At 29.2% G+C, this 551,767-nt stretch overlaps 11 protein-coding genes and 1 pseudogene across 12 annotated transcripts; 7 read left to right on the top strand and 5 right to left on the bottom strand.

Annotated features, from left to right (window-relative positions):
* The first annotated feature begins 16,368 nt into the window (after positions 1-16,368).
* Positions 16,369-16,549, top strand: LOC123294334 (annotated as a pseudogene).
* A 5,085-nt stretch (positions 16,550-21,634) lies between these two features.
* Positions 21,635-25,859, bottom strand: LOC123294061 (glycerol kinase-like). The gene is made up of 8 exons (XM_044875129.1): positions 25,572-25,859; positions 25,240-25,498; positions 24,965-25,179; positions 23,224-23,436; positions 22,930-23,140; positions 22,352-22,852; positions 22,195-22,287; positions 21,635-21,773 (listed from the first exon to the last, which is right to left on the bottom strand). The coding sequence occupies exons 1-8, from the start codon at positions 25,641-25,643 to the stop codon at positions 21,676-21,678; spliced, it is 1,662 nt and encodes a 553-aa protein (XP_044731064.1). The 5' UTR covers positions 25,644-25,859; the 3' UTR covers positions 21,635-21,675.
* Positions 25,860-77,853: 51,994 nt separating this feature from the next.
* Positions 77,854-466,919, top strand: LOC123292718. Its single transcript, XM_044873432.1, has 13 exons — positions 77,854-78,033; positions 136,726-136,985; positions 138,117-138,267; positions 282,919-283,185; positions 286,395-286,904; positions 364,035-364,228; positions 369,376-369,589; positions 436,451-436,720; positions 456,061-456,174; positions 463,396-463,590; positions 463,655-463,839; positions 465,013-465,249; positions 466,872-466,919. The coding sequence occupies exons 1-13, from the start codon at positions 77,892-77,894 to the stop codon at positions 466,917-466,919; spliced, it is 2,787 nt and encodes a 928-aa protein (XP_044729367.1). The 5' UTR covers positions 77,854-77,891.
* On the bottom strand, positions 96,675-154,922 carry LOC123291729 (facilitated trehalose transporter Tret1-like). The gene is made up of 3 exons (XM_044872121.1): positions 154,853-154,922; positions 100,582-100,693; positions 96,675-98,800 (listed from the first exon to the last, which is right to left on the bottom strand). Exons 2-3 carry the CDS (start codon positions 100,613-100,615, stop codon positions 97,443-97,445), a joined length of 1,392 nt encoding a protein of 463 aa, XP_044728056.1. The 5' UTR covers positions 100,616-100,693; positions 154,853-154,922; the 3' UTR covers positions 96,675-97,442.
* Positions 466,920-473,561: 6,642 nt separating the features above from the next.
* LOC123292222 (trypsin-1-like) lies at positions 473,562-477,926 on the top strand. The gene is made up of 5 exons (XM_044872789.1): positions 473,562-473,695; positions 475,501-475,681; positions 475,780-476,081; positions 477,391-477,545; positions 477,650-477,926. The coding sequence occupies exons 1-5, from the start codon at positions 473,632-473,634 to the stop codon at positions 477,803-477,805; spliced, it is 858 nt and encodes a 285-aa protein (XP_044728724.1). The 5' UTR covers positions 473,562-473,631; the 3' UTR covers positions 477,806-477,926.
* A 2,324-nt stretch (positions 477,927-480,250) lies between these two features.
* LOC123292717 (uncharacterized protein K02A2.6-like) lies at positions 480,251-481,387 on the top strand. Its single transcript, XM_044873431.1, has one exon. The coding sequence runs from the start codon at positions 480,251-480,253 to the stop codon at positions 481,385-481,387; it is 1,137 nt and encodes a 378-aa protein (XP_044729366.1).
* Positions 481,388-482,240: 853 nt separating this feature from the next.
* Positions 482,241-484,847, bottom strand: LOC123292447 (ZZ-type zinc finger-containing protein 3). Its single transcript, XM_044873113.1, has 2 exons — positions 484,099-484,847; positions 482,241-483,111 (listed from the first exon to the last, which is right to left on the bottom strand). Exons 1-2 carry the CDS (start codon positions 484,709-484,711, stop codon positions 482,396-482,398), a joined length of 1,329 nt encoding a protein of 442 aa, XP_044729048.1. The 5' UTR covers positions 484,712-484,847; the 3' UTR covers positions 482,241-482,395.
* A 1,418-nt stretch (positions 484,848-486,265) lies between these two features.
* Positions 486,266-487,403, top strand: LOC123293324 (translin-associated protein X). The gene is made up of 2 exons (XM_044874101.1): positions 486,266-486,376; positions 486,447-487,403. The coding sequence occupies exons 1-2, from the start codon at positions 486,364-486,366 to the stop codon at positions 487,358-487,360; spliced, it is 927 nt and encodes a 308-aa protein (XP_044730036.1). The 5' UTR covers positions 486,266-486,363; the 3' UTR covers positions 487,361-487,403.
* Positions 487,404-489,466: 2,063 nt separating this feature from the next.
* LOC123292302 (serine/threonine-protein kinase VRK1-like) lies at positions 489,467-497,093 on the top strand. 2 transcript variants are annotated; one of them, XM_044872897.1, is made up of 5 exons: positions 490,006-490,072; positions 490,160-490,247; positions 490,441-490,759; positions 492,060-493,535; positions 494,164-497,093. In XM_044872897.1, exons 3-5 carry the CDS (start codon positions 490,456-490,458, stop codon positions 494,250-494,252), a joined length of 1,869 nt encoding a protein of 622 aa, XP_044728832.1. In that variant the 5' UTR covers positions 490,006-490,072; positions 490,160-490,247; positions 490,441-490,455; the 3' UTR covers positions 494,253-497,093. The 2 variants fall into 2 exon arrangements, with proteins under 2 accessions (XP_044728833.1, XP_044728832.1); XM_044872898.1 differs by lacking the exons at positions 490,006-490,072; positions 490,160-490,247 and adding an exon at positions 489,467-489,570.
* A 2,050-nt stretch (positions 497,094-499,143) lies between these two features.
* On the bottom strand, positions 499,144-503,999 carry LOC123292410. The gene is made up of 5 exons (XM_044873057.1): positions 503,582-503,999; positions 503,260-503,501; positions 503,069-503,194; positions 502,204-502,427; positions 499,144-500,569 (listed from the first exon to the last, which is right to left on the bottom strand). Exons 1-5 carry the CDS (start codon positions 503,765-503,767, stop codon positions 500,448-500,450), a joined length of 900 nt encoding a protein of 299 aa, XP_044728992.1. The 5' UTR covers positions 503,768-503,999; the 3' UTR covers positions 499,144-500,447.
* A 2,330-nt stretch (positions 504,000-506,329) lies between these two features.
* Positions 506,330-512,500, top strand: LOC123291389 (ADP-ribosylation factor 2). The gene is made up of 5 exons (XM_044871662.1): positions 506,330-506,392; positions 506,457-506,606; positions 507,717-507,892; positions 510,273-510,564; positions 512,091-512,500. Exons 1-5 carry the CDS (start codon positions 506,390-506,392, stop codon positions 512,307-512,309), a joined length of 840 nt encoding a protein of 279 aa, XP_044727597.1. The 5' UTR covers positions 506,330-506,389; the 3' UTR covers positions 512,310-512,500.
* LOC123291388 (polyribonucleotide nucleotidyltransferase 1, mitochondrial) lies at positions 509,578-518,314 on the bottom strand. Its single transcript, XM_044871661.1, has 11 exons — positions 518,163-518,314; positions 517,788-518,103; positions 517,454-517,718; positions 516,862-517,244; positions 516,679-516,806; positions 515,950-516,143; positions 515,726-515,889; positions 514,711-514,898; positions 513,835-513,958; positions 513,532-513,765; positions 509,578-509,780 (listed from the first exon to the last, which is right to left on the bottom strand). Exons 1-11 carry the CDS (start codon positions 518,279-518,281, stop codon positions 509,616-509,618), a joined length of 2,280 nt encoding a protein of 759 aa, XP_044727596.1. The 5' UTR covers positions 518,282-518,314; the 3' UTR covers positions 509,578-509,615.
* Positions 518,315-551,767: the final 33,453 nt, after the last annotated feature.

Raw genomic sequence — 551,767 nt, 5'->3', positions numbered from 1 at the left:
GCAAAAAAATTAAAATTAGAAAATTGATATATAAAAAAATTTCAAATTCAAATCTCACTTGCAATTTGTTGTGGCTACTTTATTTAAATGAAGGTAAGTGTACAAAAAATGTTTAATCTGTAGTATTTAATTAAGTTTACAGTAGAGTTAGTAGTATTTAACAAGATAAGTTATTGATTTGTTAACATATATTAGGTGTTACAATAATTTCAGTTTCCAATTTTAGAAACTCGGTAAATTAGAATGCTGTTAATATTTTCGCTTGTTTCAAATGTCAAATGTTAGTTTGAAACATTCGTTTTATGATATAAATCGGTTAACTAATGTTCAACAACGCACAATGCTCAAATTATGTACTTATTCTAGTAGAACAATAACAATTCTGTAATAATTGTAAGAAAAAGTTAGAGGAAACTGCATTGAACATAGGATAAGGCTTCTACATAATAGTAGAATGCGTTCAGTCAAGAATACGTCATTCGATTTCTTTTTGTGACGTTTTCTTCTTTAGAGTCGCGCCTAAATCACCAAACCAACAAAGTTGGAGCATCTAAACGCTAACATCCATCAAGTTATAGCCCAAATAACTGCCAAAGCTTTAGAAAATTACCTCGGACGAATAAACTATTGCATTTTTTAGACTGAATGGGGTATAGTTAATATTCGATTAAAAATTGGGTATATTTAATATTTGGGGTATGATTAATAATTGATGTATTACATTTGGTGGGTTTTTGAACGAATTTCTTTAACGCGACTTGCGGTGAAAGGGTGTTGAAAGATTAGACATTCATTTAATAACTTTCAAATTATTTCAAAAAAAGCCATTTTTTATATTTTATATATATTTTTACGAGGAAGTATATATCCACAAAGTTGTAAATTCTATTCATGAAAAATCAAAAAAAGTAGAAAATTTTCAACATGTCCCCTAACTATATAAGCTAACATCAAACTCTAATTCTATTAACACTAATATTGAGTCCAATATTCGTTACAAATGAGCAGCCAAAGCGAATTAAATAAACCTTTATATTTCAGAAACCATAATAATCCGTTGTTCATTGTAAATAATAAATATAGACGTTGAAAATAAATTACATATAAATAATGAAAATTGAAAAATTATTTATTTGGATTTGCCAACAAATTTTTACTTTATGAGTTACGAAAGGATACATAATTTATTTTTGAAATTGCTTTTGAAACTTGAAAAGAAAGAACTTAGGTTTGAAATTTATTATGACTATCGTCTTATAAAACAGTGTGTTCATATTTTTTATCATTAACATTGAATGAAAGTAAGTTTATTTACATAAAAAAAAAACAAAAAAAAAACGTACGATTACTGCAGCTTTATAAATAGATTAAAGATTTATGTTTTTGGTTTTTGTTACGCTGACCGAGTGCTTAAGGTTAAGGTTTGAAATTTAAAATTTAAATTTGAAATACGTTCTCTTAAATAATCCACAATAACGGCTTATTTTGTTGAAACGATGAACAACTAGTGAAAACAAACAAATGACTGAGTTAATTCTTGAAATACCATGTATAGACAGTGTTGATTACTCTGTCACATTACACATACATACATGTCACACGCATATAACTGATATTCTCATATAATACATACTATACAATTTGCGCTCTCACGGGTAAACAGTGATGTTTACGAACAAATGTTTCAAACAAAAGTTGTTTATTTTTTGATAAGGAACATGTTTTAGATTTAAACTTTTGTTCTTTCTCAAACGGTTTACAAGATACGTCCTACGGACCCAAGATCCAATTGACCTATGTTATTCATTTATAAACTCGACCTCACTTTTTACGTCCGTAAAAACTTTGGGAAAGAGATGAAAAGTTCTCTAGGTACCATTTATGAACTTCCCTTCTATATCTAAATCTACGTGTCTTCACTCTAAACAATAATCAGATAAGGTGAAGAGTTATCAAGAGTGGATACTTTTAAAATGAACACACTGTATACAATACGTGTATACATACTATACAGCAATAAAACATATAAAACAAACAAAAAACTTTTTACCAGATTTCGATCTGAGGCCTAATTTTCGAGATATTTCAATGGGAAAACTTAAAAAATTTCCACTCATGAAGCCACCCACTCATAGAACCATGAAATCCAGTATACGTGGTAGGTGTTCACTTGCGTATATGGAGGGAATTATCCAAAAATAAAAAGAAACGTAAACTAATTTAATTGGACAGTTTTCAATCTTAGCATCTCACTCTCTTAATAAAAATGTCTCTTCTTTCGATTAATAAATAAAATAAATTATTAAAATTCTTAGATTTTTTATTATGAAAATACTTCAGCCTACAGATAATTTTTTTCTTCATTAAATTACAGGAGTTATTTTTTATTTAAATTGGTTCAGTATCGCGTACTGAATGTAAATGCACAAAATTCTTACAAAAATAGGTGGGGGAAGTGCCTCCATTTTAAGGAAAACCGTTTTATGCTATATCCCCTTAACCGTGCACTTTAGACCTCTGCAAATAGTACTAGTCTTTATTGTAGATCATTAAATTTCCTATCTTTTTTGTAATATTATTTACATTTTTTCTAATATTAGTTTAAAGAATAAAATTCTAATAACTTAACTTTTAAATCTACAAATTTTCTAAAACTTTTACTCTAAACTTTTGTAAATGATAAAAATTCAGTAAATATATGAACAAATGTTAATGTAAGTGACATAATTAGCAACAAATAACATGCCTTCTTATTCTGCTTAATTTTTGTTTTAAATCGAAGTTGTTTTTTTAAAATTTCTCAGGATTCTGTCAAATTGATATCATACTATAATTGAGATACTAAGAGCTATTCTTGAGAAGTTTAGAATATTTTTTATGTGCTATGCTAAATGACTGAGCGGATTGGGATGAAATTTGACACACAGATAGTTTATAATCTGGTTAAGCACATAGAATACTTAATTTCTTCCTGGACCCTATTTGAAAGTTCTGCAAACAGACACTCTCAATTTCCTACCGCATGATTTATTTTAAATGGCCATAAATCTAAAACTTTAAAATATTTCGACTTTTCAACTTAATATAGGCTAAAAGACGTTGTATTCTTGATAACAGACTGAATTTAGCAACTAGAATGTACAAAAATGTCGTGCCGATATCACATTTATTTGAAAATTTGAAGAACAATCCATATTTACATTAAAGTGTATAACTTCCTTGGACATAATATGTAATTTTTACCCACTATTTAATCTAGCTAAAATTTGAAAATCGTTCTCTCAGCAATTTGTTTTTCACCAATATATTCAATTCAATCAATTAAATTCAACTGTTAGGTATTTGTTTAGAATAATTAGCAATTAACAATTCATTTTATTTTAATTCAATTATCACCAAACGGTAGAGGACTAAGAAGAATAAATTCAATACCTAACCCTCTGAATAGATCAAAAGAAAAATACACAAAAGAATATACTTCCCCTAACCAGTTACCGCATTAATCTTAGTCTTTTTTATTAATATCATAAATATTAGAATTCGTATAATGGTCTAAGAATAGAGAAGGCTGTAGTAAGCCCTCCTTGAGAGCAATGAGATGGAATTTATATAGAATACGTAGTTTTAAATGTGGTCATAAAACTGTTGCTTATGGTTTGGATATAATGCCGATTTTCCACGGACAAACAAAAAACAAAACTCAAACTCAACTTTTGAGTCTTGACTTCTGCACTTCTATGTCGTATTCATCACAGATATCGCTCATGGTTTTTAAAATTTTCCGGAATTCTTCTCCAGCCTTTCCTCTTCTTTCAATCATATAATGTTTCGTAGCTTCGGCTAGTTCGATGGAATCGCCAAGATCCAGGTTTTTTGTTTGAAGTACTCGACTCAAAGACAAAGTCAAAGGATGTACCGAGCTCAAAATATGTATGGGTACCTGATTCGCCAGTGGAAATGCGTCTCATAAGTGGAGGCATTTATAGGACTATGTTGTTAATTCAAATTTTATGTGGACAGATTCTCAATGGGAGGGGTATTGACCCCAAAACCCCTTCCTTGCGTACGGGTCTGTTTCAAAACATGAAAATTTATTGTAATTTTCAAATTAATTATTTTCCGGATGCTATATCGTACCTACAAAACAGAAAAATTTCAACAGCTGCGGATAACACTTAATATGATATTTCGGAAACCCCGAAAATTAGTTTTAGTAATTAAAAATTAAACTTGTGTAGTAATATCATACAGGGTTTGCTAAGATCAGGTCTTATACTACTCTAATATAGTCATTATAAATAGATAACAATATGAACATAGCACATCATTTTATAACATCTCAACTCAACATCATTGTTATTATCATCTTTGTTGAATGGTGTAAAATAACTGAAGCGGAGTTAGAAATGTGTTCAATCTGGTAATGTCTACTTTTAACAGACAAAGAACCCTTCTTCATAGTGCTTCTCTCAAGTGTTCTTGTATACATGAAACAATATATAGTACAAGAAATAGATGTATTAAGATCAACAAAGTTTAGGGACCAGCTAAAAATTTGGTTATAGGTAGTGCATTAAAGTTGCTGTCACATGAATGGAAATGGAATGTATTTTCCTCTCTTTCCATATAATTTGCTCATTACCACGATTGATTCAAGGTCTACCTTCTTTAAAACATGACTTTTTATAACTTTCGAATTCAATTGGTAATCGTTCCATTTAATTTTTAAGATCCTTCCTTGACTGCATGTTAAATATTAATCAAAGAGTTTACAGAAAAAATAGTACCTAGTGACCAAAGAAGAAAGATGTAAGAATTGATTCTGTTTATGAGGAAATTGACGGGGTGTTTGAAATCTAGAAGAACTATGCCATAAAGCTTGACGGTATTTTTAAGTTCAATATCCCCAAAATAAGCAAGTGACAATTTTTCACCTAAGTTATTAATTTTAATCGCCTGTGCTTTGGATATATTCAGGGCTAAACCACTGTCGTCAATCCAAGGATGAATATCGAGTGTACCTAAATTCAACAAAAAAGTGGTTGCTCGCTTCCTGTAAGTATGTACATGTGTACGCCTTTCCCTGGTCAGGTTTTCCTACTAGTTTCGTAAGGTGGAATGCCCGTCAGATTACTGCCGAGGATTGCTATCCGTAGTGCCGGGGATGGGTCTACACCTAGTCTACGATTATCAATTTAATACGCTAGCCATTCTGAATATTGACTGATTGCTAAACGTTTATCATTGACATTTATACACACAGATTATATGGAGAATAAATAGAGACTCTGAGATGATGATAAGAGTAAAATACCATCCTACTCACTTATCCTCCTTATGTTAACTTGTGGTGGGTGTTGGTTGACTATGTTTTGTTGGTTGGCTCCAATGAACATCATTATTATATTTTAATAAATGCCCAGCATAGTTGGTGTCTCAAGTGTATAATAAAACAATTGTATTATTGAATTAAAACCTTATTTTATAATATAACTAGTTTTTACTCGCCGCTTAGTTTGTTCTTTCGTGATTCAAAACTCTAATATAGCTCAAGATATTACGTTATTATTAACGATCATATAATTTTTTACTTTTTTATTTTTACACACCTCATTATGTTAGATATCGCTGGAAAAATGTTTAAAAATAATATAACAGTAACTTTTCTCTTCGAGAACATGCAAGATTGCAAGAGATTTTAAGCATTATAATTAGCCTTTATGAAAAATAAAATTATAGTATAACAAAAAGTTACAGTCATCTTTTTTGTAGAGAATTTGATGAGGAGTATTTTTGTACCATGGCTACATGGGGATGGATAGTTCAAATGTAAAATGACAAAAACAGCAAACGTGGATATTGGGTGTGCCTTTGGGCATACTACATCTTAATAAAATTGCGATATATAAAGAGCACATTTTTCTTATTTATTATTATATTATCAGTACAGTAAAAGATCGGCTAATATAAGAAAATGAAAGAAATCGCTCGCATTTTGATAAATTCAAAGAATAGGTTTCTTAAGTGTCAAATATCATTAGTAATGTAGTTAGTGGCGCAAATGTTTCTATTTGTTAATAAACAATCAAAAATTAAATATTTAATTAACAATAAACGAAAACTATTATACATATATACCTACGTATACGTATACGTAATTCAAGTTGCCTATTTATTATTATTCTTAGAGTCAACTTTGATGTTAACTGTTCCATTGAATTAACAATTTATTGTTTATTAATAAATAGAAACATTTGCGCCACTAACTCATACATTACTTATGATATTTGACACCTAAGAAACACATTCCATTAGGTTTAACCAAAATGCGAGCGGATTCTTTCATTTTCCGTTATTTGTAACATTTTTAACTGTACTAGATTCAGCAAAAAAACCTCAAAAGAGGACCAGACTATGGTAGTAGCGCTAAAACTTCCACCATTCGTATGCTTTTGTTGTCTAATTTTTGTCGAACAGGCTGCAAAAAATATATTTGTGGATATTTTATAGAACATTATCCAATAAATTGTTATGAATGATTGGAAGATAAATGGTATGTAGAAAAAAGTAAGAGAGTAGGACAATGCGACTACAGAATTTTTATAAAAGAGATTACAAGAAAGTGTGCTCTGAATTAACTAAAAAATTACGGGATTACAAAATATATCTTCTGTGGGAATGCAATGAAAAAAGAGAAACGCTAGAATATTTGCTTTGTCGATGTCTGGCACTGGAAAGCACACGTTCTGAAGTTGGGTTTTTATTTTATTTTGGAAGAGGAGTTGAAAATTGAAAATATTGGGCTACAGGTGTCCGAATAATTGTCAGCCCGGTTGTCTGAGCTTTTCAAACTTGCAACCAAACTTAGTAGAAGGTGCAACAAAGACGGACAAACAAACAAACTGAAATATTGTGTTAGTGCACATAATGTATGTATAAGTTGTATGTATGTCTTGCGTTTTTTTGTTTCACTATAGTTCTGTGGACGAATGTGATGTGTTGATGAAACAGATTTAATTAAATATTCCTCTCAATAGAAACAGACAAAATAGCTTTTGTATATCTATCTATTTTCTCCTGGTAGACAAAAGATCTATTCTAAGAAGTTTCTGCTGTGCTTAAACTATTCGAACTATATTCATTTTGGTAAAATATTGATTCACAAGTTTGAATGAATCTACTAAAATCTACTATTGAAGTTATTCAACTTTTTGAAATTAAACGCATAACGTCCTAGTATATGTAGGTATCCGAAGCACCTACAGTCGACTTACTAAATATTACACTTCCTACTGATGTTAATTCTCCAATCTGTTTTGCTATTTGCCTTCATAGGAAAAATTGATTTTTTTTTAAATTCTGTTAAAATTTATTTAATTCTGTTAATTAATAGCTGGTAAAATTTTCAAGTATAGTTAAATATTATTTTTGATAAATATCGATTTATATTTTCATTTAGTACCATGTTAAACTTTGTCTTTTAGACTTTTTGTCACTTTTTAAACTTAAAATTCAATGAAATTAATTCGATAGCAGTAGATTTTTTCTTTCCCAAATCATTCAAAATCTTTCAAAAATTTTATATCATAATTTTTTTATTTGTCAATTAACAAGTCTCATGAATGTAAAAATATTCACTGTACTTATTACTCAAATAAGTAAAGATTGTTCAATTTTTGGTTTTGAAAATATTTTGGAGTGCAAAAAAATAATTAATATAAATAATAATAATAATAATAATGGGGTTTAACGTCTGTTCCTAAGAAATATACGTTTATAACAGAGACTATCTACATCATTATTTTGATTCTTATTTATTTTGGGTATATTTGAAAAAATTCGATTATTATTATTATTATTATTATTTTTTTTTTTTTTATTCATTTCCGCTTTCTCGTTCCATCTTTCCATTCCCCAAAGGTTAAAAATAAATAAAAACAATCTTTGAATCTGGTTGTATTTCTTGCCAATATTTGAGCTTAATCGGTGCACAACTTGTTTAGTTTTGGAGCACATCCCTTTCAACCCGTATTTCAACCGCTTACTCTACTATATTATGCATGTATTATACATAAAAACCTTTATCTTGAATCACTCTATCAATAAGAAAAATCGCATCAAAATCCGTTGCGTAATTTAAAGATCTAAGCATACATAGGGATTAGGGACGGATAGGCGGAAGCAACTTTGATTTATAATGTATTGATTTATTGCCGATAATTAAAACAAAATTAAAGACAAATATTGGCTATTGAGATTCCCGCTATAATCCATACGTAGGCAAGTATTAAACAATTTTCGGCAAAAAAATCAGAAAATTTCGATGTTTTTGCCATCTTATGCTTATTATAGAGAAAATGGAACAAACTGCAAATTACTTCATTTAGATAAAAAAAAGTGATTAACATCATTTTCATAATTTAAATCGACTTTTTAATGATCTGGTTATGCGTGTGAGCAAATAAACGTTATTTCAAAACTTTTTATCAAAGACGTCGATTTTGTATTTAAAAATTACAAAAAAAAAACATAAGGTGTACAATTTTAGGGTATTAAATTCCTATCCTAAAATTTGTAATAAAACTCAACACTCTTGAAAATACTCAAAATTACTAATAACATTATTAACTAGGTAAAATAATTAATTTAAAAAATAAAAATGTCATAGAAATATTCAATCGATATTTTTCCTGTACCATTTTCTTTATTTCCGTTAAAACACCGTTTAATGATATGATTTATAAGAGGTGAAGTAAACACCGATATCATATTTTATTATCGGCGTTCAAAGCGGATATCAATATTATTAGATATTATTAGTACTTACATAGGTATAGGAATATAGAGAGACTATGTAAATTTTTTATATATTTATCAAGCAATCCTTGGTTCTCAGGTACACAAACAAGCTTGATTTTTGAAACATATTAAACTAATTCACTCATGTATCTGTTTCATAAAACACCTTGCAAAGCTATCAATTGCAAAACACTATTTGAATGCTTAATTAATCCTATACCCTATACCTTTTAGTAATTTTTTCATACGAAGGTAGCTAATTTCGAACATGAAGTTTTTTAATTCAATGTGAGTTACTGCAGCGACATCAAAATTTGCTTTTTGTTTCGAAAATTTCACTCCCTATTTCCTTAGAAATGAAAACATTTTCAAGCTGCTATTGCTTTTAATATGCGTGGGCGGTATGAATTTATTCGATTTTGAGTGAGATGTGGGTATATTACTAAAGGTCGTTAACCCATAGTGAAATTTTTTTCCCATTTTAGCTTAAAAAACAGCAACAATTCTAAATAATTATAATATAATATTTTTGTCCCAAAAAATAGTCCTTAAAATATATAGGTACACGCATTACTTCCCCGGCTAAACAACCTGGATAAATATATAACAAGCTCAGACCCTTGACAAAAAGTTTTTGCAAGTATTAAGCTTTAAAAAGAAATTAATTATCTACCTTTTTTTGAATTCACGCTTTAGAACATTTTTTTTACATGATTTTTGTCAAGTCACTTAAAACCAACACAGTAAAATCAGTTCGAAAAACACATTTTTCTCAAAAATTTTGCACTGTGTCACAATCACAAAAGAGTTTTTTAATTGTAGATTTCGGTTTTAACGAAATAATTCACAACACTCTTACTCTACATAACATAAACGAATTCAAATGTTTGGGCGTTTAAAATATTTATCTTAATATTGTAGTTGAAGTTAATCTTTGTGTAAACAACATATAATTAATTTCTTCGCAGATTTAAATTTTTTTCTACATATGTTTTAAATTTATATTATTTTTGTTCAAACGCATTATTGTTTCTTTTTAATCGTTAGCTAATTATTGGCGTTAAATGAAACCAATCACATTTAGTATATATATACCACACGTATATTAGAAATGTTATGTATTATTGTAATAATTTTAAATAAAAACGGGTACCCGATTCTGGTCGTCGGTTTATTCTTGCATGCGTCGTATTTTCAACAACCTCTAATAACTAGACCGTTCCTACTATACGTATGTGTGATATATGTTACATGCATATCTATCTCGCTGTGAAAGAGGAAATATTGATTAATTTTAGAGAGTAAAAAGTCTGCCAAGAATAGGTACCTATTAAAAGATTCAACGTATATATGTTAAACATGTGTATACGTTTGAAATGAACAACTAGTGATATCTGATGGGATGCTGATGAACTGTTTTTATCTGGACCAAATAGATTTCGTATATGTATGTTCTATGTTGCGATGCTTCAATGTGTGTCATTCGCATTTACTTACTTACTAGATTTTATACGTGGTTGTGCTCAAGAAAATTTGTTTATCATTTTTTTTCTTATGCAAATAAACCTAACCCAAGATGATTTTACTCCAAAGATTTCGGATAGAATTCCAAATAGCAGGACGAAACGCGCATAGTTTCATCGTGTACATCTACATCCGTCCATTTGCTCGGTTCTGATGAAATTGATATCCTAAAATAATAATGAGCGGGGCTTATACATGGTTTCTAATTATTAATGCACTTAATTAAGGACTTAGGTTAGGTTATATTGGCTGTCCACGAAGGACACACTTAGGCTATAGAGCTCATTGTGATACTATATATGTGTTTTACCACCTTTTAAAGGATGATAATTTCATGTCATCAGCTACTCAATTATTTTCAGAGGCTGAGAGCACCTCCTTCATGCATATACCATGCACTACACCAGTCTATTACAACTATTAATTAAATGAATTTATGTTGTGATGGCGGAAATAGAAACCCGCTACCCTAGGCAAACCGCGAACGGAATTGGTTACTCCTTAACCAACTGACCTACTAGGGTTGACAACAAGTTCTAATAATATCAATAAATATTTTGGAGTTTTTATGGTATCACTTTGTGTCAAAAAAAGTGAAAGAAGAAAAAAATTTCAGTTAAAAAAGTTCTCGGAAGTGTTGTGAACATGATCTTAGCCTTGCTTTTGGTCTTGCAGTTTTGGAACATGTCTTGCTACCGCAGGTATTGCACTGTTGTCCATCCCTACAACCACCCCGAAAATGACTTAAAAATACGCGAATAAATGAAACAACAATCAATTGAAAGAGAAAAATCAGCTTCTTCATAAAACCCATCCAGAATTTTAAATCAGAATTAAAAGGAATTATTAAATTCCAATTCATTCCAATTGATTTTTTTGACATTCATACTTTTATAGATACTAAATTTTTTCTAACCAGGGTGCAGTATTATTGTTATATATTTGTAATAATTAATTAACTTAATTAATTAATTAAATATATAATATTGTTTGAGTTTCATTGAATGTTGTCTCCGAAGGTTTTATAGTTTTATATTTACATAATTTATGTATATTTTTCAATTGGGTGAAAATGATCCCTCCAAGGAAAAACGTAGGTATATTTTAAATGTTATTTGGCATGCTATTTTGAAAAAAATATGTATATTTAAAAAAAATTATTAATATTTCTTGAAAAGAGTCATTTTATCCAAGTTTTACTAACCTTGTAAAAATAAGTGGGTAAAATTATCCCATTGAATAAATGATTAGTTTCAACACAAAATTCAATAGTAAAATCATCATCAACGACTCGCTACATAACTCAATATAATGCGTATCACGCAACTCTTAACGGCATATTCGTATTCATCGCTCAAAAACTAATCTTAAATAAATTATTAAAATGTATAATAATATTTTTTTTATTATAAGTCAACAGCTATCGGAGTATAATAAATGGCTTGAATAGATAACTTAGAACAAAGAGGGATATTTTCACTTCGATGGATCATTTTTCTGGAATAGTTTTCTTGTTCTTATAAGTTTTCGCCCAATGTTTTCATTATTTACGGCACCACTGTCTGAAAACTCATATTAATAAAATAAAGAAAAGTATAGTATTTCCTAACGTGGTGCTCAATTCGCGATTCGGTACGCAACGAATACATAATTTTTCACTCCAAATTGTACCGAAATTCCAAAGAATTGTATCTCTGTAAAAAATTATCGAATATGGAGTTTAAATGGTCCATTCGAAAGCAGTGGGCTTTTTTTTGAATGCATCACCTTTTTTATCAAACTTTTGTCGAATTTACACACTTAATCGTAAAATTCTTAATATTCTGGAAATTAGGGCATATTGTTCCCTAGCGTCGACACTTTCAAATGAATGTACATTCTAGCTTTTTATTTAAATTTTAAACCCACAACAATTATACCGAGACTTCGGCTGAGAAATGTTATTTCTTATTTTTTTATGAAGTTTGGAAGCGTACAAAAACTCTAAAAGTTATTTTACAATGAAAATAAACAACTATTCAAAGATATCGCGCTTAACATAGTATTTATTATTCCTAATTAAATTTAATAACCTTCCTTTCCGAGTAAAACATATAACTTATATATTTTTTTGTAATCCCGTTTTAATTTCTTTTATTTTGATCTCCTATTCGATAGGTTTGGTTAATCTTTTTTAAATTAACTTATTACTATTTCTTGCCAAAAATCCGTCATTTTTTTTCAAACACCTAAGGAATAAAATCCTCGGAGGATCAAACATTCCAGGAATACACAGGAATATCTCTCCATTGAAATCATAAATTATAGTTTAAAATTTTTTTAATTCATAACTTTATAAAATACAATTTTATTTAAATTTTACTATTGTAGATAATCACTGTTATAGATAAAATAGTAAGAGTGCATGTTTTTATTTACTCCGGCCGCCGGTTTTCGTGGCCGATTAAGTTCCACGAAAACGGCATATCGTTTTCGGCGTCTTTTTTCTGCTGAATCCTCAAATCAAGGTCGTTTTTTCGAAATATGGTGCAGTAACATTTTATAAGAAATTTAATTATTTATAACGCTACCAATCATGCTAAGCAATGATTTTTTTTGTTTACCTGAAAACAAATTCTTACCCCCTAAAAAATTTTTCAAAAATATTAATTACAATAAAAGTTCAATAATCGGGATAATAACAATCGGGAGAAAACTGGGAAAATGTTATTTTTTGTGGATTATTTCTTGGGTTCTAATGACAATAGGTAACTCTACGATGTCTCATTTTCAAGCTAAAGGAAATTTCCAAGTCTAAACATTTAATTTAATTATGCCATAATATACCCCAATACTGTTTGAAAGGAAGTTACACTGGTTAGAAATAATGAAATTTACGAAAAAATTACATATAATTTGCTTAAACGTTTTTTACGTATAATTTAAAATAAAATACCAATAAATGTTTCAAACAAAAGTTGTTTGTTGTTTTATAAAGAACATTTTTTATATTTGAATTTTTGTTCTAACAGTTTGCAAGATGGGTTTTACGGACTCAAGACCCAGTTGACCTATGTTGCTCATTTACGAACTCAACCTCAGTTTTTTACGTCCTGAGTAAGCTGTAAAAATTTTGCTTGATATCTCTGTTCGTTTTAAGTGATTGTATTGACGGACGGATAGGCGAGCTGACAGAGGAATAGCCAGCTGGAAAGGGACTAAAAAGGTGATTTTATGAACACCTATACTAAATCAATATTTTTAAGCGTTACAAACTTTGAACTAAACTTAGTATAAATCCTTGATAAATGCATGATATAAAATACTAGACATTATAATTTTATTATTATAATATTAAACTTAGGCAGAAGTAATTTATTCAATCGACTATATGAAAAATACTATTGGCTACGTATAAAAAATTAAATTTGACAAGTAATATCTGATAGCTAAACTAAACGGTAGAATTGCCTCTTCAATTGCACCATCCACCTTAAAATACATTTTTCAAAGCAAAATATCACACAACTTAATGTATAGCCTATAAAAAGTATTAAACCAGGAACTTGTAATGAATCCATAGACAACGGTTTTACTGGGTCCAAAGTAACACCTTTTGATGTCAAAGCAAAATAGTCCATCAGCCATTTGGAAGGTAATCCTGATGCATGCACATAATACAGTTTCTTATTTAAAATATGCAACAAAGGGTGGCCTTTTTGAACATAAAAAGTATTTAAAAATGAAAAAATGTTTAGTGCTGGTACAGTGTATATTCGTTGTTTATGCGTTATCGGATCTTGGGTCTTCTTTTGTATATCTACAAATGTTAAATATGATGATACTACAGTGATATTTCGATAGACTGCCGCCCTCATCATATCACCACGTAAAGTGTAATTAGTTATCTGCAATTTCTTGAAATATCCATCTTCAATGTAACTTACTAAGTTACCATATACGGATACAGTTAAACCTGATTCATTGATATCTTTATATGAGCTGATTTGTTTTTCATGTACAGAGGTCGTTAAAAAGCTGCTTATTTGCCCTTGATATAGTACTGATATAATTAATCCATAGTAGACCCAAACAACGAATACTAATCGAAGGGACCATACTTTTGGTTCTCTACCAGCCGAAATACCTAAAACATAATTAAATTTAAATTTGGGGCCACTCTAGTAGCCTTCTGGTTCTGAAAATCAGTGATCTGTATTCTTGTACAAAACAAAAATTCCGAAATTTGTCATCCCTAAAATTCAAATAAATTCAAGAATCTAAATTGCTATTAAAGAAATCCGAAGAACTAGGTCCGATCCGATGTCAGAACAAGATGTCCTCCATCACACTGTACAATTTTTGCTTTTTTGCAAGTTATTCTTTAAATGGTTAAATACAAAACGAGCAATTAGCCATTATAGACTAAAATGACCCACCGTGTATATCAGACTTACAGAAAGCACGATCAGTAATTAAATACAAAGCAAAATGTGATTGTTTTTGTCAGACATTGATTTATTAAAACTCATTTTTTAGCTTCCTACAACCACTTTTTATTAAAAATATAATAAATAATATTTTTACAATTGTTGACGATCGTTTTAGTCTGTATGACCATTATCAAAACAATGTAGGTAACTAACTCATTTCAAATTTACGGTCGCATTTATACTAAAATTATTGATAAACAAAAATTTTGTTTTCGAAAAAAATTATGTCTCAAATCAATCAATATAAAAAATTTGTTTGTCTGAATAATAAAATTAATTAAGAAATAAAAGTCTAGTCAATAAATTCAAATTGGAGAAATATAGAAATAAATACTGGTCGTAATGTGCCAGAAGCATTTTTCAGCACATAAAAAATTACAAAAGTTATAAACAATTAAAGATGAAAAAAAGGTATTTCGTTTTTCGACAATATTTCCTAAAATATTAATATTTATGAAATTTTCTAAGAAAAGATTTTTAAAGAGAAAACTCCCACTCTAGGAAGTCGATCTCCATTTTTTTTTTAAATCTTAATTTAAAGCTGAAAATAGGTCTTTTTGCGTCATTTTTAGATTATTGTAATATCCCATGTAGGAACCGCCATAGTTGAACGACGGGGCCTAGCCTGGTCCAGTACTGGGGAGCCCAGCTTTGGCGCCCCGATATTGGCCCATGCTTCAGCCAAGATGAAATAATTAGCCTTGGCCGACCCAACGATTGCCCGATCCTGGGACAAGGCTGGGTTGCCCAGCCTTGGCCGATCCAATGATTATCCAAGCCTGGGCCAACATTGGTTTGCCATAGAACGGCCAACGCAAGGGGGCCCAGTCTTGGGCCAAGACTAGGCATCCTAGCCTTGGCCAATCCAATGATTATCCAAGCCGGGGCCAACATTGGTTTGCCATAGAACGGCCAACGCAAGGGAGCCCAGTCTTGGGCCAAGACTAGGCATCCTAGCCTTGGCCAATCCAATGATTATCCAAGCCTGGGCCAACATTGGTTTGCCATAGAACAGCCAACGCAAGGGAGCCCAGTCTTGGGCCAAGACTAGGCATCCTAGCCTTGGCCAATCCAATGATTATCCAAGCCAGGGCCAACATTGGTTTGCCATAGAACGGCCAACGCAAGGGAGCCCAGTCTTGGGCCAAGACTAGGCATCCTAGCCTTGGCCAATCCAATGATTATCCAAGCCTGGGCCAACATTGGTTTGCCATAGAACAGCCAACGCAAGGGAGCCCAGTCTTGGGCCAAGACTAGGCATCCTGGCCTTGGCCAATCCAATGATTATCCAAGCCAGGGCCAACATTGGTTTGCCATAGAACGGCCAACGCAAGGGAGCCCAGTCTTGGGCCTATACTAGGCATCCTAGCCTTGGCCAATCCAATGATTATCCAAGCCTGGGCCAACATTGGTTTGCCATATTTATATATCCAAAGCAAGGGATATATAACTTCCTCCTTCTCTGTCTTTTAGTCACTATCCTTTTTACAAAATAATATTTATTTTTAAAACCTCTCACCAATAAGATGTTCTAGTAAGGTGTATATAAACATATTTTTACCGGTACAATGTTATCGCTTCTCGGCTCAATGAGCTAAGATCTGTTCTTGTCAGCTTAATATCTGTTACGTCTCGCATTGCGAGACCAGTATATTAAACTATTATTTGGAACATGGTAGTTTGTTAGGAGCTTGCTCCTCTTCTACCGCGGGTTGACTCAGTGTTGCAGTACAGCTGGGATTGTCCCTGTCAAATAAATCACAAAATAGGATTCTTCATAAAATAATCTTAAAACTTAACTATGGCCCAGTCCTGTCAACTAGGCATTGGCCAGATTTAAAACTTAACTGTGGCCCAGCCCTGCCAACCAAGCATGCGCCAGACCTAAAACTTAACTATGGCCCAGCCCTGCCAACCAGGCATGGGCCAGACTTAAAACTTAACTATGGCCCAGCCCTGCCAACCAGGCGTGGGCCAGTCGGGGTAACCAGTCTTGGGCCAGCATTATCATTCCAGACTTTACCCAAGTCTGGGCCAAGTCTGGCTTACAAGTCTGGCCCAGAGTTCTACATAGTTGGACCAAGCCTGGGCCAAGCCTGGGCCCGCCGTACTTTCCTACATGGGATTGTCAAAAACGAGTATTTCACGCTAAATATTGAAAATTTGAAAAAAATATGGTGTATTCTGAGCACTATAAAGAATTTATTGTCGTTGGAAATTCATCTGAAAGTTAATTTTTCAACAAGATAGACACATTTGCTTATATTCAGAAAACTCTCTGGAATTTGCATTTTCAGTGTACGCCAACTAAAAAAATGTTATTATAATTGGCGTAAAATTTTTTGGCTTCATGGAGTCCTTCTTATATATATTCTTAACAAAATCGCGTCGAAAGAGTTTAAAAAATTTTAATACTTTTATGGCACACATTTTTATGGCACTCTTTTAGTAGTTTATTAGCACTATAGAATCTATTTGAGACACTTTTCAAAAATGGATGTAATGCCCTATTGCTACGAGTACTAAAAGAGTATGATTAAATTATTGATAAGGAATCATAATATACATAAGAATATTTTGCTTTAAGGTTTCTTTCTCTATTCGATTAATTTCATGGTATGGCATTTTAAAATAGTATCAACAAAACTCACCAATATTTAAAGAAAACAAATCGAAAAAACATTCGATTTTGTGCGTTTGATAAAATTTATGCTCATAAATAGCCAATATAATAAAAATAGTTGTTATAAATACCAAAAACAAATTATTAGCCATCCATAGTTGTATGGAAAACGCTTTGGCATATAAAATCCATTTGGGTACCTCCTTTGGTATTGGAAATATCCATATTAATTGATCGGGTACTGAGTACGTTGAATAATCCACCAAATTTCTCCGGGCAAGAGTAAATGCAGTTGGTCCAACCGCGGTAAAATGTCGTAAGCCTCTCATATCTTTCATTAATGTTGGCATTCCTAAAGTGTGGGCGAACTCAATTAAGTACACACTTTTAGTTGGCAACAGAGTAAATTTTAAATGCATTGAATGAAAAATCATTTCAATCATATTGAATGTAATTCCAGTACCCTTATTATCAGAAATTCGTACAGAATATGGTGACGATTCAATATTTATTAAATCAATGTGACATTTTGTAAATTCATTTAAAAAATTTGGTATGACGTCACATGTATCTAACTTGGTTAGTACGACAATTTCACCACAAGTATCACTGTTATTGTAATATGGGTACGATGTATAAATATTTTGACCATAAATTAATAAAATATTGATAATTAGTAATTGCCAACATTTCTGTATTAATATTTGGATTTCCTCGATTGGTGGTGGTTGTAAGAATAAAAAAACAAACAATGCTCTGGTATTCCAAGAACATGCCTTTGTTGAATATTCCAATAAAATTTGTTGTAATTCATTTACTGTATGATCAATAAAAATGTATTGGTCAATTTTTGGACATATTTCTATATCAGATAAATTCGAATAATAATTAAATTGTTGCATGACAATATTACAGTTTCTATTTATTTTAGTATAAATATTAGTTTCAATAAATTTATCATTAATATATATAATTTTTGGCTTCAATTCGTTAATGATTTGTAAAACGCATGTAATTTCTTGAGGCATTATTGTTGTAATATTTGTGTAATTTAATAAACAATTACAATAACTGCAGACTGATATAAAAATAATACATAATATAAAAACATATTTCAATTGATAAATTTTATATATTATATCCATGTTTTAACAAAATCATGAAATATGAACTTCACAGTTCGTATTTTATCACTTTATGCTTAAGTATCAATAGATTAGATAGAATTCAGAATAAGTATGTATCCTGATCGACATGGAAAATTTGTCATCATTAGAGTCGATTGATAAAATTGTTAGAATTGCTTGTTTTATTTTATAAAGTATCTGGATGCTCGAGCTTTGCTCGTTGCATTCTAATATCATGAAAATCGCTGGAGCCGTTTCCGAGATAAAACGATGTTTTCTAAAAATGAATACTAGCTAGATCGTTTGTTCGCCCCCGAAAGACCTTTAATACTAAATTTCATGAAAATCGTTGCAAATGTTTTCGAGACTATTGTTTCCGAGATAAAACAACATTTTTTAAAAATAAAATCAAGCTAGATCGATTTTTCCAGCCAAAATCCCCCTGCAAACTAAATATAATGAAAATTTTCAGATTGATTAGATTATAACTGTCTTTTAATTTGGGAGTTTAAAATCTTAGTTTAAAATCGCAGCCGTAGCTAAGAAAAATTCAATTTTAAGGATAAACAGAAAATTGTTTAAGTTCTTTGGCTTATATTTTGATAAAAGACGTGTGTAACCGGTTTTCAAATTGGTGAGTAATCAACTTTTTTTTTTTTTGGAAAATTTTAAATTTAACAATAAATATTAATAAAAAACTGCAAAATCAATTTAAAATCGTGTCTCGAAAAAGCTCAATTTTCAAATTGTTTCCGTTTCATGTGAAAATAACTTTTTTGCTTAAGATCATTTGTTAACAAATCTGGAAATTTTGTTACTTAAACAATCGAAAATCTTCGAAAAATTTCAACATCCGAATCCTGGTTTATTCCGACCGCTTTATCATATACTGAACAGTATAATTAGCAACGAGTAACATACACAATAAGAGTAATTTAGATTAGATAATTTATACTGATGATGACTACTTGGCAGTCGAAATACATTATCGTTGTCAGATTGCTCGTTTTAGTGAATTTCCTCTGAGAGGAAAATGAGTTATAGTCAGTATACCTACCTACCATGGTGAATTTTATAAAAATTTCTTCGCGTGTGCATCGATGTTATAAATCCCTTTTGTTAAAATTTATTATTTTTCTGTTGATTTTTAATGGGTCTAATTTAATGTTATTAAAATTACTTTTTATTGGTATTTCGTTTTATTTACCGCTCTTTCTACCTACAGTCGATGGTATTATTGTTTTCCGTTTTTAAATTGTTTACCTAAATATTTATAATGGAATTATAATCATTATAATTTATCATGTAATCTTGTAAGTTTTAATAGTTTAATAAACTTTAATATTATATTGGCGGCAATCTAGTTATACAATTATAATAATTATGGATCTGAATATCTGACTGTCATTAAAATAGGAAAAAAGGAAAACTTTTTTAGTCATTAAAGCGAAATAAACGGTTTCAACAGGTAAAGAAAGATTCTTAAAGGTTTTCAATCAAGATTGTCCCAACTTAAAAATTGAATTAACATACTTCGTAACATACATACAGTAGATCATCAGTTTCACTTCGGATCATACCTTTCTTGTTAAAAGCCATAAAGAGTATAAAAAAGTCAAACTCTGCCTACCTTTGGATTAAATGACGCACCTGGTATATAATACAATACTACAAAAACTTGTGTAGGCATAATACAATAACATGATTTATAGTTTGTATAAATATAAAGTATTTTTTATACATAATTGCATATCAATGATTTATTATTACCAAATGTATGTACTATGTACATACCACTAATGTACTCAGCTTTTCATTTTTTTAAATTCATACTTATTAAAAAAAATTAATAAGTTTACTAAGCTCTTTGGTTTTTTTTTTTTATTTACACAGATAATATTAAAAGAATGCTTTCAGTTTACTGGAGCCTTTAGTTCTTTCATTTTCAGAGGATTGTTGATTGATAATGAACGGTGGACGGAAAATAGCAAAAGTAATTAATAATAATCCCGAAAATTTCAAACGATAGAGAAATGTCCGACTAAACGCTAGAGAAATTTGGCTCTGGAAAATAACGTTACGCATTGTCGTTTTAAAAACACTGGAAGCACTCTACGAATCCAAAATAAAGTGTTATGTAAATAATATAAGAGAGATTCATATCGCAGGAGCTGCGTTAGCTAAGCGCATATCCTCAGAGATTGAAAAAATAATACATTTTTCTTAAAATCGAATATTATATATATAGCCTTTTTAGTTTTCCAAGAATTTTTATTTCGAAAACTATCACCTAGAGAAAAATCACATGAGTACTTTTTTGCTTAAAACTCATCAAAAATACAAAAATATTTTGTATTTTGAAAAAATTCAAAATTTCGTACTTAGCACACCCCCGCCCTCCCCTTGCTTTTCTATCGATTTTTATCCTTAACGAACTTGACCTTTCAAATACCAAAACCCTCCTTGAGATCAAATTTTATTCCAATCGGCCTTAAATGGCACTATCACACGATAGTGCAATCAATTTTTTTCGGGGGGTTATTATTTCCAACCCAAAATTTCCTGAATACATAGAAAGTTCTTTTAACGCCAAAAGCTAATGCTTGTGTACAAAAATCGGTTGCATAATTCCCAAGGCTAGGCATCAAACTTCTATGCTTGCAGAAAAATATCAGAGTATAACTTAATAAAAATTAAAAATTTATGACTATACTGACTACAAGGGATTAATAATTACATAATTTACTTTATTCAAGAGAAAATTGTACAGGGGGGAAACAACAGATATGACTTTGCGTTTCCTTTTTTCTACACTTAAATTACGTTTCAAATAAGCAATATTAGCTCGATGGAAGACATAAAGACGAATTCGCTGAAGAAAATCAAGACAATACTGGAATAACTGAAAAAAGGCCGGATCATTGGATTTTTCGTCAGAAGTTCATTTGTACTTTTCAAATGGAGCCTATTTCGATAAATTAAAGTTTTCATTGATACAAAAAAAATTTAATTTTGAAAATAATAATTTTATTTAAAATATTCTTACTTTCATACTCAACAAACTTAATAAAATTGACAGTTCTTATTTAAAATAAATAAAAATGAATAATAACTAATTAAAATTCGTTATTTACTTCTTGTATAAACTATATGACACCAGCAGTAACATAAGACTAGTTGAAATATAAATACTCCCTGGTAATGATGCACTAACTTTCCTCAGTCGTTCTAAAAATTAAATTGAAAAAAAAATTTAGGGAACAAAAATTAAGAGTTTTTTATTTCTGGCTTCTTAATTAATGCGTTGGGACTTGTAAGTAGACCGTCTGCTAAATGAGCTATTTGCCCGAGGACGCCTTGTGCATCCCGGTACGCGTAATTAAATTGTAAGTGGACAAATTTTCATTTATTACGGCACAAATTTAAATTTGAGTATCTGCGCAATTGAAACACAACCTAAACCATAGTAATTTAAAAATTTAACCACAATAAGGCTTAATTATGGGTTCTTGTTCAGAAAATTGACTTCAGAATAATCTCACCACTTGGCAGACGTCCACCTAACAATTTCTCTGCCGCCAGGGCAACCCACGAGTCTCCGCGGTTACGTCCTCTAGCTATAAATAAATAAAAATATTAAAAATCATACTTTCATCTTCGTCATCTGGCGGTTCATCGCTTTCAGTCCAATCTAAACTACGTGCAATTGCCATTTTCCATCGAGAGTATCGAATATCGCGAGCTAAAAATTGAAGAAAATATTCTTATAAAAATTTTGGTTTGGCCAATTTATCTGTATAACTTACAATCATCTGAAATTGAAGGTTCAAATGTGTCACTGATAACGGGAATATTTGTATCGATGTCCCAAACATTTATACCTTCGGCATTTCCCGCTGCCATAGCGGCACCTAACGCACTGGATTCAGCCATCAATGGACGTACTACCGGGATACCACATAAATCAGCTTGTAATTGCATTAAAAGACTATTTGCTGTCATTCCACCATCTACTAATAGTTTCGTTAAAGGGTAACCACAATCTAAGGTCATCGCTTCTAAAATATCACGAATTTGAAAACATACTGCTTCAAGAGTGGCACGTATTATATGTCCTGGTTTAGTTTCTTCTGTTAATCCGCACACTACACTTCGGGCATCTTTTCGCCAATAAGGTGCATATAAACCAGAAAAGGCTGGTACAAAATACACTTCACCTGTGCATGAAACAGATTCAGCCATTGCTTTTGAATCTTGGACGTCTTTAATTATTTGCAAATTATCACGTAACCAATTCATTGCCGCTCCTAAAATCCAAATTTGTGATGAAAATGTATTCCATGACACAACTAAAAATGTATTCGATGACCATTGAAGTTTTTACCTGCAATTGCAACAGATCCTTCTAATGCGTAAGCTGGTGCGGCATCTTTTCCCAATTTATAAGCGACAGTAGTTAAGAGTCCATGCATTGATTGTATGGCAGCAGTTCCTGTATTATACAATAAGAAACAACCAGTTCCATAAGTACTTTTTGCCTGACCCATATGAAAACACATTTGGCCTACCAACGCCGATTGCTGATCACCTAAGCACTACTCAAGAATGTAGAAGTATTAATTATTTAGAAAAAAGTTAATGAATAATTTAGAAAATAGTAGTATTTTAAAAAATTTACCCCGGATATTGGTAGACCTTGTAAACATGTTTCAGTTAAGTACCCATAAATTTCTGAACAACTACGAATTTCTGGCAAGATATCAATAGGAATATCAAAAAATGAGCATAATTGTGGATCCCACTTTAATGTCTCAATATTCATGAGCATTGTTCGTGAAGCGTTTGTTACATCAGTCATATAGAGGCCACCATTAACGCCACCTGTTAAGTTCTTTGAAAAAAAAAAATATCATTATGAAATTACGAAAGTTAATTACATGATATTAAGCGAATAGCTAGTTAATAAAACATAGTACATGAGTAAAGCAAATTATATTATTTAAACTATTAAGACCATATATGATTAATTTAAAACAATCGTGTTCATAAAAAATGGTGAGTAAATTGAATTATTCAGAATTCTTAAATTTGCATGTCGCTTTGTTTGACTATCCTTTTGTAGTAAACGATTTTTTGGAAAGATATAAGATTGGAGTGGCATATGCTATACAAATTTATAATTTATGGCAAACCAAAGCGTACCAAAAATACATCATGAATTCATACTGATGATGACTACTTGGTAGTCGAAATACGTATTTATATAATAAAGTATACTCAGTGTCACAATAAATGTACGGATTACATATAATACTATATGTAATCCGTGCATTTTTTGTGACACTGAATATACGTTTTAGTGATTATTGAAAGCGACTTTGAATCGATTATGTGGCAAACTGTTCAATTTGTGGCTTAAATTTCTATTTTTGCCCCAATTTCCTAGATCAGTTTTTTGTATTTTTAAAATACGTATTTTCGACTACCAAGTACTCATCATCAGTAAGAATTAGCTAGTGATTACTCTTATTAAGAATGTTACTCTTTGCTAATTTGGTGGCGGACTGCACAATGATACTTTCGTGTATTTACAACTTATACTGTTCACAGTATCTGTCAAATTGTAGTATCAGTGGCGCTAGCCAATCAACTTCCATCAGTTGACTAGTGCTTGGCCAATGAGCGTAATATTTGTGCGCAAGCCTATTTATTCGAGTATTTTTTGACGTTTAAAATAATAAATTACAAATCAAACCTAAATAAAAAAACTATAAATAAATCATAATAAATAATCCTTTATTTTTACAACGTATTAACAATATTTAGAAATTCAACCTTGATTTTGCAATTTTTATTAGATCCGAATTTGGAATAGCTCCTTTGTCTAAGTTCATTGTTTCATTACCCAGCTTTTGAATGAAGATGCTTTCATAAACGTCTAATTCGCAAGGATTGATTTCAGGAGCTTAAGGTTTTATTTGTCAATTTTGTGGTCGTTTTCGATAACGTAAGCGGTTACACATGATTTTTCAATTTTTCCATATTTTAATGTGGCAAACTTCAATTTGTGGCTTGCTTATGATAGACTAAAACATTTTTAATTTGGGAAAAAACCTTTTTTTGTTCGAAACTAAATTTTTTAATTGCAAAATGTTGAAAATCAATTTTTTTTAAATTATCGTCTATTAGAATCACAGAAAAAAAGAAGTTTCAAGCTCGCCATAACTAAGCCACGTACACAATTTCAAAAGTATGTTAATCAGTAAAAACTATCACGAAAAATTTCCTCTAATTAATGACACCGTAATTTCCCCTCCCCACAAATGAGGTGAGGTCGTTATCTTGCATAGTTACTAAATGAAAAGCTTTCTTACAAACTTTTATCCCATCATAAGTTCAGTTATTGAAAGTATTCATACCCAAATTAACCATGTATCAACTGTTCCAAACATACATCGTTTTTCTTTCACAGCTTTTTGTACTTCTGGAACATTATCCAATAGCCATCGTAATTTCAAGGCGCTAAAATACGTGCTAATTGGCAGTCCACAAAGTGGTTTTAAGTAATTTTTGCGTTTCTTTTTCTTGGCTAGTAGTTTATCAACGGTCGATGCTGTTCTAACATCCATCCAAACTATAAACAAAAATATCGATTTTCTATAATTTGCATTATTTCGATTAAAATAGAATTAACCTATAGCATTATGAAGTGGTTTTCCTGTTTGAGAATCCCAAACAATTGTAGTTTCTCGTTGATTTGTAAGACCAATCGTTACAATATCACTTGCATCAATATCAAGTTTCCTTAAATTATCTACTGTACAATGAATACATTGTATCACATTTTGTAAAATTTCTTCGGGATCTTGTTCGACCCATCCTTCTTTTGGACAGTATGTTGGTACGGGAATTTGGTGGTAAGTCAACACTTCAGAGGTTTTAGCAGCAAAAACCTATGATGATAAATAAAAATTAAAGTTGAATGGTTTTAAATTTGAAAGTTTAATCGAATTAAAAAATTGTTACCAAAAATCGAGCGCTCGATGTTCCTTCATCAATTGCACCAACAAGAGGTCCGTATCTTCCGGTGACTGGCATATTTTTTACTTTGAAACTTAAAAATTCATTACATTATTTAATTATAACTAAATCATCACTACAAAAAGGCCATTACAGTTAACATTGAGATCATGTTGATTTGAAGGAATTTAATCATCAAAGTCGATTTTCAATGTTCTTCATGTAAATCTTTACTGAATACCGGTTTCTTTCGATTCTATACATGGAACTGTCAAATAATGCACGTAAAAACTGAGCATGACGCAACACTTAATACACAAACCAACTATAACTATTTTATATACAAACTATATTTATCTACAGTAGGTGGCTGTTTTGTATATATGCGTATAGATGACGGTAGTTACCTTGAGTCGAGTGTCTTACTCAACTAAAAATATTTATTTAGTAAAAATTAAAAAATACTTTTTAAAGTACAGCTTTTATGGACATAAAAGTAAAAAATAAATTTTTCCTTAAGTCACTTATAAATAATTACTTATATGTAAAAGTTTGACGCGCTCAGGCTATGAGGACAGCATTAAACTTTACATTTTTAAGAATCCTCTTAAATATTCATTAGTGGAAACAAATTTTATAAAGAAAAGCGTGTTTTTTTCTATATTTGGGTATAGATGTTCATTAAATCACCTAATTAGTCCGTTTATCTATCCCTCTGCCCGTTCGTCATCAAATATGAAAAGAGATATCAAGCTGAAAGTTTTATAACGTGCTCAGGAGTTAAAAAGAGGATTTGAGATCGTAAATGAGCAACATAATTGTACTTGTAAGTCGTTAGAGATAGAACAAATTTCAACTACTAGTGGTATTGCGAAAGATTCTAGAAAAACGTAGAAAAGGTCTAGAAAATACTTTTCGGAATTTTTAAAAAACAAAACAAATGGCGGCGGAAAGGCCTCGTTAATTTTGTTCGTTTTTTTAACTATTCTAATTTATTAAAAATAATGCAAGCACTAACATTTAACACATTCTATACAGGGTATTCCAACAATTAACTCAGTCAATTATTTGTTTTCATTTGTTATACATTGTATATATGAAAGACCTATATATCAAGGTATACACTAAGTTTAGATCCAAGCGTCTGCCCGTCTGTCCGTCCACACGATAACTCAAAAACGAAGAGAGATATCAAGTTGAAATTTGTATTGTGTACTCAGGTCAAATAAAATGAGGTTGAGTTTGTAAATGAGCAATATAGGTCAGTTGGATCTTGGGTCCGTAGGCCCGATCTTGTAAACCGTTAGAGATAAAACAAAAGTTTAAGTATGAAAAATGTTTCTCATACCGGAATAACACCTTACTTTAATCTGACACTTTACTGCCCCATCTATGATCAGCATTTTGACCCATAAATTAAAGATTTCTGTAAAAATTTAAAAAAGTAAATGTCAAACAATTTATGGCCATCTTTTCTGATATACACAATGAATTATGACTATTTTACACTTTAAATTAATTGAAAACTGTGCATATATTTTAGCTGTGTAAAACAATACCTTCGAGTGTTATGGAAAGAGGATAAGTGAGATTAAGAGAGGTGGAGGCTATAAAGCGGTGGTATTTACTTTTAAGCCCATTGAAGCGGGCGGATATCAAGCTAGTAAAATATATATTGAATTCATAAAATTGCACACATAGGTAATTTTTAATAATGATATTTTTAAATATCAATAAAATTTAACTTTTATATTATTTGGAATATTTAGAACATGAAAACAATTTCTCGTATGTCATAAATAATAAATATAATACCTATTACTTTAAGATCCTATTATTATTTATCAGGAAGAAAAGTTTGTGATTTAATATTGAAAGATTAATCACACATCATTTACTTGTTGAGGTTTATAGAAAACATCACCACGATCACCGTCATCGTCATCACTTAATAAATAATAGGATTATCACGGTACATCAAACTGCCTTTCTTATAATTAATTGCGATAGGTACAGTACTTTTATGAACTATAGCTATGGTACAAAATTTGGCATTAACTGTCGATTTGGTACTATATATCTTTCTGTATAACTGACTGGTTCCTAAGAGAAAGATGTATCAGTCAGCCCCGGAACTACGTTCTTTTTAATAGCCCAATCAAACGGTAGTTTGAAGTGGAAAGTTTTGGAGTAATTGTTTTGATTAGTTTATTCTATGTTTATGGGGTGCTGAACATGAATCTGAAGTTGTCCAACAAAAATTTGATCGGCAAATAAGCGAATTCATCAAGAAACCACGAAAAATCATGTTTTTTTAGTGGTTTTCATTATGCAAAAAGTGATTATGTAGTAAAATAAAGACGAGATTTTGACAGATGCTTGGTACATTGAAAAAAGTTTATCAGAACGGGAAGAACGTCTTCGAATAGTTGAAACAGTGGCTGATGTAATTCTTGAAGAGATACGATTAGTACTGTATGCGATGGATAACTTTCCTCCTCCAGCATCTTTCTTGGAGGAAAATGAAAGCCTCGTACCGGAGGTTCTCAAAGTTTTTTTGGAAAGACTAATACTCCAAAAAAAGCGAGAAAATCTGTCCAAAAAAAATTTGTTTCATTTGTTTGAAGAATAGGATGGCCGCCCTGAGGAGAGCATGGAACCGGTATCTAAAAGAGCTCGTACAAGTAAATAGATAGGTACTTATAAATTGATATTTTTTCATATCTATTCAATAAATTGTTGAATATTTTGCAATTAAGTCAATGATTTTTGTTTCAGACCTAGAGAATGCTGCCTTGCTGAAATTCTTTAACCCGGTGTCTGAGAGAGGGCCGTATTAGGTCATAATTGTAATGCTTAATAATATTGATGCTACGAATAAAATTTTAGAATAGGAGTTCGATCGTTCAATCGTTCTTAAAATCACCTAATTAGTCCATTTTCGGTTGTCCGTCTGTCCGGCCGCCCGCCTGTGAACACTATAACTCAAAAACGAAAAAAGATATCAAGCTGAAATTTTTACAGCGTACTTAGGACGTAAAAAGTGAGGTCGAGTTTGTAAATGAACAACATAGGTCAATGGGGTCTTGGTTCCGTAGGACCCAGCTTGTAAACCGTTAGAGATAGAACAAAACTTTAATGTTCCTTATAAAAAAATAAACAACTTGCAAATCCGTGAGGTTGCAAATTAGGCGCAAATTATATTGTATGTATTATATGGGAATATATAGCAGTTATGTATGTGTGACATGTATATATGTATGTGTAATTGTGTAATGTGATAGTCATCAACACTGTCTATACATGGTATTTCAACAATTAATTCAGTCAATTGTTTGTTTTCACTTGTTTTATATAAATATAAAAACTGAAGTATTCTTTCAAGTGTAAAATTTTCAATAAGCATAAGGTATACACCATATATCTCCATCACAGTACTATCTACATGCTCCAAGCACTACGCCAGGGCCTTATATTACTGTTTTTTTTTGTAACATAGAGACTGTGGATCGAAAACATTCGACGTTTTCTAGCGACTCCTAAAGAATAACATACAACACACATCTTAAGTCATTGCAAGGTGAAAAATGTATATGTTACCGGATTGTTTTAAGAATCAGTTGTTTATAATAAATCGTCCCAGATTTTAAACTAACGATATATTGACTGTATAACAACGATTTTCAGCCGTTAGTTTATAAACGAATATTCACGCCGTCGTCCAATCACTGCTTAGTTCAATTGTTATAGGTGGCAGGTATTTGAGGCTTTAGTATTAAATAAATATACTTCATATTGCTGTTGTTGTTGTGTTTTGTTGTTATAAATATGTTCTGTTATTTCGCCGTTAATAGGCATTTTCTGTGGGACATGTGAAGTTGCTAGATTGAATCAGTAAACATCAGATATACGACTAAGTGGAACAAAACAAACTAACTGTCCGACAAAATTTTTAAAATGCCACCAGAATATGCTTCATATTTAGTCAAAATTTGCTAAGAAATAACTTTCCAATGAACCAAGTCTTGTACTGATTGATATAATTTTTATGGGTTTAATTTCGATTAAAATTTTATTCACTTTTCATCGGATTTATTTAATATAAAATGAAATGGTGGAGGTTACGGGAAGACATATCCGGTTAGTGTGAGCGATGGTTTTATGAAACTAAGATTTTGGCCTCAGATCAAGATTCCACTGATACGGTTGGAAGACATATTTTTCATTAATAGAGAATGGAAGTATGATAAATCGTAGATTTAATAAAATGGATTCTGACTGCCGCCATGTCTAAAATTTTAAAGTTGTAGCGAATTATTTAAATTTTATTTTAATTAAAGTTGTTGGTGGCAAGGCTTAACTTTCTTCGCTAGTGAGGAAAGTTAAGCCTTGCCACCAAAATAATTTAAAACTAGTTCTTCAATATCATAAGAGATATCGGACTTGATCTAAAAGACTTTATTTAATGAAGAGATTGACTATTTATCGATATATGCATCAAATAAATATGACTAGTCGTTTAGGAGCTAAAACCCAAAAAGGCAAAACCTGTTCAACAAGCCCTTGTCCACCCTACATACATACTTCCATACATTTTCGATGTCTTAAAGACTTAAAGACTTTTTTAAGGAAGAGATATGCTAATTCTCGATATATGAATTAAATAAATATGACTAGTCGCTTAGGAACTTCAACCGTAAAAGCCAAAACTTGTTCAATAAGCCCCGGTCTAGCCTACATACATACTTCCATACATTTTCGATAAAACCTCCTTCCGGGGTAGTCGAGTGAAAACTGAAGTTTATTCTCTAATCAGGAAAAGATATGAAAAGAAAACTTTGAAAATCTTGACTCATAAAACTTTTTAACACTTTCTCAATTTCCACAATTTATCAATACCAATTCATTGATAAAAAATGATAATATTTCCGTGTACAATATAAAAAATTAAAGGTTCAAAAGTTTGGAATGAGAGAGATTTAATGTTTTTTTTTTTTTTTTTGATAATGAATCAGAAAAGGGAGTACAATTTATTGTTAATTTAGTGTGTATTGGAATTCAATGCCATACGATATTATTATATGAAAATAACATTAAACATGGTTTCTTCATATAGACCAGTACAAATAGAGTAAAACCTCTTTAAATTGTATGCTGTGCTGGTATGTCAGTAAATATTTATATTAAGAAGTACGAGTGGAGTAAAAATCTTCAGAAAGGTCTGATTTTTTTTATGTTTAGTTTAAATACTTTTAAATGAATTCTGAAAATTAGAGAGGCGTAATCCAATTATTTAAATAAATACTTAACTTCAAAAGTAGGAATATTTGGCAGTCGCCTTATGGTAAAGTGGGTGATAGACGGATAGATACTTTCATAACTTACATCCAGATTAGACCGAAAAAAAAAGAAAATCAATATTTAAAACCTTATCGTACGATCAATGTTAAAGTAATTTCGGGTTAGACTCTCGATTTTGTTGCTAAAACACGATATAACTTGGCGGAAAGTAGGAATAAAAGTTTACTTATTATTTGTATTTGTTTAATTCCTGTATACAAAGTTACTTACCGCCAAAGTATCTCGATTATATAATTGACGTTATAATGCAACAAATGGCGTAAACAATATATAGACAAATATCTTGTCAATTTTAATTAACTTAGATTCATACTAAGCGCCATAGTCAGTTTTAGACATTGGATTTAGATCGACTATACAAGTTTTAGACAGTGACAGATTGAGTTCTCGAAATTGTGATTCTTCATAAAAGTTGAAACTGCTTTGCGTTGGAGGAATAAAGTAAATAAAAGATGTACAAAAACAGCTTTATAGTTTTGAAGATGAAATTTTATTATCACGTTTTTTTGGTTTTCTAGAACTTCAACCTCTTGATAATTTGGTACATAACGATATTTCAGCCGCAAAATAAAAAAGATAAAGAAATTTGAGAAATTAACTTCAAATTGGAATATATATTTTTGATGAATTCACTTGGTTAGTATCGCAATGTTATATTGCCGTTTTTATCTATTAAAGAATTAATAATTTGATTCCCTAGAATATTCCGCTTACGCCCCAAAAAGCAGACATAACTCGGTTGCCTCAACACGTCGTAACACGCCAAAAACTTGATCGCGACAGTGGAGGTCGAAATACCTTATTATTCTTATTTTGATGATTAATTCAAATAAGGCAACATTGTGGTCTTTCAAATCTGTGGCCTTCGTTAATGGTCCCAGATGAGGCTTTGCTGTAAACATATTCATACGTATATATTGTATAATATCAGGACACAGGAATGATTGTATACATTGAAAATCATCACAGAGTTTATATATATATATATATATATATATATATATATATATATATATATACTGCAGAAGAAGGGGATGCAAACGGCGTCGGTTGCCATAGTGACGGCAATATACTATGTGAATGTGTGCTCTGTGTTGTCTCGGGGAGGACGACTATCGTTGCTCGACGAATATCGTGTAAATAGATAAATCGATACATGTATAAGATTGAATATATTCGTTAAAATTCGGTGTAACATGTTTCTGTTTTATTTGTTTTATTTAATTGTGCATAAAAATACTCAAAAATTTCTTTATTCTATTCCAAGAAAAATTTTTGAATTTATTTTGACTAGATATTATTTAAAGCAACCCCAGTTGTGCTTCTATCAAAACAACCTCAGAGCGATTTAAATAGCTCAGTATAAATTCTTAAAAAAACATTTGTATTAATTTCGAAGACCTTTATGTCTAACATTGCTTTCATTTCTGTGCGTATTAGGATTTTTAATTCCTGTACCTGTAGCCTTGTAATATACAGAATATTCGATTTACAAAAATAAAATATTTGTTGAAAAACTTAATTTGTTTTAACAAAAAATAAAAATTGTTTTTTCATTATCCTAATGACATTGAATAGAATGAAACTGCTGCCTATAAAATAAGGAAGATCCCAATTTTAACTTGAATGCTTTCGATATTGGTGGCTTATAATGAAAGCTTCTATGATTATTTTTTTTAAATCAGTATTTTTGTTTCATTTTAGCATTTACTTAGTATTTAAACAATTAATTATGTGAATATAAATTGTTTTTAGTTGTATTATTTCTTAATTTTACTTGCTTATCCACACTAATAGCAAATAACGTTTTTGAAAACTCTTTGAAAAGGTTTCAACGGACCTTTATATTTAAAGATGCTGTTTCCAAAATTTGCCATTCTGTATGTCAACTCCGAGAAAAGCTTCTTGAAGTGGCTTAGGTTAGGTTAGGTTATATTGGCTGTCCATGAAGGGCACCACTTGGGCTATAGAGCCCACTGTGATACCATATATGTGTTTTAACACCTTTTCCGCTGAAAATTTCATTTATCAGCTCCTCAATTTCAGGGGCTAAGTGCACTCTCTTTATGCGTATACCATGCACTACACCAGCCCATCACAACTATTAATTAAATTAATTTGTCTTGCGACGGCAGGAGTCGTATTCGCTACCCTGGGCATACCGCGGACGGAATTGATTACGCTTTAACCAACTGAACTACCGGGGCTTTACTTTAATAAAATTTTGGTAGACAGAAACAGAGTTAAAATTCGAATTTTGAAATGAAAACAAATTTTTTCGAAATTTATTCCGTTAGTGGGAACTCGTATGCGTATATTAAATGTATATGGAAGTCAATTGGTGTTCTAACCAAGAGTAGGTAATTATATCAATCAAAAACCATGCTAAAATTACCATGACGAGACTTATCCCGTTTCGTTATTATGATTTCAAAGAATGAATGAATCACCCCATTTATAAATTAAAAAAATAACACATACACCGACAAAGTGAACATCTCTTCTACACCATGCGTCGTATACTAGCCGCCGCCGAATAAGTTTGTTAGAAACATGGTAACCATTTTACTATCTATAATCCACCATACTCCTCTATTCATCCATACACGTTATATCTACTATACACAACAGTACTGCCAAGAGGAGCACCCTCTCGTTGTAAAATTTTCGTTGATGTTGAAGCAGCAGGAATAGTAGGCTTATTGTCCAGCAGTATTTATCGAAACGTCGGTATAGTAGTGAGATTGTTTCGTTTACGATAAACACACAATATTCGATTCGATATATACATTAACATATTTACATTATAGTGGAGTACTATATTTTGTATATATATGTTCAGTGTTATATACGCGGAACACTTAGAATAAATACTATTTGAAAAAATTAAAAACTGTTTAAAAATGTTTGTTTTTGTTGTTACACGCGTTGAGCTTTTTAGAGAAAGTGAAGCATGTATGTAAATAAATATTTTTAGTGGTAAATATTCAAATATTTTAATAAATGTTATAAAATTCTAATCGTTAATTGTTAGTGCGGTTTTAAATGTTTTTGTTATTGTGAATGTTTGCTCGAAAATAAGTGTAAAACAGTGTTTTGATATAGAAAATATTTTTAATATTTTATACTTATAAAATCTTCTATCATTAAACCAATTGGTAGCAAATTGGTTAGAATTTTGAAAAAGGTATGTTAATCCAGTTCGTTGTAATAAATTTCATTATTTCGCTTCGATGTTTACGAGCAATTTTTACCAAACAGCAAAACTAGAAATTATTTTAAAATGGGAGACCGAAAAAATTAGAATCAGTCTGGGCTTTGTTTGATGATATCAACTTTTGGAAGAAATATGGAATTAATTTAAGAATTATCACATCTTTTTCTATTTTTTAAACATAAAAGACAAGAAAGTGGTTTTACAAAAACAAAATTAGTTTTTAATTTTTTTCTTGATTTTAAGAATTTTCTCTAAAAGTTGTCATTAAAAAAACAAATGCATTTATAGTAGAGCGGTGTAAGAAAATAGATTTCAAAACAAATTATTTACTTCCAATAATTATATTTCTAGTTTCTTTTATATAAATATGATGATCGATGTTAAAAACATGATTGACGCCATTCGAATCTTGTAAAACACAATACAATTTCTTAACTCGAAAAGCTTCAAAACGTCAAAAATTGGTAATACTCCACTTTCATCCCCAAAAAATAAAAACCCACAGTTAAAATCAAGGCATTTTAGATGGACTCATCTTAATAAAGATAAGAACTTTACCAAAGCTCGGGTTGGTTCTAACTTTTTCGAAAAAGGCCTAGTTTTACCTTTTGTTTATGATTATACGGTCGCTATTTAAATGTATAGATAAAAACGTACCAGCCCAAATAATATAAAATAAATTTTAAATACTGTGATAAAAGTAAATGATTGAAAATTTCAAATTCCTTTGAAAATTGAAAATTCCTTTGAAAATTGAAAATTCCTTTGAAAATTGAAAATTCCTTTATTGGAGGTACTTCGTAGAGCTTAAACAATTATACACACAGGCGTCGCTATATGGAATCTTGGATTTTTTAACAAGACCATCAAAAGTCAAAAAAGAAAGATGTCAAACATTATCCCCTCGGTGCGCATTCAATAATGCTTTTCTGCCTCCTTAATATTTTCATTCTAGCGACGCCTATGAGTATAAATATTTAAATGATAGGATCCATGTGGCCGTATAACCTTAAATTTTAATTAAGGATATTTCTTAAAATTTAAATTTAATTATACTTACAATTGGACCGAGTTTTATGAAATTTCTATCCTAGTTTATTCCATTTATAATATGAATATTTTAGATTTTGATTTTTAAAGGTTTGCAGAATTTCCACTTTAACGTGGGTGTTGAGATCTTTTCAACGGATATTTTTCTTGAAGAATTCGAAAGAGTTAAACGAGTGTGTTCTTTAAAACCATTTAATTAAAGTACCTGCTATGTAACAGTTGGACTAATTGAAGTGGTTTAAAAATCTATTAAATTCTTGTCAATCATTTCAAGAAATGATCCACTGAACAGCATAACACTTCAAATTTAATAAAAAAAAATTTAAGCGTAGGTGATGGCTGTTGTTATGTTTGTTGTGAAATCGACATGACACTTGAATGGAATCCATATCATACTTATAGCAAATATATATCTATACCTAATACTTACTTTGATATCGATAAGCTTTCATTTTTATTTTCTATAAAGTTTTTATTTCGGTTTACAATTTTATTTCTTTATATTATTACACGAACAGATCGCAGTACACTCTGATAAAAATTAAATTAAATGTTTATTTTATATAGTTTTTACCCGACTGTCGAAGAGTGGTTATATTTTTCGTGCGTATCTTGTATGTATGTATTATGGGTGTATATTTGTTTGAAAATTTCTTTATTACCTCGTATTTTTAAAACGTCTCAATGGATTTCGACATTTTAGGGTATCGTTGTATTTGTCTTAAAAATTCAAGTATCCTTAGATAGGTATTTGAAAGAACAAAACAAAATGGCGGATTTTTGGCGCGAAATAGTAAATGTTAATAACAAAAAAGTCATCGAAATCCATCGAATAGAGTATCAAAATAATGGAAACATGTTTAATTTAATTAGGAATCATAATATGTTTTAAAAATTTTTTATATAGTATAGTAAGAGGGCTCTTTTAGTGCCAGGACGGCGTTAAATAAAATCTGAAAAGAAAAAAACAAATCCAGTAGTTTACAACTTGAACGGTTCATTAAAATCTAGATCGGCTTAAATCTTTAAAAAAATGGGCCCCAACTATTGAAGTCGCAATGTAAACTAAAGGACTTGTTTCTTTATTTTCAGATATTATTTATCACAGTCAGGTTCTTGATTATTTTTAGTTGTTTATTTAATTTGTTTAGTGTTCGAGTACTAAAAAAACTCTCTTATTATACTTTTAAAGACCTAGAAGTGGTCCAAAATCCTCAAATATGGTCAGAAATGGAATTTTTGGCGAACATTTAATAGGATATTTTCGTACTTTCCTGTACTAAAAGTTACTAACTCCTTTTTAAGTTTAAAATCGAAAAATTGCCATAGTAATGGGTTCGTTGAAATGGTAATTTTGGGTCTTGGAGCCGTATGAAGTGACAACATATTTGGAACAGAAAAAAATTCATTTTAAAAGTAGTTGCAATGAATTTTTTAAAAGAAAAATGCCCACCAAATTTTGTAAACTAAAAGCTAATTAAAAAAATTTTGCCAATAATTGAATAATTGAGAACTTTATGAAAATTTGTGTCATTTTCATGAGTGGCATGCTAATTTTTTTTTCGGTGGGAGGTACAGAGGTGATATGTAGACGTTTTCATTGTTTTAGTATATAATCAGTTATATATGATCTCTTTGGTGATTGACAGAAATATTGACAATAAAGTACCTAAACAATCAATCACTTTCAATAAATTTAGGCCGTCAATATGCGTCAATTAAAATTTCTCGCATAGTACGTTTATATTCATTCAATCAATATATAATTGTAATGTTTATAATTTTGAATATTTTCTTCGGGCAGATAATATTTATTTCAGAACGAGATTTTTTCGATTTCCATTTTCTCGACTTTTTATTGTTAAATATTTTCAATATGGTCGTGTTTTTATTTAGCAAGATGTTCTGCTTTTATCTCTACATGAAATTTGCAATTTACTTTTTATTGTTTATCCGTAGGTAATATTATTTTTTCTTGCCGCTCCCACCAATATATTGCGTACCATGCTTTTCATGTTTTTTCGATTATTTGGGAGACTAAAGTAATTTAAGTTTTTTTGGCTATGAATCTTTTTTAAAAAAATGATTTTTATGATATCTAAAATATAAATTGATGTTTCAAAATTTATTTAAAATCATTTTAAAAGTTTTAGTTAAAACAATCAATTTTCGATTTTATTCAACTTTGTTTTTTATTATAATTTTCTTGTATTGCTTTAGTTTTTCTTTGCTATTAAAATCAAGTTTGCTTAGTAAAACACAGATTCGATTCAAATTTTTGAAGAAAAAATGTATCTAATAAAACTTCTATGTATACTTAAAATGTCATAAAATAACAACAAGATAGAGAGTGGATATAAATATATAGAGTGTTTATATGTATATCTATGCAAAAATTTTCCCGCAAAAATGAGTTTTTTTTTGGGGAATTCCCTACGCCTATGGCCTCAAAGATAAACTTTTTTGAATTTTTTGATTTTTGACCTCATTTCGAAGTTTTTCTATGTGAGAACAAGTGAGCAACACTTTTATTTTTATCTATAACTAGCTGTGAATTACCCGAAACAATCCCTCTTTCACCTCTCCCCCATATCATTTTGCGTATTGTTTACGGCTTTGTAATGTACACGTCATGGTCTGTTATTTGATACCCCACTTGGGTTTATTTGAAAATATTCGATTATTCATTCCCAGTATCTTGTTCTACTTTTCCATCTTCCGAAAGTTAAAATAAATAAAAACAATCCTTTTAAGCTGGTTGTATATCTTGTCAATATTTGAGCTTAATCGATACAGGACAACTTTTTAAGTTTTTGAAGCACATCTAATTCAACTCCTATTTCAACTCCTTACTCTACTATATTTGAAAATATTATATTATTCATTCCCAGTATCATGCTCCACCTTTCCATCCCCCGAAAGTTAAAACAGATAAAAACAATCCTTGAAGCTGGTTGTATATCTTGTCAATATTTGAGCTTAATCGATACAGGACAACTTTTTAAGTTTTTGAAGCACATCCATTTCAACCCTTATTTCAACTCCTTACTTTACTATATTTTGCATGCATTATACAAAAAATCACCCGTTGCATAGTTTTAAAGATCTAAGCACACATAGGGATATGATACTGACAGCGGACAGCAACTTTGTTTTATACTATGTATTGATTTGTGTGATATTTCAATCAGAAAGCTTGCGTTCTTAAAAAATTAGGTCAAACATCTAAAGTCGCCAAAATTTAAACATTTCTTCTACCTAAGAGTTCACAAGATGGGTCCTTTGGACCCAAGACCCAACTGACCTATTTTACTCATTTACGGACTCGACTTCACTTTTTAAGTCCTATGCATGCTATTAAAACTTCAGCTTGATATCTCTTTTCGTTTTTGAGTTATCGTGATCACAAACAGGCGGACAGACAGAATGAATGCGGAAATGGGATCTTTGGGTATTTTAAGAACACCTGTATCAAAGTTTTGTTCGTAGAATCAATATTTTTCTGCGTTACAAACTTGGGATTAACCTCAGTATATCTTGATATATTTCATATATACATGGTATAACAACATTATCAGATCTCCAGACTAACTTCGAAATTATGATATATATCCATTTTTGAGTGCCGCAATTATAATACATATATGTAAAATGATAATCATTTTGTCCCTTGACCTTCTTTCATTGCTATTCAGGGCGATAAAGACATATAACAGTTGAAACACATTCTTTGTACAGTTTATCATCCACTTTCCAGATGGATGCACTTTAATTCTTATAAAATTACAAGCACAAGAATACGAATTAAAATAAAACACAATGTAAGTATGTATATAATAAAATTTAGAATGTTAAAAATATAACAAAAAAAAAAAAAATATATATATATATATATATAATAACAAAAACATCTTCTGTAGTCTAAAGTACCTACATGTATATTATAAAGAGAAAGTTATAATCGATTTTTATTTATCTGTTTATCTCTGCTATCAACAAAGCTTAATAAATAATAATTGAATTATGAATTTTTATATAAAATATTAAATATAAATCATAACAAATATTCATATTCTTCAACATTATTAGCGATTAACTTCAAGTCTATATATAATATATTGTATATTATATAATGATAATAAACTCAGTTACGAAATAAATTTTACATTTCCTTAAAAACTTTATAACTTTTAAGCTTTGTTTTAAGAAGTATTTTAATAAAAATTATGCTCTTTATTTTGATCTATCATGGCAATATATTATTATAATGAATATAAGTACTATAAAACAGTTTATTGAGAAAATATCTTGGATCTATCTTTCAATTTTTTTTTAAAGTTTAGCTGTGCATAAAAGGAAAATAATTTTTCTCTTATATGATTTAAGTACAAAATGATACGTTCATCAAAAAAATTATTTTTAGAAGAGCTTATTCTGATGGACATAAAAGGTCGATAGACTCAGTCGTTTTGGTCGTTTTGAATTTTAACGAATTGCCATTAGTTTAATAAACGTTTTTTATTTATCTGTTTTTATCTGCTATCAACAAAGCTTAATAAATATTAACTGAATTATTTATTAATTATGATATGAAATGTCCGTTTTTTTTGTCTGTCTATTTGTTCAGGCTTGACATCGAAACGGCTGGACTGATTTTGGCGGAATTTTCACTGGCAGATAGCTGATTTTAAAAGACTTTCTTTCTTTATCTTTTATCTTAGAAAAAGAGTAAGAGTTTCTCACCAAACTGAACATCACGCAACAAAAGAGGATATGTGTGAAGGTTATAACGTGGTAGTCTTTGTTTTGAAGTTCCAACGAAGTTAAGGAAATATTCCAACGAAGTTAATGTGTCCGAGTAAGTGTAAAATATAAATCATAAAAAATATTCATAATCTTCAATTATTATTACTGCCATTTAATTTATATATTACAATAATAATTAATTCGATAACGTAATAAATATTCTATTTTCTGAAACCTTCAAAGCTTTTAATCTTTGTTTTAAGAAGTACTATAATAAAAATTATATTCTTCATTTAAAGTTTCCGTGAAAATTTTGTGATAATGACGATATACAATTGATAAATGATTCGGATCTGTCTTTTAGTTTTTCGAGTTTACGTATTAGTCCAAGAGACGGCATAAGGTCGATCTTCACCTATCTGATAATCAGATATGACAAATTTTTTATGAAATACTTACATAATTTTGTTACATGTACATACTTTTTCAGTTGAACAAAAACACATCGTACTACTATTTTGAACCATATAAACTTTCTTTTGAGCCTTATTAACTTTATTTAGGACCTTATTAACTTATATATCGGCTATAGCGATCAATTGTTATTGGATTTCGTCAGCAATGACGACCAACATGTATACATATGTGCGTGCATTCTTCCACTTATCTATTATATATATTTCGAGTGTGTAGATGTTAGTGATTTTGATGAAATTTTGTGAGTGTGTGTGTTCAAGTGGTTTAGATTTACCATTCTGTCCAATACAATTGTTTTTGAAGGCTCCGAACCAACAAAAATTAAATTTCCTTAAATGGTGGGAGCGCATATAAATCATATATTTCATTATTATTACAACTAATATGTCTTTTTAATAGTATTGAGGTATTATTTATTATTATTATTCAGGTATTGTGAATAGGTATTTATTAGAGCTATATGCGAGCGCAGCGAGCTCCACTGCCGAGAGTTCAAAAAAACGAACCCGAACTAATAAAAAGAGGTGTTATAAGCTTGAACACTATGTGTGTGTGTGTCTGTCTGTTTGTGGGATCAGAATGCCAAAACGGACGACTCGATTTTGATTTTTTTGGTTTTGTTCAAAAGGAAATTTAATGGAGAGTGTTTTTAGATATGTTTCAAATGCGAGTTAAGGGTTCCGTACCAGAAAAATTTCTCGTGGTTTCTTAAAATTTTATAAATTTTACTTGTATAATTAAACACAATGAGTTTAAAAATGTAAAACATATATATTTCTAATATACCTGTTGTCAACAGAAGAGTTAAATTAAAGTGACTCTTAGCTTAGGTAACACCAGATGGCATTTCATTTGCAAAAACATATAATTTACAAGAGTATAATCATAGAACTGTTTTAAACAATCTAAAATAACAAAAATCGATATATTTTTCGACTATTTTCACTAGAAATTGTATTCCGCATAAACTTTCACCATACATATCTATTCACATTTTACATATGTCACATGTAGTAAACGATACGTATTGAGGAAGTAAAATAAATAAATTTTAATATAAATAGAATATACTTTGTCTGTTACGATACAGAATTCCTTGTTTCAAGATTTAATGACATATTTCAAATAAAGTATGTATATAGAGATTCTACTTAACATAAACCTAGTATATCTACGTCATAATAGAGGACACTGGACTAATTTCACAGCTTTAAGGGGAAATTCTTCGCGTGAATCTTAAGTCTAAATTTTTTAATTTATTTTATTGCATCAATGTGTATATTTGGATAAAGAAAGTAAAGAAAAGTTTCGCAAACTCACGAAGTTTACTCAAAATTACTCTTTTTATAATCTAACTAGCTCATCCACTTTTATTCTTGACACTTCCCATTTATCTTTCAAAAAAAATCATCCCTCAGCCTTCATTAATATAAAAAAAATATATATATATATATACCCTATGGAATATATGGCCTTCAGCATGCCTCTTCTTTCTTAACTCCCAATAATTCTTCAAAGATCTCGTCTTCATAAAGTATATTATAAAGTAGCGTACCATCCAAACTAGCAAAGTATCTACCTATGTGCCAAAAAATTAATTAAATCCTTAAGTATAGCGGTGGCTGTGTAGGTACCACTTTCCCCTATTGTATAAATTTTGTAAAAATATATATCTCTCGAAATTGTAATACCTACTATAAGTTAGTTTTTTTCCCAAACGTAGTGAATAAAATTCACAGTAACGGATGCTTAAATCTTGTTATATCGTATATATCACTTGAAAAATTCATATTTTATTTATTTTTTATTTTTTCTTATGGCTTTGTTTCCCTTTTTCATGTGAATACATACTCTATGCAAGCCTTACGAATGTCATGTAACATACCTAGATATTATGTCTATGAAGTAGACTCATCCACTTGTAATAAACCGACAATTTAAAGAATTAAAATTAAATATCAAATTTTTTAATAATGTGATATTGCAATAGACCGTCGGACACCACTTTTTGACGAGTATACAAAACTTTTTTCTACGATTTTTTTTTCGAAAAGGCTGCGTTTTCAAATGAGCATGAGGACATCATATTTGAACTATCGCTTCGAAAAAACGCTGCAGGCAATTTGTCGGATACTATGGCCACTTGATGACATTAATAGTTATTAAAAAATTCTGCAAAAAGCAACCATGTACATATTCAAAAACAAAAATACTTAAGAACGGCTCGAGGTGGTAGACAAACTCATCAGTGCAGTTTTTTTGTAGGACAAAATATTTTATTATTTAATAATTGTTAATGTTATCAAGTGGCCATGGTGTTGAACCAATGTTCTGCTGCATTTTTTCAGAACGATATGACTTCATCAAGCTCATTTGAAAATGCATTTTTTTCGAAATAAATCGTAGAAAGAAGTTGGCAGACTCGTCAAAAAGGAAGCCACTAACAAAGCTTCAAGTAGTACTTATCATTTAAGAGACCCGTGGTTTCCTATGGTCTATAAGTGTAATACTGATTTTTTCAGATCATAATAAAATCTAAATGGACGTTGCTCGGAATTACTTTTTTAAGAATAATTGTTTTTTTATTGGGACGTACTCGGCCATTAACAATGGCCCGGATGGGTGGCTATTTGTATCCATTTCTTTACTGAAACCATTTTCATTTTTTGTGGAAAACATACAGTAATACATATTCGAGAAGGATTGTTTTGTTTCTGGTGACAATAAATTGAATATCAATCATTCTTGCCTGAGACACAATACTACGTTGAGCTAATAATCTTGGAATAGAAGGCACAAAATATTATAAATTCAATGCAAGATTGTGTCTCGGGCAGGAATCGAGTCATTTCGATTGATATTGAACCTCCGCCGGAACTCAAGCTGAAACGCAGTCACTGACTCACAACTCCGAACAAAACAATCTTACCGAATATGCGTTATTCTGACATCCACGATAATAAAAACTCAAAGACGACAATTGCATAATACATCCGTTGAGTTAAATAATTTTGAGTTAAAGAAGTTAGAATCGCTAACTTTTCTAATGACCGAGAAATCTTAATGAAAACAAACAAAAATAAGCTAGTCATATATTAAAGACAAACTAATTATTTTTATAATTTGAATGTTTTTGTAAGCTTTTATTTTATTTTTTCACATGTTTACGTGTTTACCTTTCAATGGCAGATGTATAAATTGGATGGTAATGCTAATTCTATCAGAAAAGCATAATAAAAGTAATGGCAGTCTAAAACTTCGTATATTCGATTAATTATATTTAAAAATGAAGGTAGTGTCAGATGAAATAAAATGCCAGAGCATATGAAAAACAGTTTACAATCTACAAAGCTTATTCGATTAAATGTAAACAATAAATTTTTCCTATTAGCAACCTCTAGATAACTTAACCAACTAAACTAAAACCAAGAGGAACTTAGTTTTTTTTTCAAGAAAAGGAAATAATTGTTATTTAATTTTCCAGGAATTTTGCCGAAATTACTTCTCACAAATTGATAAAACCCAAAAAATCCGTCAAATTGGGAGGTGAGGTAACCGCTCCCCGAATTTTTTCTTGACCATTAATTATTTTTCTGGAACACCGAGTTTAAATTTACTTCAGGCAAGACAATTTTCTTGATGGAAGAAATTGTTTTCTTGTCTGTATTTTTTGGGTTAAACACCTTTTTCCTTACAAATTTATGAAAAAAAAAATTGTTCCAAATTTGAGAGAGGTCAGTATCGTTTTTTGTCTATAAGCAAAATTGAAATTGGAAGGAAATAAATTTTACTATCAGAAACTTTCACCCACGAGGATTTTATAGCCAAAATTTACCACGGTTTGTTAAAAATTTAATTAATTGTGTAGTTTTATTTAAACGGTTTTCATCGATTGTCTTTATTTATAAATTTACATATTTGTGCAAACTCAGCAATTATAATAATTAACACATAAAAACGTCACCACGATCAGACTGACTGGTTGATCGATTACATTAATGATGTATGTATTGAAATATTGAATGAATACTTAATGAATTGGTTAATTAAATTGTTTTTTAAAAACAAATAATATTGAACTTTGTATAATAACTTTTACAAGAGAGAAATAACCCTCTTATATATATATATATATATATATATATATATATATATATATATATATATATATATATATATATATATATATATATATATTGATTGAACTTTTATTAAGATAACATCTTACACTTCATAAATATTATTTATTCACAAGTAGATGAATGAGGGTATTGTGCTACACCCTCCAAATGGTAAATGTGTCAAAACATTGACAGACATTGAGGGAACTGACGTATACAATCATCCCTTGTTTTGAATAAATATATACTTCAAGTATATAATTTATTTCAGTAGCGAATGTTCTTGAACCCCTATTTCATAAAATTTAAAAAAAAAAAAGAAAAAAACTTTTTAAAGATAGTTTTTTCCCTTCGAAATTAGTTTTATTACTGAAATTTCTTGAAATAGACGAGGAACATTGATAAAGTTTAATTTAGCATATGATTTTTTAATGTATTTGATGCATCTTGGTATAGGATGTCCCAATAGATGTACGCAAACTTAAAGAGTGAATTCTATTCCCTGGACAATTTTAAGTAGAAAATACCTTATACACTTTTGTTTCAAAAAAAATAGTCTGTGCTGTAATAGGGTATTATCGTTAATCAAAAATAAATCATGAAATTTGAAAAAAGTTAATATTTATGAAAAAATATACTTAAATATTCCGATTTCGAGTCATAAAAGCACTTTTTCTTTTAAAATATTAAAATTAAAAATCGTAATTTTTAAACTGTATATCACGTGACCTAAAACGCGGGTAAGCCCTGACTGCTGTGATGTCATAGCGGTATGAGTCATAGACCATCAGTTAGTTCAGTGTAGACAGTTGGGTATAATATATACATAGATAAGTATTTATATTTATATTATAATCAGATGTCTATGAATATATCTGTCAAAATTATTTGTGTTATTTCGTATAGTGATACCCATATTAAGTCATCAAATTGGATGCCCGGGTTTTCGACAGTAAATGCACTCTTTCTTAGTTTGATTGATTTCAATTTCAGTCTTCATTAAGGTATGAAATCAAAATATAGGGTCTTGGGTCCGTAGGATCTGTTTTGTAGACCGTTAGAGATAGAACAAAAGTTGTAAAAAATGCACCTTATAAACATCAACAACTTTTATTTGAAACAATTTTTTGTAAACATCAATGTTTACCCGTAAGGGCGCAAATTGGGTATTATATATTATGTATGTATTTCATTAAGCATACATTTACTGAATATGTATGTATGTGTTTATGGCAAATAAAATGTTCACTGAAGAAGTGAGAAGAAAGAGACTGTTACTATTTTGTGTGTAAGAGTGGCTATCCTTCTTTACTTACATGACATAGAAAAACAAACGATTGCCTAATCAACACTGTCTATACATGGTATTTTAACAATTAACTTAATCAATTGTTGGTTTTCACTTGTTTTAATTGATTGCGAAGTGGACCGTTTCTAATCTTTGTGATAAAATTCACATTGATAACTACAGACAGACCCATACATCGTATATACTCTTCAAGACTCATAATAATACTAAATATAATATATTCAATAAAAAGTTGTTTTTCCTCCATAACTTTTCATGACTTACCATAAGAGAAATAAGTCCTTTTTTTTTGTAAATAATCCATGTAATACTAGAATATTCTCTCATCAAGACATTTGATTTAATACCAAATAGGTATCATAAAAACTTTTGATTTTGGTTCAGAACTTTTTACAGCTTAACATTAGTGCTATTGAGTTATGTTGGAATATATTCAAGATCATTGATTTAATATCAGAAACGATATACAGGGTGTGGGTTTCAAAGACACACATCCTATATACCGGCAACGACTTCGAATTAATGTTTCAAATTCAATTAAAACGTCACTCTGATTCAAAACTGGCAAACATTAGATGAACGCTTTAAATTAGAAAGGTTGTTTTTAAAAATACATTTTTTTGTAAACCGAATCATTTAAAAAGTAATTGATAGCAAAAATTTAGCTTTTTGTGCGTTTGTTAATTCAATTTGACCAAAAATGGTCTTTAAAGAAAAACGAATCACTTTTATTGAATTAATTGGACAATTTTTTTCGAATATTGCCTGGATTTCGCAAAAATAATTGTAATACGAAAAAACAATTTTGGGAAAAACTTGTCAGCCCGATTTTGCTTAAACAGTACGATTTCCAGAAAAATGTTTCGAACAAATACTGTTACCTTTTTAATCAATAACAACTTTCTAATTTATAGTGTTTAATCTATAGATTACCAGTTATGGAGTAGAATGAGCTTGAAAACCCAGGTCAAGTTGAATGCTTGCGTAAGATGTGCGCCAATACACCCCACATTTTTTGCTAAAAAAAAGCACCCTGTATGTCACCAAGAACAATACCTACATATCATGATTATTTATGTCATCCTGTAGTTTTGTTCGTCATACTTATTGCGTTGATTATCTCCAAAGATATTGTACTTAAAACCAAAAGTTGCCAAAAGGTCTATGTGAGGATTATACAGAAAGACTAATAATCTTTCGAGTGCATTTATTTGATTTATTGTATTCGCACCGTGCGTGAGTTTTATTGGAGGCGTTTCCATGGTAACGATACACTACTTTAATTATAGAATTGTATGGATGCATATATCATTGTATGGATTGTATTTATGACTTACATTGAAAATTTAATATTATTGTCTCACAAATTTAAAAAAATTAATTATGATAATTGACATTTGAAAAATAATATTTGTGCAATTTGATTTCTTATTTTCACAATTTTTAATGCATTAAGTTTAATTAATTCGTGTTTTTCAATAATTTTAATTTGACATTTTCTATAACATTAACATGTAAAGAACTGCAAATTAGTCACAACAGTCTCTAACAACGAATAGTATCCTTCCAAGGTTTATAAAAATGTGTTTTCACCCCTAAACCCTCTTTACAAAGAAGTACCCTTAAGTAGGTAATAAAAGTTTAAGTGGCAAGGAATTCAAAAGCTTGAATTTAACAAAATTTTGATGTTGAATGTGAAGGTTTTCCGCAGATATACAATTGCAAGAAATTTTGGGTAAAACTTAGCTTGCTTAAAATTATCCTTTCACTACTCTGATATAGTATATATTTTCCAGTAAAGATACCAAAAATTAGGTATAATAATATGCATGAGAAAAGTTCACAGAATAAAAATGTTGTACATAAAATGTGTTTACTTCTACTTCTAGGTACTTTAGGTTTCAATTTTTGTTTTATTCTTTTCTTTTTTTATATATTTAATATTTCCAGTTCATTTTTTTATTTGATTTTAAATATTTTTTAAATTCATTTTATTTAGTTATATGACTAGACTGCCTATATGAATCCCTATTCCCATATATTATAAATGTGAAAGTAAGCATGTTTGTTTGTTTGTTCCGCTTTCACGCTAAAACTAGCGAATGGTTTTTGATGAAACTGTATAGCAATATAGCTGATATAGAATAACAAATTTACTATAATTTATAAAGATACATTTTTAAAAAATAAAAAATAAAAAATTTAATTTAATTTATAGTTCAAAATTATGATTATAACAGATTTATGAAAATTATGAACCATAAATTAAAAAATTCTGTAAAAATTTAAAATAGTTAATGTCAAACAAATCATGGCCAACTATTCTGGTTTACTCAATGAATGATGACTTTTTTACATTTAACAAAATTGAAAACTGTTTATATCAAGAGAGAGTGGAGGCTGTAAAGCGGTGGTTTTTTATTTTAAGCCCAGTAAAGCGGGCGGGTATCAACCTAGTTGTATATATGTTTTGCAAAATATGTATGATATTTTTATTTTTATTACTTCATCACACTCGATGCTTACGTGCTGTTTTACTTCAAATATTTAAAATACTACAAAGAATTATGTATATTCTTTAATTGAAATGAATTTTCATGAAAAATATTTTTTTTTTATATTTTACATTTATTGTTGCTTAACGAAAAAAATGGAAATAAAATTGAATTTTATGTTTTTAGGATGCGTCACCCTCTAAATATAATTGATAATGAATACCTAATATTAAATAGATCCGAATTCAATACAAGCCTTCTCAGCAAACCAAAAATTCCTTGTAAAAATTCCTTTCATTCAAGATATAAGAATATTTTAAAGAATTATTAATAAGAATTTATTATTGATTCAAAAATGAATAGGTAGCCAATTTTTATTGTTAAAAACTTGGATTTTTGGAAAACAAAATGAGACATAATTGTGATCAATGTCAATGGATTAGCTCCAACACTTCTTATTCTATTTTAAAAGGTATTGAGCAAAGTATTGAACTCATGGCGAAAGATTGAACTCATGGCAACACTCTCTTATGTGTTTAAAACACGCATTTGACCCATTAAAAAAAAAATATTATGATGAGGTCCTAATTCTGCGATTGAAAATGTATCCATTTTACTTGGATGTTTGTTTCTCTCCAATCAACAAATTCAAAATGTATAAGTTTTTGAATTTATGTTGTTTGTTAATGATTTATTTACGCTTTGCTAGAAGTGCATTTCACCCCTGTTACGATAACAGCTCATAAAAATGATAAAACAGTTTTTTAACAAATTTGATGGCAATACGATGATGACAATAAGCTTTTGCTGGTTCATATATAGACTATATTTTATGATTTATATAAACTTATAAAACTATAAATTACATAAAATATCGTTTCGTTTGTGTGTTGTTCAAATATGAAATGTACAAATTATATTTCAAACAGACAAAAAAAAAATGTCACGGGTTGGCTGACTAATATAGCAATATCCTGTATTATATACACCCACAAAAAATGCATGTTCACTATGTAACAAAAATGAAATGAACCTTTCATAAATACAGAATGTGATAATCAAAAACGGTTTGACATGTGTTGAAGATGTATAAGTACTATCCCTTAATATTAAAGAAAAGTTCTCATGAAAATATATCCGGAAATATTTATAATCAAACTATGCTCTGAATGAATTAGAAAAATAAGTTAAATGATTAATATTGTAAATAAAAATCAAACATCGAGGAAGTCGTGCATGCAGGATATATTACATTTGTAACGGGCTTAACGTGATCAAAGTGTAATGGAAAAAAATGAACTGTCTATACTGAAATACTTATACGATTTTTACGAAGTTTTTTTACTACATACAAATACAATATAGTTCACAATACTTTTGAGAGAGTCTGTATTGTAATCTGACGGTATCGCACCTTGTGCGCTGTTTATATAGTTACAATCAATTGTTACCATACAGTCTAACAAATTCTAGAACTTTCACGTGTGTTCTATTGTATATATTGTGAGTACATTACAAAACTGTTATCCCGACGAAAGGTGATATGGGGAAGGGTGAAAGTGAGGATGAATGATGGGTGTACATTAAAAAAAGTTCAGCCGTTTAAAAGTTGCGAACTGTCTTTTATCAGCGGTTTATCGAATTTCATAAAATTTATTATATACTTCTCATATATTGATGCAATTATAATGATTCTATAGCGAAGTGTAGCGGGGTACAGCTAGTACATTTATAAAATGTTAAATTAGACCTTTAGTTTGTGTATTTTCTATATTATTTTAGTTGATAGCCTAAATAACTAATAATAAAGACCAAAATATCATTAAAATGAATATTAAATGCACCGTAATCATATTCTATATATATAAGTCTCCCGGATATGGCAGGCATGATGTTATTACTAAATGATAACCAAAATATTTCTAAGCAGCAATTTGTTGTTCAGCAATGTTCACAAAAATTAACAAAATGTGTTTCACTCTGTATCGTAACTGAAAATGAATGATATTTTTTTTTGGAATGGTAGGTAATTTAAAAAAAATAACTATAAAACAGAAATAATATATCATATCAGATGCAATTTTATTATTGCGTTAAATTAATAGTGTTCGATTATAATTGAGTTTTAATTTTTTTTGGTTGGTATAAAAGTTTTTTTTAATGGTTAATGGTATTTTTTTTATAAATATAGTTAGTAGCTTTGTGTACAATTAAACTCAAATGTGAACGATTTCAAAGTGCGATGGGCCATGGTGAATATGACATGAAAATAATTTTATTGATGAATACAAATCAGCATTTGCTAAAATTTCATTGGTAATCCGTGTTTTTGACTTTATGTAGTTTATAATATTTAAAAAAGTGAATTGTAGTTACTCTTCTCACAGTATACTAAGAATATTCTTGGCAATCTAGTTTAGCAATAAATAATTTGCCTTCTTACCTGAAAAAGCAGCGACCACCCCTTGAGTAAAAGTATAGGAAATTTAATTATCTACAAAAAGCGTTGTTACCCATTTTTGGGTTAATTTGCACGGTTACGGGTTTATAGGCTGTAACGGTTTTTCTCAAAATTGCGGCACTTCTCTCCTCCAAATCTGTAAGGATTTTGTGCATTTACATTCAGTACATGATAATAAATCTATTTTGGAAAAAAATAAATCCTGTAAATAATGTAATTGTAATGCAATATTGAACGTACTTCAAAAATATTTATTTTAGAAAGAAAAGTTTAAAGTAAAAATTTTAGAAAATTTATAGATTTAAAAGTTAAGTTATTATTGTCTAAAAAAATATTAGAAGAGATAGGAAATTTTATTAGCTACAATAAAAACTATTACCATTTTTGGTCTAAAGTGCGCGGTTATGGAGATATAGTCCAAAACGGTATTTCCTTAAAATGGAAAACCGCCTATTTGTGTAAGGATTTTGTGAATTTACATTCAGAACGTGATACTTACCCTATTTAAATAAAAAAATAACTCCTGTAATTTAATGTAGAAAAAAATTCTGTGCAGTCTGAAGTAATTATAATAATAATGGGATGGGATCTGTTTTAGAAAATTTTTTGATTTTTTAATTAATATGACACACCTTGTATAAATCGTAATTATATCATGTACACTTGATATAATCATTATATCATATCGGATATATATAATTAACAAATTTCTAATACCGATTTAAATATAAATTTATTGTTATTACATATGTTATATAGGCTACAGCTAACGTAATACTATAGCTACGATACGATTGTTATTAAAATAAATAATACATGAAAGCTTCAAAACCAACAACAACAATACTGCTCCAATAACAACAACAACAACAACAATAATAATAATATCATGATAATCGTTCTGTATACACTAATAACAACAGTGATCTGTCACGTTCTATAAGTAATATAGAATGGAATATATTGAACACTATAACGTAAAATACACACACCACCAATACAGAACCCTACCCTTATATTATATCGTTAACAATATAAAACGAATAATAATGTAATGAACAACGTACAATCATTTCAAATCGATTTTGAATTGTTTGAATTCAATACAAACGTATGAAGAATATTTCATTTATGTGTTTTCAATCATTATATCACATTTATAATAGCTATATTATTAGTAAGAGAGTCGACTGTTGTAAACTCTTCCTGATAATATAACTCAGACTACAGAAAAAATTTTTCCTGAATTAAATTACAGGAGCCATTTTTATACCTTGTATATATGAAATACATCATAGTATATTTAATCCCAAGTTTGTAACGCTTAAAAATATTGATGCTACGAACAAATATTTTGATATAGGTGTTCATAAAATCATCTAATAAGTTCGTTTCCGGTTGTCTGCCCGCCTGTCCGTCTGTTTGTCCATTAGCACGATGACTAAAAAATGAAAAGAAATGTCATGATGAAATTATATAGCGTGCTTAGGCCGTAAAACGTGAGGTCGAGTTCGTTAATGAGCAACATAGGTCAATTGGGTCTTGGGTCCTTAGGATCCACCTTGTAAACCGTTATATAGAACAAAAGTTTAAATGTCAAAAATATTCATTATAAAAAACTAAACAACTTTTGTTTGAAACATTTTTTGAAAAACATCATTGTTTACCCACGAGGGCGCAAATTAGTTTCAAATTTTATAGTATGTATTACTTATATGGAAATATTACTTATATGGGAATCTTTCTTATGCTTACGTGACGACAAAAAACAAATGATTGCGTCATTAACACTATCTATACATGGTATTTCAACAATTAACTCAGTCAATTGTTTGTTTTCACTTGTTTGTTGCTCATTTACGAACTCGACCTCACTTTTTACGTGCTATAAAAATTTCGGCTTGATATCTCTTTAAGTTTTTGACCCATCTTGTTGACGGACAACTGGGAATGAACTAATTTGGTGATTTTATGAACACCTATACCAAAATTTTGTTCGTAGAAGCAAAATTTTTAAGCGTTACAAACTTGGCACTAAACTTAGTATACCTTGATATATTTCATATTATACGTGGTATAAAATGAGGACGGAAGTGTTGCAGCTTGGTGCATCAATGATAGGACACACTAAGAAGGACAGGCTATAGAGCCTATTGTGATACCATATATGCGTTTTACCACCTTTTCCGCTGATAATTTCATTTATCAGCTCCTCAATTATTTTCATAGGCTGAGTGCACCTCCTCATACACATACTATGCCCAACTATTAAGACACCAGCCCATCCCATTTATTAATTAAATTAATTTTGGGTGTGACGGCGGGAATCGAACCCGCTACCTTAGGCATACCGCGAACGGAATTGGTTACGCCATAACCAACTGAGCTACTACTACATTATTTTAGCCATTTAATTAAATTATTTTGTGTGATTGGGTAATACAACTCGATTTTTTGGGTCAGCTAGACATTTCATTTTTTCACATTGTGTAATAATTGTATTGGATAAAAACATTAAAATTTTTAATTTTACGAGGGGAAAATTAATTTAATTTGACTCTTTTGAAACAAAAAATTCGAAATAGTAGTCGCAGATGCCGCTGTTGCTGATTTAAAAGTTCCAACTATACTTATACCCCGAATTACGCTGCCTTGAAGCATGTGAATTCAGAGTTAGAAGATTTTGAAATCTTCTTGTTTCATACAGTATTTCATTCAACAATGTGAAGAACAACATGTACCTCGAATACTCAACAAACGTGAATACGACTTACGAACCTATCACTCGATCCCACGAGTATATTCGAGGCATTCTGTACTATATTTTGTAAATTATCTGTATAATGTATATTTTGACATACATAATAAGAGTAGCTGAGTGTTTTTTTATACTTTTATTTTGTGATAAAAAATGATATTCATCTGACACACAAAAATATATGATTTGAATATTAAAAACTTTGGAGCATTAACATTTGTGTGTATGTGTGTGCAACTTAAAATTTTAAAGTATGAAATACAGTTAAAACGTCAACAAAATCATGTAATCTGCGGATTTTTACTAATCCATGGTAGCTATTTGGTTAGTGTCGTTTTTTTTTTTTTTATAAAATCACAAACCCCCCTTTAACAAATGTATGAAGTATCAGTTAAAAATTAAAACCCAGCAACAAACTAAAAACTGAAAACAAGCATGAATATAACGAATGATTAAAATGTTGATTCCATTGGAAAGATCGTGGATTAGCCGCTTCGAGAGGTATTTCATTAATAAGAAATTGGTGTTCTTAACTAAAAAAAAAATATATCACTTTAAGTTAGAAAGTTTTTCTTTTTATTAAACTTTTGTATCACTTTTTGTAATTGATGGACTCGACAGAAACCAACCCAATGCTAAAAGTGTTTGCCGAAGGAATAGGAAGCCGTGATTTTCATTTTATTTAATAGTTAACCACCTCTAAGGCTTGTCGGACTATTAGCTCAGTTGGTTAAGACGTAACCAATTCCGTCCGCGGTATCTATAGGGTAGCGGGTTAGATTCTCGCCGTCGCAACAAAATTCATTTAATTAATAGTTGTGTTGGGCTGGTGTAGTGCATGGTATATGCATGGAGGAGGTGCACTCAACCTGTGAAATTGAAGAGCGTATAAATGAAATTATCAGCGGAAAGGTGGTAAAACGCATATATGGTATCACAATGGGCTCTATAGCCTAAGTGTGTCCTTCGTGGACAGCCAATATAACCTAATCTTACCTAACTCTAAGGCTTGAAATAGTAGTAGAATAATAGTAGATAAATAAAATATTTACATCTCAAAAAAATAAATAAATAAATAAAAGCTAAATTGATTTTCCAATGGCGTTTGGATTTATCTAACATTAAATTGATTTAGAAATAAATTGAAGTAGTATAATTTTTTGATTAGAAAAAGAGAACATTGATCTCAATCTCAATTACCTACATATAAACAAAAATGAATAATCAGGAAATAAAGAATATGCGATGTACGGGGAAAATGGTGTTAGTTTGTTGTAAATTTTGTTTTTTTTTTTTTTTTTTTTTTTTTTTTAAATTTTTTAATTAATAGTATTAATAATTAAAATTTCATAATTTGTAAATTGAAATTATTAATGTGCATAAAAAACTAATATAAATATAAAAAAAAAGCAAAAGCATATAGTGTTTTCAAGCGGCCATTCATCCTAGAACTAAGTATGCTCAATGTTTCTTAATTTCAGTGATCGGGTAATAACCGTTGTTTTCAATGTGGTATGTATGGGAGTATGACGCTAGTTTCATGATTTTGGTTCACCCAAAGTGCTCAACGCGCTTAAAGAAGTTTTCACTGCGATTTTGTCAAGAAATTTTGCATTCACTAAAAAAAATTTATTGGACATTCTGTGTATTGTTAAAACATTTACCTGCATGTTAACAGAAATGTTCAGATTTATATGGAGTAACATTTGTAGGGGTAACATTTTGTCGATTTTGTTGTTGATTTATTTATTTTTTATTAAATATATACATATAGTATAGGTATGTAGGGAAAACAAAAACGAATATTTATTATTTATATTGATGGTTAACTAATATATACTACCCATGTGCATACATATATAAATAGGTAACTAATCCAATATAATACAAATCTATATACAGGATTTAGAAAAAGTCTTTAGAACAAGTGAAAACAAACAATTGATTGAGTTAATTGTTGAAATACCATGTATAGTGTTGATTACTCTGTCACATTACACATACATAAATGTCACACTTGTATAACTGATATACCCATATAATACATACAATACAATTTGCGCATAATATACGCTCTCACGGTTAAACAGTGATGTTAACGAAAAAATGTTTCAAACAAAAGTTGTTTATTTATTATAAGGAACATTTTTTATATTTAAATTTTTGTTCTATCTCTAACGGTTTACAAGATGGGTTCCACGGACCCAAGACCCAATTGACGTTGCTCATTTACGAATTCGGCCTCACTTTTGTTTTTTAAGTACGCTAGAAAATTTTAGCTTGATATCTCTTTTCGTTTTTGAGTTATCGTGATGACAGACGAACAGACAGACGATAGACAGACGACAGGCAGACGATAGACAGACGACAGGCAGACGACAGGCAGACGACAGACAGACGACAGGCAGACGACAGACAGACACATAGACAGACAGACAGACAGATAGACAGATAACCGGAAATGGAATAATTAGTTGATTTTATGAACACCTTTACCAAAATTTTGGTCATAGCATCAATATTTTTAAGCGTTACAAACTTGGGACTAAACTTAGTATACCTTGATATATTTCATATACATGGTATAAAAAGTGTAGAAATGGAAATCTTTTCATGTTGGTGCATTTTACCCACGGGTGCATTTTATACTTTGCATCCCTGGTTTAGCTAGTACGTTAATAATTTTAATTTTCAAATTATTAAATTTTAAATTTCAAGCTATAAATTATATTTATAAATTCAAATAATTTTTGTCAACAGTGCCTATGACTGCCTAGTTTTTTTTAAAATAGATATTTTAAGTGTTTTTATATTCTTGCCTGGACATAAAAATCCTGTATATAAAATACTCATTCATAGATATATATGTACTACATATAACGGATAGGTAGATAGAACGTACCTTTTCATTAGCAATTTAAATTTGCTTGTATATTAAGTTAACAAAACAATAAATACAATAACTAATAATATTACCTATTTGAATCACGTAATATTATTTCGACAGTAAATTGATTATTGACTATGAACTTTGAAAATAAAATAAATACAGGTACAGCATTCATTTTATTTCACCTATATACAGTGAATTTATTTTATATTCAGTTTTCCGGATTGAGTACTGGCGTATTATATTCTTAAGAGATCTTTCTTGTTAAGTATTTAGAAAAAAATCCAACTTCCTTGGATTGTCTTTTTGGAGAAACTATATTATTTGGAGAAAGCATAACAAAAGTTATATTTGTGTTAACGAGTTTAACAAAAGTTATATTTGTATTTAAAGGTTTAAAAAAAATTTATATTTTTTCGGCTTTTGCAACGGTGAAGCACGTTGAAGATGGTAGCTCTAAAAATCGGTTCCCATTGTAGCATCGCTTTCAGTAGTGGCCATAGACAAAAGAATCATACAAAATTTTGTTAGTAATATCGTTTTCTAGTCCCAAAATGTAAAAAATAGTCATGGTTAAAAAAACAAAAAAAAATTGCACATGTTTTTGTAAAAAACAGATTTTTGGTCAAATATTAATATTTAAAAAATAAAATATTTAAACTTATTGATCCTTTTTATTATATATAACATATTTCTAAAAGTATATGGCAACCATCGGTAGCCCAGTTGGTACCGATGTTGATGTTGATATCGGTGGACTTAAAATACTAAAATCAATTTGATTTTTAAGGTATGTCTTTTTTTTTTTAAATAAACCTAATTTCTATTCCAAGAATAGAAACATAATCTAAGTTGTCCTGATGCTCAGGCGGTTGTGTCAATCACATAACTATTTTGTTAAAATATTTATAGTTATAATATTAATTGGTACAACCAATTAACAAGCCGTGGATAGAGTCTAGTGCGACCCTTGAGAGATCCACATGAAAAACTTCACACATCAATAAAATGTAATAAAAATTTAAAAAAAAAAAAAAAACTCGACCCACTCGATCAAATGCTATAGAATTTTTTTCGGATCATATTGCCGTTACACAAACTTCTTCTCCAAACTAGTGTTAATGCCTTATCTTAAGCATGAATTGTAAAGATACGTTGAAAATTTCGATTTCAAAAATCGGACCCATACAGTCACTTCCCATAGTGGGAAGTTTAAAAAAAAAATTGTTTAATACTATAATCCTTTTTAAACGATTGGTATCATGTGTAACATCAGGGAATATTTCACTTAAGGCAGATAAATATTCATAAAATCTTTACAATTACGGAAGAATTCGCAATAAACTACAAACATGCTGTTTATATTATATTTTATATACAATATATTGACATAGAAGTTTTCAATTAGTGTTTTAATATTAAATGTATTATGTACATGTGTATTGTATATAAACAAAGTGATGGCTGTAAGGGGAGGGCTAAAGGGTAGAGTGGAAAAGGATTCGGGTGTTGAATTTATATTTTCATTAATAACATTAGCTAATCATGAAATTTTAGAGGTTTTGTTAAATATTATACAATGAATTATTATTTGATGTGCACATATCAGGTAGAGTGTCGTTCCTTGAATCATAATTTACATTTATATTTGTTTTTAAAATTATTTAAGGAAGAAGTGAAAGCAAACTGTTTACTGAGTTAAATCTTGAAATATCTTGTATGGAAAGGGTTGAATGCCATTTACTTGGTTTCGAAATTTTCAAAAATATTTTGTTTTTGTTGTTCGACAATATTGGAAAAGACCACTAGTTGAAGCTACCTACAAATTTTCAACTTCCTATTTCTTATGTTTCTGGAGAAAATGGACACCAAAATTCTGACTTAGTTTGCGCCCTTACGGGTAAACAGTGATGTTTATGGAAAAATGCATAAGGCAAAAGTTGTTTATTTTTCTATAAGGAACATTTTTCACATTTAACTTTTTGTTCTATCTCTAACGATTTACAAGATGCGTCCTGCGGACCCAAGACCTTGACCTACGTGGGTTCATAACCTATTAATTATTGTAACTGTAAAAGTGATGTACAAAAATAACATAATAACATTGACAACCTATTTAGCAATTACTGATCAGTGTTCTGTAAAGTTGTTTTCACCTAAAACAAATGATGCGCGTCTTTTTTAATTTCCCTCCTTAGCATTTTCTGCTATTTTTAAAATATATTATTAGCGCAAGATACGCATCAAATAAGCAATCATTTAAATTAAATTCAGATTAAATAAATCTCTCCGATAGTAATAACTTAAGATGATCCAAGATACATTTTCAATAAGGTACAACACGTTACCCTGTATGTGCTTTATATTGTTACATAACCATTAAATCTATAAAATAAACATGTAAAATGGTTTTCAGTCTCCTTAACAAAATTATAATGAATTGATTTTTATCAATTGAGGAAAACATAAACAAAATACAATTCATTTTCCAGAAAATTGTCTGTATGTCTAAAATTGAATATTGCTGAATGAGTATTTTATTTAATTAATTATATATTCTGTGGGATTTATTAAAGAATTGTATAAATATTTTCAGCGGACATGACCGAAGTAGAATTTGATGGGAATTATTCCAATTAATAATAGATCGATTGTGTTGCAAACTTGTTTAAGGCACATGTTAGTTTCCAAGGTGAAATTTATCTACTAATTAGAAAGCCTTTGAGTGTGACATTGAAATGTAATAAAAGCCTAAAAAATTATTTAATTCGAATTTTTTTGTAATCCGAATATTGAATGCAAATTCTAAGTAGAAATTGAATGCAATTCTCTCTATAAAGTACCGACACAGATGGATTTTTTCTGAGGTAAGCCATTTTTTTAAAAAGCTAGTGTCACTATTAAATAATTTTAAGCAATTTTCAGCAAGGAATTTAACGGTGATTGGTGACCCCAATTTTTATATTAATATTGACATTAAAGATGGCTATTTAAAAGAAAAAAAACTTTAAAAGAAATATAAGTTCCTTTCTGTAATTCATTTTCAAAAAATTCTAAAAATGCCTGGAAAGTTTATATATCCGACTATTCCGTCTTTTTTGTGACTAAATGATATACAGGGCAACACCAAAAATCATTTTTTTTCTCGAAGTGATTCTTTTGTATATATTCTAGATAAAGTCATTCTGATTTCATATGAAATGCTTACCATCAATTTAGAGCAACTTGTCTCTTTCATTAATGCAAATGAAGTTCGTAATAATATTTTATTTCAAGATGCACTATGTCCATTGCCAAGTTAGACTGTCAAGGGTTTTTGACTTAGACACACTTTGGTTATAGGGTATTGTGGCCTATTTCGATGATTATTTCAGATTCCTATTTATTTCGAAAGTCTTCATGGATATGCTATCCAAGTTTGACTATTAAACTAGACCAGTAAATAGCCACTGTTTATATTATCTTTTGTTGCAAATGTGGGTATCGATGTCACAACTCCAGACTCTACTTTAATTAAAAATAGTCGTACTATTTTGTGACTTATGTTATATATGTTACATCTGAGAAAACGTTGTGTTTGCCTGAATGTACCTGAGTCTGTTATAGTTAACAAGCTATGGTATAAGAACTTTAGTCCGTCTTAAAAGTAGATTTTCGCATTCGATTTCTGTCGTAACTATTCAGTTGACAAAAAAAAAATATTTCGAGATAAAATAAATAAAATAAACTTCCTTCGTTGCCTTTTACAACTAATCGATTACAAAGTACGGAGATTTCCGTTCTAAAAAATACTTCTCTAAAAAGGTTTAGAGCCGTCCTGTTACTTTTGCAATGCAGTGTATGTAAACATGTTTACTTTGTTTGGTATTTAACTTATTAATCCTACTAAATTTAGGACAGATTTCTTGTTCTGAAAATTCAATAGGATTTGTCATAGGTAATACGACAAAACTTCAATTTAATTAGCATGAGCAATAATAATCCATATTCTAGTGTGCAAAAAGGATTATTCCAATGCATAACACAGCAATACCCATACAAGGTATAATACTGCAATGGTATATTTATTTTGTCGTTAACTGAAGGTGCATAATTATGTAAATAGGTACATATTTTAATCTATGTGAGTACACGGTGATCTAGGATAATGCATCAGTCTTTTATATCTTAATAAGTTGGTATAACTTATTAAAGTAGTCCGGTTGTTGTGTAGTCAACTAAGCAATTTTTATGGCGTAAATGTAATAAAATGTTTTCTTTTTGGAAAGCGCCGTAAGGTAATGTTTTTTTTCTTCGCATAAACAGAATTTGTGATAAATTTTTTTCATGATGAAAACTTTTTAAAGCTCCATCAAAGATTAATGTTTGTACAATTAACATTATTGTGAGTGCTTCCATATTCCAAATTATTCAAACTTTTGCCCCACAAGAGGCCTCAAAACTGCTCATTGTGATGAAGGAACTTTGAAATATCATTTACCACAAAAAAAGACCATTCTTGTTCAAACAGCCAGACTTTAAGATGAGTCTTTTATGAGCCCGGTTTTATGAGTCTACTTTAAACTTCAATATCTCAGAGTAGTCAATGTAACACAAGTCAACTAATACCGTTGGAATAAAAATTGGATGCTTGGGATTTGATGAAGTTGACGAAGGCCTGGTCTTCATTGGCGAACGTTCCAGCGGTTATAAAAGTGTTTGAAAAGATGGTTGTCGATTTCCCAGAGGTCTGGGGAGTATGGTGGATGAGGCAGAATTTCGACCCTAAATTCGATTACTTTTCGGACGGTGATTAGTGAAACGTGCGAGCGGGCGTTGTCGTGGAGCAAGTGCCGACTGATGCTGACGCAATTTTTGATACATTTCATCGATACCATCACAATAGGACTCTAGGCTGTGATTTTAAATTTTCGGTATGATTTTATTTTTATCGTATCGAAATACCTGAAGTCATTGGTCTATTCTATTGATATTAAAAATAAAATCAGTAGAATATCGGTCAAAATGTATGTAAAAGCGATTTGCAATTGGTTTTTGATGGTTTAGTTTATTCTTTTATATTTTTAAAAATATACAGTTTATATTTCTTAATGGAACATCCGATTTAAAAAAAAAATATATATCTAAATTTCTTAATTTACCCGATACCACAATATACCTTCCGATACAACCGTGATTATAATTCTAAAACGCTTTTTCCTTCTCACCTTGTATGTGTAACACAGAAACATAGACAATATGTATTGCTTGTTGTTCAAAATGACGACATTATGTGAATGAAATTGTATTGTCATTATTTTAATGTACAAGTTAAATACTTAATGTTTGTAAAATTGTTACGACAATTCAATATGTATAACGAATGATACATTTACAATTGTAGTTTTATGTGAAAACGGAGCGGCAATCCTGAATTTTACTATACCTATATTTATTCAGTTAATCCATTTACCGTCCATTTTGCAATCGTTTTTGTGTTTATCCTTACTAAAATACAAAACAACCAAAAACTACCAGGGACAAAAACAGAACCGCTCTGTATATGTTACACCAAATTGATTTCTGCTTCAATTTAAGTGTAAAATGTGTAATGATAATCCCAAATACAACAGAAAAACAAGGAAAACATACAATTGACTAAGTTATTTGTGGAAATAGCATGTACGTCATGTAAGTAAGAAAACATAGCCCCTCTTCGATAGCCATGCATACATACGTGTCACATACGTATTCCCCATATAACATGTACTATATAATTTGCGCCCTCGCAGGTAAACAGTGATGTATACGAAAAAATGTTTCAAACAAAAGTTTCAAACAAAGAACATTTTATACGTTTAAACTATTGTTCTATCTCTAACGGTTTAAAAAACATAAGATAAAAAACAAGACTAAAAAGTTCAATATTGAGGTATTATATTTTTTATAAAAGTCAGCATACACAATTAGTTTTTTTTGGATTTCTTCGTAATCGGGAGGAGAAAATACTAGATTTGTTAAAATTTAATGTCACACTGGTCACGTCGAAAATAGAACAAAAATTCAACATGTTTAAAAGTGCATTTTAAGCAAAAATTGGGGAAAATGTTTAAAAAAAATATATATTTAACACTCAAATTATTCAGAATGGTTTTGTCATTCCAAATGCTTTGAAATTTAAACACACGTTATTCTTTTGAAAAATTCTTATTTTTTACCCTCGAACTAAAAAAAAGGGGTGTTATAAGCCTGACCGCTATGTGTGTGTGTCTGTCTGTCTGTCTGTGGCATAGTAGTGCCTACACGGATAAAACGATTTTGATTTTTTGTTTGTTTGAAAGGTAATTTAATGGAAGGTGTTCTTAGCTATGTTTCAAGTGCGAGTTTAGGGTTCTGTACCCGGAACAACTAAAAAAGTAAACGATGATCTTCGAAATAGGTTCAGTTTGAAGAAGAGTCTAACGAAAAAGGTAATGTAATAATACACGAAAAATAAAAAAAATTTGTCGGTTTTTTTTTAAATTTTGTAAATTTTACCTGTGGTTTTCGTTTAATTCATTTTAAATCAAAGCATTTTCAAATAAGTATCTAATTATTTTAGTTAATAATACCTTTTATATACTTATTAGTTAAAAGTATGTTTTTTTCGAATATTATCCGAATGATTAATATGTTCCAGTGTTGTCTTACTTGTCTTGGGGTTAATCTGATTTTTTTTTTTTTTAAGAAATAACTGATTGAAACGAAATAGCCTGTTAAACATATAAATTACAATGACCTAAGTGAGAATACTTGAAAATATAACAAATCCATTCCATGAAATAAACATCTCGAGGAATAAACTTCTATTGTAATCTGACCATTTATTTCTTAGAAATGTTGTTTATTCATCTTATCCAAGATATTTTGTAAATGTATATAGAGTGTCGAGTCTATTTGTACATAACACACACTACACATATACATTTAGAGAACATTGAGTTGTTGAGGTATTTACTAGTTCAAATTGAATTCAAAACCTAGAACTTCTACTGCATTACTTTAATTTAATTGTGATAACAATTTATTAAGTAATTATTTACAACATTGAATGAGAGAAAATAGTTTGTTAATTATTAAAAAGAAATTTAAAGAAAATAAATAAATAAATATATAATTAAGAAGTCTTCAGATATTTTCTTTGTCTAAAATTACTGTTACCGTTAGCACTTAATAGAGATTATCGTTAGCACGTTTGCATAGAGAAAGATTCGAATTAAATTCGATCTCCAATAAGCTATTATTATTTGTAAAAAATACTATATTATTAGTTAAGATAAAATGGCCGTGCAATAGGTTTTCTAAAAAAATATGGACAGAAGTAATTTTAACAGAAATACCAACAATTTGATACTTTGCAACAGTCATTTTTGGCCAGTTTTCGGGAGCAACCTTATACTCCCATGATCGCAGTAAATTTATCGTTATTTCGATATGCTAATCGATGAGTAAACAGATGCATACTTCTTATGCCAAATACTTTCTAATATACCAAAATTCAGGCAAGTAAACCAGCAAAAAAAAAGAGTCAGTCATGGTGACTGGCGATAGAAGTGGAAACTTAAAACTGTGGAAAAGCTGTTTTTTTTTTTTTTTGCAATAGCGCGTGACGATTAATTACGATGACGCGAGCTCCATGATTTTTGTTAACCCAAAAATGCGAAATTTTAAAATTTTGAAAACAAATTACAGGCGTTTTCCATTATTTTATTAATTTATTTACAACGAGAATTTTCGTACACATTCGTATGTCCAGTATGTGCCAGCTTAAGTTCGTTGAGTCAAATTCGTGACGGTTGGCGGGTTTTTCACTGTCGACTCAAGCAAATATCTCTTAATGGCTATTATTGTTTTGATGGATTAAGATTGATTGTTAATATTTCACTCACAATTCTTAACAGGCTATTCTTAAACGTTGTCTTTACACATTATTTTTAGTATTAGTACAAAAAAAAAAAAAAAAAACGCTAAAATAGTTTTCCATATTAACTCAGTAATCATTATTACCGCGATTATGGATATAACATAAAATTGTAAAAATGTCTTCTTAACATATAACTTAATATGCGTCATCTCCACAGTTAAAGCCTCAAGCCTTAAATCTGAAAAAAAAAATTTATTTAAATTTAACTTAAAGGTTGGGAAATTGGCACCTCCAACAGGCACAGCGTTTACACTTTCTGGCCTAGTAAGTAGCCTACATACTGAATTTATGCCCGTTGAAACAAAAGGGGAATAAGGATCATACCTGTAAGTAGCCGGGGAAAAAATATATATCTGACATCTCCAAAAGCCCATAAAATTGTGTTCTGAAACTCAGGAAGCATATTTATAACACGCCCTCATTCGGCCCCGTGGATCTTCGATAGAGTGCATAATTCTATATTTCCGGGAAAAATTTGCCTAAAAATTAAGGCTTTAATTTTTTGTTTGCGTCTGAAAAAATGAAGTAATTTAGTAGTTTAAATAATGCGAACACTTTAGATAGTTTTTCAAATGAAACAAACACTGTTGATTTAAAAATTTTACTATGTTTGTGTTTTGTTACATCTAATGGAAAATTCTTGGAAATGTGTAAAAAACAAGAAATTAAAATTAAAATATAAATATTCAAATTTTCAAGTAAATAAAGAGAAACTCGTACTTACAATAACATACAACTTATAAACTTATAAAGCTCGCGTACATTTTTTGAAATAATTTGCAACAAAATCAAAAAGTCAAAAATTCATCTATACTCTTCAATTTAACTTTTGCTACTATGTAAGTTAAAAACCAAAAAGGAAACTTTTAAGTGAATATGGCCAGAGTTAAATGTGTGCAAAACTTGGTTTTCGGTTTAATATCCATTATTTCCATCTGCAGCCAATTGTGTACGAATTATTCCAACTAAAAGAGGCTTCCTTTGAACATTGCTATATTACATAATTATTAACTTGTTACATTTATTTCTACAAAATATACGCCACAGCTTTATACCTATTAGGTACTTACCTTGTTACTAAATGAAAATGTTATTTATCTTATATTATTTATTTTAAAAATTACTTTTATTTTTTATTCTGTGTTTGAAAAATTTGTAATTTAAAACATATTTTACAAAGAAAAATATAATATAATTAAATATTTCAACCGGAGAAAATATTTAAATACCACATTCTATGAAGATCTGTTGACTTTAATTAACCATTGAGTTTTATTTATTTATTCTATTTAAAGAGACGGGAGCTCGAAAAAATATCGATATAATATTAAATAATATTATGTAAAAAATTATAATTTATTAAAAATATCAAATTATCGTTCACTCAAAACTTTTTTTTCCGACTCTAGAGGTCGGCCCACAAAAGATTTTTAGTTTTTCCATTACTTTTTGGTATCGTTATTTCTTGGAATTAGTCACGTAAACGAAACACTAAAAACGAAAAAGTTCAAAAATTTGAACAGTAAGACGGATTTTAAAGTTTTTGTTCATTCGATTGATTAGAGCTCCATAAAATTTTGTCACCTTTTGTATAAGTAATATGCATTTTATAACTGCATTTTAAATTGACCGTTGGTCACAATTCGGTTAATAGTGATGAAAATGATTAAAAATTCGTAACTCAGAGGGCTTTGGGGCATAATTGGTCTTCAAGGTACATGGGGCCCAGGGTGAACGGTATGGAATTTTCGAGAGATTTGTTATATTATCAATTCAAACTCGTAACTCGAGGATTTTTGGGGTTTAAATTTGTTTATTTTTGCTAGTGTTAATGAACTGCAGGGACAAACTTAAAAGATCTTAGCAAGATATTTGATTTGCTATCGCTAACAGACAAATGTAAAATAAAAGTTTTCAATGCGAATATCGGTTTAGTTATTGTATGAGATAATACCGATGATTGGCATTATCAAATTTCGTTAGATATAATAAAAGTCTTTGATATATAAAATAGTCCCGGAACCTTGAAGCACAATAAACTTCAAAATGCCATAAATTAAGATCTAACTTTGAGATCATATCTTATTTATACAAACAAAGTGATTCGTATGTTCAATACTTAAGTTTTCAAAAGTTGTTGGTCGTTTGGACTTGCATACCAGACAGAACGTAATCATATATATGTTTTTCCAGAACAAAATAATAAAATAAATTTATAAATGTCAAAATTTATTAAAAAATTGTACGCCAAAACATTTGTTCATTGTTTTGTGTTTGTTTGACATTAAGTGAGTAAACAGATGCGAAATTTTTAAAAGGATTATTATTATTAGTAATAGGATAGACAACAAACTATAATACATTATTCTATTCTTTACTTCTTACATGACTCATTGTTCTCGTATGTCTTTCTGGCTTTATTATCATTATTATTATTAAATTCCTGATAGTAAATTATTATTATAACACCGAAAAATAAAATCTAAAATGTTTTTACGAGGTACCAGGTTAACAGTGTTCAACGAAATGACAATTATGGGTAAAACTTACCTGATCGTTTTTGCATAAACTGTACGGTTTGTGAAAATATTGTTTCGAACAAAAAATGTTACTTTTTTAATCAATACAACTTTCTAATTTAAAGTGTTCGTCTACCGATTACCAGTTATGGAGTAGATTCAGATTTTCATTGCGCTTGAAATCCTAGGTCAAATTTAATGTCTCTGTAAAATATGCACTCACCCAAAATTTTCGCTTGAAGCGTTTTTATCGATAAAACTTATTTTTCGAGCTTTAAGCATATGTCAGCTAAAAGCACCATGTATATTCTTATTATAAATCTCTTTCATTTGATGTCAAACACAATAAAATATTTCTAGCTCTTTTCTAAATCTAGAAATTAATAACTTTAAAATACCCTCAATTTGATACTAAACAGGTATATTTAATACCAAACAGGCAGCATGAAATGTTTTAAAACACGTAATATTCATTAGAATGTGCTTTTTGAAATCTTTCATTTGATACCAAACGCGATATATTAAGCCATATATTTTGAGTTCACAGATGAGCACAGGTTCCGCATTGATTTTTTTTTTTTTTTTTTATTTAAAAAAACCCATGTCATTCGCGAACTGTCGAAAAATTGAAATTCAACTGGAAAATTACAAGGCAAAAATAATAGTTTAAGAAATTTATGTTTGTATATATACAAGGTATTTCTAAAGAACCGATCAAAATAGCAACTATGAATTCCTTACGAAATTCTAAGATGAAAAGACCTGTAGTGTTTTTCGGTTTTTTACAACACGTGAAGTTGTAGAAAGTTAATTTTCACCGAATTTATCATAAAACAATGTTTTCTGGCACTATCATATTTACCATCATATTTGGATTTTATGGGAAAACCAAAGTTTTCTAAAACCTTAATTTTGTCGCGTTAAGTACGCTATACAGCAATATTTATACGATAAAAGTAAGTTGATAGAATATTATTGTTTAAACTCTGAAAATCAAATAGCTAAAGTTTTATAACAGGTTTCGGAATGAAGACATTTAATAAGATTTGTTAGGAGGCTATTGGCCAGGCAGCAAAAGGCCATCTCCACACAACTTGTTATTATTGTGTTGACTCGTCGACAAGAATACAAAGGATGAGAGAGTGAATGAGTGGTAACCGAAGAAATCCGAAATAAGTTGTGTCAACTAGTTCTATGTTAAAATATAAAGCAGATACAAGTAATAAAATAACAGAAACCGTAAATTTTGGAGTGATTCCAATTTTAATATTATTATTATTATTTAATTTATATTTTGGCTACAATTGTTTTAACAGGGTGACATACCATAGAATTTTTACTTATATATCACATATTTAGGAAATATAGTTACGTGTTGTGTATAGGTACATGTTATCTAAAAAGGTTCAGGTTTGTCAGACTTTTTCCGAAAATATAAATTTACACTGTATTGAAATGAAACAGCGAAGAACAAAGTATATATACCTTTTGTTTTTGTACTATTTTTGAAAGTCCACGACGATCCCCTTTAGCACAAATGCCTTGAAATTAGGTATGTAGGATTGTTTACTGGTCGGATCGATGTTATCGGAGTAACGTATAACGTTACGGATTTTGTATAACTGGGAGATTGCCCCAGTTATACAACGCTTTTTCCAACGTTTTGGAAAACCAGGCTTTCCAAAACGTATTTACCTACAATTTAAACGGCTGAATATTAGTAAATAAATAAAATATCGACAAGAATAAAAGCCAAACGGAAGACAATTTTAAGGTTTTCTAACTGAATTTTATAACCTCGCATATTTTTTGATTTCGATAAGATGCCGGGAGGACAAATTCGTCCAAACTTTCCTTATTCGATACAAAATTACAGCCAGACTTATACGAACTATTCCTACAAAAAATCTTATTTCCATTGGTCTATTATGGAATTCAATTGTATTTCCATCATTTAATTACAACTAATAGAATATTTATATAACTTAATATTCTATTAATTAGAATTTAACATTCCATTAATTATAATTTAATGTATCATCAAATATAATTAAATATTTCATTAATTATAATTTAATATTTTATTTGTTATTGGCAGTTGTCATTTGTCAAACTGCGATTCAATGTCAATAAGTACGTATTGTTCTGTTTATCTTGGTAGAATTAAACAAGGTATGCTCGATGGAGGACGAGTTTTGGATAAGTTCGCGCACGTACCCAGTGGACGCCATCTTAGATTTTTCCCGCTTTTTGATTCATGTTGTAAAAAACGTGAATACGTTTGTGTGAACAATCCTTGTGTGAAAAATAGTTCCTTACAATGAATGAATAATTAATGATTAAAAACTTTTTTCGTCCCAGATTTTTTCAATTTTTTATGAGACATCTTGACATTGCAAATATGTAAACAAAACATTGACCAACTTGACAGTTCGAACGGAATAGTGTAGGCGCTGAGTGTCTTCAAAAAGATTCTTAAACTAGAAAAAATTTGCAATTTTCTCATATAAAATTATGTGGGGGTTTTCTTTCGCTAACGGCACCCTTTCGACTTATAAAATAATAGTGGGCCAGAAAAATGATAAAACTTAACACTTACAGTCGTGCTAGCTTCGTCGCTATTTCATAAGACGCTATTTCATAAGACGTATTTGTGCATAACATTAAAATATAGGCTCAAACCTTTAAAATGAGTACCTTAAAGTACAAAAATATAATAAATTGGCCAATCTACGGCCGTTTAAAACCAAGCACTTCGCGCCGATCTTATGCAAAATCAATTTTGTTTACAATTTTGACCATATCTTCGGTTCTATTGGTCCTATCAAGACCCATAAAAAAAAGGAAATATTTGCTTTTTCATGTAGAATATAATAACACAAAAATAACTTATGAGCTATGGCCGTATAAACAATTTATTTGTTTATAACAAATGTTCCCCAATTTCGAGCGATGAGCAAGCTGAAAATTCGGATTCAGCGGGTCAAAATATGTCGAAATACACTCCTTGTTAGGCAAGATTGGGTACCGTGAGAGAGACTGAAAGAATGTCCCCACCCTACTGTTACCTGTATAAAAGCATACCTTCTTTAGTTCTACCATGATTCATACTAATGCCATTGAGGGTATGTTTTAGAATTTTGTATTTTATGGCATTCAAATTAATATTCAATATCGAACTAAAACTACCTATTTATCGAATTACCGAAGAATTTATTTTTACATCAAAAGATTGTCAGGATGAGCGTATTTTAAAATTTTGTTCTTCATATTAAAATTTGATGTTTTCGTTCTACGAAGTATAAAAGCAGTAACGAAAAGAAAAAGATTTCATTCATAAGATAAGCATAGTCAACATCATTACTTTAGTCAACTGGAAGTAATGATTAACACGCAAATTTTTCAGTTTTATCCGCCATGATATAGATATACTTTATTACATGATACAAAAATAATAAAAACTAAGGTTGTTTCTATTCATGCCCATCATAAGTTTTATCAAAGCTTCTAAGCACAATAAAATAGAAGGACATCTTGTATTTTTAAACACAAAATCAAATACATTTTAATTTTAGGTGGTTGAATGATAATATTATTTTGTATAGAGCGTTTTCAAAATATTGAAGTACCTACCCAGTATAAATTGAAGTGTTCATACTATGAGTGAGACTCATTTCACAAGTATTTCAAACAACAACAAAAATCAGATATCTTTCAAAATGAAAATCCTTTACGAGCCGCCTGAAAGAGGAAGCCCCACTTACAAGATCGATAAAAAAGTTGTAAATACCAAACAATGAAACAGAATTAAGTCTACCTCCAATTTTAGACTTATATCAACGACAATGTCGCCCTATTAGCTATAAGTTGGGGTAGCGGGTTTGATTCCCGCCGTCGCAATAAAAGTAATTTAATTAATAGTTGTGATGGGCTGGTGTACTTAGTGCATGGTACATGCATGAAGGAGCTGCACTAAGCCTCTGAAATTGAGGAGCTGATAAATAAAATTAATCAGCGGAAAGGTGTTAACCTACCCTAACCTAACGACAATGTATTCGCATGGGTCTGTGTGAGTTTATACAATAAAGATTAATTTAACATTTCTGCAATAATATTTTCACTATTTTTCCGTACATGAGAATTCTATCTGATAGTGGTTGGTATAATGGCACCCCTGGCGATAGCTAGTTCTACACCCAATACAACCAACAATTTATTCACCACAAATGTTTGATGAACTCTTGGTATATAAATTTATATAAAATTTGTGTCATGTTATTAATGCTTTTTGGCTAAAAGTATATGTAATTATAAATGTCATGACCATTAGTACTCTGTATGTACATTGCACAAATAAATTTAATTAATATGTATTTCGTTTTATTTGATTATAAATTCATTATTATTTTATTAAAATAAATGCCTACTCAAAATTATAATATTTTCCAAAAAATTCATAGGCATGCATATTCTATCAATCAAAATAATTCGATCCTACGAAATGTAAATGCAAAGTGTACAATTTATACAATAGGTTATTGACCTATTGGGCAAGCTTAAGGTAGTACTATCGTTAATAGACTTTGCATTTAGAATTTAATGAAACTTGGCTTAGTTGTCCATTATTCTATCATAATGAACCAGTTAAATTTTTAGGGGCCTTTATTTTATTTCACAAAACTGGATGTTCAGATTTTCAGTTCTTTGAAGGCCCCTAAAAATTTAACTGGTTAATTATGATATAATAATGGACAACTATGCCATGTGTCATTAAATTTTGAATGCAAGGTCTATTACCGATAGTACTACCTTAAAGATTAATGCTTGATTGTTTTTTTGTTATTCCTTTATGAATCTTAAAAGACAAAATATCAAGAGTATTGCCACTAACGGTCATTCCCACAGTTAAGTTTACAAGATATGACTGCCAAAAAAATTTTTTTAGCTGATGTTTTTATAGATGATAGGACTATTACAAAATTTGCCAAAATTCAATAACAAATCATTTTGCATAAAACTATTTCAAGAAATTTTTCTTTCTTTAGGAATATTTTCATAGTATAACGTATAAATTCTACTGTCTAGTATTAAAGTAATTTGAGTATAAAAGTAAGTAAACGATAAAATGTAGCTCAATTGATTAAGTATATAATCTACCAAGTATTCACGGGTAATCTATCAAGTATTCAGCGTAGTTTTCCTCGCTAAAACTATCCGGACCCATCAGATACTTCTGGAGATAACTTGCACGAATGAAGTCGAGCGCTGGGCACTCAATCAGTAGGTGGAAAATACTTCCCTTTCGTAAGGTGTTACATATAGTGCATTGTACATTCGGATTTATTTTGTAAGAGTCGCCATTTGCGTAGACGGTTAAGAAATCAATGAGTCCTGTTAATGGAATTTGTTTATTTAAATACTGTCCCATAACTATTAGTTTTAGCTGTCTCAGCTATACAAGCCTGCTTGCCATCAAACATTAAAATTACGTACAAAATTAAAAAATTGTTTTTACTACAGTATAAAATCATTGGCTGATGAAATATAAAACGAAAATAGTTAAAGATAAATAAAAGTTTGAATAGTTTCACTTTTAGCCGCTTTTATGTTGTATAAACCCGGTACTTCTTTATAGAGATAAAACTATTTAAATGTAATGTTATCAGTGGACAGCTATTGGCAATTAGCTCTAACATATTTATATGTTATTGACACAGTTGCAGTTATAATTAATACAAATTTAACTATTTGTTTCGATTTTTAAAATTAAGTAGGTATAACGTCTTAAAATTATTATGACAAATAAATTTTACATGAATTGTTGAAAGTTTGTTACTGCATGTGATGCTACCCCAGCCGGTTTTGTAACATCAGCAACTATGAAAAATATTGCAACTCTAAGTTACACATTATTTCAGATTATATCATTATTTTATGTGTTATCGTGTTACAGTTATTAACACAAATAAATATATTATGTAGTTGTTTAATATTTCCCTAAATTTTATTTTTAATATCATTAACAAATAAAATTATTAATTTGATGGTGTAATATGATTTTAAAAAAAATGAACTGCAATAACTACTTTAAGCCCTTCTACAATTCTAATTAATTAATTATTAAATTCGGTGGTTTTGTAAACAAAATAAAACAAAAATACGTTAATTTGCGTTCTGATTAATATGGATTTAACTGTATTGATTTTCAAATCCTACATAATAGACAAAAATTTTTTAATAATAATAGTATATACTATAATTATTACTCGCTCGCATGGGTAATTGTCAATGAACGCATGCGTTGTATGTAACGCTTTTACTTTTCCTCAATTTTCGGTGCCTTATTTTACGGTTTTTAAGGTTAATCAAAGAATCAGAATTTGCTATTAATAATATACAGTAAACATAACTAGGAATTATACGGTACAAGATTGATACCCGCCCGCTTCACTGGGCTTAAAAGTGAAGACCACCGCGTTATGGCCTCCACCTCTCTTGCTCTCCCTTAGCCCCCTTCCATAACACTCGAAATAGGGGTAGCAATGGTTGTATACAGGTAAAATATATGTACAGATTTCAATTTTTATATTTTTTAAATGTTTTATAGTCATGAATTGTATCTCTTTCACCATTTTCACAGAAATCTTTAATGTATTGTTCAAAATGATGCCCATAGGCGTAGTCAACTGTCGCAGACTAAGTTCTATTTTTTTAATTTTTATTTTTAATATACCTATCTTTATAAATTATAGCTCCTGTGCTAGTCTGATGTATGGAGCTATATTATTCTACGTAACAAACAAACAAAAAAACAACCTTACTTTCATATTTATAATATAGAAATTTGTAACATATTTTCTAGGACTTTCGGGCTTGTTACTTTCTAACACAATACGATAATCTGATTTTTTTTCCTTATAGAAACTTTATCCATAGCAATACGTGCTGAACAAAATTATGTTTCGTAATAAGTAGGTAGATCTAAATTTAAAAATATGACCTATTTTACCTACCTATATTCCCAGATATTTATTTCGCTTATACACATTTATATTTTTCAGTATTTATTAACAATTGTTTTCGCAATAAAAAAGCAAATATTGTCACGACATGAATTGAAATTGATCTCTGCTGTGTGATTTTAATCACAGAATGATAGAAAATGTGTCAAAAGCATCAGTGCCGATCTACTGTAATTTTTTTTTTTTAATTTCGTACATAATCTCTTTCACAACGCATAAATATATTGAATTTCGTTTTTTTTTTAATTCCACTTTTTTCTTCATCGCTGTCGTTGTAAATAAATGAAAATCTCGGTGTGCTACAATTTTCCATAATACTTTTTACTCGTTAGTTGCTGTTGTTACTTACTATTCTTTTCATGCGTTATAAAAAAAAAAAAAAAAACGGTATATATGAGTCAGTGTCTCTTTTGAGAGTTGATAGATAATAATTTCTATAGTTCATGTGATGAAATTCTATAAATAAAACTGGATCCGTTGGTTAAAATGTTTAGAAAATGGCAGTACTTAAATGGTGCCCTACGGGTCAATTTTTATTATTTCTTTACCATACACATAATATATTGTAGGTGAAGTAGGGTAACCATGAAAAAGTTTCTTTCTAGTTTTCGTCGAATTTTCATTTTTTGTTTTAGAACCAAGGTTTAGGAATCTTCTTTAATAAAAAAAAAACTGTTTATAAGACTCCATAATGAAGAGTAGATATTTCTGAGGAGAAATATGTTACATCGGGCAATATGCTCTTAACTTTTTGGATCGATATATTTTAAATTGTATGACTATGAAAAGTTCAAGGAGCTATAATATGATTAGTGTCACTACACCTTGATTCTTCACACTTGGGTCGGATAAAAATGTGAATTGCTTATGTTTTGAGATATATTTGTATTAATGCTTTTATAAATGACCGTTATATGTGCGTAGAAGGTAAAAAGTTGTATAATGTATAGCAGGACGAATCAATACATATTATAGAACAAAGTCGCTTCCGACTGTCTGTCTCTAATTCCTATGAAGGCTTAGATCTTTAAAACTACGCACCGGATCTTGATACGGTTTTTCTAATAGATTCAAGAAGGGAGGTTTTAATGTATAATACATGTATAATATAGTAGAGTAGGGGGTTGAAATGGGGATTGAAAGGTAAGTGCTTCAAAAACTTAAAAAAGTGTGCATAGATTAAGCTCAAATATTGGCAAGATATACAACCAGCTTCATGGTTTGTTTTTATCTATTTTTAACCTTCGAAGGGTGGAAAGGTGGAGTGAGAAATTAGGGATGAAGGACAATGTATTAACACCACTTTTAGATAGATGCCTGGGTGTACGCATGTGTGTGCTTATATTTTCGGAGATATTATTTCGTTCACGATTTCTCGAGCATGAAAGAGTCATAGTGATTTGAGTCAATCGTTTTGTAATAGTGATTTGCGCCCAACGTTTCGTTTTATGGATTAATATAAATGTTTCGTGGACGATTCCGTTAAAACTGGACAAAATTTAAATATGAATATCTTCTATATAAAAAACAATTTAAAGAAATATCAGTCACAACAGATGATGACCGTTAATATTTAGAAACTAGAAATTTTGATAATTTCTAACTTGTACGAAATCACTTATACTCTTATTATTTTGTTTGTAAAACTAATATTCACAGAAATATTTACGATAATTGATTTTATGACTTCGCATTTACATTACATAAATATAATATTTCCAGTCCCAGGTCTCTGTATAATATTGATTGCATTGTTTTAGGCAGTTAAGGGAAGTTATTTTCGTCATCTGAGAAATTGAATGCCTGGAACATAAGAGTCGCACTCATATGAACAGGTTGCTTTATTATATCATGACTGTCCTGATTATACCCTCGATCAAGTTATTGTTTTAACACAACGTAATCCTGGATGAAAAATACAACCGTACTTGGTCGTTTTTCTATATATAAAGGCTTTCATTTATTTTTTCTTAATCTATGTATGGATATGTGAGTTGCTTTGAAATGTATCTTGTTTTCGTCTGCCTTTAGGTTTGTTCACTCATTCACAATACACCAGCCAGAGCTTAGGTATTATTATTTAATTAATCCCTAGACTGTTAGGTATCATTTTATTATTTTTACTTCAATTATCTTAACGAGCAGATTCACAACACACAGTAAAAACGAATACATCACATTACTTCTGACTAGTTCATTTCATTATTTCTTGTTATCTTTGGCTTAAAAAAAGTTGGATCAATCGAAAGATATAATACAATCCTTGCTTACAGGATAATACTCCAAAATATTTTATATATTTATTTAAATTGACCAAGTCGAGATATTTTTTTTTCTACTCCTTACAGTAGTACAGTGAAATCTCAGTAAAGAACGGAATTTAAAAAAAATCGTTATATCGAGTGTTTTTAAATTAAGATTCATTATATTGAGGTCTATAGATGGATAGCTTCATTATATTGAGGTTAGCACTTAAAGTATAAACTTTTAACCAGCTTATTGGTTGTGCGATTTTAATCGCTTTTAAAACGTTCGGCTACCGACTGGGAGGTTGCGGGTTCGAATCCAGGCAGCGGCAGCGTGAGCAATTATAATTAATAGGGAGATAAAATTGATCACACTGTTGTTGCTTGGATAAAGAAGGAAGCAACCGATTCCACCCACATCATGAAAGTTTAATTGTATATTGGATGTAGTCTAATATAAAAATTAAAAAATAATGATGTGGGTGGCCCCTTTTATAGAATTTTTTCCCAAAACTGTAGGTTAAACCCCATTATTATTATTATTATTATTATATAAACTTTTTACAGATGCTTTCGTTCAATGTAGTATATAAAGCTTTTCGGCGTAAAATCCTACGTTCGAAGAACGGGTTTGCCTTTTTGTCACAGGGAAGGATAATTTTTCAAACAAAAGTAGCAGAATAGGGTATTATCGTTAGTCAAAAATAAATTATGAAATTTGAAAAAGGTTAAAATTTTTGTAAAAATATACTTAAATGTTCTGATTTCGAGGCATAAAAGCACATTTTTCTTTTAAAATATTAATATTAAAAATCGTAATTTTTAAACTGTATATCACGTGATCTAAAACTCGGGCAAGCCTTGCTGTGATGTCATATAGACACCTGGGTATAATATATCCATAGATAATAAGTATTTATATTTATTATAATCAGATGTCTATGAATATATCTGTCAAACTTATTTGTGTTATTTCGTGAAATGATACCGATATTACGTCATCAAATTGAATGGATTCAAAAATAGTAGAATACCCTATTAGCTTCTAGTGATATTTGAATCAGTAAAACCTTAAAGACCAACAGTATAAATGTCTATCCTTGTCATCCTATCGGAGGTCTGTCTATAAATGATTTGAACTATTAGTAATGTATATTGTGGACTAATATAGGAAAATTTTGAAATAAATATAATTTCATAAAACTCAGTCCAGTGATTTTACATAAAATAATTATTGGGTATATTACAAAAAAAATTAATATTTTACTTTATTTTGTTGCAGGAAAGAATATGCATCATCGATTGCACTACAAAATTTGTTTTTAATAAAAATATAAAAAAATAAAATTATGAAAATAATTTTATCAAATAATTTAATTAATAAATGTTTTTGTGATGAATCAGTGTGATAAAAAATTTAGTGTTGTAAACAAATCATTATGATTTTTCAAAATATATTTTAATTCATTAAAATAAAAATATAATATTATTAAAAAAATAAAATCCACTAAAAAACCCGTTAACCAAATAAAATATTAAAGAAATGCTCATAAATTTAATATAAAAAAAAAAAAAATTTTGTAAACAGAACAATGTCATGACCAACATCAATAACATTAATATTAATAATAAATTCTTGTTGTCCATATGATTTATCACAACAATAACAATAACAACATAATTGTTATTTGTAAGGTGACATTAACGCCGCAATGAGATTACATATCCTTTGTTATTGTTGTTGTATTTGTTCATCAAAATGGTTGTTCCTAATATTAGCATCGTTATCAGCATCAGCAAAAAAACATACAATATTTACAACAATTTTTATCGTCTTATTATTCCTATTTACATGTAAGTATAAATATTATTTATAAAAAATTTATCTAAAATCAATGAAAACAAACAATTGACTGAGTTAATTGTTGAAATACCTTGTATAGAAAGTGTTGTAAATCATTGTAAAAACCAACACAATTATGACGCTATTTGTTTTGGCTTTCGAAAAATTTTAAAATTAATATTAAATTAAAATTTTATGTTTTGTCCAAAAAGATGATAGCATAACACTCTGAATATTTACTATGGAACTGGAAACAGAGTTTGAACCACCTCTCAAAGATGATTAACAAGGATAATAAATGAGAGAGCATGGTTATTCATGCGCATGTCTTAATATACAATATATTATCCTGGCGCGTATTTACAACATAATAAAGGCCATTTAATAAACATTTTTTAATAATTAAACTTTACTAACCTGTAATATATGCCTACTAATAACATTTCTTGCAAATAAAACAATATCTAACCATTTTTAGAACTTTTATACAGAATTAATTAGGAAAACAGTAACTAACGAAGCAGCAGACTAGCGTTAATACGATCATGCGCATTGAATACCATGCTCTGTTATTGTGTTTCTCTGTCAGGTCTTTGACAATTTTCTTGTTGTTATCCAGCTTCTCTGTGAAGAAAAAATGTACATCTTTGGTATACGATGGGCCTATTTAGTAAAATATATGATCTAAGGCAGGCGTGGGCGAGCTATTTTAAGTCGAAGTCACCATTGTTATAACTTTATTGGGTGCTATAAACTTTATTGAGTGTCTCTTTATCCAAGTCCGCATTGCTCATAGAGGAGAAAGCGAGACGGGTATACGACTCGTCTACCTATCTCAGTTTCTCTTATAGTAATGAGATAGGTAGAAAAAAAATGTATTGTATTTTTTGTTGTCACTGGTTAGGTTGTCACTGTGTCACTGTCTTACTCGTATTTTAGATACAGAAGTATGAGTGTCTTCTCTAAGCCACGTTTGCCCATGCCTGACTAAGGCATAACATCATTTTGGACAGCATATCTTTCTCATTTAAGTGGCACATCATATTGAAGAACCCTGTATTTTTTATGAATGTAATATTATACTAACATAAAATAAAAAAACATGTCAATAAATTATTTATTTATAAAATATTATTTTTAATTTTGTCAATTAATTTAATTTGGTTAAAGGTTGAGGAAAAAAAAAAGCTAAATCTTGTTTCATGATATTACATAAGAAGTAGATATAAATTAATAAAATCATAGAAAATAAATTTAAAAACATTAAACATAAAGTCTCGGTGATAAATATTCCTCTAGAATTATATTAAATTTTTGGTTTATTACTTTTAAAATCTAATAACAAATTTGTGCAATTCAGCTAGACAAAAAATATTTATAAAATGTTATATTTAATACAAAACTTGCCAATTATATCAGAATACCATTAAATTTTAAATCAGCTCAGTTGATTTTTCATTAAGTGTGTCGCTTTGCCTTCCTTTTCCTTATTGCAAACATTTCTTCAAACCTTGAAGATTCCAAAAAAACGTTACTATAATATTTTATTACTATATAATAATATTTTATTACTATATATTTTTTCCTCAGGCAACTTTATTTTTTACAAGCTTTTATTTAACTTGCAATATATGTACGGATGTAATTATGTTTGTTCGAGTGGCAACTCAATTTTGAAGGAGATATCTTGAGCAGATTTTACCAATCGAGCTCAGAATTTTGTATACACGTTTTTTTGTATACGCTTTTTTTAGTTTTAAATTTAAAATTCAACAACTCAAAACTCTAGAAATCACAAAAATCTTGAAAGTTGATATGTTTCCATCACTTTGACTGAAAAGAAAATAGACGCAGTTTAATAAAGTTTGGAAAGTTCGTCGGGAAGTGGTTGAGATGTTCATATTTTTCTTTTTATGGTTGTACTTTTTTATAAAGCAACAATTCCAAATTATCTACAGCTATAAGTTTTAAGCAACCATAATATTATCTAGATGCTTAATTAAAGTTATAGACCTTTGTGGAATTATATTAACGAACACGCACTTTTTGTGGTTTTATTAAAATATATTTTATTTTAATGTATACTTTTTATTATTATATAAATAAATTTTAATATGTAAACAATTTATTTGCTATATGGACAAAATATAATATGAAAGACTGTATAGTGGAAATAATAATAAATGAGAGAGCATGGTAAAGTGATTACTTCGAAGGTGTTGTATCTAAAATTTAGTGTAGCTTTTTAATCCTGCACGTTTTGGTACAGGTCTGAAAGATTGCATCTTACCCAATCTTTTTTCAAATGAAATTAATTTTCGAGCGACATATCATTCTTGCATGTTTTGTATGTAATTTTGTTTGGAGGGTCGTTTAAAATTTCATTTTATAGCTCCAAAGTTTCGTTTTTGCTTTCGTCGTGTCCAAGCACTTATTATTTCAATACTTACTAATATTATAAATATGAAAGTAACACTGGGTCTACCACATTTAACTGTCTGCTTGGTTTACACAGTTAAGCTGACGAACCGATGTTTATCAAGATTTTCTCGGGTATACCTTGAACTCTGCCCTGGGTGTTAAATAAAAGCTACTTGCAACTTGTAATTAATAAAATTGAATTATCAATTAAGTTTGTCAATTATTAGTAGATATAATACCGGGTTGGAACCAATACTTTGTATTGGACGTAAGTACTAACGTAGACGTTCTTAAATCACATAAAAGAATTAAAAAAACGAATTAAAAATCTCAAAAAAATTATATGGAAATAATTACTGCTATCAATAGATATCATATTCCTGTAATTATGTGTTCGTCGATATATTCTTAACTAGATCTCGAAGCATTGGTGTCGAATTCGAAACTAATTTTCCAAAAGGAACTTAGGTCGATGATTGATATAGAATTTGCCAGATTACCCATAAAAATGTTAAAGTAGACTTGATACCATAACAAAATTTGAAAGTAAATCTAAAATTAATTAAAAAGCGAAGAAGTTATAAGCATTCAAAGATTGTTCTACATCTCATTCTTTCAAAACAGTTTTATATGTAATTTCTATGGCAATACTCAAAAATGACTTCACCTTAAGTATCATTCGAGTTTTAAACGTTCTTATTTTGTGTACTACTAAAGATTTTCAAAAAACCAACTTCATTTTTCTGTCCATGCAACGATAATTAAAAAATTATTATATTTGTACTAAGTTGTTCTTTTTTTGCAAAATAGTTTTTCTTAATTAAATGAGCAGAATGGTATAGAAATAAATTGTTTATTGTATTGGGAATATCTACCTTTTGGAAACATTTTTGATACGATATCCCAAAGTTACATTCATATAATGTTTATTTTAACGTTAGTATAATAACCACCTTGGGTTTATTTTTCTATGGAATCACATTGTATATGAGATATGTTTATGAAAAAAAGGAGGAAAAATACCATATGTATTTCAATAGAAATATATTTCAGAGTTGAGCTTTGTTATATGAAAAAAATGTATTTATATTAAAAAAACCACGCGTACCTACATTCTCCGGTTATAAACAAAATTTTTTTAATTTAAACAAAAGAATTATTTTTATTATTTAACCATTATTAAACCATTTTACGTTCTTTATTTTTTCGTCATATTATACAATAATTCATTATTACCTTATAATGCTCATTTTCATTTACGTCTTACGGTGAGTGTTCATAAAATTATTTTCAAGTATTTTTAAAATTTATACTACAGTGGTGGATTTAATCAATTAGTATAAATCTGATTACATGTGCATTGTAAATAGAGCAGTTTTTTTGTCTTTGTTAATTAACTTGGTGTCCCTCTTGTGGTGCCATTTCCTACAAATTTGTCTTTTTTAGTCTTCTTTAAACCCCGATCCAAAAAAGTAGGTGTTAGAAGTTTGACCGCTGTATGCCTGTCCGCCTGTCTGTTTGTCTGTCTGTCTGCCTGTTTGTCTGTTTGTCTGTTTGTCTGTTTGTCTGTTTGTCTGTTTGTCTGTTTGTCTGTTTGTCTGTTTGTCTGTTTGTCTGTTTGTCTGTTTGTCTGTTTGTCTGTTTGTCTGTTTGTCTGTCTGTCAGTCTGTCGGTCTGTCTGTCTATCTGTCTGTTTATCTGCCTGTGGCATCGTAGCCAATAAATGGATGAATCGATTTTGATTTTTTGTTTCGTTTGACAAGTAATTTAATGGAGAGTGTTCTTAGCTTTGTTTCAAGTGCGAGCTTCGTAACCGGAATGACTTAAAAATAGGCGATGATCCTCAAAATCGGTTCAATTGGGATAAAGTGGGTTTTTAAAATTTTATAAATTTCACTTGTTTTTTTAGTCTTGTAAGTGCACTTTGGGACTTGTGGCCCTACTTCGAGGACTTAGTAGGAATTACAAGGGTGTGAGTGGATTAGCGGCACTAATGATACTGTGTGTTGTATATATTAAATTAGAGGGCCTAAGGCAAAGTTTGTTTATTGTACAGTTTTTTTGAACCAGACGGTTAACGACTAGTTTTTTCACAAAGAACTAAATTGTATATATCTACGCTTCAAAATTAAAACTGGATACGGAACTCTTATTAAAACATAAATCAAGTTTCCTTCCCAATGGATTTATTTTAATGTCAATTAAGAATTTATTCATACGATACTCTTGGGTAGATATGTAGGTACAAGGGCAGTTTGGGCAGTGACGACATTCACTCAGAGGCCATTTTAACAAAGTCCCATCTCGTAAATAAATTGGAAAAAGATACTGGAAACTAACTTTTTGCTTGAAATTACTTTCTCTGTGGTTAAATAGGCAACCTGTATAAGCTCGTTGGACCACATTAATAGTATTAGTATTTCCTAACATTAATACTCGATTGATACTCGAAAAAGATAAATTGACTAATCAATACGCCATTTATCAAGCACTCTCATTGCTGTATTAATGTAGATGGCGATCAGATTCATGAATCGAAACAATTGTTATCATTTGTGTCAGGGCCAGAGTCGTCACTCATTATTTTGGGCTGAACATCGATCTATACTTATGTTATGGGATAGAGGCCGATTTGTATTTGTTACAAGGCAAAGGATATTGCTACAGAAAAAACTTCTTGAAAAAGAAGCTACGATGAAGAGTGAAAACAAATATCAAAAACGAGTACAGTCTTCATATTTGAATTAGTGGCACGAAATCGAAAAGTGCCCAGTATATGTAGGCCATGATAAAAAAAATCAAATATCAATGTGAAAATTATGGTAACTACTCTTATACATATTGCGCTTCTTGACATTCATTGGTATAATTTGCATAAGTAGATAAAAATCTAATAACAGGTCAGCTAATAATTGTTAAGATTGTGAATGCATGGGTCCCATGAGAATAATCCAGTTCTTTGAATAAATATCTTCTATTGCTTTTACATAATTTCTTACTCTAACTTAAAATTACAAAAAAGTATTGGCAACTCTACGTATACAGGCTTTAAATTCACAATAGAATAATTAATTTTTTTAATTAATAAAAAATGTTATAAATGTTGTCTTACTTCGACTGGTTTATACGTTAGCCATGTGTAGATTTTTAAGGCAATCACAATCAAATGACATAACATATTAATATTCCGACTACAGCTTAGAGAAAAATTCGACAAACCTCTAGCCCCCATAGACTTTCCTCATTTTATATATATATATATATATATATATATATATATATATATATATATATATATTTTTTTTTTTTTTATTAAAAGATGGTTTTTATTGAAAAATAAGTGAAAAGAATGTGCTTTCATTACTTTTAATAAATTAACAATTATGGTGTCTTTTCGCCAACATTTTTTTTCAGATAAGAGGCATAAACTGGGTTTCAGCAGTTTGAAGGACGGATACTAAAAAATTGAAGGATACTAAGAAGTCATTATATGTAAAATAAAAAAAAAAAATAATAACACACTTTTTTAACAATTCCAGTTTCAAGCAAGATTCCAGCCTGCTGCAGTAGACTGTCATATTCTCTTGACGCGATTAGTGATTTCTCCAACACAAGTTTTTATTTAAAAGTTTTTTATTAAGTAGTATGCTTTCAATATTTTATCTGAATCCCTTTATTTTATTACAACTTCCCTGTACAGGGAATTATAAAATGTAGTTTGGACCAACCGCAGTATCATAGTAATTGAATAAATATTTCTAGAGACTATTTAATAACGGTATAGGTACACAGAATCTGTTGTCTTTCTTTTGAAACCAATTTTGTTAATAATATTTTGGCCACCATCCAACAACTGTCTAAGTACATAATATATATTTAGTATAAAATAATAATTATTTTATATCACAATATATATGATCTACATTTTTATAAATAAATAACATTTATACTAAAGGTATACTAAATTTTAAATATTCGTGATCGATGATAATAATATAGTACAGTAAAAGATGTTACAAAAAACGGGAAAATGAAAGAAACCGCTCGCATTGTGCTAAAACCTCATGGAATGTGTTTCTTAGGTGTCAAATATCATTAGTAACGTATGAGTTAGTGGCGCAAATGTTTCTATTTGTAAACAAACAATAAATTTTAAATTCAATTAAACGTACAATGTTAAAGTTCACTTAAAAAATTAGTAATTAGACAACTTGTATGGTCATTGCAACGAAATGGGCGCCGCTAGGATTACGTTCAGGGGGGTGCATCTGCAACTATACTTGGGTGGGTCAAAACAATCGACTATTTTCTTTTACTTTCGATGCCAAAAAAATGGTTGCTACGCACCTCTAGAAAATTATCTCCAAATATGAGATATTTATATTAATTGGAGGGTCCTCCTCATCAAAGTTTTGATTTTTCTCATATCTTGCCACTTATTGAACGTATAGCAAATAACAATAAATAATTTTGTAAGCAGCTGAACGTTCTACAAAAGAGGTGTTTGAAACTTAGAATATTTCTAAAAAATTCGAGTTTTAGAAAGATTTTCAAAATAGTTCTAGGTAAACACGATTAAGACAAAGTACATGGTGATAAGCAAATAAAAACCAGATGCGAATTAATAATTCGTAACACCATGGTGGAACAAGTGAATCAATATGTATACCTTGGAGCTCTTATAGTTCAGGATGACAGATGTGCACCTAAGATTAACAGGCGTGGGATCCTTGCAAAGGCTACACTTATTTGATAAATAATTCAGGTCGTAACTGGAAAATAAAAACATTTCTAAAAGAACAAAGGCTTGGCCTGTGGTGTTATGTGTTGGCCTGCTTTATTGTATGCACGCAAATCGTGGAATGTTACAAAAATAAAACAGAAAAACTTATGGAAGCAGCGGAGGTGTGGTTTTGTTGACGAATTGAGCGTATGTACTGTATGTTTAATTAATGGTGAGACATGCATTTTTTCGTATTTGACTGAGGTGGAAAAGAGTAGAGGAGGGCAATGAATTTTTAATATTTCTCTGTGAATTTTCTTTCAAGACCTGGGGGGTGCAAGTGCTCCTCCTTACACCTCCCTCAAGGATCGCATGGAAAAAGATATGACATTTCGGAGTCATTTACTAACATTGGACGAAAAGGCGTTATTTTATAAACAAAATCTATGAATAAAGAGAAGAAAGAAATACTTTTTAACTTGAGTGTACATTCTCTCAATTTTCGAAAAATCAAGCTTCCAAAATACTTTTATCGTTGTCTTTTCCATACCATCCGGTGTTTAATTATTTTTTTAGCAGTTCTTGCTATATACTTGTGACAGAGTTATCTATCTCTTATGCTACAGGCAGAATAAGGATTGTGTGAAAAGTCAATAAAGGGAAATATAATCCCTATTTGTAGTGTCCTATTCATTTCATATTACAAGAGATTTAATTTTTTTTATTCGTTTGTTTTTACGCCATAAGCAAGATTAAGGCTGGTTATCCATAGCTTGTTTTCAAATAATTTATGAAAAACGGGAATGTTGATTTTATTCTATTATACAATACAATAATTTTACAATTTTACAAACAATACAATAATTTTACACGCTTTATGTTGCAAAAACATTGTTTTGTAATGGAATTCATAAAAACGGTGGAGGTTCTCCATTTGAACGTATAGACAAAAAGTAATGTTGGTGTACAGTCCACCGTTAAACGTCGATTTTGAAGATTTCTTTTAAAAAATGAGATCTTCTCATAGAATTTTGATCAAGATATCAATAGGAATTTTAAAAACACCATGGAAAATTGATAAAAAGGGAATATATCCACTAGTCAATAAAAAATAGTCCATAAACGAAAATATATCCGACAGAAAGGAAGAAAATAGTTAATTTCACTGCTCACATTTTTTCAAGCTCAAAGTCCTTATAAGAGAGGTTTTAGGCAGTACTACGTTTATAAATTCAGAGATTATTGATCAGTATATCGAATTACTGCAGAAATTACTGCAATACTGCAGAAATATTTGGAATGAGTGGAGATTTTGTAAAAAATATTTGGTGTTCTTGAATCTGAATAAAAATCCAATCTGTCCATGTCTTGCTAAAAAACTTATTCAAAACAGCCCCTCAAGTTTCGGCCATTGATAAAATTTCCCTTCAAAATATACACGGGTCCTAGACCTGGTAGAAAATGGTGACAGGAAATTTCTTAGTTAGTTATGCAAGTTATCTGTTTGTTATGCTAGTTATTGCGTCTATAACAGAGCCCACCCACATCATTATTATTAATTTTTATTTATGTAATACATTCGGATATATATTATGCAGTTAAATTTATAATGTGGGTGGAGTTTATTGTACCATTCCTATCCAGGCGACGCCAGTGTGATCAATTTACCGCCTCATTAATTATAATTGATCAGACTAAAATAGGTAAAAGTGAAGGTGCCTTTACTAGCTCGGCCACTTAGATGGTCGAATGGTTATGATATCGGACTTCAAAAAAACAGTTATGGTAGTTATGTCGTAATAATCTGTTGTTTGATTTCATTGTTGTTGTTTTTTTTTTCTTTTAATTCGATTAAAATTTTTATTTTTTCTGAACAGAAATTTTATTTCAACTTATTCTCCCTGTTTATTTATGTTTTTATTTATTTTTACATATGATTTGTTTCATAATACTGCCATTGACATTGACTGGTCAGATAAAATGATTTCGACCAAACAAAATATTGTACAGTACAATGATAATAAGAGAGAAGAACCCTTATTATGTACTTGTTTGAACGATCCACACATACATATTCAATACATATATAAAAAGGATGTTTTTTATTTGAAGTTATAAATACTATAAACTTTAAACCAGGCATACTAAAAACTTTAAACTTTTAACCAGTGTCAACCAATAAAATTCTACCTTTTAATAAATAAAAACATTATATACTAAGGAATTGGTGGTGCAGGCTAATTGATAGCCCCAATAGGAACTTTTCAGATACTTTCTGTCTTCACCAAACAAAAATCAAATCGAAATCGGTGTATCTTTTTGGAACATACAATTCAAAGAGCGGTGTTGTGTCTTAAATCAGAACTCCTCTCTTTGGTTGAGACGGCAGTTATAATTTCAATGGTCATAATATTGAGTTCATTCATTCCAAAGCCTTATTTTTGACCTTTTTATCAAAACTATTAAGGCACATATTTGCAAAGTGGCTCATGCGTGTCGTCTATCGGTATAGCCTGGTAAAGTCGGAGTAAAGTTATCTCCATGGAAAGTAATGCATAGATGTGAAAATACTGATTGCGAATCGTCTGTCAACTATCAAATTAATTCCCATTAGAAGCAGTGTCTGTAGTCATACAGACACCTAATACAGTTACCTACGATATATTACTTTTATTTATGAATTTAAGTTCAAAGTTTATAGCTTTAAAAAAATCACCCTTTTGTTAGAACAGGATTGGATATGATAACATGGATGAATATCATCTATAAATATTTTATTATTAATACAATGAACTGGCCATGCATCGAACCGCCTCACCTCAACGTCCTCAACACAACACAAAGGATAAATTCAATTTATTGTTTATTCAAGCAAATAATAGTTGATTATTTCCGGATTATTGGAAAATTATTCAATTTACTTACACATATACAGTTTTTTGATTTTTGATTAATCATTTTTATTTACAATGAAATCAATCGACGACAAAGATAAATAGGAAATTCCAAGCTTGATGGTACAATCCTGATTGTCCACCAATTCAGGCTTGTTATCTGATCCATGCTTAAGCCAAATCACGGCTACTATAACAATCCTTGGATTATTATCCCTTGCCCAAGCCTTGACCCACTTGAGAAAATCGAGGATTCGTTTTCCAACTCTGGCTCGAACCAAAGCTAATAAATTAAACTTTGTTTTGCTAGTCCAATCAATGCTAATATAACAACCTTTGGATAACTATCCCTAGCATAAGCCCTGGCCTAGTTTGGTAAATCAAGGCTTCATTTTCCAACTTTTGCTTCAACCAAGGCAAATAAATCAAATCCTGTTTTGCTAGCCCAATCAATACTAATATAACAACCCTTGGATTGCCATCCCTTGCTCAAGTCCTGGCCCAGTTTAGAAACTCAAGGCTTCGTTATTCAACTTTTTTTCAAATCAAGACTGATAAATTAAGTCTTGTTTTTCTAGCCCTTCCTCAAGCCTTGATAAAAGCTGATAAACCAAATTTTTTTATCATTCATATTTTAGTTTTTTACTATTATGATAGACAGTCTCAATAATCTCCTCGCAGGCTTCAATCAATATTGGCCCGGTTGTTATTCTTCTGTTGGAAAAGGGGTGGGTCTATATTAATATTGTGGATATGAAATTTTGGTCATTTTTGTAGACTGTTTTCAAGCAATAGCTACTTGAATATTTATTATAAAAAATTGTTTAGTGCAGATCTAGAAGTGGTAAGATATAGCCCATTCCTCCCTGTACATAACTAATATATCACTTTTTAGATTCAAAACAGGATATTGTTTCTCTTATATTGTATATCATCGAAGTGATGACTTTTTATTCCACCTATATGCAAAATTTTAGGAATAAATCGATCAGACGGTTTGAAAAGAGTAACAAAGAAAAGTAAAATGAATAAAAATATACGTTTTCACATAAGTTATTAATAATAAAATAATAGAAGTTACGGGAAGTTGAATTATATTTTTGTACATAACACTTTCTTTCATTCGCAATAAAATTGTAAAGAATGAAATGCATATCTAATTCTCATAAATGTCGCTAGTGAACTCGCATACTAGTTACAGTGAAATGATGAACTCTCAATGGATTTCCTAAGGGTGTGTTTGTTTAATAAAATATCATCTCTCATTGGGGACGATAATATTATGTCTTTGTTTTATTTTTTTTACCTGGTGCCCGTGATACCTCCTTGTGTATTCGAATATCTCATATAAGGTATTTTCTACCCTATCGTCTAAAATCCTGGGTAGAAGACCTAGCCTTTTACATTGAAACTTAGGTCATTTTTTTCATTATAGTACATACAACTTCAAACAATAATTGAATGTATATAAAGATTTAATAAACAGAAATATAAAAGTTTTACAAAAAACTAACTTTGCACGCTTCCATTCTTCTTTGATTTACCCAAAATTCTGTATCTATTCTGGCTCGTAACATATAATGCCTTACTTATCTAATAAAATGTCTAAAACAACATTCCTTTCTAGATAGCATTAAGAAACCTAAATCAGGAAATTATTATACAAAAAACATGCGAAAACAAACAATTGACTGAGTTACTTGTTGAAATATCCTGTGTAGAAAGTGTTGAATGTCAGTGCTTGAATTGTTTTTAATAAATAGGAAAAGTTTAAGTTACCAACATAATTACACACACATTTGTTTTGATTTTCAATTATTTTCTAGAATTTAGTCTCGTTCCTTTCACAAGACCACAAGTCAAAGCTGCCTGCAGATTTTCAATTCCCTATCTTTTATAGTTTTGGAGAAAAATGACACCAAAGTTTTGTCCTTATTTGCGCTTTCGCGGGTAACAGTGATGTGTAAGAAAAAATGTTTCAGAAAAAGTTGTTTATTTTTCTGTAAGGAACATTTGCATCATTTAAAACTTTATTCTATAATGGCCTACAAGATGGATCCTGTGGAGGCAAGACTCAATGGACCTACATTGCTCATTTACGATCTCAAACTTTCTTTTTACGTCCCGAGTATGCTAAAAACATTTCAGGAAAATATCCCTTTTCATTTTTGAGTGATCGTGTTTACGGACAGATAGGTGGGCAGACGAAAATGAACTAATTAGGTGGTTTTAACACGTCTATAACACGTATATCAAATTTTTGTTCGGATCATCAATAATTTTAAGCGTTGCAAACGTGGTACTAAAATTTGTTTACCTTGATATATATTTCATATATACAGGGTATTAAAACTAAAAAACTGTTCTTGATATATGCAGTCGTTGATAAACGCACATAGCAAGAGCAGGCTACTGTTTTAGAATAATAAAGAATATGTGTTCTTCTTAGAGCAACCCCACTAGGTTTTGTGAACAAAACTATTATTCATAAGTTTTTATTTTTAGAATGACAAAACACACCACAATTTTGCGGGAAAAGCTATCTATCTACAGTGTTTGTTTGGTAGCTAGAAGCATAGTAATATTCTTCTCGTGAATGATATCCCACAAAACCATACGTCCGGCAGGATTCATTGTAAATTGTTTAAAGGATTTTTTCTAAAGAATACTAAATGCTTTATTTATTCTTATCTACGTATCTACCAAGTGTTTTGTATATATTATGACTTAGTTTTTATACCTGTACATTTGTAATATATCTAGCCCTGATTTTCAGCGAGGAGTGAACTAATATTAATCTAGTATTAATATATAGAAATATTCGTAACGCAAGAGCGGCGTTAGCTAAGGTAACTTCCTCAGAGAAAATAACACATTTTTCTTAAAATCGAATATTGCATTTTTTAGTTTTCTAAGAATTTTTATTTTGAAAACTATACGTCCAGAGAAAAAAATCACAAGAGTAGGTACTATTTTTTATATTGAAAAAATTCAAAAATTTTGTGCTTTAAATTAATGCACAAAATTATATATATATATATATATATATATATATATATATATATATATATATATATATATATTAACTTAGTCATTTTTAACATCTATTAGGTAGGATTGATTAACAGAAGAAGAAATTTTAAAGTACAAAAGCTCCATTTCTTCCGGCAATTCGCTAATAAGGTAGAAGGTATTCATCTATTTCTGTAGTTAATTACGGATCGTACAATGTTGGCTTTGCGAAATATGTTATCCGTTCATTTTAAGGAGAAAAAAGTAATTGAGTTAGAATCAGATTAGACTAGATACCCTGATTGGATATAACAACGAATACTAAGCCTAGAACCTAAATTATTTTATTCAAAAAATCAAAAATTAATGTTTAATAAATGCATTCATGTTAAAAAAAATTTGTAGGAGTTTTTTTTAAAGATTTATGTTTATGTAGTTAAAAACTTAATTTATTAATATTCTTTTCTTATTTAATCTCACTGCCTGACCATTTCGGATCAAGTACACCATAACTTCTTTTTGTATTTTAATTGTCAACCCTAGAGGTAAACTGTAAGTCATAATTTATATTCCAAATTGCACAAATTAAACAACTATTTAAAAAAAAAATTCATTCAGCTACAAGTTCTTCTCACGTTCAGCTGATTTAATAGTGTTGGGTCTGTCCATCTCCTACAGAAAGAATATATCAATTACCCAAGCCCAGGTATCATTTCTTCTTTCAAGAAACGAATAGTGCCGCTACCTCTTAATAATTTATGACACCTTCTTTTTGTTTACATTTACTTATTGCTATTACGGAAACAAATAATCTCAGACCAGGCATGGGCAAACTTGACATGCCTGTATTAGACACTTATTTTTTACTGTTCAAATTTATTTGAAAAATTTTAAATGCTGAGATAAAAAAGTATACCTTTTTTGAATATTATTATTAATTGAAAACATTACCTTTTTTAAATAGTATTAATTGATTTTGTCTTACTTGTTTTTCCTATCATCATACTTACAATCTAATTAAAACCTCTTGAATATAAGCTGCTTATCTTTTACATAAAATTTCGATTTATTTGATTTTAATTTGAGAGTTTTATGGAATAATATTGTAAATTAAAAATATAAAATTGTGAATTAATTGATAATTTTAAATTTTGTCTTCCAATAATATGAATGTTTCCAATATTTAATTATTACTTGATTGCATATAAGTCCACACGAATAATTTCCCAACATAATAAATAGTTTATAAAAATATTTAAAAAAAACCCGAGTCGACCGAATATTAAGAAATTCTTTTTGGATCAAATTGTTAATACGTAAATTGTTAATTGTTAATACTTCGTTTGGCACTTGAAAGAAGTCGATATTATTTTTTCTTTGCATGATATCGATCAGGGAAAAATTTAAAAATAAATTTCGCTTGACTCGAAACGACTTGAGCGAATGTTATGAAATTCTTTTCGGATCATTGTTAATGTGCTTTGATTGACACCTCAACGTAGCCGATATCATTTTTTGTTCGTGCAATATTGACGACGAAAAACAAACGATGTTGACGACGAATGTCTACGGACGTATACACACCCACACACACGCACACACACATATTTCATCTCAAAATTGATATTAATTCTTGTCCTTGAATTGTCCAAAAATTGCTCTCGCTTATCTCCTTTCTATAACACTCGAAAAATTGGTAAGGATTGTTTTACACAGGTAAAATGTATGTATGGTTTTCTATTTTTTAAATGTATAACAGTTGTAATTATTCATTGGGTACATCAGAAAAGATGGCCATGAAATATTTTATACTGACTTTATTTACAGAAATCTGTAATTTATATTAATGTCAAATGACTACTTTTACAGAAATTTGTAATTTATGGTAATGCCAAATTAAATTAATTTTCAATTTCTTTTTTTATTAATATATCTTCATAAATTATATCTCATGTGTTATTTTGAAGTATGAGCTATATTGCTGTACAGTTTTATTAAAAACCATTCGCTAGTTTTAGCGTGCAAGCGTAACAAACAAACAAACAAACATGCTTACTTAAGCATTTATAATATATAGAGATAGAGATAAAGAAGAGATAGAGATGATATTATTCAAAATTTCTTAAATTAAAACGTAAATTAAATAATTTTTTCTAAATATCTAATACTTATAAAAAATTAATAGGTAAAATTAAATAGGTACAGTAATAAAATTTTATAATTATAGACAATGTTTCTTTGTATAAAATAAAAAATGATGGTGAAAATTCATATTTTCCAAAACAAATTTTTCAAAAAATAAAATAAACAATGGTATAAAATACATAAAATTATATGATTTATACGTTCTGAAAAATAATGTTGTTGAAAAAAAAAACCTTATGTGACATTTGATATTTATGATATATTTATTTTATCTTTTAAAAATATCTCTCTGCTGAACTAAATTCATTTATCATTGTTTTGATTTGTAAATAGAGATCTTACGCAAAAAAAAAAATATAACTCTGTGTAGTTTGCAAATTTGTTCTTTAACACTTCTGATAAGATCTTATAATTAAATAAATAAGGAATTACAAGATTCTCAACTATTAACTTCTATTCTCATTTTTATAAAAAATAATAAATGGAAGTTATTGTAACCCAGTCACGAAAACAACTTATAAGTAGATTTCTAAACTTTTCTCAATGAGATAAAAAGTTGGTATGTTGTTGCTTCGAGATGTTGATCTATGATGCCTAACTCTTGAATCGGGGATTTTTCAAATTGCATAAAATTTACTAGATACTTCTCATCTATATCCATGCAACCATAATTGAAGCACAACGAAGTGCATCGGGATACAGTTACTATATTATAAACAAAACTCGTGAGCAGCAGAGTTAATGCTAAACTTAGATATTTTGAATTGACGCGTAAAGCATGTTATTTTTCAACGATTTTTTTAAATGTAGAAATACCGACATATAAAAAATAAAAGTGGGCTGGAAAGTTTACAGTCTCAAAAAAATAAGCTAAATTTACAAACCAATTTTCAACCCTTTAGCTCAGTTTTAAATGGCTCTAGAGGTGTGAAATAATTCTATTCGTAGCGAAAATGTTTAGCACCTTCGGTGTTTTTGTGTCAACCAAGGATATACAGGGTGGTTCAATTTGTAATAGCAGCACTTCGTCGAATTGAAGATAATGTTTAGAATTCTTTTAGATATACAGGATGTTGAAATTTTGGATATTTTTATGAATAGTACCAAACCAATTAGTTACAAAATTGGAAACTTATCACAAACTGTGAGCTAATGAACTTTTATGATTTATGACTTATGGTAAATAAGCGTTAATAAATTACGAAAACCAGTCTCGGAAGTGTATTGAGAAACCACCATTTCGTTAACAGTAGCTTTCTATTTATAAAGTTCTGCTAGTTTAGGTTGGACCACCCTAAATTCTTGAAACCCATATACTATTAAAATTGACAGGAGTAAACTTTAATTGCAGAAGTATTTAAAAGAATACATATTTTAGAACATAATTATTTTGGAGCAGAAAAATATTAAAGTAGATTTTTGTTAAGTTGAATTATTTAGTAGTGAATTCTTAATATAGTATAATTCCTAAAAAGTTGAAGTATACTGGAATAGAAATATTCGGAAGTACTTTTATATACATGGCTTATGATTCTAGCCGCTCAATTATATTATATACAACAGCATGCCAAAACTATTATCATAGAAATATTTTTATGGTTTAAAAAAGAAATATTTTTAGTGTTTTTTTTATATTTTTAAATTTTTTTTTTATTATTATTATTATTTTTTTTTTTTTTAATGGTATTTTTACCATACAGATATATTGAAATAAATGTTAATGTAAAAGTTCTTAAGCGTCCTGAATAAAATTAATTAAGTCATCAGTGTTCTACTTTTTTTTTTATTGATACAAACTTCTATGTTCCAGGTAATTTTTAATAAAACTCGTATTGGTTCCCAGTGTAATTAAATTTAAGTATTCTATATTGTGAGTACGATGACGATAGTGTTTACTTTTTAAATTTTTTTTACGATTATTTTGTATTGAGAACAAGAACAAATCATAAAAATCTTCAACTTTTCTATTAAATGTTACAAAGATTATTTTAGTCTTTATAAAAAGGCCATTTGACGTTTGTACTAAAAAAGCATAATTCTTCATAATTATTCCATGATACATTCATCCAAGTGCCATTTATCATTAATTTTTTCGATAAATTCCAATCTCTTACTTACTTATATTGATATTCTAATGTGTAAAATCGGATATCTTTATAAATATTACCAGTAAAGGTGGGTAGGTAGAATTAAGGGCCGGTATAACAGTGCTGTCACTCAATGGAGACCCATTGTGCGACTCTATATGTGTCCTCTTTTTCTAATTGTGTCAGTTACTTCAATTATTTTGGGAGGATAAGTGCACCTTCTACATGCATTTACCATGCACTTCCCCAGCCACTCTTAACTACTAATTAAATTTTTTTTTTGTAACCGCGGAAATCGTACACCTATCCCAGGCTTACTGGGAATTAGTTCCGCTTTAACCAACTGAGCCACTAAGGATGGCTAATGAATAAAAATCAATATTTAAAATATAAAATATATTCGCTCTATTTTCTCACAAAATATATAAAAATCCTATTTGGTTCGTTATGGTTCTACAGTCCCTAAATAGGTTACGATATTTTTATATGAAAAAATTTATAAGCGTTAAATATTTCAAGCATGTAGAAAATAATGTAAATTTTAATTTATTAAATTTTTAGAATATTTTGTACTAGTGGAATACACAAAGACTTTAAAACAACTATCATCATTATCGTACTATCTATGGTAACGTTAACTTATATCGTAATGTTTCGAGGTTAATATGAATGAAAATTATAAGACTAAGCAATAATTAATGTTTGGAGGATTCTTAAAAATACAACACGCATCCAGTTTCGGATTTACTATTGGTCTAAATTCTCCACATATTGTAGAGCATAAAAATAAAAGTATACAGAGAGTTCTATTATTGATAGCAGAAAATTAAGCTCTTTACCAAATTTCGATCTGAGGCCTACTTCGGGAGATGTGACATGGGAAATATAGAAGGATATATCCATTCACAGACCAATCAAACTCATTAAACGAAGTAGGTGTCATTTTAGAATACAGCAGGGACTATCATAAAACAATAGTTGATTGTAAATTGATTTAATTGGGTAGGCAATACTAAAAAACTATTTTATTATAAATAAAGACAACAACAAAATATTACATATTTATCAAATTATTTCACCAATACGGAGACACAAAGGTGTTGGAGGTATCATGTGTATTAATTTTAGTACAAAACGCTGCAGATAAGTATCACAAATGTCTTAGGATAACACAACAACTTTGTTAGAGCATTGTGTTATCATAAGAAAGTATGTGATACTTATCTCCAGTGTATTGTACTAATATTAATACACAACTTAATCTCTTCCGTACGTTGATACCTTCCAAATCTAAGTGTCTCTGTATTGGTGAAATAATTTGAGAAATATGTATTATTTTTTGTTGTTGTCTTTATTTATAACAAAATAGTTTTTTTGGTATTGCCTACCCAATTTAATCAATTTACAATCAATTATTGTTTTATGATAGTTCCCTCTATATCCTAAAGTGACACCTACTTCGATTTATTAGTTTGATTGGTCTGTGAATGCATAAATCCTTCAATTTTTCTCATAGTCATATTTCCCAAGTTAGACCTCAAATCAAAATTTGGTACCGAGCTTTTCCATTTGCCTTGATAAGCTTAATTTACTGGTATAAATTTCTGCTATCAATATAATAGAACACCCTGTATATGTATAATAAAACTTGTTCGTATTGAATCTAAACGCTGATAATTACTTCATACCATATTTCAATAGAATAATAACTTTAACAGAAGGTGGTTGTGTGTTGAAGCAATTTTTTTAGATTCAATTGTTTGCTAAGACTGTGAATTGCGAAAATTAAAACTTAAGCCAGCAAGTGTGAGCTGAAGTTTTAAATAAATATACTGAGTAATCAAGACTGCAATCGAAGAAAAATGTTTCTGTAGTTTATTTCGTGTGAATTATTTGTTGCAAACAAACTAATTTATTTTTATTTTACTTTTAAAATCAATCGTTTTTTTTTTTTTATTAGATATAGTACAGCAATTGCATAAACAACGTATTAGTATTAAAAATAAGTCTTTGCTTTTAGGATCATTCCCGAATCTTATTCTGTAAATAATTCTAAAATATTCAGTTCTATCTTTACAAATATTGTCAATTGTTTGATAAATTTTGTACAAAATAAAATAATAAAGAAATACAAGTATTTAAATTAATCCTGGAATCTTTCTTTTGTTTTCACCTCTGCGCAATTCCTTTTGAATATTAGCTAAAGTTTTATTTTTAGTTTCGATCATATAAAATTTTGAAAATAGTACGCCAAATAAACAATTTAATGCAAATATCCAAAATGGAACATATAATGCAATTTCGTCTGATGTGTATTGGAATACTTTAGTTGCAGCCATAATTATTAAAGACATATATATACCAAACAAAACTGAGCCAACTGCCTTAAATTTCGCATGGAACAGTTCACCCATTAAAATCATTGGTATATTTACTAATCCCACCACAGCAAATACGACATAAGGTATAATTAACGCTAATGGAATCCAATTATATGGCCTTACATCAACGGTTGGCATTTCAACTTGAATATAAAAGTAAGCACCCAAAAAGCTTAGACAAACGAAGCAACCACTACATGAAATTAAAGCCAACATTTTTCGACCAATTTTATCGACTGTAACTGTCGTTAAAAATGCTCCAAATAAAAAGACTGAGGCAAATATAATTGCAGATACATTAGCTGGCAGTAATGAATACTCTGAACTGGAAAATAATTTCTGGCAATAGAACAAGATAGCTGTAATACCACTGAATTGTTCTAAAGTTGCCATTACACATACGATAAAGAATGCTTTACGATTATGTGGTTCACTAAATAATTCACAAATGGATGGTTGTGCTGATAAATTTTCGGAAACTGCTCCTTTAATTGATTGAAATTCTGCATCAATTGCCTTCGTTGATGGCCTTCGTAATTCTTTCAATGATTCCATAGCCACACCATATTCTTCTTTCAAAACATAATAGTGTGGAGTTTCTGGCATAAATAGAAAAGTTATCACAAATATTGGTATAAACATTATAGCAACGTAAGGGAATACATGAAAGGGTAAAAATGGTCCGACTGAGCAAGATATCAATGCTCCAATGTTGTACATAATCGCAAACAAAGATGAATTTGCTCCACGACAATAATCACTTGAAATTTCTGCCAGGTAAAATGGTAATGTTAGAAATACCATGGAATCACCAAATCCAACACAACCTCTTCCAATGAAAATAAATAGTTTTTGGTGATATAAAGTTCCAATTATTACCCATCCAAGAACGTGTGGAATTGCTGACAGTAATAATGCATATTTTCTTCCAATTTTGTTAAATAAATACGTCGCAACTGGAAATGCTACCATGCCACAAATAAATCCAGTAGATATTAATAATGGTCCATCATTGTTGGTGAAATCTACTGCAGATGTCGTGGGGTCTAGTAATTTCGGTATGGCATGCGATGGCCATCCAAAATCTATACCCACTGTGATTACACTCAGAGATGCTGAAAAATAAAATAATCACATTTAAAAATACGACTTAAAATACTCCTTAGCGGTCAAGCTTCTAACGACAAATATCTTGTGGCATAAGTTAAAAATAGAAAAATGAACAAAAGCTTTTAAGTGGAAGGGTAAAAAGGGTAACAGTATGGGCTCTAGTGAAAATATTGGTAACTTTTACAATACTACATCGTAAACTTTTTTTTTAAAGAAATTACTATTAACAAGTGAAATTTACCAAATTTAAAAAACCACCCGACGAATTTTTCGGGTACGGTACCCTAAACTAGCACTTGAACCATATCTAATAACACTCTCCATTAAATTACTTTTTTCCTTAAAGCCATTTCTAATCTGAGCCGATTTTGAAGATCATCGCATTTTTTTGGGTACGGAACTCTAAACTCACACTTGAAACATAATTACGATGCCCCAGGCAGGCAGACAGATATACATACATAGCGGTCAAATTTATAACACACTTTTTTTTTGAGTTTGGGTGTTTCATATAAAAGACAGACTTCTCAGGAGAGGAAACTGGAACTTGCACAAATAATATATTTGTGCATCCAATCAACCTAGCTCAATAATAAATCCCATATTTCTCTAGACGAAAATGCTCTACCAGTCACGCGTCGGAAAATAAATTAAATAAAAATAACTTTGCCAACAAGATATTTCACATTTGGTGGTTATTGACTTTTAGCTTATATAGTATATACAAAATAAATGTGTCTACGTTTAAATTAATAACGTATAGACGACATTTGGTTTTAAAATAATTAAAAAAATTACTAATAACAATAACTAATAATACTGAAGTTCAATAATTACTACTGATAATAACTAATGAGTAATATATACTAAAATATTTGAGAAAAAATTCAAACTATATTAAAATACAAAAAATCAAGAATATTTGTATAAATTCATAAAGTTCGATAACCTTGTTATTAAGATGGCTTGGTAAGCCCCATTTTGTGGATATGTTTCCAGATCGGGTGTACTTTTTATCATAATTCGATATCATAAAATTTTAATTATTTCATCATACGCGATGTACTTACGAGGACAGAAACCTTTTTAAATTTTAAACGAAAAGTTTCTGGTCATATGTCCATTTCTTTTATTTCTCCAGAAATAATATCGAGATAAAACAAAACAAATTACTCACCATTGAACTATTCGCAATTCTATCGTTAATGTCGAAAATAGACTATTTTAGAGCTATGAGCTTCTTTATGTAAGTACTACATTATATTAAAAACATTTTTAAAAAAAATTAAGTAAAAAAAAGTAAAATTTAAAGAGCGTTGGTTAAGTAATGGGGAATTTGTTAAGTTCATATAAAAATTCTTAAGCTACCATAACAAAAAATTAGACGAAGTCTATTGTTGAAATATTTTACATTTTGATTAGATTTTACCGGCTATTTTTAAATTTTTTGAAATAAATTTATTTATTTATTTATAAAATTTTTGGAATAGATTTTTGCAATTGAATAAAATTGATTTCTAAAAAATTATCAGAAGGTATCTAAGAATAAAAAATTAACAATTTCTTACAAACTAAATTATATGATTTTTTGTTTCCATTTTTATATTAAATTAGAAGAATGTTCATATTTTAAGGTACATTTAATTTTATTATAATCCCGATTTCATTTGATAATTAATTGTTTAAACAAAAAATTACACATTAGCAACAATTAATCGTCATTTAAATTTTAAAATGCTTGTTCCATTGTTAAAATTAAAAAAAACAACAAATAAATCTTACATACCTGATATAGCTGCTAATATTTCTTTTCGGATCATTTTATTTGCACATAAAATTCACACATTTATTTATCACCAAAAACATCAATTAGCATTTGTCAACTGCGATTTTAATTGCTACAGAGAGAAAGAAACACACAATTAAAATACTATCTACTAACAAATATGTCTCTTCAGATTAATGGAGAAAAGTATACGTCACAGGTAAAACAACTTTTGGAGTTTTAAAAAAAAAAAACAAATATTCAACATTAGCAACCTTGACTCAGAATTATATAAGAGGTATTATGTATACGCGAACAAAAATACCCTTCATAAAACCTTATTTTTTGTAAGTGTTTAAATACTTCAATAATTTCTTATCTATTAAAATTAAATATTTTTTTTAACAATCTGTTCAGGTAACTGTTAAATACTTGATATTATCACTCGGTCGGATGCTGTGTAAATTGATTATATATATAGATATGTATATATTTTATATAGTAGGTGTGAGAAGGGAAATGTTATAAGAATATTTTTATCTATTATTTAATGGCTATATTTCTTCCCATATATTAATAATTTATTTTAATAAATTTTGCTGATTCTTGAAGACAGAAAACCGAAAGTTTTTAAATATTTTTCAGTAGATATTTTAAGTGTAAAATTGTCTTATATGAAATTGGATTGATATTGATGAAGGCAAAGTTTATCCATTATCCAGTTTTGGCTGGGGAAGGCTCTTATGGATGAAAGCGCTGTAATAAGGGGAGTGCAACTGCATCTATACTTGGGTGGGTCAAAATAATCGATTATTTTTTTTACTTTCGATACCGATAAAATGGTTGCTATGCACCTCTAGAAAAATAATGTCCAAGAAAATATAAGACATGAATATTAATAAGAAGGACCTCCTCATCAAAGTTTTCATTTTTACCTCAACCCATTATGGAAAAATTCATATATTGTTATTTATGGAACGTTCACATCTCAACACATACTTTTGTTGGTAGTTGAACATTCTATAAAAGAGATCTGAGACCCTTTCCACTAATCTAACCATTTAAAAGATATTGAAGGACAAAATTTGTAGAACTGACCAAAATAATTTTCTTCTTAATTTTATAACTTGCTAATTAATAAAACTCATAAAATGGGCAATATATATTTTTGAAGACAATTAACTGATCTACAAAAATAGTCTTTTTTGTTTATTAGATTTTGTTAGCCTTTAAAAGATATTCGTAACCAAAGTTCAAAGCATACCGGTTTTCGAAGTTTTAATAATTGCTTTAGAAAATCTGTATTGAATCATTTATTTTTGGCAATATTTCTAACAAATACGAGTTTTCGAAAGCTTTTTAAATTTTTTCTAGATAGACACAAGTAAGACAAAGTGTATGGTGATAAGAAAACAAAAACCAAATGCGAATTTAGAATTCATAACACATGGTAGAACAAGTGAATCAATACGTATACCTTGGAGGTATCGTATAGTTGAAGATGGTAGAAGTGCAAATAAGTTCAAGAGGGGTATTATCTCGCAAAGGTAGCTTTTAATAAATTCAGGTCATTACTGGCATCATCCCCTTGTTCACATAAGATTACTAAGATACTTAAGCAAAAAATTTACTTGTCTTAAACTTTTTGGTTTTTCTATTGAAAACACCCATTAACGTTGGTTACAGATATTACTTACCGATCACGACATTGCCCGAACTTAATTTAAAAAAGTTTTTTCTAAAATGCTAAGAATAATAATTGCAGAGCTTAAATTATACCCAACTAGACTAAATTATGAAGCGCGTAAGTGTTATTTTCGCGGACCAAAATGTTTTAAAGAATTCTGATCAAAATTCATCGAATCCAGAACTGAAAGACAATCGTTTCCGAAAGAATGTTATTCTATGTACTCTTTACCGGTGTTATTAATTACTTTCAGGGTGTTTTTCCTTTTATGTAGATTAATTCTAAAATTATACATATTTTACAAAATTCGTGTTTAAATAAATGACTTTAGTAAATATTTACAAAGATTTATCAAAGAAATTTTTTTTTGCTTAACAATACAATCAGTTAAATAATATTTTATTCGATGGAAAATAAAAGCCTTTAATTTCAAGGATTTTCAAAAGATTAAAAACCGGGCGTGTAAACTGTAACAATGTGAGAAATCTGAAAGCTTAAAACTCTTAAAGTTTAATGAACGATAACGTATGGCATAAACCGAAGACAATATGCTGATTGAAATATCGATTGAAAAGTAAAAAATACTTTTTAAATATATAGCGTATAAGATTATATCGTATTCTAATTCGGATAAGAACTATACATGATACCATAAAAACACGGCCAGTGTTATAGAGTTTATCATTCGATGTTAATTCAAGACTGAACCAAACTTGGTTTGCAAGCCCGACGCTCAACAATCCCCACCAAGATTTGAAACGAAAAATGATTACATCCATGTCGAAGAGAAATGCCTTTGTCCATAAATGCAATCCAAAAATAGTTCGAACATTCCACTGATGGTTATCTTTGTCTGTATTAAAGGCGCGCGATAATAAAATAATAACTCTCTATTCGCACCGTGTGTAAGTTGTATTGGAGGCGTTTCCATGGTAACGATACACTACTTTAATTATAGAATTGTATGGATGCATATATAAGTGTATGGGTTGCATTTATGACTTACATTGAAAATTTAATATTATTTTCTCACAAATTTAAATAAATAATTATGATAATTTACATTTGAAAAAAAATTTTTGTTCAATTTTATTTCTTATTTTCACAATTTTTAATACAAGTTTAATTAATTAATTAGTGTTTTTCAATAATTTTAATTTGATATTTTCTATAACATTAACATGTAAAGAATTGCAAATTATTCATAACAGCCTCCTTTATCGCCAAAATTTTTCACTGGAAGCGCTGGCAAAGATTTTATTGTCCCTACCTTAAGTCATATGACTACGCACACAACGAATATGACAAATCAAACTATTTTAATATCTAACAAATAAAACCAGAAAACGATAGCTGTTTTGGTACAAATAAAACAAGTAAAGTTTTATTCATTTCGAAGATATGATTTTCAGGAACGTTTGTCTTATATTCCGTGTAAATAATTTCCAAACATATGAAAAATATTCATTTGACTCTGTAGAGTGTAGAACGTATAATATTATGTTTTAAGTATAACAAGTTTCATGGTTAGTTACATTATTAAAACCGCAATAAAAATCTCTATATTACCCGAGTAGAGTAGAGTAGAATAAACTAATAGAGTAAATACTTGTGGTATTTAGTATAGTTCTTTGAATATGTATGCAAGATTTACATTAATTTTAGGTTCTAAAATGAGCTACTAAAATGTAATATAGATTATAAATAATAAACACGCCCTATTGTTGCACTTAAAAATGGATGCTAATTTTAATTGAAATGTTCAAAGAATTCAAAACGTAGGGAGCTCTATCTATGCATTTTATTAATTAAATATTTTGACAGAATTTTACATTACAATTAAAGATACTATCCTCTTTTTAGTGTAATAAATTGTGTTTTTTTATGTTTATTTTCAAACTATAATTTATTTTTCAATTTTTAGTCTCGGTAAATTAAATATTATGTACTCCTTGAGTAACAAGGCAGAATAAAAAAAAACTTTATACAAAAAAAAAACTATTCCAAAACAAATTAATATGCACTAAAAAGTAAAAAAAATGATGTAGTTATAATTATTGCTATTTTTGGAGTCGGTGTCAGCCAAAGAATCAACTGTGACAGAACAGTTTGCTACATTAGCTTGGCTCACATCGACTCCAAAAATAGCAATAATTGTAACTACATTATTTTTTTTACTTTTTAATGCATGTTAATTTGTATTGGAATTTGTAGTTTTTTTTTTTTGTTAAAAGTTTTTTTTTGTGATTTTTAGTAACTCTGAAGTACACTAACTAATTTGTCAGTAAACAAGAATCATCGAAATCGGTTGGCGTGATATTGAGTTATTCGTCCATTTGTCGCGCACATACTTAATGCAAATTTAAGATTTATATGGTTTTCTCATGGATGCCATTGTCAAAACTGGATTAAATTGAAATGAGACCACAATCTTTAAAATAAAAAAGAATCATAAAAATCGGTTCACCCTGTCGAAAGTTCTAAAATAACAAACATAAAAAAAATACAGTCGATTGAATAAATACTCCTTTTTTGAAGTGGATTAAAAATAGTCTATTGTCGCGGATGGGTTTGACCTGATGATTTTCTGCATTAGGATCAAGCAGAAAATTCATTAAATTCATTAAATTATCTCGTCGTTGAGATTATTATTAATATTTCAAGAAATGCTTATGCAAATTTTCAAGTCAATCAGACAATTAGAAGAAGGTTAAAATTGACTTTTTTAATTTTATTACATTGTTTGTAAGTTACAAGTGAAGTTAATACAAATAGAGACACAAACTAAATAAGAAAGACAACGAACCGCAAAATTCAGGTGAAGTCTTCAAAGTGCATGATCATAGTGACGAAAGTCGAATAACAGTGTATTAAACGAAAAGTGAGTACAGATTCTGATTTCAGTTATGAAGAATAAACATGTACACAAATCAATATTTTAAAGAATTGTAGCTAATACTTTTTAGGTAAATCAGAATCTGTATTAATTAATTGTTAAATTTACTAATAAAAGATAAAATATTAATTATTTTACCATTTAAAATGAAAATTTTCCAGTTGCAATGTTTTTTTATCACATGTAAGTAAAATAGGATATTACTACACTCGCACATGACCTAGTACAAGTAAAACTTGCGCGATAATACTATACTTATCATGGTAAATATACTCGGGTAATGAAAAGTTTCCAGTTACCAAGTATTTTTATCGCATGCAAGTAAAATAGGATATTACACTCGTACATGGCCTAGTACGAGTAAAACTTGCGCAATAATATTATCTGTCATTTTTCTTATCATTGTCAATATACTCGGGGACGTACTTGTCACTTTGACTCCTCCAGTAGTGTTTATTCAAAGGTTTAGTTGTATAGTTTCATGTAACATTTTATTATGTTTAATATTAATTATTTATGTACAATTTAAAATTTTATTTTATTTATTAATTAATCTTATAAAGTTATTCAATATTTCTGATGATTGATTTATTATTTATTAGTTTGTGAAGTTTGATTTCTGTTTTACTTCAATTTACATAGTATTTTTTTTCGTGGTCGCGCTTATAGCTGTTGCTTAATATAAGAGTTTCGTTTAACAACTTTTTATAAAATTTTTTTTCATGAACTTAATACTATTAGTTTAGGCGTGGGGCACAGGGAGGGGCTTTGAAAGATTTGAGTGATTACTTTCGAAAGTGGGCGCACAGTGTAAATGCTGAAAGGACCAAAATTCTAGTTATAAGTAAGGAAAGTAAATGAAGCTGTAAAGAAGCATAACGGTGTATGGAAAGCACACCACGACTACATGAGTAAGTTGGTAAAGAATGCATGGGGAAAAGTCAGAGCCTACATGGAAAGTTACCCAGATATTCCTATTGCATTTGCTATGGTATGCTAAGTCTACTCCTACTAATGTAGTTCTGTTTGAGGTCGGCAAATTACCTATTTATGTCCACATATTTCAACAATTTGTACTGTATTTTTGTCGGATTATGACTTTAATGTAAAGAGCAACTACAACAAGATTGTCTAAATCATGAAATGAATGAGATAATGATTGACAAATATCCATATCATATTTATCCATCAATTCAATTATTCAATCATGGTTTAGGCATTTTGTTAGGGATTTTGTGTTCAGAACATGTGAGGTATATGAACGAAAAAAGAAACATGTAAAGGAATGTCTAACAGCTGCTTTCCGTTTAGTATGATCGGGCACTATGAGCACAGAGCTCCTCTCCTATCAGTTGCAAATAAGGATATGCGAAGGATAATTGCGAACTTTCGATTGAGCAGATTTGTATGAAAAAAATTAGCGTTAGGTAAATGGCGAACGAATATGAATTCTGTGCTATGGTGTTTAGTCTAAGTGCCACCTAATATTTAATTGTAGAGGTATAAATGAAGTAATAGCTGAAGATCTGTTTAAAAATAAATAACAAACACTAGATCGAAAGCTGAATATAAGGTATGAACGCATAGTTAAAATAGTATGCCGTTTTCTAAAAGATTTGATGGATAGAATAGCAAAAATATTATGAATGGTGTGTATTCCTCTCTTTATGTGTCCTTGATATATTTATTAATTTTGGATTATTACGTCTGATTTATGTATTCAGTTTTTTTCTTTATGATAATATGTATTTATTAGAAGATTAGATTTGTAATTTGATTAGCTCATTTGTGGACATCAATAAAGAATTATATATTTTATTATTATTATTATTTATACAAAAATGTGACAATACTATAAGATTTTATAGTCGTCAGATTTTCTTATAAAACATTAGAATTTCTTAAGAGAAATTCTGACAATGTGCGGTAGAAATCATACCGATCATCCGACCCCTTACGTATGATTGGATATTTTTATAAGAATATTTATACGAATTTCTGATAGTATGCGGTTGAGATCAGAATTTCTTACAGTCTCTTCCATTCTATATATTTCATAAAATGTGTTTCAAAATCACCGGAACGAAAGAGCTTGCGAAAATGTAAAAATATCAACGCTTATATTGTAATCAACTTGGTTTTAATTGTTCATTACGACTGATTTTATTTAACTCACGTCAACATAATGATCGAAATTTTTTATTGCATCTTGTAACATGACTGTTTTCATGAACTTGGGAAAAAGATGGCGTTGTGTGTCTTCAATGGTGGCTTGCTTATTACATAAAATTTACTTTTGGAAAATCCAATCAAACAAGTGTGGAGATCATGAACGTTTTCTTGAAACTTAATGTTTGCAACATGCGTTTTATGACATGGGATTAGTTTGGGTACCCATCGGTAAACATTATTAAATACACCTTAAGAATTATAAATACACTTGAAATTGGTGTATGGGTTAATTTTCCTTAGTAAAATACTTGGGCAGAACATGAGTGAAACTCACTTAGCCCACCGTTCTGTATTATTTACCTACTCAAATGTATAACAAAACGTTATTTTCTAATCATGAAAATTATAAAACTATTGAAAGTTAGCTACCCGAGATTAGTAAACAAATTTTTTTTGAAATATCATTTAGAAAAACCGTCATTAACAAATGCAATTTCATAAAGTTAGCACTATAATTTTGATTTCCCATAAAAAACTATACCATAAAATGTTTTAACAATTAAATGTATTATTATTATTTCTAGTCCTATCAAACTATGCAAAACGAAAACAAGATTTTTTTGAAAGGAAGTGAAAAGTCCTCCATTTTTAGAATTATCACCCCTGACCGGAAACCCACGTCAATATCTTTATAATGGAAATTATTGAAGAGAGAAGTTTTAGAAGATTATAACATTTATTATTTTTCAAAAAGTTTTAAGAAATCAATTCGTTTCTTATTTTGCGTAAGCCCTGATTTCAAAATTTACTTTAGTTCTAAAAATGGACTAATAGCTATAAACGTACAAGTAATTTTTATATTAGCCAATTTGTAATCATTTATTTTTGGTTATAAACAGTTATTTAACAATTTTCTGAAGAATAATGAATAATAGATAGTACCTACTTATTATATATATTTTTTGTTATAAAAACGAGGGCGTTAGTTTTTTACCTTTTCTACCTTTCAATAAAAAATATTTATCTTTCCAAAATTGTGTGATAATTCTTTGTTTTTACTGAACTTTATTGGTCTATTTTTATAAAATAGTAAAATGTATTAGAGTGAAAACATTACTATTATAGTTTAACCATTAAAAATACCATTAACATCTCATATAAATCTCGCCTATTCAACGGAATTGTGTATACATTAAATGTTTAACAAGAATCGATCTAATATATGATGCGGCGTACGAATTCAAGCCTTCGTTAAAATGCGGTAGTTTTACGTAGTTGAATCAGCGAAATCATAAAAATTCTGATTTGCGAACATTACAAGATTTTTTTGTATGCGGGGCAGCTAAAAGAAATATTTTGGTTGGAATTTTAGATATCGATACTTATAAAAATCCATTTAAAGATATGAATCCAACTATACAGCGCCGGACCAAAGGTGGAGCAAGTGGAGCAGGTGCCCTAGGTCCTAGGTTGCAAGGAAGCCAAAATGCCAAATGCGAAAAATAATTTCGCATTTTCAGTGTTGATTATTGAAATGCAAGTAATTTTTTGGAAAAAAAGGCGCCAAAAGATGATCTTGCTCTACCTTGATTTGAGGGTAGAACCGTCAATGCAATTATAGATGTTACAGTCAAAAACCTTTCATCATTCAATTTTTTCAACTATAAATTTCAACATTCTACGGCTAATGGGCTTTTAGTTCTGCAAGACATCGAAAATTTTCGATATTGTTGACTACAAGGCAATATAAAAAATTGGTGCGGAGCTAGATGTTACAGCAACCCTAAACAGACATTATAAAATTTGAAAATTTTGGACTGCGGCTAATGACTAGAGTTACACGTGATTATAAAAAACTTTGGATATTGCTACATACAAAGTAGAAAAAAATACAATTCCTCCCACGTTACTCACTGATAATTTTTGAGTTTTGATATTATAATGACTTTTATAAACAAACAAACTTTGTCCACGTTTTTCACCCCCTAAGGCTTTTAGGCTTCTACGATTAGCAGCTTAGGCTTTGCGTTGATCCGTCAGTCATTCGGGATCAAGCATTTTATATGTATAGAAGAAGATTAAAAAGCTGTAGAAGTAAAACAAATATTTCCAAGCGTAGTATCAAATTCGGTTCTGCGCGCAAAGAAGATCATTGTTTGGGTCATAAGAGACCATACTTTTCTTTGGTAGAGATCAATATGACTGTGGCAGTGACTCATAGACAATAAAACTCATATTGCTATTACTTTCTACAAGCTGATATCATTCTGACAACAATCTTTATGATTAATTTTTAAAATTATATATATTAGGTACGTTATTCATTGCAGCAAACTTTTAATAATACGTCCTGAACATATTAGTGACTGCAATGTAGAATTAGCTACGGAATACTAAAAATATGAATACAAAAACTTTTAATAACTATTGAGATAAAATGTTCTTATATATAAACTATAAATATCATAGGTATAAAGCTATCGTGCTTTTTTAAGACTTATTTGCAACAATTGAAAGATTTATGTGGATTTAGTCCTTAAGTAGCGTGAAAACACTGAGAAAGACCGCTATTGGCAAATGTTTTAAACATATAAAAATGTCTTTTGTAGTTTTTGTATAAGATATTTTATCACGTTTGTTATTTAAACATGGATCAATTTATTAAGGGTCACCCCAAATGAACCATATTTTCGGACACATCCTGTATATATTATATTTGTTTATTGTACTCTACACACATTATGCTCTTTTGTTCAACTTGAAAGAAGATGTTAACAAATATATAAAATCGAAAGAAGTAAAAAGAATTCGGTGTAAAACATTCAAATGACTTCTGTATTCGTGATTTCATAGCATAATATTACTTTAAAAATATATCGAATAGAAAAATTTCCTAAAATATATTAAGGAGCGTTTTTTTACTCCAAATCCAAAAATTTTCATGTTGCCAATGAGCGACAAAAAATCACTATTCGATGAATCATTTTTTTAAGGCCTTATGGCTACAAAAGACCATATGTTTAAGTTTTTCTGTCGCTGCAGAAAATTATAAAATAACGCCACAGAAATTAGTGCTGCAACACAACATTGCTTCCAGATTTGCCATCCACCTGGAGCTTGCTTGGTACGTTCAAGGTAATCAATTTTAACAAGGTTATGAATATAGTCATTCTTTTACTGCAACACAAACAATTTTTTCAATAGACTGATTCTGATTTTTAAAATTTGTTTTCATTCTGCCGTCTTGTGATTCTTATCGAAACCTGAAATACTATTGTTTTCAAAAAATTTCGATTAACAAATGGAAACATTTCACAGCTCCACATGTAAAGAGAGAATTTAGAAAGGACAAAAAAGTTATCTTGATGTGGTAACGGGCCCCAACAGAGTCGGGGACAACGGACCGGTCGATAAATTTGAACGTGAGAGAGTAGTTATAGGATTTTTAAAATGACAGTTCCGTGCTTGATGATTGCGTAGAAAAGTCTGTAAACAGGAAATAAAGCTTCAAGCACAAGAGATCAAGTACAACTTTTTTCTCTGCTAGAGGTAAGTTCAACAGCAATCAAAGTGCTAGATGAAATGAACCAAGTATGGTAGATAAACGATGGAAAATGTTGAAGAGCGTTGGTCACTTCTACTCCTACTAGTTCTACTATTCACCTGTATACGGAGGTAAAAAGATATCATTTAGAGTAATGTTGGTATATAAAATGGTATTTGTATATTATGATTATTATCATTTTACGTATATATGTTTATATTCATTTCCCTATGTAAACAACAACAAAATGACTTTTCTTCAGAAGACTTTTCATAGAAAAGTAATTTAAAAATGCATTTTTTATATCTGATAAACATACTACTGTACTACAAACGCTACTATACTGACTACGTAGGGGTTAGTCTTGTACCTTTGGACATTTAGAAACAATTTGAATTTGAAATTTGCTTTGCGCTAAACTAAATGCCCTAAAAATTTTGTGTTTAGTCCAGACTATAACCCAATTATTTGTAAATTTTTCGTGATATTTCGTTTTTCTAGAAGTGTTTGTAAAATATGATTTTCTAAAATCCTCAATTTTCTTGTAGGCATTGTACTTTTGGACTATATATCTCCATAGTCAAATATTTATGAATTTTGAAGCCTTAAAACCATAAACATAGCAATATTCTTAATAACTTGTTATTCTTTTGAATAACAAGTTTCAAAAAATCACAAAAAATTCCTAGGTCATCGGGCTTTTTATTATTATTTTATCGTTCAAAGTAGGCTGAAAAAATGATGAATCATATAGGTCATCCTTTTCAAATGGATATTTCTATATCAACAAATTTAGAGAGTGAGATAAAAAGATATCTAAAATATTTAGACAATATTGTAGTTTATAATAATACCATAAAAATATAAGGTTTTCGATGATATAAAAACAAAATTTTATTTTAATTATGAGTTCATCGAAGATAAAACATTTGATGAACAGATACGACTTTAGTTAGAGTATTGATGGTTGAGAGCGACATCAATATTATCAAATTTATAATCAACACTTGCACACAATATATTATATTTTTTTGTAGGTGCGTGGTATTGTAAAGCTAATAAATTATTTTGGCTACAAAGCATGTATTTGGTTTATGTGTATGTACCGTGCAATAAACCAAAACTTTTTTACAAAATTGTATAGGGAAACAGTCACCTTAATTAGATGTTAAGAACATTCTATTTTGTAATACTAAATTAGTACCACAATCAGATTTAGCGGAAAAAACTTTCCAATTAATAGAAGTCACACATATACTCTGATTTCGATTTTGTTATGTTGATAACAAACTAATCAACTGGCAAAATATGGCTGAAAGTTTAAAAGTAACGCCTTCTTCATATCAGAGAGAGTTTCAAGTTATGGACACTATCCAAAGGTACATGACAAGCCCACATGTACCATTGCTACCTTAAAGAAGAAAGACAGTAAAGACAGTATTTGTCATATATTTTTGTGTTTGATAGAAAATAAAGCAAGAATATTTTATGCTATTTTTAAAATATATATTTGAAGTGAATCAAAATCTATGTCTAAAGTATAGTAAGTAACATTCGATATATTTAATAGATGCGGAAAAGTTGTATATTTTCGCTTTTGATCAAAAACATGACTTGTTAGTAACTATTATTTAGATTTTAGGTATTCAGAGTGTTCTATAATTGACTGCACACTTCTTCAGTTACTCAATAAGCTTAAAAAATAAGAAAAAAAAGCTCGTTACTAAATTTTGATCAGTAAAATATGTGGAAAGATCATTTTAGGATGTTGATAAGCTTAAAAACTTAATTTTTAGCCTCATTTTTCAGATCTAATAATGGCTCTTTTCAACTTTTTTCAATGTTAAACTGTTATTATCTCGAAACGGTGAGTTTTAGGAAAAAATCACAAGGGGCCGAGAAATCACAAGAAATGACCCAAAAAACCATGAGTTGCATTACTTCAAAAAAAACGGACATTTGACTGGACAATGAAGGAGGGAGGAGTAAAAACAAAAATTGAATATATATTCTTTATACATATACAAAAATTGTATACGCCTCTTAATCATGGTACACATTATATATTGTAAAATTTTCAACCGAAGTAATTTTTTAGAGAGACAGATGATGCCTGTGATTTCTTTTGGTAGAGTTCGTATTTCGAGTAGTAAATTTTTTCTTCAAACTTTCATCATTCCATTTGAAAAACTATTAGATAAAACATTTCAAATTTAACAAGTGAAAACAAACAATTGACTGAGTAAAATATTGAAATACCTGTGTACCTGTGTAGAAAGTGTTGAATGCCAGTGCAAGCATTATTTATTTTTATAAATTAGAAGAGTTTATTTCAAAAAACGTACATACTTATGGCGGTCTGTTTTAGGAAAATAAACCGGACCGGAAAATAGACCGGTAAAAATAAAAACAAAAAAACTAGACCGAAAAAAATAAGCCCGGAAAAAATAGACCAGAAAATTTCCTGTAATAGTGTCCCATTTTTGAACATATGAGCTAAAAACTTCAGAACCCAACCAACTTTTCTGTAGCCGACAAACTCACCCCAACCAATTCGTAATTACAATACTCCGGCCCTATAAAATTTTCGATCTATTTTCCGGGTCTTTTTTTCCGATTGCCAGGGAAGTTTTGAAAAGAAAATTGGTACACTTTCAAAATATAGTTACTCATTCACTTCTTGTGAAATGAAAATTTCCATGATAATGTTTTTAGGGTTCGATTAACGCAGAAATTTCTTAAGTACAACTATTATTTTAATAGACTCATATGTATTCATTTTACAAAGATAATATTATTTTTGATGACTACTGGTGATATGTCGTCACAAAATATACGGTAAGATAGAAACATAAATATACAGTAAAAGATAGTTAGCTAACTGTTAGTTACAGAAGTATAACTACAGAGGTCTCATTTGTCATCTTTTATGTAAATGTTCAGTAGAAGTACTTACTATAGAGGTAGGTATATAAATATTTACAAATTGTAAAAATGTAAGTATAATATACACTTTTATTATAATCTAACATACAGTATGGGAAAGTAGTTAAGGTAAGACATACTTTTAACTAACGTAAACAGTTTTCGTTAAAAAGTAATTTGAAAAATCAAAGCACATTGCTGCCTTTCCATGTAGATCAAATTTTGTAGATAGATAATAAAAATTTAAATTTCTTTTACCAAGTTTGGCCTAAATCGTCTAGACTGGTCCATAGGTGAAAATTTATGAAATAATGGATGCCTCAGTGGCTAAAGAAAAATGAGTAGTGGCGTTATTTGTGGAAATGATTGAAAATGAATAAAATTAAATAAAAAGCATAATTTGGCTAATTTTTGCTACTGTCTTTTTTTTCGGAATAGCAATTTGAGAGAATGATATAGCTCATCGTTCGAATATGTCTACGAAACTTTCTCCATAAACTGCAAAGTACTTCGTCACAGCTCTCATTGTCCTTTTAGCTTGAAATGATATCGACCTAAATCAAGATAACCCAATGATAGGTTCTCTTCTTCTAAAATGTACCGTTAAAATAAAAAAAAGACAAAGTATATATGACTTTTCTTTTCTTGTTTATTATCTCATATAAGTGAAATTTATATTTCAGTTTTTTCCAAAAATATAATAAAATTTTCTAAACTTTTTATAGTAAGAAAAAATTTGATTAAGTTAAGGAAAAATAAATTTCATATATTATCTATCTGATCGAAAAAATGAGAAATTGTGAGGCTGAGGACTGACCTAAACAACTCTCTACTATGTAAATATGTATGTAAATATATTACGTGAATAGACATTGCTCGTGTTTTAGATGATTATATATGCGTAGGTACCTACTTTAAATGAAAATTTATTTGCAATTATATGTACAATTTATTATAATTTGTTTTGTCACTTGGGAATACTTTTGTTTCTATGTTGAATAAAATTGTTCAAGAATAATATCTATACGAAATTTAAATACCAGAGGAAAAAAACAAAGAATTAAGAATTTATGATTATTTTTATTTTTATTTTTTTATTATACATTTGAGGTCATTGATTGATTTAAATATGCAATGATGATTATTTGTGTAAATAATTAAAGAGAAATTTGACTGGTTAAAATTAAGACCATCAAATCTGTGTTGAGCACAAATTAATATTAATGTTCGTACCGTGTATGGGTTCTATTTCAGGAGTTTCCATGGTAATGAGCTACTACTTTATTCATATAATTTTATGGATGGGCATATAAGTCTATGGTTTGTATATGAGTTTACTTTGAAAATTTATAAATAAATACTAGTTTTAACAAAAACATAAGTTATGCTAATTTATTTTCACAATTTCTAATGCAACGAGTTTAACTAATTGATAATGTTCAATAATTTTATTTGATATTTACAATACCAATTACATGTAAAGAATTGAAAACTAATCATATTTAAAAAAATACGTGTTATTTAAGATAAGGTTTATAATAAAATGAACAACTATAGAAAACATTTTATATCTAATTTATACTCGAACTCACTTTTTACGTCTTTAGCACGCTACAAAAATTTCATCTTGATATCTCTTTTCGTTTTTTGAGTTATTGTGTGCCAGACGGACAGACAAACAGACAGACAAACGGATTTTATGAATATCTACAGGTACCACAATTTTGTACGTTGCATCTATATTTTTAAGCGTTACAAACTTGGGATTAAACTTGATATATTTCATATATACATGATATAATAATTATTACCTTCATTTATCTGAGGAATAATCAACACTCAGCGAAACTCCTGGAGCTAGGACCGTGAAAACTTTTCATGCTGGTTTCTTTGACGCTGTTGAAGGATTTTTGTAAATTACAAAAGGGAATGAAAGTTTCTGGATACATTATAATAGGTCTACTAAAAAGCTACTTAACCTATTTTTAAAATTATTTCGCCTATAGGAACATAGCTACATTATCAGCGATTAACATGAACTATATTGTATTTTCAAAAAATTAGGGGACCGTACCAAATAAATCAAACGAGGGATAAGTAAGGCTACAGAGATAAAACATTTTTTTCTCTCTATCTCATGACTATTAGAGAAACTGAGATAGGTAGAAGAGTCGTATACCCGTCTCGCTTCCTCCTCTATGAGCAATGCGGATTTGTATAAATAGACACACAATAAAGTTTATGGTACACAATAAACTTATAACAATAGTGACTTTGACTTAAAATAACTCGCCCATGCCTGGTATACAATATAGATTATAATAAAATAAATCATAATTATAATAGTAATTATTATTCGTAATAACAATCTAAACAAGTAGATACCAATACATGTATATTAGTATACTAATTTGTATAAACTAATTTATCTTGAACGATTTAGATAAAGTTTTAAATACAAGTGATAGAATGAAACGGTAAGAGAAGACTATCTTCTAATTTTATAACAAATGTAGATATATATACTTGAACATAATTTAAATCGAAATTTGTATTACATATTAAATTCAGTCTCTTATGGAATGTAGTTATTAACATTTAAAATTGAGGAAGATACGGAATGTTTACTGAATCATTCGGACACTTTGAAAATGTTCTAGTCGAGGTCTAAGACCTAAAATTAGTAGACCCTTCCTGGTAACGCTTAAGTTAAAATATGTTTTAAGCAAGGGAAAACAAACAAGTTACTGAGTTACTTGTTTAAATACCATGTATAGACAGTGTTTATTACACTGTCACATTACACATACATACATGTCACACATACATAACTGATATTCCCATATAAATACATACTATACAATTTGCGCCATCACGGGTAAACAGTGATGTTTACGAAAAAATGTTTCAAACAAAAGTTGTTTATTTTTTTATAAGGAACATTTTTTTATATTTAAACTTTTGTTCTACTTCTAACGGTTTACCAGATGGGTCCTACGGACCCAAGACCCAATTGACCTATGATGCTCATTTACGAACTCGACCTCACTTTTTACGTAGTTAGCACGCTATTTCAACTTTATATCTTTTTTCGTTTTTGAGTTATCGTGATAACAGACGGACAGACAGACAGACAGACGGACAATCAGAAATGGACTAATTAGGTGATTTTATAAACAACTATACCAAAAGTTTTATCGTAGCATCAATAGTTTTTAGCGTTACAAACTTGGGACTAAACTTAGTATATCTTGATATATTTCATATACATGGTATAAAAGGGGAAAACTATTATATAACACTATTTTTAAGTTCGGAGAGTTGGTAATAGTTCTGAGAAATGCTCACCTCCATCGAAAATGCATATTTAATACTCCGTCAAAACATCAAATTACCCAAATGTTTTCATAGTACAAACCGATCTATAGTACAAACCCACAAAACTATGCCTGTAGAGTCGTTAGTCGCCTATTAGTAATATTAATACCTATTAGACGTTTATTTCTTCATTTCAGAATTGACTATGATTAAGCGTAAATTGAAAGAATTGATAACTTCATTTCATAATATTAAAGTTGGAAGAATAATTTTACAGTTGCAGATTGATATTAAAGGAATACGTTATTATGTAATTTATTTTATATTTTATCTGAATCGATATTTGATATTTTATCGAATCGATATAATATTTCGGTCTAATCATTTTATAAACACGTTGTTCCAAGTTACACCATGGTTGTAGAAAGATATAGAATATAGATATATTCCACACACTTACACATATATTATAATGTTAAATGTATTCACTATCCTTGTTTATCGTAACTAAAATAACTAAAGCACATATATAAAGTAATCTCAACTTTATAATATCATCTACATACAATGCATAAAATTTAAATACAGCAAGAGCTTAACTAACTTAGCTTAGATAGACCATGAGTTTATAAAGAGGATCCTTTTTTGAGAACAGGGTTTTGTCCTTAATTTGAAAAATTGGTTTATACGTTACATTAGTATCTGATTCACACCAAGAAAGTATTACTTAAAAAAAAAAAACTATTTACCCTATGTATTTTGTCAAAAAACCAATTCATATTTACTTCTAAAACAGTGTAGAGTATCATGCTTACCCATCTTGTAAACCGTTAGAGATAGAACAAAAGTTTAAATGTAACAAATAAACTTCCTTATCAAAAAATAAACAACTTTTGTTTGAAACGTTTTTTCGTAAACATCACTGTTTACCCGTGAGGGCGCAAATTAGGCGTAAATTGTATAGTATGTATTACGTATGTGTGATTACATATACATGGATGCTACGTATGTGTGACATGTATGTATATGTAATGTGATACAGTAATCAACACTGTCTATGCATGGTATTTCAACAATGCACTCAGTCAATTGTTTGTTTTCACTTGTTTTATATAGGTATTATTTTAACAAACATTAATGACATGAAAACGTGACACACAATCATTTTTGAATATGTAAGTATTTGCAAGCTCACATATTTTTGTATTTGTAAGATTAAAAAGCATTTCATATGGCGTGACGTATTACCTTCAAAGTACTTCTGATTAGTGTTCACTGTCACGTGACCGGATGTTTAATTTTAAAGAATTTATTTTTTAAAATAACAATAATCTTTATATTTTATAAAAATTAATTTTATCTAGATATCATGATTAATCATTAGAAACTTTTATCTAACCGGTTTATTCTTAGTGTACAAAAGCCTATTGATAATTGATAAGTTTGGTAATATGGAAAATTAAAGTTTAAGCCACGACTCATGTATCGAATTTGTAGAAATCCGAGTTTTCTTATCTATCTTACCATTTTAAAGATAAATAAATATTGACAATTAAATACATTATACATAAACAAAAAATATAGAAAAATTCGCAAATCGAAAAACTCCAACGAAGCCTCCATTTCCTACTATGCTCCTTTTACGAATCCTCCAAATGGAAGACAAAAAGCCCCTTAATTATTAGCTCACGGTCTATAACATTGTGTGATGTGGTGTGGCTGACTGTTAGCTTGGATGGTTGGCTTGGTTGTTTTAAATTTAAATATACTTACAATCATAATAATCGACATTATAATCTGAGTCTTTTGCCCCAATAAATTTCCCAACAATTCAAATAGAAGTATACAGGGTGTATTTAAAAACGAATCCGTCAATAAATTACAAAAAATTCATATGAGAATGGGTCCGAAAACATCGCCATTCGAAACTACAGTCAGAATAATTTCGAATTTATACTTATTCTCTTGGGTTTTTGAACAAACGTTTCGAATAAAAGTTGACTTTATTAATCAGAAGAAACATGTTTGTACTTTGAAGTTTTATTCCATATCAATCACGAAACATTTCAGTGTAACAGATAGAGCAAAAATTTCCCACGTTAACTATCAACTTTGTTCGAAATTTTTTTTTCAAAAACCCTCATTGATTTGTTGCAAACATGTTCATATGACCATTTTTGTAATTTTTCATTAAAAATCAATTCCTAAGCTGTAGATACTTTTTTAAAACGACTATGAATACAATTTCTACATTACTGCCCTAGCATATTACGGTTACATACATTTGGTTGAAATAGTAGTTTTGTTAATAATGAAAAGCAACTAGTCCGCCAGCGAATATTGATAAATTTGCGAAAACATTGGCGATGTGTAAGCATCGAAAAGTCAATCCTACAAGTTAAGTTGGTTAAAACGTAACCAAATCCAGTATGCCTAGGGTAAAACTCGATTTGATTTTCTGGTGTAGGGCATTGTATATGCATGAAGGAGGTGCACTCAACCTCTCAAAATAATTGAGGAGCTTATAAATGAAATTATCAGCGGTAATGGTGATAAAACACATATATGTCATCACAATCGGCTCTACAGCCTAAGTGTGTCCTTCATGGAAAGCCAATATAACCTGGCCTAAGCATCGAAATAAATTTTAATTTTACACATAAAAAAAATTTCCTGAGATAAGTAATTTTCTCAGAGGCAATAATATTTTTGTATTTTATGTGTCATCATACTCCCTTCCCAATTTTCTCCCCTCCGGGTGGAAAGTGTCAATTTTGGCCGGTCTCCTAAATGAAGTGTCGCTTTCCGCCTCTGTCGAGCAGAAGAGTAGTATATACACCACAGGATCAAGTAAAGATTGTCTCAGATACTGTCTCAGAGACATACCAATTTATTAAGAAATGTAATCTTTCAAGTTGTTATTATCGGTGAACTACAGTACATTCAAGACTTTATATCATTGTTTTTCATAAGCACGCCCCCTCTAATTGAGGGGGGTGTCAAATATTTGTAAAATTTAATTTTTTAGTATAGTTTCACTGACAATTTGATAAAGAATCCAATTGACAGTAGGTATACTCAATACAAATCGAAACAAATAAAAGACACTCGGTGTACAAATCCATTTATTCAACATCATATTTGTGAATATATTCATTCTTTATTATACAACATACATAATCTACCCGACTTTCAAAAATTATGGTAACAGTCAAAGAACTCAAGCAAAAAGCATTATTTTAAAAAACTAAAAAACCCAAGTTCAATATTTAAAAAAAATATATATAATGAAATGATTATAATCCTTCTACGTTCATCCCTTGGGCTAGCGCAGGGGAAAACTTAAAAAATCTTAAATAAAATTCCCTATCTTTTCCATGCTTTTATTTATTATTATAAGGTTTTATTATATTATATGTATGTATATTTGTCCGGGCGGAATCTAGCAACTAAATTTGAAGCAGTTATCCTCAACCGATTGATCTGAAATTTTGTATGCACGTTTAGTTTGGATGACAATGCATGGTAGGTTAGGTTAGGTTATAATGGCTGTCCACCAAGGACACATTTAGGCTATAGAGCCCATTGTGATACCATATGTGTTTTACTGCCTTTCCGCTGATAATTTCATTTATCAGCTCCTAAATTTCAGAGGCTGAGTGCATCTCTTTCATGCATATACCATGCACTCACTACACCAGCCCATCACAACTATTAATTAAATTAATTTTGTTGTGACGGCGGAAATCGAACCCGCTACTCTAAGCATACCGTGTACGGAATCGGTTACGCCTTAACCAACTGAGCTAATAGGGCGACTGAATGCATGGTAAGTGGCCTCCTAATTTTCTCATCGCTTCCACCATTTTTTTTAATACATGCTTTTTTTAGTCTTAAATAAAAATAATTTTTAAGGACAAGCTTTTATTGTACAAAAAAGTAGGAAATAATTTTTTTTAGGAGTCACTCATACGTGACTATTTGTAAAAGCTTGAGGCGCTACAATAAAAGCTTGCCCTTAAAAAGTATTTTTATTTAATTTTTTTTAAATTGTAGATTAGTTGATTCTGTTTTATTACACATTCTATGTTTAAAAAAAAATTATTTTATTCCAAAAATTTTCTCCATTCACGTAAGTTACGCTTTTATCGCGAAGAAATTGTTTTCCTAACTTATTGATAAAAGTTATCAGACAGATACTTATTTAAAGAAGTTTCTTTGATTGGCGTTAGCTACTAACACTAGAATAGAAAAAAATAATCCGTTTTTTTATATATTTTATCTCCAATTTTAATTATTTTATCTTAGAAGTTTTTCACAGCTACGAAAAAAAGCTTTGAGACTATAGCGTTAACTAACGCGAGTTCAAAAAAACTTATTCAAATTATTAGCATTTGCATGATAATTTCAAGTAAATAAACTAATATTTTTTTATTTTTCACGACTTTACAAAAAATTATGAAATAATTTGTTTTGCAATTATATCGATGACTTACGCAAATCAAAAAAAAAATTTCAATTAAGAGTCCCAATCTAGGGGTTGAAATAGGTGTTCGATTTTCATTTTATTAAATATAATATAAAGAAAATATTTGACCCGTGGTTTTTCTTGATTCAAAACAGAGTGTTTTTCTCGAGTCACTCGACTGTTCCCATACTTTTTAAAACTCTGTATGTACATTTGTAATATTTATTTAGGATCAACGAATATTATATTTTACTTTCGAATTACTTTCTGTAGTGTATAACTAGAAAGTACAAACTACTTTATATGAAATAAAAGATAAAATATGTAATATACAATAGAATATATTGTTATTAACTACAATATTTAATTAATTAATAAATATAAAGATTATACTGAAATTCTATCTGCACTAAACTACATCAAACAAAGAAAAACTTGAGAGCAGCAAAGATCCATCATAAGAATCATATTTCTCCCTCATTATATACCCACTCCTTATTTCGTTTACAGTTTTTTTAAACATGCAATACATAAAGGATGTGGAAAGATGATATCGTTTACTCGAATCCAACTTACATATCGGGTTTCAATCCTGTAGCACAATTTCATTATAGGCTATATACATTGTTCCAAGTCATAAAAATTGCGAAAAAACATCCTATGTTGACATAAAAAGATGGGCTATGAAGATGGCAACAAAAGACAAATCCTAGGCACTGACCCAACCTACATACCAACTTTCAATCGTTTCTAGATCTTGAAGAGGTTGTACTGATGTTTTAAAAAAAAGAGTCAATACTTTCAAATTAATGAAATCAGCTCCCTTCTAGAACATTGATTCGTCTAGCAAACAAACCTACCTACCGCATTTCACTCCAATGAAACAGTTGGACCTACCAGCTATATTTGAAATTTCGGAGAAACATTTGAATTCTGCATTTCGCAATTTTTTGGATGGAAATTTTCACAGCATTGCTTCGAAACTATGAAAGTTAGAGGTTTTCTATTGAAATTGAATTATTTTTATTATTATACCCTGTAGGTATATAACATCAATATATGTATATCAAGATACACTAAGTTTAATCCCAAGGATGTAGAGGTGGAACAAAAGTTCAAATATAAAATGTATTTCTTTAAAAAAATAAACAACTTTTGTTTGAAACATTTTTTCATAAATGTCACCGTTTATTCGTGGGGTCGCAAATAAGGACAAAACTTTGGTGTCCATTTTCTTCAAAACTAAATGTCCATTTTCTTTAACTAATGAGGGGGATAGATACAGAGTTGAAAATTTGCAGGGTACTTCAACAACTGGTCTTGTGAAACATTCTTAAAAACGAAAAAAAATTATATAAAAAACTTTCGAAAATTTTCGAAATTATCAAAAACCAAATTGGTTTTATTAGTCTCATCTCATTTATAAAAAAATAATAATAATACAAGCACTGGTGTTCAACACAATTTACTCAGTCAATTGTTTGATTGCACTTAAATTTAGTTAAATTTTTAACTATTTAACTCAATCAGAGAGAGTGTATATACTCTAGAGATTTTTAAAAGCAAACCACGAAAAAAATGATATTTATAAAAGAAGTTATGGTATGTTTTTGTTCTCTGCGAAAACTTTTATTTGAAAATGGTAGTTGTGTTACATAACGCAATAAGTTTAAATTTTTGATGCACTGTTTTCTTTATTGAAAATAGTATTGTTTAAGGGGAGAAAAAGATGCTAAAATATTAAATTAATTATTTTTACACGGATAAAGACCGGATATTACAAAAAATAAAACATAATATAAAATTAAACATCATATAAAAGCAAACAAAATTAAATTTTTTTTAATAATAATAAAATTTTAATATTTACCAAAACGATTTTCCAAAAACCATATTCATAAACACAAAAGTTTTAAACAATATGTATGTGTAAAATGTTAATTTAACCGCATAAAATGTGAATTAAAATCCTTAAAATTATGTTGTTTGTATATATTTTATTATTGATAAAATAAAACCAACCAAAATACCCTTTTTTTGAAAAGTGTTTTTAATTATTTAATTTTTTTAATCTTTATTATTTCGTTCAAATATTATTTATTTTTTCAAATTAAATTTCTTTGATGGCACTCCGAACGAATGAAAATCTAAAAATGATGACAATAATGTAAATGAACTTAATTAAAATCTTGAAAACAAGTTGTTTTGACAAGTAGAACAAAAAAAAAAGTAAATATTATTACAAGGGTAGTAGAAAAAAAAGTATCCATTTACAACAAAAGATGCATTAACAAAATAAAACAAAAACAAAAATAGGGGGTTAATAAAATAACAGAAAAGTCGATTTACTTATGGAAACGGTAGCCAGGGTAGGTTTCTTTAAGATATCGTGTTTCGTGGTTTTTATTTTCAATAATGGGGAATCGTTTTGGGTTTTTATTACATGTACACTGTTTTTTATGAAATAAATGAGTAACCAAATTATTGTTTAAAAATAAATGTACATAATTTTAGTCAGTTCATTACCATGAATAAGTCCACATGTCTCTTGTACGTTTACGTGATTTCTTAAAAACGAAAAGCAAAGAAATTGCAATAGGGCATTATCGTTAGTCAAAAATAAATTATGAAATTAGAAAAAAGTTAAAATTTATGTAAAAATATACTTAAATATTCTGATTAATCGTAATTTTTAAACTGTTTATCACGTAACCTAAAACGCAGGCAAGACCTTCTGTGATGTCATATCGTATGAGCCATAGACCATCAGTTAGTTCATTGTAGACAGCTGGGTATAATATCTCCATAGATAATAAGTATTTATATTTATTATAATCAGATGTCTATGAATATATCTGTCAAACTTATTTGTGTTATTTCGTATAATGATACCGATATTACGTCATCAAATTGGATGTCCGCGTTTTTGACAGTTTACAATTTAATTTAAGTTTTTGGCAAGAAAGCGTGTGTATTTTACCGAAATAAATTTTTGGTGGCTTTTTATTAGCAAAATCAACATTTTGAGGTACTTTTTCAAAAATAGTAGAATACCCTATTCTGTAGTTACACCAATTTCAAGTTCTTGAATGAGCAAAATCAGTTATTCAGAAGAAAAGTTATTCATCAAAATCAGTTATTCATCTTTTGTAATCGCTTCATTTTTAGATACAAAAATATCTGTGCCATGCTCAGATTTCGGGCCACTGGCACATTTCGTTTGTGACAGTATTGGATTTAAATTGAAACTTTATAGAATGGCTTGAATATTATATTTTAGTTTTAAATTTTATAATGCACTTTGTAAAAATGACATATTTTCTTACGAAATACCTGGTTTGTAAATCGTCATTTTGGCAATCTTTCTTGCTCAACAATTTTTGTAAAAAAAACATGAAATAAAAATATAATAGTTATTCAATTTTTTCTATTTTCTGGGAAAGCGACGATGAACTTACTTGTAATATATAATAGCTGAAACCTTTAAAAATCAACCTGTATTTTGATTTTTGTTACTTGTAACTATAGACAAAAAATATAAGTTACAATAGATAGACAGCTGTACTATCATTCAGCAAAGTTGTTTTAGTATCGTAGTTGGGCACCAATTTTTTAATTGATCTTAATTTTTTTAATTCATTTAATATATTTTTAAAATATGAAAACTTAATTTGGGTACTTTAAAGCAATGAAAATGACAAGCTTAGATTTTTTCGGAATTCTTTCCACCTGTGGTTCTGTTCTTCATAGTTCTGGATTCATAGTTCAGGAGATATAACGAAAAAGGCATTTTCACCGCTCTATCTAAAATGGCAGCCGCGGGACAAGGGTTGCAACCCTACAAACTTGGAATTAAGCTCCTACTGACCCCCCTCGCACATTCTAAAAATAAAATTGCGTCCTCAACAAAACGCAAGGTTCAATGTAACTTTTCAATAGACTATTATTACCCACCTATTTTTGAAATTCACGGCAATGAATCTAGAAAAACATTCGATTACCGTCAGCTTAAAGGAAATTAGTGGTTGAGCATCTTATTAGTGGTTGGTTTTGTTTTTAACAAAAAATTTTACAAAAAATACATAAAATAATTTTTTACAAAAAAATATTACTTTTAATTATTTATGATTAATAAAGAAATAATAATATTTTTATAATTTTTATTATCGACCAGTCCGTATTATCTTATTTTTTTTGTATTGGAAATTGTTTTTCAAGAATATATCGTAATGTATTATTGTTTGTGTGTTTGATTAATCATATTTTAAAAAGTCAAAAATAAATGTGTTGAAATTGTATTGCTTAAACTAACAAAATAAAATTCTTGTGCAACTATAATTCTAAAAATGATCGAAATTGCAAGCACACAATTTTAGCAATATTTATTTATTTACATTGTGATATAAATGACTATTTGCATCCTATATATTTATTGATATTATTAACCTAGTCAAAATTTCCAATTCCCTGTTCATCAAAGATAGTGGAACTTATACAGTATCGAAGCCGCTGTACTATACAAAAACAAATACTGAACCCACATTTTTTCTACAACATTACATCCATATTTCGGAAGCTTGAGCACCCAAAATCAGACATTGGACACTTTAGTTCTTTTAGGAATAAAATTCATTACCGAAGCACTACATATGAGATTTTAGAATATTTATGTGCATGTAGTCTGATCAGCTGAGCACAATCAAAAAATCCAGTCAAATCCATTAGTTTTTAGTAACTTACTTTCAATTATACTCACATATTGCTATTCATCCTTATTAAGCTCAGTTTGAAATCGTATGAACACCGGTAAAAACACTAACTTTGATAGGAAATTTCTCACAAGCCATACAAAGAATCTATTGGAAATTTTTACAATATATGTATAAATATATATTAAATGATGATTAATTGATAATTAAAATTTTAAATTTTTGTTATTTACTTCAATTTAACACTGATTATGGATCTCGAAATACCTCAATAATCCAACATAAAAAAAAAAAAAACAAGTGAAAACAAATACTTGACTGAGTTAATTGTTGAAATTCCATGTATTTACCATCGTTTGTTTTTTTTGAGTCATATAAGTAAAGAAAGATAATAAAACATACATACATACACGTATGTATCGCCTCAATTACCCTCTCACGGATGTTTCAAACAAAAGTTTATTTTTGTATAAGGAACATTTTTACATTTAGATTTTTGTTCTATCTCTAACAGTTTATAAGATGGGTCCTACGAACCCAAGACACAATTGACCTATGTTGCTCATTTACGAACTCGACCCCACTTTTTATGCCCTGAGCACGCTATAAAAATTTCAGCTTGATATCTTTATTCGTTTTTGAGCTATCGTGTTGATAGACAGTCGGACAGACAGAAGAACAGACAGACGGACAGACAACGGAAATGGACAAATTAGATGATTTTATGAGCACATATACAAAATTTTTTTTAATAACATCAATATTTTTAAGCGTTACAAACTTGGGACTAAACCTAATATAGGTACTATGATATATTTCATATATACATGATATAAAAATAATTGGAAAATATGTGTTTTAAAAGATGAAATAATCAGGATAAATTTTTAATGTCAGGGAAAAAATATATAATAAAATGTAAAAAAAAAAAAGTATTAAAAATAAATCCATTAACCCATTTCCATAGGAAATGTTGTTGTGCGAATGGTAATATTTGCTAACCTATATATTTTGTTTGAATATCAACAAAGTACGATTTTTGATTGGTATAAAGGCACTCATCTAAAAATATAATGTTATGTAGAAAACCAACTAACATTGATATATTTATAAGTCATTTACCCATGTAATAATACATTATTCTACTATGTAGAATATAGAAATGTAATGTAGAATATAATATAGCAGGAAACTAAAAATAATTTTATGGTCACGATATGTACCTAATGTTTATTTATGTTAATGATACGCTTGTTTTTCATGTTAGAATGAAAATATTATTAATATGTTTGGTTGTTTATTTAATAGGTTTAATATAATACATTCTTATACTGTAATATACATTATATATATGTGAGAGACTATTGTACCTTGGATCACAATTTATATTTTTACATTTTATCATTGATCAAACTATAATCTTCAGTGATTTTTTCCAGTCTGGTTTGCAATAGTGTTCTTTTTTCTGTATTGATTTAACTCCAAAAACTTCGTATTTTATCTCTTTTCTGCAGTCGAAGACAGGATTACCATCTAAGTGTATTGTACAAATTTTCAACGCCAACTACTTACGCATCCATCAATCAGAAAATGGTGGGTTTTTTGCGATGTTCAGCTTCAAATGTCTAGCTATCAATTTTGCTAAACTTAACAAAGTGCAAAATAACTGTGGCATTAAGCACATATACTTATTGATTACTATTGCATGACGTTATATTATTTCTAAGTATACTCTATGTCACAAAAAATACAGTGAAAACAATTAAAATGGTTTAAATTTTGCTTTTATTCTGGATTAGATGACGGTGGATCATCATTCAAACTTTTTCAAAATTTTATATTATAATGAAAGATACACCAAGGCAATTATAAATAAAAAGCTTTTCAAGTTAAAAATTCTAAATTGATTATAAAAAATTTAGGTGGGGGGGGGGTATCCGACTATTTAAATAAATTAATGACTTCAAAAGTAGGCATAACTAACATTGGTTTTATAGTAAAACCACGGATGGATGATATTTTTTCATTGATTTCTCCAAAACTATGAGGCGGAAATTAAAAAAAAATATTTATATGAAAGTTATAACATTAATAAATTATTGAAAACAAAAAAAAAAACAATTTTGCCCGACTAATTAAGGATGCATGAGCACGGTAGTGGGGACGCAAATTAAAAAAAAATATTTTTTCAATTTTTACGTTGAATTATGTTATATCTTGATAATATATGACGAAAAGTTATTTTCAAAATATCGAAAATTTTGTTTAATTATTTACCTTTCAATATTTCGAAAATCAAGGCAGATATTGAAAAATTTTATTCCCATTTTTCGTCTACATTTATAAGTTATAACAAAATTCATCATCAAAGTTCAAAATGAGGTACAAATAATTTCAACTAGAAATTTCTTTCTTTTCTTAATACTAGAAAATGACGAATCGAATTCTATACGGTTAATAATAATGAATAATTTATATGTTTTACAAAATATCTATAAGGATCAATATCTATGGTAATGGTTAAACACTTTACCCTATTAAATTATATATTGTTTTAATATAATATAATCATCAAATATTATATATTGATCTAAATTAAACATGTGTTAAAAACATTTTATTTAATGAATATTATATGGTTGTTAGTTACCTATTCAATTTTGTTCTCACGTTAAATATTAACCACTATTTATTTAAAAACCATATATCCATGCACGATATGATTTTAAGTAATTTAACTGAAAAACACGAATAACATACACTTCCCAAAAAAAACATATTCATAATTAATTGAGGAAACAGTCAAGTGTATTCGATTTCGAGTTATTAAGAGACAAATATTTATATTACGTAAGGATTTGGTATTTTCTTAATAAAATTTTTATCCTTATTCAACCAGAGCTGCGAGGAAAAATGTCGAAGTATCGGGAAAAATAAACTATTTCTAAAATAATATTAATATTAACTGAATGGAATGGAATTTAAAATGGAAACTTTCGTATCTTACGTTAACACATGTTTTTAGTCTGGTATAATTTAGAATCAATTAATCAGAAAATCACAGCTCCTCTAAAAGCTCAAAAGTTATAATTTTTTCACGTTGCAATCTTATAAGATTTGTGTGATGGGGAGTATTTTCCACTCCCTTTTTAAGTTGTTTTGATTTTCTATACATTTTTGCAATTTCCAACAGACAAGGTTTTGAAGAAAACTGCATTTTACAATTTTGGACCTCATCAAACTAGTTTTGTTGGGAAAATATGACCAAAGGCCAACTTTGGATTTCGTGGACAGCCGTAAGATTTATACCTCGGAATCCAGGGCCAGTCAATGAATCTTTATAATAACTGTTCGACTGCATTGCATAAAGCTTACTTGAAGAAGTTAATGCTGAAAATGACAAAATCGATATACGAATTGAAACAAATTTCGAAAAATCTATACTTTTCGAGTTATTGTCGATTGAAATTCGGAGTATTTAAGGTCAAATAATAGAAAAATTATACGTTTTTTTGAAAAAAGTATATCATTCACTTTTTAAAGTACTATAAAAACTTTAAAAATGAAAAAAGTTTCAAAAATCATCAATCAAATCAAAAATTAGCATGAAAATTGACGGAGTTATAATGAAACAAAGTTTCTTGGACCTTTCTTTTTATGTTTTATTCAGTACAAAAACAGATGAATTTAGCACGGGAACTAAAACTAATTCTTTAAATTATCAAATGGAGCCGGTAAGAAGTATGGTACAGTCAATCAAAAACTCGAAGAAACTTACAAACTTACAAGCGAATGTATTTTATAGTTTGGTGAAAAATCTGCGTAAACCAAAATTGAGTTTGGTTTATCTCAAGCATAAATTCCTTCACTGTACTAAAAAATTTTTCGATTATTATTGTTTTTTCATAAGTAAAATAGAAATAAGAAACGTGTACTTTTGATATTTCAATGAGTTTCAACAAACTAATTAATATTATTCTATTCTCCAATAAAATATTACTCTAATTTCTTAATACTCAGAGCAATTATAAACGCTTATATCTAAATAAAACTGAAGGATATTGTTTGTTCAAAGAATAATAAAAAAAAAAGTAGAAAATAAACAAAAATTCGTCAGAAAATAACGACAAAATGATGAATGATGATGGAATAAGATGAAACGACAACTTCTCTTTCCTTTTCTAACTAACTTTCACTGTGTTGTCCTATCTTAGCAAGAAATGGTGGTTATGACCATTATAGACCATTTATGAAATTCTAGTTCTAAAGTTATTATGAAATTCTAATAGTATAGGTTATATTTGAAGCTCGTTAGTCTTGCCCATAATGCACTAAATTACAGGAGAGTTTTTTCAACATAGGTTCAGTATGACGTACTGAATGTAAGTGCACAAAATCCTTTCAAAAATAGAAGGGGAGAGCCCCTCCATTTTAAGAAAAACCAATTTAGCTTTATTTATGGAGTTATAGAGCGCTTAGTGTTGCAATTAATAAAAAAGAAGTATCCATAGTGCAATGATAAAAATTCAATAAATATTTGAAAAGGTATCAATAATAGTGACTTAATTAGCAATAAATAATTTGCCTTATTATACCTGCAAAAGCAGCGATTGCCCTCTTCAAATTTTTTTTATAATTAAATCAAAAATTGATTAAAGATAGGGCCTCAGGAACCCATGAAAGGCAAATATACTGACTGTATGGCACACTGTATGCTTACGCAATCCTGATGGTAAAATACTAGCTTAAGCATGTTAAACCTCTCTCCGATTTTACTCAGATCTCATCAGATTTTGGAGACCGACAAATTTGTTACGATCAAGTCAAGAATTAAATTTCTCACAAACACACGCAAATTCACTTACTTACAAACACACGCAGGCACACACAGTCAAACAAAAATTTTAATTTTCTAGAAATAATTGTCCTTTATTTACGGGATGAATAAAATAATTTTCTGTCAGTTTAAAAAAAATCCTGAATGGAAATCCCCTTTTCTATACACTTTAGTCCAAGTCCATCTTATTATAAAAGTTAAATCTTTTTGTTTTATATATTATAAAATCTATTGTTGTTGTTGTTCTTGATGTTATGTATAAAAATAAAAATAGAATAGAATAGAAAGAATAGAATAGAATAGAATATAATAGAATAGAATATATTTTGAGAAGAAATGAAAACTGACTTTATATGTATATTATATTATAATAAGTAAAGTGAATAGTTTTCAAAATGAGTAGGTATTTTCTATAATATGTTCTAGCAGAGATGTAAGCGGGACCAAGTTTGGTAGTACATTCTTGAAGGTAGGTTTAAAGATGTGGTGCTCCCTAGTCGGCCGCACCAGATTGGCTCGGCCCCAGTTTTTAAATTATTGTAGAAAATCTAGCATATTTTCAAACATCGACTTATATTATTTTTGGAACTAATAGCTCGAGAACAAAAACCAAGCTACCATTGGACTTGGCAGATACAGGGTAACCTTTAAAGGCCCGAAATTTTTTCACATATTCCATCCGGAGACTCACAAGGGAGCCTAAACCAAAATAATCGAGGAAAAATTATTTTTTACGGGTGGCCTGTTCACACTCACTAACTTACTAATGCACACCCCAACACACAAACACAATCCCTAGTTCGAAGTGCCAAAATTTTGGTCTAAAAAGATATCTGTGTCTATCGATTTCTACGGTAACCTCAATGTTATTTTCGAGGTAGTCTGGCTTATGATATAGGCGGATGTTGAATTAAATTGACGAAATAATAAATTGTGGATGGAGCTTCAATAATTTAAAAACTGTTACGGAGCTATTCTGACGTGACGATCGGGGGAACTGATTCTTATATGTGCACTATCAGCCGTGCAATAGATTAGATTAGGAATAAATGAAGTGTTCCCAAAGAATATCGTGAAGTTTACTAAAGTTAGGGCTAGAGGTATAATAGATCAAACTGATTGCAGTACAAAATATCTTCAAAGAATCCTAATTCAAATATTATCAAACAGTGTCATATCAGTTGGGAAAAGTGCAAGGAAGAGGATAGTTTTGATCTAACCTACCGTAGTATACAGAGTTGAAAACCTTAAACAACTTCGAAGAAGAAAGAAAATACATATGTATTATATTTTACTTTATTGATTTGAAAAATGTGCTTAAAATGACAATCGTTATCAACACTGCCCGTATATCTCGGGAAATGTGCGAGCAGGAGCTACGAGGGGGAATATACCCGACTTGGCTCTATCACATAGCTAGAATAAGTAAAAAGATAAAATTTTACGTTTTGAGCCATGGAGGAGGTGGGCTATGTTAAAAATTTACCTCATTTCTTGTATTGAATAAAGATACATCTGATTGGGGCTATCTTGGTAAAAAGGGTAGAAGATATTTTCAAAACTAACATGGTTTTATAATGGCGGTGACCAACATGATATAATTTCTGTATATCAAACCAGTTTTTCTGTCTTTTGAAGAGGTCAAGAATCTTCGACATGTTTGTTGGGTTTCACTATTGATTTTGTTATGTGTTGTCAATGTATAATGAATTTCTGTCTCGTAATCTGTTCAATATAAATCAAATAGATTATACTGTTACAATCTACAATATTTATTATCTATGATACGGCAGATAATAATAAATAGATTCTATAATTATTGAATAATAATTTAGTAATTGTAATAAGCAAAGCAAATAAATATTGTATTTCATCAGAATTATATTTATTCCTAAAATTTCGAAACCAGACGCTAGCTAATTAAAATAAACTATACTTAATAAAATAAAGCTAAAGTTTTAATGATATATATATTATGTTTGGTATTAAACCAAAGATCGTGATGAAAATTTTCTAATATTACATTTATTATGTGCAAATATAAAATAGTGCTCTTGTTTCGTCTCCCGTAGGTTCGTCTTCAAGATTTAATTTGAAATTTTTGGAATGCACTCCTCAAAACTTATGATTGAATATCCAGCACAATAGATTGAATAAAGATATTCTAGTTTAACCATAACATTTAACCGCGAGTGGTATTTCTTGATTTAATACTAAACACTAAATATGTCATAGAAACTATGGATTGGATCGTAAACTTAATTTGTTTGGAGTAACTTTTACGGCGCTATATTGTTTTTTTTTTCTTTTATATAACATAAGTTATAAAATGATATACTCAAGGACGTTGATTTAACACCAAATACAATAAACATCATCAAGACAAGACTCTCGATTTTAGTCTATAGCTTTTTGTCGCTTAAAACGGATGTTATACAGGGTTGGAAAGGGAGGAATGGATGATTTGAAATAACAGTGACACACTCATTTTTAAACGAAACTCAAAATTTATTTTTCTAATGAGTACCTTAGATGTTGCCATTATAAAAATTAAAGAGGAAAAAATTAAAACATTGATTACGTATGAAAAATAACATCTGTTAAATGCTGTCCGTTTTTTGTCCATGCACTTCTGTAGACGTTGTGAACGCAGAACTATAGGTATTGGGCTTCTGAAAATCCACGTCAACTCCATAAAAAATCTCAACACAGCGACAAATTGACTGCTTGGTGTGGCATTAGTCGAAAATTCATTATTGGCCCTTACTTTTTCCAAGAAATGATCTGTCAATTCAGATCGTTACCTCACGATGCTGCGTTAGTTTTCTCTGCCACAATAGAGAAGATGACGTATCAACCTCAACACAGTATGGTTTCAACAAGATGGGGCGACATGCTATACATCGAGAGCAGCTATGGAATTTTTGAGGCAGACTTTCCCTGGGCACCTCATTTCGTTGTGTGGAGTGGCCTCCTCGGTCACCGGACCTGTCACTTTGTGACTATTTTTTTTGGGGCTTCCTAAAAGCACGTGTATACATAAACAAAGCACTTGAAGCCCTGAGTGAAACAATAACACGAGAAACTCGAGCGGTACCACGTGCAATGCTTCAAAGGAGTATGGACAACTTCTCACAACGTCTACAGGAATGCATGGACAAAAACGGACAGCATTTAACAGATATTATTTTTCGTACGTAATTAATGTTTTAATTTTTTCCTCTTTATTTTTTGTAATGGCAACATCTAAGGTACACAAAAAAATAAATTTTGAGTTTCGTTTAAAAATGAGTGTCTAACTGTTATTTCAAATCATCCATACCTCCCTGCCCAACCCTGTATATGTTTCCCTCTTAATATATGCATTATTGGCACGTACTCATCAAACTCATATCAAACACAATGCATAACAGTAAAACTTCGGTTATTCTTCTTTAACTTTTACCTAGACCATATGCAACTTAATATGTTATTACAAAAATGTATAAGTTAAGGACTAATAACAGGAGCTTTTATGACCAGTAGCGTGTTTGGTATGAGATTAAAGGTATTGATGATGTGCACCGGGAAAAAATATTAGCTTAGTCGAAGTTTTTTTACGTCAGAAATTTAAAGAGGCCAGTTTATTTACATAATAAATCTTATAAGGGGTAAAAATGACCATAGTATTAGTTGATAAAAAGCCAAGCAAGAATTTTCACGGTTATCTGCTCTATATATTAATAGTTGCCAATGTTTGTTAATCATTGTATGAGTTTTTTCAGACATCTACCCGCAGCTGAATTAGTTAAAAATTGATTACATCCTTATTCCATTTAAGAAACATCCTTCCTTTTAGAACAGCCTGTAAATAAAACTGTATATTCCACACAGACAGTCTAGATATATAAGGATGTTTTCTACATTTCCTACATCAAACTTGTTTAAAGGATCGTAGATAAGATTTATCTTATCAATAACCTAGTTTTATATATATTTTATATGTCTTATAATATCTGTCTATGTTGCACATAAATAAATTATATTAAAAAAAAAAAGTAGAATCCTTATAACTAAAGAAGTTTTCTTTTCTAAGAATCGTACTACTTTCCTACCACTAGATGGGTAACAAGCATTCACGTTAGATTTGATCTTACATATTTGTCGTTTTTATTCATATAATATGATAAAATCTCTTTGATTGAGTAAGAAAGATATCTCTTTTTGTTGATAATATTTTAAGGTTTAGTCTTTTTTTGCGATTCTTATTTAGAATTTCTAATATGTATTTGATTTGGGTTTTTTATTCAAATAGTTTCTCTTTAATATTTTATGATAAACAACATATTCGATTTTAACACATTTGTATCGCTCATTCACTCATTCATAAAAAATAATCTAACGTTAAATTTAAGCGAACTTCGGGACTGCATTTGTTAAATTTTATCTAAAAAAAATATATAACTTTAATTTTTTTATGGCCAAACCGTCTTAGAACTAGAGACAAATAATAATAGAATTTGGTAGAGCACTTATTCCTAAATATTTTCAAAATCCAATTTCAATTTCTTGCAAAAATTTCTTAATTTTCTGTGGCTAAATTTGGTTTACCGGTTGTGCACTTATAATTTTCATCAATCCTATAGCCTAGGTCTTAATATTTTTCCTTGAGAATTTTCAATTTTCAAGCCTAGGTGGCTTTTTGATCTATATCTGTACCACTTCTTTCAGATATTCTAAAAAACATAATTTCAAAAAACATACATTCTAAAATAAACTAGCTGTACCCTGCTACACTTCACTGTGGGGCATTATGGTTGTATGGAGAAAATAGATGAGATGTATTTAGAATTTTGTGAAATTTGATAACCCTACGATAGAAGAGTTCGTGTAACTTACATTTTTTTAATGTACACATCATCATATCCGTTTATTTATTTTAGACTTAGGTATATTTGAAAGTATTCAATAATTTAAAATTTTGTTAAAATCAAGCCCTTTGATAACATACTTAAAAACGAAAAGTGGGAGAGTGAAAAAAACTTTTTACAAAACAATATGTAAGGGCTTAAAAGAAGATAGATTCATTTCGAATGATATGAGACCAAAACTTTTCATGAAAAGTATGGAAACCTTTCTTTATAGCTCATTTTCAAGCCAAGAAGTAAACTTTCGAGAGATATAGTAAATTTTTTGTAAAATAATTTTCAAAACTTTTGTACGCTTCCAAAATTTATATAAAATTTAGGGATATTTCATTTGTCACCATTTCAACCCTTAGTACAAAGCGGCAGGAGGTGAGTATAATTTTTGAGCAATAGATTCCAAGATTAGAAAGTACAAAAAAAATTTTCCCTTAATTCTTTTGATATGTTTATGTTGTGATATTATTAATATTTATCTTTCGGTATTTATCTATAAAATCGCAGAAGGTAGTTTTATAATTCTCTTCTATAAATAGCTTTAAAAGGATCAGAGTTCTTACAAAAAGTTAAAGAAAAATGTTGTGTTCATTTTTCAGATGATTCCATTGTATTTCTTGGAAGAATATTCGATTTTTGTTTATAAAAGTGAATTGATTACAAATATATGATAAAATTCATTAACATATTTTTTTTCAATTTTTACAGGCTCGTCAACAACAAGTGCAAATCGAAACACGAAACAATTACGAACAATAAAACAATATCAAGAACAAAAAAATCAACATTTTCACAGCGACAATATCGACACTTTACATCACAACAAGGTGTCACTTGAAGACAAAACGAACTTAAACAATATCAATTTGTTGTCGTATGATAATAAATCGAATAGTTATTCAAAAAATAATCCAAATCGTTCACGAATTAACAATAGTGATTTAAAAGAACGTGTTATTGATAAAAATGTGTTATTTGTTAATAAAAATACAAATACAACATTATATTGTGACTTAAACATGAATAAAGAAACAATTTCTTCTTCTTCGTCCAATGTAGTGATTTGGTTAAAAAATAATAAACGTATGATTACAGCATATTCTATATTATCTTCGTCCTCTTCTATTCCATCTTCGTCTATTAGCAGTATATGTTTGTTATTAATACGTGATAATAGTGATTATATTCATCAAACATTAAGGTAAAGTCGATATCAGTTAAAATCGTGAATTATAACAAGCTACGTACTTCCTCCTCTCTTCAAAAGTTTCTATTTACTTCGTTCGAAAAAATATATTTGAACATGATAAAATGGAGCATTTGAACTATATTTAAAATAGTTCTTCAAGATGTTGATTTTGCTAATAAAAAGTCACAAAAAATTTATTTCGGAAAAATACACTAGCTTTCTTGCCAAAACTTAAATTAAATTTTAAACTGTAAAAAACGCGGGCATTCAATTTGGTGACGTAATATCGGTATCATTATACGAAATAACACAGATAAGTTTGACAGATATATTCACAGACAACTAATTATAATAAATATAAATATTATTATATTATCTATGGATAGATATATTATAACTGATGGTCTATGGTTCACACCGATGTGATATCACATCAGGGCTTGCCCGCGTTTTAGGTCACGTGATATGCAGTTTAAAAATTACGATTTTTAATTTTAATATTATACAAAAAAAATGTGCTTTTATGACTATTGTCTATTTTTTTTTATTATGATAATCAAGATTTTGAATAGTGGAACCTAAATTTAAAGGCTTATTCCGAACACTATAGTTTGTTGAATTAAGTTTACAATAACTCGATGACTCCAAGCTTTTGGCACTTCTCTAATTAATGTTGAAGAGTCTGACCAATTTCATTTATTCCTTGAAGAAACTAGTTTTCAAGCTTGTTATATTCAACGATGTTTCTAATACAACCTTTATTTTCTTTAACTAATTACTTGACAGTAAGTAGATTGGTATCGACTTTCCTTAATAATTGATTAATTTTGTTTGTTTGTTGAATTAATATTTTAGTGATGATGAATATAACACAAAATCAATAAATAGTAACTATAATGATAATAAAAAGTGCAAATATATAATATCAGGTGATAATGGATTAGTTTTACATATAAATAATATCAATTATAAAGATGCGGGTCACTATCAATGTGCTCAAGTTCAAGAACATTCAGGGAAGATATTGGTCAAAGGAAAACGAATACTTTTGAAAATTATTGGTAAGTACTTAAATATTTATTTAATAAACGTCGTGCATTTTTATTTTATTACTACTAAATATAGGCACGACTGAATAAGGATAGGAAATAAGGTCGGTTGCCTTGGAGATAAGTAATAGAAAATTCCTACATTTTCCTGTATATATTTTCTTCAATAGTTTAATTATTAATTTTTAAATATTTATGTTTTCCGTAAGATGTTATTTTTGATTAATTAGGCAAATGGTAACCTCAGATTCATTACTCATTATATTATTGTTCAGCTGCTATTCATTATATTGTTCAGCAGCGAAGTAGCTGTAGTTAAAATAAAAAACAATAGCTATCACAATTTCTAGTTTTCACAAGTCACAATCTTGAAACGTGGGATTACACTATTATAAGAAAATTGTTTCTATTAGTTATACTGAGTAGGCAACTCTAGTAGCTTACGATTGCGGATTCGATTCCCGCGTCATAACAAAAATTAAATAAATTGATGAGTACTTGTGATGAGATGGCATCATCATCATTGTGTGCCATGTCTGTTCAACAGACGTTGGCGATCATGAATTCGTATATCCCATGTTCCCATTTTCATTATATTTTGCTTGTTCTTTTGTTTCCATGATATTTCTTGGCAATTCATTGTAGTGGGTTGCCATTGCCTACTACTGTGATTTTTAATGTCTTTGTTAATATTTGTACACAGACTTGTACTGTACACTTGTAGTATACACAGACTCTCAAAATGATTGTGGTGATGAAATTATGGCCTGAGTGAGTCTCGGACAGCCAATATAATCTATTTAACTACCTACACTGAGTATAAAAAACGATTTTCCCCCCATCCCTAAAATTTGCAGAATCGATTTAGACTTAGTCCAACTTCATATAAAAAATATTAAGCCTTTTATCCAAAATTGCCCTGGCACTCGTACATCTTTAAACACTATATATAAATTGAGTTAAACTATAATATGTACAACTATAATATGTAAGAGATAGATAGTTAAATATCATCTAGTATCTATTTACTAATTGTAAATACGCTTTAATCCTATGATTAAGTATCTCGATACGATTAAGTACTTATATAGATTGTATTACAATATATTTTTAATGTGTATTGTTTCGGGCTCATCTTCTATACGACTATATACTTGTATACCTATTATTATTATTTTATACAGTGTGTCGCATTTAAGATGAAGACACTCTCTTATTTTCGGTATTTATAGGAATATCGATTTGAAATTTTGCACGGTTATACAGGGTGATGGGTTACATTTTTTAAGATACCTAACCAAAATCAGAACTTTAAACTCTATCACTAACTGACAAATAAGTCTAATTCTTAATATTTTACTTAGTGTCAGAAAAGTTGCTTAGAATATTTTTTTATACCCATATATCAATTTTCAGGACAAAATTCGCATTTTTAATTTTTTCATTATTTTGGTAATAATTGCTCCACATTTCCTTGTGCTGTCACTGCTGTCCTATAAGCCACCGTCTTAAGATGTCCCCATAAAAAATATTCCAATGAATATAAATCAGGAGAACGTGTTGGCCAATTTGAAAAAAGCGTCGATATGAATAATAAATGTTGTTAAATACTTATTTATATCTAAAAATGTCTGAATCAAGTGTAAATTTTTCGAAAGTTATAATTTTTGTCTCAATCTTGCAGCTACTAAAAATTTAAATTGCAAGTTTTGAGTAGACCATGGGAATAATCGATGGCTATGTTGAGCACCTTTTTTGTAGTAAACAGTTAACTTCTTTTTAATTCCATATTTCCATGGACGTATAAATTTGGGGAGAGAGAAGGAAGTTTAGTTTAACATAGTTGACTTATGTTTTACTCAGGCTCGCCGGAATCCAGCCCGGGGGATGAATAACGTCCGTTTCCTGCCCCCAATCCTTTGAAAAAACATGACATGTATAATAATTAGTATGTAATTACGACACAATAATATGTATTTATTTAATGACGGACAAGGTTATTAAAATATTTGGGCTTTGTTGTTTTATTGAATCATTGAAATACGTCATTAGTTACACTGAATATAAATTTATGCATTCAGGTTTATTTATTACTTGTTAGTAGAAAAGCATTACTTGTTAGTAGACGGGAACAATTAGTCTAATATTTGGCTTCAAGTTTCAGATAAAGTGTGTAACTTCGAACAAAGCGTTAGAAATTTATGCTTTTAGACAAAAATTTTTCAAACAACTTGTTTTGTACTGTAAAAAGTAAACTAAATTGTTAACGTCCTTCGAATTCCGGGTCCCTTTGCAGAGCCCGGACCTGGGGGTTTCTCCCTTTTACTTTGAAAACGCAAACGTTTACAAAACTAAGCACTTTGTATTCATTCCTACCAAAAGTAGGCAAACGTATATTACATTTTTTGAATTCTTCATTCCATTTTGGAAACAATATGGTGGTACCTTTTTAAAAAATCCCTTGACTGCAGAACATAATACATATATTGTAATACTTCATTTAAGATAATATTCTTAACAAAGTTGATAATTTGATCTGTAAACGATTTAGAGTATTTACTTTTCTAGTTATACATTTTTTTATTTTATATTTTGATTTTTAAAGTAAATACAATTTGCTATATTTGGGATTAAGTGAATTTGGTAATATAAAACTAGGTCGGTCATTCACTTACATGATATTAAATAACACTAGGTTACAAATTTTAACTTTTTTATATACCTCAAAAGAAATTTATATATATAGTAGAAATATTCTCTTACAACAGTTTCTTTTTCTACAACCAAATCATTTTTCCTACCTTCTCTACGTAGCAACTTCAAATTAATATTTATTTATTCATTTCAAACAATAAATACCTTGTTTCATATTAAACTGTAATAAAGTAAGGAGTAAAAAAAGTTTTGATCGTTTTACTAGGTCTTTGGCCGGTTTATATTTTCAAAAAATAGAAAGTCCATTGCAGATTTGTTAAAAAGTGCATATCTTTACATTGGATTTCCTGCTACGAACCAAAATAAAAAGTGAGTGCCTTGTGTGCGACTACACATCGACACCAGTGGTTATAGGAGATAACGTGTTCCTTTAGCCAATGGAATACATATTCAATATCAAGCTATTTTGTCCAATCAAGCTATTTTGACGCTCCAGGCAAAAATAATATTTGCCGCCCTTTACATAACATATATGGGTGTCTTTGATAAAAATTTAGGGTAAAACTTTTCGATTGGTTTTTGTCTAAGCTGTACGGTTTGCGGAAAAATGTTTCGGACTAAAATGCTACTTTTTAAATCAATAACAACTTTCTAATTTAAAGTGTTCATCTATCGATTGCTCGTTATGGAGAAGAGCTTGAAAACCTAGATCACGTTTAATGTCTGCGTAAAATGTGCGACTACACATCGAACATTTGTTGTTTTAAGCTGTTTTGTCGATAATAGTTATTTTTCGAGTTTCAAGCATAAGTCAACTTAAAAAAGCTACCCGGTATATGTACTATATGTACAGTTTCTCTTAAATACATAGATTCCAATGGCGATTTTTCAGTATTTTATTTTATTTATAAATTATAATGAATTTTTCCATACAATTCCAGTTTTCGGAATAGTTCTGGTCTTATTGAGTTCCATTTATCGAGATTACTGTGTATCATAATTTAAGAATTTGGCGGCCCACATTTTGGATCAGGAATTGATAAAAATCAGTTAAACTAGTTGGCGTATTTACACAGTATTTCACCATAATATTGCGACATACGTGTTGAAAATATAATTAATTATGTTAAATATTGAACATTATTGAGTTAACTTATTTAACCTTACTAGAACTTTTATGACCATAATTATTTTACAAAAACCTAAAAATGCGACTTTAAAATCAATAAATAATTACATTTGTAAAAATTGTTTCAACCGGTGAGATCTTTTCCAAACAATCAGGCTTGGTTCAGTAAAGTGAATTATTTCTAGTCTAATAATAACATGAACGGCTCAACTTTTTTTAAATGTGAATTTTGATCAGAGGGTTATCTTTTTTAAATTATTGAAATAAAAGTTTGGCATTAAACAGCCTTTTTTGCTTTATAAATTTATTTTTAAAATAATACAAAATATAATGATCCAGGATGGCTGTGATAAAAAAAATATATTTAATTTTCCTCAGATTTTCTTTACAATTTTCCTTATTGTTTTATGTAAGACATCAGACATCAATATGACTAGGAATGAATGGATGAAACAGTAACAAAATGAATGGCGACACCCCAGCAAGGCAAGGCAAGGCAAAGCAAGCAAGTTGATTAATGAAATAAGTTGGTGGAAATAAAATTAAATTATTAACAAGTAAAACAATTAAATTAAGTAATTTAATTAAACTGACACTGACTAATTTAATGCCGCTTAGTATAAAACTTGTGTATTTATATTATAACATAAACAATACTATACTACACACAAATTTGCATGCTGTGCTTGTGTAATACGGCTCGAAACGGTGCGCTATTTTATATTGTGTGCTTATGGGAGAGTATTGTGTCTTGCAACATAATTTTCATTTAAATATTTTTGTTTATTGTTTTTAATACCATTATTTTAAAATATAACAATAGAGAAAGTCCCCCTTTTAGCAAAACATTATATCTATATCTATTTCTGATGTGCGGGCTTAGGGTTTCGTACCCGAAAAATTTGTAGAGGGTTTTTAAATTTTGTAAATTTCACTTGTTTAATTTAAATACTAAACAAGTTTTGATAAAAACGAGACTAAATCTTTATTGATATAGGAATCTTTATTGATATCCACAGAAAAAGACAATCATTCATGTACAATCAAGAATCACACTTGGGTGTACCTTAGGCCACCCCTAACGGTTTCACCTAAGGTGTTTCCTCTATCATGTAATCTTCACTTTTTACTCTAAGAAACACCATTCCAGCAACTACGTGATTGAAACATTCAAAACTCTATTAATTTCTCTTAAAGGCATCTTCTTTCCTGAAAGATTAGTAATAGTTTCTTAACTCCATATTCCGTTGACTCGTCGAGTTCGGGACGTTGTCTCAGGACTTCTTTATTTCTACTTTATGTAGTGGTGTGCTAAGGTATAATAAAAGAAAATAAGTGCTAAAATTAATTATATTACTAAGTGATACAGGACGTTGTTTTTCAATATATGACGATGAAACTTTCCCAGTTTTGGCTTAACCAAAAGGGTACATGAAGTGCGTGCTCAGGTAACTCATTTTCACGGGCGCTGCGAAATGACGGCAAATTCGTTTCCATTTAATAACTTAAGTTTCAGTTTTAGTTTATTTTTACAAAGCATCGCCGTTAAATTTTCTAAATTTTAAATTAGAAAAAATATTGTATTTACTTATACTTAAAACAAAAAAGCAAATAACACTACAATAAGCAAAACTTATTGGAACTGTTCAGCTGAACAAAGTTCTGAGTAAATTAAATAAGATTAAATATAGTCTTAGTTACTTTGCTTAAAAAGAATTTACTTCGGTCAACTAGACCCACTATGCCCAAATCTGAGCTACTACTGGTTAAGGAACATTTTAAATTACATTAACTACATGTGTTAATGTAGGTATTTCAGATTTCCATGTCTCTATATAAACATAAGACAGTTGAGTACCTTTTTCTCCTCTATTTGTCAACCAATTTTTGTTTGTTTGTTTGCTGTAGTAGCTATTGACGACCTATAGATAGCTGTCGAGCTGTCTATAAAAATTTGGCAACATAGGTTAAAACGAATATGGTCAAATTTCGACAATTGGTCAAATGCTAGTACTTACAATTAATAAACAATATGTTCATTTTCGTAGCTAAAAAGAATATAAAATAAGTGAAAATAAACAAGTGACTGAGGTAATTAAGTAACCTGTTTACACAGTGTCGATACCAAACCATGTATTGTTTTATAACTGAGATAAGTTTAAAAAATAGTGACCTTCTGGCCGGCATTTCAATATTTCTCTAATTTTCGATTTTCCACATTTCATATTATCCGGCAGGTTTGGTATGAAATAATAAATAATAGACTCAGTATTTGAAGGTACCTACAAATTTTTTATGTTCTATCTCGTATAGTTTTGCAGAAACTTATATTCTAGCCTTATTTTCGCCCTCACGAGTAAACAAAGATATGTACGAAAAAATGTTTCAAATAAAAGTTTTTTATAGGGAACATTGAAAATGTGATCTAAGGAACATTGTTGCTATGGTACAGCACTTAATCCTTTGCTTATGTTACTAGTAGGTATTGTTTTAGTACTATTATTAGTTAGTGTCTTTAGTTATTGTTTTAACAAAACCATTGTTACATGTTTTCATGTACAAATGGTAGCACGTTTCTATTTAATTTTGTTGTAAACTATTTTCGAGTATTTTTGTAGTAATCATCAGCGACACATTTTTATATGTGTAGTGGTAGAAAAATAGACATACAAGTTTATAACTGAGTAAATAATAGAAGGAAATTATTTCGATTCGAATGATTTTAATTCTAAACCTTGATGAAATCCATTTAAAAATTGCATAAATAGCATTTTTTTAATGTAAAACTAAAATAATTATTTATTTAAATTTGTTAGAAAATATTATTAAATTTTCAATGTAAACCATCTATGCAATCCATAGAGTTTTTATATGTCCAACCATACAATTAGGTACAATAGAACCTCTGTGACTCGGACTTCCTTAAGTCACAATCCTCAGAAAGTAAGTAAAAAAAATGGCATTCCCTTCAGTTGAACAACTACATACGCGGTATCTCAAATATCGAAATTTAGACTTTGTATTTCGAACAAAATGTTATTTTCCTGTGAGGTATTGATATGTACATATTCTATCTTCAGAAAGCATAAGTATTCCGTAAGTTGTAGTTAAGAAGATATAATGATGTCGTAGTTAGCAAAATATAATCACGCCTTTCTAAGTCAAAATTTTAACAATTTAATCTTCTGTACCGCGAACTACTTGTTGAGTCGAAAACTCATTAACTCGAAATTTTTTGCATTTCATTTGAATGATCGAGGCTCCAGTGCAATTAAAAAAGTAATGTATCCCTACCATGGAAACGCCTCCAATAAAACTCATGCACGGTGCGTACATTAATTCATTAATGATGAAATCCTTGTGTGAAAACTTTTCTTGATAATATAATTTCCGCACTTGACGTAAAATTCGCATCTTCTCGAATTGCTGCACTTTATAGTACAGCGATTTGATGTATCTATATATACTGCACACATTTCCTTAGTATTTTGGCCCGCTGATTATAAATTTTGAGGGTCGAATGTGTTAAAGTGGTATTATCAACAGCCTATAACAAAATTTGATTGATTCGATAAGAATCTTTTTTGAATGTTTTGACACATTTAAAATAAAAAAGATGGTTTGTCAAAAAATTAACCGTTTTCGAATTATAAAAGTTCAATATTTGAAAAGTCGACAAAAACTTAAAAGCTCTATATTAAAAAAGAGAAGATGATTTTAAGCATTACTCCTGATCACTATTCCTTCTAAAGCCTTGAATTTTAATAATTAAAAATATCTCGTTTTTCCAAATACTTTCATTACTTGTTTTTATACATTACATTAAAAAATTTCCATTAAATAATTTAAATTAAAAATTATTTTGTAAGTATTATATGTTAAAACAAATTACGGATATTGTTATATTATCATCCAAACATTTTGTTGGCAACAATACCAAATACATTAATTTACCTGCTATAGTAAAATGACAAACAGATACAGTAGAACAAGAATAGTTTAAATAAATCTCAACATTATTCAACAACGAAAATGCCATTTTTATAAGAATAAAAAATGTTTGTGTTAAAAAATTAGTTAAAATAAAGTGTTCATTTTTTTAAAGAATAAACAAATTTATTTTCTGCTTTCCTTACTCGGATCAGCAGAATCTTTTTATAAGAAGGTTCTTCATAGTATATATTTAGCCTAGATTTCTTCTGAATAATTTCAGCATTGTATTATCGTATTCGAGTATGTAAATTATAAATATTTGTTTACTAGAAGTATTTTCAGGAAGTCGGCATAGAATTTATCCTTTTGTCAGTAAATTATTATTTTTGATTTATGTTTTCCGTTCTGAATATTGGTCCCGTTATTTACTTACTTGTGTGTTACTATTATGTAAAGTTTCTTTTACTAATTTGAAATTCTTTAGTGCACCACATTATTATTAATGTAACTAAAAAATTTTCAAAAAATTTATGCATTATGCCGTAGAAGACCATTCTTTACTAACCAATCCCTATATATTAGTAAGCATGTTTGTTTGTTTGTTTATTTGTTTGTTTGTTTGTTACGCTTTCCCGCTAAAACTAGCGAATGGTTTTTAATAAAACTACAGCAATTTAGCTGATATATCAGAATAACAAATGAACTATAATTTATAAAGATATTTTTTTAATAAAATAAAAAAATTTAATTCAATTTGACATTTACCATTTTTAAATTTTTTATAGAATTCTTTAATTTATGGTTCAAAATGATGATTATAGATGGAACAGATCTATGATCATCATTTTGAACCGTATATTAAAGAATGTCAAACAAATTATGGCCAACTATTCTGATATACTCAACGAATTATGACTATTTTTCATTTAACAAAATTGAAAACTGTGTATATCAAGGGTGGAGGCTTTAAAGTGGTGGTTTTTACTCTTAAACCCAGTGAAGCGGGCGGGTATCAATCTAGTAATGAAATATTTGTTAATATACGATACAGAAAAAATATTTTCAAATAAAAATTGTTCTCATACGCTGCTTGGATTAAATATACTATAAAAACTCAAACATATTTTGTTTGAAACATTTCTTTGAAATATGTAATAATTTTAATGTATAAAACTATTATATTTTCGCTCCAAATTTTAAATATTGGTTCAAATTTTCGATTTGGGAATGATCAAAATAAAACGCACAGCATACTCAAACACAGATTCAAATTTCTAATCACAGAAAATATAAAACACTTTTAATATTCTGTTGTTTAAGACTTTTTAACTGCTTGATGAATATATTTATATTATTTTTAGATTAATCATGTCATTGAAAGGAATCCTCTTTTATAGAAGATTTATTGAAGCATTATTGAAGAAGACGAGGTCACAAAAATTTTTAATTTAAAAAAATGTATACCAACAAATCATTTCTTCGAATAAACAATAATTTTTTCATTTCCAAAGTTTATTTACGATAGGATTTATTTCAAGCAATATATTTTTTTGTGTGCATACAATACGTCTCAAGAGCTTTATACTATTGTAAGAAACTAAATATCTTGGAAATGCAAAAGATTTATACACTCAATGCTGAGCAGCCCAATAATTGACATGTGCACATGGAGCTAATATATCTGTCCCAGCCTCGCTCGGGAAATTAATGATATTTACGAAAATGTTTAAGATAACAGTTTAACTGAGATAACAGCGAGGAAATAAAACTGAAAAAACAGTTTAACTGAGGAATTGACTTCTCGTCCGTAGATTTATATGTTAGCCGGAGGAAAATGTTTGCCTAAGTGCACTTAACAAAGTCATATACACGTGAACTTGCGCTTTTTCTATTTGCCCCCATAGATTGGGACAGAAGTACCCTACTTTCGGACACCTCATTCTCTTTACATTTAAAGAAACTATTGTATTTTATATTATGAAAAATTCCTAGCAATTTTTTGATTCTTGACATTTTTTATCTAGCCTCACCGAAAATTCAATTAAATTTTTGACCGAAGCCATAAGATAACCTTTATTTTCCTCAATAACGAGTTTTTGGCAAAAATCTGCATTTTTTTTTTTTCAAATGCTTATATATCAAAAACGGCGAGGCTAGATAAAAAATGTCAAGATTAAAAAATTTTGGGAATTGTTCCTAATATAAAATACAATAGTTTTTAAAATGTAAAGTGAAGAGGATGTGGTGTGCGGAAGGAGGGTACTTCTGTCCCAGCCTATGTGGGTAGATCGAAAAAGCACAAGTTCGCGTGTATATGACTTTGTTAAATACAAAAATCTACTAGCGAGGAATCTAGTCCTTGATCAAATGCTTTATTTCCTACAGTTTTATCAATAAACACTATTGAACATACATTTTGAACCACTTTGTGAATAATACAAAAAGTTATAACAACAATGTTATGTGTCGTGTATACAATATATCTCTATGTTCGTATGATGTTGTGTGACTTCTGGCTTGTGTCTCTATACAATTTTTGAATTGTGTCACGTTTAATATTAAGTTATGTGTAGGAAAATTAAACGTGACTATACACGTACCGACAAAAAAATATTACAAAACATATATTGGATTTCAATCTTGCTTATATAGATACCTTACATAAACAGAATGTACCAAATAACTACAGACAGTGCAAACAACAGAACTCCGCCAACACTGCCCACAATTCTACTAGAATTGAAATTGATATGCTCTAACAAAAAATACATAATTTAATTTTTAATTTAATTGAATTAATTTCTTTTTTAATTTTTTTTATAATGTTTTATTTTCTTTTTTAAATGGTAGGGGAAAGTTCTTTCGATCTGTTCAAATTTTTAAAACTATTCAATATTTCTCAAAAGGGACCGTTTTGACTGACCTTGTAAGAATAGTGGGTAAAATGATCCCATTGCATTTTTGTACCAAACAGTTCACATAAAATATTAACTGTTCTTCTACATTGCTTCAACAAATAGTATGGATCAAACAAAAATCACTGATAAAATCATCAAAATCAACACATTCAAGACCCCTTGCATGATGAAAGATCATTTTACCTATTGTAATTTTATACATAAAATAGGGAACATTTTAACGCATTTAAAGAGGATCATTTTAACCGTAACGAAATGTTTGAATATCGTCATAAAAACTGACCTAAATATTTAATTTACGACATCAAAATAAGACACTCAAAAAAATAAATTTTACGTTGAAATTTGTCTTGCCATAAATTATGAGCAGTAAAATAAAAATTTTTGAATCGATATTTGATGTAGACATGCTGGTATTATTTTGTTTGTAGTTATCTGTAACACTCTGTAATGATATCTACAACAAAAATACAGTATGCATGCATGTAACTTTAAAATTACTTTTATTATTTATATAATATGTTATAGAAAAATAAAAAATATTGAATATCATATTTTTATATATTGGAAAAACTAAATAATATTGATATTTATCTTAAAATAACAAATATGTATCACACAATATCATATGTGCAAAGTATTTATACGCAACATGTATGAATTTTATTTTAGGCGTTGTCATGGGAACGACTAACTATTGAGTGGCGAATTTAGGATTGATGCCGTCCTTTCGACCGCCCTTTATTTGGTTTTCAAAAATTTTCTAAAGTTGAATTTTCTGTCATTTGTCGAGAATTTTTCAAAAGACCACTAGTTGAAGCTACTTGCAAATTTTCAACTGCATATCTTGTATAGTTTTGGAGAAAATGGATACCAAAATGGTCTAGTTATTTTCTGAGTTTCATATCAGTAAAACAAATGAGCGTAATATATTTTTTTCTATACTAGAATGGGAAAGTCCTTACTTCTTCCTACGTAATTTTACCCATCTTAGTATTGTAGAAAAACATGAGATGTATTGAGAGTTCAGTTAGTATTATTAATGTTAGTTTAAAAGTATATTTAGTGATTAAAAGCATAAGGGTACATAATATCTGCTATTACGTATAAGTGATTTCTACCAACTATACAAACTTCCACAACACCTTTTTATTAATTTCTGCAGTTATGTCTCAGTCTAGAAAGCACCTCACTCTTATAATTATAGCACAATAATCTTTAAACACACTGTATGATTATTTATCTTAGTTTTTACAATTTTTAAATTTGATTTTTTATTTGACCTATTTTATATTTTTTATGAAAAATGTATATAATATTTTATTAATAATAAATAATATAAACAGCAGGTTTATGGAAAAAAAAACTGCGAAGAAGCTTGCAGGTAATTAAAAAAACGCGTTAGAAATTTATAAAGCATTGAAACATATTTGCAATGGTTTTGCTTCGAAATATCCAATTATACATATACTTTGCCGATAGACTTTCATTTCGTCACGTGTAAGTAACGTCTTGACGAAGTCATAAGTGTTACCTACTTAATATAAGGAAAAATATATGGTTGCAGAGCTCCAGGATTTTTCAAAAAATTTGTCCCGAAAGGTATCCAAAATCGATACTGGAAGGATTTCTAGATAGATGAAATATATGAATGAAACAATTATTTGACTTCTTTAATTAATACTTTAAATTTTCAAAATTACCAATGTATAGATAGGTAAACAGTATCGTGAAAGAAAACTTAAAAAAAACTAATTATACAAAACCTGCAAGATAGTGTACCACAAAACTAATATTTTTAATTAATTACTAATACAACTATTTGTAAAAAAGGAACCTACTGGGTGTCACATCTCTCGATATTTTTTTCAGGGATTTTTGAAATGGATTAGTTTTGCAAATGTTTCTGCATTCTGCATGTTTCTATTTTTAACTATTTTCTTCATCTTGTCACATATATTATTGTAAAAAGGCTATTAAAAGTGTTACAAACATATCTCATTTGATGATTTGAATAAACTTAAAAGAAATTAAAAACTTCTGGTTTACTTTTTCGACTAGAAAAAAAATTATTTGCATTATTTCTCTTCAAACAGAACAATATTATTATTTAAAAGTATTAAAGTTTTTTTTTTTTTTTCGAAAAGAAATATTACTTCAGAAAAAAATTTACAAATATATAACGGTAGTAAGCTAAACGAAAATAAAAAATAAAATTTGTTTGTGTAGCATAGAATTGTGTAGCACAGATGTTGAAAATGAAAATGTAATTAGGGAGAACGCGAACGCGGACTTTAACAAAGTATTCTATCATTCAAGAAATAAACCATCATCTGTTAAGTGTGTGTCATTGAGAATCCGTGCTTCTTATTACTCTATTTATAATAATATTTATTATTTTGAAAATTAAATAAAGTAAAAAAAAATCATTATAAAATATACTTTCGATGCACTTTATGGCTCCTGAGGTAATATAAACCGATATTGGCATCTGAAAAATGCAAATTTTCGATAGCACTGTGGAGAAATTATACTAAATTTCCGGGCAAAATATAATAAAGAGATTTTTATGCTCAAAATTGATTCAAAAGACTATTTAGATGCAAAAGTACCTTTTATTTGGCAATAATAAAAATTTTTTTAGTCGTATTCGTCTTCATCATGTTTGGAAAATGTCGGAAATTTTGTATAAATAATCCACTGTGCTACGTACACTAAAGTGGAACAAAAATTACATTGCTAAAAGTCACAATAAGCTCAGACCCAAAATTACAAAATTTCTCAGCTTAAAGTTTTTGAGTTTGATATGTCGAAAATTTGATATTATACAAGACCACATGCTAAAAGTCTTAAATTTAAAAGAAACCCGCACGATTAGATAGGGACTTTATGTGAAAATTTTTCCAAACGGCTCAAAAATGTTCTTGGGATCGTTCTGATCAAAAGTTAGTTATAGGCGTTCTGATAAAAAGCCTACAGGCGATCAAAGCTACACATAATCACAGATTTTATTTTATTTTAGAAGGAATTTTCCAAAATTCTACCTCTTTGGTGTAGAAGGGGTGAAATAAGGGATGGAAGTTTGCATGAAAATCCGTCATGTTTAAGTTCACTACATAAGGCGTTTCGATATCAAAACGAAAGTGTTTCCAAAAAAACTGTCCAAAAAAACTGAAATTAAGTATGTCAATTAATAAGTATTTAATTTGCCTTCTGTATAAATTTCAAGTCGATTCTCTGTACGGTTTACGATTTTATTATTAAAAACAGCACTTTTTTCGTGGTGGTATATGAATAAATTGTAATAAATGTTGGTTTCTTAGTCAATAGTGCTATTAAAAAGGTTACCATTTACATAAAACACTTATATCAATATTTAATACTTATACTTACACTTATATCAAAAATTTTTTTTTGGTAAAAACACTGATTTTGATAGTTAATTTCTCCTAAACTGTACAGAGAATCGATATGAATTTTTCACAAAAGACGTATAAAAGGGTGACTAATTGATAAATCAAATTTCAAATGCTTAGGATCACTTTTATTTTTTCGGGATCGAAGTACCAAAAAATTGTTTCACCTATAGAATGCTACATTTCCAGCAAGTAACATGGGCTGTATTCTGTTAAAAGAATTAAAACCCGTTATATGACGAACAAAAGGAGAATGAAGTGAGGGTAAATGAAGAGAAGACTATAACGCGGTAGTCTTTGTTTTTAAAGTTGAAATTGCCCAGTGACGGGGACGGGTAACTGCTAGTATACATATTAGTATTGTACTGTTATCACAAATAGTGCAGCATCCTTTTATGGACTTGACTGCCTTCAGTAGCAAAATGATTTTCTTAAAAGAGATGCTACGGAATGATTCTTGTTACAAAAAGTAGAAGACGTATCTTCGTGTTAAACAAAACATTGGTAGAAATATTATTACGCCTGTCGGGGTGTTATATGTGCTATTAAAATTTATATCAAAAAGGTCAGGTTTATTTCTTAATTTATATCTATTTTTTACACATGTCTTCATTTTAACTTACAACTTGAGTTACACAGTATACTGTTAAAGAACAAGTCTGTATGTTTAGTTTGTTATCTTTGAAGACATCACGCCACTTAAATAAGAACATTTATATATATTTTTAAGAAAAAGCACACTTTCTTGTCAACAATTCTTCATAATTTAAGAAAAGTTCGAGAACTCAAACCTTAAAAGAAAGAAACTAATTTCTGAAAGAATATATTTTAACGGTGAAATAAATACAACCCTCTCCAATTTTATATGTAAAAAATTGTTTCAAAACATATAGATGAGAAAAAAATTTTTTTTTTGTTCTTTTATTAACAATATTAATTCCGTTTTAGAATTCCTAATATTATACGATCCGGTTGGGATTACCAATGAACTAGCAAGACGATGCTATTGCTAAAGATCGTAGGAGGACAGGTAATAATTATTTTTTCTATAAACAAGTCAATTGTGGGGAATAAAACTCCAAATGTATTTTCCTATTATAAAACAAAACTGATCACTTACCAACTTTAAAATTTTGGATAATCCTTTGACACTTTAAATAAACATAGTATAAATTACTTTTTGTCAAACTTATTTTGAAGGCCTCTTCTGTTTGATTTTTTGTAGGGTCCTTTGCAATTTATATTCTCTCATAGTTTCGAGTACAAAGTCCCGGAAATTTAAAAATTATAATTTCAACAAACATAATGCCACCTTGCCTTTTCATAGAAATATATCACTTTTCAAATTTAAAAAAAAAAAAAAAAAAACTTTTAACAAAAAAAACCGACTAAAAAAAAAACTATTCGAAAGCAAATTAATATGCACTAAAAGGAAAAAAAATAATGTAGTTACAATTATTGTTATTTTTGGAGTCGGTGTCCGCCAAGGAAACAACTGTGGCAGAACAGTTTGCTACATTAACTTGGCTGACACTGACTCCAAAAATAACAATTATTGTAACTACATTATTTTTTCACCTTTTAGTCCATTAAAAAATAATAATAAATAATAATAAATATTCTAATGGAAGTGCAAAGCAGTTTCTATGTCACAATGGTGTGTATAAGAATTGTAACCTAATGCGTTGGTTCGAAGCTATATTTTACTGATGATATACGTCATTCAAGGAGAAAGAGTAAGAAGGAATTTAATTTATTAACACATCACAGAAAACATAAAAAAAAAAATTAGAAAATAAATTATTGTTTAAGTCATTTAAGCTTTTCATTTTCCTATACGTGGAATATATTTAAATCTAATGTTAATTTTCAACTTGATATATTACTTTTGTTATTCATGGCGTTGCTTAAAAATTTCGCTTAGCGCCATTAAAACTGATTTCAACAAAGTATTTAAAAAATTGTGTTTTTTCAATTAAAAAAAAAAATTTTAAATTAAAATTCAATTTACATGTACAACAAGAAAATAATTAAGAAATTGTAAAATAGTGCGAGTCGGACGGTAACAAAAGGCAGGTAATTTGCATTTTTCAAGACTGTAAATTTGGCGGAAAAAATTATATAGCACCAAGTTCCTTCGTGTTGTATTTTGTGAAATTTAATGTGGTCTAAAAGCCAGCCGGTTTAAGATCAATCTTCATCCATCTGATTACCAGATGAGACATATTTTTTATGAACTTTTATTGATTAATAAACACGCCTATCATAATTTTCCAACCGAAAAGTGTTCGTGTCTATTTTTAACTAAATTAATTTTAATCAAATTTTTCCATGAACGGTTTTTTCAGACAAACTTCACTCTATACACCATTATTTTTGTAATTAAATTATCTTTCTTCGGATATCATTTTTGTTTGGTTTACAGATCGGTGTAGTTAGCTACGTATATTGGGCCAATATATAGGTAAGCCAATATTGTTGGCTTTCTATGTGGTTTGTAAAACCTTAAATAGCCTTTAATATATAGAAATAAATTCTTAATTTACCTGATCTTAAAAAACACAAAACAACAATAATAATTTTTAACCATATGTTTAAACAATCAACCACTTTAATTCACAAATACAAAAATAATCACATACCAAGTTAAGTAAATATATTTATAAGATTTATGCAAATTTTATGCGAATTTTGCATAAAAATGAAACATTCACATGACAGTATCAATTGTTATGTGGTTTTAATTAAATAACTTAGTAATGTTTTTTACAGGACAACATAAATTGATTTTTTTGTGTAAAAAACAACTTACAGGGCCGTATGAAATTCTAGTAATTAAATTATTCTCAATAACATAAGTAAATAAAATGGGGATGTCTACTTGATAAAATTAAAAATGTAATTTTAATTTTTGTAGACAAATATCACTTGTATTGAGAAAATAAAGAGTAAAAGTGTGATTAAATTTATGTCCAGAATACCTATTTCCTTACCGCCGGTTTCCCATCTAATAATTAACATAACGAATTATTATTATATCTTTTAATTGATAAAATAGAATAATCTTTAAATTAATAAAATTGAATGGAAAATTATAAAAATTAAATATCGTGTTGAAGCAATTGCATTTTAGAAATTGTAGATGTTTTTTAATTAATTTCATAATTCAAGGAGATGGAAAAGTGTTCGAAAAAGAATTCTGCAGGAAAAAATGTTTTAAAACTTCTCTCACTATTTTAGATTTATATTGAATACATCGAAATTTCGGGATATGGTATCGAATTTAAGTTATTAGTATTTTTATGGGAATAATTGTTTTTTAACCATATATATTCTACAAGGCACGCTTGTTGCACGCAATAAAATAAAAAATCATACGAAGTTTCGAAGATATATTTTAATCAGTTCATAAATATATGTTTTCTTTTATTTTTCATAAATGCGACAGATTTTCTGAATGTCCACTTGCTTAGAGTGCGATGGAATTGGTTAGATAATTTAATTTCTAACAATTTTTGAAATCTCTTATTTATGCGAAAAAGACAGACATCAGATATATTTTATTTATATAATATTTTGAACTACTGATTTCCAATTCTATATTTACGTACCTTTTTTTCTTTGATAGTTCAAAATACTGGTGACGGAGTAGTGAGTTTCCGGTCTCCAAGTAGGTGACTTGTCTTATTTATCCGTATATGAATTCCCTTTCTTCTTATTATGCCAAGTTAATTACCAACTTTATGATTAAAAATATTGCGACCTCAACGATAATTAAAAATCGAATCACCCAGTAAAATTCTTACTTCAGGAATCAAATCAATGATGTGAATCTGAAATTTCAAGACCTCACGCAAAAAATGATTTCACAAATTGAAAAATGTCCTCTGTATTTCTTGTAAAAGAACAAACATTCAGTTTGGAAAAATTTCAGTTTGGCAAGTGAAATAAAATATATAGTGAGATATACTAAGTCAAAAAGTAAACAAGTAAAAATGTTTTTAAAAAAATGAACATTCATTGGTAACGGGTGACTTAGGGTATACGGAGTTAATTTTGCAAATAATACCATACTTGGATATGTTAGGTAAAGTTGTCGAGGCTGCATAACATTTGGACCATTTCTCATTTATTTTAGGACACTAGGACACATCCAAAGTAGATCAAAGCAATTATTTGAAGTACTTCTGGTTAGAGTCTAAGTGTTGGTATTGCTTTAATCAATTGAGTCCTTTGTCTCTGAGATACACAATTCTGCAACTTAAACCGAAGCGCTTGAGGGGACCCATTCAACCATGAAAAGTCCAATATACCAAGACAAGTGTAACCGAACTAAAAAAATCATAATTAAAGACAAACTCTAAGAATACCAAATCTTCTACTCCATACAGAAATGTCTGAAAAGCTTAAATTTTTTATCATTTTTCATATAAATGCAAGGTATCCACCTGCCGAATTGTATGTGCTTTGTCTTGGTGTCTTCTATTTTCAAAATATCTGGATAAAAGGAAGCTTATTAATTTTCATAATGATCGAACTAAAGGTTTCAAATTTTCTTTAATCAATTTTTCTATTTTTGTCTATAGAAACAAACTTTATTCAGATAACGAGATATGACGAACGATTTTCTTCACTTTCGAATAAAATTCAACGTAGTCGATGGGAAACTCTGTGTGTGTAGGTTTCATAAATAAAAAAAAAGAAATGATATTGTATCTAACTTTTTCCATTTGTTGAAAGATCTTTATTGTAAATCGTTCTTTTTATTTCGTGCTCATTATCATTAACAAAAATACATTTTGAAGAAAAGAAATAAACCTGGTTAAAGCTTTAATGCTAGTTAGGTATATCGTACTTTTTTGTTTTTTTCTAAGTCGTTATTTTTGTATAATAATTTATTTGAAATATTTTTTCTGTTCAAACATTCAAGAAAATTTTCTTATTTTAGTTTGTCAGGATTTTCTGAGTTGGCGGAAGGTCGAAGAAGAAATATTCGAGAAATTTAAGTGAAGCATTTTCCTTCTAAAAAATACGTATAATTTTATTTTTTTAATTAACAAATTTTGATGAAACATTTCAATTTTTGAAATGATAATGCATCATCAAAATTTTAAAATTTAATTAAAAAACATATTTTATATCTGTAATTGATCGTATATCTCGAATGAAGTCGGTCAACAAGGTTTTTAATACCTATACTTTTAATTTAATGTTTTTTTTTATTCGCTACTATACGTTTAAGTATGGATGAAGTTTATCAAAATATCTCGTCTATCAGCTGCTTTGCTAAATGTTCAATGATAGCTTGCCTCTTTTTGAAGTTAATTACTTATTTAAATAATCGAATAATACGAGTTTAATTTTCAGAAATTATTTAAACGTATTTAAACTTCAATGAAAAAAATGCTGCACTGCTCGTATTTCCTTAAAATCATGATAGGCTATAGAAAATGAGATTGATTTTAAACTTTGGCGACTTCCTGTAAATCGCAAGATAGTTCATTTGTGCCTGTACAAAATATCAAACATACAACTCGATTTGGTAACTATAACTGATCTATATAAATTATATTTCTCATATTATGATTCATATTTACAATAAAATAAAGATTTAAGCAGAAAACAAGTGTGAATGTTGGCGTAATATGGATCAAAGCTGCAAATTATTAAAGCACAAATTTTGAATGCTACTGTCATCATGGCAATTTCGTTCTTCTTCTTCTGTAGCTGGAGTAGAGGCTCAGTGAAATGCTTACGATGTATATGGTTTAAATATGTTATCTAAAGAATATTATAATTGCATTGATATGGTAAAATGTAAAGACCTCAGAACCTTTTTATAGGTCTGTTTCTCGGACTATGAAAACGTTTTCTTCACTACTTTAAAAGATCAATAAAAATGTTCACCTATACTCACGTGAAATGGCGGTAGGACCTTGGAAATCCTAACCTAGAGCAATAAAAACAACTTACATAAGCAAACAGGTTAAACAAATTATTATACAGGCTGTCACTGTATTATACAGGTTGTACTGTATTTTGTCCATAAAATTCTTAATAATACTGATATGTACTAGGTTTATCTTTTTTTATTACTTTTCAGTAACCAATTATTGAGAAATTTAAAAAAAAAATAAAAAAACTAAACATCGAAGCTTTCATCGAAGATCAAAAACGGAACCCTTATAATTTCGCCATGTCTGTCTGTGTTACAAAAATCAAATTTTAAAAATCTTCCAATCCTGTCATTCGTTGTTTTAAATCAATTTTAATAAATAGAATAAGGCTAGATTGCTCTTTGACAAAATAATCAAAATTTGTGTATAATTTTCCTGCTCAAATAAACATAGTGCCAAAATCGAAGCTCCAGAAGATGTAAAATTTGTTTTATAGCGCTTTACATAGGGGTTACAGTGTGATAAATAAATATAAAATTTCCAATAACATTTTTGCGTCACGTTAATATTTCACGACATATACACTCTCAAAAAAAAAAAAATTGTATCCCCCATCTAAATCATAAGCCATGTGATTTAGCAATCTAAAAAATTAAATTAATAGTAGCACTTGATAATCTTTTTCCATGAAAATTATTTTAAACATTGTTTCGTTAATTAGGGGTAACTATCGGAGAGCTTATATTTCGTGAAATATTCGCTATATCCCGCGGAAAGTCTGATAAAATATTTCTTTGTTGTTTCTCTTAATAGTGGGTTGTTGAAATTTATGCTTAAAATACAACAGGTTCAATAATTGTAAAATATAACATACTATGTATACGCTAGCAAAGTAGAACGCCATCTCGTGTTTTATTTTTTTGGATTTGATTTCTCTCTAATTCATAAGAGTATTCAGGAAAACGGTAAAATTGTAATACTAGATTATTACTGGGTGTGTTTTTACAATTAACAACACAACACTTTCGATTCGATCGTTTTTTACTCATTTTATTGAATATTAAATCATTATTTAGTTCAACTTGTTACATATGACTGTGACGTTTTAGTCCGAGAGCTGGTAGACATTTTTGTGTAAGTGTTTCAGATTCAGATTCCTTTCCCATAATATACAAAAATGCACACCTGCTTGACGCAAAAAATATCTTTGAGGCAACTTGTATTTTTTTTAAGTAAACTTCAATATTGAAAAATGAAGAAAATAAATAAGCCAGGCCATCTGCGAGGGATTGTTACCCTGAAATATGCTTGCAAAAATACTTTTCTTGTAATTTTCTTGATCACTTGGCAGGTAGTAAATTCCAACAAAATGACCTTTCATTCCAACTTGCCTGAAACATATTTTTGTATTTATTTGCAAAGAACTTTTGCAAGGATTTTGCAGAATTAAAATCCCTCGAAAATAACTTGACTTGTTTTTTTTCTTCATTTTTCAATATTTAAGTTTACATTAAAAAAATTACACGTTGCCCAAAAGATATTTTTGGCAGCAAAAAATTTTATATATTTGATGTTATATGAGTTATAAAGATGCCGCTACCCTTCAGCCAGGTCTGCATTTTTATAATCATAGTATGGAAGACATACCTGATGAATTTTCAGAATAGCTCATATACCTTTTTAAAAATGTCTACCAGCCCTCCTACTGCTAAACCACTTTTTACATCCGTCAAAAATACTATACTATTGTATAAATAAAATTTTTCAAATACATATTCTTTTGCACAAAAAAAAAGTGAAAATATACAAATGACGGGGTTAACTGTTGAAATACCATGTATAGACACTGTTGATTACGCACTTGTTTGTTTTTAAGCTAAATAATGTTTCGCCTTCACGGGTAAACAGTGATGTTTACTAAACAATGTTTCAAACAAAAGTTGTTTATTATTTTTAAGGAACATTTTTTAAATTAAATATTTTGTTCTATTTCTAACAGTTTACAAGATGGAACCTTGACATATGTTGCTCATTTACGAACTTAGCCTCACTTTTTACTTCCTGAGCATGATATAAATTTCAGCTTGATATCTCTTTTCGTTTTTTAGTTATCGTGTGACAGACAGACGTACAGACGAAAGGACAACCAGAAATGGATTTTATGTACACCTATACCAAAATTTTATCGCAGCATCAATATTTTGAAGCGTTTCAAACTTGGGACTAACCTGAGTATACCTTGATATATTTCATATATACATGGTATAAAAATTTAAATATTTATAATATACCTAAGCAATTATTTATATGTATATGCAATTATTTAAATACGTAGTGAACTTAATAGAGTTCAATCAAACCAAAGTGGCACCGAGCAAGAGAGAGTGTATGATGTATATGTATGTGCACTCGTATCTATACTCTCTCTTGTTCAGTGTCACTTAGTTTTGATAGAACTATACCTGTAGTAAATTGTTAAGCAATTAATCAGAGAAACTTCCATTTTCGGAATTATTCTACAGTTTTGTAACAATTAATACCTCTTAAATGAAGCGTTTTCAAGAGACCTTTCAAGGAAACTTGTGACTTGTTTATTACGAATCCTATTTTCAGTTTGACTCCTATTAAAACAAACATTCTGTATAAAAAAGTATTATTCTGTGCATTAAATAGTTTCAGTTATATAAAATCTTTTTATGTTAAAAACGAGTTACAGTTTTAATTTATCGATAATTGCTTGATAATTTATGAATTATATAGATAATTGCGGAATAAATTGATAAGTGACTCTTAGACTATTTGCCCTTTAGAAAAGTTATATAATCACATTACACATGTATCCTATATATATAGAACTAGTAGGATTAATTTAAAAATAATTCCATTATGAAAGTCACCATTGAGATTTTTATCTCTATTTAAAAAATGGCATGTGTCATAAATGCTACTAGCTTTGTTTGTATTATAAACATAAAGGTGATTAAATTGCTGACTGATGATTTTTAAGTTAATTAGATTTTATAACTTGTATATATTGGGGCCTAAATACGAAACTGGGCTATACGCCCATTTGGCTGCCAATTGGGAGCAGGCGAAAATTTCAAGCCAGATGTGTACCGTTATTGTTTGAGGAATGTAGAAGTTAAGTTGCCGAAACGCTAAAACCTTAAAATAAGATTGTGGAGCTTGTTCTAATCAAAACTGTACAATTTTAGCTAATCTGCAGTTGACTCATTCACCCTGAGCTTCTTACTCACCCGCTTCTCTAACTAAGCCTATATTTCGTCTTCTCGCCAAGAATCTGGAATGAAAATTTACCTTTAAACAGTATGTACTAACCTCTAATTCTTATACAAAATAGAAAATCTACTTTCAACTACTATACATTGGTAAATATTTAAGGTAATTGGTTTTTTTTCTACTTCACTTATTCTTTTAACTAAGTTAAAAAAAGTTTTCATTAGATAAATGAAAAAGGAAAAAACGAGAAAAAATTTCTAAAGTACCAATATTTTTTAATGAATAAAAAACAGTCAAATGTGTATATATCCGATTATTTTAGGGTGGTGGTTTAAAAATTATTTACTTGTATTTTTAGATTAAGAGCCAGGCCAAAAAAAATTCTCTGAATTTACTAAAACTCATCATTTGGCATTGGTTATAGTAGTTGTTTACACACACATACGGCGGTCAGTCAAACGAACGGTAGAACAGGGGTCATATACAACGTGTTCTGTTATTGACTGCACAAACCCAGCTTACCAAAATAAGCTCATCAAGAGCAACATAAAAACTGTTTTCCAAATTTGGATCTGAGGAATAATTTGATAGATACGGGTATGGCAAAAATTGATAAATTTGTTCATTCACTAACTATTATGCGATAATCAGTAGCCAATAATAATCAGTAGATATTAGTAAATTTCACATAAAAACCCATCATTATTTATTATTAATTGTCCTAAAATTAATTCAAGGCCGGATCAGTCTCAGCTTCCAAGTTTAGCCGAAATGCTTAATAGTCTCCTCCCAGGCAAGAACCAATTTTCGCTCCGTTATTTTCTCTATAGGTTGTAGAGGTAAGACATACGTACCAACATTTTTTCAGTATAACTGTGTGTTAACTTGAAGGCTTTTATAAACAATTTTCCAATTAAAGGGAGTTTGAAAATGTTCAACATAATTCTATACGTCATATCATAACAAAAAAATGACGTACGTTGCGTTGTACGTATAAGTTAAACTCCATTTTCCTTGATATCCCCAACAAACAAATTTCGTTAAAAAAACTTTTTAAAACATAAATGCAAAGTTACTGTATATATCTTCTCAACTTACTACCCTTTTAGTAAATAAAATATAACTAAATTAAAACATGTTAATACAGTATTTATCTTTTATGCATACCTACTACCTTAATTATCCTGAACCAAAATGAACTAACCTTCATAATAGATACAACAATTTTTTATGATACTTTTTTCGTAAGTTTTCATAATGATGTATCACAATGTTTTGTTGTCAAACAGTAGTGAAAAGATGTTGAGGTTCTGCGCCTAGGTTGTTCCATCCGACTTTTTAGTTTTAGTTTTTTAATCATCTATTATGAAATTAAAATTTTTTTCCTTGTAATAACGAACTCTATTTACAATTAATATAACCCTATGGATAAAGACGCAAATTCGTATCTATACCTAAAATCCTTAAAAATACGTGTGGTTAAGGGTGTCCTTTCACCGCCTTTCACCGGTAATTAAAAAATATTAGATAACAAGCAAAAATAATTTTTTTTATAATAGTTTAAATATTTATCTATCGTATAGTTGAAGTTTCGATCATACTTTACCGTGTAAATTTTTGTGAAAAAATTGTTTAAAAATGTTTCCATTTATTGTCAGTATTACGTAAAAGAAAGACACTGTTTACTTTCTTGAATTATACTACCAGTTGTCGATTAAATAGAGTTAAAAAAAAAAACTGAAAATTAGAAAGCCCCTAACAAATGCAGTTTTTTACTTAGCTATCTCCAAACTGAACCTCTTGAATCTTGAATCATAGCTAATAACATCACTATACCTGCCTTTTTTTCTGTTCAGGTATTTTTGCATATTTTCTTCATTTTTGCTTGTTACAAAAAATCAAATTTCATTGGTTTGGGAAATTCTGAAAATAATCAACTCTCATTAAGGTATATTCATCTTTTTCATGTTACATCGAATCCAAAAACTGCAAAGATACTCTTTGCTTAGAATTGAATATTCTATTATGCGAACTATTACTGGAACCTTGGGAATAAATTTTCCTAAATTCTTTTTTAATGAAAGTTGTTACAATAAGTGAAAATTATGGACAATGTTGACGACCTTCCGATGTTTACGTTGTTGAGAAGTAGCAAAAAAAAAACATCAGCTACTTAAAAATGTTTTTAAAAATCATAAACGAGCGTTCAAGAGATAATAAACATTCATATAAAAAAATAACAGGCTATCAAATATTGTATATTCGCATGTTTCATATTAGTGCGTAAAAGCTTTCAAAAAAAAAAAGGAATTAGTAACATGCACAATGTAAAATTACATACTTCAATATTTATTAATACGTTAAATTCGTCAAATTAACCCTTTGTATTCAAATTCACATTCACTTTAACTCTTGATTGTAGAATTTCCTTTTTTAACCCTCGAACCAAAAAAAGGGGGTGTAAGTTTGACCGCTATGTTTGTGTGTCTTTGGCATCGTAGCGTCTAAACGGATGAACCGATTTTGATTTTTTGAATTTCGTTTGAAAGGTAATTTATTGGAGAGTTTTATTAGCTATTTCAGTTTCAAGTGCGAGTTTAGGGTTTCGAACTCGGAACAACTAAAAAATTAGGCCATGATCTTAGACGAGCTTAGGGCATGGCATCAATTTTGTGCGGAACAGGTTAGAATTAAATGACACGCCCTTTAGTGGCTCACCCCTGAATCAGCAAATATGTACGCCGTTGCTGGATTAATTCCGTATAGAAATAAATTGTTTCTTATATCAATATTTCTAAGCGTTACAAATTTGGGATTAAAACTAATATACTCTGATATATTTCGTTTATTCAGAGTATAGAACTTGATGGGTTTTTGTTTTGCAGCGTTTTCAAATTTACACACTTCTCTGCCCCACACTTTACTTCTATGATTTCCATATTGAATTTACGAATTACTGTTTTTTAAACTATTAATAATTTTTATTTTTTCAGGTAAGCATCCATTCCATGAAATCTAAAAAGATAGTTTGTAAGGTAAAAGTTCCAGGATTTTAAAAATTTCTTATTTTTATGGTTGGCTGATGCCCACATGCTTAGGCAATGGGAAAATTTCAAATTCGTGAATTTTCTCGGCAGAAAATAATTAATTTTTATCATATGCTCTATGATCATATTTTTATTTGATACAGCTAAAAGGACATAGCTTAAAATATTTAAAAAATATCTCGATGCACACAGAGCGAGATACGACGATTTAGAAGATAAATAATTATCATAAATAGTACTTTGACTGTGCCAAGCTTTGGTAAACAGTGCAGAAAGAGAGTAGAGGTACTTATGTCACATGATAGTAAAAAAAAGTAAGTAGTTAGTAGAAATAAAATATGTACTTTTGTTAGTATAAATTTTTTTTTTTTCATATTTACCGAAACCTTCTTCTTCGAAACAATTTGAAAATATATTTTTTTAATGTTATTTTCCTGCTGTTTGTGGCCAAATTTTACAAATTTTATGTCAGTACGATAATGATTGGTCTGCGGATAAGGTACGAAATAATATTAAACATGCTTTGCCTAAAAGATGATAGGCATAAGGTCCATCTTCGCCCATCTGATAACCAGATGAGACTTTTTTTTAAAATTTTATTGATTTATATACACATTTAAATTTTATAGATTTATTAAATTTTGTTTAATTTTGTCCATAAACGTTTTTTTGTTTGCGAGCATATACATATATAATTACGAAAAATCATGGATTCAAAAATGGATTTTAATTATTTTAATCAAAAACAAGCTGTTAATTGCCCGCTTCGCTGGGCAACTTGAATTTAAACTTCAAAGTTTATCCTCTTTTTGTTCACAATTTTCCTTAACCTCTAAAACTATCAGTGTTTCTCTACTATATTATTATACATGACATGTATTATTCATAAAACGAATCTATATATATTATATCTTCCTCTTGAATCTATCTATTAAAAAAAACGCATCACAATCCGTTACGTAGTTTTAAAGACCTAAGCATACATACTGACATAGAAACAAACAGCGGGAAGCGACTTCGTTTTTTACTCTATATTAATAGCCTTAAACATTTTTTGATAGCTATCATAACTATCATAGGCGTGTTTATGAATCAACAAAATTTCATAAAATATATGTGTCATATAGCAATCACATGGGTGAAGTTCGACCTTATACTGTCTCCTGTACTTTTATATTTTGAAATGAAGATGATTGATCATCAGAATACTAACTTAATATTATGAAGTATTGACACGCATCATGTAGACACCTTTATTGAAATTTGCCACTATAGATAATCCCTCTTATATTATTATATTATAATTTAGAACCAATATATTAGACCGGTTCTTAGCTCGAAAAATGGGTTGGAGCATTTATAGTCTACTCCGATCATTTGCATACATATTTTCTTCGAAATATAACATTAACGTTTTTCTTTTAGATTCGTAAATTATAAATAATACAAATTTGAGAAGGGTCTGATTATTATTATATACCGTATCTTTTGATATATAACCACAATAAAAGTAATTACCATTTTTGGTCTAAACTTAATAGATTTTTAGTTTCATTGTACTAATACGTAATGCCGGAAAATTGGTCAAATTAATTCTTTTATGTATCTTTTAACATCTTTCATAATGACGTTTAATCGAATATCGATAGCGATAATCAAATTGCATCGTAATGGCGTTGCTGAAACCAATATAAATACTTAGCATGAAAAGTCTTGATGGAATTTAAATTTGCGTTGGTTAGTCAAATTGTCCAGGAAGATTTTAAATCTATCAGCACCTCGGCGGTCTTTATAGATATGTACTAAATTTTCAGTAAAATGAAACACAACGTCTCTTTTGACTTAATTTTCAGTTTTTTGTTTATTTATGAACACTTTAATGTTATTTTCTCGACAAGCATTTAGATTAATCTATTTTTATTTTCATTATACTTTTATAAATACTGGACTCTATGTAGCTTTGAATGAAAAAAAAGGAAGAGTTTTAGGTATAAAATTAAAAAAAAAGAAAAGTCTCTTGAATTTTTTCCCTTTGTTGACTTGATTGTGTCACACTGTATGTCTAAATTTAAAACAAATAATAATTATACGCACCGTTTGCGTCCAAAATTATTTTTCGAATGAACAAATTTAACAAATTTAATTCAAAGAAAATTCTAGGAAAGTGTTAGACTGTTTGTTTTATAAAATCAAATATGGTCACAAAACGGTTGTAGCTTGTAATATATGTAAACATGATACAATATTTAGGTCGTTTTCTTTAACATTTTACTTTTTTTCTTTGTATTCTAAATAAAGATATATAGAATGGATAGAAATATTTTGAATAACAAATTACATATTATGTGTTATATGTTTTTGTATGTATGTATATGTGCACAGCTTAACCACAAAAAGTGATAGCATCTAAAAAGAAAAAAATAAAATAATAAATTCAAGATTAGGGATATTAATTTTTGTGAATATGGGGTGTGGAACTAATTAAATTAATGTTTCAATATAATCTATTTTATCATTTTACTGAGTGCAATCATTAAAACTCAATGTAAAAATTGTCTTCGCCAAGAAGGGGGGTTGAAGAGCATTAACCTACGTGTGCATCCACTCCGAAGAATTTTCGTTTAGTTAAGAAGTCGTTTGAAGATTTTTTAAACTTTTTGGGTATTTCTACACAAATAGAACATCTTGATTCTTTTTCGTAATAAACGAAATGCACCTTCCATTTCGAAAAATACAATCGAATTGATAACCTCTTCCTTTTTTGTTTGAAGTCTGTTAAAAATTGGTCTAGGTATTGGGATTACCTAGATTTATCTATTATAATTTAATAGGAGTTTTTTCAAATCAGAATTTTTTAAAGTAAAGGATCAGTTTTTTGTATCAAAATTATACATAACATGTTATGTAGGTACCTACTCGTATAGATGTGTTATGTTCATCGTATTGTATGAAATCATCTACCAAGAAAACATAGCTTGTAATAAAAGTTGTCACCTATTTTTATTTACATATTTCTGTGTTAAAATATTTTGTAAAGTTTTATATGTTTTATGTTTTTTGGCATGTTTTCTTCATGTATCTAAAAATTTTTATCATAATATTTTTAGTATTCATATAATGATATTATGAATAATATTAACGGTATGACGTGTTTTTACCTGTTTACATAACATTATGTTAAGCTTGAATGCTTTAACTTTAGTGATTCCGAACTTTTTGTACCTACTTTAAACTGATTGCTCACAGTACAAAAGATAGCAATGTGTTGTTAATACATTTTGTTTACTGTAACGTTAAATTATTCGATACAAAATGAGTATGTGTAACTTCCAAAAATCGGTAGTAAAGAGATAAAGTAGACCCGCGGTAGTTCGGCCCCTATCTAATTCGGCACTCCTTGTAATCCGACATAGCTATAACAATAATTAATATAAGTACAAGAATTATTCGTGGTTGAAATTAGAAAATGATTGAAATCTTATCACTTTGACTTTGATATGTAATTTACCGGATTACAAGGTGTCCTTTTTCAAAACGTTCCGGACTACATGGGATTTGTAGCAGTACTCTGTAGTCCTACAAGTTAGGTAATGTATATTCAACTCCAATAAAAACAAGACTTAGTTCACTATAATACAAATAATACAATGAGTTTTACCTAATAAATCCATTAAGTGCGGTATATTAGTGTTGGATAAATAAAGTGGTAGTTTTATATAATAAAATGTTACTAGTTGAAACATGATCTTCTCCTTGGTGTCTAAAAAAAGTCAGTATCTCTAACATGTGCCCTTTCTTACCTATTTGCAAAAACTTAAACTCTACTATAATTTCAAACAGCACGTATTTCTGTGAAAAATTATCGAATTTCGGATCGCAATAGCTCGTTTGAAAACTTTCTAGTTTTGGAAACTATTGCTCAAAATGTTTTATCAGCATTTGCCGCTTTTCACGGAGAGTTGAAAGTATGAGAAATGTTATCCCTAAATTTTATATGAAGTTTAAAAGTATACCAAAATTTAAAAAATTATTTACAACAATGTTAAGACCACTCGAAAGCTTGTTTATTTTTCGCGAATTATCAAGCATTTTCAGCTTTTTATTGACATAAATGGCATTCTAATTAAAAAATAATTGTTTGAACGATATATTTTGAAGTAAAACTCAATGAAAATTATAGGTGTATACTTAAAATATTTTTTGGGCGGATGTTGTAAAACATGATGTAAGTGGAGTCCACATTAAAGCCCTAACACTTTTATTGGGATAAGGACTCGACTGTGAACCAATAATTCACCAATTGTATGTTTTGAAAAACTCGAGTCAGCAAATGCGGAAACGGACCCAACGATTTTCTTGAAAATTACTATGAAGGGGTTTTTTTTGGGGGGGGGGGGGGTCGATCTAGCTAGGTTTTATTTTTAGAAAACGTCGTTTTGACCATGTTTTCTGGAAAAACTGAAATATTGACTGCAAAATGTGACTCTTCCTGACATCTATTGGCGAAGAAATACAGTACATTACCGGGACACTCAAATTGTATCGAGATATTTTTAATGATTCATATATTAGTGCTAAATTATTATATAAGGATAAAATTTGTGCCTTTTTAACTCAAAAAATACCGTGTAAAGATCGGTCATCCAGGTACTTTCTTATAAACCTACAATACATACAATCGGTATACAGTTATATCCTTAGTACCTAATTGTATTTTTTTCTCAATGAATTTATTTGTTATACAATAATAATAAGACATATACAAAAGATTTTTTTTCTCAGTGGGTGGTGAGTATAAAATGTATTGAAAAGTGTATTTCCATCAGTTCCGGAAATACATCGAAGAAAAATAAAATAATATAACAAAATAATGAAGACCTTTTCTTAAAAAAAGAAATAAAAACGATCGATGTATGTATGACACTAAATATATATAATTTGTTATAATTTTTTAACAATTGTGTAACATATTATTATTTTTTATATTTCAGCTTATATTCGAATATATTATAGGTACGAAATCGGAGAAAGATAATTTCCTTCTTATATCAAGTAGATACTCTTCGATTTGTGCACATACCAAGTAATTATATTTTATTAAAAAAAAAAAAACATTTTCTGTCGAAATGAATCCAAAAGTTGAAATTTTTTTCCATAATCACTATACTTGAATAACGCTTATATATGCGCAAATAAATAGATTAGAGTGATTGTCCAAACCATAAAACATAAAAATAATATAAAGAAATTACTTGATTTTTTGGACCATTACAGTGACTTTGCTATTGATTTAATTTAACAACATGATTTTGGTTTATTAAAAAATACAAATGACGGATTCTTGGTGGCAGGCTATTTTATTATTTCATTCCACGATAATATTAATAAATTTAGAACATTTTCTGTTAAATATCAGTATACATGTTGTTTGACTCAGTAATGCGCAGGAAATTAAAATTGAAAACAATCAGAATTTAATTAATAATTAACTTCCGTGTAAATTATGATGAAATATTTTAAATTCATATTGTTTGTTAAGAGAATATTCCATTTGCGTAAAGATTTAACGTAGTTTCAATAAAAGTGTTGTGAATAATTATGAAATATAGTAGATTTTCGATTTCCTCACTTGAGTTCCGCAGTAATAATAGCCATCAATAATTTTTGGTTCATTTGAGGGAGATTTCTTAATAGTCTGGCAGCCCTCTTTCGTTTTTGGTCTCTAGTGAGCAATAGAAAATGGAACTATGAAAATATTTATCTAGTATTCTGTAACACAGAGCCGCCATTAAGAGAATTTGATTCGTGATGGTTGTTGCGCAATAGATGAATATTAGTCGATATTTTACAGTTCTCAATTCCTCATAAAGCAACGAAAAATTACTTAATACTGTATAGGGGATTTAAACAATTACTTTAAAAATAATATGATCATAAGTCGAACACATGAAAAATTCTTAATTCAAGAGCAATTGACAATACAAGTTTCTCGAAGAAAATTTGCTCATTTTGATAATGGACAAAATATTACTGAGCATCTCAATCATAACTGTTATCGATTGGAATAGGTATTGAAGTTATCTAATAACACAAAGTTAGAGCTACTGCTCCATAAGAGACTTTGCGCATCCCTCATTATCGAACTGTCAAAAAATTAGCAAACTTGGGAAACAACTTCTCTCAATTCTCTGTGCTATAGAATACCAGATAAAAATGCTTCCAAAAGGTTTTTTTTATTCTGCTAGTTTTGGGATTAAAAATCACAGTGAGCTTCCGGACTTTCAAGTATTCATAATGAATGGTTCCATGGAAATTGATTCGACGTCATCTAGTTTGCATAACAATTGTAGGTACTAAACAAAAGAAGGTCTTGTTAAATTCTTACGTAAGCTGATTTTTGGCATAAGGCTTCATTCTGAATAACAAAACTTGAACCCACTATGTTAAAGTAAAAATAATAATTCGGAAATATAATCATCAAATAATTGAGTATTTCCACAATTTTGTGAGGAGTAACCTAGAGATGTCATAGAATAAAGATGTTTTTATTCATAAAATTAAAATCGTGTGTGTAAGTTTTTAACCTCCGAATTAAAAAAAGGGGTGTTATAAGTGTGACCGCTATGTGTATGTGACTATGTGTTTGTCTGTCTGTGGCATCGTAGCGCCTGAACGAATTAACCGATTTTAATTTTTTTGGTTTCATTTGAAAGGCAATCTAAAGGCAATCTTCTTAGGTATCCGTATCCGAAAAAACTAAAAAACTGGCGATGATCTTCAAAAATCGATTCAGTTTGGAAAAAGCATGACATATAAATCATTACTATGGAAATGAATGGTCAAATAAACCTAATTCAATTCATTTCGAAAAGTGAAATGGTAAAATAATCACTGATATTGATTTAAGAAGGAATAAGTTTAAAGTGTTTATCTGTTCGTCTGTGTGTTTCTCAGTGGCATCGTAGCCCCTAAACGGTCAAACCGACTCGATTGAGAATATTTTACAGCAACGTTTCCAAAAATCGGTTTACAAGAAATAAATCGCATTTGTCAGGGGATTTTAAAATTTTGTTCTATAATGAATCAAGTAATTAATATGAAATTACGACGAACGAATTAAGAATTAATACAAACAAACTTTGAAAATATAATCGATGTTATTATTTTAATATACATGTTCTCACAAAATAAACATTATTATTATTAATATTGATTTGGCCATTTTCCTACACTAAAATATAACATACATAAAATGAGCTTTAATGTTAAACAAGTTTAGTATAGAAGGTGTTCAAGCTTACAATTTTAAACAATCCGTAGTTGTTAATTTGATAAATGAAGGAATTTTTGAAAAAAGATGACTGAAATAAAAGTTTTTCACGCGAAGGGGGATATAAGAGACCCTAAATTAGATTTTGACCACCGTTTTGAAAAAATTCAGCCCATGTTTATAACTGATAAGAATTTTTAATTAGGATTTATTTTTATTCCCCTAGAAATAGAAAAACTTTTACTTGCCCTCATAGAAAAATCAGATTAATGGATCGGAAATTTCCAATTCAACCAACCGGAATGAATAGGATTGATTGAACCGGAATGATTCAATTGGAAGAAATTTCCCATTCATTCCGATTAATTCACACTCAAACCAATTAAAAGTTTAATCGAAATTTAATTGAAACTAATCAAATTTAATTGGAAAAATTTTCCAATTTATTCAGATTGAATTCCGATTCAATCCAATAGAAATAGTTGGAAATTTTCAATTGGTTCCCATTCATGAATGGGATCGAATTGGAAATTTCATATTGGATTCTATTGGATTGGATCGGAATTCAATGAGAATGAATTGGAATTTTGAATCGGACTTGTTTATCAGAATAATCAACTTTTTTCATAAACAATTCGTTGTAGAAATTTTCAGCTGAATTGTTTAAAATGGGACACCTAGTATTAATAATATACATTATATAATATAATGGTAATATATATGTATAAGAGAAAATGATAAATTATACATTTCATGTTATTATGTGAGTACAAACAAATATTTTACCCTCAAGGCAAATGTATTTCACTCTGTTTAACTCTGTAGTCTTATATGATAATATGTCTTTAAACAAAAGATGTATTGACATTCAAATAATAATATGGATTTATATAGACAATGAATTATAATTATAGACAATTTTGTTTCAAATATATATTGTGTTAACTTAATTCATATACACGTCCGTATATTATATCAAGTCAGTTTTGGCACGTATATCATACTACAGGTTTAGAAGCTTGTTACTCTTGTCCATAATGCACTAAATTTCACGAGTTACTTTTTTATTTAAATAGGTTCAGTATCACGTATTGAATGCAAATGCACAAAAACCTTACATTAATAGAAGGGGAAGTGCTTACATTTTAAGGAAAACAGTTTTAGGCTATATCTTCATAATCGTGCACTTTAGACCCAAAATGGTAATTACCTTTATTGTAGAGAATTAAATTACCTAACTTTTTTGTAAAATAATTTTTTTTTGTATCACTAACCGTTTATGACATGTACAACTATGACTATCTACTTATTGACTATTTGATAGATATCTCTTCTAATATTTGTTTATACAAGAACTGGCTCAATTCATTTTGAAAAGTGGAATGGTAAAATAATTAGGTAATTCAAAACAATAATTCAAATGAACAAAAACAACTCAAATATTGCAATTTCAATTAAAATATTTGAAAAAATTTGTCCCAAAAAATGATAGCTCTCTAAGTATCCTTTTCATCTCATCTGATGGCCATCATTTTGACCATCACTTTGATAATGATTTAAGAAGGAGTGTTTTAGTTTAAAGTGTTTATCTGTGCGGTTGTGTGTTTCTCAGTGGCATCGTAGCCCCTAGACGGCAGAACCGTTGTTGTCCTTGATTGACAACATTTTATAGCTAAGTTTCCAAAAATCGGTTTATAAAAAATAAATCGCATTTCTCGGGGTTTTTTTTAATTTTGTAAATTTCACTTGTTAGTAAATTTTTTGACATTCGAATTGGTTAGGGTCATTTTGCTTTTTCGTTTTTAATTCCTTTTAGCATGAAATTCAATCCAATTTTTTATACACCCTTATGAAATCAATTTACGATAATAAAGGTCTGGAATGAGGAATTCCTTTTAAATGAATCAATCTATCATTCCACTTAAGCCTTACAATTTTGAATGATAAATGTGTGAATAGAATTATCTATAACATCAATCTATGCTCAATCGTTTATATCTATAGATTTGGTGACATTTATTTACGTGTTCCATTGAAAATAAAATTATATTTTCTCAGCTTTGAAATTAGTAGTTTATAATGATAATATGATCAAATTACATGAATGAATAATAATTTTTGTAATATTGCTTTAATTTATATTCAAATTATTATTATTATTGTTCATAATATTTATTGTATCATAAAAGCAGTATGTGTTTTGAATTTAAATTTTATTTATGTATGAAAATTAAAAAAAAAAAAGTTATAAATGAAAACATTTAATTATGTACAAAATTTATGGTTAACTGTTGTGCCCACAATCATTTTTTGATGTTTTTTTTTTCCTGTACTTTAGATATGAATGTTGTACAGTTAAAAGAATTTACAATTTAAGGTAACAAAAAACTAATTTGGGTTCTCATAAAACTTAGGGAGCGTTATTATTAGCCGAAGATCTTTGTTGACGTTATTAAATTCAATGACTCAAATGGTAACGGTTGGAGTGTGGTTTCATTCAATTTGCATGCAATCTACCACCCGGCTAGATATTGCCCTTACACTTATGTTCGGACCCAATAGGAAATCAAGAGGGCATACCAAGTATGGTTATTCAAATCGGGACCCTCTCCATCTCCATCTTCGAATAGCTAACCCTCTGCTAGCCCAAAACAGAGTATTTAATAAAATGGACCAAAAAAGTATCTCGAGAGTTTTAAGGGTGGCTGATTACTTCCCCTCCCTGTGACATGATTCATAAATTTTTCGAATATTTACAGTTGCTTCTTTGGATCAAGGGAGGCGAGAAACTGCAAAAAAGGAAGATTTTATCAAAATTCTTCGGAATCGTGATCAGCGACTCCGAAAGCCCCCAGTACTTTTATGGCACATTTTATGTAATATATATAGAATATTGCTGGCTTGGGCCTGTAGGGATTAGTATATCGAAATTCTGACTTCGGAATCGTCATCAACGTCTCCGAAAAATCCCGAGTGTACTTTTCTGGCTCATTTTGTTGAGTTTTATGGATTTGTAATAATAATAATTGGCCTATTTGGCCAATAGCAATGGCCAAAGTTTTTTATCTATGCACCTTCCTGATAGTAAAAAAAAAATTGGCAAGATAGGTCGAGGTATAAACAAATTCCGCTTTAAATGTTAAAATGGCAGGACTACTATAAATGATTGGTAAGGTTTATTTACCTGTAGGTACATTACCATTAAAACGAGCCAATAATCACAATTTTGTTGCATTTAGACTCTTTTCGATCAAGTGAAAAAATTATCCTGCTCATTATCAAACATATTAAATATATACCTACTGAAGAGGCTGCTGAGTGAATTAAAGTGTACGCTAGTAAAAAGAAAAAACAATTATTTGAAAAAATATGCAACAAAAAAATCTGAAACAACTCTTTTATTACACACATCTTTTAATGTAAACACAAAATTTAAATTACTTTAACGGAGAAAAAAGTTTCTCGTATCTTTATGTTTTAACAAAACACAGATCCAGATAATAAAATAATAAAAGGGGAAAACATGAGCATAATAATTATAAAATAAACAGGGAACAAACAGGAAATATAAATGTCAGTGTAACAAACAATTATTATAATTAAACTATGAAAAGTGTAAGGAGCACAACATAAACAAACAAGCAAACAAACAAACACATACCAGAAATTAAAAAATTAAAAAGTACAACTACATACCTACATTTATTTATCTTAACGAACTCTATCTAACTAACTTAACTATAATAATAATATGTTTGTGTTTTATACAGTTTTACTGTAATTGTAAATTACCTACAACTCTCCTACGTTCTTAGTTTGTTTATTTTACAAAGGATGAACCATGTAAATTGATGATAGGAAAACCCTTTAAGGTTATTAAAATACAGAAAAATCATTCAATGGACGACACTTAGAAGAAAAATAGAAATTTATATAAGAATGTCTCACAGACACTGGAAAGCATGCTTCAAACAGGGCTCACTATCAAGCGTTCGGAGAAGGAATTTAGTGAAATTGTTTTTGGTGAAAAATTATTCATATAATTACATACACTTACCTGTATGAATAAAACTTTTCAAGCGAGTAAAAAATTGTGTAATAATTTGAATTTAGATCTGCAAACAGAAGTCAATAGAAGCTTTTAAACATTACACCTATTCATGAATAACAGCAGTGGAAATCATAACGGTCAAAAAGAGCTTATTTCATTTATGTCAGCACCGAAGATAATTATTACTCACAGTTAAATAAATTATTACTCACAAAGAGAGCTGCAGTAAATGGGTGCTTTTTGGTTTAAAACACTATGACATTATATTGAAATATCAGCTACCCAACTAAAATGAAACAGACGGAGTTACAGTAACATCGACGGTAGGAGAAAATTTTTATAGTGTCTGTTTTTTAAGACTTACTACATCAGAAACCAGATACGCCATGCCTAAAAAGCGGTTAAAATCGGTCATTTAATTATAGATAGCTTAAAAAAAGCTTTATTGGCAAATTTAGATTTAATTGAAATAAAATTAAAAAATTGATTATTTTATTTAGCAACGCAATTTGCATTCAGCCGCAAATTCACTGCGCACCACGTCTTATTATTGGATACAATGTTAGCGCACACTATAAGAAATTCTTATAAGTTTGTTGTAACAAATTCTTATCGAGTGTGAGTACCCTTAGTCTAAGAAATCGAGTTGTACAACTGTCTCACTGTACAGTTGTAGCTAGTGTTTTAAATTTATATTAACATCTCTCAGTCTGCTGTTGAAGTTTCTCATTTTAGCATTTAATATTTTTCTTTTAATAGCAATCTATTTCGTTTATATTATAAAAGAGTTTTGCCTGTTAGCAATATTAGTTTTTAGCTCTTTCTACATCGATCGAATATCTTTTATCTACCGTAGGTACTGATAACTGCCTTTCGATGATGTTTTAAACATTATCCACTTAGTCGTTTTGGTTTACCAATATCTAATGCCTAGAATACCTGAATGAATTAATCTAATAACTACTTCGATAAATTTTATATTATTTAAAAAAATAAAGAAATAAATCTGTAAATTGATTTTCTTGTATCGGAAATTTGCTTGAGCTATTTTATGAATGTTTATTTTTTCATTATGATTTTCTCTTTTTGTATTTGAAGAACTGTTTTTTTAAATTTCTTATTGAAAAAGGATTGGCATAATTTCCGGTAATTTTACAAAATGATTTAAACTAAATCGGAAATTATAGAAATATATGTCAATCTTTTCGATAATAAATTGAAAAAATATAGCTTTTTACACAAGGGAGAGATATTTTTATGATAATTTTCAATCCAATTGAAAAATGGAATAACTTCTAAATCTTTATATGAATTATCTTAGTTAAAAAAGTTTCAAAATTCGAATATATTCTACATTGTCAGCGTAGGTACAAAACAGATACTTCAATACAATACCTATATTATAACAACTGGGTACGTTGCTAGTTTGAACTAATGTTTAACTTCCAAAGTTCGTAAACTGGAGTAACAAAAACACGGGTCATAATAAAAATAATTTGAAAAAGATGACAAAAGATATTAGAATTTTTAAACCCGAAGAAAAAGAATTGTATGTACCTACCTAAAAAAGGAAAAGAAATTTTTCTTTAGAAAGGTGTAGTTGTTCTTTACTGATTTATTTTTCACCTAATAATATTCTTTACATTGTGAATGTCAAAATTTTTTTCGTTTTTTCTTAAAACTACTGTTTGTGTTATTTCATTCATAGTGCTACTATTCCAGACATGTACAATTTTCCGCGAGTGTTCTTATATCATAAATTTTATGCTTACATATATGAAAAATTTTTTAGTTTACACATCATAATATATTTGAGGAGAATAATAGCTGCTTTTTTTTTTATTTTATTCTTTGGGTAGATATAGTTTGCATTACAGAGTGGTGTTTATACGAGTGTACATCTAACGTGTTGGGCCAAAGTAGAAACATGGCTTCAAGAATCGCCATAATTTTATGTTTTGAAGATAAACTGTCTTGGGAAATAGAAAACTGTAATCTGGAAAAAAGTGAACTGTTCAACAAAAGACGATGGTTCAATTATTATTTCTGAACTCTTAGTAGGTAACATTTGCTAGAAGTGTTACATTTATAAACTAACAGTGTGTTTCTATTTCTCTATCTAAGAAACGATCTTCCGATACCGTATTCGAAGAACTTTAAATCATTTTCTAATCAAAATGTCATATGAAACAAACATTTTATGTATTCTTATTACTCTTTCCGAAATAGTTCCTCTCAATGTTTAGCCTTATTTCGAAAGCGTCTACCTAATTATAAAACAATTTTACATACATAAAATAGTTTACCTTATTTTAAAAAACTCCCTAAACTATTTCACACAAAAAACTTCTTAGTATATACATTCTTTAAGGTTTGTTTTAATTATAAAAAAATTAAACTCTTATATAATCTAGCTTTCAAATAATCCCCAAAGTGTTGAAACTATTTCACAAGAAATAATATTGTTTCATTATTTCATAGAATATTTGAATTTTCTAGAGAAGAAAAAACCGACAAAGTGCGAGATAGACTCGCGAAGACAGGGTTCCGCAATGAATATGTTGTCTTTTATTTTATTCTATCTTGTTATATATTCTCAAGTGAACTTATCCCAATTGACGAGAAGGTTTTCGAAATCAGAAAAATTCTCACAATTTTCTTCGTTTTCCGGAAATTAAAAGGGGATTTTAGGATTTAAGAATAGGATTTCCTATTCTGAAAGTTTTTCAGTAAAATATGTGTGAGGACTCATATCCTATATTTTTCCCAAAATTTTTGCCGCAGTGAGTAATTTCAGTGTTGGGTGGACGTAGTTCAAGCGTTTCTTTAAAATCTTCGGAACCATATCTTTTAAATTTAAAAAATATATTTGTATTTTCATTTTGTTTGTCACATATATATCAAAGAAAATTTTAAGTTACCCTTCGAAACAAACCTGCAAAATCAGAGTTTGTTTATTTAGGTTATACGTTTATTATTGGTCCCCCAAACTTTAACTATATAAGAAATTTCAACTTTCATCGTCAATTGTGTCTAACTGACAAACAGACTGGCAGAAAAGTGCTTCTATAACGGCTCTGTTTTTTCATTGGATGACGGAATCCTAAAAAATCAACAAAACACAAGCGAAACAACTTGAGTCATATTAACATGTTTAAAATGCGAAGTTTATATGCTTGACTGCTAGTGTGTATCTGCTACTGTATATAATATTTGCCGCGCCAATATAGATGTTATGGTTTTATTACTATACTACAAAATGTACAGAAAACCATCACATGTTGGTAAGTTAGTAGGTACATGGGATACACACGGATGGAGTATGGAGTACTTACTTACTTAATATGGAAAAATATGTCAGGATGATGCAAATTTGTATCAACTCATACCAAATTTGTTTCATCTTCTTCACATCTCTTACGTTTAGATAATATGTAACTACTTTCAAGAGGCATATATACCAGTTTCTAGTTGTAACATCATCTTCTTTCTTATTTCTCATTTTTACCTCATACCTTGAAAATGTTATGTTACTTACTAAAGTACTTTATAGTAAAGGTAATATATACAGTGTGATTTGAATTGACGATATACTTATAAATTATTCCTTAAAAGCAATAATTGGTTCATTAGTAGATTGGGGATTTGTACTGTATAAATATACTAGCTGTGAACCACTTGCTTCGCTGACCAACTTCTATTTTAAATACAAAGGTTATTGTGTTATAACCTTCACTTCATTTGCTGTCACTTATCCTTCTTTTGTTCACTATTTCGTCATTTTATGTTATTTTTTAGCGTAGAACCCTAATTTTTTTGAAAATAGCCCATATTACTTTCTGATAATGAAGGCTTTCTATACGAGAAATAATTTTTCAAATCGGTTAAGTACCTAGTTTTTGAGTTGATTTGTTATAATGTTTTGTTACCCATTTCATCCTCTTTTTCACTACCTTAAGAGTCAAATTTTAAAAAAATTCTTGATTAGTGCTCAACTTCAGTGTCCTAGAAATCCCCACATGCAAATTTTTACGATCCAGCTCCAAGAGTTATGTCCGTGCGTTGATATGTCCGCCAGTCAGTTTTCTTTTTTTTACCACAGAAGGGTTTCCAAATTATACAAACTTTCACCCCTTTTGTCACCTCTTTAGGAGTTAAATTTCCAAAAATTGGTTCTTGATGAGGGTCTACATTGTAAAAGGAGTAACTACGCTTAATTCCAAGTCAAGTAGGTGCATATTTTTAGGGGTCGGGGGTATTTCGTGTAAATTTTGATCAAAGATTTTATTTCAAAATTGATTTTTTCCTTGAGACTGTAAATATTGTAGCCATTTAACAAACTTTTTAAAGATTTGCCGTTAATAATAACAGTGTCCGTTGCTTTAAACATTAATAAACTGAAGAATTAATTAGTAATACTCGATAATTATCACATATCTATAGGCTTTAGGCATGGACATCGCCGAAAAAAAAACACAAATATTGTAGACCAATCACCTTATTTAACAGATATGACTCGCTATGATTTTTTTTTTGGCATCTAGAATTAAATTCTTATTTCAAGGACCGAAATTTAAAACGATTGTCAGATTCGCAGAAATAACTTCAATTCCAGAATTCAATATTCAGTTTCAAAGAGTATAGATTTAATTGCCTGCCTGGTTGGAAAATGTGTATCAATACTAATGACGAAATAAAATAAATTTGAATAAATAATTGATATTTTTTGTTTTATTTAATCAGTCTCGTCATTTATTTGACACATATGTATAACCGTGGTGTTTTTGAAAAAGTTGCATACCTTATTTTTATCTGTCTGGCGATTTATTTCGAATTCGCATAATTTTTTGTTTAAAAGAACCCTGTATCAAAATTTATAATATAATTTTCAAATCATCTTGTAATCGTTACAAGGAGTCCAATATCTATTGAAATTGTAAGCACGTTCTTACTGTGAATTATTAGTCAGTGACTGCCGTCGTTGGGAGTAAACGCGCGCGCGGCAGGCGTTCCCTAATACTTTGTAACTATAACTGTGTTATTCCACACATAGCCTTGGTTGCATCATGTTTTGTTGTTACACTTGCTTTATATACTTAGTTCTATCTTTTCTCCTTTCGTTATATGATGATATATTTCGGGTTTTCCACACACTATGCCGCCACAAGATACTCAAGATTGAAAAAAAATTGAATCACTTTCCAATCACAATAATAATTTCCGATTATCCAAAATAATCTTAAATTTATTTCAAATAAAACTGAATGACTTCCTTGCACATAAATTTTAAATTATGTGCAACGAAGAAGAGTTGCTATTAGACTAAAGTAACCCTTTAATCAGCACTTATTTCGAAGTAAATAAACAATTACAGGCTTGTGGTTTGTGAATTATACGAGCATTTAATTTTTCAAGCATTTTCCATTCAACAAATTTGATCAATTGCATTTAAAATCTAAATTTTTCTGTGTAGATCTTTTACTTAACGTGATATATAAACACCTGGTATTCTTATCATTCATTCATGTGTGTTCAGCATACTAACTGACTGTCAACTAAAGTACTTCCATACCAACTCCCATATTAATAAATATATTTTTTAATTATTAATAAGCGACTAAAAAATTAAAATTAGATTGATAAACGTATATTCTAGGATATGGCACGAAAAAAAATCCATGAACTCTAACTTTCTGCCGTTTCGTCCTACGATTGCGAAGTGTGTTAAAGAGCAATTATTACTCCAGTACCTTTATGAAATGTAAGCTCTGACTGGAAAGATGCAATTAATCGTGGCCACTTAAAATATCCTAGTGAAGCAGTATACCAACTTCTGAAAAAAGCAGAAGAAGTTTTCAATAGTTATGGAAAATCATTATTGCATCTGCAGAATGTTCATGAGCTTTTAACAAGAAGTATTCAAGAAGCTGTTAAACACTCACTTATCTGTCCTGAATGTCACAAAATACGTGATAAGGTTTTGAAGAAATTCATTTCCTAACGGTTTCACATTCTTGCTAAAGATATAACGGTGTAACCAGAGTACCAAAATCTTGTTGTTTTTAGTTCTCGAAGTGCATATATGCGTACTTCTACAAAGACTGTTAGCAAATAAATTGATTAGATTTTTGCAATAATATTATAACAACCTGTTTTTAAAATGATATTGCTAATTTACTGGTTCTCAGTATTAAGAATACTTCAGAAACCTATAAAATATAATCAAAATATTTATTATTCTTATGGGAGTTATGGGAGTTAGCGTGAAAGTACTTCAGTTGACAGTTAATATGTCACACGCTGGACACATTTCCAATCCATTGCAGGATTAGAATACCTCCTTTTATATTATATTACTTTTACTGATTTTTCACAAACTAAAATTAAATTCTAGAAGTGGCACTTCATCCCAAAACCGACTTAGAACTATTTACGGGTTCTCCACAATTGTAAGTTTATATTTAAATTAAGATAATAATATGAAATGTTAACATACAGACATACATACATACTTACACATACATACATATAGACATACATACACATACATTGCAAGGCTAATTAAGGCTTGTAATAATAAAGACAGTTCGCTATTCGGAAAAATAGTTCATATTCGTAAAATTTTTTAATTGGATTACAACAAACACATCAAACATCATAACTATGTTCTCACTAGTTTTAACCTGGTTGTATTTTTTGTGTAATTTGTAAAATAAATTATTTGAAAAGGTTGTAATATTTTATTTCGTTGATTTTCAGTGACGTAAATAAGTCTAGAATAGCATGTTGAAGCCTTAGCGAGCATCAAACAAAATTATTAAATTTATATAATTTTTTTATACACTTCGGTTCGATTTTTCGTCGTGTTATGTATACTTATTTTTCCATTGTAGGGTGTAGTAGTATATGCTTATAATATATTAATAGTCAACAAGAGACTAAATATGGCACCTCATGTCATCAATATTAAAGGATGTCGGTTGGAAATATGGTATGTATTCGTATGTGAATGAGGGTATTTAGAAAGAAAAAAAAATGTGAGTGATTGATGTCATTTCATTGACAGATTATCGGAAATATATTTTTTTATAAATAAAAATTTTTGCTGTTCTAGTTTAAAACTTATGGTCATTTATGCATATTGATATACGAAGTTGAGCACGTATACATGCTATTTAATATTTGTAACGTAATTTTCACCCTCACGAGTAAACTATCTCTATCGGTTTCCAAGATGGGTCATACGAATCCAAGACCCAATTGACCTGTGTTGATCATTTACGAACGTTAACTCACTTTTTACGTTCTGAGCACGTTATAAAAATTTTAGCTTGATATCTCTTTTCGTTTTTGAGTAATCGTGTGTACAGACGAAAAATTTTAAGCTGTTGAATGAAAAGTAAATCATTCACATAGATAGACCGTTTTAAAACAGACATTTCAACGGTTAAAATAAGCCCGAGTAGAATATGAAAATCGAAAAAAACACCAAGAGAATTTTAACGGAAAATTTGCAAAATCTGAAATAGAAAATTGTTTTTAAACAACATAAACATAATCACATAAACAGCCAAAGTATAATTGCTAAAACCAAATCACATTAATCGATAAAAGACGCCTGAGTTAATAGAGTAGAACACTTCATAATAACAAAACAATACAATTTATTGAAGTTGAATTTTGAGATTTATCTTGGAACTAATTATAAAAGCACAGTTTATTGAAGGATTCTAAGTAACCTTATTTTCTAACTTAATAATCAGACAGACAAACGTACTCTCGACTCGGCAAACAGATTAACCTGCAGACGCACCGTCTACTTGGCCACTAGTCAAATGAAAATATTTTTCTCATAAGGAGGTGGATCTCGGTGTAGCAAACCCAGCATCCCGTGTCAACAAGTATCAATACTTACTTAAGCATCCCGTGTCAACAAGTATCAATATTTACTTAAGGAGATATGCAAGAATGGAATAGGGATTTCTAAAACTTTATAAATACATTTTTGATTTACAAAGTTTCCAAAAATCACAAAAAGTTCCTAGGTCATCGGGCTTTTTATTATTATTTTATCGTTCAAAGGTGAAAAAATTATGAATCACATAGGTTATCCTTTTCAATTAGATATTTCTATATCAAAAAATCTAGAGATTGTGAAAAAAACTATTTTAAATATTTAGACAATCTTGTAGTTTAAAATAATACCATAAAAATATAAGGTTGCCGATGATGTAAAAACAAAATTTTAATTTAATTATTCATCGAAAATCCATCATTTGCTGAATAGAGACGACTAAAGTTAGAGTATTGATGGTTGAAGAGCGGTAATCAAATTTATAACCAGTACTTGCACACAGTATATTATATATTTTTGTAGTTGCTTGGTGTTGTAAAGCTAAAAATAACTCATTACTTGACTACAAAGCATGTATTTCGTTTATATGTATGTACGCTGCAATAAACCAAAACTTTTTTACAGTACTGTAGGTTTACCATCAACTTAAGTAATAATGATAATAATAATAATAATAATAATTAGTATTAGGTATTATAACGGTAATAATATACAGACATTGTTTATACTTAAATATGATATGAGAGTTTCAATTTTATAAAATAAACAATAGAAATAATTTATAACCCATTTCTTAAAATTCTGTTATTTATTAATGTACAGCAGTAAAGTCTGGAATAAATACTGGAATAAAGTATAGACAGAAAAGATAAATATTGGATTATAATAATAAATATCATTTACTAGTTTTTCGAAAAAGCATTACACACATCAGTAAATAAACAGTTATAACAAAGTAAATACGAATTCAATTTTATATTTAATAAGTTACTATGTTGTCAACCCTAGTAGTTCAGTTGGTTAAGTCGTTTCCAATTCCGTTCGGTATAAGCATGAAGAAGGTGCACTCAGCCTCTGAAAATAACTGAAGAGCTGATAAATGAAATTATCAGCGGAAAAGGTGGTAAAACACATATATGATATCACTATGGGCTATATAGCTTTGTGGACAGCCAATATAACCTAACCTAACCTAGTTACTATGTTCACTATCACTTTTCGAAAGTTTTGTTTTTTTAAACCGATATAATTAATTAACAATTAGCAATGAGACTATTAACAATTCTTAGTGCTTCATCGAGGGTGCGAGGTGAGGCGAGGTTTAAAACTTTAATCTCCCTTGCCAATCCAGGCGAGGCGAAGTATATTGTTCAAAAAACTCAACCACCTAGACAGAAAAGTCCACGGAAACTAGTAGATTACATTGAATAACAATGTTTTATTAGTTTTTTTTTTTTTTTTTAATTATATTTTTATAAAATATGAACAAATGTATTCAATTTAATAGTCATTGATTATAATAACACAACTATAATACATACAACATTCGATATGTTATGTTAAGACTTTGTATACCCTGTTTATATGAAATATATATGAAGGTATACTAATTTTCGTCTTATACTAAAGTTTGTAACGCTTAAAAATATTGAGAATACGAACAAATTTTTAGTCTAGTTGTTCATAAAATCACTTCATTAGTGTATTTTCGTTTGTCCTTCTGTCCACCCGTGAACCCGATAACTCAAAAACGAAAAGCGAAATCAAACTATAGTTTTTATAGCGTGCACAGAACGAAAAAAGTTAGTTTTAGGTTGTGAATGAGCAACATAGGTCAATTGAGTTCCATCTTATAAACTATTAGACATAGAACAAAAGTTTAAACGTAAAAAATGTCCGTTATAAAAAATAAACAACTTTTGTTTGAAACATTTTTTTGCAAACATCACTGTTTACCCGTGAGAGCGTAAACAGGGACAAAATTTTGTAGACCATTTGTTCCAAAACTATAAAAGATAGGCAAATGAAAATTTGTAACGAAAAAATTATATATTCTATAATTTTTTTCTTTTTTGGAAAATTTTCGAAATTTAAAACAAATGCCGCTCGAAAGGTCGTCATAATTGTGTTAATATTTTAAACTTCTCTAATTTATTAAAAATAATGCAAGCATTGACATTCAACACTTTTTATACAGGGTATTTCAATAATAAACTTAGTCAATAGGTTATTTTTACTTGTTCTATTACAATTTCTTCAAACATTGGTGTCACGTTTTTCGTTGTAGTAAAGATAAGAGAAGCATTTTCGCTAAACTACATAAAAACAACATTGTTGTACAAGTAGGTTGTACTGAGTTTTCAAAAAGTTCCACTTTTAGTCTCTACTGAAATTATCAGTTTTATTAACTATAGTATACTATCTTGGTAATTACAAGTCCTATTACCTAGCTCTGTTAGCAAAAAGTTCATTGTAAAAACAAAAATATAACATATTTTTGGCCCCTAGTTTACTAAATGTAAACCAAAAATGGCGTATTTTAAAAGTTACAAAAAAGTTTTATTATATTATTTTTCCCCTGACATGATAAATAACTGAGCTTACTACTATAACTATCATTAAGGAGCAGACCTCTTTGCTCAAAAATCAAATCTAAATCTTTATAGAAATAACTTTTTGTTAAACCGAGTTAAAACCTTTAAGTGTTTCCAAAAAAATTACTTCGCAAGTAACATGTAAAATATTCTACGGGCGTTTTTGAAAGTTTTTATTGTTCAAGCAGCAACTCCAGTTTCGAATTTCGTATAACGCGAAAATAAGCCTTATTTGGCCCAATTTTGAAGCAAACTTGATTTAAATCATTTTCCATTTCTTTAATTTCATAGAATCACATTCGCAGAAAAATAAAATTTTATTTTTTATTATAGGAAAAAATCAGAGTAATTTCATTTGGAAACAATCAATCATATGCATGTTCTTGAATTTTTAACTTTCTTTTAGGTTAGGTTAGGCTATATTGGATGTTCACGAAGGACACATTAGGCTATAGAGCTCATTGTAATACCATATATGTGTTTTAACCACATTTCCGCTTATAATTTTATTTATCAGCTCCTCAATTTCAGAGTGCACCTCTTTCATATACATATACATATACCATGCACTACACCAACCCATCACAACTATTAATTAATTTTATTTTGTTGCGACGGCGGGAGTCGAACCTGCTACCCTAAACATGCCGCAGACAGAATTGGTTACGCCTTAACCAACTGAGCTAATAGGACGACTTTCCTCTCTTACAGTGAGATAAATTTTGTTATATTGTGTACTGAGTTCTTGTTAAAACACATTCTGTACTGTGTTTTATATGTTTAAAGAAATAAAGTTAACTATTATGTTATTTGTATTCTTTGGGTTCTTATCAAACGAAAATAATAGTAACACCCCCCTAACTATACACTATAGTTTAGAAAAGTTATAAATATTTATTTTAGAAGAATTTATTTTAGTTTTTCTTGTTATGAGAAAACTATTTATCAATCAATCACAAGTTGTAATAATAATAATCAAACTGAGATTGAAAATCTTTATTAGTTTTTATCCTTAAAGACATTGAAGATTATTCTATAATTATTGAGGACAAAAACTTTATAGTTTAATTATTGTATAACTTAATTTCATTTCGAATATAGAGTTTTAGTACTTGTGTTCGATAGCACGTTATCCTAACAGCGCGCTGTTTAGAATACTATCAATAAGTTTTAGAAAACACAAGAAATTCTTAAAACAATAGCTTCTTGGACCAAAAAGGTAGAGTAGTTCGCAAAATCTTACCCTCCACCACAGGATAGAAGGCGCTTTGTATTCTAATAGACTGTTTTTCACTCTAGTGTGAATGTGGGAAATTTTGCGACACTCCAAACGACAACAAAGTGATAATAAACACCATGCGCAGAGTTTGTCCACATTACGAATGTTCTCTCAAGTATGGATGAAGGTATTTTTGCGACATCCGAGACGTCAAAAGGGAGACACTAAACTTCCGTGTACGGAATGTTCCCAATCTTGGCCTCATTACGAATGTTTTCACATAAAATTCAACTTGTGCAGACACTAAAACCGAGAATCTTTTTTTAAAACTGACGAACCAATTTCGAAAACCATGCTTTCTCCATTCCTTGTATCCCGTAAAGATTGTAGGATTTGCATCTATTTTGACTGTCATTTCTTTTGAACAAACAATTGACTGAGCCCATTGTTGAAATACCGTGTATAGGCAGTGTTGATTTCACATTCGTTTATTTTTTACGTCATGTAAGTAATGAAAGATAGCCACATTTAAACACACAGTTATCTGAGTATCTTTTCTCTCTCTCTCAGTATACAGGTACCTCTATACAATAAGAACCTGTATACATACTTTATAATGTTTCTTAACTTAATTTGCACCCTTACGGGTTAACAATGTTATCGTAACAATGTTGTAAACAAAAGTTGTTTATTTTTTTCTAAGGAATTTTTTTTAGATTTAAACTCTTATTATATTTCTAAAGGTTTACAAGATGAGCATACCTTGTTGTCAGACAGACAGACAACCGCAAATGGACTAATTAGGTGATTTTATGAACACTTCAACTAAAACTTTGTTGGTAGCATCAATATTTTTAAGCGTTACATACTTCGGACTAAACTTAGTATACCTACCTTGATAGATTTTATATATACCTGGCATAACAAGTTTGCTGGTTGTTATTATACGAGTTTCCTCGTTATTAGTATACTCGCCAATGTTATCAAGCAGGTTTACTAGCTAAACAGGAGACTATAATTTAGGCACTGGCTATCTAGCAGGTATAAAAGTGACAATTTCTCAACTGTACTCTCTACTCACGCATGATTGGGCAATTAGCCAATGAATTAACTGTGCATGTGTAATCGTAGTTGCTAGTAAACTAGCTGTATGGGAAAAAAATTTGCTAGAGCATTTAAACGTAGTTAGCTAGTTAGCGACTAAAATATGTTGGGTATAACGAAACCCATATACATCTTACTCTCCCGCCCTGTGATCCCCTATTATTAATGAACAAGTAGGTATTTATATTTGTTCATTTTTGTTTCAGGTAAGTTACAGATTTGAAATGAGAATTTTTTTTTTGGGTTCGTCAAATGGTAGGTACGTATTTTTTCTAAACTATTGTATGCTCTAATTTCGAAAATTTTCGTGTGAATTTTTAATTAACCAAACGCTAGAATAGATTTCGACTAGATTTCGAATAATTCGGCTCATTAATTACTTTAAATCAAATAGTTCAACTGAAGTTAGCTAAGCGTAACTAACTTCGCTAATGTCAAATACACTTTTATTGTTACAGATAATCAAAATATTAATTCAAAGATTACTTAATAACATGAAAACTCAAAAAAAAAATTGAGTATCCATGCTCATTAACTGTAATGATAAAGTTTTTTTTTATCTTAGGTATAACAACAACGACACTTTTATATCACTATTTAAAAAAAAAAAAACTTCGATTTCTCTTTCCAAATAGATAATAAATATTTTGTTTCGTCAAGCGGCCTAAAAATCCTTTAATCACATAGCAACGACACAAAGCAAAAAAATTACCAAATTTCTTTTGTTTATTTTTGTTACTTGTGAAAAACATTTCATCTTTATCATTTAATTAAACCACAGCATCCTTCTAAATGAGTCCTTTGAGAAATGTCGTTACAAGATAAATTCTAATATAATTTTGTATAGGAGCTTTATACCATTTTTGTTGTTGTATTTTCCTTTATATATGAAAGACTGTTGTGCCTTGGATTACAATTTAGTACAGATATATGTGAAATAGTAATCTCTCTTCGCATCATTATTCCTACACACTATATATTTGTTAAAAAATTTAAATACTAAGCCGCCATCGATTAAAATTTTTTTTAAAGGTTATTAGTAGGTGAATCACGATACAACACTATCAAAGTCAAAGAGTAGGATTAATCACACCCTTTTGTGTTCTGCAACATTCTTTGACCGATTGTTCATGAGGACTGCATGAGCATCGATGTTCATTAATTACTTATACAGGAAGTTTTTGTTTACCCAAAGTAAAAGGGGAACGGAAATTTAAAGCCTTATCACTTTCATTCTACATTATATTATGACTGAAATATAGCACATTAAAAAACCCATCAAAAGTTGTAAATAAAAAACAATTAAAGCTAAATAGTTTTTCCTTTTGCAACAAAATCCCTTAGAACACTATTTTCTCGGTAGCATGTTTTCTGTATTAAAATTGAATAAACTATTATGGAAGCTTAACCTTACCAAGTACATAATAAATTTATGTTTTAGATAATTAGAAAAAAAGGGAACGCTATGATTTGTTCCTGTTAGTTAATTTTATCGCAGATACTACGTGAACTTATAACACGATCGAATTAATTTTACATCTAACCTCACTTTATTTTCATTATTCAAGTAAAAAAACAGTTTCGTTAAAAAAAAAACTACCGGTCCCAGAACGCATTTCAATAATGATACGGACACATTGATCTATGGTACATTGCCACTAGGGATGAAACGATACTTGTGAGGCATCGATACTTTTACTCGATACAGTATCAATACTTACTCGGTATCGACTGAAAAGTATCGATACTTACTCGTATCGATTTTGTTTGTTTTTTGTAAAAATTAAAATAATTATTGATATTCTTTAATCTTTTTTGAATTATTGGTACAACAATTGTTAACTTAATTTATCAATTTTTCAGTAATACATAAAATTCTTCATTAAAAAGAATATCATGAAAAAATCCCTATACAAATAGGGATTTTTTCATGATATTCTTTTAATACTAATTTTTTATTTATTGTAGTGCTTGTAGTATAAAAATTAAATTTATGAAACACAAAAAAATATTTTTTATCACCAAAGATAGATGGTAATATCGATACCGATACGAGTATTTTTGTCCGATACCTACTCGATAGTTAGTGTCCCAGTACTTGGGACACTAACTATCGATACAAAAAGTACTTGGTATCGGAAGAAAGTATCGAGTAAGTACTTGTATTTACTCGTATCGTTTCATCCCTAATTGCCACTAAGGTACAACATTCTACCCTATATATGCTACATGTATTGTTATATCTATGCTTCAATAATCACAATATCACTTCAGAAAATATATATTTCTGAAACAAAAAAAAAAAACCATACTCATTACTGTTAACAACAATCGTTATGATTATGATTATGATTATTATGATTATTGTTGTTTATTTTGTTTGTTGTAACAACAAGAACAACAACAACAACAAGAGATAAACAAACAATATTGTTATTTGGTTATTGTTGTGTTCTTTTTGCACTATAACTCTCGTCTCGTGAATCTTTTATATGCATAAGTACTTTTATTTATTTGTTTTTAGAGTTAGAATGTTGATGTTTGCCTTGTACTGATTCTAAAAAAATCGAACCAATCAGAAAAAATTGCGACTAATACCACCTTCTAGAAGAAGAATTGATTATTATAACAGTAACTTTATGCATTACAGTCTGCATCAAATCCGGTAGTTCTGATTTTCGTAGACTTGTTTATGATGTTATTCCAATGAATAATCCAAGTTTGTGACCTCGAGCACCGAACGCAACTTGGTCAAAGATCAAAGAAACCCGTGAAAATTTCAGCTTTTTTTCATATTCTGGAGATTATAACCCTAAACAGGTCGGTTTTGACGTACTTTTTCAAGATCTTTTAAAGTAGACTAAATTCGCAGCAATATGAGACTAGAATTGACACTGAAGAAACAATAGATAGTTTCCGAGAAAGAACTGTTCAAAATTTTACATTTTTTCTAACTTCGTAATTTTCTGCAATATTTCAGACGTAACTTCAACTACTCTAGCTGGAGGTAGTTCCACTTACCTCCGACGGAGTTTGCTGTGTTGTTCAAGGTCAAAATTTATTTAAAACGACATAATATTGCAAAAAATTGCTTTTTATTTGTACTGATTCTAAACAAATCGAAGCAATCAGAAAAAACTGCGTCTAATAAAAAGGTATATCAACTTTTAGAAGGAGTTGAGTATGTAAAATAGAGATATGATGGTTAACTGGTACCTGAAGCTTTCAGAAAGGAAAATTTCATACTGGCAGATTACAAATGCATTTACCACGTCAATCGTTTTTCAAACTATAAAAACAAGATTCTTTATTTGATAATTTTGGTTGATAAAAATTTTTTAATGACCGAATTTCACCTGAGGAAGGTTGTCATACTTCTGCAGGTCGATAATATTCATATATCAAACAATTTCCGAAATTCTCTATTAAATTTTTCTTTTTTCTATATAAATATGTTTTTTTGGTAAAAAAAAAAAAATTGTTTCATTAAATAAAAAAGCTTCTCCTACTCAAAATTAGCAAAGAAGTAAATTGCTTTTGTAAACTTTGGGGTGAGATCATGACCAATTTTTTACTGTTAAACACGCTTTTTAAGCTTGTTATCTATGAATTTATATAATAGAATCTTTGAATTTGGTTTTCACCAAGCTCAAACCATCGGATTGAGTTGAAACTTCGCATACTTATCAAAGACTGATGACATAACAATAATTTAATAAGTTTGCCCGATTATCCAGTTCAGAATATATAATTTCATTAGTTACCATACCTTTTATCAATTCTCTTAAAAAATAGAATCATAAGATTTTTCCTTCATGGTGGGCTCACAGCCTATAAAAGTATATAGAAAGAAATTCACGAATGTCTCTCGAAAAATGTACTGTTATCTACATTTACCGAAAGAATCTGGTGATAATATTCTATAAATTAACCTTGTATGTACATAAATTTCAGTCGTTTTCCATCTAGATTGGTTCAACTTTTTTTTAGCATATATAAAAGCATGGTAATGATGGAAGAGTGGGTTTGTTAAATCACTTAACTTAACTATCCTTTGTTTTCTTTGAAATGTAGAATTTTTTTTGTTTGTTTTTGTTTGGGAAAAAGTCACAGAAAATGAGAGTAATTGTTATTTTTATTTGATTGTTTGTTCTTCGCTGTCTGTCTCGAATTGCTTGTCATATTTATAATATAAAATATGTTTTCCTAGAAAAAAATTTATTTTACTCTACAAGATGGATAATATTGACACATGTTTACATAACAAATGGATTTTGTGTTTTGTCTGAAATGGATTTTATGAAACATATTGTGTCATAGACATGTAATTTATTGCTATAGATGATTATTCTTATAGAATCAACTACTAGAATTTTCTAATATAAAACTATATGAAACATTTCTGAATATAAAGTATGACTTCTATAAGAGGTCCCGCCAATGAAGTTGTAAACTTTCATTTAGTGATAAATATTATGATTTTAAACTTATTATGATGGGTTCTTAGTGGGGTCTTATATATCTCAGATAATTTCAATACCGCAGTCAACTGTAGGTCGATTATCTAGATTAATATTCAACTTTCATAGAATAACGCACTGTACTACAGTTATGTTGACAATGGTCTTGTGCAAAATGACAAACAGACTTTTGTACGCTGGGTGCCCCAAAAAGAACACGTATATTTTTCTGTAGTCAGTATGAGAGATTGATAGATAATGTATGCGTACGCACTGAAGTTGATGCTTTTTTTTATTTTCAGAATCATGCGCCATGAATAATGACGCCATCTGTTATGACAATTCATAGTATACCAAACAGTTTATACAACTAGAAAACGCCAGTCCCAAAATTTACGATCGGATGAATTTGAGATTAGACTGCCAGTAAGTTCCTCTGGGAGTCTTCTCTTTCATTCATCATATCGCATATTGAAGAAAAAATCGAAAACTATAATACTGTGGAGTTTCCTTGAAATTAAGAGCTTATTTCTGCTAAGAATTTTTTTCAGGTATTCAAGTCAGTATTTAAAAAAATTCGATTTGGATAGGTGTGTGATCGAAGCATGTAATTGTTACTAAGCAAGAAATAATAAATTAAATTCTCACCAAATTATTTCACAATGAATTACACGAATTTTTCATTAAAAATGTTTCATAATCGTAAAATTGCAAAAAAAAAGAGATATAAATTCTAATTATTTTATATTATCGTTTTATAATACTTTTATGAAATTATAAAATTTTTCAATCATCAAACAGCATTTCAATTTAAATCGAGAAGTATTTTGTATTGTAAACGCACTATATAGGTCCATCCACCCACCATAACCAATCATGATCATCACCACCATCCAACTAGGTATAGGTAAAAAATATTATGATGGGTAATACCTTCATTATACTAAAAACATAATAACAATAATAACAAATCTCTTTTAAGTCAACATTTGAATTTATCATTTGCATAACAAACAGATTTTAATTGAAAGGTATAACAATATATACACATAGACAGGGTGGAACCACAAACATGTTAGGCACTGTTTTCATAGAAAACGTTAACCATATATGGAAAGGCATGACATAAAATTTTAACTTATAAATAAAAACTACGGACATGAATGGTCAAATAAACATGGTTCAATTCATTTCAAAAAGTGAAATGGTAAAATAATAAGGCAATTTAAAACAATAATTCAAAAGAGCAAAATCAACTCAAATATTTCAATTTCAATTAAAATATTTCCAAAAATTTGTACCAAAAAGTATCCTTTTCATCTCATCTGATGTCCTTGACCATCACTTTGATATTTATGAAAGAAAGTGTGTTATAAGTTTAAAGTGTTTATCTGTGCGTCCTTATGTTTATCAGTGACATCATAGCACTTAAACAGACGAACCGACTTGATTGAGAACATTTTATAGCTAAGTTTCCAAAAATCGGTTTAAGAACATAAATCGCATTTGTCGGGGGGTTTTTAAATTTTGTAAATTTCACTTGTAAACATCAGTGCATATGGACTTCATCTATTTCAATTTTTGGCGATTTATATTATAGTGTATATACCTTTAAAAATTCTTCCGTCGAATTCGATAAAAACCTAATAAAAAGACTATCGCTGGATGTGACTTGTATTTTTTTTTTTTTGCTACTGTTATTCATGACTATCTAAACCAGGTACTTTAAATCCATGACTAGCTAAAATACTTCTATTGAATTCTATATGTAGTTGTGAATTACATTTTTTTTTTCATTTAAGTAAACAAATCACTATGAAAAATTATAAACTTCATTCAGTTTTTTATGAAATTTCAATTTTTACAAACACTATAATATCGAAAAGACAATCTCATTATACTCCTGCCCTGAAACCGGCATACATCGTAAAATTTTTGGCTATTTGAATCTCCTGTTGGTTTTCCTTGCAAGATTTTGTGTGTAACGATTTTAGTGGGACAAGCAGTAAATACCTACATACAAATAAACCATCACTCACACCATTCAAACGTCGTTAGTTGAAAATTGTTTTATATACAGGGAGTGCTCCGTTGTGTTATGTTGATGAATAACAATGATATTCAACAATAATCAAAGCGCTTTTTGATATTACAAATCAAAATAATTTGTTTGAGAATTCATCGTATAGCTTTAAGATACTACTGTTGATTTCGGTATATTGAAAAGTATAATATATATGTACATATAATGTGTAATATAGGCATTTTGAGGGTAGGATTACACATCAAACGAATATCTAAATACGAGATAAAAATGAGCATATAGTTAGTCAGTTTGGTTTGATGGATTTTTTAGTCACTTTGACACTTTAGCAACATGTAAACTTCCAAGAGGAAGTAAATATAATGGGGCCGATTTTGGTCTCAATATCCGAATCAAACATTTTCAATGAGACGTCTATGTGTGTGTACGTTTGTGCGTATATTCGTTGGGATTCTTTCGACTCGATTACCTCGCGAACCAGTTTTGACATTAACACTTGACTAGGCTAATTCAGCAGAATTAAATGAGCCGTTTTTTAATGGTAATAAAAAAAAACTGGAAAAGCTTGAATAAACAGAATCTGAAAAGTGGATAAAACACACCATTTTGGCCACAATATCCGGATCAAACCTTTTCAATGAGATGTCTATGTGTGTGTACGTTTGTGCGTATGTTTGATGTGATTCTTTCGACTCGATTATCTCGCGAACCAGTTTTGACATGAACACGTGACTATAAGGCTTATTCAGCAGAATTAGATGAGCCGTTTTTTAATGGTAATAAAAAAAACTGGAAAAGACTGAATAAACAGTATCTGAAAAGTGGATAAAACACACCATATATATATATATATATATATATATATATATATATATATATATATATATATATATATATATATATATATATATATATATTTATAATATCTATGGAGATATTGATCGTTCCAGCATAAGCTGCAATACATGTTCGAAGAATAATCTATGAAGGCTAACAAGACCTTTTTTTTAATGTTTTTCCCCCTCGGAAGTTAGTCGTGTGCAGACTACAGGGGTCGAACTCACACGATTTCAGTACCGCACCGACTATATACTGCCAATTTTATTTCCTAAATGCAATGATATTTGGAATCCAGAATTTTAACACGAAAATGGTTTCATTAACATGAAAAACGTAGTCCTCGCTTAAAACGTCTAAATTTTTTTTATTTAAAGAAGTTTTATTCCGAGCATTTTATCTTAAGATAGTGTAATACAAACCAAAGTCCATTACAATTGGCTAATTATTTTTTGAGTAGCAGGCAAGCAAAAATTTTAAAAACAAATTGAATTTTCAAAATATGCATTTTAACAAGTGATTCTTGTTCAGAAAAGCTACTGTTCCAGTTTTTGTATGTTCTGAAAAGCTACTGCTCCAATTCTGTCTACTAAAACAGTCTAATGTCAACGAAATCTTTTTGTGCTCGCAAGATTAGTCACAGAGTCAAGCTTAGAATGTAGCATTTATAATTTTATTGAGAGTGCAAGAACATACCGTTTCCAAGGCAGATAAACAAAAACCATGCATTATCCATGGATGTACATAACTAACATAAAATAATAGATAACAAATAAAAATAAACGGTTTAAAATAAAACAATCTGTAATTATTTTTCAGGATTTTGCCATATCATCAATAATCTTTTACAAATGACAATGTAGAAATTTTCATTTTTGTTTAATTTTTGTGCAAAATGAAGTAAAAAACTTCCATCGGTTTAAATAAAACAAGGTTCAGGCAAATGTGAAGTTTTGTGATCATATTTTTTACCTGTATTTTGTGGACATTGCATATTTTTTTGCGTGTAGTTTTTGATTTAGCTCAGGTTTTTATAATTATAATAAGTTAAAATGATTTTGAATATTTTAAGAAAGAAAAAATATACTGTTGACAAATTAATTTTGTTGAATTTTAAGTTAAAAAAAGTGACAAAAAGCAAGGGTGTACATGGGACTATTGTATTAAATTACAATTTTTTAAATTTCACAAACTGTTACCCTATGAACGCACATACCAAAACATGGTGGCATATGAAAGTCCCTAAATAATTTCAAGGTATTATTTACTATACTAAATGTTATTGCTTTGAATAACTTTATAAATACATTTTATTTAATTTTTCTAACAGGGATTCACGAAAAAACAACAAATTTTTATTATATATTTCGGAATGATAGTGAACAAATGGATATTTCGTTTACGAAACGATCTCCAGCACTATTAGATTACAGCTATAAAACGAAAAAAATAAAAAAAAATCATTATGCAACATGTTAAAAGATCATCATTAATTTCATACACCTGCCTGAAAAAAGTAAATTTCAAAGTTCAGTCCGCATAAATTAAATCAAGTAGGTATGTACATATTTTGAACTGTTCCCAAAAAAGTGGTTTTTTATGATGGAATAATTTAGTTATTTGGTTTTTTGTTCGCTTACAACAGAAATAATAATGAACTACTATACAATTGTAGAAATGAAATTATATGTGAAAGGCGTTTTTGCTATGCGATAGGAAGTACATAGAATCAAAAGAGAAACGATGACTGAATTCTCCTAATGATTATAAAAACAATTTTTCGTTGTAAATATGGTAATGTTACTCTGGTTTGTTGTGAATGTTGTTGGATATGATTTTATGCACAGCATAAGGCGTAGCAAAACATATATAACAAGCCTTGGTGAATGGTATCCCTTAAAGGTATGACCAACAAATTTTTGATTTAGTTCATTTCTATACTAATTGATAAATTATAGTATTTCATATTTATCTTATTTTTATCTTTTCTCGTATCATATTACACTTGTTGATATCTCATTTTTAATTTTTATTCGAGTAATGTTTTATTAGGTGGGTCAAAATGTGGGGACAAGTCTTAGTCTTGGTCATTTTTGTAATATTCCTTATTTTAACTTTTAGTAGGGCCATAGGCATATTTCTTGTGGAGGCCCTTTTAAGAGCACAAAAACTCAGTCAATTAAAAAAAATGGTTACAGGTTAGCAAATTGAGTCAGCTCGAGCAATTAATTTGGTCTTTGGATATGGGATCCTAAGTAACCGAATCGACTCAACTCATTGAATTATGCACTTGCCCTCAATGGCATATTGCAAAACCAAAAACACTGCACGAGCTGGGTTGTTTTGGAAAATGTTTGTCAGTAAGAAATACGTGTACTTTTTTGGTCATCTATTTTATTATAATATGGTATAATTTGGCCACGTCGACTAGAATGATTTTCTTGAAATCTTAATTATAACTTACTATGCAATTTAAACTTTTCGAGCTTTTTTCCGGCAAACTCATTAATTATATCATCAAATAATAGCTTTTGTAACAAGTCGTTCACCATGGTCAAAATCGATAAACTATTAGGTCTATCTTGTCCCATAGAAGACCTTAAACACAATTTTAACAGTTTTATTTTCGAGAACGATCTCTCATCAGTCACATTTTCCGTCATTAATACTAAGTAAATTTTATATATATTACAAGTATTAGGAAATATATCTTGTAAATTTCTACTCGTTACAGGATTGAACAATTCATTTTCGAAGCTGATTTCTTCTTTTTCTTTTTATTGTCTTCATTTGCAATAAATTGCTTCGAAAATTCTCTGAATTGAAATACCTCAGAAATAATACTGTTGTCGAAATCTTTATCATACATAACAGGTAGTTACTGAGCATGTATTTCTAACCAAAATTTAATATATTTTATAGGTTTTGTTTGTTTTTTCATTTCTATTCCTCTTTTCTCTACACATCAAAACTTAGATAAGGAAATCCTACAAGTTTTAATTTTGATTTTCAAAGCGTTAAAGTAACTTTCTGTCAGAAAGTTAAAAAAAAAAACATCCTAGTATGACAATTGGCTATATATCTTGCTTATGCTATGGATACCGTTTGCCATTTGAATATACCGTTTGCCATTTTAATATACATTTGAATAGCATTGTGCATCATAACATGGTGTATATTTAAAAGCTCAACAACATCAGTACGGCCAAACATATGAATTAAGAGCCAAGCCAACAAAAATTCGTTTAATTTACTAAAGCTGATCATTTGAGGTTTGGTTTTAGTAGTTGTGTACACAGATATACTGCGGTCAGTTAAACGAACGATAGAACATGGGTCAGATATATGCTGTTGAAACGGTTAAGTTTTACGTGGTACTAAAGCTGAAAATTGTTACACAGATTTTATATTGCAGATAAATAACAGTTATGATTGTCAGTCAGTTAAGTGTTAGAACAAGGCTGGTCAGTCAGCCCTTATTTATTAACAATAAATACATCAGATTCATTTATGATTTTCGTGGTATTTTAAAGAATTTATTATAACTACATTACTGTCATAACAGACTGTCAAAACTGTTATCTATATGCAATATACAATCTGTATAAAAAGTTTGAGCTTTAATAAATTCATTTTAGTACCACGTAAAACTTAAGCGTTTCCATACTATATATCTGACCCCTGTTATATCGTTCACTTGACTGACCGCAGTATATGTGTGTACACAACTACTATAACCAAACCTCAAATGATTACCTCTAGTAAATTCAACGAATTTATTTTGGCCTGGCTCTTTCATTAACAGCTCCCTCCAATTAAAGTGATGATACATATTTGACGATTTATTACTCCTATCATTAAGGCATGAAGACACGTATAAATTTGTTACTTTAATCTTATAATGCTTATGTGAATTTTTCGTAATTATTTTACGAAATTGTGCTTAAGGCAAATTATTATCCTATACAATATTTCGAAATAAAAAAGCTTTAAAATGAAGAAGTAACATGCAACAGTAAATTTTAAATTGTCTCAATTTCTAAAGTAATTTTTTTGTTAAACAAACACTTATTTCGACAGTCACAGTCTTAAAAGAGCGAATAAGGTCTAACTTCCTGATTTGATTGTTGGATAAGTTGTATAAAAAATATTTCCCACAACTTTATACTCGCAGTTGCGTCTTAAGTATGTTTCAAGTGTGAGTTTAAGTTTTCATACCTGTTAACACCTAGAAAAGAGGTGACAATTTTCTTACGGATGAGCAGATTGTTTTGAAATATAGCTGAGAACACTCTCGATCAAATTACCTTTCAATAAAAAAATCAATAACGGTTTACTCGTTTAAGAGCTACGCTGCCACAACCCATATGACGCGCAAGGCTTAACAATCTCGATACAGATTTGAACCTATAGTGACTCGATTGTTATCTATATTCTATATGGATTTTTAAGGTAGTACTATCGGTAATAGACTTTGAATTCAGAATTTAATGAAACTTGGCATAGTTGTCCATTCTTATATCATAATTAACCAGTTAAATTTTTAGGGGCCTTCAGAGATCTGAAAAAAAGATATTTTAACATTGATCCTTATGGGAAATCACAGATTTCATTTTATTTCACGAAACTGGAAATTCAGATTTTCAGTTCTCTGAAGGCCCTAAAAATTTAACTGGTTAATTATGATATAATAATGGACAACTATGCCAAGTTTCATGAAATTCTGAATGCAAGTCTATTACCAATAGTAAGAAAACATATTCAAAAATTGATTAAGACTTTAAATTACATAATACCACTTATTTACTCCACGTCTTGTGTCTGTTACCATATGCATTGCAATGTTTTATAGTACAACCTCAAGTTTTTTAGTCTTTAATTTTTGCATTCACTGATAAATAATTTTGTGGAAGGAAATATTTAAAGTTATATTATCATATTTTCCATGCACGTATCTCTACTTTATTGTAAAGAAGCGAATCGTACGTTGTTATTATACAATTATTTTATAAAACTTCCTTGTACCGAATGGTTGCTTCTTCCACACATTATGAATTTTATGCATTAACTTTAAACTAAGAATAATATTTCAGATTTAAAATGTTGCAGAATACATGAAATCTGGAACTACTAAACCATATGTAAAGTTTTGGAATGAAAATTTAAATGTCACATTTAAATGACAAATGGAAGTCCTTCAAAATCATTTTAACTATTTTGACATTGATATTTAAAATTCATTTAACATTAAATTTTGAAATACAAAATTAAATATGATTTTAATTGTACATTCAAAAATCTAAAAACAATTATCCGGAGGCACGACAGTGCCCCCGCCAAGTCGAGCGGGAAGCAAACACTGCCGTACCATCCTTTACTGGAACCATTTTGCCGCATTTTCAGGCCCCTATCTTAGAATCTCTGGATAATTTTCGTCATCCAGTAAGCTATAATCACATACTTAAAATTCAAAATTTCAAGTCTGTAGGTCATTTAGTTCCGAAGTTAAGCGAAAGCAAAGTTTCGCATTTAGGACACTCACTCACTCACTCACTCATGATCATCAGAATAGAATTAGTACTTCCCATAAACTCAGAGAGCTGAAATTTGGTACAGAGTTAGGGTTTAATGGCCACATAAAAGGAAAACTAAAACTAGGATAATCGAAGATCTAGAGTTCCTGGCGAACCTGATTAGAAAACACAAGAGCCCAACCAAACTAATAGAGATCGACATACAAAAGAAAAAATTTAAATCTAAAAAGAAAAAAAACGTTTCTACAAAAAGAAATGAAATCCCACCAAAAAAAATTATGTAAAAATCTAGCCAAGTCTCGATGGAGCTGCTTGTTTATCTCTAAAAAGTATTGAAATCTCGAAGTCGTGCCAAGACTAAGGCTCCTTACTGTGATTTCTTTATTATAATAAATAATGTTGTGTGACTTGGCCGTTGAAAGGTACAAAAGGGTACAAAACCAGGTGCTCCATGACACTATTGCACCAATCTGAGACCAAGTCACACAACATTAACTATAATAACAAAGAAATCGCAGTAATGAACCTTGGACTTGGCACGACTTTGTCTAGATTTCATTACTTTTTAGAGATAAACAAGCAGCTCCATCGAGACTTGGCTAATTTTTTACAGAATGTTTTTGGTGAGATATTATTTGCAAATAATATCAAAATATTGATTCGACCATTCGAAAGATCTTTCGCTACAGAGTTGTAACCATAGGCTCTCTTTTAAGCGTGAATGTTTTTTCCCACTGCCGAAACTATTTTTAATTAACCAATGAATAATGAATGGGATAACATGTTTTTGAGTATCCAAGCCTTAGTGATTCACAACTTCTTGTACCTACTTATATTTCTTTTTATTAAGTATAATCTAATTATATTAATTTTAGAAAATCACTGTTCAAACTGTCAGCAACATTTTAATTAATTTGGCTTTGTTCTAAAGAAGAAACATCATACATTGACATAGAAAAGAATAGCTCGTTATTTTGTCAAGGAGATAAAAAAAAGCATTCTTCAGAAAATTCATTGTTGATTAAGTTATTATTCGTCTTTGAAATAAATGGCCTGGAATTATTAACCACAAATTTTACCTAACGATGGTCAGTTACTTTTTTTAAATTATTTAACCATATATAAGTGCTCAAAAACACTTTATCACAACCAATTCTAACTGGTTTTGGCTTTCAACTGAAACGATTCTCATAAATGTCTTAGATTCTTTACTTATATTATACTTTTTTGTGGAATCAACTTTTACTTGTTACTTCTGTCTTAATGTAATATATTGAAAAAATGATAAGAGACATCTTGTACTTTTTATAATATTGGTATCATTTAAGAAAGGAGCATAACAATAAGCAAATCAAAAGTCTAAAAGTTTGTTTGAATAAAATTTGGTGGATGCAAAAACAAATGTAATGTTATCGCGCTATCCATTTATATGTAAGTCATACTAAGTTGTGAGTAAGTGAAACACTTAACCTCTCTTATATAATATAATGCACAAGTATATTTGTGAATAGAGAATGTATACAGGTTGTCAAAACAAATAGTGTACTTAAACGTGTTGATAGGTTTTTGCCAAATAGTCGTAGAAACGAAGCAATGAAGTTTGAACAGAAAGGAAATTTTGTGACCTAAATATATTTATAAAAAATATAATATATGCAATTTGCTCAAATAATATGCATTTAATAATTTTATATTAATCGTAAATATACTAAATTCACCCGGGGGTTACTTATTACTACGAATATCGCGTCAGAATTGTTACTTATTACTACGAATATCGCGTTCTTCTGGGCTTCAGGTACCTCTTCGAGACCAAAATACCGGTATCCCCGTTGTGTCTCGGAGTTTTCCAAACTTTATTATTAATCCAACAGAATATCCAAACTTTGTGTACAAAATTTCTCATTCTATTGATGTCGCAACTATTTGGCTTCAAAAAATGTGTCGAATAAAATTTGTTTTTTACACGAATCGCCCACAAAATATAGAGGTTGACCATCATAGATCTATGATCATTTCGAATCACACACATTTGCTTGCTTAATAGGTTTTTACGACCCTTAAAACTTTTCGAAAAAATGTCTCGCTTGAAAATTCTTGGATCGTCCTATTACTTTTGTTACACCCGATATATTATAGTTTTAGTATTACGATGTGCACCTACATCGATATTACAAGTAAATAGTTCGTTGATTTCCACCGCTTTTCATTTGCAGTGTAAAATGTACAAACCCACGATAAGGATGGTAAATTTTTACTTATATTAATATTATGTACACAATGTTCGGTTTTGCATTCGTTCAGGTAGTAGCGTTTTTAATATTCCACTATTAAGGCCTGTTTACACTTTTATTGGCATAATGGTGACTTCAAAGCACAATCAGCAACATATAACATGGCAAAAATTAGGGACCTGTTGCAATGCCTAGAAAACGAATTGCATAAACATCACGGCCTGCTTACGTATTGGGCAAAATCCTGAATGAGAGTTTTTGAATCCTGAATGAGAATTTATTGATAGCTTTCGGAACGAACGGTTTTGTTACCTGCAACTCGGTAGATTTAGAGAGCATCTATATTCAGTTTATTATTATCATTTTTGAAAAATATATGAATGAGAAATACTCCAATAAACGAGGAGATAAAATACAAAAACTCTAAATTTTGACCTATAGCACCGATTTTGATGAAAATTTGGGATAGAACTTCATTCATCTTTTAGATCAAAAGTTATAGGGTGAATGGGGCTGCTTTTCCCAGGTAGTAGTAACCTGGGTAAGTATATTTCGAAAAGTCTATACTTTCCAAGTTATTGGCGAATGAAATTCGAAGTATATAACGTTAAATAACTGAAAAATTTGACGTGAATTTATATGAAATGAAACTTTTTGCTTAGATTTCATCTTTCTTTGACTTCCGTTGCCATTTTCAAGATATATTCTTCCACCGCTTTGAAGGGGTGGTGACCACCCTCTGGGCTAAACCATCATAAGGCAACATATAACTTTTGATCTAGAAGGTTAACAAAGCTTAATACTAAATTTTCAGGTCAATCGGAGTTAAACCATTAAGATGTTTAAGCCTCGTTTACTGGAGTATAAGTTTTGGAATTTTCACAGCCTTGATGTTAAAAATAATTAAATTTTATAACTATTTACATTATTCATGAAAAAAAGCGTTTGAGTATTTGTGAGTATTTTTATTACTTAATATAATATAATTTATAAGTATAATTTCGATTATTCAAGTGCAGATTCAAGTTGTATCGTTATAAAGTAAGTATAAAACATATTCCAATTTTAAGTCAAACTCTTAGTATATGATAAGGAATGATAAAGAAAGGCAATTTTGTTCGAATCATTGCCAAACTTATCACTGAATAATGCCATACTGAATAATGCAAATCGATCTTTAAACTGCATTTCCGCAATTGAAATTAGTAGTCTTCACCAATCGATCGTCACCCTTATACACTTATATATACATTACCAGCATATTATTACCATGCCGTTACCGCGTTTTACAACACATTGAGGCTCACCCGAAAACCATAAACCGCTGCTCTATACATTATATAACTAATATAGTTGCTATTTCTATAGAAAGGAGGTACATATGTATGTATATATGCTACAAAGTTGTTTTATAGTGAAATGGAGACCAACAATCGACTCACGAAGGCCACAAAACAGTAGTACCTAATTGTGACAACAATCGACTATCTTCGTCTGACGACAAACTAATATCTTCGTTTAGCTTGGGTTCTTATTGTGTTCTATATTTTGTAATGTAAACATACAAATGTTGCATAGCAATTCATATAGAAAATTTTGATATGCATATACAAATATATAAAATAAAACAAAACTTACAATAGTACGAGAAAAGTAGGTTAAATTCTGGTTATAGAAATAATCTTGGATTTAAAAATTAGTAGTCTCATAGAATGAGTTGACGACACCAAAAGCTATGAATAACTAGAATAGGAAACCAAAGTGATTTGAAGATTAAAAACTTCCCTTGATTGATTATTTATTATTAAATCAAATATCATATATTTGCTGTAAAAGACATTTCTTTTAAGATAATCAAATTTTTTTCTCCACGAAAATTAAGGTCCGTGGCATATTTTCTTTCAAGGCGCTTTCCATTTTCAATTTTGTGTATGGCTCAGTATGGAATGTAGGCCATGATAATTAAGATAATCGATTAACAGAACGTTATTATACGGAAAACGTTAATATGCGTGTTTTTGTAAAATGGAGAGCGTGATATCCAACTCTTAAACCATGTTTTTATGATTCCTCCGAGAAAAACAAAAGCTGTACTTACTGAAAAATCTTTTTATTAGCGGAAGTGGTGGTAAAACACATAAATGGTATCACAATAAGCTTATTCGTTGTGTGCGTAGTCATAGTAGGGACAATAAAATCGATGCCAGCGCTTCCAGTGAAAAGTTTTGGCGTTAAAGGAGGCTGTTATGGCTAATTTTCAATTCTTTACATGTAAATGTTATAGAAAATGTCAAATTAAAATTATTGAAAAACACTAATTAATTAAACTTAATGCGTTAAAAATTGTAAAATAAAAAATCAAATTGCACAAATATTATTTTTCAAATGTAAATTATCATAATTATTTATTAAATTGTGAGACAATAATATTATATTTTCAATGTAAGTCATAAATGCAATCCAAACAATTATATATGCATCCCTACAATTCTATAATTATAGTAGTGTATAACAATGAACACGAAAAATAATCCAGTTCAAAATAATATTTCGACCCTTCAACGAAATTTAAATGGCTTATGTAATATATATATACCACCAAACAAACATCTCCACTCCTCTGGCATCGCAAACTCTCTTGAACACTGGCAAACTTACCCACTTTTCAACAGCAAATGGAAAATTTACAGCTATAGATCTTAAGAAAACTATATCAATAATAACAATAAATACAATTTGACAATTACCTACTGACACTGCGTATATGACCATAGTAGTTAAACACGCAGTAAAATATTAAAAAAAAAAAAAGTAGTGTATCGTTACCATGGAAACGCCTCCAATGAAATTCACACACGATGCGAATGGCCTAAAAGTGGATCTCGTGGGCAGCCAATATATCATATCTTAAGAATCTTTCAACCTAAGAATCTTATACAGCCATCGCTGTGTATTATCGCTACTTTCAGCTTGCTTGTATTTTATTAGATAAAAACAAGATTTTACTTTCAACTCTAAATATTAAAAAATAGTATGAATTTTTTACCAATTTCTCCGTACTAACTAAAAACTTTGTAACCTCTATAACACAATCCTTGTTTAATAAATAGTTGGTAGATAAAAATATATAAAGCATATATTAGAAAATTTGTTAAGGAGTTTCAATGACTTCAAAAACTTATTTTTATAAAATGAATAAATTTTAAACTTTTCTAAATCGTAAAATTTTACATGAATGGTCCATATTAGAAGATATGCACCGAACAGTAGGTATACACCTTCGTTCTGTAAAATGAAATTTAATATGCTTTGCGATAGTTAAAGAATTTTAATTACTTCAAATAGATAGTTTTTGTACGAATAAGTTCGAAACTTATTTAATATTTAGAAATCACATTTTATTCTTACCGAAAATATTTAAAACATTTACGCTGATGAAATTCGTTTAACTTTGTACAAAACGTCAAAAAATATTTTTGTGAAAATTTGTTGTGGTATAAAATGTTCATTTAGTTCGAGTTCAAAATCATCAAAACTGAGAACATTTGTAAATAACAATATCATCATTGATGTTATTTTGTATTTTGAGCGAACTCACAAATGCAGTACATACCTACAGATCATATATATGTGCCTCAACCTACAAGCTTAATCAGCCGTCCAATTTGACAGCCTTGCCTTTTTATTAAAGCGGCTTGAATGATATTCAGCCATTCAATGAAACAGCTACTCAAATGACTTATCGATAATCTTTAACTACTTGCCTAGCCTAGTAATTTGAATTTAGTTCCATTTTCCACCACCAAACCAATTTTTTATGCATTTTAATCATGCGTATCTTCTAAATAAAATACAATTTAAATGGAATTATTCTTTGAAGGTCTTCATTTTACTCTGTGTTTTTTATGAACTGTAAGTCAACTATGTGTTATTAGACATAACTAAAAAGCACAGAGTAAAATGAATCTCTTCTAAGAATTATTCCGTTAAAAACGATTTTATTTAGGAGAAATGCATTCATTGTGAAATGCGCATTAGTTTTACTCACCTCTATTAGAATCGCCCAAATAAAACATATTGTACATGATGTAAAAATAAAACTAGTTTCTGCGGTTTTTTTATTGGTTAAACATTTCTCGAATAATTTATTTTCAGTTTATATTGATTTCAATTTGTGAAAAATTGCTGTGAGAATTAATGTCAGTAGGGTGCACTAATTAGAATTTGTATTGGTGGGTAATATTAAAAAATAGTTTTGTAAATAAATGATCGAGTAATGAACATTGTTTATAGAGAGGTTTTCAATTAAATTCGAAATCATTCGAATTATTTTCAACATTCTTCGCTTTTAATATATATTTTAATGACAGGTGTTAAAATAATAAAATCCTTTAAGGCCATGTTTACAATAAACGTTTGTCAATTATTATATCTCAACAAATTATTTTTGAAAACGAGCCTTGTGTGTATTTTTGAAAACTAGTGAAAATATTGATAATTATACCACATATATGTATATATGAAATATATCAAGGTGCACTCAGTTTAGTTCCAAGTTTGTAACGCTAAAAATATTGATGCTACGAACAAAATTTTGGTATAGGTGTTCATAAAATTCATTTCCAGTTGTCCATTATTCTTTCTGCCCGCCTGTCTGTCTTTCTGAACTTGTAATGACATTGTAATTGCGTTTCTATCGAATGTATGTACATTCGATAGATACGACTTTGCTTTGTATACAAACATTACCTTAGCAACGCCTGTTGTTTGTACTCTATATAATTGCGGAATAAATTCTAAAATAATGTCTCGGACATGATAACTCAAAAATGAAAAAGATATCAAGTTGATATATTTAGTTTCCTTTTTGAATATAGGTACCATAAATGATAAATGAGAATTTTTCAAATTTTAACATCAAACCATCAATTTTTTTTTAAATTTAAAGTAAATACTCAGTTAGAAGTTGTCTACCGAGTAAAAAGTTCTACCTTCAGGTGTGATACGACTAAATACCCGGAAATAAAACTATATTTATAGCGTGCTCAAGACGTAAAATATGAGTTTGAGTTCGTAAATGAGCAGCATAGGTCCATTGGATCTTGGATCAAAAGGCCCATTTTTTAAACCGTAAGAGATTGATCGCAAGTTTAAATGTTCCTTACAAAAAGAATAAACAACATTTTTTCGTAAACATAATTTACCCGTGCGAACAAAACTATAAAATATAGGGATTCGAAAATTTGAGAGTAGCTTCATCTAGTGTTCTTGTGAAAAATTCTTGAAAAGCAAAAAAAAAATCTAGAAAATACTTGTTTTTTAAGTTTTTTGAAAACCAAAACAAGTATAATATTTGTGTTGGTATTTTAAACTTTTCAAATTTATTAAAAATAATGCAAGCACTTACTGTCTACACTTTCTATACAGAGTACTTCAACAATTACCTCAGTCAGCTGCTTGTTTTCACCTGTTTTTCCTCTTTATCCGAGTAATAATTTATTTTTCCAAAAACTTAAACGTATTTGTCAAGTTATTATCGCATTTGGGTTCTTATTTGACGCGCCAAAATTACAAAATTAGTTTCTTTAAGTGGTAATGCAGGTTCAAAAATCAAAGATATTTCAGGAACCTGAAGTGATATTTGCAATCAATATAAACACAGCTTTAAATAAAGTTAGCGGGTTTGTATTGTTGTATATTGTATGTTATTTGTATAACAATGAGCGTTTAATAAATAAATAATACATAAATATAATAGTGGTAAAGGAATTTTTATAAAAGGTTGTATGAAACGAATGAATACATACCACTATGAACAAGAGCCCATTGTTGAAATGTGTATTTGTATAAATGGCCAAGAATAGACTCCATGAGTATAGTATGTATGTACGTATATACGTACTATTCAGGGGTTTGTTTCACTATTTAAATTTACAAGGTTGTAAATTAATTGTTTGCATCAATAATGAATTTATAAACAGTTTGAATTTTATAAAACTTTATAAACAGAATTTATAAGAGTTCTTTTAGCTTTATTTATTCAAATTGTATTTAATATTTATTATGCGTTATATAATAAACAAAACTTTCTCAGTTTTGGACTAATAAATTTAAAATAATTTCAAATACATACTAAAGTATTCGGTTATTTGTAGAAACTTTTTTTTAAGTTTTGAACGAATCGGTTTGTTTACGAATCTTATGATAGAAATCACACTGATAATGATATTTTAACAAGTGAAAACAAACAATTGAGTTAACTGTTGAAACACCATGTATAGACTGTGTTGATTACATATATATATATATATGCCACATATATATAACTGATATTCCCCTATAATACATAGTATACATTTGCGTTCTCACAGAAGAGTGATGTTTACGAAAGAACGTTTCAAAAAAAAGTTGTTATTTTTTTATAAGACCTCCCCGACCTCCCGACGACCTCCCCGACCTGAAGTCCATAGACATCAAAGCTCTCCTGCTGTTCTTAAGCAGCTCCAAATGGTCCAGAGTAGTGGCTTTGGCCTAAGTGTGTCCCACCCCAGAACAGCCACACTAACCTAACCTAACCTATGTACGTATTATTAATTACAAGGTTTTATTTACCTTAAGCACTAAAGGTAAGTTCGCACTGATAAACAGATCAAGCAACAGTGCTACCCTTTCAAGTCGAATATAGTCCAAGAATGTAGCCCAGAATTTAGAAATTGTATCATTATTAATTATAATACAGCTGCTAGTAAAGTGCTTCTTGGTATAAAAAGCAGAGGCCATTCTTGCTGATTTGATTTTCGCAAATGATGGAACAATTAAATAATTAACACTTGGTAAAACATTCTGCTTCATCCACTTCTTCTCATCATTCATCCACGAAAAACGGTTGCGGTATGTATGTATATTGTTGTTTTTTTTTTCTATGCTGGATTTTCTTGAAACGAGTAAAGTGACTACTGTGCGCTTACATATTTAATAAATTATTTTTCCATTTTTAAGATATGGTTCTTTTACTGTTTTTTTTTTTTTTTTTTTCATTCTTTTCTGTATAACTTTACAACAAACGACGGTAGCATGAAAACACAATAACATAGTTAAAGATGAAACAAAAATAAAGCATTCTTTTTGTAGTTACACGATTGTGTTGTGAACAGCTCGTAACTTGTGCTAGAGCTACCTCGTAGAGACATATAAGTATCATTTAAAAAAGTTAAATGAACAATTAATTATATTTATTCGTTTAATTATTTTATACCATTGAAACAAAAACATTTCTACAACACATTTTATAAACGTCATTTTTATGTGTTTTATTTTGAAAACTAAATTTTATAGTATGATCTGTTTAAAATGCGCAGTTTTATTTGGGATGTTAAAGTTGTTGAGGCACTATAAAAAAAGCAACCTTTTCAATCTATGCAGATTGCCATGAATTTTGAGAAAATGTAAAAACATTTTTATAATTGCCAATATGTATTGTTTTTTCAAAATTTTATGTTTTATAATTTTAAAAAATTGAGTTGTGAATCAGAAGTTAAAGATAACAAAGATAACTTAAAGTAAGTTCAATGAAATTTTTATATCATGTCATAATAAATATCCGGATCAAACCAAACGTAACGTATGTATATATTGAGTGGATAACTAAATCAGAAATATGTCTCTTTTAAGCTTTTATTACAATTAATTCATACAGTTAAAACTAAAAATAGTAACAAATTTAAATTTTTTAAAGAATCAAACAAGTATTTAACTTCTAAAATTAATACTTTAAATATTCAGAAAAATATCTTGTATATAAAAAAAGTAAGTGCTACATTTATAATGTGCCAAGGTACGAAAGGAATATAGTTCCTACCGGGTGTCCCATGACACCTCTCGTTTTTTTATGCTTCATATAATTCAAGAAGTTCACCAGGCATGACGAATCATGTTATTTTATTAAATGTTAATTTAAAGCGATATCTGATGATTAATACAAAACATTAAACCGGCTCAGTGGTCGAGCGGTCTAAGTCTTCGACCGTTTGGCTACTGACTGGGAGGTTGCGGGTTCGAGTTCAGGCAGGGGTAGCGTGAACAATTATAATTAATGTGGGTGCAGAATTGACCACATTGTTGTCGCTTGGATAAGAACGAAGTAACCGAATCCACCCACATCAAAATGTAATTGTAAATATCTATGTAATTAAATAAATAAAGATTAACAAATAATGATGTGTGTGGCCTCTGTTAAAAGGTGTATATGTCAGAGAAACGGAGGTTAAACTTCATTATTATTTATAATACAAAACATTAATGCCTTTAGATAATACTTAAGTATGGCATCTTTTAAATATTAAATACGACAAATTTTTTTGAATATGCTGTTTCAATGCACAAAAGGAAAATAAATAAACATTTATACTTCAGAGTTTTATAACGAAGATTGGGTTTTCCAAATAAACAAAGTAGATGATATGCATATAATTAATTATGAATTTAAAACCTATTTTTACTTCGGCAAACTTTAATTAGGTTAAGATATTTTACACTCGAATGAAACCTTTAATATGCATATAAAGAGATTCTTCATTGAGGAAGTATATATAAATTTACCTTCGTTATCCTATTTTCGTATAGTTAAGCTGTAACATGTATATGCAGTTCCGGAACCTATTCGTTGTTGGTAGGTAACTAACTATCAGTGTTATTTTCCTAGATGTCTATACTTCTTTTCAAAAAAATTCTTCCATTACTCCTCATGAGTAAATGTAAAACTATGTCATACTAATGCAAAACTGTCACTTTAACAATTTTTCACAAGTAAATACACATATCTCATTTTAACCTGATACAGTTAAAAAATTGAGTCAGGAAAGATCCTTAAAAAAAATATCGAGTTCTTGATACTTTGTGTTTGATTTTGAATACACCTGAATTAAGCACTTTGGTTTTTATGAGTAACAAGAACGAGTTTGAATAAACCGCTTCCAACGTGAAGTTGAAGGTGATAACTCTTCAAACAATGTCTCCCAAAAAAGTTTATTACATATTTCTGTAAAAATAGTGAACATAAAATATTTCACGTTCATCTTCTCTGATATTCTCAATGAATAATTACTATTATACATTTAAAAGACCTTACCATTATTTCGAAGTTTATAGATATAAGGGGATAAGCGAGAGCAATTTTTATCAATCTTTACTTTTAAACCCAGCGAAGCGGGTGGGTATCACTCTAGTAATATATAGAGATGTTTCAATTTATTTGTTCGTTGAGTGTAAGTGTAATATTTTATAGTATGAAATATTATGTAAACTATTCATAACTTTAGTTGAGTAAACTAAAGTGTGCATTTTCATTATGATTATTATTATTATTATTATTATATTCTGAATATTATTTAGAAAATGCTTCTAGTTTGATCCATCTTTTCTCTTCTTAATATTATATCTTTATCTATTTAAATGAATGATGTTCAATGAATTTTACTTATTATATATAAATGCATTGCATTTCGTTTGATCATAATTATTATTAATTACAATTTGATTACTATTTCCATAAAATTTTAATTAAATTGAAGTATGTTTTGCATAGGGTGTCCTGTTAAATGACTGCATTCAAATATATGGGAATAACTTACCCATCATGTTCTCGAAAATTTTGTATTCAAGGTAAATCCCGATCCCGATATATTATAAATGTGAAATTTTTTGAGAGTCAAACTAATTATAACTGCCTATCCATATTTTAAACATATAGGACATGTTACATTTGAGAGTTACAGAAATTAGGCTATTTTTTCAATAAATTCTGAACTATTTTCTTAAAATCCCAATTATATACTGGCTACTGGAGACAAGCACTATACATAATTTAACGGGTTAGTTAAATGATTCTAACCAATCCGAACCAATTGCTATCCCTATATATGTTATATGTTTCCCTATAAATGTTTGTTTGTTTATTATGCTTTCACGCAAAAACTACCGAATGGATTTGAATGAAACTGTAGAGCAGTATAGCGCATACATCAAAATAATACATGAGCTATTATTAATAAAGATATGTTAAAAAAAAATTAAATTTAATGTGACATTTTATTGCTCCATCTATGATCATCATTTTGAACCATAAATTAAAGATTTCTGTAAAAATTTAAAATAATAAGTAAGTAATAGGTAAGTTCATGGCCATCTTTTCTGATATACTCAATTTTACACTTAAGGCCAGTGAAGCGGGTGGGTTTCAAGCAAGTGTTTTTATAAGTGTAGGATGTACCATAAATTACAGCTTTCTCTAAAAATAGTGAATATAAAATATTTCACGGCCATCTTCTCTGATATACTCAATGAATAATTACTATTATACATTTAAAAAAAACAGAAAACCATATATACATTTTACCTGTGTAAAACAATCCTTACGATTATTTCGAGTGTTATAGAAAGGGGATAAGCGAGAGCAATATGTATCAATCTTTACTTTTTAACCCAGCAAGGCGGGTGGGTATCACTCTAGTCAATAATATTCTATAATTTTTTCTGTTCAAATATTTATAAATAATAATATTTCAAAAAGAAACACAAATTTATAGAATAAAAAAATGTTTATTAAAATATCGTTCTCAATTTTAGCTCAATTATGAACTAGGCTCAATGAAATATGTATAAAATATGAAATGAAAATTTAAATTAAATTATTGAATGTTTAAAATGAAAATACTTCATTTTAATAATTAAAAATACCATAAAATGTTTTTAATATGTTTATAAAAAAGGGCTGTATGTTTGTATGTATGTATTATGTTTATGTTTCTAGTTTATAAATTCATATATTAAAGTTTTAATTTATATTTAAAAATAACAAAAATAATTTAAGTTAATTTGTTTTCCCATTGTAATTTTTTATTTTTATATAGTTAATGAATTTTAAACGTTCTAGTTAATTTTCTAGTGTTCCGTATTCAAAATATGAAACACTTTTCGAATCACGTTGTTGTCCGTCATTTACTGGTTTCATTAATAAAATTTTTAATACGTTTTAATTAACCTACTTCGAGATGTGTCTGAGTGAAATTTTGTAATTGACTTTAAACTAACTTTGTTATGTTCAGGGAAGCGATTTGGGAAAAAAACCCAATCACTTCAATAAAAACGTTCCTTTTCGTGTGGATGGGAAACGCATTGGTTTTTGTTTCTCAACTCAATTTTATAACAGTATTTAGCCCTTGCTATCAGTTTGTATATTATTATACTGAAATGGTTTTATAATTTATGAAATTACTTTGATAATTTATACAAGTTACTATAAATTTTAGAGAGAAAGTTTGTTTTCACGTATTTTCTATAGGGTGTTAATAATTTTGTTCAGTACAATTTTACATTTCTTTTCTGGACTTAGATTTTTTTTAGATTTTAGGTAATTTGTGTATCAACAGGGAAGTCAAGTTACCCGGATGCGCACACGTTAAAAGTACCGAATAATTATTTTCACTGAAACCGCAAACTTTTGCATGATAATAGTCATTTACAGAAGAAAATTAGAAAGGCTAAAGAAAACATGTACTTTATGACACAAAAAAATATTTATGCTTAATTTGAGACTAATAAAATTGTAAAATATATTTAGTTTTACATGGCATGCACCGTATGCTTAGCAGGTACACTTCGTTACACTTCGAAATGTTTGGCAGGTCAGACAGGAGATTCATTTTTTGTACCTAGTTAAAGTGGAATAAGAGTTTCTATAGTCACAGGTTAGATAAAAGCTGCGAACAAATTGAAGAAGGACAGAGAATAGTCTTTGAGAACATTTAAACGAAGAAATTTTTCGAACCACCATTTCAATGGGAGAGTATTTTTGGCTGTGTTCTAGGGATAGCGTAAAGAATATACTTGTAGTGCTTGAAGTTCAACTGTAACTTTAACTATTCTTATCTGAAAAATCGCTTTTCTTTATATTTTTTTTCCATCAATAAATAAGAAGGTTTTTAAAAAAATTATAAAGTTTCACGCTAATTAAATAATGTCAAAAATTTTTAGAACAGCCTTAAATCGATATTTACATTCCATCTCTGCTTAATGTATTCGGTTTTCAAAAAAATCAAAAAAATTCGATTGATTGTTTCCAACAAAATTTGTTAGTTATTTTGTAATGTACAACTGTCGATTTTAAAAACTTCCTCTACCTAGGCGCACTATTTTTAGGGTGTTAACCTCAGATGCTACATATTTCATGGGGAGCACTCTATGTATTTGGTAAAGTAAATTTCATAATAAAAAATATTATCTTTATAAACCTGAAGTAAATACATATAGGTAAGTAGATACTTGTAAATGTAGACCAGTTAATATATACTTTAACAGTATCTACTTAAAATATAAGTCTTATCTGGTAAACATTTATATATTTATTTTCTAACTTACTTTATAATTTAATTTTCATAAAATTAATGTTATTATAAGCCAAACCAGTGTACAAGTGATGCCGCTAGAAGTCAAATAAGTAACCAAAGAAGAGATGAAGTATCTACTTGTCTACAATCATGTATATTTATATGAGTTATCATTGGCACATAAAAAAAACGTTACAAATTATTGCATAAGAGCATATAGACTACAAGACCATGCTAAAATTTTTCGGGTAAAATGACTCACCAGGAATCATGTTGAAAAAGATGTTCCTATATGTAAAAGTAATTTTAAGTACTATGGCGTTAATTTTCCGAGGTACAGGTGAGTATAGATGAGAATTGAGTGTCACACCCTTTGGTGTATCCCTGCTGCACCAGCAAATTAGTACTGTGTTACTGGATACTAACTTTACATTTTAGTTTCTGTACACAAGACATCAGGGAGTGTGACATTCATATTCTAACCTGTTCTACGCAAAACTGAAGCCATGGTGCTTAAAATTACTTTTATATATAGGAGCATCTTTTTCGTACACAATTGGCCAACAAAAGATACCAATATGTATTAAGTATAAATTATTTTTGAAGCAATCTAAACTTTTTTTCTTTGTTTCAGGTAAGTACGAGTAAAGCAATGTACGACAGTTTAGAACAAGTATTCTATTAAATGTGTAAGTTAAATTTAAGAATAATTAAGGTAAGCATAGTGTTTTCACGTAGAGTGCATGTAGATTAAATATTATCTTAGCCCAACAGTAAAAAAACTATTGGCTGCCTTAAGCCTTATGCAGATAATTGATACTGAAGTTACTTCAAAAATTTGTCTTTCTTTTGAATAGTAAGTAAATTGGTTTTATTTTTTAACTCCCGTACTAAAAAAAAAAAGGGGTCTTATAAGTTTGACCGGTATGTATGGTGTCTGTCTGCCTGTCTGTCTTTGGCATCGTAGCGAATAAACGGACGAACCGATTTTGATTTTTATGTTTCGTCCAAAAGGTAATTTAATTGAGAGTGTTTCTATGCTTCAAGTGCGAGTTTAATATAACGTATTCGAAAAAAATTGTCGATGATCTTCAAAATCGGCTCAGTTTGGAAAAGGCTCCGTATGGAGCGAGGACTGCTTGCTGAGTAAAAACCCTTTTATGGCCGAAATCTCTAAGTTTGGATAAAATGACACATTTATGATGTTTTTTCTATTTTTTTCAGCTTCAAGAGGAAGTAACTGATCATAAGAACGTCGCATTTATTCGTTTTTCGTTTTAGATATACATAGTAATAAATAAAGCAATTACGAGCGGTGAAAGTGAGTGTTAAACATTCACACTGTGTCAAACCATGTGACCTCCACCAAAAAATAAACTTAATTCCTTACAGATCTGTAACATACGTGAAGCCATGTAATCAATATGTTATCACTGCATGATCCCAAACACTATATCATTGTAATAATACCAAATAATACATTGTAATAATAACCAGTGGCGAGTTTAGGTATTTTCTGCTCTAAACTGATGATGCCCCTCTAGCAACGCAAATATTCGCTAAAAAGGTTCCAAATTTCTTAAAAGTTTTTAAAAACAAATTTTAAAAAAACATTTTCAAGTAATTCTTCTTTCTCATCTTTATACATCAATGTTTAATCTTTTTCTACCGCAACTCATTATATTTATACAGGTGATTTCTTAAACAGCTTCTACTATTATCGAATTTCCAAATCAAACAACATGAGCAACCAAATACATGAAATCGATTCTAGAAGGATAAATTAAAACAATATTGAAATAAAATTAGGCACAATACATCAATAACATAGTAACTCCTACCAAAAATGAATCACCATTCATTTCAGAGAAAATATCTGAAAATTTCAGGGCATTAAATTTTTTGCAATTTCGCTTATTTAATATTCAAAGGCTACGAAAGATAGAAAGTTGCCAATAGGTCTGCATCTTTGAGTTGTTGATCTACATTTCTTATTTTCATACCAACTCTTTCTGATAATATTAGGAGTGTGGAAGGGTCTGTTTTTCCCAACTTTAGTTTTCAAAGTTTTTTTATGAAAGATTTTTAGAAATTATTTGGGAGTTTTAAATTTAATATAATATAATTCGTTTTAGTCCGTAGATTAACAAAATTTCTTAAACGTAAAGTCGATATGTTTCTTAATGTAGGTGCTACATGCCTTATCTTATACCTAATTCGATCGAAACGACATCGGACATTTACTTCAAGTCTGAAATTTTAGAGACCAAAGGGTTCATTTTTCGATACGTAAGAGATACAATTTAATACAATACGTAAGAGAGTTAGTTTTTTTTTTTTTTTAATTTTGTCGCTTCTAAAACCTGTTCTTCCTGCCTTAGGCTATAGCGTAATTATTACACTATGCGCAAATCTGTCACTGATAATAACAGACATCATGTTTTGCTTATGGATCTGACTGTATAGATACCCATAATAACAGAATAGTAGAGATAGCAGACAAAAGCTAATCATAATATACATGCTAACCCTCATTAAGTCTAATTACAAAACTTTCAAGTAATTTTGTAATTCTAGTTTCGGTTTAAATTCAAATAACTGGAGCACAACAGCAAGCTTTATACATACACAAACAACAGTATAAAATACACACATTCATGAGCGTTTATTTACATTACCTATATAAATATATAACTTTAAAATATGTTGCAAAACGCAAATAAAAATCTAAATAGAATTTTTATTTTAAACAAACCCCGAAAAAGAAAAAAACAAAATTTGTGTTCCTAATTAAAAAAAAAATTATCTTCACTTTTTTCCAATTATATGTAGGATGTCGAAGACACATACTTCCGTTGTCTTTAGCATTCAAATTTTCAAACAACAGATGAAAAACAAAATAAACTTTAGTCCTTTAGAAAAATTTTAACCGTAAAAATAAGCAATGTTGTGGAAAATAACATGTTATTTCTTTGGCAGTGGAATTTTGTTTAAGTGAGTCCACTGCCTAGGTCTTCTGCCCGGAGCAAAATCTTCACTAGTTTTAATAACAGCCAAAACCGGCTATAATGATAAACTGCTTGAAATGACCAAATGGATAATTCCTGCTTGAATCCCTATATAAACAAATATTTGAATGTATTACTTTTTAAACATGTGCATACTCTTCGGTTAAACAAAACATCAATACTAGTTTTATAAACTTCATTTTGAGTCTTATTAATGTTAATTTGGACCTGTTGAACTCATAGAATCGGTTTAAGCGATCAACTGTGTCAGTCAGCAATAACGATCAACGTGTGAAGACATATAGATATACATTCAATTTAATGTAAAAATGTACTTATCGCTTATAATGAATATCGATTATAACAACGATAGTTATTAGATCTTTCAATGCCATTATAATAGATTTTGTTTGTATTTGTTTAATCAAGAAAATGTGCTTGAAATAAATATGTGAAAAATTTAAATTTAATTTTTTCAATCTCATTAATTATATTAGCTACACGCATATATACAAGGTGGACCATTTTAATCAACTATGGCTGATAACTCGTTCGGTAGTTAACGAATTAAGAAGTATCTCAAAAAAAAGTCGATTTTGATCATCATGTTTGGAAATATCATGTTCTTGAATCAGATTGGACCTAGTTCTCCGGGTTGCTTTAATAGTCAATTTAGATCCTAAAACGTACCAAATAGAATCTTCTCTTTAAATAAGAAAGTTGATCCTCAAACAAAAAAGCATTTTTTCGAAAATCGTAAGTTTTGAGGGGACATGCGACTTTATCAAGATCATTTGAAGATCAAGATCAAATGACTGAAAAAAGAATTTCAGGTCAGAGTCATAGATACAGACGTAGGTCCTCTATTGCCCGTCACAACTTTTGCCTATAGCATTTCTCTGTAGCTAGAGTGTTTTCTTTCGATTAAATGCAATAATGATTTTCCGAAAGTTAACAAGTTTCTAAAAAATGTTAGTTTTTTTATGAGGATCAACTTTATAAGTTAAAGAAGTATTCTATCTCTAATTTAGGATCTAAATTGACAATTAAAGCAATCCAGAGATCAAAGTCCAAACTGATGTCAGAATGTGTTGTCGCTTATCAAATTTTGCAACTTTTGTTTCAGTTTCAGTTTCAGTTTATATTGATTAAACTGAAAACGAGCTGTTAGCTAGAATATATTAAAATGGTCCACTCTTTATGTGTCGAATTAGCGAAGATTGAGAGATTTAAGGACATTTCATTTTGTGAGCAGTTTATTTCATTTAGGCTTACGAACCATGCGGTATAAACAATTAAAATGTCTACGAATTGAAATGTAATTAGTAATTAATGGCAAGCAGGATACGGAAAAAGAATAAAGAAAATCTTGATGAGAAAAATCTAAAAGAAAATTTTATGTCTAATATTTTTAATGATAACTTTATATGATAATTATATTTTGATTTTGCTCTAATTAAAAACATTAAAAATTTTTAATATTACAAACATTTATTGAAAAATTATCCCTTAATTTAATATTCATCTTTGACGGGATGGAGAAATATCAAAGGCTAGGTACTATAATTTATGTAAAAAAATAATATTCATGTAATTTCTTTTAAATTTAATTTGATGACATCGTATACGACTTCCATTCAATAAAATTACATTATAAAATTTAGAAATTTTAATGAGACTTCAAACATGAAATCTAGAGCATAATCTTCTAACCCCATTAAGTAAAAAAGTCTTTTAAAGAATCGTATTTAATCTCAAAAACTCACTTTAGTTGCAAGGAAAATTGAATTAAACGTTTCTGTGTAACCAGTCTTGTACAAGTTTACAATGAACTCAAGAACACAATAACCGTATTAGGATTGTTATGATTTTCAAAACAGAACTCAAAATACGCGTTAAGAAAACAAACAGACTTTGTTAATACAAAAATTGTGCAATCAGAAATTAAAATTAATATTGGACTATCTTACAGCAGTTCAAGTAGAATCTATAAACGGGGCGAAGATATATCTAACCTTTTTTACCTGCCTCTAACTAACACGTTCTCTCTACCTCCTCAACTCTCCTCCGTTTTTGGTTTCATTTCCACTTTACTAATATTGCCAGCAGGTTACATTTCTTACATTTTACATAACTTTTCATCGACTTTTGTAACTTAAGAACATGTAAGAAAAAAATTGTAAGGTAACTTTTGTGTAACTTTTTGAAAAATTATATTTTCTGATTATCAAAACTAGTTTTTAGTATTACATAATTACAATAATTTTTAGTATTTTTATAATCGAATATTTCTTCTTACTAAGGCGAAAATTTTCGATATAAATAAGAACACCGAACGTTGCACGTTGGATAAACAATAAATTTATATATTTCATGACTGATATATTCAAATTGATATGATTGGTTGTTTTAAAGTTTAAATTGAGTTTACATAGAAAAAAATTTTGATAATCGTTTTGTTTTTAAAGATAAAGCTTATACTTTCTCTTAAAATAAAAGTTTATATTTATTCACCATTTTATCATAGCTTTCTTAAAGGATTTAAGTCGAGTAGACATATTTTTACTAATTTATTTTCGAAAAAATTCATTTTTTACTTGTTATAAGTCTTTTTGGAAATCAAATTAGTTAATGGATATATTGAAAAGTTAAAAGCCAATGGATACTTGCTCCTACCTGCCTGCGCGTGTATAATCTTACAAACTCAATTTAAAAAATTTTCAATTTCAATTTCTCAAACAACTTTGTTTACCTTTGAGGATGCAAATTAGGACAAAACTTTGGTGTCTACTTTCTTCAAATCTGTAAAAGATATAGGGAGTGGAAAATTTGCTGTTAGCTTCAACTAGTGGTCTGAGAAAATACTTTAGAATATATTCAAGTTTTTGAAATTACTTTCAAATTACTTTTATTTTATTAAAAATAATGCAAACACTGACATTCAACAATTTTTATACAAGGTATTTCAACGGTTAAGTCCGCCAATTGTTTTTTTCCATTTATTATAAATAATTTTCTATTCAAACTTGATATAAATTTTTTTTTCTAAAAACGTTTCATTTATTTTATGGGAGTAATAAAATACTATAAAATTTATATATTTTATCGACTTGAGATTATAACCAATTTCTTCACTATTGTTAAGTATTTTCTGTCTATATTACCCCGTAATACATCATGTCGCGCTATAAGGCGAAAGTTTTATCTTCTCAATACCTACATTCTAATAAACCTTATTTCTAGTCTTTATGATTCAATGTACAATATGGCTAACAAAAAATGAATCTATTATACTTCAAAAGTAATAGTTTCACACTTAATGTTTTTTTAAAGATTAAAATCGCAAATAATAAATTTTAAAGCTACATCACTCGTGAAATTAAAGGGTTACAGGAATTTCGATCCCATTTAAAATTAAATTCGACAAAAATTTCGACAAAAACTATACTTTATTTTTTTGCGTAGGAACATCACCAAATTTTCTAGGCATGTTGTTTTATATTTTATTATTTAAAAATTATTCTTCCTAACATTATTTCAATTTTGGAAGCTCTAACTTACGAAAGTACTTTGTTATTTACGTTTTAATATAAATTCGAAGCGCTTCAATTTTAACACATTTGCTTGAACAAAAAGGCATTTAGATTTTGATAAAAATTGCATAAGCTGTAACATATCAAAGGATACCTCCTATTTCATTTGTGTATATATTGCGAAAAGTTAGATTATAACTTTATTAATTACAACTATACAAATCATTGGAGATGTGTACAATTTTTTTTAATTGTAATGTACGCCATTGTAGTAAGTGAATAGCTTGAATATGAAAAGCACCATTAAACTAATGTCTATTCGTCTGTCTGTTTCTTCTGTATCGACAATGTGCCCATTATAATACAGTATCTACAGATTTTTCAAAAAGGACTTAGAAATAATATTTAAAGCCGATTAGTATTTCACAAACTGATTTGAATAATACTGTAATACACAATAAAATTTGTTATTAATGGAATTCAACGATGAATGAAGAATCTTGGGTAAAGAAGTCAAATTTTCATTTTTTTTTTTTTTAATATTATTTTACATACATTTTTTTAATACATTAACTTTGAAGTTGTTTGCTTTATATTGTCGGATTTATTAAATTCTCTTAAAATGTAAATATATGTAAAAAAAATTTTGTAAAATATTATACAGAAAGTAATTGAGCTATTCAGGTTGGAAATATTAATTTTTACTTTATAATGGACTTTAAGTTTGAAATAGTAGATCTTCACTATACCATAAAAATATTGATGTGATACAATTAAAACTCAACTATCGTAATGTTTATTATTATTGGTTTAATTTTATGAAACAATTTTCACCAAAACACCCTGGATATTTTCGAATAATTTTTTAAAGGAAAGATTCAATGTACATATATTTTCATATCATATTTTGTTATAATTTTCTATTCAATTTATTATAATATTAATATACAAGAAATGTATTTATTTGTAATAGTTCAATTTATTCAGATTAATTTTTCAATTTTATTAATTGAGTTTGATCACATACTAAAAATTAATAATAAATAATTAGCAAATACTAAAAATTAATAATAAATAATTAATTAATAAATTCATAATATTAAATAAAAACTATAACAATTTAAAGGACTGACCCCGTATATGGTGAATGGCTTTCGTTTAAATGTCGCCCTGACTTTGGGAAAATATTCTTTTGTCATTCTTAAAAAATATCTCCCATCTGTTCATCCGTTATCGCGATAACTCAAAAATGAAGAGAGATATCAAGCTGAAATGTGTGGCCGGGACGTAAAAAGTGAGTTTGAGTTCGATGAGCAGCAACATAATTCATTGGGTCATAGGACCGAAGGACCCATCTTGTAAATTGTTAGAGATAGAACAAAAGTTTAAATATAAAAATATAAAAGTTTAAATATAAAATATGTTCTTTATAAAAGACTAAACAACTTTTAATTGGTGTCCATTTTCTCCAAAACTATAGAAGATAGCCTGTTAAAAATTTGAAGATAACTTTAACTAGTGCTCTTGTGGAGAATTCTCGATAAACAAACAAAAAATCTAAATAATATTTTCCAAAATTTATCGAAATTTTCGAAAAGCAAAACAAATGCAGGACGAATGATTTTCAAAATTCTGTTCGTTTTTTAACTTTTCTAATTTATTAAAAATAATGCAAGCACTATACAACACTGACATTCTTTATACAGGGTATTTGAACAACCAACTCAATCAGTCAACTGTCTGTTTTCACTTCTTTTCTTTTTGTTTAACTCTTACCCACTTTAAGAATGTCATCAAAGGATGCTATGATTAAAAAAAATTATTTATAGTACGACTTGTTTGAAGCATGCAAATAGTATTTTTGTTTACAAACTAGATATAAAAACAAATAATTTATATCCTTAAATTCTCGTTAAAATTTATTAAAACCATTCCTAATTAAAAAATAAAATAAAAAAACCAAAGTTTCATTATGCATTATCTTTCCTTCAACCCTGTAAAAGCAGAATAATAATTATTATCATTATCAAAAGTATTTTATACTTAAGTCCAAAAGATATCGGATAAGAATTAAAAAGAGAATATAAATAAATTTTTAATTATAGTGAAAGATGTTTATAACGTCTCATTAAATTATTTCTATTCTCCACTGTCTTGAAAGGTGCTGAAATAATTTTGAAAAGTATGCGTAACAATATCTGAGGGTTCCGGGAAGTTGGAATTTCGAAAACTTTGTTTTCAATCTTTCGAAGAGCCACAGCTTTGATTCCCTTGCAACAATTTTTAATTACGGAAAATTTCGTATCAAAGTAAAATTTTCACAAAAGGTTTTTACTTAGTTTTATTTCTACGAAAAATGTTAATATTATTTTAAATACTTGGACAATATAGTTGATTGGACAATAGGATACTTCATACTATTGCTTACTTTCTCTCGCGATAGTGCTGTTTCTCTCATGGCTTATCGCTAGCTCACATTTCCTTTTGGTTAATTGTGAATTAAAATTCTTACCATAATAATTAAATCCATCGCAAAAATTATTTTTTTTATTCTTACATCTACGAAAAGCGATTTATAAAAATTATAGGTTTATTTTTTATCTATTTTTATTCATCGAGATTTTTTAAATAATTTCAGCTAACATTTCCCGTAATGTTAAAAGTCCGCTTTTTAATAAGTATAGTTACACAACATCTCTTCGGCAAATATCAAAAAATTATTTTATAAGTTGTTCATATCGATTAATCACATATTAAAAATTCAGCTTTTTATCTACACACGTCCTTAATGTTCGACCAACCTTAATATTTGGAAAATGCCTACTCTCAAGTTTATAATTCAAATACCATTTTCAAAAGTATCTTAGATCTTATGTTTAAAATACTTCATTCAAAACATCTTCTTTTGAAAATGTTATTTATCTTGTATTTCAAATCTACATCATCGACAAATTTATTTTAATTTCATGTTATATTTTACTTTCACTACAAATGAACTATATAGAAATTAAATAGGAAAATTTAAATCAAGTATAAATTTTAATTGAAAGCGAAATGTAAGACTTACAACAAGAAGAATTAATAATACATTATATGCCAAGATAGAAATATATCATTGTATCTCTTTTTATGTATACATTTGGCACAATTTTATGTATAAATGTAGAGAGAGTATAGAAAACTGAATACAATTCGAGAAACAAAATATTTTTGAAATACATTATTTGTTTCGCCTCCCTATACTTCATCCTTTAATGATTACATATTATTTAAATTACAAAGATATATACGTCTGTCTGTTGTAATTAAGCCATCTTTTGTATATAAAAATTTATTTTTATTAAGTCTGTGCATATATTACTGATTATATGGTTCATATGTTAACGATAAGACATACTTAATCAGTTCAGGAATATAATCGTTGTACGATATCAAAAGAAATTAGAAACAGTAACATAAAAAATATTTACTTTTCAGAGTTCTTACAACCTTTTGTTGAACTAGGTAATGTTAGTTTGAAGGGCTTGTTGAGAAATGGCGACGCTCGGAGGCTAAAAATAAAACCCTATGACATATCTGAAACTTTTGGTTTGATGCATTTCCATTTCCCAATGACTAGTATGCATTGTATTTCAATTCAAAACTTAGAAACTATTTTGGAATTACAAAATAATAACATTAAAATACATTTATTAAAAATTTTGTAATATTTTAGAGAAAAATACTTCAAAACCATTCCAATTGATTATCTGTAATTAGCAATCACAGATTCAATTGGCAATAAGTTATAGCAGTTTGACAACTCTAAGTGCGCGGAAAAATATTTTTTATTACTACCTCTGGATGTAAGGAAACTAGCTTACCAATATGCTGTGAAACTTGGAGCTAAAAATATTCCCCCTTAAACTATAGCTTATCAATATGCTGTGCAACTTCCCCTTCCCCTTCTTGGCATCAAAATAATAGTATTTCAATTCAAAACTTAGAAACTATTTTGGAATTACAAAATAATAACATTAAAATACATTTATTAAAAATTTTGTAATATTTTAGAGAAAAATACTTCAAAACCATTCCAATTGATTATCTGTAATTAGCAATCACAGATTCAATTGGCAATAAGTTATAGCAGTTTGACAACTCTAAGTGCGCGGAAAAATATTTTTTATTACTACCTCTGGATGTAAGGAAACTAGCTTACCAATATGCTGTGAAACTTGGAGCTAAAAATATTCCCCCTTAAACTATAGCTTATCAATATGCTGTGCAACTTCCCCTTCCCCTTCTTGGCATCAAAATAATAGTTAAAGTCCTGACTGATTGCCTTCAGACATCACCTGGCTTTAAGCACTCCAGAAGCGACGTCTTTGAGCCCCATGTCAACGCCTGTTAATAAGACTAACGTTAATACTTTCTTTGAAACATATCTTTGAAAGAAATATATATATTATAGGAAGTGACACTAGTTATTTATGTTGATTATTATATATCATTGAAAGTAATAAATGATTGAAGGTGTCATATTCTCATTTTTTATTACTGTTAGTAATTGGCCCATAAGATGTTACAACAAACCCCAAGCACGGAGTAGGTTGTAACACCGCTCTTCTTTTAATCAAAATGTAACTGTGAAAGGGCAGTTTTGATATTTTTTCAATTTGACTAAATAGAAGAATGGTTAAAGTATCAATCAATGTTTAGTTCGTGTTCGTTTAACCAATACACATCAAGGTAAATGAATTTTTCTGAAAATTGTTACAACAAGCCCCTCTTTCCCCTACTTATACCACTCTCGCTACTCTTCTAGCTAGAATTTTTTAATATTTTGTCAAAGGTGTCGCTAACAAGCAAAATGCATAGCTTTAAGAACCATCGAAAACAAATCGGAACATCACTCGAGTCGCTAACATCACTTTAATCACGCTTCGTTAATCGTTAATATTTCTGGGATCTCTACCAATCTCTATAAATGTTTACCATTTTTCTAATAATTTTTTAGAGACTTCTTAATCTAAATCGATCTTTGAATTCAGTTTTCGAATCTGCAGTAAGTGAAGATAGTGGACTTTCTACTACGTGCTTAATATTTGAGAAACTTTTGTCTTATCGTTTATGAAACAAAATAATAGATTTATTATCAATCTATGAGTTTAGAAGTTTTTGGTAACATAAACTTAAATAAGGTTTGAGATTTTCAGATAAGTAAGGAAATTACCGAATTTCTTAGAACATTACTGCTTCCATCAAATTTTGTCAGATTTCTCGTGGTATTTTTTGCCGTCATGGAAAATGGTTAAGACAAAACAAACGAGATCAGTGAATAACTAATTAATCAACAGTTTTTTAAAGTAATCATAATAAGTCTTAATAAATAATGGGAGTCAAGTTCTTAAATACGCGATTACGAGTCGAATAAGCCCAGTCACATGTTAATGACATAACTGGTTCGCGAGATAATCGAGGCGAAAAATCCGGACAAACATACGCACTTACGCACACACACACACACACACACACACACACACACACACACACACACACACAAACATTGAAAAAGTTTGATTCGAATATTAAGACCTTGAAACCGCGAAATATGAAAATCTGGAAAATTTCAAAATCGGCCCCATTACATTAACTTCCTCTGGGGATCTTCGTTCAGTATTATTGACCTATAGGTTTCAAAAATTTGACTATAATTTAAGCTTTATGCCATTCATACAGCATCCATTACCTTTGCTAATGACGACCCTGCTAGAACACATAGGTACATGTATAATATGATACTAAAACAATCTCTTTGAATGAATTCATGTTTATATATAAAATAAAAAAACTGCTTTGGATATAGGTTTTTGTATTCTATATATATTTTATCAAAGAAAATAGATTTTAATCTCATTTTAAAGTCGTACTTGTACTTATTTTGTTTTTCATAAAATATAATTTTTTTCATATTATATTATTATTTTGTTCCTTTTATTAAACGTAAAAACCCTTTGTACCTATATAGTTTACCATTATTGTATGATGATGTACCATTTCATATTTAATATTAAAAAACCCAGACTAGTGCAAGTTATACGTGTGCAATCAGTGCTTTGTAATTTGCTTTCAAGTAGGTACAAGTCCCAATATATTATAAATGTGAAAGTAAGGATGTTTGTTTGTTTGTTTGAAACTGAACAATAATGTAGCGCATACATCAGAATAACAAATGAGCTATAATTTATAAAAATATATTTAAGAAAGAAAATTTTAAAAATTAAATTTAATCTGACATTTTACTGCTCCATCTATGGTCATCATTCTGAACCATAAATAAAAGATTTCTGTAAAAATTGAAAATAGTAAATGTCAAACAATTCAAAGCCATCTTTTCTGATATACTCAATAAATTATGACTATTTATTTACTTTGAAAACTGCATATATTTTAGCTGTGTAAAACAATCCTTTCGAGTGTTATAGAAGGATAAGTGACATGAAGAGAGGTGGAGGCTATAAAGCGGTGGTTTTTACTTTTTAGCCAAGTGAAGCGGGTGGGTATCAAGCTAATGCGATTATAAATATAAGTACCATTATGTATATTAATATAACGAAGAAACTCCTAATTTTGGATTTTTTAAGGAAGTATAAATTTCAATTTTTGCCCCAATTTTCTAGATCAGTTTTTTGTATTTTTAAAATACGTATTTTCGACTACCAAGTAGTCATCATCAGTAAGAAAAACTGATCTAGGAAATTGGGGCAAAAATTGAAATTTATTTCGACATATCCTAGAGTTCTCATTTATTATCTTCGATAATATTTGTATTTAAGAAAGTAGTTTACTTTATACAATGCAACTTTCTTTGCTATAAATTGACTGTAAAAAACACAATTTAACAGTATGCAATAATGAATAGCAAAGAAAAATGACTCTAAAAATTTTGTAGCACTGGAAATAATAGTTAGGACATGCTGGCATAGGAGTGCGCAATACAAACTTGCAATAAAACCTAAATAAAACCTAATTTGGTTCTATGATTTGAAAGTACAATTACCATAAACTTACTATATGCCACTTTTTTGTAGTGATGCACCGGGAGACCAGGACGAACTGGTCCGGAAATGCCAATCGAGATGATTGGAGTATTTGATTTTTCACGAACATAATTACAAATAAGAAGGCAAAATACAAACGTTTACGATCGTCTTCGCTTGACATCAGCTGAAATTAATAGTTTTATATAATGAGAATATTATGCCTTTTACAGTACAGATCTTATAAGAACGATAAATGTATATACTGTGTGTCGCATTTAAGATGAAGACACCATCATGTTTTCGTTATTTATAAGAATACCGATTTGAAATTTTGTACAGTCATAAAGGGCAATCGGTCACTTTTTTTGAGATACTAAACCGAAATCTGAACTTTAAAGTCAGCCTACTATAAATTGACAAATAGGGCCAATTCTTAATATTTTGTCTAGCGTCAGAGATGGTTTGAGATATAGAAAAAAAATTATTGGAAAAAGTTGCTTGTAATTTTAAGTTGCTCTGAGTTTAAAGTTCAGATTTCGGTTCAGTATGTTAAAAAATGAGGGAGTCTTCATCTTAAATGTAGATAATTAAACCTGAATAATTATTTAAAAAAAACTATAAAAATGGTTTTTATTAGTATCATCATGAATAACAACAAAAAGTAATTAAATAGTTTATTGCTAAGAGTAGTTATAAGGTAGGTACTTTGTTTTGGAATAAACTATTATATTATTGTCACAGAAGAAATTCAAAGCATTCTCACATACACACATTTACACTTTTATTAAAAATTTTTTGTTCTTTCGTGCGTAATTTATAATATAAGTAACTGGCTTTATTTTTACTGCTACCTATCCTTTTTCCGGCTTGCACATTTTGGTCTACGTGAGAGCTGATATTTTTAATTTTATATTTAGGAAATTAAAGTTGTTAGCGTAAGTAATATGCATAAAGAAATTCATGATTTTCATAGACCATAAAATTTCCACTATAATGTAACAATATATTTATTAATTAACAGTAATGATAGTCCAGTCGGTGGGTGGTAACGAACGTATAGAGATAGGGAGGGGGTGTTTTAGTACATATATTAAAATTAATTTTTTTTTTTTGCGGACTACAAATTGCTACATTTTTATAACTATACTTTTTGAATAGGAACTTTGTTTTAGTTCATAAAAGGCGAAATTTGGATATATGTTGGACTAGTGTAGAGTATGTCCCAATACACTAAAAATTTTCTAAGCAATTTTTTCTTATAGTTTTATTTTTGATATCCGTAACCATCACCAACATTAGGCAAAATATTTAGAATCGGTCCTATTTGCCAATTTGTAGTATGCTGAGTTTAAAGTTCTGATCTCGGAAGTATCTTATTAAATGTGACTCATTACACTGTATTACTGCAAAATTTCAAATCGATTTTCAATAAATATCAAAAATACGAGGGTGCCTTCCTCTTAAATATGACACACTGTATATTATTTTGAGTATTAAATTAAAATTTTAATAAAAAATACTTTCTAAGGGTCAAACTTTTATTGCACTAAAAGACATAGAGAGAGAAATAATTTTCTACGAGTCACTTATACATCTTGAGTTGCTGCGATTCATGCTTGACATTTGAGGGCCTTCAGCTTTGACAAATAGCCGTGCATGAGTGACTCATAGGAAAAATTATTTTCTACTTTTTAGTAAAATAATAGCTTGTCCCTTAAAACGCGTTTTAAACGGTCAAAATTTCTGAAACTTTGGGATTTAACAGTTAGCCTTATTTGCAGTTTGTGAAAATCGTTAAATTCTGTCTAAAAGTGGATTTTACGATAGTTTTTGTAAATGAACTGCAAAACCATGCTGAAAACACACCTCTATGAATATGATTTTCTAATTTATAAGTGTTTTTAATTTCATCTAAGAATTAATCCGGTGTCAGGTTTGGGCAAATTTTGACTGCAGGGCTTAAAACGTACCCAGATGAGATATCTAATGAAAATTAAACTTCAAATTATTAATCAATATACACACACGTTTAATTCATGAGAGAAGTGTATTTCTAGATAGGCTATAATATGTATGGCCTGAAGTGTATACCTTAAGGTATATACCTACCCATTTCTATAGTGATATTATTGTTAACACATCACGTGTCATATACAGAAGAGAAACGAACTACTGAGAGAAACTCTTACCGACTGTTTTGAAGAAAGAATCAAAGTAGAAATAACTTCGAACAAAATATATATGCTAGGAGAGAGCTATATAAAGAAAATTATGTGTATTGAATTTTATATTCTTATGTGTGAAGGAAAAAAGGTTTTTCCACGTGTCTTTTACAACAAACAAAAAAAAGAAGAAGATAATACAGATCTGTTTTAGAGTAATTTCCGCTGCTATTTCATTGTAATATTTATTTGATTTATGATCAAATAAAATTAAGTCTTTATTGCAGAATTTCAAACAGTAATTTTTAATTAGTAATAAAACATAATATCGTTTTTCAAGCAGGTTGATGTAATTAAAAATGAATATTTGTTATAAAACAATTTTAAAGTTTTTTTTGAGGATGCTTTTTTATTTACAAGCTTAGTTATTGTTTTTGTGGGACCGGAGAGAGGCAAAATTTTACGTATGTAATTTGCTTCATCACGGGTAAATAGTGATGTTTACGAAAAAAAATGTTTCAATAAAAGTTGTTTATTTTTTGAAGGAACATTTTTTACATTTTAACTCTTCTTTATTTCAAACGACTTTTTTTTTAATCTCTTACGGTTTATAAGATTCCAATTGACCTATCCTATTCCATTTACCCAATTGACCTATGTTGCTCATTTACGAACTTAGCCTCACTTATTACGCCATAAGCACGCTATAAAAATTTCCGCTTGATAAATCTCTTATCTTTTCTGAGTTAGCGACGGACAGAGCGAGGGACGGGTAAACAACCGAACCGAAAATGAACTATTTATATGTGACTTTATGAACACTTAGAACACCCAAACTTTGTTCGTAGCAAGAGCTACAACCTTGCGACCAAATTATCTTGTGTTTATATAAGACAAAACGAACCTTTGAGTACAAACTTTACCAAACAAAAAAAACCTTATATATACAACAATAATACCCTTAAATAAAGTTTGAAACAAGGATAAAAGCACCCTACTTATATACATCGTAGAACATTTTTTGAAATATAATACACAAGTTTTGTTCTTAAAATATTTTTGTTCATATCTTGGTGGTATACCTGTATAAAACTTGAACCACGAAACAAAAAAAGCTGCCTGCTGGACAGTATTTTCATACCGGCTTTATACAAGTGACATATTTAAGTATCCATTTATTTATGGCTTGTATACGATATTATATATCTCTTCAACAAATTGATTTCAGACTTAATACTATCAAAAAAGTTTGTGATACACTCTCTTCATGGTTTAGGATGTTGTAAGCTTAGAAAGAAATAATAACGTTTCTTGTAAGTTAAAGTTTGGTTGTAGTTTTGGTATTTTTAGTGCGAATTCAATTAAATAGTTTTAAAGAAGGTGTAACCAGAATTTCAAAAACATTATTATTTCTGAATAAATGTTACAATCTTTTTAATACTTTGTATTGTCCGGTACAAGAAGCTTATAAAATTAAGGTATAGATTATTTCAAATTATGATGAAATGATTTGCCTGAAAATCCCAAAAAAGTTGAGCGAATGGGAATACGATGGCTGAGAAATATAGCGCAAGCTTTGTTAAAGTATATTTTATACTAAAGTTAAAAATACTTTCTAAAGCTTTTTAAAACTTTATAGTTTATAATTAGATACACTTTGAAATGAAAATATTAATTTTCCTGTGAGTTATATTTCGTAACATAATTAATTGAACCATTGTTTGGGTCCTTCCATAATTATTTCTAGGTCACACAAATAATTTACTAAAAAGATTTAGCAGCTCTTGAATAGTTTTGTTTGAAGCATCTTTTAATAAATACTGATATACCAAGCTTTTAGCCGTGTCCCGTCACTAATGTGAAGCCCCATGTGTCTAACTTACATTTTTTAGTCCAACACAACAGAAGAAGATATAATTTTTTTTTATTTATTGATGATATAATTTTTTTTTATTTGAAAGGTGACGGGTTTTAGAGTGTTCTTAGGGGAGAAAAGGAAATCTGGTCAATTTTGAGACATGTCCAGGGAAAAAACATCTGTCCGTCCACTCAAATAGCAACAGAACATTGAAAATTGGTATAGAGACTAATCAATAATTTTAAAATTTTATGTGTCAACAGAAACATAGTTTTTGTTAGGCAAGATTGAGAGATGACTAATTTCAACTTTTGTCTTTCATGTTACAAATTTGCATTTCTGTTTATTAAAATCAGCGTCTTTGCTATAGTTGACGTAATTATTTTCGGAAATAAATTACTTTTTGAATATTACAGAGACTATCAAGGTGCCTTCGTCGCAATTGGATTATGGAACATTTTTATAGAAAAAATTCATTTAAGACGATGTAAAATCACTAAATAGAATCCTGTTCCTTCTTAAAATAAAAATAAAATATTTAGACGGCTTGATAATTTCTATTTTCCACTTTGAAATCAACAAAAAAAGAATGATGGTTAAAATGGTTCTATACACATTTTTCAATGGCGTGAAATCATTATTTGATTAGCGTGAAACTTTATAAAGACTCCTCTTAAATATTAATTGGTGGAAAAAAATATTTATAATGAAAAGCGGTTTAAAGATAAGAATGGTTAAAGTTACATTTCAAGCACTGCCATTATATCCCTTACTCTTTCGAAATTTGGATATGTTATAGGTACTCATATTCTACCTGCCTTTTATTTTTCATAAATCCTATTAATTTTCCTAATTTTCATTGTTCACATCCAGATATAGTGGAATGCGAAAAAGTACCAAAGTTTGAACTATGAAAATTGTGAAAATTAACATGATTTTCGAAAAAAATAATCGCAGTGCTTGATATTCAATTGTAACTTTAATGATTCCTATCTGGAAAAACGTTTTTCTTAATAAATATTTTTTTCCAACAACGAATGTTTAAGATGAATCTTAAAAAAAGTTTCACGCCATTGAAAAATTTGTATAAAACCGTCTTAATCATAGAAAATTATGAATATTTTTTCTTTTCAAGAGGATAAAATAAATATCTTACTCCAATTTCTTGAATTGTTAAAACATGCCTATTCTTTTCTGAAAATACATTGCATATAAATGATATTTAGAGCGTATAAAAATACAATAAAATATCTCGGCCAACCAACACTATCTAGATACAAATAGAGATACAACAATTGTAACAAATATAGGTTTTGTATTATTATATAGGTTATAAATAGAGAAAAGAGTTCCAATTGTTTAGAAGTATTAGTAGTCGTATATAGTAAGGTTGAATTACACTTCAAATAAATAACTTAAAAGAAATCAAGCACATCACTTGAAAGCTGATGTTATATCATGTTATGTGTATACCAAATAGTTTGTGGTGATTCTAGCACATACATTTTATTTTACTATGTATATGACATCGGATCGTTAGCAAGAGTCGTTAGTTTATAAAAAGTCTAGTAAGATTTTAAACCGACGATAGATTTTAATAGGTTAAGCTAGGTTATATTGGCTGTCCACGAAGGACACACTTAGGCTATAGAGCCCGTTGTGATACCATTTAAATGTTTTACCACCTTTCCGCTGATAATTTCATTTATCAGCTCCTCAATTTCAGAGGCTGAGTGCACCTTCTTCATGCATATACCATGCATTACACCAGCCCATCACAACTATTAATTAAATTAATTTTGTTGCGACGGCAGGAATCTAACCCGCTACCCTAAGCCAACCGCGAACAGAATTGGTTACGCCTTAACCAACTGAACTACAAGAATTGATATAGTAACTAATTAAATATAAAATGTAATTCGTATTTATTTTGTTATAAATGTTTATTAATTGTATGTGCGTAATGCTTTTTTGAAAAACTATTAAATGGTATTTATTATTATAATCCGATATTTATATTTTCTATGTATACTTTATTCCAGTATTTATTCCAGACTCTACTGTTGTACATTGACCAATAACAGCATTTCAAGAAATAGGTTATTAATTATTTCTATTGTTTATTTTATAAAATTGAAACTTAAATTAAAATTTTATAAAATAGATTGTAATACGAACGATTAATACGATTCACCATCAACAACTTTTATTTTCGTACGTATATTTTACAACGCTTGAGAGTAAGTTTATAATCTGCCGAATTTCAGCCGTTCGTTTATAAACGAACATTCACACTATCGTCCAATCACTGCTTAGTCTTTTTTTTACAGGTGGCATATGTTTGTTTAGATTAAGAGTGACAAATAGAAATGAATAATTAGAGAGATTGTCTACAAAATATGCCACGAAAGTTTATTAAAATTCAAGAACAAAATAATTACTTAAGGTAGTACGAGCACCAAGGAAATTTTAGATTTAGGGTTGAAATTATTTGAACCTTATTTTCAACATTGTTGATGAATTTTCTTATAATTGCATGAATGTGGACGAAAAATAAGAATACATTTTTTCGATACTTGCCTTGCTTTTCGAAATATCGAAATCAAAATAATTTCACAAAATTTTCAATATTTTGAAAATTATTCCAAATATCGAAAAATTTTATCAAAGTCTATCTGTTTGATTGCATTTTGAATTTTTTCATTTGTCCATTTAAATGCGTTATCCTTTTCCTTAAGCCCACTTAAGGAAATGCCCACTAAAATAACTTTTCTTTATATTCTAGTCTCTTTCTTTTCTTGCTTGTTATTTTTATTACTTCGCCATGCAGTAAACTACAACTTGACTGATATACATTGTTAATGTATATACTTCCGAAGATAAAAACGACAAAAGATAAAAATGAAGGCAAATTTGTAAATCTTATTGCTCGTTCACAATATATCGTCAGTCTACAATCTGGCTAGATTTATTATAAACTACGATTCTCAAACAATCCAGTGATATATGCATACTTAGAGGTAAATACATTATGTTTTATTTAAAAACAGTATTTACCAGTACAAATTTTTTTGATTCTAATTAATGTTAACATTAGTGTTTAATAAAGAATTCATTATGTACGTCATACCTTTACGAAATCACTTATAGATATGTATTATAATGGAAGAGCTATCCTCCATATGCTTAGTCTTTTTGTCAGAAAATTCGCATAGGACCTTACTGTAATACAATGTACCTTACTATAAAGCAAGTTATCCATTTTACGCGATAATTATGATGTTGAAATTTTGTACATTTTACATTTTGAAGGTTTGCTTCCAATCAACAATTTTAACAAAGCTACGAATAAATTATAGTTTTAGTATATGACTAGGAAAATAGCTTTCTGTGAAATTTTTTCAAACCGGCCCCAAAATGTTCTTTAGATTGTACTGATCAAAAACTCTCAATGCCACAAAACTTTTTAACGAGTAGTTTTCGAACTACGGGCGACCAGAGCTAAACATATACTATACTTACAGTAGTTTTGGTCCGTTTGAGAAAGTTTCATAGAAAGCCATTTTCCTGATCATACAGGTACTATCTATAAATATATAGGAGACTTTCTATAGATATAGATAGTCACTCATCACGATATCTCTGGAACTATAAGACCTAGAGACTTGAAATTTGGCAGGAATATTCCTTTTGCCAAGTAGAGGTCAGCTAAGAACGGATTTTACGAAATTCCACCCACAAGGGGGGTTGCGGGGGTGTTCATGAATAAAAAATTCATATTTTTCAATTATGGCTCTTAATAGTTCAAAACTTGGTCAGAATGTTTTAAATTACATTTAGAAATTTTTTTAACCTTCGGAGGGTAGAAAGGTGTAGCGAGAAAGTGGGAAGGAAATATCGAATATTTACAAATATACCTAAGTGGGGTATCAAATAAAAGAGCATGACGTGTACATTACAAAACTGTTATCCAACGCAAGGAAATGTGGAGGGAGGGGTGCAAGTGGGGATGTTGCCAAGCAAAGCGGGTAGTTCCCAGCTAGTATAATATATGTGTAGCTTTGAACGGCCGTATCTTGAAATTAACTCGTTAAAATTATGGCCATATAAATCTATGGCCGTGAGAACATTCTAGGGTGGGACTCCAAAGAACATTCCATGGTGGGTTAGAACAAGTTTGACAGAAAACTATTTTCTTATCTAACATTGCGGGGTCTTTTTTATCTTTATAAATTTAATAGTGGGAATAAAATATGAACATGATGTAAATTTACTATCTATCTCTTCTTTTCTTGAGGAAAAATTTATAAGAGAACGATCACGTGATACACAACCCACTCACATAATAAAACTACCACTAACCAACACAGCTAATATATACAAACGATTGTCTTTCCCACTACGTATACCCACGTATACGACGGCGCGGCGACTATAGTTCACAATAGATATTTAAAAAGATCTATGGAGATATTTTGTGGAGCTAAATAGTATATTGGGTAAAAGTTAGTGTAGGTACTTACTTATTTCCTTTTTTACGAATGTTTTTGACATAAATCAATCCGTAAAAAAACTTTGTACTACAGCTTATTGTAAAGATTTATGTTTTGGCTATTTATTTATTATACCTTATTGGCAGGGAGCATAGTAGATGTAGAGGATAGTTAAATCGACAGCACTGTTGTCTTATGAAATTTGCATTAAATCATGCCTTTTATTTAAAATGTGACTAATTTTCAATTGTTTATATGTAAATGGTATAGGAAATTATACAAATTCAAACAATCAAACGGAATTGGAGAGCTATTAACAATTAATACGTATACACAGGTATAGCACTTAGGTACAAATGAATTTTGAAATTATCCGATATTGGCTAATTCCAAAAGAGCGTACTACAAAGCTTAAACATGTGAAATTTACAAAATTTAAAAAACCCTCGACCCTTTTTCACGTACGGGACCCTAAATGCGCACTTGAAACATATCTAAAAACAATCTTCATTAAATTATTATTTTTCATTAAAAGCTTTTAAAAGCAAAGCCGATTTTGAAGATCATCGACAATTTTTTAGTTTTTTCGGTACGGAAGCCAAAAAATTGCACTTGAAACATAGCTAAAAACACTCTTCAATAAATTTCCTTTCAAACGAAACAAAAAATTGTGTGATTAAAAAAAAAGAAAAAATAATTTTTATCGATAGAATATGATTAAAAATTATTACTAAAAAAGCTGTTTTTAAATCTGAAACGCAAAATATAATTTAATTTAAATTTTCATAATTCTAAATTAGATCTTGATATAGAGGTTAACTTTTGGATTCTACTCGCCAAACACTACATGTTACCGTAAATTTACTTTTTTTTCCAATTGAAAGAGAAAAGATGTACTTTGCACTGAAATGAATCAATTGGATTTCTATTAATTTATAATTACATAAATTTAAAATTATAATAAACTTATTATTTCTTTTTTGTTGTTTATTTATTTTAAATTTTAATTTCACCCTTAAAATTATTATTGTTGTTAAACTAATTATTCTATTCCAATTTTTAAATGAACGAACTAATGAAAAACATTTTCATATATGAATACAAAAAAAATGCATGGAAAATGCAATTTTACTACCGTAAATTTACTTTTTTTTCCAATTGAAAGAGAAAAGATGTACTTTGCACTGAAATGAATCAATTGGATTTCTATTAATTTATAATTACATAAATTTAAAATTATAATAAACTTATTATTTCTTTTTTGTTGTTTATTTATTTTAAATTTTAATTTCACCCTTAAAATTATTATTGTTGTTAAACTAATTATTCTATTCCAATTTTTAAATGAACGAACTAATGAAAAACATTTTCATATATGAATACAAAAAAAATGCATGGAAAATGCAATTTTACTACCGTTTACTAAAAGTAGAATTTATCAAAAGCAATTTTATTTAACATTAAAAATTTTTTTAAACATTTATTTATTTTGCAATTATAATTCTACTATATTTAAATTTAAATATAAATGAATTTAATTAACCCAATTAATAATTTAAACTTGTTTGAAAATAAATACAGGGTTCCATGTATAAATTTATCTCTAGCTCAATTTTTCCTTAACCAATTTCGATACAAATAATTCTATAGTATAATTGCTCAACTCTCGGGGGCCACCTACGAAGAAATCGGGGGGCGACTTACGAAGAAATCGACTTGTAGAATCGTTAAAAACTCAAATTAAGGTCATAAATGATAAGATAAAGAAAATATTAAAATAAGATAGAGAAAATGTTAAAATAAGAAAATAACAAACTTATAAATTTACTAGCTTTTACTATCAACTTCGGTGGCGTTAATGATTCATTATTTATTCTTTTAGTTTAAACTACCGCATTATAACTTTTACTTACTTTGTCCTTGCTTAAGCCCTCCCCCCATCTTTAGAGAATCCATCACATGCTTCAACCCACCTGCTCTTCCTCTTTGTATTGTTCAACCCACTTGCTTCCGCTTAACTGGCCTCCTAAACTCCAACTTTACTTCCATCCTTTAGACAATAAGGCTACCATCAACCACGGAGATACGCTCCGTTTCGTTAATTCCCAGGGCAGCTTTGCTCTTATACCCAAAAACACAGAAAAAAAACATTATCTGACGTGATAAAAAGCGAATAAAAAATCGAAAAAAATTTTTTTGGGCAGTTTTTTCGATTTTGGGGGAAGGTTGCTTTGAAAATTTTTTACCAGAAGTTTCATGGCGTTTCACTTATGCAACCAATCGCATTTTTCTAGAATGTACAGAATAGCAAACGACGACTGATGGTTTAGTAGCTGTTTTTCCCATTTTCAGGAGGATTGCGATGTATATGTTAAAACATCATTATAGCATACTAATTTATCACATATTTATATCAAATCTATCTTGTTACGAAAACAAAAAATTAAATTCTCTCTCCTGTATCATATTATATTAGATTAATATGAATAATTTGAATTAGATTAATGTTAATAATTTAAATTCAAAAATTATGAAATTTTAATTTTTAATATCAAAATAAGGAAAATTTTTAATTTTTTGCTTCTGTCGGCAGTCTTAATAACTGTCTCCGATTTTTTTATTCCATCTTAATACAATGATATGAAGAGATATGAATAGCCAGAGGCGATGGATTATATTTTTCCAAAAAATTTATCAGTTTTTTAAACACAACCTGTCTAAGTTAAAGCTTTTCTCTATATTTTACTAATATCAAAAATTGAAAAATAATTTATAGCTAGATTTTTACAATTTTTGCCTTTAGTTTCGAGCAAAAGATGTTTTCTTTTTTACAAAGAACATCTCGACCGTTTAGATAAAACATCGATCAGTCTGCGGTCGGCAAAGCTATGGATGAGTACAACGCAAGCAAGAATGTCGGATTTTAGAGAAATGTTCATAACTCGATGCGTTCCACAGGAAAGAGTTTCAACTGTTAAGATGCGATTATAAATTGATGAAATGAAATTCATTAATTGGTGATACATCTCTCTAAAGGTTAATTATCTGTGGTCGAAAATCTTCCTAATTAAGCTTTGCTTTATGTAATTCTTTTTGAATAGAAAATCTGAGGGCCATTGTGTTAATTGATTATATTTGAAGGTTCATTGGTCTACTCAAACATGATTCGTTATGATCATTTAACTTGGAAATAAAAGTTGGCACTTACAAAGTAAATCGTATAAGTAAATATATCAAACAAATCACCATGACAGCATGCGTAACACTTTATTCCACAAACTATTAAGATGTATTAAAAAAATTCAAAAATACCCATATTCTGAAAGTTGTAAATTTTCCAACCCGGATAAATATGATCAAAATTTTTACACTTTAGCTAAATAATGATTCCTTTCAAGATTGATATAGGATATCACTAAACACTCTTTAAAGACGTAAAAAAGCGGGAATTTTATATAGCAACACTCACTATCCTACAAAAATTTTTTTGCAATAATATATTTTATATTACATCAATCATATCTGAAATATCACAATTTTATTATACGCCCAATGTTACTTTTTTTTTATATATAAAAATATAAATAAAATACAATTTTTTTTCAATATAATAATTCGAAAAATATTATTATCAATAAATATTCGAATATTACATATGAAATATATTATTGATATAATATTATTTTATATTGAACAGAAATATCGTTTATTTTTGAGCCTCGATTATATGTATTCAGGAAAAAAAAAGATTTGAATGTTGAGTTAATTTATTTCAAAAATTGTAAAACTTATTTCATTTTGTAACAATTACCTATAAAGGAAAATGTATTTTTTAATGGAAAATAAATTTTATTTAGAAGAAATTTTCTTGATAAATATTCATATTTAGGTGTAGCAGACACGATCGTTATCACTTAATGTCAAAAAATAAGCCCTTTTAAAAAATTAAAATATTTTCGAAATTTTAAACAGGTGGGACAACTCCTTCGAAGCTTGTACTTTGCAGTTTTTGCAAGCGAGGATTAAAATTTTATGTCCTTATATGTATCATCGATCTTAATAAAAAATAATTGGTAATACTTTCGCGTTCTATTAAAAGTTCTTTGTATTTCATAGATTTTGATTATTTAAAAGTTGAACTTACAAGCTATTTCATGGAATTTAAGATATAAGCTCATTTATTGAATTTGTTCTTCAATAACTTAAAAAAAAAGCAGTAAAATAATTGATTATAACAAATTACCAAGTTTTAGAGAAAATATTTTTCAAACATAAAATTTTTCACGCACTACGGCTAATGAAATCTCATAATCTCTCTTAATAAATCGTGTAATACTCCCGTCTGGAATGAAAACTTGTTGATAATCCCAAGTAGTGATTAACTATAAAATTAATGACTTATGGTATAGTATAATACTATTACTTATTTTGCTTTCCAGCACGAATTTGGTAGACTATTCATGACAAAAAACAAAAAAGTTATAAAAAAACAGTATAGTCTAGTAATCTGACACTTTCCACCTACACTTTCCACAGCCTGTGATCAATCAATAGGACAGTAATCCAAGTGCAGTACAGTACAGAAATCCTAAATCCTAAATTTCGTACATTTCATACATCACTATCTCTATCTCTATATATTATAAATGTCAAAGTAAGCATGTTTGTTTGTTTGTTTGTTACGCTTTCACGCTAAAACTAGCTAATGGTTTTTAATGAAACTGTACAGCAATATAGCTGATATATCAGAATAAAACATGAGACATAATTTATGAAGATATATTAATAACAAAATAAAAAAATTTAAAAATTAATTTAATTTGACATTACTATAAATTACAGATTTCTGTAAAAGTAGTCATTTGACATTACCATAAATTACAGACTACTGTAACAAATGTCAATATAAAATATTTTACGACCATCTTCTCTGATATACTCAATAAATAATAACTATTATACATTAAAAAAAAAAAAAAAACCGTCCATATATTTTACCTGTGTAAAACAATCCTTACCATTATTTCGAGTGTTATAGATAGGGGATAAGCAAGAGCAAACTTTACCAATCTTTTAAACCCAGCGAAGCGGGTTGGTATCACTCTAGTTTATGATATAAAGCCAAATGAAACAAAAAATTTGCAATGTTTTATAATATACGTAAAAAATGATCAGTTTTGCCAAAGTGCTCATTTTTTTGGTAGGAAGTATAAAATACTTTTTTAATACAATAAACTTTCTTGTAGTATAAAAAATATATCATATAATGTTTTCTTATAGATAAATTTAACTGGATCCAAACACAAAAACGATATGTTTTTTAATACAATGCTATAATATTTTTAATAAAATTTTATATCAACCAATGAATATTATTAACAATCAAAAAAAAAAAGGAAAAAGTTATTATATTTTTTAAAAGATATCATCGTTATATCATATGAACAACTCCATATAATTTTAAAACCGATTCACAGAAATACTTTGTTATTATGTTTAACTTTATACAGAGAGTTTCAAAAAATAATGTTTGATTTAAATAAGTAGCAAATTGAGAAGACAGTGGTGTAATTATATAAACAACCCTGCATTACTTCTTTATTCCCCTTCCTCTGTATAAATTTCAAGGTAAGACTACTATCTTAAACAGAATGGCAAAACAAATGTTAAAAATAAAATAAAATTAACCACCTGTAGTGTCTAGCGATATGCATCCACCAACTTGCATCGATAAGATGCAAGATCTTATCTTGCATCTTATCTTGCATCGATAAGATGCAAGATAATTCTACCTTATTGGGATCGCATAGTTTCCACTTTCGTTTTTGATTTTGTAAGGCAACGATCAACCATGCACCGATAAAAAACTAGGCGACTGAATTTTGCCTGCTTGTTCACTTTTTTCGATTTACATTCCACCCTATAACTAAAAAATAAATAATAGTTAATAACACTTTTGTAACTAGCTGAACTAAAAGGTACAAAATAATTACTTGCAATTCAAAAAAATCATTTTATCCTAAAATAGCATGGGTTGCTAAATTTCAATTAATATAAATATTTTATAGACAGATATTGGTAAAAGTAAAGTCATTATAAAATGTTTTTAAAGTGCCCCACGCTTTTTTACGATAAAATGGTTTTTTTGAATTTAAAGAAATTGTTTCACATTTTTAGTTTTGCTCTTTACAAAAGCGTGTTTTTTTTTTAAAACTATTATTTATTTTGTGTTTTATAGTTTTTTATTTATTTAAAAAAAAATTAGTATCAATATGGTGGGAGCGCAAATAAATGTATATATTTTTAGCTATGGAAATCGAAAATCTATATCTGAAAATTTCTGAGGATAATCAAATAAACTTATTAAATTATTTTATTGTCATTGGTTCTTCATAAATATGCCAAATTTCGAGTGAATTCGACGTTTTGATGGGGTTTCAAATCATGTCAAAATTGTTCGTTACATACTAACATACTATCATACGTGAGAAGTTACAAAAGCAAATATTATTTTTACTTAAAAAATTTGTCCAAACATTTAAGCCAAAACTTATTCACTTATACGTGTTTATATTTTGTCAATCAATTACTCTCTGAAAATACATGAATCTCATCAAAGTTTCAACTGGAGTTCATTTCTTAAATAATGGTCTCTCGTTATCAGTGTGTAAATTACTTACCAACTCTATTCTTAAATACTTTGTAGAAACATAAGCCTAAACTGTAGGCAGTAAAGTATCATCCTTAGAAGGTATGCAAAGAAAGGGAAAACAGAATAAAATCAAAGAAGACAAAGTTAAAAATATGTTTGGTTCGAATTCGGTAAAATTGAATTTATAGCATTTTTTTTTTTTATAAAACAGATTTATATTTAAATTATCTTATTCTCCGTTTCATTCTATTTTTTGCAATTTATTCAAATTCTCATATTATGGTTTCGAGTTCGAATTTTTGTATGTGTTTTTTCTAGTGGGTAGCAGTAGGTATACTGCTTGAAAGAAAAGACGAAATCGTTTTGCTAATGTAATCTTATATCTTTATGTATATTGACAAGATATGTATATAAATTTTTTATATTCCTGTTTTCATTTTTTTTATGTGAGGTCTTTTTTTTTAACCAACTTCAAACAAAAAGGAGGAGGTTATGAATTCGACGGTATTTTTTTTTTTTTTTTTTTTTGTTTCCGTAGAACTTTCGACTGGGTGAACCGATTTTGATAATTCTTTATGTATTTGAAAGCTGGTGCTTTCCGTGTGGTCTCATTTTATTATGGTCCAGTTCTGACAACGGCATCCATGAGAAAACCATAAAAATCTTAAATTTGCATGCACGACAAGAGGACGAATAGACGTTCGATATCACGCCAAAGCCAAATTAGTTAGTGTACCTACTTCAGATTCACTAAAAATCACAAAATAAAAAAAACTTTTAACAAAAAGAAAACCGATTTCAAAAGAAAAACTTTTCCAATACAAATTAATATGGACTAAAAAGTAAAAAAAAAAATAAGGATAATATAATGTAGTTATAATTATTGTAATTTTTGGAGTCGGTGTCAGCCAAGCTAATGTTCTGGCAGAGTTGTTTCCTTGGCTGACACCGACTCCAAAAATAACAATAATTTTAACTACATTATATTATCGTTATTTTCTTACTTTTTAGTGCATATTAATTTGTTTTGGAAAAGTTTTTCTTTTGAAGTCGGTTTTCTTTTAGTTAAAAGTTGTTTTTATTTAACAAAAAAAAAAAAAGGTTTTTTTATTGTAATTATTTTTATTTATTTTGTGTGTGCTTTTGTTAAACAATACTGTTAATCTTTTTGTTAACATCTTAGCAAGTTTTAGCCCTTACCATTTCAAAAATACATAATACAATCATAAAATTTCATCTTTCCGCTTAAAGTTTATGGTTCAATTTAGAGTCTCACGTGATTCGTAATCTAAATGCTCTGTTCAAAATTTATGAACATTTGAAGGATTATCGATTCTTTTATATTTAAAATTTAAAATTGCTACAGTACAAATTTGCTACATTAACTTGGCTGACACCGACTCCAGTAATAACAATAATTATAACTACATTATATCATCGTCATTTTTTTACTTTTTAGTTCATATTAATTTGTTTTGGAATAGTTTCTTTTTGAAGTCGGTTTTCTTTTTGTTAAAAATTTTAATTTTTTTTGTGATTTTTAGTGAATCTATCATTAACTAATTTGTCACTAAAAAAAGAATCACCGAAATCGGTTGGCGTGATATTGAGTTATTCGTCCATTTGTCGCGTAAAACTATAAAAGATAGAGAGTTGAAAATTTGATAGTAGCTTCCACTAGTAGTCTTGAGAAACATTCTCGAAAAACGAAAAAAGTTCTAGAAAATACTTTTGAAAATTTTCGAAATCTTCCAAATCCAAATAAATGGCGGACAAATGGACGCCATACCTGTGTTGGATTTTTAAACTCTTCTAATTTATAACCAAAAAAAATGCAAAGACGTAGTGGGCAGCTCAAAACTTAATGACGAATAAATTTTTTGTTTGAATTTTCGAGATGAAAATACCAACTTTCTATAGGAAAAAAAATTCACTTAAAAAGAAAAATTATATATGTCTTGTTGCTGTTAATTATCAATTGAAAAAATAAACGAAGTGGAAAAACAAACGACTTGGACAAAATTTCAATTACATTTTCATCTTTTTTATTCTTTGTACGTATATATGTATGTATATACTTATTATTATACCATGTATATATGAAATAAACATAGTATATTCAATTTAGTACCAAGTTTGTAACGCTTAAAAATATTGATGGCACGAACAAAATTTTGGTATAGGTGTTCGTAGAACCATTTCCTGTTGTCTGTCCGTAAGCACGATAACTCAAAACTGAAAAGAGATATCAAGCTGAAATAGCGTGCTCAGGACGTAAAAAGTGAGGTCGAGTTCGTAAATAGGCAACATAGGTAAATTGGATCTTGGGTCCGTAAGATCCATCTTTAAACCGTTAGAGATAGATCAAAAGTTTAAATATAAAAAATGTTCCCTATAAAAAAATAAACAACTTTTGTAAGAATTATTTTTTTGTAAACATCACGGTTTACCCACGAGGGCGCGAATCAGGTGCAAATTTTATAGTATGTATTATTAATATGGGAATATCGGTTATGTATGTGTGTCTATTTAATAGTGGATATCTTTCTTTATTTACGGGATGTCAAAAAACAAAAGATTGCTTCGTCAACACTGTCTAAACATGGTATTTCAACAATTAGCTCAGTCAATTGTTTGTTTTCACTTGTTATTTTATTACATTTATGCAATGTGTAAAAATACATAACATAAAAGAAAAAAAGGGCATCTTTTTTCCGGTATGTTTGATATCCGACATAATACCGTAAGTATATCTTATCTTTTGTAGTCTGAAAAGTTTTTAACATCAAGGGCGATATTAAAACGCTTTTTATTATATTTCTCTCTTCCTGGACAGTCACATTGATCATTCAGTGTTGCTACGAATATGATTTTAAAGCGCGTAGACATTTGAATAATCACAAAATTCAAAACTTTGATAAATAAACGCTATGTATAAACGCTAAAGTGATTCCACGAAAGGCCCTTATGTTACCTACTAATTATTAATTTTACTAACTTATTAATTTACTAATTGTCTCTTGTATTATTTAGTTTTAAAGAGGCTATCCAAGGTTTTGCAATCGAATCCAATATACTCAGCAAAAGGACTAAATGATATTTTTGTACACTTTTTTTTTTTTAATTAATTTTTTTAATTTGCAAATAATGTTACCGAAATTTCAAAAAACTGTAGGAGTCTAGGAAAAATAATCAAATCAGAATCTTGAATAGTTCATTTTTTATTCACATGAGATAAACTAACTGCCCATAGCGTGAACCCACTTTTTTTTTGGCTGTTTGCTCATTTGCTTCAATTTTTAAAAACCTTATGGTTACGTAAGCTTATGTATACGCTTAGAATTTGCTACCTAAAATTTTGACCGCTTAAAATATTTTGGCTTTTAACGTCTAATTAATAATATTATAACATTGGTGGTCATTTGAAGAATGTATTGCAAAAAATTTCATTACAAGTATACAGACTGGGATAAAATACCCCAATTTTTTATCGAGAATTCCTCTGAAATAAGAAAGTTCTTTATTTCAAAAACATGATGAAAAATTAAACCGAAGATTAAAGGAATACCTACGAATAACAGTTTTCCATATTTGTGACAACGTTTTTAATTGACTTAAGGATGTGTATGAACACGGTAGTTGGGGCACAAATTTAAGAAATATATATTTTCAATTTTGGTGATAAATTATATTATAACTTGACGATATAAGACGAAAAGTAATAATAAAATTTTTCGATATCTGGCGTAGTTTTCAAAATATCGTAAATTGAAAATTGAAAAAACCAAGGCACATATCGAAAAATTTTAGTCTTATTTTTCGTTTACATTCATGAAGTTATAACAAAATTCATCATCAAAGTTGAAAATAAGATACAAATAATTTCAACCATTATACTACCTTGCTCGTACAACCCTTATATGGACGGAGAGGAGACACTTCGTTTTTTTCTTTTCTATGCCATTGCATATATTGAATTTCTATTAAAAAGTCTTTTTAATTGGTTTTCATTCATTTCAAGTGAAAATTATCAAAAACTTTCAAAATGTGTCGTTTTTTGAGATTCCTCCATAGGATCCAATGTATTTTATATCAATTTTCAATGATATTTTTCTTAAAAATTTGCATGGATACGTATGCTGAAATTAAAACCACATATTCTTTGAGTAAAAGTCCAATTTTGTGAAATAAAATAAAATCTGTGATTTCCCATCAGGATCAATGTTAAAATATCTTTTTTTTTAGTTCTCTGAAGGTCCCTAAAAATTTAACTGGGTAATTATGATATAAATATGGGCAAGTATCTATGCCAAGTTTCATTAAATTCTGAATGCAAAGTCTATTACCGATAGTACTACCTTAAATTGTTAATAATAATAACTGACTAACATCAAACAATAACTCATAGGAGTAGTATATTTAGGTTGATATGTAATTTATATAAATTAAAGACCTACAATAATAATAATAAATAAAATTATTATTTAGATAAATGAATGTTAATAATAATTAATAAACAACAGATGAACAACGACATTATTATAATTTATAATTATGTGATCCCATTGTTGTTGTATATTGTATAATGTAGATATGTACGTGTCGAACAATTAACACTCATAACAGACACATACATATATATATGTAAGATATTACATATAGTTAATTGTTACCAAAACCATGTTGTGCAATATCTAATGACGGACTTGGGTAAAATCTTTCGAAACTATAAGGAGTATATGTAGGGTGGACCATTTGAATTGATAAATCTTGTCATGTAACTACGATACAGAAAAATATACATTTTTAAGAACGTTTAGCATAAAAAGGCAGATATTTGAAACACCGTGGCTTACACTTGATTTACAGTACCATCTAAATGTCACTAATGAGGTACCTGATAAGAGATAGAAGAATTCCTTATAAGAACGAACACATTTGTTGTTCAAGACATTTTTTTATTAATCAGACAAATAAGGCAAAAATTGATGGTAAAAATCCAACTTTCTATCTTGTATGTTTGTAAATTTTTTTTGTTCTGACGATTTTTGAAAAAATTGTTTAAATAAAAAATGTTAGTTTTTTATGAGGATCAACTCATAAAACGAGGATCAACTAATTTAAAGTGTTATTCTGCCTCTTACCGTTTAGGATCTACATTGACTATTAAAGAAACTTGAAGAACTAGGCCAAATCTAATATCAGAAAATGATGTCCCCCATCCAACTCTGTAACTTTCTTTAAGTTATTTTTTCATTTGTTAAAAACAAACAACAAAAGGAGCTATTAGCCATTATAGATTAAAAGGACCCACTCTGTATATATATATATACACATTTATGTATTATTATTATTTGGGCAGAATATGTTACACTACAGTTAGCATAATTATTGTAGAAAACATCAAATCACTTCCATTGTTTCATCACTTTATAAGTTATAATAGTTTAAGCAAATGGCCATTTTGGATTTAATATGATAAGATAAATTACAGTTTAAATATCTGCGCACTAGCGGTAAAATTTTTCGTTATTTTTTATCCCAATAAAAACATTTCCTCATGAAAATTTTCAATGTTTTTAGATCCAAAATAAACGATAATATGTTAAAGAAAAACTACCAAGAGTCATGCATGAATGACTCATAGAAAATTTTTTTTCTATTTTTTAGTACAATAAAAGCTTGTGTTCTAGAAAGTATTATTTATTAAAACTTTTAATTTAAGACTAAAAACCGTATGTATATCAAATATGGTGGAAGCGATGGGAAAATCAGGACGCCTATTACATTGTCATCCAAACTAACCGTGCATGCAAAACTTTTTACTCAACAGGTTGACGATATTTGCTTCAAAATTGAGTTGCTATATTCCACCCGGACAAACATACATACATACATACATTGCAAGTTAAATAAAAGCTTGTAATAAAAATAGTTCTTCGATGGAGTATAACCATTTTTATTAATAAAGTGCAGATTCGTAAATAGCATTTGCTAACAAATAGATCACTAATTCGACTAAACTCAGATTCAATCCACAGTGAATTCATTATCAAACATGTTGCAAATATCCAACGGGATTACTGTCTTATTGATTACAATACATTGTAATTCGATAACCATTCAGCTTTTTCGTTAATTCCCTTGACTTTCGAGCTATCGTGATTGTATCTAAATTATTGAATGTAAAACACAAATACACAGATGCTTGGATTCAAAGATAGTCAACAATTTATTTATTAATTTATAATACTTAAGTTAATTTTAATTTTCTACATTCAAAATAGATGGTTTGCTAAAACCATTTTTAATGAAATCACAAGATTTCACAGTTGCCATAAGTGCATTAGTATTGCATGTGGTAAGCGGAAAATCTAGGCTCATATTGCATTTTGGAGTATCGATTCAAAATTTGGTAAAGGTATTCAAAGCACATTTCTTATTTTAACGCTTGTCACTTTAGAGGTCCATAAGGGGCCCCTAAATATTTAAACTGTAATTTATCTTATCATATTAAATCTAAAATGGCCGTGCACGGCTTTTGCTACTCCAAAAAACTGTTACTTCCGGAATATTTATCAAATTAAATGAGAAAAATTATGAACATAATTGTTTTCGTGGTTCTCAGAATTTTAACCGAAGCTTACCTGAGTGTTCTAGAACCAATATTGTTACATAGATATTAAATTTGAATGTTTTCATAAAATAGTTATTAGTAACTAACAAAAAATTATTTATCTTAAACATTCATCTTACTTCGGGTAATAACTTATTACGGTAAGATAACTACCATGGGAAAACCTATGCCCACTATACTTGCGTTTCATTTTAAGAAATTTAACGTTTATGCTTGTTAAACCTATCCATGTGGGAGCTTACGCATGGGCCCATGTTATGGAGGGGACTGGGCAGTTACATAGAGTGATCCATTGTAATCGTGCCACGAATTTTTTTTTTGATAGGTGTATTATTGAAAATAATGATTCGTACAAAAGTTTTGTCATTTTTAGAGAAAAGTGTACTCCAGATTTCAGTTTATTTATAAGTGCATGGATGGATCCATCCGTTTATATTTGCTTAACAGAATCATTTTTTATGAAAGTTTAAGAATATAAAACATTATTTTTTGATAATACTGTTTGTTTTTAATACTTTTTTTCTAAAACTAAAAAAACTCTAAAAGCTAAATTTTACAAAAACTTTAAATGTGACTTTTAATTGAGTGTTCTGTAAAATGGTGTTTTTTTTCTGTTAGTGCTTCGATAATCTTAATGGGTGAATTCATTAATCATTGTTAACATCAATTGGTTCAGGTTAATTCATTAATCCAATTATATACATGTATTATATTGGAGTAATATCCTGAAGGATAAGCTAATAAGCTAATTACGGTAGAATTATATTAACAATCATATACCACAATTGTTGTATATATATTTGATATATATATGTTTAGTGCATTTCAGCCATATTGTCATGTAGTCAATAATAGGATCCGTATATTAGTTTTGGTAAATCAAATCAAAATTATTTATTTATCCATTGATGTAAACAGTTTATTCGGTCTTTACCTCACTAAAAACCTAATTATTAAAAGTCTTTCCTTGAAGTTATTACAAATAGTTCGCTGATCTGGTGAGGTTTATCATATTGTCAGACAATTTCAAGTTCTGAAACTATTTTATTTTTCGCACTGATAATAACGCACTACCACATAAGTTAGATTACCAATAGGGTACTTTCGGTAAGGAAAAATAAATTATAAAATTTGAAAAAAGTTAAAATTTACGTAAAAATATTCTGATTTCGAGCCATAAAAGCACATTTTTCTTTTATAATATTAAAATTAACAATCGTAATTTTTAAACTGTATATCATGTGGCCTAAAACGCCGGCAAGCACTGATGTGATGTCATATCGGTATGAACCATAGACCATCAGTTAGTTTAGTGTAGACAGCTGGGTATAATATATCCATCGATAATCAATATTTATATATATTATAATTAGTTGTCTATGAATATATCTGTCAAACTTATCTGTGTTATTTCTTATAATGATACCGATATTAAGTCACCAAATTGGATGCCCGCGTTTTTGACAGTTTTCAAAATTAATTTAAGTTTTTGGCAAGAAAGCGTGTGTATTTTCCCGAAATGAATTTTTGGTGGTTTTTTATTAGCAAAATCAACATTTTGAAGTACTATTTTAAATATAGTAGAATACCCTATTTCGTCATACAAAAGAGAAGTACTGTGTGAATAGAGACAAAGGTTCTTATTCTTAATCAGTACTTATTGAAATCAATAATTGCTTTACACGGCAGTTTGAAAGTAAGGTTAATCTGATCTATCGATTTTTATAAAATGCTCTAGCAATTAAATGTAACTTATGTTCTGCGTTTCCACCCGTCATTTTTCAAACTCGGCTCTTTGGAACAGCTCAGATTCAATAGCTTGTTAGAGGAGAGTACACAATAAAAAGAACCCAGCAGTTGCCCGAAAATATGTTCTTAACATGACAGTAAGAAAATATTTGACTTGATAAAGAATATCAACAGACAAGTAAACGTGTTTACTCCGAAGTAGTAACTTTTATTTCTGTGTGGTGCTTTATTCTTTCCTGTAAGTATCTCTAAGTTCTAATGATTCTGTCAGGTCCAAAGTTCCCACTAAAAATATTTATTTCAAATTAAATTGATTTTTTTTACAAAATATCGATAAATATTTGAAGAAATGCTCTTGGTTTCATTTTTTTAGCAAACTTCCGCCTAAGACGTGTACTTTTCATTGAATTTTCATTTGTGTTTTTGTACAAATCGTTGAGTATTCGACAAAATATTTCGAACAAAAGTTGTTAGTACTTTAATAAGGAATATCACTACATTTTAATGTGTTTTCATAATAATAATTCACCATATCAAAAAAATTTTACAAATGCTTTAACTTGAGAGTCGTGCATTCTCGACCTATAATTTATTTTTCAAATTTGTTGTAAATGAGCTCTAATAAAAAGCCAAAAAGGCAAATAATAAGCCAAGATGCATATAATTGTGTACCTTAATGTCATATAATTGTGAAATCAGTTGAAATACTTGTTTTGTGCTTAAATTGTCGTCACACGTCACATAATTATAACAATGACATGTAATTATGTATATTTAACAATAACAATCTTGAAAATTTGAAGTTTTCTGAAGAATGGTTCCTTAAAATATATATGTTTAAATAAAAACTACCTACCTACATAACTTTATCAAAAATCGTAAAATGTTTCTCTTCTCTAAACATTTTAGTAATAAAAAAAATAACCTTATCTTACAAAGTTAAATACGTTACAACTACGAGAGATGGGTACGTGTTAAAAGGAAAATATATTACTGTCTGTCAAGAAATATAAAACTTCATCATCAAAAAAATGATAGAAAATTATATTTTGATTTTCTAAATCATTTACTATTATAACCGAACAAATATAGATAAATACAAGTTAAAATATACACTGTGTCCCATTTAAAAATAATGAGTTATATTTCATCAATATTGTACATGTTTTACAAAAAATGGACCAAGTGCGAGTAAAATACGCTTTGAAAGGGATAGGTTCGGTTGGGATAGAGTGGCTGTCCTGGGTTGGGATACACTTAGACCATAGGGTCCGTTGTGATACCGAAAAAGGGTATATTCCAGCATAAATCATCTCATAACCTTTATGAGATGATTCATGCCAGAATCTTAAATGTTATGTATTGTTAAATTTTGACTTGTCAGTGGGTTTCAATAACTTCATATTCTTTCGCACTAAAAAACATTATAGCATTCATTTTAAAAACTGTTTTTATGGTGATAAGGAAACAGGTCTGGTGTATCCCGCACTTGTAAGTACCCAAATAGCAATTAATCGAAAAACCTAAGATTTATCTTCTCGAATACTCTTTACATTAAACTACTTTAAGCATCATTTATACATGGAAATTACTTCACTTAATATTACTTCACAAAATATAATAAATAAATTTTTGTTGGGGGTGGTGGAGGCGCAATGCCCCTTCGCAAGTACCATTTGTTAATTTAGTTTCAAAATTAAAATATAGATTTGAAGTTAAAATTTCCTGTATCCTTTACAACTTAATGTCTTCTAAATGTCTCCAGTTTATACTTTTTATACCCTGTATACATGCATTTACCCTGAATATGTTATATCAAGGTACCAATACTAAGTTTAATTCCAAGTTTGTAACGCTTAAAAAAATTGATTCTAATTTGATGAAGGTGTTCATAAAATCACCTCCATTCCGGAATCCATTTCCGGGTGTCCATCTAACGAAAAAAACAAAAAATGAGTTTGAGCTCGAAAGTGAGCAACATAGGCTCAATTGAGTAAGTAAGCAACATTGCTATAATTGTGTTGGATTTTAAATTTTTCTAATTTATAAAAAATATCCGCAAGTACTGACATTGAATACTTTCTATACAGTATATTTCAACAATCAACTCAGTTTATTGTTTGTTTTCACTTGTTTTACGTAAGAATATTACGTAAGATCATAATGTCGATGCGTTTTTTTAAAATTGGCCACTGTGTATCCATATTATTTTTAACGTTTTTGTGTTGATATAGTTCATTCCATAGGGATGAAAATTTCTTTCCCTAAAAATGTGTGTATGTGTAACAACACACTTGAATAACACATAAAATATATGTTGAAGGAATCAAAGTTCGAAATAGTACACATGGGAGTAACTATTTTATATAAATATAACTTAAATGCAATCAATATAACTGAAAAAACCTTCATTTTCATTTTAGTAATAATGTGATTTCAGCTTAACGTAGTAGTATAGGTAATAGACTTTGCATTCAGAATTTAATGAAACTTGGCATAGGTAGTTGTCCATTATTATATCATAATTACCCAATTAAATGTTAAGGGGCCTTCAGAGAACTGGAAAAAAAGATATTTTAACATTGATCCTTATGGGAAATCACAGATTTTATTTTATTTTACAAAACTGGACGTTTAGATTTTCAGTTCTCTGAAGGCGCCTAAAAATTTAACTGGTTAATTATGATATAATAATAGGCAACTATGCCAAGTTTCAGTAAATTCTGAATGCAAAATTTATTACCGATAGTTTAATTCTACAATCAAAATATTGCAGGTAAATAAAATACGTCAAGGTACAAAAAAAAAGAAAAAAAAAGTTATTTTTCACCAAATTAGAGACCGGAGAAATCTTTTAAGGGGATAGCTTTGGGTTTAATTGGCTGAAAATTTGGGGAAAGGTAATTTTTAACACGCCAATTAAAAGTGTCGAGATATTTGGGGCGCTTGGTCACACATATATTTCAGAAATGAGTGAGGGAATTGTTACCATATATATTTCGTTGAATTCGATGCCCATTCAATTAGTCGCGGAAACGAAACACTAAAAACAGCTAAAGTTCAGTAAGAAGAAACAGTTTTATAAAACAGTAAGAAGAATTTGAATACGGTTTTTGCATTCGATTCGTTAGAATTCAAGGAATTTTGCGACCTAAATTGATTAATAAGAAATTCAAAATATGCAACTAGCATAAATAATATGCATTTTATAATTGCATTTAAAATTGACCGTAAATACTTAATTCAAAATTCGGTTAAAAGTTATGAAAATGATTCCAAATTTTCTATTCGGGATTTTTTTGAGGTCACTGACCATGAATATTGTGGCGGATTCGATCTATGTGGTACCTGGTGCCCATAGTGAATGGTGCCCTCGTTGTCGCCGTGAATTGATGTTATTATCACGTGAAAAATATAATAAAAAATCATAATAATTACATTTTATTGGGAATACGAGGATACCACTTAGTCTGGGCATCAGGTAGCATAGAAAATAATTCTGTCGTCATATTCGTGCTCCGCGACCCCAAAACCCCCAAGTAACGAGTTTCGACTGATTATATAACGAATTTCCCGAAAACTCCAAGAGACGACAGGGATACCGTTCACCCTTGGCAGCAGATACCTCGGAGATCAATTTTATAGCGATATTTGTGTTCCGCGACCCCAAAAACCCCGAGTAACTAGTTTGGAATCATTTTCATCACGATTAATCTAATTGTGAATTTAGTATTTAGCGGTCAATTTATTCTTATAAATTCTTATAAATCAATTTGGGTCACAAAATTTCCTGAAGCTCTAACGGATCGAAAACAGAAAACGGCATTCAAAAACCCTCTTAAAATTTTCGAACTTCACTACTTCATTTCCGCCACTAAATATCTGGAATTAAAACAGTCGTTTCAAATTGAAAAATAAGTAGTTTAAATTTATTTTTGAGTGAAATTAAAACGTGTACGGTTCTTTGCCCAATGAACCTGTACATGTTTCTCAAAAAAAAAAACTATTTCCGTCTCTCTTAATCTTGAAACAGACTTCTATTATACTTTAGAAGACATTAAAAATTATAGATTGGATATTATATATTATTGTTGATTTGGTTGACAATGTATATATAACCATTTTTTTCTATTAAAATTAATGACTGTTGTGTTCAAGATTTATTGTTTGAAATAATATTTTGCGTCAGTTTGCACATAAATATAAGAAAAAAATAAATATATTGGACGCTTCAAACCAAATATCTCTAGACTATAATAGACAGATTGCGTAGTAACGAGGGAAACATATGACTCGTATCGAAACATTGATTTTAAACCGATCAAAACATTGTATTAGATAAAATTGTATAGACTTTCTTTGGATTAAGTATGTTTGGAAAATTGTTTTATCGAGTGTAACAAAATAGTCAAAGACAAGCCAAATGAATTACTTTCTGCGGGAAAGTCATAACTTGTATTGTGTTTTCGTTTTTCTTAAATAAAACAATGAAAATGATATGTTCTTATAGCACCACCACGTATTGAACAGTGTATAAGTGTAAGCTTTAAGTTTAAATGATATTCATCTCTAGTTTAAGACAATAGTGTACCATGGATCACAACCTTTTGTATCAGTAATCATTCCATCGATTGTTCGTGAACGTGAAAAAAAAAATTGAATTAATGGTAATGTATTTCTGAAGCGCCTCAGCAACCTTAAAGTTATTTTAATTTAGATCCAAAAAAAGTAAAAAAACAATGACATTCAGTTATGCAAGAACTGTACGTAGTTATTCAAGATCTCGATTATTCAGTAAACTTTAAGATTACCTTTAAAAAATTATGTAGAATATATTCATAACACAATCAGGTGTGTTTAAAGAACATATAACATTTGATCCAAAAAGTAAGCGCTATACAAATGTTTTATTGCTTAATATTAACAAAAATAAACAGATCAAATATTGATACTTTGTTCAGTAAACCAGAACACTTACAAAATAATTCTACTTATTGTCATGTTCACTTCTTAAATTAAAATTTAAAATACCAAGTAACTTGACTTTGTTGTCACATACAATTTGGAAATCCTTTCATAAAAGAAACATTATAAGAACAAAAAAATATTCTAGAAAAACACACTTAAATTAGAGATCTTGTATAAAATATATTTATTTTTATCCCCAAAATAGTGTTATAAATAGTTTTGAGTAGTAACAATCCATATATTTATTGACACTTTGTCAATAATGTGTCATTTTATCTCTAAAAATAAAATTCAATTCCCAATTAATCCAGTAAATATGTATGAAAATATGGGGTTGCTGTGCAAAAGGTCGGGTAGTTTTGATTTTTGGATATGTTGTTAGTGTTGAGCCCATGACTTAAAATCCAAGTTTTCCACCTCGGGGTGCCACGGGGCGCGCCACTTTTTAGTGAAATATCGAAAATTTGACCATTCCTAAGTGAAATCTCGCGAACGGTTTATTTTAGAGAAAATATTATTTTAATAAATTGAAGGGTAATAAATTTGTGACAGTTTAAGCCCAACACCAGGTTTGTAGCGTAAATAATGGCTGAATTATAGATCTTCAAAATAAATTAACTAAGATAATTGGGATCAATGATATAGGTTGGTAAACCTGCATTATTAATTGATCATCTGAGTGTTAGTAGTTTAGTAAAAACAAATTAATTCTATTGTCATGTTATTGTCAGATTTGTTGTTTAAAATGATCTGAATGTTCGTGCATGGTTATTGCTTAAAAGTATCATTTTTAAGATACAGAAGTGGCTAGGTCAAGAGAAAAACCCTCTTGAATGGGGCTGGGTATCTACCAGATTTGGGCTCTCTCCCCTCAAAATGGACAGAGATGCAGCTCCTGAATCCCTTCTTAAAATGATATCTTGCAATTGTAAGAAAGCGTGCAAGAACTCATGTGGTTGCCGTAAAGCTGGTCTTATATGTTCTTCTCTATGTACCTGTTCTCTAGGAGAATCTTGCGAAAACGTTTTTTTATTCTTTTATAGCAAATAAAGTAACATACACAATTAATTTATACGGCGTTTGATTTAAACAATTATATTGTGGAAATATTTTTAAAAAATCACGATTTTCACAAATCTTTGAAAAATTGGTTTATTTTGAAGGTTTGTATTTCAGCCATTATTTACGCTACAAACCTGGTGTTGGGCTTAAACTGTCACAAATTTATTACCTTTTAATTTATTAAAATAATATTTTCTGTAAAATAAACCGTTCGCGAGATTTCACTTAGGAATGGTCAAATTTTCGATATTTCATTAAAAAGTGGCGCGCCCCGCGGCGCGCCTTGGCACCCCGAGGTGGAAAACTTGGATTTTAAGTCATGGGCCTAACACTAACAACATAGGAAAAAATCAAAACTACCCGACCTTTTGCATACCACAATGTATTATTTTACTGAACTAAATGATAAATTGCTTGATACGTTCTTGTCAATGTAGAGAAAAAGGACACACCATCAGCTATTCACTTTTAGAAGGATAGACAGCAATTTACCAACTGTAATAATAATAATCATAACACATTGAGAAAAAATTTGTCAATTTCAAATTACACAAGCTGTTTTTTAGATCAACTATAAAATACAAGATGTTACAGAATTCTAAGACATTATTTTAGGATTATGTTATATAGCATAAAATAAATATAAATTCTGATCAACTTGTGCCTCTTAACTGGTTAAATAGCAATAACGATCTCCCGACTTATCGCAGATAGGTTGTTTTGTGTGGAACTGGATGAAGTTGTAACGGACAACTTCAACGATAAATTTTATTACAACTGTAATAAATTTCTTATTAATTATCTAATCAATTAATGTATCCTAAATTTGAAAATATGTTTATATTATGAAATATGTTTATTTTATTTATTTTGCATTTTAAAAAGCCAATTTAAATTTACTTCTAAAACAGTGTAAAGTATCATGGCGTCTTGAATGAAATGAAACCGTGACATACAATCATTTTTGTTTATTCAAGTTACAAGTATATGTAAGTTTACATGGTTTTGTATATGTAAGTTTACATAGTGTTTCATATAGGATGACGTAATACTTTCTGACTATAGTTTAGATATAAACATAGTTTTATGAAAATTATTACCTAAAAATAATAATAATATTTATTATTTTTAAAAAATAATTTTGTGTTCTTTTATCTACCTATCATGATTCATGATTAAAAACTTACTCGATTTATGTATTACTATTAACATGTAAAGGTATAATTCCCATGATGCTGCTGACGCAAGCGTCTGACGCTGATTGTCTGACGCGCACTGCTGACACGTACTTGACTGTTTCCTCTCAAGCGTTGGCTATATGCGCTCCTTGAAAGTGAAGTTACTAAACTGAAGTAAAATGAATTAAAAAATCTCGAAAATTGCCGAACTGTCATATATATGGCCTATGAGAGAAATGCTCTACATTGACACAGGAGCTTATTTACCACGCGGCAGAAAGTATCCATATCCTTAAATATTTACACGAAATTTGTAAGTTGTAGACAATATGATGATTAATTAGAATATTTATTGTTTTACCATATTTAGCTTTCTTGCACTATTTGATTTATCTATCTATCTTTCTCTTTCACGAGTAGTTTTTGCCCTGCATTGATTCCCTGTAAGTCAAGAAAGATTTTCTTACAAAACTTGTTTATAATTTTATAAAGAAAACTTCATAAGGTAAACTTTGCCTTTATCTCTTGCCAGCTTGCGTTGTTTTTCAAAACCTAGGTCAAATTTAAGGCCTGTATGAGATGTCTTTCTTTTATGTGATTTTCTTTTATTTTCTAATGACGCCGTTAGAAGGATTTTTTTTTCGATGTAAATAATACATGTTTGTCGATCACTTTTACATCTAGACCGTTTGAATGCTTTACACCATGGTTTAATTAAATGGTTGTCGCGTCGTATTGTACACCAAGCTATCCATCAATGTATAAAAGAAATTTACTTTCGACCGGAGTATAAACATTCGTTAAAAAAGCTCGTGTCGTTTCTACATAGTTTGTTTAGAATTAATCTTTCGTATTTAATGTGTAGGTGATACAACAAACTTTTATGTGGTTTTCTTTCTAAATAAAATTTATTCAGGCTGAAAATTGTCTTTTGAATTTGATTAATTCCATTAGTTTAGCTTAAATGTTGATTAACATAAACTATCACAAGTTTTCAGATCAATTTTAAAGGGAGGTAATTAAAGATATGAACACGTATTTTACATACGTTGGTGCGACGTCGTTACATAGGTATATTTGTAATCTATATATCATTGGCAGAACGTTATTTTCACCTGTTTTAGATTCAGCTAGCTAGATTGAAATTTACCCATAACATTATGAAACAACAGTTTAAATTTATTGTCTATTAGCTGACCTGGCGAACTTCGTACCGCCTTAACGTCGATTATTTGTTTTGCTTTCCCGAAACCCCTCTACTAACACATAAACTTTATGGTATGGTATAAAAGTTCAAATTGACTTTTTATTATTTTACGAATTTTCTGTATGGGAATATAGAAAAAAGCTGTTTTTAGACTTTTTCAGGCATTTTTTTTTAATTTTTCTCTGCGTAAGAACCGTCCTCGTTAAGAGATAGAATAACACTTTAAATTAGAAAGTTGATCCTATCAAAAAATCTAACAATTTTTGTTTAAAATATTCTTAAGAAAAAAATACGCTTAAAGTTTATCGATAATTCTAGATCAAAGTCATGGACACACGTGAATAAACTACCTTTTACTGTTGAAAACTTTTATCTTTCTATTACCGTTGACAACTTTTGGCCTAAGCATTTTTCCGTAGTTAGCGTGTTTTTTTTTTTCGATTAAATGCAGTAATGACATATTTTTAAGTTGCTTTTCCCCCGAAATCTGACAATTTTCAAAAAAATGGTTACAATGAAAAATGTTTTTTTTAGAGGATTAACTTTCTAATTTAAGTAAAGAAACCCGAAGAATTCGGTTCAATCTGATGTCAGAACATGACAATTTATGTTTACGTTATTTTTTGATTGGTTAACTACAAAACGAGCTATTAGCCATTATAGATTAAAATGACCCAACCTGTATATTATTAAACACAAAATTTATATAGAAAACTGTATCCTTTAAAAATGGAAAAAGTAGTACAAAAATGCAACTGAAAACAAAACATCCTATTAAACCCCTCTCTTTCACAGCTGTCTTGTACTACTTGGACTATGCGCATTACTTCAACTGTTCCCATTTCATTTTGAAATGTTCATCTTTTAAATCTTGTTTTTCTAAATTATTGTATCTAAAATTCTAATGTTGCAAATTATGGATTTCATACCACCACCCCACCCCCGCTATACTATCATTGTGTTTTCAACATGGCTGAATTTTTAAAAATTCGTTCATTTCAATTATATCAACACAATATTTTTAATGAGTGGCGTCATCATGGAGATGAGATCCAAAACATCTCAAATCAACCTCATATCAAATAATTTTGAATTAAACTGTCAAAAAGAAAGTTAATCAAGTAATGGTGGGTCATTTTTTGATATTATTACATTTTTTATGAATACAAAAAATTACAGTCAACGATTAAGATTAATGTTTGAAAATCTAGAAGCTTACCTCGGATACTCAGTTAGGTGTATTATAAATCGGTGGAAATTACAGTCGGGCAACGACATACATACCTGAATGACAAAACTTATACTATCTATACCTGAAAATCAATTGATGCCTATGTTATCTATTTTATCCAATACCAACCCATTGTTATATCTCATACGTATAAAAGTCATTAAGCTAATACAACAACTAGGATTAGTTTGTGTGTTACTATATAAAGGCCCATATGATAATAAATGTTAGAATTTACCGGTTAATTCTGAAATTCATTAGTCAAATTTTTCCGGAAAACATAAACTAATGGACTGTATCAAAGGTCAATGAAGTGTCGAATGGGTGTGTTATAAATCTATTCATGACTCTTAGCGCAAGATTTAAAGGATTTTGAGTATCATTATACAGGGTGTTCCGTGACGCAATGGACATAGCTTAAGAACGTAATCTTTGGACAATTTTAAGTCAAAAGTCCTTTATACATATACTTTTATCCAAAACGTTATAGTGAAAGAGTTATGTGCCCTATTAAATTAAACCAATATAAAGTAAAGACATTGTAGCGTAAAATTGTATAAATCCGTACGCGGTATGCATTAGTCCATGGTAAATGTATGAAGGGGGCCTAATCAGCATCTCAAAATAATTGAGAAGCTGATAAATGAAATTATTAACGGAAAAGGTGATAAAACACATGTATGGTATCACAGGCCTTATGGCCAAAAGTTAAACTAGGACAATGTTTTATTAATTAAAACTTTTGCTAAAAATGTTATTAAAATTTTGATTCAAAATAGTCCCACGCTACCTAACAATACATTATGGCTGTTCTAAACATTGAAGACATGGCTCTCTGAAGAGTATCTGGGTCGCCTCATATTCATTCAGTTGCAACCATAACACACTAGAGATGAACTAACTCAAAATATTATGGTTGTAGCTGTATGCAGGCGATATGATCCAGTAACTCTTAAATTTAATAGTGCACATAGCTTACTTAAATATTGGGTTTTGGACAAAAGTGTATAAAACACTTTCGACTTACAATTGTCAAAAGAGTACGCTCTTAAGCTATGTTCATTGAATCTCGAGGCTCTCTGTATATATTTGATTTTCGAACGTTTGGGCTTCTCGAACGGCTGTTAGTTTAAATAACCTAAATCTAATGTACTGCAGACAATAAGTGAATTGTTAACGGTATTCATTGGTGTGGCCTAATGGTTAGTAAAGAAATTTTCCTCGTCGGTGACAATTTTCGATTAATCGGTAAGCTGCCAAAAAGTCGAACTTGATTGGAAGGAGTGACTTGCAATAATTGTTAAGGCTGATATTTGTATAACTTTATGGTATAAAATATCTAAATAATACTTGAGACACCAGTTTGCAGAAGTTAACATCGTTCATCTGTACGATGCTCTTGGATTAATGCAATTTCCATAATTTTTAAAGGGAAGCGAAAAATTGAATTTTAAGTCTATTATGGTCCAAAATCCAGCTTGTGTCATGATTTTTTTCACCATCCTTATGAAAATAATCCTTTGAACAATGACAATGATAATAAAACATTCCTATTCAATGCAGTTTCCTGTAAATAAATTATACATCTGCATTACAATATATTTGCTATCCTTAAATTCTTTGATTACTAACTAGATGGTACTTTTTAGTTGAACTGCTTTCTAGTTTTACAAAAAAATAAGTTATTTGAATTATGTGATCGAAATAAAAATGTAACAATTTCCATACGGTACATTTGACGTTAAAAAAGACATAAAAACTGCATACATAACACAAAACTTAAAACTAAATAATGTCGACATGTGCACATATCGTTTTTATTCTTTCTGTATGCTCCATTTAATTTTTAGCCGACAATTATTACATTTTAAAATCGAGATAAATTATTTATTTTTTCCATCCTTTGTTGGATATATACGTTTAATGCAAGTATGGTAGGGTATTAAAAACTGTGGTTTAGGCTATACATTGCATATTTATAAACAATTTCATCATTTCATACGGTATTTAAAAACATAATACTGATTGTATTTCACACTGCTGCACAACCTTTATATATTATAAATGCCAAAGTAAGCACGTTTGTTTGTTTGTTTGTTTGTTACGTTTTCACGCTAAAACTAGCGAATGGTTTTTAATGAGACTGGCCAGCAAAAAAGCTCATACTTCAGAATAACACATGCACTATAATTTATAAAGATACATTAATAAAAATTAATTTAATTTGACATTACCATAAATTACAGATTTCTGTAAAAATAGTGTATATTTCAAGGCCACCCTCTCTGATTTACTCAATGGATAATTACGACTATTATATATTTTAAAAAATAGAAAACCATACATATATTTTACCTGTGTAAAACAATCATCACCATTATTTCGAGTGTTATCGAAAGGGGATAAGCGAGAGCAATCTTTATCAATCTTTACTTTTAAACCCAGCGAAGCGGGTGGGTATCACTCTAGTATATGTATATTGGACAAATATTAGTTAGTATTCTAGATTCCTAATAATAAAATTATTTTATCTCATTTATAAATAGTTTTTTTTTTTTATCCTAGAGCTTATTTGAAATATTTGACTTTCAAAGCTAATCAAAAATATTTATTAATATTCTTGCTTATAATTTTGCTTGTTTTGAATCAAATGATGAAATTTAGGAGTGAATTTCATCAAAAACACAATGAAGACCTTCATCGAACCTCACCGTCTCAACTTTTATACTGTCTCAAAATATTATCAAGATTTGAACCTTTTTTCAATTTTCAATATTTATACCAGCCATTTTCTGGGCTCTGCAATAGAATTTGTTCAATAAACATGTTTAAAATCGAAAAAATTCACGAGTCAAAGTTGAATTTCTAGAATTAATAATAGATTTTGAAAGTGAAATAATTTTTTTATTTTAATTGCCAAAATCAGGTGATAAAATATTCGAATATTATTGACCTATAAATATCATGCTCATTGGCGAAGCAATAGCCACCTGGTCGAAGCTGATTAGCTGACGTCACAATTTGACAGATACTTTGGACAGAGTAAAGTGTAGGCACATGAAACCATCTTTGTGCAGACCGTCACCAAATTGGCAACGAGAAACATAGAAGTGATTTCAATTAGCTTATTCATACTGATGATGACTACTTGGTGGGGATGAGGGTAAAAATCGAAGTTTATTCAGTATAAATTTGTTTCTCAAAATTTTTCAAATAGCTCGATAAAAATCGAGTTTCTTTGAGAATTTGTGTTTCGACTCCTGCCCTACTTTTCGATTACGAAAATTTGCATAGCCAGAGTACTTCTCTTTCAAAGAGCATGGGTTTTTTTTAATATACAAGCCATATAACCTAAACTTTCTTATGATTATCATGATATTAGTATCGTACACGGTCCCATACATTCGGCTGTATTTCACGTTTATTCAAATGAACTATTCCTTATTATATTATTAGAGCACCTTTTTTATTTTTCTCATAAATATTTTACGAACTTATTATATTTTGAAATGAATTTATTAAATTAATAAACAATATTAGAGAAGAAAACTTACTATTATTATTATTATACACTTTGTGTTATGAGGTCAATTAGTTTATATATGATATGAAAGTAAGTAACATAACCAAAATGGTTTTCCTAAAAGATCAAGTGTGTTAAACTTATAATAAACATAAGGTCATCACTATGTCACCTATTCTCTACCTCTTTTCTCTGTTTAGTTTAAGTGTTTATTAAACTTTCTTGACATCGACCAATTTATTTTCAAGTTTTAATAGAATGTACATACATACATATATACATACATACATACATGGTATGTACGTAATACGTACATAGTTTATGAGATAAAACAATTTATTTTATATGTATAAAACAAAACAAAAATATTTCATGTTGGTAGTAAGTAGGGTTACCATCTTTCAGAATTGTTCAAAACCGAAGTATCTGGTTTCTGAGAATACTGATACGGAGGTCTTAGAGTTTTTAAATTTTTTATACAGTAGATGAAGACACCCTCATATTTTCGTTATTTATGGGAAAATCGACTTAAAATTTTGCACAGGCTTATAGAGGTAATGGGTCACATTTTTAACCCCCGATCTAAAAAAAAAGGGGTGTTATAAGTTTGAACGCTATGTGTGTGTGTCTGTCTGTCTGTGGCATCGTAGCACCCAAACGGATCAACCGATTTTGATTTTTTGGTTTCGTTTGAAAGGTTATTTAATGAAGAGTGTTCTTAGCTAGGTTTCAAGTTCGCGTTTAGGGTTCTGTACCCGAAAAGACTAAAAAATTGGCGATGATGTTCAAAATCGGTTTAATTTGGAAAAGGTTTTAAGGGAAACGGTAATTTAATCAAGAGTCTTCAAAGCTACGTTTCAAGTGGGAGTTGAGGGTTGCGTATCCGAAAAATTTTTCGGGGGTTTTGAAAATTTTGTAAATTTCACTTGTATAAAATGTTTTAACGAAATCTTAACTTTAAACTCAGCGTACTAAAAATTGACAAATAGGAGCGATTCATAATATTTTGCCTAGCGTCAGGGGTAGTTAGAGATATCGAAATAAATTATTAAAAAAAGTTGCTTAGAATATTTTTTTATACCCATACACATTTTGAGAAAATTGGCTTTTTTTTCGGTCTTTGCCTACTCAAAATGATTTAGAATAGAATTTCATTGGTTCTGATTATGTTTTTGATTTGATTGAATTGTTAAATTGCACAAAAATGAATAAATATCCTAAATTAACATAATTTATATTGCAAGTGATGCAATTTTTACCAATTTTGCATTGGTTCCATTTCAAAAACAGGTACAATTAAAAAAAAATTATAATTCCCTCTCTAGGTTAGGTTAAGTTATAATTTCATTTATCAGCTCCTCAATAACTTTCAGAGGCTGAGTACACCTCCTTCATGCATATACCACTACCTACTCCAGCCCATCACAACTATTAATTAAATTAATTTTCTCTCTATAAATAATTTCGAAGATAGTATGAAATTGATCTTTTCAAATAGTAAAAGGATCGTATTTTTATAAATCATTAAGAAAAATAATAGTATTGTATTTGTAACTATATATAACCTTAAAATTTTAAGCCTACAATTGTCCTTTTAATATTTGGATAATATTATACACCAACGATTGATATTAAAAACGTAATAAAGATTTCATTTACATTTATCACTTAGTTTTTTTCTCGACATATTCCATAATAAATAATTTTTTATGGTACTGTGTTATATTTACGGATAATATATAGTAAAAGTAAAATGTCAGAAAAATCATTAAAACACATTGACTTCCATAAATTAATTATTCATTTGGATTTTAGAAATATTTAAAGATAGTCTGTACTTACTAAGAATTTTTCAGCTATCGAATGAAATATTAAAATTCGTTAAAAAAAACAACTTTTATCAATGCATAATAGATATAGGTTTGATATTCAGTTTAATATATTTCTAATCTTGACGACAAATTACTGGGAACTCGTCAAAATAAGATTAATAGCACTTCCACATTACTTTTTTAAATATTGAAGATTGTAAAGAAGGTTATTTAAAATAATTTACGAAAAATTAGATCGTCTATAAGAGACTAGTTGTAAATAACCGGCTTCTTTGATTTTGTTAACGCATCTACATTTATGTAGTTTCAGAAGCCACTGCGCACACAAAAACACTCCCAAATATTTTTGGTCCTTTGAATCCACAGAGATCAAAGAAAATCAAAGAATATTCGATAGTATTCTAGCTTAGAATAATCAAATATCAAATAAAATTCGGGTACATTATATCCTGCTGCTTTTTTTCTTGATGGTGGGATGGTGAGGGATTAATTTATTTCAAAAAACATGAAAAAATGTTTTAGAAAGTATAATGAATCCAGCGTTACGCCGGGCACAATGTCGTTCACGTATATTGTTCATTAGAGTTATCTGTTTTTAAGAAATGGAAGTAAAATTTTAAAGCCATAAATATATTGGATATGTATATTTTCAAGTAACCCATTTTACTATTTTTATTTTACAACATAAAAAATTATATTTCCATCATTAACGATTGCGTGAATCCTAATCATAATTCTCAGAAAAAAGAATATAATTTGAATAATTTAAAATACAAATCGTAAAATTATATTTTTTTAAATTTATTTGTGTCATTTTGATAATCTAAAATCGTCATATCACAATTGCGCGATGGTGACTGAATGAAATTTTTTTTGTAATACTTTTTTTTTTCTAAGAATTGAAATTTCCAGTTAAAATTGTTTAGGATTGTCTAGGCACGTAATTTTCAACATACATGCTACATGAATGTAGCAGTGTGTTTATTTTTTGAGCTCATGAGTATTTCTACCTTATTTTATTTTTTATCACAAAGTGAATCTTAGTGAATGTTCAAGTTTTTCTTTTTATATTTTCGTTCTAGACTGTGTGTGCGCGCCTATTCTTGTGAATCAACCAGTTGAAACACAATGTCAATTGACAAATTTGTATACCCGACTGTTAAGGAGTGGTTATGCTTTTCCAGCGTATCTTGTATGTATGCATGTATGTATATTTCTTTGTTTTAAGGTGCCATTATATTTTTCTCAAAAACCCAAATGTTCTTAAGTAGGTTTCTGAAGAAAAAAAATTCAAAATAGCAGATTTTTGGAGCGTGATGTAAATACGTTAATAAAAAAAATTAACAAAACTTATCGAATAGGATATCAAAATAAAGGAAATTAAAGAGGGATTACAAAAATATATATAAGTTATAATTAGGAAGAATAAATAATATTGGCTTAAATTTTAATATAGAAGAGGGTAGAGGAGATAACTTCCCAGGCACGGAATGTGTATGTTTCTAAGGACCAAAACTAAACCTGGTATCTATAAATATATGTTCAACTTTTTAAGCTAATTCATTTTATTATCTGCAGGTTTGAGGTATATTAGGAGCTCGTTTACCAAGTGATCGACATTTTGTATAAGGATTTCTTAAACAGCCCGGTATCATATACCGGGCCAAAAATACCAAAACTGACAGTTGGAGCTATTCTCGTTTACACGCAGACATATGCAAAGATTTCAACCTAATGCTTATTTATGTCCGAACAGATTTGACTAATGCCACACATCTTTTGGTCGGTACAAACCTCAGGCTATCGTTCATATGCAACGATTTAATTGTGCAAATTAGTTTGTAGAAGTCAATTATTGCAAACTATATGAGTGTATAAAAGCTTTGACAACCAAGTCTGTGGTTACAAAATTACCAAAAAATGCCAACTCATAGTGAGTGGGAATAGTCGGCAAAGCCGAGGGTGGCAAACATGAGATCTGAGATATATTTTACTTACTTGTGTGGTGTTTATACAATTTTTCGCACAGCGGAACGAAAGTTTACACTTTCCGCTCGGAGAAGAGAAAAAACTTTTTTGGATAAATTTAAAATATTTTAAAGAAAATTTTGTACATACGAATATCCTGTATGTGAATTCTGGATCAATACCACGTAATAATAAATTACAAACTAAATGAAAGTATGTAAAAAAGTACAGTTTTGTTAGGTAGAAAGCAGAAATATTTTTTTAAGCTTGCAGGCGGATAGAAGGAGGCAGAGTTTGGTATATCCTAATAATAATATTCATTTGCTTTATATTAACAATACAATGTTATCATTATTATCATCAGTGTATTGATGGAACATGGAACAAGAATACAATGACGGTTTTGTAGTTTAAGATGCTATAAAAAAATTGTACTCTGTAATTTTTTTCAAAAAGTAATACTAATCATAAATTACTACCTACAGAGCATAGTAACTCCTTTATATAATACACGTTTTTCTTCTTTTTTTTTATTGAACAATCTCCCTCGGATTCTTTATGAAAAGCAGTAGCATCATACAACAACACTGACTGTGTTTCGTACTAATTTGATTTTTCCTTTGTGTGTATTACAGTCTTTAAGGTCCATTTAACTGTAGAAGGAATAGTAGCTCTATGAATAATACTATGTCAGAGCTAGCTACTACAAGCGATTACCATTAACTTAGTGATTGTACTTTCATCATCATATTGTGTCAGTGTGAAGTGCGAGAAATTCGACAGGTTTTACGAAATATTTGCTTGCAATCTCATTTGAGTATTATTATGTCGTACCTTCAAATTTCTAGCAATAAAGATAAGAGGGGTAAATATGGTCAGAGTGCAACTAGATGGGTTTTGAACGTATTATCTCAAATTCAAAGAACCTCGATAAAGAATATAGTTGCAGCTATAACGGTACTTTGGTTGGGAGGTAAAAACGCTGTACAGTTGGACCTTTCAGTTTATCACGACTATTAGCAGAACTGTATAACGAGTGGGAAGGGGAAGTGATGACTCAGCTTCTCTACCCTTGACCAACTCCTTTAAGAAGGTCGTCTCATTTAAATCAACCATTCCTTGACCTCTCAAAGCGCTCTTGCTGTATTTTCTAATTAATAGATGGCAAGTGTGTCTAATCCTAATTCAGTAAAGGGTAAGAGTAATTTTCAAAGGATAAATCGTTTGAATTTCCTGGAAATTATAAGTAAGTATTAACTGAATAGTAATGGAATCGTTTGTTTCCCCAGACGTCGTATCAGCTTATGATTGATTTTAAATGAATAATATACAACTCTATTATCAAACGGCAAGTTTTTTTCGCGTTATCACAACACGACAGTTTATTTCTAGGCGAGTTTTTTTTTAACATTCTCTAAAAAGTTAGATAAATTTATCTATTTGTTTATCTACATTTAATGTTACATAAAGCCGTCTGTTCTTGACAGAACACAAAAGAGACGATCCCTGCTAATTTTGTCTTGTAGAAGATAATTATTAAAAATTTAAGAGGTTTTAAATAGTTTTTTACGATACTAGTGGGATAACAGCATTATTAACGTACGCGTGCGAAAAGTACTACCAGTGCGTTGCTCGAGTTGGGAAATCGCAGAAGTACATCAATTACCCGTTATCATACGGATATCGTACAAAACTACTCCTCTAAAATTTGAAAATAAAAGATAATTATTATTTAAAATTTGTCTTGACTTATTGAAAAAAATATAACATTCCAAGTGTTACTTCAGTGACTTGTTGTTAGTATACATTTTGATAGGCTAGTATATGTTGTTAGTATACATTTTGATAGGTTAGTATACATAATTACCGCAGTAGGGGAGTAATGAGAAAAGTAGTTCTTATCTCACGGGATTACTAAACTTTTTTAATTATGTAACTTAATATTGTAAATTAATTCATTTTTATTCTTCTTACATAACCATTTCCAATACACGAAAGTAACGCGATGTTTTATTCTCATCAAAACTTTTTGATTCGTTTTTTTTTCTGCGATTTCATTTGAATACTGATAGGCAAACTAAACGAAAAACTAGAAGTTATCCCATCCCGTTTTCCCTAATGGTGTGTGTGTGTGTGTGTGTGTGTGTGTGTGTGTGTGTGTGTGTGTGTGTGTGTGTGTGTGTGTGTGTGTGTGTGTGTAAAAGTGAATTGAGTTTGAACAAATGGTGCGGTGTTATATGTTATATGGTATACATATATAGTCGAAGATCTGGTTGCTACTACTCACTATGCTTGTTAACTAGATTCCACCTCGAAAATCATGTTAGAATGAGGTAGAAAGGAGTCGAGATTGGTATGTGAATATTCTATATAATGCTTAAATATATTCATCGTATAATATATGACAACATCGTAATCCTTTACTACATAGTATTTTTATATAAATTTTACTCTCCTTTTTTTTCGCCGCAATCGTTTTGAATGCATGTCGATTTATGTGTATTTTTTTGGTAGCATAGTGTAGATGTTCTAGTCTCTACATCCATACGATACCGTTTTCAATTCATTCTATATATCTTCTTTGTATATGTGTGTTTGTAGGAATGCATGTGTTGAGTATTATATCAGTTTATTTAAATAGATTTCATCTCAAAGCATTGATTATAACACACGAATACCAAGGTGTTAATGTATAATCTAATCGGCTAACACCTTTTGGTAAAACGTTACAATACACATCAAAAACAACATCGTAGTACTTCACTTATTGGTGTTTCCCTCGTTATGGTCGTGTTTTTTAAGAAACTCACTATAGTTTTTCCAAATATTGGCCATGCTTATCTTTTTCGACAGTTAAGTCTGGTTCTCCATATATCTCCATTAGTTCTCTATTTGATCTGCTTCTCAAAAACGTTAACGTTTACTAAAAATTCTGAGGATAATCATTTCTAGATTTGGCCAGGCCTCACTTTTAAACAATTCTAGCTTAATGCCTTCTCGCTTCACTAAACTTAAAAGTAAATACCACCGCGTTATAGCATCCATCTCTCTTTTCTGACATATCACCCTTCCATGACAATCGAAATAGGGGTGGGGATTCTTTAACACAGGTAAAATATATATACATATTTCCATTTTTTCGTGAAAACGAAACAAACAAACAAGCCAACAATCTTACTTTCATATTTATATACTAGCTAGATATCAACTCGCTTCGCTGGGATTAGGAATAAATCCCACGGCGTTATAGCGTTCACCCCCTTGTTCGCACTTATCGCCCCTCAATACACTGTACATAGGGATACAAATTGTTTTACACAGGTAAAATTTATGTACAGTTTTCAATTTCTTTTCTAAAAAGTGATTATTGTCTTACTAGAAGCACTTATAGATACCATATTTTGCCTGGTTTGCTATTGCTTTTCTAGCCTTCGCCAGTTTTCTTCTACCTCATTATTTTAGTTTAATGAAGGTCGACCTTCACCCATCTGATAACAAGATGAGACATAGTTTTAATGAAATTTTATTTTTAAACGCCTATTATAGTTTTTCTTTCGAAAAGTGTTCATGGCTATTTATAATTAAATTAATTTTATGACTATTTTAATTAATTTTAATCTTAAAATTGTATGAACGGTCTATTGCAGGCAAGCCCATACCATTATTTTCGTAACTGAATTATCTTTCTTCTGATACCAACTTAGATCGATAAACAGATCGTCCTAGTTACATGCATTGACTGACCTGTTCATATGGTATGAGCAGATCTACACCGATTTATTAACCAATCGAAATTAGTATCAGAAAAAGATAATTTAATTAGGCGTCTTTTAAAATCAATAAAATTTCATAAAAAATATGTCACATCTGGCTATCAAATGGGTGAAGTTCTTCTTTATAACGTCTCTTGTACTATTAATAATATAGATTGTTTCAAAGTATTTAAGGAATTCGACTTTTCCGAAGCTCATGTAAAGCTGAGTATGAAAGTACGTTGTTCAAATTTTGTGAAAATTTGTTTCACCAGATTATTTTTCATTTCTTGGCTTACATACAGCATATTATATATAAAAAGTTTCACAGCAATTGTTTTTTCCTGACTGGTCTACGGATAATTATCGTTTTTCTTTGATATATTCCCACATTTCTGAATCTGAGATGAAAATGTATGCCATTGTATTTAACGAAATTTGTGTCGAGTCAATTTCGTGTCGTGTCACAAGTATAAAATTAACACCCTGTTATATATAATAGTGACCAACTAACATACAATTTATATCAAATTTATTGTGGTTAAAACTGTAAATTGTGGTTTTACGTTAGGGGGTATGATGGTTGTATATTATGTTATAATAACACGTATATTCATTTCACAATCTCTATACTACTATCCCCAACAGATTTTCTTTCAATTTAATCTGGTAAATCTTTATTTAAAGTATTCATTTAAATGGAAAGATTTTCTCTATCTATATATCTGTTGAAATATATATTTGTGTAGCACAAGGCAGGCAAATATAGAGATTTTAGATTTCAAAAAGGTTTGTGTGTGTTTATATATGAATGGCTGGAATGTGCCTTTATTTATGCTTTATTTTATGACCGAAAATGAAATAACATTTTATGATTACGAGCTTGTCTTATTATATTATTTGAGCAACTCAATTATAATACACAAAATTGTTTTAACTTAAAATTTATAATCAAAAACATAATGCTTTCACGTAGTGTAAATTTCTTTCGATACATCGAAATAATTTTATTTCATATATTCGTTTTGACAAGATAATCAAATTGAATTCTGTAAAATTATTTGAAAAAAAATTAGTTTTTCTTATTTTTATTAATGACCCAAATATAATAATAATTCAATCAAATTAAACATTGGACTTGGCACCAAATCAAGTATTTTTGTTTTGTTGTTTTCAATGTACAGACAATGTAAAATCCAAGTTTTGACCTCAGGAAACGACCGGATCATGCCGAAAAATAAGAAAAACCTCAAAATTTTGACCCTTTTTCAGTTATGCCGATTTTGATCGGGAAGGACTGGTTTTTAATTGAAATATTAAAACTGTAGTATTTTTAAATTAACAACAATTTGAGATCGAGCTGGTTTTGAAAGGATCTATAATTTCGGAGATTTCGGAGACAGCTTTTTAAAAATTTCATCTTGTAAACCGTTGTTTGATATCTGTTGATACGAAAAACATTTTTGCCACCTTAGGTTTCGCTCTATCTTCAAAATATTGTGAGAGATATAGCTTGAGGGCGTTAATCATTTTATCAAACGTGGATGAATTTATGTAAATAAAGCTTTCAATACGTCGCATAAACAAGTCGGGAAATCAGAAAAAATTGACTAGTCATTTTGTGTACTGACTAGTCATTTTGGGCATTATCGTAGACTTGTACACTATGTATCAAAAGCTCTTATTGACACGAACTCCCATTGAAAAAAAGCTCTCATTGAATTTTTATGTCATTTGGAGAATTAATAAAGCTAAATTTGGTAAATAAACAAAATTGAGTTTAAGGAGCCGAAAAATGTGATTTAGTTTTTCCATTTTTGGAAATGTTTTTTCAACTCTTTCGACGATTGCAAACACTGTCGTTTATTTATGCATATTTTGTTACCGATGACGTTCTTTAAACATCATTGAAAGGTAAACATCGAAAAATTGGAATTCAATAAATTTGACATTCGAGTCAAACTTATATTAACCAACCGAAAATCCTCAAATCAATATTCTTTACACATAAAAAATTCTCATTCCTCCAAATGGCAGACAAAATATATCATAGAAATTTCGCTTGTTAATTATACTCGTTTGTACTAAACATTTTACACATTCAATAAATTTCCCATGAATAACGTTTCTCATTACTAAAATATTTTTCCATCAAAATAAAACGCACAATCAATGACCTACATAATATTTTAATAATATATACAAAAACATAAAAAAAAAACAACACATTATATAAAAAATTCAATGAATTTAATGTCAGTGATACATTATATTTAATTGGTATTTATTTCACTTATTAATTACAACACACTGTTAACTAAAACATTACATAAAAAATTACAAAAAAAAAAAAATAAAAATAAATAAATAATATTACACGTACAAAGCAACCCTGCAGGGGAGAAAAAAAGAGGTGGTATATTGTGGGCGCGTTAAAATTTATGTGAATGGTATTGTTGGACGCCGCGTAGTGCCGCGCAGGAAATCATGATATTATAATATTATATATTTTAAACATTTTAAATGAATTGTTTAGTAACTAAATATTACAGAGAATTGTTAACATACTGATAGAAAGTCATTCTTTTCACCCTGAAAAATCAAAATAAAATTGAAAATTAAAAAAATTAAAACTTTGCGTTTTGATGTGTCCACAAAAATTTTGAAATTTTATTAATTAGGGGCTTCTTTTAAGTAACAATCCTGTTGGTTTGCAGTCAAATCGAGGCCTAGCAAAGTTTTGATGAGGAGGTGTTAACACAAGATTATAATACCAGAGATTTCCCTTACATGCTTCGTTTAATCTGTGTCTTTGTGTGTCTGTCTGTAGTATCATGGGTCCTAAACGGCCTCAATTCGATTTGGAGAGATTTAAATTTTGAACATACAAGACTTGAGACCTCTTTTTCATGAGTTTTTAATATGTAAACTTGTGATGTTTTTTTAAAGAAACGTGATGATGGTATATTCATATGTTTTAAAGCATTAAAATTTTGGCGTTACATAAACGAGCGAAAAGCTGGGCAGAGTGGTTGACACTACCAAAAAGATCATCTTTCGATTAAATTCAACTAAAACATTTTAGTCTTTTTACTGAAGTGGGAGGGACTGTAGAGGTACACAAGGGTGAAGAGTCGAGAGTGTCAGAAAGTTGACACTAACAAAAGACGCTTCACTATTTCAATCATCTTGCTTATTATTTATACTCTGTAGTTTAGTTTCTAGTTACTGCTAAGATACGCAAAGCCACTAAAACGATGAAAATTAAAGGCTTTATAAACGAATTTATTACATAAATTATAAAATTCTGTTTTGACCCTTGGTTCAGTGCACAAGTTTACATTTTCAAGGAAAATGTAACTCATACAGACCCAAAATTCACTAAGATATGTGTTCAAATATTGTAGATTGTACTACGGTTTTCTTCAATTATTAAGGATGACTAGGCAAATTTATTACTATTCTATCATACATTTATTACTGTTAGTAATTTTCAGATGATATTAATTTATAATCGTTATTTATAATTGAAGTAGAGTGATACCCATCCGCTTCGCTGGGTTTAAAAGTAAATATTGATAAAGATAGCTCTCGCTTATCCCCTTTCTAAAACACTCGAAATAATGGTAGGGATTTTTTTACACAGGTAAAATATATGTATGGTTTTCTATTTTTTTTAAATGTATAATAGTAATTATTCGTTGAGTATATCAGAGAAAATGCCTTGAAATATTTTATATTGATTATTTTTACAGAAATCTGTAATTTATGGTAATGTCAAAATACATTAATTTTTAATTTTTTTATTTATATGTTTATAAATTATATCTCATGTGTTATTCTGATATATCAGCTATATTGTTGTACAGTCTCATTAAAAACCATACGCTAGTTTTAGCGTGAAAGCGTAACAAACAAACAAACATGCTTACTTTCGCTTTTATAATATATAGAGATAGAGATAGAAAAAGTATTCATTAAATAACGCTATAAAATTAAGTTTATAAATTTGGAAAGCTTTCCAGATTTTTTAAAAAATTTTAAAACGAATCCTTGTCAGTAAAATGCAAAGAGGAGTCTTTGTCAATAAAAAATGTCAAAAATATCATTCATTTTAAAAATATTGTATACCCTTAAAGTTTAATAAAATTAATAGTTTACCGCGAAGGGAAAATTACTCAAAAAATTTTCCACGGAAGGAAATTGGTCTTTGAAGATTTCTTAGTATATAAAAATTCGCTTGTGTCATCACTTCGGTATTTTTCACATTGGAAGGGACTATAAGACTCCCTCCATAAAATTTTCATTTTGAAAACAAAACAAGAATAAAATCCAAATTAAAATAGAAAAAAATTCGTGTCAGTCAAGGAAACAACTGTGACAGAACAGCTTGCTACATTAACTTGGCTGACATCGACTCCGAAAAGAACAATCATTGTAACTACGTTATTTTTTTACTTTTTGGTGCAAATTAATTTGTTTTGGACTTTTTTTTGAGGTTGGTATTTTTTTCTTGGAAAAGTTTTCTTATTTTGTGATTTTTAATTAATCTGAATAATCGAAATCTCTTGGCGTGATTTTGATTTATACGGCCATTTTCCGCGCACATACATAATGCAAATTCAAGACTCATCATTTTCTCATAGATGCCATTGTCAGAACTGGACCAAATTAAAACGGCACCACGCGGGAAGCACCAGCTTTCAAATAAAAAAAAAAAACATCCAAGTCGATTTACCCAACCAAAAGTTCTGAAGTAACAAGCATTTAAAATAAATAAAATACAGTCGAATTGAGAACATTCTCCTTTTTTGAAGTCGGCTAAAAAATAAAAATATATAACTTTAGTAATTCTTTGTATGTTTTAATAATGATCTCTCAATAAAATGATTTTTGAATGTAGCATATCTCATTACGTGAATATAATACAAACTCCCTATATAATATACACTATATAGTGAATGTTTTTCTATAATTTAAACACATACAAAATGAATAAATGTTTGTTTCGTTCGTGGAGTGTTATATATATTACAGTATATTGTTGTATTATGTACATAGTATCAAATACACACAAATTAATTATACACATTAAAATAATAGAAACAAATTATTTTAACATAAATGCTCTGTAATTATGTTAAACAACCGTTTTCTTTCCCTAAACATGTTTTGTAGTTTTTAGTTGAATATATATCAAATAATATATATTATACAAAATCGATAAGTTGGTTCATGTGTATATAAAGCATAACGTATAGGATGCTTAAAAAGAGACAGTGTTTTACAATTTATATCAACAAGCAAGATTTTTAATTTTTTCCTCTCCTTCTTCTTATATCTTTCAAAAGCTTTCCCCCGGTGAAAATGTCGCAAGCAGTAAACAAATAATTGCCGATTTTGTCGTAAAATATGGGTGGAGAATATTATTTTTGAATTTTCAGCATCGCCACCTTTCTTACAAGATTTTTAAATCTAACAGCGTTTGAGTTTGTTTCTCTTTTTTTAATATATTTCAAAAATTTAACCCTCAAACTTATGAGAATACAGGCACATTGCAATTTTTATGAGGTTTTAATGATAAAATCATTAAGTTAGTTTTCCTAAAGTAATCTAAGAGGTTTTCGTTATATCATAATGAAAATGAATAAAATGAAACGGTAAGTGTTATTTTAAGAAAAGTCAACTACACTATTGTAGATGAAACTACGGAAAACTATTTTTCCACTATCACAACTCTGCATTCGTTACAAATTATTTAAATTTGTACCGAAAACTATATCTAAGCACAAATCTAAAATTGATTTTACCCCAACAGACCATAAATTAAAAGCCGTTTAGTAAAATTAATATTGGTTACATTATAAATTGAATTTCTACCATGAGCCCCGGTGGCTTGTTAATGAAAACCAAGTTTTTCGATTTCTGTTTTTTTTTTATCAAAGTAATTGAGAATAAATTATGTTAAAAAAGATAATTGTCAATTATCGAGAGGGTATTAAATGGGATTTCACTGCAGTTATTGAAAATCCTTTCAACACATGCAAAGTCTCTGCCGCTTTTAATATGGCCACTACACATGACCATGGCCACTAAAATTCAATAAACTCCATTTTAAATAAGACATACTTTCGCGATAACTAACGAACCTATCTACCGTATTTATCCACCCAATTTGTAAATAACTTTGTTTGATAGTTTATTTATATTTGTAGTTGCAGTAAACGCTTATGGTGGAAACGCAACAAATCAAATTGTTTATGTGAGGGCGACCCATATGGTTCAACTTCCCAGATGATGAAAATAACTTCCCATAATTATTGTTCTAAAAAAAAAAATAAGCAGTTTAGGGGTCAATGCTTTGATTTTCACTTTACAAAATATTTTTTTAATACTATTCATAAAATCGCTCTTGGCTGTCTTTTCAGCACATTGATATTATTACACAACAATTAGTGCAAATACGGTATTCCAGTAGTCCTCGAACGAACGAACTCACAAACAGACATCAATCTTAAAGTAGGTTTAATTCGATCTGATTCGATCTGACCACTTCCCTATACTGGAAACTTAATAATTCTTTGTGTATCACTACTTTCTCTACAAAAGTCATTTATTCGCGCTTCCATCTAATTTATTGTTTATCCTGTTTATTTTTTATTGATATTATCTATTCTTGAAGACTAATAATAATAAACCTTTTACTTTACGCACCCTTTATGTACACAACTTAGGTATTTAGGATAATATAATAGCGAAAAACAAATGAATTTTTTATATCCATTTATATTTTCAATATAATATAATGTCTTTGATCCCATACCACTAAATAATATTTAGCCAATACTTGACAATAACCCTATTCACCCATAGAGGATCAGAAAGAAAGAAAAATACGTTGATGACCTTGCAGAGAATATACCTATTTTATGTTCCATGAAAATTGATTACTTTTTTTTGCTATAGAATAAAAATAATAATAGACTTTATAATATTATACAAATATTCGGTTAGAATAATATTTAGTTCAAATTGAATTTTAAACTCGACACAATAATAGTCGATTTATAAATTACCTATTATCAGAGAGAACCACTCATCTCGGTTTTTCACCTAAAACACTACACGTAGACGATACTGTAGGGTAAGTAAGTTCTTCATCTTATGCTATAAAGGACGGTCTAAGCTATAACAGCAGGACTTCGTAAAATGTTATAGATATCGTTAAAATAATAACAGTTTCTCATTATATTCATGGCCGGGAAAGTTTCCTTTTCTAGATGCAGGTTGTTGATATTTTGGAAGAAATATATGAGCTTAGGATCCTTCATGATTTATTATTCTGACGGTAATAAATTACATAAGTAACGGTAAATATATGAGTATGATATCACATAATTTCGAGGAAAAATCTCTATCACCATTGATTTTATTGAAAATACTGAATGCAACACCTCATGATTGTGGCATATTTTTCATAGGAGCTGTTTTCGAATTATTCTCAATAATATCCTATTTTTGACCGCCATGTCTGTCTGTCTATTTGTCCGTGTGTCTGTGACCATCACATGATCATTTTTAAATCTAATAAACTCCACCCGATGCACAGTGGAATTTCCCGTTGACAAAAACAATGTGGTATAATTTTGAAAACGTAAACAAGTTAGTCATTATTTAAGTTATCGTACAAATTTTTATACAATTAATTTAATTAGCATATATCTATAATAAAATTGAGATAACTGGAAACATGATAACTGGAGAAATATGTAATATTTCAAATCGTTCTGTATTACGAGTGGGGCGAGTATAAAATACCACACCTTAAAAGTCTATAAAAAGTAAAGTAATAATTCCATTAATAGCTTTTCTAGTAAAATGTACACAATATGGTATTTACTATGTTTTTGTTGAATAGATTTAGAGCTTTTGCATTGTTGTATCTCGCACCGTTTAAAATTTTTAAATTTTGGATCTCCTAAAAACTATCTCTTCCCTCTCTGAATTTTGATTAAGAACCAAACGTTGTGGCATATGCACAGAAAACCAAAAAAATAAAAAAACCGACTCCCTTAAATAAAAGATGGAAAGAAAGATACAAGTCCAGTAGTTTACAAAGCATCTTCAACTGTTGGGGCTCATTATAGGGAACATTTGAGTTTAGATTTTAATGGACCCCGGCTGTTACGGGATTTGTTTTTTTCAGATTTTATTTAACGCAGTCGGGTTCTTTATTTTTCCGATTGTTTATTTCATTTTAGACTTTTTATTGTCCCGACATTAAAAAAATTCTCCTATTTTACTTATAAATCAATTTATTATTGCTAATTTAATTTTAACATATACTTAACTCATATATATTTCGATTTCCCCTTTCAATTTCCTTTATTTTGATACCCTTCTCGCAGTTAGAGATATTATTTTATTAACGTATTACTATTTTTCGTAAAAAATCCGCCATTTTGTTTTTGTTTTCTAACACATATCTAAGGACACTTGGACTTTTAAGACAAATATAATGATACCTTAACTGTTGAAATCTATCGATTCGTTTGGAAGGAAATAAAGGAATTAACAAACAAACATACATATGCTAGATACGCGTGGAAAACATAACCACTCCGTGACAGTCAAGGTAAGAAGAATAAAAAAAGGAATTCAAAATGCAGGACAGTAACATATTACCTCCAAATTAACAGAAAAATTTGATCACAAATGAGGGAACATAATATATTGAGGAAATATCAAAAAATTATTTTTTGCAATTTGTTACGATACTTTATAAATATTCTTTAAAGTATATGAAAAAGAGTAAAAAAGTCTTAAAACGTTTCTAATTGGAAAAAAGTATATTATATGGATTGAATATCATTGCATCACAATAATAGTATGTTTTTCATTTTACAATACAAAAGCATCAATCATATAAACTTTTTCTATCAAATTTCCCCAGAAATACAAGAAAAATAAAATAATTATAGTGTGTATTTTTTTCTTTTCCACAGACAAACCAACAACTGCCGCTGCCACCAACTCCCATGTGTCACATCGACCATTGACAACGCAAACACATCGTCATACACGGAATATTGTTGAATCATCATCAACATCATTATTATCAGCAAAAATAACATCATCCTCATCAGAATGGGCGTCGTCATCATCGTCTTCTTCTACCTCAAATAATAATGACAATAGGCAACAACAATTTCATTTATCATCACAGCAAACGCAGCATGAAGAAAGTAGTGGAGAAAAAAGTATTAATAACGGTAATAAGTGTAGAAAAAAATTTATTTATTATGTGTATGATACGATCAAAGTCCGGTACATACAAATTGTAGTTATAATGCAAAACTTATAAGTCTTCTGGTTAATTATTTTGGAAAGATTAATTTACGCTTATTCTTAAGAGTTTAAAATTTGTTGCATAAGGCATTCTTTTTGTGTAATGGACTACTTGACAGTACGATAAATATTGTCATTATTAGTGATTTTTGCGTAGATTATGTGTTTTAATCTGTATTTGTCGTGATCCGACAAAATAATGAATTATTTATTCGAAAAACACCGAAGAATTATTAAAATATTATTTAGTGTTGTCCCGTGACCAAAGACAGGTTGAATGAGCTGTAAGGAGTTGAAAGACGTGTGCTTCAAAAACTTAAACAGTTCTGCATCGATTAAGCTAAAATGACACGAAATACAACCAGCTTCATGTTCATTGTTTTTTTCCTATTTTTAACCTTGAGGAGGTGGAAAGACTGGGCATGAGAGTGGGAACATGACGTGTATATTACAAACCTGTTACCCTGTCGGAAGGGGATATGGGGAGGGGTGAAAGTGGGTATGAACAATATAATATTTTCAAATATTCCCAAGTCTGATATCAAATAAAACGGCATGATGTGAACATTAAAAAACTGTTGAGAGTCAGTTCAGCCGTTTAAAAGTTGTTAACTCTTTTATCGGGGGCTAATCAAATTTTATAAAATTTACTAGATACTTCTCATCTATTTCTATGCAACCATAATGCCCAAAAATTGGGGTACCACATCTTAAAAATAAAATCGACAAAATTGTGAACAAAAAGAGGATAAGTGACGACATATTTAGTGGAGTTATATTAAGTGGATTCTAACACAATAATCTTTGTATTTAAAATTGAAATTGCCCAGCGAAGCGGGTTGTTCACAGCTAGTATAGATAAAAATGATATCCGTCTTTTGAGAAAAATTTCCAATTTATAAAAGTGAGCTTGATTTAAAGGAAAATTATAAATTTAGCTTTAGGCTTTAGGATACTAATTAAATAGATATTTAGTGAAAGTCTGCTTGTTGGCAAAGTTAATAGTTAGATAAATATTTTAAATTTCATTATATAAAATTGTTATAATACGAAAAATTTTTACATATCATTTTTACAAACAAAAAATTGACAAGTGTTTGTTGCATTATTTTTTATAAATTAGAAATGTTTAAGAAACAAACACAATTATCAAGAGTTCGTTTTTCGTGTATTTATGTATATTTATACTATCGATATTTCGGTCATTGACGTTGAACAAAATGTTATACCTATGTTACACATTTTTCTAAGTTTTATCCATAGACTATTGAATTTATTTCCATAGTAAGTAATATTAATACCCTACAGCAAACATAATGCTCATTACAAATTTATAAACATATCAACACATGTATCCGAATATACCAGACTTTGAATGTATCATCATGCATAAGCATTGTCGAAACTGAGTTAACACATTATCCACAGAGCCCAAGTTATTGAATCCAATCAATATCTTGTACCACCAATACATTTTACCAACTCAATGATACACCTTTGAAATCAATAGGGTATTAAAATTTATGTAAAAATATACTTAAATATTCTGATTTCGAGTCATTAAAGCACATTTTTCTTTTATAATTTAAAAAAAAACTGCATATCACGTGACCTAAAACGCGGACAAGCCCTGGTGTGATGTCATATCGGTATGAACCATAGACCATCAGTTAGTTCAATGAAGACAGCTGGGTATAATATATACATAGATAATAAATATTTATATTTATTATAATCAGTTGTCTATGAATATAACTGTCAAACTTAGTTGTGCAATTTTGTATAATGATACCGATATTTCGTCATCAAATTGGATGCCCGCGTTTTTGACAGTTTAACAAAGGTTTAAAATTTAATTTAAGTTTTTGGCAAGAAAGCGTGTGTATTTTTCCGAAATAAATTTTTGGTTTATTAGCAAAATCAACATTTTGAAGTACTTTTTCAAAAATAGTAGAAAACCCTATTAAACGAAACAAATTATATTTAAGCATTATGAATAATTTGAATTTGAATATTATTTTGAGTTCCAAAAACTCGGAATAGATTATAGTATCGAAAAAAGGATGGATTCTCAAGAACTTAAGTAGTGTGATAAGAATGCTATAGAAATTTCTTTGCTGTGACTGAACTGAATAAATATTTCTGATAGAGAATTATTTCCTTAAACTAGTATTCAGTTAATTTTGCACTTATAATTTCAGACATAGTATCTTATTATACTGAATTAAAAATATAAAAAAAGCTTTGAAATGTTTTGCAACAAATCAAAAATTTCTGTGCATGGTCCTTAAGTATTCCAATAACTGATTTAGGACAATATTGAGGAAGCTGCGGTTTTTAAGTTATGAGCCTAAAAAATTTCAAATTACCGCGTCGGTTGAAAATATATTGCTTTTTTATAATTTTATTAAGATGTAGACTTTGGCCTGATGCGAAACAAAGCATTGAGTTTCTATGGAACGTTCTGAAAATTTTGAAACTCTTTGTTGCGTGTCGAATAATTATATATTAACGGGACTCATAACTCTTTTTAATCGCCCGTGGCTCGAAAACTACCCGCTAAAAAAATTTTGTGACAATGAAAGATTTTGATCAGAGCAAACTGAAGAACATTTTTGAGGCGGTTTGAAATAGTTTCACAGAAACCCATTTTCCTAGTTATATACTAAACTATAATATATAAGAAGCTGTGATGGCTTTTAGCTCAAAAACTACTTGTTAAACATTTTTGTGGCCGTGAGAGCTTTTGATCCGAATGAACTATCAAATAAACCACAAACTGTCCTTTGTGTTTTAGTCAATTATTGTACATTATTGTTTATTTGAAGTTTCATTAAACTTAAGTTTAAATTTAGTGTATTGTTGTACATTAATGATTGCTTAGTTGTTTATATTTAGAGATTATACCTTAGCTATTATTTCATATAAATCCACTTCCCATGGGGTACACTTTAGCCAACAATTTCACTACTTATTATGTTTTATTTCAACGTCCATAATTTGTCCATTGCACACTAATCTTACTTTAGGCAAAAAATTTATTATTTAATTAATTATTATTTAATTCTCATTGTCTTGACTAATACGTCTATTAAATTTACCCGATACTAATCTAAAATACATATATTTACAGAAAATATTCGAGACAGTGATGATATACCAACAAGGCGGAAAGATGCCGAAATTGATGTTGAAGATGATGAAGATGATATTATTGAAGAACCAATTGCATTACCACAAATCCAACAGAATCCACATGACGGTGCAGATAACATGGATGCAACATTAGATGAACATGATAAAAACACAAATAATCCACATAAACAACAACAACAAGCAGTGATCGGTAATAAAAATGAAATAACATATATTAATCAACATGAAAAGTTAACCTTAAAATGTGATGTGAATATTAATTTTACAAATAATATATGGCTAAAAGATGGTGAAGTTATTGATAGTATTATATTGACAAGTACAACGAGTGTACATCCTGGATCTGGACATCGATATACACGTGATCGTGCTGGTAAATTATACATTAATAATGTACGTTTAGAGGATAATGGACAATGGCAATGTGAAGCAGAGGATGCATTTGGTTATGTGATGACAGCGAAGCCAATTCATCTTATTGTTTTAGGTGAGTGTTTCTATTCTATCTATAATGTCAATTTGATTCATAAGTGCCAATTATAATTATTATATTTTACATAAGTGTCATTGAATCTATTATTGTTGTGTGTGGCCAAAAAGACATATCTATAGTGTGATTACAAAATAAATTGGAAAATAATAGCCATGAATTAATAGGTATTTAAAAAAAACTCAAATTTTATGTGATTTATTATATACAGATGTTTGTTTTAAATATTCAAACCCACCTAACTATATGAAATATATCAAAGTATACTAAGTTTAGTCCCATGTTTGTAACGCCTAAAAATATTGACGCTACAAACAAAATTTTGGTATAGGTGCTCATAAAGCCACCTAATTAGTTTTCATTTTCGGTTGTCTGTCCGCCTGCCTGTCTGCCGACACGATAACTCAAAAACAATTTTAAGCTGAAATTTTTATAGCGTGCTTAGGACATAAAAAGTGAGGTCATGTTCGTAAATGATCAACATAGATCAGCTGGGTCTTGGATCCGTAGGACGCATCTTGTAAACCGTTAGAGATAAAACAAAAGTTTAACTGTTCCTTATAAAAAATAAACAACTTTTGTTTGAAATATTTTTTCGTAAATATCACTGTTTACCCGTGAGAGCGCAAATTATATAGTATGTATTATATGGGAATATCAGTTATGTGTGTGTCATGTATGTAAGTCTGGCCATCTTTCTTTACTTAAATGACGTAAAAAAAAACGATCGTAAAGTACATATTATCAAATTTCCGCCTAATTGGCGCCCTTACGGGTAAACAGTGATGTTTACGAAAAAATGTTTCAAACAAAAGTTGTTTAATTTTTGACAAGAAACATTTTTTACCTTTAAACTTTTTTTCTATCTCTAACGGTTTACAAGTTGGTCCTACGGACCCAAGACCCAATTGACCTATGATGCTCATTTACGAACTTGACCTCACTTTTTACGTCCTGAGTACGCTGTAAAAATTTCAGCTCGATGTCTTTTTTCGTATTTGAGTTATCGTGTCCACATACGGACGGACGGACGGACAGACGGACAACCGGAAATGGACTAATTAGGTGATTTTATGAACACCTATGACAAAATTTTTTTCCTAGCATCATTATTTTTAAGCGTTACAAACTTGGGACTAAACTTAATATACTATGTATATTTCATATATACATGGTATAAAAATGAGAAGAGAGTCCTTCAGTGTTGATGCCCACTTTCAAGAATCAATAATAAGGGATCGGAAAAATTTTTTTTATCACAAGAATTCTCACTTCACGAATAGAAAAGTGAAGTTTATTTAAAAAAATCTTTACTAGTATGTAAGATATCATATCTGGGTATCGCCATAGAGATTACATATAAAAGTTTGTTTTGCTAAATAGAGCTGGGCAACCTTTGAATACAATCTTTGATTGCTTATAGCTTCATCGTTTTTTAAATATTTTTAAATTCACTTTCAAATTTTCTCATGGTATCAAGTCTAGTTTTACATTTTTATAGGAAATATGGCCAAATCGACATCAAAATTATCCCTTATTGTTAAGTTCAATTGCAGAAATTTAATACCGTAGAATAATTATTTTACAGTAAGTTAGGTGAAAATGATCAAGAAATTTATTCACAAATAAATAAACAATCAACTAGAATCAATCCACGAAAAACTTTGATTCAATGAAATATATATTATATTAAAATCCAACTTGTGAAAAGTTAAGAGAATATAACCAACGTAAATTGAATTGCGACACTTATGTTAGACGAAGATATTTTCACCCAAAAGTTGTAAGTATATAAGTTTATCACACCAACCAAGTATAAACTGTTTGTGTGTAGTTAGTTTTTTGTCTCTCACTAACAGAACAAAACTCCACCTCAAGATCTTATCCTTATCACAATGCAAGATACGAGAGAGAAAAGTCATCGTAGATAGTTTAACTGATATTATTATGTTAAGAGATACACGATGACTTGGTTTAGAAGAAAATCTATCCCCGACCTAAATTGAATTGATGTACAATAATATTACTGACTATAACTTTTCTAAAACCAATAGTATACCACGCTTATTTCTGGAGATACTGTTGCTAAATTCTCTTCATTCTTCTGCCTGGTTGCTTGGTTATTCGCTTACGTATGTGTACTGTGACTTACTTCAGTTTGATACAAGTATGTTGTTAACTTTCTTGTTAGCAGTGATTGAATTATAGTATATTGTATATATGTATGGATTAACGGGGGAGGAAGGTTGACAGAGGTAAGTATTGGATATGAGGGTGGTAAAAAAGGAAATTGGCTCGAAAATTGTTCGTAGATACTTTGATTTTCAAACAAATAATACATATTCGACAATAATATCAAATTGTGTGTATGTATGAGAGTTCGTTAGAAGTTTATAGTTCGAAGTTTTTAGTAGTGTATTGGGGAGAATAAATTTTATTTCATTTTATATGTATGAATGTGTACAGTATGTCAATGCATTATCAAACGTATCTTTAAATAACCAATAGACACTTCCAGTAAATTTTCGATGTGCCAAAAACACATCGAATCGATTGTAGCGACCAACAAAATGATTCCTGTAATAAAATATTTACATTTAAAAATGTTTTTCATAAATAAATATACTCATTTAAAAAATTTGTGACATTAAAACACTTCAGAATTGTGCGCCATGATACATGAAGTTATCTGTTATGACAATTCATAGTATACAACTAGAGAACGCCAGGGCCCAAAACTTGCGATATGATGAATGAGAGGGATGACTGCCAGTGAGTTGCTCTGTGTCCTTGTCTAATTTATATGTCATGGGCTACATATTGTATACATTATTGCTATTAAGTAAATAGTTAAAATACGATTTATGGAATATTATTTAATTCATTAAAAGTTATTCAAAAAGTAGAAACCTCAAAAGAAACTTTATTAACATGTTAAACACAATATAAACAGTTTAATTTTTTAGAAAATTAACTAAAAGTTTGATTGAGTTTAATTATTTCTTAAATGTAAGTACACTTTCATCTACCAATATTAATTACAATTTTTCTGAAAAAAAAAATTGTGTGCTTAGTATATTATATGATAAACTGCGGCCACATATTGGAGAATATGCAAATCTGCATATTAAACACTTTTTCAATTTTCAGAAAAAATAATACAAAACTGTATATAGCCTCTTTGTTCAAGACAAATATAATAGAAGACATAAAATCTCTATGCATCATATGATTATGACATATGACCATGACAGGGACACAGGAGAACTCACTGAAAGTTTTCTCTCTCATTCATCAAATCGCGATCTCTATGTATACAAACTCTTTGGATTCAAAACCATTCATAAAAAATGTTTGTGACTTGAACATTAAATTTTTAATTTAATGAACGGTTAAAAAACGGTTTCGATAGCTTAGGTGACATTTTTTGGGTTTGAACTAACTTTAAAGACAAAAAATACGGGAAAAAATGTTTTTTTGAAGTGTTTATTGTCATTTATGTGAAATATAATTAAAAAATACGCAGGATGTATCGTTACCTCGTCAGCGCTATGAGCATTTTGCTGACGCTTGATTTGAAATATAAGTAACTTTTATTTTTCATATGGTAGCTTAAACTTTTTTTATCTTAATATAATTTTATGCATTTTCAAATTACCTATCTACAGTTAAATAAAAAATGATTTTTTTTAAAGTCCTTCAGACTTTCTTTTATAGAAGAACTACTACTAAAAGGAAATTCTAAAATAATTGCCAAATTTTATTCATGTTTCTTATTTGGCTTCGTTAGAAATGATTAGACGTGTTGTGTCTATATACGTTTTTCTACTAGTGTGATTTATTAAAATCTAAACATTAATTAAAATTAAAAGTCCTATAGGGCTTTTCATTTTAAAATCACGATTCACATTTGTTTCGTACTAAATGATTTATAACCAATGTGATAAAATGCATAACAAATATCTTCTATCTTAGTCCTACTTATTGCTGTCAGTACGAAAAAATAAACTCTGCACTTGCGCATATGACATGATGAAAAGGTCTATTTAGCAGTGAATATGATAGCTAGGTACTAGAAATACGTTCAATGTTATAAATTCAGACTGTAAATTTATTAATTTAAACATAAAAAACATTGGGTTTGAAATATTGGACTATTAAATTAATTAGAGAAAAAAATTACTGACAGAAATAATTACATTGCCGTCTCAAGGGCATGAAAATCAATAAATTTAAAATTGATATCGTGCCACTGGCTATCAATTAACTTTTTAAGTATAGGTTTTATAATGTATTTATTGAAAGTAGTATAAATAGCTTTTCAATTTATAATTTAATTTGTCTCGATTTTTTGTTTAATTTACTATACGTTACACAATAATAAGAAAACTTTTATGTATTTTTTATCCACCTTATTTAGTAAAAGAAATAATCACCACATTTTTTATAATCAGAACTTCTATTAAATCATAAAAGCAGATGTTTTAATCTCGTTTGGTGATTTTTTTCAACTTAAGAAGCATATTACTTTCTCCTCAAACGGAGGGCGCTGAAATTTTAGGTTAATGCATTATATGTTATTTTATTAGCACATATCTTATTATAAATTTTACTGCCAAAGATAACAGATATCAAGAAATAAGGCTCTATTAGTAATAATAAATTAATTTCATGAAAAGTGTTCTAAGCTATGCTTGAAGTGTTGATATTGGCGATTATCTTCAAAATCGGTGGAGTTTGGAAAAGGCTTTAAGGAAAAAGTTAATTTAATGGAGAATATTCTTAGATATGTTTCAAGTGCGAGTTTAAGCCAACTTTACTAATCAAATCAAGCTTCCTAAAGCACCACTTACTACGCAGAGACCATAAACCAGACTGACTTCAGCCAATACACTTTTCAAAAGAATATATTTGTCAGTAAAAACACATTCGATACAAACAAGTAATATTACATGAGTTATATGTTTATAAATCTTGCACCTTTGTGATACGGATGATCGATCATTGCGGCCAAGTGACTGAACGCTTACAATGGTTAACGAGAGGTGACTGTAGAATATAATAATGTAAATGAATACTTTAGTTTATTGGAGTTTTAACAAAGAAAATTTTCTCAACCCGATTACAAAATGAAATAGCTATAATGATCATATCCTATTAAACATATATGTTCTAAAGGATACTTTAATTAAAATAAGGCGACAAGGGAGTGCAAACCAATAAAGCTTATTAAAAGAGGACACTGAACTCTTAGCAAATGATTCTTCTCATTAGTATTTCATGCGTTGATCCTTTATTACATCAAACATAATGATAAATTAATAACATTTAATTTAAATACATATATATATATCGAACACATCACATATTACACGCAAGAAACACGCAAGAATATTGTTATGTAAAATCATGTAAATTTTATTTCCTAATAATAGCTTTGGTTCGGGTAAGTATCACAGCATGAAAATATTTACATATGTTCTATTAATTACTTGAGTGCAAAAGAATGTTTTCTATAACGATTATTATCACATCATTATAATATTAAAAAAATACTCTTTCTATTTATACTAGAATGATGTTTTAAAAATAATAATATTTACTGCACCTGTCTTATTTGTTTAAAAAATAAACTAGCTATAAGGGGTGTTATACATTAGGTAAGGTTGGGTTTCATTGATTGTCAAGGGGCCACCCCTCCTTGAATCATTTGGACGTGTTTAAAACCGACAAAAGAGATTTAATGTCGTCGGATTTTAATAGGTTTTCAAGGGTTGACGGATATAAGTGTTTCAGTTTCGGCATACACAAAGCAATCTATTTGCCACTTATCACTTGTCTTTCGAAGGAATGATTTCATTTAATGTAACTCGTATTTCGTAAATGGCATACCTTGGATACCAATGCTTATTCCCAAGAGCTTGCGACTACAATCGAGCTCATTCAAAATTACTGAAATGGCTCTTAGATCTGGCATGGCATATCAGCCTAATACTGAACCATATCATACCAAAGGCTTCTTAAAACAGATTTGACATTTCTATGCTACTTTAGAAGATAGATAAGCCCAGCTTAAGAATTTGCTCGGCGAGTAGCGAATAGAAACGCTGAAATTTTTCATCTTATTTTATCAGATACCTTTTCTTGAAGACGTTCACTTTTGCTTGATAAAGAAGTTATAAGTTATAAATAAGCGTTGAAGTGATAAATTTAAAGTTAGGGTTGGTCTTCTACTTTAAGGATCTAGCCGTAGGTTTATCAGAGCAGGCTTGTTATTAGTTGTTTTTTGATAGAAACAGGAAATGAATTAGGGTTTTGACTACAGGTCATGAATGGGTCAAAAGTGTTATTTTTATTAAATAATGTTGTTATACCAAAAAATATGAAAGCATAGAAAAAAAAAAGACATTTAACCGTGACTCGAATCGCGGGCTATTCGCTTATGGACTGCGGACAATATGCCCAATAATGTTTTCTGTAATGATTATAATCATTAGTTACATGTTGTTAATAAAAATAAACTTTACCCTCTCTTCTATTTTTACTTTATTGACGTTTAAAAAGTAAGTAAACTATTTACTTACTATCTCTTACCCTATATCTGTTAACACAAAGTATATATAATCAAATATTAAAGTTTATTTGCTATTAACTATCTACCACCTACCTAATATAGTAAGTAAGTAAGTAAGTAAGTTTGGTGTCAACTTAACAAAGTTTAATTTGTTTTTTATGAGCTTTATAAAATATCAATGATGAAGCCATCGCTAGTAGTTAGTGGTACTTTTATTCATTATTTAATAAGTAGGTACTTTGTATTATAATATATATGTAAATGTATATTATTTAACTTTGGTTATAATTCTTTCGAAAATTTAATAATATTTTAATACTTTTCTAAAGATATGAGAAAAATTTTAAAATTTTTAAGCTAAGTATGAAAACTATTCTATATAAAATGCTGAAAATGGCAAGAAACAAATTTGATTCGGACTCCCAGATACACTCTTGTGTATACATCAGCATAAGATATATAATTTTTCAACAGTTCTTATCCATTTTATAAACGTGGTGAACGCGCTTCAAGCATGGCTTAAGAATTAATGTGTAATAAAACTCTTCTGTAACAAATGAAGCGACGCCCAAACAATTCCTTTTAACTATATTTTTAATGAATAAATCAAAGATTGTATTAATGCAATAATCTTAAATAATGAAAGAACAGATCGTATATAGATAAAATTTGACGCTGCGTTCTGGGACATAGCCTCTTGGTATACAAGGATCATTACTATAATTTTAAACCCCTTTAAGGACTCACGCAATGTGTTTTTATTATCCAAGAATAAATTTTATTATCCAAGATATAAATCTTTTTAACCCCAGAACTAAAAAAAGGGGTGCCTGTGTGTGTCAGTCTTCGGCATCGTAGCGCCTGAACGGATGAAACGATTTTAATTTTTTTGGGTTTCGTTTTAAAGGCAATTTAACGGAGAGTGTTCTTAGCTATGTTTCAAGAGCGAGTTTAGGATTCCGTGCCCGAAAATAACAAAAAAATTGGTGACAATCTTCAAAATGCTTTAAGGAAAAAGGTAATTTAAGGGTGTTCTTCTATATGTTTCAAGTGCGAGTTTAGGGTTCCGTACTCGAAAAAAATTGTCAGGAGTTTATTAAATTTTGTAATTTTCACTTATGGTTACAATGACTATATAGACAGTGTTTGTTAATATATGTCCCTAAAGAGAATCAATCTTAAACGAAACGATCCACGCGGAATTCCACAACGTAACATCTAGTACTTAAACAAGATGTGTAAACGATTTTCCATTTAAGAGTTGAAGTTCCTTACATTTTAGTTTGTACAATACAGCGTACAAATATTTTATCATAATGTTGATTGCATCCTTAATATTTGGTTGAATTTTTTAGGTTATTAAGAAGCACTTTAAATTAAAACATGCAATTAAAAGATATTTTTGGGCTCATTCGGAGTACAGAAACAGTGAGGAACAGAGAACAACATTTTGTAACTTTACTTTTGAAACAGGATAATACAGTTACCCTCTTCTGTTTATCATCCCTGTACAGATAGATCTAACAGTATAGAATAAATAAACATAAACACAAAAACAATTAAAATTTATGAGTAAAATAAAATGATAACAATAATAATAATAAGAATAATAATAATATGTAGTACGTAGGTACTATACATAGTCTCATCACACAATTTTACATACCTTGTTACATAGTTACTATCTTTTGAAAAAGTAGTAAACTTTTCTTGAAGGAAGAAATAAATGAGCGCATGTTTATTTATATATTATATCACGCAACGAGAAATAATTCATTAGAATATTAGTACGGATACTGAGTATTTTAAAAATAGTTGGCTTAACCTGTTTTGCTTCAAGGTAGGTATGCATAAAAAATACCTGCTTATTGTCTTTTTCCCGGCAAACGTTCCAAAACACCTTGGAAAAATTAGCATGAACACGGTTATTAAGATACAGAAAAACTAAACATATACAAAACTTTTATGACAGCTTTCATTAGTTTAGCCATCTTACCATTAAATAGTGTCTTATACTATTGAATAACTAAATAAATACTACACGAAATAAAATAGAGAACTTCCATTAATTTTCTATTTACCAGAAATTATCATATAAATGAAAGAATAATTCATCTAAAGTTAAGAACTATTTTTTAAAATTAATAATTACATTTTCTTATTAATTAGTAATAAAAAACAGTTATATTGACGTATTTATACCCGTGGAGGCTGTGAGACAATCGGAATCACGTTCAATTTACATTATTCAAAAAAAAAAATCGTTGAAATAAGAGAGTAAAACTTAACAAGTGAAACCAATTGACCGAGTTAATTGTTGAAACACCATTATACAGTGTTGATTAAGCATTCGTTTGTTTTTTACATCATGGAGGTAAGTAAAGAGGATTGTCACTCATACACACAAAGTAATAAGAGAATCTTTTCTCTCACTTCTTCAGTGTATGTAGTATATGCTATGAACAAACACTTACATAATATATGCAACGTATAAATTTAAAATATATACAATACCTGCATACATACTATATTATGTTTCTATCCTAATTAGCGCCCTCACGGGTAAACAGTGATGTTTACGAAAAAATGTTGCATTTTTGCAAATGGCTTCTTCAGATCCTAGACCCAATTGACCTTTGTTGCTCATTTACGAACTCAACCTCACTGTTTATATCCTAAGCACGATAAAAAAATTCAGATTACGGATAGACAGACAACCGAAAATGGACTAATTAGATGATTTTATGAACATCTATACCAATATTTTCTTCGTATAACATCAATATTTTTAAGCGTTACAAAATTGGATCTATACTAAATATACCTTGACATATTTCATGTACATATACATATTAAAAAAGTGAGTACCTTTCATATAATAAAAATTCTGAAAGGCATAGTTGAGAGCAGTAGATTTGACACAAATTACTGTTGATGAGTAACAGTCTAATTCTTCTAATCTGATGCAATTTTAATTATCAACAGAAAAATGGATATCTTGCAATTTAAGAACGTTATGGCTACATTATTTATATCTTTTTTGAAATACGCTGTATAAGTGATAAAAGGAATATAAAACATCTTGAATGATATATGGAAGGAATGCGGGTGTTCGATATTGTGTTCACGTTGTTACTAAAAGAATTATTTCTCTCTATATAAAAGTTCTATTTTAAGTATGATTTTATTATCTATATATTTATACATATGTGGGTTTTAAATTTAAACGGAGTATTTGGTTCTATTCAAGGATTGAAGAAGGTTAGACTAGAGATTATTTGCAACATATTTGACCAGCTAGTTTTCACAGCAGCTAGTGTCGAAAATGTACTGTGCTCGAGCTTGTTATTTTTCATGCTTTTTTCTAAAAAAGGGGTGTAGGACGAAAACTATGGCGTTTTCTAAAATGAATTTGTTTTCCGCTTTTACCAACCAACTGTGCAAAAAATTGAAATTTTGCAGTCCTGTATTTAGTGGAAAAACTTATCCCATCTCCAATGTAATGTAGATAATTCTAGCTATAGGGACAATCTCTTGGTCAATTAGATGACATTTGACCTTAGCTTATGTTTGGTTTGATACATCCTCACAAACTTTTATTATTAACGATTATTATAGTTGTAATATAGGAAAGAGGGAGATCTTATCAATGAATTCAGAAAAAATCTATTTTTTGGTCAAGTTTAATTATCTTAAATTAAAAATTGATAAAAAAAACTGGCCTGTTGGAGATGACATTCAGTCTGTTTTTAATATTTAGCCGAGTATTTTTCTATTCACCAGGTGATACTTCGATGAATTTCAATAAGCATAAGCCCTATAAAAGAAAGTTCATGCAATAATATTTAGAAATGAATTATTAGTTAAAAATGTGTCATTGATGAATATGTAGTAATGGACTTTATGGTATTACCCTATTACGTTTTCCTACACTCGTAATGAGAAAATAATATTTTAAAAATATGATGTATGTCCTCAAAAAATATTAAGGTTTCAGAGGTTCCTATCGAAAGTAATATTGAATAATTTTTATTACAAATGGATGAAAAATATATTTTCCATATGCTGATGGGATAATGATAATATGTTGATGATGTGTATTTATTGAAAATAACATGTCAAAAATTTTACTTTACAATACACCATAAATAGTGATAAATTATTATAGCAAACACGTTACATAAAAGAGTTCACCGTAGAGAGGTGTTATAGAAATAAAATTACTGTTTGATTATTTATTATAAACCAGCTAGACAACTCGTTGAAATACCGATGAGGTGTCAGCTTTTTTTTATACAAACTTTCTACTTTTTTAAAGAAAATTACTAATTTTGTATAGAATGGGCATTGATTGATTTTCTAAACAAGTCTGTATTGAAGGTCAAAATATTATTATTTATCTTTGTAATCCAGCAGCTCCAATCTTAGATGGAAGGAGGAACGTACTTGTGGTACTACAAGACAGATATGGTCTGAGTACAATCGTAGGCGTTTCAAAGATCTTAAATCACTTCCAAGGGCCTCTGTTCGCAAAGTTGTTGCGGCTATTATAGAACACTGGTTGGGCGGTAGGCATGCTGAACGCCTAGGCCTGGCAGTGTATCACGACTACTGCAGGAGCTGTCACAGTGGTGAGGAGGCGAAGACAATGTCTCATTTTCTCTGTCACTGCCTAGCTCTTGCCATGAGGAGATTGACTAACTTAAGCCAGCTTCTCTTTGACGACCTCTCCGACTCTAAGTCCGTTGACATCAAAGCTCTCCTCCTGTTCTTAAACAGCTCCAAACGGTTCATGGAGTAGTGGTGGGGGATGGGCCAACCGTTTTTTGGTATCACAACGGATCCTATTGTCTAAGTGTGTCCCACCCCAAGACAGCCACTCTAACCTAACCTTACCTAATCCAGCAGCACTGTGGCTTGAATTCAATATTAGCTGAAATACTAAGGTACTACCTTAAGGTAACAATATCATAGTTGATATTTAAACAATAAATTTTGATTACGTATAAAGTATTGAACCACCTTCAATTTACAATAATTACTTTTAATTTTCTCTCATAAAAATATTGGTTCATTTCGAATTTACAAAATCAATTACATATGACCCATCGAGCATACGAAAGAAGAACTGTTCCATCAGCTTTATAATGCTAAAGATATCTAGGTAATCAATTTAAGGATTTAATTTTTAAGGATTGATTTATCATTTATCTCAAAATATTAATTTCGTGTATACGTGTTTCGGTTAATATTTCGAAAAACTCGTTTGTTCGTTCCAAGATTACGATTGAAAAGATTCCAATTTTGATCAGTAGTTTAAAATAAGTGAAAACAAACAATTGACTGATTTAATTGTTGAAATACTATGTATAGACAGTGTTGACTACTCTATCACATTACACATAATACATACTTTATAATTATATATAATTGCATAATTTGCGCTCTCACGTGTAAACAGTGATGTTTACGAAAAAATGTTTGTATTCTATCTCTACGGACCCAAGACCCAATTGACCTATGTTGCTCATTTACGAACTCGACCCCACTTTTTACGTCCTAAGCTCGCTATAAAATATTTCAGCTTAATATCTATTTTCGTTTTTGAGTAATCGTCATGACAGACGGACAGACATACGACGACAGACAGGCGACCGGAAATGGACAAATTAGGGAATTTTATGAAAACCTATACCAAAATTTTGTTCGTACCATCAATATTTTTAAGCTTTACAAACTTGGGACTAAACTTAGTATACCTTGGTATATTTCATATACTTGGTATAAAAACTGCCACTCTTTGTAGTCTTTCTCAGTTCTTGAGATATTATCGTAACAATATTATTCATTGGATATTTAAGATAATTATATAAAATACACGGTATGTTGGAGAACGGAAAATCTTTTATCCATTCTGTCAAAAATTATCTCTTAAAACGTATCTCTATATCCACATTTTTACATGCATACAGATATTTATTTATCCCCAAACGTATGTATGTGTAATCATATCCGGTTTGTTGTAGGTGACATATTTAGTTATATGATAATAGATTATAGTACATGTGGTCTTCTTTCCGTATAAATTAAATATACAATGGAATCGTATTTTTTTGTAAGTAAATATTAAGCACATGGAAAATTGGTTTTGAAATAGTGAAAAACAGCAATTGGTAACACTTTAATCAAATTTTCTATTTCCGCATTCTGAATAAATTTTTCAATAGTTATTGAGATATGACTTTTAGGTATAAATAATATTTATTTTCATATTTATATTTAGGTATAACTTTTCCCTCTTTCCCAGAAGAGTATGGACGCTTTTCTTTCTTTAGTGCACAGTGCCTTGTGTAATGGAAATTTAGCCTACTTGAAAATAAATATTAATGATTGCTTAAATAGCTAGTTTTTGGAGCATTGATGACGGAAAGTTTGATTCTATTTAATAGTTGATGAAGAGTGGAGATAATACGTCCAATAATTAAAAGATAAAAAAAAACTAATAGGCTACGCTTCTGTAACTAATTGAAATAAAAAGTTAAAATAAAATTGTAAATAATGGAGTGATTAAGAAAAAAAAAATTTATTTTTAAAAGGGGTGGGGAGCTAGATTTCGATTATGTAATATATTTACTTTATTGATATTTTATTTTTTTGATAATTATTGTTAAGAACCATTATAAAATATATATAAGAAAAGCACTCTACGATATTTTACGATAAAATGACTTTTTTTTATCACTCCATTATTTTTTTTTGTACTAAAAATTATATACTACTTTTTAGTTCAGCTAGTTACAATATCGTGTTTTTTTTTAACTTTTATTTATTTTCTCCTTTTTAGTTCAGCTATAAATAGCTATAAAAGTCCTGAAACTTTTATTTGTTAATATAATGGAATGTTATATGCGCTTCCACCATCAAAGATTATTTCGTTAATCGTTAGTCCTGAGGATCCTGATCAGGATAATCGAAAAAATTGTAGTTTCATCGATCCTTGATAAGTGTGTAAAACTTTAAATCAATCCGACTTAATAATAAGTTAGCTAGTGCTCAAATTCGCCAATAGGATCAATTCCAAAAAGAATTGTCTTTGATATTGGAACTGATCCTCTTGGCGTAAATCTTGAAAAAATTTGCGTTATAATTAAGAAATAAATATACGTGATTGAGCTGAGAATAACAAACTAACATCTTTCTGTTAATTTTATTTAGACAGTTTCGTTTTGGGTGGAAGATTGCAAAACTGCAATCTTTAACCAACCACAAATTGATAACAGGAGAAATGATCGTCTCTCAAGTTAATTTATTAAGGATTGATTATAGAAGATGATTGCAAAGAATAACTAGATGGGATCATTTTTTTTAATTCGTATGTCACTCTGCCTTTATAATTGTTTATATAAATACAATATTATTTATTTATTTTAAAATTATTGATCAGATATTTTCACTACGGTACACTTGAAAGTACCAATTTACTTGAAGCTTTATAATTTTTATTCTTTAATTTCTTAATAACGATTTAAAACTAAGAAAGACCTATTTCTACATGGCATTGATGTCTTTGAATTTTTCAAAACCGTTCTACCTGCGAAGATTACCAAAAAAAAAAAACATTTTCAAATTTGTCCTTAATTGGAGTTGGTGAATGAGGTAGTCATGACACATTTTTTTTATATAAAGAGCATCTCATTTAGGTAGAGATTGCAGTGTAATTTAAGGAAGAAGTTTTACAAACATGTGTCGAACAAAAATTGTGCAGCACAAAAATTTGCTCGACTATGAGGATGACCTAGGTAAACATTTGAAAGTCAACCTTTTGTCATTACAGATTTACCGACGTTTAGTTTAAACTATTACAAAATTTGGCTTGTTTTGTGTTTCATTGATCTCAAATATTAGAATACATTTAATCAAAATTTTTGCTTCTCTATTAAAATAAGAGATTTCGTGCAAAATGTTCATAAAAATTACCTTTCATTCAAAAAACTAGTGCCATAAAATACGTCGTTAAAAATCATATAAATGATATTGCTTTAGATTTCTACCGAATGTCAAAAAATATTGCGCTCATAAATTGAAGGCTGCTATAGCTAAATCTTTTATCGGTAATGACAAAATGTTTTATACAATTTTATTTTTCTCTACAATTTTTTTAGTAAAAAATTTTGGGGTATAGGTTAGTCCCACATTAAATGACACGTCCTGTATAAACAGATAATAATACCTCTAGAAATTAGTGCTTATACAATATATTATATGTATAGTATTATATACAGTTCGTGTTATTCATAGCTCTCATGTACGCTCTCACCTACCCCTAACTATAATATAGGTATATGGTATATTAATATTAATAATAATTTTTATCAAAAATATCTATCAAATTGACATACATATTAATGACTAGTGTTATTATTATTGTAACACAGATACACCACTATGTAGTACTCACTACTGAATAAATAATGATTTATTTATAAATATTGATTTTAATTTATATATATATGTGGTCATCTGATCAAGTCCCATGGTCATTACGTACATATATTATTATACATATTTATATTATTTAAAATATTATTATTATAAACTAGCTCGACCCGTGCGGAATGTGGTTACCCTGTACCAGTGGCTAAAAACTACAAACAACAAATTTATAATAATAATGGGGTTTTAACCTCTGTTTCTCTGGTATATACGCCTATAACAGAGGCTACCCTCATCATTATTTGTTAATCTTTATTTATTTAACTTCATCCAAATTTTAGAATTACATTTTTGATGTGGGTGGAGTCGGTTACTTCGTTCTTATATAAGCGACAACAATGTGATCAATTCTACCGCCCCAATTCATTGCTCACACTGCCGCTGCCTGGATTCGTACCTGCAACCTAAGTCTAAGCTACTTATACCGCTCGGCTACTTAGGCTAAACAACAAACGTGGTGAAAAAATAGGGTGTTAGTAGAGCATCTGTAAAATCTAACATGTTTGCCTAATAAACTTATTATTTAAATTTATGATATTTTTTCCTTCATTTTATTTGTCTAGCGTGTTTTTTTCTGTCCATACCCTATCTTCCTTATTCCTTTATCAAATTCCAAGATTTACCACTCATTTTCAAGCTTATCGTGCTGACTCCTGACGAAAAATAGACTAACGGTCTAACGATATACCGCTTAGGAAAAAACGGACTAGACAAATAATTTTAACGAAAAAATATCAAAGAGTAAATAAGTGCAAATAATAATATGCGGAATTACCAGTCAATGGTACAAAAAATAAGTTTTTCATTGGTGTTTTTCTAGAAATATTTAATTAAATCCTTTTCACTTAATTTTCTTTGACAAGAAAATTTATCTATCGATTTTGTACCAATGATAAAATTTAGTAAAAACTCAAAATTATACGATGGCGTCTAGTATATATCCAAAATACTTACCTTTAATAATTGAGTGGCGTTGCGAAAAATAACTGATAACGTGGAAGGATAATAAGTCAGGGAGAGATACGCAAATCAGCATCCTGATTTTGGATAAAACCTAACTTTGGATAAAGATGGTAAGAAGCGAAAGATTTAGTTCGAATAACAACTAAAATAGTATGAGCAAAATTGTAATTTTTTAGTTGGGGAAAATAAAATCTTGGAAAATGTTTTAACCAACAGTGATATTTTCGTTAAACGTTCTTAATTCTGAGATATAAAGTTCAGAATTTTTCGGTTAATACTTGTGAAATAAAAATAGTTACCCTAAGAAAACTTGTTGGAAATTCATTTTCGGTTTTCGCTACAAGGTTTGCAGGAAACTGCAACATTATTATGGGGGAGGGCTTAAGCGGATGTATATTTGGTGAAAAGTTATTATCCTGATTAAAATAATGAATGCTAAGCTTTCTAGTGAAAAGTTTATATAAACTAGTTTTGAGTCTTTTTAAATTTCATTCGGGCCAATTCTCGCATGTTATGTTCAGAAATTAGTAAAAAAATTACTAGCATACGTATTTAAATTCGCTGGGTATGTATACAATTCCAGAAATTAAAACAGTTTTTCAAATAAAAAAATGCTTTAATAAAAAATGAGGGAAATATGAGGTAGGTATATTCAAAGAAAAACAATTAGTCCCTTTTTACTCTCAGAAATCATTAGAGAATACGACGAAGAATTCCTGCTAGATGATCATATTTGGTAAGAAACGAAAACATGCAGTAAAACACTCCATTCTCTAAACATCAAATAATAGCGATAATGAAATTACTGCAGGTGATTACTCAATTTTAGGTTCTTACTTTACATCTTATACTGTACAATTGCAATGCCATTACAATGTAACGACTACAAGAAAATTCAAGAAAATTAATACAGCAGTTGTATTTAGTAATTAGTCTTCAGAAAGATTGAAACGATAAAATAAATAGAATTTCATTTTCTGTAGCAAGAAGTCGAAAATTATACTCATTACGGAGACTTGTTCTTTTTTTAATTTGGTTTGTATTCATTCCGTACGGTTTTGTTATCAATAAATGAACGTTTTGATAAATAATGCTTGCACAGTATTTTGAAAAATTTTCAAAATAGCTCAACCTCTTCAAAATAGCTCAACCTGTGAAAAATAAGCCAACCTTATTCTGATGGACCTTTTTTATAGAAAGGACAGGACCAGCAGATTCACGTTCTTTAAATCGGTTTTTTTCTTTCAAATAAAGACTTTTACAAAGTTTTGCTGGACTCATTTAAGACATGTATATTTTATAAATGGCTTCCACTCATCAAATTTATCATAAGTTTTATCTGATATGAAAAAACTGAGAGAAGTGACAACCCAAAATAGTTGAGCTAATATTAGAAATATTACGTAATTATTTGACATAAATTTCCGTCATTTCATTTAAATATAGACAAATTTTTATAAAAATACAAAATAATAAGCACTAAAGTTAGTATGTTAAAGTACCAATTAAGGTTTTAAGAAAGAATGGTGTTCGAGCGTTGATAAAACTGTAATTTTTAATTATAAAGCATTATCTAATAAAACTATGCAGATGCAACCAAAAAGAGGGGTCGTGCAAGGCGCTAACTAGACTTAGACTTGTTGTTTATTAATTACCCTTTAGATATTCGTGAAACGTAGACATTTTCTGCGCACCTGAATAACGCATAATTACGTATTCTGGAAAGTACAACTTGATTTGTTGTTATTACACTTCGAATGGCACTGAGGAGACTCTAAGATAGCTTAAAAAGTAAAAACTTGTTATAATTCTGTGTACCATACTAATACAAAAACTGAATTTTCGATTGATGTAATTTGATTTCGTCACTCAGAGCTGCATGTCAGAGCCTAGTACGTGATTATGCGTCACTCAGAGTGAGATAATTTTCGGCAAATTTCTATATACATACTTTATTTTGCCCTAAGACGTTAAAATAGTTATGTCGACTTAAAAGAAGTGAAAGAAACTTGTATCCTTACGTTAATTGGAAAAATCACTCTGAATTGTGATGACATACCAAGGGTCAGAAATTTTATTTCAACCGGCTGATTGACAAATAAAAGTACCTATTAATATATTTGTGATTAAAGAAAAGAGGTTGAAGACGCAATATTGCATTGTTCATTATTTGAAATTTATTAATTTTCTGAAAAAATAACTTGGAATAATGTATAGATACTATAAAACTAGTCCGTCATCATACCATTTTACCTCGTACAATAAAAAATTTGTTATATACCCAATTGATAGCTTTTATTAAATCGAGCGACTAGATTCTATGTATACAAATATTCAATGAACGATCCGGTACATTGTGTTTGATCATGTAAATTTAATTACACCAACAAAGGTTCAAAAACGGTATTTTCTACCCATATAACACACACAGATGAATATATGTAGAAGGAAAAGTTTACAACTAATAATTTTATTGTAATTACCTTTACCTGTGTACACATAGAAAAAATCGGTGTAGCTTTATTTTATTTTTACACGAAGTTTTTCCACAAATATAAAATTTTTCATCTTCTCTCGTTAAATATTCAATTTTTAATTTATATGTGAAGTTTTTTTGATATTGAATATTTTATTATATAAATAAAAATGTACAAATATGTAGTATAAATAAAAAATTTATGTAACGCTTTTGGTTCTACACTTAAATAAAACCATATGGAAGAGAATGGAAAATACGCGAAAAAACTTTGTTTTGAATCTTCTTGAACAGCGCTAATGAATACAGTTGCTTAAAAGGCTTGGTAATCATTCGTGGTGCAAATTTATTAATATTGGCCTCCTTTACAATCGTTTTAAGGTTGAACACAACACTATCCTGTATTTTTCACACTTCGGAGATCATTCGTGACATTGTCCATCCATCTCCCCCACCTTTTAGTGGTGCAAACTCAAGAAAAGTCCATGCATGTGATTCTGTGTTGTTGATGTAGTCCAACGTCTATTGTGCGCTCAGAGGAAAATCTTTTTCGTAGATAAGCATCTTCGTGATGCTCTTTAGGTATTTCTTCTCCAGTAGGTCTGCATTCTGTTTGTGTTTGCTCCTTATCAAAAATTGAAGCATATCATAAATTGTAGAAGCATAGTTTTTGATGAGTAGAATCCAATTGAAAAAATCAATGAATATCCTTAGAGGAACATGCAAGTTTTACTTTCTAGGAAAGTAAAGTTGTGGAAAATAAGGATTTAAGATTACTCTAACAAATGCCGGAACATAGAGAACCATACACGGGGAAAAAATTTTTTTGCAACAAACATGTACGTTTCTGATGTTTTGCCAGAATGTTAACAGTGATGGTAAAAACAGTTTGCTAAAACATCAGCCAGGTAGCCAGGGATCGTAAGTCTGAGCGGAAAGCCAAACATGTAAAAAAAAAATTTTTTGTAACGAACAGGTACAGTTTTAAACAGTTTGCCAAAACATCAGCCGGAGACCGTAAACCTGTAAAAAATATTTTTTGCAAGTTTGTTCATTAAAAATATTTTTTATTAAAATGTTTTTGTTTTCAGGACTGTTTGATTATTTTTATTCATGTACATATTTTTAAAAATTGAACAAATTTAAAACAAATCAAATGGAATAAAATGAAAAGTGATCATTGTAAAGGAGGCAATTTCGCTAATATTTTAATATAATTGAAAAACAATCAATATTGAAAGGAATGAATACGTTAATATTTAAACCTTAATAACAGTTCACTAATTTTCAAAGTAATTTATTTTAAAAACAACCACATACCTTCTCCAATCTAAACCCAATATACCCTAACTTAATTGATTAAGTATTTTAACATACCACACAATGTGTGTAGTACTGGAACTGTGCTAAAAGAAATTTTAATGTTTCTTTTATGTTTCCGGTGGATTTGAGACACAAACCAAAGTATACGCTAGAGTACGAAAGCCGACTTTGATACGCTACAGGAGCGCGTAAATTATAAACCAATTCGTTGGTACGTTGGTACATCTTAATCGTAATGGTACGAGAGCAACGTTTTCGAGAGTTTATTTCGGATACTTCTATCCTTACTTTATTTAGGAAGGGATGTAGTAGGTTTTAGTTCTAGTAAAGCAACCGAATTTCTGTCTGATTGAACCGAAGTTCTGGTAAATTAAAATAGCATTCATTTAACTATAAAATTAAATCATATTAAAATTACATAACTTTAATTTAATCTATCTCGATTTACAATCGGCCAATCGACTTCAAATTTTTATGATAATTGTACTATAATATCGTTAAGTATAAAAAAATTTAGAATTTTGTGACACTATGCGCCCATAGCGGGTTAACTGCCTTATGCATTTACCTTATAGTAAAATCCTCGTATTAAATTTCTACCGGTACAGTTTGATTCTCGAAAAATATTTCGCACAAAATTCATTTACTTTTTTATGATATTTAATTTTCTAATCTATATATACATATGTATAAATATTTAGCTTTGCATTTTCTAGAGCTAAGCCTCCATATAATTTTGTTTTGTTATGTTTGTAGTAAAAGAACAAGAAAAGTTAAAAAACAAAAAAGTTAGGGACAACACCGAAAAAGAACTCAAACGTCAAAATGAAAATCAAAATTTCAAAAGCCACCCACGAACAATAATTAATATTCAAAGATCAGAATCAGAAGTTAGTTTTGGTAACTTCTGATTACTGTTAATAAATGACCTTTCAACTTTTTTATTTCAAAAACCATATATTAACAGTAATCAAAGATCAGAATCAGAAGTTAAAAAATTTTGTTTTGATGACTGTCCATATACCAGTAATTAAAAAAAGTTAAAAAGTTAATCGCATAGATCAAGACACTTCAAACGATCGCTTATTTGTCTAATTAAAATAAGTAGTTTAGAAGCTAGGAGGGAATAAACGAAAATGCATGCACTTAAAACTATTTCGCTGTTATAATTTCGTGATAAAGTATATTAATATATATATTTCTGAAAAGTGCCAATTACGCTCTTTCATTTGATATCTAACACGCTATCATTAAAACAAAATTTGTTTTTCGATCATAACTTTATGTCCCCTATGAATCTTACTTTTTTTATTATAATCTAATCTAATTTTTTTAATACATCACTTATCCTGCTAGATTTGTTCACTTATCGATTATAATGATCCACTCTGTATATTCAAGTAAGGAAATACCCTATCCTTGCCTTTTCAAACAAAGTCAGTGCACTGAGTTGTAAAAAGCACATATTCATGAATGTCTAAATAAGTCTGCCGAGATACATTCATCATTTATATTAACTTAGCTCCGGTGCTAACGTTGTATATTCAGAATTTAATATCATCATATATAAGGTAAGATAAATAATTTTATATCATTACCATTATGGATAGCATCAGTCAGTCAGAGAGAACTAGAATCGGTCAGTTAGTCAGTTATGTCAGTGTCAGTGCGGTAGTAGTTAGTTGTAACTACATCAAATAAAATTAAATTAATGGTAATTAAAATTATACCCAAACTAATCAAAATGAATTATTATTTTATATTCACCATACATTCGTACATGTTGTATGATGCTGACGATGGATGTATCGGCTCGTTCATTTTATTCAAAATTTAGTTTAAATTTCCCATTGATTTATAATTAATTATGTTATTCTATTGAGCGGGTTGTTAATGCGAGAGACCGTTTGAAAACATTAAGGTCAATTCACATTATATGTCAGTCAAACAGAGACATATGCCTGCTTTTATAAACCTTGCAAAAACAATGCAAAATAAATATCTTTCTTAAAATTATTCATTTATTTATTTATTTACTGGATGTAAGAATAATAATCCCGAAAGAATTATTAAGAATTATACTTGTTAGGTCAGGATATATTGGCTGTCCACAAAGGACACACTTAGGATATAAAGCCCATTGTAATACCATATATGTGCTTTGAAACCTTTCCGCTGATAATTTCATTTATCAGCTCCTCAATTTTAGAGGATGAGTGCACCACTTTCATGCGTATACCATGCCCAAAATACTCCAGCCCATCACATCAATCAAATTAAATTAATTTGGTTGCGACGGCGGAAATTTAACCAGCTACCCTCAGCAATCCGCGGAAGGAATTGGTTACGCCTTATCCAACTGAGCTAATAGGGCGACTATTATACGTGTTATTTCCATTAGAATAAGAAAAAACCTTAAAAAAACATAATTTGTAAAAAATGCTTCAGAATAATATGTTAAAAGAGAATTTTAACGATCTACCAGACTTATGCATACTGAATTCGTCTAAAATATGTTTCTAATTGATTGCATGGGACGGAATGAAAAGTGTAGATAGACGGACTTGAATATCTATTTTTATAGAGCAAAATTTTGTTAAATGCAACACGCCAGTTAATAAAACGGAACGTTAATGTGAATCTACCTACAGATATGCAATGTTCCAAAAATTTATAACATATTATGGACATAAAATGTGGTCTATTTTGTTCATAAATATCATTCCATTTTTCACATCGAAAAACTATTATCTAAATACATTCGAAAATCAATTTTGTAAAGTTGCATACCTATCGAACAGTCGAACAATTCTGTGAGTAGTAACAAATTTGAAATTATTAATAATATTGTAATTATAACAATAATAATTTGATAGATACAATAGTACAATTGTAATAATTAATTAGATTTCAATTAACTATTTAGGTTAAATATTAATTTGAAGATAAATAGTTTAATATGTTTTCAGATACTAATTTATATTAATTATTATTCATTGATTTTGTTACAATTTTATCAAAATTTGAGGCAAAACCAAATGATTTAATGAATGTGCTTAAGCCAATTTTTAAAAAAGATTATTTTTGTTTTAAGAATTTAGCGCATAATCTTTGGCATTTGTAACTGTCAGAAAATTATAATATGATAATTTTCGTGAACAACAGAAGGAAAAGTAGCAAATAATTTATTAACGATAATACACATGCGAAATTTGCACAATGAGTGCGTGACACGAATTGGATAATCGCATAAGTACGTTAAAAAAGGGGTGTTATAAGTTTGACCCCTATGTGTGTGTAGCGCCAAAACGGAAAAACCGATTTTAAGTTTTTTGGTTTCCTTTGAAAGGAAATTTAACGGAGAGTATTCTTAGCTATGTTTCAAATGCGAGATTAGGGTTACATACCTAAAAAAAATTAAAAAATTGGCGATAATCTTCAAAATCAATTCAGTTTGGAAAAGGCATGACATATAGTTTTAACATATAAATAGCTCAATTTATTTCGAAAAGTGAAATGGTAAAATAATTAGGTAATTCAAAACAATAATTCAACAAAAACTGATAGCTCTCTAAGTATCCTTTACATCTCAACTGATGTCCTTGATTACTTTGATATCGATTTAAAAAGGAGTGTTCGAAGCTTAAAGTGTTTATCTGTGCGTCTATGTGTTTTTCAATGGCATCATAGCCCCTAAACGGTCGAACTCTTTTAGACGAACCATAAAGGATTATCTTAAGAAAACTTCTTCATAAGGTTTTATTTTGGATTAAAAAAATTTCGTCATTGTTTTCTATGATCATTTCGCTTGTAAAATTACTACCCACAAAATGGATAAAGAAATTTTTCAAATTTTGAAACCAAAGAAATATTAGAACAGAGGTTTAAATGAACCTATTTAATTCCAAAAAAACATTATCCAAAACTAATTATAGTCTTACAGTCACGTGTGTTATAATAATTTTCAGTAATAATTTTCAAAAGAATTACAGTGCTGCAGCTGTGACAAATGATGCTAATAAAACTGCAGTATAATAAATACAAAAATAAACAATTTAAGAAAACATATAAAATTGAAATAAAACAATCAAAGCACAAAAATGTTAAATAATTAAAATCAATATAATAACAATGCACTACAATGAGAGCACGTTTACAATACAATACTCAATAAATACCAATAACCAACATATGTATTTATATGTTACTCAATTTAAAATAAATAAAATTTTGGTACAGTAAATAAAATAAATATATTTTAAATGGTTTTACAAAGTGTTTATTAAATTTTAAACTGATCAAGTTGATCCATACATACCAAAAATCCATATTCTTTCGACAATTTCGGAACAAGAAATTTTTGTAATAGGACGATTGATAAAAAAAACTTTTAACAAAAAGAAAACCGACTTTTAACAAAAAGTAAACCGAGTTGGTGTCCGCCAAGCTAATGCAGTTAACTGTTCTGTCAAAGTTATTTCCTGGGCTGATACCGACACTAAAAGAACAATAATTTTAACTACATTTTGTTATCGTTATTTTTTTACTTTTTAGTCATATTAATTTGTTGTGGAAAATTTTTTCTTTTGAAGTCGGTTTTCTTTTTGTTAAAAGTTTTTTTTTATTTTTAAACTCACTCATATCAATACAATACCATCCAATATATCTCAATGTATTTGTCTATGTTAGTAGTTTACACCATATATAGATCATATATAGATATTAGTACAGTCAAAATTGGTTATAAAGAAAAAGCTGTTATAAAGAAAAAAAGATTACGGTCGTGGAACTCCCGTTAGGAACGAAGTTTCTTATGAAACCTGTACAAAAACAAATGTAAACATTAAATAAATACTTATATACAATTTTATTAACTTACTATTGTAAATTTTTTTATTATATTGGTCATAATTCTTTGGGTTGCTTTAATAGCCAATTTAGATTCTAAACGGTAAGAGATAGAATAACACTTTAAATCAGGAATTTGGTCCTCATAAAAAACATGTTAAAATCATTTTATCGAAAAACGCTAGTTTTCGCAAGAAATTCGATTAAAAAATTTTTCATTATTGCATTTAGCTAATCAAAAGGAAATACGCTTAAAGTTTATTGATAATTGTTGGTCAAAGTCATGGACACATGTCAATGTCCTCTATTGCTCTTGACAACTTTTGGCTAAAGCCTTTTTTCGTAATAAGCGTGTTTTCCTTTCGATTAAATATAATAATGACATATTTTTAAATCGCATTTCCTCCTGACGATTTTCGAAAAAATCGAAGTTAAAAAATGTTAGTTTTTGTACGAGGATCAACTTTCTAATTTAAAGTGTTATTTTTATACCATGTATATGAAATATACATAGTAAATTAAGTTTAATTCCAAATTTGTAACGCTTAAAAATATTGATGCTACGAAAAAAATTTTGGTATAGGTGTTCATAGAATCACCTAATTAGTACATTTCCGGCTGTCTGTCTGTCTGTCGTCTGTCGTATGTCGTCTGTCTGTCTGTAATCACGATTACTCAAAAACGAAAAGAGATATCAAGCTAAAATTGTTATAGTGTGCTTAGGACGTTAAAAGTGAGGTCGAGTTCGTAAATGAGCAACATAGGTCAATTGGGTCTTGTATTGGTCCGTAGTACCCATCTTGTAAACCGTTAGAGATAGAACAAATGTTTAAATGTAAAAAATGTATGTATTAATATGGGGTCAGTTATGTTTGTGTGGCTTTTTAAGAGTGGATATCTTTATTTATTTACGTGACGTCAAAAAACAAACGATTACATTATCAACACTGTCTATACATGGTATTTCAACAATTAACTCAGTCAATTGTTTGTTTTTACTTGTTTCTCCTACTGTTTAGGATCAAAATTGGCTTGTAAAGAAACTCGAAGAATTAAGTCCAATTTGATGTCAGAATGTGATGTCTCCTACGAAACTGCAATTTTTATTAAAAATTAAATTCATTTTTTGATTGATTAACTTCAAAACGAGCTATTAACCATTATAGACTAAAATGATCCACCCTGTTCATCTTTCAAAACGACCATCGTCGTTATAAACGATATTAACTGTATACAGTAAATATACAATAGTATACCTACAACAAATACACAAACATTCATTATTCAAAATGTTAAAAGGTATTTATTATAACACGATTTGAAAATTCAAATGGTTTAGATAATACTTTATAAAATTTATATATAAAATTACAGGGTGTAAGGTGTTCTATAAAGGTTATGTAATAGTATAGACATCTAGTGTTTATATAACATAGATATATTTTATATAGTGTGTTAATCCAAACAAGTTCTTGAAAAGGATGACACACTGTTACGTTAATAAATCAAATTGATATCGAATAGAATTTTGTTGTAAAAACTAAAACCGACAGTTTGTTAAAAAAGGATAAAATAGTATAAAAAAAAATTTTAAGCAGTTACATTTATTGTTATTATTGGAATCGGTGTCAGGAAACAACGAAGTTACTACATTATATTATCGTTATTTTTTTACTTTTTAGTGCATATTAATTTGTTTTGGAATAGTTTTTTTAAATCGGTTTTTTTTATAAAATATTTTTTTATTTTGTGATTTTTAGTGAACCTGACTACCCTAACTAATTTGTCACTAAAAAAGGAATCGAAATCGGTTGGCGTGATATTGAGTTATTCGTCCATTTTTCGTGCACATATTTAATGTAAACTTAAGATTTATATAGTTTACTCATGAATGCGACTGTCATACCTGGACTAAAACGAAATGGGACCACACGGGAAGCACCAGCTTTCAAATAAAAAAGAATCATCAAATTGGTTCATGCATTCTAAAGTTGTGAGGTAACAAACTTAAAAAAATACAGTCAAATTGAGAACCTTCTCCTTTTTTAAAGTCGGTTAAAAATACTTTGAAACCATGAAGCTTTTTATTTTATAAAATAAAATTCAAAATCAAAACCACGCTCTTAAAAGTATGAAACAAGAAAATATTATCATCTTAAATGGTTATTTTAAGTAAAATTGTCGTTACAGTTGAAGGATCTCTATGATTAACAAGTTTTTCAGAGAACGGTCCTCCAAACAACAATTTCAAATGATAATAATAATACTTTCTTGTTTCATACTTTTTAGAGCCTGATTTTGAAGTCGTCGGGGTTTTAGTTATTGAACTTTATTTGATTTAAATTATTTTGGGGGTATAATTTGGTAAGTATAACAATGTACACATTTTTTAAATGTGCTAATTAAGCCCTTTCATTTGATACTCAGCTCGGTATTAAATTATAAATTTTTTTATTTCAATGACTTTGTTTTCCCTAGAGGTCGCTAATTTAATGTGACCTCACATTGTCTATAACCAGCGGACACTCAAGATGCTTTGAACGGTATCTCATTTGTCCAATTATCATTAGGTGTTTAGAAGTTATAAGGGAATGGATGAACATACATACATACATGCATGCATACCAACATACTTTCCGGTCAAACACATAACACTAGCCACCGCACCGTTGGGGATAAAATAAGGATAAAATTTTACACACATCCAATGTGTAAATTGAACACACTGTATAAAATATAAAATTACATTATATAAATCTGACAACCATCCACTGTATTCGTCGTTATGTTCACGTTGTTTCCCATCGCTTTGGTTGCTTTACTTATACTTGCTTGCGTGACAATAAACTTTTGCCAACATATATATACACACCCTTAGACAAACTGTCTAATAAATCGCATACCTTATCTTAAATCCAATGCACATAGGAGCCGCTGAACTCGACTGTATTATTATTCCTATATATACGATAGACATATACTGTTCAAACGTTGATACATGCAATCTTTAGAAATGACCCATAACTTTCTGATTTAATTAAAGCAATATTCTATTTAATCTCAATATAACCCACCATATCTTAATCTGACGCGCTTGCGTGTTAATTCACCTATCATATTTTCCTTTTTATTAATCTGATTGTCTGCCCTACGCACGTACACCCATACCTAGGGTTTATATTTGGTGGAGGTAAAAAGGAAGGTCCAAGGCATCCCTCATATGTTAATCAGACGCGCTCGACTTACTACACAAATTGCCTGTTGATCTCCTCTATTACTATGAATTCATTATTACCACTGAAAAGAATTGTTAAAATATTTTAAAAACACAAAGGCCCACAAAAGCACGAAATAAGTGGGTGTATGAAAATATATATGAGAATTCCGTTTCCACAGTTTTCGAAATATCGACGCCTAGAGTTTTAGAGAAAATCACATACAGACGATTATACTTATTTTCTTAGCACAAATGCCATTCATCTCGAAAAAATGGGTTATACAAATGGTAAGTTATAGATAAATATTTCTCATCTTTTAACCGTAAGGACTATTGGGAATGCATATACACTATGCATTCTTGAAAAATCTCCCATTTCCGTTGTAAAATCTTTAACTACATTTTATAATACTTTTCCTATATCTACATTAGGTATTTCAGTATAGGTCCAAATTAAGCCGGATAAGCCCAGGATAAGTCCAAATTAAGTCTATCTATGAATATATCTAGGCGTATTTCCCTTATGAACATTGGAAAAATTATCAAGTTCTTCTCTCCTTGTATTACCGAGAAATTGAAAATTTTTCGGAGTGAAAACAAAAACTTTCGATAAGAAAGTAAATAAATCGACCTATTGCCGTTATTACAACGAACGAACAGAGATGGAGGAAACGTTTTCTATATGTTGTTGATACTATACATACTTGGAGATGCGACGACGACTGAACATTGACACACAAATATAGTAAGTCTAGTACATTCTACATTCGTATCCAAAATACGACAATACGATAACAACATACACACATTGAAAATGCTATAAATTTGTTCATTTGATTTACAATGGCGTACAATGAAATGTTTGAGAATACAATATTTTCATATCATACGTAGTTATGCATTTGATGTACATCTTGAATTCAATATGTCTGTAGTTCGATTTTTGTTTGTATTCCAATCAGGTGTGGTGTAACCCAACACTTTAAAATAGCAAATGAATGGACCTTTCAAACAAATAATAAATAGTTTGTTGCTTTTCGCATTTTACTGCGAAAATAATTATTTTGAAATAGGTTATATATTTATACCATGTATATGTAATATATATCAAGGTATACTAAGTTTAGTCCCAAGTTTGTAACGCTTAAAAATATTGATGCTACGAACAAAATTCGTATTAGTGTTCATAAAATGTCTGCCTGTCTGTTGTCTGTCTGACCGTCTAACATCACGATGACTCAAAAACGAAAAAAGAGATCAAGCTGAAACTTTTACAGGGTACTCAGGACGTAAAAAGTCAAGTTCTTAAATGAGCAACATGGGTCAACTGGGTCTTGGGTCCGTAGGACCCATCTTGTGAATCGATAACAAAAGTTTAAATTTTAAAAATGTTCCATATAAAAAAAAATAAACAGTAATCAACACTGTTATACATGGTATTTCAACAATTAACTCAACAAATTGTTTTTTTTTCTTTTTTTTCACTTGTTTGATTATAATTTTGCTCTAGCCTAAAAACAGCTCATTTATAACATCTTACAATTTTAGAAAATTAAATTTTAAAAGTCTTTTATAATGTGCATTCCGTCTCATTGAATTAACATATCGTATAGGTATTCGAAATAAATTTTGTTGAAAGGCAATGTTTTTTTCGAATACGATATGTTTATGAATGAATAGATACATATTTATATACAAGATAGAAATGAATAGAAAATTTGAAATGACTTTTCATGTGTATCTTGAGCGATGTTTCAATAATTTAATATATAATGGATCTCCACTAATTAAGGCTCGAATCATTTTTTTTTTTGTTCCTTCGATTTTATCAATTTTTTTAATCGTACAGCTGAAAAATGCGGCAGAAACTAAAAGTATAGAATCTTTTTAAAAAGATCTATTGGACGAGCTTACCTTGTTGAATACCTACTCACAAATAATGTTATAGTAGATTTTCCATTTCATATGTAAAGACGTCCTCAATATAAAGTTCTTTCGAATTTTCGCAAGTAGAATGACTCGATGTGACAAACGCATGATTGTTTCGGCGTGTGTATACCAACAGAGCCAAATAGAGGATTAACCTAAATTTTTTTTTATCACTTTATATGAAAAATTCTCACTTCACGAATAGAAAGTGAAAAATGGAGTTTTTAAAAATCATGACTAGTATGTAAGATATGAACGTTTAATATTCCTAATAAAACAAAGAGAAAGATACCCACCAGTCACGCGAGTATCGCCATGGAAATTATATACGAAACAAAATGCAATCTTTGATTGCTTATAGCTTCTTCATTTTTAATAATTTTTAGTTCACTTTACAAATTTTCATGGTACCAAGTCTAGTTTTTCCTTTCTATGGATAATATGACCAATTCGACATCAGTATTATCCTCTATCATAATATATGGTTTCTTATAAACACACTTTTGCAACGAACAGTGAGGGGTAGAAGACAATATCAAAATATACATTTGGGCTTTATAAAGATAGGTGCAAAAGTGCATTATATTTATTGATACACGATTTTGAAACTTAAACCTTCATTTATAGAGTTTTTAAAACCAACGTTTACAAATCTTAAATGATTGTTTTGATTTTTTCTATCACCCTTAAAAGTTGATCGGAATATTAATAAAACACCCTAATACCGTACTAGCGTATGTGAATAATTTCATGAAAATTATGCAAATATTGGCATTTGCAATTTTTAATTTGTTTAGCATAATTAATTAGCACTAATTATGGATAATTAATTCACGTATGCTGTATTTTTTGTTCAAGCTGCAGAGATTTAAATAATTATGAATGCAATCTTGCTTCGAAGTCTATTGTTATTTTTTTTTTCGAATTATCTGAAAGTTTATTTTGTGGATAGAACTAGGTCATTGGTAGGTATTTAAACGTACAAATTATTTAATACGTTAGGAAGTTAATTAAAAATCTTTTTCAGGTATAGTGCAGGACATAAAAGCACACGAGTTCAGACTTGTGTTCGAAATTTTATCGTTAAATTTTCTAAAGAGATAAATGAAGTTTCAGAAAATCTATGTTTCCAAGTGACAAATTGGTCAGGTTGTTCTACCCCTTGGTTTACAAATATATTTTGTGCCCGATTGATCTAAAAATTCGGTCATTTTTGCTACTTAAATCAAAATTTGTCAGAAGGATTTTTCAAGATAATGAACCTTAAAGTTTAAATAGTAATTTTGTCTGTCAATTTTAAGCGGTACAAACTTCGAAATTATATTAAAATAGGTAAAAACGTCTAAACGTTAAACAAAAAAATTTGCCAAACTAATTTTGAGATTACTATACTTATCGAAATATCGAAAATTCAAATCGAGTAACGATACAATCTGCACTAATAACAATTTAATGCTTTATTATGAAAACAATGTACTCATCTATTTTGTAAAATAATACTTGACAGTACATTAAGTATGGATAAACGCTTGTTATTTTCATCAAATATTCGCATAAAAAAATACAGAACAGATACAAAATAAACCTTGATAAAATTTATGTAGGCGCCGTATAATTGATGATGAAATGCCTCCACCAATTAATTTAATAAATATCAATATACACGCGACGCCAAAATTAACGCAAAATTTTTTAATGAAAATTTCACTTCGTATAATCGCAACTTAACGTATTTAAAAAAAAATTATGTATAAATCTCTAAAATAAGGAAGATTTAAGCAAATTTTAACTGCTCTTTTTAAGTGTAAAAGTTGCCTTTGCATTTAATCAGACTTGTAATCCTGTTATCGCCAAATTTAGATTATTTTCCCAAAACCTTTTCGGTTTTCCTAAATGCATTTACTAGACTCATAAGCATGTGCATTTCTGGCACAAGCTGGTATATTTCTGGCCTTAGTGTTATTACATGATTACAATTGTTTTTTTTTAATAATATTATAATCTGTGCTTATGAAATAATTCTTCGTCAGTTGTTTTCTTCAAACAAGTGAAATTTACAAAATTTAAAAAACCTCCAACAAATTTTCGAGCAAGGAACCCTAAATTAGCATTTGAAACATATATAAGAACATTCTCCATTAAATTACATTTTTCCTTAAAGTATTTTGAAGATCTTTTTTAGATCACTTTTTTAGTTTTTTTCAGGTACAGAATCCTAAAATTGCAATTGAAACATAGCTAAGAACACTCTCCGTTAAATTACCTTTCAAACGAAACCAAAAAAATTAAAATCCGTTCATCCGTTTAGGCGCTATGATGCGACAGACAGACACACACACACAGACACTCACACATAGCGGTCAAACTTAAAACACCCCTTTTTTTAGTTCGGTGGTTAAAAAGTTATAATTTTCCCTTTTCTTGGAAACCGTATGTGTAATTTTTGTTTGGGGGGGGGGGGGTGTATCCTAGGAATACACTCCTCATTGTTGTGCAGATATATATTTTTATTTTCTCCCGAAAAATGCTTATATTTTTCAAAATAGAATAATACTTATAATAATTATTCCTTAAAGAAGAGCCTTCAAGCTTTAAAATTATTAATATTTAAGTTTTGAAATACGTTAAGTTATTGGGAAGTAACGATTATTTGAATTTGAGTAAAATTTTATAAAAATATTGTTTCGTCAATTTTAGCATCGTGTGTATTTAAAATACACAAACTATAAATCACTCCCACATTTATGTTTTTAAGTGTATGCGATTTGATGGATATATAATACAATTAAGAATACATGAATCTTATTATCGAATCGAGAAAATTGTATCGAAAGTTTGTTGTATCGATGGTTTAATTTTGAAAATTTTCATCATATAGTCACCGTTCCGTGTTAGATAAGTTTCAAAAGCCAGTTTAGTTTATTTAACTTGTTCATATTATGTAAGTCAAAGCCTTTTCAATTGCAATAGACGAAAAAAATATGACTAATTCAATTGATTTATGTAACACAATATTTAATGATTCAGTTAAAACACACGATATATATTTCTTTCTCCATAACTTGTTTATTATTTATTTATTTATATTAAAGAAATGCTTTAACGCAACTAGTATTACTTGTCAATCAATTGATAGGATCGATATTCGTGTAGTGATTGACATTCATTCTGTATTTTCTACAATTCAATGATTTTTCACTTCAATTATATATTATCTTCATTTTATATCATCTTGACAAACAATTTTTCAGAAGATAAAAAATAAGTAACAAAATTTTGCATTTTTTGTTGTTTGCAAACGCACTGGTAAATTTCTTTTGAGTAAATGTACATGAAAAAATTTACGTAATGACAATGTGAACTTCGTTATGGTTATTGTTTTTATACCGAAAAATGAAATCGAAATTTTCAATATACCGAAGCAAGCGAGGTATTTTTGAACCGTAATAGTAGTTTTTTCAGATTACAAATTTTAAAACATAATTTGAGTCAAGGCAAATTGGTAATTCTAGAAAATAGGATAATGAGAAACACAAGCTTTTTGAGTTTCCAAAAATGTTCTCTTTTTAAATAAATCCTTATCAATTCTTATTATAAATCAGAAATCAAAGGAATAAACAAATAATAAGAAACGGTCCTGATATTTTATCGACAAGAAGGGCATTTTCGATATCGTTTTCCTAGACTTAAATATAATTATACACGTTGATCTTTTAAAGGCCAGATGGTTCTACAAACTTTGTTGTGTCATTTTTGTGATTTTCAAATCTTTATATCTACTACAGGTTAAAGTTATCATAACGGAAGTTATCAAATGCATATATCAATATTTCATATTGAACGGTAGAATAACGTGAGCATTGACAAGTTTATATTTGATATAAGCACGGAAATGGATAATGACAGTTGACATATCCACAATTACTTTCATGTTGTATATGTAATAACATTCTTAATAAAGTTTATGAAATATAAAATACAGTTTTACACTATCATTTGAAATTATTCCATTAAAACACTTATTGTCTTGTAAATCAACTCTTTGATAAGACTTTCTGCCTTGACATCTGATATAGTGATACCCACCCGCTTCGCTGAGTTTAAAAGTTAAGATTGATAAAGATTGCTCTCGCTTACCCCCTTTCTATAACACTCGAAATAATGGTAAGGATTGTTTTACACAGGTAAAATATATGTAGGGTTTTTTTAAATGTATAATAGTCGTAATTATTCATTGAGTATATCAGAACAGATAGCCCCTAAATATTTTATATTGACTATTTTAACAGAAATCTGTAATTTATGGTATTGTCAAATTAATTTAATTTTTAATTTTTTTTTATTTTGTATTAATATATCTTTATAAATTATATATCATGTGTTATTCTGGTATATCAGTTTTAGCGTGAAAGCGTAACAAACAAACAAACAAACAAACATACTTACTTTGGCATTTCTAATATATAGAGAAGATGACAAAAAGAATTTAGGTGAAATTATTTAAAGTAGTAACTAACTCATTAACTATTAGACAAAAGTAATTTATTTGCTCAAAACGTTTAAAAATTGGACCTGCTCACACATCGTACAATTTCAACACCCTGTTTATTGGTCAAGTATATTTTTAAAAATTCCGTTTTCAACATTTGTCTCTAATTTGCAATGATATTCCGCACTCGAAAAAACAAAATAAATTGGCGATGATCTTCAAAATCGATTCACTTTGGAAAAAGCATGACATATAATTTTAACATTTAAATAATTACTATGGAAATCAAATAAAACCTTAATTCATTTCGAAAAGTGAAATGGTAAAATAATTAGGTAATTCAAAACAATAATTCAAAAGAACAAAGTCAACTCAAATATTTCAATTTCAATTAAAATATTTCCAAAAATTTGTCCCAAAATATGATAGCTGTCTAAGTATCCTTTTCATCTCATCTGATGTCTTTGACCATCACTTTGATATTGACTTATGAAGGAGTGTTATAAGTTTAAAGTGTTTATCTGTGCGTCTGTGTGTTTCTCAGTGGCATCGTAGCCTCTAAACGATCGAACCGACTTGAGTGAGAATATTAACCCCCGAACAAAAAAAAAGGGTGTTATAAGTTTGATCGCTATATGTGTGTGTGTCTGTCTGTGACATCGTAGCACCTAAGCGGATGAACCGATTTTGATTTTGGTTTCGTGTGTATGGTAATTTAACGGAGAGTGTTACTAGCTTTGTTTCAAGTGCGAGTTTAGGGTCTCGTACTCGAAAAAAACTAAAAAATTGACAAAGATCATCAAAATGCTTTAAGGAAAAAGCTAATTTAATGGAGTAATATTATATATGCTTCAAGTGCGAGTCAGGGGTCCGTACCCGAAAAATTTGTCGGTTTTTTTTTAAATTTTGTAAATTTTACTTGTATATGAATATGAAGAATGTTCACAGCAAATTCTAGTACGTAAGATTTGTTGCATTTGACTTGAACATGCATCAATCACATTTATTTACATAAATATATTGTAAGTAACTGTTAGTAGTTAGGTACTCTCAAAACAATATTGTTATTTAAATTAATACATATTATATAATGTAGATAGATGTAGAATAATAATATTATTGTTATTTCAAAGTAGTAATAACGACGTCACAAACTAACTAACTATAATTCTAATAATTATGATAGTTGTTGGTTACTAGTATAACTAAAACTTTGTAAACTGCACAGTGACAGTGAGCCCATAGTCAACTCAAATTTCTATTTGTGTTTTATTGCGAGGATCCATAAAGCTAAGATTGATTAATACAAGTTTTCGATTTCCATGTTAAAGAAGTACGAGCACGGCAGTTTCAGCTTAATGATCAATTTTTTTCCTTCGACGACGGCAAGGGCTATGTGTTTAACCGGTTTGTCTGTATGTATTTGTGTATGTTAATCTGTTCTTATATACTACTTATCATAATTTGGTAAAAGAGGTACCTATCGTTGAAAGCGTCTTGATGAAATACCATTTATAGATAGTGTTGATTACGCAATCGTTTATTTTTCTTGTAAGTAAAGTAAAGAAATATAGTCACTCTTCTCACCGCTTTGGGATCACACACACATAACTCATCTCCATATAATACATACAATTTGGGCTAATCTAATTTCCGCCCTCACTGGTAAACAGTGATGCTTACGAAAAAATGTTTCAATCAAAAGAGTTTATTTCTTTATTTTTTTATAAGGAACATTTTTACATTTAAACTTTTGTTCTATCTCTAACGGTTTACAAGATGGGTCCTACAGACTCAAGACACAATTGACTAACGATTTGATAGCAAAACTTTAAAATAATCTATTAAAAGTTAAGTCCTTTATACAGAAATTTAAGAAAAGAAAATTAAAAAGTAATAAAGGAAAAACGTGACGACCGAAAGAATTAAGAATCTTAAAGATCAGTGTTAAAGAAATTTTTGGTATATATTTTTTGAAATTATAATTTCAATTTTGTTGATGAATTATGATCTAACTTGACGAAATTAGATGAAAAGTAATTAGAAATTAGCTGAATTAGAAATTAATTTTTCGACACCTGGATTAGTTTGCGAGATATCGAAGATTGGATATTTTGGTTAAATTATCCAACCTATCAATATTTCGAAAATTAATCCCGAAATCTTTTTCTTCCTTTTCATCTTTTATGAACTTATGATAAACAAATTTCAACTGTCACAAAAATTGAGAAATGAAATGAAATTTTTCAAAGTAGTTTTTTACGCTTTTTGATAGCCTTATCCATCCTGAACTTTGTTTTCTGCATATTACACTGTCCATAATTTCTTTTAACATAACCACAGGCAAAGGAACATTGTCGAAATTTAAAAACCGAAGCACGGAAAACCAAAATCTTAATTTCTATCAATACGAAAATACTCGAAACTTGGTTATAGCTTCTATTTTTGGGATATTAGTAAACTATTATCTATGAGTCCACCATATGGCTGACTTAAAGAATCCAAACAACTTTTCCTCATGATATGCTCACGATCTTTATACATAACATTAAGTGTATAGGAAACTAAATAAGTATCTATCTAATATGATTGTCTCCATCTTAATTAAACTTTACACAATTTAACGCTGACTTTATTTATATTATCATATTGTTATTTGTTTGTAGATCTAATGTAATTATTATTTATCGAATAATATTACATTCTATGTAAGAAATAATTCTAGTTATTGTAATTACTTTTAATTAGGTAGGTTTATCACGAAATATTTAATCCTCTTAAGTTTAACATTAAAAAACGAAAACGAAAAAGCATGCGCTATGTATTTTTAGAATATGTAGTTATGATTTCAAGCGAACGTTTTTTCTCCATTTAAAATTTTTTCGCAATTCTTTTAGAAATATATTACTTTCCATTAAGTAAAAATCGAATTTTAGTTTAATCGAAGTTTTAACGCCCTTTAAATGATCCCTTATATTGAATGAATAAATGGTGGTGAAAACGCACTAAAATTATACAGTTTAGGAATAGATTTTGTCCTAAATATTTGTTTATATGTCACACTAGTATCTGATTTACATCAAAAAGATGATTAAAAAAACACTATTTGCATTATGTATTTTGCTTTTTCAAAAACCAATTCCAATTTACTTCGGAAACAATGTAGAGTGTCATGGCGGCTTGAAGGACATCACGACTTGGCAAGTTTCATCAATTGTAATCAACTAACCAGCTTCGTTCTATTAAAATGTAACGTTGTTTACATTATGGCGTGACGTAATACTTTCTGATTGGTGTTTGCTGCTTCGTGACTGGATTCCTAATTTTACTAAAATTATTTTAAAATAATAATAATCCTTATTTTTTATGAAAAATAATTTTGTGTTTTGTTATTTACGTATCATGATTAATCATTAGAAACTTTTATCCAATCGATTTATTTTTAGTAAACAAAAGCCTGTTTTTAATCTTCTCATTTACATTTATTTGCGCTCCCACCACTAGTTTATTAATATGACTTGTTTGAGATAAACTCAATGGTGATTCTTTGCAACAATATCTACAGTTTTTTACACACTATACCTTCAGAAAAATAACCATACTATACCAGCATACTGTTTTTCAATAGGTTTGTAATTGTGTAACTTTATTTTGGTCCTTGCGTTAAAGCTTCTATGGGCTCACAAATTCGCGAAATACAAATATTTCTTCAATATGCGCATAGTTGTACCAGGTATTAAGAACACCTGAATTGTACCAGTATATTGAATTTTTTAACCTGATTTTATCTTTTAAAAGAAAACTAGAAAATTGTATTCAAGGTAAATGGTAGAAGTACCTTTTTATGTTCCAACGACAGCAAAAATTTTCAGAAAATTTGTACAATAGTTTAATTAAATACGAAATGACAATATATATTAACCATTTATGTTCGACAAAAGAAAAAGATCAAAGTCACACAATTTCTTTTACAATAAATTAGTTTTTCCTTAACAAAATACACATCTGTTATAAAATACATTACAAAGTACAAAACGAAACTTTTATTCTCTTTTTTTCTAATGTTTAATAAAATGAAAGCAGCCCTGGATACCTTTATCACTAGCATAATAAAAAGGTATGCTATAATATGTTTTCTGAATTGTATTCTCAAAACATATGGAAGATCTTCTATTAATAGCAATCCTTTTTTGAAGTGGTTACCACTCTAAACTTGTAACAAAGTTACCAATTCGTTACACAAAATTTGTTTGTTTAAAAATATAATTATCATTTCGTCATGTGCGTGTTACAAACATCAAGTAGACCTTAAAACACTTCTATTTCTTCCATTTGATAAATCTTAGGCCATGCATTTTAAAAATCTGAAAAATGTGTCGATAGAAGTACTTGATAAACAACTTCAACCGAATTTATTTCGAAGTAGATACGTTAATTAGGGGCGAAACAGGCCTACAGTTAATTAAATATTTTGAAAGCTTAAATTCCGTGAAATATTTACCGGAGAATATGAAACTATCCTTTAAATTTTTACAGATCCATTCAACGATATACAACACAATGATTCAAAAAGAAATAGGAAGCAATTTCCATTGTAGTGTTACTATTCGCTCCGAGCGTGAATTTCGTTTCCATGACAACGATACACTACTTTAATTATAGAATTAATGGATGCATATATAATTGTGTGGATTGCATTGAAAACTTACATTTAAAATTTAATATTCTTGTTTCACAAATTTAAATAAATAATTACGATAATTAACATTTGAAAAATAATATTTGTACAATTTGATTTCTTATTTTCACAATTTTTAATGCATTAAGTTTAATTAATTAGTGTTTTTCAATCATTTTAATTTGACAGTTTCTATATCATTAACATGTAAAGAATTGCAAATTAGTCATAACAGCCCACTTTATCTCCAAAATTTTTCACTTAAAGCGCTGGCATCGATTTTATTATCCCTACCATGACTACGCACACAACGAATAGTATTGTAGTAATACGAGTAGGCTGCTGAGATTTCTACTTTAAAAAAAATAAAATTAAAAGTAAATATATAATCTATAATTTTAAATTTAAAGATGAAGGGATTGATTCTTGCCTTAACTCAAACACTTTATTTTCTATTTTTAAAGTTACTGATGAGACCTTTGCAGTGCAAAGATTGAACCCATAGCGGAATTTGTTCAAGCGTGCACGACCCGCAAGTGGATCATTTTTAAACACTTGAGGCTACACTTAAAATTTTAAGTCAATAATTTTTACAAAAATATTTACAAAGAGTTTAATGTTCTTAAAAACTAATAAATTTAAAATTCGGTACTTGTAACATTTGCATAAACTAGAAATATCAACACCACCGTATTTTCACATTAGGGAACACATTACAGGGATATTTGTTAATATTTTTGCAACTAAAAAAAAAAACTTAAAAAAAAAAAAAAAAAAAAAACTTTAATTCGGTAAACAAATGGGAAAAACTCGACCCTAATTCGGCTCTTAAGAAAAGTGACTCGCCAGTTATAGAAAAAATAAATTGGTAAACAGAATTTTTAGTATGTTATAGTTAACGAAACATATTATTGGGTACCTTACCGATCAATTAAGAGAATAATTATTAATTAAAAATACACTAAATAATATAACCATCCTCATAACAGGATATGTTATTTAGTGAATTTTTTTCTATTAAGTACTGGCGAGTCACCTTAGTCACCTTAAACTATATACATTTATCATAAACAAAAACTATATATTTTATATATTTTATACATTTTTACTGTAATATTGTTATAATTTTTAGTATGCAATTAAAAATTAAAATATTTGACTGAAATTAAAGCATTACAGTAAAATTAATCGTCTTGTCTTAACATATTTCATTTGATAATAACAATGCGACACAATTATATTTTGTTAAAATGTTTTCCTACAAGTAGGTATCTAATCTAATCACATTATATATATTAAATTGTTTTCTTGTGTATGTTTAAATATTTAACTACTACTTACTTATAAACGAAGGAATATTTGTTTATATTTGTAATTATTATTATCAAGAAAATTTAGTAACGAGAGAGAGTGTTATGTAATACACTGAAAATAATATTATACTGTGAATATGAATCTTAAATAGCACATCAATTAATTTCTAGCTGCGAAAGTAAAGGTAAAACAAGTGAAATTTACAAAATTTAAAAAACCCTCGACAAATTTTTCTAGTGCGGACCCTTAAACTCGCACTTGAAACATATATAAGAACACTCTCCATTTAATTACCTCTTTCCTTAAAGCATTTTGAAGATCGTCGCCAATTTTTTTGTTTTTTCAGATACGTAACCCTAAACTCGCACATGAACACTCTTCGTTAAATTATCTTTCAAACTTAGGCGCTACGGTGACACAGCCAGACAGACACACACACATAACGGTCAAACTTATAACACCCTTTTTTTATTATTTCGGGGGTTAAAAAAGATGTTTAATTCGCATTTACCAAAATTTTGCACTTCTTATGCACAAATGCAAGAACTCATAAATGACGGCACGTATAACAATAAAAGCTTGTAACTTCCTCCTGGGAAAAGGTGGAAGAGAGTGACTCAAACAAGGAAGGAATGTACTGCCTTCCTTGTTTGAGTCACTCTCTTCCACTGTTTACCCGCAAAAGCAGCGATTTCGTCGCTCCATCTACAAGGAGGTCGTCTTCTCTTCCCCTATGGCTGTAAGGTGTCCGTAAAGTACTCCTAAAAGGCCAACGATCATCTTTAATTCTACCAACATGTCCCGCCCATTTACCACAGCATCCTTAATATTTGTTACGTTTTATTAAATAGTCATAAAGTTGATGGTGTAAAGTATTTCACAAAGTGCTATTTTTCTATCATTTCCGCAAACTTTAATATTTTTAAGTCGATGCAAGCTCTTTTCAACTCTCCCAATAACCATAAATTCTTTGACGTAAATTTTCTGAATGAATACAATAGTTTTCTAACAGAAAGCTTATAATAATTAGTAGAAAAAGGAGTCGTTATAAAGAGTGTGAGAGGTATTTTATAAGGGATGATAATAAGTATAAATATACCTACTCTACATTATATATAGAAATGTTGATAATGAAGAAAATTTTTAGAAACAGTAGGTAAATAATAATTATTTTGTAGACTTGTTGTGTGTTTAGCTGGAGCCCAACGTGTTGTACGAGATAGATACTACAGAATTTTAATTATTCTAATTAAATTATTAAATTTATAGTGAAAAGTAAAAGTTCATAATTTGTTTTATACGATACAAAGGGCGTTTTTTTATCTTTTCTTTTCTTGTATTCCGTATCCAAAATTAAAAAAAATTTTATATCAAACATAAAGATTAATCAATCGTTTTCAACCCCGTCTATTCTGTGACTTCGTGATTAGTGAAAATATACAAAGAAAATAAAGAAAAACAGTTAAAAAAAACAATTGACTGAATAAATTGTTGAGATACTATGTATAGACAATGTTAATTACATAATCGTTTTTGTTTTTTTACGTCATATAATTAAAGAGAGGTAGTCACTCTTACACACAAATTAATAAGAGTATCTTCTCATCATAATATGATTCGGTTCGTAACGTATAATTTTAAAATATACACAATGTCATACAGATAATGGTCTCTAAATTGATTTTCGCCCTCATGGGTACACAGTGATGTTTACGACAAAATGTTTAAAACAAAAGTTGTTTATTTTTTTACATGGAATATTTTTTACCTATATCAAACGGTTTTTAAAATGGCTTAAGACCCAATTAACCTATGTTGCTCATTTGAACTAGACCACAATTTTTACATACGGAGCACGCTATAAAATCAAATTACGACAAACATACGGAAATTGACCAATTATCAATATTTTTAAGCGTTACAAACTTGGGACTAAACTTAGTATTCCTTGCTATATATAATGTATACATGGTATAAAAACTATATCTTAATAGCTTAATATTTTTTGAAGATGAAAGCATGTCGATATATGTAGCTTTGAATCCTGTTACTACTCATAAAATTCTGTAAAATTAATACACGCAATTTCTCCCAGAAAAGTTATTTTTAAATTTAAATGAAATTGTTTCTTCCATACAATTTCATCATTATCATACAAATCATCACCAGACCGTTTAATAATACACCAATCTAGTCAAACGCTATCGTAATAGGAATGTAAAAAACTATTACTTTTTTGGTTGTGAATTTTTGTTGAAATGACAACATGACAAACAAATGTTACAACTGGTGCATTTTCAGCCTTTTCCAAGTGGCATAATATTTTTGAAAATTTTTGATAACAAAATCGTGCCGATAATTTTGTGACAACGGTAAAATACAGGAGTTCTTTAAATGACTTACTGCACTTTGTTGAATATATAATTTTAATGCCAACTTGTTTGGTCCAATAACTCTAATCAAAAATGCATATTTTCCAACTAAAAACCTCCTGTTTCTATCAGCTGCATTACTTAGACATCAGGAGCTCTTGCTTTTACAAAAGTCACCTATGCTCTCTAATTGTCGATATCATCGCATAATGTTTAAATGATTATATGATCACTTAATAATTCTATCTAATACAATCCAAAATTATATTTAAAAGAAGTGTGCGATTTTTAAAACGCTGTAAACAGAAATTTCATCGAATTTTTCAAAATTATCTTTAAACCACTTTCGACTACTTAAAAAAGCATTTATGGCCACCTAGACATAAAAATTTTTGCAGATAAATCTCGAAGACAGTCACACCATTGTCAGTGGGATTTGAAACAATTCTTGTCGGATTCGTATCATTTCTTCTCTTCCAATGCTTCAATATTTGTCCGAATTGTATCTTTCCATTGTATCTGAATAAACGGCAGGAAAATCTGAAAAGCGTAAGGAAAACATGACCTACTGATTATCAGTATAATTTATTTAATTGACTTAAAAACGCAATACAATTTGCTTAACAACACAACTAATTTTCCCTATCCTGTATTTCCATTTTGTCAGCTTAAAAACACAATTAATTCTCCCCAATAGGACTTAATTTTCTTAAATGGTTTTTTATGTAGCTTAAGGCGGTAAAAAAAATTAGTATTTCTTTTTATAAAGCTTTCAAAATCGCACACTTATTTGCGCCTTCCTGTATTTTGGTTTTTACAGCGAGATTCGTATATCCAGCTACTAACGATGCCCATCAACTAGCGTGTGACTCATTCTTATATTCGTAAAATCATTCAGTGTAAATATGAATATTTATTATGGTAATTAAAAATAAAATTGAATATTTAAAAAAAATAAAAATAAAAAAATAACGATCAAATAAATGAAAATATATTTTATGTAGATACTTGAATTGTTGAATAAATAATTTTCTTGCTATAAATAAATTCAAATATTTGAAATAAATTGTTTACATAAATAAAACAATTTAAAATGTTAATAAAACATTAGAAGTATATGTCGAAACAAAATCACGTGAAGCATATGAATAAAAGAAATATTTAGCATATGAACCAAAATAGGTAAACAAGATGTTGCAAAAATAATTTTAAAATACATTTGAAAGAATTTGTACATGAGAGTACTAATAGTGGTGGCATAAGCAACTTGGGGTAGTACCATAGAAAAAAAAAAAATCGTGGCGCAGGAGCTGCTTAAAATCTAACATTGCATTTTTAATTTTACAAAATTTTTTATTTCGATAACTAAGTGCCTAGAAAAAAAACAAGAATAACTTTTTTGCGTAAAACTGATAAAAAATTAAAAATAATTTTTATTTTGAAATAATTTAAAATTTTATACTTTGCGTGGGTATACCAGTATACCCTACCACCCTCTTTTTTATCTGTCGATTTTTCTCATTAACAAAATTGACCTTTCAAATACCGAAACTCTTCTTGATACCAAATTTTATTCATATCGGAATTAAATTGCGAACGCTACAGAGAGTACAGACACATGAACGTATAGACTTATATATAAATTTTATCGATGGTTATTTTTAACATCTAGTAGGATCGATGAACATTTGAAGAAATTTTTTCAAAATTCCATCATCAGTACAAAAGCAAGAGCTTTTGCCTTCGAAAATTCGCTAGCAAGTCAAACCTAGTGGAAATATATACTGTGTATAAGTAGATCAGATTTAAATTTTCTAATGGAATGGGTTTAGAAAGCAAAATCTGTTAAAAGTCTTGTATGAGGGACTTTGACTTGTATAACGTACACAAAAATTTTGAAATAAATGTAAAAATTTAGTTTCAAAATAAAATATGAAAATCAAAATAAAAAACAAGTCTTTCTTATAAATATAACTTAGTTTTGATTTTTTTTATTGCATGTTATAGAAAATACACACACATTGGTGGTAATGCCTTGTCATGAAACGTAAAGATATATTGAAAATTCCAATTTCGAAAGTCGCAAATCGGACCCATTACAATAACTTCCTATACTGGGAAGTTAAAATACCATTTAAGGCATTACAGGTTTGTATCTGCCTATCTACATATAGAAAGGTACTCTATAACAAATAATTTTTCATCATGGCTTTCCAGAAATTAGCATTTATAACTCGAAATTAGCAATTTTCTAGGAGGAGATTGTTTATTAGTTCGATTCCGATCAAATGATTTGCAAACGTTTTACTATAACTGTGTGTCTCAAGTCTTAGTTACAAAATAAAAATGATTTGACCTCATTTTCCAATAAATTATCATGTCCTTTTGTGACTAAGGTTTTTAATCACCTTAAAATATTTATAATTGAATTTTAATTATTAATTTCCCTAAAAGCATCACACATACGTTAAAATACAGTATGATGTTGTTGTTTATGTTATAAAATACAATATACTTTGTCGTGTGTGTTATTCCTATACCTATATATTATAAATGTGAAAGTAAGGTTGTTTGCTTGTTTGTTTGTTACGCTTTCACGTAGTTAAAGTTAGGTTTTATTAGTTTAAAGTAAGTTTAATTAGGCTATAGGGCCTATTGTGATACCATATATGTGCTTTACCATTTTTTCGTTGATATTTTCATTTATTTCAAGTGCGAGCTTAGATTTCCATATCCGAAAAAACTAAAAAATTGGCGATGATTTTCAAAATCGATTCAGTTTGGAAAAGTCATGTCATATAATTTTAACATATAAATAATTACTATGGAAATGAATAGTCAAATAAACCTGGCTCAATTCATTTCGAAAATTGCAATGGTAAAATAATTAGGTAATTCAAAACAATAATTCAAAAGAACAAAGTCAACTGAAATATTTCAATTTCAATAAAAATATTTTCAAAAATTAGTCCCAAAAAATGATCATTTTGATGGCCATCATTTTGATATTGATCTAAGAAGGTGTTATAAGTTTCAAGTGTTTAATTGTGCGTCTATGTGTTTCTCAGTGGCATCGTAGCCCCTAAACAGTCGAACCGACTTGATTGATAATATTTTATAGCTAAGTTTCTGAAAACCGGTTTACAAGGAATAAATCGTCGGAGATTTTTGAAATTTTGTAAATTTCACTTGTATGTTACCTTTAAGGCAAAAAAAATTTCATATCATTTTATTTACTTTTTAAATTTCTTTGTAACTTAATTACAAACAAAAACGCGGGTAAGAGCTAGTATATGATAAAGCACAACTCTACACATTTATAGCTAGTCACACACACATACTTACATATAAAGGATGTCCTATTCGGTACCCCAGATTTACTTTCAAAACAAAACTTGGTAAATTATTATTTAATTGATTTATGACGGTGTCCTTGCCAAGAGGCCATCTCTTAGATCTATTCTAAGGCATTATAAGCATTACAGCTTTGTAATTTACTTACAAACCATGACCTGATTTATAAGGTTTGGTCTAAATTTAGGCAAGGACTGGAAAACCAATACTTCATTTAATATCCTTGGTAAGGCTTGGAAAAGGGATGCGGATAAAGAGTTGGATGTTCGGAATAGTATGTAAGACCATCTGAATCTCAGCAATGTGTAGATAACATTGCTGAACCAATTTCAATTTTATTGCTCGACTTACAGACTTATAACCTATAAGGACATAGCCTATTGAAGCTGTAAAATTATTTAAATAACTAGTTACACTTCCGCTTGCCTGGAAATTGTTAACTGACTAGACAAGGCGGCCTTGGGCCTGAATTTGGTCATTGCCTGCAAAGCTTGCTGTTTTTCCAATAAAGTCGATCTAAATTGTGTAAAACTAAGCAAATACGGTTAATAATAACTAGCATATAGAAAATAAGTTTGACCACTATGTGTGTCTGCCTGTCTGTGACATCGTAGCGCCTAAACGGATTAACCGATTTTGATTTTTTTGTTTTTGTTTGAAAAGTAATTTAATGGAGAGTGTTTATAGCTATGTTTCAATTGCAAATTTAGAGTTCCGTATCCGAAAAATTTGTCGGGGTTTTTTTAAATTTTGTAAATTTCAATTGAAACATCTTGTTATCCTTGCTAGATAAAATGCTTCTCAATAAACTGTTATAAAAAAAGTCAATTTCATCAAAATCTGTTCAATAATTATTGCATAATTGTTAAACAAACACATAAACTGACAGACAGACAGATTAAAATTTCATAATAATAAAGCTTTACGTTAATTGCAAATTAAAACCTAATTCAACGTATATTGGGTCACAAAATCTGCACAGGTTTTACCATTCCAAATGATACAGCTATAACATATATAGTAATTTTTGACGAAATCACAAATGACGGAATATCATTTGTGACGGAGAGTATACTTGATAGGGGACATCCTATACATTCTCTACAATGCATACGTTTATACCTAACCCGTCATACCTTACTCGTCCTTACTCTCCCTTTCTGATGTGTAAAAAGGATGTAAAGTTTATTATGTATGTAATATTTATTACAAATTCATGTGAATTGTTAAGATTTATTTCAAGTGTTTATGAGTTTATAATATTTTAAATTTGTCTACACTTCGTTGATTTCACTTACTTTTTACATTATGTATCAGTAATCTTACAAAAGCATAAGAAAAATATTATGATCCCATATTACAGGGACGTAAGGCACATTTTTTGAAGAAATGTTAGTTCTTTAGTATAAAAGTTCATGTCAAGTAAATAGAAAATCTCAATGGTCACAAAGATCGAAAATGCTTAATTTTTCGAGGTATTGTAGCTAAAAGTTGTCAATGTACATTTTTATCTTCCTAATTAACTTCCAGGTAAAATATTATACAAAATAGGAGCTTTTAAGTTTTTACTCCATTGACATTTTTATTGTTTTCTTCAAACAATCATTTCCGAAAGGAATTTCCAATTAGAATTTTACTACTTGCAGTTACGGATCTATTAGTAAGAAACTTTCTACAATCTCTCAAATAAAGAACAGCTATAAGATTTTAATTATTATATAAGGAATCACTTTCTAATTTAAACTGCTTTATTATTCTCAGTTAAGAGAACGAGTCTGAATAACCCACGTCTAAACCGAAGGGGAAGCATACTAATAAGAAATTGATCGATTTATTTAAAAAAATTGGCAGTCGGTGTGGTACGGAAGTCGTGTGAGTGCGCCCCCTGTAGCCCACACGACTAACTCCCCTGAGGGGGAAAACATTAAAAAAAAAAGATCTTGTTAGCCTTCATGTATTATTCTTCGAACATGTACTGTAGCTTATGCTGGACCGATCGTTATCTTCATAGATAAATGATGTGTTTTATTCACTTTTCAGATTCTGTTTATTCAGTTTTTTTATTACCATTAAAAAACGATTCAACTAATTCTGTTAAAAATAACTCTTCCAGTTCTTAAATACGCGATTGCGCGTTCAATAAGCCCAGTCAAGTGTTAATATCATAATTGGTTCGCGAGATAATCGAGGCGAAAGAATCCGAACGAACATACGAACATACGCACATATTTACACACACACACACACACACACACACACACACACACACACACACACACATCACATCACATTGAAAAGGATGGATTCGGATATGCGGCCTTGAAACCGCGGAAATATGTAAAACTGGAGATTTTCAAAATCGGTCCCATTACATTAACTTACGGTCCCATTATATTATGCTTACATTCAACAATTTTTAATTTTTTGGAGGGGGTGTGCGGGTGGTCTAAGGCACCCGGTATATACTATTTATAATCATTGAAGCAAGTAAAAACAGACGAGCTAGAAGGCGAAAGATGAGCAAAAGGCCCACATTAGTAATATGATTGGGTAGCACAGTGGTGAAGGGGGTTGATATTATAAAGAAGGATATATCAATAAAATGAACGAGCAAAACCAATCCTTTCCGTACACTATACACTTACTTGTGTGATGGTGGGTGCGGTAAAGAGGTATGTATTCATGTATCTGTATGTTTATACGAATAGTTTTGTATATATATCCTTGTATATTAATAAGTATTATAGTCGTTGCGAATTACTTATTTACCCACAAAACACTACACGAAAACGAAGAACCATTGAATTCAGTAGTACTACTACGATTACGAGAACCAACCATGAATGGTGATGGGATACACTCACACCTACCGATCATCATCACCCATATTACTTACGAATACAACACAACAAAACCACACCATTTTCCACCATTTATTTTATCTATTTAGTAGAGACAACCAAATACAATACATGTATATAAACATACCAAGTGTCCCATTTGACTCGATCAGCGTCAATATTTAGTTCAGCAATTTGGTTAAAATTAAGAAAATGATCTTTGTGATATTTTTACGTTTCAATGGGTACATTTCAATGATGTTAATTTCGAACTTGACGTGTAATGTCAAATGAGAGTCAATTTTAGCACATATTTTATAAAGGGAAATACTTTGGTGGACAGTAAACAAACTTTGGTGGAAACGTTTGTTCGAAAATTGATTTAATTCGTTATACTATAATGGAATGATGAGATTACGTACTCATGAATTACTGATAAATCTTTATCCATAAATACTAATGAAAAAAAAAAAACAAAACAAAACAAACAAGAAAAAAATTATTAATTTCCACTTTATTATTTATTCAAGCCATATTGACTCTCAATTTCTGTAATAATATTAAAAAATTAAGAAATAAATTTTCTTCCGTTTCTGATTACATACTCGCTCGACACATCTATACCTATCTCTAAACTAAATCTTGCAACTTATCTTAAACTTGTCCTCTTTCACATTTTAGGGATTTGAACAGTTGTTTACACTGAGCCAGAACTTAAGCTTTCGAACTAAGTACTGTTGAAATAGTTTTTTTACGATATAAGTAGACTTAGATTATTATTAACGTACGCATGCGAAATATGCACAACGTGTGGGTAGCAAAATACGTTAAAATACGTTATCACACGTATAAAATGTGAAATTAAAGGTAATTATACCATTTACATATGTAATATATATCAAGGTATACTAAGTTTAGCCCCAAGTTTATAACGCTTAAAAATATTGATGCTACGAAATTTTGGTATTGGTGTTCATAGAATCACCTAATTAGTCCATTTCCGGTTGTCCACCTGTGAAACACGATAACTCAAAAAACGACAAAAGATATCAAGCTGAAATTTTTACAGCGTATTCAGGACGTAAAAAGTGAGGTCGGGTTCGTAAATGAACAACATACACAACAACACTGTCTATAAATGGTATTTCAACAATTAACTCTGTCAATTGTTTTCACTTGTTTTAATTTAAAAATTTGTCATGAGTTTGGTATTGAGTAAACTAGATTATTAAAAAGTTACTATAGTAACTTGTAATTGGTATAGATTTTGACAGTAATTTGACTAATTTGTTTCATTGAATTACGTGTGGTAATGAAAATGCGTGCGGTAATAAAATATTTATCCAACGCAAAATAAGTGAGCTAAGTATTATTTTTATTGACGTAATTTTTATGTGTGTTCATAATATTGTTCTACCGATTACATTTATTAATGGCTTTTAAAATCACATTATCGTCAGTATGGACTTTAATTAATTATTTTATGTCAGAAATACCATCATAGATAGTAGTTGATATTTTGTAATCCGTGAATGTTAGTGATTAATCTCTATATATTATAAATGCGAAAGTAAGCATGTTTGTTTGTTTTTTTTTTTTTTTTTTGTTACGCTTCCACGATAAAACTAGCAATATGAAATCTTTCACGGCCATCTTTGCTGATAGACTCAATAAATAATTAGACTTCTATACTATTAAAAAAATAGAAAACCATACATATATTTTACCTGTGTAAAACAATCTTTACCATTATTTTATTGTGTTATAGAAAGGGGATAAGCGAGAGTAATCTTTATCAGTCTTTACTTTTAAACTCAGTGAAACGGGTGGGTATCACTCTAGTATTTAATATTTTGTCTAACACTTAAGTCTTTTCACTACACAATACACACTCTTGACTGACAAGCTACTAATTTCTTCTAAATACATTCCCAATTGCCATTTATTCAGTTCACATTCTGTATATTGTGCATATATACGTATACTACACTACACATAATGAAACATCTTATACTTAAAAACTTAAATCATTATTATCACTTATAGTACTCCCAGTATTGGGTTTGTACGGGTTGTATTTACCACTATACAAGTATTACTGGGATATTATTTTTATCTAATATTTATTTGTAATAGCATTGGTATATAAAACCCCTTGAAGAAAATCCATTGAAAATATGTAATCATTTTATTTACAATTTGTATATTGTAAGTCTTTTTGTTAAATTTTTGTAATTCAATTCATTTTTTAAATACTAAAATAGCTACAAAAAGGTGTGAACTACGAGCTTTTGTGCTTCTATCTCAAAATTAGTCTCAACATCCAGAGTCTTCAATGACATAAGTATAAAAATTTTGGGATAAGCGTATAAACGTGAAAATAAGTATATTGATATTTAGTAACCTAATGCAGTAACCTTGTCGTTTGAAAGTACGGAGTAGTCTGCATCAAATTCGGTAGTTCCGCGTTTTTGCAAACTTATTTATGATGTTGGTCTAATAAATAATCAAGTTTGTGACCTCGAGCGCTGAACGCAACTTTGTCAAAAATCGAAAAATCCTTGAAAATTTTGAATTTTGGCGATTTTAACCCTAAAGGACTAGTTTTTTGATAAATCCGATTTAAAGTAGACTAAATTTGCTACAATATGAGACGAGGATAAAATATGTAGACCCAACTTTATACATCTGAGCTAACGTCAAATCCGGTAGTTCTGATGTTTAGCAGACTTGTTTAAGATGTTCTCCTAATGAATAATCAAAGTTTGTAAACTCGAGCGTCGAACGTAACTTCGTCAAAAATCGAAAAAACCCGTAAAACTTTCGGCTTTCGACAAACTTCGATTATTCATTGGAATAACATCATTAACAAGTCTGTGAAAAATCAGAACTACCGGATTTGATGCAGACTGTAATGTATAAAGTTACTGTAATATACAATATAGCACATAAAACAATTCTACCACATTAGATACTAAAATTTATCTTTCATAATGTAAACGTTACCACATAGTCCAAGCCGGCATGAGTCTTGAGATGATAAGTTCTTGTCAGCCTGAATATCAGTATGCCAAGACTGTAACCTGCCTCAAACCTGCTTGAGTCTTGAAATGAAAACTTCAAGATATTAGTAAAAACTAGCAAAATTTACACATATATTTCAAATTTTTGCGTGTATTCTTTAACTAAACATTTTTCGTCCCGTTTTTGCTCTCCAAAAACAATCTGATGAAAGTCAACTAATAAAAGGAACTCTAAAGCCTAAACGTGGTGATACTAGCTTTTTTTTTTTTTTTTTCATGTTATTTATAATATTTACAAAAGATATTTCTAATTATTATTATCACAAGCAGTATGTTGAAAAATTTTAAACAATGGTTTTAAAGCTGTATATGTCAAGTTCAAACCGGCAGAAATTGCCAAACTACTGAAGATACATAAAGATAAATAGAAATTTAAATTTTTTAACAGAATCCTTAAGCAAATAGAGTATAAAGATTTTGTGAAGTCTTTTATCCGGTTTCTATTAAATTTTATAAAATTTACTAGATACTTCTCATCTTGTTCCATGCAACCACAATGTCTCACAGGGAACTGTAGCAGAGTTAGTATAGCTAGAATTTTAATAAAAACTGTTTAATTATAGACATTTGTACATTTACAAGTGCGCTTGGATATTTTGTAAAGATCAGACAGACAGCAGTTTTAGCGATGACGGGTTGCTATTTTTGGCAATATGGTAGGGAAATCTTAATTGGAAAACCCATAGGTTAATTCGACCCAGGTATAAAAAATACTATTGTGTTTTATTTTATGTATCTCCCTTCTTTTGTTCATACAATAAATTGATTTTAACTTAAACAACGCCACCAACCCTCATTATAGGAATACTTTAAAAAACTTTTTATCAAATGTAATTTATATATTTGTTTTAATCAGGTTTTAAAAAGTTTTGTGTTTGAATGTATAAATAATTATTGGTTTATGAATGTAATTAAATTATATCCTATGTAAGCTTTAAGGGACAATAATATATAGTGGCTGAATAATATAAAGGGAAGCATTGTGCTATTCTAGCTCAACACTTTAGCAAGTTTATTATGCAAATTCATTGAATGATATCGATCTTAATGTATGATATATTCGCTTGTATCAAATAAGCAAATGGCATCAAAGGGTTTATAATATGAATCACCCCAAAGGTAATAACAGTAATATGATAAACGGTCTGTAAATGATAAAATTGTGATGAATTTGTAAAATATTACGAGCATTTATTTTGTAGTTATTTAAGAGTAGAATTAGCAAAGTAAAAAACTTCGAGCTACTCCTGGTACATTTAATTACGGAAGTATTTTGAAAGTAAATTGTTAATTCTATTAGCCCATTAGTGTCAACTTTTTTGAGCAGTTTTATTTTGCATCTATGTTCCTTATCGCATGTTTTCGTTCTGATTTTTTTGCTGGTTGGGAGGTAAAACCAAAAAAAGTGCTATATAAAAACGACACCAAAAACCAACCATTTTCATCTAGATCGCCCAGGAATAAAAAATCTGTTTGAATCGATTCAGCTTGCCAATAGTTTTGAGAAAATGCAAAAATATTTTCATAATTTATCAATTTGTATTTTTTGTCAAAATTTTAAGTTTTATCATTTAAAAAAAATTGGGTTGTGAAAGTTATCAGAAGTTAAAGATAACAAAGATAATTTAGAAAAATTACAATGAAATTTTTTGTCGTGCTCAGGACATAAATGAGCAACATAGGTTAATCGGGTCTTGGGTCCGAAGGACCTATCTTGTAAACAGAAAACAAGTTTAAGACAGAACAAAAGTTTAAATGTAAAAAAGGTATATTATAAAAAAATTAACAACTTTGTTTGAAACATTTTTTCGTTACATCACTGTTTACCCGCAAAGTAGGCGCAAATTATATAGTTTGTAATATGTATTAATATCACTTATGTGTGTATGACATGTATGTATGTACTTTTTTACTTAAATGACGTAAAATCAAACGATTTAAACGTCATCAATACTGTCTATACATGGTATTTCAACAATTAATTCAGTCAATTGTTTGTTTTTACTAGTTTTATTTTTATTTTTTTTAAATATAATTTTTGATTAATTAAATTTTTCGTCTTTTTGTGTATATTTTCTCTTATAGTTATTTCTACAAATGTAAGTTTACATTTTTACATATTTCTTTCATTTACATTTTTCTGTGAAGCAACCACCCAAAATTTTAGGAATATATTTTTATTTTACTCAATAACATAGGTGTTCGATTTCTTACATTTTTTTTTTTTTTGTAAAAATGAACTAAAAGCAGTAGAATTTTAACTAGTTAATAAATATTTATATCAACTTTCGATGAAAAATAAACTTTCAAAATGCTAATATAATAAAAAAGTAATAAAAAGACAAATTTCCTATATACCATAAATAATATTTATATCAAAAACCGAAAATTTTCACAAAATATCAACGTAGAATAAAGTAATTTATTGTTGGTGATATTATTATACGGTTTTAATTACATTCAAAGAGTAAAGAAAAAAAAAATGTACGTTTCTACCTCTCTAAGCTAATACACCTATTCTGTATAATAAAATATAAAATAAGAAAACTTTCACGTTTTACTATAAAATAAAGTTTAACAATAAAAAGATACGACAACAAATGATATAATAAAATAAACGAGTCAGTCACTCTTGAGCAGCGGAGTTGTGTATGTGAGTGTCAGTTGGTTTTTCTACGTATGAGTGATCTTTTGTAAATGTTTGTAGCAATATTTTTTTATTGCTTTAAAATACACAAAATGTCTAAAAAACATTATGCTTCTCTTTGACAATATGTTTACTACGGCAATAGCGGGTGATTTTTCCTTCTTTTTCTGAAGCTACAGTTTACACATGTTACAAATTCATATTCTACACATAAAGTTTAACATAAAATAATATTTTAAGAACGTAGTTATTCATCTTAAATTAAATAAAATTGATTTAAATTACGTTATTTATTACTCATTATCACGTGGCTACGAACACCAATCAGAGTGCGATGACGTCACTGCCCGATTAACAAAACTGAGATATCTGCCATAAACCTGTTAAAACATTATTTCTTTCGATAATTTGTTACAACAACATAATATTTACAATTTTATCACAAATAATCATAATATTTTACAATTTTTTATCATTTATCCCAATGGAGGCTGGATCGGCCAAAAAATACGGATGATATAAGCGAATTAGCCATAAGGGTGAAACTAGAATAGGCCAACCGGAGTAGTGTATCCAAGGAACTCACGACTCGTCCCATGCCAGGGGTACTCTACACGGTAAAAAATGCATTGCCTTAACTACAATGCTTGTATGGTATAGAGGACAGATACATATAGTAAATATGTTACATAAGTAATATTACTGTATTGAATAAGGCTATCCACCAGAAGTATTGTGGTGGATTTTTGGAGCGAATTAATAATATATTAATAAAAAATTTAACAAACCTATCGAGTAGGTTATCAAAATAAAGAAGATTGCAAAAATATATAGAAGTTATATGTTTAAATTTAATTAGTAATAATAAATTGGTTTTAAAGTTTTAATGTAGTATAATAGGAGGGATTTTCTTAGCGCTGGGACACTAAAAAGTTTAAAATAAAATAAATAATTAACAAAATAAAAAAATCCGGCATCGTTTGATAAAATCTGAAAAGAAAGAAACAAGTCCCGTGGTTTACTTAGCGACTTTAACAGTCGGAGCCGATTCTAGATTATAATGGGCCCTGACTTGAAAGTCACTATGTAAACTACTGTTTTCTTTCTTTTCGGATTTTATTTAACGCATTCATTTATTTTTTTTAATTATTTATTTTATGGGCAATGTAATGTATATTTTGTTTAAAAACATTTGAGTAAAGTAAAAGTACAGCATCAGACAAATTTTTTTAAATCACCTTGTAAAATATAGGTAGTAAATTACGAGACAGGAAATACGAGAAATATCATAGTTATAATATAATAACACACATTCACAGTTTTCTGCAGGCTATTTTATGGTAATAAATAAATTTTTCATATTGTCACGCGGTTGTAAAAACATCACACATTAAACAAAAAAAAAACATAACCTTGTGTGTATTTTGTTTGGGGGGATTGTGTTTTAGGTGTAATGTTTGAAAACTTCTTGTGGTAAATTTTTTTTACCCAAGTCATAAATTCTTTTATCCCCTATAATGTAGGGTGGTGTTTTTAACAGACATTAAATTATAAAGTCGGAAGAATTAGCATTTCTCTGTAACAATGCACATTTGGGCATTAACTTTTTTAACATCAATAATGTATATACTTTCGCATATTTTTCGACAAAGTAATACCAAGTGCTACATAATAGTACTTTAGCACACAATACTTATAAAAGTAGTCACTGATTGCCAAATGTTTAAAACGAGAGCTCAATTTTCTTTGCCCCACAAGACCAAAATAAATGAAACATATTTTCTTGTGTTCTATCCAAAACTGTCTTTTTTTCATAATAATTTTAAAGTTACATACAGGTTTAAAACAAACGTAAAAGAGAAACATAAACACTCCAAAAACAATTACTTAAAAATCATGTTTAATTAGGAATTAGGAATGTATATATTTATACAAAGGTCTTTCTATTTTAACGTCACAAACATAGGTTACAAACATAGAACACTAAATAACGTTTATAATCTGTGAATTCTGTAGTATATTTTACTCATTTTAATTAACTTAAATCTAAAAGTTTTCTTGCCGATGTTCAATTTTATTTATGATAAAGAATTGAAATAAAATATAAAAAAATTGATGATTAGTTTGAATTCAGTAACTCAATTTCGCGGTAACAAATGACTCTCTTTATTGTCAAGTATAAAACAAAAAGATTTTTCATTTCGTTTTGGTTTTATATCACATTCAACGTCGTGATTAACCGATATACCTTTTTTCAGGTATTTGGTAGGTTTGTATAGTTTTTATACCCTAGAAATGAAATAATTATTAGGGTATACTAAGTCTTGTCCCAAGTTTGTAACATTTACAATATATTGGTTCTGCAAACAAAATTTTGGTAAAGGTGTTCATAAAATCTCCTAATTACTTCTTTTCCATGTTTTCGTCCGCCCGCCTGTCCGTGAGCACGATAACTTAAAAAAAGAAAAGAGTTATTGGACTAACAGCTTTAAAGCGTCAAAGTGTTAAGCCATAACAGATAACACAAAAATTTAAATAAATGAAAATGTTTCTTATCTAAAAATAACTAACTTTTTATTTGAAACATTTTTTTCGTAAATATCTTTGTTTTCCCGTAAGGGTTCAAATTATTGCAAAAATTTAGTTGCTGTCTATATACAACAAATGTCCAAACCACATTATGTCTAATTTATTGTAAATTAGCTAAAATATGAACACTTTCAAAGTGGTCATCGTATTAACAAACATCTTTTATAAACTTTACACTAAACTCATGCTATTTAGCCATATTATCTATTAAATGAAATCAGAATTTCATTAAGATTTTTTTTTAATGAAAAATGTTTTTTGTAAATGATAAACTAACTATAAATCTAATTGTATACTCAAAAAGAAATTACAATTGGTATTCTTACCTTTGACAACTTAAAACTCAGTAACATTAATTTATTTTATATCTTTTCTTTAGAATTGTTACATTATCTCACATCTAAAGAGAATATTGGGAACTGATAAACAGGAATACAACCAATAATATAAGAAAATTAAATATCACAAACAAAAAGTTTTAATCTTAAAGTTATAAAAACGATCATTTTATATAAAATTTCTTCGTTTATTATCTTTCATTTATATAGAGAGTTTTTATACCCTGTATTTATGAAATATGTCAGAGTACAATAAGTTCAGTCTCAAGTTTGTAGCGCTTAAAAATATAGATGGAAAAAAGTAAATTTTGATATATTTTGATAGACTCATAAAATCACCTAATTAGTCTTTTTTTTTTGTCCGTCCTTAAATATATCTATTCGTCGCTACATAAAATAGGTCAGTTGGGTCCTGCTTCCGTGGGACCCAGCTTATGTGAACCGTAAGATTTAGTATAACAAAAGTTCGAAAGCAAAACATTTTCTATTTGAAACAATAAACAACTTTGTTCGAAATATTTTTTCGTAAACATCATTGTTTCCACGTGACTAAGGTCAATTCCAAATTCTGAAACACTTAATAAGATACTGAGTAGAAAATTTGTAGTTGGCTTTAAAATAGTTTGTTAATAGTTTCGATTTTACCGATAATACCTACCTCATCAAGACATTGCGGAACAAAAAAATTACGTTTCAAGCATGTTGGTACTAAAAAAAAGTTAGAAAAGAATTCTTCGAGAAATTTTCGAAAGGAATTTTTCTATATAAATGTTTTTGTTTTTAATCGAGCACTGATATTCAACGTTGTCTACACAGGGTACTTCAATAATTTACTCAGTCAATTGTTTATTTTCACTGATTTTTATGGTACATTAAAACGTTTTTTTTACAATTAGAATCTTACTTCAAGTCTTACTAGGTCTTTTTTATGCCTGTATAGATAAGACTTCCACACACATCAAAAAAGCATGCAACGAAGCACTTACATTAATATATTCTTGTGTTATTCGTTCTGTGCGTAGTCATGGTAGGGACAATAAATCGATGCCAGAGCTTCCAGTGAAAAATTTATGCAATAAAGGAGGCTGTTCAGACTAATTTGCAGTTCTTTACATGTTAATGTTATAAAAAATGTCAAATTAAAATTATTGAAAAACAATAATTAATTAAACTTAATGCATTGTGAAAATAAGAAATCAAATTGCACAAATAATATTTTTCAAAAGTGAATTATTAAAATTATTTATTTAAATTTGTGAAACAATAATATTAAATTTTCAATGTAAGTCATAATTGCAATCCATAAAATTATATATGCATCCATAAAATTTTATAATTAAAGTAGTGCATCGTTACCATGGAAACGCCTCCAATAAAACTCACGCACGGTGCGAATAGGTATTCAATTGTTTATTACCCTGATGTTATTCGAAGTAAACCTAATTGCATAAATAGATTGTAATCTTGTATTCATCAATAACTTATTTTTGTGACGTTATTCTTTAATTATCCAAGAGTAAAGACAGTTGCTGGGTAATGAATTGATTATTAATCATTTTGTTTTTGTTTTTTGTTTTTGTTGGTAGTTCAGTTTTATCGATCACATATGAGTCGTAAATATTCCTAGAATGTTTAATGAACTCATTGTATTATATAAAAATCTTTGAATGAGAAAAGATTAAAATTATATAATATAATATAAGTATTTTATCATTATAAACGCGGATGACACCATTTATCGAACAAATGAATGTGTTAAATATATTTCGTCATAAGGATAGATATTAAAATAAAAAGTGTTATGATAAGACGTAGTAGAAATACGAATTAAATTGTAAAATGGTTATAAAATAAATGAAGAAAGTTAGTTGTTTTCTATTTCAATCAATAAAATATCTCTACGATATGAAACGAACGACGAGAAAAAAGAAGAAAGTTAAATGACAATCGTTTTGGGTAGAAATCAATTCTTCTTGTGCACCAAATGTTCAACGATATATTTCACACATAGATCTACACTTACAAATACACCAAATGAAACAAAAACCAGATAATATCATGTGATGTAGACTCCACATGACTTTCTTGTCCGCTTATCAAGTTAAGTCAAAAAGGAATCTAAAATGTTCAAGGACGTTCTAGAGGTATATTTATATTCAAATATTTAATTCAAAAACTTTCAGTATCGATAGAAAGAAGTATCAAAGAGTTATGATATATTATCTGCGTTGGAAAAACTTCTGCAGTTTCCACCAAGAAAACTGGGATTAAAACAAAGGCAATGCATATTAAATGGTTATAACCAAGTCTTACAACACAAACTATGATGAATTTAAGATTCTGAAATGCTCACAAAAAGCAATCAAATTAAAATTGCAATTCAATTAAAACTGCAATTTAATGATTACAAAGCAGTATAGTAGTTACTACCTAATCGTTGGGTAAAAGCGGAAAGCACAGTGAGATGAATATACCGGTCATCAATCTAACACACACAAAAATCGAATAAAAATACTCTTTATTATAGCACGTTTAAAAATGGATTGAAATTTCAAAAAATTAAAAATGTAATCTTAAAAAGTGGTGCACTTCTTTCATTCTTATGCGAATATCTTCCATCCTACGTTTTCAACAGTCATTTTTATATTAAAATTTTAAGTATTTTGATATTTTCAGTCCGCTTTGAAAAAAATAAATATATAAAAAAATTGTTAAAATTTTTATTAATTTTTTTTTTCTTCAAAATTATATGGTGTCCAATTTGAAGGACCTACTTATATATCAGCGTACTCTGTAAAAATAAAAACTGTAGGCCAAACAAAGGGTGTAAAATAAAAAAAAATTTTTGTAAATAAATAAATATATAAATAAAAAACGTAATAGAAAAATTAAATATGCATTATCTTTAGTTAAAAGAATAAGAAAAAAGTATCTTAAGATATAGATAGTTTCATCAGATACAGTAAAATTATGACTCAAGAAACATTTTTCTATAACAATTATAAGCCTAACAAGAAGCTTTCGTAATCACCTAGAATTCTTGGGACATGAGTCTATCAAATGTAGCACTTGTGACTTATAATTTAGTCTTACGTGACCGGTTTATACTCATAGGATCGCTTTTACAGACCACTTGGCCTAATGTCTGTTTAATTCGCTTGTCTTTGATTTTATTATTATACCAAAACTATAAATGTGTCATAAACTTAACAAATATTTATTAAATAGTTTAGATTGATCTTCTTGCTTAAGTACCAGATGTACGAATTTGGTGAGAATCAAAGAATTCGGATATTACAGAAAGTAATACAATGAAGTAATTTCAATTCAAGTAGCTAATGTTAAAAGATTCCAAGCTTTGAGTTCCAATTTAGATGCCGGTAAATGTATATATGTGGAACAGAGACAACGGCGCCATTTTATGATCCGAAAATAACTTCAGTTTCCTTCTTAAAGAAGTATAAATGCTTAAAGCTAAAGTATAGAAGGTTCACATTTTATTCAATACTATATATATATATATATATATATATATATATATATATATATATATATATATACTTTATCACACCCGTTCCCAATCAATACATACATATACATATATTAGAAAGCACCAGCATACACGAAGGAGCTAAGAATAACGGTAGCAGTATTTATGTATGTGTAGAACGTTTATCTATGTAAAAGTAATCTCCAGATAAGAGATATTGGGATTTACTATTGTCTTGTTTCATCAGATACTCTTTGACACACTTATATTTAAATATACAGAGTGTAAAAGTATTAAAAAGAAATATATAAACATTCTTTAGCACATGTCCAAGGTTCTATCAATAGGATAAAGCCAACTAACGAAATTTCGAGGTTAGGTATCTACTATGGTAATTCTATGTTTCAATTATGGCCGCGAATTAAAGTTTTTTCCTAAATTGAATGTTATTTATTTCCAAATTTATCTCTAAATTACAGTTAAAGATCTAAAACCTCATGAAATATGTTTCAAAATGTCAAATATCATTAATAACGCACGAGTTAGTGGCGCAAATTTTTCTATTTATTAATAAACAATAAATTATTAATTCAATTAATCGATCAATGTTAAAATTCACTTAAAAAATTAGTAGTTAGGCAATTTGTATGACGTAAATGTTAAGTATTTGTCAAATAAGCGAAAACTATTATACATGTTTAACGTATAAGTAATTCAAATTGCTTATTTATTACTTTTGTAAGTCAGCTTTAACATTAACCGTTCTAGTAAATTAACAATTTATTGTTTATTAACAAATAGAAACACTTTGGCCACTAATGCATGCGTTACTAATGATATTTGACACCTAAGATATACATTTCATGAGATTTTAGCAAAATGCGAGCCGTTTCTTAGACTAGATTCACTTAATAAATAAATACTTAGTTTTATGACCAATGTAGATATATTTGCACTGATCTGCGTTCCTACTTAGATAAACACTATCAATAACTAGAAAAAACCTTGTCTGTTTTTTTCCTTCCTTTGAGATTAGAAAAATATCCAGCTATCTACATTTATTAACACCCTGTAACTAAGAATACCGCAGACAGATGGATGATATCCACTTAAAAAACAGAACAAGAAAAAAGTATAAAACCACTCTGCTACCACAACTTTTTTCTGTTATATAATCGACGAAATGGTTAAAAGAAAATAATTGACGACTTTACTTTTATTAAGTTCCATTTAATTAACCCATAAAATATGTAAATTACTCTCATTTTACTCAACTACTTTACTAAATGTTAGAAGACATGGTGAGGGGTTGATGAAGATGATGGTTACTCTACAAACAATTTCAGAAAATTCTTACTTACACTATATAAACTATTATAATTGGGTAGGTACTTAGAAGAGAGAATACAAATCGATTGAACTAATAATCATATCAAGATTAACCTTTACACGACACAGTTTATTTTCTTCTCCATAACATCCACGAGATGGGAATTTTATTGAATGAATGAAATTATATTTTATACTTACAAAAAATAGAAATGATTTTCAAATATAAATTGTCTTACTTTTAATTATATTTTCTATCTAATTTTTTTTCTATCTATTTCTTCTAAGTTTCTTTATTGATTCTATGAATTGATTGATTCTCATTACAAAGTTTCTTATCTAAAATTAGACATATAATTACTTTATAACAAAATTAAGTTTTATAAATTTACTTGTTTTAAAATAAACGAGATTTTGTGTTTGAGTTTTATTTCCCTAAATTTTAGCCATTATATAGGGTCTTCGATGAACATCATTAGACCTTCACATGTATCTTACAATAATTGAAATTTAGCACCCCATGCTTTTTTACGATAAAATGATTTTTTTTGAATTTAAAGTAATTATTTTCTACCTTTTAGTTCAGCTACTTACAAAAGCGTGTTTTTTAGTTTCTTTAACTCTTACTTGTTTTATATTTTTGGTTTGTCTTGAACTTTAGTTGGATCAAGTATGTTGCTAATATTTATGTTATGACAAGTAAACCAAGAGTATTATATATTAATTTTGATATTGAGGTATTACCTACATCGAAACAAGCATACGTAGAAAGAAATTATGTAGCATGGTAGTGTAAGTCATCACTGAAGATAGAGTAATTGCTTGAAGAGGAAAAGAGTCTGGGCTAACTTAATATTACTTAAATTCAATGGCCCATTTATCTTAATTTCTCAAAGCTGTCAAACATTTTTACGAATTACTAAAAATTTGCTTGTACATAAATTTTACATTTTTAATAGCGAAAGAACTAAATAAACATTCATTCCGGTAGTTTTTCTTTTTAACAAACACGAAAGGGTATTACAAAAAGTATGTTTAACACATTTTTACGATGTCCACCTTCTTTTGGTACCAAGAAGTAGTAAAAATAAAAATAAAAATTACTATAGTAAATACTTGTTTTCAACACAATATAATGATAGTTGATAGAGTAAATAGTTTTGTTGTAAAAGGTACTCAAAAACAAAGTATAATAGTCTTGTTAATGGCAAACGGGGACATATTTTTATTTGACAACATTAAACGTTAGTTTTATCATGCATAAAAATATCTTTCGATGTACTATAAACTATACTATACTATACTACTTACTATGTGTATAATGTACGTGTTTTTAAAACATTGTGTTACTAACTAATGTATAAAATGACAAACATGAAAGTGGTATAAATGTTGAATTCATAACATGTGGACTTAACATTCACTAGAATATATAGCATGTACATGCGATGAGGCCTGGTTTGTTACATTGAAAACCAGAAATTATATGTTTCAGTCCTTTTTATACCATGTATATGAAATATATCAAGGTAGGTAAGTTAAGTTCCAAGTTTGTAACGCTTAAAATTTTGATGCTACCAACAAAATTTTGGTATAGGTGTTACAATTACCTAATGAATACCATATCCGGCTGTCTGTCTGTCTGTCGTTTGTCTGTCATCTGTCCGTCTGTCATCACGATTATTCAAAAACGAAAATAGATATCAAGTTGAAGTTTTTACAGCGTGCTCAGGACGTCAAAAGAGAGGTCGAGTTTGTAAATGAGCAACATAGGTCAATTGGGTCTTGGGACCGAAGGACCCAATTGTAAAATGTTCCCTATAAGAAAATAAACAACATTTTTTTTAAGATCACTGTTTACCCACGAGGACGCAAAAAAGATGCAAATTTTATAGTGTTTAATATATGAGAATATCATTTATGAATATGTGGCTATCTTAAAGTGAATATCTTTCATTAATTACGTGTCGTCAAAAAACAAACGATTGCGTCATCAATACTGTCTCTACATAGTATTTCAATAATTAACTCAGTCAATTGTTTATTTTTATTTGTTATTTCTAATTATGAGTGAAGTATTCGGATAGAAGTAATTTTCATCGAATCAAAAATTTCTACCTGTCATACAACTAGACTAATGTTTTTATGTGGAAACTGTTGATTCCTTGATTTTACATGTCAATGTAAAGCAATATGTCTATCTGAATATATGTAGAAATCCATAGTTGGAAAATAAAGAAAATACATCTATCCTTCTTGTTCTTATGTAATAGCCTTCTTTCTCTTTCGCTGAAGCATTTTTGAATGTGATTAAACCTTATTCCATTATCAACATTTATTTACCAAAGGATTTTTTCCGTTAAGTTATTAATAAAAGTTAAACTTTATTAAGTACTTTTTCTTCGTCGAATTCTCTGCAGTAGTTACCGCTTGTGATCTGCTATTACTAATTACGAAATTTTAATCCCCGAACTAAAAAATGGATGTTATAAGTTTGACTGCTATGTGTGTGTCTGTCTGTGGCATCGTAGTGCCTAAACGGATGAATCGATTTTAATTTTTTATTTATTAGTGTTTCGTACCCGAAAAAACTATTAAATTGGCGATGATCTTCAAAATCGATTCAGTTTGGAAAAGGCATGACATAATTTTAACATATTAATAATTACTATGGAAATGAATGGTCAAATAAACCTGGCTCCATTAATTTCGATTCAAAATAACAAAGTCAACGCAAATATTTCAATTTCAATTAAAATATTTCCAAAAATTTTTCCGAAACAATGATAGCTGTCTAAGTATCCTTTTCATCTCATCTGATATCTTTGACCATTACTTTGATATTGATTTAAGAAGGAGTGTTATAAGTTTAAAATGTTTATCTGTTCGTCTGTGTGTTTCTCAGTGGTATCGTAAACCCTAAACGGTCGAACCAGCTCGGTTGAGAACATTTTATAGCAAAGTTTCCAAAAATCGGTTTACAAGGAATAAATCGCATTTGTCGGGGGCTTTATAAATTTTGTAAATATCACTTGTGGTTGGTGATAATAGGTTTTCTATGCCCTTTAATTGTTGCACTTAATATATCAACGGAATAGTTATTGAAATTTAAATAACTATGTCTCAACTCGAAGTCAACAAGAATTCATCCTTAATATCAACGGAAATTAGAAGAAAGGGTGATAGGCAGTAAATCCCATAAAATTCTTAAGTAATATGCTTTATTTTCATTCCATAAAACATACGTCATTTGAGATACTTCTTCGTTGAAAGTTTTATTAGGACTAGCACCTTGAATTGATCAAATATATTGGAATGACGTTAAAAATCTGCAAAATATTTTATAAAGTCTAGTCTGTTATGAATTTTGGGACGTCATCTAAATATTAAAGCCCACCATATTCTCCATGGAATTCCAAAAGAGCAAGTCTTTTAAGTTTATTTACTGTACTAGAACGTTTATTAATAGACTGGAAGACATTCAGGGGTTTCTATTTTAGAAATCATTTTACACGGCAGTGAAATGAGCATTTCAAATAAAAAATTTGTATTATCCTTATAGTTTTAGGAAAAATTTATAAAAGTAATAAAATATATTTATTCAGTGTGAGAAAAGCTTGAGAATTTTGTGCCAACTATAATAAAGAATATTTGAAAATTTGGCAACTTGAATAAATATAAAAATATTTGAGATATAAGAAAAGTCGCCATCATATCTTGCATTCATTCTATGTGAATTCTAATATAAACTAAACAATTGTCTTTACATATGGAACTATCTGATGTAGACAAAATACTGAATAGTAGATACTTCCAACGTTGTTTCAGCTGTCAAGCTAGACACAATACTAACATAAAAATTTGCCACTTTTTATTAAAAATAGGATAGTAAAGTCAAGCTGCTTGGTTTATAATAGTGATACGATTTATACGTGCGAGTAGGGAACGGTAGTGTAAACTCTAGTTATGATTGTGTACCTTCTTAAAAAATGTTGTCTATGATGAGACTGCACTTAGTACATAAAGACAATACATATTTATGTTGCACACGGCTTCGCTCGTGATAATGATTTATATCAATGTATTCTATACATGATTCATTTAGAGATCCAACATTTACCTCACTTATCCCCTTTATATACTGCAATATACACAATGTCCACTAATAGAGGCCCACATGCTATCCTTCCACACACTTTTTCTCGCTTAGCCCCCCCTTTAAACATCAACTTCACTTACATCCCCTTGGGAAATATGCATTCTGCAGCATTCGACAATGAAGTTCGATGTGCTCCTTTAAAGAATGAAATAAAAAAGTGACACAGTATACCTACTTTTCTCTCATTTGCTTGTGATAATGATTTATTTAGTGAATCATTTATTCATTTAGAGATCCAACTTTTACCTCACTTATCCCCTTTATATACTGCCATATACACAATGTCCACTTTGAATACTCAAATGCTACCCTTCAACCCGTTTTGTCTTCGCTTAGTCCGCCCCATAAAGATCAACTTACATTCTGTTGGAAAATAACGCGGCTTTTGGTGATGGACTTCACTGTGCTCCTTTAAAGAATGAAATAAGAAAATGATACTTAACTTATATTTAGAAAATTGGAGTTTCCTGGGCAAGTAATTGACAAAATAGGAAATAACAAAAAGTTTATTGACAAAACAATGATCGAAACTAATTTTCAATAAACCATTCAGTACGACAAATCAATTTTTAGATTGCAAATATTTATATTTATTTCAATTATCTACTTCAAAGTGCGTTATACCTAAGCATCCCATAATATGGTACTTTTACCATACATTACCATGGTAAATTACCAATACCATTTTACCATAGTACCATCGGCACTAAATTAATACCGCCTTCTTCATTATCTCACATATCCAAAATAATAATATTTTCAGAAGATGGTTGTGTAAATCAATTTACACAAATTATGTGTACGATATGTCAGTGGCGGATAACTAGTCACATCGTTTTATAATACACTTTACAGATTATTTGTTCATAATAATAATATAAGTTATAAGTATTTCTCGTTCACAAAGCATTCTTTGTGATACTAAAAAGTTTTAAAACTATGTGTAGAGGTATCTACATCTGAGCAAAACAAAAAGTGTACATGAGATGATGAGCAAAATAAATTTAATTTTTTATAAAATAACTCATATTAAGTTTTTTTTTTCAATTAAAACGGCTTTATCAAAGTCACATATCACAAAGTTAACTAATTTTGTTTTTGTTATTTAAACTTTTTATTTTACTTGAAATAAAATTGATCTTGTTAGATAACTGTAATCAAAGGAAAGTATTGGGCCTGTACAATCCAAATATGCATCGGCACAGTATTTCGTCTCACTAGAAAAATTATTTAAAAAAATTGCCGTAACCTCAGATATCTATATCTCCTCGAAAAATGATTCGATCTTAGCCATAAACAACTCGTTCGACAGCATAAAAATTTGAAAATGTAACTCAAAAGTCATTATCATTCCTTATCGCTTTGCGCCGAAGCTGGTAAGGGTGAGAAAACATTTTCCATTTCGACTTTTGACTTTTTAACTGCTGTATATTATTCCGTTATTTAAAGAACTAGAAAAAAGCTATTTTGTGAGTAATTTAAGAAAATGCAACAAAAACAAAAACGTTGTTTTCATAATTTTATTAATAAAACCGCTCTAAAGTTTGTTTATTTTTCTTGAAAAAGAGCTGGAAAGAGGACCCGTAAGAGCTATAAACAACATTAGCATTCTTTAAAACATTGCACTTTTAAAAGTATTTATTATCTACCTACTTAAATATGTTATGGCACAGCTTCCAAAAGTTAGGTTGATATTACCATAGAATTTTTTTTCAATGTATAACGGACAATTTCCCACCTTGAAAATAAAGTACAGTTGGAAAAAATGTGATTATATTTAATAAATAATGGCCTCTTATACGAACAACAAATAATATATCAAACTATTTCCTAAAACAAAGTGATATAGTTTGCAAAATAAGAATTTACTAAATTGAAATTGAAAATTTTTTTGATTAGCAAGTAGTTTTAAACAAAACATACAAAAAATAACACAATAAATCTCATGTGTGTTGTTTTATGAACTGATAGTCGAAACTAAGTATCTAGATATCGAATAGATATTTTCATTTCGACACAACAAAATAATAATATTATATAATTCGATTTAATAATATTCTTGGCTACTAAAAGTAAAGCGATATATATTATATTCAATTTGAAATGGATAATTTCACAGTTCATTTGCAATAAAATATTGCAATTTCCCAAATACTAATCAAAATGCTACACAAACTAAACTCCTGTTTATCCACGATAGAGGAGAAACGAATACTTTGTATATATAACATGTTTGTTTTTTCGTTAATATTATGTTGTTTGTTGTTTTAAAAACATAAAAAGCTGACTGAGCTTCAATTGAGGAAAGTCTTTCAGTATATGTAATGTTTGTTCTAGTTTATTTTTTCTGTTTATATGTGCAATATGGGTCTAAAAAGATGAAACTATTTAAATGGAAAAGTTAGATTTTTTCCACTATTTTTTGTAAAGTAGGTACCTATGAAAGTAAGATTAAAATATGTTTAGTACACAACATTGACTTTTTTTAAAGCTAATAATAGGGAATATTCATGTATTTTTTTTATATCTTTAATTCAATGTACTGTTTACCCTACCGGTTCATAGTGATTTGTTCAATTTCTCAAGTATTTCAAGAAGCCCTTAATAGATAGACAATTATAAGGTTTTTATTATTAGTCCATGGAAGAGCTTGTAAACTTTCCTATTGATGTCTATTACCTTCTATCAAGTTTGATTTTCTTGCAAAATCATAAAAAAAGCCCAAAAATCGGATATTCGATTAAGTTTAGGAGAAAGTAGGAATGTTATTAATTCCTGAAATGGAATTGGATGATACTTACTCCTGAATTGTTAGTTTATCTTTAAAACAAGTTTACTATGTTGTCTTTGAAACATCTTGATGCTCCTCCGAGCATTTTTTCGTTTTTATACCTTGTATATAGGTATATAATGTATATCAAGTTATGCTAAGTTTAGTCCCAAGTTTGTAACGTCTAATAATATTGATGCTACGAACAAAATTTTGGTATAGATATTCATAAAAGCGCCTAATTAGTCCATTTCCGGTGGCCCGCCTGTCCATCCGTCTGTGGACACGATAACTCACAAACAAAAAGAGATATCAAGCAGAAATTTTATTTTATAGCGTGCTCAGGACGTAAAAAGAGAGGCTAAAGTTCGTAAATGAACGTAAGTCAATTGGGTCTTGTCCGTAGTACCCATCTTGTAAACCGTTAGAGATAGAACAAAAGTTTAAATATAAAAAATATTTCTTATAAAAAAATAAACAATTTTTTTTTTTTTTGAAACGTTTTTTTCGTAACCGTCACTGTTTATTCGTGAGGGCGCTTATGAAAACAAAACATTGTTGTCCATTTTCTCCAAAACCATAAAATATAGAGTGTTGAAAATTTGCAGGTAGTTTCAAATAGTGGTCTTGTCTTCGAAAAATACTTTCTTGTCTTCCTAGAAAATACTTTCGAAAACCAAATAAATGACTGCCAAAAGGCTGCCATAATTGTGTTGGTTTTTTTAAACTCTTCTAATTTATAAAAAAAAATAATGCAAGCACTGTATTGTTGGTTTTCACTTGTTTATTTTCTGTTTCCCGTATGGAATATTACAAACTTATCAAACTAATAGTTTACGACAAACATCAGATTTAACTTACAGTTCGTTTTGTTTATATCCGTGTGTACCATCACATCGTTTTGAGAAAAGATAGATATAATAATAACTATAAAAAAAACGCAATGTATTTTTACGATTGGTTGATTTAAACAATCCTCAGTATAATACTCAATCAATAGTAGTTGATTTTTTTTCATTTAGTTTAGTAGTTTGTGATCAAATTCTCTGCTGTTCTATCAGGAAAACTTTGTGTTCATACAATTTTTTTTTCATAATAGCACAAACCTTTTGATTTTATTTTTTGCTTTTTTTTTAATAAATACTAATCGTAGGGAATATAATTGATTAGGGATTTATAAAATTGTTATTCATTCCTTTGAAACTTTCCACAATTTTTACAAGTTCCAAAAGAGATATCAATTGTTTTCATTTTAACTAAATACTTATTTCGCCTTTAGTATTTCAATCTCCCTACGTATAGTGATCGATCTCAATTATCATAACGTATTTGAAACTTCGAATGTGATGTCTTTATGAGAAACTGGAAATATTTTTTTGTTTGGGCAAATTTTCGAAAATGTGGCGCATTTCTTTTACAGGGCTTGGAATTTTTTTGTAAATTACAAGCTTAAAATTTATCTGATTTTTTTGTTATTGTAGTAAGAAAATGATATTGCACATCAATGCTTAAGATAAGTTTTCCATTGTTTATCATCCCAAAATTGCAATCAGTATATCGGGCAAAGAACAATTGTTTTGCACATGAAAAATACACCGGTATCTTTAGATAATTTTTCGAAATATAAATTTTTCCAGGCTCGTTATAATGAAGCCACACAAGCAACTACAAATAGCATGTTAACAGATTTGCCTACGCGTGTTTTTAGTGATTTCTTATGTTTTGGGATACTCGATCACGTGATGTAATGGCCGTTTTGTAATGCTATTAAATATATAAAAAATTTGTAATTGATTAATTTTACAGCTAGGCGGTTAATGACTTAGAAGTATCATGTTCCTTAGAAGTGATAGTGTTTTTAAAGTAACATCCCTAATTTTCGAAGTGGAAATCGAAATAGTTTTTAAGCCTATGATGACTCAATCACCTCAAAAAAAATATTTGTTTTAAATAATTATTTGATTCACAGACTGTAAAATAATTATTTTTTATTTCCCTAAATTTTGTGTTATTTTTAAATAATATTTTCCATATAAATTTTTAATTAAATAAACCAATTTATATTAATAAGGTGTTCCAAAAGCATGAGACAGGTGACAAATTATGGCTAGGAGATGGAATTCTTTGACGAAAAGTTCTTCGGAATTTTTCGATCTGATAAATTAGGATAAGGATTAAATCTTCGTTAATTATCGTTAGGAAATTTGTTTATTTTTATACTTGAAAAGCTCAAACTAATATAATAAGCAAAATTAGAAATATAATTTAGTCAATTAAGTATTTTTTCATCTAGTTTAACATTTACGGAGAAATTAACATTCAAAATTCTGAAACAGAAATTTTTTTTCTTAAATTCTAATGAATTAAAATTTCGGTTTTCCCAGTATTATAGTAAAGGATTTCTTAAAAATTAATAACAATACTAAACGAAGTCCTAACTTGACAGATCGAAAAACGTCAAAGGCACTTTTTGTCACAGAATTCTACACACAATCCAGCATTTCCCTGCTGTTAAATGATATTGGCCACCCTGTATATAAAATTTAACTTTAAAGCTATACACATACATACAAACTAAATTCATACAATAGAACCCGAAAGTGAAAATAATTGGATATTAAAAAACATTGTTTTTATTATTTTAAGCCAATTTTAATAAAACCATTTAAAACAGAAATGTTTTATATAATTTTGTTGTTTGCATTTTATTTAGTAGGTTTTAACAAAACTTACATTCAACGCCAGAAAAATGTTGCAGAAAACGAAATTAAACAACTTTTTCATACTGACAAAAATTTCTAAATACTAAACTTTTTTAAATTGTTTGAAAGAAAATGTGAAATTTTTTTATGTTGTTTAATATCGTTTGAAAGAAAACTATTGCGGTTGTACCGACGATAGTATTCGTAAAAATAACTTCGAATTCGATGGATCCTTTCTGTGTAATGATGTTAATAATTACTATTTATTTCTTGATTGTTTTTAGGATTGAGTTGAAATTAATTGAATAATTTACAGCAATTATGAAAAAATCCTTTCGTGTTTTAGATTATAATTGACCGAATTTTGCGAGTCGATTTAATTCGTTCCCAATATGCTCATTTTTATTTTGCAAGAACATTAAATTTCTAACAAAATTTTTTCTTAATTTTCTTAAATAATTTTTGTACTTAATGAATTTCATCATAAAATAAATAGTTTTAATTATTAAAAGTAGTGTCATCAATAAGCGTTGAAAAAGGTCTTTTGCTTAGAATCCTAAAATTTTGATTAATTTTCCTATGCTTGATTTTGGCCCAGAAAAATTTTGTATAATTATAAATTTTTTGAGGTCTATTCTAACCTATTTGGAAATTTATTCGTTGCTTACGTTTACTGCGTTTGCAAGTGCACATACCCTCTCTGAAGGTGAAAACTATAAATTTTTAAATCATTTTAAGACACATTTTGTCATAGCTTTTATGCAATGTAAATGTATAATTTCCAGAAAGTTTTCCCGTTTTAATCCAAATTAAAACGCGGTATAGTATTCAAATAACTTTAAATTTAAACTTCAAAGCATTTTCATAAGGCTGTCATTTTCATATAATTTGGTATAGTTTTTAACATGTTTTTTATTAACTCGCTTTTTGTATGTCCGGATGTTTTGAACCATAGCTCAGAAGAAGATGATAATGCATGAAAATGTGAAGAAAGAAGAAGAAAAACGGAAGGCAGGAGAGATATATTTAAAAAATGCTTTATAGGGTTCGGATGGAAATTCGTAATTGATTTAAACTAACTTCCCGATAAACTAGATACTTAAAATTTTAACCATAGCTTAGAACTGGACGACAATGCATTTACATATCCTTTAAAAACAGAAAAAAATTACTTTAATTTACTTTACAACTTTTATTTTTTAAACGGACTAAAAAGTATAAAATAATTTTTACTTTTGATATCTATTAAAATACTTTTAGGGTTGGAAATGAAAAACATGGGGAATTTCATCATAAAAAACCAGCACCTACTCGTTTAGCATAATTTCACAACGACGATATCAACAAGTATGTTATTAGCTATCAAAAGTAAAAATTATTTTATACCTTTTAGTCCGTTATAAAAACATGGTAAACTAAAAAATTTATTATTATTAATTATTTTTTTTAATCTTAAGTTCTAATTTTAAAAGAGTGAAAATCGGTTGCTATACCACGAATCTCAAGATATGGAACGCAACCACCATCACGTACCAGATGTAGGTACTTCAGTAACTAACGCCAATCAGAAAATAAATAATCAAATTCAGGCGACCTTAAATTCATTCTCGAAAACGTTGCCAGCTCTACTACCAATCAGACTAACGTTTGATTTGAATTTCGAATTGATTGACTATTTTCAATAGAAATATGTTTTTTACACATTCCATGATTTCATTCCATGTCAATCCATTACAGAAATTCTATTCCATATAGAATAGAATATTGTGAATAAATTTTTTTGTACATACATTTATTATTAACAAACAAGTAAATAATTAGAACTTTCTAAACACATAGAAACATTTTCTATACATAAAATGAATCTGCTCTCTCACCGACATAACATCATGATTTTATGCTTTTCTATAAAAAAATATAATTACTTGTTTGTTGTACATGTCAGGCAGGGTTTATTATAAAAAATATCTTTTTACAAGAAATGTGCTTTTGATATAATAAATAAACTTTTGTAATTCTATCGGGGGAAACCAGTTTTGACCTTTTCCTCTTATAATTTAGAGTTTTCTATACCAAGTGTACATGAAATATATCAAGGCATACCAAATTTAGTCCCACGTTGATAACGCTTAAAAATAATGACGCTACGAACAAAATTTGTGCATAGTTGCTCATTAAATGACCTAATTAGTTCCTTTCCCGTTGTCTGCCCGTCTGTCTGTCCATCCGTAAACACGATAACTCAAAAAACGAAAAGAGATATCAAACTCATATTTACCAACTCAAAGAGGCCGAGTTCGTAAATGAGCAACATAAGCCAATTGGTCTTGGGTTCGTAGAACCCATCTTGTAAGTCGTATAGAAAGAAGAAACGTTAAAATATAAGAAATGTTCCTAATGAAAAAATAAAAAATTATTTTAAATATTTTTTCATAAACGTCACTGTTTACCCGTGAAGTTGCAAATATGGTTAGCACATTATTCGGTATGTGCACATTAGACAGGTGTTGTATATATTTTAAATTTAGACGTTACATATATTATGTATGTGTTTGTTTACGGCATATAGTATATCTACTGAGGAAGTGAGAAGAAATATACTCTTATTTCTTTGTGTGTAAAAGTGACCATCTTACTTCTCTTACATGACGAAAAAAACACGATAGTGTTTCAATTGTTCTCAATCAATTGTTTGTTTTGACTTGTCTTTAAAAACAGTAGTACTGAATTAATGAAATATACCATATTTTAATAAATATTCAATAATCTAGGGAGTGATTGGGTACACTGCTACAAAAATTTATATCCGGAATATGTGTCCGGAAACATTAGTATTCGGAGCTACATTGGTTTTTTGAAGAATTATTCCAAACATTTGTTAGTATTTTCACGAAAAGAAGTTTTGCTGTTTTTCTTTTGTGAGAGATTCAGTAAAACTGTTGAAGAAAGTACTGCGGAAGACATAGTATGCATATTTGCTAACGCTTTTAGCTAGAAAAACAAGTGAAAACAACAACAATTAATTTAGTAAATTGTTTAAACACCCTGTATAGACAAACAATGATGAATATCGGGTGTTGCATTATTTTTAATAGATAAGAGAAGTTATCATATTTATAGTTTGTTCCAGTTTTGAAATTTCGAAAATTATTCGAAGTGTTTTCTAGAAAACGTTTGTTTTGTATTTGGAATTCTTTCACATTAGCTGAAGCTACCCATAAATTTTCATTTACTATCTTTACACATGTTTTATTATAGTTGCTACGAAAAATTTAGATTTGCCACCTCTCCAAATTCGATCAGGAAACTTCAGAAAACGTGTACTTTCTTTTGACTCACGATCTCCCAAAAATTCTCCAGATTTCCATTTTCAGGTAAAATAAACAGTTTTAAGGATATTTATTTATGTAATTATGAAAAAACTGGGTAAACGAAATATCAAAATTATTGCATAGTATTATTGGGTGGTGGGTTAGGTTAGGTTAAGTTAGGTTAGGTTATATTGGTTGTCTACAAAGAACACACTTAGGGTTTAGAGATTAGGTGGTATAATTAGATTAATTGTATTTTATCCCAATTTTCTGATTTATCATGATTTCTGGTGTAGAATTCGATAATGCTACGTATGTTTGTAACCGTATGTTTGTATATAAACTTTTGTATAATCATTTGTAACATTTTTAAATTATTATTTTTATACACCATGTTATGATGTGCTAATTAAATTAGTATCAGAATTATCGGTATGAATTATTTATAAGACAAGTTATTATTTTTTTAAATAATTAATTTTTCTAGAAATTTTCATCTAAAGAATGTATTTAAATTGACTTTAAAATTATTCCTGTCACATAAACCACAAAACATCATAGTGAAATATTAATTAGTGAAAATAATTACTTATTTTTAATAATTATTTTATAAAGTAAATAATTGATTTTTTCGAAAAATAAGTGAGATCTCAAGTAAAATTTACTTACGTTACGTAAAGAATCAGAAAGTAAAACATAAGAAAATCTAAAGATAAACAATCTAGATAGAAATATAAAATAGCTATAAGGCGAATGACTCTTTTCAAAATCAGTGACTTCTTAAAAAAGAAGAACGGCAATTTTTACGATACTTTAATTTACGATGTTATCCATAGAATACTCACAGCTGAACGGTTTTTTTAAATCATCGTTAGGATCAAAGAACAGGCAACTGTCCTAACTGCCCTTAATATTTACAAATTACGGGTAGGGTAGTTTGTAAACAGGGGACAGCATATTTGTCATCATTTGGTGTAACTAGGCTTGACACTCTCATCATTATGTAACAGGCAATTACTTTGGCTCTCAGCACTTTTATTAAACTTCCTAGTACACGTAAGAGAAAAGTGCAATGTTAAATTTTCTAAACATGAAAAACCTTGTTTCAAAATATCCCATGGAGAAGAAGGGTAGGTCAAACATCACTGAAAATTTCGTTTTTCGTTGTCTCGGTAAGATTCAACAATGAAAGGAGCTAAGGTAAATCTGAAAGTAATATTTGAGATTAAAGAGAATTAAAGAAAATACACTCGCACCATGAGTCGAACCCGGACTTCTTGGATTCATGTCAAGCGCCCTACCAATTAGGCTATTCAAGTTTTAGGCACAGGACTATTCGAGTTCTAGACATTGGTAGGGAGCTTGACATGAATCCAAGAAGTTCTGGTTCGAGTGTATTTTTTTCAATTCTCTTTAATTAAGTTTACTAGACAAGATATTTGTCAATATTTAGTTTACGCTGTATGTATCATATTAAAAATCATCAATTATAATCGAGAGGCCATGATGTAAATAAATATCGTATACATGATTAAAAGTAAACAAAATCAAAAAGTAATAATAATATTTGAGATTTATCGATATCAATATTTGACTTGGGTAGAATAAATTTTTGTTAATAATATTTCTATAATTTTAAACATTATTTAAAATTTCACCCATCAAGATAACGATAGGTGATTCATCGATTACAAAGTATCCTCTTCTATTTTGTAAAAAACACCAATAGATTGACACACTGTATGAAAAAAATGTATAAAAATTGTTTATAAAATGTATAAAGTATTATATGTATGTATAGAAAAATGAAAATTCAATTTGAAAATGTTTCCGTTACAGAACAACCCCGCAAACCGTATCTCTTAATTGACAACCGTCGATTAGATCCAGGAAACTTATTCGTTCCGGTAAAAGAAAGCACAGAACTGGATATTCAATGTATTGTAGAGGGTGGTAATCCCAAACCACGTTTAACATGGGACTTGTCAATAGCACCAACACCATCTACCGCCATCGACGGTCCAGATATGTCGGTAAGTATTTTTCAAACAGATATTTCATTTTATTTATTTACAGAGTGGAACAGAAATAATATATTACATTTTTAATAAATTCCATAATGAAATGACGACTATACTTCTCCTCCGGTTTTTGAAGTATCACAAATATATTATTAGTTGCAAAAATTTGATAATCTTTTTTTCCGATATTTAAAAATTTTTTTTTTTATAAATTCAATAACAATGTTGTCCAAACATTTTTGTGAAACGCCCAGGAAACGGCCAGGAAAAGTATGATTAATATTGGTAGAAAATAATTACGTCGGCAGAAAATAAATGAATTAGATAAATGAGAAATCGGTAGGATATGGCGCACTATAACAGAACAAATGGGTCTTGAATAAAAATAAACTATAAAGATACTTTGGAGACAATATTTTTGTAAGGATGAGCATGGCTAAATGTTTTACTGACTTTATTTAACTTTTTACTATTATTATATTATAAATATAATAAAGTATTGCGATCGAAATAAAATATCAATATCGGGGTTTCAACGGAAATACACGTTTTGAGGGTCCTTGATTCCAAAAAAGTGGTTTTTAAAAAAAGTTGCGTCCGTCGGTATGTCGGTATGTCTGTTACCAAGCTGGAGCCTTCAATTTTCAACCGATTTTTCTCAAACTCGGTACATAGATTCAGTTTGGTCATAACTCCAGACCATTTTTTCCCTAGGCCTTTTTCCAAGGGTACTTCCCTCTAGGCCAAAACAGAATTTTTGAGGGTTTTCTCAAAAATAGCTCTAACGATTTCGATTAAACTTGGCACAACGATAGACCTTAAGGTGTTTCTAGGATTTCTAGGATTGGCAAAAGCCACATATCCGAGAAAATTCGAGAAGGTCCACACCCTAGGGAAAACCTTTCCAAATACACTAAAATGGCATTTTCTAGAGAGAGGCTGAGGGGACGGCAGCGAAACTTCGTATCTGGGTTTATATCAACAAGGTCCTACGTTTGATTTAACTCCCCTCTGGCATCCCGCCCCTTGGAGCCGTTTAGCTGGAAGGGATGAAAACGTCAAAAGTGGTCAAATCAACCCTACCCAAAATTTCAATAAAAATATTACAAGAATAATATATAATATGTTTCGGACCGTTTCTTTCTGACGTTGTTATAAATTTTAAGAAAATTTCGGAGTCGTGAATTGTTAGTCTGTTAATTGGTTTTGATCAAACAAAGAAATATTCATTCACTGAAAATAGTGAACAATCCCTGAGTACAAAGAATACTACAACGTAGGTACCATTAAATATGAAATGTTATTACTTATACACGTATTATATAAATATATCGGATATAATCTTCAATCTTGCTTTATATAAATTTTATTTATAGTAATTTAACTAACTTAACTTTATAGTCGATGACTATCTTCAGAAATCGATTGATCTATGTATGCTATATTCTCATTCGTCCGGTTTATTCTTATAAAATAATATTTTATGAAAAATAAAATATATCACATAATTATAAAACATCATTTTAACTTCCATTATATAATACTTTAAAATTTTCATTGTCAGTTCAATTATGAAACTAAGTTTATAAATCATTTAATTATTGAAAACTCTATTATTATTTTTATTATTTTTAATTTTATTTAAGGTCGCTTTTAACGTCTGGGTCAGCGACCGTAGAAATTTGTACAAAAACTATATTTTTGTTTCGCTATTTTTATACTTTTTCTATAATCGCAAATATTTTGATAGTTATTGTCATTGGCCAACCATCTTCAACGCAAAGCAACTCGGGCGGAACCAAACTGCAAGAGGTAGATGAGAGTGTCTTTAACTAGATCCCCACAATTGGCAGACGGAACAAGGTTTTGATCACCAGATGAAAATTGGACACACCAAACTCACTCACACCCACCTGATTACAAAAACAAGTCCAGGGGCATGTTCAACAACAAAGAAGAGTAGTCTGTCAAACGATATCAAAATAATTTTCAATAATCAGCAGCAATGTCTTCGATCCATCTGCCTTCTCAAAAGTGTAAATTTATTGAATAAGGTTTAGTCAATTATACTTTTGTAAATAGTAGTAATAATCTCGACGTTAAAACGCGACTTAAAATTAATAAATAAATAATCAATCAATCCCTACGCAAAATGGCTTTCGGTAAAAATTTCTCAAATCATGATTTCTGATATTTCTTGATGAGTAGATTACGTCTCCAAGAACTAGGTTATCTTTAAATTTGAATTTTTTATTTTGGTTTAAACATGGCCAACAAAACCACACATGTTCGGGACCCTATCGCTGCATTATATACGCCTAAAAAATTAATGGTAAATTGCTATACTCAAATTTTTAAATATTTATCCATAAATACCCAATCGGGAGAGTGAAGAAAATTCCTTCCTGCTATTTTATTCACAGGAAGAAAACTCGATGTTTTAGGACTGTATTCAGAAAGATTGTTCTCTTGGTAAGAACAAAACCTTTAAATTTTCTTTTAAGGTCCGAGTAGTCTGGTTTGCATCTTTAAAAATTTCATGAATAAAAAAGAAAAAAAATATGCAATTTTGGAGCCGTGTGAAATGAAGTTGTTTCAAGATTTCTACATCTATAAAAACAGGAGTAAAAATGAATAATATTTTTATTATCTTTTTTTATGACGATTTTCAACATTTAATCATCGAAATAAAAATTGATCATCAAATAATAATATTTATGTTACTGACGAATGAAGAAAAATCATAATTTTCCTTGAACTTTCTTTTTGTTCGCAAAAACAAGTTTTATATGTTTTCATTTACACAAATGAAATGTACATTATCGTAAAATTTTATAGAAACAGAGAAAAAATGTCGTATTTTCAATGTTGAAATTAAGGATATAATACACAAATTTACTATGTTTTCTCATTAAAAGCATTTAATTGTGTATATTTTTACATCACTTTTAAAATAAAATAAATTTTCATTTAATGGAACTACATGGAGCACGATTGGAATTAGAATAATGTTCTATTAAAAATTCACGAAGAGTTCGTTCAGGAGTTGCTTAGGTTAGGTAAGGTTAGAGTGGTTGTCCTGGGGTGGGACACACTTAGACCATAGGGTTCGTTGTGATACCGAAAAGGGTTGGCCTACCCCCGGCCATTACCCCATGAATTATTTGGAGCTGTTTAAGAACAGCAGGAGAGCTTTGACGTCGACGGACTTGAGGTCGTAGAGGTCAAGTTCGTAGTTTACTTTACTTTTATGTAAAAAAGCTTAATTTTTACTTAATTTTTTTCAAATATAGCCCTAAAATTGTTCATGACAGGGCTTACGACCTTATCTTACCTTTCACGTTTCTTTACAAAATGAGCTACTGATTTTATTTACGTTAAGTAAAGTTTGAAACTACATTAAAGTTTGAAACTTCTCCAAGAATATTATAAGGAAATTTAAAAGAGGTAGTAGTCAAGAAATTACTATATAATATAGTATAATTGATAGATTCGAGGTGAGACGAGAGATGAGTACATAAGAATATCATTACAATAGGATGCAAATGAAAATTTAGTGGCATAAGAATTTTAAATCTACAAATCAGATATTTTTATTCGTATTTCATTTTTTGAGATAGTCAGTATATTTTTGTTTACAATATATTTATGAAACTATGAAATATAAAGAGAAATTTATGATTTTTAATGAAGAGTTTTTTATCGTTATTTTATTAATTGTTTCTTTTCTTCAAAAGAAGTTCCATGAAAACTTTTTTCTTACAATTTTCAAGAATTATTTTACACTTTGAAGCTACTTAGTTGTATTCTTTTATTCTGTACAATTTATTACAGTTGTAGTTAATTAAATTTCTATTTAATTACTCATATTTTCGAGATCATACAATTTCAATGTAATTTGGTAGAATGAAGAATTTGTAGTACAAAAAGAAACAACACAATTAAAGTTTCAACTATATGTAGAGGATTGCCAAAATTTATGTTTAACAATATGATATTTAATAGAAAAATGTTGTCATAATTAGTGATCTGTGGTTTTGATATCATTTTGCCGTAATTATTCAATCAAAATCCCCGTAAAAATATATATTCGTGGATTAATTCATAACTATACAAAAAAAAAAGAAAGCAGTTTAAATAAGCTGAATTTTTTAAAGCAGTTAGAAAGTGGTCTTTCAGGCTAATTCAATTCAATTTTTGCTTCAATCATTAACTCAAAGTCCGATCTTCAGTGTAAAATTGGCTTCAACTTTTACATTACGATAGATGCCAAAGCTAAATATTGACACATGGTGCACAATATCGTTTGGGAGATAGTTAAGTTAATAAGAAACATTCCGCTAGAATAGTGAAATGAATCAGAGTTTGGATCACGGCATGAAAAGAAGTTTTTTCCATACTTTTTTTAGTTTATAATATTAGTGTTTTACCTTTCGACGAAGAGCGTATAAAAACTCTCTTTCATATAAAGAGTTCATTTTCTTCAGAAAAAAAATAAAAATTAGAAATAAGCCTTCACCTTCTTTAAAACTGCGTAAAAAACAAACAAAAACAAAATATTAAAAACCAAAAACTGGTATATCTACAAAGGTTTCTGGAGATTAATGAGCAACCACAAAAATCTATAATTTATCTCCAAAAAATTAGTAAAATATATCAGTTTTCTCTAGAATTTTTTATAAGGGGAATAATAGTACTATTTTAGTAATGAAGAAAGTTATATATTATCTAGAAATATTTTTTCATCGTTAAAGATTTGTCAATACGAAGTTACTTGGGAGTCCAACAACATTGAGTAATAGAGATTTTCAGAGAGCTGCAATTAAGTTGTGGGACTGAAAAATTTTTTGTTTAATTTATTGATATTTCCTTTTTTTCTTAATTTAATAGAAAGATAGTCTGAACGAATTTTTAGCTATATGAAAGAATAATTTCAGAAAATGTACACTACAACCTTTAGTTCTTATAAGTCTAAATTAGTTCATCGGTAACAGCCAAGATAATTTTATCGAGTCAATTTTTTTACTTAAATAAAATAAAAATGACATCACATGTAATATTTTTGCTCAATAATTTCTATCTACGTAGGTACACAATTACATTTGTTGTACCTAGTATTTTTTCATCCCCCAATAATTTTTTTCTTTCTTTTTTTACAGGTTCAAGTATTAAATTTAACAGTGATTGACAAGGATATAATTGAAGTTGGCAACATTGAACAACGTTCTAATGTTGATCATAATAATGGTGTAATAAGTGAAGCAAAATTACGTGTATTACGTGCACATCATAATGCAACAATATCGTGTTTGGTACATCATATGACACTCAACAACATACCATTACAAGCGTCTTTGTTACTTGATGTACAATGTAAGTGTGGATTATTCTTTTACTATTATTTATTAAGTATACAGGATGTAAATACGTTTGTGAAAAATAACAATCTACCTGTTATGAACTTCCACTAAATAGAGCTTCATGGATTTCTTGCATTAAAAGAAACAATACGTGTGTATAAAGATATAATAGTTAGTGAATTAATTTTTTGAGATTACTAAGTTCTCAATTATTAGAATTATTTGTTCACCATTTTCGAATACTTAAGAAGCATTGAAAAAATTACATAAAATACCTACGTAAAAAGCATTATGAATTGTAAATTATAAAAAGTAAATTGTTAAATTGTTTCTTAATTTCTTTTAAGCATTTTAAGATGTCAAAAAAATAATATGGAGCAATTGATGTTTTTTTGTGTTACAGTGTTTTCAAAATCACACACTTCTCTTTTCACTCAGTTAATTCTACGGTTTTAAAATGTTATTATAGGTTTTCCATTATAATATTAGATTCTATGTACAATAAATTTATTCTTCACTTCATTTACCTATAATTATACTTCGTACGAAGCAAAAACCTGGGTAAAGCAAAATACAAAAAAAAAAAAACACTACGGGAAGTAGTTTTTATAAAATATAACCACATATTAATTTTTTCCACGTCTTTAACGTACACTCAATATGTTTACGATGGTAGAGGGTGAAATTAGATTATTCAAATCCCTTTGGAGGCACACTGTTTCTCCATCCCATAGCATGTTTATGATGATGACTAGTGAGTTATCCAATCACATACAATATTCGATTCATTTTTTTTCTTCAAAACTAATTACGATAATAATTCTCGGGTTTCCGGAACTAATGTTGTATATTTTATTTTAAAGGGATGGTGACGTGCATTTTTATATAAGAGGGTAATGACATTTTATGGGAGAAAACGTTTTTATTTTATTCATGTAAAAGTATTGGTTTTACTGCAAACCTAAGAAAATATAGCCATGAGTAATTCTAATAACAATATTAATTCGAATTCAAATTCAAAACTCAAATTTGAAATACTCATATTATATTACACGCAGTAATTCAAAAATTTTACTATTATATTCAACCGATATGGATTTGTCGTCTTATAATTTGGTTCAGGTTTCCAATTGCCTTTGTTAAATTTTTGGAACTATGTTCCTTATCACACGTTGTCGTTCTGATTTGTTTGCTAGTTGGTAGGTAAAACCAAAAAAAGTGCAACAAAGAAAACGACACCAAAAACATTACCAAGGAAACTCAAACTTTTTTAATCGATTCAGCTTGCCATGAATTTTGAGAAAATGAAAAAAGATTTGTCAATTTGTATTTTTTGACAAAGTTTTATGTTTTATTATTTTTAAAAATTGAGTTGTCAAAATTATCAGAAGTTAAAATAACAGAGATAATTTAAAGTAAGTACAATGAAATTTTTATGTTATGTTATATTAAATATCCTGATCAAATCAATTGTAATGTACGCACATGTTGGGTTGGCTACTTAATCAGAAGTATGTCTTTTTTAAACTAATATTACAATTAATTCATACAGTAAAAAATAAAGGTAGTTGTAAATTTAAATGGTTTAAAGAATTGACTTCTAAAATTAATATCTTAAATTTTCAGAAAAATATCTTGTAAATAAAAAAAGTAAGCGCTACATTTATAATGTACCAGATACGAATAGAATATAGTTCCTATCGGGTGTCCTGCGACACCTCTCGTTCTTGTTTTTGTTGATTTCTATTTCACAGTGCAACAACATGAATCCCTCACTAGGACATATCAAACATAATTTTCTTCTTTTAGTCCGATAGATTTAGTTAATGAAAAATTAAATGCACTCGAACAAATTCTGCTTCGGCAACAATCTAATCTACAAACTTCATAGACATTAAAGTTGCAATATTAAAATTTTATCACAAAACCGGTTAGAACAAAGACTTTTTTATTTGACATTTTCCATTTATCAAAATCATCAAAGTTATATATGGTATACATATTACAGAAATGAATATGATACCTTCACAGCCAATAGTCCCGGTGCCTATCAGCATGCATTGTCATTAATATATTCGTCTCTACAACTTTGTGTATGCCAACGACATTTATCGTCAAAATAAATTCTTGTTAGTGATGCTTTCTTTTTGACAGGATTCAATTTGAAGGATATCGATATTGAAGGATATCGCTTGTAACAAATCCAAAAATTGTTTTGTATGATACTGAATAAAAAAGAATCGCCGCTACTCAACAAAACGAATTTTCATTAGCAACTCAATTCTCGTCCTAATGGATTAAGCAGAAAAGCAGATTTTGGCAAATTGAAGCCTGTGGGAGTAATAATTATCCACACACAAATTTCTAGAGGTTTATTTATCCACGACAATGTATGCTGATGAGCACCCAGCCTACAACTCTTGCAGAATGTGAGTAAAACAGCAAGAAGCAAAACTTGTAATAAAGTTCCCCTATATCAATAATATAATGATAAGAAAAACGCTGTTGTTTTTCTTTTCTTTAACATATAATAGAAAATGCTGATGTACAAAGAAAATTCTCGGAAAATATTTGACTTACAGGAGTATTTAATATTAACAAAACCAAGCCTATTCAAAAGAAAATTTTAAGTAATGACTGAAAAGAAATCAAACCTGTTAATCTTTCTCAATAATAGCTCTGATTATGGTGCTGGTCGTGAGATAGTAAGTTTGTCCTTATATCTATTTTTAATGCGATGCTGGATTTTTCCAGAGTTATTGAAGGAATAACTTATCCTTCATAAAGAAATCCTGCGTTTTTATTCATGGGACGAAAGATTCGCGCCTTTAATTATATTCGACTTATCGAAGTACAAACAAAATTTGCATTTAATCACAAAAAACAGTACTCTTAACTCAATAATTACTGATTTATTGTCAAATATGGACATTTAGATTGCTTTTCTAAGGATGATATAATTGCCTGAATAAAGTAGCCTTAAATTTTTTAGTCCAATTCGAAGGAATCCTCCATCTTCAGGCGCCATATGTCGTTCAACAAATGGAGTTAGACTAAAAATTGGTTTTATAATTTAGTTAATGTTTTGAAATTTTCTTTTTTTAGAGTTGCGGGCAATATGACATACCTGATGTTAGTTATTTGATAATTTATAAATATTGAAAGATGAGGCAAAGCGTGGGGAAATAAATAAATGAGTTAGGTAAGGTTAGGTTATATTGGCTGTCCACGAACGACACACTTAGGCTATAGAGCCCATTGTAATACCATATATGTGTTTTACCACCTTTCCGCTGATAATTTCATTTATCAGTTCCTCAATTTCAAAGGCTGAGTGCACCTCCTTCGTGCATATACCATGCACTACACCAGCCCATCACAACTATTAATTAAATTAATTTTGTTGCGACGGCAGGAATCGAATCCGCTACCCTATGCATATCGCGTACGGAATTGGTTACGCCTTAACCAACTGAGCTAATAGGGCGGCAAATAAATGAGTTATTATCTTTTAAAATAAATTTTTAATTCATTTTCAAAACAAAAGTTAATAAAACATTTGGTAAAGAACAACACCGATATTTAACCTACACACCATAAAAGTTATCGTAACCACATGAATGATCGTTCTGTGACATGTTGCAGAAACTTAAAATACATCCACTTTAATTGCTTTTGAAAACTTTATCTTAAGAACGGACACTACATATATGCAAAATAATATTTTGTTTGATGGTGCATAATGTGTTTGGTGCATAAAAATATCCTCTCTAAACCTAGTCCGGGTACTCGTTAACAAATGGTGTCATTTATAAAAATACAAATTTTAATGTGGCTTATGTGGCTAAATCCTACGTATAGAATAATAAGCTTCATCTGCAAACCTATGTAGAAAAAATATTATAATTTATAATTTTTAACATCCCCCCCCCACAGTTTCAGACAGAAAAAAGAAGATAAAGTTTTAGTTTTAGAAATAATTTTAGTTCGTCTAAGAGTTACTTTAGTTACTAAGTGAAAGTTAAACTTGGATTCCGCATAAAAGAATATTCAATTTATCTGAAATATTTACTACCCCGACAAATGCGATTTTTTGTTGTAGCTCCCTCCAACTCTATTTTCCGAAAACATAGCTAAGAATTCATCTCTATTAGATTAACTTTCAAAAATACCAGGTTTAGGGGCTACGATACGACAGACAGACAGACAGTGTGACTGTGTGTGTATAATATTATGTATGTTATCGTAATAGCGTAATTTTCGTGAAATTGTAAACTAACAAGTATAATTGTAAATTTTACTACCAAAAAAGTGCAAAAACCAACCCAACCCGTGCTTACTCGACTAAACCAACCAAGACCAACTAAACATAAAGAATTGAGTGGATTTCGCTAAAAGGTTTTGAGTTAGCTCTAGTTGGAGTGGTTTTTTGTAATCAGTTTACAGTCTGACAGAAATTGCAATACATTATTGACATATATATATATATATATATATATATATATATATATATATATATATATATATATATATATATATATATATATATATATATATATATATATATAATATATATATATATATATATACATATATATATATATATATATATATATATATATATATATATATATAATATATATATATACTTTTATACATGTATATATTCGAGAAAAACGGAAGATCTCACAGCAAAAATCCAAATGATTATTTACCATCTCTACTATACTTCTATTTCTAGATTCCAGCAAAAAAATCCACCGTATAACTTTCGCACGTCGTAAAGATCAACGCCTGATTTTGGCCGAAATTTTCCTTGTGTTTTTTTGCTGAAAGCATTTTGGGGGCTCGTGAGCATAACAAAATATGAAGCTTGCAAAATTATCTGCAGATCATTTTCCATTTAAAAAGTTTAACACTAAAATTTTTGACAGTTCAAAACGTTACCTTTTTAGGTTGTCCAAAATTTTTTTTAAATTAAATAACCCCTGCAATTTTTTTGGGTAAGGAATCGTAAACTCACACTTGAAACATATCTAAGCATACTCACTATTAAATTACCTTTTCTCTTAGAGCCTTCTCCAAACTGAACCGATTTTGAGGATATCGCCTATTTTTTACTTGTTCTGGGTACGGAATCGTAAACTCCTACTTGAAACTTGGCAAAGAAATCTCTCAGGCAGGCAGGCAGACAGGCATATACACACAGAGATAGTGGTCAAACATAAAACAACCCTTTTTTGGTTCGAGGATTTAAAATACACATCTTGGAAACAAAAAAAAAGCAACCAATGAATGATTTTTATCGAATCTAAACGGACTATATGCTACGTAAGTGGAGAATAAAACACTACCAATGATCGATTTTTTAATAAATAATGATGTCGAGATTTTTGCAGTTATCCAGATTTATTGAATCACATTGTACACATATAATTTTTTACATTATATTGTTGTTATTTTCGACATTAGAATGTCAAATACAACAATACACACCAATAATATACATCACATCAACACAGGCCTTTTTATTTACAATAGCCTTCTTGTACAATGTACATATATATATAATAATGTTTATCCGCATAGAATACTTAAAAACTTAACAGAAATTAAATATAATCTATTATCTTTTGACATTCTATTAAAACGTAAATATACATAAAATAATACACAATGAAAAATCTAATCCTACCCATTTCATAAATAAATTAGCAAACCTGGAATTAGTTGTATTCAGCTGTTCACAGTTTTTGTAACGAAATTATCAAATTTACATTCAAACATTTATGTAGAAGTAATTAATTTTTATTTTCTACTCTAATCAAGAAATGTGCAAAAAGGGTTTTTTTCCATATTTAAGTGGATACCGAGTGCAGAACCTACCCTTATGTTATAGATTGTGTGTGTAGAATATTGATGGTTTAGTTTGATGAAAACTAAAATATTTTTTTTGATATTGACAATAAAAATTGAACCTCAGAAAGAATGATAATCCAATTTCTATGATAATACTATACTGACAATTATCTATCTGCGGCGCTGGGCAATTTTAACTGGGAAAAACTACGGCGAAGACTACGGCGGTATACATGTTACTTGCTAATAATGTAGCACTATATTTCGCTTGTATACAATTAAGCTAAATGAATGATAGTCTGAGATAAATGTACCTAGTTTTTCAATGTTTATTGACCATATTAACAAACTTTTATTGACAGTATAAATTGATATAGTTTATTTGATCCTTTGACCAATTTCAATCAAAATTTGCAATACATATCAAAATACTAAAGATATTAAAGATTGAATCAGGATTACCGAGCTCAGCTCAATCTTCATCTTAAAAAATATTTATCTGTGTGGATAGTTTTATCTTTTCTTTATAGTTAATTTTGTATATAGTTACCTAGGCTAAAATAATTTCTGTTAGGAGAAGAAATGTAAATTTTGATGGACATACTGTTTCTGATTCCTCCAAAGTTCCAAAAAAATAATCGTCTATATGTCTTCATTTTGGCATTCAAAAATTTTTTACGTTAAGGCTATACCCATTTTTGATTGGCATGAAATCATTCTTTGATTAGCATAAAACTGTATATTTTCCAAGTTTTTCATTATTCACATCCAGGTACAGTGGAATAAGAAAAAGTACCTGTGAACAATGAAAATTGAGAAAATTAACAGAATTTTCGAAAAAATAAACGTATCCAGAACAGGTAGAAAATAAATACCTATCCAAATTACCCTACGTTTTACCCTACATCTTAACGTTTTTTCTTCTTTTTGGCCAATTTCGCTCGTGAACACCAGCCTTCTTTATCATTTTGTATTTCACTTTGGTTCTACTTTATTAAATAAGACTGTACGACAGGCAACTGAAAAAATAATACTTGCCTAGCCTCGTCTCCTTTTTAAAAGAATAAAGGAATGAAATGACGATGAATGGAAAAAAAATGTAGGCAGGAAGAGATAATAATGATAATAATAATAAAGTATTATATAATATTCCATTATAATCATCTGATTGTCAGTGGAAAAAACGGAATATTAAGTAGAAAAGTTAATTCTTAATAATAAAAAATAAGAATTTTTTAATTTATTTGATTTAATTTGATTTTTTGTTGTTTTGTTTTCAACTTATTCTTTGTTTTATTTTATTTTTTTTTTTTAAATCGGCAATACCACAATTTAAATGTCTTTAATTCTGTACTTAATTACAAATTGATATATATTTTCATCTCCTCTTAAAGTCATTTGAAACTCCTTAATTAACAAAAGCTTCTGAATAAAGTTTTAATTATGTTGTGTATAATTCTTAATATTTGTCGTAAATTTAGCAATAAGCGCCCACAGTGGTTGGTAGATTGGAGAATAATATTTATGAGGACACATAAACTAAATTTGTGAATTTGTGGTAAATTGTTGTGTTCACTTATTTTTTGGAAGTTTCATAGCAGCCATGGGAGGCATGAAGTGGTAAGGATTAAAATATTATGAGATTCCTAGCAAATTCAATTTTTTTCAATTTGGCTACCGAGTCGCTCATTAGGGTGGAATCAGGATTTCAGACCAGAGCGATAAAAAAATTCCATGAACACCACTTTTCTATTCTCCCGTATGTAGACGACATCTTCTCGGAAAAATACTGACGACGGGAAATCTTTCCCACAGAATTTACCTTTCAATGATGAGGGAGGCCTAATGGTTTTAAGAGACAAAGAAGAGTACAAAAAGCAATAAGAAAATTTGATTCAAAAGATCTCAAAACATGAAACTTCTTCGGAAATGTCAAATCTTACTTTTTCACAACTATATCTTACCTCTAAAACAGAATAATTTGGTTAGAAATCTTTAAAACAAAATATTTTAAGGACGAAACCCGAAAATAATTATTTTATGATAACTATAGTTTGCCTGTATCCATCTATAAGGTAAACTAAAAGACTTCATTAAAAATACTTCCAATAATTAAAATAAACCAACTTTGCGAAAATTTAATTTCTATTCAATATCGAATAACATTTAACAAACTTTTAATTATAATTATAAATCTAATAAGTTATTCACGTTATCAATGTTTGATTTTGTTGTTGTTTAAAAGACCCAACTTTCTTAAAAAGGATAATTTTACGTCTGTCAGAATATTTAGAATATTCACTACCAATAATACAAAGTATATTGTTGAAATAATTTATAGGGGGCCATTTTACTTGAGGCTGATCTGTAAAAGGAAGTTTTCGAAAAAATGATATGAATAATTATATTATTATATGAAAAAACTATAGTGTATGATTATATAAAAAGAATTCGTAGCGCAAAATTCGTAGCGATTTCCCACAGAGATTGAAAAAATAACACATTTTTCCAAAAATCGAATATTGCATTTTTAATATTTCAAGAATTTTTATTTTGAAAATTAAGCGTCTACGAAAAAAAATTTTGGTATAGGTGTTCATAAAATGATCTAAGTAATCTATTTCCGATTGTCCGCCTGTCTGTCTATCGCCACGAAAAACAAAAAAAAATCAATTTTTCTACTAATCGTTGGTCTGTACGATTCTCTCAATTATGTCGTAAAAAATGAGAATTGAGACGGAGATTGAAAAATTTTCTGCTAGTAGTTATATTGAAATAAATGGGAAATATTCATTATAAATGGAGTAGCTGGAGTAATGGAGTAGTTATAAATGGAGTAAGTTAATTTTGTTGGAATTTAAAATGGACTGTTTTTAAGTTTGATTACTTCCAAAGGCATGATTGCCAATGATTTACATTCAAAATTTGAAATTTCTCATTAATAAATTATATATAAGTTCATAATCAAAATAGTAGAAAATAAATTTTTTCATAATCTAACTGCGAATAGTTTCTGGAACAGCCTGTATTAATCATATCCATCAACGCTTTTTAAAATGTGGTATTACTAACGTTGAAAAACGTTTTCGAAAATTACTGTACTGTAGTCTCTCTGATTGCCATGTGTCCGATCGATAGATAGAATTTAAATTAATTCAACCTCTATATGGTCTAAGAGCTAGAGGTCAGTATTTTAACAAGCTTCATGTATTCGTTATTTATGTACTCTCTTATACTTGCATTTCATAAAGTAAGGGTCTTACCAGCGAAATCTATAGAATAGCTTAGATTATAAATCGTCGTATAAACTTCCTCTTAATTTTATTTAGAATATACCTACACAAATCTCAGCTACACCAATACACCATAAATTGTTATTTTATTTTATCTTTCACAACTTCATAAAAAAAAATCGAGATTTTTATTGTAAATTGCCTGGTGCTCATACATCCTTAGAACGTGTTGCGACCTTATCATTGACCGTGAAACTGTTAGATTTAGGATCAAAACCTAACAATTTCTCTCTGATTTTATTCCTGGTCAACAAAACTTCCTACTTTCAAGCACTAAAAAAAATCCTTTCACTCTTTTTTTAAGCAGAAAAAGATTCAGGAAGAAATTGCTTATTTTTGACCCTAAAGTTGATAAAAATGCCAAAGATCGCAACTATTCTTAAAATGTTGACAAACTCCAAAACAATGAAAATTGTCATTTAAAACATAATTTTGAACAATGAAGCGATGGTTTTATAATTTTTTTTTGTTACCCTTGTATTTAGTATACTTTTTAAGTATAAAAATGTCAATTAACTGACCTCTTCAATTTACGGTCGGAAAAAAAGTTTATCCGGCTTCTCCACCAATAGATGTCTGAGATATGTGTATCAGAGTAGTAATAAAGCATAACCCATACGCATTATTGTTTTGCATCCTATTTGGAGGTTAAGTTCGAATTTTAATTTACGTTTCCATTGGTCAAATGAATGCATCATGCCTTGTGATGAAAATAAAAGCCTCCCGACTTCTAGCCCATAGACTAATAGTATTACATTTAAATCTATAATACACAAATAATATTTTTGAAAAATTACACACTTCTATGAATATGTAATAAATACCTATTATTACATGGAACATGCAAAAATTTAATATTGAAATGTTATGCAAATAGATTTTTAATGGATAAAAAATGTGTATTATGATGAATAAATAAAAATTGTGGTGATAAAAAAGCATAAATTTTTTATATTCGGACGTAGTTACAAGCGGGAAGAGGGTATAATGAGTGAAATTTCTCCCCTCATAGCCTATGATCTATGCACTTTTATACAACAAATGCTTCGCATTTGTGTTTTATTCAAAATTAATAATTAATAAAAAAATAACATCACAAAATTTGATTAAAGAATACAAACAAAAGATGGAACGCAGGAATATTAGCAAGCAAAACCATTCGGTAAAAGCAAGTTGTCTACTTAGAACGAATTTTCTGGAAAACATATAAAATTACACAGAAATTATCTCTCCCTAAACGACATCCTGCAACCGCGGCTGTTTTTTATTAAAATATTAGGCGTTCCTACATAGCGCAACGTAAAGGTATATACAGTGTGTCGCATTTAAGATGAAGTCATTTCCATATTTTTTCGTTATTTAGAGAAATAACCATTATAATGTTTGTACATTCGTCGTACAGTATGATGACTGAAAGTTTAAAAAAACAAGTTTATAAAACAAGACCAAAAATTTTAGGTGAGCTTTGTATCAGAATAAGACAAGCATGTTAAGAAGTTAGCATACGTGGACTAAAACGAATAGCTAGTCAGAATAGAAAAAATAACTGAAAAATATATTCAAATAGGGGGAAAACTACTTTTAGAGATCTAATGTGATCAAAACAACTGATTGAATTTTCGTTGAGAAAGTAGAAAAAATTGCCTTAAGTAGATAATTATGATACAAATTAAAGAAACTAAAATCGAACATTTTTTGATGGTGGGAAAGTGTCCAAAAACAATGGTATAGTGGCTTAAACCGGTTTTTCGCGTCGGACACCGTCACGTTGATTTAAAAATAAAAAAAAACTAATAAGCTTAGGCGCCGTAAAAAGACGGAAAAAATGAGGTGCGAATGAACTCGATTGGTCTATCGGTGGCACCACAAACTGCAAAAATCCATCGATTTTTTATTTTTATTTTTATTTTATTTTTAACTCAATCCGACGATGCTCGACGCGAAAAACCGGTTTAGGCCACTTTACTATTTTTTTAGACCATTTCCGACCATCAAAAAATGTTCGTTTTTAGTTTCTTCAATTTGCACTATCATTATCTACTTAAGGCAATTTATTTCTTCGAACTCAGAACTATGCAAAAATTGACACCATTTTTTGTTAATTAGATCACACCAATTACAGCCATTGAATTATTTTCATTATGAAAATTAATGTTACATACTTTATAGAATTACTATAATAAAAATAAAAAGATAATTCCTTATATTATTCCATAGCATACAAGTTATAAAATTTAAATATACCTAGTAATAATTTTGAGTGAATATACAACAAAATAATGAATTTTCCTACTAATTTTTTCGATAAGGCGAAATTTGTAGTAGACTGAGTTTTAAGTTTGGTTAAGTATCTTAAAAAAGAGACCCATCATCCTTTATGACTGTGAAATATTCAAATCGTTATTCCTCTCAAGAACGAAAATATGAGGGTGCCTTCATCTTAAATACAACACACTGTATATATATAGCACGTCATCCAGCGGATACATCTTTTTTTTTATGCTATATGATAAAATAATGGCATAACGTTTTGGCATAGATATAAACTTATTAAGGAAACTTAACGTATATTATAGGTATATGAAGTGTTAATGACATACATTTTAATATAATAATATTTACATACTCAATGTATAGTATTGCACTACCAAAATGAAGCACAAAATCCAAGAATTTTCAGCAAAAATATTTTCGCTCGAATCGGTGAAGAGAGGCATACAGATCAATGGAACTGTCCAAGGTATGGCCAGCATTGAATTGTGCTTGGAATTGTCAATCGAAACGACGCCAAAACGGTTTTTTATTCCTACTAAATAGAAAAAATGTTTCAGGTAGACAAGTAGAAAGACATAGTTTAAATAATTTTTTTTTCACTCATTACACTCATTATCAAAATATAAATAAACAATTCAATCATAGCCATACATAAATTTGACTTGTCATAGACAGCTTCTATTTTCTACCACTAGACAGCGCTGGAATCAGTTCCCATGGCGAATAAAAATGTTATTAGAAAAATTTTGCGATATTTTTATATGAAATTGAAATAGGTGATCTTGTTATAAGCCGACGATATGCAGGATTAGGGTATGAAATATCATTCATTTATAACTAGGGATATACCAACAACAGCATCAATTTTATCGAATTTTATGTACCATGCAATTATTTACTATCGATAGGATTATTTGAATATTATTTAAAAAGTTAATCCTCTTGAAATTGATTAGCATAAGCGTCCATGTTTGTAAACAAAGTTTTTTAAAAATTTCCATAATAAAATTTTTCTATCCTAAGCTATTTGTGATTAAAAAAAGTCCAATTGTGTTGTTTCAACACTTTTTTAAGTGTCGCGGTACTTTCGTCGCGTGTCGTATCACGAGTATCACGAGTATCAAGTATGAAGAGTAATATAGTCCTGTTAACTGTGTCAACGAATTAAGAAGCAATTTTGAAAAAATTCGCTTTAAATAAATGTTTTTAAAAGTTTTCACAACAAATATAAAACTTTTACTTTATGAACAATGAATGTATTAATTATAAAAAAAATTGTCCTTTAGTGTTATCCGAGAAAGATTACGGCGGCTGGCTTATGTACTTTTTTTTGCGTTCCTCATAATATTGTGCAAGTTAGTGAATGAATAAATAAAATTCCAACCAATACCCGCACAATATTTAACACATTATAATAACAACGATATTCAAACATAAAATTAACCGCTGGCCCTTTTGGGAGAGTCAGGATATACCAAATCACTGTCGTTATCAATCGATATTCTAATATCCACAACTCATACAATATTTCGTGTTTATATTTCAAAATAATAATTGGCAAAGTATGTACTACAACCAAATGGCATTCGACGAACATAATATATACATATACCAGTTACTGTTTTATTTCGATAAGTTGAACCAATCTACAAAAAATTATTCCTAATGAAACTAAGATCTATGCCTAGATCTTACAAAAGTACTGATTCTTACCTACCAGCAAGTCATTTAAAAAACAGTAGTCATATGCTAAGTTGAATTGCCTAGTTTAGATTAGTATCCATCTTGTTACATAATACAGTTATCTATTTGTCAAACTATGAGCAATCTAACACGCAATTAACAAATCTCCAAAATACCTACGTATCTTCACAATATTCGAGAATGTAGAACGGTAAATATTGTTCGAGTTTGTTCAAGTTCAAAGTGGAACCAAATATAGCCGGCGAGATGATCGTCTGCAAAGAGATTTATTGGCAAAAAGACAAAGCCTAGAAAATTTTCAATTGCGCAACAAGTTTAAAATTTCTGAATATTCATTAAGGACTAAGTTCATTAAAAAAAAAAATAATAAATAAATAATTCCAAGGAGTTGGGTGATCTTATCGAACAAAAGTCATTTTATAAACGAAATTCCCAAGAACCCATAAAAGAGGAGCACCGACTCTAAAAACTTTGCAGAGTTTTTAGGCATGACCTTTACAAATTCATCTCGAATTCAGACTAGAATGATTTTCAAATACTACGCCTGGCCTTAACACTGTATTAACTTCCCATCGGTATTAACAACTTGGCTTAATCAAAAGTTACGTTGGCATACCTGAAAAGTTACATTGTTTTACTCAAAAATACATTGTGATAATTTTCATATTGATCCTGTTACTATTATTTTTATAATTGGTAAGTGGCAGGTCCATTTCCTGTTTTAATTCGTAGGAGATAATATCGCCTGTAGTCGGGATTTATCAGATTTGAATTTGAATATTTTGATTGGCCTTTAAAAATGGTAAGTACAAGTATTGCCATCAGGTAGTTTAAATTGGAACTACTGCAAACGGGTCCAATTCCTGTCGGCGGGTTTCAACTCCCAGTTTTCAATATTTATTAATATAAATTATTATTTTTAACCGATATAATATAGATGTAGATTTACCCGATCGTATCACCTAAACGGATTTTGAATTTTTAACCGATTTTGAATTTTTTGGTTTTGTTTGAAAGGTAATTTAATGGAGAGTGTTCTTAGCTATGTTTCAAGTGCGAATTTAGGGTTTCGCACCCAAAAACGAAAATTGGTATTGATCTTCGAATGGTATTTAAATCGACTCATTTTGGAAAAGGCTTAAGAAAAAGGCAATTTAATGGAGAGTGTTCTTAGATATGTTTCAAATGCGAGTTTAGGTTTCCGTACCATAAAAATTAGTCGGAGGTTTTTTGAAATTTGTAATTTTCACTTGTTTACACACAAGTGACATAAATAAATGAAAATTTACGCAAAATGTAAGAAATTTTATCTTCTGGCAACATTGCTTTTCATGTCAAGTTGATCACTTTAAATGATCCAAGGTGTTTATAACATACACACATTCACACATAAACATACTGCACATTACACAGATAGAGTAGACTAGCTGACTATTAATATAATAATCTAACACATATATTTTCCCGTTGAAAATCACCTAAAGGTAAATAATCTGTGATGTTATAAATAAATCAAATTTCATATATCAGAATTGATCAATTTTATGTTATGTAATGAGAGAACTATATAGGTTGAAATGGATTTGTCTATATAGATCGGGTGAGTTTAACAGAACAGATGGACTGGCACAATATAGTCTGCCCTTAGAAATACTCAGAATAGAGATTTTTTCTAATACGAAATGTGAAATGGGAAATTTGATTATATGTATAAACTTAAAAGTGGAACATGTTCGTGACTGATATCACGCAAAGGAAAATTTCTATTTGAACGTTGCTCTTTTTGTAATAACTAGTGGACCCAACAGAAGTTGTCCTATGGAAACGTAACCCCAGTTCATTAATACCTATACTATGCTTAACCTACCCGCTAAAACCATCCCGCTGAACCCATCCCGCTGAACCCATCCCGCATAACCCATCCCGCTCTAAGCCCGTCCCGCTATATACCCATCTAAACCCAAATTTTACTCTTATCTATTGGATAAGCCACGGCATGATCTTCGGCCTTTGGCCTGGCCTTCAGCCTGACTGGATTTATTACTATTCACAATACCTGAATAATAATAAATAATACCTTAATACTATTAAAAATTTAAAATTGTAAATGTCAAGTTTGTAAATGAATAACATAGGTCAATTAGGTCATGGATCCGTAGGACCCATCATGTAAGCCATTAGAGATAGAACAAAAGTTTAAAAAGTGAAAAATGTTTCTCATAAAAAATAAATAAAACATTTTGTTTGAAACATTTTTTCGTAAACGTCATTGTTTACCCGCGAGGGCGTAAATTAGGTTATTCCATTATAGTAGGATTATATGGGAATACCTGTATTGTAAGGACACCACAATCGTGTTATATATACAAGGCAGTGGGTGGCTACCTTTCTTTACTTACTTGACGTCAAAAAAAAAACAATTGCGTAATCAACACTCTCTATACCTGGTATTTCAACAGTTAACTCAGTCAATTGTTTGTTTTCACTTGTTTTCTATTAAAATCACCAGATCTATACCTATATGTCTGTCTATATGTATTACATAACATACTCTGTCAACTGTGGCATGTCAACTGTGATCTGATTTTACTAGTTTATCTGTTAATAATAAAATGGGTTCTCTCTATAACTCTGATCTGATGATGATGATGGGTGATCTTGATTACCTTAACTGATTTATAAATAGAAAATCCCTTATATTGCCTATATCGTATCGTATATGTATATTAATGTTTTCATTGGTTATTTTACGGTATTTTCATGTAGGGTAAATAAATGCTTATTTTATTCAAAAGAAAAATTAGGGTCTGTAATAAAATTTGTGCTTCATGCATATTGTACAAAAAGCTTTATTCGTTGATTTTTCCGACGAAAAAATTTAATTACTTTTTTATTAAGCTTCCGGTTAGTTTAGAGGTGTTAATTAAAAATCAAGAAATCCATTCGTTGATTCACCCTTTTACCATTTTTCTTGTACAAAAGGGATTTCATTAAAAAAAAACTTTCTGTTCTTTCATATAAATCTTTTCAAGTTTTGATATTTTTATTAAAAGTTGTCTTGAACATATTTTTTTAGGCAGCCCATTACAGGGATATTTGTAAATATTATACATTTCATAAAAAATAACTTTCATTCGGTAAACAGATGGGTGGAGGTCTACCTTAATTCGGATCTTGTACTATTTGGTAAATGAACTATTGAATCCCCCAAATCAACAAATATCGTTAATCAACAAATTATCGAGTGACATAGTGCGGTGGGAACATAGGCGCGGAGGCTTTCGTTTCGAGTTCACTCTACTAGTTAGATTCTGAAGAAACTTCAATCATTTTACGTGGCCTATATCTTTGAATGTTCTCAGTAAAAGTCATTTACATTTTTCATGAAGCACTATGTACTTAAAATAAAGTACAACAAACATTATTATGAAAATCCTGATTCAGCCAATAACTTCAATTACATTAAAATCGGGATAAGTATTCGAACATCAAGTAAGTAGGTAGTATGCAAGAAAAACTTGAATAATAATAATAATACCTTCTATTCTTTTCATATAGTTTAAATTAAACAAAGATAGAGTAACTTTAAACTAAAATATATAATATAGATTACAATATTCAAGTTATAGTAGGTATAAACCGTAGTACAGTACCTACTGTAGTACTAACTAATACAGTAGTATAGTCTAGTATAGAGTATTGTAATGTTTACTATCTTTTACTATTACATAACATAAAACAATCCCAATGGGAATAAACCAATCTAAAGTTACATGGACCCAAGAGGCCATCTCATACATATATACGTCTCTCTAGTTCTATTACTTACTATCACGACTATTATAACCAAACAATTCACCAAATATACGTATAGGAATATATAGGACATAGTAACACAGCACAAAATAGTCGCCATCTACTGCCAGTCTTTGGATAATAATACTACTTATATATATATATATTTTAGTGCCAATATAGTTTAAATCAAGATTTTTGATTCAAGAAAGTTAAACTTGTTTGAAAGATTGAATCCATGATACCCCGTACGTGAAATCAAATATACAAATTATTATTTCTCTTGAACTAGTTTGTTTTTAGAAAATAGTTAAAGGTTCAATGTTTTCGAAATAATAAGAATTTCCAGTCAAATTAGATTTTTATCAATAAAAAACATTCATTTTGGTATGTATATTCAAATTCGTCGGAAAGTGGCATATGTATTTACTATACCTACTTAATCGTAACTTATTGTTTAATACCTAGGGAAAATATCCTCTCAATTGTGAGAACAAAGGTCTACATGGCTGCAATGATCAATTCGTATCAAAAAAGTATTTTCCAGGTATTTGCAAAACGAAATATTTATGACAGAATCATGTTTTACATGATATCGAGCTAGCGTTATCAATCCAAATATTTGACCGATTCTATTTGATACTGTCCGAATGATGGTTCAACTCTCTAAAATTGGCGTCTATGCATGGTTCGATTATGATAACAGAATTTGAAATTTGGTACACATTGATGTTGGGCTAGATAGTCCACATAATCTCCGGCGGTTCCAAAATTCCTAACCTAGGAATGCTGAATTTTGTTTGTCCGTAAAACATAATTTAGACAGGCTAAAAATTATTTTAAAGTTTTTTTTTTTCTTTAAAATTCCGTTCATCTTGCTTGATGATTGTTTTTGCTTACACAAGTGCAACAAGATTCAGCGTATTGGTATTTGGAAGCATGAAATTCTTTATTAGTTAGTAACAATTTAACTAAAATACTTACCATATTTTGCCAGATTGTGCATAAAAATCTATCAACTTTATTCGCTTTCAAGGAGGTTGCAGAAGTCAAGGGTGAAACGAGGATTGCAGAAACAATTAATAAACTTGTTTCAAAAATATTAAGTACTTTAATCAAAACCCATTTTTCATATTACATATAAACAAAATGATAATGCAAGAATAATGACCGTAAAAAACCACTGATATATAATCAAAGCTAAAAATTGGATATTGGTAGCCTACTTCAATTCATTCAACACCGAAATCTTTAATTTACCCTACGTATATGCTGATAGTATACCTATTGTTCTCATAAAACTTATACACTCATAAAATGCAGGTATAATTTATATCTTCTGCGATAAATACTGGCTAACATATTAGTCTGAACGACACTACGTTTATTTGCCTCAAAGAAAATACTTTTTCTAACTAACAAGACTTACAGGCGTGAAATTAGTCAGTGAAGCAGATGGATAACAAGTAGCTTGTATATTAGTACTAACGTTAGTAATTTTTGTTATCCATTATGGAAATTTGAAGAAAAATACATGAGTCATTGCAGTTTCTTTTAGAGAGTTCGCAAAGAATTAATCGTTAATTTTACACCTGAAATAGCTTTGCGTCTTTAGATAAAAATAACGATCTTTAATGCTAAACATATCAAGAAGACTGAATATTTTTGATTAAAAGTGTATACCTATCTCTTCATCGCCTATATTCTGTAGAGTCCACCATGGTGGACAGACTTACTGCTGGTGATTGTAAAACGAAATAGTATAAGGGTAATAATAGTCTTGCATGAGTGGACAAATCTACTATAACTATACACAGAAAGCTATATATACGACTACTTACGACTGACTATCCATATTATCAACTCACCTTCCTAGCCCATTCCAAGTTTGTGTGATGTTTGTAGTGGTTGTGTTTCCCCCATATTTTAGTAGTTAGTTAATCCATGCTATCTAGTTTTACACGCAATTATACACATGACATAAATATTCTCTATATGTATTAATAGAAGAGTAAAGCCCAACGTTCAATATCAGTACCGGATTTTTAGTTTTTTAGGCCATATTCTTCAAAATAGAAATCTAATTTCAAATAATTAAAGTATTGAAGTCTCCGGCGCAAGCATAATACGCTTAAAAGACGATAATTTTTGAATCGTGCGTCGAGGCGGCGCTAAATTCAGTCCTGCACGCAATAAATAGTTATCGTAACTTTAAAGAACCTAAAATGAAATACTGATACTGGGCAAAAAATGTAATTTACTTCCTGTCTATAAAATCATGGACTTCTTTTATTCGATCACTTACATTACTTAGTCTTTATGCAACTAGTTAAAATGGACGCTATATTAAGCACTATAGGAAATCGTTCTAATATTGGTAAATTGTTAAAATATAATAAAAAAATTCCTGGAATTTACAAGGGTAAAGTAGTAATATTATGGAAAATTTAGCGGGTACTACAAATTTAGTTTTTAACTCTACTTTATAGAAAAGAATTTTAATGAAGTTTTTGTTAACTTTAGCGGAAATTCTTTTAGTTGCTAACACTTGAATTTGTTTACTATACATAAGCTTAACAGCTTATTCTATCTTTATATATAGAATAAGCTTTTTATAATTACTAAAACATAGAAAATAATGTTAGGATTATGGTACACAATATCTTAAAATAATGGCTTATTTCCTTAGATAATTAAATAATTAAAGTGTAAACGTCCATAGTGTAAGAATAATATACTTTGACCGTTACGTTGCTCCACTTTTATAAAATGGAGAATGTCAACTACTATAAAAATAGGAAATATGCAGAAAGTAAATATATATGTGCAGTGTTGTAAAAAAAAAAACCATTTTCTATTAAAAATAATATTAAATCCGGCACTGCCTGAAAACAAATAAACCTATGTCAGTTAGAACTTTTAACGAGTACACTCTTTTCTCGTTTAACGATTTAAACAAATACCAAAAATAAAATTAAAAAAATTTTAAATATTTTATTTGTAGTTCTCTTTTATACCTATTTTATTTATTTATGACCTGTTATTACAACTACCGGATGATTTGAAAAGTGTTAAAGCGGTAAATGTGGTATTTATTTATTTATTTTAACAGGGATAAATTACTAATAAAATGCGGATGTGGAGGAAAAGTGACTAGATGAAGATTAATACTCCCTTACCTCTTCTTATAACAAATACACAAACACAAACAGCAATAATAAGGTACAAATCCATGAAGAATATGAATTTTTTTCGGGTAAGACCGAATTCGGACAACATGTTGATATGGACAATTAAATTCTGGACACAAAAACTCAATACCAAAATAACCATCTTTAAAAATTTTTGGTACATCTGTTTGTAATCGTGTTTGAACTGAAAATTTAGATGACTTGGCCTTATTGAGAAAAAAATTGTCATAATATATTTATAATATAAAAATGCAAATTCTTTGCTCTTTTAGGGTGACATAGAACAATACATCATTTTTCAAAGATAATCCCGTTGAAAAAACATCAGTTGTATTTTTTGAGCAAAAAAACCTTTCCTGGACTATAAAGTAGCGAGTAAGTGTTATGGTTTTTTATGAAACACTTGTATGTGCTCTATTTATTGCCATGGCCACTTGAATAAAATTAATTTCACTAATATTGCAGTATCATATGGGATGAGTATATATTAAAACCTTTGATTGAGTCATATTAGGTTAATAGTTGAATCGATAGGTTCATTAAGGCCATCCTTAGATCTTTATGAATATATTCAAATGTATAGACAAGGATAATATATGTTTGTATAGGTATTACCTGTATTACTTTATCATTTGTACATTGAATATGGCTCAAATTGTTAAGTATTTATTTTGTTGTTAAATCTATGCGGCATTTTCCAAAGTATTAGAACCCCTATGGTCTCAGAAATGTATTGAATTTGACGTTAAGTTGGGTAGGGTTAGAGTGGCTGTCCTGGGGTGGGACACACTTAGACCATAGGGTCCGTTGTGATACCGAAAAAAGGTTGGCCCATCCCCGGCTACTACTCCATGAACTATTTGCAGCTGTTTAAGAACATCAGGAGAGCTTTTACGTCGACGGACTTTATTTCGGAGAGATCGTCAAAGAGAGGCTGGCTCAAGTAAGTTCATCTTCTCATGAAAAGAGCTGGGTAGTGACAGAGAAGATGAGACATTGTCTCCTCCTCTTCACCACTGTGACAGCTCCTGCAGTAGTTGTGATACACTGCCAGGCTCAAGCGTTCAGCATGCCTACCGCCCAATCAGTGCAGTATCCTGTAATAGCTGCAACAACTTTGCGAACAGAGGCCCTTGGAAGTGATATAAGATCTTCGGAACGCCTGCGATTGTATTCATACCATATCTGTCTTGTAGTACCACAAGTACGTTCTTCCCTCCATCTAAGATTGGCCCTTTTTAAGATATCCTCTTTGAGGAGCAACTTGCAGAATTCGACGTTGATTTTCAAAAATTTTTTCAAAACTGGTTTAAAAAAATCCGAGCAGGTAGAACAGAAATTGAATGCAAATTTTGTCTATAATTGTCTTGTCATTCACTTTTTTAATCTAGTTCCAAATAGAGATTTAAATTATTTTTTCATTTAACAAACAACTTCCTGTAATATTAATGAACATCGAAAATAGTTATAAATTTTTTCATGTAATTAAAAAGTAGAACAAAATTTATCGGAAAAGGTACTATGTCATAATAATGTGGGAAAAAAAATAAACAAACAAAAAATTTGGATAGAAGAGACGAATAGTGTATGTTCATTCGAGGGAATGAACATACACTCATATTTCACCATGAAAAACGATACTTTATCTTAGACAAAAATCTTCTTTTTTTAATCTTTAAAAAAATTTCCGTTCTTCAAGACGACTCAATAATTTCGTTGTGTTTGGTATATCAGAGTTTTTTTTACCAATATTTTTCTGTACAGAAAATTCCCAAAAAAAAAAAAACTTAAAAATTTAAAAAAGGTTAGATCCATCAAAATATTGTTGTCCGTTGAAAAAAACCAGTAGTAGCACAAGTATTAGCCAAGATCAAATAAAAAATTTGGCTGGTGACTATCCTAAAATACTTTTCTACGCTTATGCTTTGATATATTATCAAAACTCCTAAATTTAATTTCCAACACATTTTGCAAAACCAGTGAATATTATCTATCATGTACGGAATGTTTCAAATATAATGAAGGTGGAATAGTCAATTATATAAAAGTTTCTCTTATTATCATATATAGAACTTTCATTTAAATTCAGTGCATTATATTATTATATTAGATAATAATTAATTAATTGCATTACTGAATATTTTACGAACTACCCTTACATTATGGGTTGTGTACAGATAAAATCACTCATCAGATATTGCATGTACGATGCACACAACATACATTTATCACAGCTCACATGATATAAAACAAATATCGGCTCAACGATCATAAAATGATTACACGACAGTTTTGAATTAATGAACAATCTATTCCAATATTCTCTGCCTACAAATATTTATACAGGTGATGTTTAAAAAATATTTCAGTTTCATAATCAATTCTTCAGTGGATATTAATTTTCACTAGTGAATATTTCTCAACAAAGTTACAAAGGACGGCATAAAACTACATGTAATTTTATATATCCATCGAATTTTTTTAAATCTTTTCGAGGAAAGATTTGACTCTCCTGAATAAATCCGGATATTTTTCAGGAACCTAATCTTCCTGAAATCTGAGAACAAGGTGCATAAAGTTAAGAAAAACATATAAAGGTCTTGGATAATATATTCCAGTAATGCATATCTTACGTACAAAAAACAAAACAACGACATAAAAGCTTAGAGCCTAAAGCTAAAGTTTTTTTTATAAATATTGTGTTTGGTATCAAAGGCCTTATATTATCAAAGGCTTTATATTATTAAAATATAACATATATTATGAGCAAAAATATAAAATGCTCCTGTTACGCGTCTCGTTAAAAAATGAGTGCAAATAAATTTTTATGACATGTTTCGTGTATGGTAGTTAGTAAAAAGTCTTGTAGAAAATCAAACACAATAGATTCACTAAAAAATTTTCATTCATTTCGCCCTTAACTTAATCTTATTAGAGTACCTTTTTATGGCGCTATTTTGACTTTTTTTAAATAACATATTATTGATTATAGGAATTTAAGATCCTTTCTTCAAGATCCTTGATTGAATGGTACACACGGAAATATCATATAAAATTTTTAATTGGTCCCTAACTTTGCTCGTTTCTTGTACATACATAATATATGTATAATTCGACAAGGCTTTTGATGTCGGTTTATCCAAGAAAGATATTTCTGAAACTTACAACAAATTTCAAGAATGCAAGGGCAGTTTTAAATATAATAGAAAACGATATTTATATTCGTGATTAATTGGTCAGGCTAAGTACTGTACCTCTCTCGAAAATTTAACTTTCGCGGTAGTACCATAAATTAACTTAGACAAAACGAGTCGATGATTTTGAGACTCTGAAACTCTGTATATTTAAAGTAAATAAAAATTCGTTATAGATAATAGAAATTAGAGATCCTAGATAGAGAACCAAATTTTTTTCTCATACAAAATTATTTGAGAACTGTCTTTTCAAAAATTGCAACAAGTCTACAATATTAAAAATTAGCTTAAAAACTTTGCGAAGCAAAATTTGAAAGCATTAAATTTTTCTTGAAAAAAACTTATACGATCTGAAGACATAAATCACCATTCAAACTAAAAACTATGTTAGTTGTACTCAAAATGTACCTATCTTAAAAACAATAAGGAGTCAAGTTTGAACTAGCTAGCTCGATGCCTTGGTAGGAAAAAATGCTGCTGATTCGGAAAATGCAAAGATTTTGATTTTTCAGTATTTCTTCTTTTTTCTTTTAATCTTCAAGAAGTATGAGTAAAATGTTTTATCAGAGTTTGACAATTAATCCAAATCCTTTCAAATTTTTAAACAAAGTTTTCTGGTCTCGTATGAGAGAAAAAGTTTTCTGATCTACCTCTAAGATAAATAGTTTTAAAGGAAGTAAGAAGTTAAAATAAAGGTTAAAGCTACTAGATAAGCTATAACGCGATAATATGGTGATAATATTTATTTGTTCTACAAATTGTAAAAGCCACAAAAAAAGTCACCGCATGTGTTTTCAATAACTTTTTCAAAGAGTTCGAATGTTAATTCCACGTATTGCTGCAGTGATTTCCCAACAGACCCAAAGTTTATAGAATACACCCTATATACGTGTATGAATTAATGCATCCTACATGTGTGGCAACTATAAACTAGTAAGCTGTGCAATGTGATCATTAGACTTAAACATACTCAGTATATACTATAAACAATTCTACCTACTACCTACTTGTATATACAACTCACGTTCTAAAATTAATCATTTATTGCTATCACTATTATAATTGTACAAATAGGTATTATGAACGTAGATATTTGTGTAAGAAGAGATCGAAACGTTACCTAGTATTTCATTGTAAATATATTATTTCGAAAAATAATCCAAATAAGTCGGAAATTAAATAATAAGAAGTAATTTTAGTTTTGAAAGTGGTTTTAATTACTAAAACTTATACAAAATTACTTCAAAGAAAATACTGAACTCTCAAACCAAATTCCATTGAAAATAGTGGGTTCCTTTTGTTCGAATCAGAAATTCGATATGTAACGTGTATTACTAAGCACATCGATGTCAAAAAAATACTATTTCAGAATCTTGGAGGGGATTTTCTAGAGTGATACTGTTTTATTAAATATTATCAACCTCTGCACATCTGCACAGCACCTTTTTACAATTAGAGCTACAGACTTAGAATCGGCAGTAAGATAGGTTAGTGTCAAGAATATGTGCCTTTTTAGCAACTCGAATCCCCTTTTTTATGAAACAAAAGTGTATTTTTTCACAGTTCTAAAGGTTTTGCAGGTCTGTACCTCTAAATTGAGCTAGAGGAATGTAAATTGGTATTCAAGTAGAGTAAGTGCTATGCATGTGCCTTTTAGAAGTAACTTCTCAGCCTCATACTCCCATTTTTATAGCACAAAATCATGTTTTCACGGTTTTTAAGATTTTTCAAACCTGCACAGCTCCTTTAAATGGAGCTAGAGAGATGAAAAATGTTATTTTAGTGGGGATAGTGTCTTTTAGAGGTAGAAACTTCTACGGCCCTCCACTTACTTTTTTTAAATCAAAAAATTCTCAAAATGTTTTTTCAAGCAGTTTTGTTTGAAGACATTTCTTTTTTCTTGACAAAACAAAAAATTTTCATCTCAATAAACCAATTCAATCCAATATTTTTTTGTAATAATAATTTTCTATCCTGCTTTTTCCGTTCTTTCAATATCAAATACTAATAAAAAAAAATTCAAATTTTATTTAACTTCTTTTGCCTATATAATCGGCTAGTTTTTAATCTAAACAAGCTTAAGAATACCAAAGAATTAAAAGCCTATAGAAAAAAAGATTAGGTTCCAAACTTTATTGAAAATATTTATTCTGAACCATCATGTGTGGTTTTTACCGATTTAATTAATTTAATATAATCATTGTGATTTTTTCATTTATCATCGAGGCGAGTAGGTTACCAATTCGATTGTATTTTTTTTATGACTGAGAGAACCGATTTGGATGATTCTTTATCTATTTGAAAGCTGGTGCTTTCCGTGTGGTCCCATTTCATTTTGGTCCAGTTCTGACAACGGCATTCATGAGAAAACCATAAAAGTCTAAGATTTGCATTAAGTATGCACGACAAGACGACGAATAACTCAATATCACGCCAACCGATGCTCCACAGAATTCCGAGCTCCACCAGCGCTTTGCATGCTCCACAGAGAAAAAAACTTGAAGCCCGTTACACATATTTAAAAGCGATGCGTTTATATTCTATTAGATATCGGAGCTGAATGCACACATATTTCGCCGAATAATCGGTACTTTGATGAAGAATGTTGTTTAAATATTCGGTACCTATTCAGTTATTGGGTTAAATTACTATTCGTTCCATCACTAAAATACACATATTAAAAGGAATGAAGAGATGATGATGTACCTACAGTAGTTGCATCAATGGTAAACTACTAATGGGAATATGACATTAAAATAATATTAGGTGTCACCTAAAATAGTTAGATATGTATGTATATGTTACCGATTTATTTGTTAGTTAATAATAAATCTAGTCATATTGTAAACGGACGATATATTGTGAACCCATATTAAGATTTAAATCTGAGTCCATTTTCATAATTTTATAAACTAATGCTTGTCAATCATTATGTGAACGTATGAAGAAATGCAAAGACGCGATGATTGGTTGAATGAGACTTTTTTCTATATTCACATTCAAATGATAAATAAGCAATGAAACAAAAAGAAAGCTAGATGGCATCATGGCGGTCTCTAATGTTTCTTCTCCTTTCTAGCGTCACCTGGTTTATAAATGACTTCTCAGTGATACTTGAAAATGTATTAAATTTTGTTTTATGATGATAATTTGCTTTTTTCAATATATGTTTTCAATATTTCATTTTTTTTTCCGCTCAAAATGGTAAACAACACCAAACTAAAAAAAGGGAGGTTATAAGTTGGACGCTATGTGTGTGTGTTTGTCTGCCTGCCTGTCGGTGGCATCGTAGAGCCTAAACGGATGAACTGATATTGATTTTGTTGGTTTTGTTTAAATTTAATGGAACGTTTTCTTAGATATGTTTCAAGTGCGAATTTAGGGTTGCGTACACGAAAAAACTAAAAATATTTAAAAAATTATTTTTTTATGATAAACGGTTTACGCAGTATCAAGTATCTATTTTAATTTTTGTATTTTAAAGTATTTCGATATCGTAAAAATGAAAATTTCTAATTGTATTGATCTATATTATTATATATATATCTTTTGTAAAAAATTCATATCGATTCTCTGTAGGCACGGTTTATGAGAAATAAACAATCAAATTTAGTGTTTTTACCAAAAAAAGTTTTTCATTTTTAAGCACAGTTCTTAATATTGGTATGATTTTAAAGTTTAAAACTAGAGGGTTATTATTGATAAAAGTTTTTATGTAAAGGGTAATATTTTTAAAACTAATTGACTAAAAAACCAACATCTTCAAGAGAATCCGCTTAAAATTTATACAAAAGCCGTATGAAATACTCATTGTCAAACAAAATTTTAATTTTTTAACAAACTGATAATAACACTTTGTTTAACTAGTTCGATTTGCAAATCTATGGATACAAACATTGTTAAGGCTGTGAATGGACTATAACATGCTTCTTCTTTAATAGACTGACAGCTGAATGTTGTTAGTTTCCAAACTTACGAAAATAAATGCGTTAAAATGTAAATATTTCTTGTTCGTTCACAATCGTTAGATCTGACTAGATTTATTATAAACTAACGATTCTTACAATAATACGATGACATATATATGTAAATAATATGGATGTGCCATGTAGATAGTAAAATACGAATATTATTTGAGGGAAATGGTACCTACACTCTAAAGACATCAAACCCATTTACACTTCAATTAAATAAAGTTGAACCGACTCGCAATCAGGTATACAACTTTTTCTAAAAGAGTCATACAATAAATAATTTAAAAAATTAAATACCAAACTGTGTTAAATAAAGTCTGAAAAGGAAAAAAGAAGGCCAATAGTTTACATATCGACTTAAACAGTCGGGGCCCATTAAAATCAAGACGGACTCAAAACTATTGGACTTTTGTTTTCCTTTCTAGATTTTATTTAACACAGTCGGGTATTAATTTTTTTTAATTTTTTTTTTTTATTATTCTTGAACAAAATAAACAATCGGTGTAGACTTGCTTGAGTTTTATGAACTTTTTAAGTCAAGAAAAATCAATTTCAAAAATTTTTTTTATCGATAAAAACCTGTATAAAGTTTTTTAAATGTGAAAAGTTGGACTTTATTTTAGTGTAAGAAATTTAGTGAGAAGTTTAGATTTTATTTTAACATAAGGGTTGGTATACATTACTAAAGTCGATTTTTATCTGTAACACTTTAATTGAATAGATTGAATTAGGGAGTTCGTTAGTTACAGTAAATTTTTGAAATGATACATCGGTTCTTAAAAATAACTTTTCGGACTTGCACACCTTAAAATGGAATTTTGAATGACTACCCTAAAATCATGAAACTTTAGCCTCCATATACAATATTAGTCCTACATAATTCTTTCACGATTTTCCAGCAAGTTTAAAATATAGTGTCCAAGTTAAATATGTTGACAGTATATTTTAAAAATTGAAGTTCAGGATAGTACCTGTTGTTATGACTTTTTTGAAGATACAGGTGCATCTTTTGATGAAGTGACCACGCATGTGAGATTTAATAACTATTCAAGTTTTAAATGCTTCAAATTTTCAAAAATGTTTATTTGGATCAATTTACAACGATTTTCTTTAAATAACTTTTTAATGCTATAATATTGTATTTCATGGTAGATTTATACATTAACAAGTGAAAACAAACAATTGACTGAGTTAATTGTTGAAATACCATGTATAGGCAGTGTTGATAACTCTGTCACATTTCACATACATACATATCTGACATATTTAACTGATATTCTCATATAATGCGCAAGTGTTGATGCGCAATCGTTTGTTTTTTTTGACGTCATGTAAATAACAAAAGATATTCACTTTGATATTCCTATATTAATACATACTATAAAATTTGTACCTAATTAACGCCCTCGTGGGTAAACAGTGATGTTTACAAAAAAATGTTTCAAACAAAAGTTGTTTATTTTTTTGTAAGGAACAGTTTTTACATTTAAACTTTTATTCTATCTCTAACGGTTTACAAGATGGGTACTACGGACCCATGACCCAATTGACCCATGTTGCTCATTTACGAACTTGACCTCACTTTTTACGTCCTAAGCACGCTGTAAAAATTTCAAATTTCAGCTTGATATCTGTTTTCGTTTTTGAGTAATCGTGACCACAGACGGACGGCCGGACAGCCGGACAGCCGGACGGACGGACGGACAACCGGAAATGGATTAATTAGGTGATTTTATGAACACCTATACCAATTTTTTTTTTGTAGCATCAATATTTTTAGGCGTTACAAACTTGGGACTAAACTTATAATACTATGTATATTTCATATATACATGGTATAAAAACATGATTGTATTTTTATTAACTGAAGTGTATATAACTACATATTTTGTTAGAAATATTAGTTGAAATTACAAAAATTTGGAAACTACAAGTTTAACTCCCAAGAGTCATCAGTGTTAGCCCTTTATCCCTTACATCCCTTCATCAGTGTTGGTGCAATGCAAAATGCAAATGAAATATTTTATATATATATATACACTAATTATCACATTCCATACGGAGTAAATATATTATTTTAAATTTCAATATATTTTAAGCAAAGTCATTAAATGGAGACCATATGTCACAACGTTCTCCTTCAACATTTTTGTTTTCCATTTTGAGCTGAAACAAGAACCAAAATCATTAGATTATCCTTTTCTGTTACATATTATTTCATTAACATTATTGACTTAGAAAATTGTGAAAATCCGTTTAAACAAAAACATATATTATCTTCTTATTTAGGTAGCTTCCTATTCTAGTTCATCATTTTTTCAAATGCTGCGTTTTGCATCAAGGTGAGAACGAACAAGAAGAGTAATTAATTTTCCTTCAGGATACCACTTTTCCATTATGACAGCACTTCCCTCCGTGAAGTTCATTGTTTTAGATAAACGTAATATAAAATTATATTACGCATTAATGCCCTCCTATTTCTTATAATATATGATTGTGGTTAGCATTTAAGTTGCCGTATTACCGTAAGCTTGTCGATTTCATGAGGCATATTTTACCACTTAACTATGCATACATTTTTTTATTTTTTTGGAAACCCAAAAGGGTTTGCAACAAATTCAAAACAGTGAAATATTTTACGAACACATATTCGTTGTACTAAATGCATTTAGGCGTATTATGACCTCGTTTTTGTAAACACCTTGTACTAAGGATACAGTTTCTACAGCAGAGGAGTGTTAAAACAAAAGTGGTTCAATTTTTGTTATCAAAAGCCTACCAGCGAAGTCACAACCATCATAACAGACTGGTGTCATTCATTCAAATCATTGCAATCAAGTGTTTCTGGCATTAGTAAATATAATTCTCTTGGGTGCTTATTATATTGCCAAAATGTGTCTCTGATACAGTACCAACTCACCACAGTTCAGGCACAGTATATAGAGTATCGACCGGGCATGGCATTGTGCTTTCTAACACTCCTAATAATTATTATTGAGGTTGAATAGAAACAAGATATTATATTACGATTATATATTATATAATAATATTATTATATAGAACGTTCCTGAATTACTTAAGGTGCAATTATCAATCCCATTTATACCGTTTTTTATATCGTCAAATATGTTAATAACTCAAATACTGGCAATAGATCAAATCGAGCGATAGCTGCCTGACACCGCTATACGTCTGAATAGCTCGTTTTGTAGTTAACCAATCAAAAATAAAGTTGTAGAATTTGATGGAGGACATCATGTTCTGACATCAGATTGGACCTAGTTGTTCGGGTTTCTTTAGTAGCCAATTTAGATTCTAAACAGTAAAAGATAGAATGACACTTTAAATTAGAAAGTTAATCCTCATAAAAAAACTAACAGTTTTTGTTTAAAACATTTTTTCGAAAAATGTTGGCTTTCGAAAGAAATTTCGAAGGATTTTTTTTCGACGAAAAAATTCTTTGACCAAAAGTTGTCAAGGGCAATAGAGGACATTCACCGGTATCCATGAGTTTGACCTACAATTATAATAATATAATATAAGCAGTTATAATATACACTTTAAGCCTATCAAACCCATCAAACTTTTAAAATGTTTCGACATGTGGCTTAATGTTTCGGCGAAGACCGAAGATAGAAATCGAAAGATTGTATTCCTACTTTCCGTCAATCTCAACACTGATCGCAAATCTTTAACGAATCTTGTTGTCACGGTTTTTTTTTTCTTAGTTTAGATCTTTAATTCGATAGTTTTTTTTTTTCATTTTTTACGGTCGAACCGGGATGAAAATTATCAATATAATCCATATTTTTGTCGCTTTACCATAAAATCAGTATTAAATATGCCTACTTTTGATGTAAATGTGTCCCTTTTTCAGAATTTATTTAAAATAAAAAAAAGTAAGTTTATACGTATAAAAAAAAGCATGACTTTCACTGAAAGATGCTATGCTGCTCGTACTTCATTGAATCATCCTGTATACAGTTATGCTTTACATGCGTTTTGACAATTCTCTCTTGTTATTAGGAAATTATTGTTAGTTGTACTTGTGTACTTGTTACATTACGATGAATTGGTACTGACACTAACGTGTGACATGGTGATGACTGACTTATTACCTATCATATTCCTTAATGGATAAAGTTCGATTTCAATTTCAAAATTTCAGTGTACAAGACTCAATATCATCATTTAAGTAATGCAAGACACTAATTTGCTGAAGTTATGGAAATTAGTATAAGGTTTATCAAATTTAGGTTTAGTTTAAATAGGATAGACCACATCCAACAATTAAAAAATAATATTTTAATGTTTTCCTTTATTTTTAAACTACCATGACCGTGAAACAAATCAGCAGACAAATAACTTACAAAATTTATTAAAATTTTTAAAGGCCTTTCTATTTACACAGGCATCCATTTATTTATAGAAAGGTCAATTATATCTTGATAGAAAAATCAGGTCATACTAAGCATGAAAATGCACAATCATTCTATTTATATATGCATGCCAAATTTCAGCTAAATCGGAAACCGCGAAGTGGGTAAAATTTAACTTGCAAGATTTCATTACAAACAACAGACAGGTAAAAAAATATATTAACTTTAACTTACATCATGCTTAATTAAAATAATCTCAGTATTCAAGTCTAAAACTAGTTCGAAAAACAACTAATTTTTCCGTACAGTACAATACAAATTAAAAATTTTTTTTATTACTAATTAAAAAGTTGAAACAAACCCTTTTTATACAAAAAAAAAAACGATAATATTATATTTTCGGTATGCATAGTCATTCAACCTTTGCCACCCCCAACATTTATATATAACACTTGTTCCCTTTTATGTTTATCTGTAAACACAAGAGAAGAATATAAATTTATGAAGGTGGATTCAATTTTATTTAATATTAAGCAAAAATATTTCTGTTCGGATTTTGTTTTACATGGGAAAACTCATGCAATTATTATTTCATTATTAAAACACACAGAACATGAAATAATTCTTAATTGACATACTTCGTTTTTCGAAAAATTAATTTCTATAAAATATGGTAGGGTTTCTGAAACTTATTTCCAACAAAAGTTATATTGTAATCTTTTGAGAAACATTTTCACATTTTAAGTTTTGCTCAAGAAATTTTATAGCGCACACAATGCTGCTCCAACTGCCCCCACTATTTGTATCATCGTGTACGATAGGAGATAGTCAAAGAGGCGTTAAAACAAGCCTCGTTCTTAACGATCGGTGGTAAAATTCAATTTGTCATGCAAAAAGTTTCTGATAATACTGACTGCTGGGCTTCGAAAATTGTGCCACCATTTTCGTATGTTTTGTAATGGTGTATTTTCCATGTTGAACTGAATCTCCTAAATTTAACACCAGAAACCGAATAAAACTTAATATGTTTAAATTAAAAAGTTATTAATATCATTTTAAATCAATAAGCGATATTTGTCCCAGCTTGTGTATACAAGTAAGTTATATTTCAATTAAAACATGTGTTCAAGTCAATTATTACAAATATGTTACGACACTACATTACCTCTTCAAAGACATATAAACCTTTAGTATAAAACCTTTGTATAACACATCCACTTTGATTATTACAATGATTTTATTTTTATTAATAATTCCACATCCATCTACATATTCATATGCATACAGTGTGTCCATGAAATATGGAAATGGTCAAAAACTCGAGAAAAAAACGTTGTTTTGACAAACAACGTGTTTCATAAAATCTATATGATGAAATGAAAATTGAATCTTCATCTTCATCTTTGACTATCCTGGGCAGCGGTCAATTTTTAATCTTTAATGCAAACACCAATCTTGTAATACTGGCTTAGATTCAAAAAAAGTTACTTTTACCTGAAATATTTTAATTTAAATCGCATTATTTCTTTAATTTTTGGAGAAGTTCCACAGAAGCACGATACTATATTTAATATAGCGTAGTCTCTATGAGAGTTTATTAAATTGCTTTAAGAACAATGATTTATACTTGATAATGAACGAAAAGTTCGAAAAAATTTGAGAAAATATTTTTTTTAACTTGTAGCCATACCTCAATAATAAAATTATTTATTATTATCATTTTATAATTTTCAATTATTAATTATGTTATAGTATGTACTACCAAAAACAAAACATAAATTCAGTTAATGATTTTATGGCGAGATGCACTACATGATTTGGTGCGATAACAGTTTGAACTATTGCGAATCCCATACTTTATGGACACACTGCATATATAATATGGTTTAGAGGGTAGTTTGTTATATGTATGTATTTGTATAACATCATACATAATATAAAAAAGGTGAATATAGTCCAATTATTGTATTATATGCATAATAATTGCATTTATAAAATATGTATTTGTAGATGTAGTTGTTTTTTTATTATATTATGATTGGATTCATGATCTTTTTTTAATTATTCCAATAAAATGATTTTTTTTTTAAATTTAAATAATATTATTCTGTTGTTGTTGAATTTGTACCAATTTTATTATGTTCGTATTTCCATCCAATAAATATTTATTTAATACGTTTTATATATACCTACATATAAAAATTAATTATATAAAAAAATAAACAAAACAATAACAATAAGTATAATAATTGAGCTTTTTTATTTTTATACTAGCTGTGAACTACCTGCTTTGCTGGGCAACCTGCAACCTCTTCTTTTTTTAAATCGATTATAAAAATAACTTTGGCCCTTATTTTAACTAGAAATATCATATTAAAGGTCCAAGTCTAACAAATAAAAACTTACTTATGTGTACACTTTTGTTCAAAAAAAATTAATCTGTCAAAGTAAGTCAAAAGAAAATTAACATATACCCAATGCTTATTATCACTCTAGAACAAGTGTTCAAGTCAAAAAATTATGTAGATAGAATCTTCAGACCACGGTCCACAAGACTCAGTAAGACTTGATTGTGCGATCAGCCTAAAATTGAAGATGATACATTTTATTGTTATTCGAATAAAATGTTAAATGAAAAAATGCAAATTTTGTTTTCGTTTACATACTTTGTCACAAATAATTGACAGATTGTCGAAATATAATTTTTAGACTCAAGTTTTACAAAGTAAATTAAACAAATCATTGGTGTCCATTATTTTCTCCAAAACTGTAAAAGATAATGCAGTTGAAAATTTGCAAAATAACTTCAACTGGTGGTATTGTGAAAGATTCTCGGAAAACAAAAAAATTTGTAGAATTTAATTTCGAAAATTTTTGTAATATAATAATTGTGTTGGTTTTTTAAACTTTTCTAATTTATTAAAAATAATGCAGGCATTGATATTCAGCATTTTCTATACAGAGTATTTCAACAATTTACTCAGCCAATAGTATATTTTCACTTGTTTTTAAATAAAATTCCTTGTTCCTGTTTTATCAAACAAGAGAAAATGATAAAACAATACAATTATATTGGAAATACACAAAATTTAAACTGTAATTTACATACAGATTCAAAAACATGTTATCCCAACAGTTTTTACCCTTCGCAGTTCATATATATTATATATATACTTAAACACCCTTTTTACATGAATATCAGGTGCTTGTCACAACAATTCCCTTGTGTTTAAACATACACAAGTCACAATACATACGTATATACAAGTGTCATGGAAATTTGTTAAATCTTGAGGGCAAAAGCAGCAATTTTAATAATTTGGTGCCAATTTAAAAAAAATAAATAAATTGGCAGAACATAGTCGGTGTGGTACTGAAGTTGTTTGAGTGCGACCCCTGTAGCCCACACGAATAACTTCCCAGAGGAGGAAAAACATTAAAAAAAGCTCTTGTTATCCTGCATAGATTATTCTTCGAACATGTACTGCAGCTTATGCTGGAACGATCATTATCTCCATAGATAAATTATGTGTTTTATCCGCTTTTCAGATTTTGCTTATTCAGTTTTTTTCAGTTTTTTTATTACCATTAAAAAACGAATCAACTAATTCTACTGAAAACAAAAGGCGAAAACTCTTTCAGTTTTTAAATACGCTTTTACGCGTCGAATATTCCCAGTCACGTGTTAATGTCAACTACTTCTGCGAGATAATCAAGGCGAACGAATCCGAATGAACATACGAACATACGTATACACACACACACACACACACACACACACACACACACACACAGGCATCACATTGAAAAGGTTTGATTCGGATATGGCGGGCTTGAAACCGCGGACATATTTAAAAGTGTAGATTTTCAAAATCGATCCCATTACATTAACTTCTTCTGGGAAGTTAAAAAAACTGGCTTTAATATTCATGATAAGTAAAAAGGGAAGCTTGAAACAAAAAATAAAAAAGCCAGGCTTTTATTCAAAACATCACATTAGAAAATAATTTTGAATGAACTAAATGAAGATCTCGTAAACAATCCCACCAGGATGTACTAAAAATGAATTCAGGCATACCTTGCAAAAGCAAAAATGTTCATTTGAACATTTGGTCAAAAAGATTTTATTTCCGAGATATCAACCTGTATCTCGGAAATAAAATTTTTTTTTCTTAAAGTAAAGTAATTAAAGTTTTAAAAAGGTCAAACGCTTTTCATTTTCGAAATTTATACGATCACAAAATCCAGGACACCCACGTTCGAAGTTTGTTAACGCATTATTCAATACATATTGAAAATATAACAAACTCATTTTACATAGATAATGAAAATCACACTATGGTTCCCGTCCTTCTGTTTCCTGTCACTGCTCGCTGTGATATTATTTCTTTCTTTATGAATTTTGACCAATCTTTGTAAAATAAAAAAAAAGTAAATTTCATTTTATATATTGTAATACAAAAAGGAAAAATACTAAATTTATGAACGTTTGTACTGCATAAATAAAATGTGTTTGTGTACATTTTCTCTTCATATTATCACCAAAACCTTTTTTTCGGGAATATGAGATCAAAATCTCTGTGTGTTTGATATTTCCTTGAACATAAATGAATATACAGGAACAGTCTATGAAAAAAACAAAACAATTTTTAGTAAAATATTATATACTTTGAAATTATATTTTGTTTAGATCGAAAACTTCTCATATTAAGGATCAGTATGGAATATTTAGTTTGCAAAGAATATGGAATATTTCTAATAAACAGTGTAGCCCGCAAAAAGGACAGGCTTAGACATAGAAAACCTAGAGTCTGCCTTAGTCGATAGCCAGACTTTGTTTGCTAAGGATTTCGAGTTAATAATAACAACTAAGTATTGTCATATTGTTTACTAGAACGATATTTCGTAGCGCTGAAAGTTTTACGATAGACAAGTAAAAGCTTCTTTTAGCACAACATTGGAGTGCTAATTTGGACGTTACTCGCATAGTTTTCAATAATTCTTGGAGAATTGTCCATGCACTAGAAAAAAACATCAATGAGCAGAGAGTACATGGAAAATGTACATGGCGTTTACTACCATGCTGGCATGGTATAGGTACAGTTACTTATAGTATCTATGTTATATAGTAACTTATAGTAACTAATATTACAGTATTAAATAGGGCTATCCACCAGAAGTATAATGGGTATGGCCAACCAGTATGGGCGTGACGAACATACCGCATTGACTTGCCCGCCATAACTATAGCTAATGTTACTATTTCCTCAGTACAAAAATTTCCTACCGTGTATATGGTGACTATGTTGTAGAAAGTACTGATTTAATCAAAATAGTTCGTTCTGATGATTTTCGATTTTGTATGGTGTTCATGAAAAAAGTATTCAAAATTACTCAGCTTGCTGATAAACTACTTCAGGTCCAAGGAGCTAAAGACTCGGCTGTTGTCATAAGATCAGTAGTTGATTTGCTTATCTCATACAGAATACAGAAATTTTCAGAGTAATTGATGCCAAAGTCAACATCGATTAAAAAATTTCTGAAGATTACATTCCTAGAAAAAGACAAAGAAAGGTAAGCACTATGGCTTGCGGTTTACTTAATATATGATAAAACTAGGTGGAAGATATTAACCCAAAAGCGAAAGTCCTGATTCATATGTCTTTTTCTGGAAATGTCATCGAAATGATTTATTAGTGACAGCCAGAGTATTTCCCTGCATTCATTAAAATATGTGCAAGAATTAATAGTTACCGTGTCAACGATTTTTCATTTTAAAGTTTAACCTACCCACGACACTATGGAACTTTGTAAGTATATACCTGTATATTATAGTGAATAAAGCCTACCTTGATTTTTCCTGAGCCTGCCCTATTAACAGATCCTGGATACGGCACAACTTGCTTTTTAAGTAACAAAATAGGTAGGGATATAACTTTGAGAACTTTGTTGCTCAGAGCTTCCGATTGTATAACATGAATCTTCGAATTATGTCACTTATGAGTCCCGAGAAGTAAATTGAAGTGGGGAAAGCAGTTAAAAACTTCCTATTATGTCACAGTCTGCTAATAACGAAGCCATATTGTTTGATGAAACGACAGAAAAAAGATTTCTCCGTAAAAAGGAATGATGTCATCTTAAAGAAAGTTACGATAATACTAAAAACGATGTTCTTATAGAGACATAGAGACATTATATTAAAATATTATATATATTATATTATTATATTAAAACCTTAACAAACATAGAACAATAAATTATCTCTTACCAGGAATGTAGTTCAACTGAGACATATCTTTTCCCATCCTTCAGTTCAATTCTATTTAAAAATAATAATAATTCAATTTCATGTTATCTCAAAATAGATCATACATCCTGACATCGAATATTTCACAATAAAATATATGATGCAAAAAAAATAATAAAGTAAAATTATTATTTTAAAAGTAAAGTTCCCTAAGCTAATCTTTGAAACCCTTTTCAAGCAGTTAAGTTACCACAATCCAGGAAGGGAATACATTGTGACATCCTGTAGTATAAACAGATACAAACAATGTTTATATTTAGTGCCTACCAAAAATAGAGTACTGCACAAACATCATACACCTTTGTTGACTCTATAAAAAAAATGTAAAACAACGGCAATTTTTTAGTATGTGACAAAATCAACCAAATACCCCATACATTTATCCCTTGTATACTTACCGAGTTTTCCAGAATACATGAGTGTCTTGATTTCTAATTTGCATGCTGTGAGCGGTTTTCCATATGGATAACATTCCATTTTCTTGTGCGATCGCTCCTCTGTGAAAATTCTACTAAATATTAGCATCATAAATGCGGCATTTTTGACCTCTTACAATAGTGATTAAATTATATTTTTGTAACTGTAAAAGCAGAACATTAGTTTCTGAAACCCAAACAAATAAGATTTTTATAATCATTTGAAAGTTAGCTAATTACTGATTTTTGTTTGGGAGCCGTATATGATAAAATCGAGTGTAGCCTCGCTAAAGATTTGTTTTAAATCGGTTTATGAAATTTTAGTTTTGAATTGAATTGTACACTTAAAATATTTATTTCTAGAGTTAATTTTTATTACATTCAATTCACATAAATTTTAATTTTCTAAAATTATTAATATTATTCTAGTTTAGCTTTGTACGGGAATTTTTCGTACCCCCCAAGTAGGTACACGACCATCTAAACGTATGTACGGAGAGAACTTTAGAATTTAATATTTATGTACCTGACAATTTATGAAAATTTATTATATTTTTTGTTGATTCGTACTGAAAATTATTTATTTTCTTTCAACCATTCAACTATTTTGAGATACCCTGTAAACGGTTATATTGTCTCTGTTCATTCGTAGAAGCTCTCTTGTGTTTATTATATACATATACCAGATTTATTGGACCGATAAAAACGTGATTTGGACACATACCTACACACTCTTTTCCTTTCAATGATAAAATACTATCCCCCAAGTGGATGAGATCAAGCAAAGCAGCAAACAACTAAAGCAGAAGAGTTAGAGCTACAGGGATTCATATATTGATGTGATATTCTGATGTTTGATGACCATGCAATTTGTTGTTAAATTTCTCGGTAAATGCATAAATCATTGTTGAATGCTTCAATAAAATATAAACATGGTCTATAAACTATACATCCTTTCTGAGCAAATGACCATAACAACGCAATGAGGAAAAAGTATTTATAGTATTTTTAAAAAGAATTCGTTTAATGTTGAATGGAGAAATTATATATTCGGCTTACACACCGTTGATTTTTCAACTATATGTATAAAATTCTGTTTGAAGTAATAATTCTGGTTTTCTTTAAGTTTGATAACGATAATATTGATGATATAAGAATGCTAAAATTCATTTGTGGCCCCCGTGTGGGAATCGAAACGAAACTTAATATTTCGTCTTGCATGCTTTTTCATGATTTTGTCTCTTTGTAAGGTATCGCTATCTATCGAAATCAAAAATGGGTGTATGAAATGTTCCTAAAAGAAAACCCTTTTTATCTATTACGATACTTACAAATTTAATTTTCACTAACGTTGAAATTTCACTAACGTTTTCTGGTCTTGATCGAAACCTTAATTTTCTTTATAACCAAACTACCAGCCTTCCTGCAAAAAGCGCAATTTTTACTTCAACAAGCTGACAACGATTCAGAAGTCAAAGTTATTGTAATAATGAGTGAGAGATTTCGATTGCTTACTTACAACCAAAATATTACACTACTTATTTATGCCAAAGCGTCAAGCATCATAGTTCTTGATCGTGAAAGAAATTTAAGTCCTGAATTTGAAGAAAATTTAAAAAAAGCAAATTCATTGTAGAAAGTTATCCCGATTTGATTTTAAATTGGGGCATGATTTATGCAGACCGTCGTGAAGTTGGCCCCCGCATTTTTTGTTCCAGAATATAAACCATATGGTTCGATTGTACTCGCATTAAGATGGATTGTTCCAGAATTTCACTCTTTTGTACCACCCCATTCTCGAGATATTCAATTATATATGCGCGGGGGCCAACTTCACGCTAGCCCCCGCATTTTTTGTACTGAAATTTTAATGCTACCTTTCGGAAGAACAATCAAAATAAAGGATTGTTCCAGAATATAAAGGGAAAAAAATCAAAAATACGGGGTGGGGAGCCAAAAATATACCAACCCACTAATACAAGTTAACAAGTTACCAATTCAGTAGAATAACGCTATAAACATAGATTTCTTACAAAAGACTATAAAATTGATATTATTGTTCATTTTGAGAAATGTATACTGAAAACGGCAGCCATGGGGAGGATATTTATAAGGGTGCAATTACATGATGATGGAAAATTATGTAAATGCTACTTCTTGAGACGTTAGTACTGAGCTACTGTATGTGCCAATTGATAGATATACGTTAAAAAAGGATTTTTCCAGAATATTTAATCAATACAACTTCAAATGGGGCGTGAGGGAGCAAAAATTCACCCCCGATACAAGAGTAAACACATAACGCATTCGTTTGTACTGGGCTATGAATGAAATTTTTAGAAAGAATACATATAGAATAACTTAGTTTTCCATTTTCACCATTTTTAAACTTCGAACGTAGCCACAGGGAGGTGATATATATTCGGGGGAGACCTAACCCTCGCTGTGCTGCTTTCTATGACGTTTGTACTGGGTTACTGTATACGCCAATCGATAGATATACATTAGTAGAGGATTGTTCCAGAATATTAAATCAATTCAACTTCAAATGGGGCGTAGGGGAGGAAAATCAACCCCCGATACAAGAGTAAACACATAGCGCATTCGTTTGTACTGGTCTATGAATAGAATTTTTGGAAAGAATACATATAGAATAACTTATTTTTCCATTTTCACCCTTTTTAAACCAGGAACGTAGCCACAGGGAGGTTAGATATATGCGGGGGAAACCTAACCCTCGCTGTGCTGCTTCCTGTGACGTTTGTACTGGGATACTGTATACGCCAGTCTATAGATATACATTAGTAGAGGATTGTTCCAGAATATTAAATCAATACAACTTCAAATGGGGCGTGGGGGAGGAAAATTTACCCCCGATACAAGAGTAAGCACATAGCGCATTCGTTTGTACTGGTTTATGAATAGAATTTTTGGAAAGACCACTTATAGAATAACTTAGTTTTCAATTTTCACTACTTTTAAACCAAGAACGTAGCCACAGGGAGGTGATATATATTCGGGGGAAACCTAACCCTCGCTGTGCTACTTCCTGTGACATTTGTACTGGGATACTGTATACGGCAATTGACAGATATACTTTAGAATAGGATTTTTCATGATATTAAATTAATCAAACTGCAAAGGTTGGGGACGTAAACGGTATTATATCCCACCGATACAACAATCAACAAATATCTTTCTCGTTTTTAGCTAATATATTTGCAAAATGTTTTTACTGGGCTGTTATCAGAAGGTTGGGGGAATTTATGTGGAGGGGACAAAGACAATGTGCCGATTGATATGTTGACGCCGAGTCCAAACAGCTTGTGATAGAATTTTACATATAGTTTATATATATGAGAGAAGTTTGTGTAAATGAAGTCTGTATATGTTGTACTAGAGGAAGGGGAGGAATATTGTTTAGGTAAGTGTTGTGCAAATTATTTACTTTCTAACAAAAATTAAAACGCACACCGTTGTTTTAATTCTATTTGGATTGACCGTTATTATTTCGGACTTTAAGCCGTCGTGTAGCTGCCATTTACTTGAAGCACGAAGGCAGTATGCTACATAGTGCCCAATACTATTCTCCACCTTTGGAGGTAAATTTGTAATGGCAGCGACAAGCTTAAAATTGTCATTGAAAATATTTATCTCTACAGGCAAATCTGATAATTTTATTTGGCCAGACCAATCTGGATCATTGTGTTTCGGAAAGTTTGTAAATTCTACGTCAATTATTAAATGATTCCCAATAACAGTAGAAGTTTCCATATCCTCCTTACATGATTTGCATTGTTGATTTAAAGCGATTCGTAGAGATTTTTTTATATTTTCTTCGACACCAGCAAAACCAGTTTCATAAAAATATTGGGGAGTTAAGCATAATGCAACAACAGAAGATGAACGTGCGGAATTACATTTTTTACATTTCCGGATATTTATGACACTGGGCTCATTTTTAAAGAGATATTCTGCCAGCTCTATTACGTTTCCAGAACAATCTAATACATTATTTTTCAGGGAATTCCCACGCCATTTCAATAAGAGGTCGGCCCTTTGTTTATAAATAGAAGACTTAGGCCCTTGCATTACAAAATTTTTTACTAATTCAAAAAACTGAATGCCGCTTTTGTCAACGAATGTATTATATGAATTTATATCGACATAGGCGGCAGAAAATGCTTGGGCCAAAGTATCAAAAGGACAGGTATATGTTACCTGTATTTTCATGCCATTTATTACTAAAGAAGGTAGAATACTCCCATTTCTTAATAACAATTTTTTTGAACTAATTGTTATTGGTTTGCCTTCAATTGATGTCATTCCAGGACATTTTTGTAAATATTTATTCGTTTTGATTTTTTGCGCTGCTTTTCCCTTCCAATTTTCAACTTCGTTTAAATGATCAAGATCGGTCCCTAAATTATTATTACATATTTCAAGATTTTGACTGATATTTTCACTTTTATCAATGAAAATAGAATTGACATTTTGTGTTGGTTTAAATTTTAGTTGCTCCTTTGACAGTAAAAGAGTTGATTTAACCAATTTCACTGTACCTTCAATAGATCGTACGTGGTGAACAAAGAACTTGTCAGCTCGAATAGGTAAGTTCTCGTTCTTGAGAACAGAATTCTTCAAATCGTTGAAGTAACTTTCCACATACGATGACGATGCAGTTACAGTCGCCATATACTTCGAAGATAAAACTCCTGTCCACATTACGAAGTGTTTACATATTCTTAACAAATCTTGAGCAAAATTTGGTAAGTAATATGCATTAAGGCGACTTCCTTGGACACCACATTCTTGAAGTGCTTCTGCTTGAATTTTTTGTATCTCTGTCAATTTATTCTTAGTAGCATCTTTTACGAAAGCCTCCGCTAAAATTTCCTCTTCGTACTTATCAACATCGTCTACAAAAGTATCCCCTTCAATTGTTTTAGTTGTTTTATTAACGAATTGTTCTATTTTATAGCTTTTAATTCTATTCATGAGAAAGACCTCCCGATTTTCACAAGGCGTTAAAAAATCCATATCCTTTACTCGACCGCTTCTTTTACTTTGTGAAACGACTAGAACGGAAAGCAAAATTTCCCTAAAATCTTCCAAAGTAGTACACTGCGACAGGATACCAACACAACGGACGTAGAAATCTTTCACTTTAAATTGTGTACTATGGAAACACTTCCAACGGCATACCAAATTAATAAGATGGGCTATATCAATGCGTAAAAATGTTCGGGGTAAATGCACATTGTCATCTTTTGCATCTTTTAAAATTTGCAAACACAGGTCAATATAGTTGGATAGCTCCATTCCATTAAATGCCAAAGAAAAAGCATTCATCAAAGCCAGTGAAAAATCCGTGATAACTTCAAAAGGTATGGGGAGTCTTGTTCGTAGCCATTCGCGAAGCCAATATGCTATCATGTTTGCGTTATGTTTTTCCGATAGCATTTGTACAATTGGAACCACTGCACTTTTTGAGGAAACTACACATTGATATAAGAAAATACTGCCGGAATAGTCGTTCCCTTTGTGTACCTGTTGCACAAGTGATCCAGTTGCATCTATAGAAATGCTTATTCTCTCACGGTGGCTCATTTCTTTGTAAATTGTCGCTTGATTTATGGTCCAGTATATGAGGTGAAATTTATTTAAGCACAATTCCTTTATAATATCTGCAAATTCGACAGACTCATTAAGATTATGAAATGATTCTACTAAATCGGTACATTTCCCTCCAATCAAAATCTCATCGCGAATCTCCTGTTTTGCTTTTCTTAATACTTCAAGACTATAAAGATTTGCGGGTTGTGGTTCGCCGTATAGCATGCAGCGGTTTGCGTTTTCACGTCTCCAATTTGCTGCTTGTGTGCTAGTTAATTCCTTTCCGATTTCGCGGCGGGATTGCCCAGCCAGGCGACGTTTTTTAATATGCGCATGACCTCGGGTGTCAGAAGCCGTGACTTGTAAAATAATATTTTCATCTGTCTTTTTTGGCTTAAATAATAAATGTGCACTTAAATTTGAATGGCATTCATGGCACAAGGCCGATATTTTTAAATAGGGACAACCTGGGCTTTCAGATATGATTCCTCGCTTAAAGACAAACGCACATGGAATTCGTAATTGCTCCCATATTGCATTATAAATTATATCAGTCCACCCTTTTCTTAAAACAGAATATCCACGAGTGTGATCACGTTTATCCTGGTAGTTTAAAGAGGAAGGTATTATTTTAGACCAAAGAGCCGCAGATATTGTAAGAATAGTATGCAAAAGAGGAAAGTTTTTGCTTTTGACATCTTTCTTTTCTATGATGGAATAAGATAAATCAGAACAAGCAACGGATTCTGTAGACGTATTATTTATATCACCAGTGTTTATTTCGGTTTCCTTCGGTTCAATAATTTCTTCTTGAATGAAGAGTCCTTTAGCTTCGAAATACAAATTTTTCAACTTATATCGATTTCCATGAAACATTACCCATAAATGTTTTGGAGTAATTTGATTACTAAGGCGTTTACTAATTTCTCTCCATATACCACTGGACGGAGGTATGAGTTTACCAATTTCATCATAAAGATTAAAATCAAGAGCCTCATCCAAAATTTCAGTCGGGAGTAGTTTCAAAGTTCTCGGCATTTTAAATTTGTAATAAAACAAATTTAAATTTAAAAAAAATCAAAAACAAGTTCAATTTAAAAAAAATAATAATTCCAAAAATAAATCGAAATAATTAAAAATAAACTCCGACACGAAAAAATAAGTGAACAAAAAAAAAAAGCACAAACAATAAAACAAAATTATAAACCAAAAAAAAAAACTCAAAAATCGAAAAATACATACATTTATACATGTATATAATAAAAACAAAATTAATCAAAAATTAAAAAAAAATTATTTTATTTTTCGGCGAATAAATCAAAACACCAAAAATATGAAGGAAAAATAAAGCTTATAAAAGCAAAAAATTGTAAAAATGATAATAAATGAAAAAAAGCAAAAAAATTGACACAATAAAAATCCACGATAGAATAATATTTTCGAAGTTATATTAAACGGAAAGATACCAATCTATATGTTGAATTATCCAAATAATATTCTTTGTATACCTAATAAGTCAAAGTACCATATGGAAAGCACTACGCGAATTAACTACAAGTTAATCATATTGTTTCAAATGACTACAACTGTAACTACTACAACTGTAACTCACTCACTCATGTATTAGTAGAATAAAAATAGGCTTTATGTATGGATTAAAAGTTCGGGCAACGAAACTTTGGGGTTTTGCTTTTTACTTAAAAATAAGTATTTTTTGAAATTTTTTACTTTCTCGGAGTGGTGCAACAGGTCAAAAAAACAAAATGGCGTCAAAAATGGTATTTTTTTCAGAAATTTTATCTTTTTTATTTTTTATTTTAAAGAGGAGATATCGGAGCATATCTAAATTTGGTAAGTTTGTAGTAATGGTTATAAACTACACCACATTTTTTTTGGGGGGGTTTTTGTTACCTCCCTCCCCAAGTTATACATATATATATATTATACATGTATATGATAAATGAGTTCATTTGACTGTAACTTGAAAAATATTTGACCGATTTTAATGAAATTTATACCAAAACTAGGTTATAACACGTACAACTTTCAGTTAAAATTTTAACTAAATTCGCCGAATAATTCGGCCAAAATTTTAAATTTTATGATTTTTTTAAAATGGCTGCCATTTTATGCCATTTGGTCCTAGAGTGTTAATTTTTTTTTTAAATTGTAGCATTTTTTATTATCTTTCGATTTTATAAGAAGTTGCATGTCCGTAAAATGATTTCTTGACCCATATTTTTGCAAAAAACAGAAAATTTATCACTTTTTAGAAATGATCTTTTCAGAACGGCTGCCATTTTAAGCCATTGGGTTCTAGAAAGTTAAATTTTTATTTAAATTGTAGGTTTTAGTATTAACTATCGATTTTATAATAAGTTGCATGCCCGTAAACTGGCTCCTTGATCCATGTTTTTGCAAAAAACGGGAAATTTATCATTTTTTGGCAAAAAATGTATTATTTTTTGTGCATAAAAAAATATTTAAAATAAATTGAAATATTTTTTTGTTTGTTTATTTTTCTTTTATTTTTGACCTATGTTGCTTATTTTGAACTTGAGGTCAAGTTCGTAAATGAGCAACATAGGTCAATTGGGTTTTGGGTCCGAAGGACCCATCTTCTAACCCTTTAGAGATAGAGCAAAAGTTTAAATGTAAAAAATGTTCCTTTCAAAAACTAAACACAAAAAGTGGTTTAAAAATAGTGAAAATGGAAAACTAAGTTATTCTATAAGTATTCTTTCCAAAAATTTCATTCATAGCCCAGTACAAACGAATGCGTTATGTGTTTACTCTTGTATCGGGGGTTAATTTTCCTCCCCTACGCCCCATTTGAAGTTGTATTGATTTAATATTCTGGAACAATCCTCTACTAATGTATATCTATCGATTGGCGTATACAGTATCCCAGTACAAACGTCACAGGAAGTAGCACAGCGAGGGTTAGGTTTCCCCCGCATATATCTAACCTCCCTGTGGCTACGTTCGTGGTTTAAAAATAGTGGAAATTGAAAACTAAGTTATTCTATAAGTTGGCTTTCTAAAAATTCCATTCATATACCAGTACAAACGAATGCGCTATGTGCTTACTCTTGTATCGGGGGTTGATTTTCCTCCCCTACGCCCCATTTGAAGTTGAATTGATTTAATATTCTGGAACAATCCTCTACTAATGTATATCTATCGATTGGCGTATACAGTAACCCAGTACAAACGTCACAGGAAGCAGCACAGCGAGGGTTAGGTTTCCCCCGAATATATATCACCTCCCTGTGGCTACGTTCTTGGTTTAAAAGTAGTGAAAATTGAAAACTAAGTTATTCTATAAGTGGTCTTTCCAAAAATTCTATTCATAAACCAGTACAAACGAATGCGCTATGTGCTTACTCTTGTATCGGGGGTAAATTTTCCTCCCCCACGCCCCATTTGAAGTTGTATTGATTTAATATTCTGGAACAATCCTCTACTAATGTATATCTATAGACTGGCGTATACAGTATCCCAGTACAAACGTCACAGGAAGCAGCACAGCGAGGGTTAGGTTTCCCCCGCATATATCTAACCTCCCTGTGGCTACGTTCCTGGTTTAAAAAGGGTGAAAATGGAAAAATAAGTTATTCTATATGTATTCTTTCCAAAAATTCTATTCATAGACCAGTACAAACGAATGCGCTATGTGTTTACTCTTGTATCGGGGGTTGATTTTCCTCCCTTACGCCCCATTTGAAGTTGAATTGATTTAATATTCTGGAACAATCCTCTACTAATGTATATCTATCGATTGGCGTATACAGTAACCCAGTACAAACGTCACAGGAAGCAGCACAGCGAGGGTTAGGTTTCCCCCGCATATATCTAACCTCCCTGTGGCTACGTTCGTGGTTTAAAAATAGTGGAAATTGAAAACTAAGTTATTCTATAAGTTGGCTTTCTAAAAATTCCATTCATATACCAGTACAAACGAATGCGCTATGTGCTTACTCTTGTATCGGGGGTTGATTTTCCTCCCCTACGCCCCATTTGAAGTTGAATTGATTTAATATTCTGGAACAATCCTCTACTAATGTATATCTATCGATTGGCGTATACAGTAACCCAGTACAAACGTCACAGGAAGCAGCACAGCGAGGGTTAGGTTTCCCCCGAATATATATCACCTCCCTGTGGCTACGTTCTTGGTTTAAAAGTAGTGAAAATTGAAAACTAAGTTATTCTATAAGTGGTCTTTCCAAAAATTCTATTCATAAACCAGTACAAACGAATGCGCTATGTGCTTACTCTTGTATCGGGGGTAAATTTTCCTCCCCCACGCCCCATTTGAAGTTGTATTGATTTAATATTCTGGAACAATCCTCTACTAATGTATATCTATAGACTGGCGTATACAGTATCCCAGTACAAACGTCACAGGAAGCAGCACAGCGAGGGTTAGGTTTCCCCCGCATATATCTAACCTCCCTGTGGCTACGTTCCTGGTTTAAAAAGGGTGAAAATGGAAAAATAAGTTATTCTATATGTATTCTTTCCAAAAATTCTATTCATAGACCAGTACAAACGAATGCGCTATGTGTTTACTCTTGTATCGGGGGTTGATTTTCCTCCCCTACGCCCCATTTGAAGTTGAATTGATTTAATATTCTGGAACAATCCTCTACTAATGTATATCTATCGATTGGCGTATACAGTAACCCAGTACAAACGTCACAGGAAGCAGCACAGCGAGGGTTAGGTTTCCCCCGAATATATATCACCTCCCTGTGGCTACGTTCTTGGTTTAAAAGTAGTGAAAATTGAAAACTAAGTTATTCTATAAGTGGTCTTTCCAAAAATTCTATTCATAAACCAGTACAAACGAATGCGCTATGTGCTTACTCTTGTATCGGGGGTGAATTTTAGCTCCCTCACGCCCCATTTGAAGTTGTATTGATTAAATATTCTGGAAAAATCCTTTTTTAACGTATATCTATCAATTGGCACATACAGTAGCTCAGTACTAACGTCTCAAGAAGTAGCATTTACATAATTTTCCATCATCATGTAATTGCACCCTTATAAATATCCTCCCCATGGCTGCCGTTTTCAGTATACATTTCTCAAAATGAACAATAATATCAATTTTATAGTCTTTTGTAAGAAATCTATGTTTATAGCGTTATTCTACTGAATTGGTAACTTGTTAACTTGTATTAGTGGGTTGGTATATTTTTGGCTCCCCACCCCGTATTTTTGATTTTTTTCCCTTTATATTCTGGAACAATCCTTTATTTTGATTGTTCTTCCGAAAGGTAGCATTAAAATTTCAGTACAAAAAATGCGGGGGCTAGCGTGAAGTTGGCCCCCGCGCATATATAATTGAATATCTCGAGAATGGGGTGGTACAAAAGAGTGAAATTCTGGAACAATCCATCTTAATGCGAGTACAATCGAACCATATGGTTTATATTCTGGAACAAAAAATGCGGGGGCCAACTTCACGACGGTTTTATGCAGCACTGTATACTACGAAGGTAGTACGATCACCAAGGCAAGTGTAGACTTGTGGTTGAAATTATTGGTACCTTATTTTCAACTTTGATGGTGAATTTTGTTTTAACTTCATGAATGTGGACGAAAAATAAGAATAAAGTTTTTCGATATCTGCCTTGATCTTCGAAATATCGAAAGCTAAATAATTTTAAACAAATTTCAATTTTCAATATTTTGAAAATTAGTCCAGATATCGAAAAATTGTATTCTTACTTTTCGACTAATAATTTACCATCAAAATTGAAAATACATATCTTTTTTAAATTTGTGTCCCCACGGACTAGTTTTTGGAGAAATCCATGAAAACATATCATTCATCTATCGTTTTCCCATAAGACCAATGTTAATTAAATATGCCTACTTTTGGAGTCATTGATTTATTTAAATAATCGAGAAATCCCCCCTAAAAATTTCAGAATTGATTTAGACTTTGCCCACCTTCATATAAAAAAAATCAAGCCTTTTACCCAGGTGCTGCTACATCCTTAAAACAATGTTTGGTGGATACGGTTTGAATGACATTACGGAAGGTTATGTGGCATTTGTATCTAAGCATATGAAGGAATTTGGTATATGGAGATTGCATACGGTTCACATCAGATTTTGAATCCCTTATAATATTTTATACTAATCATAGCATGTAGAAAATATTATCAAAACAAAATGTGAGGTCAAACATTGAACAATAAAAAAAAGCAATAGGGAACAGTTTCGCCTACGGTATTTCACGAACTTTCTTTATATAAGCTATAACTATTATGTGCTAAAAGTGATTTGAATTCAAAACGAGGGGATATAAATAAATAGATGATTCAGTTATTATTATTGAGTGTATTAGAACTGTCGGAGCTGCAAAAAATTTGTCAGTTTAGTAAAGACATAAATTTAATTCATTTCAAACATGTTTCCATTGGTAGTTTGTTATACCATATTTATCTTTGATGTTCATGCAGAATCAATTAAAACAGTTTCATTTTTATATTCGGTCAACCGCGTTCCAAAATAAGAATCAGGCAATGTTTTTTTTCGAATTCTTGACGAAAACTTGAGGTCAAACTTTTTTTGGTTTACTTGTAAACTAAAATTATTATTCCCCTATTCGAATATTCTTATTTTAATTAATAATAAGGTTTTTTTTTTAAATTATTTATTTAGTTTCTTTCATATTTTTGCAAACCTATTCCTTTGAGTTTATTTTTATATTTTTTCTTTTCAAAAAGAAAAAAATTAAAAAATAAACCTTTTTCTTCAAAATTAAAACTTTAATGTATCCGCGAAAGTAGAATTCGAAAATAGAAAAAATACGAAAATGAATGGACCATAGTACTATAATACTTTAAATCCGGTATTGCTTATTCGATTCCTCCATTAAATACCATTAATAGTTCAGAGAAGCGGTTTTGTATTTAGATAGCTACTTAAAAAATCACTTGACGAAAATTTATCTGAAAACTGTTTCACTTTCAATAAATTACAAGCGGAAAATCATCCGCAGACTGAATCACCTACGACAATACATCCACAAATCAAAATTCAATCCCATTTGAGGTAGGGCCAGGCAAGGGATCAAAGAATGGACATAATCACAGCGTTTACGTAAAGACCAAAATTATAGGTTCTTACTCAAAAATTGAATTTGTTATTAAAGATTAATTTTGTTATTAGTAGGAAATATTGGAATTTTTAAATGTATTGTCGTCGGGTGATTTGTCGCTGTTATCGAATGTTCTATCGTCGGGTGAATTTTCTTAGCGGGTGGAAGATGTGTTGAATAAATCCGTATTTAGTTGAATAAAATAATAAACTTTTGTGTAAATAATAATAATTTTTTAGTATACGTATTAATTATTATTTAAAAATAATATTCTAAATAATTAAATTGAACCGGTATATCCCCCAGAGTTTTATTACCTGAAAAGATTAATTTCTACAAAATAAATTTTATAAAAATAAAAATAAAAATATATATATATATATAATAGAAAGCTATAATGCATTAAATTTTTTATGAATAAACTTTCTAGTTAACTTTCATCATCAATAAACCTATAATTAAATATTTAATGACAATGAAACGTTTACTCCACATTTTGACTAAAAGAATAAAAATAATTTCACCCGAAATAATATAAAACATTATTTCGTCATCAATAAAATAACTTTTCTTCGTTCGTTTTTACAATTCCACAAAGATAATTAGATTTTTTGCTATAAAAACACACACCCACCCACATACGCCGGAACCCTTGCATCATCTTTTTTATATAAATAATAATACTGTACACATTCACACATAGACCGTGAGCCCAACATCAAATAAAAATTATACAAATCCTTGTCTAGCTTTGCGTATATCTGGAGAATAGATAATAGTAAAATTTTAAATATCGAAAAATGAGTTTTTAACCATAGCTCCAGGACTACATCCATACAAATCGAAATCGATTATATTATTTTAGAAATATGTACTAGGTATATATTTTGGTTTAGTCATGCCAAATGAATATTTTCAAAATCTAAAGCGGTAAAAAACCATTGGCTTACGTATAGGATAAGTACTGATGGCATTAATCACCACTTGTTTTAGCAATTTTAAGACTCGATTTAAGCCCATACATAAGCAAATTATTTTTACTACTTCTTATTTTCAAAATATTCACTTTGCGTACATGGGCTTAAGTAGTTTTCTCGTTTTGTGCGTCGAAAAATTGACTTATGCGTTCCAGCTATAATCGCAAGCTATTGCAAGCTATAATCGAATACCCCAAATAGAATCCTTCAAATCATAAAATTCCTGAAGAGATGTTGATACTTAACTATTCCTAAAATATGGATTGATCTTCTAAACCAGAAAAAATATGATTCAACTAAATTCGACTTTTGGATTGTGTTATAACTGGCTTTAAAACAAAAATTCAAGCATAAAAATGGCCTTTTGCTTCCAAAAAAATTTCTCTGCTTTTATTTCAAAAAATCGATTTTTGTAATAACAGTTGTTATAAACAAATATTAACGGTGTAGTAGTAGTTAAATTAATCACTAATTCTCAAAAAACTTCACATGTTAAAAGTTTTTCGTAAGTTTTATTTGATATGCTTTTGACTAGCTTTCTTAAACTATTATGTAGGTTTCAAATATAAGTGGTTGGAGTCTTTCAGAATGATCACATATCAATCGGCTAATAGCTTTATATTCTCGAATGTTTTTAAAAAATTGGAAGAAACAAAAATTGTTAAAACGACTTGCATATCAAATGCTTTGTCCTGAATAATTGACTGACTGACTCACCGATGGATCAACGCACAGCCTGAACTGCTGACCGGAGAGACTTAAAACAGAGAGGGTGTTCTTTGTGAGACGTAGGCAGCTGATAAAAAAATACTTTCCGAAATTCAACCTTTAAAAGGGTGAAATAGGTTATAAAAGTTTGTATGAAAATCCATTTTTGAATCCACTACTTAACCGACTTAAAAATTTCTCTTACTTTAAAATTCTACATTGTCAACAAATTACATGGGCTGTACTTTATTTTAAAAAAATTAGGGTTCTCCACCAAAAACCTAAAACCTATTAAAAGGCGAACAAAAGGGTAATTAAGTGAGAGTAAAGGGAAGGCTTTAACGCGGTAGTCTTTGTTTTCAAAGTTGAAATTGACTATTTTTTATTTAACGCTTTGATTATGTTTTATAGTAAAAAGTTTTTATAGTAAAAAGGATGTTTTACATTTGTTCCTCCAGGGAAATATGTGGTAAACAACCTTATAGCACCTATAAGATTCCCCTCCTCTAGTTAATTACTGACCTATCTATTATATACCTACTGCAAATAAAATAATCTTCGAAAAGTTTGACTTCCGTCAAGACACTAGGTCACGATTTAAATCTTAATATTCATTATTTTAAAATTTTCCTTTGTGATTTATCCAAAGAAGATTAATAGAATCATTAAATGCTTGCTTTATTTTGGGCTCAAGGTTGAACAGACACATACAAAGTAATAGTAAAAATACTAAAGTATACAGTAATGGCACTTGTATTAGACCTTTTTTTTATTTTAGTTTCAATCTATGCTGTAGGTAGGTTGGTTTGTTTATAAACGTTGGCAGAAGAGTCTCTTAACTGTTTTACTCTGACATTCTGATGGTCTGTTGTTTATATATCCCGTTATTTTGTCTGTCTGTCAGTCATTTGGTATAACAATATATAGATTACATAAACTTACAAGGGTGATTCGTAATGAAAAGCTTGAAAACCTACTCCCGTAACATATATAAAATTATATTTAAAAAAAAACTAATGTCAAATACGCTACGAGGCTAAAAAAAACTATTATAAAACTATAAACACAAGCAAGTTCTAAAAAAAAAAGACTAAATCAATTACGGCAAATAAATAATTTTTACGAAAAATTACAAAATTGTTTTTTATGTTACACAATGAATTTTGGTCATCCACCCAATCAATACAAAAAAATAAAAGATGAGGCATATCTTTTAGTTCGTTTTCACAATGTATTAAATGCAAGGCCACAAAAATTTCGCAATGCTTCGTACTTTCATTTCAGAAATAAACCTTCCGATTAAGAATGTAATAGTATTTTATTCAAATAATTGCCTTGGCTGGATATACTACAGCAGTTCATACTAACAACCCAATTCTAAGTTCTTTTTTAAACTAAATCATTTTAATTGGATCCTTCAAAAACATAATTGACTCTTAATGATTGGCCTAACATTTGTACTTAACTCATCGAAAATAATAATCCCACGAAAAGTTGTAATACGTTTTAAATATTTCACAAATTAAGTTTCGAAGGTGTAAAAATGTAAATTTCAATACTTTCAATAACAAGTTTTCATTATTTTCAAACATTAATCGAATGTATATCATCTCTTTTCGTTCGCCGGAAATATAAAACTTAATTTTTGTGAATTAAAGACAAAATAAACGCTAGTTCAAAATCTTACCCCCTCCCTATGTCGTAAGCAAGCCTAGAAATGAACTTTTTTGTAAGAGCCTTAACTTTGGGCAAAATATTTTAAATTACACCCGTTCAAAACGAGAGTACCAATAACAATAATTCCGAAGGGTGAACGCTCCTAGAAAACCTATCTCTTAGCATCAAAAGCTATACCTCAACACCAAAACGATAAATGAATAGGATGCCCAAACAAAAATTGTTTAAAAGGACATAAGTTACATAAGTTAGAAGGTTCGAAGGTAGGAGTTTGTTACTCCTTTGGTTTAATTTATTTGCCGTTATAATTTTTCTCCAAAATTTTCAGTAATGTGAGTAATATGGAAATAAAAATAAAACAATATTTTAAGAGAAATATGTACACACCATATAATGGAACGTATAACTAACTTCCTGACGTTCTATCCGCTTAACATATATCACTATTTTTATTAATGCATTCATTCTCTAGTTGAATAATAAATATGGTTGGAGCGCAAATAAATACATGGAGTATTGTAAGAATTCATATACTTCATAACTTAATTGCGTTTCCACCATTTATTCACGATATCTATAAATTCATTTATTAATATTTTTACTTATGGCTTTAGATTACGGTTTTGATTCAAAGTAAAATATAAAATGGAAAATGTGAGTCTGTTTGTTGACTTTTTATCGCAAAATTTCTCAATCATTTCTCAATGATATCACCTAGTTTATCGAAGTAAATTATCTCTTCTGAAGTTAAAACACAAACATATCATCCATAAGATATTACTTTGTGAAATAAGGAATGGAAGTTTAGTACATTATCTTCATATCCTGTTCACATCCTGCCAAATTTTTTCAAAAAGGTTCTTTTATTGGGTTGTTTTTGCGATAAAAATAAATAAGTTCATTTTAAATCGAATATATTTTGTTTTATTCTTTTGTTATGTTCGGTAAAACATATTTGAAATCAGAAAGAAGTTGTTTAGAGTTTCACATACGAATTATGATCCTGTTAGTCTAAATGCTGATTTTTCCATCTAATAACAAATTTTGAGTGTTTGGTACGGTGATTTTTAAAATTTTTACTTATATTGTTGAGCTTACGACATTCAATAATATCTTAGAGTTTCGAAAGATCACAAAATAAGTGCTAGCTGCAAACGTATGAAATAGGCAAATAGTAGCCATAAAAAGTAATATATCATAGAAAATAGATAAATTTTATTGTATAAATTTAAATTTATTTAGATATTGTGTTTGATAAAAACAAATTTTATTTATAGAAATAAATATAAAAAGATAATCTGATTTCACATGAAGTTTCCTGATGGAGCTTCTTCTACATCAAATGCTATTAGAATTAGAAAAAACAAAGTAATAAGTAATATTCTAGCTATCAGAAAGAATTAGTATGTGTTTAATATCTCTAGATGTAAAACATTTAAATATCGTAACATCCGTAATTTGTACATCATTATCATTGCAACGATGTAAATTTGATATTTTAGAATATAAAAGTAATTTTCCGTTTATCATTTAAAAGAAGAAATTGGAAATCAAAATTTTAAGTAAAAAAATTTGTATACGGTTTATAAGTATGACTAGAACTTAATTGTGTAAAATTGGATACTTAAATCTTTTTATATAATTAATAACCATCAAAAAAATATCGTTTTGAATTTTCCTAGAGCCCCAAATGCCAACTTATTTTGATTGAACTTCAACATTGAAATTTGCTCATATTTTTGGATTTAACTGCAATAAAATTACTTTATCCAAGTGTGTAATAGAATATGTAAGGGAAAAAACGCGAGGGAAAGAAATTCCTTTGTCTTTATTTTATCGAAATGGATGCTATTTACAAAAAATTGACCGAGCTATACTACTTTTAGAAATTTTTTTTTTATAATTTATAATTTTTATAATTTTTTTTAAATATGACTGCACAAAATACTGCTTATAAAAAACGAACTTTTGCATATCTTTAAGAGCATTACAAACTGTTTTGGCTCATTGAATGAAGACCTGTTCGACGAAAGTATTTAACGTTCAGCGAAAGAATTTAATGGTTTGAGAAATTTTAAAATTTAGTAAGTTAAATCTATATAGAATTTGAGTCTGTTGACATTTTCTAGAAAATGGTTTTAAAAATAATGGTAAGTAATAAATGGTTTCAATATTTTATAAGCTAATGATTCCTATCAAATTTAATTTTAACCATTATTTTCTGTACTATGAAAAATGTATTAGCAGAAAAAAAAATTCAATAATTCAGTTAGTAGTGCTCCTACAGAAATGAAAGACTGCTGTAGCTGTATCTTGTGTCATCACATTTTTTTTGACAAAAATTGTAAATATTTCTTCTAAATTGAATCATAAAAGCATTATCTATGTACTTTTGACCCCTCTCTACGGATGCGTAAACGAGGTAAAATCTATAGATTAATGAATTTTGGCCTATTTTAATTCTGTTACAATAGTTTGAAGTTTGCAATAATTTTTTCTTCATTTTTACCAATTTTTTTTTTTGTGTTATATAAATGTTTCTATAAACCTTAACTTCTTTTAACTACTTCCTTTTCCATATTATAATCTGAAATTTACTTCTTTCATTCAGTTTCCTTACACTAGTAAAGTTGCACAGCATAATTGAAGTAAGAGTGTGATGTAATTGGATATAATATTTGTTTATTTTCTACAATAAAACTGACTCCATTTTAATTTTATTTAATAGTAAAACGTATCGTATATATCTAAGCCAACAACAAAACACAATGTATTATATTATATGGCTGTATACTCCAAGTACTAAATCATGTTACTGACTCTTCAAAATGTTATACTTATATACTTACAATCTACGTATGTATATACGTATATACGAATATACCTACTATATATACATATAGAGGTATTATTATTATTACAAGTACCTACACTTCATTACTTATTACCCACAATACCCTTTTACATGTCCAATTCACCAGTTATACTCAATACCATATCTATCATCAAAAATGTGATACACTCAAATGAATTTTATGTAGGCGAATGGATCAATAGGACACCGGGCAAGATATATGTTTATTTGTCTTGGTGGTAGAAACGAATAATTCAGTTGGGTTAGTACTACCTGATATTTCATATTAAATTCGCAGTTTTAAAAGAGAATAATTCCAGAACCTTTAGTTATATTAAATTCTACAAGCTCAAGACTTAAGCTTGATACCCGACCACTTCACTGGGTTTAAGAGTGAAAATCACCGCTTTATAGTCACCAACTATCTTGATCTCACTTACTCCCTTCCATAACACTCGAAGGCATTGTTTTACACAGCTAAAATATATACACAGTAAAGTTGGAAATGAATTGTTTTAGATTTACTATATTAAATTATTGCAAAAATCTTTAATTTATGGTTCGAAGTGATGATCATAGATGGAGCAATAAAATGTCAGATTAAATCTAATTTATTTTAAATATATCTTGAAAGAGTAACAATCAAACAAACAAACATCCTTACTTTAACATTTATAATATACTAGCTTGATATCTGCCCGCTTTGCTAGGATTAAAAGTAAAGATTTGTAAAGCTCACTCCGTTATAGCCTTCAGCTCACTTGCTCTCACTTCCATAACACTCGAAATAATGGTAAGGATTATTTTACACAGGTACAATTTTTAATGATAAATAATCGAAGTTTCTTGAGCTTATCGGAAACAATGGCCGTGAATTGTTTTACATTTACTATTTTTACAGAAATCTTTAATTTATGGTTCAAAATTATGCCCATAGACGGCGCAGTAAAATGTAATGAAAAATTTAATTTTTTTAAAAATATATCTTTATAAATTATAACTCATGTTTTATTCTGATGAATGGGCTATATTGTTATAGAGTTTCATTCAAATCCAATCGGTAGTGTTTGCATGAAAGCGTCACAAACAAACAAACAAACAAGCAAACGTCCTCGCTTTCACATTTTATATATAAAGATAGGGATAGGAATTTTCTCCGTTTGTGCTCTATAAAACGAAAAAGCAATGTGTAAAATCTAATTCATGAAAATACTAATTGACAAATGGATGTTATGGTAGTAGATTGTCAAATTTGTATCCGATAATACGGTAGTTGCCTTATCTGGAATTTGCCATATTACCGATAAAAATGTAAAACATGACTTGATACCATAAAAAAATTTGAAAGTGAAATTAAAACTGACAAAACTATAAGCATTCATAGATTGTTGCCCGTCTAATTTTAGCAAAACAAAGTTTTATATGTAATTTCTATGGTGATACCGTGCAATGACGTCACTAAACTATATCTCTAGTGAGAATTCTTCACATGAAGTCATTAAAAAAAAAAGCGAATGTAAGAGAAAAGATTATACAAATATTCACATTATTGTAATAATGAAAATTTTCGTTTTCGTTGTCTGGCTAGAAATGACAGTCAGTGTAAGTATTTCATGGATACAACAAACATGTATCCCAATACTTTTTTTATTGGATCAAATATTTATTTATTTTTCTGACTTATTATTGTTTAACATACTAAAGTCATTGATGATATATCTGAAAGGGTGGCAAAGCGAAGTGTTTCTCCATTACTATCATATGATGTTAGAAGAATAGCATTATCATCGTATGTTTTATTTAGGTATTAAAAAAAATTGGTACTCTTTCGAGGTCAAATCAATGTTTTCTCGCCAAGAGGTAATACTACACGAACCAATATATGCTATATCTTTTATGGCTTAATCATTGATGAAAGAAAACTGCCTAAGATATATGTTTTTTCTCACTGCCATTTTTAATTTTATTTATTGTTTTTGGGAAAATATATCTGAAGAAACAAATATGGTTTGATATCTTATGTTCCTTTTATCGATAATACTGGTTTCAACAACTAATTTTCTTCTTAATAAGAAAGCCATATTGTATTTAGGGAAATAGGACTCAATTGGTTAATCGGTAGCTAAAAAGGTAATTTTGCTTTTCATTTCCAATCTCATTATTATAAATATAATCAAGGGTCTTTTTGTAGACTGTTCCAAGCAACATCTAACATGCACCCTTAAAACCATGAATTTTTACTTTCTTGAACAAGGTAAAGGAAGTGTGAAAAAATTAAGTACTTACTAAATTTTAAAAGAAATATCTTAAATAAAGAAATATCTATTTTAGGCATATCATTTTGACTTATAAAAGATATATACAAGGTGATCTAATTAGAGACACTATATGAACAAAAGGTTCTTCATGACTTAAAATTTATGGTCATAAATTACGAAAAACAGGTGAAGTTATGGGTGTGGAAAACCAGGTGAAGTTAAATATAAATTGTAGGTACACGAAAATATCAATGTGCAGTCCGCCACCAAATTTCAACGAGTAACATACATAATAAGATTAATTACGATTAGCTAATTCAAACTGATGATGACTACTTGGTAGTTGAAATTACCTTTTGTATTCAAAGCTTCAAAACGCATTATTTTTATCAAACAAGAAACGAAACGCATTAAACAGGCAAACAGGCAGTGGTTCCATTTATGACTATTATGAATGTAGATTAAATCTATACATAGACGTCGTGTTAGTTTATCCAGACTGTTATATTTTCTAAATGCCCATCAAAAACAAACAATATAATGTCGTTTTTAATAAATGTACAACAATATGTTATCGATTCAAATAAAAAATATCTATTATATCTATCTATGACTCATTATTTTATTGTTTGTATGATATGAATAGAATAGATAGTTATTAAATATAAAAGCTATTCGAAATTTCTAGGAATTATTGAATGATATATAATATAATTTGTATACAAAGAGTTTACTTTCTCAAAGTATCCATATTGTAAATAAATAATCATAATAATTCAAGTAAATTGGAGACAAAAAAAAGAAAACAATTTTTAAAACATTTAATATGACAGACAATACTACTTGAATAAATTTTTAAATAATATGATCGCAAATTAATCGTTAATGGCATTTCATATTTATTGTCTGGTTTTTATATTGGGTGAAATCGTTTAATTTTATGATTGATATAGAAGTTATTTTTTACTCCAAGAATGACACCACCAAACTAATCTAACAAACTGGTCTAATTGCAAAAGAAAGAAGAGGAACATATTTCAATAAAATGTCCATTTTGACTATTCCTGAATCACATATTTTTATTGTAAAACCTAATTTTTTCATTTGTTTCAAAATTTTGTGTGCTTTATATAGGTCGAAGTACCAAAAGAGGATATGACATCAGGCCTAGGTTGTAACCAACTTTTGTTCTATGTTAGTGACACAGCATACACAAACATTTCGCACTGCCATTCATATAAATGATACAAATTATATATTTTTATTATGAAACCAAATTTTTAAATTTGTTACAAGAATCCCTATATCCATTTTGACTACTTAATATAACCGTAAACGTAGTCCAGTTAACGTTGCGAAAGCCCTATTATTTCTGAATACACGTCAGAGTTTTAATAGAAATATTTTTTTTGTTTATATATGTCATGGAAAAGAATTTATTAAAACATTACAAAAAGTTCATAAAACGGGTATAAAAACAGCCCCCTTCAGAGATTGAAGTTTCGAACAAAAGTTACTTCTAATTAAAATACCAACAACTTTTGCCCGAAACATTTTGTTCGAAAACTGAAAGCACAAATTTGAAATGGTTATACTTATTGTAAGAAGTTGTATCAATTTTTATGATATAATGTCGTATAAAAATTACAAATTTGCAAAACTACGCAATCTAAAACTTTTGGTTGAAACCTTTTTTGTAATTTAACGCACAATTTTCATGGCTCATCGGTTGGGACTAACCACCATTTTATCAGAACCCGAACTTGAATAGGGGACTCTTATATTTACTTAAATAATTAAATTCATTTACTTAAATAGCTTACTTTCGTTTAAATTAAACAACGTATTCCGAAATCATATCTTATGTTTAACACAAGAGATGCACTTATTTTCTTGTGTATTAAAGCCATTTAAAAAGGTATTTCATGTGTAATTTCCATAAATAAATCATAAAACACAATTATTTTAAATTCAATGATAATTTCATACAAACAGATAAAACATAACCATAGGAAAGATTTTACAACTATGTATTAATAATGTGTTATAACTTAAACACAATAAAATGTAACACCTTTCAGCTGAGTGTTAATAACTTTGTTTCAATCATGTTTTTGGGTTACAAAGATGTTACAGATTATTATTATAAAGGTCCTTTAATGTATTGATTAAACTTTAAAATATGGACATTAAAGTCTGGATTTATTGTTTTTATAGTCGCATCAATGAATATATTTACTCGGAAGTCCTCAATTGCAGCTACGATTTTGATGATTTTTTTAAAAATGTTTCTTTTTGTATATTATTTAAAATCAGAAACTTTCCAGTGGGGGGAAATTATCTGGAGAGTGTCCCGAATGATAAATTAACGCCCAGCCTAAATTGCTAATGATAGAAGATTGAAATTTCGAGAGGATATTTATATATGAGGATTGAAAATATATACTAGTTATATACTAGTTTACTATTAAACCGATTTTAAAAATTTATTCATCTATAGAATGCTACATTATCAGCAAGAGACATGGCCGTGTTTTATTTTCAAAAAAATTTATTATTAAAAGTTAAAATCCATTAAATAAGTGAACAAAAGTGAAAGTAAAGTAATTGAAGATTATAACGTAGCTAACTGCCAGTTATTTATACTGTTTAAAAAATATTTGTGCAACTTATGTTATAACTGAAGTGTTTCAACTTCGATTAATTTTCCTAGTAGTGAATCAGAAAAATGCGCTCAAGCAAGGTCCGTAAAATTAGCAGTGCAAAATCGGCGAAAATAAAAAAAAAAAACGCCAAAATTTGTTGCTTTTTAGTTGCTAATTAGTTGCCGAAGAAACGATTTTGTTGCTCAAACCGATCAAAAAAAATCGGCAACAAATCTAGCTTAACGTTAAGTTAGCGTGAAAAAATTAATAAAGGTGTGGTATATTGCTTGATTGCATGTCAATTTGTTGCTAATTTGTTGCTTTGAAATAAATTTGGAAAAATTGAATTTTTCCATTTTTGTAAAATTTAATACTGTCCACGCCAGCTTAACTCCCGATTTTTCCGGGTCAAATTTGATCAAATAAATTGTTGCTGCTCACAAATACATAACTGGATCTACTTTACTTATTTTTGAACTCTCCAGCAAAACTGAGGAAAATACTGTTGTACTTGGCCATAATAGAAGAAGTGGCGGTTAATAAAACAATATTACCTACAAAAATCAAACATATTTCAATGTGTCGATTTCAATTTTTTCCTTTTTCACATGGCGTCTGCCATGTCTTGGGAAGGGAAGGGAAGGGGATAATAACTGCTAGTAATCCAATAATAGTTACAAATACGTGATGTTTTTCCATACTAAAATATTTGAGCTATCTAAAATCTATATTTATTCGCATTATTTTAAAACACTGATTATAGGGAATGATGAGTATAGTTCCTACACACCTAACTAGGATACATACAATTATTAACCCTTAACAAGAAGAACAATGTTAATACAATACAAAATATTATGTTATGTATAACTACACACGAATCATAAATAATTTTAATCTAAACAATAATTAAATACATTGTGTAATGTTTGTTACACAATGTAACATTATTCATTTGTCGATAGAAATTCATTATATATTCATGTCAAAAATCAAAATTGTAGATTTAGTGTAGATTTAGAAAAATATAATATCGTTATGTTTTACGAAATCTGCAAAATAGTGTTGTTACTAAAGTTAAGGGTAGTGTCTAAAGTGGTTAAAGTTTTTGTATTTTTATAAAACGAGATCCCATGTAGATTTTTATATTTCAGACAAAGTTAAAAACGATTTTTGGCTGGGTATATTAGAACGGCCAAGTATACAGTTTTAGATTTCTCGGTTAGAATTTAAAAAGTTGACATTTTTCCGTTTAGGGATGTGTCAAGGCAAATTTTAAATAAAAAGTCAGTTATATAAGTCGGCATATTTAACATTGATTTTATGGTAAAACGGTAGATGAATGGTATGTTTTCATATATTTCTTCAAAACTAGTCGGTGGAAATTAAAAAAAAATTAAAGTTAAAACCTTAATAAATTATTGAAAAAAAAAAAACCGTTGAGCCCGGCTTAATAAGGATGTGTGAGCACGGTAGTGGGGGCACAAATTTAAAAAATATATATTTTCAATTTTAATGGTGAAATTAGGTTATAACTTGAAAATATAAACGAAAAGTAATTTTCAAAATATCGCAAATATAAAATACTGTTTAAATATTTAGCTTTCGATATTTCGAAAACCAAGGCAGATATCGAAAAATTGTTACTACAAATTTCATCATCAAAGTTGAAAATAAGGTGAAAATAATTTCAACCCTAAAACTCAAATTACCTTAGTGCTCGTACTACCTTAATTATAAGTATCAGGCTATTCAGAAGGTTCTTGAGGATTTACCACTTGACCGATAGGAATGCCACGACACACATTTTTGTTAATTCTCTAGTTCATACAACAATTTATTTAATCAAAAAGTTTTTCCCCATTTTTCTAGAGGCCGTACCCATCAAAACTTGTAGTAATACAAATATGTACCTATAAGGTACCTATGTGTGCCCTTCATACCCTTTTATTTATAGTAATTGTGTTACCTTATGTGTGTTACAGGAACAATATTCTATGTAGAGTTATCATCGTCTACTTGCTAGTACCTATAGTATTATAGTAGAGTAGTAATAGTAATATGGTTGAATCACTTAGGCAGCCAGTAGGTAATAGTAGTAGCAATTCTCTAGGTAACATAACTTCCTGTGTAACACAACCTATCTTCTATTATATGTGTCTATGTTGTGTGATGGTATACTAAATAGTTATGTAATAGGTTATAATAACTTTCATATGGAGTTTTGATGGAGGATCTCAAGAGATTTGAGAAATGAATTTGTTGAATGTTGAATATATATGAGCAATTTTGATACGATGTATATGAACATTTTGTTCATTTAGATCACTCATGTTGGAGGATTTTCATTTGACGCGATTACTTTTAACATTTGAAATATAAAAGAAAGGCATATTTTTATTCCCTTAACTAAAAACGGTGTAGATAATTAATAGGAAATTTATTTATTTATTTATTATACTGTACAGTGAAGTTAAGCTTTACAGTAGTTATATTTTTTTATGTTAACACTAATCGTAACACTAATTTCTTATGATAGCGATATAAAGAGAAGTTTTTATAATATATAAAAAATAGTAGATTGATACCCACCCGCTTCACTGGACTTAAAAGTAAAAAACCATCGCTTTATAGCCTCCACCCTCTCTTGATATACAGTGTTCAATTTTGTTAAATGTAAAATAGTCATAATTCATTGAGTATATCAGAATAGTTGGCCATGATTTGTTTGACATTTTCTATTTTAAATTTTTACAGAATTCTTAAATTTATTGTGATTTACGTAAAAATTTAAGAAATGGTAAATGTCAAATTAAATTAAATTTTTTTATTCTTTTAAATATATTTTTATGAATTATGGTTTATGTGTTGTTCTGATATAACAGCTGTGCAGTTTCATGAAAAACCATTCGCTAGTTTTAGCATGAAAGCGAAACAAACAAACATGCTTACTTTCACATTTATAATATATAGGGATAGCTTCATGTCGTTTTGTTTTCGAGATATTAAATTTGACGTAAGCTGTCAAAATTGGGAACTTGGGCATTAATTATCTCGTGTTATAAACGATCAAAATTTCTGAAACCTTGGGATTTAATAGTAAACTCTATTGTTAGTCTGTGAACAAACTTCGTTAAACTATATCAAAAAGTGGGTTTTACCATAGTTTAGCATAGGAACTGCATACCAACTGGAAATACCCTAGCGGTGAAGCAGACTTTTTACTTGTATTACATTTTTCTTTGAATAAAAATATATAGTTTATACTTGTCACATGAGAATAAGAAGTTCCAAAGAAGAAGTTTTCCAATGTAATAATGTATTTAGACCTATATTTTACTGTTTATATGTATCTTTTAACACAATAATCTTCACTTACCTTAAGTAACAATTTAATCTAATGACGATAGTTGTTACTTGTAACCTTCTACTGACTGTACGGTTGCTACTGTTACGTTAAAGTATGTCATAAAAAATAACTGTGATCTAAGTTGACAACAATTTAATAGATATCTTAAGAGTGTTTTCATTTCATTATCCTTAAATGAATATTTGTGATTTATGGTTTCTGATTTTATTTTGAAATTTAAGCCCCTTTCACTAGACCAATTTTTTTATTTTGTGTTTTAAACAAAAGAAAATATATTAATAGGAAGAAACACTCGTTCAAAAAAAATTATCATACCCTTAGTAATATACGCTGCAAGTCTGTCCAACCTGTGGTGCGCAGGTTACATGCAGATTTATTGTTTATTACAAATATTTATTATCTATGGGCTTTTGTCCACTAAGAATAAATCGTTTCGATACAAGTTTAAATAATTTTCGTAAAACTGTATATCGTGTGACGTGACACTGGTCACTTGTGGATCCGGTCACGTGACAACAAACACCAATAAGATTTACTTTCACGATACTACGTCACGCCATATGAAAGACTATGTAAGATTACAAATACAAAAACATGTAACTTGCAAATACTTGTAAACGTGCATATACAAAAATAATTATATGTCACGGATTAATATCATTCAGGACGCCATTACACTCTACACTGTTTTAGAAATAATATTGAATTGGTTTTTTCAAATGCAAAATACAAAAGGTAAACAGTTTTTTTTTTTTTAATAATACTTTCTTGGTGTAAATAAGATAATAATGTAGCGTATAAACCAATTTTTCAAATTGTACGAGTAGTTGTAGAGTACGAAACTCTAAACTCGCACTTGAAACGAATCTAAAAACACTCTCTATTAAATTGCCTTTTTTCTTAGAGCCGTCTCCAAATTGAACCGATTTTGAGGATCATCGTCTATTTTTTAGTTGTCTCGGGCACGGAACCCTAAACTCGCACTTGAAACATAGCTTAAAACACTCCCCATTAAATTATCTTTCAAACGAAACAAAAAAATCCAAATCGGTTACCTTTTTAGGCGCTACGATGCCACAGACAAGCACACAGACCCACAGACACACAGAAAGACTTATAACATCCCTGTTTTTGGTTCGGGGGTTAAAAAAAGTCACATTTGACATTGTTTTACACTAATAAATTGTCCAGCTTATATTCAAAATAATAATATTTAATTACACATGTATAATGTTTAATGTATATATATTTCTTCTGTTACAGATACACCATCATTTGCTATATCACGTGAACCTGGCTTCGGTATACCAGTATTAGAAGGTATGCCAGTATCATTAAAATGTGATGTGGATGCAAATCCAACGTCACAACCAATGTGGGAGAAGGATGATGGTCCCCCGCCCGTTGTACAATCCCTAGATGGGTATCTCAACTTTACAGCTATACGTCGTGAACATAGTGGATGGTATAAATGTACAGCACGTTATTTAAGTCAACAATTTAGTTCTATTGGCTATTTTCTTAATGTACGATGTAAGTAGTATTATGATTATTGTTATTGCTATTTAAATATTTTAATGTATAATGTAAGTTGTATGTGGAATGTAGGTTACATTGTACAGTGTTATCCAGAATTTATAGACCGTGAACTCATAGTTCGTCATTCTTTTTACCTACTTTTTGAATGATAAACAGGCTGTTTTTCTTTTTAAATTTCCATCTTAGCAAGCAATAGACACTTCCATAACATCTGAACGTTCAGATAGATTAGAGGCTAATTGGCGGAGCGAGTTAAAACGCAATCGACTTTAATCGTTTAACTACTTAGTCTTAGGTTGCGGGTTTGAATCCAGGCAGCGGCAGTCTGATCAACTATAACTAATGGGGAGGAATAAGAAGGAAGTAACTTTATGCCAAAGACGAATATGTCTTGGGAACGGAGTATAAACCCTATTATTATTATCATTATTATTATTCAGCTAGATTGTCATGCTACGTTTGACAAAACTACTACCCAAGGTTAAACATAATGCAGAACTGGCTTATCTGCAGTAAGCGTTTGGTATATGGTGGCCCCGAAGAAATAAAAGGGAATAAATAATTGCTGTTGCAAACAAACTGAAATATAAACAAAAATAAAAACAAATATATTGAAGTCTAAGTGAATCAACAGCTTCTGACAATAGAAAACAGTAATTTTAAATTAACAAACCTAAAAAAAATAAAATGCGACACTCTGAGCCACAAAAATTTTACCCATATCACCTATATTACTTGTTTTATTTATAAATTTTAACACACTGTTATCTGATATTTAATTTCACGTTTTTTTACAAAACTTCTCATATAATCTCATGTCATTTTGAATTTTTATGCAAAACGTTTATGCAATTTTGCGTGAAGTTCAGTTCGGAAGAAATATCTTTCAGCTATCTTACATAACGAAACTATTTTATAAAAAAACTAACGATTATGTAAAACAGCGGATTCGGCAATGCATTTGCAACAAATATAACTATTCGCGTTTTATTTATCTACTGCGTCATTCCTAAACACAGCCGGCGCTCAAGCGATTACCATTAAACAATGCTTCTAAAATCAGAAAATTTTTCAAATCACCCTTAATTTGAAAAGTTGATTTAGTATGAAGTACGTACGTAATTTTCATAGAAAAAATCAAGGTATATGCATACAATTTTTATACTTGAGAAAAACGTATGTAGCCATCATAAAATCATGATATCACGGATAGGAGATATCGTTATAATTATACTAATTTTACATCCAACGACTGTACCCTCACCAGGAAGAACTCATTATAAAAATAAACATAAAAAATATAAAAATTAATAAAAAATCGCACTTTTTCCACTAATTTAAAAAAATAAAAGTAGGTACATTAATGATAATATGTTGCTATGGTTTTTACGTGAAGAATATTTATGTACACTGGAATATATACAAAATAGAACACAATATTAAATTAAAAAAAGCCACCAACATAAAATTAGGTCTGATAGATTCGTTTGTAGCAATGCAACTTCTAAACAGATGAGCCGATTTTAATTATTTTATCTTTGTTTGAAAGGTAATTTGATCTATTTGAGTGTTATAAGACGTGTTTCAAGAAAATCTGCAAAGCCGTAGAATAACATCACCTCTTTTCTTGTTGTAACGGTTCGGAACCCTAAACTTGAACTTTGCTAATAACATTCTAGATCAAATTATCTATCAAACAAAAACCAAAATCAATTAATCCGTTTAGGAGCTACGATGCCACAGATAGGCACGTTAAGCTTACAGCACCCATTTTTGTTGATGGGGAGATAAAAAAATAATCGTTTCAAGGTCTTCATATGGCTACTTTCCTTGCCTTAAAAATCCTGGCCTTGCATTTGAGTAATTGAACGAATTTATGTTCTAAGTTATATCGAAAAGGTGAAAAAATTACACAACCGTCGCGAATCCCAAGCCTCTTGCATTCTTACTGTGCGCCTTCTTCGTACAGTTACTATTAATAATCGACTATTTATAATTATCGGTTTAAGTATCATTTATTAAATTAATTCCTTCAAATATTGTATTAATTCATCATACATTTTTTTTCAGTCGACAATCGAGAAGTTCATGGTTCGTTTTTCCTTTTTCACTTATATTTGAAAAATTTATTAGACAACAAGTCCTGGCCTTCAAACTTCGTTATCAGTTTCTATAGCACTCGTTAACTGTCGATCGTTTTTTAATGAGCTATGAAAAAAAAATTCAATATAAGCAGCCTAGACTAAATTATCTTTCAAAAGTCAAAAGAATATTTTAATGATATTCCAATAGTTTTGGAGCTTTCAATCGTTATTTTCTAAAACTTTTCCTAGGAATTTAATATAACTACACGTAAAATAAAATTCACTATAAATTGCTTGAACCATTTTCAAGTAAAAGATGTCATTAAATATAAATAAATTATTGTTGAGATATTATTGATAACAGTATTACTTTGATCATACTTTTATAATTTTTGTCTACCCTTTGTAGAAATTTGATGTAGGAACGTATTGATATACGACAATCGGTGGCTGAAAATAAATACCATAACAGGCCTAAAACTATGTTGGCGTTGAATTAAGAGATGTCAATTAAGAAATCATGGAAATTGCCATAAACTACTTCTGTTTATCTTAAGATTTAAGCTAGCTAATGACCACCATATCGATGGCTTCACGTAGTTAGTGATTTTCCCAATAGGGAATATTCATGAAATTTAAATTTGGTTCAAATATTTTTTTCCGTAACTTTATTGGCTGGACATTTCAACTAAACCATTATCATACCTACCATTATTTGGTTATTAATTACTTTTTAATTACTTAAAATTAATTAATAAAAGTACAAATTCAGTGAGGGCGCTTAAAAATTTCTAAAACGGAAATTCAAATATTTAAACGGACGTGACGTCATAGAACTGGCTTGTCAAATTTGTTGGCATACTGTAATGTGCTAATTACTTACATTTTGTTTAGTATTACATTGATTTATATTATTCTACGGCTTTTTATTAGAAAACTTAATGATAATGAGTGTAAATTCTGTGTTGTAAATTCTTTTTTTTAAGTGTTAATTATACATTGAACTGTCACCAATTGACAGATCACGTACTTATACGTCATCAACAAAGATCGCCAAAAAACTGCGTTTAAATATCTCAAAATTATAATGTATTTGAAATATTTTTTTACTCTTAAATTCAGCTTTTTTAGCAGTATTTATATTTTTTACTTTGTTATAACGGTGTAAACAATGAATTAAAAATATAAAAAAATACATGAATATTCCCTATTGTCAACGTGCTAGACTGCAATAAAATTTAAAAGTAATATTAATATTATCTCATTTTCTATGGCGTTTATTTTATACAATAGAGGCTAATTTTATTAACTAGTTAAACCTCTTTTTTACCATATTATTTTCAAGTAGATTATGTCATAATCACTAAGATTATCAAGTAAGTGTATTAAATTATAATTTTAATTCATTTATTTTCTAACATAAAAAAAAAATAGAGCATAGATGATATTTAAACAGTTTTTTATGAATTCAGTCGACTTCAACTAGAAACAAAAAGATTAACACATTTATCTATAGATAGAACCATGTCTGTAGTTAGAAGCTTTTTATATTCTCTAGTGGGAAAACCATGACACAACAGTGATGACATCCATCACCTAAATGAACAACTAATGCACTAAGATACTGTATATTATAAAAATCTAAATTTATTTTCGAACAAGGCAGGGAGCATATGATCCTAAGTAAGATGAATAGCTTACCCGTGAAGTAAATATTTATCCCGACACAATTGCAATAATTAAATTGTTATGCTTTCATCACCAACGCTTTTATGTGAAGTAAAATTAAAATTTTTTTCTGAAAGGTTAGAACTAACTTGAAATCTTATGGAGATTCTTATTGTATGTATTAAACTAGGATCATTTCCATAAGATATACAGGATGGATCATTTCATATATAAACAGCTAATAGCTTCTTTTGTAGTTAAAAAATAAAAAAATAAGTAAAACGAAAACTGTAGAGTTTGGTGAGGGCATCATGTTCTGACATCAGATTGTACACAGTTCTTCGGAATGCTTTAATAGCCAATTAAGATTCTATACGGTAAGAGATAAAATTTAAATTAGAAAGTTGATCCTCATAAAAAACGTCATATTACACATACATACATGTCACACATATATAACTGATATTATATTACATACTATATAATTTGCGCCCACGCGAGTAATCATTGATGTTTTACGAACCCAAGACCCCAAGACCCAATGCTCATTTACGAACTCGACCTCATTTTATACGACCTGAGTTCGCTATAAAAATTTCAGCTTGTAATCTCTTTTCGTTTTTGAGTTATCGTGTTGACAGACGGAGGACAACCGGAAATAGAATAATTAGGTGATTTTATGAACACTTATACCAAAATTTTCTGAAACTTAGTATACCTTGATATATTTCATATACATGATATAAAAAGTAGTTCTCCCAAAAATTTTCACAAGAAAAAATATTTAAAAGAATTTATTTTGTGGTGAAAATGTTTAATATCTTTTTCCGTAATAATTAAAGGAAATAAATTTCACAGCATATGTGTAAGAAATCCCTATTCGAAGTACTTTTTTTTCACGCAACCCTTATTTTTTCATATCCAAACTATTATGTCTTTCACAGATTTACTGTTACAATATTAATACTAAATTTTGTCGTAAATTAATGTGGTCACACCAGGCGTATAAATAAAAGAGCATTTAAACAATAAATTCGTAATATTTAATAATAACTGATTCTCGAAGGAAAATTTTTTTTGATAAATATTTATCGTATAAGGGAGATAAATCAATGTTTAATTAATGTATTAATTAAAGCCTGCATCCTAGATTACAGACTCAATTGAATATTTAAAAATTAATAAAACAAAGCTAAATACAGTCAAAATTGTTTATGAGAATGTCGTTTTCGGATTGTTTTAGCGAACTGGTTATAACGACGAATAAACAGGTCTAAGTATGTAAATTTCAGCTATAATAACATAGAATATATCAACATATCGGCTATAACGACCACTATTGATTGAAATTAGAACCTGGTATATTGGCTTTATCGACGAGGAGCCTGAATATACCTATCTAGATAGATAACCAATCAAAAATTAACTTGAACCTAGCTCTTCAGGTTTCTTTAATAGCGAATTTATATCCCAAATTGTAAGAGATAAAATACACTTTTAATTAGAAAGTTGATCGTCATAAAAAAATCTAACAATTTTTGTACAAACATTGTTTCGAAAAACGTTAGCTTTTGAAGGAAATGCGACTCAAAAATATGTCAATATTTCATTTAATCGAAAGAAAACATTCAAACTACGGAAAAATGGTTTAGCCAAAATTTATCAAGGGCAATAGAGGACATTTATAAAAACACCATAATACTATCTTGAACCTTTTAAAATTCATTTTGAAACCTTATTATCTTCCCACTGTAGGAAGTTATTGTAATGGGTCCGATTTTAACACCAATTTGGAGAAGAAGTTTGCGTGCGTGTGTGTGTGTGTGTGTGTGTATACATCCATAGACATTTTTTTCGTCGTCGATATTGCGCAAACTAAAAGGATATCGACTTCGTTAAGGTGTTAAGAATATCATAACATTCGAGTCGAGTCGTTTTGAGGCGGGCGAGATTTTTTTAAAACTTTTTCCTCTCCGATATCGCGCGAGCAAAAAGTGATATCGACTTCTTTGAAGTGTTGATTAAAGGGTATTAAAGCGTCGAGTCGGTTCGAATCCGTCGAGTTGTAATTTTTTATAGCTTTTTATTATGCTGGGAAGTTATTCGTGTGGACCTCGAGGGTCCACCAGACTCTCTCCACGGCTTGTTAAACCTTGTTATAGTACACCTTGTACAAAATATGCCTGTCTCCATCATTATCAAGTCCATAAAACTGATATATATAAGTATTAAACATATGTATGTATTTATGTTTGTATATGTTTCTGTATTTATTATTGATATACGAATAAAAGATTTATGTAAATTTCTTTGATATAATTCTGAATAAATATTTGTTTTTTGTATTTTTAATAACGTCCGTTATATCTGAAGTTATAAAATATCTGTCTCTTTATTTTCCCTGATATTTCAATCTGTACCTGTTAAAGAGTCTGTTAAATATTGACATTTAAAATCTTTCCAAATTTTCAAATATTTATTGAACCTAGGTTCATTGAACAACTGTAGCGATTATATTATTCAGTTGTATAACGGGATAAACAATTTGTAGCCCAAACCATTAAACCAATAATTTATACCTTATACATAAAATATATCAGAGTATATTAAGTTTAGTCCCAATTTTGCAACCTAAAATCACCTAATTAGTCCAATTTCCACTTCCGTCCTTCTGTCCATCAGTCTGCCCGTAATCACGATAACTCAAAAAATTAAATAGGTATCAAGCTAGAAAATAGTGTCTTTATTATAAAATAAACGACTTTTGTTTGATACATTTTGTCGGATCATTGTTTACCCGTGACAGCACAAAAAGATGATCCATAACTGTAAATTTTCTCCAAAACTGTAAAAGATAGGAAGTTGAAAATTGGCGGGTAACTTCAACTAGTGGTCTTGTGAAATATTCTCAAAATTCTCAAAAAACTAAAAATAAATTCAATGCTTAGAACATTTATAACAAACAAAATTTTTTTGTTTAATATTCATAAAATCACCTAATTTGTCGATTTTCATTTGTCTGCATGATTGTCCATTCTATCGAGCTGAAACTTTTAAAGAATACTCAGGAACTCATTCACGTAAAAAGTATTTTTGAGTTCGTAACCTACCAACATAGATCAATTGAGTCTATGGTCCACAGGACCCATTTTGTAACCCGTAAAAAAAAAGACAAAAGTTTAAATAAAAAGTATTCCTTTCTTGAAACTGTCTTGTTTGAAACATTTTTTCGTTAATATCTTTGTTTGTCAGGGAGGCACAAACTTTAAAACATTTTAGAAGAGTGGCGAAAATTTTTAGGTAGCTTCAAACAGTGACTTATTTCAATTAAACACATTCGATAATATTAAGGGGGTCAAAGAAGTCTATTTTCAAGGGAACATTTTTTTGTTTAAAAATTGATTTCAAAATGTGTCACTAATTTGAAAATAAGGATAAAAGTTATCACGTTATGTTATAAGCGTTAAAGTATAGTTCTTTATTATATTATTGCACCTGATATGCATACTAACTTCTAATCAATATCAATATAATCAATAAAACATTTTCTTACTAATTTTTTTAAATATTTTTAAGTCAGCATTTTGAAATTACAAGAAACATAAGTTTTTTGCTTCTAATTTAGACTCTCAGCATTAACCCTAAAAATTATCGCTAAGGTTTTCCTGTAAACTGTAAGTGACTCCCTATATCCTTTATAGTTTTGCCAAATTTTAGGCTCATTGTCAGATAAAGTTAGTAAAATCAACCAAAATTTTATATTTAACAAAAAATAAAACAGTATGCATCTTTAAATAGAATGAAAACTATGCAGATATAAGTACCATTATTAGATCCAGGCAGAAGCTACGACAGGCAAAAAAGATGCTATAAGAGTTTCGCTTTTTCATTGAATACCGAAACCTTCATTATTAATAAAATTTTCACCTTGATTATTTTACAAATTCTCGATATAAAAATAAATATATACGTTCGTCGTATATTTTCTTTTTTCATATTTAATATTGAAAACTTGAAAAGTCAGTCCATCAGTCGTCCATTAATATATTGTACGTTTGTTATGTTAAAAAGTATATAGTTTCTTCGATTTTTTTATATTCATTATATTTAAAAATATATATATACCATCCTTTATACCCGACTGTCAAGGAGTGGTAATGTATGTATATTTGTTTTTAAATTTCTTTATTACCTAGTATTTTCCAAACGACTCAATGGGTTTCAACATTTTAGGTATCATTATATATTTGTCTCAAAATCCAAGTGTTCTTAGATAAGTGTTAGATAGGTGATGCAAAAACAAAACAAAATGGCTGATTTTTTAATAAAAAAAATAAACAAAACCTATCGAGTAAGGTATCAAAATAAAGGAAATTAAAAGAAGATTACAAAAATATATATTAATTATATGTTTAAATTTAATTGGGAATAATAAATTCATTTAAAGTTTTAATATTGTATAATAAGAGCGTTATTTTTTTTGTGCTGGGACACTAAAAAGTCTAAAATTAAATAATTAAAAGATAAAATAACCGACTGCGTTAAATAAAATGTTAAAAGAAATAACCACGTCCAGTATTTTACATTCGGGGCCCATCGAGACCGACTTTTGAGGTTGCTATTTAAAGTTTCTTATTGCTGGAATTCTTTCTTCTTTTTAGATTTTATTTAACACAGTCGAGTTTTTCATTTTGTTAATTATTTATTTTATTTATGAGTTCTGAAATTCTAATAGTATATTTTTTTATAATCATAATATACTCAACTATTAGACTTTTCCTATAACTTGAAAACTAATAATAAAATTTAAAAAAATTTTAAACAATATATTTTAAAGTGTGTTTTTGAATATTTTATAAACTTAGGTAATATTTGCACTACCTTAAAATAAGACTATAATCAAACCTCTGTATAAAGTAGGTTCCTAAAAAACACAAAAAGTTATAGGAGTGTAAATTCGATATCGAATCATTAATTAAATGGTGGAAGCGCAGACAACAACACCTAGCCCATTTTTTTTCACTGCGCCAAAAATTAATTTATATCCATTTCTTGAGACTAGGACGTCGAGCCGGAAATTGATAAATTAAGACACACACATAGCGGTCAAACATATAACACCCCTTTTTTTAGGTCGGGGGCTAAAAATTGATTGTGACTATTCCTCCTAACATGCTTCCGTTGTTCCCAGCAATTCCAGGGTTGTTAACTTTTGAAAGTTGTTGAAATGCTCAAAATAATAATTTTTAACCTCGTGCCGCATATATTTCGATTTTTGAACCCGACGAAAAACGGTTATATAATACATTAAAGCAACATATTTGTAAATAATAACATTAAAATTTATTATGTTTTTTGCTACAATTTTCATACATATTCCTTAACTAAAAAAGTAAATTCAAGAAACAACGTAGCTATACACTTTTACAGAATGATTTGAAATGTATTTAAGTTCAACATATTTCTTTTAAACAGTACCTACAAGTTTATTTTGTTTCACAAGCATTATCAAACAGATTATTTTTTAAATTTACAGAAATATTTAAAAATACATAATACAAACAAAGTCAATCCACCGCTTTGCCAACCTTCTTAACACCAACTCAACTTGTATTTCGAACAATAAGATGGATCTTCGCTCTAGATTCGCCCTTCTGCGCAATAGTTCGCTGCACTGGCAATATAAATTTAGTTTAGAATGGCTTATAAAATCTACTAATTGTGAGAAAACTGATTATTTGCCGGGCCATCGTTATTGTAGCGAGATCATTTTTAACCCCCGAACTAAAAAAAATTCCCACAAGAAAACGGTATGCAAAGATTATTGTTAAACAATATTAATTTCATCCATTTTTGGTAAATCTGTAGTGAATAATAGTCTTTTAACTTTTTCAGTGTCATTGAAAGTTTTTTTGACGAATACAGTCGTACATATGTTACTGATACTCATTTCTTTGGTAGACTATTTTCGCTTATCATTATTTGATCGTACACTCTGCTGCTTATAGCAAAATAACTTGTTGTTTTTACATACTTATTTTTCTTTTATTCACTTTGCTTCAAAAGAACAGAATTAACCATTATTTTCTCTGGACATCCTATATAAATATTTATATCAATGAATGATTATTCATTTTAATAAAATTCTATTTTCATAATTCATTTCAATATCCGTCATTTTATACATAACAACAAAAAATCCGTCAGTCTTCTTCAAAATATTGTTATTATCATACAGATCTCGAGATATTGGATATTACCAACCATTATATAGAATATCTTCTACATATTAGGTATGTACTATTCGTAGAAGAGTTCGTCGTAGTAAGCCCTTCATTTAATAACACTAAAAGTGAAATATGATAATACTTTGATGCTTAAAGATACCTACACGGCTGTGCACAACCGGGACGTGCTTACAAAATCTTTAGAAGAAAGCCAGTTTTAGACATTATATTATAGCGCATTTTCCTAATGAACAAATAAATGGATATTAACAAACTACAGTAATTTACAACAATAATGTTCGAATGTATGCATGAACTGTCTCATAAATTGGCCTACTCTCTTTGATGCTCAAGTCATTTCCTAAACCACTGCTGTTTTTTTAAGATTAAATTCTTCGTATGACTGTCATATTGACCTCTGATTTCATCATCCTTAGAAATATTTTCCACTTTTCCATTCTATTTTTCCGACCAAACCTTATTGGCACGCGAATAACATCGAAACACATGTGAGTACATATTAAATCAGTCCACTGCCTCATTCTTTTTTGTTTGGGAGTAAAAGCCCCAACAATTTGCTATTCAATTATCTTCTTATTGGAATAACTCAAAAACGGATGGATATCTAACAAAATTGAAGCTTGCGAATTTTTTCAAAATTCCATTATCAGTACATCAATACTAAAAAGATAATTATTTAGAGTGTTTTTCATGTCTCGGAGAAGGTTTACAATGAATCAATTGTTTTGTTTTCTCGTAAGTTTAAAGAATTCCAAGTCGAATGCAAAAAAATTGCATCATACTATAATATCTAGAAGTGTATTAGAGTTTAAACAGTTGAGTCATTCAGTGAATTAAGGAGTGATCAGCTGTATAGAAGATTCTATGTAGTATGATAGACTTGCTGTGTTAAATTGAACGATCTACTTATTATCTATGGTTATTTGAAGTACATCTATCGTCATCTGAGAGACAATTACATTTTTTTGAAGTTTTTAAAGGTAAGGGGTATAAATTTAGAAGTACATATTATAGAGCGGGATTTGAGACCAAAGGCCGATGCCCCATTTATGCCCCAAAATTCAGAGGAGTAATGTGGTCAAGCGTGTGGATTGAGAGATTCATATTGTATAGTTTCGTATATCCTACCTATTCCTTATATGAGAGTGAAAATAATAGGTTACCAGGCTAAATTTTTTTTATCACTTCATATGAAGAATTCTCTCTTCGCGAATAGAAAAGTGAAGTTGGTTTTTAAAAATCTTTACTAGTATGCAAAATATCAACGTTTTAAATTTCCTAAATAGACAAAGAGGAAGATATCCGCTAATGACGTCATACGTGGGTATCGCCATAGAAATTACATATAAAAGTTTTGCTAAAAAAATATGGGCCTTCTTTGAATGCAATCTTTGATTGCTTATAATTTCTTCGTTTTTTAATGAATTTTAATTTCACTTTCAAATTTTGTCTAGTCTAGCTTTTTTTTTCTAGATTTTATGGGTAATAATAATAGTAATAAATTTATTTGTTTTAATATTTTACAATATTTTACAAAGAGATCCTAGACATTAATCAAGAAAAAACAAAAATAAATTTAAAAGAACAAATAAAAAACTCAAAAGAACAGAACAAATGTATCATATTAATTTATAATGGAAAACAAAAATAAATTCTAAAACTAGAATGACAAATTTCTTCATTCAATTCAAAATAAAAGACCTTGTCATAATAATTGTTTGCAGAAAATAAAAAACTTTTTGTATATGTGAAATAGTTTTACAGTATAACAAGCCTTCCAAGTCCCAAGTCGTGGAATTGAGTTTCTTGAAGAAACCATCACGCTCAAAGTTGTAAATGGGACAAAAAAAACGCCAATTCGCCATCAGAATTATCGCCTATTGTAATTGATTATCAGGAAGGGTTAACTACGAAATAACTCAACAATAGAGTTCAGTACTTTTTCTATCACTATTATATCATTAGATGATATTATCATATCACATAGGTAAATGTAGAATTGAAAGTATTTCATCATCAGATCAAAAGTTTTCTATACAAAATGATTGATTTCCATTTTCAATATATTATGTATTTATACTTCATCTATGATCATACAACTTCAAAACGAGTATATGTGAAGATGCATATAAATGGAATTTTTATGTAGATTCAACAGAATGTATTAAAAACAACTACATGTATTTTTTTAATAAAGAAGAAATTCGGATGCACAATCTTTATTTTTACTGTTTTGGACAGTTTTTCTGTGTGTAGAATTAAATATGTTTAAAATAATAAGAACGACCAGCTATAGTTTGGCAAATGAGCTATTCTTTTGCATTTCGTGACAAATTTAACTAGAAGATTATTTACCCCAATTATAGTTTAGGAAGGCCGCTAAGGTCGACCATACTTTTTTTACTCGACTGTCAAGAACGAGTTATGTTTTTCGCTCGTATCTTGTGTTTATATTTGTTTGTAAATTTCTTTATTACCTCGTATCTTCCAAACGACTCAATGAATTTCAACATTTAAGGTATCATTATATTTGTCTCAAAAATCTAAGTGTTCTTAGATAGCTGTTTGAAAAAATAAAACAAAATCGCTAATTTTTGAAGCGAAATCGTAATACGTTATAAAAAAATCAACAAAACGTATCGAGTATTTTATCAAAATAAAGAAACATTAAAGAGAATTGCCGAAATATATATGAGTTATATATTTTAATTTAATAAGGAATAATAAATTGGCTTTAAAGTTTTAATATACTATGTTAATATGAGAGTTTTTTTAGTGCTGAACACTAAAAAGTCCGTGTTAAATCAAATCTGCAAAGAAAGGAACAAGTCCAATAGTTTACATAGCGACTTTAATTTATTGCATAGGTGTAAAAGAAAAAACAATTCTTTGATGAAAATGAAAAAAGTACGAGCAATTAATTCCTCAAAATATAAGATGATTCGAATGGCCGTTGCTCATTAGAATGAAAAAATTTCGAAAATTACCTTTCTATTTTATTTTTTTCTTATTTAAGTAAATAATATTTGATTATTTGTGTTTGCTAAACTCTTGTATACAAATTTATTTACCGTCAAAATCTCGCGATTACAATTGACATTTTTGTTGTGATACAAATGGCGTGAACTATATGTATAGACAAATAACTTGTCGAAATAGTCTTATTAAAGATAATTGAAAAAAGTATCTTAGTCCTAAAAGTCGAAGTCGGACCTCTTTCGGTAAAAATTTCACATTATGGATGTTCTGTAGTGTATCGTTGAAAACTAACAGACCCCGATTTCTGTATACAAAAGCAATCTGCCCTTGACTACAATAGCACTGTTCTTCATCCCAAATAAAAACATATAGATAGATGTGAACTACCTCCTAAGCATATTAACTCCACCATCATACCATACAATCATAGGTAATACCTTATCGATTCCATTTTTATCTTAAACTTTCAGATATACTGCAAGTGCATGAAATCACAGTGAGAGTTACCGACGTCACCAAATAAAAAATTTTTTCTTTGTACGCTGATTACCTACTATATATTTTGATAATATTTTCGAATTCATAATGGTATGAAATTGATTTATTTTCACTATGATATATAAATAAACAAATTTAACGAGATCCAAGAAAAATTATTGGGGACAATCAACGTTGGCGACTTTCCTATATGCATATACCCGTATAAATCTTAATTGTTAAGCTTTTTTATATATGTAAGATTTTCCATACATCTAAAATGCATTCATCTAAAAACAAACTGTCGCTTAAAAATTACTTCACTTTTATTTATAAAAAAATATATAAGCAAAAAAGCTGAAACTTTGAGAATTTCGAGATGTTTTTTGAAATTAACCAAATTGTAGAACATGAGGATCTATTTAAAGAGAATATAGTTTTTTTGATTGTAAATAACGTCTCGTATAAAATTATAGTATGAATCACATAAATAAATGTCTCTTTTATGGAACAAAAGTTTATTCCTTTGAATTAATTTTCTAATAAAATGGCAACTATTTTGTTTTTTTTATTGCGTTGATTCGTTCGTATATGAGTCATTTTACACACAAAGGAAAACGAATTCAGGGACTATTTTTTTTTATCCAATTCTAAAATCAAAAGATCATACAATTACATGACTAAAATACACAGACGTACACGAACAAAAAAGAATAAACCCAATGATTTATGTATTACTGCAACGTTTAGAACAAAAATATAAGCAAAAATCTTATAAAAATGTTAATAAGCATTAAAATTTATTACTTCTACAGCGTTAGTAAATACACCATTCACCATTCAAAAAAATTTTAACTAAATTATTTATATTAAAAGTATTTTATTAGAGTATAATTTAGCATAGAATATGCTTTGTGTATTTGAAAAGTTTATAAAAAAGAAAACTTATCGGAGAGAAGAGGGCTCAAAAACAAACAGAAAAAATTGTTTTCTCTTAATATTAGTTAATTATTGGTAATTTAACTTTTATATTTACAGAAATATATCCGTTTTAATGTTTAATTATTTGAATTAACGAATAAAACTTTTATAAGTTGCCTGTCATATAAAATTTTAGCCTCTTTTTTTTTACTTAAATAATCATTATAACAAAAGTTGTTGGAAGTTTTTTTAACCCCCGACTAAAAAGAAGGGTGTTTATATTATAAGTTTATGGGGTAGGTGTATCTGTGTGTCTGTTTGTGGGTATAAACGTATGAAGCGGGTATGATTTGTTTTTGAAAGATGATTTGATCGAGAGATTTCTTAGCTACGATTCAAGTGTTTCATGAATTTAGAGTTCCGAAAACAAATAAAAAAGAAGTAATTATTTGGATGAGCAGATTTAGAACGTTCTCGATCATATTACCTTTCAAACAAACAAACAAACAAAATCGGTTCATCCGTTTCGAAGGTACGGTCCCACAAACGAATCGATCAGACCTGATTTTTGTGACATGAAACTCAACTATTATTTTTGTTTGAAAGTAAATAGTTTTTTTAAAGATTCATCTGATTTTACGACTAAAAAATTATTCAGTGCTATTCGATTGGTAATTTCGCTGTAATACAGAAAATATTTACACAAGTTCATACAAATAGTTGTTGATAGTTTTTCTTAAGATCATTTTTCTCGTAAAACTGAAAGAGATAAATCTCAATTGATATGTTCTATGGGCATCCTACACAAACATTTAAAATTTCTCCCTAATTCAACATAACGAAAACCTATCCTTAATTTTTTCGGCAATATCATAGGGTTTTGAATCTAGTATTTCGTTTTCTTCAAAACCGTTTCAAAAGTTCTAGAAACGGTAATTTAGTTTGATAACTATTAATTTTAACATTCTTCTTCTTTTCACCACCATGTGTTTGTATAATCCACGAAATGGTCCAACGCCGTGTAGAAGAGTAATTCCAGTCATTTTGATTAATTCAACAAATCTTTCATTTAGATTGATTTTTGAATGGTTACTTAGTCATCCAATCAGTTTGTTATATCTATTTAATATTTTCTGGGAATCGATTTCATATTATATTCAAGATGATTTAGGGTTTTTATCAGGTAAATTTAACACTTTAATTTGTAACTTTATTTTGAGTTCTCACTTACACGCTTTTTAATTGTAGCAAAGATTATTACTGGGCAGTCATTTGCTCAATTTTATATCTTCCTTATCTTCACCGCTAACTTATAAGTACAAAATGTCACAACAAGAGATTGTCTTTTTATATACCCTATTAAACGTTTCATCTAATATTCTCTCTGTCAAATCAATTATTCAGGCTTGTGTTATTCACGAATGAATCAACACAATACCCTAAAGCAAAGAGACCAATCCTTAGTAATATTACAGTCAAACCACTACAATGCAAACTGATTTGACAAAACTATACTAAATCAGGAAATACATTACGTCTTTACATTCCGAGAAATATTTTCAAATTTCCAAACGCTTTCCCAAAATACTCGCCTTTTGTTTTTTTTTTTTTTCGAAAAATGTGAAAAACCAAAACAACATAAAGAATGCTAAACAATGCAACTTTCAGAACATAATAAGTGAAGCAATATAGAATGTATAAAATGTGGGAAGTTAGACCATTTTCTGCTTTAACCTCAGCAAAAAAATTATATTTGTGGAAAAATTTTCGAAACTTAATCAGTTTAATGGTAATTTCTTAAATTTAGCTAGCAAATGGTGGCAAAATTATCAAAATGATTTAATCCTGTTTGACCAAAAAATTAATAATATATCTTTCCGTGTAGTGTGGCTATACCTTAAAAACCACTTTTCAGATTTCCTTGATATAAAGTGTAATTAGTTAATCTTTTACAACAAACGCAAATGATGAACACCTGGAAAAAAACATAAATATCTGAAAATCATCAATTGGACAATCAAATATTGAGTTAATTTTATCAACCTAGTTATAAACATTTAAAAAAAATTAAATAGTATAGGTACAAGTGCTGAATTAGATTCGACTGTCACTTAACTGCAAAACGAAAGTTATTTTTTATAAATATTCAATGGACACAAATATCCTTGTCGGTAATAGGTTGCCTAAAAAATATGGCCAACAATACTTTTAATAAAAAAACTTCGAAAGTTTTTAAACGTTATTTTTTTACCCATATTTCGTGCAGAATCATAATTAACATGTGAGGGTAATTAGGTATTATTATAATTATAAAATTTTACATATGCAATAATAGTGAACGAAAAGGCGCAGACAACTCAGCTACTATATATTTCTCATGATTTTTACTTTCGAGTAGACCAAATGTCGTTAGACATGCAATTCAGTGAAAAATTCCAAAAAAATTGGTATTTTCACTAATAGAAGTCTTGACCACATTCTTTTAGACAACTCATTACAAGAATATTTGTTAATATTTCACATTTCATAAAAAATAACTTTCAGCCAGTAAACAGATTGATGAAGGTCGACCCCAATTCAGCTGTTAATATGCGTTATTTCCACCATACTGGGAATAATATCATTTTCCGAACAATTATTAGCATCTACGGATTCATTTAAAATATTGCTATCCTCAAGCATAAAAGAAACGTAATTAATCGATTAGATGCTTTAAATTAACACTCCAAATATCCTTCAAGAGAAAATATAATCCATCTTCTAGGTTAGGTTAGGTTACATTGGCTGTCCACGAAGCACACACTCTTAGGCTATAGAGCCCATTGAGATACCATATATGTGTTTTAACACCTTTCCGCTGATAATTTCTTTTATCAGCTCCTCAATTTCAAAGGCTGAGTGTACCTCCTTCATGCATATACCAGGCACTACACCAGCCCATCACAACTATTAATTAAAATAATTTTGGTGCGACGGCGGGTCCTTAACCAACTGAGCTAATCCATCTTCTTAATTACTTTAAAACTCTGAAGGTAAGAAGAATATTTCACTCTAAAATTTGAGCGAGAACATATTCGGAAGATATTCGACTGTATTGCACACAATTGTATCCTGATATATGTAATATATATTGACTTATGATATTATAATAAAAGTAAATATACCCTCAAAATGTATATATTATTCGTAGTATCTACAAAATCTCATAATTTATTCAAATTGTATAAGAAAACACAGAAAATGATATTGTAAAATATGTTTTGTTGAGTCTAGACTTCTAGACACACACAGAGAAGGTGAATGATACTTATAATAATAATATTTATAACACCACTAGTTTAAAAAATTTATAAACCTAATCTCAATTTATAATATTTTGTATTGTGGAGCTTTTATTAAATTAAAAACAGAGAAGAGATAGTTTTTAGGATATTTTTAAAGAAATGTTTTCTAAATAAATTTATTTTTTAGTATAATTCTATGTATAGAAGTACTGGCAACGTCACGAAAAAGTTACTTTCATGGCGGCTGTATTTTGAATTACTCTTTTCTTATTGAAATAATTGGGTAGAGATGAACTTCATTTGTCACCTGAGATCGATTGCGTTTATTGCGTTTACTAGCGCACTGTCTAGAAAAAATCTACAAAAACAGGGATATTAAAACATTTTAAAAATATTAACTCTTCTACTTTACCTTAAACAGCCTATGTATGGATTCAGATTTTTTGGTATTCTCAGGTACAAGACATACTTCATCCCTACGTAAGTTCAATACCGACGTGTATATCCGAAATTGAGCTGCCTCAAGAAATTCTCGAAAACATTGCCAGTTCTCATTCCATACTATGAAAAACAACTAATATGAAGATTTAATAAATTTGCAGAAAAGTTTAAATTGAAGGCAACCATTACCAACCATCAATGACTTAATTTTGGAAATTATATTTGGAAACAATGGTTAACACAATGCTATGGAAATCGCTTAAATATTCTATCAAGCAAATAACATAACTATTATTAATTATTTTCAATAATATGAATATACAGAATGTATCATAAGTTTACCGAAAAACTTCTTAATAGAAGAATATCAAACATTTCTAGTATAAAAATATAGTCACAAAACCGCTTTGTTTTCGAGATACACAGCCCGAGCGGTCAACATATGATATTGGTACCTAAGAAAAATTTTTTTTTATCCACTACCAAAATTACGAACTTTTTGCTTCTGTTGGGAGACAGATAATCCAAAATTTATGCTTCAGACTTTTGGTCTCCCAACTGAAGCAGGAATTGCGTACTTTCGGGCGAAAATAAAAAAAGTAGTATAGGCTGCAGACACGTTCTCTATTAAAAAAATACCCATATATTTGTGGCTGTGAAAAAATCTTCAAATCAATATTGCGTACCCGTTTGAAACCCTAAGTTCATAATAATAATAACAATGAGGTTTAAGTCCGTTTTTCAGATATCCATCTATAAGTGAGGCAACCCACATCATTATTTTTAGTCTTTATTTTTTTTAAACTACATCCATATATATAATTAACTTTATGATGTGAGTGGAGTTGGTTACTTCGTTCTTGCCCAAGAGACGACAGTATGATCAATTTAGCGCCCCATTAATTATAATTTTAATTTATCAGACTACCGCTGCCTGGGTTCGAACCTGCAACCTCCCAGTCAGTAGCCAAACGATTAGAGTCGATTGACCTTTAACTGGCACGGCCATTGATCCGGTAATTTTCCATAAGTTCAAGAAAGATGCTCTAAATGATATTTACAAAATTATGAGCATTATTTGATTTTATTTTTAAATTTTCCCATTTCATATAAAAATTTGATCAAAATTGTTGAAAAATTCTATATAAACATTTCTAAAGCTATTACAAAATAATATTTAACAATTTTAATACATTTAACTTTATATGAGTTTTTTTTCTTTTTTGAAATAGATGAAACTTTGGATGTAACACAAGAACCTGAATTTGACGTGAGTGAACTTAGTTCAACTGGTAAACAACTTGAAGTCGCTTTAGGTGGTGCCGTTCATTTACAATGTCCAGCAGGTGAGTATTATAACTGATGTATAATAATTTTAACTAGAAAATAAAATGTTCTAAACTGTATTTGTATGCAGGAAGTTTGAAAAAAGCATTAAAGTAAATTTCAACAAAAAATGTTTTTCACCAATTTGAAAAGATTTCTGTTGAACTATGAAAACTCATATTTTCTCTTTTAAGAAAAGTATACTGAGTAGATTAAAAAATTACAGTCAGAGATGATAAAATGATTCTCCAAAGGTTAAAACTTCTCTTCACCAAAGTATAGCATCTTTAAACATGTTTAAATAAAATTCCCAGAATTTAAGTGATTTTATCAGCTCAAATATCCAGTAAATGAATTTATTTCTTATTTCTAAAAAAAATGTTTCTAAAAAAAAATTTTTCAGTTTTATAAGTTATTTTCTAATTTAAAGTATGCAATTATATCAACGAACCCTAGGTGACTTTCCGAAGTACAAGATCAGATACAAGGTGTCTAAAAGATGTCTCTATCGCTGAACCCGGTACATTTGTTTGAAAAACTTTTCTGTATTTTGTTACTTTAGAAAAGTTTTCAAGCTATTGATTAAAATGTCCATCCTATATATCATAGTCTACTAGTATTCCAAAAAAAAAAAAAAAAACAATCCTTATACCTAAGATCGATATTTGTATTCAACTTCTAATAATTTTACTTTTACCCATTAATGAAAATTTACTTTACTAATTGTTGGCTTTGCTAATTATTGTAAGGTTGTAAGGCCATTCAATATGTGTATAATGTGATTTATTCTTCGTTTCATAAATTAACCCAATGAACCCTTCGGTGGAATTACACGCCAAAGTTGGTAAAAAATACTCTTTATTGTGATTCTAAAATTCGAAATACAAATTGTATTATTTGAAAATTCGTCTTTACAGATTTGAAAATATTGCTTAGGCAGATATAACCATCCTTGGCATAACCTAGATGTTTTGATAGACACATTATGATGTGTGCAAATAAAAAAATTATCAAAAAAAACAAAAAAAAAATAAGCCCAATTAAGCGTTACCAGCTATCTATCAATGACGTATCCAAGAAATTTTCTTACCTTTTTTCGAACCCCCGAACCTGTCTTATGGTATTTAGTTGCAAAAAATCACTAAAGAAAAATCTCAAACCAAATTTTTTTTATTTTTGTCCTAAATTGGCATGAGTTAGAAATAAGGCAACACGATTAGATTATTTGGTATAGTGATACGCGATTTCACACAGGTTATGCAGTGTTTAAATCATATAAGGTATTTCAGGCCTTTTTTATGAGCTGCCCCTTCAATTTTCATCTCTGTATCTCATAGGGAAAAAGATTAATATACAAATATAAAATTTCACCGTTACCGGCAAACAAATAAACAAATGATGTTGAATAAAACTAGTGTACAAAAGGGTACTTTAGAACTATTCCAGGAAAGGGGCGTATTTTGTTTTATATTTTTTTTCAAGCCCAATGGAGCATTAATCCAACCCTATTGTTTATAAAACCAGCAGTCAGGGGAAAAAACTCTAAAATTTACATGAAAAAATGAAAGTTTAAATACAACGCACACTATACCACCAACTTATAAATATACACAAAAATAACCTCCAAGATAAAAATCCAATTTCTTTTCTAATTCTAATAAATAAGAAATAACAACATAACAAACAGTAGATGGTTGATAAACTTTAATGAAATACAATAATTCACATACCCTCTTTATTTTTAGTTTCTTTTACTCATTTTCCTTTACGTTGCGTTCTTCGAGGAAGACGAATCGAAAGTATTATTACTACTATATATGGCATTCTAACATATGAGGAAGGGACATAATATGGCTATTTATTTACTGAGTGTCACCACTATCTATTATCCGCGTACAAATGCTCTTTATCTCATGCTTTCCATATGATGAAGGGATAATATATTTTAAATTGTATAGGATAATTTTTCTTTGTCTTTTTTCCTACTGAAAGTTTATCACTAAGGATTCATGTAATGAAAAATTGCATCTATGTTAATCAAATGACGAAATAAAATTATTTAGAAAAATTTGAATACAGTCAAACATGGGTAAGTGAGAACTGGATAAGTGAGAAAACTTTATAAGTGAGAGTAATAGCCAGGACCCGTCATTTTAAGCTCCCAAAACCTCTATTAGCGAGAAACAGAAACCTCTGTTAGAGAGAGGTTTTTCCCTCATGGACTATATTTTATCATATAACATATTTACTACATTCGTACTTGCTGTGGCTTGTTATTGCTGCGTACCTCTATAAGAGTGGAACGCTACCCATGTATCTGCATTAGCGAGAAACTCGGGTTAGTGAGAAACCTCTATAAGCGAGAATGAAATCCAGGTTTGACTGTATATACCCACAGATCACCAGCTTCTTGAAAACTTGAATACCGACAACACGTGAAGCTTTTACACAATGTGTTTATCAAGTATATCAGGCGTATAACCAAACCTGGATTTCTTTCTTTAACATTTTCATATTAAATATGTGTAGGGGAAAGTGCTACATAATGATCCCTGGGGTTAAAATGACCCCTCGGTGTTTTTGAACCAATATTTATATATAAGCTATTTGGCGTTTCACAGCAAAAGTACCTATAAATTTTACTGTTTTTGATCTATGGTGAGAAAAACTTCAATGTAAAACTTATTTTTGGTGTTAATTTTCACTGGCCGGTTATTTTACTCTTGGCTTTTGTTAAATTTTCAATAATATTCGTTTTACCTACTATTCTTACAAAGTCGGTAAACGATCCCTTTTAAGAAATATTTAACAGTTCTAAAACTTTGAAGAACTGAAAGAAATTGGCATGCCAATATTGCAACACTTGAATAAAGAAACCAAAAATATTTGGATGTTATACACATCTCGAATAGTTTGGTTATAAATTACACTTTTTTTAGGGTGATCAATATGGTAGGTACCTTCCCCTAATATAGGAATTGGTAGACATATGGTTAAATAACTAATTATATACCTACCTTATCTAATTAAGGCTAATACCTATGGTTTTTTTTATTACTTTATTGCAAATTTCTAAAACTTTTTAATTAAAAAATTTAGTGGGTAAATTTTTATCTCTGCACATATCAGAATCGAATCCAAAAAGCTCTTTTTGAAACTTTTAATGCATGTAGATCTATCAGATGTCTTTAGATCTTAATGTGATCCACAGTTGTAAAAAAAAACAATTTACTGAATTAATAAATGAAATAGTCTGTATAGACAGTTTTGGATATCATTACGCATTCACCAAGCATTTTCTAGAAAAAATTTTTGAAATCTGCATGCTTTGAATTGAGTTTTTAAACAAGAAAAACCTACCTACAAATTTTTAACTCTGTATATTTTACAGTTTTGGAGAAAATGCAAACCAAAGTTAAAGCCCTGCCCTCCAGGGCCAATGATATTCACGAAAAAACGTTTCAAAACAAAAGTTTTTTTTTACTACTTTTGAATTTAGATTTTTGTTCTATCTCATACGGTTTACTAGATAGGCCCTGCGGAGTCATATGTGCCAATTGATCTACGTTTCTCATTGAGTGACCTCAATGTCACTTCTTACGCCCTGAGCATGCTATAAAAATTTCATAAAAATTTCAGCTCGATATCTCTTTTTCATTTTATCGTGTTGACGGATAGCTGGCTGGAAATGAACTAATTCGGTGATTTTATGAAAATTTTTACCAAAATTTTGTTTTTAGCATCAATATTTCTAAGTATTACAAACTTGTGACTAACCATAATATACTCTATTGAATTAATCATATTCAGAATAAAACATAAAAGAAACCGAATAATTTTTTGAGTAAGACGTAAGTATTTTTGTTTGAATAATCGAGTAAACAATATTATAGCTGGTAAAATTGGTAACTTTTTCTTATTAAATAAAAAACCAGGCTAAATATTTATTTGTGTTCCAAAAATATAAGATACCATAACTCTCATTATAGAAATCGCCAATCCTGTAATCCCTCAAGACATTTCTTTCCCTCCAAAAGAAAACAAACTGTTAAATCACTTTGTTAATTATGTCAAAATTATAGATAATAAAAAAGACAATATTTTCTAAAAACAAATTGTTTGTAAACAAAACAACACAAATGAAAAATGCAATAAATTTTTCTTCAAAAAATAAAAACTAAATAAAAATATGAAAAAAAGTACAAAAAAATATGTCGAAAAAGTTAAAATAACAACAATTTGATTTTATGAGACAATTTATGCCATGCATAAATAGCAGATATCATCTCTATCTGGCTGTATTCAGAGTGGTATTATTATATTATAAATTTTTTCGGATACAAATAATATAAAATAATAACGAACATAAAAAATAAAAATAATGCCCTTTTTACAAAGTGTCTCAATAAAAAATAATATTTCAAATTTAAAATTCACATTATCAATCGATTAAAATACTAATCACAGTGAGTGTAAAATACAATTGCATTTTAAATCAAGCGTAATTCATTTAATTATTATTAACGCTTTAATTTCCTTTGAGGTATTTCCACTTGGGTTTTTGTCAAGCGTTCTTAGATAAGTGTTTGAAAAATAAAAACAAGATGGCGGATTTTGGAAGCGAAATAGTAATACATTAATAAAAAAAATTCAATTCAGTTTAATATAGTTTAAATAAGAGGATTTTTTTATTGCTGTGTTTAATAAAATCTGAAAAGAAAGAAACAATTTCAGTAGTTTACATAGTGACTTTAACAGTCAAATATTCCCAATATGGGCCTCGACAGTTAAATTCGCTATGTAAACTACTGGATTGGTTTCCTTCTTTTAAGATTTTATTTCACGCAGCCAGGTTTTTTATGTTTTTTTTATTTTTTAAACTAATCAAATTTATAAAAAAATAATGCAAGAGCTAATATTGAACTCTTTTTATACAGAGTATTTCAACGTTAAACTCAATCAATTGTTTATTTTCACTTATTTTTATTCTATTAATGCACATTTATTTTAAAGTATTGTACATTTCTTTTAATTGTTCACTAATTTTTGCGGAAAATGATCGTTCAAAATCCCTTGATCACAATAAACACAGTTTTGGCTTTTCTTGCGAAGCTAAATTGTGAATTATTTAATTTTAAAATTGTGATTTTTAACACAGTATCTTATGGAAGACCTCACAATAATGTTAATTGCACAAAAATTAATCGGTGATTGAGCATCAATATAGTTTTCATCATGAAGAAAATTTATCACAGATTCAGATTCTGTTTATGCAAAAAAAAAAAAAAATACATTACTTTACATTAAAAAAACTTCTGATTTCTGACGTTTAAAGGTCAAAAAGGCGTAGTCAAATTGGCGTATAATTTTAACTTTTACGATAATTTTAAAGCATTTTATTACATTTACGTGATACTATTATTATTTTGATATCATGTTTATATGTAATATGCAAGGTATACTAAGTTTAGTCCCAAGTTTGTAACGCTTAAAAATATTGGTGCTATGAACAAAATTTTGGTATATGTGTTTATAAAATCACCTAATTAGTTCATTTTCGGTTGTCTGTCTGTCTCTCCGAATGTCCGCCTGTCTGTCAACACGATAACTCAAAAACGCTGAAATTTTTATAGCGTACTCAGGACTTAACAAGTAAGGTCGAGTTTGTAAATGAGCAACATGGGTCAATTGGGACTTCTTCTCTTCTAAACCGTTAGAGATAGAACAAAATTTTAAATGTAAAAAATATTCCTTATAAAAAAATAATCAACTTTTGTTTAAAACATTTTTGTGATAGAATAATCAACACTGCCTATGCATGATATTTCAACAATTAACTTAGTCAATTCTTTGTTTTCACTTTTTATTCATAATTTTATTCATAATTTAGATTTAAATTCAATGAATATAAATTGACCAGTCATATGACGGCAGAATTACTTTAACTATCTTCTATAATATATTACGATGTTTAAACATTTTTATGTTAATAATAAACAATTCCAAAAATATGTAGGGAAATATGTACCTCCCTCGTGTGGAACACTGAAAGTGAACACCGATGTTTTTGATCATGCTATATGTTTTTCCATTCCTTTAACTAAATTTTGATATATATCCATTTTTAATATCATTCAAACGTATCAAATATTCTCTTCGTTTTTTTTTTTGTTTTTTTTTTGGCTATTATTAAAATTTATTTGTTATTGATATGGCTCAATATAATTTTCAATATGAACCGACAATAAAAAATATTTTCATTTGAATTTATTTTCACATTAATATATGTGGAAATCCAAATATGAATCCATATGATATATAATAAAACCTTAAACAAATTTATTGTTTTTCAAAAATATAGACATTTTTCATACAGGAAAATCATTTTAATATTGATTAAAAACCTATTCACGAAAGTCCCTTGTATAATACAACGGATTTATATAACAATTTATATCGAATTCTAGTATCTACCTACCGTAATTTATTTGTAATAAAAATCATTTCATTCGTACGAAAAACTAAAAAATAATAAAATTACACGACGTTATGCATAGTTAAAAGCGGAATTGGGAATGGTGTTACGAAATTTCTTGACTTTTTTTAATGAAATGCGGTTTTTCTCAATTACTTCGAAGGTGGTGGGCTTTAATTGTAATAATATTAGTTTAATACTTTTGATAATTAGTAGTCAACCCAAAATTACTCCATATGAGCGTATATTACATTCGGTTTGATCAGGATATTTATTGTGATTATATCAATTATCTTTAATTTTTGATAACTTACTTAAGCAACTCATTTTTTTTAAATAAAAAAAACATAAAATTTTGTCATGAAATACAAATTGTGAAATTATAAAATTATTTTTACATATTCTCAAAAATAATGACAAGTTAAATCGTTTGAAAAAGTCTTAGTTTCCTAGGTGCCTAGGTGAAAATGATCGGTTATTGGTGTCGTTTTTTTTTTGTTTTTATCTCCCAACCCGCAAACAAATCAGAACCATAATATGCGAAAAGGAACATAGTTCCAAAAACATTATTTTCAAAGATTCATGATCACAGCAATGCTCAGATCAAACATTCACAAATCAAAATTAGGACTGTATTATTCTCAATAAAAAAAGATGGCTAGATCAACAACATACCTATTCATATTGAATAGATTTTGGGCCATTTAGAATATTTGTTTATTGATTCAAATACACATTTTTTCAATACTGTTTAAATTTTTTAAAGGTTCTCACGGATGTTGGAGCCGAGTGAATGCTGAAAATGGTCGGTTAAATCCTTTAGGTGCATCACAGGATCTTCGATTGGATAAAATTTTGTACCATGAAGCTGGCGAATATCGATGTGTAGCACCTGGAAAAGACTATAAAGAAAGGATGGATTCATTAAGGAACGCATTAATTGTTAATCTCTCAGTCAAAGGTATACTTTGCCATAGGATTTTAATTTGTTGAACTGAAAAGAATTAATTTTTTTTTATTTCAAGGTCGTCCAACTGTTCATCCTTCATTACAAAATCTTACATCACCACCAGGTGAAACACAGAGTATAATTGTTGAATTTTGTGCCAATCCAGTATACAAAAGTGCATTATGGATAACTGAGAATAAAATTTTTCGTCCAGGTTTTGGTGACCCATTAAATAATCGAATATTTGCTCATGATATAATTGTAAGTAAACCCATTTTTTGCAAAAAACTTAACGCATCCTTCTGACTAATAAGATCTGAATCTTCCTTCCAAGAACCTTAGTGTTTTCAGCTAAATACTCTCATAAATGCATAAAATACCTAATGTAACAAGCAGACTATTCTATCCAAAATAGACTATGGAACATCACGGGTTTTTTAAAATGATGAATACATACTTGAAACTTCGTGAGTGGCTTCCTTTTGGCGAGTCTACGAAACTTTCCTCTACGATTTTGTTTTGAAAAAACACAGCAGGAAATTTGTGGGACACTATTACCACTTGATAACATTAGTAATTATTAAATAATAGAATATTTTGTCCGACAAAAATACTGCACCGATAAACTTGTATACCACCTAGTACATGCCGTACTTAAGTATTTTTGTTTTTGAATACAACCACCTTTGCTGAATTGTTTAATAATTAATAATGTTATCAAGTGGTCATAGAGTCAAATCCCCTGCTGCGTTTTTTCAAAACGAAAAAAGTCGTAGAGGAAAGTTTGGTAGACTAGTCAAAAGGAAGCCACTCACGACAAAATTGATCTCAGAGGTACCTGTTGCACAGGGTAAACGGATTCTCGTCGTCTAGTGGAGTTTTCGGGAAATTTGTTATATAATCGATCCAAACTCGTTACACGTGGGTTTTTGGGGTTGCTGAACACGAATATCGTGACGGAATTGGTCTCAGAGGTACCTGGTGCAACGTTATTCCCACCAAATTCTGGAGTTTTCCAGAAATTCTTCATATAATCAGTCCAATTTCGTTACACGAGGAAGTGGTCTCAGAGGTATCTGATGCAACGGTTCTGTCGCTATGTTCGTGTTCAGCGATCCCCAAAACCCCCGTCCAACAAGTTTGGAATCATTTTCATCACTATTAACCGAATTGTGAATTTAATATTTTCGGTCAATTTAAAATGCATATTAATTATGTTAATTGCATATTTTTAATTTCTTATAAATCAAATTAGGTCACAAAAATTCATAACGCTCTAACGAATCGAATGCCGAAAACCGCATTCAAATCCGACTTACTGCTCAAATTTTTCGAAATTTATTCCTTCGTTTTTTCGACTATACGTGCTACAAACCTTTAGACATTAATCCACTAAAACATAAATATCTGAATGTTGTTTGTTTTTTATTCCAGAATTCAACCACACCAAATTGTTATCAAGCAAAATTAACATTTATGTCAATAGATTATAAAGATGATGGTGAATATATATTTTTAGTTCGATCCAGTTCAGGATTAGCTGAAGGTATAGTGTATGTCAGTGTTTTACCCACTGATAATAATGAATTTAATACAAATTCCGCTAAATCATTCAACGTCATTAGAAAATCATCAACACCATCATTAATTAGTAGTTATATTAAATTAATTGTATATATAATTAATATAATTACATTTATTAATTATTTGTTAATATCATTGTAATAATGTAGAATTTTTTGAAATATTTATTTTTTAATAATTGATGGAAAGAAAGAAATAAATTTGCCAAAAACGAAAAAAAAAATATAAAAATTATAAAAAAAATATTAAAAAATACAAAAAAAAAAAAAAAATTGTTCATAACAAAAGAAAAAACAATTATTCAGGGTGTAAGTTAATAATTTGGCCGTCCAACAAACATTGTTAAAAACCAAAATATTTTCAAACGAATGGATTGATTTATATATTCAAGGTCACTTATATTAATTTATACCTTGTAATATTTATATTTAAAAAAACAATAGCCTTAAATGTTGAAGAAAAAAAAAACACATTTAAAAAGAAATTTTCAACGACAAGTGTAATATTTTATGTGACAAAAAAATAATTTGTTAATATAAATGAAAAAAAAAAATACCAAAAAATTGAAAACAACAAAAATAAACTTATTATGGTGCTTTTATAAAAGTTTAATGTATGTTTTTATTTACCACCCTCACTCTTCCCTAAAACTATTCAATAGGTGTAAAACAGAGCTGTTATCAAAGGCAGCAAAGGAGAAATTTTATAGGGAATGGCTTTCGGTTAATTTGGCAGAATAATTTGTCTGCAAAGTACAAAAATTTTAAATTTTTACAAAATAAAAAATATTTTTGTGTTTTTAAGCAGTTTTAAGCAAAAAAGTACTCTTGTGATTTTTTTCTCTAGGCGCTTAGTTTTTAATATAAAAAATTCTTGAAAAATAAAAATGCAATATTTGATTTATAGAAAAATGTCTTATTTTTTCAATCTCTGCGGGAATTCGCTTAGCTAACGCAGCTCCTGCCCTACGAATTTTTTTCTCATTAAAATATGGCTCACTACTTACGGAACATACTGTATATATACAGTATGCTCAATAAACTTCAGAATCCAACCAACTCCTTTAATAATCGACAAACTCTAACCAACCAACTCGTAATTACAACAAAACTCCAGGTCTATAAAATTTTCGGTCTATTGTTTCCGGGTCTATGTTATTCGATTACCTTCCTTTGCTTCCCTAAAATGAAAAATATACCGACCTGGTAGTTGGGTTTAGAATAATGTTTCAAACAAAAGGAGACATCTTAAATTTTCGAAAAACGAATATAGTCAACTACGTAGATATACAATTCTACGTATAAATATTTATTGTTTTTGCACTCGATTTCAGGGGAATATACTTTATTTTCGAAAAAAATATTCTTAAAAAAACCTGAAAAAGTTTTTAAGTGGCCTGAAATTCGATCTGAATGTTTTATGGACTATCGTAACTGTTCGAGTACAACAAACTTCACCCAAGGTCAGAATAGCCTTCTTAAAATATGCAATATTAAATTCGTGGAACTTAATTTGAGTAATAGTAAGGTAACACTCAGTCAAGGATATCCAAACTACATTATCAATAATTCCATTAAAGGTGATTCATACGTATTTCATCAGAATTTTGTAAGCTAATTTTTCCAATGAATAATTGTTTCAACTAATAATAAAAGGGAACGTCCTTCTAATTAATTATTAGATACTTTTTTTCCATATCCACAATTAAGTTAACACGATCGTCTATTTATGAAAAGGATCTAACACGATCAGTATGAAAGAAGGCTTACGGTCAAAATTTTCTAGGTATTTAGAAGCCTTCACAGATATAAAGTTGTGATCTAAGTTCGGATTTTGTCACATGGGAGATAAAAGTTCAGGGTTGGATAAAAATTCACATCCACAGGAGCGTATATCTAGCACTGGAAGACTTTTATTCTACTTTTAAAATGGGCGCATAAATCCTACACAATGCACGAAAAAAAATTTTTCATCCGTAATTTTTTTTAAAGAACCTTCTTCTTGTTAACAGTAGGGTAGAAATCTTCTTTCATTCACCCCATTAAGTACTGTATTTTTTAATACCTTTTTTAAAATTCGAGTTTTCTTGTGACTTGCTTTTTGGAACGAATGTTACACTTCTCCTGATACAAACATGTATGCTCATACAGGAGTACATTAATGTTTATTTTAGAAATTTAAAAATCAATATCTCAAAAAACTGTATTTTTAGGATTATGTACTCTTGGAGACTATAGGCTTTTCGTCAATTTGCATCCTTCAACAATAGGTTTTAATTTTACTAGGAATATTTTGATACGTTAATGCTTGAATAGAAGCGATATTAACCCATTTATTGGCTACTCCTCCTGGACTCCTGAGATTCTTACCAATAGGTTATTTTGGATATTTAAGGTTTATATTTGTTTTAAATTAACTATTTACCATTAAAAAATGCACCGATTTGAACACTTCTCTCACCACGTTAAGGACGTTCATTCAACAACCTGTTTTGCTATGTGCGCTCATAGGAAAACAGTAGGTAAATTTTAAATAATTTTAGATTAATCGAAAAATTTTTTTTTAAATTCTGTTAAAAGTTTAAATTATTACTAGCTGGTAAAAGTTTCAAGTATAGTTATCAATATTATTTTTGAGAAATATCGATTTATATTTTCTACTTAGTAACATAAATTCATAATTTTAAACTTAAAATTCAACGAAATTAAACCGATATCAGTATTTTTTTTTTAACATTCGAAATCATTTAACTTTTAAACTATCCATAATTGAAAATATTTTTCTTTAAGAGTATCTGTAGTCTTTTTTACTACCTACTAGTCCGGGCCTACTTAGTATATTTACTTTGAAATTTAATAATGCTCGTAGCTCTTAACTATTAAGCATCGGGAAAAAAATGTAAGAGGAATGCGGCACAATCTATATTTCGAATTAAAAATTTCAAAATTTTAGATTTTTTATATACAACAAAGGGTGTTAGTTAAGGATTTTTGGAACATAAAGGATTGATAAAGGTACGTTTGATATTATAGAAAAGTTAAGTTTAAACCGTGATTCATATAAGTTAAAAAAAAGTTCGCACTATAGGCCATTTCTAAAAATTCACTATAGGCCACAGTTAAAGCTTCAATTCACAAAAAAAAAATAATAATAATAAAACAGACCAAAATATTTACGAATCAATTCATAAAATCATAAATTTTTCACTTAAAAATATTGCAACGTAGCGTTTGCTTATGCGTAGGCCCCTCCCGCACTTAAACGATTACTTTTTACGTCAGGGTAGTTGTTTTCCTCTTAAACCTAACATTGATTTATTTGGCTAAGTATATGTTTATGCCACTTTTCCGGTTGAATTTATAAAATTTTTGGACCAGAAATTTTTAATTTGTTCCGTCTCTTGATCAAAAATTTCAGCTTGGGCCAAAAGTTGGGTACTCCCTTGGGAAAATGCCATATAATATCCCGCCTATTTACACGTTGAATTCGAAAATATCAATTTTTTGGATATATAACTCTTATTTTTGCCCATGTAAATGAACTATCAAAACAATAAATATTAAAAATAGTCTAGTAATCTGAATAAATTATAAGATAGGTAATAAATATTGTGTGACAAAAACAAAATCATATTTGACTCTCAGTATCAAGGTAATATGAAGGCGCCACTAACCTTCATTTATGCGTACACGTACATGCATATTTACATACATACACAATAAAATACAATACATAATATGTATTATGTCAGTGAGTATGTATTAAGTATTATGTCAGTGAGTCAATGATAATACGTGAATTTGTGTAAATTATTAGATGCATACATTAAAATTTATGAAAACAATACATTATTGTATAATATGTTCTAAGCGAAATGATACTGTTCGAGAGAGAGAGTGTGTAGGTTTTTGATCATACATATACATCTACACTCTCACTTATTCGATCCCATTTCGTTTCGGACGACCTATACTTATATTATATATGCGCTTAAAATACAATGATTTTCACTAATATTATAAATGCAAAAGTAACTATGTGTGTCTGTCTGCAGGTCTACCTGTCTATTTAACTTTTTATCGTTAAACAGCTCACACACTATTTTTATCAAATTTCTGCACAAAATATAATGAAGGTATTTTTAAGCTCAAAATTGATTCTAAAGATTATTTAGATGCAAAAGTACCTTTTATTTGGCAATTATAAATAAAAATTTTTTTAGTCATATTCGTCTTAATCATATTCGTCTTCAAACCCAATTACTTCATTTTCTTTATCAACTTTTTCTGCTTCTGAGCCACTTTTTATCTTATCTATGCTAGCTTTTGTTTCCACGTAACGTGACTTTGGCATTTTAAGTTACAAAGTTTCACTGGAAAACTACTTGCTCTTTTTTTAACATTTTCCTTAAGCTATCTTAATCTCCATCCTTATCCTTGTCTTTTTAAAGGCGCAAGTCGCGCAAGGTTTTTGTAAACACATTAAAGTACAGTTAAACTTTGCCTTGTTAGAAAATATTTTGCCCGACAAAACTTGACACATAAACAAAAATCTTTGAGTATGATAAATTTAATGAAAAAAATTACTTTTTTAAACAAACGTTCGTCTTCAATATTAAAAATCTTTACATAATTGCACTAACAAACACTATAAAGATAAATTGAATGACACGGTAATTCGAGAGAGACTACAATAATGACATGCATCCGTAAGAGCAGGTAAGTCTAGTGACCTGTTTGAGATGGAGTGGTAATCTAATTTGGGCATTGAAACAACTTTCAATGCAAAACAAAAGAGATAGATTTTCTGACTTTTGTCAAGAAATTTGATATTAATACTCCACTGTGCGGCCCAACCGATTTGGATAAAGTTCGGTATGAGGCACCTCCTAAGGCCCTAAATACTGATTGTTTTTTTTCTTCTGGAAATTAGTCCCTAAAAAGAGTAATAAGGTTTTGTTTTGAAAGAATACTATCACTCAGATTATATTGAGTGGAAGGGTGTATTAATCTAAATACATATGTTACATTGGCCAAGGACTGAATTGAGGAGTGTAAGAGACTTAAGGGAAAAGGATTATTTGTATTGTGCGCAGAATCAAAGGATACAGATCAGAGAAATAGTTTTGTATATTTTTTAGTTTTTTATATATATCCATAATTTAATTTTGAAAATTATTTTTGAACTAATTTGGAATCGTCTAGCGAGCGTTCGGCTAACGGATAGTGGTATATAATACTATATCATGTTACATAAATATTATTTATTAGTTAGGCAAACAGTTCTACACATATCAATGGCGTATATTAAAAATTGTAATATTAACGAGGGGGGGGGGGCATAAGTGCTCTCTGACCTGACATTAGAAGTTTGCTTTAGAGCAAATGGTAGGAAGTTTGCAACGATCGAAATGATTGAAAAATAGAAAGTCATTTTAAAACAAGTAAAAACCAAGTAAAAACAAAAGGATTTTCCAATCATTTTAACAGCCATTTGTTTTTATGTATTGTTTTATCATAGCCAAAAAATTAATTCAACAATCGATCCAGCATTAAGTATATTGGTGAATTTTTTTTCATAAATTTTTTTGCTAAAAACATTTTTCAGTTTTTCGCTTATATCTCGTTACTTAAGCACATTTTGTGTTCTATAGTTGTATAGTTGCAAAATTGTAGAACATAAAATTTGCTAAAGTTTGAGGGGTGAAACGAATTTCTTGACTCAATAATATCCCTATAGCTATTTATGGTATCATTTCCATGTTAATTATGTTAATCGCACAGCAATATCAACAGTTTAGTACAACTATGGCCTAGGCTGATATAAGCGAGTAACTAACACAAAAAATGGAATATACGACCCAAAATTATTGGATTTCAAAAAAAATTTCATTTAAATCGATCAAAATTTGGCCAAAATATCCAAAAAATTGATTATTTATACTTTATGACGTCATTTATACCAAAAATTTTAATTTTGCTCTATTACATCCAAATTTTATCCTATTGAAGTAGACCAAGTATGTTATTCCACTAATTTTGGGCCATAATTTTCAAATTTTCGGCCCATTTTAACAAAACTGCAATGTTTTCCAAAATTCCACCATGATGGTTTCCACCTTTGGCACAGGGGCTGGTATAAGCGAGGAACTAATACAAAAATTGAAAAATACGACTCAAAATTAGGGGGTTCAAAAAAAGTTTCATTTAAATCGACCAAAATATGGCCAAAATATCCAAAAAATTGATTTTTTATACTTAATGACGTCATTAAAATCAAAAAATTTAATTTTGCTCTATCACACCCAAATTTTATTATATTTTAATAAACCAAGTACGTTATTCCACTAATTTTGGGCAAAACTTTTCAAATTTTTGGTCCAAATTAACAAAACTGCAATATTTTTAATTTAAATTTGTATTTTTTAAATTCCAAACGTTTGAAAGAAGTCATTCAAAACAAGTGGAAACGACCACTATCAATTGTTAAAATTACTCTCCAAATTTCGAGATCAGATGTTGTTTTTTTCATACTAATAATATCTATTTTTCATTTTCTTCCATAAACTCCGTGATTATTATGTATAGAAATGATAACAATATATAATAACAATTATAATGTAATATGAGTCCTTTTGATAATGTTATTTAAAATATTATTATAATATTACATATCCACCCTTTAAAAGTATACACACAACTTTTGTTTAGCAAAAAACTTTTTAATTTCTACTAGGATTCAACTTTCATATCATCAAAAGCATCACACTTTTAATGAATTTTAATATTTTTAATACAAACCTATTCTATTACATATTTAATACAGTTCGAAAACTTTGTTTATTAATAATTTACACGATATTTTTATACCATGTATATATGAAATATATCAAGGTATACTAAGTTCAAGTTTGTAACGCTTAAAAATATTGATACTATGAACAAAAATTTGATATAGGTGTTCATAAAATCACCTAATTAGCCCATTTCCAGTTGTCTGTCTGTCTGTCCGTCTTAGGACGTAAAAAGTTCGATTTCGTAAATGAGCAACATAGGTCAATTGGGTCTTGGGTCCGTAGGACCCATCTTGTAAACCGAGATAGAACAAAAGTTTAAATGTAAGAAATGTTCCTTATAAAAAAATAAACAATTTTTGTTTGAAACATTTTTTGTAAACATCACTGGTTACCCGTGAGAGCGCAAATTATACGCAAATTATATCGTATGTATTAATATGGGATTATCAGTTATATATGTTTGACATGCATGTATGCAGTGTATACATGGTATTTTAACAATTAACTCAGTCAATTGTTTGTTTTCACTTGTTACTTTTTGTTTTCATATACGAAAAATTAAAGGACATTTTTAAATTGAAAAATTTGAATATAATCAAGTATTTGTACAACGCATGATCATCATAGTATGTTTATATTCAATAACATCATTCATTGAAAAAATATTGTTGAATAATAATCGAAATCGTAAGGTAAAAATAATATTAAGTGCAAGGTGATATGTATTGCGTTATTAATATATGTAGTACTAGTTGTAATGGCGCATTCACTTGAAATAATATTCGCTGGCTTTTGTTAGTTTATCACCTGCATGCATCCATTCTATGATCCATGGGCTGATCATGCCTTCAATGAGTCCTGAGGGGAGTTTTTTACGTTTATGTTCACCCTGTTCAAGCTGAAATTTTTACAGCGCACTGAGGACGTAAAAAGTAAGTGAGCAACATAGATTAATTGGGTCTTGGTTCCGTAAACCCATCTTGTAAATCATTAGAGATAGAACAAAAGTCTAAATGTAAAAATGTTCCTTATCAAAACAAAATAAACAACTTTTCTTTGAAACATTTTTTTGTAAATATCACTGTTTACTCACGAGGGCACAATATGGGATTATCAGTTATGTATAGGTATATGTGTAATGTGATAGAGTAATCAACACAGTCTACAGATGGTATTTCCACAATTAACTCCGTCAATTGTTTGTTTTCACTTGTTTTAACTAGTAAACGTACAAGAAAGTCGTTAACGAAAATAGAATCCTTAAAATATTTTCGAAAGGAATACACCGCTTTATATCGTGTATAAATGCATTAATTTATGTAATCTATCAATAATTGTCTCTTTGTCATTGCCAAAGTAGCAATTATAAAATATGTAAAACAAATTAAATACCTATTCAATGCATTTTTTTATTGTTATTTTGTACCTTGGAATATAGAGAAGGGTAAAGTACATATTTTAATATGAATCTCCCACCGATCAAAATTGTTTTTTCATCAATTTTCTGACTGTTTGTAATTTGCCGACAACAGAAAATATATAAAATAACAAAAATTTGAATTAAGATAATTAGTTTTAATTTAAAACTGATTTTAGTTTTTAAGTTTTAGTTCTAATAGTTTTTGTTTTTTATTTTATATTTTTGATTAATTTGTCTTACTTAATAATCAACAATGAATTCGTTATTGATCCTAATAATCCAAACGATTGTTCAATGTTGTCTTGCGTATATTAATTGTGAGTACCGAGGTTTTTCAGTTACTTCTTAATATTTTTATATGAGATTGTGAAAAATATCGAATCTAGAATTCAACATTTAAAGCAATAATGTGTTCTTTTTAATATATTTTGTGGATTTTTATGAAAAACAATGGTAAACCTTTCCGAATGAAACCTAACATACAAGTAGCGTTTCAATACAACGAGAGTTGATCGTGTGTTCGAAATATTTTTTGCTGACAACCAAAAGAGACAGTGTCTATGACTTTTCAGACACTTAGAAAAGTCATGGACAGCAGAAAATTAGTAATTTTCCGATGTGACGCACCCATACCATATTACCTAAGCCTAATTTTATTGTTTAATTTTAATAAAAAAGGAATTTTTATGTTAATAATAAACAAAATTGCAGAAAATAAAATATAAAAATTGATCTGCGCACGATTAGATAAGAAAATGGTTTTCTGTGAAACTTTTCAAACCGCCGCCAAAATGTTCTTCGGATCGTTTTGATTAAAAGCTGTCTCGGCCACAAAATTTTTTAATGTGTAGTTTTCGAGCTACGGGTGATCGGAGCTACACATATGTTATATTATAGTTATAGTATATAACTACCGTGTGTGATTTATTGTCTGTGTGTGTGTGTTTGTGTATAGTTGTATTATATGTGTAGCTTAATCGCACGTAGTTCAAAAACTACTAATTAAAAATTTTTGTGGCGATGAGAGCTTTTGATCAGAACGATCCAAAAAAACATTTTGGCGGTGGTTTGAAGAAGCTTCAGAGAAAGCCATTTTCCTATCTAATTGTACTGGTTCCTTTGGTAGTTTGATGCTCGGTATAGCGTTATCCGGACTTCAGGAGATCTTTGAACAAAATTAACCGTAGTCAAAAACTTAGGGGCAGGTAAAGCTTACATAAACTAAATAAACTAAGAAACACTACCAAAAGGTACTTCTTAAACTTTAACATTTATTCAAATCACAATTTTTGAGCCCAATTTGGAATGGTACGTGCGTTAATGCCTTAAAAACCGTTAAAAAAACATTATATTACAATACAAAATACATTTTCTCTCTTTTGGAAGTTGACACCCTTAAAATTTCCTAGACGGAAATAAAAAATACAAACTTTTTAGCCTTCTCGCTTAATTTTGAAGCGTTGTGTTAACTTAATGCTTTTGCATTATTGTCTATTGTCTAGCTGAATTTGTTATGCCTATAGCAAGAAATTGAGTTATGCCTATATATATCTATATTCGACGTTCTTTCGTGCAAATCAAAACCAGGAAGAAGAAAGTGATTATTTAAATAAAATGTTAATTATTTATAATAAAATTTTATTCATAAAAATTAAAAAATATTTGAAAATTAATTGCCTTTAGAAACTAAACATAGAATATTGGGGTTAGTAAAAAAAAAAAAAAAAAAAAAAAAAAGTAATAATAATCACTTCCTCACAAAGCAAAAAGAGTGGCATATCAAACCGTGCCTAGGACGGCATCAAGCCTAAATCCGCCAATGAGCATTTTTCCTAACATAGAAAAATTACACGTCAATATAACCATTTGCGTGTGACAAAAGCAAATTTAACGCAAGCAATGGACAATTAATTGAAAAAGCGAAAAAAAGTATTGATCCCGCATGAGTAAAAATTATTTATTAATTACAATTAATAATTGTTCTTAATAATTATATAAATAATTTCCAATGTGAGAATATAGTTTGCTCCTCCTCCAGAATCGAAAAGCCTGATATGCCCTTTTGTAAAAATGTGGCATCTCTTTATGTAATAAGAAATTGCAAATTGTATATCTTTTTAAGTGTCAGACATCGACTGTGGTAAATCAGTTGTAAATAGAGGAGCTCGAATTGTTGGCGGAAGTGCAACAATACCTGGCCAATTTCCATGGATGGTATCAATCACTCGACATGGTGGACATTTCTGTGGAGGTAGTATTATTAATAAACATTGGATTGTAACAGCTGCACATTGCATTTGCAGGTCAGTAATTTTTAGATTAGTATACCCAAATTTTTCTCATTTTTCGAAAATTATCATTGTAAGGCTTTATTGATTCATCAATTTATTTGCTTTTTCAGTGGTACAGGTGACTTTATGGTGCCAAAACAATTAAAGGTTACTATCGCTCAATATGATCTGCGAGAGAAAAATTCTGGCATATCATATCAAATGGATGTAAAAAATATTGTTGTGCATCCAGAGTACACATGCAATCGTGTCAAAAATGATATTGCAATGATTCAAATAAAAACAAGTATTAATTGGTCCAATAATGTTCAACCAGCATGTTTAGCAAATTCAGTTTATGATTCAAGTTACAGCAAATACGAAGGATCTGATGCAACAGTCATTGGTTGGGGCTGGTTAAATGAAAATACTAGTAAGTTATAATTACGCCAAATTTTACAACAAAAACAAGTGAAAACAAACAATTGACTGAGTTAATTGTTGAAATACCATGTATAGACAGTGTTGATTACTCAATCACATTACACATACATACTTGCCACACATATATAATTGATATCCTCATATAATACATACTATAAAATTTGCGCTCTCACGGGTAAACAGTAATGTTTACGAAAAAATATTTCAAACAAAAGTTGTTTATTTTTTTATAAAGAACATTTTTTACATTTAAACTTTTGTTCTATCTCTAACGGTTTACAAGATGGCTCTTATGGACCCAAGAACCAATTGACCTATGTTGCTCATTTACGAACTTGACCTCACCTATTACGTCCGTAAACGAGTACGCGATAAAAATTTCAGCTTGATGTCACTTTTCGTTTTTGAGTTATCGTGATGAGAGACGGACAGACAGACAGACAACCGGAAATGGACTAATTACACTTGGTATATTTCATATACATGGTATAATAATGGGGGTTTTATTTTCATTTATCTGGCATCCGTCTGATAATCGAAGGAGAATGCTAAAGGGTTATTATGGAAACAAATTCTTAGAGGATAAACTGTCGTAAATTTAAATTTCTGTAATCTTGCTTATTACACAAATTTTCATTTGACTAATATTAATTCAGAAATTCTCAAAGCTACAAACGATAGGGGATCGAACTAACTCTTTTATCACTTCAGATGAAGAATTCTCACTTCACGAATAGAAAAGTGAAGTTTTTGTTTTTTTAATATTTACTAGTATGCAGGATATGAACATTTGAAATTCCTAATTAAACAAAGAGGAAGATACCCATTAGTGTCGTCATACGTGGGTATCGCGCCATAGATATTACATATAAAACTTAATTATGCTAAAAGGCAATGGGCAACCTTTGAATGCAATATTTGATAGCTAATAACTTCTTCGTTTTTAATCAATTTGAATTTCTCCTCCAAATTTTGTCAAGGTATCAAGTCTAGTTTTACATTTATATGGGTAATATGGCCAATTCGACATCAGGATTATCCCCTATTCACAAAGCTAAATTTTCTTCATTGTACATCGGATCTAAAAGCCGCAAAATAACTTTTTCGTTGGAAATTCGATGTAGAATTGCAAATATTCATTTGCCCGTAGTTACCGGGGTCCTCTTGTATAAACAGTATGGTTGGAATTAAAATTGATTTTTAAACAAATTATTTCTCCCAAAATCCCAATACAATATTTATTAACCGTATTTAATACTTTTACAAAACCTTACAAACCTTTTCTAACACTTTTTTAGCTGTGGGAAGAGCTGATATTTTACAACGCGTTAATGTTAAAGTGTTTGAAAATTTGAAATGTAATAATTGGTATCAATCAAATGGAAAAAAAACCATAATACGAGATAGTCAAATGTGTGCTGGCGTTGAACATGGAGGCAAAGACTCTTGTTGGGTAAAACAATCATACAGAAACATACATTATTCAGTTTTAAATTGAATGAATAATTTAAATTACATTGAATTGTATTTAAATTAATTTGAATAAATTAATTTCAGGCTGATAGTGGTGGCCCTTTAATGATTCGTACAGAAGGAAAGAAGATGGTAATAGGAATTGTATCCACAGGTATTGGATGTGCTAGACCACGTTTACCAGGATTATATACCAGAGTTTCAGATTATATTCCTTGGATTCAAAAAGTTATTTCATAATGCTGAACTATTTTGCATACATTAGCCAATGAGAACAATTTCCTCCATATCCTAATAAAATCTAGTCATATTTATAAATGCTGTAAACCAAAGTTGTTAAAATAAATATTATTTATTATTACTTGGGTTTTTATTAAACATTTTCACAAAGAATTGAATGGTTAGCCGTTAGCTGCATATATTAAGAGCTTAAAAGCATAAGCAGTCTTAAACCTTTAAAAAAACTGCAGAGGTCTATGAAATGACTAGGCTATTCGAATAGTGACCTATGTCGATTTTTTTATTATTCTTCTCGATTTAACTTTTTTTTCGAATTTCACTTTTTTTAAGTTGAAAAAATCCTATATACAAATTTATGTATCAAGTAGGTTTTGTCAGCAAAGAATGCATGGGCGTGTAGGAAGCGATTATATGCACATGAGAGTTTTCCGTTAGATGTAGTCATGAAGATGATTAAATCTATGATTTATTCGATTGTTTCATTTCGAGCACAAGTGTGGGGAACAGGCAAAATTGAAAACAGTGTACGTGTGTTTGTGTGTGGTATTTTTAAAGAAATGCTAGGTATTGGTAAATCAGCCCCTAATGACGCAACTTTAATCCAACTTGGTGAAATGACTATTAACGTATATATTATGCAGCAATGCATAATGTACTATGTTCGATTAAAGGAAGCAGAAGGGAAGCATTTGCAAAAGCAATGTATGAAAGTTATTATTGACGAGAAATTGAATGAGTGGGTACGAATGTACGATATTGATATGTCATTGATTAATAATGATGTGGGATATTGAACTATATATAGAAACATAGTGGAACAAACTCATACGTTTCGAGGAGAATCAAGTGTTGGATGGAAAGTGTGTTGGTGTGTGTGTGTTGATGCACAAAGGTTAGAGCTTTTACCTGAAACCAAACCAAAATTTCTAAAACAAAGACCTGTACCGTATGCCATAAAACACAAGGTAGATAGTGTAATTGACCGGCTGGAACATGAAGGGATTTTGGAGCCTATTGAATATAGTGATTTTGGATCGCCTATTGTTCCAGTGATGAAGCGAAATGGTCAAGTAAGGACCTGCGGGGACTACAAATTAGCCCTCAACCCGTGTTTGAAAATGGATCCGTATCCATTACCAAGAATTGAGGATTTATTCCAGAAATTGGGAAGAAATCAAGTTTGGGCAAAAATGGATTTAAGCCATGCTTACCAACAGTGTGAGCTGGATCTACAGTCGCGCAAACTGGTAGCCATTACCACACAGAAGGGTTTATTTCAGTATACTCGTATGCCCTACGGTATTTGCGTTGGTCCATCCAAATTTCAAAAATTGATTGACAATGTGTTGGTAGGAGCAGAGGGAACGGTAGCCCTACTTGATGATGTTGTGGTCGGCGCACCAGATTTTGAGACACTAAGAAAACGAGTTATCGAAATTCTTGAAAGATTCAAGAAGGCTGGATTAACACTTTCTGCAAAAAAATGCGAATTTGGAAAAACATCTATTGAATATTTGGGATTCAGAATTGACGCTTTGGGGTTACATTCGACTGATGATAAAATAAAATCTATAGTAATGGCACCAAATCCAAAAAATGTTAAAGAACTGCAAGCGTTTTTGGGATTTGTGAATTATCTGGCAAGATTTTTAACAAACACTGTCATCGACCCTTCACCCTCTATATCAGCTTCTTAAGAAAAGCGTACGATGGAATTGGGAAATCAGTTGTCAAAACGCGTTTGAGCAAATTAAGAAGATAGTCAAGGAAAATCGCTCATTAGCACACTATAATCCAGATTTGCCTATTAAGTTAACCGTCGATGGTTCAGACCAAGGACTGGGAGCCATAATATCACAAGTATATCCAAATGGAGAAGAAAAGCCATTGGCTTTTGCAAGCAGAACCTTGACTACTGCCGAAGAAAAATATAGTCAACTACATAAGGAGGGGGCTGCTTTGGTGTTCGGGGTAAAAAAGTTTCATTTATATTTATTTGGAAGAAAGTGAACATTAGCTAATGATAATCGGCCATTGTTATCAATTTGTGGACCAAAAAGGGGAGTGCCAACTTGCGCAGCAAACCGTTTGCAACGTGGGGCTCTACTTCTAGCAAATTATAATTATGATGTTGAATGGGTTCAGTCAAATAAAAACAGGGCAGATTGGTTGTCGAGAGCACCACTGAAAACTAGCCAGGGAATAGAAGAAGGTTTGGATCCATCACTGTTTTACGTGTTTGAAGAAAACAAAGACCTACCGTTACGATATAAAGACATATTAGCGGAAACAAAGAAAGATGATGTCCTGAAGAAGATATCAACTTATTTGAAAATAGGTTGGCCTCATACTGTCACAGAATAACTTCTACCGTTTGCTCGCCGGCGTGATGAGCTCCATGAAGAGGAAGGGGTAGTTCTATGGGGAAATCGAGTAATTGTGCCGATGAAATTTCGTGCTTTAGTACTTCAAGAATTACATGAAACTCATATGGGCATAGTAAAAAGCAAGGCACTAGTAAGGTCATATGTATGGTGGCCAAAAATCGACGCAGACATCGAAGAAACTATCAAGCATTGCATACCCTGCAATTCAGTTAAAGACAATCCCCAGAAAGCTTCTTTAATTCCATGGGAATGGTCGACAAAACCATGGCAAAGGCTTCACTTGGATTATTTGGGACCAGTTTCAGGTCGGTATTACAGTCACTCAAAATGGTTGGAAGCTTTTCCAACAAAATCAATGTCGACGGAAGTGACAATACAAATTTTACGACAAGTTTTTGCCAGATTTGGGCTCCCAGAGGTGCTTGTGTCAGATAATTACTCGGCATTTGAATCAGAAAATTTTCAACGTTTCATTAAAAGAAATGGAATTGAACACAAGAGTGGAGCACCATATTATCCAGCCTCAAACGGAGCAGCAGAAAATAGCGTGAAAACAATCAAACGGTTGTTGAAAACTGCATTAATGGAATCTACGAGTTCGGACCTCAACAAAGCGCTAAACAGTTTTCTGTTACAGTATAGAAATATTCCGTATGCTACTTCAAATGTGTCACCAGCACAAGCTCTACTTGGTCGAAATTTGAGAACAAGATTGGATCTCCTCCGTCCTATGCCGTCGAAAACGAGCACTAGAGTGGAAGAGAAACAAAAACAGCAAATTAGCAGTCATGCTGGGAAGACACCGTCACAAGAAAAATTTCAGAAGGGAGGAAAGAAATGGGTGGAAGGAAAAATTATTAAATGTTTGGGTCCTAGGAGACGAAGGGTTTACATTCCGGAAATCGGAAAAACTTGGATACGTCACCTAGACCAACTCAGAGTAGCTGCACAAGAGTCTAATTCATCTGTAGATAAAATGGATGCTCCGAATAGACTGAGAGAATCCCCAAAGAAGACCACAATAAATGATACTGAAACGACTACGTGTTCGAAGACCCGGTCCGAACCAGTACAGCAAATTCCAGAGGAATTGAACCAGGAACCAGCAAAAGACCAATCTCCAATTGCGGTGGAAATTAAGGAGCTACCCAAACGCAATCGCACTGTTCCTCGCCGGTTAATTGAAGAAATGTAAAAAACTAGTTACCAAGAAATCAGTCAAAGATTCTGGTAATAATTTAAGTGTGTTAAAGGTTAAGTTGATTAGAAGGGGAAAAATATGTGGGATATTGAACTATACATAGAAACATAGTGGAACAAACTCATACGTTTCGAGGAGAATCAAGTGTTGGATGGAAAGTGTGTTGGTAGGAGTAGCCATCGCAACATAATAAATAAAAATTGAATTGTGAAATGAATAAGTAGATTCATTTACCAAATTCTACAAATGAAATCGTCACATATAACACGAAAAAAAATCACATTAAAGCATGCCCTCTAAACTCATTTCGAAAACAAATTCTGGAGTCTGTTAAGTTAAAGCCCTCTCTGGATATAATTAAACTGTATTGAGCATTTTGAATACGGAGCACCTTATTTAACAGTTGCTGGTTGAGAGGTGAGGAGAGTATTTGCCAATTTTCGACTTGGAAGGTATGTTTGGGAGAATAAAATCAGGGTGAATGGTGAAAGAGTGTTTGTGCTGTGTCATGGCATCGAATCGGGGCATCATTTATTAATGTATTGCCAGGGCACAGATGAGAATATGAGGGTAAGCATACGTGATTCTGGGTTGAAGAATCCGGATCAAATACTAAATGTGAGGAAACAGGAGGATGTGATAATTGTAGGACGATATATCAATGACATATTAAAAAGAAGAAAAGACCGACTGGTATAAGTGTTTGATATTTTTTTTCTTTTTTCTATTTTTATTATTACGATTTTTTTCTCTTTTTCTTTACCTTTCTTGTTATTTTTTAATATTATGTAATATTATTGTTTAGAGTACTATTTCTTTATATATTTTTATTTGTACATTTCTTTTTTGTTTTTTTATTTTTTTCTCCAAGAGTTAATTTTTGTTTTTTTTCCTGTTCAGTTTGTTATTGTTACACACTATAATGTAATTTGATTAGCTCTACGAGCATGTCAATAAAGATTCTCATATATATATGAGAACATAAATTTGAAAAAAATAAATTTATTCTGGTAAAAAATTTGGATCTAAATAATTGTAATACTGTGTTTCACTACTTTCACCAAAGCTACTTGGAAAATAATCTTCATCATAAATATTATTCGATGGTTCCTCTTTAATTTTCACATCTCCTTCATCAACAGCATTTTCTACAGTAGTGTTTGTTGAATTATTACTTAAACTATTAGCGATCAAGAAATTTCGTTGATTTAATTCATCTTTATTACTAAGCATATCGTTAGTCAATTGTGTTTTAGCATATCTTATGGGCGTTATGCGATGAAAAAATGAGTGTGGTTTATCGGAATCCATTTGACTTACAACACATTCACTACAAAAATTGACTGATGTACAATCTTCACATTGCCATCGAGTTCCAACTATTGGAATTTCACTACAAAAGTTACATTTAAAATTAGTGTGAACACAATATGAAACACCACGTTCTTTATCAGCTTTAACTTTTCGTAATAAATCGATTTTACGGTTTAATTCATATTTAGATGAACTAATTTGAGAATCATCCGAATCGTTATTGATTTGATAAGTCTCAGTTTTTATTGGGAACGATGAAGATACATTATTTGAATAAGCTTGTGAACTAGGTCCTGGAACATCGTCATCAAATTCAGTCATATGAACAGGTACCTCATTATTTGGAAAGAATGTTGAGGGTCGATACAAAAATCGATTGAAGCGCTGATGTTTGTGATTCATGCCTGTAACAAAAGTAAAAAATTAACATACAGAAAAAATTCTAAGCATTAATTTATTTTTAATTTAAAAAATGGTCATTCCCGAATTTAAATAAAAGTAAAACTTTGACTCAAAACTTTTATCAAAAATTCTATATTTTTTAAAAAATCTGTAGATTTCTAAATCTTATCGAAATCGTTAAAAATATCATTTTTGATTTTTTACTGCTTTCAAATCTTTTTCAAAAGAACAAAAGAACTTTTTCAAATGGTCATTATTTTCCAAAAATTTCACCAAAAAGCTCATTCCAAAAATCTGCTCTTATTACACACCAGTCGAACTTACAGTAGCTCATTTTCTGAAGTCATGCTAGATACATTTCATTTTGTCTGTATGTAATATTTTTAAACCAGAACCCTTTCTCAGTTACCAAATTATTGGGCAGTTAGAATTTTTTGCACGGAGAACTATTTTTGTGCAGCTCGCACAAATAATTGTTACTTTTATATCGTTTCATTATATTACTACTTTGAGTTTTCACACAATGATTTTATCATTTATGTTATATAATATTGCCTATATCGATAAGTAATTAATTCCACCATTTAAAATACAGGCAAAATTATTGCATTAATCATACAAAAATTATGTGAAAACAAATAGTCAAATGTCTTATACTCCTTTGTCAAATGGAGGCACGTGGAAGTGTGCTGGGCCCATAGCCCGTAGGTCCGTTGACCAAACGCTCTGGTAAATACTTGTTTTATCGAGGAATATTGTCATACTAATACTATCCACGTAAATAAAAAGTAGGCTATAATATTTCAACAATTTTGCATACCACATTACAAAACCCTGTAACATTCCAGCAATATTATGTGATTTATGGAAAATAATAAATAATTGCGTAATATTGAATAAAATTGCAGAAATTATTACAGCAAAATACAACATCTATAAATATCGAAACTACAATATTCTTTGCATTTGAAGACCAAACTTTAACATACCTTTCTTATCAATTGTTTTCGGTATCCGTCCAGGTATTGGTAAACCAGCTTTATGTAATTTAATAAAGTACTTTTGAACACGGCTACAAACTTGTTTTGTCGAACGATTTCCTAATGCTTTTGCAATCTTCGCAAAACGCCTCATTTCTACCGGTTCCGGTGGATAAGTTACCAATAATTCTTCTAATCGTTTTTGTTCTTCAATTGTCCACAATCGATTATGTGATTCAGTTTTCTTTTCATCATTAATTTGATTAACAATTTCATTCATATTCTCAGTTTTCTTTTCAGTTTTCACACTATCAACAGGTAATTGAAAATCACTTGGTAAATATTTTGAATACTTAAGCCAATCAATTTTTGGTATTTCAGCAATAATTTGTCGATTTGGTATATTCAAATTTATTCCATTTTTTAAATTTTTTAGCAAACTTTCCGGATCATCTAATATATTCTTTTCGATAAGTTTTAATGTATCGATATCTCGTATAGCTTGAGTCCGTTGTGCTTCCAAAATTGATATACATTTTATTAATTTATGGTAATCTTTATTATTTTTTAATGCTAAATGTTCTGATTCAAAATAAAACTCACTAGTATCGTCGTCATTCATAATTTAAGTTATGTTATGTATTAAATCTTATTTAACTATAGGAGACAGCACTTAATTAACTGAAATAACTAAGAAAAGATTTTTAAAACTGCGTTATTTAAACTTTTCATTACAAAAGCACTTTTTGCAAGTCGATAACATCTATCTTTGTAAAGAAACCACATGTTAGTTGACATTTTTCGCATGTAGGGAATAGAATAATATAACCTAACGATATAGGGTAAGTTCAGCCTATCGTCAAAAAAGATGAACTTTTTAATACCGTCGATATGTTATGTTTTTTGTTATCATATTTTTTTCCCAACTAAATATATGGATCAAAATTAGGATTCCTTGGTTACTACCTAGATTATCCTCACATGACTTAAGGTCACAAGCCGTACAGCGATATATTCTCTGACTATGACTTCTATGAATATTGAGTATTTATTCAAATCACTTAAAAATTTTCAAATATCTGCTGTCGACAGTTTATGTACCCTGCATAGATAAAATTGGTACCCTATATTGTAATTTAGAGACATATATCTCAAGAAGGACTGCCAGTAGAGTCAACTTATTTTATACCGCTCGGTCACTGAAATTATACAGAATCAAATCTCATTATACAATCGCATACGGAAATCTCATTATACACATTATACGGATACGGAATCTCATTATACAATCGCATACAATCGCATACGGTATCATCGCATACGGATTCGTAATCTACGTAAAAAATGCTTGAAAATGTTTTTTTTCTTGATGTTCTAAGATGATTTTTAAGAAAAAGTGCTTAAACTGAACTTTTACCTACAAGGCGACAAAATTGTTGAAAAAACAGTTCCAGTAGCAAGTGGCGCTGCGTTAAAAAGTCACTTTTACTTTTACTTGGAATGCTAACGAATATTACTCAGAGAACGCCAATTTCGATTAGTATAGTCATGGAGGTTAGAGAGAAGGAGAACGAGCGCTGTTGGAAATAGTGTCCCAGAAATACGGACAAAATAAGTGAGGCGCTGCGATCGCTAAGTTGTCTCAATAAAAGCGGGCTGGTGTTAAATTTGTACATTATGCAACTAACTTCACCTACTTATACTCTTAAGCAGCTAACTTCGCAGATACTACTTACCGACGAATTTTCAGGGACAGGCGCGCTAATGTTTTAGCGCGTAGCGATCGTTCTCCTTCTCTTTAACCTCCATGAGTATAGTTTTCGAAAGAGCGATATCTCGTTATCTCAAATAATCGGTATTTTAACTCTCACAAAATTTACTTTACGTTTGAATTTTTTTTGTATCCAATTATACGAGGCAATCTGTTATACAAATTGGATACATAAAATAACCATATTATACACTTTTTGTATCCGACTATACAATTTGGCAGCAAATCAAAAATCGATATCATAATAACTGATGAGTGAAGATTAAAGTCATTAATGATAAAGTTCGAATAGTCTCTATTTTCAAAGTATTAAACATGGAGGTTATAAAGAAGGGTATTAAATTTATCCATCGCACTCATATATTTTATGAATGTACCCCAAAATAATCTCTACGTACATACATAACCGTATATTTATAAACATTATTGAACAACGAATGCCGAATAAATAAGCCATTGAGTGTCAAAATAAAATATTTTATAAATTTTTAAATTATTGGAAAATGTCTGGAAAAGGTAAATAAAAAAATATGCCAAATTATAATTTTATATTAATACATGATGTATTAATTTTACGGCTGAATAGGTTACGGTGGAAGAAATTCTCACCATCGTCGATATGGTGGACATCGCAATGTGGATAAATCGAAATCGATTGTTGTTGGTGATAAAAGTCGCGAAGTAATGGAAAGTATTAATGAAAATTCACCAGTAATTCAAATGTTTAAACAATATTCAGCTGAATTGGATGCAAAACATGATCGTTACGAGCGAATTGTTAAAACTAGCCGTGATATTACAATCGAAAGTAAACGAATTATATTTCTTTTACACAATGTCGACAGGGATAGCAAAAAAGATAGTATTCTAAAGGAAGCTGAACAACGATTATCAACGTTAGTGAATGCTTTTTTTAAAGTAATTGCATTTGAGTTGGAGAAACAAGATCCGTATCAATTTTCCCGTGCTTATTCAGCCGGTCTACAGGAATATATTGAAGCATTAACTTTTTTTCAATATTTAAGCAACAAAACAATCGAAGACTTTGCTGCCATTCAAAAAACTTTGAAATATATGGTAACAGATCTCGATAAAAAATTGAAATCATCTGAAGATTCTCCACCTAATGATAGTCCACGCAATGAACGTGAAATATGTACTTTATTACCACCATCTGAATATATTCTAGGTTTAGCTGATTTGACTGGTGAATTAATGCGTAAATGTATAAATAATTTAAGTTCGGGAAATGTAGAGGGCTGTTTTCAAACATGTGATTTCGTACGAAATATTTATAAGGGCTTCTTAGGTATTAGTAATGCACACAATTCTAAAGAAATTGGTAGAAAATGTTATATTTTAAAACAAAGTTTAACTAAAATGGAATTAGTTTGTTATAATATTGTAGTACGAGGTAGTGAGATACCCCAACACATGCTGGCCACAGTTGTTACACAAACTTCAGATCCTGATAGTACTGAGGACGAAGGATATTATTAACTCTAAATTTTTTGCTTATTTATGATTTCTTATGATTATTATATTCTATTTATTTTCACATGAGATATGTAATTTGTTTATTATTTTGAATAAATTTTTTTTTAAGTTATAATAATTAATTATTTTAATTTTTATTCAGAATTGATAACAATTTTTCTCAATCATTAGTTTAGACAACGTTTAGACGCAACATGACAACTCGGGGGATTAAACCAATTCCGAACTGGCAAGTTTTTTCATAGCGCTTACCAGGAATTAAAAACTGACGTTTACAAAAAATGTTGAATTCTAAGAGAAAATAGTGATCTAAACTTTTAAAAGGATTTTCGAGGTCAGTTTGAACACGTTGTAGGTCAATATGATCTTTATAAGACACTTAGAGATACCAAATCATTATGGCAAATATATACGTGCTCTGATTCTATTTTTTTGTTTTTCCAAATTTTTTTCTTCGATCTTCCAAAATACTAATTGTAAACTGAATCTAGTACTTAAATATTTTAATACAAAATTTCGTGCTCTAAGAAATATTTTCTTTATTTAAAATTTTCAAGTTGACATGTGGTGAGTAATTCATTGAGCGTGGAATTATTATTCTAGAATCCTCCCCTTAATCCACAGCCGATGTGAATTTTGTAGTCCAAATTATAAAACGCACTGAACTTGAATATTTGACATGTAGGTATCACGCTTTTATTATGAATTTTTTATGCACAGAGTTTAGTTTATATCGCTTGGGAAATGGGGGTTTCTTAATTATACAGATGAACTACTCAGTCAGATGTTCAGCTTCAGACTACAACACACTTTTGCAACTTATTTCATATAACATCTATAATATCTCTTTCTTAGATGCATTGCTCGAACGCATGTAGCCTGTCATACTCGTGGTCTAGATTTCTATGCGAAGATGTTAAGTAAACACATTGTATATTGGCGGAATATTATTCGAAATGTTCCGGAATATGTATCTATAGTCCATTGAAATGTTACAATTTTAGGGCCGAACTGAACATTTTTGGGGAGGACGCGATTTTATTTGTGGGACATGTAGGGGAGGTCAATACAACCTTAACCCCAAGTTTGTGGGGTTGGCGCCCTTGTCCCCCGCCCGCCATCTTGAAAAAAAGGGTGGAAACATATTTTGCTGTATCTCGTAAAATATTGATTTCTCAAAAAATTTGCAAAGACATAATTTGTAGCAAATTGTCGTGGCTACAATTTTGTCTATGTGACTTTTTGCGATAAACTTAAAATTTAAAAAGTTATGAGCAAAAAAGTAACAAAATCAAAAATTTCTTTTTTTGCTTAATAACTTTTTTTCTTGTCATTTTATCATAAATTTAGGTGAGAGCAATATTATAGAGAATACGTTTATGAACATTTTTCCGCAAATTTTATTAATTTTTGTTAATTTTTAACGTAGTTACAGCGCTCCAAAGTTGACCGAGTTTATCAATGCACATGATAACTCGGCCAAAACAACATGTTTACCTTACTCTCGTTTTTTATGAGCATCATAGGTCAATTGGGTCTTGGGTCCGTAGGACCCATCTTGTAAATCGTTAGAGATAGAACAAAGTTTAAACGTAAAAAATGTTCCTTATCAAAAATTGAACAACTTTTGTTTGAAACATTTTTTCGTAAACATCACTGTTTACCCGTGAGGGCGCCAATTAGGCGGAAATTTTATAATATGTATCTCACTGTCAGAAAAAATGCCACAGTTAAAACATTCTAAGCGTACTCATCGTATGTTATGTTATAATAGTAACACTTAGAATGTTTTAAAACGAGCATTTTTTCTGACATTGAGTATACTATACTTGATTATCAGTTATGTATGTGTCACATGTTTGTATGTGTAATGTGATAAAGAAATCAACACTGACTATGCATGGTATTTCAATAATTAACTCAGTCAATTGTTTGTTTTCACTTGTTTTTGTATTTACTAATTTGAGTAGTTGGATATTTATACATATATTCTATCTATATTCTTCTTCATATCTCTATGGAATTTTCACTGTCTATTTTATTTGCAAAGAATTGCCACTACTAGTCATTATCCAAGTATTACTTATTCCTCTTTGAACGAACATTGGCATTAAAATAAGACGTTTGTATTGATCTTAAAGTTTTAAAATGGCTTCCGTTAAAAATATTTAGAAATATTGTTATTCTTTTAAAAAAACAGTTGATTAAATGAGGTAAATTTTATTATATTGTTATTATAAACTATTTATTATTAAGTTGATTATACTAAAGTAGTAAATTAAACAATATTGTTATATTGTTTTAGAAAGGGTCCTTTTTAACTTTCGAAAAGAAGTATAATTTATTTTCTAAAATACCATTTTTATCGTAAATACACAAATAACAGTGGTGTTTTAAAGAAAAAGAAACAATGTTTGTATTAATCTAGTATTGTATATTAGTGTAATTAAGCAAACTTAAATTTTATGGATCAAGTCTGTTATTTGTTGTATAAAATTGTATTTATGCTATTTTATAAATAAAAACAATTCTCCAAGTGTATTCGTTTGAGTTTTTTTACAAATTAATTAATATTATTTTTATGCTATTTTGATCCTTTTGATCTATATTTTATTAAATAAGTATCATTTGTTCGTAGTGTGAGTAACTGTATATGAATTGAGTGAAAGTTGTATTAAATTTTCTGATCTTTTTCACATTGAATGCATGATTTAGGTAGGTAATTGGGTAATATTAAATAAAATTTCGATATTACTAACCCGAAAATGATCTAATCACTAAATATTCAACATTTTTACTTAGACTTAGCTTGAATCATTATTTGGTCATCCTTTGGAGCGCCTACAAGTTCCATTTCACAGACATCCCATGGTGTACTACCTTTCTAAGGGTATGAAATGCTACGATTTTATTTAATAATTTTTTAATCAGGGAGAACAGTGTACTAAAATATTGTTTTATTATTTTAAATATTATTTTTCAGTGTAATTTTGGATTTAAAAGGTTTGATTATTGGTTTGTTTTTATCTTCTTAATATACAAAGCAAAATTTCTAAAAAGATGCTTCTTTAATAATTTTTCAGGTATAGTAGATCATAATGCGACGAAGACGTAGTTCAGAAACATCGTTGGAACATCCATTGCCAAAAAAACGTGTACATAATGAAGCGATTCCGGAAGACATAAAATGTGGTGATGTAATTACAGATATTAAATCCAAAAAATGGCGTTTAGGTAAATTAGTCGGATCTGGAGCGTTTGGAAAAATTTATTTAGTATCGGATTCATCAGACCGAGAAACCAGCGGCCGTGAAGAATATGTTGCAAAAGTTGAACCACATGATAATGGTCCGTTATTTGTCGAAATGAATTTTTATTTACGAGCGGGAAAATTGGAGATGAGTAAGTTATTTGTGTTTTTTTTTTATTGCGAAGGTTGCTATCCCAAATATATTGACATCATTTTAAGGTTTTAAGTTATGGACTATAGTTTGATATATCGAATAAACTAAGTCATTACCCCCGCTCCCAAGATAAAGGCATATAGAAATTTTTTTTAACCCCCTCCTCTTCGGAATCCTTACATTGCTAATAAATGGTTCCAAACTCAATTCATACTTGGGGGGTCCGAAAATTTCGCACGTGTCGAAGGTTTATAGTACAGCTTATAAAGGTTATTCTACTGATATTAAATATATAATACCATTTGAATAACCATTTTTCATTGCACAAAATCGTCCTTTATTTTTATATTTACAAAATTAAACAATATTTATGAAGAAGAGACCAACTCCGTTCAATCTCTTCATACAAAATAAATCACAAATGTGTGATTACTTTTGCATATACAGCGTGTCCCGTAAGTACCGCGCGCTTTTGTTGCATCAGGAAGAAAATAAAATTCTAAGACGAAAAGTCTTCTTCCATTTTTTGATCGGATGCACGGATAGTATTATTTAAAATACCCTGCTATTAATTAAAATACCCTGCATATAAATTTCATACATTACGCCAGTGCTATACTAACGCCAACGAAAAGTAGTTCACCAATTCTTGGCCATTTATTTAACATGTTCTGTGTCCTGATCTCTTGAAATTGGGGCAAAAAACGAAAATTATTTCGAAATATCCTAGAGTTCTCATTTATTATCTTTGATAATATTTATACTGATCTGTATTGTTCATGCGTAAAACTAATGGTAGATAAAGGAGTGAGTTTCTTTGAGTTACGCGGTTTGTGCTTGTATCCAGTGTTTCCACTTAAATACAAAATTCGTCAATAACATAGAAATAAAATGTTAAGAGGGCAAATTGCAGTTTTGATTTCTACAAATTTGCTCATTTTTAAGATAAAGCAACTATTTTATTAGACTTTGGCTTTTATGTTTATGCAGGATATTTTCTTTTAGCTGAAACGAAACTGCTTTATTATATCAGTTTTTACAAGCATTGAAAATTTATTTTAAGAAATTTGGCTAATTGTAGATCAAATATGCACCCCTAATAAAGTAGAAATCATATCTCTGTATTTTGATAAAGCATATGAGTTATTTAAAAAATGACAGATCTTTAATTTGGTTTCAAAGATTGCATATACTAAAAGCATGATTCTGTATGTACTATTATTCTGTATTACGTTTGGGACAGCAGCCTCACTTTAAAGTATTTCACTACATGATATTAAATTAATTTTTTTTCCCAGTTCAAGAATGGCTAAACAAGAAAGTAATCCTTGACATTGGCATGCCGCATTACGTTACAATGGGATCGTATCGGACATTAAAAGATCGATATAGATTCTTAATATTACCACGTTACGGTACCGATTTAGAAACAATTTTCCAAAAGAAAAATAAACAATTCAGCTTAAAAACTGTATTAACTGTATCTATACAAGTACTAGACATTCTTGAATATTTGCATAGCAAAGGATACGTTCATTCGGATATAAAAGGCTCAAATTTATTACTGGGTACCGATTATAAAAAAGATCGTGATAAATGGCTAAATTATTCAAAAAAATTTAAGTCACAGCGATTAATTCGAGCTTGTGGTTATCGAGAGAAATGTCCCAATCAAGTATATTTACTTGACTATGGTTTAGCTAGTCGTTTTTTAACCAGTGACGGCGAGCATAAAGAATATTGTGACGATGAACGTAAAGCTCATGCTGGTACCGTGCAATTTTGTTCACGTGATGCGCATAGAGGATGTACATCACGGCGATCTGACTTGGAAAGTTTAGGTTATAATATGTTATATTGGTTAACAGCAAAACTTCCATGGGATCATTTGTTAGAAACTGATGATCCGGATCAAATCCATAGATACAAATGTGATGCAGTGGATAATTTAGAGAATTTCCTGACAAATGTGTTAGGTAATTCATTTCCTACATGTATTTATAAATATTTAGATTATGTGAAAAATTTGGACTTTGAACAAAAACCCGATTACGATTATTGTAGAAAATTATTGTGTACGGGCTTGATTGAATTTGGTTATAGTAACGATAATTATCTAGATTTTGATCAAAACTGTGATATGCTTAACAAGAAAAAATTATTACTTAAGAAAGTGAAAAAAAATTCGGAAAATATACGTGGAATTTATAAAATACCAACGAAAACGGCAATGATGTATGATCGTAAACCATTTGGTGTAAACTCTCAAGTCATGTTAAAAAAACCAAAATTACGATCACATCCCAGAGAATCACGTAACTCATTCAATTGGGCTGACGTTTTATCTTCGAATCCAGAAAAACTCATCAAAATGAGTTGTGATAGTCGATCACGTAAAAATACAGAGAGTAGTGATACATATGAATCAAACATTTTAAACATAGATATATCCAAATTAAATCCTACATATGCAATGATAGATGTGATAAATCGAGCGCAAGAGCGTTTGAATAATAATATAAAAAGTAATCGATGGGAAATAGGTGATAAAAAGTATGAAGGTTATACACCGGTAATGGAATATATTTTTGACCGTAAAATAACACGAGAAAAAGAAGAATTAGAAAAAGAATTGGAAATGATTAGATTGGCTAAAGAAGCAGCACTCGTTGAAACCGCTAAAACAACTATCAATTCTAATAATCAGTCGCCAATGAGGACACGATCTAAGGGAAAAGCGGTTATGTATACATTACCAACCACATTAAATAAAAGTAAGTATTAATACGTAATATGTGATTTCAGATTTTATGCCTACTTGCTCATCAAAAGTATTAAAGGATAGTGTTAAAAAGTATCATTTTTTAACGATATTTCAAACACTGTTTGCAAAAAATTACTAAGCCTGCATCACCTCATTTAAAAGCTGGCCATTTCTAGTTTACGAATCAAAGCTCTTTTACGTGCAAAAAGAACTTGTAAAACTTATACGAGGTGCAAAAATAGTTTGCAAATATTTCAATAAAAACTTGTTAATTTTTCTTTAAAACTACTCTGAAAAATAAATCCGTTTGAGAATGGGTAAAACCATGGACCACATTACTAGAAAAAGTCAGGAAATTCCGTAAACAAAAAGTAATTTTTTAGTCATATTTAATATTACGATTTTAAGTGTGTGTTATTCGAAAAATTTTCGTTCCACTTTCTTTCAAAGCAAAATAAAGGTAATGATTCCAAGTAATCTCTGAATGATTCAATTTGAAAACCTGGAAAAGTCAGGGAATTTTATTTTGGAAAAACTGTGCACCAAGAAAATAAATAAACATGCTCTCAAGATCGGATTTCAGATAAAAAAAATTTACATACATTTTAAAAAAAATTAATAGTTTGATTTATTTTTAGAGAGAGAAAAGGCTAAACAAGCTAAGAAAATTCGTGTAGCTGCTATGACTGCGAATCATCCACGTAGCTGTTACAGTTTAAGAGGATAACATTTGAAAAGCAGTATTATGAATATAATCACTAGTGAAAGATTGGAAAGGATTTCAAAACCAACTTCTCAGAAGTTTTGTATAAATTCTTAAGTATATTCCCTTTGAGTCTTTTTTTTCAAATTTGAATCTATTTTTTTAAAATAAGAAATATTATGAAAATTGTGAGAGTAATTATAATTTTATCAATATAATTCGGTCAAAGTACGTGTTTCAATTAACAAATATTTGCATATAGCTGAAAATCGGTTTTTTTTTTAAATTTTTCTGTCAAATAGTAAGTTTCACCCTTAAAATTGGTCGGATAAAATTGATGTAGGATTAATTGGGGATTATCAAATGTTATTTGTAATAAGGAGTGTCATCCACTAATTACGTTACAAAAGTTTTTTGCTTTTTGACTCTCCCTTCCTTGTCACAGAAGATCACATTTGTAAAGCCCCCTCCCCTTGATGTGATGTCACATATTTTTCAATTTTATAATTAGAAATAATTTATTTAAAGAAGCAGTTTCAAATTTTTTTATATTTTCATTCGAAATAATCTTTAATAAAATCTTTAATAAACATAAAATCAAATGACGCATACGGTGGTACTTGCCGAAGGTCTCACAGTGTTAGTGATATTTTTTGTTTACATATAAATAACGCGTTTTAATATTTTCAATTTTAACATGTGACGTCACAAAGCTATCGATCCCCTAGCCCTTGTCTCACGATGTCACATTTTGTTGCCTCCCCCCCTTAACATGTGACGTAATTTATGAATGGTCCCTAATGTTCCCAACATCTGTACCAATTTTCAACTCTGTGCGAATTATTTTAAACCTACCACTAGGTTTTAAACTGAATTGGCCGGGTTAACAATTAGATTTTTATTTAATTAAATGACGATAAATTAAAAAAAAATAATTAACTTAAAATAAGTTGATATTATTTATTTTTTGATGTTTTAAATTCTATTCCTCCATTATTAAGTATAATTTATTATTTTTTATGTTAAGATTAAGGAACGATAATGTTCATTGAGTAAGAAAAGGAGTTGAAGCAAATAAAGTCTGTCACTTCTAACGTCTGTCTTAATTTAGTGTAAAATCTGCAAGATCTAATCTTTGTATAAATAAATTAGACATCGTTATAGATCGGTATTTAGCTGGCTAGCAAAAAACATATCTAGTCCGATAATTTTCATTCCGTTCACTTTGAAAAATAAAATTTTAAATTGTTTTTCCAGTAGAAAATTAAGTTCAAGCATTGAACGTGTACAGCCTAATTAATAGAATTCCCGTTATTTCTGTGGATTCAGCACCCTCATTTTTTACTACATAAAAAAATGTCACGCGTTATATTTTAAACAATTCAACTGAAAATTTTTTACTAAAGAATTTAGAAAAAATTATTCAATTAAAAATTGTTCTATTCGAACTGAGATATTTCATAGAGACCTTAAATTTGACCTTGACTTCCAAGATCGTTTAAAATTCAACTTAAGTTTATAAGCGTAGTATTACAGTTAAAGTTTAAATTAGAAAGTTATTCTTTATAAAATAACAAACAAATTTTGTTGGGAATATTGATGCTAGTTTTTCCATTTGATTTCTACGGAATCTAACCGGCTTTGAAAATTGATTTTTGCTTCAATTCCACACACTGATTTTTGCTTCGATTTCTGCTGTATGTATTAGGGTTACAAAAAAATATTTCCAATTATCTCTTATCAATTCAGAGCAGTAGTTGGTTTGTAAATGACTAGGTCAAGGTCAAATTAATTTACCTGCATTGAAGCATTTTTAATTGAATTGTTTGTTTAAAATGTGATATTTGGAATGAAACGGGTTCTAAATTTACAGAGTAAGCAGCGATTTTTTCAAGCTGAATAAGACAAATTATATCAATTAAAATTATAAAAGTGAAACGAATTAAACAAATGGCGTACGAATTAGTCACATTGTCTTAAATTTGAATTTTTCCAAATTTATGTAGATTAAACTAATTATAAAATTATTATTGTATGCCACATTAATTGAGCCCAAACAATCCGACTATTCCAACTAGAATACCAATCCTATAACTAAGAATGTGAAAAATGTAACTGCAAAATAATGCCTAGTTTATTTTTTCCATCAACGAGTATTTTCGTTCTTTGATCTATTTTCTTTTGTTTTTTTCTTAATTATTTTGACTAAATAAAAATTTCTTTATATACAGTCTTGTAATTTTATTTTGACGTACAATAAATTTAAACGAAAGTGGTCACTGTCGGATTTGGTCTAAAATCCGAATTAGGATAGACCTTCACCCACCTACTTACCGAATGAAAGTTATTTTTTATGAAATATAAAATGTTAACAAATATCCCTGCAATGGGTTTCCTAAAAAATGTGGTCAAGTTTACTTTTTGTGAAAATACCAAAAGTAAAACTTGTTTAAATTTTTCACTTAGCATATCTAACCAATTTTACCCCAAAGTAAAACCATAAGGAATATACAGCAGCTGAGTTGCATCAATACAATTTGAGAATAGTAATTACGTTCATCTGGTAATTCATTGACTCACTATAATATCATATCTAAATAAAGATAATTTTATTGCATTACGGTGGTATATGATTTTTCCACGAAATATCGTTAAAAAAATTAAGTTTACAAGCTTTCCAAGTTTATCAAAGATATTTGTTAATATTTTACATTTCATAAAAAATACCTTTCATTCGATAAACAAATGGGAAAGGTCGGCCCTAATTCGATTCTTGTACTAATTGTAATAATTAAAAATTATAATTTTTTCCTTCGATGTCTAGTAGATGAGAAACGTAAAAGAAAAAAATTTAAAATTATTTCACTTATGAACCCATTATTACATTTCATGTATGGATGTTTTGCTAAATTAAAAGGATTTTTTAAACGTGTTAATAGAGCGTAAAAACTTTTCCATCATACATATATATATATTTTTTTTTTTGTAAATAAATGCTTACAAAATGAAAATTTTTTTTTCTTTTAATGTGCCTCAAAATCACAACCATGAGCAATGCATTGCAGATTAGTGTGAATTTTAAATAAGAGGAATCTAAAATTTATATGACCTAGACCCATAAGTGCTCTGAAATCGAATTGAAACTTTAAATAGTGTTCCCAGGTGTATCAAAATCAGCACTTTGAAAAAAAAATCTATATCATATTTTTCTACTTTAGTAATAACGGGAGATAAGAGAAAACTAGAAAACTGCCTGCCTGCAGAAGAGATGTTTCTTAGTGATAATTGCTATGGAAGTCAATTGCAAAACATAAAGTCAAAACTTTATTTGCTTGTATTTATTTTATAGCAAATGAGTCAAGTTTCGAATATCAACATTATATATTTCATTTCATATAGGCTTATATAGATACAAATAACAAGGATTTATTAGCCCATACATGGTGCTATGCGTAAGGGATCGTCACAGAACACCAGATTGTGTAGATGGTAGTTTATACCGACAAGTTAAATTTAAAAGACCTACGGTTGGCCATCACAGCAAAGTCGATTCATGTGATGATGCAGTATGATGTTAATATTCGAAAGCACTTGAGTTGTTGTTGCAGGATGCTACCAATAATGATGTCTTTAAGGTTGTATATATTTCTGGCAAAAACCGAATACGTCATTAGACTTACGCACTGTGTTATAAGTTTATAATCTCTAGAATACGATTTATTAATTTATTTCTCACCACATTCCCGTCAGCCTCTCTAAATTGAGCTAGAAGATGGAAAATTTGAGTGTCAGTTGAGTTTGTGTCTTCGGTATTCTTTTTGGGAGTGTTTACTCTTGTGCAACTATACAGTCCCTCCAAATTGGGCAAGAGAGTTGAAAATTTTTATGAAAGTTGAGTCTAATGAAAATGGCTTTTGGAAGTGTCATTTTCCCAGCCCCTCCCTTCGTTTTTATACCAAAATATCATGTTTTTTGAAGATATTTAAGGCTTTGTGCACTTTTACAGCCCGGTGAAATTGAAATAAGAGTGTTGAAAATTGTTAAGGAATGTTACGAAAGTGCCTTTTGGTAACCTCCATTTTCCAACCTCAACTTCCAGCCATTTAGAGTATTTAATGTTTTCAAAAAACATGAAAAAAAAATTGTCAACGATAAAAAATCATACTTCATAAAAATCTCTGCTTGTCCACAAAATAAAGTTAAAATAAATAATAGTACTTTCATCTTAATAGTTTTCCATTTCAGTTAATTTCTTAACATCCATCCAGCATGCAGTATGATGACCAGTGATTTGTAAACGGTAATGTTATTTTTTACTGTTTTATTAATTTTTCTAATTTCTAGACCAGAACTAAACTAGACACTTTTATAGGATAAATAGAAACAAAATAAAATAAAATTATAGTTAATTTTTAATATTAAATAAATTTTTTATCTTTTCTTATACAATAATTAATAATTCTTACAAAAGAAAAATTTTAAAAAATAATACAATGTTTTTATTATTATTCACGACATAAACCATTCTGAACGGTAAAAAATAAATTTTAAAATCTCACATTCAAAAATTTTCAACTCGTAATCACTTAGAACATTTTTTCAAAAGCACAGACACGCACTTTAATAATTTCCTGAATTCAAGTTATTCATATCAAAGATTCATTTTATTAGTTAATTACGCTTCTATCCCACATACCCAGTTGATGGATTTAAAAGTGGGTCCGCATTTCTCTTAAACGTACAATATATTTGAATTCAATAATCCAGAAAAATTAAACATGAAAGTCGCTAAAACTGGTGAAAATGGAGTTTAAAAGTAAGTGGAAAAAGCTAAGATTATATATTTAAATATTTCAACATAAAAATTGATTTTCACAAATTAAGAATCGAAACAATTAATAAAATAATTTTGGTGTAGAAGTAACTATTTGTGAGATATGATCAGACTTATATGAACGATATTGAGTGAGGCACGATTATGTTTTGTTTTATATGCGACAGTGCGATATTCGAAAAAATTGAATGCATAATTAAGAATCAAAGTGAGGAAATCCAAGAAAACCGACTTTGTTGATAATTTTAATGAAAAAGTACTTCTCAGTGTTAATGACAAATTATATTGTGAATGAAGAAAATCTATTCATCCTAAACAGCAAACCTCAGGTATTAAATATTTGATAAAAATCAACTCATTCGATTCAAACCAGCTAAATCCCAAGCTTTTCATATACATAAGAATTCATTCATTGATTGTGATTATGCCAATAAATGCACTTGTGAGTAAAATGTCGACCGTTAAAGTAAAAAGCTAATAATTAAATTTTTTGAATATCATATGAATATCACAATAATATATTTCGTTTAACAATCAGCGGTCGCGCCAATTTGCTTTCTAATCCTCATAAGCGTCCTTATTAGCTAAATATACACAAGTTGCCGTTAATGGTGAATTGACAGCATACGCGATGTGCGATAGGCTAATGTTGATAGATTATCCACTGAACTTATATGTGATTAAGATTTCTTATATGTGATTAAGAAAGTTTAGTGGCAATATAGAATACAATCAATTAGCCAATACCTTTGACATTTGCATTTCCTGCAAATTATTAACAACTTTAATTTGGTTCTTGACTAAAAATATGGTTTAATTTGTACCTTCTAAAATAGTGAATTTGCTCGAGGACGCAAAATCCTTAAAATTAAACTAAATATCCAAAAATTCATACATTTTCGTTAGTTTCTTTTATTCAATCGGAATTTATTTGTCAGTCAGAAAATCGAATTTAGCCTCTCGTTCTTTCAAAAAAAATTTTTCTCGCAAATCTATTAAAAAATATCGAACTCAATTTGCAGAAAAATTGTAAATTTTCAGCCTGCAGCTTAATTTTTTGAATGTCTAATTTTTGGATTAAAATCGGTAAAGCGAAACGTGGTCCCACAGATTAATCTATCAGCTTTAATAATACTTCTTAAGTCTATGAATTATAAAACTGAAATAAGATTCCTAAATTTCCTAATTATTTTTTACATGAGTGTAATGTAAGATGTAATCTAAGTTATTAGTAAACACGCTGTACACTTGAGAGAAAAATATTTTTCATATAAAAAAATAAAATAAAAAATTATAGTGTTTGTTTTTGTACTAAAGCAGTATATAGAACACAAAAAACACACTGCACTGTGGAAACATCAAAAACTTTTTTTAAAATGCTTATTTTAGAAACCAATAATTGTGTCGGAAACTTCAGCAGTGTGTTGTTGATGTTGTATACTAGATGGATCGATTTGTAACGTTGACGGTAAAACTGGTCCATTGGTCAGACGTACTGGCTCGGACACTATTAAACAAAAAATAACTTCAATTAGTATTTGGTTTCATCATCTACGATAATAATCTGAAAAGCATATCTTTAAATTTACCGGTAAAGCTTTCCAATCTAGAATTAATAGTTTGATTTAGGAATATGACAGTTTACATTAAATTTAAATTAAAAATAAAGCTTTCAATTTTACCAGTAACAGTTTGCAATAGCACAGTGTTAATCTAAAAACTTACATTAAATGGTACATATTATTCATGAAAAAATTTTGCGCTATTCATTAAAGTTTTCTTGTTGTAGCCAAAAGAAACAATGACAAAATACGCTTTTTATTGCCATAGCACTGTGGTTAAAAATATGCTTTGTTTATAATATAATTATAAACTTCTATCATGTTTGGCCATTTATGCCAATTTTTGTTACAGAGGTACTCTGTTATGTAGCCAGGTACTCTGGGACTTCAATTTACCATTGATTTAGTTACTTGTTTTTATTATGAAACCAAACTTATACATTTGTTTCAAATTTTTTTACACAGAGACCAGAAATCTATCCTGAGTCCTCTAGATATCAGCTCTAAAACGTAACTAACTCCGACTATTTCGCTCTATGTAAATGGCTCAAATTATATGTAATGATTCCATTTGTATGTTTGTGTATATAGCGCACACAAACATTTCATACTTCTATATAAGAGATACAAAATATCTTCTGTTTCTTTCTATTTGTTGAAAAGAAAATCCGTAATAGGCGTCAATCCAATGAAGTGCTCAGTATCACCCTCATATGTTAAGTAGAATTATGTGTTGAGATGACAAAAGCTATTAAAAGTGTCATATATGAACGACTTTGACCTATATAGTCTATAAACAAAACTTTGAAACAAAGGTAAAAGTTGAGTTTCATAATAAAAAAAATGTAATTTGTATCACTTATATAGTAGTGTGGAATGTTTATGTGTTCTATATACATAAAAATACAAATGGAATAAGTACACGTACAGGTTACATATAATTTGAGTCACTTACATAAAGCAGAAGTGACGGAGTTGGTTACGTCTTAGAGCGGGTATCTAAAGAACTCAGTTTCGACTCCCGGCTTCCGTGAAATTTTTTCGTTATTTTCTATTTGTTCCAACAAACAAAAATTGATTTAGTTGTGTAAGTAAATGTTTTTGCTAAAATACTGTTGTGTTTGTGAAATTTTTAAGCCAAAAATATCTGATTTGCTCCCCTCTAGACGAAAAATTCTTGTTTTTCTGATCTTCCCTGGGCCAAAAATGGATCTTATCATCATCTTTCATCGTACGCCTTACTTATAAAGTAAGTTCTAACATGCATAAAAAAGGAGGTCAAAAATCTTTATTGACCCTTCTTTAATATATTTATAAGAAATGTTTTTCTTTTTGAAAAAGGACTATGTTACACAAATTTTTTTCTATCCATAAAAAAAAATGTTTTCGATATACCATTTGAAATTTCTGCGAATATTTGGGATTCTATCGCATACTAGTCTAATATGAAACACCTCACTAAAGTTCGCGTCATGGGACGGTTTCATGTCATGAAACAGTTTCCCATTTTCTTTTTTGTGTTCTTTGGAGTGCCAAATTTTGAGAGCGAGTATCTCTTGAGAAAAAACTAAACACTCACTTTTTCCAAGTGTTTGAATTGTGGTCACTAAACTGTTTTTCACAATAATAAGTTTTTGATTCGCTGCCAGTGCTGCATCCAGTTCAGCTTTCAATTGAATTTTTTCTGTTTTCATTTGTACATAATCATTTATTAATTGTGAATATTTTGTTTTTAATTGTAAATTTTCTGCTTCTAATATTGCTAATCTATCTTTTGGTTTCACGTCATTTGTGTCCATATCACTAAAATTATTAATTTTTATTATAAATTATTAAAATTCAACAATAAAATAAATTTTAACAAGTGAAAACAAACAATTGTCTGAGTTAATTGTTGAAATACCATGCATAGACAGTTGATTTCTTTAGCACATTACACATACAAACATGTCACTTATACATAACTGATATCCCCATATAATACATACTATACAATTAACACTTAATTTGCGCCCTCACGGATAAACAGTGATGTTTACAAAAAAAAATGCTTCAAACAAAAGTTGGTTATTTTTTTTTTAAGGAGTATTTTTTATATTTAAGCTTTTGTTCTATCTTTAACGGTTTACAAGATAGGTCCTATGGACCCAAGACCCAAGTGACCTATGTTGCTCATTTACGAACTTGACCTCACTTTTTAATTTCTCAGCACGCTAAAATTTCAGCCTGATATCTCTTTTCGTTTTTGAGTAATCGTGATGACAGACGACAGACAGACAACCGGAAATGGACTAATTAGATGATTCTATGAACACCTATACCAAAATATTGTTCGTAGCATCAATATTTTTAAGCGTTACACACTTGGAACTAAACTTAATATACCATGTATATTTCATATATACATGGTATAAAAATGTGAAGAACACAAATCAACTATTTACCTGTAAGAAAATATTTGAGTTGAGTCATTGTAAGCCACACAGCCACTTAAAGGGTTAATCAAATCTTGATTGGGTTCATTCTTTATATCTAATGGATCAACTACTGTGCAACCTTTTTTTGGATTCCTGTAAAAAAATAAATTTTTGTTAAAACAAAATTTCAGCTATAATTATACAGGGCTGATATTCACTTTTTTTTCTTGGATTTTTTTGATTTTGTGACCGATTGATCATCTTGTTTTTGTATATCTATTAAAGGATACTGTTGTTGTTCTTTTGGCTTTTCTTTTTTTACTATTGTAGGGGTAGGAATTTCTTGTGCAAATTTTCGTACTTTTATTTTCCTATGATTTGTTGAAGTTGATACATCTTCTTTATTTTCAACTTTTGGAATAATTGGAGTAGCAGTAACTTTAAGTTTTGGTGTACCACCCTATAATATATGTTCAAAATTTATTAAAAACTATGATAGTTTTATGAATTATGAACCTTTAAAAACAGGTTTATATGTACCTGTTTAACAAAAACATCTTTCATGAGGAAGTGCTTAGCACAAACATGATCGGAATCTGCTAATTTTTTGCCAGAAATACGATTTTCCCATGCTTTTCGCATTATAGAATTAACAGGCACTGGAAAAAATGTAACTTTCTCACTTTTTTTTGTTTTACAACCCGGTACACAACATTTCTCAGCCATTCTGAATATGTTTTAGACCAACTATTTTTTTAAAATAGTATGGTTTTTGCAATAAACTTCAAATAAAATTACGATTTCATTTTTTTTTAAAGTTACACTATTTACAATGAACTAATTGTTTAGATAATAATGACATTTTGATGTCAATATTTTGTTTTGGAATTTAAATTGTTTTTATAGACCTTTGGTAAAAACTTCTACTTTGGTAAACAGAACTAACTTAAGGAAAGATAATATTTTAAGAAAATTTCATTAAAAAATTAAATAATATAAACATTTTTTTTATTAAAGGTATTTTGGTGCCCTTCTTTTTTTATTATTGTTATATGTTGTTGACAAGACCACAAAAATGTGTAAAGGTTCTTTTAGATTAGAAATTATTTATTAGTAGGAGCATGTAATAAAAACTATTACGGAAATTTTTTACGTCCGTAATGGTTTTTTAATAGATATCTTTCTATTAAAAAAAAAAACTGTTATTTTTTATCCTTTCATGTTGTGAGTGGTGAATTTTACTAAAATTTACTTGAAAAAGAATGATTTGTAACTCAGTTCTAAAGTCAAAAAAGTACTAAGCCGTCATCGTAATATATGAAGCGCATCACTCCACGTACTCTGATAAATCGTCTCATCATGCGTCATGTCTTGCGATGAAAAGAAGTGGCTAAATCAGTAAATTAATGAAATGTGGCTGAATGTTAAAAAAACCTATGAGTCACCACCTGAACATGGCTTTACGTCTATAGAGGTAAGATTAGCGAAATCGATTGCGTTGGATAAAAATTTAACACTTAATTTGTATCATAATAATAATAAAATTAGAATTATGACCTCAAACGGACTATTTACGCATGCGAAAATGACATTTGCTATCATATTAAATGCCAGTTGCGCAGATTGAAGCGTTTAAAAGTTAGAGACGCTGCTGATATATTCCAATACAAAATAAAATAATTATAAATAAAACTGTTCATGATGCTAAATATATAAATTTTGTCGAGGTTGGCAAATTTTCTTAGAAAATTTTTTTGTTCATATTTCTCATTCCACTTATACCGAAATACATCAGCAGTTAAGAATAGTTGACCTGTATCTAGAAAGAAAGAGTGATCAGAACAACAAAACCGTTCGTTTAGCGTCGGTCAGGTAAAGTTCAAAAATTGTTAAATTATGAAATTTTATATGAATAAGAATATCACTCTTATAATATGAGTTATCAAAAGAATCCAAGTCAATTCACTACAAGATAAATTATAAAACAATATTAAATATTTATAAAATACCCAAAAAGTACAAAATAAAAATATCTTTAAAAAATAGAAGTAACTTAGAGAAAAAAAGAAAACGAAGGAAATAGGTAAACAATAATTTTATCTTAGTGGCGTCTCTCCCACCCTCCTCTTCTAACCCTTTTATCAACTATTTCGTATATACAAATACATGAAAAGATTAAAATTCCATTTCCATAGAAAACATTAAATAATCAGAAGGGTGAAACATTTAAGAATGGGAAAATATGACCTTAGTGACATAGTTTTCCTGCTCACAAGTTTTTATACCATGTATATATGAAATATACATAGTATATTAAGTTTCGTCCCAAGTTTGTAACGCTTAAAAATATTGATGCTACGAAAAAAATTTTGGTATAGGTGTTCATAGAATCACCTAATTAATCCATTTCCGGTTGTCCGTCCGTCCGTCTGTCCGTCCGTCTGTGGACACGATAACTCAAAAACGAAAAAAGATATCGAGCTGAAATTTTTACAGCGTACTCAGGACGTAAAAAGTGAGGTCAAGTTCGTAAATGAGCATCATAGGTCAATTGAGTCTTGGGTCCGTAGGACCCATCTTGTAAACCGTTAGAGATAGAACAAAAGTTTAAATGTAAAAAATGTTCCTTATAAAAAAATTAAAAACTTTTGTTTGAAACATTTTTTTGTAAACATCACTGTTTACCCACGAGGGCGTTAATTAGGTGCAAATTTTATAGTATGTATTAATATAGGAATATCAGTTGTGTGTGTGTCTATTTAAAAGTGAATATCTTTTGTTATTTACGTGACGTCAAAAAAACAAACGATTGCGCATCAACACTGTCTATACATGGTATTTCAACAGTTAACTCAGTCAATTGTTTGTTTTCACTTGTTTAAATTTATAATTTCTATCTTATGTAGCTTAAAAACTAATCTCAATATATACAAGATATTTATATTTTACACGTTTGAATTATTAATCAAACAACTGAATAAAAACAAAATCCATTTTGAAATTAACGGAGCATTAATTATCAAGCGGGATTTTTATTCTTGTTGGAAAAAGTATCAAATTCAAGATCCTCCCAAATTTAGGACAAATGATCACCTAAATCAAAATCGAAAAATAACTTTAAAACTATGTTCACTACTAATTTTAAATGAATTAAAAATTTAATACTTTGGATTATAAACGCATCTAATTGTAGTTAACACATCCATGTGGAACATAGTTCAGTGATCTTCCAATTTCAAAGTACAAGTTCGACAGTATTATTTCCTATTCAATAAATTGGCAGTTTGACAGATACTAAAGGAGGCGTTTTTATCTGTCACAATTTAACAGTCACATATATATTTAATTATGGTATTTTTAATTAAAACTACATTAATATTAAGTTTATTTATAAAACACTATTATTTTTTCATAGATCCGATTCATATTAATACAAAATCGAGCCGGTAAGACACGTCTTGCTAAATGGTATATGAATTTTGATGATGACGAAAAACAAAAATTGATTGAAGAAGTTCATGCAGTTGTAACTGTTCGTGATGCTAAACATACAAATTTTGTCGAGGTTGGCATATTTTCTTAGCAAATTATTATTTTTTCATATTTCTCATTCCATTGAAAATTGGAACATATCGTTTTGTCTATGATTTGTGAAAATGGCCTTATCGTACATTTTATCTATGATTTGTAAAAATATCCTTATCGTACATTTTAGATTTTTTTAAATATTATGTAAAGGAATCGATAATTAACTTAATCGTAACACAATACGAATTTTTGAGACGTGCGAGAAAGGTAAAATCAGAATGCACTCTGTACCTTCAGGGAAATGGGTCTTGGTTGAACTTTCTGAAACTTCGGAATCGGCCAGCCTTTTATAAGTATATCAGAATTTTTCATGAATACAAATTTAAAAAAATTGGAGATATTACCGTTCAAAGTCCATAAATAAATCGTATTATATGCTTTCGAAAGCTTATATATGTTATAAAGTAGGCCTGAGAAAAAAAAATCGATTGTGAAATACTAAACTTTTTACATTAACTGGTTATCAGTTTTACATTTATTATTATTATCAACAATCCGAAAAGTTGTTCCGTACTGTTGGCGATCCCTAAACATTAGAGACGTATTTAGAAAAAAGTATCGAAGTATATTACTTGTTCATGCTAAACAAAACTGTTCTTTAAAGGGAATATTTGAATGAAATAGTTTCCGACATTTACGGATCGTAGAAGTTTTGCTTAGAATTGTATAAATGCGGTCACTACAGAACACTAGACGAAACCAAACACATTTTTGATAAAAAATTATACGTGTTAAGTGAATTTTCATTTATGTTTTTCTATTTTAAACGCGGGTCTACTATTTCAAATACATCCCATCTTATCCAATCAAATATTTGTGATGATAGAACTAGCGCAAGAGGTGGCAAATTTAACAACTTTTTTATCATTTATTAGAAATTATAAAAATAAATTTACTATTTATAAAAATTTATAAGCAATATCCTTACATAAATGACCGAACTTTTAATTTAGTATAAACATTAAAAAAATTATTAAGAACATTATTTAATAAACAAACTAATTAACCGTAAAAGATAATAGAATCAATCTATATATATAGTATATGTATTTCAAAAATTAATGAAAATATTAATTTTAATTTGCAGTTTCGTAACTTTAAAATAGTTTATCGTCGTTATGCTGGTTTATATTTTTGTATATGCGTCGATGTAAACGACAATAATTTATGCTATTTGGAAGCAATACATAATTTTGTGGAAGTATTAAATGAATATTTTCATAATGTTTGTGAATTAGATCTGGTATTTAATTTTTACAAAGTGTACACAGTTGTTGATGAAATGTTTTTAGCTGGTGAAATCAGGGAAACATCACAAACCAAAGTGTTGAAACAATTGTTGATGTTAAATAATTTAGAATAAAAAGTATATTATATATCGCCATGTTTATTTTTTATTATTTCGAATTTTTATGATTATTTGTAAATGAAGAATATGTGTTCAAAAAAACCGGTACCAAACAATGTACGAAAAACAAAAATTAAGGACATTTATTTCAATTAACTAACGTATAATACGTATAAGGAATCCGGATTAAGGGAGGATGTGTTCGCACTTTCCTTGTCTTTAAGAGAGCGTTAAACATTCCCCATCAATAAGATTGCATTTTACTTGTAACATTTAAATCTTTACATTTTAGACTTCCAATTAAGCATTCCTGGCCAAAATCTATGGCATTCCAGGCAAACACTCCAACTCTGATCCACCAAATGATGTGGTTATGTGTGCATTTTTATCCACTACCTTGACTGCTTCATTTTTTATATATGTTATATTTAAAATTGTTGATTTTTCCCGACTGTGTTTTAGTGTAAACGTTTACATATTTTGGCATTTAATTATTAAGTTTCAACAATTTGTAATATTTCTGACATTAATAACATGCCAAAAGAAAGCGCTAGTCACTTTCATTGGCCAAACTAAGAACGCAACTCAAGAGACGCTTTTACCAACAATAGATTCAGCGATGTTAAGTTTACTATACTTAAAAAATTTCAATTTCCACACATTACATCTTATAAATACACATAATTCCGTATTTCTACGAGAATTTAAGTTTAAATCGCAATAGCGAGTTTTGATTTTCACACTTAGCAAAATGGATAATCTGAGTTTTGGCATTAATCGAATGCACAGTAGTCTTAAAATTTTTTTCTTTGGAATAAATGGCCTTTTTCTAAACATTTCTGCAAAGTTTTTTTCGTAATTTGTGTATCTGAATCTTAATACTTGTGTAATTATTATTATAGACTCCTCTAATTATATGATGAAATTTTATTATGTTTATTTAAATATTAATTAGTAAATAAAATTGATATTAAGCTCATTCATTTATATTCATTTATTTTTAAACACTTCCAAACTTTACTGTGTGAATTTTATAAAGACAGGGTGATCAACATTGTTTAAGTATATTATTTAGATTTAGTATTATTAATAAATCAATCAATGGTACCACTTCTCTAATTAATAAAAATGTTCTTTTATAATATATCAATAATTTTTTCGAAAACTCAATCAGTTCGGTAAAAATCAACTGATCACATTATCTCAAATGTAAATTAAAGAATATTTTTGCATGGATCATCTAAATTTTTCACAAAACATTTCGATAAGTTACAGAATTTCAGTTATTAGTGTAATTAGAAATTTTGTTTGATGCCACCGTTTTCGAAGAAATGTGCGAATACGGATGTTCATTAATTGTAGGAAACATATATAAAACAATTTTTACTCGAAGATTTCTTTGTGACAAAATTTACGTAACATCCAATACTTTTTGAGATATTTGTTATTCAAAAATTTTCCCGTTACATTGGCAATTTTTGATGAAATAACTATAATATTAAGGTGTGGAAAAAAAATATCAAAATTCTATTTGGGTTTCAAGAATTTGCATCAACCATTTTTTGACCAAGTGTCGTGGGGTGAAAAGAAATAGAAAGAATGCTTGAAAAAATATTTATTAAAATTGCATAAAAATATTTAAGTAGAATTTGCAGTTTTATCTAGATTTCGAACTACATTACTAGCTGGTCCTTGTAGAACCTTCCTGGATAATCGCATTAACCCTGAAACAGGATCTCTTCCAAAATATTTTACTTGAATTTCATCTCCTACTTCTAATCCAAGTGCTGAAGGATGATTTACCTAAACAAACAAAAATTTCATTCAAAATCTTTTGGCGGCATTTCTAATCTTTTAACTAATTTAAACTATGTTGAATTATTGATTTAAGAAGATAATTATTTTACAATTTTGTGGACAATGGTGAAACATTGTACTTTGTACGATGAGTAAATAAATGATAAGAAACATTGTCCATAAAAATGTAAAATTATTTATAAACAAAAAAGTTTAAATTTACGCGCCACGTATGTTTTACGTATACAAAAACATTTCAGTGCATCCAACTGAACATGAGAAAAATTAAATTAACCAGAATTCCGGTTAATTACACGTCATATTGACAATTCGGTGAAAAAGATTTGTTTCATAAATTAAAAACATTTTTATTAGAATTATAATAAAAGTTTCTCGAACCACTATTAATTATTGGTGATAGTTTCTCAGAAAAATAAACAGTAGTGATTTAAAAAATTAATCTAAAATGGGTTTAACATTATCTAGTGCCTTAACAAGACTGTTTGGCAAAAAACAAATGCGTATATTAATGGTTGGATTAGATGCAGCCGGAAAAACTACCATACTATACAAATTAAAACTCGGGGAGATTGTAACAACAATTCCAACTATTGGCTTTAATGTTGAAACTGTTGAATACAAAAATATATGTTTTACAGTATGGGACGTTGGTGGTCAAGATAAAATTCGACCATTATGGCGACATTATTTTCAAAATACAGACGGTTTAATCTTTGTAGTTGATTCAAATGATAGAGAACGAATAGAAGAAGCATCTAAAGAATTACAGGTAATAATATTTCGTCAATTTTATTTAATTAAAATAATACGTGGACACTTAACATTTAAATAAAAAATTTATCACTTATATACTTTAAATTTGCTTTTAAAGATTATAACACCTACTATATGGAATATTTTTATTTGTTAATTGTATTTAGAAAGTATTATTATTAAACACAGAGATATTTTAACATATGAAAATTGAAGAAAAAAAAACTGAAACATATAATTTTTAGAATTCAGTGATGACGGCAAATTAAATAAAAGCGGAATTTCAATTTGTTAATTAAATTTTATTAAAATAGTGAAAGTATATTAAATGAAAGATATTTAGATTTTCTTAGGCAATAAAATTTCAATTAACTCAACCCAAAGAACAAATTGGTAAATTTGCTACCTGTCTACGCCTAACAAATATATAACGATAGTCAAAGTATTTTTTATTTAATGAGATAACTACTCAAGTCTTTCAAATCATATTTAATGGTTTAACTGTCTTCTATTTCGTCATTTGGGCCACAAAGTCATTTACTCCATAACTGTAAATGCCAGGTCGTACGTGTGCAAATATTCACTAAATGCCTTTCCGAGGTCGGTAAATGTGAAACAGCCTTATCGTGGAAAATGTTAGCAAAATCAAATCTTTTTCTTTGAGGTTTTTTTTTAATGTTCTTTGTTTATTGATTTTACATTTTGCGTTATATAATTTATTTATAAATTATATACACAATGACCGGATTAGGTTAATTTATGAATACAATAATATAGATGCTTTAAGTTATTGAGGTCGTCAAAACATTACTTCAAGTTACAAAGATCTAATACCAAAATTATTCGTATTATTCGTTTAATTTACAGAGGCTTTGTATTTTAAGTGAAACAGGTTTTAGACTCTGAGAGGAAGGGAATTAAAATTTATTATTCTTTTTGACCATTTTTCAATAAATCTAATGTCTTGTAAATTTGCTAAATTACTTAGGTTTACTTATTTATATGTATTAATTAATTTCAGGTCTCAAAACTATAATGTCTATTGTCCGATTTTTAAACGTTTATGCAATTAGCCAGTCGGGAGGTAGAAGACTATTAATAATAATAATATTAGACTTAAAAAACTTCATTAATATTAACATCACTAGTTAGGTTTGCGTAGAGTTTCAGAAACAAACATAAATATCTAGTTGGAAATCTATATTACTAGTCAATGTCCATATATTTGGAAAATTTTGAGCCTAGAAGTTTTATGAGACAGATATTTTGTTTTTACGATCGAATTTACTACATTAATGCACTTGCCTTTTTCTATTGATATATCTGTGTTTATATTGACATTATATTGCGTTCACAACTAGGGCGCAAAAGTAAAGAATGTTTCAGATCTCATGTTTATTATCATGGCAAACGTGACAAACATGAGATCTGAGATATTCTATACTTGCTCCCGTGGTGTGTATACTATTTTACATATATAGATTTAACGCTTTAAATGAATCACGTAGGAAATTTAAACTGAATCATTTGATTTTTTTTCAGAATATGTTACAAGAAGATGAATTACGTAATGCTGTGTTATTATTATTCGCAAATAAACAAGATTTACCAAATGCAATGTCAGCTGCAGAATTAACAGATAAATTGGAATTAAATCAAATGCGTAATCGACGTTGGTATATACAATCAACATGCGCAACACAAGGTCATGGCTTATACGAAGGTCTGGATTGGTTATCGAATGAACTGTCTAAGAAATAAATTATGTTTTTAGATTTTAAATTGTACTGAAAACTAAAAAAAAATCTTTTACTTATAAATCATATTGAGCAAATACACTATGTTAATATTAAAAAAAAAAAAAGATTCTTATTACTTCTTAGTTATGTTATGTTAAAATATTTCTGTATACAGAAGTTACGTGAAGGTTCACATCAATACAAATTTTTTTATTAAAATTGTATGATGTTTTTATTGCCTTTTTATTGACAAAAAAATAAAAAATAAATAAACACACTCAAAGAATAAGAGAAACAAGACTTTGTTTTTGCTTTCCAAATGAATGGGGATCTGCACTAATATGTATGTAATATATGCACCAGAACAAAATTTTGTTATAGGTATTCATACTCAAGAGATAACGAGTTGAAATTTTTTAGATTTTCTAGTCCTAGGTAAACGAGCAAAATTGGTTATTTGAATCACGGTTTTTTGGGACCCATCTTATAAACCATAAAAGTGGGACAGAATGGATGCTTTGTTAAATGATTAATACATACTTGTAACTTCGTGAGTGTCTTCCTTTTGGCGAGTCTACTAAACTTTCTCTCAACAATTTTTTCGAAAGTGCTGCGTTTTCAAATGAGCACGATAAATCTATTGATTTTTGCGATTTCTGTCCACTGGACCTTTCAGTCAAGATTGTGTAAATATCAATAATAAATTTTTAGCTAATTGAATGAACGTCACTTGTGTATGTGATTAAGATAATTTGATGAACGTAGATTGTGTATGTGATCTTTCCACACAAGATCCACTGCCTTGGATCTTTGATGTCGATTTTTTAAATTATGAAATCACAGGAGATACTGCACGGGATAGCACCCTTTTTTTTGAAAGTGCTGCGTTTTCAAATGAGTATGATAACGTCATATTTACATCGGTCTAAAAAAATAGAATATTACAGTATTTGTCGGAAATGATATTTTATTGTTTAATAATTATTAATATTATTAAGGGGTCATAGTGCCCGACAAATTTTCTTTTGCTTTTTTTTCAGACCGAAAGCTTAAATATGAAGTTATCATGCTCATTAAAAACGCAGGACTTTCGAAAAAAAGTCGTAGAGAGAAATATTGGTAAGTTCGCCAAAAGGAGGCCACTCACGAAGTTACAAACATATATTAATCATTTAACAAAAAAGGTGCTGTGCCACGGACTAAGAATTACAAGGTTAAATATTTTTTTCGAAAGATACACTTACTTTTCGTTGATCCAGTTGCGAATTATGTAATAGTGCAGGTGGCATCGAGGGATATAATGTTACCATTACACCAATATCACGTACTTCAATAATTTTTGCTGTATAAATTGCACCAAATTCTAAATCAGGTACACGTTCACTACTTAATAATTTTTCAATTATTTCTTTGGCTTCATCCATAGCTTGTTGATTTGGTGCGAATATACTATAATTGACATCGTCAATGGAAGACACCTATTGCCACAATTTAATTAGGAGTTGGAAACTTAGAATTATTGCAAAATTAACAGATTAAACACATACCGATACACCAGTCTCAACAAAAATTTTTTTGAGATTTATTCCACCAATACCTAAAAATTTTGATCGTTTGTGAACTTCAACACTTAATTTTTCAATTACTGGCCAATTTTCTTTTTTTTCATTCCTATAAAAAAATGTATTGTCATTATTTTTAAATGTAAAAATTGCATACTAAATTGAATTATTGTTGAATTAATTCTAGAGGAGCCGGACTTGCCAAATTTTCTTCATATACTTTAGTACATATTCATGTATTTTAGTACATATTGGTAAAGTTAGCGGTATACTTAACACGAAATTTCAAATTGTAACAAAGAGTGGCTTTTTCGAATTACGCGATTTCTTTAAAATTTTCTTTTTTCCAAAATATAATTGGTTATGGACTCGAATTATCAAAAAGTTATTTCGATTTTTCTACAATTGCAAAAGTCTTTGCGATCCACACTAGGGTATATGACTAAATTTTTTTTGATCAGTTCAGATGAAGAATTCTCACTTCATGCATAGAAAAGTGAAGTTGGTTTTTAAAACTTCTTTTAGTATGCAAGATATGAACGTTTGGAGATACGTGGGTATCGCCATAGAGATTAAATATAAAACTTTGTTTTTCTAAAAGGAGATGATCAATCTTTAATTGCTTATAACTTCTTCGTTTTTTAATCAATTTTAATTTCACTTTAAAATTTTGTCATGGTATCAAGTCTAGTTTTACATTTTTATGGGTAATATCGCCAATTCGACATCAGAATTATTCCCTATTTTTTGTAAGATATAGAATATACCACTTTTCTTTATTAATGTAAACTGATGCACTGATGCAAGGCATTTAACGCAAGTCGAAAACGTTAGGTATAGTCCTTGGTGTAAACTATTTACCTATATTGTGGGAGACAATTGCTCATTATATCGATAATTGAAGTCTTGGCGTCAGTTGCACGTTGAATTGCTTCCATGACAATTTTTAATGGCAAACCAGGTATTTTAATATCCGCTTGTAAAGCTGTAATTCCTTTTTTCGTGCCAGCGATCTTAAAATCCATATCACCCATATAATCTTCAATTCCCTAAATTGAAAAAAAATTGAGTATACGTTTTTTAGCTTAAAAACCTTATTACGTACAATTATTCGATTTCTTGTACTTTTTTTATTGTTTATGTATAAACTTAAATTCATAAGATTGGTAAAAGAAAATTGGTGGATGTTTTGAGTGGAAGAATTCTTATTATTAGATATTCCACTTTTTTGAGAAAGCTTTTCTTGAAGTAAAGTAAATCAAATTAGTTTGAGCCGTGAAGAGTGGGTATGAGGTAATTGAAAATACTTTTTCTTAGTATGCGGAAGTAGAATACTGATGTGGACAACGCATTACTTCTCATGTATGCAAAGAAAGGAGGTTACAACTAGCTAGATGTAATCTAAATTCAAAATTAAAACATTCTAAGGCCAAGCATATTGAGCTATTACAAACGCACTAGATGACATCGTAAATGACTAGTAAAAACTGATTCAGAGATCATTAAAATGGATATTTTTGTTTAAATCTGAATAGTAAAATTTTTACGCGATTAACAGTGATAAGGACAAAGTATTCTGATCATTATTGAAATTAAAATAATTTCATTTAGTTGCTATACAATTAATATAAAATGTCAATAAATGATCTTTTTAATCAACTATTCTTCAGATATTTCTATTTTTGAGAGTCTTAACTGTTTTGTGTGGTATTCAGATTGTGCATACAATCTGAAGTAAAAATTATTCTATAAACTAAATTTTCAATCGTTAACACGATTTTGATCTAGAATAGCTTTTAAATTGTGTTATAAATTGAACCAAACACTTACGCATTGTAATTACTCTTTTTAAAAATGTAATCCTGCATTTTCTTACCAAAATATCTGTGAGTATTCGATAATCGTTTATATGTTTTGTATCATCTTTGTCATATTTTGTTACCAAGCCGATTGCAACACCGGCTGCATGACTTTGTAGTGGAACTCCTGCATCCATTAACGCTAAACTTCCTCCACATATACTAGCCATGGAACTTGAACCTTAGTTAAATGTTATGCATTAATTAATAAAAAATTAAAATTGACAATAAATAAACTAACCATTTGACTCTAAAACTTCGGATGTTAATCGTATTGTGAATGGAAAATCATTTGGAACAACTGGTTTTAAACCTTTTTCCGCTAATGCACCATGACCTAATTCTCGTCGGCCGATTGGGCCGATTTTTCCAATTTCTTTGGTAGCGTATGGTGGGAATTCGTAATGTAAAAAGAAATTTTTTTCCTTAATTCCGCTAAATTTCAATAAAAAGAAAAAGTTTTAGAAATGGTATATGGAAATAAGTTACGAAAGCAACAAATTTCTGTCTAGAATATGTTATATCAGGTAACGGAAACCATTGATGGGGAAATTTTTCTTTTACATTTGTGAAAGTGATTTTCTGTTTGTCTGGGCTGATTTAGGCTCGATGTGAAATTTGGAAAGAAAATGCGTTTAATTTTTTTTTAAATTTCATTCTATTTCTCTTAGGGTAAAGTAGATGCTTCGTACCATTTTTCATTTCAACTCCTAGAATTAGGGGAGGAGACAAAACTTCCTCCAAGTTTCGAAATTCGATTTTTCGAAAACTTTAATGGAGATTGATCGCTTTCTTAACTCCGCCTATTATTTTTTTTAAATGAGAAATTCTTCTGAGTAAATTATTAACTGCTTTGCGAGTAAATTTAAGATATGAAATAATTTTAGTAGAAAATCAATTTGAGATGTTGGTTATCTCATACACTCTCAAATTAGTCAAATCTACTACTGTCGCTATTCTAAAATATCACCTTGTAAGCATAGAAATGGTATCCATTTTGAGTGCACTTTCAGGCGAATCTAACGCTACCGTACACAATACTTGAGTTTGTCCACGTTGAAAGAGTGCACTTCCATGCAGAGGTTTGTATAAATCTGCCTAAAAAATTAAAAAAATTATTTATTTGATAAGGAAATTTTTTGCAGAACAATACCTGGCACGAAATGTTACGTAATTGATCCATTTCTCGACCATCACAACGTTTATCAGTTTCAAAAATATTATTTCGAAATACATCTTTACAAGTTTGATTAAATTTATCCACAACTAAAGATAAGTCTTCAATATCAGCAAAATTTGTTTTGATTTTCTCAAAAACATCATTTCGTAATAAATTCACAGCATTATCCCGACTAAGTTTGTCATGCGAATAATCATTAAATATTTCTTTTAAACGCATTTCAGAAAATGTTTTCACTGCATCGGCTATTTCTATTGGTAACGCTGAATTTGGTTTTTCAAATGGACGTTTCACTCGACCATATGATTTTTGTAATTTTTCTATAGCTGTTATTGCATGCTGTGCTTCTTTAGTGCCTAAATTTTAACAGGATAAGATGAGTCGTATTTTAATTTGAAATTAAAGTAAATTACGATTTCCATAGAACTACGATTTGACGACGGATTCTTATATACTTTATCAAAATAAATTTGAAGTGGAAATATATACAATACCCTTTTCGCTTAGTTTTGATATTTTGATATTGGAAACCGCAGTTCGTACCTCTAATTTTTTTACTACAAACCTAATTTTATTGCTTTCATTAAATCCTGCTGTAAAATGTCGCCATTGCCTTCAAGCATCACCACTAAATTCTGTTTAGTAGCTGTTACAACAAGATCTAGAATTGAATTTTGTAATTCATGCCTAGTTGGATTTATTATAAACTCCCCTGAAATTACACCAACACGAACTGCACCGATTGGTCCATTCCAGGGCACATCACTAAGACTTAAAGCCGCTGAAGCGGCATTTATAGCTGCTATATCTGGAATATTTACCGAGTCAACCTAAATTATAAACGAGGTGGTATAATTTTGAAAGGTATACAATTATTAACCAGTGTTAAGTTTACTTACTGCTAACATATTACAAGTAATTTGTGTTTCATAATTATAACCATCAGGAAACAATGGTCTAAGACTTCTGTCAATTAATCTAGCTGTCAAAATTTCTTTTTCGCTAGCACCTAATTCACGCCGTAAAAAATTGGTAGGTATACGCCCAGCAGCTGCTGCTTTTTGCCTATAATCTACAGTAAGTGGTAGAAAACTAGCGGGAGTAGGTTTTGACTTTGAAACAGCTGTAACCATTACAGCTGTATCACCCACAGTTACAACTGCACATCCATCAGAAAATCGAGCATATTTTCCAGTTGATATGGTAAAATTTTTTCTAAAATTAAACGTCTTTTACTTAAAATTTTAACTAAACTTAAAATGTATAATAATTACCCATTGGAAAATGGTACAGTTACTTCTGGTATTCGAATTGAAGCAATATCGCTGTACGTCCGAATTAAATATAAATAACGACTTAATTTATTATTATACATTATTTTGTTATTATACATATTTTCACATGGTATGTGGTTTTTGACAGATAAAAATACAGGTGTCAAATAATTTTTAAATTTAGAATCATATTTTGGGGTACGTTCAATTTTGTAATGATAAATATGTGAAAATCCGATTCGTGACTCTGCCTGGTGGCGGGATAATTTACTATTTTATGAAAAGTATCAATGAATTTTTTTAACCCTTCAGTTATAAAACAAAAAATCTAATTTTTTTGTAAAATGTTAGTTATTTTTACAGGAATCGAGAAAAACGTGGTTGACCAACTTTGTATGCATCTTATATTTTGAATGGATATAAGTATAGTAACTTTCTGCTCTGTAGTAAATAAGCTCCTGAGTCGATGTGAAGCATTTTCTCTCATAGGGCATATAAATGGCAGAACGTCCATTTTTGAAATAGAAGGGGGTGTAGAAATCTAGAGAAAAAAGTGGTTTCTAACCGCCTGGTAGCAACGATAAAGCATCCACTTTTTATAAATCGAAAAAAATTGTAGAAGACAAAACTTTATGGCGTTTTAAAGGGAGGCGGGGTTGAAGTAAACCGAAAAAAAGTGGATCTTAAACGGATAAATTCAAGTGCGATTTTCTGGTTACAACATGTACTCATAAGCTTCTTTCTGTTCTGCAAGTTGCTGTTTTTATAGCTTTTAGTTTTTTAGAAGTGATTGTTATAACGCGCGTTGAACAACAACACGCTATAAAATTTTTTTTTTTTTTGTTTTGTACTAATAAACTTATAACTTCAAAAATAGTATGAATTTAGCTTTATAAATTTTGAAGTGTATTTCAAACTCAATAAATAATACAAATACACAAAAATTGATTGTTATATCATGTATATATGAAATATATAAAGGTATATTTTAGTCTCAAGTTTGTAAAGCTTAAAAATATTGATACTACGAACAAAATTTTGGTATGAGTATTAATAAAATCACCTAATTAGTCCATTTCCGATTGTCTGTCTGTCTGTCTGTCTGTCTGTTCGTCTATCAACATGGTTACTCAAAAACGAACAGATATTAAGCTGAAATTTTTATTTCGTGGTCAGGTCGAAAAAAGTGACGTTCAGTCCATAAATGAGCAACATAGATCAATTAGGTCTTGGGTCCGTAGGACCCATCTTCTAAATCGCTAGAGATAGAACAAAAGTTTGGATGTAAAAAATGTGCCTTATAAAAAAATTAAGAACTTTTGTTTGAAACATTTTTTCTTAAACATCACTGTTTAACCGCGAGGCCGCAAATTAGGTTATAACAAATATAGTATGTATAGATATTAAATGTGCGATGTCCTTTCTAGCTGTTCTGAAATGGCTATTAAATACTATGCCTGGCTCTAGACATATAAAATTAATTCAGCGAAAAAAAATTACATTATTTTTCGATTTGAAACAAAAAGTAGATTATAATTCATTCTACGAATTTTTCTATTATTATTTATGTTGAAACATACATGTTTATTCACACAGGATATATGTATGCATGTAGGACAAAGAACGTGTTATTTGTGATGATCTTGCTAACTACATAGTATCTAATAATAATAATAATCCTGATCATATTCACACTACTATTTACAGAGTATCCCAGAATATTCATGAAATTTAAATTTTATTCAAATACTTTTACTCCAAAGCTTTATTGGCTGGACATTTCAACTAAACCATTATTTTAGTAATTAATATCTCTTTAATTACTTAAAATTAGTTAATCAAAGTACAAATTCAGTGAGAGAAATTCAAATTTCTAAAACGGAAATTCAAATTTTAAAACGGGCAAGACGTCCTAGATTATAGTATTGGCTTGTCAGATTTGTTGACATACTGTATGGTATTAATTACTTATATTTTGTATGGTATTACATTGAGTTATATTATTCTACTTTTTATTAGAAAACTGAATAATATGTGTAAATTCTGTGTTGTAAATTCATTTTAAAGTGTTAATTATACATTCACAGCTCTTATATTATTACGCTACCAACAGAGAGCGCCGAGAGGACAACGTTTAAACATCTCAAAATTATTCTCTATTTCAAATATTTTTGTACACTTAATTACAGCATTTTTAAACAGTATTTATACTTTTTACTATGTTATAACGGTGTAAACAATGAATTAAAAATACATGAATATTCCCTATTTTTAACTTATAGGAATCAGCCAAAGAAGTGAATGTAAAATCAAGGCTTCAAGCTAAGTTTTGATATCTACTGAGTGGATTTTTTATACAAAACCCGAAATGGGGAAACATAAAGAAGAAAATATTATAGACAAAAATACCACCCAGGCAATTTTTGAGACCAGTGAATTCGAATCAGGGCTCGATCTAGCTATTTAGATAGTTTCGACAGTAATTCATAGCAAAAATCTAGATTTTTGTGCGTTTGTTCATTCAATTTGAACGAAAATGGTATTTATAGAAAAACGCACCATTTTTATTGGCTTTATTGGAAAAAAATTTTCGTTGAGTGCCTAGATTTCGCAGAAACAATTATGTGAAATAACAATTTTGATACAAAAAAAGAAAATATGTTTCAGGGCACATGTATTATATGCACAGTTTCTCTTACATACATAGATTCCTATCAATGGTATAATGGTTTTAGTATTTTATTATACCATGCATATATGTAATATGCAAGGTATACTAAGTTTAGTCCCAAGTTTGTAACGTTTAAAAATATTGATACTATGAACAAAATTTTGATATAGGTGTTCATAAAATCACCTAATTAGTCCATTTCCGGTTGTCCATCCGTCCGTCTGTCAACTCGATAACTCAAAATCGAAAAAAGATATCAAGCTGAAATTATTACAGCGTACTTAGACTTCGTAAATGAGCAACATAGGTCAATTGGGTCTTGGGGTGCGTAGAACCCATCTTGTAAACCGTTAGAGATAGAACAAAAGTTTAAATATAAAAAATATTCCTTATAAAAATATAACTTTTGTTTGAAACATTTTTTCGTAAACATCACTGTTTATCCGTGAGAGCGCAAATTAGGCGTAAATTGAATAGTATGTATTATATGGGAACATCAGTTATGTATGTATGTATAATGTGTAATCAACACTGTCTATGCATGGTATTTCAACATTTAACTCAGTCAATTGTTTGTTTTAACTAGTTTTATTTATAAATTATAATGAATTTTTTTTGGTTTTATTTATTTGCCGCCGCACATTTTACCCTCAAAATGCATTTTCGAATATATTTCGAAAAAACCACTTTTTATTAGTTGACAAATTAATTTGTTTATAACAATTAATAGCGTACTCGTTTGGCGACAAAATAACAAACTTGTTTTTTTTTACCAATTGACTCCATTTGGTCTAAGGTTTACGAAAATTACAAACCTGTATAGTCGCTTTCACAATGTCAGTGATTATTTAGTGATTTTCATTTCTACGCACTTTTTCGGGAGTTGGCCACTAGCCTATATATCTTGCCCAATATTTTGGTTTGAAAATTTGGAAAATATTATGAAATACCTTGTATTTGATTGTGTTGATGTAAAAAAAAAAATGAAAAAAGAATGTTTATATGTAATTTTCTTTTGTCCAAATTGTATATACAGTCAAACCTGGGTAAGTGAGAACTGGATTAGTGAGAAAACTCTATAAGTGAGAGTAATAGCCAGGACCCGCCATTTTAAGCTCCCAAAACCTCTATTAGCGAGAAACAGAAACCTCTGTACGAGAGAGTCGTTTTACCCTCATGGCCCACCGTAAGTGAGACTGCTACTTATTTATACCTCTCTCTATAAGCGACCGACATATGTACATAATATATGTTGTGCATATAATGCACATTTTATCATATTACATATTTACTACATTCGTACTGGCTATGACTTGTTATTGCTACGTACCTCTATAAAAGAGAAACGCTACCCATGTACCTGTATTAGCGAGAAACTGGGGTTAGTGAGAAACCTCTATAATCGAGAATGAGATTGAACTCTCGCTTATCCAGGTTTGACTGTATTATTGTTTTAACAATATATATATACTGCAAAAAACACATTTACGCATTAGAATTTCATCATAATAGGGGTTAAATTAAAATTGACATATTTAATTAATAATGTCGCACAGATTCAGATATAATCTTTTTATCATGAGGGCTAAAACGGTCGCTAGTTTTGTGTGGGTACAATTCGTAGGGGCAGTTAAATATTCTTATTGAACAAATGACTTTTTTCACATATTTCCCACATGTTAATTACTGAATCGTATATATGGGGTTTGTAATAATTAGTGTATTTTAATTCAAATGTAACATTTCATGACATACTTTCAATGAATAATTTTCAATTAGATATGTAGGTAGGTAATTAGGTATAGATATCCGTCGTAACGTTTTTGCGATTATTTGGAATAAATCAATAATATATGAATGTTTAGTTTTTAGGTAAACCTACATCGTTGAGTAATGGCGTTATTGATGCATTGTGGTAAGAAAATAATTGAATAACAAACAAATGCAAAAATTATTTTACCTGCACCCATCAAGATAGAATGTCCGTTGTCCCAATCTCTTAGCATTTTGATGAAATATTTTTACATTTATCATTGAACAAGCTGTTAACAACACGCTTCGTTGTATAATTTAAATTTTAAATACAAAAATTATTGTGTTTTAGTCTTCACTTCATTTGCCGTCACTTCCTCTTTTGTTCGCAATTTATTTGGTTTTAGTATTTTGTTTTCGAATCCCAATTTTTTTGAAAACAGCTTAGATTACTCGTTGATAATGTAGTAATCTATACGTGAAATAACTTTTAAAATCGGTCAAGTAGTTTTTCAGTTATAATCTATAATCATTTACCCATAAACTTTCATTCTCTTTTTCACCACACTTAGAATTTTAAATTTTTATAAATTATTCCTTAGTGCGCACCTACAGTGTAAAAGAAACCCTTGCATGCAGATTTTTACGGCCCTAGCCTCAAGAGTTTGGACTCTGTGTTGATTTTCTTTTTAAATAGTAAATATTTATTTTATGCACCGACCCTCTTACAAAATCGCTCGGCTCCTAAAAGTATGAAACAATAAAAATTTTGCTCGAGTTAATACTGCTGAGCTTTCAAAAAATAAATGAATACAAATTTGGTCTGTACCTATGTTTATTAAGCGCAATTTTTGTTACGTGAAGAAATGAATTTCGGACAAAAAGAAATTATACGGATCAAAAATGGATAGCATCGAATTACCAGGACAACAATTTTGAAAAACTGATAACTCAAAACTAATTTTTTTTTTTAAATTTATATTTTAGGTTTATTAGAGACAACATAATAACTTTTTATGCAAAAAAAAATCGATTTTTTATGAAGTTTTTATTTAATTATGTTTAGTTAGTTTAATAATTTTTTTTATTTTGAAAATGGAATTGCCTATGAATACATAGTAGGGAGCTTAATTGAGATTAGCGTGTATATTTTAATGATATTTTCCACCCAAAGGGATACGGAAGAAATTTTCCAAGTACCTTCGTAATAATATAATACCTAACATTTATAATGAGGGGATACGGAAGAAATATTTTTAAAATATGCATAAAATTAGAAGTTATAATACCAAAAAATTAATTACTGTCTGCATTTAATGATTGATTGCTTGAAAGTAATTTCATTGTTTATTAATTCAATGAAAATTTTTTGATGTAAAACCCAACAGGTGTGTGTTTGTATTTTTTTTAAGAGAAACAAATATGCGTGTAAATGTGTAAATAACATTTATGCGCATAAAAATATATACCTATACTTTATCTCAACGTATAACGCGTATTGTATTACGTTATAACATGACGGACGCTGTTATAACGCTTTTCAACGGCGCGAAAATATATAAGAAACTCAAAAACTCGAATGTTTTAGTGTTGAACGATAGTTGATTCACTAAACATCTAATCCTCTACTAATAAATCTAAATCTCTATAAATATTTAAGCACTTAAATCTTTCTATTTGAATTTTGACTTTTTAAGTGTTCGAAATTTTTTGAAAAAGTGTTTTTTAAATATATTTTTTTGGGGTTTATTGCTGTTTTGGAATATTTTTTTAAACGGTAAGTAGTTTATTTCTTTCGTAACAATTATTATTAATTATTGATGCAAGTTAGATAGTTTTTCAAAATTAAAACATTATAAGAATTTTATGCCTTAAGAGAAAATTTTGAATTTCTTAAATAAATTTAAAATAAATAATTAACAATTTTTTCTGTAGATATTTTAGAAAAAACTCCTATAAATCCTTAAAAAGATTGATTATAATAATATTAAAATGAAATGATTAATGAATTAAAGAGAAAAATAAAAAAATATAGAATTAATTTTGAACTTAACTAAAAATTTTTTTTAAATATATAAAATTTTTTAAAAATATGTTTAACTTTTTACAATATATCAAAAATTTGTTCGGGTAGTTTAGTACATATTTTATTTACTTGTATTAGTTTAATTATAACAGAAAATACATATTATAGTGAATAACTTTAAATAGCTATTCAAATAGCTATTAGTAAAAAAGTTTTTAGAATAATTTTTGAAACTTTGGCTTCGAAACTATATGAACACTTAAAATATTTTAGTAGTATAGTATTTTTTAATTTTACAACGAAATCAAATCCACGTTTAGTTTAAAATATAAAAATATATATGGATATCTGGAAATTAATTAGTTTTTTAAATAAAAAACATTTTAAGAAATTGTGCCTTTAAAGAAAATTTTGAATTTCTCAATAAATCTAAAATAATTAACAGTTTTTCCTGTATAAAAATTTTAAAATACAACACACCCTTAAATATAGATTAATTGTAATAAAATTAAATTGAAATTATGAATGAATTACAGTGAAAAATTTTAGGTGAGTAGTTAATTATTTTTCAAAATTATGTTACCTATAGCAGGTATAGAAAATGAATTAGATTTAAAAACTTGAGTAAAAATAGATTTAAAAGAAAAATTTAGACATTTAAAAGAAAAATAACGAATTACTTAAGAACTCAGCTAAAAATATATGTAACTTTTTTTAAACAAGTATGTTTAAATTTTCACAATACATTAAAAAGTTAGTTTAGTAAAATATTATTTAATATTGTATTAGTTTATTTATAATAGAGAATATATATTATAATGAATAACTTTACATAGCTATTCAAATAGCTACTGGAAAAAAAGTTATTTAAATAATTTTTGAAACTTTACGTTAATTGACTTTACAAAAAATATGTATATTTTTAGTTTTTAAATTTAAACTAAACCTGCATTTGATTTCGTGGTAAAATTAAAAAATTCAATACTACTAAAATACATTTTATATGTTCATATTTTAAGATTAATTTTCAGAAACTGCATATGCTTTCTTAAAAATTTTTATCACTATCCCATTTTTCGTTTTTAAAACATTCCAAAAATATAATTTTTCTATATTTTAGGCGTTTTTTCATCTGGCTGCCATTTTATAAAAAAGGCGTTATCTAAAATCTTATCACGCTCATTAGATAACTTTTTACTTTGTACTTTTTAGTTTTGGAATCTATGGTTCAAAAATTGTTATCATCCCTTGTCGCTTTGTACGGAGGGTTGAAAGGGTATATTTACTCTAACTGATCGTACAAATTTTTGATATATTGTACAAAGCTAAAAGAATTTAAAAAAAGTTAAATATATTTTTAGTTGAGTGCTACAGTAATTTGTTATGATGGATAATAATCTATTTTTTCTCAACTTTTTAAAAAAATCTTTTTTTTCTCTAACTTTTCTGTACCTGCTATAAGTAACATAATTTTGAAAAATAATTGTCTACCCACCTAAAGTTTTTCTATTTAATTCATTCATAATTTCATTGTAATAAGTCTATTTAAGAATGTTTAGGAGCTTTTTTTAAAATTCTGTTTCCTAAGCCTTCTAGAAAAGTTATTAATAAGTTTCACTTCTCATTAAAGGGATCAGTCTTTTTTTTTCAAAAATCAACGAATTTCAATTTTGTAAACAAAGGCAAGTACAACTTTTTAGCACGCTTTGTAACTAAACCCCAATTTCTTTTGAGAAATGTTTGAGAGAATATTTTATAAATTTTATATTTAAAAAAAATAATATATATTATACACTTTAAATTGTGACAATATTGTAGCAAAAATTATAAACTTTAATTAAAATACGTACTTGTGTTTTTACTCCAACTTTCTTCAAAGATTAATACTTTTAAATATTTCTGCTTTCAAAAATTTATATAGTTTTAAATATGCCTGACTTCAAATAATAACACCATACTCTTGAAAATTTCACTTGTTTATTATTTGTTTTTTGGGTTGTATGTTCGTGTGTCAGAAAAACTACGTGTGTCTGACTATAAACAGATATAGATTTTCATTAATTTACGTGGCCAGTTATAATTTCAGACAAAAATATTAAAGTTTTGGGCTAAACTGAGAAATTATTACTTTGTTCGCTTAGACTATCGCGATGTATATTGAGCGAGACTAAATTTTTTAGCTGATCTTCAGATAATGCGAAGCATTTGGTTTACAAATGCAACTTCATTGCAAATACCGAGTGCTTCGAGTGAATTTTTGACGTTCTGTCCGACAAGACGTTTTGGCCAAAGTTTAACTTCGTCCACTCAGATGTCATGGAAATCATTGTGCAAAATTGAGTATTATGATTCAAAAAGTTTTGACACACAAACCTTTCCCACTTAGTGCGCATGAGCCTGGAAGAAATAATAGTAATTTATAACAATACCATTCAAAATAATGAACTATCAAATAAAAAAATAGCCCACTCTTTTAATGGTATAGTTTATAGTTCATTACATAAACCACTGCTGTTTTTTAAAACAAGGTTTAAGCCTGATTTTTGCTGTTATATTAACTGCTTGACGTCATTAGTCATTTTCCCTTGAATACCTAGTAAAGTTTTTAATATCAACGAAAATTTTACATTTGTTATGAATGAGAGTATGTATGTATATTTTATACAATATCATTTGCGATAAGTGATTTTAACTTTCTGGTAAAAATTTATTGTTTTTACTTCGAAAATCGAAATAAAAATTGTATGATATCATTACATTGAATGATGTACTTACACTGATATAATAGTTTAATCCTCCTATTTGGAGGTCAACTTTTTTGAGTTACACAGCTCGTGATCATGGAGGATTCACCTTTTTTTTCCAAATTTTTAAAAAAACCCACACAAAAAAGTTCGTTTCGGGGCAATTTTTTGTGTAACCTTTTTGAATTTATGTTCTTGATAACATTAAGAACACAAAGTTTACGTGCTTGTCTCTTTGTATTCTTTCTTGCTTTCTCAACGCTGGCCTAATCTGTACTCTATTTCGAACCTAGCTTATCTTTTTTTTACTAAGACTAGAGAGATATTTATGATTTTAATTTTTTTCTTTTTTAGCATAAATTTTGAACTATATTAGAAAAATAAAAATATTTATTATTCACAAAAATTAACGAAAATTTAAGCAACGACCTGAAATTTAAATTTGTTTTTTTGTCCCAATTTGTAGATTAATTTTTGCATTATATAATAACGTATTTCGACTACCATGTAGTCATCATCAGTATGAATTCTGTAATCATAATTACTCTTATATAGATAGCGTATGACGTGCAATCCGTCACCAAATTAGTGACGAGTAACTTAGCTAATTCAAACTGATGATGATTGCATTTTAGTCGAAATAAGTTTGTATATAATACAAAAGTTGACCTAAGAATTTGAGTGAAAAATCGAAATATAATTTGAAAATCATTTTCATTTATTTATTATCTTTGATAATACTTATAGGGGTAAGTGGTCTATAATGATCTTTCAGGGTAAAATGATCTCTCGTTGTTTTAAGTAAACCAATAAAGCCTTCAAGTATATTTATCGACAGATGGCTTCCAAAAATATTACTTTTACTGCTTATGATTTATGGTAACACAAATTTCAACGTAAAATTTTTTTGTATTAGTTTTTGCCGTCTCTCTATAATATTATAGCATATTTTCATAGGCGTATAATAAATTTTTAAGTCAGTTTTTATGACGATGTTCAAATATGTCGTTACGGGTAAAATGATCTCCTTTATATAGGCTAAAATGATCCCTATTTTGTGTGTAAAATTATAATAGATAAACTGATCATGTAACGGATCTTCAATGTGTTGATATAGATGAATTTACCAGTGATTTTCAGACTAATCATTGATGCAATGTAAAAGAACAGCTAATATTTTATGCGAATTGTTTGATAAAAATACAATGAGATCATTTCACCCACTATTCTTACAAGCTCTAAAATAGTTCTAAAAAATTGAACAGATGAAAAGAAATTGACAAGCCAATATTATAACATTTGTCGAATAGTTTGGCTATAAATTATATTTTTTCTTAGGAGGATCATTGTAGGTCACCTTTCCCTGTCATCTATAATTTATCAATGAATATTTATATTAATTAACTTAAAACAGGATGTTATTGATTCGACTCTTGACGTTCATATCCACCACGTCAGAGTATATTTCAATTTAAATCTGATATATTATATTTGTTATTTGGTTGTATTGTTAATAACACGGTTGATAAATTTTCTAGTATATTTATATATATTTTAAGAAGATTTTCATTGAACAAGTTGTAGATATAATATTGAAAATAATTTATAAAAATAATTTCAATTTAAAATTGTGTATATCAAAATGTAAACGACAAATATTAAATATTATTATTAATATTATTATTAGTATTTCACTAAATTTTGTATTGTAGTTGAAAAACTAATTTAAAAATTGTATTGCTTAAGGCATATGCAAATATATGAAAATTACTTGAAAAACTTTTCAAAACAAATATTTTTAATATATAATTTTAGATTGAGTAAATATTATGCTTAATTTAAAAAAAAAAATACAGATTCTCTTTGGATGGAAGTGGTTGGTTGGTAAGGAAATTTTTTCTTATTTTATAATCAAAGAAAAACGAATGAAAAATTATGCATGTTCAGAGGAGGAAGCTTTCGGTACTGGAGCTCGCTGCACTCGCATATAGCTCTAATAAATACTTATTCACAATACCTGAATAATAATAAATAATATCTCAATACTATTAGATATTATTATTCTAGATAAATATGGTGGACGCGCAAGTAAATGTATAGTAGATAGGAACATGTAACGCAATTCAATATTTATATGCACTTCCACCATTTTTTGAATTTAATATTTTTTTTCTTAAATCTAATGTTCTGCTCAACTTTATTAATTTTTTCTTTTATAAAAACCTTCTCCTGACAATAATAAACCCAGCAAAAAATCATCCGTTCACGCGTGATTCGATTACCTGAAAAAATAGGGGTTCATTTTTATACATATATATATAAACTCTATATTGAATTGAATAGGGTATTCTACAATATTTTAAAAAATCTTTATTTTGCTAATAAAAAGCCACAAAAAATTTATTTCGAAAAAATACACACGCTTTCTTGCCAAAAACTTAAATTAAATTTTAAATCTTTTTTAAACTGTCAAAATGTGGGCATTCAATTTGGTGACGTAATGTCGGTATCATTATACGAAATAACACAGATAAGTTTGACAGATATACTCATAGACAACTAATTATAATAAATATAAATATTTATTATCTATGGATATATTATACCCAGCTGTCTACACTGAACTAAATGATGATATCACATCAGGGCTTGCCCGCGTTTAATGTCACGTGATATACAGTTTAAAAATTACGATTTTTAATTTTAATATTTTAAAAGAAAAATGTGCTTTTATGACTCGAAATCAGAATATTTAAGTATATTCTTACATAAATTTTAATTTTTTTCAAATTTCATAATTTATTTTTCACTACCGAAAGTACCCTATTGCATTAAAAACGGATTGAAAGAAAATCTATAAATAAGAAAATATATTATGTACGGTATTATTTTGAAATTTTTGGCGAATAGTGAAGGAACAAACAATCCTTTGGACGATGGAAAATGCTTTTCTAGTTCGAAGTATTTATTATTCAACTTTTTTAAACTTATAATTAATAGAGAGAGCCGTAATGGTATAAATATCTTAAAATTTCGGAATCCAAGGAAAGTCCATGAATCTTTATAAAAGCTGTGCGACTGCATTGCTTACTTAAAGAATTTAAAATAAAAATTTGTGCGATCTTGCCCAGGGAATGGGAGCTACCCCTTCTTGGAGGTCGCAAATTTTTGCTAATAATGACAACGGGAATCGATATAAGAATGAATTCTAAGCAAAAAGTGTCATTGAAACATAAAAATCAATATTTTCCGAGTTATTGGCGATCGAAATTCGGAGTATTTAACGTCAAATAATTAATAGAAAAATTTTATCTTTCTTTTTATGTTTTATTCAGTATAAAAACTGCTAAATTTACCACGGGAACTAAAATTAATGCTTGCCGCTTTCCAATTATTTTTATTGAGGTACTGACAACAGGTTCAAGAAGTTCTAAGAGTTTCGGATAGATATTTTTTGAAATATTGAAATTTAAATGCAAAAAAAATTGGATCAAATTTTCGCCTAGTAAACTTTGATCATTTTGAGTGTTTTCTTCCGAACGGGAATATGCAAAGAAATTGAATCCAATGTTTCGTCCCCATGGATTCGCCAGTAAATGCTCTATTAGCATAAAATATATGTACATTTTTTTCATATATTTAGCGATATTTAAGTACACTTTGTGTTTACATGAATTTTAATAAAAAAAAGATACTGACTATTGTTAATATCTTTTGTATACAAATCGTTATAAATATATTAGCAAATAAGTATAGTGCATAAAAAATAATAACCATAGGATAGAATAAAGTTCAATTTCCAGCTTTATACACATGGGCGTATATTACATTGTATAAAAGATTAATGTGCCGTTTACGATTTTCTCCCTGTTATTATAAACAAATTGAAAAAAAACTTTTTTAAGTATGTTTGAATTATATTGTTTAATCATTTTTTCAGAAACAAAGTTTAAATTTTATTATTAAGGCTATGATTATACAGTATGAATCAATTCAGTTACACAATAAATATGTACAATATACTTATATTAGAGTGATACCCACCCGCTTCGCTGGATTTAAAAGTAAAGATTGATAAAGATTGCTCTCGCTTATCTCCTTTCTATAGAACTCAAAATAATGGTATGGATTGTTTTACACAGGTAAAATATATGTAGTCGTAATTATTCATTGAGTATATGAGAGAAGATGGCCGTGAAATTTTATATTGACTATTCTTACAGAAATCTGTAGTTTATGGTAATGTCAAATGACTACTTTTACAGAAATCTGTAATTTATGGTAATGTCAAATTAAATTAATTTTTAAATTTTTTTAATTTTTTTATTAAGACATCTTTATAAATTATTTCTCATGTGTTATATTGGTGTATGAGATATATTGCTGTACAGTTTCATTAAAATCCATTCACTAGTTTTAGCGTGAATACGTAACAAACAAACAAACAAACAAACATGTTTACTTTCGCATTTATAATATATAGAGAGTACAGTTTCATTAAAATCCATTCGCTAGTTTTAGCGTGAAAGCGTAACAAACAAACAAACATGCTTACTTTCATTGCATTTATAATATATAGATTAAGTTAGTACGTGCGCCACGGCAAGTTTAAACTTGTGCTTGAAGTTATTTGTAGATACCTTACTTTCAACTTTGATGATAAATTTTGTTATAACTTCATGAATGTAGACGAAAAATAAGAATACAATTTTTCGATATTTGCCTCGATTTTCGAAATGTCGAAAGCTAAATAATTAAACAAAATTTTCGATATTTTGAAAATAACTCCAGATATCGAAAAATTTTATTCTTACATTTAGTCTTATATTGTGTCAAGCTAAAGCATAATTCACCATTAAAGTTGAAAATATGTATTTGTTTAAATTAATAAACAAATGATACATTCAATGAGCCATGGCTTGATAATATTATTTTTTTACAGGAAGGGATGTTTTTTCAATTTTCTATTACTATAAAATTTATATTCTGTTTTCCTATGCTTTAATGTTACTGGTTCATGAACGTTTGATCAATCGATTTTGAATAGTTCTATCTACAACGTCTTGTTTTACAATAAATGTCGCTGGTAAATTTTTAATAAAATTGTATTTCATTGTTAGAGTCATGCGATGGATTTATGTCAAGGGTATGAAGCATTCGTCATTTTATCTTTTGTGTAGGGTAACCAAACGGGCCTTTTGGTTTAAGCGTGTCCCATACCAGGACAGCCACTCTAACCTAACCTAATCTATAGGATAATGCAATTGGATTAATACAAATTGTTAGTTTTCGTGGATGTACACATGGCTAATGACAATATTCCTAGCTCACTTGCAACATATGTAAGAACACTCACCATTAAATAACCTTTTTTGTTAGAGCCTTCTTTAAACTGAACCGATTTTGATGATCATCACTTACTTTTTAGTTGTTCCTTGTACGGAATCCTCAACTCGTACTTGAAACATAGCTAAGAACACTCTCCATTAAATTATTTTTCAAACGAAAAAAAAAATAAATAGCATTGTTGTAACGCCTTCAAGCGGTTATTTTTACATATGAAATCATTTTAAATAAAATTGATATCTTACACTGTTTTGTTTTTATTTAAATTTAAAAAAGTATAACTCTTATCTGACCACTCTTTATAAGCCTTAGGCATGTTGTACACACTTGGCACTTTGGGACTTTGCGTAATTCGTCAGGTCTTATGTGTCAACCTGTAAATCAAATGCGTAAAAAGGATCCGAAAATACATCGATATATTCATCGTTAAAACTGCTCCCTAGAAACTACCGAAATACTCCCTGGAACTACCGTAACAATATTGATAAATACAGTGTCGTTGTATTCGAACCAACTTCATGTTATGACAGTCACTAGGCAAAAGCATAAGGACGAATTAATTTCCGCTTACCTACCGTATTTATTATTTAACCTTTTTGGAATAAAAAATGAAAGTTTACGCATTAAATATGAATTTAAAACGTTAAAAATGTCTCCAGATAATAGAAATAATAATAACAATAAAATAACACATAACCTGTAAATATTTTTAAAAATATATCAATTTTTCTTTAGAAAATTATCATTATAATTTTTCTTTTATATCGCGAATGTAATATATTCGAATATTTTTTTGATTATACAATATTTTCTACGTTTGTATATTTTCACCATATAGCACAGTTATGTCTTTATAACAAAATATATTTCAAAAAACATTTTCTTTCTGCTTGCTCAGTTTCGATCACATACAACTTTTCTAACAAACTAGTTTTATTGAAAAAAATTCTGTAGTTTTTGAATACTGAAAATTTTATTTATTTTAATGATCCAATTTCAATAGAAAAAATCTTCAAACAATAGTCGTATTTAAAAAAATATTGTTATAACTGCAGGTTATCAATATATTGTATATTTAATTTATATCTATACTAGAGTGATACCCACCCGCTTCGCTGGATTTAAAAGTAAAGATTGATAAAGATTGCTCTCGCTTATCCCCTATCTATAACACTCGAAATAATGGTAAGGATTGTTTTACACAGGTAAAATATATGTATGGTTTTCTATTTTTTTAAATGTATAATAGTCAAGTAGTAATTATTCATTTAGTATATCAGAATTTTACAGTAACAAACAAACAAACAAACAAACATGCTTACTTTAGCATTTATAATATATATAGATATTTAAAATGCGAAAGTAAGCATGTTTTTTTGTTTGTTTGTTTGTTACGCTTTCATGCTAAAACTCGCGAATGGTTTTTAATGAAACTGTACAGCAATATAGCTGATATATCAGAATAACACATGATATATAATTTATAAAGATATAAATAAAAAAATAAATAAAAAATTTAAAAATTAATTTAATTTGACATTACCATAAATTGTAGATTTCTGTAAAGGTAGTTATTTGACATTTACATAAATTACAGATTTATGTAAAAATAGTCAATATAAAATATTTCACGGCCGTCTTTTCTGATACACTCAATGAATAATTACTATTATACATTTAAAAAATAGAAAACCATACATATATTTTACCAGTGTTAAACAATCCCCACCATTATTTTGAGTGTATAGAAAGGGGATCTTTACTTTTAAACCCAGCGAAGCTGGCGGGTATCACTCTAGTAACTACATATATTGTATACAGCTTATATTGTATTGTAAACAGTTTATGATAATAGAAAATTCGGAATACACAGATTAGAAATTAGAAATCGACAATTTTATTTTAATTTATTGCTTCTCTTATGTTAGATTTTCTTTCATAATAATATTCCCAACAGATCCCAGTTCCACGAAGCTTATATAATATATTCGTAATTATTAATTGGATTTTCTCAATCATATCCTAAATAGAAACCCTTTGAACTTAACTTATAATTTTTCATTGGGTTGTTCCAAGCTTATCCTAAATAGATTTCAGTTTGTCAAAACCGATTCCGATTGTCAATTTTTATGTTTCCCGACAAAATCTCCGTAAGGCAAAATAAATGTCTGGTCATTTATTTTTATTTTTGTTTATACTAATGGGTTCCGAAATAGATACCAAGTGAAAAAAAAAAAAATATATATATTTAATAAATTTTACATTGAGATATCCAATTTGGGCTTTTATTGGGTCTCCATTTGGATAGTCGAACTTGGCATATCCTGTTGATTCCATATTGAGTCCGAATATACGTATACGAATGATAATATAAAAGTTTAAAAGATTTTGAATGACTTAAGAAGAAAAATTATTGTTATCGAAATAATTTCTTTGAATTTTTTTGAAGTTTAAAAAGTAACAAGAAATTTTGAGTTTTATACTCTTTTTTTATAAAAAAAAACTTATTAATCAAGTAGGATTGGGGTTAAATAAATTTATTCAAATGGAAATTAATCTTAAACAGATATAGTTTTAGGGTTTAATAAGATTTTGTTAGTTCTTCAGAAAACTAGGTCATTAAAAATGAATTGTTTACTAACAAATATTTTAAGGGAACATTATTTTCTAAATTAAAGAAAATTAACCTGCTGATCTCAAAGGAATTGAAAGTTTATTATCGAAAGTTTACATTCAATTAACGAAGAATAATTTAATGAATAATTTCAGTCTTGTGCGTGGGTAAATCTATAGTTAAAATAGGTATATACTTTGGAGACAAGGGATTGAATAAATCTTTTCGTTGTAAGTTGTGTATCTCTAAGAATTTGTTAAAATGTGTTATTTATTAATATTTTTTATTAATGGAGCAGTTTGTGATCCCATTTCGTGTTAAAGTGCGAAGCACGTATGATAAAATGTTGATTACTAATACTATAAAACACATATCACACATAATATAAAACATAGTTACTTCCCTATGTATGCTTAGATCTTTAAAACTACGCGGCGGATTTTGATTCGTTTTTTTTTAATAGATTGAATGATTCAATAGGAAGGTTTATATATATAATACATTCATAATATAGTAGAGAAACGCTGATAATTTTAGAGGTAGCAGATGTGCGGTCGTAAATAAACACATTTTTGTATTTTGTGTAAAGACAATCTGTAGTATATTTAGTATCACCCGTGCGAAGCTGGGACGGGTCGTATAAAATTTGAATTTCCGTTTTAGAAATTTGAATTTCTCTCTCTGAATTTGTACTTTTATTAATTAATTTGAAGTAATTAAAAAGAAATTAATTACTAAAATAATGGCTTAGTTCAAATGTCCAGCCAATAAAGTTACAGAAACAAATATTTGAATCAAATTTAAATTTCATGAATATTCCTTATTGAGGCAATATCGAAATTTAATTCACAGTACATTGTAATATTGTACCAAGTTAAGTACACATCATATCATGTGCCATGATTCACAAGTTTCTATCGATACCTGTTTAATATTTACCATAAACAGGGATTATTTCTATTGTGCTATTTTAATATATGATGCAAATTTTGACTGATGGTACTACATCTTCTATTATTATTGCATTGTTTTAAATATTATGCATTCAAAAAGTTTATAAAGCTATTATTTTTTGTAAAAGCTCTTTCAAACACTTGAAGCTGTTGTTAGTTTTTCGAGAAACGAGTTTTCAATATTTTATGATGCAATTAAATGTTGAAAAGGACTCCTTCAGCTGCAATCAGTGGGGGTGATTCTCGAAACATTAGCGGGTAAATTACAATGTTTTATCATGATTCACACATCATTTACCATTATATTTTTATATGGTTTTTATGGACTGTTGTTTAATAATTTAAATTGTCAAAAATACCTATTGTTGGGGAATAACACTACCATAAAAAAACCGCAATTCTTTAAAAATGACATAAATGAGAATTGTTATTGTAGGTACTACACCTTCCCCTACACCTACATCTGTAAATTAATAATCTTAATAATTTATAAAAGTTCAAATATCGATACCGGACTAAGTTTGAGTATTTTAACAGGTTATTGTTTCTTTGTTAAATTTCTCTTCGGTTGGAGGAAATTGATTTAGATCTGAAACAAGTGAAAACTAACAAGTGACTGATTTAATTGTCATTCAAATACCCTGCATAGAAAGTGTTGAATGCCAGTGATTGTATTATTTTCTTATAAAACTAGCAGAATTAAAATAACCACCACAATTATGGCTTCCGAAAGGCACAATTAGGTTTTCGAAAATTTCGAAATTATTTTCTATAATTTTTTTTTGGTTTTTAAACAAGATCACTAGTTGAAGCTACCTGAAAAGTTTCCACTCTCTATCTTTTATAGTTTTGGAGAAAATGGATGCCATATGGTACGGATGTTTACGAGAATATGTTTCAAACAAAAGTTGTTGATTTTTTTGTATGGAACATTTTTTACATATAAAATTTTAATCTCTAATGGTTTTCAGGATGGGTCCTACAGACCCAAGACCTAGATAGCTCGTAGATTAAGCTATGTTGCTCATTTACGAACTCAACCTCACTTTTTAAGTCCTGAGCACGCTCTAAAAATTTCAGCTTCATATCTTTTCTCGTTTTTGAGTTATCGTGTTGACAGACGGACAGACAGATAACCGGAAATAGACTCTCTATGTGATGTTATGAATACCTATACCAAAATTTTGATTGTAGCATCAATATTTCTAAGCTCTATTTACAAACTTGAGACTAAACTTAGTATACCTTGATATATGTCATAAATACATGGTATAAAAATTTACCAATAAACATATACTATAAAATACAATATTTGCGCTAAAATAAATTGACTAGGATCTTTTCAAGCACCTTTAGAAAGTCTTCACATTTTAGAAATAGTTGCTCTACTATTATTAAAAACAAATAAGTATATATTGAGAATAAACATAAATAATATTGGAATATAAGCGTTTTGTTGAGTAAACCTTTTGTAAGTTTTGTACACAATATCCATCACGAAAATGATAGTATGAGGTCAACTAATATCAACTTTAGTGTGAAATAAACCAAAACTGTACAATGATAAATAAATTACAATCTTAATGTTGACAACAACCATCGACGAAAAGCAGCAAACCTTTCATAACAAAGATATTTGTTGAATATAAATGTTTTTTGTTTATCTTTATATCTATTACATATCAAATGAAATCCAAATAACAGACTGAAAATACCGGTTAATATAAATTCTATTCGTTTTTGTAGAAAACTCTATTGTATTTTCTAAATCAACTAGGTCAAAAACTGATTATCTCTAATCGGCTAAGCATCAATCAATCAACAAAGTACCATGTTTGATTAACAAACGTTGGTGATCATGGCATTCCACCCGTTCCTGTCGTTGGCGAGATGAAGAATGTCAATATTTGACATGTTTAATTTTAAGCTTTTAAGATAACTATGACGTTTTCTTCCTCTCGCCAAAGATTTTTCCTGTAAGAATAATTCCCAAGAAATTGAGCTGACGAAATCTTAAAGTCTTTATTAATTCACGGCCTACACCCGCTTTTTGTAGAACAAGTTCATTTGTTGTTCGTTGAGTCCATGATATCCGCTGGGATCGACGCAGGAACTACATTTCTGTCATTTGATTTGATTGACATTTCTGTAATAGTTTTTCAGCAGCAGTTGACACTGTGCTTGTTTCACATGCATATAATAAAACCGACCAAACGTAGCATTTTAAAATACGAATTTTCGTTTTATTGCTTATGTTTTTGTTTATTCATATTTGTTTATATTTATTAAATATTACCTTCGATAGAGCCACAAGTCGTTTTATTTCATTTATACGTTGTCCGCCTGATGTAATGGTCGCGCCAAGATATATGTATTGACTCACTTGTTCCAACTTTGCACAGTCAGTCTTTAGATTCATTTTGAGGTTAGCTTGTTTGAAAATTATCATACACTTAGTCTATTTTGCGTTAATTGTTAAGCCGTATGTTTTACATGTTTTGATAACGTTGTTTATTAAAGCTTGCAAACTGTCTTCACTGTCACTTATCAACACAGTATCATCCGCATACCTTAACTTATTGATATTTTTTCCACCCACGCTAACCCCCTTTAATATCCTCAACATTTTCAAAAACCAGTTCTGCGTATAAGTTAAATAATTCAGGTGAAAGAATACATCCCTATCTCACTCCCTTCTTTTTGATACGTATTCGGATACACCACCATTAAACTTTATTGCTGTCGTTTGATTCCAATATAAAGATTTTATAATTCTCAAGTCTTTTTCGTCGATGTGGATTTTTTCGAGAAGTGAAAACTAAGCATATCTTCATTAAATCAAAAAATTGTTACATAACCTAATATAGTTCCTAGATCAAAATTCAAAAAAAACTCATTAATACACACTTTTATTGTTGCTTAATTAACTTTTCTGCACGAGAACACGAAATCAAAACGTCTTTGCGGGAGCAATAATTTTCGTCGAAACGTCGATTTGTTTTATCAATTTCAACGAGATTGTGTGGAAATTAATTTGAGGGGAAATTATTGACGAAATAGAAATTAACATTTAGCATTACCAAAATAGCAGATGGAAGAGATGGTATTGTAAACGAATGAATATTTATGTGAAATTATTTAACAAATTGAAGGAAGTAAAAATATTTCCAAATGAATGGAATGTCTGTATAATTTGTAATTTATATATTTAAAGGTATAGAGGAAGTGCGCTGGATGATAATAATTATCGAAAGTTGACTTTAATGCCAAGTATCAGTAAAATATGAGTTTAGAAACTACGGTGGAAATACATGGTCGAGAATTGCTACTGACAGACAAACGTGGAGAAAATCATTAGACATTCTACCCTTATTGTGATTACCGTTGCCCATTTACTGGGATCAAGGCTTATTATTATTATTATCAGTAAAATATGTAATACATGTTATCAATGAGGATTCAAGAATGGATTGAAACTGGATAGAATATTTCAAAATATCAAACAGGATTAAGAGTGGGATATGAGGTAATGGACAATTTGCTAGTTATGAATATATGAAACGCTGATACAAAAAACCCTTACATTAAAACGTAATAAATTGTATTGCTGTTTCATTGACTTTGAAAGGCACAAGAACCTGGATGCTGTGTACGCATTGATTAAGATCATGTGCTGCATGTATTTTACACTATGAAGGGATTAAGACAAGGCTATCAATTGTCTGCTATATTGTTTGTTTTATTCATCGATGATATTGTTAATATTATAGAAGGTATTAAAAATATTTCTCCTTGTATCAAAGATGATGAAATTAAACTACTATTATGCAGTTCTTTTTTTTTTTACAAACTCAGTTGGTGGAATGTGAAGAGCTTTAAAAATGCTTGAACATTATTGAGAGAAATGCTTGTACGCAAGGTATAACGATAATATTGGGTATATAATTAATAACTAAAAATGGAGACTGGATCAAAGCAAAATGACTGACAAGGGAAATTTACAAAAGTTAAAAAATCTTCGAAAAATTTTTCGGGTACTGAACTCTAAACTTGTACTTGAAACATATCTAAGAACACTCTCCAATAAAGTATCTTTTTTCTTTGAGTCTACTCCAAACTGAACCGATTGTGAGGATCATCGCCTTTAAGCAGTCTCCATTAAATCTCACACTCTCCTTTCAAAGGTTTATCCGCTTAGGCGCTACCATGCCACTGACAGACGGGCAGGCACACATAGCGATCAAACTTATAACACCCCTTTTTTGGTTTGGAGGTTAAAAAAAGCTAACAAAGCATTGGTGGTGATTCGAAGAAAAATTTATAGCAATGAAAATTTCCCATCAAAAATTCTGTTAAATATGTTTAGGGGAATGCTACTACCTATCTTATTATACAGGAATGAAATTTGAGGACTAGAAAAATGTGAAAAGTTTATTCGGTGTATTTGTTCATAGTTTTTATAAAGAAGTTTTAGGAGTTGCAAAATCATCACCAAACAGTCGCAACTCCACGGATGTCGCTCATGACAATTATTTGGAGAGCAAAAATGACCAAATTAAAGTGTATGAGTTCTTCTTGATAAAAATGCTATAGAATGTGAGAAATTAAGTTTGAAAGCTTCATCACTATGAGGGTGGAGCAATGCATATAAATTTAACAGACAGAGATGTAAGAAGAATTATTTCTATTTTCAGAATTAACAGGTTTTTTTTGGGAAAATAAGAAAAATCGAAGCGGGATTTGTGTTCTATGTAACAGAATTCAAATGGTCGAACATGTTATAGAGAAGTACTATGAGACAATAGGAAAAGCAAGGGTGCGACCTTTACAGTCGCGGATTAAATACTACAAAACTGATTTTGGGTTCCAAGGATAATGTAGATGTTACAGCAGTATATAAATATTTACGCTTCATCTTGGCTTGTCCATGACAATATCTTTGCATTTCAGACTGCCTTGTTGTACTTGTGACTAGAATTCATTTTATTTATTTATTTCTAATTTGCGATTTAGTTTAAAATTTCAACTATTTATATGCTTCATGATGTATTTCCTTTGCGTTGTGTTTTCTTTTTTTTAATTATTTTAATTTTTTTGTATGTGTTATATTATGTTAACAACGAATTAATTTGATTAGCCAATTGACATATCAATAAAGTTTATTTTCATTATTGCAATTTCTCTCCATTGTATATAGTTCATTATTTTATACAAATTTATCAGAGTAATTTTCAATAAATTTTTTACAAAATGAAAGCATGTCGGTATCACTAAACAATTCGTTTACTTTAAATTGACGTCCAAAGTTTCAAAAATTCTTTTTTTTTTTTAACTATGATTAATAGAAAAAGTTTTCGAAAACTGTTTTCGAGCTTTCGAAAACTGTTACTAGAGAAACGATTCTTTAACCTTAACTATGGCTTTTAATCGTTCGAATATTTTATTGCTTTGGACCGTTATTATAAGTTTTGGAGAAAATATTTGGAAAATAAATTACGCAAGTTCTAGAACTTTTCTTCGAAGACGAAAGAGATAGAAGATCACCGATTGTTAGATAGTTTCAAACTATTGGTTTATTGTACCTTATATCATACCAATTCGATCCGGAAAGGGACCACTATAGAATGCTACGTACCGATTTTCAATTTTCGGAGAATAGTTCTGGAAACTTATTTTATTACGGCAGAATGAATTATTTTTGTATTTTGGAAATCTAAATACTCTAACAGTAATAATAATCTTTTGGTAAAATGGATTAAGTTAAAATGCCGTCCCTGTATTTTACCTGTAAACTCATGAATACCGCTTATACAAAATAAATAGGTTCAATGAACAACTAACCTAACTGAACACTGTTGATATTATTTTATAAATCAGGCGCTAGAAGACATTCGTATACAAAATATGAAGGCTAAAAGCTTTGTTTGAATTTTTATTCCTGAGACTCCAAGCAAGGGGAAAAATCATATTACGGGTGATTGCCGCGTTTGGTTGACACGAGTTTTTCACTTCGTGTCTCTTCATGCTAAAAGTTTTTTAAATTTAAGATAGAATTTTAAACTTGAATAGGATTGTTTACTCTAATTGCAAATTCACGTAAAAGTTGTGTATAAATTGTTAATGGGAATATTTAAACACTTAAAATAAAATTCTATTAATATACCTAATTAAGGTAGTATGAGCGCCAAGGCAAGTTTAGAATTGTGGTTGAAATTATTTGTACCTTATTTTCAATTTTGATGATGAATTTTGTTATAACTTCATAAATACAGACGAAAAATAAGAATACAATTTTTCGATATCTGTCTTGGTTTTCGAAATATCGAAAGCTAAATAATTAAACACAATTTTCATTTCGCGATATTTTGAATAATACTCCGGATATTGAAAAATTTTAGTTATTATTTTTTTAAAATTTGGGTTCCCACTATCGTGGTCTTACATCCTTAATTAGTCGAACATAATAAGTTTTTATTGTTTTCAATAATTTATTAAGGTTTGAACTTTAATTTAAATAGTTATTTTTAAATTTTCACCCACTAGTTTTGGACAAATCTGTGAAAACATATCATCCATCTACCGATTTCCCATGCGATCAATGTTAAATATGCCTACTTTTGAATTAATTTATTTTTTTAAATAGTCGGGCAACACCCTCCCTCCATACGATTTTCAGAATTGATTTAGACTTTAGTACAACTTCATATAAAAAAAATCAATCCTTTTATCGATAATTGCCCTGACTCTCGTACATCCTTAATCATATAAAATTAAATAAAATTAATTAAAAAACTATAATTAGTACCGAAAACCCACTGTACGAGCAGGGGTACACATGTTATAATAAACTAAATGAACAAACAATATTGTCCCATTATATGCTCTAAAGCAGGCATGGGCAAATATGACTGAGAGAAGTCCCTCACACTTCTGTAATTAAATAACGAGCAAGACAGCGACAACCCAACCAGTGTCAACCAATAATAAGAGTAAGACAGAGCGAATACATTATGTTTCTACGTATCTCATTACTATTAGAGAAACTGAGACAGGTAGAAAAGTCGTATACCCGTCTCGCTTTCTATGAGCAATGCGGACTTGGATAAAGAGGCACACAATAAAGTTTATAGCAAACAATAAAGTTATAACAATGGTGACTTTGACTTAAAATAACTCGCCCATGCCTGTTCTAAAGCTAACATAACAGAGTTATCAGTTATTGCTATGAAAGAAACACAAACCTTACTTTTAAATATTATACATATAATATTTTGCATTGAGAATTATATGCCATTTAAATCAATATACAATTTTGTTGGTAAGTATTTGCTTTTATCAAATTTTGTTAGTACACATATTCACGTTTCATTCTTATTTGGGACACTTTTTCCATCGTTGTATAATTCACATAATTTTCAAAGACATTTTTACTTTTAATTAATAATTTTTCAATATCATATTCTAGTTCAAAACTTTTGACATGTAAATAATAATTGATTAAAATATAGTTTAGAAAACTTCGTTTAGAAAAGTTTAAGCCAGGTAGTTCTCATATTTAGAAGAAGTTGCTCTGTCTACCGCCTGCACTAATTAAGACAGCTGAGCAGAGCAGGTTGAATCGTAACATAACATAAATGAACTTAGCTCGTAACGTAACGTGAATGTAGTATTTATTATAGACGACCATCACAACACATAATAAATAATAATCTCGGTATTTATGCTTCATTTACTCATAAATAAATCAATAACTACTAAAGTTTTATTTTTTAATCATAATTTTATATCATAAAAAACAATAATATCACTCATAGACGGTACAGAATCAGGACACTTTAGCAGATGGACTCCTTGGCCCTAAATTACTTCTTTTTAAAATGGAATTTTTACTTGTTGAATAAAATATCATCCACTACAAACCCGAATATATTCCCCGCGTGGGTAAATTTTTGATTCATGGTTGTTAGTACTTTGTACAAAAAGATGTTATCAATTAAATGGGATGTATAGGATGATTTTTTAAAAAAGTTTTCAACCAATCTTTGCGAAAAAGAATTGGCATATCAAAAGCGGTCAAATTCAGGTGTCTATAAAAAGTTCTCTGAAAAATGTTTATTCTTATTTTCCGAGGGAACTTTCCGAGTCAAACGATAGTCAACTTTGGTTTTTGAAATGGAACTACCTATTTCGTGTATTGGACTCTGATTCTTTGCCTTAAAAAAATAAACTTTTGTTTGAAAAGTTTTGTTAGGGGAAAGTTTGGTTGATTTGTTCATTAAAAATCCGAGGAAAAATTGCCGCCAAAGAACAAGCTGAAACACCAAAAGGATTGGGCTAAGGGGGGGGGGGGGCGAGTGTCAACCAAGATTGCATTTTCAAGATTGAATCACAAAAGTAGTAAGTGATATTTCAATCTGGAAGATAATTTATTTAGAGTTTTCTATCAATAAATTTTAATCTGAAAATTTCACACGTAGGTTCTAAAAGAATTTCCATCGAGGATTTTTTTCTTAAAGCCGCCACTGATATCATTCATCAATAAAATTATTAATACTTACTTAAAAGGATGAGTAACCAATTGGTTCATTATCACAGTATTACAGGCACATGAAACTCTTTTATACACGCTTTTTCCATGAATTTGAAGCATAATAAAATTAAATGGCTCAAAATAATCGTACTTTGACTCCCTGCAGAAAAAAAAGTGTTATGAGTGTGAAAAAGTATAAGGAGCATGTTTACACAAATGACATCGAATTGCGGATTAATAAATACAATAACCAATTCGTGTGTTGGTGTAAAATCATGAGAAAATGAGAAACAAAGATCAACACGATACAACTTTAAGAGATGGCCATCGCTCCAAATTATCTTTTATAGCATAAAATATGGGTAAAAGGAAAAATGTTTTATTAGCTTTGCAAATGAACTAAACCTTTAAACCATAAATCGTTATCTAAATCAAAAAATGAAATTGTTTTAATATAATGTAAAACTCTAAATGATTAAAAATTCAATTCTTCTACCATATCCATAACAATGTTTAGCTATTAGAGACTATTTCCATTTTTAACCTCTGAAATAAAAAATGTTTATTATAAGTTTGACCGCTCTGTGTGTGTTTGTCTGTCTGTCGGTGGCATCGTAGCTCCTAAACGGATGACCCGATTTTGATTTTTTGAGTTTCGTTTAAAAGATAATTTAATGGAGAGTGTTATTAGGTATAATTCAAGTTACCGAGTTTAGGTTTCCGTACCCGAAACAACTCTGAAATAGGCGATGATCCTCAAAATCAGTTCAGTTTGGAAAAGGCTCCAAGGAAAAAGGTAATTTAATGGAGAGTGTTTCTAGATATGTTTCAAGTTCGAGTTTAGGGTTCCGTACGCAAAAAATTTGTGGGTTTCTTTTTTAAATTTTGAAAATTTCACATATCTAAAAAATGGCTTTAAAAACATATAGATCTATAAATGTAGATTTTGGTTCATGGTACATCATCCTTTATTAGGTACTAGCTGATCCGGCGGTACTTCGTATCGCCTAACAGTCGAGACGTTTACATTTCAATTGACATTTTACCACAGACAATTTACATTTTACCATAGAGAATTTGTTTTTGAGTAATGTTACAATAGTATAAATATTGATAAATATTGACATTAATATTTATACGATACTAATGTCACTCAATTGTTTTGCTTTCCCGGAATCCCTCTACTATCACTTAAACTTTATGGTATAGTATTAAAGTTCAAATTAACTTTTAATTATTATTACGAATCTTCTGTATGGGAATATAGAAAAGTGTTGTTTTTAGACATTTTTTTAAATTTTTTTCTCCGTAAGAACCATCCTCGTACTTAAGGAATATTATAAAAAATGAATTAGCAAAATCGGTTCAGCTGCTCTCGAGATTTCAGCTGAAATCGCGCTTATCGGTTCAGCTACTCTCGCGCTTAGCAACACATTCAGCGATTAATTTTTGTATTATAGATTTGCTTTAAATATTATGCATTAAAAAAGTTATACGAGATAAGTTTATAAAATTATTATTTATTATAAAAGACATTTTAAAACATTGTATTATAAATATTTATTTATTGAATATTCATAATTAATAAATAAATATATCATGTTGCCATTATTATACTTTATACAATTCAATTTGTAGGTTGTAGGTGTCGCAGTCATTTCATATATTTTGTATATTCTAGAAAATCCTAGTCGTTTCATGAAGTGTTGCGTTTTAATCATGAAGAATGGAATGATACCGAACATCATCAAGCAATGTCTAGTGTTTTCTAGAAGACATGAATTATATAAAATGACTGTGACATATTTATACTAATAGATAAATAATATAAAATAAATTTTAATTATTACTGAATATAATAGAATTTGTTAATCTATTGTTATATTTAATTAATTTAATACATATTATATACATTTATTTGAATGAATATTTAAAAGTAGTTTTAAAATGTTTTATCAATGTGAAAATTTATAGGTACAGAGTGTCCATAAAGTATGAAAACGTTCAAATACTCGAGGATATCAATTATGTTTTGGAAAAGAAAAAAATATTTGTCTAATATTTTAGAAAAACGCTATTAATACAGGAAATAAGTCTAACTTTATTTATAACTTTATCTTGGCCGTAGAAATGAAAATCTGCTGAGTCCTACAAAAATTTAGGAGTCCTATCCCCTCCCAGGTATGGTCAGGGGAGGATATTTAATTAATGCAAATATTACAAACTAGTGAGATGTTATTTTCTATGTATTTCGAGCGTGTCGCTGGCGTGACAGAGCTTGTGGTCTTGTGGTATACGTACTTAATTCGAGTATAGGAAAAATTTGGCTATATCGCTCCATAATTAAAATTGTATCAGTTTTGAATTAAAAAAAAAAATTATTTTGACACTTGTATTTTTTAACAAGTAAGTTAAGAACTATGATCTCTTGAAGGACACAAAATTTTCGAGTGTTCTTATTGTAGAAAAATAGATTATTAATTGGAAAACCTGAAAGGTGAGACGACGTAATTGAGGGCACGATGTTGTCAACTCTCCCTTATCACAATCATAACAGACAATAAAACAGTAACATTTAATAATATGATATATGACACATTCGTTTGATGTCCAGTAATCCTCTATTTCATTTTATTCGAATCACTAGCTTAATTGAATTATCCAAATTTCTTTGATGGCTTGTTTAAATATTGATTTTACCTCGTCTTATGATATCACAGTGAATTTTGTTTATTATTATTTACCCAAAACAAAATCACATGATTGAAATGATAAAATCATTAAAAACAAGTGAAAATAAATAATTGATTGAGTTAGTTGTTGAAATACTCTGCATTTTAGACAATGCTGAATATCGTATAATGCTTGCATTATTTTTAATAAATTAACTTTTCGAAGACTTTTTTTTACTTTTTACTTCTTAAAATCTTCCAATCCATCTTTTATAATTTTGGAGAAAATGGACAGCATAATTTTTCCCAAATTGGTCCCCCCACGGGAAAAAAATGATAATTACGAAAAAACGTTTCGGAAAAAGTTGTTTATTTTTTCATAAGTAAGAGACCTAGTTAATCTATGCTGCTCATTATCGAACGCAAAGTCAGTTTTTACATCCTGAGAACGCTATAAAAATTTCAGCTCGATATCTTTTTTAGTTTTTGAGTTATCATGTAGACGGACAGACAAACGAAAATGGACTAATTAGGTGATTTTCAGTTCTTATCATCAAAAATTCTAAGTGTTGCAAACTTGAGATTAAAATTAGTATACCTTGTTATATATTTCACATATAACAGGCTATAAAAATAAAAACTTAAAATTTTCTATTTTTCAAGTTTAATAAAAACATTTAGTATCAGTTTTTTAATGCAAAATTCTTGTTATTTTTTTGTGTGGACATTTACTGTCTCCGTATGGTATGATAAATAGATAAATTCTTTTATAAGCAGCTAATTTGTATTCGATCACGTTTTGAACTTTTATTTCATACATGAGTAGAGTCAATCTCTTTCGAAGATAAACTCAGTTTATATAGGAGTATTACCTAGCTATATCGTAGAGTATAGTCTAGAAATATGAATAGTAGGTATGTACTTCGATTTTACTGCAATGTTTGTTTAAATTTTTTCTTTAATGTAGTGGGGATTAGAGTTGTTCCAGGTAGGGAAAAGAAAAACCAAACGAAAAACTAATGGAATAATTTAAAAAAAACTAATTCTTTAATCGAAAAAATATTTTTCGCGTCCTTAAAAATTTTACTCCTAATAGCCCATTTAAACATCTTGAGTTGTCAGGTGAAGTAATAGCTTCAATTTTTAATCAAATCAGTCAAATCTTTTTTAAAAGACTAAGGCTAGGCGTACGTTGTCTGGATCATTCATTTAAAACTTGATGATGATTAGTTTCTTTTGTTATTCTGATATGAAAATAAATGAAAACAAAGTCAAAATTCATATTTTCCAACTTTTAACAAGTCATTTTATCGAGTGTCGGGCAAAAGATTTATATGTCTAATTTCGATTTATCTCCTTTTTAAAATAACAAAAATCGGGTATTTATCAATTTTAAGCTGGTGATGCAACTAAAAAATTGACCGAGCCCCTTAAATTAAAAGTGTGGCTTGCTCAACATTGCCGTTGGTCAATCTAGTTGGTATAGCCCTAAACAAATAAGTCACAAATTTTATTAAATTCGATAAAAATATAAGAATTTTATTTAAGAAAATTATTAGTAAATTTGAAAAAACTTGAAATCAAGAGCCAAAATTGAGGTCAAGGGGAAAAATTTGATTTTTATGGTACTGTTGTTCTATTTAAAAGAAAAATTTCATTTTGTTTTTGATATAAGGACTCTTTTTAAAAAAATCAGCCAGTATAAATTATCAAAGATTAAAGTTTTTTTTTAAAAACATAGTCAGTGATTTCGAAATCAAAGTTAGCCACTTTAATTAATTTATTTATATGTCATTATCGTATTCATTGTCGGTGTTTTATATTATCAGTATTTTTTTTAATTTCTTGTTCCCCATTTAATCACCCGAACAAATAATTATTAAAATTATGAACATACATAATATATTTATAAATAATTAATGCTTATTACTTAGCAAATATTAAACCATAAAAATAAATTAAATTAGATACTTCAAAAATAAATTTGTTTCATAATAAATCAAAAGCGATATATTTTAAAATAATAAAAACATATTTGATAAATAAAGATTGCATAGTTAACGAACCCCTGCAAAAATACTTTGTCAAAAGTATGTTTGAAACAAACCGTGGCAAGAATGGCCATTAATTAATAACTTTTTGATAAAATTATTTATTTGAAAAATCATTGTAAAATAAGTTACAACTTTTTATATGGCAAATATTACCAAGAACAGGATAAGCCAAAAGTCACTATACGACTGTTACTTCCCGTGTAGTTCCATTTCAATTTGGTCCAGTTCTGACAATGGCATCCATGAGAAAACCATATAAATCTTAAATTTGCATTAATTATGTGTGCGGCAAATGGACGAAGAACTCAATATCACGCCAACCGATTGCGATAATTCTATTTTAATGACAAATTAGTTAGTGTACTAAAAAAACTATTCCAAAACAAATTAATGTGCACAAAAATGTAAAAAAATAACGATAATATAATGTAGTTATAAAAAAAAAATACAATTATTGTTATTTTTGGAGTCGGTGTCAGCCAAGTTAATGTAACAAACTGTTCTGTCAGTTGTTTCCTTGGTTGTCACAAACTCCAAAAATAACAATAATTGTAACTTCTATATATTATCGTTATTTTTTTTACTTTTTAGAGCACATTAATTTGTTTTGGAATAGTTTTTTTTTAAGTCGGTTTATTTTTTGTTAAAAGTTTTTTTTATGTAATATTAATGTAGGATAGACACCATTTATAAAGTAGGATAGATTACACCTAACATATTTTAATACCTCTTGCATAATAAAAACGGTTTTAAATCTTTAACACAAGTACCAAGTATAAAAATATTTTTGAAAATAAAATTTAAAGAGCTTGTAAAAGATTTATATTACTCACTAATTTGTTTAGAGTAATTAATGTGTAGCCACAATTAATTATAATTATTATACTTTAAAGCTAAAACTAATGTTGTAATATAAAACATTAAAATTCTTTATGATTAAAGAATTTATGTTATTGAAAAATACAGAGTGTCCTTTTTTTAAACTATCGAGCCTAACTTATATAATTGGTCAAAAATACAATATATCACATACAAAATAATTAGGGATAAAATCCTATAGCAAAAATATAAAAAGGCATAAAATAATGATAAGTAACAACAATAATTAGATAAACATAAACTATATGATTTTAGTAAACATATCAATAATAAAAGTTTTAAAAAGGGAAGAATATGTAAAGTCCGTTTGGTCATTCAAAAGTTTTTTAGGATCATTTTTATGTTTGTGAACCTCTAACGATTCCAACAGAGTCATTTTTTTCTTTTTTTGTGTTTGTGGTTTATGGTGAAATTCTCTGAAATGGTTCGCAAAGGTTAAATCCGTTTTTCGGTTTTTATAAGATCTTTTATGTTCTCCATTGCGAATCTTGAAAGACCTCCCAGTCTGTCCGATGTATACTCCCAAACATTCTTCACATGTCATTTTGTAAATAGACGATTATTCCATTGCATCCGTTTTCTGCTTAATAGTGTATACCATATTCCCTTAAGATGTAGCGGATCGGAATGCTACGTGGATTTGATTTTCTCGGAGTACATGAGCAATTTTTTCCGAAATTTGACCGTAGTAGGTAAGGATTTCATATTGTTATGGTATTTTCTTCGTGGGATAAATCGTGCCGAGCGCTAATTCTAGTTGTTTTTTTGCAATGAGTTTGTTGATCGTTTTATCAGTAAAACCATTCTGTAGCAATGTATTTTATGGTGTTTAATTCTCTTTCAATTTTTCTGGTGACAGTGGAAAGGATAACGCACGATGAATTATTGCAATTTGTAGCAATTTTGTGATAAAAAGAGTGTAGAGAGTCGAAGGGAATGGTCACGTCCGTTGTTGAAGGTTTTCAATAGGCGTCGAATACTAATTTATATTGAGATCTAGGAAATTTATTTCATTGCTTTTTTCTTTTTCCAAAGAAAATTGCACTTTGTTGTTCTTGGTGTTACAAAACTGTAGAAAATTTCTTTGTAAATTTTTGAATTTTGATTTCGAAATTAATTATGAATTAAAAATTTATATTTTTCTTTACTCATAAAAATTATTTACAAGTTTAATTAGAGCGTAGATACTTTCTGTAGGCATGCACTAACTAATAAGGTTGAAAATAGAAAAGGTATTGTTAACAAGAATATGTGTTTTATGTCTGTTTACCTGTTGTTATGTTAAATACATGTTAAGTAAAACACCATAAGCACCTACCACCATCAAATATATTTTGCTTAAGGGAGTCTGAGATCATTTTCTA

The sequence above is a fragment of the Chrysoperla carnea genome, chromosome 2 (assembly GCF_905475395.1).
Source record: "Chrysoperla carnea chromosome 2, inChrCarn1.1, whole genome shotgun sequence".
NCBI lineage: Eukaryota > Metazoa > Arthropoda > Insecta > Neuroptera > Chrysopidae > Chrysoperla > Chrysoperla carnea.
The sequence above is the reverse complement of the archived record's forward strand: the minus strand, read 5'-3'. Positions and strand labels throughout refer to the sequence as shown.

What these genes read in the sequence shown, in the direction of transcription:
- LOC123294061 (XM_044875129.1), bottom strand. Translation starts at nt 25,643, where the DNA reads ATGCCAGTCACCGGAAGATACGGACCTCTTGTTGGTGCAATTGATGAA. An exon ending in AAGGTCTACCAATATCCGGG is followed by an intron (nt 23,141 to 23,223) that starts GTAAATTTTTTA and finishes ATTCTTGAGTAG; the next exon opens with TGCTTAGGTGATCAGCAATC. An exon ending in GCCAGATGACGAAGATGAAA is followed by an intron (nt 21,774 to 22,194) that starts GTATGATTTTTA and finishes TTTAATTTTTAG; the next exon opens with AACGACTGAGGAAAGTTAGT.
- LOC123292718 (XM_044873432.1), top strand. Translation starts at nt 77,892, where the DNA reads ATGAGATTACATATCCTTTGTTATTGTTGTTGTATTTGTTCATCAAAA. An exon ending in AGAAAAAAGTATTAATAACG is followed by an intron (nt 283,186 to 286,394) that starts GTAATAAGTGTA and finishes ATATATTTACAG; the next exon opens with AAAATATTCGAGACAGTGAT. An exon ending in TCATTTACAATGTCCAGCAG is followed by an intron (nt 456,175 to 463,395) that starts GTGAGTATTATA and finishes AATTTTTTAAAG; the next exon opens with GTTCTCACGGATGTTGGAGC.
- LOC123291729 (XM_044872121.1), bottom strand. Translation starts at nt 100,615, where the DNA reads ATGATCCGAAAAGAAATATTAGCAGCTATATCAG. An exon ending in AATATTAGCAGCTATATCAG is followed by an intron (nt 98,801 to 100,581) that starts GTATGTAAGATT and finishes TTTATTTTTCAG; the next exon opens with CATCTCTGAGTGTAATCACA.
- LOC123292222 (XM_044872789.1), top strand. Translation starts at nt 473,632, where the DNA reads ATGAATTCGTTATTGATCCTAATAATCCAAACGATTGTTCAATGTTGT. An exon ending in GCTGCACATTGCATTTGCAG is followed by an intron (nt 475,682 to 475,779) that starts GTCAGTAATTTT and finishes TTGCTTTTTCAG; the next exon opens with TGGTACAGGTGACTTTATGG. An exon ending in CTGGTTAAATGAAAATACTA is followed by an intron (nt 476,082 to 477,390) that starts GTAAGTTATAAT and finishes ACACTTTTTTAG; the next exon opens with CTGTGGGAAGAGCTGATATT.
- LOC123292717 (XM_044873431.1), top strand. Translation starts at nt 480,251, where the DNA reads ATGAAATTTCGTGCTTTAGTACTTCAAGAATTACATGAAACTCATATG.
- LOC123292447 (XM_044873113.1), bottom strand. Translation starts at nt 484,711, where the DNA reads ATGAATGACGACGATACTAGTGAGTTTTATTTTGAATCAGAACATTTA. An exon ending in GAAAACAATTGATAAGAAAG is followed by an intron (nt 483,112 to 484,098) that starts GTATGTTAAAGT and finishes CTTTTGTTACAG; the next exon opens with GCATGAATCACAAACATCAG.
- LOC123292302 (XM_044872898.1), top strand. Translation starts at nt 490,456, where the DNA reads ATGCGACGAAGACGTAGTTCAGAAACATCGTTGGAACATCCATTGCCA. An exon ending in AGCGGGAAAATTGGAGATGA is followed by an intron (nt 490,760 to 492,059) that starts GTAAGTTATTTG and finishes TTTTTTTCCCAG; the next exon opens with TTCAAGAATGGCTAAACAAG. An exon ending in ACCAACCACATTAAATAAAA is followed by an intron (nt 493,536 to 494,163) that starts GTAAGTATTAAT and finishes ATTTATTTTTAG; the next exon opens with AGAGAGAAAAGGCTAAACAA.
- LOC123292410 (XM_044873057.1), bottom strand. Translation starts at nt 503,767, where the DNA reads ATGGCTGAGAAATGTTGTGTACCGGGTTGTAAAACAAAAAAAAGTGAG. An exon ending in AAGATGTTTTTGTTAAACAG is followed by an intron (nt 503,502 to 503,581) that starts GTACATATAAAC and finishes CATATATTATAG; the next exon opens with GGTGGTACACCAAAACTTAA. An exon ending in AAAAAATCCAAGAAAAAAAA is followed by an intron (nt 503,195 to 503,259) that starts GTGAATATCAGC and finishes ATTTTTTTACAG; the next exon opens with GAATCCAAAAAAAGGTTGCA.
- LOC123291389 (XM_044871662.1), top strand. An exon ending in GTATTTAATTTTTACAAAGT is followed by an intron (nt 507,893 to 510,272) that starts GTACACAGTTGT and finishes TGCCTTAACAAG; the next exon opens with ACTGTTTGGCAAAAAACAAA. An exon ending in AAGCATCTAAAGAATTACAG is followed by an intron (nt 510,565 to 512,090) that starts GTAATAATATTT and finishes ATTTTTTTTCAG; the next exon opens with AATATGTTACAAGAAGATGA.
- LOC123291388 (XM_044871661.1), bottom strand. Translation starts at nt 518,281, where the DNA reads ATGTATAATAACAAAATAATGTATAATAATAAATTAAGTCGTTATTTA. An exon ending in TTACTTGTAATATGTTAGCA is followed by an intron (nt 517,719 to 517,787) that starts GTAAGTAAACTT and finishes TTTATAATTTAG; the next exon opens with GTTGACTCGGTAAATATTCC. An exon ending in ACCATTTCTATGCTTACAAG is followed by an intron (nt 516,144 to 516,678) that starts GTGATATTTTAG and finishes ATTGAAATTTAG; the next exon opens with CGGAATTAAGGAAAAAAATT.